The following is a 576716-nucleotide window of genomic DNA, read 5'->3' as shown; positions in this document are numbered from 1 at the left end:
AAGGGTAAAAATTACTATTCCCACTCCAGAGAGTGCAACAGTAGGGAAAGCGTTGGATAGCGGGAGGGTAAAAAATACTATTCCTACTCCAGTGAGTGCAACAGTAGGGAAAGTGTTGGATAGCGTAGGGGTAAAAAATACTATTCCCACTCCAGTGAGTGCAACAGTAGGGAAAGCGTTGTATAGCGGTAGGGTAAAAATTACTATTCCAACTCCAGAGCGTGCAACAGTAGGGAAAGCGTTGGATAGCGTAGGGGTAAAAATTACTATTCCCATTCCAGAGAGTGCAACAGTAGGGAAAGCGTAGGATATTGGAAGGGTAAAAATTACTATTTCCACTCCAGAGAGTACAACAGTAGGGAAAGCATTGGATAGCGTAGGGGTAAAAATTACTATTCCCACTCCAGAGAGTGCAACGGTAGGGAAAGCGTTGGATAGCGTAGGGGTAAAAAATACTATTCCCACTCCAGAGAGTGCAACAGTAGGCAAAGCGTTGGATAGCGGGAGGGTGAAAATGACTATTCCCACTCCAGTGAGTTTAACAGTAGGGAAAGTAATGATTTAATATATTATTAAAAATAAATTAAATATCAATACCAATAAAACATTAATTGAAATTAATAACCAATTTAATATTATGTAATAATTAATTAGAAATACAACTACATATTAGTTATTAAAAATTAATACCCTATTCATAATTATTTAACAACTAATTACTTTTCAATAACAAAAACTAATTAATAATAAAAATTAATACCAATTAAAAATTAAGAGTAAAATAATTATCAATACACAAAAAGTATTTTTAATATGTAATTAATTACAATTACATTACTTCCCACCCTATTCCCCTATAAACCCACATCCCACTACAGAAAAAACATTAATAGAATTATCTTAATTATCAAATATTTAATTCATACAAAATAATTACCAAGTAATAAAAATATTTGCCAATTAATAGAAATTAATTACCAATTAAAAATTAATTCACAATACATTTAAAATCAATACCAATAAATGAAAAAAAGTATTTACTTAATTACAATTAAATTACTTCCCACCCTATTCCCCTATAAACTCACAACCCGCTACAGAAAATAAATTTAGAAAATTAACATAATTAACAATTAATCAATTAATACAAATTAATTGGCAATTAATAAAAATAATTACCAATTAAAAAATAACAATAAATTCAAAATGAATACCAATAAATAAATAAAAATATTTAATTAATTACAATTAAATTACTTCCCACCCTATTCCCCTATAAACCCACAACCCGCTACAGAACTAGAAAGCAAAATTTAATTAAAAATTAATAATAATTGCAAAAAATTTATTTTTAATTTAATATAATTAAATTACTTCCCACCCTATTCCCCTATAAACCCACAACCCGCTACAGAATTAAATTACGCAAAAATTAAATAACATAAAATTCATTACTTAAAATACATTGAACATACATTACAAAAATTAATATACACCTTTCACACATATACTAACATACAAAACACTTTAAAAAATTGATATTATTAAAAAATCGATATATTTAATGCCTATATTGTATACTTCGATATTTTGACTTCTATATTTTGAAAATCGATATTACTTACCTTAAATTCGATATTTTTACCCACTATATTGTGTCCATTCGATATGTTGTCCATTCTATATTTTTACTTCGATATTATGTCCATTCTATATTTTGGAATCGATATTATGACTGTTTACCCTCAAAACAATATTCTACCGACTACTGAATGGTAGCGGTAAACCATTCACAAACTGAAAGGTCTTTGTGAGTGGTCAAAAAACTATTTTTAGGAGTAGGGAGAACACTGGGTATTCTTTAAACATGTTTTCAAAATGTATCATTGTAAATGATTCCCTTTTGCATTTAAGGAAAATTAGCTTAATTATAAAAAAAATGCTTTATTTAAAAACCCCAGCAGGCCACCATCCCAGTTATGGCAACAAATCGTAGTGGGTTGCAATTTGCAACCCATCTCAATATTATGTATGAAGTAGGTCGGATTCCGACCCACTATGATTTGGATGTTTAAGACTCAACCTTTTAGTACATAGGTCGGTTCCTTAAAATCTTTACTGGCCGCAAAAAGATCATGGCAAATTGCCATTTGGCCAAAGTGTTCAAAATGCAATTCAATGGGGTCATCTATCCTGAGGACCATGACTCATTACTCGAGCATGAGTGCTTATAATAACATAGGGGCCAATTCACAAACTGCATTTTGTAGTATGTAAAAGTAGTTTTGAAATAGTACTACTCACAAACCTATAGCTGAAAACCTCTGCCTCCTCCTCTCCGATCTTGTCTGTGTGGAGGTCTCTGTCATGATAGTGGAGATCTCCACACATGAAGATGTATGTTAGACCTGGCATCCTTGGCGTGGTCTCCCCATAACATTTTGGCTTCAGGCCTCCTGTTTTTGCTAACTTCGTTTTGATGGCCTTATAACTCTGCACATATTACCACTGCTAAACCATGCTAAAATGCTGGTGCTCTCCCCTGAAAACATGCTAGATTGGCTTATACCCAGTAGTCATATTTTATATACTTGTAAGCCCCATGTAAAGTGGCACTACCTGTGCCCAGGGCCTGGAAGTTAAATGCTACTAGTGGCCCTGCAGCACTGATTGTGCCACCCACTTGAGTAGCACTTCAAACATGTTTCAGGACTGCATGTGTGTGTGCAGTTTAAACTGCAATTTCAACCTGGCAAAGTAAACCTTTTAGCAGGCCCAAACCTTCCTTTTTAATACATATAAGTCACCCCTATGGTAGGCCCTGGATAACCCAGTGGGCAGAGTGCAATGTATTTAGGAAATAAAACATGTACTTTTAAGTTTTACATGTCCCGGTAGTGAAAACCTTGTACATACATTTTTCACTGCTGCAAGGCCTACCTCTCCCATAGTATAACATTGAAGTTACCTAATTACATTTTAGAAGTGTAAGTTCCAAATGGGAAGAGATGCCCAGTTCATTGTTGGTTGTCTCTTCAATTGGAATGAAAAATCCTAACTCATTGTGAAGTTGCATTTTGAATTACAATTTTGAAAATGCGACTTTTAAAATGTTGTTATTTCCTTGCCTTAGTCATTTGGTGCCCGCAGCCTATCTCTGGGTCACATGACTGGGTGTAGTTGGGTTGAGCTTTGTGTATTCGTCCTAGACAGCCACACACAATGGGGAGCTTAGGTGTGACTGGATAGCACTTCACTGGCAGGATGGGAGGGAGGTGCAAGATCCAGCCCACTTAAACTTTAATAGGCTGTGTTCTGTCTCCACACAGAGGGCTGCATACCCACAGTAGTTAGTCTGGAGCCAGGGTCAGAAAAGCAGGACACATGTGCATTTCAGAGGCATGCCTTTAGAAGCTTCTCCCCACTTCAAAGGCGCAACTGGTTATAAATACTAGACCTCAGACACCAACTATTCAGTCCACTTCTGGAGCTGTAGATACTCTAACAGGAAGAAGGACTGATGTGCTGCTGAAAGGACTGCCAATCTGCTGGATTGCTGCTTTGAAGGACTGCTGCCCTGATGTGCTAACCTGCTGCACTCTTGCCTGGGTGAGAAGGAATGGACCTGCAACTCTGAACCCAGGACCCCAGGGTGGCTCTAGGGCTAGTTGGCTTGCCGCCTAATCAGATGCCTCATGGACATAATAGGCTTCCAACAACCTTGAACCCAGCACCTGGAGTCTGCCATGAGTGAGTACTTCTCTCCCAAGGCGAGCCACCCCAGTGCTGGGCCCTGAATGTGCTCCTGCAAGCCAACAATGTTCCCCATCAGAATAATTCTATTTTTCTAACTTGGTGTTGCATCCGTTTTGCATGAAATTTTCACTTTATTACTGTTAGAAGTGTTGTACAAATACTTTACACATTAGCCTCTACGTTAAGTCTGACTGCTCGATGCCATGCTGTTAGAGGTCTGAGCACAGTTAATTTGGGGTTGACTTGTGCCTCCCCCTGACAAGGATTGTGGTTGCTGCTTGACCAGGCCTCACTCCCCAGTCAACAAGTAACCCAATTTCTTACATTGGTGATCAGCGGTGAGGATCAGGCTTTGTGTTTGTGCAGTGCCATACAGTTATTTGGTGTACACTACCATCCCATATCTGAGACCAATTTGAGTACTAAATTCTCTTTGATTTGCCTTTTTTGTTTTTCTAAATTCTCTCTCCGACTGTTGTGCCTGAATCCACTTCTACAGGTATGGAGTTTGAACTGGCTGACATAGAGTCCAATTAAAAAAACCGGGGGAGGTAGAAGTTAAGATTAGGTTCACACTCCTTACTGACTGCAGTTCCACAACATCCGGAATACCGGAATTAGAAACCTAACCATAGGAAGAACAGGGATTCGACTGAACATGTGTGAAAAACCTTCTTTCCAGAAAGAAAAATTATTTTCTAGAGTCCCCTCACCCACCAGGGTTACCCCTAGGTGGCATGCTTCATCATTGGGGTCCTCTCAATCCACTGCGGATTGAGGCGTGCTGCGACATGCGAACTACGTAGGAGCACTTCATTTTGGGAAAATATGGGTGGTGCAGTGATGTGGAGTGGGAAAAATAGGTTAAAAATACCTAGCTTGTGAGCTAATATTTTATTCCTGCTCCTAGTCGCTATGTTTTAAAATCAGGGGTTAATACTAGGGAAAAGACCTAACTATAATGAGCATGGTGTCCCTAGTAGTGAGTCGACATGTTTTGAGCTTTCCCCTAAAGCTCTTCTTCGGGACCACACGAGGGCCAGCCCTGTGAGTACCACCACCTAAAGAATCCTGTGAATAGGAAACCATGGGGTGCACACCTAATGTGTGTTCACCTGATATTTAATACATACATTTGTGCACTGACACACTGTATCTGTACGAAATAAAGCAAAAGGAAAATTTAAAAAAGGCCTGCCTATCAGCCAAGCTGGCAGGCACTTTATATATGCGGCGTCGTATCTCAATCAATGTACTCCTCTATAGTGGGTGTACTTAACAGCTATTTTGTGCGATCATCTGTGGTGGAAGAAATTAATCACACACGATGTCTTTGTGAAGAAAAGTGGTTATGTACAAATTGCAGTTTAAAAACACTTGTAAAAAAAGACACTACGTAGCATACAACATATTACAAAATAATAGTATTACATATCAATGACACATACTTTTGTTTAGGCAGAAATATGCATTATGATCTGCAGGGGTAGAGGGGCTTGTAGTCACACCCTAAAATAGTAGACTGATGCAATTTGTACATAACCACTTTTCTTCACAAAGACATCGTGTGTGATTGATTTCTTCCACCACAGATGATTGCACAAAATAGCTGTTAAGTACACCCACTATAAAGGAGTACATTGATCGAGATACGACGCCGCATATATAAAGGGCCTACCAGCTTGGCCGGTAGGCAGGCTTTTTTAATTTTCCTTTGGCTTTATTTCCTACAGATACAGCGTGTCAGTGTACAACCATATGTATTAAATATCAGGTGAACACACATTAGGTGTGCACCCCATTGTTTCCTATTCACAGGATTCTGTAGGAGTGGTATGCATGGGGTGGCCCTTGTGTGGTCCTGAAGAAGTGCTTTAGGGGAAGCTCGAAACTTATCGACCCAGTACTAGGGACACCAATATCATTACAGTTAGGTATTTCCCTAGTATTAACCCCAGATTTTTAAACATACCGACTAGGAGCAGAAATAAAATATTAGCTCACTTACTAGGTATTTTTAACCTATGTTTCCCACTCCACATCACTGCACCACACATATGTTCCCAAAACGAAGTGCTCCTACGTAGTTTGCAAGTCGCAGCACACCTCAATCCTCAGTGGATTGAGAGGAACCCAATGATGAAGCATGCCACCTAAGGGTAACATAGAGTCCTACACTGTGGCCCACCTCAAGGAGCTCTGTAAGGAGAAGGGACTTCCAGCTAAGTGAACCATCAGGATGGTGGATATCCAAAAGACGCTAACGCCCTGGGCAGAAGCTCACCAGCCAGTGGTTGAAGTTACAGGAGAGGAAGATGAGATGGAAGGACATGGAGTACACTTTCCTATGGCACCATCTACAGTTGAGTGGGTTGACTTGACCCCTGAAGTGTAGCCATCTGCTACGGCTGCGAGCAGTGTTTATTCCAGCAGCCTGTCTCCAGAGGAGCTGGCGGAAAAGAGGGTGGAGAGGGAGTTCAACTGCAGATGGCACAGTTAAGAATAGAGGAAAGGAAACAGGCCATGGAGGAGAAGAAAGTTGAGAGGTTTTTTGGGGAGAAAAAGTTGTTACTGGCTCATGATCTGGGTCTGATTTAGCAGGACCTGTAGGCCAGGCAAGCAGAGCCCAACAGTGATGGTGGCAACATTTCTACAGTTCGCTCTTGAGACAAGATTGACAATATTCCCAAAGGTCTGGTGTCTGCCTTTGTTGTGGTGGACTACATTGACAAGTGGTTCAAAGCGTATGGGATTGCTATACAGATGCAGATTGTCACTGAAAGGGATTGGGGGATAGTCTGTGGTACACATGCCTAGCAAGGGGAGGAACACCCTTGTGACCCTGGAGAAGGGGGGAAGGTCATTTGCATTCCTGCTCGATTGCACCCCTCTAAATGGCATGTCCTGCCCTCCACTTTCCCAGTCAATCCCTCCTCCCCCATACACACCATCAACTCAGCACCGCTGAAACACGGGCAAGCCTCGCACACGAGGGAGGATCTGTCAGTAAATCCTGCTCTCTGGATTCCAAATCGAGACATGTGTGACTTTGGGCACCTGTCTGCTTGTAGATTGGTTACTTCATTACAACACAGAAGCCGCATAGGCAAGTCATACCTGCAGCCTCAGACCATATCAATTGATGAACACATCAATTTTATGGCATCAACCCAATGAGAATTGTCCATAATGTTCATAATGTGCATTTACCTGTTTCTTTTATCTGCCTGATTATATTTTTATATATTTGTCTACATTCATTGTAGTTTAGATTAACTTTTTAAGGATGTGCATACACACATATGTTTATGTGTTTGAGTCACTACGTCTTGTCCAATATTGACTAGGGTAATGGGAGATTGTGCGCCTTGTCATGGCAGGTTTCATTCCACAAGTCATCTCCCCCCAGTTCCCCGTGGCACATCACTTAACCTTACTGCCAGAGGCCCACGCGGTCTAGTAGTTACTTCATCCCAGCAATCATTTGGACTCCCACTCATCAGCCGTTTCTCATTCTTTCAGGACGAGCGGCGAGTAAACTGCCCCTCGCCGTGAACTCCGGTGAGTTCTCTATCAAATTTTGCACCTACAGCCGGCTTAATCACTTATCTAGCCCCAGCCATTAAACTGCCTGCCTATCAGCAACTAATCAATACCAGCATAGAACTGCCATGTGCCACTAAACTTGGCTCCGGCACCATCAGAAGACACTATTCTCGGTTGGTTCTGGTCCCTCACCTAACTGTTTTTAAAAAGATTGAAATGCTGTTTAAACCTTTTTGCAGCTTGCATTTTGTTCGTACATACATGCCTCGACCTTTGGTCGCGAACAGGCTTAATTCACCCCCTCAGAGACAGGGTCAGTTTAGACCAGTGGGCACTGCTACCTGTTCGTTAGCGCCTGTGCCACAATGTATAGGGTACGCATATATACCCACATGCTTGTGGTCCATACTTGGGTTGCGAGAAGCTAGTAAACCCCTTCACCTCTACACCCTCCACTTACAGAGTGAGTTAGAACCCTTGGGCTATGGGACACCATTTACAGCGCACGTGCCTGTAATCTCCGTTCTCCTATTATCTCTTCCAGATTCATTCCAGATCAGCTGGTTGTATTCCCAGTATTGACCTAACACAAACGAGCCCTTTATTTAAATAGCTTGCACCAATGAGGTAAGCTACCATTCGTGCTATCTGGTATAATTGAGTTTTCCCCGACCGTTGTTTTTCGATCTGGCTATTCACGTTTGCTTTCTACAGTCCCCTGAACAAGGCTTTTCCCTTTTTCTATGCCAGACTTGAAGGACTACTTGTGGAACCCTCACCTCCTCCCTGGTGACCAACGGTGCTGGATTAGCTCTTGAAAAATACTCTCAATTCGTTTTTACAAAGTGAGTATATTGGCCTTTATTTATCCGGCCCCATAGGAGGTTACTGTTGTTCTTTCTGAACCCTGTTAGTGACCACTTTCGTAGACTTGCCCTTTTCCTCTTTTCCAGATGCATTGAATTCTCTTCATGTACCTCAAGACACGTATCCCAGATTTGTTTACATTGTTTTATTTTAAATGTATTTGTTATTGGGTGTAACTTTCCTTTTGTTCCTCATTAGGCAGCAATCTTTTTACTTGTGTTCTCTTGTCCTGCTGATGACCTCAAGCCATGAAGGTTGAAACGCCCTTCACTTGTATCAGCCCAATTGGGAGTGCTACTTATGCAATGATTCTTTTACTGCTCGTATGATAAACTAAATGTTCATGCATAATATTCGTACCAAATTTTCCCCGAAAAAAATGCTGATTTCCATTTTTTACGTGTTTCACTTGCACCATTTAAAACACTTATTCAAGAGCACAATGTGTTCACTGTGCATTTAGTACAATACTTAAAACGTAGTTGATGCTGCTTCCTATTCCCTGTAAAGTATACAGTCTTTGCTTCTCTTATTTTGTTAATACAAATATTTGAACCTAAAAAAAAAGTGGGATTGTGTGTTTTTCGTGTAATTAATTTACTGTTCAAATTGTACTTTCTCATTAACTCCCGTTTAAACATTGTTGTATGATATTGTAATCACCCAGCTCTCAACTGAGGTCACAGGTTTCTCCTGTTGTTTGTTGATACCAGTGGGCCTGCAGCACTAATTGTGCCACCCACTTCTGTAGCCCTTTAAAACATGTCTCAGGCCTGCCATTTAATAAATACACCTATTACCAGGGCTAAACCCCCTTTTTTAATGCATATAATGTCTCCGCTATGCTAGGCCCTAGACAACCCATACGGTAGGGTGCAGTGTATTTAAAAAAGATGACATGTACTTTTACATTTTACATGTCCTGGTAGTGAAAAACTCTTAATTCATTTTTCAGTACTGTGAGGCCTATCCATCCCATAGGACAACAATGGGGATTCTGCATTACATTTAATATGCTGTAATGTCCAATTGGGTTGCAAGCAGCTATGGGCCAAATAGCGATATTTACCGAATCACTATTTACGAATCGCAAACCGGAATGAAGAAAAAAATCACTAATAATTATGGATTCCCTAAAATTCGCTGTACCCGAATACAGAATCACAAATACAGATTCTGTATTTGCGAAATCGCAATTTTTTATAATCCCAAATAAGCGAATCTGCAATCCAGGTTCATTCTGATGACCTCACATATAGGAAGTGACCCCAACCATGCTGCTTCTGAGTGCCTGAGGCTGTGGGAGAGGCAGACAGCAGGAGCACACATCCAGGAGCTACACAGGAGTGCTCAGGCAGACACCAACTGACAGGTTGGACACACAGGAGAAGGGAAAAGAGCCTGCAGAAAGGAAAATGAAGCAAAAATTTAGTGAAAAGGAGTTGGAGGTCCTCATAGAGGAAGTAGTGAAGACCCATGAGCTACTATTTGGGAAGAAATCACTGCATGTTCCTGAATCCCAGAAGAGGAAGATCTGTCTGGAAATACAAGCCAAGGGCAATGCTATTGGGGTCACACAGCGCTCCATCGACAACCTAAAGAAGCGCTGGTATGACCTGCGCTCCAGGGCGAAAGACAGGGTTGCAGACAGACTGAAGCAAGCTAAAAAAACAGGTGGAGGACAATCCACGGAGCCTGCAACAACCCCCCTGGAGGACATGGTGGAGTCTACCCTTCAGCCTGAGAGCATGAGTGGCACAGGAGAAGTGAACAGCTCAGCCCGAGACAACACCAGACAAGGTAAGATGCACGCACAGTTTGCCCTGACCCCTCAACCTCCCTAATCCCCAATTACACATGAGCAAGTTAGATTTCCACCCAAGTCACATTTTGCTGACAACCAGCAATGGGAGATGTAGTCACAAACATCATATAGCAAAGCAAGGACATAGGTGAACACAATTGCAGGGGACAAACACCAGTCAATAACCAAGCGGAGAACTGTTAGTGTGAATAGCAAATCATGTAAATTTAATGTAATGCAAATGATTCAAGGAAAGACAGTAAATGGTCATCTGTATCTACAGGCAAACCTGCACCAAAGGTCGAAGACAGGGAGACACATGAGGCACCTGGGCAACAACATGCAGGGGAGGAAGAATCGCAGACAGGCACAGACATCACACCTACACCAAGTCCTAGGAGGTACACTGTGGAAACACTACAGGAGATGGAGGGAGTATTGGAGGAGACACCGGAGGAACCACAGACCATGCCTGAAGAGCCAGCAAGGCTCTAAACCTACAGTCACCCATGCAGCGTAGTCACACCAGTGGGCTCCGACGCAGACCAAGGCAACAACGTCTTGCTGAGCAGGGTGAGGAATCGAGTGTCTTTGCAGGTCTTGAGGGCACCATGGTCAAGGTGCAACGCATGCAAATGAAAACAATGAAGTTAATGCAACGGCAGCTGGTGTCCCTGAATAAGAACATGAGGGACATCAAGGAGGGCACTAATGAACTGAACGCCACTGTTGCAGAGGGTTAGAGGTCCAATGCGGAGTGCATGAAGAACATGAATGTGGCAGTACAGCAGTTGTGAACCACCATGCAGAAGGAACACGGCTCACGGCGCCGTGAAAAATAATGCATGGATGGGTACACGAAGGTGGTCAACTGCCTATGCAATGCTACAGCTGTCTTGAGCAGAAGCACAGTTGCCATGCAGGTGGAAATGGCACACTGCAGCCAGGATGTTTCACAGGGTTGGTGCAGGTCACCAGTGCTGTTGAACTGCTCCAGACAGCCAACATAGTTGCCACAGGGGCTGGGGATGGTGGGGACAGTGAGGATGTCCAGATCTGCTCCACGGAATCCGTTTGATGCTTATAAGGGTCCACCTCCAAATGTCACAAACCCTCTCGTACAAATACACAGAGGCCTTGAGCCATTAGGCGAGGGATAAAAAGAACCGGGAAGGGAAAGGGAAGGGTCAGCAGGGGAAGGGATATACCTGAAATGACAAAACATATACTTAGTACAATTCAAGTGAGGACAGTCTACTCTCATATGATCTCACTAAATGATACCTATGGTATGGATGAAACCAGCCTGGACGAAATACACTTCAATCACCTCTTGACATTCAATGAATCCTATTGGAATATAAACACAGGTCAGGAACAAAGCACAACCTCTAGAACCCATAGACCACCTGGTTCATACCCCTACACCCCACATACCATGACAATAGGCAAAAGGTTGTTAAACTGGATTCTGTTAATCATACAGCTCCTGGCTGGGGTAGAACAAGAAATAAGAGCCTGTGGTGTTCATGGGTTAAAACAGATTCCCTATTTGCAGAAACGGTAGTGCGTGGGTTGCAAGAACCACAACACTCCGCTCTACTTGCCATAAGGTAATCCACGATAAATAACAGTGTTCCCTTGAAGGAGTTAGAACGAACTCAAAGTATTCTCTGGTATGTCCAATAGCAAGTAATCCTCCTCGCTCCTGATAGGGAATCAAAAGAAGAAAAGGGCGAAAAACAAAGCAATGCACGGTAGCGTGTAGATGCGACCACCACCACGCTCCGCTAGCGGTTAACCCCCACAACCGGATTAAGCAGTAATTATTAAAGGGCAGAACCCTTCGAAGCACTCCTTGGAGTTACAGCACTCCAGTGAAGACAGAACGGCAATGCGTGGCTGTGAACCACCGCGCTCCGCTCTCTGAGGAAAAACACACTCGGTGAAACAGAAACCCGCCCGCGAACAGCTTGGCGCTCACGGCAGTTCCGATCCTACCTGAATCATACGGGCAATTCAGGATCCAAACAGGCGCCGACCCAGTTAGCCGACGAGCGGCCATACGGCGTCTCCAAATGCTCCCGGAACCCGGAAACAAACAACGAATTACACGCAACAGGAAGCGTGTTGGAATTGCACAAATACTCCCCTTCACCGGGGAGTCTGGGAGTTGTAGTCTTCACTCCCGTTTCCGATTTCAGAGTCCTTTGTCCAAGCGCTTGCACCCACGAGTGTCCAGCAATGCAGGCGCAACCCAGATATTCCTGACAGAGGAGGTCACCAGCCGCAGCAGCATTACTCCTCCTGTCGCTGAGCTAAGATGGCAGAGTGCAAGGCAAGGGCCAGCAGCAGAACAGTTGTCAAGGGAGGGAAGTGTGAACACTGACCGTAGCAGTGCTGTGAGTGGGTGCAGGAAATAATAGTGTGGCAGACATATGCTGATGGGTGAGGTAACCCATGTGAGACAGTGAAAGGGTTGTTAATGTGCATGCAGTGTTGACATGCCATGATGTGCAACTCACGGCACACAGAGGCCAGGGTTGTGAGGCTGTGTGCAAACATATTGCCTGATGTAAGGACAATAAAACACAGTTATTCAAAAATTATTATCAGGTTTGTGTCATTATTCACTTAGAAATAGTTGCGTGTGATCTCATCAAGTCTGTGTCTCTCATCTGCAGCACCTACCCCACCTGCTGCTCTGTGATGTGGCCGTGGGCATTCCTCATACTCAGAGTCTGAATCTGTGAGTTCCACTGGGGTTCCCTTCTTTGTGGCCAGGTTGTGTAGCATGGCACAGATTGCAATGATTTTGCAGCATATGTCGGGGCGGCACTTTTGTGGAGGCAGCGGAACCTGCTCTTCAGCAGTACAAATGTCCACTCCACCACATTTTGCGTAGACTTATGGGCAGGATTGTATCTCCTCTCACTTGGGGTAGATGGGTTGAGAAATGGGGTGAGTTTGAATGAACGCACTGCATATGCGCTGTCACCTAAATGAGAAAGGATGAAAAATCAATCACAGGCCACTACAGATACATCCAAGTTGTACAACAGAGTGTGTCACATGCATTTACCTAGCAGGTATCCTTCTCCAAATTCTCCCCCAGTCAGACGTGCATAGATTCCACTATGCCTGAAGATGTAAAGTCATGTGTACTTCCTGGAAATTTTGCAACTATATCAGTGATGATGTGTGACGCATCACAAATGACCTGGACGTTTATGGAATGATAGGATTTTCTGTTCCGAAATACATACTCAGTAGCAGAGGGGGGACAGATTGCAATATGTGTCCCATCAATGCATCCAATGACGTGGGATTTGAGCCATCTGATAGAAATCCATTTTGGTCTTATGCAGTTCCTGTTGCGTGGTGGGAAACCGGACGTAATGGTGCATTCTTTGAAGCATGGCATCCAGGAAGGAGTTGAGGATGCGTGACAGGCAACTTTGTGAGACCCCTCCGGCTACAGCTATCACCCCCTGGTAACTACCTGATGCAGTAGGTGCAGTGAACACAGGACCTGCACATGTGTTCGAATTGCGTAGGTCCTGCATGTCTGATGCTCCAGGATTGGATGCAGGTCACGTATCAGGTCTAGCCTGTACGTCTCATGTATTTCTTCTTCTGTCAGTTGGAACAGGGTAATGCGCACACTGTATATGCGTTACTGTCGCCTCCTCATCCTCTGTGCTGCTGCTTGCATCCGCATCCTCCTTGCTATGACATACAGGGATGCAATTGTGGAAAAAATTATGCATTCTGGGGCTGTTTATATGCAGTGCACCTGGTTACCACCTGCTTTGAGCTGGTGGTAATTTGAGAGTCGCAAATAGCGTTTTTCAATGAAATCGCTATTTGCGATTTTTCATACGATTTCTTATTTGCAGTTTGCGACTCACAGTTTGGGACTCGATAGGTCAGATTCACAAAATGTTTTTTGCAAATCCTTATTTTGCAAAATGATTTTTCCTTCTCTACATTACACAACGCAATTTTGCGATCGCAAACACTGAAATTCTGCTAATTTCAGTGTTAGCGAGCGCTATTGCGCTTGCTATATCTGGCCCTAAATCCTGTTTTGGTGTCTTTGGAATTGCAATGGAAAACCTTATTTAATGGTAAAGTTGGGTTTTTGATTACAATTATGTAAAAGCTAATTTTAGAAAGTAGGCATTTTTCTATCCTTGGCCCTTTTGTGCCTATAGCCTGTCTTGGATCACTTCACTAGGTGTAACTAAAAGGCTTTGTGAATTCCTCCCAGACAGTCACAAATTAGCTTGATTAGGTATGGCCTAATGGGCCATCTGTTGGCAGGATGAGGGACTGAGCTGAGCATAGCTCCACTTGCAACTGAATAGGGAGTGCTTTGCTCTCACAGGAGTGGGAGTGGCAGGTAATATTTTTGTATCTGTTCTATACAGTAAGACAAACTGGGACTATATGTTGGCAGAATGTGGATGGTAGGGGTGGAGCTGTTCCCTACCCCACTTCCATTTCATGGGGGCTGCCCCAGTACACCTATAAAGAACTTGACACAAGTCCTTTTTCCCTATAGACCTCTTGGAGCTAGGGCAGGAGAGGAAGGAAATTCCAGGACCAGGTGTGTGTGTAAGTCTAAAGGTTTCTCCCGCTTCAAAGGTTGACAACCAATATAAACATTGGATCCTCAGGCCAACTCTTCAGTTCACTCCTGTGCCTGTGAAGGATCCCCAGAAGAATTGCCTTGTACTTTAGAGGACTGCTCTGCTGCTCAAGGCCTGCGTTGTACCTCACACAACTGCCCTGCTGCTACCAGAGAATTACCATACGGTTTGAATACTGCCTTGTACCTTCAGAGGACTGTCTTGTTGCTTGAGGCCTGGCTTGCCGCTTACTCCCAATACTACCAGAGTGATTCCAATGGCTAGTTGGCTGGCCTCCTGTTCTCAGCTTCAGGGACCTCAAAAGCTCCAACAAAGTGAACCCTGCACCGGGACCCTGCCGGAAGTGTGTCCAACCCTGCAATTGGTGCCTACCCAGTCTTGGACCCTTGGAAGTGGTGCTAAAGGTGCCCAAGCAGCCAAAAATAGAAACTTGGGACATGGAAACTTTTCCACCACAAATTGGCCTCAAAACCAACAGGCGACGAGAAACTACCTGCTCACTGATCCCCCCCAAGGAGAATCGCCAGCCGGCTTCACTTCACCGTAGCTTCTACTATGTTTTTTGCTCCAGAGAAAAAATCCTGTTCAGCAACTCGTTTTCTGAACAATATCTGGCCTCACAGAGCCCTTTTGGGCTACAGCCTGCAGCTTCAACCTGCTGGAGTTTTTTGCCTTCCAAAAAAGGGACTAATTCCAAATGTACAAATCTTTACAGTGACTACGTCTAGCAGCTCCCCAGTGACACCTCCTCTTCGGACACTGCCGGCTGCATTTTCCGCATGGAACTTTACTTTCTCAGACATTTTTCTTCAAACATTCTTCTAAGTCCACAGGTAAGGCGAAACCTGGTCCAATTCACTGAGTGCATCTGGATCACATCCATCTTGATAAGCCATAGTTTTTTACTTTGCCCCGGTCTTGAGCAACTAGATGTTCTTTGTTGGCTCTTTGATCTTTTAGATGCAATTTTACACCAAAAACTTTTAAACTTCATAACTCCGGTTCTACTGATTGGATTTAATTTGTTTGGTTTAATAACATTTTGTCTATTTTGTTTAGAAATGCTGTGGAATTTTTCTTGCGTTGTGTTTTCACTTTGTTACTGTTTGAGTGCTTCCTAAATACTAAACATATTGCCTCTGATTTACGCCTGGCTGTTTGTTCGCAAAGCAACCGAAGAGTTAAGCACAGGTTAATATACTGACTTTTTGTGGTTCATCCCGACAGGGATTATAGTTGTTGCTTGAGGAGGGTGACCACCCCTCATCTAAAAACGGAATTTCCTACACATAAATTACGAAACACAGGACCATACCATATCATTGCATACTATGCTATAAGATAGGCCATAACATACCATACGACAGGTCATACTATACCACACCATACAATGAGAGGCCGAGTAATATCATGCCATACCATACCATACCATACCATAAAATGACAGGCCAGTCCATACCATATCAGGAAGGGCCATATCACACCATAAGATAGGCCAAGCCATAGAGTTCATACGATACAATTAAAAACCATACCATACCATATGACAGGCAATAACTATACAGCAGGCCATAGCATATTATACTATATAATGACAGGCCATACCATAATATCCAATACCATACTATACAACAGCGCATCCCATACAAAATCATACCATACCATACCATACCATACCATACAGTGACAGACCACACCATAACATAATATACAGTGACAGACTATACCATACAATACCATACCATACTATACAATGACAGGCCATACAATACTATACAATGACATACCATGCCATACATTACAATGACAGGCTATACCACAGAATACAATCTCAAGCCATACCATATCGTACAATGACAGACCATACCATAACATGCTGTACTATACAAAGACAGGCTACACCATACCATGCCATGACTGGCCATCCCTTCCTATACCATACCACAACACACAATGACAACACATACCATACCATTCCATTCCATACGACATGCCCTATAGTGGATGTGTAAGTGGTCCACTGCACCTATATAGTACTGATATCGGTGGTCGACATATTTCAGTCCTTTAGTGTCCCTAAGGATCGACGGACTTTCATCAGGACTGATGAAGGAGCGGTGTAGAATTAAACCGCTCTGTGATAGATGAGTTTGAGTCACTTACCTATCTTCATCACTAGGTTCATTGACTCATTATATGATGTTGTTAGAGGATACTACAGTTGACTTCGGGTAGACAAAAAGTTAAAATGGACAAGATTAATTGTAACTGTACAGACATTAAAATTGGTTTCATCCTTATTGGTACTTTGATCATTGGTTGTTAAATTTGTTTCACAAAAGCGTTCATCATTCATATATACAATATACATAGAGGGTATCTATAGCGTATCTAAATATCATTAAATCTCGAGATGGCGTCACGTTGTTGTAGTGCACGAAGAGCTATCAAAGGTTTTGAGCAAGGGTGACTTCATAAATGGTTAATAGTTAGTCTAAATGGCATGTTGTGGTGTGCATTCAGAATTGGTATGCTCATCGTGTCATTTAGAGAGAATAACAGAAGAGTTACCGTTATAGAGAACAGTATGTTCTAGCGCCAAATGAATATCGTAAAATTAATTGTAGAAAAGGAACATCGTATGTGAAAATTACGTTTAGTAGCATGCGATTAGTAGCGTTGAGTGTGGCAAGAATGCGATGATACCTCAATAGGAGTTTTGTTAAAACTCCTGCATGTAGGGTCGTGCAGGTTACCAGGCACAAGCATTGATTGACACCGCTACATCCATAAACATCATGGCACAATCAGTGATTGAGACACTTCCTGTACAACCGACCCTACGCCCCACCACTACAGAAGTGTTCGCATATGAATCCACCATTCCACTTCCACTGGCCGTAGTATTCAACCCCAAAACCACTCACGAATACTGTTTCACTCGTACCAAAGTCTATGTCACAAAAGAGGGATCAGGGATGCTACTGAGCTACCGGACTGCAGAGCACCAGATTGTTGCGTTTCCCTTCAGCATGCATCAGGAAAGCGTTGAGCGCCAGTTGACAGAATTTGGACCTCTGAAGGAACAGGATGCCTCCAGAATTGCATGAAATATCTTTATGTCGAAAATTCAATCCAACCCGTTGCGCTGAAGCACCAAAGGGTGCCCTTCCATCTGAGGCCAAAAGTGGAGGAAGAGTTGACAAAATTAGAACAGGATGACATCATTAAGTAGGTGGATGGCCTAACTACATGGGTATTCCCTACTGCAGTAGCGCAGAAACCCAAACAGCCAGGAGAAGTGAGGATATGCGTGGACACGAGGTTACCTAACCAAGCTATTATTTGATGTCCACTGTAGATGACATTGTGGCAGAGGTGAACAGCTCCCAGTGGTTCTCCAAAATGAACTTGTGAGCTGGATATCACCAGCTACTTTTCAACCCGGAATCAAGGGCCATTACGATGTTTTCCACTCATCTAGGTCTCAGGAGGTATAAGCGCATTAGCTTTGGAGTGTCGAGTGCAGCTGAGGTCTTTCAAGACACTGGCCTTGAAGGGGTCCTCAATGTTAGTGACATTCTGGTACATGTGCCCACGCTGTAAGAACATCTTGATCGCCTGAGAGTCACATTTCAGTGCCAAAGAGACAATAGCCTCATGCTCCATTGAGAAAAGTGTGCTTTCCTTCTGAAGGAAATTGCGTTTTTGGATACTGTTTTTCCCAGCATGAAGTATTGCCTGATCCAGCCAAAGTACAGGACATCCAGTCAGCCCCAGCTCCCACTACTATCATGGGTGTGAGGAGTTTCTTAGGTACAGTCACACAGTGGACGTTTAATTCGGAATCTGACCGACCTCACAGCCCCCTTAGGAGAGCTGACAAAACCCAACACTGTTTGGTACTGGGTGCCTGATCAGGAGGAGGCTTTCCAAGCTACCAAACAAGCATTATTCGCGGACACTACTCTGGTGTACATTGATCCTGCTTGGGAATCTGAATTGTCTGTGGATGCTAGTCCAATCGGCCTTGGAGCCATCCTATCGCAGAGTGATTATTTAAACTACGTTGGACACTTGTTAGATGTTTGACCCACCCGTCACCCGAGCCTAATACCGTAGCTGTTATAGATTGCTTTATGTCCCATTTTTTTCTTTCCACTACAGAATTTTCCCTCAGAATGGAATGGACTCAAATCCTTTTTTTTGACCGTCTGCTACCGTTAGACTACGAGTCACCCGTAGCAGCCCCCGGGCATCATTCCCTAAACCCGTGCTTTTTCTGATGGCCAACTACATTCGGGTATTTATGACGTACATGCTGCATTCCTTATTATATCATATATAAGGTTTTTATCATTAAATATCCCCTTGTGCTGGTACCCGTTTATCAAAAGTATACCTGGGCATCATTCTTGGTTTTTACTCATCGACACACTTGCTATTAAGTGCTACCCTGAAGAGTGCTCATCTATAGAATATAAGGTATCGCCTCCCATAGGAGCTTTTTACCTCAGTGCGTGAATTCAGGTTTCCTGTTCTATTTAAACTGGACCCGTGGCTCTCTTCCTGACGAAGGCGTTACACACGCCGAAACGCGCGTCAAACCATATACAGCCTTGCCACAGCTTTATCTATTGTAGTGTTTTCTATGGAAATATATTTGCTGATCTGTGTCTTTTTGTGTTTTTAACATTTAGTAGTCAATACTATGTATTAGATATCTGTACTGTTTTTATGAAAATATACACAGAATTGAATAAAATATTTATGTTTTTATACATTTTTAATTTAGTGGCTGTTTGACATTACATGTATGCATTGTGAGACACATACTTTAGATTTACTTACTGTTCTATTAATTGTCTAGGAAGATATTTACATTATGGACTTGAATACCGCAATGCAACGCCCAGATTGGCCATGGCCTCCTTGTAAGCTTTGGAGCTAAATACAGGACCCTGGTCAGAATGTATTTTATTTTATTTTACAGAATGTAGTGTGCCGATGGCGTATGTGCCGATAAAGACTCGGTAATCTTTTATAACAGTTCGGGCGTCAGCCGAGCGCTGAGACCACATCCAAATTAATCTTGAGCATTAATCCACTGCTACCATGATATATTTATAGTTACCATCCCACTGTAAGGGACCACAGTGGTCCAGGTAAACGCATGCTAATGGTTTATCTGAAATTAAAAGGGGCGTCTGCGCTGGGCGTTTCACTGTTGAAACCTTCATTTTCTGGCAGATTTCAAGTTCCAAAACATAGTTTCTGGTCTGTTTCCTCATGCGCGGCCACCAGTATCTTTGTTTTAATAATAACACTGTGGCGGAAACACCTGCAGTGAGCAGAGGCGAGCCCTTCATGTGCTGCTAAAATTAGTCCTAATCTATGTTCCATGTTTGGAATTACTCTATCCCCCACTCCAGGGATTTGAGCAAACGGAACATTATTTACATCAGTTATATATGAGTACTTGAGTGGAAAGCCTTTTGGTAACATTTTACCACTGTCTTTATTGGAAGCGGCGACAGCCTGATTTATTTCTCTGTCTATTTTTGTTTTCGAATGAGTGATTGCAGCTACGGAAGCCGTTTGCACAACTGCCTTCGCGGCTTCATCAGCCAATGAATTCCCTGCAACGTGAACGCCATCAAGCTGAATCCAATTCTGCAAGTATTCATTGTGAGATTGAACGCAATAATACGAATCGCTCACTATGAATGTGGGGAATTCGCGATCGGTATTTTCAAGCGTCATCTTGAAAGCCTGTAGTTGAGTTTGCTGAGCTGTACAGTCTCCAAGAGATTTCGTTTTTGTGACCATAGGTCGGAATTTACCACCGCGCCAGCGACCTTTAACAATCGCGTACGCAGCACTATAAGCTTGTTTGCCCTCAATTGCGGGCTGTGCTGATCCGTCTGTATAAATTATACATTCGTACTGTTCTAGAGGCAGGATCTCAGCTGGCAGAGGACATTCTATTCTTGTTCGTATTGTAGAAATTCTTGTGTTTTCAAATAGGGGTCAAAAACGTATTTAACGTCTGTTGCAGCAAGAAAGTTAACCCATTGTATCCTTTTCGGGTGTAAAGCCTTTGCATTCGGAATGCTTGCTTTTGTCTCTGCCTCTAAGGCAGGTACAGGAGTAACGACCATTATGCGTTTACCCTGTGAAAGAGCTCTCTCTTTTGCTACTGCAGTTTGAAACTCTGTCAGAATTTTTTCTGTTGAAGTGAATTTCATTTCAGCTTGTGTGTACAAGTGTGATTTGTAAGCAATTGGTACTTTTTCACCTTCATTAAAGGTTAAGTACGTGAATCCGCATCTTCCTGGGATTATTGTGATTACAAGGTTGCGTACGTTTACGCGTGTCTGTAGATGTGTTGTTGCTAACATGTCTGTTTGCACTGAACGCAAAATTTCTGTGTGTTTTTGAGTCCAATTAGTTTTTTTTAAATCTGGTTTGCTTAATTCGTAGAGAGGTTTAACCCTTTCTGCGTAATTTAGATTGTACGTTCTTCCAAAATTCAGGAAACCTAGAATTGACTGTAAGTTTTTCAGCGTTTTTGGAGGTTGGAGCAGCGCACATTTTTCTAAAAAGTTGGCTGCCAGGCTTTTGCCTTCACTTGATAACTCGTATCCTAGAAAAAGGACGTTGAGAATGGCAATTCTTGATTTTTTAAAGTTGAATTTGTACCCTTCAGAGGTGAATCCAAGTATAATGGTATTCACTATGTTCAAGTGCCTGTCCGAGTCATCGTCTGTTAGATAGATGTCATTGACATACGATAATGCCTCATCATCATACGTTTGTAGTAACTCTGTTACTCTGGTTGAAAATAACCCCAGACTATTCTTGAATCCCTGGGAGGGGGGGGAACAGAAGTGACGCTGTATCCCCATAATTGAGAAAGCGGTCAAGTACCTGTTTTTAGGTGCAATGTTTTGACAAAAGAAACCGTTTGAAATATCTAATGTGGTTTTATATTTTTTACACACAATGTTATTCATTGGTGCTGCACTGTGTGCAATTTGTACTGCAAAGGTTTTGCAACAAGAGTTTAAATGTCTGTAGTCCAAAACTAGACAATATGTATTGTCTGGTTTGGAGACAGGAAACAAAGGATTGTTCATTGACGAGGTGCATGTTTCAATCACCCCTTGATATTCAAGTTGATCTAATTCATGGTGAGGGGAATCCTCATAGCATCCTACATTATTTTTATATAATGCTGGAGCCTGGGCTACAGCCCATTTTCTGGCATAGGTATATTTTGAGTGAATTGGAATATGATTGAAGAAGGCTGGCATAATGATGTCTTCGCCATGTGAGCACTCACTGACATATCCCTCCTGGATAGTATCGATCAAACAATCTCCCAAAAGAGTGCTCTTATTTTCCTAGTTATGTCCCCCTCCATCCGGAGCGTTACTTTTTTTTTTTCATTCAAAAACCTTAATTGAGAAAAATCAAAGCAGACACAGTACATCGTGCAACAGCGCAGTGCAATATACAAAACAGAAAGCAGGTCAAGCGGTCCATTAGACATAGGTGTCAACTGTCAGCACAGTAAATAAACATGAAGAGAATGTCACAGCTCCAACATATCAAGGTCCCTCCCTCATGGGGAAACACAGATTGAGCTTTGTACGTAATGAAGGGCTAAGGAGAAAGGGGCAGAAGCGCCAACCGCAGGGGGGAGAGACAGTCACTGACCAGCACCGGCGGCCGCCGCGGACCCAGGGCTGGCGGGGAGCATGGGAGAGGCAGGGCCACTAGGCTGAGAACGGGAAATGAGGAGTGCTGAGGTGTACCGCGGGAGCCGAGGAGCAACTGCCTTAGCCGCGAGCGGTGAGCCTGCGGGACCCTGCTTACAGCGAGGAGCTGCGGGAGATGGGAGCTGCGAGCCGCGAGCAGTGGTGAGCAGCGGCGAGCGGCAGAGAGGCAGCGAGGAGCCGCGGGAGACACAAACCGGAGCCGTGAGCCGTGAGCAGTGAGGAGCCTGCGGGAGGAGCCAGTGGTGAGCCCAGTGGTGAGCGGCAGCGAGGAGCTCCCGCGATAGCAATTGGTGTGCGGCGGGAGCAGCGAGTAGAGTGGAGCAGCGAGTAGAGTTGAGCATTTTGACCACTGTTGTTGCACCAGAACTGGGCAGGACAGGACAGGAAAGGCGAAGGTGTGCCCTACCCGCTTTGCCTCGCTAGCCTGACGTGCCCGCTTTTGCCCGTCAACAGTGAGGGTCGGCAGCTACTGTACCTCCTGTCAACCTCCACATCTCCTCTCAGCCTGCTCGCAGTCTGAGTGAGGCGTGAACTGCTTTGGGATGCTTCCCTGCTGGGATTGGACATCGGACCTCCGTAGTTCCATGGATTGCTGGGGGACATAGGCACAAGCGGGACTGCGAGTCCCAGGGCTGATTGCGGCGCTCAACCGGCCGCACCTGAGACTCTTCCCGCCCTGCCTCCTCCTATTTAGCTACTCCCACCACCGCGTTCGTGGGACGCGTGCGGGACGGTGCCGGGCGAAGCCCGGGCCAAGGGCGGGCCCGTTATAGCCCGTTCGAGCCCAGGGGAAGCCGGACCGGGCCAGGCCACCCCTCTAAGCCCGTGGTTAGCTGCTCTTAGTCTGCTTGTGCCCCATTCCTACGCCCTGGTCTAGACTAAAGTAATCCAGGACCACAGCAACATGGCAACGAGGGAGACGAGGAGTAAAGCGGCCACCATGTTAACAGGTACTTTGGATAGCTTTCTCATTAAAGCTAATACTGTGGTAAACAATGAACTTACAGCTCTAGAAAAACAGTTAGTAGAGGGGATTGAAAGTGCACAGCGATCTTCCCTGGGCTCAACCACGAATGCCAGATCCCCAGATTTACTGGATGTCACCCACCTATTCCTTCTGGATAGTATCGATCAAACAATCGAATCAGTGCTACAACAGCTGAGGACCCCCTCTAACTCACACCGAGACCGAGACTCCCTCCTTACTATACCTGAGGTGATTTCTTCTCCAACATCTCATCCAGTTCTGACTGTGGACGAGGGGAGTGACTCCAACTCATTACATCTACGGGGTCTTCTGGAAGGTGCAGTCCCAAAAAGAAAAAGAGCTAGACAGTTAAAGGGTGCAAAAAGGGCGAAATTGGATCACATCCCCAACCGTGACTGTTAATGAAATGACGAGTCCAATGCACCCCACCCACGCACAAATGCCATTGCAGTCTGGCCTGTTTATTTTTGGCGAGGGGTCTTGTAGTGGTAGGGATCAGTCCATTCATCTTATCACTAACATTTTGAAAAAAACTTCTAGATCCCCTGTTGGATAGGCTTGATTGTATTGACACCAGACTTCTAGCAATAGAACAAGCAACCGGGGGTGGGGAGGATCAGCCAAGAACCGGCACTAGCACTCAAGGAGTAACTGTGATAAATACGGGGACCTCCTCTTCCCTTAGTGCTCCCAGTACCCTAACTCTAAAGAAGACCAATCCCTCTTCTACTGTGAGTGTACCCATAGTTACTCTACCCAAACCTAACCCATTACCCCTTCCAAGGCAACTTCCTCCCGTGCCTCTAGTGCGGAAGTAAAGTTGCCTATTCCAACTACTATAACGAGGCAGGAAAAGATGCCCATCAGGATGGTTGATTGTCCTCATCGGATTGGCAACAGCCTATACCGGCCAAATATAGTCAATCTGCCTCCAGAGGCGGCAGCCCACACTGTAATTTTGACCGGGGTCCCTGAGCTCTCCAACTCTGCATTGGAATCCTTTGATTCCCTAAGAAATAAAGTTATTGGCTGGTTGAACATTCACAGGCCACTGCCACCAAATATGAGAGGGGAAATATTGATGGTTAGGAGGGTTCCTTGGGTTGGACACACAGCAAAGAAAATAGGGGGTGATTGTATTCTCGTAAGCTTTAGGGACTCCCAGATTGTTTCCCACATTTGTAATTGGTTGGGGAGCTCAGGGAATACATCCATCGAACTGGTACCGCTGTCGTTTTTTTACCCAAGGAATAATAGTTTGCACTCTGGGGCAAATGACGGCTGGACTAGGGTGGGATTTGCCATCGACGGGACAAGGTATAGGCCCTTATGCCATGATATAATCACACAGGGCAATAATGCCCATGCCAACAGGTATAGCTGCCTTGACCAGGTTGACTGACTTCTACGGGCTGATTTCACTGGGGGTAGTGAAGGGGTGGTCCCCTGTACAGTCCAGCTTGGGACAGGGACAGATACCTCTGATATTGGCAACTCTAGCCCTGTCCCCCTATCCCCCGACCGGCTAGGTACCATTAGTACTCAGGAGTCCACCACTCAATTATCCACCACATCAACTGGTCCTCATCCACCAAGAATACCTCCCCAGAACATAATATCCCAACAAGCAACAGATTTGGGGGTTCTGAAAGGGCAGGTACCTTTGGATGGGGTTTTAACACCAAATAAAGATTTAGATGGCGAGAGTGTGCGGGGAATGGTACTCAATCTAGGCCCAAAAAGGATGAAGGTTCTCTCATGGAACGTTGCAAGTATCGCTAACAAAATAGATTGCAGCGACTGGGGTTCCCTAGTGGATAGCAATGACATCTGCCTCTTTCAGGAGACTTGGGCTAGGGAAGTCTACCCCAGGGTGGGTTATGCAACTTTCTATGTCCCTGCTAGGTGGGGTGGCAAAGGGAGGCCTTCTGGCAGACTTGCAATCTGGGTGGCTACTCACACGGGTTGTACAGCGGAGATTATACCAACACAGTCGGAAGACGTACAATGCGTTCTTCTTAAATGGCCACACGCTTACAACCTGGCGATTGTTAATGTTTACTTTCGTCCAGTGAGTGTGTCTATGGAATCATCCACCCTAGATGAACTATTTTTATTTCTAGGACTACTACCCGTTGTTTGTAAGATATTGATGGGAGGGGATCTCAATTGCCATTTTGAACCACTAAAAGGATTAAAGGAGGGTGCCCTAATGGCTGAGGACGATTACTGGGGGATTCCCCAGTGTCAATCGCCAAGCCCGAAATCATGGTCTCCCTTGGCGCTGCAGATTACGTCCCTTACTTTGAACTACGCCCTGAGGGCTTGTAATGGGCGCACACCATCTGACAGCCCCACGATGTGCACCTTCAACAGGAAGGACCATGAATCACGTCTAGACTACATTTTTGTAGATACACGCATGTGTTCCAGGGTCTTGGACTTCAGGGTGATTGTGAGAGCAGATAGTGACCACAATGCTCTCTGTTTGGATATGCTTCACCCAGGGGCTAAAGAAAATTTGAATTTGAATTTAATTAAAAAAAAAAAAAATTGAATTTAAAAAGCTTATATAGCGCATCGTACACCATTGCGGTTTCTTGGCGCTTTAACGGCTTGCAATAACCTAGTAATGGACCATTTAGAGTGGGAAGGCCTGAGCAAACAAAAAGGTTTTCAGGCCCTTGCGAAAAGCAGAATATTGTTTAGAACTTCGAAGGTGGTCCGGCAGGGAGTTCCAGAATACCGGAGCTAGGAAGGAGAAATTAGAGCCTCCCCATTTTTTCCTAGTGAAACGAGGGACTTGAAGTAGGGACCGATCCGACGAACGAAGTTGTCTGACGGGAACGTAGTTGGTTAGAAGTGATGAAATGAAGGCCGGAGCCGTTCCCTGTCTTGCCTGAAAGACCATACACCCCATCTTAAAAAGTGAGCGTTGCCGGACAGGCAGCCAGTGTAGTTCCTTCAAAAGAGGTGTAGAATGATGGAACCGGGGAAGGCCATACACCAGCCGGGCTGCTTGGTTCTGCACCAGCTGGAGTTTGCGGAGGCTGTATGCCGGAATGCCGTTGTAAAGGGCATTGGCATAGTCTAGCCGGGAGATGACCAGGGCAGACATAATGAGTTTAAGTGCCAACGGGGAAAAGAAATGGGAAACAATACGGATAGTTCGGAGCATAAGAAAACAAGAAGAGACAACGGCAGCAACCTGTGAGTGAAGGGTGAGCTGGTGATTAATTTTTATACCCAAAGTTTTTACCGTAGAAGAAGGAAGGGGAGGGGTACCAAGAGTGAGGGGCCAAAAGGAAGAGTTCCAGGGACTGGAGGAGCCACCAGTAAGCACCAACTCGGTTTTGTCCGGATTGAGCTTCAGATGGTTGTGGCTCATCCAGTCCCTGATAAAAATCATAATAGACTGAAAATTGGAAATAGCGTGAGGAGAGGAAGACAGGTCGAAGACCAGCTGGAGGTCATCCGCATAGTTATACACCGCGACCTCCAGCTGTTGAAGTGCAAAGATCAGAGGGTAGATGTAAAGATTGAACAATAGGGGAGAAAGAGAGGAACCTTGGGGAACACCACAAGTGATCTTCAAAGGGTCTGCCATGAACTCTCCCAGCCGGACCGCCTGTGTGCGATCCCGCAGGAAGGACGAGAGCCACACTAGTGCTGACCCCCCGATTCCCGCCGCTCCGATACGTGAAAGCAAGATGGAATGATCCACCGTATCGAAAGCGGCGGAGAGGTCGAGGAGCACCAGGGCTTGATGTTTATTTTGGTCCCGACCCTCCCTGAGGGTGTTTAGGACCGACACCACCACAGACTCAGTCGAGTGTTTGGGGCGGAAGCCAGCCTGGCAGGACGCCAAGCCTCCCGTGGCCTCAACATGGGTGCTAAGCACCGAGGCAACATGCCGCTCAAGCACCTTGCCCAAGAATGGCAGCAAGGAGATGGGCCGGTAGTTGCACAACTAAATGATCCAGAACAAGACACAGGGACCTTAGTACTATCTAATAATAGACGTAGGGTAAGATGGGGGAAACTAGTTAATTCAACAGAGTGCGTCACGAAAATCTATGATCTGGCGCTCCCAAAGTTAGTCGAAATGGATGACTTGATTAACAAACCCAAAGCTCCTGATTTTAATGAGAAACTAGGGCAAATCCATGTAGACCTAGTTGGCAGGCTAGGAGAGGTTTTTTACCCTGTGACCGTGAGAAGGAAGAAGAGGACACCAACCTCAGCTTGGTACAATTCCACGTGCAAAAAGATCAAGACTAAGCTGATCTCTATGGTCAAGTCTGGCACTGATAAAAACAAAGTACCTGAGCTGAGACAGAAATACAGGGAAGCCATCGCCCACGCTAAGTCTGAATGGGATTGGGATAGATGGCACGACCTAACAATGGCACTGGAAACTAGGGACTCAAGAAAGTTTTGGTCATTAGTTCATACAGGTTATGGGGAACCGAAAGCTGCAGTAGAGCCAAATATTGCTGCTTCGATATGGGAATCCCATTTCAGTAAACTGTATCAAGAGAGTTCTGTAATCCCCACAGAGGCAGTTTTTGATACCCCCTCTGAGCCCAACGAGAAATTAGAGTTCACTTTGGGTGAAGTTTCAAATGCCATAGGGAGACTTGCGCCGGGGAAGGCTCCAGGTCTCGATAAACTCCCTGGAGATTTATTCAGACATCAACCAGAGATTTGGGGTCCCTATTTGCTCATCATTTTCAATTCTGTTCTGAGAGGAATGGAGATTCCCTGTACTTGGCTGGGGGCAGAGATAGTACCGATTTTTAACAAGGGCTCTCCTCTGCTCCCAGCCAACTACAGGCCGATCAGTCTTATAGATGTACCTCAAAAACTCTTCTCCCGTCTTCTGCTGGACCACCTCCTGGATTGGATGGAGGAAATGCGATCCTTAGTCCGCTCCAGGTGGGCTTCAGGAAGAACACGTCCACCATGGATCAGATTTTTCGCCTCGTCTTTCTTTACTGGAAAATGGTAGGGATCGAGGGGGAAAGTTTGTACATGGTGTTTGTGGACCTGAGGTCCGCATTCGACTTGGTACCACGCAAGAAACTATGGGCGGTTCTCAGGGAGCTAGGTGTTCCCCCACAGCTATTACAGGCAATAATTAGGCTTCGTAATGGGAATTTTGCCCAGGTTAGGTGTGGAGGGATGGGGCACTGTCATCTAGGTTTCCAGTCGTCAGGTGGGTAAGACAGGGTTGCGTCCTAGCACCGACCCTATTCTGCCTCTTCGTCAACGGTGTAATATCTTACCTTGACAATGTCAGCAACAACGACGCCCCTAGGTTGGCAGGCAGGAGGGTTCCGGCAATTATGTTTGCCGATGATACTCTCCAGTTTCCAAATCCCCAATGGGGATCCAACGGATACTGGATGGGTTTGGGGACTTCTGCAGGGCGCATGGTCTTGAGATCAATGCAGAAAAAAACAAATTCATGGTATTCAATCCCTCGGCAACAACTAGGCCCAACCCAACTCTGGGAGCAGATAGGCTGGAAAGGGTTAGAACGTTCCAGTACTTGGGGGTAACCTTACATGAAAATCTATCCTAGGGTCCACAGATAGCAAGATCCCGCCTAAAGCTATCGCAAATGACGGGGGAAATTTTGAAGGTTTCGAATTCTTCAACCTTCAAGCCAGTTAGTCTAGCACTGGAGTTGTACAAAACTCAAGCTAGAGCAGCCTCATCATAATTGTGGTGAGCTGTGGGGTCATAACGTCGGGACAGAACTTGTCAAGGTGGAGACCAACTTCCTTAGACGTTTGCTGGCTCTACCACAAGGTACGCCCCTGCTACCACTGAGACTAGATCTGGGGCTTCCTTCAATAGGGGATGAATTAGCCTTAAAACCATTGAGGTTCTGGCATAGGCTCTGGTCTACTACTGAACTCTCCCACTACAGGCAAGATCTGAAGCACGTCCTGAGCTTTAACTGTTCCGACAGAATCTCATGGCTGGCCTACGTAAAACGAGAATTCTACCGATTGGGCCTGGCTGATCTGTGGGATTATCCCGAAAGAGAATGTCTCGGGGTGTCCGGCAAAACGCTCACCAAGATTTTCAAGGACAAGAGCATAACTATGCTCGTGTGCTCCGAAAAACGGCACCCGCACTGAACAATTTCTGGCCACTAAAAGTTCATTTAAGTTCGAAGGATTCATGGACATTATTTTTCCTATTACTGCAAGGAAACTTTTTATCCAATGGAGGTTTGGTACACTGCCCCTTAAAGACTTCACAAGTAAATGGTCAGCACTGGACGATAAAACCTGTCCTGGGTGCAGCACGAATGTGGAGGACGAACTACATGTGTTGTTTTTTTGCCCTGCCTATAGCAGACCAAGAAAGTACTGGCTAGTGCCTTTGTGTAAGAATTTAGGCTTTAGAAATTGTTTACAATCATACAGAATTCTAAAGACAAGTACCTTGCACTATATTGTTTTTGCTCTAGCCAAGTATTTAATGGCTATGTGGCAGATAAGAAAAAAAAACACTGAAAGGGTAACTTTTAACACTTAATCATGAAATGAACTGTAGTGAATGGTACCTTGAATCTCCCGGACCCTTACATGCACTGAATTAAGTAGTCTTTGCTTCCTTGCACTGTTTTTATATTGTATGTTCGCATGTGGTTTTATATGTCTTTTATTGTATCTTTTATGGTCTCGAATGGAAGAAATAAATAGTTTTTGGATTGGATTGGTAGGTAATCAAAGGGCCCCAGATGTCAATAGGTCGGGACCTAGCAGGCATTAAATCCCAGAACTCCGACGTGAGAGTCTGGCACCGAGAGGCGTCCTCCAGCCAACTCTCGACCTTGGAAGCCGGCCTGCGACCACAACACATGGCCACCCTACGCCTAGCAAGGACCAGCAGCATCGCGATCAGGCAGCTGGAGGCATCAGGGCAGAACTTAACAAACCCGAGAAGGCACAGAGGTGGATGGGCGCGCACTATCGCGCCAGTAATGTCAGAAATGGCAGAACACACCGCCCTCCAGAACTCCGAAACCCTAGGGCAAAGCCAAGAAAGATGCGCAAAATCTGCCGCAGGAGCAGCACAACGCACACAATTGTCTCCGGGAGTGAGCCCGAGCCTATGGAGCTGCACCTGGGTATGGTAAAGCCTATGCAAGAACTTGAAATGGATCAAACACAGCCGGTAGTTTGGTGACGACTTCTTCATCTGATTACAACAATAGAGCTAGTCAGCTGGCGAGATGTCGCTGCCAAGATTAGCACCCCGAGCACGATCAGAGGAGATAGGGGCGGACACGAGAGTGAGGGCATATAGTTTGGTGACTAATTTGTGTGGGGACGAGAAGGTATAGATGAGATCCAGAGCTGGCATGTTGGCTGGGGGTTGAGGGAAAGTGGGATGCAGCTTCCGGCATGTGGCACGCAGCGGGTAAAATAGGAGCGTGTCCTGAGGTCCGGATCGTCAGGGAGCGTAAAGAAGGTGTTCTCCGGATAGAGGTCCGCCACCGTGGTCAGGCCCAAGCTCGCCGCACACCTCGACATGCTGGAAGCCTGAAGTGAAGGAAAATCCGGGTGGTTAACTATGGGCACGGAGTTAGCAGAGAGCAAGGGGATGCCAGACAGCCGCCGCAGGCCTGACCAGGCCCATCTAAGCATCTCGACCGTGTCAACCTCGGCCCGAGGGCGCACCGCGGGTGCAAACAAAGCTGTGGACAGAGGCCAGGGAGAAGCTACATCCATCTCAACGGCCACATGAGGCTGATAAGGGGAGGGCTGGATCCAAAAATGCAGGAAATTGGCCTGGGCGCACAAGGCATAAAGCTTGAAGTCAGGCGCGCCCATTCCACCGGCAGACATGGGTAGAGTAAGGATATTGTGAGCTACTCTTGGTTGTTTACCCGCCCAGACCAGTGAGAGAATTAGGGAGCGTAATTTGCGGAAAAAATGAGAGGTGAGGGGGATGGGATATTTAAAAACAAGTAGAGGAATTTTGGAAGGACAACCATTTTGGCAATTGCGATGCGGCCCGCCAAAGACAGCGGGAGCCGGCTCCATGATGGAATCATGGTTTCCAGCCAGTCTACCGCACAACCAAAGTTCGATCTCCACAGTTCATCCAGATCCCTACTGAGCCAGATGCCCAAATAACGCGTGGGGCCGAAAGCCCACACAAATGGAAAGTCAGTTGAGAATGGCACAGTGGCGTCAGTCAATGGGAAAAGAACCGACTTGCTCCTGTTCACTTGGATGCCCGACAGCCCACCAAACCGAATGATCTCGCGGACAAGAGGGCTAAGGTTCTCTCGGGGATGATGGACATAGAGCGTAATGTCGTCCGCATACATTGAGATGAGCAAGGAGCGGGACGAGAAACCAATACCCCTGTGGGTATGGTGCTGCTGCAACCTGGCGGCCAGGGGCTCCATCGCTATAGCAAAAAGCAGGGGCGATAGCGGACACCTTTGCGCGTGCCAAGAGCAATGGTAATAGGGTCTGAGACTTGGCCGTTGATGCGGAGGCGTGCCGAGGCATTGGTATAAAGGAGTCTGATGTTGCGCAGGAAGTGGTCACTGAAGCCCATACGCGGCAAGATGTAGAATAAGAAGGGCCACTCCAGCGTTTCAAACACCTTTGTGGCGTCCAGCAGGTTAGCCACGGCCGGTAGGTCAGGATTAATTTGATGCAATACCGAGAAAATCGCGCAGAGGTTGTGGGAAGTCGCCCTTCCGGGGATAAAGCCCGATTGATCGGGAAGGGCAATGGTGGGCATAAGTAAGAGAAGGCAATTTGGCAAAGACTTTGTTGTCTATATTTATTAGTGACAGGGGGTGGTAGGAGTCGTGACAGTCGGAAGGCTTATCGGGTTTAAGAAGCAGGGTTATCAGCGCCTCTCGCAGGGAAGGCGGGAAGAAGCCAGTGTCAAACGAGTCATTATACATTGCAGCTAGATGTGGTTCCAGGAGATCAGCGAATGTTTTGTAGAAAGAGGCAGGCAGGCCATCTAATCCAGGGGCCTTTTCTCCGGATAAACTATTGATGGCTTCCAATATTTCTTCTCTGGAGAACGGTTCATCCAGGAATTTATGGTGGTAGTCTTCCAACCAGACCAATGCGATGGAATCGAAATATTGATCAAAGTCCTCCCGTGGCAGGGGAGTGCCAGCGGAGTAGAGCTGTGAGTAAAAGTCGAGAAAGCCGGACTTAATGTCATCCGGGGAGGTAGTCCTGTCCGGACCACCACCACTCAAGGCCGTGACATAGGAAGCGTGTGCTGTGGGTGAAGATGGCTTGCGAGAGTACGCCCCGGGTGGTCCTCCTCACCAAAAACGGCGCGCCCGGCCCTCCCTGCCCAGAAGGGACAGTTCGCGCCCAGCCTCGTCGGAGAATTCAGTGTGTTTCTGACACAGTTATGCCAGTGTCACAGGACTGGGAATCGTGGCCTGGGCGGCGTCCAGGTCCTTGATTTCCTCCTCCAGCCTTGCCAGAGTAGCAGGTATAGAGTGAAGGACGCCTGCCTGCTTAGAAATACACTCGCCAGGAATGACGGCCTTAAACTCCTCTCATAGGGTGGACGCAGACTCCACCGAGCCCGCGTTGAGATCAAAGTAATTGGTTATCGCGGTCTGGATGTCAGCACATAAGACAGAGTCCCGGAGGGCGTTAGGGGGAAGGCGCCAAGTAAAGGCCCGCCGCCGGGAATGAGGAAGGCGAAAACGCATCTGGACAGGCGCGTGGTCAGAAAAGGTACGAGCAATGTGCCGCACATCGGAGAGCTAGGATAGAACGTCCGGGGAGGTCATCCAAAAATCAATACGCGACCAACAGCCCCACGTGCCAGTGAAGCAGGTGCTTTCCTGCACATCAGGGAAGGAATGGCGCCAAACGTCATAGAGAGCATTATCGGTTAGAAGAGATGAAAGAGCTACAGCTGCGCGTGGATGAGATGAATGGGAACCCGACTGACAGGGTAACATTAAAACCCCCGCCCCAAAGGATCACCGCAGGGCCGCAAGAGGAGATGAAGTGCCAACCGTGGTTGAAGAAGTCCACATCGTCACAATTGGGGCCATAGACTGCGGCAATCGTAACAGGTTGTGCCAGTAGCAAGCTGGGAAGAATCGCATATCTGCCTTCCGGGTCAAGGATCACCCTGTCAGTCTGCCAAGGAAGGCCCGCCTTATCAAAATAGCATACGAGGAGTAAGTGGCAGAATGGGACTCCACATGTACCTGGAGTGGAGTTTGGAGATAGTCCCCAGCAGCAGGTGCGTCTCCTGCAGGAGACATATATCCACTTTGTGGCGTTGCAAATGGGAATGAATCAAGCGGGCTTTGCGGTGATCATTCAAGCCCCGGATATTCAAGGACCAGCAAACTAAATCAGCCACAGGGAGACAGTAGTGAAAACAGCATCACGCAGCGCAAGCGGCAAGCTCCACAGAGTAGCGCAGCTAACATTGGGATAAGGAGGGAAGGAGGGCAGTGGCCAGCGGCCCAGACGGGGGGGGGGACAGACACCTTGGATCATCCCACAAGGGAGATAAGCAATTGGGACAGTACAGGAGAGGCGCGCAAGCAACTAACGGACAGGTAAGGCCGAGAGCGCAAATCACTGCAAGGGACAATGAGAGCTCAACACCAGACACACTGCAAGGGAAATGGCATATTGGGGGAGGAAGGGTCTAGGAGAGCAACAGGTTGACCTACAGACCAAGCCCAGTGAGCAAGAGCAGGGAAAGTCAAAAAGCACAATAGAACGCAGCCTACGGGGGTAAAAGCGAGTGACCAAAGCAGCAAGCACTGTACAGGGACAATGGTAAAACAAGCAAAAACAATAGTGAGCAACAGCATGGAGGCAGACTGAAGCCACCTCCTCAATAGAGGAGCAAAACATCCCGCAACGCCCCCGCCTCCCCTGCCCGATCCCTGTATAAAAGCCACAGACCAAAGTACGGGACAACCCGCCGGAAATGCGGTATGTAAGAAGAAGGAGGGACCAGTTGAGCGACAGATTGACCTTCAAACCATGACCAGTAAACAGGAGCAGAGCAAGTCAAAAAGCACAATGGAACGTAGCCTGTAACACTAAATGCGAGTAGCCAGAGCAATGAGCACAGCACAATGTCAATAATAAAACATGTAAAAACAATACTGAGCAACATTGTGGCAGCAGACTGAAGCCGCCTCCTCAATAGAAGAGCAGAACACCCCACAACCCCCCCACCGCCCCCACCGCCCCCCACCTCATCCCTGCATAACAGTCCTGTACCAAAAGAAAACAACCACCCCACACCCACTCCAACCCCCCAAACAGGCTGAGTTGCCCACCCCCCCCCCCACCCCGGGAACCCACAACTAGGAAAGGAAGGAACAATGGAAGAAAAGGGAATCATCCCATGGGGGCATGGCAGGACTAGGTGTACGCCCCTGCAGAGAAGCAGGGTGGCCAAGCTATTGTTTGTCAGACATCATTCAACAAGAAGGAAAGAATATAATGAACCAGTAATGTCTGCACTTCTCAGTCATTATCGCTGAGGTGGCCAGTCCCGTCAGGCTGAGATGTAGAGGGAGAGGAGCGGGTGTCTCTGTCCAATTTTTAGCAAAAGCCAAGGCCTCTCTAGTGTCAGGGAAAACAAGTGTTTTTGTGCCCTTGCAAACCCTCATCTTCGCCTGGTAAGCAAGTGAGTACGAAACCTCGTGCTTTAGGAGGATGCGTTTAGCTGGAAGGAATTCTCTCCGTGCAGCTTGGACGGCAAGGGTGTAATCTGGGTAAAAGGAGAGTGTGTTACCCTGGTGGGAGATGGTGGCCCTGTCACGTGCAGCCCAAAGAATGGCGTCCCAGTCCCGGAAGTTCAATATCTTGGTGATAATGTGACGGGGAGGCAGTCCAGGGCCGGGACAGGGGCCCAGAGAGTGATGGGCATGCTCCACGATGAAGACTGAGGACAAGACATCACCAAACAGATCCCTAATTAGCTGTTCCAAGAAGTCCTCCATCCTGGAAATGTTTGTGGACTCCGGAAGGCCCGTGACGTGGAAGTTGCTTCGTTGGGAACGAGCCTCCAAGTCCTCATTCTTATCCCGGATAATGGGTAGGATCTTGTCCATCTGTAGTAGTTTCTGCCGGCCCGCAACGTCCTGACGAGCAGACCTCTGGAGTTCAAAGGCTACCTTGGGCTGTTTTGGATCGTTTTTCCCCATGATGAGAGGCCCCAAGAGCTGGGGAGTGACCCGCAGGGGGAAGGACACAGTCGAGATGTGCCAAAGGCCAACGGACCCCCAGAAGCCAGCAGCAAAGGAGGAGCAAGAGGTAAGTGGAATCCCCTCAATGAGGCATCCAGGGAGTGGCGGGGGGCTCACCGAGGAGCAGAGAGGACAAGGCTCGGAGCCACCTGAAGATGCAAACAGTCAGTGAGGCTGACAAGCGGAATGTCCAGCTGGCTGCAGGTAAGTTCAATACAGGCAACCAGCCTGTGCCGGCCAATCCAGAGAGAGTAAGACAGGTGAGGACACCGCCTGGGCAGCAAGACAGTGGGCCCCTGGGAGGGGCCAGGGCAGCAACACACCTAGCACCCAGCCACCAAGCAGGGCAGCCACACCCTGAAGAAGAAGATCCACTCAGGAAGCACCCCGCAAGGTAAGGCCAGGGTGGTGGGGCGCGGCCGGGCTCCAGACGCAGTGACAGGCAGCAGGGCAGGTCACATGCGGCCCCAATGGGCCCACAGGAGCAGGAGCAACAGGCAGCTGGGAGAAGAGAGCAGACAGGAAACCGGAGGGGCCGCAGCAGGTTTAAGGCCCAGTCTTGGCAGAATAACACCTGGGCGAAGTTCAAGGCCCGAGGCAAAGGCAGGCAGGGCACAGAAAATGACGGGTGGCTCCCACACAGCTCGCGAAGCAGATTTACGCCAGGAAGGGGGGAGCATTCCTAACTGCGACGCAGGCGAGCGGGGATTCGAGGGGGGCCCGCCTCTCACATCCCCGAGCCCGGGCATTTGCAGCGGCTGTGGAAAGCGGCCTAGGGGCAGCCAAATCCACTGACACCCCCCCCCCGCAGGACCCCAGGACAGGCTGAGCGGCCCGCAAGCCCCCAACCCCGTCCGCAGAACCGCAGATGTCGCCCCACTCGCCCGCAGGCCTCAGACGTTGCTAGCGGTGCTCAGAGCGCCACAACCCCCACAAGCAGAAAAGGCCCCACCTCGTAGGCCGGACGGCACGGCCCGATGCAACAGTTCAATATAGGGGCCTCACTGCAGGGTGCTGCTGGATTGCAGCGACGAGATGGCTCAGGACGGTCACAGGCTGGAGACAGGCCGGGGGCTGAAGGGGCCGGAGCAAGATCAAGGCCCAGTCCCAGATGTGCGGCAATCAGGCAGGTAGCGGGCCGATGCTGGAGGCAGGCGGAGCTCAGGCTACCGTGGGCAGCGCCCATGCACCCCGGGAGGCAGATAGGTGTCAGGAGAGGGCGAACGGCAGGCTGTGGCAGAAACAAGCGGGGAGACGCGGGGGCCCGCCGCCCGCAGCACCTGGCCCGGGCACTCACAGCAGCCGCGCAAAGCAGCCCAGAGCGCACCGAGGCACAGCATCCACCTCGCGGCAAACTGGGCGGGCGGGACGGCCAGACCCCCAACCCCACCCGCAAGACCACAGCAGCAGCCCCACTAACCTGGGGGTAGCAGACAGTGCCTCCACAGCGCCCAGCGTCCGCCAGCAATCCCACACAGAGAAGGCCTGACCTCGCGTTCAGAAGGTCGTGGGCCCGACATCTCAGAGAAGATGTCGCAGCACCGCCGCCAGACACGATCAGGAGGATGCGGCGCGATGAGTCGATGCCTCGCCTAAGTAGGGGTCAGGATTCAGCAGCAGAGTGTAGCAAAGGTGAGGATGTCGACCGGATTATGATGGATTTTGATGCTTAGCCGGCAGAGTCCACTCAGTGTGCGGCCATCTTGCAGCCGGCCAAGCCACGCCCCCATCCGGAGCGTTACTTCATATAACTTATGGAGTACACTAACCCTGGTGTCAGCTGTTGCAACTTGAATGTACTCATTCAAGTCCACTGCCTCCAGATGATCCTTCTAGATCTTGCAAGCTATGGCGACTTCTGCTGCGCTGTCAAGCATTGTCTGGGCCCACTCCCCGTTCTTGAGTTGTGTCCTCAAGATCCTCGGCATGTCTGATTTTTAGACCTGCTACCTTCTTTTTGGTGAATTGAGCGTTCTTATTTTTTGGAACGTGTTGATCGTCTTTGGACTTTACGCGTTCTTCTTGTTTTCTGACCATCCTCTTCTTTCCGATTTCTGTGAGGAAGTCTGAAAGGTATGAGAGGAACGTGTTTCAGTATCTTGATATCTATCAGGTTTTCTCAAATTATCCCTATTACTGAGGTTATACCTCTTTTCAGAGGGCTCCTTTTTAGGAAACCTTCCTCGGGACTGAGAACGCTTCTCATTAGAAGTTTGTTTAGTATTTTCCCACTTCTTTTTAGGAGTAGTGAGAGTGTTTTTAATAAAGACCTTTTCAGGATTTTCTGTTAGTTGGGGCTTTACTGGTTTCCCACCCAAACTATACCTAGTTCTCCATAGGATTTTTCAATTATTCTGGCCAGTTCATATGGTTGCTGTTATGTCTATTTCACTTATTTTTTGGCGTATCGCCACTGATGCTGCTTCACCTTTAATATTAGCTAATATTATAGCTGAGGCCTGTTTGAAATCTTTCAGTAATTTCATACCCTGATTTAAAGCAGGCTCTGCCCTGTATTCATTTTTAATCTGTTTCAGGACATCTGGTATTACCGCCATAGACGGAACACCATATGTTTTTGTGTAGATTTCAGCAAAGACTGTATCCTAAGTGTCGCATTCCTCCAGCTGTGGTGCGATCCCCATTGGTAAACAGATTGTTAAAATTCTGTGTTTCTCATGAGGTGTACTGTCAGGAAATACTGCCGCTATTTGAGTAATTGTTTGAGCTATCCAGAATGGAATTTGTTCACTTTTTGCGGGTAATTTACCAATGACTGATTGTACAGTCTGTGGTGTGATTTTATTTGTGTTCCCCTCGTGAGGGGTTTGTTGTGGAATCCTTATAGGAAGTTGGACTTTTAGAGTCCGCATGACATATTGAACCAATTGTCTATTTATTTTAATTAGTTGTTTTAGTTGAGCTAATAATTCTTCACTTGACATTTCTTCAGTGTCAGGATGTGGTGTATAGCTGGCTAGTACCGGCCATGTTGCTCCTGGTCTACCTAGTGGACCGAGCCTGGTAATGTGATTTTGATGTCATAGGGTGCCTTTAAACCAGAGCTGATGCTCTTGGTAAGTTAGTGGAATTTCAATGTCCTCGAAAGGAACGTATCCGTTGGATTATCCTCTACTTTTTAGAAGTGAAACACATGCGATACTGCATTTGCTTCAGGGAAGACTATCCATGAATAGAATACCTCTGTCTGCTGATATTCGTGTGCCTCTATGACAAAAATTACCCTACCACCTCTTGGTGATAGGCCATTTGTTATAAGTTTTATAGTGATGGCTTTCCTTAAATTTTCCGGGATGATTATAGCATCCGGGTCATTTTGTTGGAAACCTGTAACGTCTAAACCCGGTTGGTTTGCATTTGCTGCAGCTCCACCCGTCTCGTTTTCAGTCATTTTGTTGGCTTAAAGTTTGCAGAGCAAGTTTCAAGAAAACAAAGATAAGGTGCACAATATTTTGGAACACTGTATCCTTCAACGTTGAACAAACCAAAAACTAATACATAGGATTTTCGTCCTACTCAGTTATGGCGGATATTTTAGCCCTTTAGCCACTCCAGACATCTATTGGAGTATTTTACGGGAAAAAGGGGTCTCTGTGAAAAGCACAACTGAGTTACTCTAGTATCTAGCGTTAAATTAGTGCCTTATCAAACATTGGGCGCCGTGTAGCATAGTTCCTATATTCCCAATAGGCTCTGCGCATTGGAATAATATATCCTATAGATTTTTTTTAAAATTCTTTTTATTAACAACATAGAATAGGTGGTGGTCGTCACAGTCAAGATACATAATAGTCACCTGTGCATCTCGGGAAATCACAAAGCATACAAAGCATTTATATTGTAGGAATAGTCATAGCAGTGCATCACAATACAATTCACAGTGCGAGCGGTTCGTCAACCGGGGCAGTTTGGGGGGGTTCACATATGTTGCCTCTATACTCGTTCCAGTTGGACCACACTTCTGTCCATTTCCGTGGGCATCCACGTGCCACATACACCGTTTTCTCCTAAAGCATGCACCAGTCAATATCAGTCTTCCAGGAGCCCAATCTTGGAGGCCTCGCTTCCCCCTACAATCTAGCTATGTTCTGTTTGGCAATTGCAAATCCCAACGTCACCCATAGCCTCCCTCGAGGTGGCAGATCTGTGGGTTCCCAAATGTTCAGCAGGCACCTCTTTGCTTCCAATCGCAGCTCCACCCCCCACACCTCCTGCATGCAGCGAGTCACCCGGTTCCAGTAATTCCGCAGCACAGAAGTGTGGCTCAGGGGTTAGAGGCGGCAGACCCGGAAGCTGAGATCGGTCCTGGACCAGGGTTCAATTCCCCGCCTCGGCGGGTCTTGAGCTCAAAAATTCCACGGACTCGATAATTCTCGTTCCGGTGCCTACTCGACTCACGGGTTCACACTCTGCGACTCTGGGCAATAGCTTGCTTAATCTCCACTACGGCCCCTCGCGGCGGGATGCCTGGCTTTCACCTTGTGGATACCCTGCTGGGGTTATCTCACAGGGGAATACCAGGACGGGTTCCCAAGGCAAGCGCCTTGATGCCTTCGGGTGATACGTGCGCTATATAAATCGCAATACATTTACATTTACATTTACATGGCATTCCCACAGTATGTGGAAGTAGATCCCTACCTCCCCACACACCCTCCTACAGAACCCATCCTCACTGCGGCCCATTCGCTGCAGCCTAATCACGGAGAAATATGCTCGGTGGAGAATTTTTAGCTGAATCACCGGAGTCTAGCCGATATGGTTACTTCCTTAGGGGAAGCAAGCGCATTCCTCCACTCTTCCTCATCTATTTCTAAACCATCAGCTTCCCATTTCCCTTTGAGGGGCAGCAACAGGTCTGGAGAGTTGTTGATAATTTTTTTGTACGTGAGTGATATTGCATGTTCAGGGAGGTGGCCGTCTAGCAGTCTATCCTCCAGGGGGGAGGAGTCTGGGGGCTGGGTCCCTAAGGGGATGTTCGTCTGGAGGGAGTGTCTGACCTGCAGGTATCGGAAATGTTCTGTGTGTGCCAGTTCGTAGGTGCGGTGGAGTGAGGCTACAACTTCCGGGCCCCACAGGTCTTTAATGTGGAAATGCCAATGAGGTCCCAGTTACGGAACCCTTTAGTTTGACTCAGAGTGCCCGGCTTCTCTGAGACCCACAGCGGGGTAGCCATCGTAAGGGTGTCGGCCCATCCCAGTTTGCGCTGCACAATGTGCCATAGCTGGACCGAGTGCTGCGTAGGCCCAGTGAGTGGATACCTACCAGGCCTAGAATAGAGTGCCGCCTCGAAGTTCCCGCCCGGCAAGAGTCACCGATCCATTCCATATCCAGGGTCGTTCCCGTCGTAATAGGTACCCTGATTAATGGGCGAGAGATGTGCAGCCCAATAGTACTTTCGGATATCCGGGAGCGCTATGCCGCCATCAAACTACCCCAGGGTAAATTTTTGAAGGGATATGCGAGGTGTCCCAGACCATAGCAGCTCTCTCTGTGTGGCTTCAATGGACGCGAAGTATGAGTGCGGGACCAGGTCCGGACAGTTTTGTAGGGCGTATAAGAATCTCGGCAACGCCATCATTTTGAAGAGCGCCGCCCTTTGCAGGAGGGAAAGCGGGAGCTTCCGCCAGGAGGCAGAGTCCCTTTTAAACCGCTGCAGGGGTGGCAGGAGATTCCTCTCATACCTGGTGGCCTTCTCTTTAGAAATGAAGATCCCAAGATACCGGAACCGCTCCGTGGCCACTGTAATTGGGCAGTTTCAGGGGGCTGTCGGGGGGTCTCCTTGTAGGACATAGAGTATGGACTTGCACCAGTTGAGACTATATCCTGAGTTTCTCCCAAAACTGACAAAGATGTCCAAAGCCACTTTAAGGGACTTACGGGGTCTCGTTAGGTCTAGGAGGATATTGTCCGCGTAAAGCGAAATCCTGTCCTCCCACTCTTCAGCCCAGCATATCCCCTTCAGGGAGAGATCTTGTCTAATCCAGGCAGCAAGGGGCTCTAATGACAGCGCAAAAAGTAGGGGTGAGAGGGGACACCCCTGTCGTGTCCCTCTCCCAAGCACAAACACCTCAGAGGTTTTATTAGTGACCGAGACCAGGGCAAGGGTCTCAGAATAAAGGAGACGCACCCACCCAATGAAGCTGGGTCCAAAGCCCAGTTTCTGAAGGACCGCCATCATGTAGGGCCATTCAAGCGTGTCGAATGCCATTGCGGCGTCTAACGACACCACAACCACGTCTTCCTGGATGGTGTGACAGCGTCCCAGCACTCCATGAAGCCGCCAGAGATTGAGCGCTGTGTTGCGGTGGGCCATAAAGCCGACTGGTCTGGGTGGACCAGAGTGGGCAGGACAGGCTTGAGCCTATTTGCGAGGACCTTGGCCAAGATTTTGGGCTCTGCATTTAATAAAGATATAGGCCTTTAAGAGGCACAGGAATCTCTTGGTTTCCCTTCTTTTGGGATGGTCACGATTGTGGCAATTCGCTGATCTCGTGGTAGAATACCCTTCTCCCTGCTCTCCTCAAACATACGTTTCAAATATGGACTAAGGCCGTCCAGTGTAAGCTTGTACAGCTCGATTGGCAGACCATTAGGCCCAAGGGCTTCCCCCGGTCGAAGGTCCCTGATCGCCCGGCCCAGCTCTTCTGCAGTGAGCGGCGCTTCTAGGGCGTCTCGCTCAGCATCCGAGAGGGTGGCCAGACAGATGTCAGTCAGCAAGGAAACCGAGTCTTCTTCTGGCCTGTCAGAACCCCTACTGTAGACCCTTTGGTAATGCGACGCAAATTCCCTGACTATTTCGCGGGGTTCCGTGATGATGGCTCCTGAGTCAGTCTTGAGCTCTGCCACTACTCTCTGAGCCTGTTGCTTTTTATCTAACCAGGCTATAAGCATGCCCGCCTTGCCCCCTTGATCGTATATTCTGCCCTCCTTATCTCTAGCTATAGTCGTAGCAGCGTCGGTGGCCAAGGCCTTATATTCCGCCGCCTTGAGTTGCATCAGGTGGACTGTCCCCGGGTCACCCTAGTTCTGTGCCGCTGTTTCAAGCGCAAGAAGGTCGCTCTCCATACTCACCATTTGCTCCTCCCGTTCCCTGCGGCGGCCAGCGATCGCAGACAGTGCCTCCCCTCTCAGCACGGTTTTGAAGGCCTCCCACAGTACCACTGATGAAGCTACCGTACCATCGTTGGTCTCAAAATAACGGTCAATCGAGAGAGTGAGCTTCTTCCTCATGTCTTCGCTACGGAGGTACCAGGCGTTGATCGGCGCTATGCAGCCCTCTTGTCTGTCCCCTACTGTGAGGTGGGCAAGCAGCGGTGAGTGGTCCGATATACCCCTTGCTAGGTGTGTAACTTCATGAAGTGTAGTGTCATGCTGCAAAGGTGCTAATATGTAGTCAATGCGGGAGAACGAACGATGTGTGCCAGAAAAGAAAGTGTATTGTGTGTCCGTCGGGTGGCGGTGACGCCATAGATCAGTAAGACCAAATGCCTCAAGGAAATCAGATAGCCACATGTGACCCGTTGGTATAGCCCTAGGGCGGTGCCTATCAAGGGCCCTAGAAACCACAGCTTTAAAATCGCCCCCCACCAGAAGGCGCCCCTCTGGAAGAGAAAGGAGCAGCTTGCCCAGATCCTGATATGATTGGGTTTGGAGACCAGGTGGGATGTAAGCCATGACTAGATTTATCCTGCGACCCTCCCATCTCCCTGAGATGGCCGCATAGCGCCCTAGAGGGTCAGAGTCTGTATGATCAATAACTAGGGGAAAGTTACAACGAAGAAGGATTCCCACCCCTCGGGATCCAGAGGTGAAGCATGCATGCACCGCCAAAGAGTATCCCCACCGATTAAGCGCGTGGCATGCGTTACCCAGCAGATGCGTCTCCTGCAGGAGTACCACATCCGGGGGGTGTCTTTTAACAAACTGTAACACAATGGTCCTTTTAAGCTTGTCCCCCAGTCCGTTGACGTTCCAGCTCATAATCTTAAGGCTCTTATCCCACTTCATAGTAATGCACACTTCTCACCGAAACACCCGCCCCGTAGTTCCCGACATCTTGCATACGTATATACATAAATTTCTGACGTGACGCCCTGTGTGAGCTAGTACAAATTTCAACTGTATCATTACGTTCCTGGTGTGACCGTACCAAACTTCCCCCCTGCCCCAAACCATCCCCCACTCCCTCTCAACCGCACCCCCAACACTCCCCATCTCCACCCCCCTCCCTGCTTCCCTGCTTTATAGGCTTCAAACTACCCACATCCCCAATTAGCAGAGTGCCTTTCGCCTGATACTCAACCTGGAAGAGGAAGAAACAATAACTCTAGATACCCTGTCTTCCATTCCCAGTGGACCTTCTGCCAGGAGCGTGCACTGGCCCCGGCCCCGCCCGCCGCCCTCCCCCTCCCCACAAATAAAACAATATACCATTAAATCCTACACTGCGTCACAATTGGAAATGGCCATTGTTGGCTGCAACCCACCCCTTTGGGCATTGTCACAGCTCTTCTTGGGACTGTCCAGGCCACTGAGTTAAGAAATAAACGGAAAGGGGAGGACCTTCAACAATGTCTACTAAACAGAGCTAACTCCCCATCACTGCTGGGGTCCATATCCTCCCCCCCCACAGGACCCGCTGGGTGTATCTCGACCCCCTTCAACGGCCGCGCCTCTCGCAATACATTACATTATACCACGGTCCAGTTTGGCAGGTCCCTCAATCTTTGTGGTCAGCCACTTCACGTAGGGTGTCCCATCTGGGGCTTGCAGATCGGGACCTCTAGGAGCGCTGACTCTGGCTGTCCATTTCTGACCTCCCAGCCGTTGATTCCGGAGACGCGACCTGGGTGTCTCTCCAGTTCTCACCACCAGCCCTGTTGTTAGCTCTCGACGACTCTTGGTCAATCCATTCCTGCACATCCGATGGCGAAGTAAAAAATAAGGACTTGCCCCCAGGTAGGACCTTGAACTTGGCAGGAAAAAACATCATGTATTTGAGGCCTCTCTCCCTCAGCGCCGCCTTTACACCCACAAAGGATCATCTCTCTCACTGGACCTGAAGAGTGAAGTCCGGGAAAAATCGAATTGTGGCATTCTCGTAATGTTAATCCAGGGGCTGTCTCCAATATGGCGACTCTATCCCTATAATTCAGGATTTTTGCGATTATTGTCCTTGGCGGTGCCCCTGGTTTAGGCTTTGGGATAGGCGCCCGATGTGCCCGCTCTATAGTGAAGATGTTGGACAAGCGTTTGGGCTTAAGATGATTGAGGATCAGGTCCTCAACAAAGAGTTCCATGCTGGGCCCCTCCAGACCTTCCGGCACGCCTACCACGCGGATATTGCTCCTCCGGGCCCTTCCTTCCTGATCCTCCAGCCGTAGGGCCATTTGGCGGTGCTGGTGCACTAGATCGTTTACTCGCTGTTCTAGTGCCTTGGTCGACGTCTGCAGCTCCGCGATACCTGCTTCATTGGCTTTGGTCTTCTCCGACGTTTTGTTGAGGTCCGCGCGAAGGAGGTTGACCTCTATGGGCACTTTGTCTATTTTCGTTTCCAGGTTGGCGCCAAGTGACTGGATGGCCGCCATGATGGTAGCCAACGACGGTTCTTTCGGGCCCGACTGATCCCCCCGCCTACGGCGTGCCTTTCTGCACTGTGTACTTGTCAAGTTTGTTAGTTTGGGAGGTCATACCTTGCTTGGGCCTCATGACGGCGATATCGCGTTCCGAATGACACTGCCAGCGATGCACGCTGTCCCGTCCGGGGGCTCTACTCAGTTCCTTCGGGGGTATTTGGAACCCACCAGTAGCTCCGTTCTACCACCTCTTCGTAACACCGGTCCCTCAAAGGGGCATGCGGGGCCCTCTGTATCAAGGTTCCCGGCTTGTAAAAGACCCCTCTACGCGCCAACAGCAGCGGGGCGGTGCTCACCGCCCTCAGTTGCAGCCACCTGGCACCGCCGTGGCGGATGCACGTACGCCGCTCACCCCAGCGATCTCCGGCTAGTCAGTAGCCCAGTGTGGTTCCCCACCGGCAGTGCTCACTTTACAGCTGTTGTCAGCACTTCCCAAAAAACAGCAACTCACTCGGTCTTCGGGACAGACAGGTCGTCCCCGGTCGGATTCCACTGCCGCCAGTCAGGCCCCATATGCCCCCACGTTTGACAGCGGTGGGGCCCCAGCGTCAATCGGGCCTTCAGGGGGGTATTTTGTAGTGCCCCTTAATGCGCCCTGCGTCGCCGTCCTCCGCTGTGTCCCAGAGCCCGACAGCCGCCGGGCCTCGAGGTCTCCTTCTGGTCTATGCAGGCCGCAGTGCGCCCCTCCCATGGGCCTCTGCTCGTTTCCACGCCGGACCCCAGCGCCCGCTTTTGGCAATGTCGGGATAGTTTTTGCTGCGCCACAGGTACCGCACCTTGGTGATTGTGCCGCCTGATGTACGTCGCGGCCCCCCGCAGAAGCCGAGCCGTGCTCCGCTCCGCTCCGACTCGGCCGCAAAGCCGGGGGCTCGCCTGATGGCCGGCGCTCGGTCTCCAGAGGTCAGAGGCGCTGAGCAGGCACGGAGAGAGGCAGCGGGCCGGAGTAGGACCGCTAGATGCACCTTCCGCAGGCCAACTCAGCGCTGCCACTGGAGTGTAGGATTTATCGGATTTGTGCCGGATTTAGTAGGGTTGAAGGCTCAGTAGCACGGAGCACTTGGATCAGGCGGCCATCTTAGCCGGCGCCTAGCCACGCCCCCCATATATCCTATAGATTTGACATAGGACTGACGTCGACTAGGTCTCTATCGAATATATTAGACTTAATTGTGGGTGCCAGCTAGCTTAGAGGTCACTAGAAACGTTAGTGAATAAACACGAAGGGATTCGTTTCTGCCAACCGCATAAACATGACAACTTTGTTTCCCCAAGAATAAACGTATCTTCAGAGTCATGGAAACAATAGATATATATTTTACTCAGTCAATCGTGCATGCTTCGTTTCATCACTGGTGCAGAGAAAAAAAGAGAGACGTGAGTTTTCAATAAAAAGGATTTATTGAACAGTCTTCTTTCTCTTGCAAGTAAAGTGAACTGCTACAATCATAATACTGGTTGCAAAGCATAATGCGTACAGTAAGAAGAGTATTATAAAATAATACAGTAAAAGCATTGTATGGTTTCTAAACCATAGATAAATACATACATAAATAACAAAGGCTAAAAATACTCAACTGGTGCTTCTAACATACGCCTACCCCAATGTACCTAACCTGAGTCTAGTACTTAGGAAGAAGTAAGTGAGGTGTAGCATAGGTTTAGTTTCTCTTTGCCAAGAATCTAACCAAGATTTCTCTTAGGGTCTAATCAGCTCCGTACCTTGGTTTTAGAATGAAGGAGGTCTGGTATCTCTATCTCGGGACTCGATTTCCCAACACCCCGCAAGGGGAGCTTGGAAACACTGGAGCTGGATTCTCAGCGAGAGAAAGTACAGCTTCTCGATCAGTGCGTCAGCTAGAGGGTCGGCTTCCTTCGGCACTTGCTGCAGTGAGCAGCATCGGGCAAGTAGATAGTCGAGCTGCTCCGAACCACTGTGTGTTTGCTAGGGCAAGTGTAGGCGTATTTATACCTGGAAGGTGTCTAGTTTGACGTAAAGTCGGACATAGTAACGTCATCAAAGAACCCCAAGGGAATGGTAGTTCTTTGAAAACTCCATGAATTCTTGGACAAATCAATATTCAAGCAAGGGGATGTCCCTGACTGCTGAGGCCGAGTTTTCCAAGAAGTCATTGTGGCTTTTTGGAACGAGTGGAAGTAGCCATGCCTGTATTTGGACTGCATGAGTTATGTCTAAATATGGTTATGATTTCCATGCCTATATAAGGGCAATGTAAATTGTACCTATATAAGGGTATAAATCTGTACATTTCGCTCGGATCCTAAAATGCTATACAACACCCACTTCACTTTATTATGTTCGATATTACTAAATTCTAAGCATTTTAAACATATGTAAAGCATGATGTGTAAAAATCCCTCCCAAAATACATAAAATGCATTCGAAATGGCTGTACATGAAAGATGAGCATTTGTGCTGTACGCATTTTAAAAAGCAATAGTTTCATTCAACGCATGTAGTGTGACATTGGAAAAAAATGCTTTTCAGAATGAGGCTTGAAATAACATGTATGAGATGGCTCTTAAATACAGAAGAAAGGTCGAGACCATTCCATGACAGAATATATAGACTGTTTAGGTTTTGGACAAGGTCAAATATTGTCTCTTGGAAGTGTTTCAAAGAATTCTTATTCTCTAAGAATAGTTCTACTTTAAGCAGATTACTTTGTGCCAAAACAAAATTCAATTTTGGAAAAAGTCAAATCGCAGAAAAATAGAGTTTTAGAGTTGGAAGTTTTGTTTTGAAAAGTGAAGGTCGAATACAGAGTCCCATAGAACGATGTGTGCTACCTTCAAAAGTCATTCTCGTTGTTTGAGAAAACATCAAATCTTCTAAGCTGGTAAAGAATTCGTCTACCACAGTAGGTGAAAGTTGGACCACTTCATTAGGTAAACCGATTGCACAAAAATGTGAAGCATCGCCGTCAGCGTTAGCCGCATTAGCAATGTTTGTCGGAGATGGAGACGGTGCCTGTGTGCCTGTCGGTCCACGTATCTCACCGTCAGCAGATTGCGTCTGTGAGACCTCAATGAATGCCGTCATCAGGATTGGTAGCCGCTGGGGACAACACGATGCATGGGCCATTACCGAACCAAGCAAAGTATCAACATCCGTTGGCAGTGCTGATGGAAGTGTTAGACAGATGCCCAACACGCATTCTTCTCCACATAGCAGGCATCGTAGAACAGGTAAGATGCAATCTTGCCAGATTGGTCGGAATGATAGAAAACATGTGGTATTCAGATCTCTCAAACGAGCCAGGCCCAGAATCTGTATCATGCGCTCACGACACATCATTGCCAGGAGAGTGTTCTCTATGGTAATCTGGGTGTCGCTGCTGACCGGACTTGCCATATCGGAGCAGAAGGACAAAGAATAGCATTCCTGCTACGATTCCCAAAAAGAAAGGCAGGCCGCCGAACACAGAGTGCACGAAGTTTGGAAAAATGCAGAAGACTGCTTCAAATGGTGTTAACAGTCCCGAAAAAACTGTCTTAAATACATGTACAATACCACTGGTATCAGACATGTTTAAGATACGACCTAACATTTCTACAAAATGTACAGGGCAGTTTGTCGATAAAAGGGCATGTATCTCTGCAGAGGAACTTGCAACTTGTAGTTCATACGTCTCGTTGGACGAGGTCAGTGGCACAGTTTTTGTTAAAGAATGGCTTTCATTCTGCTTAAAGTATCAATTTGAATAGAAGAGATGTTCAGTGAAGGCCATAACGGCGACTCCCCATCTGTCTTAGCTTTAGGAAACCATACTTGCATACAACAAGTGACCCTGGCTGACACAGTTACGAGATAGGCCATTCCTGGCAACTTGCCACAGAAGCTGTGATCATTTAACATAATATAGCTTCTGTTAGTAAGCTGCCTAAAAATTGGATCTATCACTGCAGCCTGAGAACCTTGCAAGTGGCAGGATAAGTTTGTCGAAGAACCATCACAGGCTCCATGTAAATTAATACCCTGACATACAAGTGTACTGCTTAGTGCGCTTTTACATTGTGTACCACTAAGAAATACTTCTTTTCCCCCACTCCAACATCTGTGTGTATATGATAATTCCCAGGTTGACTAAATGTATTCTTTACCCAACCTTTCATACACGCCAGCTGGTATATGTTTCAAACAGTATTAAAAATTGGAAATTGTGACAGGCAGAGTGATTATCCCGTGTATTAGCCATTCTGTTGCAGGTTTTTCTGAAACAGTTAATGGTAATCTTTCCAGTTTTTCAATGCTCAGCACTGTATAGTCTGCTCCTCTTTGTGCCAGAGTGATTTGTTTATCTGTAAGGTTAAATACAGAAAACAATGAGGTGGTGTTGATTAGACGCCATGGCACATATCCAGAATGAAGATTTTGCAACGTCCAGCCTAAAAGCATTATAGAACGTAATTGTGACTGTCCATGCTGTAGCATGAGCAAGTCCTGTTCCATTATGTCTATAGCAGAGGATACTATGCTGTTCAAAGAATAAATTCTGGATGACAGAGTCGTTAACCCATTGTCAACTACAGAGAGAGCTTTCTCTAAATTAATATGATCAATTTCTCGTAATCGTTCTGCAGTCTCTGCTTGAGTCGCTTTCCAAGCTTCATTATAAATGGCGTATATAACTGCGTATATAAAAAGTTTATGACGTTGTTTCGCAGGACCTTGTAAGAAGTCCCTTAAATCAATGCCATCTTTAGGTAAAGATAAGTGTTGATTAACCTCTGTTAGTGTGGATTTTTGTAACCACTCAAGGCACAGTTTTCCTACAATGTATTTTGTTACTATCCCCAGATGTTATCTCTGGACATATCTTGGGTCTGGCCTAGTTAATGTAAACCCTTGTGTTTAATTCAGGAATCTATCTTGACAGTTGTTTGTGTCTGTGGGCCAGAGTAACCATTTCTTCCAATCAGGATCAGTTTGGTTTCTAAGTAAAATTGTTTTTACGTCGACCCCTCCTTCTGAAGTGTTTTTACTATCAGGTGTAGATGTAGGTATGGACGGTTTGTTTGAATCTTTTAACTTGGCTAGGCCAAGGCAGGATGTCTGTTGCACAGTGTCATTCAAAAACATTCTTTGTTCAGGGATAATGCAGGCTCGAAATACAGCTTCTATTCTATGCACCTGCCAGTCTTTTCTGCCACATACATTTTTTGTTTCAATGTGGTCACTCCAAAAGTCAAAACCTAATGAGGACAGCTGGGCATAAAAGGCTGCAGAATAAATGTGCTTAGTATTAGTCAAGATACTTTTCATTCCTGTCTTATTAATATTTTTAAAGTAAAATGTTTCTGGAGTTGAGATAATAAAACCTGAGAAGTATGGACATTTTTCATAGGATGTTTTTGAGCTGCCTTTTGGTGGTGTTGGACAATGTTCCCATTGATTGAAAGTATAAACATTTCTAGGGTTTGCAGATTTGTGCAAATAATGATGACCATAGTGATTTTAACAATACATTTGTTCATAATCTGATGAACCTTCTAAGTATTCATGTTTTGTAAATTTTGCAGACATCTCTAAGTCTGACATCATATTATTAACAGTCTCAAAGTCCCAATCATCAGAAAATGTGCTGGGTGAAACAAAGTCACTCAAGGAAACCTTGAATTGATGTGGAATCTTCAACAGCTCTGCAGGGCCAAAGATGTCATAATCAGTTCTGTCACATGCTATACCACCAGGTATAGGAACGGCTAGGAACTACACTACACCACACCATGCTTTGAAGCGTCTGTTTGGACAAGAAATTCTTTTGAGAAGTTGGGCCCCTGAAGCACGAGTGCTGTGCACATGGCAGTCTTTAGGGGGTCAAAAGCCTTCTGACAAGTGTCAGTCCAGTTCACTTTCTTGGGCTGCTTCCTGGAAGTCAGCTCAGTCAAGGGTGCAACAATGTTGTCATACCCCTTGACAAATCTCCTGTTGTACCCCGTGAGTCATAAAAAGGCTCTCACCTGTGTCTGGGTCTTGGGGGGTCCCATACCAGGATGGTATCAATATTGGGTTGTAGGAGCGCCACCTGGCCGCTCACTACCTGGTGCCCCAAGTACACCACGGGTACCCTACCCGATCTGGCACTTACTTGCCTTGATTGTGAGGCCTGCCTATCGCAGTGCCATCAACACTTCCCAGAGGTTATGCAGATGTTCTTCCCAACTGGTGCTGAATACTGTGATGTCATCCAGGTAGGCGGCACCGAAATCCTCCAGTCCAGCCAACACCTGGTTGACCTACCTCTAAAAGGTGGCAGGGGCATTCTTCATCCCAAAGGGCATAACCTGGAATTGGAAGTGCCCATCTGGTGTGGAGAATGCGGACCTCTCTTTGACCCTATCAGTTAAGGCGATCTGCCAGTACCCAGATGTCAAATCAAACGTGCCGAAGTACCGTGCAGCCCCTAACCGATCAATGAGCTCATCAGTCCTGGTGACTGAATTGAGTCCTCGGTAGTCCACACAGAACCGGAGTTCGGGTGTGGCACCAGGCGCGGCAACTTTCTGTCCAGGCTGAAGCTCAATCAGAGTGGCATTCTGATCGTACCACTGCTTCATCTCTTCCTGGCTGGCTTTCAGATTCACCTGAGCGAGCTGTTCGAATCGCAGAGTCTGGTTCCTGAAGGCCAGCATGTAACTGTATTCATCCTGGGGAGGTTTCCTGGGAGATCGCTCCCAGCCTTCCTTGACCAGACTCAAAGGTCCTCTCACCGGGTGACCGTACAGCAGTTCAAAGGGGCTGAACCCTAAGGACTTCTGTGGCACCTCACAGTAAGCAAAGTGAAGGCATGGCAAGAGGACGTCCCACTTACGCCTCATAGGTTCCTCATGCCCCATACTCATGACTTTAAGGGTGCGCTTGAATCTCTCAAACAGCCCATTACCATGGGGGTGTAAAGGAGTGGTAAACTTGTATGTAACACTGCATTCCTGCCACAGGGACCTCATATAATTAGATATGAAGTTTGTACCACGGTCTGACACCACCTCTCTGGGGAACCCCACACGGGAGAAAATCTCCATCAGTGCACATCCCACCACGGGGGCCATCACTGTCCTGAGAGGGATGGCTACCGGGTACCGGGTATAATGGTCCACCAAGACCAGTATAAACATGTTGCCCATGGCTGTCTTGGGGTCCAGTGGCCCCACAATGTCAATGCTTACCCGTTCAAAGGGGATACTGACTACATGGAAAGGTTGGAGGGGAGCCTTGTGCTTCCTTCCATTTTTCCCACTTGCTTGGCAAGTTTGACAAGTCCTACAAAGAGTGTCTGAACTCTTCCACATCTGGGGCCAATAAAAGTGGGTGACAAGCCTTTCAAAGGTCTTGTTCTGGTCCAGATATCCAGCTAACTGCACATCAGGAGCCAAACCCAATAGGAAGGCTCTGAAGTGCTGGGGTACACAGGCTGACCCAGGTTCAGCAACCTTAGGCTCGCTATACATGTCAGGATTGCACTCTGCAGGATCCGCATGCAGCAACAATGCTCCACCTCCGGACCCTCCGAACACCCTGAAGTATAAACACAGGGTGTTCAGACGATACGGTGAGGGAAAAAACCCCAAAAGGGGGAAAAAACCCGAAAGAATAAAGAGGAGAAGGAAGGGGCAGCAGGGAAAAAGAAACTGTAAGACAAAATACAAAGGTTAATACAATTCTTAATCCCTAAACTCATTAATGTCTCACTAAGGCACAACCGGTAGAATCACCTGTAAAGAATGCGTACATGCACCAAACTGCTGATCCTTCAGCCTTCCTTCTATCCTGTATAACACAAATAAAAGGTATAAACATGAAGCATAGCCCACAATCTGCCTAAAAACCGTTAGCTATCTCTAGTAACATACCCCATAGCCAGTTATCAGCAAGCTCGAAGAAAATAGATCCTTTTCAATCAAGCAATAGCACCCAATGAAAACAAGCAGCCAGTGCTGTAAGTAAGTAAGGGATCCTCTTGAGAGTTCAATAAATCCTCCTTTGCAAACGTGAGCGAGAAAGTTTCCTTAATAATACTTTCGCATGTAGGTTAAACCAAATACGGCATGACGTAGTTCCATCACTACAGTCATCCGCTTTGGTGTTTGGTAATCCACATAAAGTATTTTTACAACAAACGTCACTGTTCGTGACGGTAGTGCGGAGGTCCGCAAGTCCCCCCCTGCACTCCGCCACTGATCGTAGCCAAGAAATTGAAGTGGCTTGTACAACCGCTGTTAAAAGCACAGCGCAAACACAAGCCTCAGGACCCGATAAGTGAAGATGTTCCTCGCAGCCGCGAGGCAAGACAGACACGGAGATATCAGAGATCAACAAAACAACCGCGCTGGCTAGCGCGTGTGACACAAATACCGGCAAGGACGTCTTTTCCCTTCGAATGGGTAACAGCGAGGACTACAGGAACCAAACAGGAACCACCAGAGGAGCGGCCGCCACCTCCGATAACCAGAATCACGAGCCCTGATTGTCGGGCTCCGCCCCGTCATATCCTGTTCTCGCCGGGGATTCTGGGTACCGTAGTTTCATGCCCAGGGTTGCTGGGTAATGTAGTTTATGCAGGCGCGGTGACCTGCTATCTGACAATACAGGAGGTCGCTCTCCCAGTAGATCCAATGTGATCCAGACTGATCACCTGCTGCCTGGTTTGTGGCCTGTTGCCGCAAACCCACAAGAGAAGGGCACTTCTTCTGCTCTGCACAAAATTCCTCCCTGGAGGGTCCTCCTTCTTGCTGCCAATGGGTCAGCTCAGGCAGGTCCCCCAGTCAGCAACTTGCTGTCAGGTGCCCCACAAGTCTTACCTTTGCTTGTGACGCGATTCCGCAGAGACGACAAGAGCACCCGTCCCTGTACCCACCTAACCCTCGTGGAAGACAATACCCAGCAGGGATGAGATGGACGCAGGGATGGTAGCCAGGGTGTAGAGTTAAAGGAAGGCGTGGAGCTGGCGGGGCGTCCCGGTGTCAGCTGGAAACCAAAGAAGATAGATCAGAGACTGAGCAGACCCAAACAGGAACCACCCCCCACACACACACACAGGACTAGGCACCCCTTGAGGACTCACCGATGCTCCCGGGAAGAAAGGCCTCCAGATGAGAACAGCTCCGGAAGGAAATAGCGAAGAAAAGGCGCTCCTGCGCTTTACTGGTAAGGACAAACTAAAGAAAGCGCTCCTGCGCGTTTCACCCCAGCTAAAACAAAAGGAAGCGCTCCTGCGCATGTAGCCGAATGCTGGAAGCAGTCTACCTGCGGTATTCCAGAAGTACAGGCTAAGTTGTTTCCCTAGCGCTCCTGCGCAGTGGGAAACCGAAAACAAAACACCCCAAAAACACAATCCAGGTCTGTAAACACCCTCAAGGCGCTCCTGCGCATCAAGGGTTAAACCCAACAAAAAACGGGCACAGTCCTGGGACCCCCCAGGTGAGAAACAAACAAGCGCTCCTGAATGGCGCAGTCTTGAGGCAATGAAAGCGCTCCTGCGCGTCTTGCCTCTTTGAAAGCAGCCGAGGAGCAAAAGGTTGCCGTGACAGCCAGTTCTCGGCAGGCAGGAATCAGCCGAGGATCAAAAGGCTGCCGTGAAGCTTTGCAGCGCTCCAGCGCGGCTCGTCAGGTAGGTCTGTAAACAGGACTCCGGTAGGAATCCGAAGCACAGTGCCGGCGGGAAACGCGAGGTTTAAGCGTTTCCCCCGGAAGTGCTTCCGTGCTCCCAGGTCGCCGCCCGGGACTAGACCGGGAACTCTACTTCCGGCCGGAAGTGAGTATCCCGGCTCCCGTGTGTGTGTGCGGAAGTGGCCGGCCACGGCAACGCCGCGAACCGTGACACTTGCTCCCCTGTAGGTTCCAGGGCATCCCCCTCAAGGTCTGCCTCCTCCTGGACCATGGGAACAATGGGGTCTGGTTCCCCACGCCCCCTACCGCTTCTCCTTAAGGCAAGTTCCTAGGCCATACTTTCAGGCTCCAGGACCTCTTGAACACCCTTACTGGCTGCCATAGACCGAGTGGTCATACACGCCCACTCAGGCAGACCCAACATCTCCAAAAGAGCCATCTTCTCCACTTTAGCCAAGGGGAGCTCTCTAAATCATTGCCCAATAGACAATCCACAGGCATGGCTGGCCTCACAGCTACTTGGGGAGTACCTGAGACCCCCCCTACTCAAAGGAAACCTGAGCCACCTCACATTGGCTCTCTGAGTTATCCGTGGCAACTACAGGGAAGAATGCATGGGAGATAGCCTGCTGTTTGGATACCAGCCGGCAACTGACAGCTGTCACACTAGCTCCAGTGTCTCTTAGAGCTTCCACCTTATTGCCATTGATGGTCACCCACTGTCTGTATTTCTTAGTGTTATCAGGCAGCTGGGTCTTAGGGACCATCTTAAAGTCTCCTAAAGAGACAAGGGATATCTCTGCGGGACCCCACCCACCTTGGACACCCATCTCCCTCCCCCCCGGGCTACACTCGACATCTGACGGGGTGGAGAATGAGGTGGAGCTTTGGACTCCCTCATGGGACACTGTGCATCATACCAACGGTAGCCCACTTGACCACACGTAAAGCAATTAGAGGGGACCTGTGAACAGGTTTACCTGTCAGGCCTCTTGCTTTTTCTCAGGGGGAGGCTGGGAACCCTTCCCTTGGTTCCATTGGGAATTACTTTGGGGCCCTTTCTGGTACTCCCTCTGTTTACCCTTGTCCCCCCCACTCTTCTGCTGGGGACCCTGACCACCTTTGGTGAAGTCTCCCACGTGATCCTTGTGGACCTGGGTGCTGACCCAGCGGTCTGCCTCCTCAGCAAGCTTCCTAGGGTTAGTTAACTTGCTATCAATAAGGTGCTGGCATAGCTCTGGAAAAAAATTAGCAGACAAGTGCACCCATGCAAACAAATCATAGAGTGCTCCAAAAATATCCACTTTGCTACCCTTCACCTAACCATCCATAGCTCTGCAAAAGAAAGACACATACCCCACCCAGGTAGTTGCCTCCAGTTTCCTGCAATTCCTGAACCTCTGTCTTTAGAGTTCTGGGGTCAACCCATACCTTGTCATCATTGCTTACTTCATGTGGGCATAAGACATCCTATTCTCACTGGGTAGGTCTTACAATGTATCCCTCCCATTACTCACAAAGTGGCCCCACAACCCCGCTCCCCAATCCTTCTCAGGGACCCGGTGGGCCAACATTGCTATCTCATCGGCTGCAAACCACTGCCCAATATCTTCCTGTCTATGTAATTCTCTGGTGACATCTTTAGGAATATAAAGGCCCCGAAAAAGTACTGGCTTCAAGATGATCAAAGGTGATGGTAATTTTCCTGGCTGGGTACTCTTTACCCTTTATTTGGCTGTGATGGTCTGGGCCTTTTGCCCCTTTTAAAAGACTCCCAGTATAAGGTGTTGGTTGTAATAGACTGGGGTATCAAGGAAGTATTATCTTTTTTAACTCGATTCCCCATTTGGGGAACGAGTCCTTCTGCTGCCAAATCTGTTCAATAAGCATGTTATTGGTGAATGTGACTGTTGTAAATTCTTGGCCGATGACACTCGGGTTTTGATTAAACTCAATACTTTCAATATCATTGGTGTTTATGAAGCTTAGAAGTGGAAGAGCTTTAAATAATTTGAGCAATGCACTTCTATTAAGAATGTTATGCATTCCCCTTGAGACATATTATGAATTAAAGACCAATTTGTTGTTGGGGTCATACTGCAACTCATTGTCTGGGGTCCTTTCTGTTTCTTTATTCACCACCATAGACTCTCGGGAGATCTGGGTTGAATCTCGAGATTCTGGAGTATTTTTTTGTGGATGGATTACGCCTCCGCTGTTTGTTTCCGGATCTCGGCTTACGTCTGTGCCAATTTCCTCAGCCAAGATGATCACACCCTGACTTGTTTTCCTTATTGCCATCTTCGAGCTCCTTGCTGTTAATTGTGTAGCCTGAGTTTTTGAAGTATGTTTTTCCTTCCCAGCTACGGGTTTGAATAAACTGTATATTTTTTCTGGCTGGGCTAGCTCCCTTGTATTATGGTTTGAGGTACTGGGCGTGGCGGGCGGATTAAAGGATGAAACCGGTTGCTCCTTAGGAGTTACTACTTCCATGCTGTTTTGTGTTACATTTTCTTCTTAATGAATTCCATTTTAAACTGATGTTGCCAAGGAGGAATCTTGTACCTGGCTTGTTTGTTTGTGCTTCCTGGAATTTCTCAGTCGTTTTCACTCCCGTTTTGATAGAGGCTTAAGTGCATTTAGTTGTCTTGCAGGAGACTGGTTACATTGATCTTGAAAAGAGGAATCCAAGGCGCCTAAGTTATCGAGAACACTTGATGGATTGAGTGTTGATGTTGTTGGCTTAATGAGTTTAATTGAGGCGGAGATTGACTCTGTTTCACTACTTTTTTGTCCCACAGAGGGATTGAAACATTCCGAATCCATTTCCTTTGAGGCTGCTTTTTCTTTCTCTATTGATGTTGCTTTTCCTTTCTCTATTAAGGTTACAGGCTTGGTTAATACTTCCCTTGTTCTACCCAATAGATCAGTCAATATGAATGGAATGGAGGCTAATTGATCAATTATTTGGGTGCAGTGACAGTGGCACATTTGAAAAGCAGTTTCCTGATCTCGCTGCACCTTCAAAATCATCTCACTAAAGCTATGGAGCTTTTGTTCGACCCCCTGAACAAGAATTGCAAGGATATTTAAAAGATCTACTTGGGTGCCCAGTTTGTCTGCATGGAGAATCATTGCTTTGCCGATTGTATCCATTGTGCTTAGCAAGTGGGACCAGACTGGAGACGTTGATGGACAGCTTTGTTATGCTAAGAGTAAGCTGGCACTGTGGTCCCGGTGGGGCGGTTGCCCTAAAAATGGTCGCTCAACCAGCCTAAAAACTTGCTGAGTGATGCCTTATTTTGATTGGGTGGTGTCATGGGGACAGGTCCTGAGTGATTTGGTTGGCATGTCGGTGCATCGTTTGGTTTTACCTGGCAGAGGTCCTGACAAAAGTGCTGTGCTGTTTCCGGCATGTGGAAAAGTGAATCAGGCTGGACTTGGATGTCAAAGTGTTAGCTATCCCCTGACTGACGAGGGAGTGGGTACCTGGCGATGGATCTAACATGCCCAAGGGACTCAAAGTGGTTGTAATATACTGATGTACTGGGTTACTTTCAATATGATCATCTTGAATGCTGTTACCGTTATACCCATTGTGTCCGGGTAGAAGTTGTTGTTGTTGTTGGAACTGGCAAGGCAAATCCAGTTGAGACGAATGAAGGTGGATTAGTGCCTTAGTTACCTGGAAATGTTTTATTTGATGACACTCCGGAGAACAGAAGGGTTTAGGGGTTGATAGTTGGAGGCATTGAATTTCTTGGTGTTTATCGCCTGTGATATCCAATCCTGTGTGCCAAGGGTCTTACTTTTCTTTCCTTTCATCCACACTAATAATTGTACTTCTGTCCCCTGAAGGGGACTTATCGGCATCCTTTTGGAAGGCTTTATCATTGTTGGATAAAACAGTAGGGTAATAGCTTTCGTGACATGACGACTCTGGTTTTCCTCCGTTGTTTTAATAGCAACCTTCAAAAAGTCTGTTATCAGTGCCCGTTTGCAGCTGTTCGGGCAAGAATTGTGCCTATTGAGGTCCGTACGGGTTGCTATCTTACTTCCAACACGCTTGGCTTGTGGGGTGGCCTCTGCAGAAGTTTTTTCTGTAGTTTCCAGAGTACTTGCCACAGTAGATGATACATCTGTAGTAGGTCCGCACTTGTGCCGTACTTCTATTGCTTCTGTACAATCTATATTTATCGTGCCAGAAACTACCAAGGACGAACCAGGAGGGTTGTGCGTTTGGGCCGTGATATTGATCAGGGCTCCTTCCTTGCCCTCATCTTTGGCCTCATCTTTTTCGTTTTTGGCTGGGGCTTGTGGATGTTTGTCTTTTTTATCCCCTCCGCTTGTTTTTCCTGACAGCATCTCTGGATTTTACCAAGAATATTGAGGCCCAAACTCTGTCCAGACTGTGGCGCTTTCCAGGCACAATATGGCTCAAAATAATCGCTAAGTCTGAGCCGGGACACTGAGCACTAAACGTTTGTGTGTCTTCGCGACCGGCTGAGTTTGCTTGAAAAAGATTTTACTGTAAGATCCTTAAATGGATATTTTTACTAGAGTGAAGCCTGGGGGAAAGGCGCATTTGTATAATTTCTCCCAAAAGCACGGAGTTGATTTTTTAGGTTTCGCCTCGTCGAAAGCTGCGCCGCGCAGCTTTTCGGCGCAGGCGAAATCTAATGTTTACAGTATGTGGCTTGGGAATCCGCCCTCTGTTCCTTTGGCTAGCTCCATAAATGGAGGCTAGCCATTGGAACAGAGATCTGTCCGTCAATTGCGGAGCAGATTCGGGGGCGTTCCGGCCATTTTTACTCATCCTGCCCCTTTGAGGACGTCAGTGCGGCGGTGAGCGGGGTTGCGGGGTTTATTTTTTTTGCTCGTCTTCTCTCTTTCTCCTTTTGTCGTTCGGGGTGGTGGACGTGTTCCTTACTGCTCAGGTGAGTCACCTTTGTGACCCTAACATTTTTGTCCGTGGGGTTGCAGCGTGTCCGAGGGGGTTTCTTGTGATGGAGGCAACGGGTTACAATGGTAGACGAGGGTATGATATTTTGCTGTTTGATGTCGTTGGCAATAGTTTCCTCACATAGTCACGCGCCCCATATTAAGTCTATGTGTAATTCTGGTTGTATGTTGGCTAAATATTTATTGAAAGGTTTTGTTTGAGTTTAGAATTCCTTCCAAAAAACATGATCCTGCCCAACTTATGCGCGTATTGCTTCTATCTTCGCAAACCACCACAAATGACGCACCTAATATTATTGAGATGATTCATTGGACAAGTCCTTGTTACGACTGTACGGGTGGTGTATGGGCGAAGATGCGTTGTTGGCTGGACGTAGTTATAGCAATGGTGTTTGTACCGTTCACTCGAACTACTTCTAGGCGGGGATTGTTGCGTTCTAACTGTCGTAGTGTTTTTTTCGGGATGGTTGCCATGGAGCACCTCCCGCGTGCCCTTTTGCAGTATACGGGAAGACCGCGTTTGTTACTTTGTGCTTCAGAGTGGGGGTTGGTATACAGATCCGGTCACGTGTTCTAACCCATTTCTCGCAGTCTAAAATGGCGCACGCTGTTGCTTCACTTGAATTGCTCTGGGTTGGGGCGGCTCCTGATCAACCTCTATGGCGGGAAGTCATGTGAATGAGGGTTCCCGTTCCTGCCCCCCCTCCCGCTGTTCGTGTTCCCTCCCCCCTCCCGCTGTCCTTTCCCGCCTCCCTCCCACTGTCCGTGCCTTTCCTGCCCCCCCCTCCCGCTGTCCATGTGTGCCCGTTCCCGCCAGCTTAAATGAGAGCAGGCACAACAAATGTCAGACTAAAATCTCCATCTTTCCCAAGTTTAATACCTAAAACGTTATAAGTTTTTGCAGCAAATAGAAAAGCTAAAGGATAATTCTCTGTGCGGTATATCATCATCGAAACCATGAACCTACTTCAAAAAGAAAACAGTGGTTTGGTGCAACTTGAAAACCTTTTGTGGTCTAGTGTCGATCTGTAGAGCACAATTCTATGGTGACAGTTTGGTGGGATAATCCAATTCTGAAAGGACATTTTAATTTGATTGGCTGAGATGCTCTTCTGGACAGCTTTAGCTATCATTGATATCTCATGTGCTTAGAGCTGCTAAGTTTTTGGACTGCTTAGAAGCTGTTGGGGGTGCTGGGGCTCCTGCAGGGTGCGATGGCTGGTGCACTAGTGCACAGATGGGGTGTCGTGCAGTGGAAGAACACTGGTGCATAGCTGGGGGGGGCTGACTGGGGCTCCTTCAGGGTGCGATGGATGGTGCAGTTGTCTATGGTGCTTTGTAACACTTTAATGGTGACACAGCTGCACGTGTGTTGTAGTGCTGGATAGATGTGTAGTGGGGTCTGATGCAGCTGCAATAGGTCTCGCATTTGTGATATTAAGCTATTGGCATTGTAAATGACAATGCCATTTATTTATCTGCTTTCAAAACCAACACATAAATACAAAATTTGTCATTTACAATGCCAATAGCTCAAACTTTTACAAAGGCGAAACCATTGCATTGTAAATGCTTGTTCTTTTCAGCAGCGTAGTTAGAGTTAGAGAGCAGCTGAAGGGGAGGTATGGGGGCAGGCAGGGAAAGCAGGACACATAGCAGTCACGATGGTCACCTGGTCTGAATCAGGCTGCTCACATTCGCTGCGGTTTGCCATTTACCGCTTGCCACGGGATTGCTGCCCCGGTGGTGCCTGCCTGTTGCAAGGACTCGCTCTCTCCTGTCGGTGGTCTCCTGGATGGCCCTGGAGCGATTCTGAGCCCACTATAGCTGTTGCTGTTGCTGTTGTTTTGGGCGTGTTGCGGCGTCCTCCATATGGTGAAGTCGAATCCGTGCACCGAGCACTGTTTGGAGTTTCTCGCTCGTAGGGCCGCGAGCTGGGAGCTGGGAGCAGCTGGCATTTTCCCTCGTGCCTTCCTCTCACCCTCACGATCAGCGTGAAAACATGGAACTGAAACTGCGGTTCGATGGGTAGTTCACTTCCTCCCGGAGGAGAAGTACCGGACCGGTGAGAGCAGGTCAGTGCTGTCTCTCGAGGCTCCGAGTAGCCAGCACTAGTGGGATCAGCTAGCCTGTGTGCATGTGACAGCGGCCTAGGCACAAATGCATACATTGAAGAAAATTCCAGTCCGCATTTGAGTCAACCTTCAATTTTGTTTTTGTTATACATGTGGCAGCGGTACCATTTACATGTTCTGTGCCTCAGCTCACTACCTCCTTACTCAGCAAGGTCAACGAACACTCAGCTCCCAACATGTACATTAGGAGAAATGGCAAGCATTAGCTTCTATGTCATATGTGTAGGGCCTAATTTTTGGCAGTTTGATACTGCGTGAATTTGGCCCATGGGCATCAGAGCGCTTTAAATGACAATCAGAACACTTACAAGAAAGCTTACTTTTTTTTAAGCACCTTTGGTTAAGTGAGTTGCCCAGAATCACAGGATGAGGAGTAGACGTCGGGATTCGAACGTGGTTCCCCAGTTCTAATGCAAAATTACCCTTCCTGAGCACTCAATAATTGTATTCAGTTTCCTTTAATATAAGTTTTCTTCTCATGGCACAGCAACACGTGTTGGCTGCTTTGCGCTTGTATTTGACTGAAGAAGTATTGCAGTGAATCATTGGATATTTGGATATGGACATCTTGCTGTGCCAAGAGAAGAAAACTTATATTAAAGGAAACTGAATGAAATTATGGTCATTGAAATGTGAACCAAATGGACCTTTACAATACCTTTTGGATTTATTATTGAGTGCTTGGGGAGGGTAATTTTGTATCTGAGTAGTTACCCTATTTTGAGGGTAATGGTAAGGTTGTGAAGGTAACCAACCTTCTTCCCTGGAGCACCACTGATTACTGAAATTGTATAGTTACATCAACCCAGTAAGTAGTGTTGAGCAACCGTTCATATACCTGGTTACCTAGTTTTTCATAGTATTTGTTCCCCAGGTCTACTCTCAGCAGCTCTGGCCACATCATCATTCTTGTTGCAATGCCAAGTAGAACCTAACACTGCAGGAGCAATGCAGCGCAGGAATACACCACCTGTTGAATGCCAAAGCAGCACATAAACACGCTCCATCTGAAAGGGTCTTTTAAGTCGTTTTTTGCGTTGCACGTAACCATACTTCAGGCCTGAGCCCTGCTGCTTCTGGGAGTACCGGTATTCTCCTTGCTCAAATGGAAGTTCTGGTACTCAGGGGGAGAAAACTGAGAAGTGCCAGTACTCAGTACCGGTGAGTACCATACCATTTAAAGCACTGGTCACGAGTCAGTGGAGCCAAGCGCAGGTGCATCATGGTCAGAGACTTGGTGATGGTTAAGCACAGGCATACACTAAGCACATTCATGCTCCCTTTTGAGGTTGGTCCCTGGTAAGTACAGTCAGTGAAGGGAAAAGTGGCCACAGCCCAGAGGGCGGGAGAGAGTGTTATAAGAAATGTGTCCTGTTTCAAACGCATGAAGCTCCTGTGGACCAACATATTGAGGATCCCTCAGTAACAGCGGGAATTGAAGCTGCCATGACGACGGCTGTGTCCCAGTGGACTTTTTTCCGGCAAAGGATTCCAAAACAGCAGCTTCCAGTCCAAGCAATGCTGAATCTCCAGAGACTGGCATCGGTCTGTCAGTCTAATCGAGCCCCACAGGATCGCCTGTTTCCTGTCTGCATCCTCTCATGACTCGACGTGGCGATGATGGCCGTCGTCATGCAAGGGAGAGGTACCATCTGAGACCATGTCCTGTGAGATCTTCTTGTCTAAAGGACTTTGGGTTGATTTGATGTGTGGTAAGACAAGATAATCTATGTCTCTCTCTTTCACATATCTCACTTTTGTTTTTCTTTTTCTGAGATCTTTATTGATGAAGGTGTTACAATGATCATTAGCTTTTGATTTGGTGCTGTGTTTTTGTTTAAAATAAAGGAGGAATGTTATGTTGGTGGGCCAATCCAATGGAGGCCGAGAAAGGAGTGGTGTTCTTGTGATGAACCGTCTTACCACAGATGAAATGGTTGGTACCGGTAGAGGAAGGGTAAAGTGCCCGGGGACTTGCCTCGTGGTACATTACCACAGAGACAGTGTATGATTCATGCTTTCTATACATACACCCAAACCCTGTAGGCCTGCTCTCTCCAGGAACGCAACAGACTACATACTAACTAAAGATAGTGCAGCATTCTGGATGGCAATTAGAGCCCCTTTCCTGACTAGTGAGGCAGGCCCAACTATCCAGATAGCCATACCTGAGGATCAGTGGATTAATCACTTCTCCCAGTTATACAAATGAGAGGGTAGTCCCCTCACGGACGATAATCTCCCTTGGGATACTTCCAGTATGAACTGTTCCTTGCACAACAAGGAACTAGAGTTTACCCTAGAGGAGGTGGAGCGGGCCCTTCAAGCTAGTCAAGGTGGCAAAGCTCCTGGCCCAGAAGGGGTTTCCGTTGATATTTTTAAAATAAACACCCAGATGTGGGGGCCCCTCCTGGTAAAGGTGTTCAATGCTAGTTGTAGCACTAGTTTCTTGCCTACCTGGGGAGTCTCCACGATCGTGCCTATTTTTGAAAAGGGTGATAGGCACGATCCGGGATGCCACATACCCATCTCCTTATTGGATGCAATAACGAAGGTGGTAGGGAGAGTTCTTCTTGAGTGTCTTCAGGACTGGGCTGAGGAGAACTCTGTTCTGTCAGACCTGCAATATGGCTTTCAGGCTCGGGTGGGGACTACTGAGCAGGGTATAAACCTTTCTCTATTGGTAGGGAAATACACAAGGACTAAGAAAGGTAACTTGTTTTTAGCATTCGGCCGCCTTTGACTGTGTGGTCCATCATAAATTGTGGTCAATTTTAGAAGTCATGGGGGTTGAACCAAACATTATTAATTTTATTAAAGGCTTTTATTGTGAGGCCAAGGCCCGCGTCCGCTATGGTGTGAGGGGAGATTGCTCAGAAGCCTTTCCAATTAAGAGCGGGGTCAGACAGGGTTGTGTCTTGGCCCGTTCCTTTTTAACTTGTATATAAATGGACTAGGGGAGGCTCTTCTTAAGGATAACCAGGATTTTCCGATGGTAGCTGGGCGTCCTATTCCAGCCCTCCTGTACGCAGATGACGCAGTACTGATGTCTCGTACCCAAATAGGTCTTCAGCGTGTTCTAGATAGTTTCTCCCTCTTCATGAAAGATCTAGGTTTAAGAGTAAACTTGTCCAAAACTTTCATTATGTGCTGTGGTACTGGCATTAAGAAGCATAAGGACATGTTTGTGGCATGGCAGAAAATTGGTGCTGCTCAGAAGTTTTCCTACTTTGGCATTCTCTTTGCCCATAAGGACACCTGGGCTCAAGCAGTTTTAGCTAAAAGGTTGGTTTTATTACACACTACATCTGCTTTATTCACTTTTGCTAGGAAATTAGGGAAAAGACCCACCGTAGAACTTTTAAAATGGTATAAATCGCAGTGCGTTGCAGCGGCACTCTATGGTAGCGGGGTGTGGGGTTTTGCTGATTTACTCCCGATCCAGAGAGTGGAAAACTCATTTTTAGATACATTTTATGCTTATCGAAAGCTTCCTCTGCAAGTGTTTGCCATGCAGAGTTAGGGCTTCCATTTATCTCCGATCTGATGAAGTGAAGTGAAGTGAAGTGAAGTGAAATGAAGGGGTTTTGTAGAGCGCGGCTGTTGCCCGAGGGCGTCCAAGCGCTGGTAAGGATAAGGAGTGAACCTGTGCTTTTATGGCACAGGCTGTGGTCAAAAGATGAGGCCAATTTAAATAGAGAAATCCTTGCGGATACATTGAACCTGGAAGGAGCAATGAGGATTCCATGGCTAAGATATGTGTATAACTTTTTTTATGATCTTGGCCATCCCTACTTTTTCACCGATCCCCGCTCCCATAAGCTTGTAACAAGGAAGAAGCTACGAAAAGAGGGTATGCTGCTGCTAGACTTTAACAGAATGTCGTCTGAAATCTTAAAACCCACTGTTCTGCACAATCAGATGGCTTTAATCACTTTTAACATTCAACCTTACCTGTCTTACGTACAAGGTGCCTATGATAGGTTCTTATTGACCCGTTTTCGGTTGGGAATTTTTTATCGACTAGTTACCTTTCCCACACCAAATGACTGGTCCCAAAATCTCCAATTATGCCCCTGTGATAATTTGTCCCCCACAGTCTATGATCCATGTTACCCTATTTTGTAAATTTGATACTGCTGCAAGGGCCCTGTACTTGTCCATTTTTATTAAACAGCTTGGGTTGCGCCAATGCCGACCAGCCTTTTTGGCTCTACAATTTTTAGATAATGAGCATACAGTGTTTAGAATATTGATCTTTCTGAAAAAAGTCTTGTCCTGTAGGAAGCAATTGTCCATGATTTAATACAGTCTGTCAAGAGCTTGCTTTAGTTTAATACTGTTTTAACTTTTTTTAAAGTAGTATTAATTAATATGTGGTTTCTTTTTTCTGTATGTCTAATTCTATTGTATTTTCTATGAGCTTTTATGATTTTATGGGGTGCCGCAGCGCAAGGACACTGACCTTTACTTAATCTCTGACCTGTGGGAGGAAGTCACCGAGACCGTCCAGAAGGACTCGAAGTCCCAGGAGCCTCACACTCTGCCAACACCTGTGCCGGGGCCGAGCACCACCCATTGCCGCTACATAAGATCATGTCACATCCGCTGTGCGGAGGCGCGCGGGAGTGCGCTGGGAGAAGCCCGGGACAAGGGCGGGGCCATCTACGGCCGTCCGAGGCCGAAAGAGGCCGGGCTGGGCCACCCCCCGTGGTTCGAATGAGAAGCACCTGTGATATCTAGGACTGGGTATGACATACTGTTGATTCTGTTGTACTCGCGATTGACGGTTTATCCCTCAGTGACATTTGGTTGTGCTGGTCTTAAAAGGACGGGTTGGGTCTACCGTACTGAGTTGCTTATATTATTCGAACTACCTAAGATTACTTGCAGCTAAAATCGGGGGGCGTAGTCAAGGAGTTTTGTTTTGTCTTTCTCTCTTTAATGATATTGAGTTTCCAAGGTGCTGTCGATTCATTACATTTTACTTTTAAATGTCATGTTGTTGATTTTTTTAGTGTAGTGATTTAGTAAAGTGTGCAGAAAGTTAAAGCTTGAAGAAATTTTAGCGTAGGAATTATTAAGGTATTACCCAACAAGCACATAACAAAATGAGCAAGCAGAAATGTCTAGCGGGAACCTTGGACGTTTTTATCCTACGAGCGGAATCACTTATAAGTCATGAAATAGCTCTTGTGGAAAAAAGGTTGTCCTTGGATCCATCAACCCTGCAAACATACAAAGCCCTTATGTTATGTTATGTTATGTTATTGGGTGTCTTATAAAGCGCTCGGCTACTCGGGCAGAGTGTCCCGGCGCTATACAGATCTGTAGAGGAGTGGCCAGAAAAACGCAGACAGACTATAGTCCGAAAAGCCAGGTCTTTAGTCCTTTCCTAAAGGACAGCAGATTATCTGATTTCCTGAGGGAAAGGGGAAGTTTGTTCCAGAGTTGAGGGGCCAACAATCTGTATGAGCGACCACCAATGCGCGCACGTTTAGTGGCTGCGACAATGGCCAGTGCTTGCGAGGAGGAGCGAAGAGATCTGGAGGGAAAATAGAACGGGACCCTTTTCCTTAAATAGACAGCACCAATACCATGCAAGGATTTAAAAGGCATGGTGGGAGTCTTAAAATAGATACGTTTACGCACCGGCAGCCAATGTAGCGAATTCAGGAGAGCCGAGGTATGAGCCCTACAGCTGAGGCCAAAAATGGCCCTTGCAGCCGAGTTCTGTACCGATTGGAGGCGTGCAAGAAGGTATTCCGGAAGGCCCAAATAAAGTACATTGGCGTAATCTAGCCTGGAGCCGATCAGCACCTGAACCGTGATTCTCCTGTGGTCATGGGAGAGAAAGGGAAGAAATTTCCTGAGGGTTCGTAACAGGGCAAAGCACTGGCCGACTAGATTGAGAATCTGGGGTTTGAGGGTTAAGACATTATCAATTTTTACACCCAGATTCTTTGCCAGAGAGGTGGCAGATGTTGGAGGATGCATATCAGTAGGCCACCAAGCTTTCCAATGGGCGTCAGGAGGACAGCCAAAGAAAAAAATCTCAGACTTATCCGAATTGCACCTTAGCTGGTTCTGTTGAAACCAAGAAAAGACAGCCTCAAGGCAACTCCTGATGGTATCGCCGACGAAATCTGTGTTCTTGTCGCAGGTAAAGAGAAGCTGCGTATCGTCGGCGTAGAACACAATCCTGGCTCCATGAGATTCCACCAAATCCGCCAGGGGAGACAGATAAATATTAAAAAGAGTGGGGCTCAATACCAAGCCCTGTGGAACTCCCACATCCACCGGGGGAACAGTAGCCGAGAAGGGAGGGGCCCAGATCGATTGTTGGTGGCCAAACATGAAAGGACTCGAACCAATTGAATACCGTCCCTCTCAGTCCGATCTCCTGGAGTCTTGAAAGAAGACGTCCGTGAGGGATGGTATCAAAGGCCGCTGATAAATCCAGTAGCACCAACATCGCCTTCCCTCTACTGTCCAAAACCTCCTTAATAGACTCGGTGACTTCCAATAATGCAGTCTCAGTGCTCAGATTTGAGTGAAAACCGGACTGAGTATGATGCAGGATATCTCGGGTTTCAAGGAAGTTGGAAAGAGTGGAGTAAACATGCTTTTCCACAATTTTAGCAAAAACAGGGAGCAGCGAGATCGGTCTATAGTTAGAGTGCTCTAAGGGGTCCAAATTAGGTTTTTTTAACAGCGGAACAATGTGCGCCATTTTCCATGCACTAGGGACGGTGCCGGTTTCGAAAGAGGCATTGAGGAGCGGGTTGACAATAGGGTTGATAACATGTGCCATTTTAGCCAGGATTTTAGCGGGCAGGGATCAGACGGAGAGCCGGACTTTAATTTCAGTTATAGATCCAGTGACATTTGTGGAGATAGTGGGGGAAAAATTGAGAGCATATGACTCTCAGGAAGGGAGCAAAGTACAGAGAGATTTGAACCTGGATCACTTATAGAGACAGCAGGTACAAAAGGGGCCTGGATGCTTAAGTTCTTGTTAGTAAAGAAACTAGCCAATTGCTTGACCCAGGATTCTGAAGGAGAGAATTTTGAAATTAAGGAGGAAGGGGAGGTGAATTCCTTGACAATTAAAAAAATTTCTTTGCTAACATTAACCGCCGAGTCAATTCTTTTAGAGAAGTACAATTTCTTCTCAGCAACAATAGCCCTGTAATAACCTTTAATGAGATCCATACATACAAAGCCCTTAGTCCATTAGCTCTTACAAATCCATTGCAATCAACTCTTACAAATCCATTGCAATCAACATCAAACGAGTGTATAATATCCCCTGTGCATACCCTGTGCATACTCCCTCAAACTAACGATAGAAACCAGTTGGATTCAGAAGTGTCCCTAACTCCACCGATGGTGACTAGGCAGAGGGGGGCAAAGCAAGGGACACAGGAAAAGAGTAAACTAAAATCTACGTTGCAAGGGAAGAGGACTTATAACAAAAAGGAAGGAGTGGGTGAGCCAAAGAAGCCACTTAATAAACAGGCAGAATCAAACGATTATACGAGCCCCAAAAGTAGATCATTTGGGACTCAAACTGAGATGGTCTATTCTCCATCCCCCATTGGTGCAGACAGTATGGTGGAGTCGCTAGAAGCCGTTGTTGCTGATATTTTTAAGTCTACCCTAGAATCTGTACACGTGCAAATAAATAATATTATGGCCTCTAGATTGAAGGATTTAGATGACAAAATTAAAGGTATAAACCAGGCCGTAATTGAATTATATGCCACGATCAAAAAGGGGAGAGATAACCTTGAGGAAGGTGCCAAATTACCTGTGGATCAAATACTAAGTGATGTCAGAATTAATGAAGCGATCCCAAGTAGGAATATTTTGGCTCAGATAGGATTAGCCACCTCATCTGAAATTATTGCCGCAGGAGAAAGAGCTTGACTACCAAAAGAAAAAGAATCTCGAAGTAATGTCTCTGGTTTAGGTGGAAGAAGGTCTGATCAGGTAACAGGGAGATCGGATTATCCTAGTAATAGCAACTTACATGTACCTACACCAAATTTTAGTGAATCCAATGTAACCCCTAGCAGTGATAATCTAAGAATACTTCCAGCCGCATGTCCATAAGTTTTAATTTTAACTGGCGTACCTGCCTTAAGGAGAGAGCAATCGGAAACTTGGCATAATCTCAGGAATAAGGTTGTGGACTGGCTCCAAAAGTATAAAGGATTCAGCCCACAAAAAAATGAATGAGATTATCATGGTCCGTAGGGTGGGTTGGGTAGGAGAGCAAATGAAAGATATTGATGGGGCTGTATAGTTGTAAATTTTAATTGTCCTAATACAGTCCGCCATCTATTGAGAGTATGTGATGAGACCCAGAAAGCTCAAACTAACATTCATGCCCTCCCACTGGGATATTTCTACAGACCGATTATTGAGGGAGCAAGTAAGATGTCTGAAATTTCACCACCTCTTCATACCTCAATAGAATTTTTAGATCTATCAACTTTGGAGATGGTTGACTGACTATTTCCATTAACGATCACAGGCGCTGGGTTAGAGGCTAGGAGGGAAAAAGCTGGGGATAAGGGGTTCAATATTTCTCAATTGGAAGATGATGTACAGGAGCTGGATAAGGGGGAAACAGGAATAGAGGTTCTGGTGAGACAGATACCGCCATTAATATCAGGTGCTGTAGGTGCATTAACTGATGTGAACAATGGCACAATAGATGATACAAAAGATGTGATTTTAGATGGCCAACAGATTGATAGGAGTGGCAGTTTACCACTAAATTTAAAATTAATATCATGGAATATAGCGGGACTTACGAAAAATCTCTGTGATCCAGAATGGAGTAATTATATAGATACTAGTGATATTTGTTTCCTACTGGAAACTTGGGCGCTAAGCACTCCGCACAGAGTTGGATACAGGACTTACAATATTGATGCAGTGCCCTCATTTAGAGGTAGGCCCTCTGGGGGACTCACAATATGGGTAAAGGTAACCCTGGAGATCTGCATAACACTATTAGTCAGTGGATATACTTGGCTTGAAGGTCATCACGAAAGAAGGCAGGGTTCTTCTCCTAATTAATGTTTATAATAGACCTTGTAGTCTATCCAAGGAGTCTCCGACACTGGAAAAGTTGGATAGTTTTTTAAACAGTATGGAAGAGAAACCAAGTATGATACTAGGTGGAGACCTGAATTGTAACTATGAGCCAATTGTGGGTCTCGGTGATGTCTTTGACGAGGAGGACAGGGCTAATAATATTCCACTCCTACACAATATTGAGCTGGTGCGTTGTACTGTCCTGGCAATCCAAATTATGAGGTTGAGGGCTTGTAATGGTCGTCTCCCTTCAGACTCTTTAAAGGCCTCGACCTTTGTGAAAAATAATTCCCAAAGTAAAATTGATTATATTCTAGTATCCTCTGATGTTTGGCCATATCTAAATGACCTAGAGATTATGCCTAGGTTTGAAAGCGACCATCGTCCACTTCAATTGTTAATTGCTTCTAGTTTATTTTGCAGTGTTACTGTAGCGAACGTGAGTTTTGATTTGCCAAATATAAATAACGATGCTCCATTAGTTAGTAACAACCGATGATCGCTCAAATGGGCACAGATATTGGAACATGGAAAATCGCTAGCAGGCATTTATTCCCTCTTAGCAGATACGTTCTCCAGTTATACAAGCTTACCAGTAGGGGACAATACTTTTATTGACTTACATAATGGGTTTTTCAAATCGTTAAAACTATATGTTACGAAAATGCCCCAAATAAAATATCAAAAGGTAAATAACCTAGCAGATAGAAGACCATGGTATGGTAAGGATTGTAGTATTGGTAAGGCCAGGCTTCTAGAGGCGATAAAAAGTAAATTACCGGAAGTGATTAAGGTGGCGAGAAAAGAATATAAAATGATTCAGGCGAACGCCAGATTAAACTGGGATGAGGAAAGTTGGTAGGACCTGTTAATGGCAGCGAAGAATATGGACCAAGTAGGGTTTTGGAGGCTGGTGGCCAATGGGAATCACATAGGAAGAGTGGCTAAGGTTGTGTTCCTAGACGAACAGACTTGGGTTGACCATTTCTCACATTTATATAAAGCTCCGGAGTATACGGGGGCAAGGGAAAAGGATCCACCCTGGCACACCTTTGGTGATTGCACGTTAGAGTTTGTTATAGAGGAAACTGAGCTAGCTATTAATACAGTAAAAAATGGCAAGGCACCAGGCCTAGATAAAGTCCCAGGTGACCTATACAAACATGAGATTAATGTTTGGCCGCCCTATATTAATCTACTGTTTAATATTTTAGCAGCTGGTGCAGATTTTCCAGATAGCTGGAAGGGCGCGGAAATCGTTTTAATTTTTAAAAAGGGCGACAGGAATGAGCCATCCAACTATCGCCTGATTAGTTTAATGGACATTTTACAAAAAATATACGCTAGGCATATTTTAACACGTATAAACTCATGGATGGAAGTAAATTCTATACTCACCAAGTTCCAATCTGGTTTTAGGAGTAGAATAAGCACTACTGATCAAGTTTTTAGATTTTGTTGCCTTTGTTGGAAGTATGTTCATTTAAGGAAAGGGCACATTTATATTGCTGCATTTGATTTAGTTTTGCGTGATCTTTTATGGGATTCCCTGTATTCACAAGGGTTGCCGGTCTGTTTACTTCAACAGATCATAAGGTTACATGATAACAATTACGCAAGAGTGTGCTGGGGCTGAAGAACCGGGTTTTAAAACCCAGTGGCGCCAGGGGCACGCCCAAAGTCTTCGGGTTCACCTGTCTTAGAATACAGAGACACGGGATACTTCTGAGTGGCGCCAAAGATCAAATTTATTGGCTGCAGCCAGTAACAGAAGTCCTAGAAATCATCACGGTATGAGTTCTCAGGAGACTGCTCAATTTTACAAAGCAAGTCATCCCTTTTTATGCCAAAAATCACATTCCAGACAAATACCTAACATTTACAAACTGTCCAATCACATGTATCCACACCAGAGGTATCGCATGACGGTAAAACCCACTTTTCAGTTGCCCAGCCCATGATCAATCATCGGTCAAACCCAACATTCTTCTTTAGACAGGTCGAACGAACCCATAATAAAAAAAGGCCACAACCCAATCATAAATAGACCATAAAGAAAGGAGCAGAAACAGGTGAGAGTAGGATAAGGCATATTTGTGTGCAGTAAAACTTTATGATGTCCTGTGCTCTGATCCTTAATCTTGATCAGCTAAAGGGCAGGAACTGGTTTAACAAGGTTAGCTTCAGGCAACAGGGTCAGTTCACTCAGGTCAAACAGAAGTCAGCATGAACTCGAGCTAAGGTGTACATGTCCTTAAAAGACTAGTTCAGCCACAGTCATCGGCCTATGTGAGGGCAACCACATAATGGCTGCCATACACAAAATGGAACCCAAGGGTTCAGAACGAACTCCCTAAATACGTAGTGAATCCATCGGTCTAACATGACGAAAACACTCATACTTGCCGCACTAACTAGTTACGGTTCGCTAATATCAGAACGAAACCATGACCTTTATGAAACGGGTTCAGAATTCACGGAACCTCAGACCCTCCTTTTGCCCTTACATAGGCAATAACCTAAACTCACGTCAATCTGAGTCCAGGTCTATATTCATCAGATCATCAAGATGTTGCTGGAGCATAATCCTATTGCTTAGTACCTCTCTTGGGACAGGTCTCCTTGCACACGTAGTAGCACAGAGGCCACATATAGCAGGAGCGCACTGCACACAAAGACAGAACAGGAAAAGAATCGCTAAAGCCATCCCAATGATCATCAGAATCTTCCATCCCCAAGTGGTTAACAATCCCCAAAACCATCCCATCAATGACCACTCTCCTTCGTCCATGTGTACAGACTCGGAGATCTTATGTAGCTTGGAAATGGCCTGGTACACTGTAGGAGCATTGTTTGGAATAAAAACGCAGCAGCTCGATTGAATCAATTTACATACCCCTCCTCTGTCTGCAAGTATGACGTCTAACGCAACTCGAATCTGCAACGTCATAAGACGATCCGATTGGAGCTCAGCAGTCAAATTACTAAGGGCACCGGCAGTCTCAATTATGGTGGACTCAACCACTGTCGTCAATTGCCGTATGTTCCTACTATTAACCATAGGTCCCCAAAATGGCAGGAAACCCTTAAGAAAATCTCCCAATTCTTGTCCTGAAGTATCTTCCTTACTGAAGACACCTCTAACTAATCTAGTTCTGTGGTAATCTGCCGCTGCAGTATACGTAGGGGGCAACAGATACGAAACATAACATGTTCCCGAAAAATCAGGGGGCAACCATGTATATGCTCTATCATAGCACACAAAATACATACCCTTAGCTGCTAAAAACGGTGGGGAAGTCTGGGACGCAAAAACATACGTCTCAGTACAAACACTCTTCCCTAACTGAGCTCTCGGATTCTTGCCATTACCTTGCAGACAAAAATGACCACGATGGGGCACGATCCAAATCGGGGATGATTTTTCCCTTCGCTGCTTTTCACTCAGACTAACACCATATCCAGTCACGTTCCAACCAATATAAGCTAGTGTCTCATCTTTAGGGATAGTCTCATAGGAATCGATTCCTCTAATCATATCTACTATTCCTTTCACTAGAGCACTATTACTTGGATTATCTTTCATAGAACGCAGGGGGTAAACTTCATAGGCATAAATAAACATCGTCCTATATGCCCATACAGATCCATTATAGCTGAATGGCAGAACCAGGTAAGGAATACCCTTATCCGTGGTATGAGGCATAAGACCACACACCCAGCAATTAGTGGTGTTCACTACTAACTGATGCTGATGCAGAAGCTGCACAAAGGAATTATTAACGAATTCCAATCTTTTGATAGATTCATGTTCAGGCAAAGGATGAAAAGAATGTGAAGAAGTAGTAGTAGGAAAAGACATAGGTTGTATGGTGGGTGCAAAAGTCACTTGGAAAGAAAAAACAAGATATCCCACTAAGAACATCGTTATGCTAACATTTATTCTGACACTCTTCTGTTGTTTAACATAAAGTAACAATAAAAGACATGTTATCAAAAAACATTTGCTACTCATTAGTCTACACAGTCTCGTCTTAAAGCTCATTTCTACAATAGCTCTCTCGATCTCAAAAACTCCATCCTCTAACCGTGCTGTTCGCGGCAGGTGGTTCTCTTTGGCTCAGAGGTAGGTCTGTAAGTCCAGGAAACGCCCTAGAACAAACCAGAACCGTCGACCTTATGTCTACATGGCTGTACACTCCAAGGCTTCATACCGCGACCCTACAGCTGAACCCGGATGGTGGTTCGAAGAAAGAAAAATAGATCAAAACAGCTTTTCGGATGAGAGAGCGTTTTTTTCAAAAGCAAAAAGGAATTAATTGTTTATTAGTCCATCGGCTCTCAGTCGTATATTATAGCGGCCTTTACCAGGCACTGTCTGATCTCGGAACAACAACTCAGGCTCAGTAGTGTCCAATTGTGCAGCTGGAGACACAGCTTCTTGCAAAATATCGTTATCCTCGCACTCAGAACTTGTCCCAACCAAAGGTGCGTCACTGAATGGAACGTAACGTGGCACTGTTTCAGTGTTATGTTATGTTAAATTAATTTGTAAAGCGCGGCTAACACCATTAGGTTTCTTGGCGCTGTGCTGAGGAGTGGTGAGAGGGATGTGAGGCAGAATCTAAAGATATGAGGTGGTGAAGAGAAAGGTTTTGAGGAGTGATCTGAAACCAGAATATGAGGGTGCAAGTCTGAGAGGAAGTGGGAGGGAGTTCCAGAGGGATGGAGCCAGAAGAGAAAACCTCAGGCCCCCATGTTTTTTCCTCTTGAACCTGGGAACGGATAACAGGGCCATTTGGGATGAACGTAAGTTGCGGGACGGAGTATAAAGATGGAGAAGGGAAGAGATAAAGGAGGGACCCTGACCGGAGAGGGACTTGAAAATAGTACAGCCTAGCTTAAATTTACAGCGGGCGGATACCAGCAGCCAATGAAGACTCTTTAGAAGTGGACGAGTGTGCTGATCTTTCGGCTGGTGGTAAATCAAGCGAGCAGCTTGATTTTGGATCAGCTGGAGTCTTTTCAGTTGGTACTCAGGAATGCCAACATACAATGCGTTAGCATAATCGAGTCGGCTGATCACCAGCGCCAGGAGCGCTAACGTGAGCGCTTCGGTAGTAAGGAGGCGGGAGATTTTCCGGAGTTTCCTGAGTTGGAAATGGCTGGCGGACACCACTGCGCTGATCTGGGGGGTCATAGAGAGGTCATTACTGATAATGACGCCCAGACTTTTAGCAGAGTTGACTGGAGAGGGAGGGCTTCCAAGGCTGGCAGGCCAGATGGAAGGCTGCCAAGGGTTGGAAGCTCCCCCGACAAGAATCAATTCAGTCTTGTCGGGGTTAAGCTTCAGGTGGTTTAGGCTCATCCAGTTGCTGATGAAGCAAAGTGTGTTTTGAAAGGTGGAGATAGAATCCTCGGAGGAGTCGATGTTAAAAATCAACTGAATATCGTCCGCGTAGTTGAACGCGGTAACGCTCAACCCGCGAAGGGCACGGAGTAACGGGGCTAAATACAAATTAAAGAGGAGAGGGGATAATGAGGAACCCTGGGGGACACCACAGGACAGCTCAACCTGGGTGGCAGAAAACTGGGACAGCCTGACAGCTTGTTGTCGTTCCGTCAGGAAGGACTGAACCCAGTCCAGGGCGGTCCCATGGATGCCTCAGTCTCTGAATCACCAACACCCTCCTGGACCCACTGGTCGTACGGCAGAAGCAATGATACCCTCTTACAATGTACGCCGTGGATCCAGTTCTTCTTGCCCTGAACTCTCACTGCGGTACGTGGCTGATCATTCTTTGTCCGCTGAAAGTTGCGCACCAACACCCAGGAACCAGGGTCAATGGCGTGTCCTGAATCTTCAGATGCTTGAGGAAGTGTATCGTAAACCTGTTGGTGTAAGACACGCAATTTAGCCGTCAAATCATACAAGTAGTCAACCATCACGGGATGTTCAATCTCGCTAAACTTTGTTGGCCTCGGCACTCCCCATACATTTGCCGGGCGGCCAAACACGATCTCATAGGGACTAAGACCAATTCAGGAATGCACTGTACTCCTTGTTGACAAAAGTGCCAACTGCAAAGCATCGGGCCATTGGAGACCAGAGCTCGCCTGAATTTTGGCCAATTTTAGCTTCAAAGTGCCATTGTAACATTCCACTAACCCAGCTGATTGGGGATGATTCGCAGCGTGGAACTTCTGACGGATGCCCAAACCCTCACACACTTTCTTCATGATCTGGCCCACAAACTCACTTCCATTATCACTCCACACCATCCTTGGCAATCCGAATCTGGGGAAAAATTCCTTGAGTAGGGCTTTAGCTGTGGACAAGGCAGTATTATCTTTCAGGGGGTATGCCTCTACCCATCTCGAAAAGGCACAAACAACTACAAGGACGTATTTTAGATTATTACACCTTTCCATGTGAAATCCAATTGTAGCACCTCGAACAGATACGTCGAAGGCGCAAAGTGACCAGCTGGAGTTGGAGTTCCCTTGCCAGGACAGACAAACCATGCAGTTCTTGACCAGATTCTCCGCACACTTAGGAATTCCAGCATTCTGCCATACTGGAGCCAACAACTTACAAATCCCTTTCGCACTAATGTGAGCCATTCCATGCGCCATCGTAACCACTGCAAGCACATACGCATCAGGTAACAACCATCGCTGATGTTCTGACAACTCAGTCCAACAACCAGTCGAATCCAATTTTCCCTTACTCTCTCTCCACACACTCAATTCTTTCTCCGTAGCTTCAGCCTGAATTGACTTCACACTCTCTATCGTATCTTCACACATTCCTCTATCCAGAACCCATCTTGCTGGGCCCGCAACATACATTCGACTCGTCACATCTTTCGCCGCTTCTTTCGCAACTTCATCCGCAAACGCATTACCACGAGAAACATCATCGGTAACCTTCTTATGTGCACTGCATTTCACGATCGCAACTTGCATCGGCAACGTAAGTGACTCGAGAAGCTCATTCACCAACTGACCATGCTGAATCTTCGTACCATGCGAAGTAAGAAATCCACGTTCTTTCCACAAACGCCCAAAAATATGAGCAACACCAAACGCATACTGGCTATCGGTATACACAGTCACTCTCTTTCCTTTCGACAACACACACGCTCTCGTCAGTGAAATCAACTCTGCTGCTTGGGCTGAATTTTGTGGGATACATGCAGCTTCAACAATCGTACACAATGTCGTCACAGCATATGCTGCAGTCGTACCACCATTCGGGAGCTTGTAGCATGACCCATCAACCCGTAGCGTACCATCAGGATCCGAAAGAGGAGTGTCTTTCAGATCGACTCTACCCTTCGTTTCCTCTTCCGTCCTCAAAAAACAATCATGCTGTTCCTGACTATCTGTGTCCACAGAAATCGGCAACAATGTCGCTGGATTCAACACATTACACCGCTTGATGTGCACATGACTAGCCAAAAGTGTCAGCTCATAACCCGATAATCTCGCACTAGTAAGGTGCTGAGTTTTGGTTCTATTTAACAGAGTATCCACTGCATGTGGAACCATCACGACCAATGTATTATCCATCACCAATCCAGCAGACTGTCGGATGGAAACAGCCGCTACCGCTGTAGCTCTTAAGCAACTTGGCAACGCTCTAGCTACCGGATCTAAAGTCGACGAAAAATAAGCACATGGACGCTGCTTGTCACCAAACTGTTGCGTCAAAACTGACAATGCACAACCCTCTCTTTCGTGGACATAGAGTGTAAAAGGCTTACTGTAGTCAGGAGTACCCAACACTGGAGCAGAACACAATGCATCACGCAACTCAGAAAAACTTTTCTGACAATCGTCGGACCAAGGAAGAGGATTCGGTGTATCCTTACAAGTCAATGCCAACAGAGGTTTCGCCAGCAAAGAAAAATTCGGAATCCACTGTCTACAATACGACGTGATACCCAAGAAAGCACGCACTTCTCTCTGTGTGCTTGGCACAGTCATTCGAGCAATCGCTTGAATTCGTTCTGGGGTCAACCTTCTTCCCTCCTTCGACAAGAGATTACCTAAGTAGGTCACTTCTTGGCGACAATACTGCAACTTTGAAGGTGACACTTTATGATGCAAGTCAGACAAATGTCGTAACAAAGAAATAGTAGCTTCTTTACAAGTTTCCTCATCATCAACAGCCACTAATCGTCAACATACTGAATAAGAGCAGTACCAGCAGGCAGCACAAGAGTATCAAGCTGAGTTTTCAAAGCCTGGCTATAAATGGAAGGACTTTCGCAATAGCCTTGAGAAGCTCTCTTAAACCGTAAGCTTCGGCCTCCTAAAGAGAAGCCAAAAATATCTCTACTCTCCTCAGCAATTGGAATACTGAAGAAAGCATTTTTCAAGTCTATGACTGAAAACCAGGCAGCTGAAGCAGGAATCAAAGTCAACAAAGCAGTAATATCCGGAACAACTGGAAACTGTGGCACAACAATCTTGTTAACCTCTCTAAGATCGATCACAAACCTATAAACAGGTGGCTGAGTAGAGTCAGTGCGCTTCAGGACAGGCAAAACGGGACTGTTACAGACATTACCTCTTGTTTCTTCAATCACACCTTTCTCAATTAAATCATAAATGATTGCTAAAAGCGCTCTTTCACCATCGCTAGAAATCCTATATTGGGGGATGCGCGGCAATTTAACATTCGCTTTAAGCATTACAACGTAAGGGGGAATCTCCAAAAGACCCACATCATTAGGACCAATAGCCCAAAGAGTATCAGGGAGAGAACGCAATTCCGGTGGAAGCCGATCTTTAGACAAATACATCGGAGAGATCACTTTCTTACCCAATGTAAGCTGTACTCCCGCAGGAGAACAACGTAATGTTGCATGCAACCTTTTCAACAAATCCAAACCCAACAAATTCTCACCACAACCTGTCGTTAAAATGAGAGGTGCTTCCAACTCACAAGGCCCTATAGAAACAGACAAGGGACTAGAAACTGGGTTACGAACTGGGGCGCCAGAGAATCCTACTGAAACATTAGTTAAGCCAGACAAAGGTGCGCCAGGGAGTTTAGTGTGCATGATAGAACTCTTCGCTGCACCAGTATCCAAAAGAGAGGGCTCTACCACACCCGATGTGGCTACTGCAACATAAGGCCCACTCTGATCTACTGGAACCGACACTACTCCCTCTCTTTGTCCATGGCTATCCTAGCAATCATTATAATCAGCATTCTCACTCTCAACGTAATAGTCATCAGCATAGTACTGAGTCTACTGACCAGATGCAATTTTCTGTTGATCAAAACAATTCATAGAATTCTGTGGGGGAAAGGAACGTTCGTTCTGAGGAAACGCACCACGTCCTCTACCCCTAGACACTTGCTGAAAACCACCACGGCCTCTCTGGGCTGTCATACCACTCGCACGCTGTCGCAACACAGGACATTCATTTTTATAATGGCCTTCCTCCCTACAATACGCACACTGATTTAAACCCAAAGGTGGTCTTGGAGAAAAATACCCAGCGTTCTGTGGCGGTCTCTGAAATGGGGGAGGTTGCTGAAACACTGGGCGTTGCTGTGACTCTTGCTGATTCAAGCGAGGCGGATACGCCTGCTGCAAAAGAACCTTTGTCTTTAAGTCTTTGGTCTTTTTCTCTACTCTTTCTTTCTCGTCCTTGTCCCTATTCTCATAGTACTGTGCAGTCGCCAATATCTGGGCCGACGAGGAAACAGCCCAAGAACTCTCAGAATCTTTCAATTTATTACACAGTTCAGGAAGTAAGTTAAAGACAAACTTATCTACGAACAATCTTTGTCCACCTTCCGTACTCATATCTTGGCAACTATGATCTATAAATGTCTCTTCAAACCTAGTGAAGAAATCAGATACACTTTCGTCCTTCTTCTGCTTACATGCTGCTAACTTGTCCCAATTTACTCGTAACGCTGGCATCATTGTTTTCATAAGATTTATAATTCTGCCAGGTAGATCTGCCACTAGAGCCTCAGGCTTAGCACCACCAACTTGTCTAGTGTCCGCAGCAGCAATATTGACCCATGAGTCACCTAATTCAATTGCATGATCCTCATGACGAATCTTTGCCCATAGAGGTTGAGGTACTACATTACCCAACAGCATATCTATATCTGCCAAATTCATGATGCATGCGTCAACTGTCTTGGACAATTCTTTGTAATAGCCAGCTGGATTCTTACGGGGATCAGGTAAAGACTGTTTAAGGGCCAAAACTTCTACTCTCTTCCATGGCACATGTACCCATACTCTCTGAAAATGTGCTGGTATAGCTGGGGAACATTATTCGCACCTGCAGCTACCGCATCGCGCCATACTGGGGGACTTCTCTCATCGGATACTGTCTCACTTTTCTCCTAACAGAAGGATCAGACTCAAACAGTCGCTGAGAAGGGAAATCGCTCCTAAACGCAAGCACCATCGCAACCGCATCCTCAATTCCGGGACCCACTATTGTTCCTTTCGCAAACTCTGACTGTACATTTAGCAACTCCACTGGGACTGAACCCAAATCATTATGTTCCCATTCCTCACGGAGGAAAGTACACATTACATCAAACACATATCTTTGCTTGGGTGCTTCCCACTGCATGAAAACATCCATAACTGACTCTAAATTATACCTTGAAACATTCTAAACCCATCTGCGAGCCAAGAGATCTAACACTGCCCGTTCTTCGGGACCAGGTAGCTGACTACGCATTTGTTTACGTGCAAAAACAGGGGTCATACTCAATGACCCATAGAAAGGAGACAAAAGACCAGTAACAGTATCAGTCATTCGTTGTCGAGCAGAAGGAGAAGCTGTCATAAGGACAGGAGACAAAGTATTTTGAGGTGATAGAAGCGTAGGGTTAGTAGCAAGAGAAGTTGAAGGTACAGGAGAATAAGGCAAAGTAGTTCCAGACAAAACTGATAGCAAAGTCGGCGGCCCCAGAGGAGGCTGCGCCGTAGGAGAAAGAACCAACTGAGGAGGAGCCGGTGGCTGAACAGCAACAAGAGGTTGTGCAACTGGAGGTTGCGGAGGTGCCGTAGCACTCTGTGCATAAGGGGGTGGTAATCTCAACAAATGTGACATCAAAGGATCCTTCTCAGGGTCCTTCGTTGCATTCTCAAGAAGAGATGGCAAAGCTGGATAACATTTATCAATAGCCATATTATGTTGCCTATCTGACACTTCAATTGCTTTATCTTCTTCGTTTTCTTTAAACTGCCTAGCAGCTTGCATTATTGATACATCCTTTTCTCTTTTATCTCTTTTAGCTTGTTTAATTTCTCGTTGTCTGGCTTCTTTACGCCAAAGGCGAAAGGAGTCAAACATTGCCGGCCGGGCTTTCTTCCTAAATAATTTCGTTTCTAAATTATCTAAAATCTCGGTATCAAAACTACCATATTGGGGCCATCGTAAAACACCATCTTTCCTAGTGTAACGAACCCACACTTCATTAAATGTAATGGGGCCCACACCGTGTTTAGAGTAAAGTTCATAATTCGGAGTTCCAACTGGAGGAATCGGACATGAATCCTCCAATCGGGAATCCCTGTTACAACCACAACAAAATATCCTCCTAATTTTGCTAAGACTAGGCATCTTCGCTCACTAATCTAGCTTCAAACTTCAAGGGATTATCTACAATGATAGTCTCGCAAATATACGAGTCCCTCGGCTTTGGAAATTGCAATTTTCAAATCAAAACTAAGGACCAAACAAACTAAGAACCAAAGAACCAAAAACTAAGGACTGGGAGCGACCCACTTATACTTAACTGAGGTATCAGTCACGCCACCAGAAGACCCGTCAATCGTCTCGCCGTACAAAGCATCACAAATGGGTCCAAGACAAGGCGACAGTCAGGGCAGCAGTCCTTCGTAGCCGTCAGGAAAGCGGGAAGCCTCGCAGAAAAGACCTTCAGACCACGTTCCACATGCCGGGGTCGATGAAGTGGTGGCCGTCCTCCAGAATTTCCTCACGAAGCTCCTCACGATTTTCAGGCTTGGACCGGTACCGCTGAAGTCGCCCCACGCGGGGGGCCAACTGAAGAACCGGGTTTTAAAACCCAGCGGCGCCAGGGGCATGCCCAAAGTCTTCGGGTTCACCTGTCTTAGAATACAGAGACACGGGATACTTCTGAGTGGCGTCAAAGATCAAATTTATTGGCTGCAGCCAGTAACAGAAGTCCTAGAAATCATCACGGTATGAGTTCTCAGGAGACTGCTCAATTTTACAAAGCAAGTCATCCCTTTTTATGCCAAAAATCACATTCCAGACAAATACCTAACATTTACAAACTGTCCAATCACATGTATCCACACCAGAGGTATCGCATGACGGTAAAACCCACTTTTCAGTTGCCCAGCCCAGGATCAATCATCGGTCAAACCCAACATTCTTCTTTAGATAGGTCGAACGAACCCATAATAAAAAAAGGCCACAACCCAATCATAAATAGACCATAAAGAAAGGAGCAGAAACAGGTGAGAGTAGGATAAGGCATATTTGTGTCCAGTAAAACTTTATGATGTCCTGTGCTCTGATCCTTAATCTTGATCAGCTAAAGGGCAGGAACTGGTTTAACAAGGTCAGCTTCAGGCAACAGGGTCAGTTCACTCAGGTCAAACAGGAGTCAGCACGAACTCGAGCTAAGGTGTACATGTCCTTAAAAGACTAGTTCAGCCACAGTCATCGGCCTATGTGAGGGCAACCACAAAATGGCTGCCATACACAAAATGGAACCCAAGGGTTCAGAACGAAATCCCTAAATACGTAGTGAATTCATTGGTCTAACATGACGAAAACACTCATACTTGCCGCACTAAATAGTTACGGTTCGCTAATATCAGATTCGTAACGAAACCATGACCTTTATGAAACGGGTTCAGAATTCACGGAACCTCAGGGCCAAACGGAGAACTAACAAAAGCTATACCGATAAAGCGAGGAGTCCGCCAAGGTTGCGTGCTGGCTCCGACACTTTTCTCATTGTTTGTCAATGATATCCCAGTCCACTTAGAGGATTGTAATATCGACTCCCCTAAGTTGAATGGAGAAAGGGTCTCAGCCCTCTTATTCGCTGATGATACAATATTAATTTCTCAAACCCCCAGAGGTCTGCAATCTCTTTTAGACTCATTTCAACTATATTGCAACAAAAAAGGCCTAGAGATCAATACGAAAAAGACCAAATGTATGGCCATGAACCCTCACAAAACCTTTAGGAGCAACTTATTTTTAAACGATCAAAAACTAGAATTGGTACAGAATTTTTCCTACTTGGGAATTTCACTAGACTCAAAGATTTCATGGAAAAACCAAGTAGAGAAGAGCAAAATGATATTAACCCAGAATACCTTACCGATTGTAAAAAAACACGGGGCGAGTCTTAGCAAGGCCGTTTCCCCGGCACTTGAAGTTTTTAAGTTCAAGGCCCAGTCTGCAGCGCTATATGGCGCAGAAATATGGGGGCCTATAGCTGGGAATATTTTTATGAACAGTGAAAATAACTTTTATAGAAGCCTTTTGAAGTTACCCAAACGTACCCCATTAATACTTTTAATGTTAGATCTAAATATGAAGCGCACAGACCATTACGCAATCCTTCGACCATTATCTTTTTGGGTGAGACTCTGGTGTACACCTGAGCTTGTAGATTACAGAGATGGACTCCAAGAAATAATGAGACTGGATCTGCATAACTCTAATGTATGGTTAAAACGTGTGCATATGGCTAAACAGAATTCAAAATTTGCAAACATTCGTGACAAGAATTTTCAATTCTATTAAGGACTAGGAGGCGAGGATTATGCTAGTCTCATTTCTTTATTTAGAAATGCCCAGCAGCCATGTAAAAAACTACATTACCCAGAAACACTTGGGTCATAACCATAGAGTCTGTACTATAAATAGCCATGCAGACAATCCCACTTCCTCTTTCTTTGGTGAGAAGTTATTCCAGAAGATCAGAAAAAAGTACATGAAAGTCAATGCAAAACAGCAAACCCCAGTCCAGGGTAACGAAGGAAAGTTCAGCACAGCAACGGCCGAAGGAAGAACAGGAAACAATCTTCAAAGAAGAAGGCAGGAACATCCACGCCGCACCGAAGGGACGTCACTTGGGATCAGATCCTGAAAAGAGACACAAAGCCGTAATACACATCCAGTATACACAGGAACATGTCAAAGAAGGGTGGGTAGAAAAAGAAGTCAATGGTAACATTTGAACATGAAGTTATTCAGGAACATTCATCAGTAAGAATAATGTACAAACAATGGGTGGGATAATCCTCGCCTCCTAGTCCTTAATAGAATTGAAAATTCTTGTCACGAATGTTTGCAAATGTTGAATTCTATTTCAGGACAGGAGGCTCCGATTATGCTTGTTTAAAGCTCCTCCACCACAACAGAAGCAACATTAGCAAATCCGAGGACCAGTCAGCAGCCTTCATAATGTCAAACAAGGTGACTCCCAAAGAGAAGGCTTTAGAAGCCATGGCCCCTCGTGCAGAATGAGCCCCGAACACAGACACATCAATGCCAGCTTCCGCCATAAGCCACCGTACCCAACGAGCCAACGTAGCCGGGGTAACGGGGCGAAAGGGCTTCTGCAACGCAATCAATAATTGACCTTGCATATCAGAGCGAAGAAGAGAAGTGCTCACCTCATAATCCTTAAGGCATTGGACCACAAAAAGGTTAGGACGAGCAGGAAAAGACGGGTAAAAAATGACCTCAGTATTGGTCTTGGTGCGTCTGGAGAGACGAAATGTAACACCGTCATGAGTGAAACTACGTCCAGCTAAATCTAAAGCTCGGACATCCGATATCCGTTTACAGGAAAGCAAACACAACAACATAGTCAGTTTGGCCGAAAGTTGTTTCCGAGATAACAGAGAATTGACAGGCCAGGCGTCCAAAAAACGTAAGACAACCGAGACGTCCCACAAAGAAACATATTTGGGACGTGGAGGAGTAGCCAGACGAATACCTTTAGGAACCTTAGCCACTAGGGGATGTTCTCCGACAGGCTTCCCATCCACTGGGAGATGACCCGCAGAAATAGCGGAACGGAAATTGTTTACCGTGCGGTACGCCAAACCAGAAGAGGACAGAGAAGCCAAAAAATTGACCATCAAAGAGACATCAGCTGATGTTGGATCAACTTGCCGTTGAGCACACCAATCACTCCAACGTTTCCATGAGCTTCTGTAATGTTTGTGAGTACCCGGGGCCCAGGAGTTGCTGAGGAATCTGGTAGCGTCTGCAGAAAGGCCTGGGACCGCCCAGCGTTCCCCGAAATCCGCCACGCCAAAAGAAGGAGAGAGCCTGACTGAACCAGGGGGTGCGGATTCTGAAGCGGATCTAACAGGAGATTCCACTTCTGAGGAAGAAGGAACGGCACTGCACAGGCCATTTCCAGGAGAACTGGGAACCACGGCTGAGCCCTCCACAGAGGAGCAATCAGAATCAACTCTGCCCGAAATCGTGTCGCATAAGCCAGAACCCTGGGGATCATCATAAATGGGGGAAACGCATAACACAGGGACTTTGGCCATGGCTGAAGGAAAGCATCCGTGGCAAGAGCCTCCGGATCCGGCCTCCAACTGAAGAACTGGGGAAGTTGGGTGTTGAGACGGGAGGCAAAGAGATCGATATTTGATATTTGATATTTATGGGTATTTGTAAAGCGCAGACATTCGCTCCGAAAGGAGCATCTTGGCGCTGAGATAACGTGCAACAGGTACGTGAAAAATGAAAGAAGATGAAAAGGCTGACGCTATATAGCTGCCAATACAAAGGTGTCTGATTGTTGGTATACCCATGTCTTTAAAAGTTTTCTGAAGTTACTCTCCTTGTCCGTCAATCTAAGATTGACCGGAAGGGTGTTCCATGCCCTGGCTGCCAGGACGGTGAAAGTTTTCCCGCCCCTGGTTTTGTACTTGAATCTTGGGATGATGATAAGATTTTTTCCAGAGGATCTCAGACATCGCGGGGGATGGTAGCATGCAAAGCGCTTTGCAAGATAAAGGGGCCCTGAGTTTTTCATAGCTCTGAAGACGGTAAGAAGGAGTTTAAAAAGGATCCTTTTATGTAAGGGTAGCCAGTGGAGAGTGTTCAGCGCCATGGAGGCTGATGACCTTCTAGGAAGTCCCAGCACCAGTCGTGCAGCTGCGTGTTGTATGCTTTGCAGCTTTTTGAGGGTGGACTTTTTCACTCCCGCCATTAAACCATTACAGTAATCAAGTCGGGGGAGTATAAGAGCTACCGCGACTGATTTTCTGGCTGCAATGGGGAGGAGATCAAAGAATTTCTTTAGGGACTTAATAAGTCCAAAACAGCGTCCGGCCGTGATCCTGACGTGTTCGTCGAAGGAGAGGGATGAATCGAATTGCACACCCAGGTTACGTGCTGAAGGCACGGCACTGGGGGGGGCCTCAGATCCTATGGGCCACCAGTCCTTCGGACAAAAGGATAGATCTTTACTCAGAGGAATGATTTCGGTTTTGGCGCTATTACATTTTAAATGATTTTTGTTTAGCCACTGGAAAACATCCGAAAGACAATTTTGGAAACGCAACTCTGCGTTCGCACACTTTTTGTCGATCGTGACGACAAGTTGTGTGTCGTCAGCGTATGACGTGACGAGGATCCCATGCGATTCTATCACAGCGAGGAGGGGTGCCATATAGATGTTAAAGAAGAGAGGGCTTAATATGGACCCCTGGGGAACTCCTGATGTTGTAGGTTTCTCGCTGGATAGATAGGGACCCAAGGACACAGTTTGGGACCTATTAGATAGGAAAGATGTGACCCATGCCAAAACTGTGTCTGTCACGCCAATCTCTCGCAGTCTGTTGATAAGAATGACATGCGAGATGGTGTCGAACGCTGCTGTTTGGTCAAGCAGGATGAGGACGGCCTGCCTTTTCTCATCCTGCAGGAACTTGATGGAATCAGCTAATTCTATGAGGGCTGTTTCGGTGGAATGACCGGAGCGAAAGCCCGACTGCTGCGGATGCAGGATGTTACCAGTCTCTACAAAAGTTTTTAGCTCTTCGTATACTAGTTTTTCCGTGATCTTACCAAGGGCAGGACAGATCAGACAAGGGCCCCAAACCCGAATGAGCTGGCGGAACACACGAGGATGGAGTCTCCAGTCGCTGAAGTCCTTCAGATACCTGGAGTTCCAATCCGCCACAAGATTGCGACAACCCGGAAGGTACTCCGCAATAACTGTGATCTTGTGTTGAAGACAATAATGCCAAAACTCCTTGGCAATCTCCGCCAATAACCTCGACCGAGTCCCTCCCAGTTTGTTAATGTACCGCACTGCCGAGACATTGTCCATCCAGAGAAGTATGCAGCAGTGGGACTGAAGAGGCGACAGGCACTTGATCGCGAACGACCCCGTAAGCAATTCCAAACAGTTTATGTGGAGTGAAAGTTCCCTGGGGAGACCACCGTCCCCCCGTCGAGATCGGACTGCAGCGGGCCCCCCAGCCCCAACGACTGGCATCTGATTCGATCACAATCTCCGGAGAGGATCCGAAAAGAGCCCGGCCGTTCCAGGCTTCCATATGATCCAGCCACCATTGCATTTCCGACCTCGCCTCCTCCGAAAGAGGAATCTGATCGGAATACCGGAGGGCCCGTCGAAGATGCTGAATCTTCAGACGCTGCAACGCACGGTAGTGCAGTGGAGCTGGGAAGATCGCCTGCAGGGAAGACGCTAAGAGACCGACAACTCGTGCTAACGATCTCAATGACACAGTCTGACTCGAGATAACGGAAGTCAATTCCCGTTTGATGTAGCGAATCTTCTGCTGGGGCAAAAGAAGCTGACAAGTGAGGGAGTTGACCCTGAACCCCAAGAAATCTATCACTTGAGTAGGATGTAGCACAGACTTGGGTGCATTCACCAGGAAACCGAGGGACTGAAGAAGGTCGACCGTCCACTCCAGATGGGACATCAGCTTGACAGGACAATCCGCCAGAAGGAGGATGTCGTCCAAATAAATGATCAAGCGAACCCCGGGACTGCGGAGTGACTCCACAACCGGACGCAACAGCTTCGTGAAGCACCAAGGTGCTGACGACAGGCCGAAGGGTAGAACCTGATACTGATACCAAGTCCCCAGCCACTGAAACTGCAGAAAGCGGCGATGGGGACGGAAGATCGGAACCGAGAGGTAAGCGTCTATGAGGTCCAGACGAACCATCCAATCCCGTTCCCGCAGGAGATCCCTCAACAGATGGATGCCCTCCATCTTGAAGTGACGGTAAACCACACTCGCATTGAATTCCTTCAGATTGAGAACTAGTCTCGATCCCCCTCCTTTCTTCTCTACTAGGAAGACTGAGCTGGCAAAACCCTGAGGGTGACGCACGGTCGGCACAATCGCCCCCTTCAACACCAGAGACTTGAGTTCCTCTGTGATGAACTCTTGACTTTGCTTTGAGAAACGAAGGGGAAAAGGAGGATGGGACTGACGCAAGGGTTGATAGAACTCGATTTTGTACCCCTGAACTGTCTTCAGCACCCATGCATCGCTGGAGATCAAGCGCCAATTGTCTAGGAAAAGGCGAATCCTGCCCCCCAGAACAACACTGCATGCAGGAAGAAGCCTCACCTGAAGCGGCCGAATCCTGATATCCGCCTGAAGCGCCGCCGCAGCGTCCCTTCTTATATTGGCCACGTCCTTTTCTGGAAGGGTAGAAATTGGAAGGCTGGGCGTAGCCCGAATCCTGCTGGCCTCCTCTATGGGACTGATACCCTCGCTGATTGGGTGGTTGCTGACCATGGCCGGACGAGCGTCCCCTGTATCGTCCGGCCCTGCTGAAAACCGGACGCATGGCCCGTTTCAAAGATGCTTGCGCTTTATCAATGCTGCTAAAAGTACTGACAAATTGAGTGAGCTCCTTCAAAAAAGGTTGCCCGAAAAGGAGGCCCTGAGCCGCAGCCCCTGCCTCTGAAGCCGAAAGCTCTGCCAATTTCGGATCCAACTTGAGTAGAATGGACCGTCGACGCTCACTAGAGAGCGCGCAGTTGGCGTTTCCCAGTTGACAAATCGCCCGCTGCGCCCATTCAATCAACTCATCAGGGTCAACTGTGGATGAGGATTCCTTGGCCATGAAACCTAGATCCAAGATTTTAGTAAGAGGGCCCAGGAGATCCAAGACCTTGTCCTGACAAGCCCGCCAGGACCGATCCAAACCCTTCTTAGGGTCCTTTGCAAATTTTTTCAAATAGGTCACCATGGTTGGGTCGACCTCAGGCGTGTCCTCTAGGTTATCCGCCAAATCAGGCCTAGGACACTCCGAGCTGAGACGCGCACAAACCTCCCTATAAAATTGTTGACGGATATGTTGTTGAACATACTCCGCCACAGCCGGGGAAGGAAGCCACGCAGTGGAATGAGGATGCACAATGTCCGCAGGCTCGAAAGTCAAAACTGGAGGATGACTAGGAGCATCTACAAAATGTTCCTTACATTTTTTCTTCTTAGGCGGAGGAGGAAGAACCTCAGAAGATGACGAGGAGGGCTGGTCATCACTGTCTAGGTCAACTGGAAGAGCCTTAGACTTGGAAGAGGATAAGGACTGCGCCAGCCTGCGAAAGTCAGAGGTATGGGGATTACTAGGAGATGAAGTGGATTTCTTCGACGAAGGCACCCAACCCTGTTGCTGCGCATATTCTGTCAAATGGCGCTTAAGGGGCGTGATGGCGCGTACAAGCGCTTTATTCATGGAATGCTGAACCCCTTTGTCCAGGGCCGCAACCTGGTCCTGCTCCAGGAACTCTGTCCCCTCTTCCTCATAGTCACCTTCCTCCCCATATTAATAGGAATCACTCATGGCACACTGATAGTGTGTAGTCAAAATGCCCACTTGGTAACTAAAATATCCTGAATGCCAGTGGCACAGTCTGAGGAAGTGTAAAAACCTCGTAGCAGGCAAGTCAAGGCAGAAAAAACTGCTCAAAAAACTGTTAGAGGGTGGAGGGAGGGCCTGCTACCAACACAAAAATGCACACTCTCGGCAAAGCCTATGCAAATTAGGCAACCGGGACTCTATCCGAAGCTCCGGTGTCAAAAGGGGATAGCTGTGAGGCCGTGGGCGTGTTCGCTAGACAGACGAACTCTCAAAGCCGGCGTCACACAGGAAACAAATTCCTGAAGCGAGAGGAATGCGAGCCGCGCATGCGCGGTGACCGGCGTGCCCCACAGCCCGGAAACAGCTTGCGCAAGACGCGCGCGAGGCGATTCATCCTCTAACACTCCACTCCACAAGACAAACCTGACCCTGGGAGGTGACACACGCTCCCTGCCGCGAACGCCGACCGAACTGCGACGAAGGGCAAGAACAGCGCGAGAGAAGCGCACAACAACGCGGCAGACAGCGCGAGCAAAGCGCAAACAAAAGCAATGCAACACAACAAGTAAACAAGTAATAAAGAATGAAAGCACTTAACTGGCTGCGGAGCAGCAAAGAAAGAGGAAGTGGGATTGTCTGCATGGCTATTTATAGTACAGACTCTATGGTTATGACCCAAGTGTTTCTGGGTAATGTAGTTTTTTACATGGCTGCTGGGCATTTCTAAATAAAGAAATGAGACTAGCATAATCGGAGCCTCCTGTCCTGAAATAGAATTGGGTTGTCGCTATTTTGGGAAGACCCTCTAAGTCTGACACAGACTTCAAAAAATTTGGTGAAAATGACCTTTTGGGCCTACATAGCACACAATCTGTCCAATGGCCATACTGGCTGTTCAATGATAAGTAATTTTTGGGTTTTCAAAGACGTTCCCTACTTTGAGGACTTCTTAGATGAGGTCTGTCAACCATTGGCCAAAAGCCTATATATGAAATTCAGGTACGGAATGCTGAAACTCAATACAACTTTAGCAAGGTGGTCTAGGTCAAGTGAAACAAAAACTAGTGAGCTATGTTCACTGTGTCAGAATTACATTAAAGAAGATGAACAACATATCCTCTTTTTCTGTGCAGTATATGCGACGGCCAGGAAAAGATGGATTAAGCCATTGTGTAATAAAATAGGTGTGCGTTCATACAAGGAAGCGTATAGGATCATAAAAACGGACACTAGACAAGTGATCGTCTTTGGTGTCAGTAGATTCCTACTCGCAATAAGCTTCGTACGAAATAAAAAGGACTTGGACTCAGGGCCGGTCCTAGCCATGAGCGGTATGGGCAGCTGCCCAGGGCCTCGCTCTCAGGGGGGCCCCGCCGCCGGCCCCGCAGTTGCGGGAATAATAAATGATGATGGCCTGGGGAAAAGCGCTGCGCAGTGGTGAGCACAGCACAGTGCATTCTTCCGTCCGTCTAATAATATCGAGAGTGTGAGTGTTTCTCAGGGGGGCCCCGCCGCCGGCCCCGGATGTGATGTCACATGAAAATTAGAGGGGCCTCGCATCTTCCATTTCGCCCAGGGCCCCACAATTCCTAAGACCGGCCCTGCTTGGACTTATAAATGATCATAATGAGTTTTCGTATTCTGTATTTGAACCTAAGGTGCTGTTATTCTGACGTAATGAATCTGTTGTTATGTTTATGAATTCTACAGACAATTTTTACCTGGAACTGGTGAAATTATTTTATATAATGTTTATGATTTTACATTTTGCCTTCTTAATTAAATTATGGATTTTATTGTACTGATTTCCTATTGCACCCAACTATCTGCAAAATCATTCATTCCTCTATTTACAAATGTGCTATGTATTGTTGTTTTTATGTATGTATCTTTTATGGCTCAATTGCGCCGAAATAAAGGTTCTAAATGAAATGAAAATGATTGTCTGTGCAAACAATCGAATAAGCTTTCTTGACCGGACCTGACTACATACTATGCATACTATATACTGACAGACCATACTGTACCATACAATATAACTTTAAAAAACATTGACAAAGCAAATATAGATCTGGAACATACGAGACGGGCATGTTTTCTGTTGCCTTGGCACATTCAACAGCTTCGGTGCCGAAAAAGGGGGGAGGGGAGGGAGGGACGGACAAATCGAGCTGGGGCTGTCACGATCTCCTACCCCCTCGACCCTCGCCCCCGCCCCCGCCTCCTCCTCTCGCGACGTCACTACTGGGCTCTGAAAGCAAAGCCTGACCCTTGGCTCCCCGGACCCCGCCTCTCCTTATGGAAGCGTGAACAAGTTAAAACGAAACAACGTATCAGGACTGATCGCGAGAAGCACCTTTGTAGATAAAAAAGATTTTTGTATTTTGCTTTTTTCTTTTTATTATGACAACATACATTAAAAGAATCGCGGGTCCTTCCCCAAAACCCATCAGATAAGACTTTTACATCAGTTAAGGTAAATGGCATTTTCCCTAACAAGTTTAAAGGCAGCGCCGTAGACACTTCCGTGTTCCTTGTTCACAGCAGCTGTGCTTGCAGACTACCGCCACGTGACCTAGTCGAGTGCTGCTTTTTTCTTTTTCTAGCATGCTCTATGAGAAAGAACGGCCTCGCTCGTGAGCCAGACTTGTGCCTGGCGTTTCGGTTTGAATTTTCGCCAAAACATGCCTCTGGAAACGGCGTCTACTCCTACCAAGTGGATCGGGGATGAGGCAAGAAAGGAAGTGGGAGGGATATCACGTGTTTGTGCTTTGATCTGGTGTCAGCTGACTCTGTAGCGGTAATTTATTTAGTGCATTTTTATAAAGCGCGGACATTACCCGAAGGTGTCAGAGTGCAAGTCTTGTAAGTAGAACTCTTTATGTTGGTAGAAATCCTAGTTTTGGTAATTTGATTTCAGGGAATATGCCTTATTTTGTCCGCAGTGTGTCTTTTTTGATTGCCTGCTCACATATACCGCTGTGCGTGCAGGAAAAAAATATTGCGTTATTTTGGTACGTTTCCGTTGACCTGTTCATTGTATTCTTTCTACGGTTAGAGGGACAACTAGCGGCAGGAGCAAGTGTGAGGACTGTAAAGTAAGTAGGCGGTCTGGCAGACGCCGGTTCCATTTACCACCATAAAAAGTTCTGCCGGGTTGTTTTTGAGAATAATGTTTAGGGGATATTGTTAAATATTTTGCTTAGTGGAAGCGGCATACGTAATATTAATGGTATGTTTAATTCAGCGATTGAAGTACAATAAAACAAGCATTAGCATAGCCAATTGGTCTCGCTATTGGGACCTTATAAGTATAAGTAGGGCTCCCGGTTTAACGGTATTTTTATTTTTGACTTTTCCGTCTGTATTTATCTATATTTATTTTAGGTTTTGTGGAAAAATGAAGCTGAAATTAGTATATTTCCACATTTATTTAACCAATAAATATGCACTCATGCTTGAGTGCCTGCCACGTTTCAATGCTGTGAACACCTGCAGAAGATAAATCGATGTACTTCTATTAAAATATGCAAGTTACTGTATCAACCTTGTGCATGGCTACTGATGTTTAAGCCTCAACTAAAATTACTTTCTTTTTAGGTCTCGGCTTGGCAGCGCGAATGCGCTGTCTCTCCGAGACGTTTAGTAATCTATATTGGTGGTGAAACTCCGCCTATTGCAGAGTAATTTCTGGCCTCTTGCTAATTGTGGACTTTGGCATTTTTTTTATTAGGGGGCTTCTTATAGGATTTCGATCCGACACGTAACTTCCGTTTCTACCGGAAGCAGCACTGCCTCACTACAGTCTCATTACGCTTACATAGCGTAATTGTTATTTTATAAAATAGTGAGCATTAACATGCGCGCGCTACTTCTACATGTTTGGTTTCCTTGAGCAGCGCAGTGCCTGCTTTGCGGCCGTCACGCTTTCCTCTTTTAGCATGGCAGCCTTGCTATTTTGGGATTTTTGTCATTCTTTTGACAGAAAGCGTACCAGTCTTTGCCACAGGCTTCGTTGCGGATATATGTTGCTTTTAAGTATCATTATTTCCAGTTTATATGGGCGAACTTGGCCCTAGGAGCGTATTACCCGAGAAACGGAAGTTTTACTTTTTTTTTGTTTATGGAAGGGCCTGGAGGGAGAGTGAGGGGCAAAGTGAGGTGCCCGCAAACAAAGGATTCGAGGCAAGGATTCAAACTAAACTCTCCAGTTCCTAAGTCGGCAGCTGTGCCACGTGTACTCGCCTTAAAAAATAAAAGCAAAACTAAAGAATATGGCCAAAACTGCCTCCGGCGCCTTCGTGGTTTCTTTCTGTCTTTGATGAATAAACAATGATTTACTGTTACAGGAAGTCTTTGAAAGTAAACACTGCCTCCGAAACGGCATCTGACCTTTGGAGGAAAAGCGCTCTTCTTTAGAAGTGCCTTCTCAGCGTTTAAGGAGAACACATGTAGCATATAGAAGAAATTGGGCGCAGAGCCTGACTTTTTAGTCAACATCTAGTTGCATACAGGGGCATAAGGCTTCGCTTTATATATAATGTACGCAAGGGCTCAACATTCCGAGCATGAGATGTAGTGGGCTGGATGATTAGGTCTGCCTTATTTTGTGAGGTGTGACAACTATGGAGTAAGTCCTGGCATCCAGCTTTAAGGTCCTGTGACAGGTCCCGGGACATCGCACCCTGAAGGAAAGACACTTGGAAACCATCTGATTCCAGAAAATGTGAATTTATAAAAACAAAGGACGAGGTCTTTAATAAAATATGCTACATGTATTGAAACATTGTATTGTAATTGCATTTGTATAGCGCTTACTAGGCATCAAAGCGCTTTTTCGGCGAGTGCCACGCTACTCCGGAACCCATAAAGGATTAGTGGTAAATAGTATGGTGAAAAAAATTCATGTTTGAAAAGTCTATTTTTGAGCACAAAATGGAGCAATTGAAGAATCGCACATATCGGCAGTAAAACACACAGTGCTTCAGTCAGGCTACCCCCTCACATGCAGCTTCCTGTGAGGATTACGCTCCACATCTATTGTGGTACAGTAAAGAAAGAGCAGTATTTCAAAAGATTTAACAAATACTTCGCCCTGTCAGGTGTTGTTGTCAAGGAAGGCAACATCCTTCACTAGCCCCCACTCGCCACGTCTATAAATGTGACAGCAAGGCCATGCAAGAAAGTTACCATCCCAGCTCTGCAAAGATGAGCCCTTCTCGAGTCCATATTGAAGATTTTAAAGTAATTGACCATTTGCCTTTGAGGTATGTCTGTGATATTGGAGTCAGATGTTTTGAACCAAGTGAGGGCTGATTGGGTCTGCCATCCTACTAAGGTCATTAAATTGAGTACCACAAAGTTAACCAACAATATCACATACTATTTACCTGTTTTGTGGCATGTACGCAATCAATAAACTGATACAGCGTGGAACTTTATTCTAAAATATAATAATTCTCTGAACACACTACAGAGGTGTTGTGCAGCGGCCAGGGCAGCTGACTTCGGAGCACAGGGATCATGGTTCGATCCCCGGCTCCAGCGGTAGATCAGCTCAGCACCATGTGACTCTGGGCAATAGCTCACTTCATTTCCACAACGGCCCCCAGCGCCTTGAGACCCGTAAGGGTGAGTAGTTGGCGCTTTGCAAATACTGGATTTACGTTTTTAACATAAGAAGCAGGGTGGTGGAAATGCAACTCACACGCACCAGCTGCTGCTCAGTGACCCTCATCTCCTGCCCTGGGGGAGTAGATTCCGCCTGATCTCTGGGAGTCATGTCTGGCTCACACCAGAAAGAAAGCACTGTGACAGAGCAGGGTGGGAGGGAGGAAGAAAGACGTCAGCCCCCAATGCCTCCCGTGCTCTGTTTACATCTCTAGCTGGCCCTGGGCAACTTACTTGAAATGGCTGCAACGTTGCATGCAATAATGAGATTCCAATATCCAAAATATAAATCGGTATTGTTTTCTAAAGGACTGGTAGGGGTGGGGTTAAACCACGTATTTGTTTGCCCTTGTTAAAGAAAACTTGGTCCCAAGTCTCTTTTTAGTTAATCCGCAGGGAGGAAGAAAATATATAATTTTAGGGATTACGAAGCCCAAAAAAAAGAAAGAAAAGAAAAAAAAAGATACAATCAGCATGGGGTCAATCCAATACGTACTGCATAAAGTCCAGAATACCTGTCTGCGACAACTCTTTCAGGTGTTGTGGGCAGCTGCAGGGAGGTTGGGCAGGTCTGAGGCAGGCTCAGCGGCTGATCACCGTGGCTCTTGCAGCTGTATAGGTGATCCCAGGAGAGGCTGAACCCAGCTGATGATGAAGATGCAGTGTCCTTAACCCGGCAGCGGGGGGTTTGGGGAGGGGGAGGGAGGTGCGTTAACTAGGCAGCCTGTTTTTAATGGTTGGAGGGAGGGCACCCTACAGACAAATGCAGTCGTAGCAACAACAAAACATAAAGGGTGAACCCGGGAGAGTCTGGACCCTGCCAATGATGAACTCGTTAACCAAGCAATGGGGGTGGGAGGAGAGTTAATTAGGCAGCCTGTTTTTGGTGGTGGAAGGGGGGGCACCCTACGGGAAGGTGCAGATTTGAAGCCGAATGCACGGCGCTCGGGAAATGGGCATGGTCAGCTGAATAGTTGAAAGTTATTAAAACAAGAGGCAGAGGCAGACTTTTGGTGCACATGCGCACGATGTAAAGCATTGCGCACATGCGAGAGTTTGGACAGGTCAGGCAAAAGAAAGTGCGAATGCAGGCTGCCAATCAAATGGAAAAAAAGCATTTACAAATGCAATAGGGGTATTGTAAACAAAAATGCGGGCGCCGAAGACGGCAGGAACGGGAGTGGGGGGGGAGGGGAGGGGTGGTGGTGGCCAGAGAAGTCACGGACTGCGGGAGGGAACAGGGGGAGGCAGGGGAACAAAAGAGTTGAGGTAAAGGGGCTGATAGCCATGGAAGGATAAAAATGACGTAATGGCAGTAAGGAGGCGGGACTAATACGCCGGCAACCAATCAGAATGCAGCATTTCAGATTTGAGCCAATCAAAAGCATTGGCAGAAAGTGGGCGGAGCTTCCCCACAATACTGTATACAGCATCTCTTGACGAGACAGCGCATTCGCTGCCTAGCCGAGACCTAAAAAGTACATAGATATGTAAGTCAAATTCAGAGAGGGCCATACTAATTCTATATCTTGCATTACAATATTCTAGTTTTCTCCCACTGCAAACTTACTAAGCCCAATAAAAGTGAATGTGAACATATTCCCCCAGGTTTCATTAAAACTCTCCCTTATTGTTGTACCACAATACATTTAAGCCTTCCTTATTTATGTACATGAGGGAATCTCGGTTCCATACCATTAAAGAGAGCCATAATAAACTTGCAATGTTCCTCTCTGTGAAATTTCTGCAAACTGCCTATGCTAATTTGCAAACCCTGCCACTGTTTAGGGCTCGTGCCCCCTGTACTCTGCATTTTAGTACTTTCGGTTTTGCTGTTTTCAGTATCTGTGTGGACTTAAATATACCAAAGTGCTGTTATTACAAGCATTAAATTAAAAAAAATAACACAAATTGCAGCTTAAGTGAGGACGGAGGGGCAGAAGACTGACTAGTGATGTGGTGAATTAATACCCCAGCCTCATCTCAATCATGCTTACTTGAAGGCTTGTTTAGGGTCCACCACAGTCTGTCTCACACTCTCCACTTTCAAAAGGAAGCCATCTGTGGCTAGCCTGGGAGGAAGCCTCTTGATCCAGTAAACTTTGCAGAGCTTGGGAAACTGTTGACTCGTGATGCAGGCGGCATGTCTACAGTGAGGGTGAGGAAGCCGCCCGCAAGTGAGGTGTGATGATATTGCTACTTTCAGTCCTCTCACTCTTGAATAGTATTATAAGTGTTATGTTAGCTGCTGATTATGGCTTTCCCTGACGGTGTTCTGTGGATGACTCATGCTTCCTGCAGTTAGCAGATGATTTCCAAGTTCGGGGGCTCTGCGAGAGGCACAGTGATCAAAGTAGATTCACAACTTTTCATGCATTATTAACTTAATGTGCAGGTCAGTAGTGCAACAAAACGTGAGCCCCCTCCCCCTGCAAAAAACAAGGATGCCCCCTTCACCCAGACTCAGTCAGGACCTCTCAGGACAGAATAAATTAAAGGGTGTCTAGTATTCATATTGGAACCTCGAATTGCATTAACGCTTGCCTCGTAAAAAAACTTGCAATAGTCCAAAATTATGTAGGTTTTAGTGTTGGGAATAATTTGGCATTGTTTCAGGGTTGTTTTTCACCATGATGAAGTAATTGCTGTTTATGTGAAGTATGCCAGTAAACATACTTACTTAATTGTAACTCTAATCTTTTTGTATATTAACTTAGATTATCATACTTCACATTCTAATCATGGCAAAGTTTAATATTGCTTTAAACCTTCTTTGCCTAAAAAATATAGCAATGTAACTTGTTTTTCATGCACATACTTGTACTCACTGCTCTGGGTAAAAGCAACTTACTATGTTAAACATTCCTTAACTTTCCAGAAGTGTCAGAGTCGGACCAGCTCGCTGAGTCATTCATGGTTACTCAGCAAGTCTGTTACATTTTTGCAACATTTCTTCAGTGTGCTTGATTATTCTTAAATGCATGGTGACAAGAGGCTCAGATAAGATTCTTGCTGTTTCTCTTGTTTAGCCATGGCAGCATTTTGCGAGTTTCTTGAGCTATGCAGGGTGTGAGCATTTTGAAGGGCAGCCCCGGCTCTACCACTCCCCCTCCCCTTCTCCCAATGGACGCGCTATGGCTTAGCATGAGAAACCGAATCTTACCTGAGCCTCTTGTCACCATGCATTTAAGAATAATCAGGGTGACCGAATTAATGTTGCAAAAATGTATCCGACTCGCTGAGTTACCAAAAATGACTCCGCGAGCCGGTCTGCCTCTGACCGCTTCGGAAACGTAGGGAAGGAATTAGCAGAAAGGAGCTGCTTTTACCCGCATGGAATCTCCGAGAGCAAAGAAGATAGTGCGGCTCAGCTCTACCCTGCCCCCTCCTCCAATGGCCACGCTGGCAGAGCCTGAGAGGCAACAACGGAGGAGCAGAGCGGCCTCCAGGATCTGTCCCGGACGGGAAAGCAATGCATAGTTGAAATGTAAACTCAACATCTGCCACAGAAAATAAATGCATTCAACCTGTGAGGTGTGCTGGGGTGAATTTGCCACAATTAAGCAATACAGGGTTGAAAATGTAAAAGTAGCGTCCAAGACAGGAAAGCAATGCCTCCTAAAAATGTAAACGGGAGGTATGTAAGCCTAAATGCAAAATATAAACAAGGCATCTGCCACAGAAGAGTGATGCATCTTTTGACAAGCCCTCACCCAAAGAAAAAAAAAAAAGGAGTGCGCACAAATCAACGTTAATTGAAGAACATGGAAATACACGTGTAGCTGGGGCAGTCGGCAGGGATTATCTAAATCAACAAAAGGTGGGAGTAATTAGACACGACGATGAAACAGAAGCATGCATTTCTAAATGGCACAACAAGGAACCAATGAAAAAAAGAGGAGGGCTTTCAAGCCGCAATGTACTTTACAGCATGCATCGCAAAGCTGTGCACGCACTGCTCAGGCTCGACCTAAAAAGTATGGGAACTGTGATGTGGCGCAAGGTGAGTGAATGTGAGGGCGGGGTCAATCAATCAATCAATCAATCATTTGTAGAGTGCACTACTCGCCCGTGAGGGTCTCAAGGCACTCGGGGTGGGGGCTGCTACTGCTCGAACAGCCAGGTCTTGAGAAGTCTTCTGAAGGTCAGCTGGGTCTGGCGCAGGTGGATGAGGAGAGTGTTCCATGTCTTGGCGGCGAAGTGGGAGAAGGATCTGCCGCCGGTGGTAGTTCGGTGGTTGCGTGGAACCGTGACGAGGGCAAGATCAGTGGAGCGAAGCTGGCGGTTGGGGGACTAGAAAGGGAGTCGTTTGTTGAGGTTTGCTGGTCCGGCGTCGTGGAGTGCTTTGTGGGCGTCGGTGAGGAGCTTGAAGGTGATCCTCTTGTTGACGGGGAGCCAGTGCAGATCCCTCAGGTGGGTGGTGATGTGGCTGTGGCGGGGGATGTCGAGGATGAGGCCTGCGGAGGCGATCTGTATGCATTGGAGTATTTTCTGGAGTTTGGCCGTGATTCCCGCGTAGAGGGCGTTGCCGTAGTCCAGCCTGCTCGTGACGAGGGCCTGGGTGACCGTCCTTCTGGCTCCGGTGGGTATTCATTTGTAGATCTTGCGAAGCATGCGGAGAGTGTTAAAGCAGGAGGAGGAGACTGCGTTGATTTGCTAGGTCATAGACAGTGCTGAGTCCAGGATGAACCCCAGGTTGCGTGCATGGTCGGTGGGTTTCGTCGCAGCTCACAGTGAGGCTGGCCACCAGGAGTCGTCCCAGGCGGAGAAGGTGGGGGCGAGGATGAGGACCTCCGTCTTGTCCGAGTACGCTGTAATTTTTTTGGGTCATTACTCTTCTGGTATCTACATATAACAAAACACACAATTTTAATGAAAAATACATGCAGGTTAAGTTAATCAGTGGGAAACGCATCCTGGTAGGTGCAGTAGAAAATAGTGGCATGTGTATGTTTAGCACTACGAGGTCCCAGTCTGTGATACAAAGCACTGTGAATATGTAAGTCATTATTTGAAACCTGCATTGTACACAGTATAGAATAAGCTGCGCCAAAATGTTCAAAAAGACTTCTAGATTATAGATTGTAGTAATACCTTGACTGTTAGTAATGCGATTTCTTTTTTTTTTTTATACCATCTCAGCTGGTAACATAATAAATATGTGTCACCAGGCCGCTTCAATTCATTCCATCAAATAAAGCCAATACCGGCTTCCAAGCACCCTTTACACTTGCAGATTGACCTATTGCTTGCATTTACATTTCTTTCAGGCACTCACAGCACAGGAGAATCCCTGCCTTACACTTCAGCTGAAGCATTTAAACACTCGGAATTAACCATCCCAGGACGGTTTTCTTTTCTCAACAAGTAAGGGAACTGTTTTGCTTAAATTATAAAAAGTATTGGCACTTCGTACCCCTCAGATCTTGCCCACTTTGACTACTGGCTCCGTCTGTTTAGATTGCAATGCTTTCTGTGTGTACAGCAGAGAAAAGTGTTAGGGTATGGCTGCCAGTTTTCTGTTTGCACATTTGACACGCATGCAGTGCTTTAAAGGGCAATATTGAAGTGCAGGGACACGCTCTTTAGAGTACCTGTTTGCTCCTGAGAACAGTTGTGTCACACCACTGCTTTTTAGCAGTAAAATAGAGAGAGAATAAGATGAAAATAACTTATCATTTTATTTTCTCTTACTTCCCCCGCTGTGTGTGAAGGGGCTCGATAGGAGTGGTTGCACCCTCTTTAGTGCAAAATGACTGCTTGGCCTGCCCTCTCGGGCCGCCTAAAACAGTCTTGCACACTGCGCATGTTCTCCATGCTAGCAGCTTAAAGCCTGCGTGAAGAACATGCTCCGGCTCCCAGTCCGCGACTGATTGGCTGACTGGAAGCCTGGGTGTGCTTCCTGTTCAGGTCATCGAGGGAGGAGAGACGCGGCGAAAAGGTACGTTTTTAAAATTTTATTTTTTTGCTGCCCGATCTCCCTGTCCTCCCCCACCCTATCCTTCCCCGCTGCCCTATCTCCGATCCGTGCTGGCCGCCGCTGCCTGAGAAGTGCTGGTAATCTCTTAATAAATGTACTGCAGCTGTGGTGAGAAGGGCATGTCCTCTCCTTTTTACTTTCAAGAAGTGCAGGTGCTCAGTACCTGCCCACTTAAAGTGCTGCATACATGGCATAATATGTGCAATTAGTCTAGTCTGGTTTGTTTTCTTGTAAGGCATTTTAATGCAAGCTGGCATGTTTGCGGTATAGATAAAATAAAAAAATTGTTCATCATTTTTTAGTGACACATTTTTAAACTTAGACCCAGATTTACAAAGGTGTCATGCAACACAGTACAGCACTCCAAGGTACGACCCTCCATTTGGTGACTGGGAAACAGCAGTAGAGCGCCAACTCTACAGAGACATGACCCTCTTCTCATTCTCTAGAGTTGGTGCAAAATGTTGCTGCTGAGCTCCACGCACACACCTTTGTGCCATAGTGCAAGGGTGTGTACGTGAGTCTAGCATAGGTTTTGTACTGGATGGCAACCCTTCCAGTATAAAATACTATGACTAGACAAGTTTTATAACTTTTCCTACTTTGTGTGTTTGCTGTACAGTGCAGCACACATGCAAAGTCAGAAAAGAAATGAGAAATGAAAACATTTCTCCTTTTAACTCCTGCTTTCTAGCAGCATTATGTTTGGGTGCAAAACCCTATTTACTAATGTTCGAAGATAGGTTTGGGTTTGCGCCCAAAAAAGCGCAGGTGCTTGCATTGGAATGGCTATGTACCCCACATGTAATACTTCCTTGACGCTAAGAAGTGGTTTACTTTACTTTTTCTTACATCATCCTAAATCTTTATTGGGCTGTAGAGCCATAAAAGCACATAAAACATCACTTTGTAAAATGCATAAAATCAACGAGATACAGGTAAAATAAAAATAGTTAAAACTATAAAATTAATGCAATGTACAGATCCCTTGCAATAATCCATAAGGGTACCTAGTACCCTGCTACATCAATAGCGACCCACAACCAATACTTGTTGTAAGTCCGGTCTAAAGATCAGTACTGTCTTACAAATCTAATGAGAAGAGGTAGACCGCAGGCACAACACTTCACAGGTGATGCTTATTTGCCTAAAGCTCCACATATACAACAGGAAGAGTGAAACAGCTAATACAATTGTATGTCTTACAACGCTTCTCAGGATCCTCATCTCTGCGAGAATCCACTTCCTTTTCATATCGGAAGAAAGTGGCAAGGTCCCTACTTAAAATTTTATATGAAGCGACAGCTTGTGGAGGCTCAATCTCATCCAAGAAGCAATTCAAGCTTTATTCGACTTTGAACTCAAGAAAGGAGGCTGAAATGATATCTACTCTAGTGTGCCCTAAAAACCATCAATGTAGCGTCAGGCTAGACCCTTTAATGTTACTTTTGGAACCCCAGTGATTTCAGCAGCGATAGACCGTAGGTCCCGGCACTCAATCTGTAGCAGGCTGTGCTTTATAAACCTATAAACCTGAGCTAAGGGATTTTGGATGCCCCAGGCAATCCCAATATATACTCCAAACCCCCTCAGTATGGCAAGAGTCCACGGGTCGCCCATAGTCTACACCAATATACTATAGGTCTCAGTCCTGCTTTATCAACAAGAGATTGGAGGCCAAAACGAAGCCGTAATGGACTAAGAAAGGTACCAACAGGAAGATGGATAAAGAGTTGCATAAAACAATATTCTACTTTCTCCAGGGATCTAACGTCATTATGTCGCCATAGACCCCTGCCATATAGGGTTGCCCCAGGAGCTTGTAGATTGTACATTTGGAGGTTTGGAGGTATTGGACAAAATAAGGAACCTAAGTGCGACTCCACCATTCCCCATGAATGTTGTTCTAATTTGAGCCTACACCTCTGAATAGGAGGTAACCAATAAAACTGCTCCGTGAGCGTTACCGCTGAATAGTCAATTAAATGAACTCTCTCCAGCAGTACCACATTAAGGGTCAGGTCGATGACTGTACTTGGTTTTTACAATGTTAATTTACAGGCCCCTCTGTTAGCAGAAGAACCCAAACAGATCCAGGAGCTTCTGTAACCCCATGGGTGTTTTCTAGATCAGAAGTGTATTGTCTGCTAACAGAAGGGGCAGAACCTTTCCATCTGCTAGAGTCAGGCATCATTCTCACACTTCTGCAGCTAGATCACAAGATTATTATTGTATAAAAGAAAAAGAATTGGAGCTAGTCCACAACATTATCTTACACCCCGTTTGCCTGGGGTCGGGGCTGTCAACTCACTCTGGGACCCACATCTGAGCTGATCATAATAGTTATTGTGAAATCTAGTGATAACATCTAGGAGTTAGTTTGGGACCCTAATTTCTCCCAACGCTTTCCACAAAGACTTCCTGGGTACAAGGTTAAAGGCGGATCACATGGGGACTAACCACCCTCTAGACTAGAGTAACGTATTTGCAATAAAGCAACTAGAGACAAAACGCCAGATCAATGATACTAATACCATCCCTAAAACCAGCTTGCAATGAAAACAGCATTCCAGCGTCAGCTATGCAGTCAAGCAGCCTATCCAAAATAATCAGGCCAAAACATTTTGGGAACTATCAATAAGGCAAATTGGCCTATAGTTGGAATGAAGCAGCCTAGATCCCCTTTAAAAAATCCTTACATATCCAATGCAAATACCAATTAACGTTAGTTTGGAAATCCCCAAAAAGGTTTTCTCTAGGCTTGTTTTTAAAAAAGTAACGGAAACCTGACGCAAAATCTTTGTAAATCTTGGCTTTTGTTATTACTATATGAATACTTGACTTAGAAGCCAGAAGTGTAACAATTTGCACGCAACAGGAATTCAATCTTAATGCGGCATACACCCCTGGTTACTGACTTCATTTCAGAGATGAAGGTCCAAGTTCTCAGGTAACTAAGCACCAACACATTTGTAGTTAATTGATGTTAAGAATTGCCCTGTGCAAGCAAACAAGGAATGGAGTGAATAGACACCAGAAGAGAGAGAAACAGCATGAGGCAGAAAAATTGGGAGAGCTAGTCATAGAAAGGCATGGATAGAGGTAGAGAGACGCAGCAACACATAGAAAGGGATAGGGTGAGGCAGGAGAGAAGAGTGGAAAGAAAAAGAAACGTATAGAGATAGAAAGACCGAGAGGGAGAGGGAGACCAGTGAAGAAATAGAGAGAGATGAAGGGGAGAGACAGAAGTGGGAGACAGGGAGACAAGGTGAGTCATGGAAAGACTGGGAGAAGAAGCAAAAAAAACAAGAGGCAGAGAAAAACTGGGAAAGATAGTGTGTGTGAGCTAAAGACACGCTGAGAAAGTGAGGAAAACTGCGAACGACCATGAAATCTGAGGACATAGAAACCGAGAGACAGAGGTCGGCTTTAGGAAGAAATAAAGATGGGGGGAGGTAGAGAAAAACCGAGGAAGACAAGGAGAGGCTGTAAAGATAGACGATTGAGAGTACACAGAAAGACAGAGAGAAAGGAATGGAGTAATAAGGGACACTGAACGGAATCTATCTACTTTGTTATTAGGGGAGTGCAAAAAACAAATGAAATGCAATAGCGCAATATGCGTCCTTGTGTCAATTTTTGACAGAAATGCATTTTGCATAAAAAAGTGCAAAAAAACAAAATGCTCTGTGGAGAACAGCCCCTCATGTTCTGTTCCATGTGTCCGGTGTACATTTTTACAGCAAAGGGCATATATTGTATGTGGAGTTGTAAAGCACATTATCACCCACAAGGCTATACTGGTGCTGAGCAGGTGCATGTGCCTAGCCCTTCCTTTGGTAGGTTTGTTAATTGAAAAGCCAGGTCTTCAGCTTCTCTCAAAATTCAGGAAGAGAGGAGAACGTTCTGGTGTAAATTGGGAGGTTGTTCTATGCTTTGGAAGGGATGTAAAAGAAAGCCTGTCCTAATCTGGTTCTTTGTGTGCATGGTATCTGTGCAAGTAGGAGTTCTGCTGAATAAAGATGTCTGGCTGATTGATGAAAGGAGATATGATTGTTCAGGTAGGTAGGGCCCAAGTTAAATAGTCCCTTGAATGTGTGTGAGGGGCTTGAAATGAGCCCATTATGGATCTAGAGTCAGTGGAGCTCTCTGAGGTGTGGTGTGATGCAATGTTTAAGGATGAGTGTGGCTGTTGAGTTCTGGAGGGTTTGTAGTCTGGTGAGATGCTTGGTGATCCTGGCATAGAGGGTGTTCCCATAGTCCAACTTGCTGGTGACTAGGGTTTGAGTGATTGTCTTGCTGCTGTTGCTTAGGAGCCATTTAACTTGAGGAGGATGCAGTGACGCCATTGAGTTGTGCGATCTTGTCCAGTTTTCTGTCTGATGATGATTCTGAGGTTCCTGGTTTGGGTGCTAGGTGTGGGTCTGAATTTGGCAAACTACCAGTTGGAGTCCAATGGCGAGGTGTTCTTGCCAAATCACTATTTATTTATGTCTCGTTGGTGTTGAGCTTGAGGCAGTTGGCGACTTTGGTCAGATAGGTGGTAAACTTGTTTCTTGTGTTGGGGTCTTGTCCGAAAGGGAGTGTATGAGTTGCCTGTCGGCATAGGAGAGGGTGTTGATGTCGTGTGTGTGGATGACATTGTCATTAGAGATAATGTATCCATTGAATAGGGTGGTGCTGAGTGGTTAACATTGAGGTACTTAGCAGATGAGTTTGCAGGGTTCTGAGTAGTAAGGAACCAGGATGACAGCCTGCGCTCTATCTGTTAAAAAGGAGCATATCTAGCAGGGAGTTGCTCCTTTGATGCCAGTACTGTGCAGGCGGCTGATGACGATTGGAAGGGTGGGTGGGACAGAGTCAAATGCTACAGAGCAGTCTAGGAGAAAGAGTGCTGCCATGTCTTATTTGTCAAGTATCATGTGGATGTAGTCTGTGACTGCAACAAGTGCTAGTTCGGTACTGTGGTTGGGCCTGAATCTTGACTTCGTTTTCTTCAGGAGTGGGTGGTTGATGAGGTGGTCGGTGATGCCAGTTGATGTGACCGTGCCCAAGTATGGTAGGAGGGAGATGGGTCTTTAGTTGGAGAGCGTGGCAGGGTCAGTGGTAGTGGTGTGTTTCCAAGTGTCCGGGAATGTGGCTATGTCGATGGAGGAATCGAGGATAGGTGTTAGTGTTTCGCTGAATAGTAGGAGTGCTTTCATGAATACATGGTGGGGGTAAGGTCAGGTGGGGACCCGAGTGGATGGTCTTCATGGTGGTGGCTGTTTGTTAGGAAAATAAATCTTCCAACCCTTCTCAGTGACGCAAAGAAAACAGACACAAGGCAGGGTTCCGAAGCAGATGAAATGTATTTGCAGGTACCAATGCTTATCAGCAGGCGAAAGCAAAAGGCAGACGCACGCTCCAGTGTTGCATCTTAGAACTGCTTCTCCTACCCACGTCCTTCTTGTGTGTCTATAAATTGTTACAGAAATGCAGCACCTAGTTGAAACCAAAAAAAGATGCAATCCTAATAAGGGCGAACATATAGGAATTGGAATTGCCATATATGCATAAACTAAAAGGAACACCATGTCAAAAATATATGTGTTGTGTAGGCATAAATGAACAGAAAACGGGTGGACTTTTTGTTAGCTAAAGGTAGCTATAACCTTGGGGCTTTGTTTGGCTGGCTGCAAGATGGCTGCATTCTAAGTGGGCTCTGCCGGGCAAGCTTTAAAATCCGCCACAATCCTGCTGTAAATCGCACCTAACCTGCACTTTGCCGCCGTGTCCTGCATCCCCGCGGCGAGAGGCACCGTCCGGAGCTGTCTCCTGCTCGAGTGGGAAAATACAGCTGAAAGCAGTGCAGGGCCTTGCCTCGGCTCCTGTGTCGGCCGCAACAACTCTCCCCGGGGCCGCGCGGGCTTCTGGCACCGCCCGCTGCAGGCCGAGACCGCGGAGATCCTCCCAGCAAGATACCGGTGAGTGGCGCCGCCTTGGGGGGGTGTCTGCCGGCGGGGTTGGGGGTCCGCGGGCCGCACCTCCGGGACACTGCGTCCTTGTTGCTGACACTCTGCCCAGCCCTCCCCTGGCCGTCTTCACCATCTCCCCAGGCCCCCATGCAAGAAGGAAGTGGCCGGCTGTGGACTTCGAGTGCTGGAGGTGCCCACACCGGCCGCTTCCTTCTTACCTGGGGAGGCTGCCTATTGACGGTGGGCCGCCGTCTCTGGTTCTTCAGTGTGGGTCCACCCCTATACCTGGGATCCCTGCTTGTTCCTGGTGCTGCCTGATACCGGCCACTACCCTAGCTGGTGCCCCTCATACTACTCGACTACCCTCTGGGTGTGGGCGCTGTCTGCCCAGCATTGATTCCATTGTGGGGCCACTGTTTTCTCCCCCTTTACCCTCTGGTCGACCTTGGCGGCACGACTACACTCCCTCACGTTGCTGTGCTGGTGGCCCTCAATTCCGGTTGCGCATTCTTGACCTTGCCCGCCCACGTGTACCGGTCCTCATCATTGGTGAGCTGGTCAGCTGACAGCCTTCCTTGCCATGGAAAAATCTGACCCGAAGCAGCCTAAGAGCGCCTTTGTTCTCCGAAGGTCCTCCCGCCAGTGGGGCTCCAGTGCTGAGGGGGGGGTAAGCCGCTGTCACCATGGAAGTGCCCCCCCCCCGAGACGACAACCTGAAGGCGATCATGCTGGATGTAAAGTCGACGGTCACTGCCATCGCCACCCAGTTGGACCAGTTGTCGGCCTGCCTGGACTCCGTGAAGGCCCGTGTGGATACTCGCGACAACAGCCTGTTACACCTGGAGTCCCGGGTCTCCGATGTGGAAGATGCCGCCACGCAGGACCGTCAAACTGTTGCAAATGGGTAAGATCTTGGCGGTCATCCTTGAAAAATATGGAGGATTTGGATGCCCGTTTCCGCCGGAGCAATTTCCAGGTAACTGGCCTTCCGGAATCGACCAACATCTCCCGTATGGAAGACTTTGTAGAGACCCTGTTCAAAGAACTCTTCGTCGACGACCTCTCCTCTGTTTTCATTGTGGAGCGCGCGCACCGCTCCCTTGGTCCTGGTCCTGGTCTGCCCCCACACCCCATCATCGCTAAATTGCTCAATTTCCAGGACGGCGACGCCATACTTAGAGCTGCACGGGACAGGGGCACCATTATTCACCAGGGCAATACCCTCTCTTTTTTCCTGGAGTACACCACGACTGTACAGGCTGCCCGGCGGGTGTTCCTTCCTGCTAAACGAATCCTACAGAAACAAGAGGTCCCATACTCCCTGGCTTATCCAGACAAAGCTCCGAGTCCACCAGGGTACAAAAACTCTAGTCTTCCCTGATCCTCGGTAGGCATTGGCGTTCGCCAAGAAGCTCGACAAATCATCCCGGCCACCACCATCTCAATCCCCATCCGCAGCTGCGGACCACCTCCCTGACAATGATTAAAGTGCCATTTATTGTTTGCTGCCGCTTTCCCTTGTTTACATGATGCCTGATTCTACCCAAGCTTGGCCACCCTGCTTTACTGCGGGTTGTATGCCTAGCCCTGCAATGCCCTCACGGGATGATTCCCATTTGCAGTATTGTTTTCCTTCCTAGTTGTGGGTCCCTGAGGTGGGGTGGGTGGGTGCCTCCGCCTGATTGGGGGGGTTGGGGGTCTTTCTGTTTTTCGTTCTCAGTCATTCCAGTTGGGGGGGGTTTGATTGGGGTGATGGGGGGAGCATTGTCATCCCTGCTGTGGTTCGGGGTGGGTGTGTTGGTTGGGATTGCAGGGAGGGGGGTTGTTGTCCTGCTTGGGATGTTGTTTTTATATGGTATAGTCTGGTTATTCTGCATTGCTTACACATGTCCATTCCTAGACACCGCACTGTGCTCCCGGCTGCTTATTTTGCCGGGCTGATGGCCATTGCATCTCCACTTCCATACTGCCTGTCCTGGGGGTTCTCTGCTCCTCTACGGGGAAAATGGTTTCAGTCCATCATTGTATGCTTTTCTAGTATTGCTTCCACAAGTCTTGACTGCAACATTGCATTGTGTTTCATGCCTCATTCTGTTTACGGTCATTGGTAATTTACTGTTGGTATTCATGTTGCTCCACTGGTCCCTCCTTCCCCTTCTCTGCGGTGCCTCCTGTGGTTGGGTTTGTGGGGCACTATCGCTGCTCACTGGCGCGCTCTGTTCTCAGAGCCACATCCGTTAGTTAGAGGCCTGCACGCTTCCCCCGCGCTGCCCTGCTTGTGGAAATCCCCAGTGGGCGGTTTCTATTTGTTTGTAAAGCCTCCTGCCCGCGCTGTATTTTGCTACCCTTTGTATTCCTTGCTTCTCATGTTTGCTGTGCCTACCTGTGGTGCTTGCCGCCTGCGCTGCGTAGCATTGCACTTTGGACCCCCCCTTATGGCTGATATCGTCTGCTGGACTTAGAATGTACGAGGTTTGAATGACCACTGTAAGGCCCGACTGATTCACTCACACTTACAGTAACACAAGGTAGATATATGTCTCTTACAGGAGACGCATCTGCTGCCCGGATTCATCTCCAGCCTCCAAGTCCGATATTGGGGTGAATCCCACTCCTCCACCTACTTGTCGAATGCCAGGGGGGGTCTCAACCCTAATCCGTAGGGGCCTCCCTTGGCAGACCGCCCGGGTACTCACCGATCCTGAGGGCAGGTATGTGATCCTCCGGGGTCTACTACTGGCCCAGCCCGTTATGATCGCCGCGGTCTACGGTCCTAACTCGGGCAACCCGGAATGTTAAAATCACATCTGGCACCTCCTCTCCGCTTGTGGTCCCGCAGCGGTAGTCTGGGGAGGTGATTTTAATGTTACTCTATCGGAGGCCTTGGATCGGTCGGGCTCCTATACGTCCCATCGCGTGCAGCCGCGGCTCTCATTATGATGCTTGGCGCCACTTCCGCCCCGATGTTCGGAAAGACACCTGCGTTACCAGCGCGAGGAGCTGTTGGTCGCGCATTGATTTTTGGCTGACCTCGCCGGACGCCCTGTCTTGGCTCACCGACGCCGTGCACATGGCCCACACTTTTTCCGACCATGCGCCGGTTCAGATCCGTCTTTGCCGTCCTTATTCCCTGCAACTGGCCTTTACTTGGCGTTTCCCCCCCTAACGCCCTCCGGGACCCTGCCTTTTGTGCGGACATCCACACCGCGATAACCAACTATTTTGATTTACATACGATGTCTGTGGACTCCGCCTCGACATTATGGGAAGGGTTTAAGGTCATCATTCGGGGTGAATGCATTTCTAAACAGGCTGGTGTCCTCCGCTCTGTTCGTACTACTCGGGCCAAGCTCGAGGCGGAAATTAAAGATCTGGATGCCGCCCAGGCTGCTCCCCCCAGTCCTGAAACGCTGGCGTTAACACGCCAAAAACACTCTTAATTCTCGGAAGAGGCTGGCCGTGAACTGTCCTTTTTGGGCAGGGAGGGTCGGGCGTGTTGTTTTGGTGAGGGGGACCGCCCCAGGCGCACTCTTGCCAATCTTCTTTGCCCACCACTAGCTGCCTCCTATATAACGGCCCTTAGTGATGGTGGCCCGAGTAGGACTACCTCCCCGGAGGAAATTAAGTCCCGCTTTCTTGACTTTTTTTCTTCTCAGCTATACTCTGCTGGTACTCCTCTGCCATGGGAGGATTTTGATCAATATTTTGAATCTATTGCGCTGGTATGGTTATAAGACTGGGTATACTCAGACGTGAGTCCCTTGTTCACTTGGCCACTGGATTCAAGATAGCCTGGCTGATGAGGATTATGAATCCGAAACCGGTCCCAGGATGCTTGTTTCCGGTCCAGGGAAGACATGGCTTGGCAGTTCGGGCTGCACTGTTCCCATGAGGCACAGGGTCAGACTGATTTGCATATAGCCATGTCTGAACTGGGGTGGCTGAGTGAACTAAAGAATGGTGATGGATTAAACCCAGATCAGTTGACTGGGGGTGAGTGTTTGATTTGTTCAAGCGCTCCGTCCATCATCCCCTTTTGTATTGCTTTGTTCGCCCTAAGTGTGGCAGGGTATACTCAGACGTGAGTCCCTTGTTCACTTGGCCACTGGATTCAAGATAGCCTGGCTGATGAGGATTATGAATCCGAAACCGGTCCCAGGATGCTTGTTTCCGGTCCAGGGAAGACATGGCTTTGCAGTTCGGATGCACTGTTCCCATGAGTCACAGGGTCAGACTGATTTGCATATAGCCATGTCTGAACTGGGGTGGCTGAGTGAACTAAAGAATGGTGATGGATTAAACCCAGATCAGTTGACTGGGGGTGAGTGTTTGATTTGTTCAAGCGCTCCGTCCATCATCCCCTTTTGTATCGCATGGTTATAAGACTACCACCATAAATTTCTCCATTAACCTTTTTTCAGGGAGGAAATACTGGCTGCCATCAGTAGCTTACCCGGGGACAAGGCCCCTGGCCCAGATGGCTTACCAGCCTCATTTTACAAAATGTTCGCCGATCTCTTAGAACCACATTTGGCGGCTATGTACAATGAATCCTTCGATACGGGCCTCTTCCCGCTGTCATTACGTGAGGCGATGATAACTCTGCTTCTCAAACCCGACAAACCTGCCGATCGTAGCGACTTCTACTGCCCCCTTTCCCTGATCAACATTGATAACAACATTTTTGCCAAATTGATCGCTTACCACCTTATTTTACTCATGCCGCTCATTGCTCTTCCCGACCAATCCAGTTTTATTCCCGGTAGGGCAACTTCGCATAACCTTCTCACGATCTTCTCAGTCTTGCATCAAATCAATCCTAACATCCTGGCTGTGGCTGCCCTGTTGGATGCTACAAAGGTGTTCAGTGACATCACTGATGACATTGTGGTAAATAAATAAATAATACCTCTATTTTTGGATGAATAAATGAATAACAGATAGCTCAATAAATAAGAGTCAAGATTCGAGGTAGTAGGAGTTTTGCAGGTTTAATACAGCATAAGGACAGGAACAGGACGACCTGCACAGGAATAGGATGGCAGGGCCCGACAGCGCTGCCGGGGTCAGGATCGGGCAAAAAGCAGGAAAAGGATGATTTTTTAATAACAGTACACGAGCATATATACATAACGCAAACACATAGCATTACATTGCAATAGGCGTAGCAGTGGGTGGAGCAGAAGGCGTGACGCGTAGCAGTCGCGAAAGATAAGGGTGAAAAGAGGTGTAACAGGGCGTATACATGGACATGTGATGCAAACGTAACAGAATATGTCATGAATGGGGTGTAACCCATGGAGGGGGCTACCTAAGGAGCCGGGACCTCTAACCTGGTGGTGCGCGCAAACTGGCAATGACGTGTTACTAGGAGAAGCTGGGGCTATGAACTCTGTGCTAGGAGCAGAGACTGAAGTCTGGAGAGTCAGGGCGACATGTACCTAAACAGTATCTAGTATCTGATGTTTAGAGAACATGTTGATAGAATCCAAAAGTTATCGGGGTAAAGGCGAACAGACTCTAAGACTGGAGCATGCATTATTCTACATGTAGTGCGTGATGAAGAATATTAAATGACCATTAAATGCAGTATTTCTCTAACGTGGAGACGTAAAGGCTAGACAATGACGGAAACTATTGATGCGATTCAGTAGCTTAGGAATGCAGAGAAGGAGGACTGAACTGATAACTGGAATCATAACATACTCTTGGCAGACTCAGAGGCAGAGCCAGGCTGAACCGGGCACTGCGAGGCAGGAAATAAGTGAAGGGTCGAGGATACAGGTGGGGGCTGTATCGCTCCTCAGCGAGGCTTCAGGAGACAGGAGCTGAATCTGGTGTCCAGGCCCTTCTGAGGCCTAGAAACGGGGACTTTACAATGGAATAACGTGCACACTGAGAAACGTGGCAACGTAACTTTACATGGGCCTGATATTCGTAGTATTCACGAGAACTGGAAACTGGCATACTAGAGGTGGACACAACTGTAATTGCGTCTTTAATCGAACATAGGGAATACATATGCATATTAATCATGCACAGATAACATATGATGGATGACGCGTAGGGACACAGAACATGACAAAATTTACTTTTCCACATTCCCTCCTTGTCACTACGTTTCCATCAGGAAACATCAATATTCATGATACCATCTATCATTTCATACAGTATCATTTGCTCGTCTCGAATTATCCTGGAACGGGATTTAGAACGGGGCTTGGGACTAGGAATACAAGAGGTAGCACAAATGCCACAAATCGCAGGGCCACATTGTATACAAAGGCAGCAGCTGAATATGATCGCTACTGCAATACCTAGAAAGGACAATACTTTCCATCCCCAGGCGGAAATTATATTCCAGAACCAACCGGACCATGTCCAGGTGCCTGGATCTTGGTGTAACAGATGGGCAATTTTATGGAGTCTGGTTATAGCTGAATAAACAGACGGCGCGTTATTTGGAATGAAAATGCAGCAACTAGATCCGATGACTCTACAGGCCCCGCCCCTATCGGCCAGTATGACGTCAAGGACGAGACGATTTTGCAAAACGACAAATCTCATAGCAGATTGCTCTTCGGTTAAGTTACCTAAAGCAGAGGCAGTCTCATTTACTACAGCTTCGAGGGTTCTTGTTAACCTACGGATCAGCTTACTATTCTGGATAGGTCCTATAAAGAAGAAGAAACCTCTATTGAAATCTGTGTACTGTTCTAGAGCAGTTTCAGTATAATCGACAATGGGGGACTCGATCTCCCTTCTATGTCTAATGTGTACTAGATGTGTGTTTCTATGATAATCAGGTGGGGCTAGGAAAACAGGTGGCAGTAGGAAGGCAATGTAACAGGTTCCCTCCCAATCGAGGGGCAGACGAACATATGCAGTTTGACCACAAATAAAATAAGAATGACGTGAGGCTTTGAAAATAGATTTCCTACTGTCACTATACTTGACAATAGTAGTACAATCACTATGTCCTACATGTACGGAACCATAATTTCGGACACATAATTCGCCTTTGACTGGTAGTACTGAAATAGCAGGTAAGTCTGGAGTGGAATCAGACTGAACATTCAGGACCATGAAATTCGAAGAATAGTTACCTAAATTATACACTTCATTTTCTAGATCTAACCCGGTTCTGTGGGGGAGACCTTGCTTGTCTGGAAAACATGTACTGTTAAGAAAAGACATATCTGTTGAGGATGACGTTAACGTGGACCATGCTCCACACGAACCATTATGTGAAAAAGGATAAGGGAAGAGTGGCAGAACTCCCTTCGGCGTCTGGAAAGGGGGGAGTCGACCACACACCCAACAATTAGTGGCATTGCTGGTCTGGTGTGAATAATGTAACATGCGGATGAAAGAATTATTACGCATAGCGAGGCGGTAAGAGAGTTCATGAGGAGGCAGATCACTAAACGTGTGCTCTACTGTAGCATTAGAAGACTTATTTACATGAGAAACTGGGAAATACAGGTAAAATGCATAACTGGTGCAGGAAATCATAATACTGAGAAATAATATGAAACATAGAAAAACGATACATCGGATTGAGTTTTGACTAACTCTCTCACTATGGGGGTCTATTTTATACATGTCAGAAACAGTCTAACCGTTTCACCTAGGGGAGGACTTAGACAATCAAACTGGCTGACTTATTTTACTAGACCGGAGTTTCAACTTATACTCCTGTTGCGGAGTTTTCTCTAACGGGGAGGGTGCAGTATCATTGTTCTTTGCGGGACAGTCCTTGAGAATAGTACTTTGGCAATCCTTCAAATCCTGGGAAATGTTCTTTGAGACCGGTTTCAGTCCATAAAACTTCTTTACGTGCGAAAGGTGCACCCAGCCTTTGCGTCCCTCCAACTTCACGGCTGTACGTGTGGCGAGGAGGACTTGTCGGGGCTCTTTCCAGCGTGGCTCCAGCGGACTTGAGCGGTCGAAATTTCGCACTAGGACCATGGATCCTGGAACGATTTCATGCGGTGCCACCTCGGTATTGTCTGGAAATGCGGCGGCAACCTGTGAACGACAAGAGTTGAGGGCAGACATCAAGGAAGCTAGGTAATCTGTCAGCATATTACTTGAAACATCGGTAATACTTCGGGGTCTAGGTGTACCCCACATGTTAGGGGGGCGGCCGAAAACGACCTCATACGGGGACAGACCTGATCTGGAATGTGCGACCATGCGCATATAGAACAGAGCGACTGGCAGAGCTACTAGCCAGTCTACACCTTTCTCTTGACAAACTTTTGCAATACGGATTTTCAAGGTCTGGTTATGTCTCTCTACGAGACCGGCTGCTTCAGGATGGCGTACACAATGAAACTTCCACTGGTACCCTAACAACAGGGAAACGTGCTTCATTAACTCTGATGAGAATGGCTGGCCGTTATCAGAATATACGACCCTAGGGAGTCCATAACGGGGGAAAAACTCACGAACCAACTGCTTGGCAGTGGTCGCGGCTGTGTAATCTGGGACTGGATATGCTTCTGTCCACCTGGACAAAGCGCATACAACTACAAGGACATACTTGAAACCTCGACATCGCTCCATCTGAATGTAATCCATCTGGAGGACTTCAAAAGGGTGGTCAGGGGGCTGGAATCCACCTTGTTCCACCGGGACACTTTTACCTGGATTGAACTGGCAACATATCATACAGGTACGGACTTTCTGCTTGGCTGCAGCTCGTAAATGCTTGTTGAACCAAATGTTCTGAATACTGTCTAACATAGCTTTTTCTCCTAAATGTGCTGGACTATGTGCGGTATTAATAATGACTTGAACCATAGAGTCGGGGAGAAACCATGTGGCTTTTCCTTTCGTTAACCATCCTTGATCTGTCTGGACCCCTCCTTGGTCGGACCATTTCTTGATTTCATCGGGAGTAGCATGTAACTGGATATCTATGACATCTTGAGTAGGGTCCTTAACTGTCATACATGTAGTCGGATCTGGAGTGTGTGTCATGTTAACTGGAATGTCTGGAGTCTGTGCTGTAAGCTTGGCTGTGCGATCTGCTAGATCGTTACCCTGGGAAATAATGTCAGTAACTTTCGTGTGTGCTTTGCATTTCATGATAGCAATGGATGTTGGTAAATGTATTGCATCTAACAGAGCTTGAATAAGGAGACCATGCTGAATCTTGGTTCCATGTGAAGTCATGAAACCTCTCTCCTGCCAGAGCACTCCGAAGTCGTGTACGACTCCAAATGCGTAACGTGAATCGGTGTAAATATTAACTTTCAAGTTCTTGGCGTGTATACAGGCTTGTGTCAGAGCAACTAGCTCTGCTGCTTGAGCGGACAGGGTGTCAATACGGTGTGTCTCAATAACTTCAGTGTCAGTAGTCACTGCATACGCGGCGACTAGTTCTCCTGTACTTGTTCTCATACATGAACCATCCACATAAAGTGTCAGGTCGGGATCTGGTAACGGAATATCTGTCAGATCTTGTCTTGGCTTTGTCGTAATGTTAACTACTTCCACACAGTCGTGTGTGGCAGAATTCGAAGTAACTGATGGTAACAGTGTAGCAGGATTTAAAACGTTGCAGCGTCTGATTTCTATGTGTGGCTGGAACAGTGTCAATTCATAACCTGTTAAACGTGCAATTGTCAAGTGCTGAGTCTGTGTTCGGTTTAAAAGAACTTCCACGGAGTGTGGAACTTGTACTGTCAGGGAATGTCCTAAGACTATGGAATCACTTTGTCTGATAGCTAGTGCTGTGGCTGCAACTGACTTGAGGCACGCAGGGAGAGCCTGGGCTACAGGATCTAATGTGCTCGAAAAATAAGCACAGGGCTTGTATTGTCCTGCTTGATCTTGTGTGAGAACAGATAATGCTGTACCTTCGCGTTCAGTGACGAAAAGTGTAAAAGGCTTACTGTAGTTTGGTGTAGCTAGAACTGGAGCTTGACATAGGGCTTTCTGTAACTCATTGAAACTGAGTGTATGTTCAGATGTCCAAGGGAGTACAGTCGATACGGCTGCCTCCTGTGTCGTTAACTGTATCAGTGGCTTAGCTAGAAATGCATACTGAGGAATCCATTGTCTGCAATAAGAAGTAAGGCCGATAAAGGCACGTACCTCCTTCTGGGTCTTGGGCTGAGGAAGACTCGCTATTAACTGGATACGATCTGGTGTCAACTGCCTACCCCTCTTGGACAGTAAGTGTCCTAAGTAGACCACTTGCTGGACATAGAATTGAAGCTTAGAAGGGGATACCTTGTGCCCCATCTCGGCTAGGAAATACAAGACTGTAAGGGATGCTCGCTCGCAAGCACGTTCAGAACGGGCTGTGATCAGTAGGTCATCGACATACTGGAGCAGGGCAGTGTCAGTTGGCATGTGAATGTTGTCTAGTTGTCTCTTAAGTGCTTGACTGTAAATGCTAGGACTTTCTGTGAAACCTTGAGGAGCTCGTGTGAACATATAGCTCCTTCCATTTAAACAAAATCCGAAAAGAAACTGGCTGTCTGGATGAATAGGGACACTGAAAAATGCGTTCTTGAGGTCGATTACAGTAAAGAATGAAGCTTCGGAATCAATAGCTGTTAATAGGGAAGAGATATCTGGGACCACTGGGTACTGAGGAATAATACATTTATTAAGTTCTCGTAGGTCAATCACTAATCGATATACTGGGGGTGCATTTGGATCAGTACGTTTCATGACAGGAATAATCGGAGAATTGCATACATTGGAGTCAGTTTCTACAACCACTCCTTGAGCGATGAGCTCGTCAATAATTTTGGATAAGGCTGCTACAGCCTCAGGTGGCAATCTGTACTGTCTGATTCGTGGCAGGACTACACCTGGCTTAAGAGTCACACGATAGGGTGTGATTTGCATGTACCCTACATCGGTTGGACCTTGCGCCCATAGATGCTGCGGAACATTAGACAATCTAGGATCAAAATCTCGTAATACATAGTGACCCTTGAAGTCACGTAGGAACAATCGTATTCCCTCTGGGGAACAGCATATAACTGCACCTAACTCTTTCAGTGTTTTAATACCTAATAGATTCTCTGGACACGACTTAGTAAGTAACAGGTCAGTAGTACGGGACAATGGACCTACTTCTAGAGTAATTGGCTTTGATATTTCATTTACGATAGGCTTTCCTGAAAATCAAAGGGAAACATTTCTTGAGCCTGAGAGCGGAGCCCCTGGAACTTCGGCGTGGCTAATTGTGGTCCTACTTGCCCCTGTATCAATCAAAAACTTTCTGTCTTTCCCTAATACTTGACTGTGAACATAGGGACCTTCTTGATCTACAGGTATCTCGATGAGAGGCAAGCCTACCTCCCTCTCTAGGCTGTTTCATGAATATGGCTGATACTCTGGATACTCAGACTGTGCATACTGGTACATCTGCTGTGTAACGTGCTGTGTTGCAGCGATGGGCTGCGGTGCTGTAACTGTCTGTGGTGCATTCTGTGGCTGAGGAATCTGTGAAACTTGTTCTTGTCTTGGCGGACGTGGTCTTTCTTTAGTCTTACCAGTAGCTATGTTGTGTTTCAGAACTGCACACTCGTTTATAAAATGACCTGGCTGTTTACAATAATTGCAGTTCCCTTTAACGGGAGCTGCAGGATGACTGGCTTGATTCGGACCCCTCTTCTGACTGTCTTGAGGAACAGATTGTGCAACTAGTACTTTCATTTTCGTGTCTTTCATACGTTTTCTCTCGTGTTCTTGCTCTTCTCTGATTCTGTTCTGGTGGTATTGGAGCATCTGTAACATCTGGGACGGGGTATTAGCTTGCCAGGTACTTTCGACTTTCAAAACTCGATTTTTAATTGGTGGACTTGAATTCTCGACTAATTTAGTAACAAAAAGATGAGGGTATGACTCACTACTTGTCTTGAGGCCACTGTTGATGCTAAAACATTTCTCAAATCTGGAATAATAATCACTAATGTCTTCGTCTTGTTTCTGTTTACAGGCTGAGATTGCATCCCAGTCTTCCTTTTTCGTGGTTAACAATCTGGGTAAAACTTGTATTAACAATTCTGGTAATTCTTTACATTTATCTCCAAGACCGGTACCTGGTACTCGTGCCTTATCTTCAGCTTCTAGAACTGCCCAATCTATCTTTTTCTCTCCCACCTCCCATTCTTTTTCCTTGAGCTTTTCATACACCCCTGCGGGCAACAGAACTTTCAACATTTTAATTATGTCTGGATACGTGTATTCTCCCATACGGAGCATGTCTTTTAATTCTCGGTGGAACCCTGCTGGATCTTTATCATGACAGGGAATTAATTTCTTCATCTCTAGGAGTTCCATCTTTGTAATCGGAGTGTAAACAAACACTCGTTCTAGTTCGCCACCCGTTCCTCTAACTGGGTGGACTTCTCGTAACGGATTCTGTCTCTCCATGTAAAATGGTTTACTTTCTGGGGGTGAGACATGAACAAAATGCGGATTCAAAAACGTTCTATATTTGTGACGCTGTTCTAGAATGACACTAATTAAATCGGTACCTAAACCTTTCCATCTATACTGGAGTAACTCGTTCAGGACATCATGTAACGGACCTGGATCAGAATGCTGACCCTCATACAATGTAATGAGGTGCTGGATCATATACATACCCGCCAGTCGTTGCTCGGCTGGGGGCAATTTCAGAAACATTTGTGCCACTATTTCATCTGGAAAAGTGGTAGAATCAGTAATCCATCGGACTGCTGATCGGACTAGTTCTTGTTCATGCATAGTACTTAACTCGCTATAACCGATTCGTGATTTCAGAATGTGATCGGTAGCTTGGAATACTTGTTCTAGAGAACCTTGTTCTGGTGCTGGATGATGGAAAGTTGACTTGTGTTCTAGACGTAAATGGCGATCTGGAAATCTAGATTTTCCTACATACGCTATTCTGTCGGGATTCTCGTCCTCTACCTCTTCAGTATCAGAGTTACTTTCCTTCTCGCTTACTTGTGCTGCTTTGCGTTGTTCGTGTATCCTTATTATTTCTTTACGAATCTTCTTGTACATACTCTCTATACTACCGATGGTCTTATGCTTACCCTCGGCTATATTATCACTCCACCTTGTCAGGGTTCTCATTTCGGCTTGATCTTTGGACGGGTAATCTTGTTCTCGTATTAGACAATTAATCAGAAACTTTAATAGCATGAGCTGGACTTCAGCTTTTCTTTGAGACATGACTTCGCCAATGCTTTCTGGATCATCCCCTGTACGGATGAAACGATATATTCTGTCTAGATCTTCTTTCATATCTGGTAGGGTGACTAGATACTCGGTCACCTTTCTTACGCGTAATGAATATAAAACCATACTATCCTCGCCTGGGACTGGATCATAGCCACATTCGTTAAGGGCTTTTCTTATTTCTGCAACAGACTGATACCTGGGCGTACGCTGTGACGCTTGCATATGTAATTCGGCTGTCGTTAAACGCTTGTGTGGCGGCGGGGTTTGAGGAGGACCTCCTCCTGCGGCCCCTATACTAGAGTCGTCTACTGATCCTCTTCGTACTAGTGTGGCAGGAAATTGAAATACGGGCTGAACTGGTATGGCGGGCTGGACCGGGGGGACCGTAACAGGTACTGCAAGGGGTGCCCCGGTGTCTGGAGGAACGGGAAGTGCCTGATTTACAGGGACTGGCGGAGCGCGAACAGGATTTGCATATTCTGGGACTGTGTCGTCCAAATAGGACGAAATAAAAATATCAGCTGCGGTCTGTTTGTGACGTAGCTTGGTCGGAACTAATGGTGGCGGAAAGTTACTGGATGCCTCTGGGGTCGCTTTTGGCAAGCCCTCGGCAAGGAGAGGATACATACCCTTAATAAGGGCATGCCTCTGTCTGTCTGACTGTTCGGCTTTAACTTGTTCACCTATCTCGATTAGTTCTTTTTCTTGTGCTCGTTCTAAGGATTCTCTACTTAATTCTGACTTTCTGATTTCTTTTTCGGTTCTTTTATGAGCTTCTTTGCGCCATAACTCGATGGCATCTTTCTGTGACTGTCTGGCTTTCTTTTTCCATAATGCCTCTTCTACTCTCATGATGCACTCGGCATCCCATGTACCTGATACGGGCCATCTATACTTTTCTTCTAACTGTTAGGTATACTCTACCCATAAATCTAGATACAATATGGCGCTTATGCCATGCTTCTGATACATAAAATGACCTGGACTGTCCCTAGGCGGGACAGGAACTGCTGCTTCTAGCAGACCTTTTCTAGTTCTCAACTGACGTAACTTAGAAAACAAGGGCATGACTGGACTGTAATCTAGACACAATACAATACACAATGAACACGATACTTATTCCCCATTCATACCACGACATTAAAATACATGAAGAACATTTAAAATAACAGTTCGAACAGAATACTACCTGGAATACGGAAAGCAGAATACATGAATTTTCTCGAGAACAGAACTGACTGGAACAGAAACTAGATGCACTGCTGAAACAGTACGAAACTTACCGGTCTCATAAAGAGATACGTCAGGACCCGCATCCACCGAAGTGGACACTTCGTTTGTGGGTCTGTGTACCACCAACCCACGGACCAGAGTCAATTAAATTGACCCTGTCTAGATACTCCCCCAGTAACGGTACTCACCGGGCAGCAAGAACGGAAGGCCTCGGACTGGACTGGACTGCTTCGACGTCGGACGGACGAACTTCGGACTTCTGTTACGGGTGGGCCTCCGGATACCTCGGACCTTGGACTCTCGGCTTGGGCTCTGGTCGGGACTCGCCGCGTTCCTCCACCGTCTCGTCTGGATGCTGGACCGCCTCCTCCGTCTCCTCCGTGGGCCTGAGGGATACTTGAAGCAGAAATATCTGCCGGTGCGCAGAAGAGTTCCGTCACGACTGCAGAGGGTCAGGGGGTCGGCGTGGCTTCACCGACGCGTGGGGAAAGGGCAAGTCCCTATTCGGGCGCCATTATGTGGTAAATAAATAAATAATACCTCTATTTTTGGATGAATAAATGAATAACAGATAGCTCAATAAATAAGAGTCAAGATTCGAGGTAGTAGGAGTTTTGCAGGTTTAATACAGCATAAGGACAGGAACAGGACGACCTGCACAGGAATAGGATGGCAGGGCCCGACAGCGCTGCCGGGGTCAGGATCGGGCAAAAAGCAGGAAAAGGAGGATTTTTTAATAACAGTACACGAGCATATATACATAACGCAAACACATAGCATTACATTGCAATAGGCGTAGCAGTGGGTGGAGCAGAAGGCGTGACGCGTAGCAGTCGCGAAAGATAAGGGTGAAAAGAGGTGTAACAGGGCGTATACATGGACATGTGATGCAAACGTAACAGAATATGTCATGAATGGGGTGTAACCCATGGAGGGGGCTACCTAAGGAGCCGGGACCTCTAACCTGGTGGTGCGCGCAAACTGGCAATGACGTGTTACTAGGAGAAGCTGGGGCTATGAACTCTGTGCTAGGAGCAGAGACTGAAGTCTGGAGAGTCAGGGCGACATGTACCTAAACAGTATCTAGTATCTGATGTTTAGAGAACATGTTGATAGAATCCAAAAGTTATCGGGGTAAAGGCGAACAGACTCTAAGACTGGAGCATGCATTATTCTACATGTAGTGCGTGATGAAGAATATTAAATGACCATTAAATGCAGTATTTCTCTAACGTGGAGACGTAAAGGCTAGACAATGACGGAAACTATTGATGCGATTCAGTAGCTTAGGAATGCAGAGAAGGAGGACTGAACTGATAACTGGAATCATAACATACTCTTGGCAGACTCAGAGGCAGAGCCAGGCTGAACCGGGCACTGCGAGGCAGGAAATAAGTGAAGGGTCGAGGATACAGGTGGGGGCTGTATCGCTCCTCAGCGAGGCTTCAGGAGACAGGAGACAGGAGCTGAATCTGGTGTCCAGGCCCTTCTGAGGCCTAGAAACGGGGACTTTACAATGGAATAACGTGCACACTGAGAAACGTGGCAACGTAACTTTACATGGGCCTGATATTCGTAGTATTCACGAGAACTGGAAACTGGCATACTAGAGGTGGACACAACTGTAATTGCGTCTTTAATCGAACATAGGGAATACATATGCATATTAATCATGCACAGATAACATATGATGGATGACGCGTAGGGACACAGAACATGACAAAATTTACTTTTCCACAACATCACTGACGACATCTCAAATGACATCACTGATGACATCACTGGATGATCAATGGATGCTCTTACTACAGAATTGCTGTCCCATTGAGCAACAGCACTGAGGACAACACAGTAGTATCGCTACTGCTATAAAGATGCCTAATAGTGCTAGAATTAAGCTCTTCAACCATCCTGTTGGTAGCCACAACCATAACCAGGACCAATCATCAGAATCTGTAATTTTCTCTGCTCCACGGAATATTTGAAATGTATACTTAATTTGTGCCACATCCCTTGCTATGTTTCCACTTTTATTTATAAAATAACAGCAAGAGGAATTCAGTAAAACACACAGTCCCTCATTATTGTAGTGTCGGGAGGTCAAGTGTAGCCACTGAAATAATTTCCACCTGCAACTCTTGAAGTGCATCTCTTGTTGCATTGAATGCTATAACTAGCTCAGCAGACATGTTAACAAGGGCCAATTCTAAATCATATGCATCAGATAGTCCCTGTCCAGGAATTATTTTACGCATTAGTTAAAAAAAAATACCTTGTCTAGCGTGTTTATCTGTTTTATACCTATGACAGAAACTCCCCAAATGTAATGGCTTGTGGGCTGTATTATGCGCCACAACTGAAATATGTGGTGTATGATAAGAAATAGCACACTTCCCAGTGCCGGGGAAGCAACTTGTATGCTTTAGTGTCACAAATGAAACACATACCGCCCTGTAACTATGTGTCCAATGTGTGGTATTTACTGAGAGGAAGGCCTACCCCCTCAGGAAAATAGTTTTGAAATTGATCACACTATTTGTAATCAATCCATGCAGAATTTAGAAGTGTAACCATAGGGATATTCTAATGTTTTAGAAGTCACATTTGGTGCACTAGCATAATCGTTCTTTCGCACAATTAATGGATTGTATAGTATACCATCGGGTGTTATTAACAATGTCTCTCCACTTGTAGTGATGTTCCATTAATGTAAATTGTAGTTTACTTGTTTCCCTTGTACCTTAGCTGTCCAGTTCCTACTTACTACTTACTGTCTGTCCCTTATCTTCCAATTACCCGTGGTATCCTCAAATTCAAAAATATTAGGACACTTGCTACTTTTTAAATATCCTAAGTATCAAAGGTGGGTTACATTCTGAAACATGATGCTTTATACATACAGGAAATGCATTTTCCTCTGCATTGTTTTCCACCGTAGGTGGCACTTGGTATTGGGCTGGAATATTTGGCAGTATTATACAATGTGGGTACCATCCAATCCTTCCTTCTCCACACTCCACAGTTACATTGGATATGAGGTATCCTTTTCCTTGCTTGTAATTTTGTATAGGCACAGGTGTCTCACATAGACTGGATAAATGTCTACAAATCCAGCACTTTTCAATACCTAAAGCTTGGGCTACTTTCTTGTGTACTGCAATGAGGTGATGGTCAGCAGGTTGCTGCAATATAGATATCGCACACAAAAGTAAGGTACTAGAAACTATTATTTGCACTATGCAATGTATTTCTTGAAAGTGATAAGTTTAGATATGGAGTGTCTCTCTTTTACTCAGTTCCAGGGCACTTTCTTCATGTCAGTAATGAAATGGCTCGCAGTGCGTTGTCATCTGCTTCTCCTATTGGTCCTTTATCATCTTGTTCTGGGGCGGTTTCATGGACCAGTCCTGCGGTGTTCTCTTAAATCTGTTTTTCAGCAAGTGGGTGCAGGCATTCAACTTTTTCCAAGACTTTGTTGTGGTTCACTTAACAGCAACTGTTGGTGTCACCGTCCCTGTGACACTTGATGATGGGACCTCAGCTTGGCTCTAGGAATGATCTGGTCTATCACTCCTTTGTCTGGTATGTCATGCTCTCCACGGGTGGCCAGTGCTAATCAGTTACAGGTACCTCTTCCTTTGGCGTTGTTGATGCAGCTCTGTATTTTATTCCGTGCAGTCAATGATGTCTCCACACCTTCAACGTCTGTGTCACCAGGAGAGCAATGTGGGGTCCAGTCCACCTAGAACTAATAGAAACAACTTTTTCTCACCATGACAGTCTCCAGCTTTAAAATGGTGTGTGGGCTGTGAGGACGAATTGTGCAAAGCTTCCTTCACCTGGAGAAGGTGATGCCTCAAGACCACGAACAGCTGTACAGCGTAGTCAGAAATATTTTCATACATCCACTTTAGTGCTGCTTGGAATGCTGTGAGAGGCAACTTCAACACCACCGACATAGGCCACCCCATCAATACAATACAAAAGAGTTGTTCTGGATGGCGTTGCCCTCATAGCACTAAAGGCAGTGCATCAACCCATTTCAGGCCTGTTGTATCAGTTGCCTTTGCTAATTTACATTTTATTGTAGAGTTCATACTCTCCAACGGGCCTGAACTTTGGGGGTGGTGAGGGGCAGTTTCCATTCTGTTCCCAAACAGCCACATATCTACTGTCACAAATTCATCCCCTCTGTCGCTATTTAGGCCCTGGGGAACCCCAAACCGGAATGTGATATCTTTCATCAAGCATCGCACAACAGTTGCTGCATCATTCTTCCTTGCGGAAAACGCCTCTACCCAGTTTGAAAATTGTTCCACACACACCAACAAATATTTGAATCCATTTACTGAGGGCATATAGGTGAAATCTATTTGTACGTAGGTAAAGGGACCCTGTGGTATTGGCAAGTGATCATGGGTAGCAGGGAACCGACCTCTTGCATGTTGGGCACAGACATGACATTGGGAGCAGTGAAAGCTGTTATCCCCGGCCAAACCATTCTTGTCTAATCAAAGCATTCATCTTCCTCCTGCCATGTGAGTGGGTCCATGAGTAGCCTTGTAAGGGGTAGGAACATACTGTGTGGGGCCACATGCCTCCAATTGACCGATAATCCCTAGTCATTCTGCTCACATCCCACATCAATCCATGCTTTTTCTTCAACTTGTGTTGCAGACCATTGTGCTTCCTTCACATCAACTAGCAACAATTATCTCTGAATTAACTGAATTTTTGGAACGCTTTTTACCATTAAAGGCACCATCTGTACGGGCTGGAACATTCCCTCTCTTGCTGCTGTGTCAGCCATGGCATTACCTCTGGCTATCTTAGTGTTCGCTCCTGTGTGGGCCGCTATATTGTTGGGTAGTAATATTGCTTTTAACAAGTTCTTTACTAAGGGGCCATTTTGAGTGGTGCGCCCTGCTGATGTTATGAGGCCATGATACTGCTACAGCTGGCCAAAATCATGGACAACGCCAAAGGCATAGTGTGAGTCAGTGTAAATGTTAAGTTTTTCCCTCCGCTAGGATGCATGCTCTTATTACAGCATCCAGATCGGCTTGCTGGGCAGATGTGCCAGGGGGGAGAGCTGCCCTTTCAACTATGGGGTCTACTGTCATTATAGCATACCTTGCTCTGTATTCTGTGTCTGTCATCTTGCTGAAGGAACCATTAATGTACAACTCAGTCTGTCTTTTCTAATGGTTTTTACTGCAAATCCGATCTGGGTGTGGTGCATGTCTCTACCACCTCAACAATCATCGATCTCATCAGACTCACCTGTTGCAGGTAATAATGTAGCCAAACCAACATGTTGAGCATCATTTAATGGTTATATTAGTGTTAGACAACAAAATGACCTCATAACCTTTGTGCCTGGGCGCCGAAAAATGTTGTGTTGCCGCAGATGACGCCAACAACTGTACAGAATGCGGCACATAAGCAATACAAGGGTAGTCTAACACAATGGGAGTCGTCCTCTCTACCATCACACCTGCTTTCTAGTCACTGCTGCGGGGAAAGTCGGAGAGTAATACGCCACAGGTCTTTTTCCTGAGCCATGCTTCTGAGTCAGCACCCCATTTGCAATGCCGTTTTGCGCTGACACATAGAGATGTTAGCGCAGTACACAATGTCTTTCAGTTTTTGGAACTGTCTGCAAGTTCATTAGTTATATAATCCTGTTGGATGCATCTTGTAGTGTACATTGTCGCAGGATGGCATCTTAGGATCTGTACTCCGGGATCCACTGGCAGCAGTAGTTCATCATCCGCAGGTAGGACATAACTACTTTTTTGGTGGACGGGGCTGTATGCTCCGAATCATTTTTATTCTGTCTGGTGATATGCAGTGTGTACCTTTTGGATATCACAAAGAAAAATGACACGACGCACAGCAAATGTAGTACAGCTGTGTATTTGTGGTTCTGGGTGCAAACACAGTATCGTCGCGTATCCCACGGCGTACACTGTAAACAAATGGGTAGTGGGATCAGTGGATCACTGTCCCATCCTGTGTTGCACACCTTAATTCCTCTTCCAGAAAAAGAGGTTCCAAACTTGTTTTCAACGTTTCAATTATGCTTTTATTCAGCAAAAGTTTCTTGATTTGCGTTTTTACACAAAATTGTTCATCATTTTTTAGACATTTGTGCGGTTTCTCTTTATATGTTTAAACATATCAACACTGTCCTTTTAAACCCCGGTTCGCAAGATGGCGGAAGCGCGATACCAGCTTAGAGACCGAAGCACGAACTAACAGAATACGCGAGTCCTAACGACAGAGCCACACTACCCTTTTCCCTGACGAAGAGGCGGTAAGCCTCGAAATGCATTGGATGGCTTTAAAAGGACAGTGTTGATATGTTTAAACATATAAAGAGAAACCGCACAAATGTCTAAAAAATGATGAACAATTTTGTGTAAAAACGCAAATCAAGAAACTTTTGCTGAATAAAAGCATAATTGAAACGTTGAAAACAAGTTTGGAACCTCTTTTTCTGGAAGAGGAATTAAGGTGTGCAACACAGGATGGGACAGTGATCCACTGATCCCACTACCCATTTGTGTACCTTTTGGATATAACATAATCCTGGTAATTTTTTTTTTTAACAAAGTTTTATTGATTTTACACATCAACAAATAAACAAATGACAGTGGTTCCACTAGTTGCCCGTTACATATCAATAGTTCTATTAACATACCCTACACGTCAAGGCCCTCATCTTCACGCTCCCCCCACCCCCTCTACCCCCACCCCACTATGTCAGTGTGCCTCATATGTTACTTCTGCGGTGCAACATAAATCCACATGTCACAGCAGGTGTCTCCTCCTAGGTCTTAAACAGTAACTCCCACGCCTATACGGGGTCTGAACGCTGCGCAGACCCGTGCATGCCACTCCTCCCAACCTCCACTACCCCCGGTGATACCATTCAGTCCCTCAGTCGCTAACGGGTATGCAGGCCTAGTGTGCTATTCCCCCCGTAGGTGTCCCCGCCCTCCCCGCTCCCATCGCCTCCTCAGGGCCTGCTTGAGCCTCCGCCTCACTGTCCTCTGCAACTTCTGACATTGAATGTAATTCTACTACTAGCGCGCTCCACACCCTGGCTGTTTCTAGTGCTTTATCATTGGCTGCGCGGGCGGCTAATTGTAAGCGGAGAGTCCCATCACTAGATGCCCATTGCTGAAAACACCCCCGCCATCTCAGGAAGCTGGGACCCCCTTTAGACTTCCAGTGTAGGGTGAGCTCCCTCTTGGCCAGGATCAACCCCAGATCGATAAATTTACTGGTAACTTTCGTGGATGGGGTGTGCGGGAACCAAAGTAGGAGGCAAGCTCCCATGTCAGTTTCAACTTGGCGTCCTGTAATCTCATTCAGACAAGTCACGACATCAGCCCAATACGATCCAAGCCCCGTGCAGGCCCAGAACATGTGTCCAAAGTCAGCACCCTCTGAGTTACAACGAGGGCACGCCGATTGCGCCCCACCGAAAATCCGCTGGATCTTGGCCGGCGTCCAATACGCCCTATGTAGAGTGAAATATTGGACCAATTGCAACCGAACATTGCGCGTGCCTTTCCAGGCCCGGCGCACAAGTTGGGGCCAAGTCGTCTCCGGGATCTGTCGGCCCAGGTCCGTTTCCCAGCGTTCCCGCAGCCTATCTAGTGGGGGGGACCATCTAGCGCCAATCTCCTATATAAACAAGTAACGGCCTTGAAGGTGCCAGCCGCCATCACGACATATTGACAGCCTAACGACGTGGGAGGTTCCGCCAGGCCCTTCCTCCAGCGTCTCTGGATCGCAGTGACTAAAGCCGCGTGGAGTAGGAAGTCGCCTCTCGGCAAGTCAAAAGCCTCCTGCAGGTCGGAAAACGACAGCAAGACACCATCCCTGTACAAGTCTCCTACCATGTGGACCCCACTGTCCTCCCAAGTAGCCAGCCCTGACCAGTCCCCGCCATGCGGGAGGGCCGTACACATACCTAAGGGGATCTCCGGCGCATAAGGAATGTGGATACCCGCCAGTTTTTGACTACGAAGCCAGCAGTGGCGGAGGGTGCGTTCCTCCAGAGACAGCTGGTCCAGACGAAGTCCCTGTTGAAGCAATATGAAAGATAGAACATGCCGCCGTATAATTCTGCCCTGCGGGCCATCCGGACCCCTAAACTCCCGCGCCACAGCCTGTGTAAGCCACTGCAGCTGCGCTGCCAGGTAGTACCATTCAAAATCCGGCACAGCTAGGCCTCCCTCTTCCCGCGATCTAAGGAGGGTGGATAAAGCTACGCGCCTCCTGCCAGAGCCCCAAATGAATCCTATCACCATCGACCGCAATGTCCGAAAAAAGGAAAGCGGAATCCACACCGGTAGTGTGCAGAAAAAATAAAGCAAGCGTGGGAGGACCACCATCTTCAGTAATGCTATTCGTCCGGCCACAGACAAGGGAAGGGTACGCCAAAATCCAACATTGCCTCTGACGCCACTCAACGCTCTGCCCACATTCCCCTCATACAAGGACGTATGGGTATGATAAACGTGAACCCCGAGATACGGTAGACACTCCGGCTCCCAACGTAGTTCCCCAAGCTCTGTGGGCCGTGCACACCGAGGAGTCAGGGGGAACAGGCAGGTCTTGGACCAGTTAACACGGAGCCCCGACAGTTCACCAAACTCTCGGAGCAAGGCCCGCGCTCCCCACACCGAAGTCTCCACATCAGCCAGATACAACAGGAGGTCGTCGGCATACAGAGAAATGTGGTGCTGAACACCACGCAACAGCACCCCCTCGTAGTGCCATCCCAGTTGCGCCCGCGCCGCCAGAGGCTCAAACGCCAAAGCGAATAGGAGCGGGGACAGGGAGCAACCCTGCCTAGTACCCCTCGTCACTGCACATGCCGCGGATATCGTACGGCCTGTGCGGACCCTAGCAGTAGCAGAAGCATATAGCAGCTGCGTCCAACGGACGAATCCGTCCCCCAACCCGAACCGGCGCAGCACACAGAACAGATACGGCCATTCCACGCTATCAAACTCCTTTTCGATATCCACCGAAAGGACAGCCGCGTCCGGAGGGCCCTCTCCCTCAACGTCCATAACCCGTATCAAGCGTCGTATACATGCCGAGGTGCTCCACGTGGGGATAAAGCCTGCCTGACCCGGGTGTACGAGGGCACACATGTGGGCCGACAGTCGCGTGGCCAGAATCCTGCTCAGCACTTTATAGTCCACAGTGAGCATCGAGAGCGGACGGTATGCTGTTCTCGCCGTGGGTTGGCCGCCCTTCTTCAGCAACGGCACAATAATCGCCTCCCTCGTTGACTCCGGTAGCCTGCCCAGTTCCCACGCCTCTCCATAGACCTGTAACAACCGAGGTGTCAGAAGGTCAAGGAACGCAGCATAGAACTCCACCGGGAGACCATCACCCCCTGGCGTCTTCTTCCGGGCCATGTGTTTAATCGCTGCTCTAATCTCCCCCTGCGTAACAGCAGCACCCAGGGCATTCCCCTGCTCCGGCTCCAGCTGCGGCAGCTGGGCCTCATCTAAGAAGGCATCCAATCCCCCCGGGGGCAGTGACAGCCTACTCCGATACAACTCCGAATAATAAGCTAGGAACTGGTCATTAATTTCCCGTTGGGAGTAAACCAGCGCCCCGGTAGGCGTGCTCAGGGATAGAATCGGCGTGTTCCCAGAGTGAGGATTTGCTAGCCACGCCAGCAACGATCCGGCTCGATCCCTCTCTGCGTGGTCCCGAACCATGTATTCCCGGTAGTCATGGCAGCGAAGCCTTTCCACTTGCACGGCTACTTGTTCCCTGGCCGCCAACACTTCCTCCCTATCGCCCCCCGCCGTGTGGTTATAATCCTGGTAAGTTACCTCTTTTTGGCTGCACTGGAATTTTGACAATGAGGCTTTGAGTTCTCTTCCCCTGGAGGTGGTTTAGCAGAGCTACAGTATCTTTTTCACAGGCCTCAAGTGATGGAGATGCCAGAAGGAGATCATCAGCCTACTTTATGATGACGCAAAGTGTAGGCTGTCCAGGTCTCTCTTCACTGCCTGTGCATAGATCGTGGGCTCTTTGTGAAACCCAGAAAAACAGAGCGAGTCTTGCAAACTTGTACTGGGTATATTTTATTGTGAAGGTAAAGAGGTACTCACTCTATGGATACACTCTAATACTGAAAAATGCAGAGGAGAGATTTATGACTGAAAAATACTCTGCCTTTTCAGGTATAGAAGAAAATATAGTATTGGTGTCGGGCACAACAGTTGCAAAGGGAACCACAATGTTGTTTATCTGTTGTAAATCTATACTGTCCATTATTACCCTTGGGCAATGGATTGATAGGGCTATTACATTATTAATGATACCCTAAGTATATGATATAGGGTAGAAGATGTGGCCTAACAGCTAGAGAGGTCGGCCTCAAAGCTGTAGAACTAGGTTCGAGTCTCGGCAGGGACACTCAACATCCACTCAACAGCAGATAGTTGTGACGGAGAGGCTACACCCCCAATACTTTCTAGCGCTAAGGACACAAAGCTAGGTGCGTTCAACCTTATTACCTTGGACAGGGCATTAAACAAACTCATGCTTTGTAAATCGGGTTCCCCCTTAGACCCTATGCCGCCTCATGTCTTCTCTGCAGTCGCCTCTGCAATTATACAACCCCTTTTATCTATTTGGAATCTTTCTCTCTCATCAGGCCAGTTCCCTGAGACCTGGAAGCAGGCCATTCTTATCCCCCTCCTGAAAAAATCTGAGGCAGACCCGGCTGTTCTCAGCAATTATCGCCCGATATCATTGCTTCCTATGCCAGCTAAAATCCTGGAAAAAATAGTCCAAGAACAACTTTCTGACTATTTTGAAAGCAATGATCTCCTACATGATTCACAATCCGGTTTCAGGACCGGGTACAGTACGGAGTCGGCTCTTCTAGAGGTGGCGGAGACCGTGCGGGAAGCCGTGGACAAGGGAAAGGCAGCCATGCTCGTGCTCCTCGACTTGTCCGCGGCTTTCGACACGGTCTCCCATGCCATCCTCTTGAATAGACTTCGAGAGTTGGGGATCTGTGACACTCCTTTAGCCTGGATCACCTCTTATTTAACAGATCGTACACAACAAGTGTGGTGTCGACCCTTCTGGTCCAAAGACAAGAAACCGCTTGGTTGTGGGGTGCCCCAAGGATCCGCCCTCAGTCCTCTTTTTTTTAACGTTTATGTTGCTCCCCTTGCGAAGGCGATTGAGTCATCTGGGGTAAGAGTGATCTCTTACGCTGATGACATACAGCTGATCTTCTCTTTTAGAGACCACTCGTCCTCTTTTAAAATTTTTAGAACCTGTCTGTCTGATATTGTAGCCTGGATGACCCTTAACACGTTAAAACTAAATAGTGACAAAACAGAGGTGTTATTTTTTAGTCAAATAACTCCCATGTCACCTGCCACTTGGTGGCCGACTGAACTTAATCCACCACCCTCCCCGGTCACGGTGGCGCGTAATCTTGGAGTCCAGTTCGATAATGAATTATCTTTTAAACCCCAAATTCAGAAAGTCACCTCGGCATGTTTTGGCAAACTTCACATGCTAAAAAAAATCACCCCCTTTCTCCCCACGGAATCACTGAAGACAGTGACACACGCGTTAATCACCTCGCACCTGGACTATGCGAACAGCCTATAAGTGGGACTCCCTGCCTACCTCCTCCATAGGCTGCAGATTGTGCAGAATGCCGCGGCCAGGCTGATTTGCAGAGTCCCCTTTCGACATTCCATCTCACCGTTCTTGAGGAAACTGCATTGGCTCCCGATCACTGCTCGTGTCAAATTCAAGGCCCTGGTATTAGCTTTTAGGGCTTTGAACGGAAAAGGCCCCAAATACCTCAGACATAGGTTAAAACCAGTCCACTCTTCTCTTAATCTCAGATCCAACCACCTTCGACTCCTACTCCCCCCCCCCAGATTTCGACTTGCGAGAAAAGGTGGTAGAGCTTTTGCTGTGACTGTATCAAAACTGTGGAACTCTCTCCCCCTCAGTCTCCGTCTGACTAATACTGAATCTCAATTCAGGGGTAAACTCAAGACCTTTCTATTTTCTGGCTACTAATTCTCCCCCTCTAACTTGCAATCATTAGCGCCGGGACACCCCCGTTGGGGGTAGCCGTGCGCTCAACAAATGTCAAATAATAATAATAATAATCCTGTGATTCTGGGCAAATCACTTAATCGCCCCGTGCCTACCAAAAATGAATGTGCACATCTGTAACATAACTAGTGATCATGTAAAGTTCTCTGCTACCTTCAGGTCGAGTTCGTGCTATATAAAACTCTGGGGGAAAAACAAATACCCCATTGTAAGAGAGACTCAATCTCAGGTTTTATACCCTCCTCTGCCTGAGGTGACAGTCTGTACTGATGCAGATAAGGTAATTCTGAATTTTCCTTAAGTGTTTTTAGTCCAATGTAAAGTCATATTCCCTTTAAGGTTGTCAAAAAAACTGCAGTCCTTTAATTTCTGAGCATACACAACGTCCAAACCCACCCTTCTCCATCTCCCAACGCAGACACAATTCCCAAAGGAAATGTAAAGTCCTGAGTTCTTGGTAAGTCCTGGAAGGCGTTTGACCATGGGGCCCAAATCTTAGGATAGTAACCTTGTGCTACTGCTATAGTCATGTGTGGTTCTGAAGCTGGCACTTTAAATACCCTCTCTGTCTGTGGTACTAGCTCAATGCTCACTGCACACCCTTCTTTTCCTACATACAATGTGTCTTCGAGCAACTGCATTGTCTAGTACAAATGTTTGTCTGCCATGAAGGTGTACCATTCAGGCATTGGCCATGTGAAAAATGCTGCAGTAGTGGGCCCTAGTACTAATGTCAACTGCACTAAATAAATGACCAAGTCACCCTCAAGGTCAGGGTTGTATTTAAACAGTTCTTGAAACAGGGTATCATAGGAAATATCTGTGTATTGGAGTCCATTGGTAATGTTTTGGAGAAAGAGAGAAGACTGGGTGCAAGTAGCCCAGAATTCTTACTTAATTTGCAAGCAGTATGTGCTCTATTAGCCAAATCTAACCTATCCTCAGGTACTTGCAAGTAAATCCCTGTTAGACCTGGCATCATTGGCACGAGTCTCTCCTCCATTTGTTCTGTTTACGATGTTTTTGCTGGAATATTGCTTTGGGCACTGTGCCACTGCTGAGCAGTGCCACAGTGCAAGTGCTCCCTATGTGAAATTGATATTGATTGGATTCCATCTTTGGCTTATTTGGTTAACTGTCAGTCCCTAATAGAGTGCACCAGGAGTGCCAGGGCTTGTAAATACAAATGCTGCTAGTGGGCTTGCAGCACGTGTTGTGCCACCCACAGAAGCAGCCTGGTAAAATATGTCTAATGGTCTGCCATTGCTAGACCTACGTGCAGTCTGGTACTGTCACGCGGGCTGCGCAAGTACACCTACTTGCCAGTCCCTAAACCTTCCCTTAACTTCATGTTAGTCACCCCTATGGTAGGCCCAAGGGCAGGGTGCATTGTAAGCACAAGGTAGGACAAGCCTGATGAGGTTGGCATGTCCTAATAGTGAATTACAGCCATATTCGTTTTTCACTATTGTAAGGTTACCTACTCTCCATAAGTTAGTCGGCTGCCAGGATTATTAAACGCTATAATCCTAGCGGGCTTGGGGAGCATGGTGCAATGTCGAGTTTGGTATCCCTGAACTCAGAGTTTAATAACGCATCCGTTTGGGTGGATGGTTTTTGGACTCTGTGTTTGAAAATAGCACTTTTAGAAAGTGGCTATTTTCTTGTCTGACTGTCTACTGGTCTCTGCTGGTTTGGTGTGCGTGTGACAGGAGCTGGGTGGCTCCAGAGGTCTGAATGAGTCTGTGTGGGGTGAGTGAGGCATTTGCATTGAGAGTAGGGGAAGAGTAGCTCCTGATAGCCTTCCCTGCCTGACACAATGCTGGCTCCACCTCCTGCCAGGCGACTGATGGCTCTGCGCCTGCCAGGGACGATCCTGGCCCCACCTTCTACCGGGCGACTGATGGCCCTGCCCCTGCCAGTGACCATGCTGGCTCCACTTCCTGCTGGGAGGCTGAAGACCCTGCCCTGCACAGTGAATAGGCCAGGTGCCTCGGCCTGGCAACACCCACAACAAACGGTCCCAGGATGCTTGTTTCCGGTCCAGGGAAGACATGGCTTGGCAGTTCGGGCTGGACTGTTCCCATGAGGCACAGGGTCAGACTGATTTGCATATGGCCATGTCTGAACTGGGGTGGCTGAGTGAACTAAAGAATGGTGATGGATTAAACCCAGATCAGTTGACTGGGGGTGAGTGTTTGATTTGCTCAAACGCTCCGTCCATCATCCCCTTTTGTATCGCTTTGTTCGCCCTAAGTTGGCAGGGTATGCTCAGACGTGAGTCCCTTGTTCACTTGGCCACTGGATTCAAGATAGCCTGGCTGATGAGGATTATGAATCCGAAACCGGTCCCAGGATGCTTGTTTCCGGTCCAGGGAAGACATGGCTTGGCAGTTCGGGCTGGACTGTTCCCATGAGGCACAGGGTCAGACTGATTTGCATATGGCCATGTCTGAACTGGGGTGGCTGAGTGAACTAAAGAATGGTGATGGATTAAACCCAGATCAGTTGACTGGGGGTGAGTGTTTGATTTGCTCAAACGCTCCGTCCATCATCCCCTTTTGTATCGCTTTGTTCGCCCTAAGTTGGCAGGGTATGCTCAGACGTGAGTCCCTTGTTCACTTGGCCACTGGATTCAAGATAGCCTGGCTGATGAGGATTATGAATCCGAAACCGGTCCCAGGATGCTTGTTTCCGGTCCAGGGAAGACATGGCTTGGCAGTTCGTCTGGACTGTTCCCATGAGGCACAGGGTCAGACTGATTTGCATATGGCCATGTCTGAACTGGGGTGGCTGAGTGAACTAAAGAATGGTGATGGATTAAACCCAGATCAGTTGACTGGGGTGAGTGTTTGATTTGCTCAAACGCTCCGTCCATCATCCCCTTTTGTAACACCCACAACAAACCCAGGATGGGGGGAAATTCCCCTGCATGGACAAAGGGATCAAAGTAGAAAAGGGGTATAAGAGAAGGACCCCTGAACCAAAGAATTTAGATCACTTCTAACAAGGAAACCTGAACCAAGGACAAGAAGCCTGCTGATCCAAGGACTTGCCTACCCCTTCTGCCAGTGTGCTGTTTGTTGGGGGAATCCTGCAGTTGCTTCTTTATTTTTGCCAAGGAACCAGGAGAGAGGAACTGAGTGTGTACTCAAGCTTTGCCAAGGAAATCTCCAAGGGCTGTGTCAGCAGGTTGAGGACTCTAGTCCTATAACGGACTTTTCCTCTCCCCTACAGGACTGGACTGATCCCTTTAATTCCTGCTTCGCTTACGAGGCGGCCTGTCCCGCCTCTGTGACGCGGAGCCATGTGGACCAATCGGGAGCGGCTCCAGGAAACAGAAAGGCGGACACGGAAGACGCCACCTCCCTGGTGATCAGGAAGATTGGAGCCACGAACGGAGGAAGAAGAGGAGCAGAAGAGAACCCGGAGAACGAGGCGTCCGTGAACGGTGTCTCCAGAGAGTGTCCGGAAAGTGCAGCGGTTCTGCCGAAAGAAGGTCGGGAGGCGAGGAGCCAAGAAGACACGGCAGAGCAGGAGGTCACCCCAGAGCGAGGTCGGCGGAGGCGAGAGGACGACCCGGGAAAGCCAGGAGGCCAACGATACCGCCCATCGCCCAGCCACGCGCAGGAGGACGCGTGGCTAAGTCAGGTGCGTGGCCGTTTACGTACCTTGCTCGGGTTTAAGCGGGGAGGGCCGGTTAGTAGGGAGGAGGAAGGCAGAGTGCAGCCTCTGTTTCCTCCCTGCAGCCCTACGATTTCGAGGTATGCCATAGAAAGGGCACCGAACACTCTAATGCAGATTACTTATCGCGTTACCCTCTTTTCCCCGAACGGGAAAAGCTAGGGGGGGAGGTTTGTCAGCAGGTCGAGGACTCTAGTCCTGTAACGGACTTTTCCTCTCCCCTACAGGACTGGACTGATCCCTTTAATTCCGGCTTCGCTTACGAGGCGGCCTGTCCCGCCTCTGTGACGCGGAGCCACGTGGACCAATCGGGAGCGGCTCTAGGAAACAGAAAGGCGGACACGGAAGACGCCGCCTCGCTGGTGATCGGGAAGATTGGAGCCACGAACGGAGGAAGAAGAGAAGCAGAAGCGAACCCGGAGAACGAGGCGTCCGTGAACGGTGTCTCCAGAGAGTGTCCGGAAAGTGCAGCGGTTCTGCTGAAAGAAGGTCGGGAGGCGAGGAGCCAAGAAGACACGGCGGAGCAGGAGGTCCCCCCAGAGCGGGGTTGGCGGAGGCGAGAGGACGACCCGGGAAAGCCAGGAGGCCAACGATACCGCCCATCGCCCAGCCACGCGCAGGAGGACGCGTGGCTAAGTCAGGTGCGTGGCCGTTTACGTACCTTGCTCGGGTTTAAGCTGGGAGGGACCGGTTAGTAGGGAGGAGGAAGGCAGAGTGCAGCCTCTGTTTCCACAGCACTCTCGTGGTGAAGGCGAATGGTGGTGGTATCTCTGTGACTCACAACAGTACTCCCTCACACGCTCTCCCCCATATCAGTTGTTCTTGAGTGCTGTGTAGTAAGAGCCACGTTGGTTTCTTTTTGTTTCATGCTGGGCGAAACGGAAGAGATAAATCCAGGAAGAGGACCGGACAGGGAGATTGAAGCCCCCGGACAATCACCGCGTGCCCCTTTATGTTATGAACTGACTGTTGTATCACAAATAAAATGACTTAACCCTTATATTTGTCTTGGCTCTGTCCCTCCTTGTACCCAAAGGTTACAGGCTGGAAGAGTGCCAGCCTCCTGTTGAAGTCACAGGGTTAAAGGACTTCATCATTTGCTAAAAGTGCTTGTTGCTGGAACCTGAAAGTCCAGCACCTCTGAAGAATCCAGCAATCTCGACGCCGATGGACGCCGCCGAATCCAGCTTGACATCGTGAGTGCAGCTCCCGTGTCCCGCACCTTCGCCGGCCGCCGGGCCCGATCCACGCTAGTAGCGAAGCCGCTACCGACTCCTCGACACCAAGCCCTCTCGACGCCGTGAGCGCTGCTCACTCTTGCAACATCACCATCGACATCGACGACGCCGTATCCTGCTTTGCCTTGTGAGCGCTGCTCCTGCCTGACATCTGTCGACGCCGCTGCAGAGTGCCCCGACTCCGAGGCCCGATCGACGCCGAAGACGCGACGCCGGACATCTCGACGCCGCTGATCATCGTGTGCTTCACTTTTCCAAGGTACTGTGTTGTGGGCTCTGTTGCGACTCCGGGCTCGACGTAGCGCTCCTCGCGGTCGACGCCGAACCTTTGGATTAACTTTGCCTCGACGTCGTGTGACTCCCGCGAGGGTTACATTGTTGCCAAGAACTGTGATTTAAAGAAGAAGAGTTGCTTTTCTTACTAAAGACTTTGTGCTAAGAAGAAACTACACTTGAACTATTATTTTTCCTTCCAAGAGTATTTATTAAGATTGTGGTATATTTTTGTCGTTATTTGGTCTTGTGCTAAGCCTTATATAAACAACCTTATTTTTATAATACTACTGTGTCGTGTCCATTTGTAGTGTATTCACTTTATTACTGTATGTGGTCATAAATGCTTAACGCACTGCCTCTGAGATAAGCCTGTCTGCTTTGCCAAGCTACCAAGGGGGTGAGCAGGGGTTATCTAAGTGTGTGATCCCCTTGCCCTGACTAGAAAAGGTGTGTCCCTATTTGTCAGAAGTGTATACCTCTGCCAACTAGAGACAGCCGCTTCTAACAATCCCATTTTGTGAAAAATATAATGTTGCATGCAATTTACAGAGGCGGTCTCTCCCCAGCAAATTGATGGGTGCATCTGGTGACAGGAGAAAATGATGGGTCAGTGTAAAGTCATCAACAGACACTGGTAGGGGTTCTGACAACTCTTCATGCTTCATCATTGCATTTACTGCTATAGTAGTGACTGTTTTATCACTAATAGGACCCAACTTATTTCTTACTGTTGATAGGGTTGCTGTCTATTAGGAAATTAATCTCTTTAATCTTACCTTAATTGAAAATATGGAATTGTCCTCATGTTTGTCTGATATCTTTATCATAAAGTACTGGGCTCGGGTTTCTGCAGTTTGTCCCATCTCTCTCTCTCCGCATGGTCCTTTGCTGATCCATGTTGTTCCTGGAAAGGGTTCCTCGGGGAGTGCTGGGTCCGCTTGAGGTCTCTGGGCATGGGCAGTGCTGATGGCTGGACCTTATACCTGTCAAACCTATCATTCCTGTTGTGCTTATATTTTCTATCCTCTCTGTCATTTCTCAAATTCCTGTAATTTCAATATCAGCTACCTCTATAACTTTTGAAATGTCAGCCCCAGCGCCTGTACCTCTGGCAAATATAAGACTGACCTCTACTCTTGTCCCTTCTCTGGTATCCTTGTCCTTCATCCTGTCTATGCTGCACTTCCTGATGGTACATTCCCTCTGGCTCCTCCTCTCTTTGTACTTGCTGCAACATCATTCCTTTGTCATTTTTAGCTGTGTCCTTCGTTACCTTGAGAATACTATATCTTTCCACGGTTGTCAGAAGCTTGCACAACACTGGATATCTGGAAAGTGCCATCTTTCTTGCATGGTATGCCCCCACTTTTTGCTGAATTGCTGATGTGATTTGACGAGTGTGTCCTGGGCTCCTGCCAATCAGGTGCCCAGGGCCTGTGTTCCTTCCCTTATACTGTGTTGAAACTAAAACCCAATTGGCATCTCTGGCCACATGTCAGTCCCTGGTAAATGGTACCCAGGGCATTGTGACCAGAGAAGACCCCTAAGGGCTGCAGCACTTATTGTGCCACCCTTAGCGGCCCTGTACCCTGACACACACCCACTGCCTTTGCAGGCCGAGTGTCCTGGTGCAGAACTAAACAAAGAGTCGACATGGCACACATCCCTGTGTGCCATGCCCACAATTACACTGCCCTGGCATACATCAGTCACCCCTCTAACTGGGTGCACTATGCCAGTGGTGTGGGCACAGGTGCATGAGCCCTGTGCCCCTACGGTACCCAGGGCCATTCCTGGGCACTGTAATTATCGACCCATCTGTCTCCTTCCCCTCCACACTAAAATCTTAGAAAACCATATCAATATACATCTCCCCAACTTTATTGAATCCACTAACTGCCTAGACTCCTCGCAATCCGGATTCCGTCCTAGATACAGCACAGAATCCACTCTGGTAGCAGTCACGGATAACATCAGGATGCTGTTGGATGAAGGTCAGGCGGTGCTTTTGGTGCTGCTTGACCTTTCCGCAGCATTCAGCACCTTCTCCCACCAAATTCTACTCAGAAGATTGGGCGACATAGGCATCTCAGGAATGGCACTGAAATGGCTGTCCAACTTTTTGTCCGACCGAACACAGACCGTTACCTAGGTCCATATCATTCGAAGACCACCAAGGGAGTACCACAGGGCTCATGCCTTAGCCTAACCCTGTTCAATATTTACGTCACTTCCCTGGCGAGACTGTTGAGAAAATTGGGATTTATCCCCATATCATACGCAGATGACAACCAATTACTCCTCTCATTTGTCAAATCCAACCCCATATTCAAAGCACCTTCGGTGAAGGAATGAAGACCATAGCGGAATGGATGAAAATTAATTTTCTCCAACTCAACGCTGCTAAGTCAGAGATAATGTAATTTGGCGTTGCCACTCTGAAATGGTCCCCTAGCTGGTGGCCAGAGGAATTGGGTCCCACCCCATGTCCAAAACAGATGGTAAAAAACCTTAGAGCCCGTTTGGACCATAAACGTACGCTGGGAGACCATGTCTCTTCTACAGTCGGAGCGTGCTTCCATAGCCTCAGCATGCTCAGAAGAGTCTTCCCTTTCATTCCAATATCTTCCAGAAAAACCTTGATCCAGGCACTAATCTTAAACCGCTTGGATTACTGTAACGCGATGTTGATCTCAGCCAACGAAAGTGCCATAAACAGACCAGGTTGTCCAGATCACTGAGGCCCGTTTGGGAACCAACGGCCCCCCCAAGAACAGCCTCAAACCCTTTGCTTCATAAATTACACTGGTTACCTATAAGGAAAAGGATTCCATTTAAAATATGCTCTATGGCACACAAATCTGTAATCAGATCTGGCCCCAGCTACCTAAATGATACATTTGTTAACTATGTGCCCTCAAGACCCCTCCGCTCCGGAGCTAAAGCCCTGATAGTTTCCCCTCGCTTTAAAAAATCCCGCCAAGGTGGTAAGGCTTTTTACCATCTTGCGCCACTCTACTGGAACAAACTCCCTTTACATCTGCGTCAATGCACGGATTACCTGGTTTTCAGGAAAATGCTGAAAACATCTGTTCTAATCATTTCTCCTCAGCACTCCTAGGCGGTCTTAGCGCTGAGATACCCTTATGGGGTGATTCAAGCGCTCTATAAGCACATAAACCTAACCCACTCCAAGTGTCCTGACTGCGTGGCTTCCGAGGCTGCTGCAACCAGACATGTTTCTGGACCCCTGGGTCGGGAGCTTGCCGCTCTCGTGGGCCTGAAACCATGCACATACTGGGACGAGGTGCCAAGCCTCCTTCCCCAGGATGGGCAGGGGAAGCTTCAAAGGCATGCCGCCTTTTGTGAGCTTCCCCAGGCCAATTGCTGTACTCAGCAACTGGCCCCCACCGGTTTTGACCCCACTCTGGCGGGAAGACAGGCGGGAAACCCCAAGTTAGGAAAGGGGGTGTGCCAGCCTGTGCCAACTCCACCCCTCAGGTGGGAGGGGAGAGGCGAAACACAACTCTGGGCTCCGGCCATCTTGAGGATGGGGAGCCCTTCCCAATCAGAGATAGGCTCCTGTCCCCCTCCCACAGGAGAGGAGCAGGATAGGGGGTGTACTCACCCCAGGACAGGGACCCTTTGGCCCCTGCCTTTGCCCTACCTGTAACGCCTCTAAATTTAGTATTTAGGGGCACCCTGAACCTTCCAGCCTCAGATCCTGATTTGAAACAAGCAAGAAGATCAAGAAACCGCAAGACCTACCGTGCAGCTGCTAACAAGAGGACGACACCAACTGACTTGGCCCCAGTCCTACCGGCCTGTTGATCCTGGAACCTGCTCCTGTGAATCTCCGGCGCCTTGAGTGGTCCGCAACCTCAAAAACCCCAGAGGACCTGACTGCGTTGAGACTGTACCAAGACTGGGACTCCCACGAGCAGTGGTTCTGCTCAAAAAGCAACACCCCTGGAGCCAGCCAGGAACCGCAAATCCAGCAGGCTCTGCACCTGCCGAGCCCGGCCTGTGCCTGAGTGGACAAAGACCCTGAGGACGTTCCCCTGGCGATTGTGACCTGAAATCCAGTGCCCAAGGACGCTCCTCGACAACCCAGACTACGCCTGCAGCCTCACAACAAGGGACCCCTCCAACCGTGACCAACAGAGGGTAAGATTTCCCGACGTCAAAAGACACCCCTGCACCCGGCGCCCACGGCTCCCTGTGCCCAACTCCTGGGTTCCTACCTATCCTCCAAGATCCCAACTTACCCCTCAAAGTGTTGGTCGCTCCTGAAGAATCTCCGTCCCCAAGCCTGCAACCTTTGTTCAACTTTCAAGTCTCCCATTGAATAACCTTGAGCGCCCTAAGGCTCAAAAGCACCCTGCACCCAGCCGCCTGAGTGCCCCTGGGAGTGCAACCTTTGTCCTATCTACTTCCCGATTTGCCCTGAGCAAAAGACCAGGAGCCCAGCTCCCACAGCCGCGTGGCCTGCTTGCCAGCCGCCTCCAACCAAAGGCCCCTTGCCACCCTTAGGCTAACATTGGGCCTAACTACCTCTGCTCCCGGCTGCCCCTGTGCCGCTGAGGGTGTAACAACTGTACCTACCTGACCCTAGGAGACCCCTGAGTCTATGCCCAGAACCTTAACTCTGCTAGTCGAGTACTTACCCAAAAGCCGATAACTCACTTTTCTTCCGTAGTTTAACATTGACTGGTTTCACTTGGAAATTCTTCTAAGTGTGGAGTATTAATTCCCCAAAATGCAGGGGAATATTTGTTTTCAACAATGATTGTATTTCACTGGACATTCTCGCCACCTGCAATTCGAAGGTCTCACGAGCTGACGCAAGAGCCACTTCTTGTTGAAATAATAGCGCTTTGAGTCTGCTTAGCTTATTGACATCTGTTTTCAAAGTTGGAATGGAAGGCCACAACAATCTATGTACACTCCCACATTGGGCACCATATTGCCGGGATTCTGGGAAATCACAGAACTATGTTTGGGATTATGGGACCTTAGTAGGCAAGAACTGAGTTATCCTACCACCTTAGTACCCATGAGCCCAGGACCAACTAGCTTTAGTGTCTCACTTGCCCGCCTACTCATTCACAGAGGAACAAGTGATTTGATACCCCGGAACATAACACTCCTGACTCTCTCAGGAATCGCGGTTGCAGGACGCACCCTTTCGCTCACGCTCTTGTACTCGTCTACAATGAGATCTAGCAGAGACACGAAAAAGTTTTAAATGTTTATTTTAACTAACGTGCTCTGGTATGCTTTATACGTGCCTCAACCAGTAGAAAAACGCCTGACACAAATACAGTCAACATAGCAAATAGTCCGTAAATCATAAAAGGAGCTGTCATGATATGCGACAGAGTAGCCTAACTTCCCTCCCCTAGTATGGAAGTAAAATTATTATATATTAGAAGATCTCTGGGTGTTACCAGTAGGCCCCGTACCTCAGTCTAGAGATGGCAGATGTACATCACAGGTGCTGTCACACTCTTCTCCCTGGAAAGGTCCCTCTCCAAGTGTGTGTTACCCATCAGTGTTCCCTCATATGACCAAAGTACGTGTTCCCAAACAGCTGCATCTGCATGTTTTGTATAGGTGCTAGGGTCTGACCAGAGCAAGATAACAAGGGGCATTGCTCGACCTTGTTAACTATGTTCAGACTAAATCCCAGGTACGAGCAAAGTGCAAAAACAACAGCATGTTCCATGTGAAAGTTTCAGTGTGGCACAAGCAAAATAAATGTGTTTAATAACGTGCGCATGCTAACTTAGGGAAGACTACTATGCCCATATGGGCCAAGTGTCAACAGGAGCTAAACTTGACGTGACTCAGAGAGGTTTGTTTGCACAGTTGGTGTAGGTTTCAGAGAGATCAGTTGTAGAGGCTTGGTGTAGGGCTGGAATAGCTCTAGGAAGGAGGGGGGAGCACTGTGGAGGACCTTAGTAAGTAGCTTGGTCAGAGACCGATCTGGTTGGCTCAGTGGGCTTGACATAGTGCGGGGGAGAACTAGAATTGATTGCCATATCTGTGTGATACATACATTGGTATATATTTTTTCTCCCACAATGATGGCCGCAAGGTCAGGGTTGCTGAGGGTAAAGTTGCCGTATAAGGAGGTGAGTTTGTTACATAAGAATTCTGAGAGCTTATTGTGAAGGTCTTGCAAGGGGTGATGTTGCAAAATCTTTGAAGATTTCCTTGCTGCTGTTTGTGCTGATTACAATGCTGTCTGCAAGAGCTTTGTGCTTGGTGTTCCGTGTTTGCTATCAGTAGAGTCTGAGGCCGAATTTGAAGATATATTTATCCGTAATGTCTTGACTTGTTCTTCAGAGTTGAATATGCTATGCAAAATCAAAATAATTGAGCCGTTGAAGCTACTAAGTAGATGCCCCTGTTGTGGTGGCAAAAAGCAGAGTGGAGAAAGTAGAGTAGGTATTGATTTGAAGGAAATGAATAAGAGTCCTAGAGGAAAGAGTGTCATAGACCTAGCTTTTTGACCGATGCCCGGTGGAGCTACTTGATAGCTAAAGAGGAGATGGGCTGTGGACTTCCCCTTCAGCTGTCACCTACCCAGCCGGTCTTTGGAAAGAACGTACTTCGTCTCTCCGTTGTATTCTCACTCCTACCCCTTTACTGCCCCCCCTTTCTCCTTTCCGCTCCATTTATCCCTCCTGTTTGCTCTTTGTTTTCCAGTTGAGACCTAGCTGTTTGGTTGATTACGGTGGAGCTATCCGATAGCTAAAGAGGAGATGGGCTGTGGACTTCCCCCTCGGCCGTCACCTAACCACTTTGGGCAGACTCTCCTTCGTCTCTCCATTCCATCTAACGCCTACTGCATTACCCCACCCCCTTACCCTTCTAAGCTCCATTTATTTAGTCTTCTACTCTTTTTTTTAAATGTTTTTCGGGTAACTGATGTAATTTTATAATTTCTGTGGCACCTTATGTAAAGCACTCTGATACCTCCGGGTCTAGCCAGCGCTATATAAAACACTCAAAATAAAATAAATAAAATAACAATAAGGATACGTTTCTATTGCCTGCTATTAACGGATGGTGGCCATGTTAGCTAGCTCCTGATATTTCACTAACCTAAATCTGACGTTGGCATCCCCCTCAGGTTAGGCTGATTGAGAGTAAAAAAAAATAGAATTTTATTTAATGGTCATTTTGCACATACCTTTTCAACAGTATGCCATTTTGGCTTAGTTTGGTGGTATCCTTGTTCTAAAGACTGATGGCAAACCTGTTAGGCAAGTAACCTTGGGTGAAGTTCTTTCAGGCTGACATCTTAGTTTATGGCGATACTTTGATGGAGCATAATCTGGGACTGAAGGCTGCTCAAGGTGTGTTGAAAAAAGCATGGCTAGACATTGAAAACTAATAAGGTCATATTTAGATGTTCGGAGCTAAATTATCCAAGGAATGCAATTTCCAAGAAGGGAGTTTGTCTGAGAGAGGATCTGGTAAACATTTTGCGAAACTTACCTGAACCACTGAGGAAGGAAGAAGTGCAGAGTTTTCTTAGGATAGCAGGATTTTATTCTAAGTTTTCTTCTAAGATTCCTTATTTTATCTACAAAACTATCAGCATTCATTCTGTTCTTAAAAAGGGAGTTAGTTTTGTGTGGGTTGAGCATTCCCAGAAAGAGTTTGACAATACAAGACTCAGAGTCTCCACATTTTGGTACCAGATCTGCCTTGAAATTTGGTAACTGATGCCAGCGATGTTGGTTTGGGAGCTGTTTTGAAGCAAGTCCAAGGAAGTCACTATAGTATTTGCCTGAAGATGTTTGAGCAGTGTAGTGCTCAAGTATTCTTCGATATAAAAGGAAGCTTTGGCTGTGATTTAGACAGTATAAAAGTTCAATCAGGATTTATGGAGGGTGGGGGTGTGTGGTTTGAGGTTTTTTCAGACCACAGGCCACTGCAAGGGTAGGAAAAATTGGGTGTAGTTTCGAGGTGGGTGCTACCTAGCAAGATTGCCACTGAATTGAGTTCCTAATTGCCTTTCAAGGTTGGTAACTTATCTATCCGATTTTGAAGACTTGCGTAGTGGGCAGTGGATGAAGTATTTAATCACGTTTTGTTCTTTAACTAATGGATTCATTGGTAAGAAGGAATTTATAGAACAAAATGAACATATTTTTTTTTTTAAGAATTGTGTGCTTTGGTTTCTGGAAAAAGAGCTTGAAGACTGTGGGAATGAAAGTGAAGATTTTCAAGAGTTTGAAGAAAAAGTTGTCAGTACAAGATGGCCTATTAAGGGGATCTAAGTTGATTTGTCCTTCAAGTGTGTGAATGCATGGGGCGTGGCCAGCCTACCGACTAAGATGGTTGCACAGCGCTGGGGCTCTGCCGATTAGCCTGACATCCTGCAATATCCTGCGTAGATCCAGGCCAATATAGCCTGAGATCTGCTTGCTGCAGAAAGCAGTAATCCCGGTCCAACATATGGGGTGAAAGTGAGGTGGCCAAGTATGAGCAGGCAGACATTGAGGTCCGGGGCCTGTTAGGCCTGTGTATGACAGGCTGGAGAGAGAGAGTGTGTGTGTGTGTGTGAGAGAGTGTGTGTGAGCGAGAATATAAATATATATATCGACTCGTTCCCGTGAACCTAGCAGAGGTCGTTGCTTTGAACGAGGCGAGGGACTACCTTTATAGTGCGAGACCAGGCACAGAGGTGGTAAGGTGCTGAAGACACAGCGCACTGAATACGCAGTGTGCTAGTGCCCTGTGCGGCAGATGATCGTAGGCTGGAATTGTGTGTGCAGCTGGAAGGAAGAGTTGAGGCAGTAGGTGCGTGTTGAGCCCTTGCGGGATGGGTCTGTCTCTGCAGGCGCCTGGATCACGCGGGACCCTGTGTGTGGGCCTACCGCAGCTGTACCCGGAGAGAGGCCCTCCGTCCCAGGGGGAGGTGACGCCTGTTGAAGATTGTTCCCTAGCCTTTTCCTTGGAGGATTGTGGACATGCGGGTAAGCCCTCCTGACTGAGATAGATGTTTGCCTCACTTTCTTCAAGGGGTGCTACCGGGCGCATTACCTCACGCGCGGGGTACTGGTGCCCCATGCGGCGGCTGATTGTGAGCTGGAACTGTGTGCGCAGCTGGAGTAAAGAGTTGAGGCAGAAGGAGGATGTTGAGACTTTGCAGGCTGGATCTGTCTTGGCCGGCAACTGAATCATGCAGGACCTTGTGGGTAGGCCTGCAGCAGTGGTGCCCGTAGTGAGGCCCCCCTGTCCCAGGCGGTGGTGAAGATCATTCCCCAGCATACTGTTCCTTGGAGGATTGTGAGCATGTGGGTAAGTCCTTCCGACTGTGACAGTTGACTGCCTCTCTTTCTTCAAGGAATGCTACCAGGCTGCAATACTACCTCACACGTGTTAACTCTTGCTACCCCCCTATTTAGTGTCTATGGGAGGTCTGATAAAGGGCAAGAATTGATATGTGGCGAAAAGATCCAAAGCAGCGCCTACTGCAATTTGGCCGGTCTGACACTGCTCCAGTGGAATCTGCTGTGACCATCACGGAGGAGGGTGTTGAGGGTCCACTTCGATTGCGGCCCACCCCCCTGGCTCAGAGGCTCAGATGCAGGAACTCCGGACAGGCTTCAGAGCACTAGATGGGCGCTTTGACTCCCTAGAAAAGAGGCTCGATACAATGAGGGCCAAGTTGGATATGCACAAACGGCGTCTGGACAATGTTGAGGGCAGGGTGTCTCATTTAGAAGATGGTGCGGCTCAGTCCACGAAAAGAATGGACAGAATGGAGGAAAATACTAAAGTCAGTGGCCTTGAAGAACGAGGACTTGGAAGCGTGCAGTAGGCGCAATAACATTCGTATTTTAGAGGTTCCAGAGTCCACCAATGTGGGGCGAATGGACTTATTTGTTGAAAATCTGCTTAGTGATCTATTCGGAAAGACGCTTTCGACCCTACCTTCCTAGTGGAAAAGGGAAATTGTTCCCTTGGCCCCAGACCTAATCAGGGATGCCCACCCAGACCTATAATCGCACGCTTGTTGAACTTCTGTGATAGGGACACGGCACTCAGACTGGCCAGGGAAGCTGGTGTAACGACTTGGCTGTGCTCCACTCTGGCACGGTTTCCTGACTTCACGGCTATGGTCCACGAGGCACAAAGAAAGTATACTGGGGTGAAGGCCGCACTACGAAATCCCTTGGATATGGCATGATCTACCCGGCACGCCTTCGGGTGCATGTAGACAGAAGACTTAGAATTTTTGATAACCCAGCGGAAGTTCAAGCCTTTTGCCAGGACTACAAAGGGACAACTAGTGGAAAGGCCAAATACCAAACCAGAGACTCGCCAGCACATAGTGGATCAGTAGCCAGTGGTGAACTTTTTTCATCAGAATGAGCAAAAGACTGTATCCTGCAGGCTAAGTTGTGTTTTCTTTTTTTGGATTTTCGCATAGGCAGGTATAATGCATACATTGATACGGTTTATGATTCTAAATAACCAGGCTTGAGGCATGGCGTTGCCTCGCCCCTAGTCTTACACCTTAAATGTTTTCTTGTTGGTTGGCATGTTCATGGAATTGTACACTAGGACACTAGATGGGCTGTTATATGTTTGAATGATACATTCTGCATGGGGGTTAAAGGGGATTTTCTGTGCTTGAGTTTAGGCAGGGATTTGAGGGGGAGCAGGTTGGGGAGATCAGTTGCATGTGGGTTCTGATTTGAATGGTATTTATGACTTCCGGGGTAGGCTCTACACATTCTCGGATCTCACACTAATCACTTGGAATGTGCGGGGATTGAATAACGTTAGAAAAGGGAAACAAGTTTTGCAACATCTGCAGCGACACCAAGTTTATGTTGCCTTTCTGCAAGAGACTCATCGGCCAAAATGCACCTCCACTAGCTTTGCTTCCGCCTGGGGCCCCCATTGTTATTTTGAAATTATAGTACATATGCCAGGGGGACTGCAGTATTAATTCATAAGTGCTTGCCCTTTCAGATGGATAGTGTTCATAGTGATGAGGAGGGACATTACGCAATGGTGACGGGTTGCTTGATGGGATACCGTATAGCTTTTATGTGTGTATATGCTCCGAACACTTACAACCCAGGGTTTTTTCAGGATATACATACGCAGCTATGGAAGCTTGAGGCAGGCTATATCTATTTGTGTGGAGATTTTAACTTGCTGCTTGACCTGGCAAAGTATAGCACGTCGGGCTCCCCCGATCATAAGCCACAAGCTTGCAGTACATTATTAGAGCTTTGTGTCTCGTTTGGGTTGCTGTATGTTTGGCGGCTTTGTCAACCAGAGGAAACAGCCTTCACACATTAGGCGGTACCAAAGGGGATGATGGACGGAGCGTTTGAGCAAATCAAACGCCAACCCCCAGTCAACTGATCTGGGTTTAATCCATCATCATTCTTTAGCTCACTCCACCACCCCAGTTCAGACATGGCCATATGCAAATCAGTCTGACCCTGTGCCTCATGGGAACAGTCCAGCCCGAACTGCTAAGCCATGTCTTCCCTGGACTGGAAACGAGCATCCTGGGACCGGTTTTGGGTTCATAACCCTCATCAGCCAGGCTATCTTGAATCCAGTGGCAGAGTGAGCAAGGGACCCACGTCTGGGCATACCCTGCCAACTTAGGACGAACACAGCGATACCAAAGGGGATGATGGACAGAGCGTTTGAGCAAATCAAACACTCGCCCCCAGTCAACTCATCTGGGTTTTGCTGTGTTTGCCCTAAGTTGGCAGGGTATTCCAGATGTGGCTCCCTTGCTCACTTTGCCACTGGATTCAAGATAGCCTGGCTTATGAGGGTTATGAACCCAAAACCGGTCCCAGGATGCTTGTTTCCAGTCCAGGGAAGACATGGCTTGGCAGTTCGGGCTGAACTGTTCCCAGGCGGCACAGGGTCAGACTGATTAGCATATGGCCATGCCTGAACTGGGGTGGTGCAGTGAGCTAAAGAATGGTGATGATTAAACCCAGATCAGTTGACTGGGGGTGAGTGTTTGATTTGGTCAAACGCTCCGTCCATCATCCCCTTTGGAATTGCTTTGTTCACACATTAGGCGGCACAATATAACACCTGGACTAGGATATATTTCTGGTGGGTGTCCCAAAATGTAACCGCTTTTACAGGGAGACGAAACACCTTCCTAGAACGCTCTCAAACCACTTCCCAGTGGTGCTTAAGGTTGAGATCCCTAGGCCAGAGGGCTGCGAATACAGTGGAGGTTCCCGGTGCAGGCACTGCATGACGCAGTGTTCAACGCTGAGCTACATGCAGCTATCATAGACTACTTCAAACTGAATAAAGGCTCTGTGCAAGAGTGGGCAGTAATATGGGAAGCATTTAAAGCCTATATGAGAGGCATTTGTATTGCGAAACATTCCGGGGTGTTGAGGGAGCTAAGGGGCACATTATCCCGCATTCAGAAACAAATTGAGGCAATGGATAAACAGCACATAGCATGCCCTGCCCAGGCCGACCTGAACGGCTTATTAGCACTGCTCTTGGAGTTCAGGGAAGCAGTGGAACAAGACACTTTTCTTGAGCAAATATGCCACTGCAAGACGTTATTGCAAGGGGGACTGGACGGGCCGCACTTTGGCTCGTCTACTGCGTCCGGTGGCAGGTCAATCGTGTATCCCCGGTATCCAAGCTTCTGATGGCAGGATATTGTCTGACACCCAGGAGATATGAAATGTATTTTTAGAATATTACAAAGAGCTATATACTTTGCGTGATTGGCATCGCAAGGAGGACCGCAGAGACTGTGTCGGAGATAGCGCTCGTGTGGCTTGAAAAGGAGATGCAGAAGTTCTTGGCGGAACCTTTTTCCGTCGAGGAAATAGTAAGTGCCATGGATGCCATGAATGGTTCAACCGCCCCCGGAATAGATGGGTTCGCCGGAAACTTTTTATAAAACATATAAGGAACTATTAGCCCCATATCCGCTAGAGGTATATAGTGAAGCGCTGGAGTGCAAAGAATTGCCGCCCACACTGCGCGAAGCAATTATAATATTACTGCCCAAACCTGGGAAAGACTCTCTCTTGTGCGAGTCATTTAGACCATTATCCCCACTTAATCTCGATTAGAAGATCCTTGCCAAAATGATAGCATTGCGATTAGCCCTCCTGCTAGAACATATTATCTCTCTGGGCCAATCAGGGTTTGTGCCCCACAGGTCAACAATATTGAATCGTCTAACCCTGTTTAAAGTCCTACATAAGATATTGCCTGAGGTCCCTGCAGAGGCGGTGTTATTAGATGCCGAAAAGGCTTTGACTCCTTGGAGTGGCTTTTTTTTTTTGTTAACGGTCATGAAGAGGATGGGCATGCCTAAAGGGTTTGTGGATCTTATTTCGTTACTGTATACATCTCCTACTGCACGGATCCGACTTAATGGCACGTTGTCCTCACAATTTCACCATTTCCAGGGCCCGCAGCAAGGTTGTTTGCTCTCTCCTTTGCTATTTATAATTGCGCTTGACCCACTAGTACGGCATTTTCAGGAAAGACATATGCACAGAGGCCTCCAGTTCAAGACTGGTCCTTTTATTGACTTTGCTGTACCTAGATGATGCCATGCTCTACGTCAGACGTCCAGAGGAAAATCTGGAGCTTTTAATTGGGGAGATCAATCGGTTTGGGGGGTTCTCTGGACTTAACATCAACTGGGGTAAATCTGGCATTTTCCCCCTTACGAAAGGGACGGGCAGATGGGATTGTGGGTTCCTGTTGTAGTAGTGCGAGGAGACAACGAGATACCTAGGCATACAGATACACCGGGACTCTCGTCAGTTGGTGCTGCTAAATTATGGCCCGGCTATTTAAAAGTTAGAGCAGCAGATAGAGCGCTGGCTAACCCTTCCCTTATCGATGGCAGGCCTTGTAGCAATCATAACATTTTTTTAGGGAGTACTGCCATCTTTATTCCACAATATCTCCATCCCACTCCTCAACAGTTTTTAAAAGAATCCAGCTTCCGAGGCTTGTCTGGGGCAGGAAGAAAGCAAGAGTTAGTTGGAACACACGGACCCTTCCATATGAGAGGGGGGGCTTGGTGTGCCAAACTTCCAGGTCTACTACCTGGTGGCTCAGTAAAGTTTTACACACTCCTGGTATCACCCTGATGCACGGATTCCATATGTGAGACCTGAATCCGATTTGTTATGGCCAGCCCCGCTTAGAACAGTCCTGCGTCGGGGTTTCCCTCAAGACCCGTGTGACATACAAACGATCTCAACGATGAGTTGGGCCTGGCATAAATTGGCAAGGGTGACGGGAGATTGTGTACTGTACTTATCTGAGATACCATTGAGTAATAACCCATGACTCCCCATTTCGAAAGAGCGATTAGTGCAGCAAACATTTGATTCCTTCTCCCATCAAAAGTTTGGGGATTTGTTTTCTGAGGGGCATGTATTTACGGATATGGAAGAGGAGTGATAAAAAGAAAATGAGAGAATCTGCAACAGTGAATAGAGTTTTTAAAACTTATAGCACTAAAGGGAGTCTTCTGCAGAGTAAGGATAAAAGTAAATAGAAAAGTAAAGCAGAAAAGGGTAGGTGTTACCAGTGTTCTAGCAAGGCTCCCTTTGCTTATAGAAAAAGTTGCCCTGCTTTGAATAAAACATTTAGCAATTATGGAATCAAAGGCCAGTAGGCAAAAGTATGTTATACAAGGAAATGCATTAAGTGTGTGCATGAGGGTCACAGGAATTTGGAGGAAGGTAAATTGGACCAGTACTTGGAGGAATGTTAATCACATAGCATGCAAAGTTATCAGAGCATTTGATAACAGTTGGTGGTGTGGGGATAACCATGTATGCCGATTCTGGTTCTCCATACACCATTGTCACTGAGGGTGTCTGGAAAGAGAGTTTTGTTGGGAAGACTGGGGAAATCTTACTGGAGTCTGTTGTAAGCCCAGAAGGATTTGGTGACGAAAAGATTGAGATGCCCGGTTTCCGGTGGTCAACATTTAAGTTCAAGCACAGACCATAATGTGGGAAGCTTTATGTGGCAAGAGAGGCCCATCAGTACTGGGTTGGTGTGATCAGAGGGACTTTCGTATCATATTGGAACCAAATGGCAAGGAACAAGTCCTAATTGTGGATGATGGCACAGCAGTGGAAGATGAAATAGAGAAAAAAATTTGATAGGGGTTGAGCATAGAAATCATGTGAAAGAGGATGCTTGCCCCTGAGTGCATATGGTTAGGAGTTTACCCATTGCAATATAGGAGAAGCTGTCGAAAGAGTTGGAAAAAGTGGTGGATTCTGGAGTAATTGAACCAGTGGAGATGTCTAAATGGATTTCTCTGGTAGTGGTTGCTCGGTGCAGTAACGGAAAATGTGATTATGCATTGATCTGTGCCATTTGAACAATAACCTCTTTAATGACAGGTTTTCACTACCAACAATTAATGAAATCATTGCTTTACTCCAAGATGCCCGATGGTTTTCGATCGTTGATCTCTCCTCCTTGTAACACCAATATCGCTTTAACTCCTGAGTCAAGAAAGTATACAGCTGTTTTCAATTTAAACCGATGCTGTTCGGGCTTGTCAGCTGCAGCTATTTTCCAGCGGTTAATGTTTAATTTATTTGGTGAAGAAAGGGGCATAATGTTCTTTCAAGATAACATACTAGTGTTTGAAAAAAATGAGGAACAACTTGATTCTAAATTGACCAGAGCGCTGATACATAGACAGAGAAAAGTGTAGAGTGCAAAGAAAAGTGTAGCATATTTAGGCCACTTGATTGGTGAGTCAGGAGTTAAACCTGAACCAACTTTGGTTCAAGCCATTAAGAATGCTGCCACGCCTAAGTCGAAAGAGCTGGCGGAGTATTGCACTAAATCTATTACCAAGTTTACGGAGAAGTGTTACCACATTAGACCGCTTTTGAAACAAGGTAGCAAATGTGTGTGGTCACAACAAGGTGAGTAAGATTTTCTAATATAAAAAAATGGTATTACCAGGGCTACTAAATCGTACAGTTTTGACCCAACTGTGGATTGTATTATAACTACTGATGTGAGCATCAAGAGTTTCTGTGCTATGCTGACGCAAGTGGATAACAAATGTGTTGAAAGTGAGATGGCTTTTGCTGCAGTCATTAACACCTACTGAGGAGAGCTATTAAACTAAAGAAAGAAGTATTAGCATGTGTTTAGGCTCTAGAACATTTTAGGGCATTTGTTTGGGGGGAGACCTATTATAATTAATTGTGACCATAAGCTCCCTGTGAAGTTGGTGACTACAGAAGGTACCGTAAGCGCATCAGCCAGAATTGCTCGAATGCGAATGCAGGATTTTATTTATAAAATCATTCACATGCCAGGCAAGGGTAACGTACTGGCAGACTGCTTATCCTGTATGCCAACACAGCTGAAGGAATGAGCGGATGAGAAGTGGAATGATTGTCATGTTGCTTTGATACATGATAGTGGATGTCCTGCAGTGAAGAAAAATTATTAGAAGAAAGAGTATAAAGATGACATGTTATTGCAAGAGATTGCTACATTTATTGGGGGTCAATGGTCAAACAAAAGGAACTTGTCGGGCAAGGTTAAACCCTTTTAGGAGGTACGATCTGAATTATCGTTTGACAGTGGCATGATTTTAAGAGGGTAGCGAATAGTTCTTCTGCATCTACAGAATAGCATCCAGCAGTTACGTCATGGGGACCGTTTTGGCCTTAGATGTACCAAGGCTGTTGTAAAAAAGTTAGTCTGGTGGCCGGGGGATGTATTCTGCAAAAAATCGCTTGGTCAGCGAGTGCATGGAGGGTCATTTTCCAAACAAACTCATAAGAATCTATAGCCAACGATATTATGGGACCAGTAGGACCATTACAAGAGTATGTCATAGGGATTATGGATTTTTCTGTAGATGTCCAGAATTCAAATTGGTGTAGAAGGCAGACAGTGTCTGTTTTTTTTTTTTTTTGACCATGTTTTTAGTTTGGAAGGGATTTCCGCCACTACTGTGAGACAGCGGAGTGCAGTTCCAGTCCTGTGCATTTAAGCAATATTTGACCGGCTTTACAGCTCAAGTGGGAATAGCGTGGTTTCAACGTGTCATTAAGGAAATAATTCAAGCTGCTTGTGCTAGTAATCAAGATTGGGTGGTTTACTTGCTGAAAGCTGTATGGGTTTATAGAGTTACCAGGAACAAGGCCACTGGGTTATCACATTTTTGATAATTAGAGGGAGAAATCCTAGGACGGAAAACAATCCTGGTTGATTGTTTAGCACATGTGTTGAACCTTGGTTCGTGGTAACAGTCAGAGACACCATGGCTAAGGGACACCAAAAAAGCAATGCTCACTATGGTTTCAAAAAAAGTACTAAACATGTGAATATTGAAGTTGAAGACTAGGTTTGCAGCTAAAAGTGATAGTAAATTTTACAAACCTGAAGAAATAGTGTGGAATCTCAAGCGTGTGACTTAGTGCAACAAGAATGGATAAGGAGATGGAATGGTGAATAGAAAACATTTGGATTTGTTGGATATAGATGACATCATGATTGATTTGGGTACACAGGATAATGCAGTGGAGAAGGTTGAGAATCCAGTAGCAGATGCGTCTTGGCCTCACTCGTCCGGTGATTCTATGAAGGATCAGATTCCTCTTCTGGTAAAGCTACAGATGTATTGGAGTGCATCTCTGGCAATGTTCAGAATATTAAGGATTCACATTCTAGTGATGAAGAGAGTACAGCGGATAAAAAAGTTAGGAAACCACCTAAATGGTTAAAGTACTTTGGGCCATATGTATGAAAGTACCGATTTGCGATTCTGAAATTGCGATTTTTACTGAATCGCACATTCGGAATCGCAAATCCGTATGTAAGAAAGAAATCGCAAATAAATAGCGATTCCTTAAAAATCGCTATTTATTTGCGATTTCCCCAAATGCGATTTCCTAACCTGTAGGAATCGCACAATATGCGAATTCGCAATGATAAATCGCAATTTCAGCGATTTGCGCAATTGAGCCAATCAGGAACTCTGGTGCAGCATGATGACAGCACAACCAGGAAGTGATTGACTACCCATGCTGCACCTGAGTTCCTGAATCAGAGGCAGAGTGAAGGTGTGTTTGGAACAGTGCAGTGTGCACCTGGAGAAACATGGCTGAGAGTGGAGCCACGCCCAGGCAGGAATCCCAGCAGCAGAGAGTGAAAGCTCAAGGAAAAGAAAACAAAAGTTTTCTGAGGCAGAATTGGAGGCACTGATCCATGAAATGGTGTCAAACCATGAATTACTTTTTGGAAGGAAATCCAGGGAGGTGCCAGAGAGTCGCAAAAGGAGGATCTGGGAAGAAATCAAGCACAAGGTGAATGCTGTGGGTGTGACACCCCGGAGTGTGGAGGACCTCAAAGCGCTGGTACGACCTGCGCCTGCGCTCCAAGGAAAAACTAGCTGCCAGGCTGGAGCAGTCCAGGTTAACAGGTGGTGGGACCTCATCTGTTTCTGATTCCACACCCCTGGAGGAACTGGTGGAGGGGACCCTGCAACCAGAGAGTGTGGGAGGAGTGGCGGATTTGGACAGCTCTGACCAGCCAGCATCTGGAAAAGGTAAGAACCATGCCTTCACACCCTTAACACCCCCCAACACCCCCCAGCAGTGAGCCAGGGTCAAGAAACAAGATAGGTAGTCCAGAGCAGGCATTCAGGCAGACATAGCAATGCATTATGGGAGATGTAGTCACATGTAAATCAAAGTGCCAAAATTGCAGGTAAAATAGTCAAACATATATTCTGCCAGTCATGACAGTGAAACAAGAGACCAATGTAAATGAAATAGGTGTGAACATTTTATTTATACAGTGCAAGTTAGTAAAGAAAATTAATGTGTGCTGTTCTGTCCACAGCACCATCTTCGACACAGCCCTCAGGCAGTGGGACAGTCGTAGAGAGCATTGAGTCAGGAGATGCCGGCCAAGAGGTGAACACGGATGGGGAGGACAGCCCTGTGACCACTCGCAGACACAGAAGGAGACACATTGTCAAACCACTTGCGCCAATTCAGGATGACTCAGATGCAAGTGGTGAAAATGTCACCAATGAGGACACACAGCCACAGCAACAGGGACCTGCAACAGAGCAGCATGTCCCACAAAGTGCAGCCAGGCACAGACGCCGCACGGCCAACGATATTGAAGGGCGAGCCGAGGAATCCGTTTTTACAGGACTGGAACTCAACATGTTGCAGGCGCAGCGCCTGCAGGCAAAAAACATCAAACTTTTACAAACGGAGGTGAGGGAGGGCTTTCGTGCACTCAGGAATGACATGAAGGATAACCTACAGGCGGTATGCGAGGAATTGCGTACAGAGGGTAGTGCTAGGCGCAGAGGTTGGCAACGCCAAGATAGGTACACCCGGGCCATCAACCGCTTGGCGGCTACATCTAGCATCCAGGCCAGGCGCAGCATTGAGATGCAGCGGCAATTCACTCATGCTGCACAAGACATAGCCAATGCGCTTTTACAAGTGACCACTGCTGTGGATAAGTTGCGCCAAGTACGCACAACAGGGCCGGGAGTACTGACTCCAAGTGAGGAAGATAGTCAGTTAGAAGCAGCACCACACCACCGCCAACCTTAGAGAGACGCCGTAGTGGCAGGACCAATAGGGCTACCCCTTCAAATGAACATTAGGCTTTGCATCATTTAACTTGTGAGTCACTCCTTTTCTTTTCTGAGCACTGTGAATGAAACATGTGCAAAATTTATCTTGTATTACTACTGTACGTTTTCTGTTGATACATATCCTGCTAATAAGGATTAAAAACAACATTTACACTTACATTACTTGGCATTGTGTAGTTTTTCCTTACCTAGAAATAGTTGCGCGTAATCTCATCACGCCTGTGGCGGCCAGCTGCTGCAAAAGCTCTAACAGCTACCATACGTCCAGGTCCAGGCCCCTCTACGTCAGAGGATCCTGAGTCACTCAGCTCCACTGGTGTCCCTTTTCTTGTGGCAATATTATGGAGCATGGCACAAGCCACCACTATCTTACAACACGTATTGAGGCTGTATTGGAGTGCACCTCCACTTTTATGGAGGCACCAGAATCTGCTTTTCAGGATCCCAAATGTCAGTTCGATGGTGCCTCTGGTAGCAATGTGTGCCCTGTTGTACCTGCGTTCACTTACATTGTTGGGATTGAGGTAGGGAGTCAAGATGAAATCCCGTACTGCATAAGCACTGTCACCTGTGGGTCAGATAAAAATATGTTAGCCTGTGACATGCACATGGTAGTTGTTACTAATGACCCCTATGTCTGAAAGTATTTACCTAGTAGGTATCCCTCGCCAAACTCCGCTCTTGAGAGTCTACGATATATCCCACTGTGTCGGAAGATGAATGCATCATGTGTGCTTCCAGGGTACTTTGCTACAATGTCAGTGATGATGTGTTTGGCATCACACACCACCTGAATGTTCAGTGAGTGGTAGCATTTCCGGTTTCTAAAGATGTATTCATTGCTTGAGGGTGGGGATATAGCAAAATGTTTGCCATCAATACATCCTATCACATGTGGGAAATGCGATATTTGATAAAAGTCCTGCTTTGTCTGTGCTATAGCCTGAGGTGTGCTGGGGAAGTAAATGTGATGTTGCATCCTCTGAACCATGGCATCTAGGAAGGCATGGAAGAATCGCGAAAGGGCACTTTGTGACACCCCTCCTGCTGACGCAATCACCCCCTGAAAACTTCCAGAGGCCAACAGGTGTAATGAACACAGGACCTGTATTTCAGTGGAGATGGCATTTGTCCTGCGTGTGGGGTGTTCAAGGTAGGGTCTGAGTTCTGCAATTAAATCATTTATGCTGTGTTCCTCAAGCCTGTAATGGGTGTAGAGCTCCTCTTCAAGGCGCTGGGAGATGCTGACGCGCAAACGGAATATCCTCTCCTGCCGTAGCCTCCTCTGTGCAGCAGCTCTCAAACGCATCCTCCTAGCTATGATGTAAAGGCCCGCCATTGTAGTAAACAGTTTTTTTAATTCTGTTGCTGCTTAAATAGTTTGCACCTGGTTACCACCTGCTCCTACTTGGTGGTAATTGCGATTCTCTATTTTGCGAATTTTCACAATTAGCTAATTGCGAATTTTTCATACATACCATTACGATTCTTTATTATGCGAAATTTGCTACTCTGCGATTTTTTTTTTCTGCGATTTCATACATTTGGGATTTTCCATTATCGAATTTCGCAAACTGGAAACTCGCAAATGTACATTATCGCTATTTTTTCGCAGAATGGCACATTTCGCAGAATGAAGAATCGCATTTTTTGCGATTCCTTAATTTCAATGGCTTTTGCATTCATACATGCCGTTATGCACATTCGCAAAGCCCGAAATTCTGCGAATTTCGGCCTTTGAGAATGCGAATTTGCTTCATACATAGGGCCCTTAATCTTTGAAGCTTGTAAGTAGGACATTATTTTTTTTCTTTATTCTTTTTTCTCTTCTTTTGTGTTTTCCTCTTGGTAATTTAGGGTTGCAAGTTTCTGAGTAATTTGAACTTTTTGTAAAAGTGGTGGTGTTGTCTATAAATTTATGTTTTGGACTTAGAGGAGGGCGATGTGGCGTGGACTCAAAACCAACGGGAGTAATCCCTACAAAATGCTTCTCTGCCTAGGCCCTTACTGAATTCCATATTGACTAAAAGCAGGGTGTATGCTGAAAGTAAGTTCATGCCCTTACTTTCAAACTCTTCCTGTGCCCAGACCTGTAATGCTGCGAAATGGCATCATATTGATCTGCAAGTATATGGTCGAGGTAGCACCAATGTAATTTTGTTTTTGTTTCGGACCACTTCAAGAGGTGCCTTAGGTGTGTTGCTTGGTAACCTAATGTGAAACTTATGATGTAGCTGGAATCCTCAACATCTAACCTACTTCTATGAAGGCAGTGCTTATCCCCTCAATGCCTTTTTTACAAGCTAATTTGAAATTACCACGTGGGCCAATATTTTGATAAATCAAAATCTAAGTAGGAAACATCAGTGGTTTGTGGTTCAATAGTGATCTTTCTTAAGTATTCTGTACCATTAAAAGTATGTCTATGGAGTATGTGTTTCCCCCCTGCTGCAAAGTCAAGATTTCCCCCAAATGATAGTCGGCAATCAGTTTGGCATAGTCATGGATCTAATGTGGCATGTCCATCTGCCAACACATCCATCTTAAAGGTTGGTCATCAATATTTGGAACATAAAAACCTCAACATCACCCCATTCATTTCCTCACTGCTCCCATGCAGATTCATCCCTTAACGGCCTATGAGGTGTAAATAGAGCAGCCACCTTCATTCAAATGACCTCACTTCTTCTAGATGACTTGAACAGAGAAGTGTACTTCTGGCCATCGATTTAGGCCCTGGTTACGCTTGGATCGTTAATCCTATTATGGGCAAACACTACTGTTTGCACCCAAAACAAGATTACAAGTTGGACTCAAATTGTACCTAATGTGGGTATTTGCTTAGCAATTTGTGGGGAGTAAAACCTGCTACAAAGTATGGGAGCAAGTGGCACAAAATACCAGTTTGCGCACCTGATGATGGTTGAATTCATGCTCACTTTGCCTGTAATTTCCTATTCTTATGTGTCAAACTTTCATTCCATTGGAAATTGCACACTGTGCACACATTTTACCCATATTTTGTCTCTTTATTGTAATCTGTCAGTTTGTATCCTATTTGATAGATTCATATTTGGTTAAACAGATGTCCAGCAACACAGACTTGGAGCATACTGTGAGAAAGAGGCTTGATATTTTGTCTACTAGTTAAAGTGGGCACCCTGTACCAATCCACACAACCCTTATGATGTATGAGGTCAAAGATAACCTTATTGAAAGCTATCCTAGTGGTAGCTATGGAGAGCAGCCTTCAGGCTTAATCTTGAAGGAATGTAAAGCAGCTTGTTTTACCAGAATGTCACCTCCTGAATGAATAAATGAAGAACCACAAAGTAGTTATATGAAAATATGTATTTATTAATATAACACTCTCTACTATCCTCGACAGGAGGTTAGAACACAAAGCACACAATACTGGATCAATAGAACAGTCAATTGTAAGTAGCACAATACACAGCAGGCTCCAAGGGGAGACTGAACCATATACTAAAATAGTGGTAAAACAATCAATGCATGACTAGACAGTGACTAGTGCACGTAGAGTCGCTGGGATGCCAAGGAACCACCCAAGGTGATGACACCGGAGACCCACGAAGGACGGGTGCAGTGAGGAAACATGACTCTGTGCTCCGTACAACACTATGGGAAAATCACGGTTGCAGAGTTTCAGTTTAAGGACCCTTCTAGGAGTACTTCGAGCAAACCCTTTGGAACTTAAGAGTTTAAAGAGCCACCCCACCCATGGATACCGTAGTGCCAGAGTTACCTATCCCAGGGAAGCCGGGTGCATAGGTCTGAAGTGGCGTCGGAAACTCTTGCCTTTCTCTGTGGAACAAAGTGAAGAAGCACTGCTGCCGTGAAGGTGAAAAGGGTCCGGGGCAATCCAAGCCTGGATTTGGTATGAGAGGAACCTGAAAGCAGAGGGGACAGAGTCTGGGTCATGTCAGTGACCAGGAGCTCGGTAGACGAAGGCCCACCGATGTCGGGTGCTTCTAGTGCGAAGAAAATATGCTTGACTCTGCAGCCACAAGGTCCCAGAGGCGTCGAGGACAACCTGGAGCTGCAGGTGAGCTATCCCGCGAAGGATGTCGATTGCTGAGGGGTCGGCGTCTGGCGGTAGCACCAACAAGCCTTGGCAACAGCAACCCACGCAGGAAGGACAAATGGGTTACGGTGTTGACCAGCAGGGTCCATGGGACACTCCCAGCAATGGAGAGTCAGAGCACATCTGGAGCAACCAGGAAAGCCCAAAAACAATCAAGATGATCCTCAGGGGAACCCACAGACGAAGGACCAGGAGTCGCGAGGGGACCTCGAGCAAGATTGCAAAGCACCAGCCCTCGGGGCACTCGGTGCGAGGATGCCAGAGTTGTTTGGTGCAAATACTGCTCCGGGTCAGGATTACACAGAGTCCAATGCACCAGTTCCGGAATCGCCAACAAGCATATGCACTTGCAAATGGACGTGGTGTACAGGGGTTCGGGTTACGGGTTAAGTAGCCCCCACGAGGGATAATGGCCTCAAACTTGATGAGAGGGCAGATCCACCTCTAGGACCTTCAGGAACCCACCTCCTGTGTAGCTGAAATCTTCGGAGTCCTCAGGAGCAGCTACCAGTCTGTTGCGCTTTAGGTGCCTGTGAGGCAGGGGAGTGACTCCTTCACTCCAAGGGAGATCTTCTGTTGTTTTAAGTGCTCCACAGGTCCTGCACGTCTGTATGGAATCACAGCACCAACTCTGCTTTGGACGGAAAGGGGGACGAAATCCAGCCCAGTCGAGGTCCAGCGAAGTTCAAGGTGTCCAGATGGTCGAAGGTCGGTCATTTCTTCTTGTAGAAGCTTCTCTACGTAAAATCTAATGTCCTGTAGCTAGGTAACTCATTTCATACCCATGGGAGAGGGATGGACAGATTCACGGGACCCTCCGAGGGGAGGAGCAGGACAGAGGGGTGGCTACACCCATGTCCTTTGTCCAGTTTCACGCCAGAGCAGGAACCATGGCTTCCAGAACTGGTTTGAGCTGGACTATGCACAGGGACACCAAATGTGCCCCCACTGCAGACTTTCAGGCACTCTCCAATTGCACCCACCCAGCCCCAATACACTAAACCCTGTCTGGGAGGTTGTCACCCCTCCCCATGACAGGGTGCCTATTATAATACCTTCCTCTGCTCGAGCATGGCTCCGCAGCAGGAGGGCAGAAATGTGTCTCTGGCTGGCAGCATCCATTTTGTGATGTCTGGGTTGAGCAGGCTGGCACCGGGTAGACCGATGACCCCACTAGGCTCGCTTCAGAAGGGTGGAATCGTACTTCCCACACCATTTACTGGTGTGGAGGTAGGAGGCCAAGGTGTTTGATACCAAACATGATATGTTTCTATGCAGCCGTTTTCGAGATAGCATTTACTGCGAGGTTATAATGCACCTCTACCTGTATGTCTGGCTGAGTCAGACTACCCGGAAGGCTGCAGAGAGGCTCTGCTCATGCAGGGGCACCCTCTCCTCTAAAACTCAGCACCCTGCCTTCAGGATTGATAAGGCCTGCTATTTTTTTTTTTTTATAACATCATTTTTATTGCATCACCAGTATAAATGTACAGACAGGGTATGCATCAAAAGTAGCATGACAAGAGCCGACATCATTAAAGACAATTGTTCTCCATCCGGGGAAGTCATCCCGCTCTTGAAATGTGTGGCTCCATAACCATTCTGGTTCCGTTCCTTTTACAGTGTCTGACCGCTTCATTGTGCATACATCCCTGGAATGCTTTCGCAATTTACTCCCCCCCACCACTCTTAATTTCGGTACCCCAACAACCCTCCAATCTAGCTTCCTACCCGCCCTCCCCCGTGGTCGCGTTGCGCTTGGGTAACCACGCATTAGTGCCCGGTGTGTCAAGGAGGAAGCAAACATTCACTAAGATGTGTTCTCCTGTGTAGTGTCAGGGTCCGCTCCATCTAGGTCGCTTTCGCCTTCCTGCCCCCCATCGTCTACATCCCTGAGCGCCTGCACCATCACCTCCCATGCAGTCGCCCTTTCCAGCGCTTTCTCGTCATTCGACCTCCAAGCCATCTGGTATCGTAAGGTACTATCACATGCGGCCCATCTCAGACACTCCCCATACCATCTTTTATACGTGGGCCCCACTTTGGACTTCCAATTACGTGTGATCTCCCGCTTGGCTAAGATAAGCCCTAAGTCTATGAATTTACTCGACAGCGTATTCCTAGGTGTGTGTGGGAACCAGTGAAGGATGCCAACAGCTTTGGTATAGTGGATATTCCTGTCCGTCGCGCCGTTAAGGGCCCGCCCAACTTCCTGCCAATAGTCGCCCAACGTAGGGCAGTCCCACAGCATATGACATAGGTCCGCCCCCGCTGTAGTACACCTGGGGCAAGCAGCGTCGGTCGTCCCAAAGTACTGGCGGAGTTTCCCGGGCGTAAGATACGCCCTGTGGACAACATAAAAGTGGATCAATTGAAACCTTGCATTCCTCGAGCTCTTCCGCGCCCTCCTCAGCAGTTGGCCCCAGGTCGTGTCTGGTATCTCCATCTGGAGGTCCAGCTCCCACTTGGCTTTTAGAGCTACTAAAGGCTGTAGGGCCTCCCGCTGCATTCTCGAGTACAGGCACGTGACGGCCTTAAAGGTTCCGGCTGCCATCATGGCGTACTGGCAGGCCATCGCGGTGCCCGGTTCTTTCAGCCCATCCCCCCAATGGGCTCGCATGGCGCCCGTGACAGCCGCGTGCAGCAGGTAGTCGCCCCTCGGTAGGTCAAATCTCTCCTGCAGGTCCTGAAATGGGAGTAACACCCCATCTTCGTAGAGGTCTCCGAGCACGTGCACTCCCGCCTCCTCCCATTCTAACAAGCGTGACCAATCACCTCCATGTGGGAGGGCAGTGACCATTCCCAGCGGTATTTCGGGGGCATACATAAGGCGGACACCCGCCCGTTTACGGGCTCGATCCCAACATAGACGGAAAGTCCGTTCCTCTGTCGTCAGGTCTCCCACTCGGAGTTTCTGGTGTAGCGTAATATAAGCTAGAACGTGTCGTGGGGTGCCTACGGCTCTCATGTCTTCGGGGCCTCTATACGCTCTAGCCACTTCCTGAGTAAAAGTCTGCAGCTGCGCGGCGAGGTAATAGCCCTCGAAGTCGGGCACTGCCATACCTCCCTCATCTTTGGGGCGCAACAGCGTATCGAGCGCTATGCGTCTCCTACCCGTGCCCCACAGGAACGCTATAACCAGTGACCTCAGACGTTTGAAAATCGAACTCGGGATCCATGTCGGCAGTGTCCTAAAATAATATAGTAGCCTGGGTAAAGCTACCATTTTAAGCAGGGAAATTCTACCAGCCAGGGAGAGCGGCAGAGACGCCCAGAAGTCCATAGACCCACGCAAGGCGTTAATACAGCGAATTATGTTGCCTTCTAGCAGGTCGGATGGGGTGTGGTAAACATAAACCCCTAGATAATGTAGGCAGCGCGGCTCCCAACGGAGTTCCTGAGCAGTGAGTGGACACAGCTCTCCCGACCTCAGGGGAAACAGACAGGATTTGGGCCAGTTGACCCTCAGTCCCGACAGCCCACCGAACTGCTCCAGTAGCTTCCGCGCCCCCTGAAGGTCGGCGCCGGCATCGGCCAAAAACATCAACAAGTCATCCGCATATAGGGATATGAGGTGTGGCCTCCCCCTAAAAGACAGGCCTGCATAGTGGCGGCCCAGTCTGGCTACTGCAGCGAAGGGTTCCATTGCCAACGCAAACAGCAGCGGGGACAGGGAGCAACCCTGTCTAGTACCACGCCTAATCGGGTATTGGCTCGAGATCAGTGCACCCACCCGGACCCTAGCTACCGCCTCAGTGTAGAGTACCTTGGTCCACCGTATATAACCGTCACCCAACCCAAAGCGACGCATCACCTCATACAGATATCCCCATTCGAGGCTGTCAAATGCCTTCTCAATGTCGATGGATAGGACAAATGGGGAGACGGTGTCCGGCCACTCCGCACCCATCAGTCTCGTGAGTCTACGGATGTTATGAGTGGTATTGCGCGTTGGTATGAAACCGCACTGGTCACCATGAACCAGGCTCGTCATGTGCACTAGTAGTCTGTTGGCCAGAATTTTACTGAGGATCTTATAGTCCGTCGTCAACATAGATAACGGACGATACGAGGACAGTGCCGCACACTCCCTGCCCGGCTTTAATAGTGGAATCATGAGGGCCTCGCGCATAGAGCCCGGGAGTCGGCCTATCTCCTGCGCCTCATTATATACCTCGCGCAGCCGTGGAGCAAGACGTTCTAGGAATTTGCCATAAAATTCGATCGGTAGACCGTCGAGGCCCGGGGTCTTGTTTCTAGCCATCTGTTTTACAGCACAGCCTATTTCTCCGAGGGAGATGGGCCGTCCTAATTCTTCTGCCTCCGAGTCTTCCACTCGTGGCAACTCCAACCCGTCTAAAAACTCCTCAAGCTCATCCGTCCCACCCGTTTCACCACTCAGATAAAGCCCTTCATAATAAGCTCGGAACTTATTCAGGATCCCGGGTTGGGAGTGGCAAGGCTCCTCCCCTGGTTCCTGGATCCTCATGATCGGCCCTCCCCCCCGGATAGGGTTAGCAAGCCAAGCCAACATCGCCCCCGCCTTATCACCTTCCGCATGCGCCCTCGTCACGTACGCCTTATGATCGAAGCTACGCAGCCGCTCCAGCTCCACCGCCATCTCTTCCCGCGCCCCGCTAAGCTCCTCCTGCAGTTCAGGGTGATTCGGGCGCCTTCTCTCAAATTCTCTCAGCCGCGTCTCAGCCTTGTCTAAATCATCCAACAGAGTCTTTCGCGCTCCCACCGTGTGCCCAATACAGTGTCCCCGCACCACCACCTTGAAAGTGTCCCATTCAACCGCCCTCGTGGAAGCCGAGCCACCGTTCTCCACAAAGTACCCCTCAATACGTTCACTCAGGGCCTCCCTGAACAACAGGTCGTCCAGGGTATCAGGTTGCAGGCGCCAGGTTGGCACGCAGTTAACAGTCACCATCCATTCCAGAGACATCAACAAGGGGTTGTGGTCTGATATCGTCCTGGCCAAGTATTCCGCCCCTCCCACCGCTGGGAGCACACATTCCGCACAAAGAAACGCATCCAGCCTCACATGCAAATCATGTAGGTGCGAGTGAAAGGAGTAGTCCCTAATGGTGGGGTGCAACGCCCTCCATGCATCCGTAAGGGCCCAGCTCTCCCGCCATTCCATTCTACGCTTGGCGATCCTATGTGCCGGGGACGCGCGCAGCGGGGGATGGGATCTATCTAGTAGCACATCCTCAACTGAGTTGAAGTCTCCCCCCAAAAGGACCGGCCCCGCCAAATAACCCGCCAATTTGCCCGATATGGTAGACAAGAAAGCAGGCAGATCTACATTAGGAGCATACACATTACAGAGAGAAATCATCCTGCCTCTCAGCCTTCCCTCCACCGCCACAAACCTGCCCTCTGGGTCTATCGACGACTTCGATACCTGGAAGGGGACCCCCGCCCGTATCCAAATCAAAGTCCCCCTCGCAAATGCCGAGAATGTCGTATAGAATAACTGCCCCCTCCAGCGCCTTTGGAGAGCCGCCCCCTCTTGCTTATTTAGGTGCGTCTCCTGCAGGAACGCTATGTGAACCCCCCTACGTTTGAGGTACGCCTGAATCTTATGTCTGCGCGTCATGGACTGCATACCCCGCACATTCCAGGTCACACATTTCAACGCTCCGGTACTAGCCATTCCCCCCTACACAACCGGACCAAACAGTAAAGAACAGTGGTCGTACAAATCCCGCGACCACGGGCCCTCCCCCCCATCCCCCCCAAACAGGAAGCCATACCCCTCCAAGAACTACAACCCCCCGAGCAACCCCAACCGCTCGCAACTCCCACCCCCCCAGGACAGGCCCCCCCACAGCTGGAAGTACCCCCATCCAAACCAACACTCCCGACCACCCCTCAAGGAAAGGTGGTAATGTTCGCAGTCTCCACTGCGATGACCTTAGGGGCCAGTAAGGCGCGGCTCAATGCTAGAAAACCTCCAACAAATCAGCCCCGCGATCTCCATCCCACAATCCCCACATTACAGCCCCCCAAAACCTCAGTCAACATCCGATGCGGGTCCATCGCCCCGGTGTCCAACCAGCTAGTCCATTCCGCCAAACCAGTTCAGCACGCCTCCAGGATTTCTCCCGAGGTCTGCGGCGTCACACTAGGGCCCCGGGCTCCGCCAAATTCCGATTGTCCTGTCTCTGAGCCCGTGCCCGGGGCCTCCGAATCCGTACCCTTCTCAGACTGAGTTCTGGCGGCTCTGGATAAGTCCACCACCGCCTGCAGGGCCGCCTGCCTCTCCGCCTCCGTCTGCGACATCGATGGTTTCCCGGTCCTCTTGCGGTTCCTCCTGATCCGTTGTGATTGCCTGATCGGCCTGTCCATCTTAGCCTCTTCCTCCCTGGCCTTAGCACCGTCCGTACCAGCCTTATAAGTGTCCCACCATTCCCATGCGTCCGCGGAAGACGTGAAGAATAAAGATTTTTCATCCACCACCACTCTGAGCTTGGCAGGGAAAAACAGGGAGTACTTGATGCCTTCCTGGCGGAGCTCCCGCTTGAGGGACAGGAAGTTTGCCCGGAGTCGCTGAGTCTCAAATGTGTAGTCCGGGAACATGGTGACTCTGCTATTTTCCACTTGGAAGGGCCCTGCCTCTCTCGCCCTCTGCAGAAGCCAGTCCCTGTCCCGGTAATGGAGCAACTTGAACACCACCGGGCGAGGCGGAAGGCCCAATGCTGGCGGACGCGCCGGAACTCTATGCGCCCGCTCCAGGGAGAAGAAGGGGGACAGACCTTCAGGCGCCACCTCCGTCCGCAGCCAGTTATCTAAATAGCCCACCATGTCGTCGCCCTCAATTTTCTCCGGCAGGCCCACCAGGCGTACGTTGTTGCGCCTGTTCCTGTTCCTGTTTTCCGCATCCTCGGCCCTCCTTTCTAACACCTTCAGACGGTCCATCACGTCGGCCATCTGGGCCTTTACCGTTGCCTGGGCCGGGGCCAAGTCTTTGATCGTAGATTCCACAGATTTCACCCTGTCCTTCAGTTTGTCGTGGTCGGCCTTCAAGAGACCCAAGCCCGTTGCCACCTGAGCTATATCTCGCTGCAGGGCATCCTTCGTGGTAGCGATGGCTTCCAAGATACGGTCCTGCATCCGCTGTAACGCCGCTTGGTCTCTCTCCGCTCCGTCCGCCGTCTCAGCGTCAGTCACACCATCACTCTTCCCCTTCGGCTTCCCCATTGGGGCCTGGACGGGTGACGGTCTGCAAGTGCGCACCAGGTCTTCCTCCGAACGTCGCCGGGCACCGATCTCCGGCCTAGTGCTCAGGCCCAGAAATGTCACCAAGAAGCAGGCAGCACCAAGCGTCCGCGGCCCAGCCCGCGCCAGTCGCGCTAGAGGGCCGGGGTCCTCTCCTCCGGGTCACTGTCGCACCGCTATTGCCCCAAGCCTGAGACGGTCCTCAACCACCGTCCAAGGGCGCGCCTATTGTCCAACTGGCACCCGGGGAGGGGCGCGATGCAGCCACCAACTCCTCTAGCGTGGTTAGGAATGATCTGCGGTGGGTCTCCGAGCAGACGTCTCCGTCTCTAGCTATCTCCTGCCCTCGCCGCCATTTTGGGGTCCGCGACTTCCCGGCCAAGTTTAGCTTTCAGAGTCGAGTTACTGCTGTGGGAAGGCTCGGTGTCGCCCTCCGTGGGTTCCGGACCCTCCGCAGTATCGTCCAGTATCGGATTATGTTCTTTATCTCGGGGTTCAAATGAATTATCAGGATATTATCCGGGATCGGGCACGGAGCTCCGAGCTCACGCAGCCTACCTCCTCGGCATCCAAGCCACGCCCCTTGATAAGGCCTGCTATGGGGTGACTTTTAAGTTTTATGTGTAGTGACCATTAGATATAGTGAACCCATATCTAAAGTAACTGGTGCAAGCACCACCCTACACAGGCTACAGTAGCAGACCTGGAGTTCCATTTTGCCTTGTCTCTCATGGGTAACATAAAACATGGTTCAGCTCCTGGGAGGCCTCTGGGGTACCTATTCCCTAGGTACATGGTGTACCATATACAAGGGACTTATAAGGGTACCCCCAAAGTACATGTATGTCAATTTAAGGGAGAATGCAGATAGGCTGGGGTCCTGATTAGCAGGATCCCAGCCAGACTTGTCAAAAAACAGTGAGACATCAAGCAAAAAGTGGGGATAACCATAATAAGTAAATCCTACTTTCCTACACAGACTTGGAGCACACAACAAAAGCTTCAAGTTTCAAATATTACATTTAAACTAGTAGATTATTGCAAAGCTGATGAATGTTAAAGAGCAGGATATTAATCTGGAACAGCTGGTTGAGCACATCAGAGTTTTCTAAATTGTTGCAGAAAATACTTGAGACAACTCAGGGAGTGTATGAATCGCTGACAAAAATAAATATATTTTGGCAAAAAGTAATCCAAGAGCATCTAGGATTTGCTATTCAATATTCATAAACATCGTACATATCTCCTGTTTAGTTCAGTAGTTTCAGGCATGAAATCTATAAGTCAACCGCTTTCAAAAATGTATAATTACTTTCTTCAAGAATTAGCCAACAATGATCCAACATAAATCCATGATTTTCAAAAAAAAAAAAAAATCTCAACCCATTTCAGATTCCTAACAAAGACAGCATGTTTCTTTGCACTCTTTCTATTAACTCGTATTTCAGTTTTCCTATTTATTTAAATTCATCGTATTTATAAAGTGCATGGCTGATTCAAATAAGGAATCCCAACACTTTGCTAGAGGGGACTTATAATAAATAAAAGTATGGGTCCTTCCGTGGTATGCAGGAGACGTTTATTAAAGTTGCAAAGAAGAACAAAACCCGATCAGCTCAGCTGGGGAAACCGCCTCTCAGTAACTGCTACATCATAGAACCCTATGCTCCAGACACAGAACCACAGTATGTCCACGAGCCCAGGCAGCACCGCGAGTCAAGGTAGAAACAGAGTCCCAATATAAACCGAACACATCCCCTTTCCTTCCAAAAACAAAAGGAAGGAAAGAAAGAAATTAAGAACCAAAAGCATGAGTAAAATGTGAAACAAAATAAAAACCATTATAAAGCTAAGAAAATGACACGACCCACTCGCTTCTTGCACCACTAAAAATTATACAACATCTTTTAAATATGCAGGCAACTTCTGTTTCCGAACAGGCCTCCCATCACCACAACAAGAAAGGGTATCGGAAGAGGAGTGCACCACCTGCAAAGGAGGAGGATTGGGTAAAAGTTTACCTTGTGTTTGATACAAAGCTACCTTTCTGAGGTTTCAAGTTTGACCGTTGTGCAATTTAACATAACTTTCACCCACAGATTTCACAAGAAAAGGTCCTCTGATTTTGTTAAAACCTGTGTGTACACCACTAGGTTTGACCTTTACCAAGTCACACATACACACCTTTTGCCCTTAATGATGTCTTGATGAGACAGAGTAGGAGAAACATCTAACTGATGCTTAAGTAGCCAAGTAGGAACCATCTTTGTACCAGCTTGTCTGCCCCTCATTAATTCAAAAGGAGATTTTGCCATTCCCTGATGCACCCTTGGTGCGGTAAGCCCACAACATTTATTTAATTTCATATTGTACAGAAGAATTAGCTGCTAAAGCTAATTGCATAGTGTCTTTTACAACTCTGTTAACTCTTTCACACAAACCGTTCCCTTTTGGATTGTACAAAGAGGTACATAAGTGTCTCATACCAATATTCTCAAAATAATGCTCCATTTCCTTTGAGGGGAGTTGCATGCCCTTATCCCAAAGAAGCAAAGCTGGTATACCTTCCCTAAGAAACACCTCACTGAGGACTTTGATGGTGGATTCCGTATTAATATTTCTCATAAACGTAACTTCCGGGGCGTGGCCAACGCGTCAAGATCGCGGTTGCACTTTGATAGTGCTCCGGACCCCTCCGTCATCCGCGTTGTAATCCACTGCCATCGGTGCTCCCAACGATCTCTGCTGCTTCCCACACGTCTCTGCAGGGGAGAGGAGCCCCCTACGTGCCACTTTCTCAACGGAACAGCCTGCTGTGGGGTGAATCCGCTGAGGTGCCGCATCCGAGACCCTAAGAAGGCGGCGCACGGCTCCTGGGCCTGGCGGCCCTAGCACCTGTCTCCCCATAGGCCTCCCTGTCGTCGGACTGGCGGTCTCTGGTGCATTAGGCCGTTGGCGTATATCCTACCTGCCTGGACTATGCCCGTAACTGTGTTATATGCCGTGCTTTGTGGGCGCCGCCCCTCCCCCCGGCCGTGTCCGCCTTTCATGGTCTGGCCTCCAGGGTGAGGTGCGCAACGCTGGATTCCGCCTCCTGCAGCTGCTGTGTCGGCTGCTAAATTGAGCGGCGGGGGCAGCGAGACCCGCTGTTTGCTGCTCCACTCTGGCTTGGGTCCCCTGACTGCTGCGAGGGGGCGGCCCGGCGTTCCCCGTGGATGGAGCTGCGGACGCCTGCACCTGGGCCTTGAAAAGCGGGTCCTCTCCGCGTTGTCGCCTGACGTTTCTGAGGCCTGGGGGAGTGAGAGACCATCTGTACCCGCCTGTCCTGTGTCCCATGCTCTGGACCCTGGCGTTCCTTGATCCGTGGTGAAGCTGCAGAGACATTTGCTGTCTTCTGTGAGTGCTGGACACCGCCGGTGGGGATTGGTGGGGGTTTCCCGGCCCCGGCACCCCCTCCCTCGAGCTACACCCGAATGGTCGCACCCTGTCTCACCCCTGGGTTTCATCAAGGCCCTCCTTTTGGTGTTTGCCCTATCCTACTTCACTCCAGCTGGCGCACCAACTCTCTACTCCTGCCTGGCCTCTGCGAACCTGCGCCACCATTGCACCAGTGAATGAGACGCCGGCTCCTCTGCGGTTTGGGGCCTTGTGAAACGTTGTCTCCTACCTGGTGGGATCGGCTGTGGGCATCAACGGCTCCCTGCTCTGCGCCTGACCTGGGATAGCACCTGGGGCTGAAGCCCGCCGCTTGGACTTGGCCGCACGCATCGGGTGGCGTGGGGTGCCTCAGGGGCTCGCAGTCATTGTCCTACATCTGCCGTATACATCAGGCGGCGGGACACTTCCTCTATTGATCCTTTCCACTTCTTCGCCGCCTGGCGCCTCGGCCACAGAGCCACTCTGGTCTGCTCTTCGACCGCATAGCCTCTGTCCTTGCTTCTGGACTGTTGTCCCCACGGCTGCCTTTATCCTCCATAAACACCGCGGTGTTGGGACAGGTTCAACCGCATTCATCGAGTGGTGGGTGGCCCGGGGACAGGACCCCCCATTCTCTTCCCTCCCCCGTCTCCCTTTGACCCGGCGGTGCTTGTCCTCAACAGTTCCTAAACGCGCCCCGTGGGTTTGGCCGTAATTGTGGGCGCCAGAGAACGGGGCCCAGGTCCCTGGTGTGTCTGCTCCCTTTGGGACACGAGAGCTCCTGCCAGGGTGGGTTCAGCGCCCAGGCCTGAGTATTGACGGCTTGGGCGCTCGGCCCACCGTGGTTGAGACCGGTTGCCTGTGAGCCTGCCTCCTACATCTAGAGTCCAGGTCCTGCGCTTCCAGTCAGGATGGACAGGGATCGTGCCCCGAAAACAGCTGCACCGCAAACCCAAACAAAAATAGACCAGCACACTACTGTAGACCGATGAGGGGCGCGTCGGCGGCCCCTCCCTTGCAGGGGAGACCTCTTGACTATCCTGCAGGCGATTGGCACCTCTCAGGCTTCCGTGGAGAGCGATATCGGCAAGTTGCGGGTCGACGCGGCCCTTATCCTTCAGGATCTCCGCAATGCCGCAGCAAGACTGTCGGAGGCAGAGTCATGCCTCTCTACCGCTGAAGACGAATTAGGCCAGTTGAAAACTCAGGTGGCCCGCCTGCAGACTCAGACCTCAGAGTTGCACCGCCGGGCCGAGGACGCTGAGAAGCGCTCGCGGCGGAACAAGCTGCGCCTCATAGGGTTTCCCGAGAATGCCGAACAGGGGCACACGAACACCTTCGTGGAGACCTGACTCAAGTCGTGGATACCCAAGGATGCTCTCTCACAATGGTTTTCGATCGAGCACGCGCACCGCTCTCTGGCAGCCAAGCCTTCCCCGGGGCTCCACCCTGTTCTGTTATTATCTGGATCTTCAACTTCTGAGACCGACGCTATCCTGAGGGAAGCCCGAGCCCATGGTCCCCTAAAATATGAGAACAATAATATAATGCTTTTCCCAGACTGCACGAGGGACGTTCAGGCCCAATGTCGTACGCACTCCGATGTTAAACTGAAACTCCGTAATTTGGGTTTGCGCTACGGACTCCTCTTCCCGGCCCGCCTCAGAGTGGTCTTCCAGGGTAAGGCAATCTTCTTTGACACACCGCAGGCGGCATGGACATGGCTCATGGAGGAGCGGCCTCTGCGGCCCCAACCTGCTTCCACTCCTCCCTTGTCTGGCCCTCCCCGGTCGCACCCGTCTTCTCCCAAGCAGCAACGGAGGCACACTCTGTCCCGTAAGAGGGGGGAGCGGTGGGGAGACCGGTCACAATCGCTCGGGCTGAGTCCCAATTGCTGACCTCTTCTGAGGCCCCTCCGATTCTGGATGATCACAGCCGAGCCAGCTTACTGATAGACTTGAACTATGGACATAGCTGCGCCCGGCACTCTCTGACTCAGACCTGTCTCGAAGTCCCGCGCTCCGGGATTCCGGTGAAGATGCAGGACTCTGACTGTGGGGTCCCATGGAAGTGGAGCTAAATCAGAACTCTTGGGGCTTGTGGCAGTAATATTCAACTATTGACACTGTGCTATCCGTCTATATGAAGGGGTCCATTGCCATGATTGCCCTGCTAACCGTCTTAGTGTAGCTTCTTGTTCTTGGTTTGGGCGACAGATGCTTCGGGTTTAGAAGTATAGGGTCGCGTGTGTTGGAAGGGGTTTGGGGTGGCTGGGGTTTTTGCCCTCCATATTCTATTTGTTTTGAATGCCTTCGAGTCACTATTCTCAGTGTTGTTTGCATTGATGTTTTTGCTCACCGCATACACACGCCATCTTCACTGACAGGGGGCATACCACCATGCGCAAGCCACATTTCTCTATCACAGCGGCGATTTGTCACTTCACCCAAGACCTAGGCCTTCCCCAGCTCTTTTCTCCCCGCGCCTGCGGCCTTCCAGATGCCCATACACGGTAGGTCCCTCCACATCTTGTCACGAAACATCAATGGGTTGCTAGACTGTATCAAATGCACTGCCATCCTCAGGAGCTCCCAACGCCGGACTCCCGACGTGCTCCTCCTTCGAGACGCACCTCTTGGGAACCCAATGGTAGGTTTAAGGGACAGTTCTTTAATCTCCTTTCAGTGTATATTCCTCCAGCCACACTTCCCTCTACTCTCCATCACCTTACGGAGGTAATCTCTGCCCTGCCCAAAGGCCAAACTATAATCCGGGGGGGGTGTGTGTTAGGGAGGACTTCAATGCGGTAATACAGACGACTCGACGCCACGGGGGCTCCCTCCCCATCACGCTTCACCTGTTCGAAATGGCTATCTGACTGGTTATCTGCCCTTGGTCTATGTGACGCTTGGAGGATTTGGCATCTCCGCCATGGACTGCCAACTGGTCTCTGGTGTTTCTATTCTCCCATGGGGAATCTCAGACCACTTCGCCGTTTGTCTCTGCTTGGAAAATACTACCGGGGAGGTGAGTTTAGTCTGGTGGTTCAACGTGTGGTTTTTGCAAGACACAGAGATCAAAGACGCGCTCGCAATAGAAATGACACATTATTTTCTTGCCAACAAGGGCTCGGTTCCCTCTGCAGGCACACTGGGGGAAGCCGGTAAGGCCACTCTGCGTGGGGTAGCCAGAGGCCTGGTCCACACGAAACGAGCAGAACAAACTGCTCGCTTGACTCCCCTTGAGGCGCAGGCCGCGCGGCTGGAGTCTACCTCTGGTGATGCAGAGGACGCCCACTCAGCTAGAGAACTTGCGATGCTTCGCAAAGAGATCCGTCAGATCTCCCTGGACTCGGTCAAGATGCTATGGTGCTCTTCTGTGGCCTGCGTCTTTGGGTAGGGGCGACAAAAATGGTAAGTTGCTTCGCAACCTGGTTTCCTATCCCAGGGCTAACCGAATTATCCCTGAAATCCGAAATGCTGCTGTATCCATCACTATACTCCGTCAGCTAGTGCCCAAGCTTTCGCGGGTTACTATGCTCCGCTCTATTCAGCTTGGCCCTCGGAGGCCTCTCTGGCTAACCTATTCGACCGAGCGGAGGTCCAACTCCCTTGCTTAGCCCAGTCCGATTCAGCGGACCTCGGCCTTCCCTTTACTCCGGAAGAAATCCAGGACGCTATCTCCCTACGGCATTCTGGGTAAACGCCAGGGCCTGGCGGCTTTCCGCAAGAATATTATGCGACTTACCGAGACTTGTTGGTTCCTCACCTGGTCGATCTTTCACCACGTGGTAGTTGCTACGTCAGTCTCCGGAGGGAAAGAACCTGTCTCTATTGTGGTCATTCCAAAAACCCAGCCGCCTTCTCTTTCTTGCGTGGACTTCCGCCCGATCTCTTATTAACACCGAAATGAAAATCTTCACTACTACCCTGGCTCAACGTCTTCGCCCCTTGCTGCATGAATTGACCCACCCGGATCAATGTGGCTTTATGCCCGCTCGCCACACTCGCACTGTATACAACGCCTTCATCTTGCCCTGGCCTATCCCCACCTGCTTACTCCATATTTGACCCTGCTGCTAATTGATTTTGAGAAGGCCTTTGATACGGTTGATTGGTGTTACTTGAAGGACGTTCTTGCCACGTTGGGCTTCGGCCCCCACTTTCGACGTCTCATCCGAGTCTTGTACTCGAGTCCTAAGGCAAAGGTCCTGACCAATAGCGCCTTCTCAGAGGCGTTCCCCATCCGAAGAGGCACCCGTCAGGGGTGCCCTCTTTCACCGATTTTATTTGCGCTGGCGATGGAGCTGCTGGCATACCTCATACACAGTGATCGCCAAATCCGTGGGTGGTCCTGGGATCCCCATCAGATTGACAAAAGTGCCCTATATGCGGGCAATGTTCTACTTTTCCTGGCTGACCCGGAGAGCTCTGGCCCTCGCTGTCTGGAGGTGCTTTGGTCCTTCGAGACTGTCTCGGGCCTGCCTCATCCCAGCAAAGTCCTCTTTGGCCCCCCTCCACCCCTCGAGAGACTGCTTTGATTGGCAGTCTACTATCCCCCTACGGAGGCAATCATTTAAATATCTGGGGATCTGGATAACCTTGCTTCCTGAATTGGAGTGGGCTCTCAACCTCACACCCCTGGTTACGAAATCCAAATCCGACCTTAAGCGTTGGCAGTCCCTCCCACTTAATCTCCTTGGAAGAGGGGCACTTTTTAAAATGATGATTCTCCCCCAGTTTTTATACATTCTTCAAAACATCACCCGGGTAGCTGGTTCCGTGAGTTTGACGGGATGATTATCAAGTTTCTGTGGTGGAGTGGGAGACCACGTATGGCCTTGGCCCACTGTCGGATACCTCCCTTTGATGGATGTATGGGGGTGACCAACCTTCACCTCTACTGCTTGGCCACTCAGCTCATTGTCGTCCACGATTGGTTCGCTGGGGGCTGGTCCGATCTGGCGTACTGGATCGAGCTCAGAACTATGGATTTCCCACAGATTCAAGCTTACCTATACGGGACCCCCATTCTGCAGACCACCCCGCCTATCACCAGAGCGGTCCTAACGGCCTGGCGCTCTTCCCTGCTCTACACACAATGCGACAAGAAGCTCATCCAACATATGCCTCTGTGGCATGGCACATGGCTACGCAAGGTATCTGCTCTGAGGGTTTCATCAATGGGATCGGATCAGGATTACACTCCTTGGGGACGTTTGGGTGGGATATCACATTAGGGCTTTCTCAAATCTGCAGCAATGCCACTCTCTTCTCACCACCCAATTTTATAAATAACTGCAACTCCATCACACCCTCACTACACATATTCCACCAGGGACCTCACTCCCCGAATTTAGTCCGCTCGAAGCACAGGTGATGATGGGCACCTTGGGTAGAGGGGGAGTGTTGCGGATATACTGCTCCCTTGTGAACAATGGCCCTGCCACCTTAGCTCGTTGCGAACCCGCTGGGAGGGATGGCTGGGTCGCCTGGAGGAGGCAGACTGGCGAGACGCCCTTATGACTACCAAACTCTGACGACCTCCTCTAAATTATGCCTTATCCAACTTTACTGCCTCCACGCGGCATACCTCACCCCTGCACGCCTACACAGGGCAGGTCTACGCCCCTCAGCGGATTGTACACGTTGTGGCCAAGCCCCAGATGATTTTTATCACATGGTCTACCAATGCCCCGGTGTTGCCTCCTTCTGGGCGGGTGTAGAGTTGAAGCTCACACACACTCTGGGATGGCAGGTTCCTCACGATCCCATACCCCTCCTCCTAAGAGTATTTGATGTCTTAGACGGCTCTAGATCCAACAAGCGATTCCTGGGCCGGCGGTGGCGGTGGCCAAGCAAGATATCGTGATGGCCTGGTCACAGGCCAAGCCTCCCACTGTAAATGGCGCCGGGGGTGGTTTTGTGCACGGTCCAAGAGTAACCCCTCTTTGAGGCCCGAGGATGTCCTGAAAATTTTGAAAAGGTGTGGGGCAAATTGCTAAATCTGCTGTTTTGAATTCTATGCTTGTTTTCCTCTTGTATCGCTGCTCTCTTTCTATATACGACAAGGCTTGTTCAAGGGTCGTATATTTACGCCAGACCTCCTGCTGTTTGCTGATGATGGATTTTGGTGTATCATGTATTCTTTTGCTGTCTTTATTTGTTTTGTTTCTGCAAATGCCAATAAAAATTGATTATAAAAAAAAAAGTAATTTCCATCCACCTAGAGACCGAATCCACCTAGTCCAACGTAAATGTATCATTGTCATGCAGCTCATTAAAAGGACCAATAAAGTCCATGCAAAACGTTTGCCAAACACCTTCCGCACCAATAACGTGTTAAGATGAAGTAGGTATGTCTACTACCACACGCAGCCTCTTCCCAGACTCCTTGCAGCTCTCACATTTCTCAACCCACTCCTTCACCTTCAAACAATCTGCAACACTGTTACGCCACTCAGGTGAGGTATTCAACTTTGCGGACAAGAGCTTGCACATTGACAGCTAAGCGAGCAAGTCTGCCACACCAGTTAACTCCGTTTGGGCCTAAAATTATTAACAAAGGCTAGTGATCCATCCTTAGGGTGAACACAACACCCCACAAAAAGACCCTGAATTGTCTATTAGCCCAAGCAGCCGCCAATGTCTCACGCGCGATAACCGAATAATTTCAGTATCAGTTAGTGAGCGAGACGCAAAGGTGACAGTCTTTTCTTGCCCTGCATGTCTTTGAGTTAGCACAGCACCAATGCCCACCACACTGGCATCCACAGTCAAAATGGTAGGTAAGCATGGGAGAAAGCCAGCTAAAATATCCGCATTGACCATGTTCTCCTTAACCAAAATAAAGGCTTTATGTTGATCAACTCCCCATAAAAATGTCTTACCCTTTCACACAGCTCCCTTATAGGTTCCACCTTATGCGCAATTTTTTAAACAAATTTAGCATACATTTAACCATGCCTGTGGAAGATCTTAGTTTGTCTCTATTGTCTGGTACCTTTTGCATTGACTATGGCACTGACCAGATCATGTTTAGGTCGAATGCTATCTTTGATGACATGATATCCAAGACACTCCACTTCCTCAACTGCAAAAACACACTTGTCTTTTCGTAGGGTTAAACCAGCAGAAAACAACCAGGACAAACTTAATCCAGGATTGAATTATGATCGTTGACGTCCATACCAAAAATCAAAATGTCATCTTGAAAGAATACAACTCGATCAATACCCTTCAAAATCACCGTAATTAATGCGTTGGAAGGCACTGGCAGCAGAACACAGACCAAATGGAAGCCTGTTAAATTGATAGGTGCCTTCAGTTGTTATAAAAGAAGTGTACTTTTTAGAATCGGGATGAAGCTTAATTTGATGGTACGCACTGCGTAAGTCCAATTTAGAGAACAGTTTACCTCCAGCCAACCTTAAAATAATCTCATTGATGTTTGGGAGTGGAAAGCTATCCATGATGACACCTTTATTTAAGCTCCTCTAGTCCACACAAAAAAGAAGGGAGACATCTTGTTTTTGCGTGATAACCACTGGAGATAACCACTCTGCAGCCTCCACCATTTCAATAATGCCTTCATCAAGCATTTGTTTAATGATGTCCTTGACTTGAGCCCTTGCAGCTAAATGTATCCTTCTTACAACATGCTTGACAGGCACTGCATCCTTTCTCAGTTTTATTTCATGTTGATAACCCACATATTTTGAACTACATCATCATTAATGCACATTACAGGTTGTTCAGCCCTGGGATCCACTCTGATATTAAGATCGTATTGATGAAGCCACCCTTAAATGGCCGGACCCTCAGGAGCAACAAACTTTGCCTTCAGTTAACCTGTTCTCAAAAGCAATGTGTGCCTCAAAATAGCCCAAAACACCGATATTAGCACTGGTAACCCTTCAAGATGACATCTGAAGGTATCAAATTGACATTTTAACAAATAGAATCATATAGAGTTTTAGGACTAATGGTGTATAATGAACCGGTATCCACCATTAACGACAACAGTTGTCCATTGACAGTGAAATCGGCCTTTGGACGAGTCAAACCCCTTCCCTTGTCAGTAGGACCCTCATCATCAGCCTTAACCACCATAACTGAGACATCATTTTCATCATCTATCACAGCAACTTTCTTGCTAGTGGTCTTGCACATGTGCACATATTGTCCTTTTTTACTGCACTTAAGGCACTCTTTACCAATAATGAAACAAATTTTGCAGTCAGCTAAATGAAAAGTGCTACCACACCTATGACATGTTTGACTGTTAGTTTTGTGCCAGGACGGAGTAGGAGTGGGAGGCTTTGAGACATTTGTTTTACCAGCAGAAACCATGCCCTTAACTTGTTTAACTTGTTTTCCACGTATGGAATTCACATCTTCATAGCTAGATTGTAACACAGCAACCTCAGACCTCTTATCTTATTGAACTGTTTTTAACTCTCTCATACACTTCTCAGACCCTTCTGCCACTTTAGCAATAGTTATGGCTTCCTTTAAAGTAGGGTTGCTAGCCACCCATAACCTTACTTGAGCTTTCTTGCTGTAACACTGTACTATCAACTGATCCCTAATATTGTCATCCTGCATAGGAACAAACTAGCGTTTAGTCGATAATCCTCTTAATCTTGAGACAAATTTGTCAATGGTTTCATTAGACTTTTGGGGTTGAGTATAAAGTTTGTGTCTACGCATGAGCACATTCTCTTGTTTGGCAAATCTAATGCATAATCTAACCATGGCATCCTTATACACATCAACCTCTTCTCCTGAAGATGGAAGATACTTAAAAATATATTGTGCCTCCTTCCCCAAAGCACCGAACAGTGAAGCCTTTTTACGAACTGCAGAACATTTATATCCATCAAGTGCCACCAGATAATTTTCAAAACGATCACACCAATCCCCCTTGTGTGTAGCGCGTGCTGGGTTTTGATTGCGGGAATTTGTTTTTTAAAGATTGCTGAATTTTAAAAACTACTTATTTGCACATTCGAAAGTCTTTACTTACCTGTTATCGCCTCCCCGGTCCGTCACGGCTTTTGTGTGCCGTTTGTACGGATGGACGCGACTCCTCCCACAACTACCCCACTTCCTGTCAGAGGCCATTAAACACAGCTGGGGATTCGGCCGCGCGGCTGTGTGTAGCGCGTGCTGGGTTTTGATTGCGGGAATTTGTTTTTTAAAGATTGCTGAATTTTAAAAACTGCTTGTTTGCACATTCGAAAGTCTTTACTTACCTGTCATCGCCTCCCCGGTCCGTCACGGCTTTTGTGTGCCGTTTGTACGGAGGGACGCGACTCCTCCCACAACTACCCCACTTCCTGTCAGAGGCCATTAAACTGAGCTGGGGATTCGGCCGTGCGGCTGTGTGTAGCGCGTGCTGGGTTTTGATTGCGGGAATTTGTTTTTTAAAGATTGCTGAATTTTAAAAACTGCTTGTTTGAACATTCGATAGTCTTTCCTTACCTGTCATCGCCTCCCCGGTCCGTCACTGCTTTTGTGTGCCGTTTGTACGGAGGGACGCGACTCCTCCCACAACTACCTCACTTCCTGTCAGAGGCCATTAAATATAGATGGATGTCCGGACGCGCAAAACCCCTGCCCCTTGCGCTGTCCAGTTGAGACAGTATTGCTTTGAAGAACTATGCTCTCTAGCCGGTCCGATTGCAAGACTATGTAAACATTCTATCTTGCCCTCGAGTTATGATCACACATGCTCATTTTGTAGCTTTCATCCAACGATAGATCATCAGCCTGCTTCCATCAATATACCGAGATATAAAATACTTGTCTTAAACTGCAGATCATTGCCCAAACATACAGCGGAAATCTCCATCCTTCTCCAAGAGGAACTGCCTGAGGTACTGATTCTTACCGAAACATGGCTTACTGCCAGCTCCGAACCCGATATCATTCAGGCCCTGCCAAGTTGCTATTCCATTTCAAGGCTTGACCGACCGTCGGGGGAGGGGGGTGGGATAGCCTTTATTTACAAGCAGGGCCTTACATGCCGTCTGACTGGTAGTCCAGTTCCAGACTGTGAGAATACAGCTTTCTCCATTGAGTTCTCTCCAGTTCTCACCTTTTCTGGGATTTTGATATACCGAACCCCTGGTCCCTCAGCAAATTTTTGCAATGTACTACCCGACCTGGCGGCAGATCTGGCCAGTTCACCTGCTAACTTCACCCTACTGGGTGATTTTAATCTCCATTTTGACGATCCTTTGCAGACTTTGGCTAATGAACTTACCAAGGACTTATCAGCCTTTCATCTCACTCATAAAATCAGTGAACCCACCCATATAAAAGGCCACCTATTAGATCCTGTCTTTCCGAATTTAAAGGATCTATCTGGAGGAAAACCTATCCCTGTTCCGTGGTCGGACCATTTTCTCATTCCTCTTATTTGGTCACCATCCCATTGATCCTCGTGTATTCATTCAACCTTCTCTAAGAATCGTCCTTGGTGTAAACTTTCAGTTGAACAATGGACATCAGTATTGGAGGAAACTATACCAGAGCCTTCGTCAGATGTGGTTATAGCCAATGATAATTTTAATAGTTGGGTGCAAAAATCCCTAGACTCTCTTGTCCCAGTAAAAAGGATGAGAAATAAAAAGGGTGCCACCCACAAACCCTGGTATTCCACCTCACTACGGGGTCTGAAACAAAACTGTAAAAAACTTGAGAGAGCTTGAAGAAATTTCTCACGAGATAAGAAAAAACTATACAGAGAAAGCATCCACCATTATAAAGTTGAAATTAGAGCTGCACAGGCAGAATATTATGGAAACAAAATTTTAGTTGCTCCCTACTCTTCCCGTGAGATTTTCAGTATAGGTTAAACTCTCTCCAAAGTTCCTTTCTCTCCGGTCGCATCGGATACTTCAGGAGCTCAATGTGATAAGCTAGCGGAGTTCTTTTCCAACAAAATTGAAATTATTTATTCATCATTTCCATCCGCTAAAATGGATCTTTTAATCCCTCCAGCCCCTGGTAATTTGGTTTCGCTGGATAAAATCCTGGCAATGGAGAGGCCCATTTTAGAAAACCTCTTATCTAAAGTGAAGAGTGGTTCACCCAATGATCCTGCCCCTTTAGGGAAATTAAAGTTGGTAGCAAGTGTGGTCCTCCCGGTGATTTTAGACCTCATTAATACCTCCCTCTCTTCAGGAGTAGTGCCCCCTATGTGGAAGGAAGCTATGGTAAAGGCTTTGTTAAAGAAACCATGCCTTGATCCACTAGACTTGGGGAAACTATCGACCTATTTCGCTGCTCCCTGGAATCAACAAAATTACTGAAAAATACTTCAACCAAGTTTTATCATCTTATTTGGAGTCTAATAATCTTCTCCACTTGACTCAGACTGGTTTCCGTCCACTACAGGGAACAGAGACGGCCCTACTTTCAGTAGTGGAAGAGTCAAGAACGATAGTAGACGCTGGCGGCACCGCGGTGGTCCTCCTTCTTGACCTTAGTGCGGCCTTTGATACCGTAAACCATAAGATCTTGATTCAAAGGCTTAGCAACTTAGGTATCACTGGAACTGCTCTAGCCTGGTTAAGCTCCTTTTTGAATAATCGATCTTTTCAAGTATTTGATAATCCAGTCACCTCCAAACGGACATCTCTCCGTTGTGGAGTGCCGCAGGGATCTTCCTTAAGTCCCACCTTGTTTATTGCTTACACTTGTACCCTTGCAGAGGCAGTTCTACCCTTTGGAGTCCATATAGTCACCTATGCGGATGATACGCAATTGGTGATTGAGCTCAATCAAGCGAAAAGTTCGCCTTTCTGTCTTTACCTCTGCTTGGAGGAAATCGTAAGATGGATGAACCATTCTTTCCTAAAATTGAACGGGGAAAAGACTGAAATTATGATCCTGGGTAACCAGTCTCCTTACGATCTGACGGAAAGATGGCCTATTTCCATGGGTCCTCTACCCACGCCCAAGACCCAGTTATAGAGTCTGGGCATTTGGATGGACCATGAACTTACATTTAAAACTCAGGCTCAGAAGACAGCAGCGTCCTGTTATGGGATCCTTAAAATGGTCCGGAAGGTTCTTCCCCTTCTTCCTTTTCAGGCTAGAAAAATAACGGTCCAGGCCCTAGTGTTATCCAGGTTGGATTATTCAAATGCCCTTTACTTGGGTGCGCCTGCTGCTACGCTATCCAAACTTCAGACCACACAAAACTGGGCGGCAAGACTTTTATTGGATACTCCCAAGTATCAATCAGCCAGACCTGCCCTGAAAACAATTCACTGGCTGCCAGTCCATGAGAGAGTGAAGTTCAAAAGCTTATGTATCGTTCATAAGTCGTTGTTCAAATCAGGACCCTCTATTCTCCAAGGCATTATCCAGCCTTATGAGCCCAAAAGATCCCTTCGCTCCAAAACCAAGAATCTGGCCATCATCCCCAGGATTCGTAAGGCCAGAAGCGGGGGCCGATCTTTCTCAGTTAATGCCTCCAGACTTTGGAATTCTCTCCCTTCCCATCTTCGTTCAGAACCCAACCATCTTTCCTTTCGGAGATCTCTGAAAACATTTCTCTTTCCAAACTGAGTGACACTACGCCTCTGCGACTGTAAGCGCTGGGATGCCTTCGGGTAGCCATGTGCTATATAAATGTTTTTTACAATTACAATTCCATGGATGGTTCCCTGGGAGACATAAAATGAGTTGGTGCAGATCTAGAATTAGAAAAATTAATTTTGACAGCAACACAGATTGGTAATATGAACTGTAAATGTAGATATTTACAATATAAGAACAACAAAACGCGGTTGCATATAATAAGTTGCCAGGTGTGTGTATCGTTGGTAATGCAAAAATAAGATCAGCACAGTGAGAAACGAATGAATGTGTGTGTAACACAGAATTTCATATATGAGAAGATGGTGTCAACAAAGTAGAATGCAGACTTACGCGAGGATTCAATAAGGTGAGTCCCCGGAGGGTTAATAAAGCTTCCCAACTGTACTTCCCAGATGCTTGAAAATAGGATGTAAAATTGAATTTAGACTTGACACACGACGAATCAATAAGGTGTGTGTCACCGAAGCGTTAACAAAGCTTCCCAGTTTATACTTCCCAAATGCTTGAAAGTAGGATCCAGATTTGCTATTGCCACTAAGTGCATCTGTTGAGTAATTGCTGGTACAATGAGTCGCTTTAACCAGGATGATACACTTAAAGCATGAGCAGTCAATACTTTTACAGCAGAAACGCCCTATCCGCTTTAAATTATGAGCCTCTGTTAGCTTGAAGATCGCCTTCACAACTTATAGTAAAAGCGCCTTTGCCGCTTTAATTTATGAGCCTCTACGAGTCACCACCCATAACGTAGGAGACACTGCGCCTAGAAAGCTTTGTGTTGAAGAGGGATTAGAGTCAAGTGTGCAGTGAAGGAAGCTCGCGACATACCTTGCAGCAGACCACCTCTCTGTAAATACATACAAGTGTCCAGGTGAGCTGATCCTTCTTGATGTTGGTTTGGTTGCTGGCATGTTGTTCACTCCGTATCTCGTTGGTCTCTCTCAGCCAAATTGTCACCAAAAATATAATAAATAAAAGTACGGGTCCTTCTTGTAGAAGCAGTGGAATTAGCATTATGAGCAATTTGACTAGGGGCATTCGAGTCCCTGTTGGAGAGTTCGGCCACCGGGCTAGTGTGCCACAGTCATGGGGGCTGGGGCTGTTTTCCTGTGTTGGCCTGAAATTCAGCCAAACTAGGCCAAGTACAACCACTTAAGCACTTGGCTCGTTGTTATAGTGATGTCCAGCATTAACAGGCTTCTCAGAGAGGTTGAGTGGGGGGTGCAACAGGCTCAACACTCAACAAATGCCCAACAGCACAATAACTACATTCTCCAGTCATGTGCTTAGCTTTATAAAAATAAAGAACTTTATTACACAGTGACTCCGTAGTAGACCGTAAAGAAAACTGTCAGATAAGTGACATGTGTGTCAGAGGCTAAGACTTCCAGGTAGGGCTGCCCCAGTCTAGCTTTGCCTTTTTACTTTAGAGTTGTTCTGGTGTGGGTAGTACTGCATGTGCAGCACATTTCCCTCTTGGCTATCAGTCTTTGGCAGTAACAGCACTCACTCTTTCACCCTTGTTCTGGGGCTGTGGTAGGGCTCGCGTTGGCCTCTTGATCTTCAGTATGTGTAGCCTCAGTCAAGTGTCATGTAGGAAGCGCCAGCCTGTGGCTTTCTTAAGATGCTGTCCGTCTTCTGGGCAGATAGTGTCAGCAGCAGTTGGGCCCTTTGGTTGCAATCAGACCTTTTACTTCTGGATGGGTGAGTATTGGGGACAGTTGCTGAGGCCTCCCCGCAAGGTGCAGGTCCCGGGTTGGTGACTGGGTTGCTTTAAGGTGCTTCTGGGCAGCCCGATCTGAACTGGCACACTTGGGGATAGTGTCATGGGCAGCCACTCAGTAACTTAGTCACACTTACCAGTGCTTCAGTCATAGTTTTTGCTTCCTGCTTAGTCTGCACCCACTTGACAAGTGCCAGGGGCTATCCACAAATTGGCTTTGTTTGGCACTCTTGAACTTCTTCCGTGGTGCAGACAGCTCGGGCACAAGAGGGCAAGTGTCCTAGCTCCGTCCACGAGTCACTTCAGGCTTTCAAGCAGGTGCTACAAGTCAGGATTGATCCCTTCCTTAACAGAACACTTGGACTCAATAACATGATTGTCCAACAATAGCTGCAGCTGCAAGACTGTGATCTGAACCACACAGGCTGCGAATCCTCTGCTTTGGCATCAGTGACCGGCTCCTAATTAGGGCCATGCTAGTCACACTCCTCACAAGTCTCTGGCAGACAGGCAAACCAGGTCAACTACTAGTCCACACCATTTGTGAGCTCTCCTGCAGAGATGGCTCACTCACCTTTGTCCAGGCAGGGCTATCTATGCATTCAAGGACAGAGAAAATAGTTGTTCTTCCAGATCAGATTCTAGATGGCCATTCACCTTTGGGAAGCTTGTTGTCGGGAAGACACCAGTTTTGGTTGCGCAGGATTCCACTGAATACTCTGTGGCGCATGCCCTCCTTGGTCAAATAGGATTTACATATGGAACAAAAAAGTGGGTAACTGGCGTTGTGCAGAGATGGCACACAGCGGTGGTGTATTATCGGTCTACCCTTGGAGAACTGGTTTGGATCATTTCTCCTTTCATAGATCCATCTCAGGCTGTCTTCCTGACTCAGCCTTTGTCTGTAGTGGTAATCTCCACAACATGGCCATCTCTAACTGGAGCTCCTGTAAGAGAGACCCAAAGAGGTGTGAGCAGCCTGCACCAGACAATCAACAGCCGCACCTTAAGGCGATCAGGAAGAGAGACAAACGGGTGACTCTCCTAAATTGACACATTGACAACAGAAACTGCAGTCCTACCCTACCATCCACCAAATGGCATGCTTAATTAAGACTAATCCGCAGCTATCTGGGTGGGAAATAATCATATTTCGAAGGGAAGTCTGTTTCTTATTTCCGTACTTCAGTGTCTAGGTGTCCTCCCTCTAGTTTCAGGAATGTCAACAATACACTTGTTAATGCCTGGGAAAGTAACCTTACCTGAATCTTGTGCATCTTCACCTAACGTCTCTTTGTCCCTCTTACCTGACCCCTCATTCTACCCGCTCTCCTCTTCTTCCACCCTGCAGTATAGTTCTTGTTCACCATATGTTTCACCCCCTTCAGGGCATTCACGTCATCAAACTCTCTACTTCAAACTAGAAACATCCAGAATTAACAGTTCAAGAATGCAGTATAGTGCTGTTTTTTTTAAACGTTTACATCCAAGATGCAGAGCCTCCTCCCATACAAACCAGGATCATAAGCACAACACGTGCCCAATTAGCTCTCACTCACTACAGTCCATGCATAAGCGCAGCTGGATTATTACTGTGACAAGATAAGAGCCTCTCGTCATTTGTTTGACACCAGAGCCCTTCCCACAGAGGCCACACATGCAACCCCCGTGTTTCCTTCTTCCAGCTAGACCCAATGATGCTGCGTAAGTATTCTATTTCTTTGGGGGCCACCAGCTGCAGTACAGTGAAAAAGATAGGTGTCCCTGAGATGCTATTGCCGACTCATCCTATTCCTCACTGAGCCTCTCATGCTTTTTGCTGACAGCGGCCCCTCCCCATGTGTGCATGCTGCCTCCTTACCCTCATACCTCCTTGTGCCTTTCGCTCCCTCTTGCCTAGGCATGCCTTTTACTTGCCTGATTCTTCTGTCTTTGTCTCTCCTGTCAAATTTCAGTTACACCTTTCTCATATCTACTAATTCCTTCTGTGTGCTTATGCTTTTCAGTCTGCATACTCTTTCATGTGTTGCTTCCTTTCCTTCGTTCTTTCACCTATTTCATTCTTATGCTGTGCTTGTTTCTTCAGTTTTTTATGCTTTGCCGTTGTTTGCTCTACTTCCCTTATGTCCTTTTCTTCTTCCGCCCCCTCGTTGTTTTCTTCTGTTTGAACACAGTCTGTCTCATCTTTTCCTTCCCCTCTTGCCTGCCTTTTACTGTGTGGGGTCGTTCACGTTGGTTACTTTGTGGAAGTTCTCATTACCATGTGGGTCTACTACTGTTCCTTACTATAGGGTTCAACAACTGATGCTCCTTACTATGTGGGGGCATGAATGCTACTTACTATGCAGGGCTATTAAATGGTCCTTACTGTGTGGGGCCATTAATCCACATTTAAATCTGGGGCTTTCAGTGTTCTGTCTGGGACTTCCGAGATATGTAGGTCCTGCGGCTATTGGTGCATATGTTTCCCAGGATCACTGAAGCATATATAGTCTAGGAGCAATGATGCATGCTTCTATCAAGGAGCCACTAAATCATTAGTGTTTGGGGACATGGATGCCCATTGCTATTGTGGGCTATGGACACCTGCTGCATATTCATGTTTCCCTTTTCTCCTGCAAGAGAAGAGGGGGATTGATGCAGGAGAACACATAACATTTGGATGCGAGTTTTTCTTATCCTTAGCCTAACCTCTATAAGATACATCTTTTCCAAAGCCCTGTTTTTGGAAGAAGTGTACAAGATTACACCTACTGCATCTATGGTTGTTTGTTTTCTTAAGATGCTAACGTACCTGCCCTCGTCCACCAATCTTCAGAAGCTGATGGGAAATGGTACGTTCATTTAGTTCTTGGTTACTTGTACCACAGTTGGGGACAGTTTGCAAGTGCACTTTGCTGGTGGTAATAGTTCATGAGAAATGTCCCCCAAGAGCAGATGTCTCAAGGCGTTGGGTAATGATATACGGCGTATTTGTCATAATTAACTATGCCTGAGATGGGATTGTTTTTACGTCAATTTTAATTGTTCATGATTAACATATTTATTTATGTTTTTATCCAGTAGATGCTCACAAAGGCATAAACATGAAGCCTGTTATTGTGATACATGGTGGTGCAGGTAACATTTCCACTGAAAGAGAGGCGGGATGCAAAGCAGGTGTCAAACGAGCTGCTCTGAAAGGTTACAGCATTCTGAAGGAAGGAGGCAGTGCAATGGATGCAGTAGAAGAAGCTGTTGTTGTAATGGAAGATGATCCACATTTTAATGCAGGTAATCATCCTTCCAGATTGCTAACCTCATACCACCTGTGTTGTGTCTTTGAGAAATTTTGATGCAGATAATCTTGCATCAATTTCTAGCAAGCAATACAAAATTGTAATTGTCCATACAGGAAACGTACTGTTTGTTTTAATGTTGCCGAAGGGCTGTTAAAATCTGGATTGTGGCGTAAACATTATCGGCGCCATCTTGTCCTTTTCAGATCCATACGTGCGCGTAAGCAGCAACCATTTTGATTGCCATGGCCTCTCTGCCCACTCCCGATAGCCAGCGTCTCTCTCTCCCCCTCACTTCCCAGCCTCGCAAGCATCCCCGACAACCCCCGGTCTCTCCTGCTTGGGTCATAAACGCACCTCCAGCGCGACCCTGCCTCCGAGCCACATCCCGTGCTGAACCCCCTCGCTCTTTCATCTCATTCATAGAACAGGCCCTTTTGATAACCTCTTCCTCCCTGCCCGATTGTCCGGCCTGACCCCAGGCCATCACTTAGCTCAGCAGATGCAGTTTATTGCCCCCTACAGTAGGACCTCGCCCCACATCAAAGGAGCGGGGATTAATCAATGCCTTCACCCTCCCCCTAGATCCGACCGATGGCCCACATTCCTGTTCCCAGCGGAATGTCCAGCTGCGCGATAGCCATCATGCTGTGATTTGGGTGGGGACCTCTACTGTAGATATGTGTGAGAACGGGCCTGAACCGGGGATTCCAAAGATGCCTTTGTGAACTTCAAAGCAATACCACGGATGTCATAAATGTAATAAAGCCATAAACATGTGTATAAGAGGCCAGGCCTCAGAGATGCGGTTAGAGCACCTCGAGAAGATACCCTGTTGTCTGAGCTGACGTGTTCTGTTTCCGTCGGAAATAAACTCCTGTTTCCCGCTTTCCAGTCTCCAGCGCCTGCCTCTTTATTTGGTAATCGTGAGTTGGGTGAGAAGCGGCTAACGCCGGGCAAACATAGAAAAGGGGTAAAACGACCTGATCTGCCTGAACCCTTTTTCATCAATTGGCGTCCCAAACGTGGGGCCCATCAGCGACACGTGGATCCAGTGGGAGAGGTCCAGACGACGGAGTGAACGACTGCAACGATCGGGAAGTGCACCTGCCCGATAGACCCTCGTCTGGCAGCCGATCATCCGAACTTCACTGGTTCCGAGCAGACCTCTCTCGAGTGATCTACGGTCCTGACTGGGAACCATCAGGAGTGCCACAGCAATTACGGAGAATAGAGGACGATCGGGCGCTGGAAGCGGAAGACGAGAAACTGTCCATACGGTCCGTGTAACACGACAAACTGGGAAATATTTGATTGTTTGATTGGAAAATACTAGTATTACTCTCCGAATTGTTGGTTCTCTTGGAGATTCTCTGTCTGCAAACTGAGAGGGATAAAAGTATTCTCTCTTCCTTTGCAGGTAGTGAAGGGTAGGTAACGCAGGCCTTTGCCCCCGTTGTAATCCGTCGTGCCTATCTTTCTCCCCCACTGATTGATTGTTTGCCCGAACATTGTTTGTTCGAGGATTGTTTTCTCGAGAATTTTCTGTCTACAAACAGGGAAGGATAAAAGTATTCTGTCCTCCTTTGCAGATAGTGAAGAATAGGTAACGCAGGCTTTTGCCCCCATTGTAACCCGTCGTGCCTATTTCTTTCTCGCCACTGATTGTTTGATTGAACAGACATTAATTGTTCGATATTGGTTCTCTCTTTGGGTATTCCCTATTTGCGAATACTGCAGAATAGAAATATTCTGTCCAGTCTTCACAAAGTAGTGAAGGATAGGTAGTGCAGACTTTTGTCCCCGTTGTAACCCGTCATGCCTATCTTCTCCCCATTGGTCAGTAATTGGTTCAGCCCGGACCGCTTATTAGAGGTGGATCATCCGGCTCCTCTGGAGGGCACCCCTAATAAGGATATGTTTTTAAAATATGGACTAGTCGCCGTAGCTTATAGTAAGTTATGGAATAAATATACTAAAAAGGATCAGGAAAGTCAGTGGCCACTGATAGGATCCTTCGATGACACAAAAATAAGCGTGCTGGAAACAGCCCTTTGTAACAATAAAACCACGCCCACTATGCTTGATAGTTTCGGCATGTGGCGCAAAGAAGCAGAGCAACGAAAGAAAAGAGAAGAAGCGAGAATAGGAAAAGAGTTACGAAAGGCAGCCCACCTGGCCGCTAAGAGACTAGAAGAAGAGATAAAAGAAAGGGAGGAAGCCAGACAAAAACAGGAATCTGAGTCGACAGGCCAGTGTCCTGTTAGGACCCCCTCTACGCTCTACCCTGAGCTGACTTCCAAACAACGGGCGAACGATGAGCTGCTGCTAGGTCCTCCGATCATCTATATGCCCCCCCCATATGCCCCCTCCCAACCCCTAGTACAGCACTTGCCAGCTCCGAGTGCAAATGAGAATAACCTTGAAGCTAGTGCCCCAGCCCTCACGGCCTCTGCTCCGGCCGCATTAGTAACAACATCAGATGAACCCGAGACTAACAAGCAGCCACCGGCCAGACCGAATAGATTGAGCAAAGAGGAACGGGAGGGAATTGACAAGATAGTAAAGGCACTGGTAGACCGGAAGGAGAGCGAAGAATACACGATGGATATGCACAATTCACATGCCGGTAGCCACAGACGGCATTTCATTTTACGGTTTAGTTACCACACTCTGAACGCATATGAGGATAGGTATCAGAATCGGGGTCCTGCTAAACTGACAGCGTTATATAGAAAAGTCGATATTGGAAACGAGGCCGAGCGTGACGCGGCGGACCTCTTCATGCAAACGCTTGAGGTTTTCCGCCACCTCACGGAACAGAAACCAGAAGTTAAGAGTACAGTTCCCGAGACGACGGGGTCCCCATCAGAAGTAGGCAACACTATGATGCCTATCAGAGAAGCCGCCCCCTACTGGGTTCCCCCACGAGGTCAGGGAACGAACGACGATATCAACCATGCAGATGCAAAGGGGAGGGTTGTGTACAACTGGCTTTATCAACCATGGGATCGGCAAGATATTTTAACTTTTAGGCAAACCCTACCCGATTTAAGAAAGAACCCGACAGCATTTTATACCGAACTAGGTACAGCCTTGGGCTCAACCATAATGACTCTAGCGGACATTGACTTGTTTTTCGGGTTATGTCTGCCGGCTGACGTGTGGAAGCAAATCCGGAAAACCGACCACACAGATCTGTTCGGACATACCTGGAATCAACTCAGTGAACTAGATAGGCAACGGGAGCCTGGAAAGAAACCTGTAAAAGACATACTGGAACTCCCGGACAAAATAGTTCAGAAGCTAAAGACATTGATCCCAGAGAAGAAGGTAGACTGGTCGGTAGTCACGGCTTGCCGTCAGAAACCCCAGGAAGACGTATCAGAATACTTCTCCCGATTTGAAACGGTGTTCTCCGACTACAGTGGCCAAGACATGACCACTGCAACCGGACAACACCTATTCGTGCAAAACTACGTAAAGGGTCTATCGCAAGAGGTCTCCCAAAAGTTACAGACGAGCGAGAGTAGTTGGAGGGCCTCCAAACCTGCAGCTATCCTTCAGATGGCTCAGTATTACAAACACCAAAAGAACGAGAACGAGAGGGCGACTGAGAAAAAGAAAAAGGACTTGAAAGAACGAGTGATGATTGCTCAATTGCAGGGAGTGACGACAGGAAGGGAACGGTATAGAGGAAACTACCAGCCAAATGCACCCCCTAGAGACCGCACACCCACACCCGGCGCTCCACGAACAGACCTCGATGAGAACCAGTGTGCGTTTTGCAAAGGATTTGGCCATTGGAAGTCTCAATGCCCGGTCCTCCTGGAAATGATTAAAAATAAAGAGACAAGGGACATGGCAAATGGCCCCAAGACTAGAGGGCAGGGACGAGGGCACACCCACGACACCAACAATGACAGACCTGGCAAACCGAACACATTTGACCGCCCCCGACAGAATCAGTGCCAACAGTCTGACTGCGACAACACTCACGACTTTGCATAGGACTGCCATGGGCAAGGAAGGGATCCAGTCGAGCTCTATGTTGACCAGCAAGGTCCTTACGTCACCGCTAAGGTCCTAGGTACGAAGTCTCCATTTCTGGTAGACACTGGCGCGACATGTAGTGCGTTATCTAAACGACTGATTCCAAGGGCACCCTTGTCTGGCTCACACATAACATCAATAGGCTTTGATGGAACGCCCTCCACTAACCCTTTATCCGCACCGGTTTCCTTCGACTTGGACAGTAACCCCACTGACACAACGTTTCTGCTTTCCTCCAACACCCCCGATGCCATTATGGGACTTGATTTACTAAAGCATTTCCGAGCTACTATCAGGTGTTCACAGGACGGGGTTCGAGTCATTCTGTACGATAACCCGATTCTGCTCAGACATCATCATGCACGACACATGCTCTCTATCTCTGACACTGACGCATCCTTACTTGACTCTCTACCTCTGTATCTATGGGCTAAAACTGACGCTGATGTAGGACGAATGATGATTGACCCCGTGCGCATAACTGTCCGCCAAGATGCGATGCTCCCAAAACTCCCACAATATCGGATATCGCCCGAAGGTGAGAAGGCATTAATGATGATAGTCCAGTCCCTGGTAGAGGCAGGAGTGGTAGAGGAAGTAGTCAGCAATATTTGCAACAGCCCTATCCTACCCATTGTGAAGAAGCAGGGCGAAGGAGATGAGAAAGCGTACCGCTTCATCATCGACCTTCGAGAGGTCAATAATGTAGTTGTACCTCAGTACCCCGTAGTCTCAGATATCGCCACCATTCTGACCCTGATTCCTTCCACAGCCACCACCTTCACTGTAATAGACCTCAAAAACGCTTTCTTCTCCATCCCCATCCACCCGGACAGCCGCTACCTTTTCGGCTTCACGTTAAAATCCCGCTCATATAGATTTTGTAGAGCTCCCCAAGGTTACACAGAAAGCCCCAGCATCTATAGTCAGGCCCTCAAGAGGCAGCTGGACGCCGTTCAGCTACCGGAAGGAGTGGTGTTGGTACAGTACGTCGATGACATCATTTTGGCGGCCGACACCACTCCACTTGCGGTCACAGCCACCATCCAACTCTTGCACTTCCTTGCGGAAAATGGCCACAAGGTCTCCAAGAAGAAGTTGCAATTCTGCCAACCCCAGGTCACCTACCTAGGCCACCTCTTGTCCAAAGACGGGAGAAAGCTTACACCCAATCGAATTCAGGCCATTCTAGAAACCCCTGTCCCAAAGACCCAGAAACAAGTCCGCTCCCTGGTAGGCCTCACCTCCTTCTGCCGGCAGTGGTTGCCAAATTTCAGCCTCATTGTAAAGCCACTACTTTCCCTACTAGCCAAAGATGTCCCCTTCCCACTCCCTTGGACCCCCGAATGCCAATCCTCCTTCAAAGAGCTTCGAGACGCCCTTTGTTCTGCGCCAGTCCTAGGAACCCCCGATTACACCAAACCCTTCTCTCTCTACACTCACGAAAGGGAGGGGTGCGCTTTGTCTGTCCTGACGCAAACTATTGGCCCCAAGCAACGACCATGTGCTTATTTCTCTGCCACCCTTGACCCCGTAGCGAGAGCCTTGCCTGCCTGCCTTCGAGCCGTAGCTGCCGCTGCTGTCTCTATCCGACAAAGTGAGGGGATCGTACTCTCGAATTCCCTCACGTTATTAGTGCCCCATGCTGTTGACACCCTCCTAAACCAGACTAAGACGCAACACCTGACCAGCGCACGACTGACCGGGTACGGACTAACCCTGCTTGCACCCCACATTACGCTGAAAAGATGCACCACACTGAACCCAGCCACCTTGTTGCCCATGCCCGAAAACGACCCGAACGTCCCCCCTATACATGACTGTGTGACCCTCACAGACGAACAGACTAGGAGTAGAGTTGACCTTCGGGACACCGCCTTCACAGACCCTGACGGAGAGCTATGGGTAGACGGTTCTTGCATAAAACTCCCCGACGGCACCACTTCAGCTGCCTATGCAGTTACCACAACCCAAACCGTAGTTGAAACTGCCCGTATCGCGCAGCGATCCGCACAGGCGGCAGAGCTAATTGCCCTCACACGAGCATGCATTATAGCGACAGGGACTACTGCAAACATTTACACGGACAGCCAGTACGCCTTCGGAGTGGTTCACCATTTTGGACTCTTATGGAGGGAAAGGGGATTCTTGATGTCCCACGGCACGCCCATCCTCCACGGAGATTTAGTCTCCGCCCTGATTGAAGCAGTTATCCTTCCCAAACGACTAGCGGTATTCAAATGTCAGGCACACAAGAAGGTGACAGACTTAGTCGGACAGGGAAACGCGCTGGCCGACATCACTGCCCGTACCACAGCTGAGAATAGGACGACGACCCGCATGTATGTGACCAGGTCACAAGCAGAAAAATGGACTGACGCTAGGGAAACGATTAGGGACATCCAGATGGCCAGCTCACCACACGAATTGACTGAATGGGCACGGGTGGGATTGAAAGGCGAGGAAGTGTAAAAAGTTCAATCGGGTCGGGGACAATCGATATTTGCCCGGCGGTATTGCCTCTGTGACCCTCTAGTTATTTAAATCAATGAAGAGGCAGGCGCTGGAGACTGGAAAGCAGGAAACAAGGTTTTTTTATTCTCTCCGGAGGAGAACACAACGAAACGGACAGAAGGTATCGTTCTGAGGTGCTCTAACTGTATTACTGAGGCCTGGCCTCTTATACCCACATTTATGACTTTATTGTAGATTACACATACATGTTAAAGCTTTGATGTATGGAAAAGACATTCTCGGAACTCCCCTTTTGGGCCCGTTCCCACACACATTTACAGTTGAAGTCCCCACCCTAGTCACAACAGGTGATGAGCATCGCGCAGCTGGATAATCCGCTGATTCACGGAATGTGGGGAGTTTGGTCGGATCTCATGGGGTGGGGGCTTTGATCAACCCGGGGATTCTTTGATGGGGGAAGCTTTCTATTGTACGGGGAGGGGCAAGGGTGGTATCGGCAGAGCTGGGTGTCGGCTTGGGAACGGGGAGGACAAAACGGGCACACGGGGAAAAAGGGGGGTTTGCATCTAAGGGCCGGAGATCATGAAAGGAAAGCAGGGTTTGCATCTAAGGGCCGGAGATCATGAAAGGAAAGCAGGGAGGTGTCGCGCTGGGAACAGGATGAGGGCCTGGGGCAGAGCAGCGCCGAAGAGGGGTTTATGACTCAAGGCAGGTGCAAGCAGGGGGTGGTCAGCGTGCAGGCTTAGTGAAGGCAAAGGGCTATGTCAGGGGCCAGCGGCATGCAAAAGGGTTTGTTCTGATCGGGGCATCTTAAAATGGCGGGCGCGCACGACAAAAGTGTGGCATCAGGGGAAGAGGCAAGATGGCGCAGATAATGTTCACCAAAACGCACTAATTTTCCACAGTCCTCCCTTTAACATATTCAAGACATCTTGCTGGTTCATTTTCTATTCGGTTCTACTGTGGTGAGCATGAGAAAGAAAACGGTAGGAACCCTAGATGAAAAAGAGTTGTAAACAATACATTTTGAGGCTTCTAGTTTTTAGGAGGTGCACCTATTTGATAAACTTTGATAAATTTGTTCAGCAGGAAAGTCATAGGAATGAAATACAAAAACGGCGAGCAGCAAGTACATATCATAACGTGAACTGGCAGGTTAATACATATTTCAGATTCGGATTGGAGCAGGATCAATACAATGGCGGCTGGGAGAGAAATGAGGCGTAGCAAAACGGTGGTTGAGGATGTCAAATGTTCGAAGTTTTATGAGTTCTCATTGTTCTTTGTGGTCTTTCGTTGGCGCTGTTGAGCACCGGCGGTGGAGCTACAAGTCCAGCTCTGTTCTAAGTTCTGCGTTGCAGGGCACGACCCTTTCCTCGCGTTTCTGGTCGGAAAGGTCCTTTTCGCCCTGTGTCCTTTGAGGTGATTGTCAGAAAGTTCCGATGGAAGAAGAGCGTTCAAAACAGTCCATAGGGTAGGTCAGAGGAAAAAGGGGGATGGAGCAAGGCCAAATTGGGAACAAACTAGGGGAACGAGAGACTTCAAATAGGCGGGCGTGTGACGGAATTCAGAGAGCGGGGACTTGTCGTCAGGCACTGGACGTCGAGCAGGGGCATCAGGTCGACCCTTTCTTTTCATGCTGTCGAAAACAGTGCCTCGTCCTGCAGCTCTTTTCAGTCGTGGTCTCGCCTTGGCTAATGTCGCAGGTGTTCCTTAGTCTGCAGTCAGGCCTCGTGCTCCCACATCCGGTCCTTCTCTCCTCCAACAGCAGTACCCTTAAACAAGTTTGAAAAGACAGTCTTTAGAAAATTTGCAGATGGAGATAATCAAAAAGTCTATTTCTCTCCCAGCTCCAGGCAAAGAATGAAAATGTCCGTTATATTTAATGTTCACAACGGGCATATGAATGACCGGTGACGGACCTGTTGGATTTATTATGACTTTCCTTCATAATTATTTATTACAGGCATGACAGTTCATCTGATGGTAACCCACCTTCGGGAGACAAATCTGGCAAAGATATGCCGTTCTCTAGAGTTTTACATTTACAAAAGGGTACAGTGAGTCGTCAACATGGTACTACACAGGTATTTTGCTGAGAGACGAACATGGCTAAACATTTCCTTTCTATCGGTGCATCCTGTTTTTCAACTACTGCGGGGTTCATTTTGATGATTTCTTTACCTTGGTCTAGTCTGTTAACCTTGTAAAACATCATTCTGGGTCCTACGTAACCTTTTACAGCCCGGTTACTTAACTAGGAAGGACAGGGGTTTTATGGGAAACAACCAGGGACATAGACAGGGGAGGTAACGGGGGTGATCGTTTTTCTGGTCTGGGTATTGCGACAATTCGGGGAGGGGAGGGTCGCGTATTCTGAGGTCCTTGTTTTATACTATAGGAGCCGTTGACATGTAGTTCCCTTATTTCGGGTCAGACTAGGGAACCTCTGTCGTCTTACCTGTCCTTTCCCTTACGGCCCAACCCGGGTTCATTGACTTCTAGCGGAAAAGGAGAGGTAACGACGCGGCCTCAGGGTGATTGTAGTAGAGACAAGTTTTTGTGCAAATACTGACGGTATTTGAAGCCAATTAGGTGGGGTGCTAGGGGTGGCAATCTGCCAATTTCGGGGCTAACCACTCGGAAGAGTGGTAGTGAAAAAAATAGAGAGAGAGAGAGAGAGAGAGAGAGAGAGTGAGAGAGAGAGAGAGAGAGAGAGAGAGAGAGAGAGAGAGAGAGAGAGAGAGAGAGAGAGAGAGTGCAACGGCAGGCTAAATAGTACACGTGCAACAGAGAGGGTGGCAGTGTATTCAAGAAAGGCTAAAATGGCAAACCCTATGCACACACTTGACAAGTAGAAAGCGGATACAATGTCCTAATGTAAGAATTTCAAAATGCAGAGAAACAACAGTGATATGCAACTTGAAAATATAAGGAATTCAATGTCAATACAGAAGTCTTGGTCTCCTTGTTTATTCCAACACAGCATGTGAACAACCAGCCGACACGTGTTTCATCGCATCTTGCGAATCTTCAGGGCTGGAAATAATACAGAAAACAAGGAGCTATACTTGGGGATATATACATTTGTATGTGTGATCCTGAATAACACTTCAGGTCAGCCCGTGAGACAAGTATCATTTTGGATTTTCTCATGCATAAGTTTCTGCCCCTGAGATGGTTGTTGGAAAGCATCCATAAGTGTGCTATTGTGCTCATAATATGCTCGTGCATACCATGCAATTGGGGTGAAACGTTGTGCACTTCGGCACCCTAATCGATAGAGTGAATTCACACATATATATCATCTACTGTAGTAACCAAAGTTGTGCATGGTGCCGTGCTGCACTACAGTCTATATCGAGTGTAAGGTATCATGCGTGTATTGTGTGCTCGGTGACATAGAAAAATAAAATTTCCACACATACCTCCATTGGTTGTGTATTAGACCATAAGGCCTATCGTGATCGATAAATATGAGTGGATTTTAAGAAACAAGAGAGGGAAGACAACGGGAAAGAAGGGGGGATCTGACAACCTAAAAACCATCCTTTCCTTATATTCAAGAAAGGCTATTTAGTGCATTACACAGTAAAGGGTATTCACGAGTCCGCGTTAGAATCTTGTAATCATGCAGTTTGAGCATTAGACAGGGTAGAGGGGACGTGCTTTGAGAAAAGGAAAGAAGGAAAAAAGGAGGTACCATTTTGTCGCACTTTCTCGCATTCTCGGTCCTTTGACCAGTTGGGTCAACGCCTCAGTCACACACACACACATTCCCTCACAGTTTCGCATCATACGTGACATGGGTTCATTCGTCCGGTCTGGTTTAAGGGTGATCACTTTCTATCAAGTTGTGCTAATTTTCCGGGTCTGTTCGATACGTGAGTAGTTTGCAGGCGTGCTTAGACACCACCCTGCGGCGCTAGTCCGTTTCGTGTATTTAGACATGGCAAGGTCTCAGATCTTCCCCACACCTTGGCTGTAATCTCTGATGTAACCTGCAGAGGGAGAAAAAAAGGGGGGGGTGGGGGGGAGACAGCATTCGCGCGCATTCAAATACATGGATTCATAAGTCCTTTACTTACCTCTTACTCGTCTTTTCCTCCTTGGGGCAGGGTCCCCGGGGATATGGTTTCCGGAGTCGAGGGGGGGTAGTGTGTTCATGTAGGGCGTGTGCGGGGAAACATAAAAAGGAAACCAGAGGTGCCTAGTGCGAGGTATCTAGTCAAAGGATATATCTCACTATCGGGATCCTTAAACCTCTTTCAACGCCGTGGCGTTCTAAAGTTCTTCGGTTCTTGGGTCCCTGCTACTTTGGAACGTTGTACTTTATAATATTTACATTATTTCATTTCACCCTCCTTTTACATTCCCTCATTTACACCATTCGTTTTACCCATCCTTGGAAGTCAAGGTCTTCCTCTACGCGAGAGTTCATGGGTCAGTCGCGTACTTTTAAGGCGGAGTGTCGTGTTGTCGATCCGATCCGTCCTCCAGGGCTGGGCAACCATCTTCTTTTAACCTTAAAGAGAGAGCAGAGTAGGGTGCACAGAAAAAGAACTTTCCCACCGATCCCACATTTTTAAAATAAAGCATGCAATACCCGTCCATAGTTTCAAAGACTTTATTTTGCAAAATCATTTCAGCATATGGATTAGGAGGGTGTGGTCGTATTTGGCCGGTCGTGGCAATGGCTAAAGTGCGTACAGTGGGGGGTGTCGTTTGCAGCAATAAAAACATCGGAAAGTTTTACTCATTCATTTGTAAGAGACTAAAACGTCTATTAATTGGCTGGGGGTTCGGGGGCATATATTTTCATAATTTAGAAGCATAATCATAACAGTTGTAATCAGATTTCCTATATGCATACCGTACGTGTGCGTCGTAAATGGGGTTTACATCAGTTATAAAAATATAATACATTGTACATTCGTAATCAACATTTGTAACGGGGATCTTTTCACACTATTCGTCGAGTGAGTTCTCTTCGTCTTTTCTAGCCAAGTGTACTGTGGTATATAAATAAATAATACCGGATCTATTTTTAATGTATGAATGAATAACAGATAGCTCAATAAAATAAGAGTCAAGATTCGAGGTAGTAGGAGTTTCTGCAGGTTTATTACAGCATAAGGACAGGATCAGGACAACCTGCATAGAACAGAGGTGACAGGGCCCAGCAGGACAACTGGGGCCCAGCAGGGGAAAAGAGGCCCAGCAGCTGCTGGGGCTAGGTCTGGGATGAGCGCGCTAACTTTTAATAACAATACATCAACTTATATACATAACGCAAACACATAGCATTACATTGCAGTAGGCGTAGCAGTGGGTGGAGCAGGAGGCGTGACGCGTAGCAGTCGCGAGAGATAACAGTGAAAGTAGGTGTAACTGGGAGTATACATAGACATGTGGTGCAAACGTAACAGAATATGTCATGAATGGGCGGAAACATAGGAGGGGGCTACCTAAGGAGCCGGGACCTCTAACCTAATGGTGCGCGAAAACTGGCAATGACGTGTTACTAGGAGAAGCTGGGGGCTACGAACTCTGTGCTAGGAGCAGAGACTAGAGTCTGGAGGGTCGGAGCGACATGTACCTAAACCCTATCTGGTATCTGATGTTTAGGGAACATGTTGATATAAACTAGGAGTCATGAGGGGAAAGGCTAACTTGACTCTAAGACTGGACCATACATTATTCTACATGAAATGCGTGATGAAGAATATTAAATGACCATTAATACAGTATTTCTCTAACGTGGAGACGAAAAGGCTAGACAATGACGGAAACTATTGATGCAGTTCAGTGGCTTAGGAATGCAAAGAAGGAGGACTGAACTGATAACTGGAACTATAACATACTTTTGGCAGACTCGAAGGCAGAGCCAAGCTGCACCGGGCACTGCGAAGCAGGAAGTAAGTGAAGGGTCGAGGATACAGGTGGGGGCTGTATCGCTCCTCAGCGAGGCTTTCAGGAGACAGGAGCTGAATCTGATGTCCGGGCCCTTTTGAGGCCTGGAAACGGGGACTTTATACTGGAATAACGTGCATACTGAGAAACGTGGCAACATTACTTTACATAGGCCTGATATTCGTAGTATTCACGAGGACTGGAAACTGACATACCAGAGGTGGACACAACTGTAATTGCGTCATTAATCGGACATGGGGAATAACATATGCATATTGGTCATGCACACATAACATATGATGGATGAGGCGTAGGGACACAGAACATGGCAAAATTTACTTTTCCACATTCCCTCCTTGTCACTACGTTTCCATCAGGAAACATCAATTTTCATGATACCATCTATCATTTCATACAGTACCATTTGCTCGTCTCGAATTGTCTTGGAACGGGATTTAGAACGGGGCTTGGGACTAGGAATACAAGAGGTAGCACACATGCTGCAAATCGCAGGGCCACATTGTATACAGAGGCAGCAGCTAAATATGATCGCTACTGCAATACCTAGAAAGGACAGGACTTTCCATCCCCAGGCGGAAATTATATTCCAGAACCAACCTGACCATGTCCAGGTGCCTGGGTCTTGGTGTAACAGATGGGCGATTTTATGAAGTCTGGTTATAGCTGAATAAACAGACGGCGCGTTATTTGGAATGAAAATGCAGCAACTAGATCCGATGACTCTACAGGCCCCGCCCCTATCGGCCAGTATGACGTCAAGGACGAGACGATTTTGCAAAACGACAAATCTCATAGCAGATTGTTCTTCGGTTAGGTTACCTAGAGCAGAGGCAGTCTCATTTACTACAGCTTCAAGGGTTCTTGTTAACCTACGGATCAGTTTACTATTCTGGACAGGTCCTACAAAAAAGAAGAAACCTTTATTGAAATCTGTATACTGTTCTAGAGCAGTTTCAGTATAATCGACAATTGGGGACTCCCTTCTATGTCTAATGTGTACTAGATGTGTGTTTCTGTGATAATCAGGTGGGGCTAGGAAAACAGGTGGCAGTAGGAAAGCAATGTAACAGGTTCCCTCCCAATCGAGGGGCAGACGGACATATGCAGTTTGACCACAAATAAAATAAGAATGACGTGAAGCTTTGAAAACAGATTTCCCACTGTCACTATACTGGATAACAGCAGTACATTCACTATGACCTACATGTATGGAACCATAACTACGGACACATAATTCGCCTTTGACAGGTAGTACTGAAATAGCGGGTAAGTCTGGAGTAGTATCAGACTGAACATTCAGGACCATGAAATTCGACGAATAATTACCTAAATTATAAACTTCATTTTCTAGATCTAAACCTGTTCTGTGGGGAAGACCTTGCTTGTCTGAGAAACATGTACTGTTAAGAAAAGACATATCTGTTGAGGATGACGTTAACGTGGACCATGCTCCACACGAACCATTATGTGAGAATGGATAAGGAAACAGTGGCAGAACTCCCTTCGGTGTCTGGAAAGGGGGGAGTCGACCACACACCCAACAATTAGTGGCATTGCTGGTCTGGTGTGAGTAATGTAACATACGGATAAATGTGTTGTTGCGCATAGCAAGGCGGTAAGAATATTCGTGAGGAGGCAGATCACTAAACGTGTGCTCTACTGTAGCATTAGCAGACATATTTACATGAGGAACTGGAAAATACAGATAGAACGCATAGCTGGTGCAGGAAATCATTATGCTGATGAATAATACGAAACTCAGAAAAACGATACATTGAATTGAGTTATTACTGACTCTCTCACTATGGGGGTCTATTTTATACATGTCAGAAACAATCTAACCGTTTCACCTAGGGGAGGACTTATACAATCAAACTGACTGACTTATTTTACTAGACCTGAGCTTTAACTTATACTCCTGCTGCGGAGTTTTCTCTAACAAGGGAGGGGTTGTAATAATGTCTTTTGCGGGACAGTCCTTAAGAGCAATATTCTGGCAGTCCTTCAAATCCTGGGAAATGTTTTTAGAAACGGATTTCAGTCCTTTAAAAAGTTTAACATGAGACAGGTGGATCCATCCTTTTCTGCCTTCCAACTTGACGGCAGTACGGGTGGTCAAGAGGACCTGACGTGGCTCCTTCCAACGTGGTTCCAGCGGACTTGATCTGTCGAAATTCCGGACCATCACTAGGGAGCCTGGAACGATTTCATGTGGTGCCACCTCGGTATTGTCTGGAAATGCGGCAGCAACCTGTGAACGACATGAGTTGAGGGCAGACATCAAGGAAGCTAGGTAATCTGTCAGCATATTACATGAAACATCGGTAATACTTCGGGGTCTAGGAGTACCCCACATGTTAGGGGGGCGGCCGAATACGACCTCATACGGGGACAGACCTGATCTGGAATGTGCGACCATGCGCATATAAAACAAAGCGACTGGCAGAGCTACTAGCCAGTCCACACCTTTTTCTTTACAGACTTTGGCAATACGGATTTTCAGAGTCTGATTATGTCTCTCTACGAGTCCGGCTGCTTCAGGATGGCGTACACAATGGAACTTCCACTGGTACCCTAACAAAAGGGAAACGTGCTTCATCAGTTCAGATGAGAATGGCTGGCCGTTATCGGAATATACGACTCTAGGGAGTCCATATCTAGGGAAGAATTCACGAACCAACTGTTTGGCAGTGGTCGCGGCTGTGTAATCTGGGACTGGATATGCTTCCGTCCACCTGGACAAAGCGCATACGACTACAAGGACATACTTGAAACCTCGACATCGCTCCATCTGAATATAATCCATCTGGAGGACCTCAAAAGGGTGGTCAGGGGGCTGGAAACCACCTTGTTCCACCGGGACACTTTTACCTGGGTTAAACTGACAACATATCATACAGGTACGGACTTTCTGCTTGGCTGCAGCTCGTAAATGCTTGTTGAACCAAATGTTCTGGATACTGTCTAACATAGCTTTTTCTCCTAAATGTGCTGGACTATGTGCGGTATTGATAATGACTTGAACCATAGAGTCGGGGAGAAACCATGTGGCTCTACCCTTCGTTAACCATCCTTGATCTGTCTGGACCCCTCCTTGTTCAGACCATTTCTTGATTTCATCGGGGGTAGCATGTAACTGTATATCTATGACGTCTTGTGTAGGGTCCTTAACTGTCATGCATGTAGTCGGATCTGGAGTATGTGTCTGATTAACTGGAATGTCTGGAGTCTGTGCTGTAAGCTTAGCTGTGTGGTCTGCTAGATCGTTACCTTGGGAAATAATGTCAGTAACTTTCGTATGTGCTTTGCACTTCATGATAGCAATAGATGTCGGTAAATGTATGGCATCTAACAGGGCTTGAATAAGGAGACCATGCTGAATCTTGGTTCCATGAGAAGTCATGAAACCTCTCTCCTGCCAGAGCACTCCGAAGTCGTGTACAACTCCGAATGCGTAACGTGAATCTGTGTAAACATTAACTTTCAGGTTCTTGGCGTGTATACAGGCTTGTGTCAGAGCGACTAGCTCTGCTGCTTGAGCGGACAGGGTATCAATACGGTGGGTTTCAATAACTTCGGTGTCAGTAGTCACTGCATACGCGGCGACTAGTTCTCCTGTACTAGTTCTCATACATGAACCATCCACATAAAGTGTCAGGTCAGGATCTGATAACGGAATGTCTGTCAGGTCTTGTCTTGGCTTTGTCGTAATGTTAACTACTTCCACACAGTCATGTGGGTCTGGATTTGAATTAACTGATGGTAACAGTGTAGCAGGATTCAGGACGTTGCAGCGTCTGATTTCTATGTGTGGCTGGAACAGTGTCAATTCATAACCTGTTAAACGTGCAATTGTCAAGTGCTGAGTTTGTGTTCTGTTTAAAAGAACTTCTACGGAGTGTGGAACTTGTACTGTCAGGGAATGCCCTAAAACTATGGAATCACTTTGTCTGATAGCTAGTGCTGTGGCTGCAACTGACTTGAGGCACGCAGGCAACGCCTGGGCGACCGGATCTAATGTGCTCGAAAAATAAGCACAGGGCTTGGATTGTCCTGCTTGATCTTGTGTAAGAACAGATAATGCTGTACCTTCGCGTTCAGTAACGAAAAGTGTAAAAGGCTTACTATAGTTCGGTGTAGCTAGAACTGGAGCTTGACATAGGGCTTTCTTTAACTCATTGAAACTAAGTGTATGTTCAGATGTCCAAGGGAGGACAGTCGATACGGCTGCCTCCTGTGTCGTTAACTGTATCAGTGGCTTGGCTAGAAATGCATACTGGGGAATCCATTGTCTACAATAAGAAGTAAGGCCGATAAAGGCACGTACCTCCTTCTGGGTTCTGGGCTGGGGAAGACTCGCTATTAACTGCATACGGTCTGGTGTCAACTGCCTACCCCTCTTGGACAGTAAGAGTCCTAAGTATACCACTTGCTGGACACAGAATTGAAGCTTCGAAGGTGACACCTTCTGCCCCATCTCGGCAAGCAAATACAGGACTGTAAGTGATGCTCGCTCGCAAGCACGTTCAGAACGGGCTGTGATCAGGAGATCATCGACATACCGGAGCAGGGCACTGTCAGTTGGCATGTGAATGTTGTCTAGTTGTCTCTTAAGTGCTTGACTGTAAATACTAGGGCTTTCTGTGAAACCTTGAGGAGCGCGTGTAAACATATAGCTCCTTCCATTTAAACAGAATCCGAAAAGAAACTGGCTGTCTGGATGAATTGGAACACTAAAAAATGCATTCTTGAGGTCTATGACAGTGAAAAACGTGGCTTCGGAATCAATAGCTGTTAACAGGGAAGAAATATCTGGGACAACTGGGTACTGAGGAATAATACATTTATTAAGCTCTCGTAAATCAATCACTAATCGATATACTGGGGGTGCATTCGGATCAGTACGTTTCATGACTGGAATGATCGGAGAATTGCATACATTGGAGTCAGTTTCTACAACTACTCCTTGAGCCATGAGCTCGTCAATAATTTTGGATAAGGCTGCTACAGCCTCGGGTGGCAATCTGTACTGTCTGATTCGGGGTAACACTACACCTGGTTTGAGAGTCACACGATGGGGTGTGATTTGCATATAACCTACATCAGTTGGACCTTGCGCCCATAAATGCTGCGGAACATTAGACAATCTCGAATCAAAATCTCGTAATACATAGTGACCCTTAAAGTCACGTAGGAACAATCGTATTCCCTCTGGGGAACAGCATATGACTGCACCTAATTCTTTCAGTGTCTTAATGCCTAATAGGTTTTCTGGACATGACTTAGTAAGTAACAGATCAGTAGTACGGGACAATGGACCTACTTCTAGAGTGACTGGCTTTGATATCTCATTAACTATTGGCTTTCCTGAAAATCCAAGGGAAACATTTCTTGAGCCTGAGAGCGGAGCCCCTGGAACTTCGGCATGACTAATTGTGGTCCTACTTGCCCCTGTATCGATCAAAAACTTTCTGTCTTTCCCTAATACTTGACTGTGAACATAGGGACCTTCTTGATCTACAGGTATCTCGATGAGAGGCAAGCCTACCTCCCTCTCTAGGCTGTTTCATGAATATGGCTGGTACTCTGGATACTCTGTCTGAGCATACTGGTACATCTGCGATGTAACGTGCTGTGTTGCAGCAATAGACTGCGGAGCTGTAACTGTCTGTTGTGCATTCTGTGGCTGAGGAATCTGTGAAACTTGTTCTTGTCTAGGCGGACGTGGTCTTTCTTTAGTCTTACCAGTAGCTATATTATGTTTCAGAACTGCACACTCGTTTATAAAATGACCTGGCTGTTTACAATAATTGCAGTTCCCTTTAACGGGAGCTGCAGGATGACTGGCTTGATTCGGACCCCTCTTCTGACTGTCTTGAGGAACAGATTGTGCAACTAGCACTTTCATTTTCGTGTCTTTCATACGTTTTCTCTCGTGTTCTTGCTCTTCCCTGATTCTATTCTGGTGATACTGGAGCATCTGGAGCATCTGGGACGGGGTATTTGCTTGCCAGGTGCTTTCGACTTTCAAAACTCGGTTTTTAATTTGTGGACTTGAATTCTCGACTAATTTAGTAACAAAAAGATGAGGGTATGACTCACTACTTGTCTTGAGACCACTATTAATACTGAAACATTTTTCAAATCTAGAATAAAAATCACTAATATCTTCATCTTGTTTCTGTTTACAGGCTGAGATTGCATCCCAGTCTTCTTTTCTCGTTGTCAATAATCTGGGTAAAACTTGAATCAATAATTCTGGTAATTCTTTACATTTATCTCCAAGACCGGTACCTGGTACTCGTGCCTTGTCTTCAGCTTCTAGAGCTGCCCAATCTATCTTTTTCTCTCCCACCTCCCATTCCTTTTCCTTTAACTTTTCATACACCCCTGCGGGTAACAGGACCTTTAACATTTTGATGATGTCTGGGTAAGTGTATTCTCCCATACGGAGCATGTCTTTTAATTCTCTATGGAACCCTGCTGGATCTTTGTCATGACAGGGAATTAATTTCTTCATTTCAAGAAGTTCCATCTTTGAAATCGGAGTGTATACAAACACTCGTTGCATTACGCCACCCGCCCCTTGGACTGGGTGGACTTCTCGTAACGGATTCTGTCTATCTATGTAGAATGATTTACTTTCTGGGGGTGAGACATGAACAAAATGCGGGTTCAGAAACGTTCTATACTTGTGACGCTGTTCTAGAATGACACTAATTAAATCGGTACCTAGACCTCTCCATTTGTACTGGAGTAACTCGTTCAGGACATCATGCAACGGACCTGGATCAGAATGTTGACCCTCATACAGAGTAATGAGGTGCTGGATCATATACATACCCACCAGTCGTTGCTCGGCTGGGGGCAGTTTCAGAAACATTTGTGCCACTATTTCGTCTGGAAAAGTGGTAGAATCAGTAATCCATCGGACTGCTGATCGGGCTAGTTCTTGTTCATGCATGGTACTTAATTCACTGTAACCGACTCGTGATTTCAGAATGTGATCGGTAGCTTGAAATACTTGTTCTAGAGAACCTAGTTCTGGTGCCGGATGATGAAAAATAGACTTGTGTTCTAGACGTAAATGGCGATCTGGAAATCTAGATTTTCCTACATACGCTATTCTGGCGGAATTCTCGTCTTCCTCTTCAGGATCAGAGATACTTTCTTTCTCGCTTACTTGTGCTGCTTTACGCTGTTCGTGTAACCTTATTATTTCTTTACGAATTTTCTTGTACATACTCTCCATGGCACCGACGGTCTTGTGCTTACCCTCGGCTATATTATCACTCCACCTTGTCAGGATTCTCATTTCGGCGGGATCTTTAGACGGGTAATCTTGTTCTCTTATCAGACAATTGATCAGGAACTTTAATATCATGAGCTGAATCTCGGCTTTCCTTTGAGACATAATCTCGCCAATACTTTCTGGATCATCCCCTGTACGGATGAAACGATATATTCTGTCTAGATCTTCTTTCATATTCGGCAAGGTGACTAGATACTCGGTCACTCTCCTTACACGTAAGGAATATAAAACCATATTATATTCGCCTGGAACTGGATCATAGACACATTCGTTAAGGGTTTGCCTGATTTCTGTAACAGACTGATGTTTAGGCGTGCGCTGTAACGCTTGAGCATGTAATTCGAGTAATGTTAAACGCTTGTGTGGCGGCGGGGTTTGAGGAAGACCTCCTCCTGCGGCCCCTAGACTAGAATCGTCGATTGACATTCTTCGTCCTGGCAGGGTCGGTAATTGTAACGTGGGCTGGACTTGTATGGCGGGCTGACCCGGGGGGGCTGTTAAGGGCACCCCGGTGTCTGGAGGAGCATGAAGTGCCTGATTTACAGGGACTGGCGGAGCGCGAACAGGATTTGCATATTCGGGGACTGTGTCGTCCAGATAGGACGAAATAAAAATATCAGCTGCGGTCGGTTTGTGACGTAGCTTGGTCGGAACTAATGGTGGCGGGAAATTACTAGATGCCTCTGGGGTCGCTTTTGGCACACCCTCGGCAAGAAGAGGATACATACCCTTAATAAGGGCATGCCTCTGTCTGTCTGACTGTTCGGCTTTGACTTGTTCACCTATCTCGATTAATTCTCTTTCTTGGGCTCGTTCTTGGGATTCTCTACTTAACTCTGACTTTCTGACTTCCTTTTCGGTTCTTCTATGAGCTTCTTTACGCCATAACTCGATGGCATCCTTTTGTGACTGTCTGGCTTTCTTTTTCCATAATGCTTCTTCTACTCGCATGATACATTCGGCATCCCATGTACCCGATACGGGCCATCTATACTTTTCGTCTAACTGTTTGGTATACTCTACCCATAAATCTAGATACATTATGGCGCTTATACCATGTTTCTGATACATAAAGTGACCTGGACTGTCCCTGGGCGGGACAGGAACCGCTTCCTCTAACAGACCCTTTCTAGTTTTTAACTGTCGTAACTTGGAAAGGAGCGGCATTGTAAACTTGAATCGAAACACAATACAATACACAAAGAACAATAACAATTGGGAAAACAATTCAGGCATACCACGATATTGGAAATACATTGAACAACATCATAACATAACAGTTCGGACAGAATATCACCTGAAATACTGAGAACAGAAACAGAACAGATTTTCTCGAGAACGGAACAGACTAGAGTTACTGGATGCACTGCTGTAACAGTACGGAACATACCGGTCCCATAAAGGGACGCATCAAGACCCGTATCCACCTAGGTGAACACTTCGTTTGTGAGTCTGGGCACCACCAACCCACGGACCAGGAGTCAATTTAGATTGGTCCTGTCTAGATACTACCCCAGCAATGGTACTCACCGGGCAGCACGGAACGGAAGGCCTCGGACTGGACTGGACGACGGACGACGAACTTCGGACTTCAGTTACAGGTGGGCCTCCGGATACCTCGGACCTTGGACTCTCGGCTTGGGCTCTGGTCGGGACTCGCCGCGTTCCTCCACCGTCTCGTTCGGATGCTGGACCGCCTCCTCCGTCTCCTCCGTGGGCCTGAGGGATACTTGGAGCAGAAATATCTGCCAGTGCACGGTATGGTTCCGTCACGACTGCAGAGGGTCAGGGGGTCGGCGTGGCTTCACCGACGCGTGGGGAAAGGGCAAGTCCCTGTTCGGGCGCCATTATGTGGTATATAAATAAATAATACCGGATCTATTTTTAATGTATGAATGAATAACAGATAGCTCAATAAAATAAGAGTCAAGATTCGAGGTAGTAGGAGTTTCTGCAGGTTTATTACAGCATAAGGACAGGATCAGGACAACCTGCATAGAACAGAGGTGACAGGGCCCAGCAGGACAACTGGGGCCCAGCAGGGGAAAAGAGGCCCAGCAGCTGCTGGGGCTAGGTCTGGGATGAGCGCGCTAACTTTTAATAACAATACATCAACTTATATACATAACGCAAACACATAGCATTACATTGCAGTAGGCGTAGCAGTGGGTGGAGCAGGAGGCGTGACGCGTAGCAGTCGCGAGAGATAACAGTGAAAGTAGGTGTAACTGGGAGTATACATAGACATGTGGTGCAAACGTAACAGAATATGTCATGAATGGGCGGAAACATAGGAGGGGGCTACCTAAGGAGCCGGGACCTCTAACCTAATGGTGCGCGAAAACTGGCAATGACGTGTTACTAGGAGAAGCTGGGGGCTACGAACTCTGTGCTAGGAGCAGAGACTAGAGTCTGGAGGGTCGGAGCGACATGTACCTAAACCCTATCTGGTATCTGATGTTTAGGGAACATGTTGATATAAACTAGGAGTCATGAGGGGAAAGGCTAACTTGACTCTAAGACTGGACCATACATTATTCTACATGAAATGCGTGATGAAGAATATTAAATGACCATTAATACAGTATTTCTCTAACGTGGAGACGAAAAGGCTAGACAATGACGGAAACTATTGATGCAGTTCAGTGGCTTAGGAATGCAAAGAAGGAGGACTGAACTGATAACTGGAACTATAACATACTTTTGGCAGACTCGAAGGCAGAGCCAAGCTGCACCGGGCACTGCGAAGCAGGAAGTAAGTGAAGGGTCGAGGATACAGGTGGGGGCTGTATCGCTCCTCAGCGAGGCTTTCAGGAGACAGGAGCTGAATCTGATGTCCGGGCCCTTTTGAGGCCTGGAAACGGGGACTTTATACTGGAATAACGTGCATACTGAGAAACGTGGCAACATTACTTTACATAGGCCTGATATTCGTAGTATTCACGAGGACTGGAAACTGACATACCAGAGGTGGACACAACTGTAATTGCGTCATTAATCGGACATGGGGAATAACATATGCATATTGGTCATGCACACATAACATATGATGGATGAGGCGTAGGGACACAGAACATGGCAAAATTTACTTTTCCACAGTACAAAGGATCATATAAAATCTCAGAACATCAAGTTTATATTAGTGCGAAGGAACACCACGAGGTGTTCGTAAGTTCCGATTGATACCAGCGCCATTTTGGGCGGGGCCGGCACAGTCCGGAAGCAGCATCAGGGGGAAATGTTTCCATTACTGGCAGTTTGGACCAGAGTCCTTTTCGGCAGTTCTAGAATTCACGCTAACAGAAGGTGTGGCAATGTCATGTTTGTTTCGTTGGCGATCGAGGCAGCCGTCCCTTACCGGAAACCTGCAAAGGCCGAAGGTTCCGCCGGGGACCTTTGTATAATCTTCAAGGCTGCGGAGATGCTGTCGGAGATGGGGGCTCGTGCTCCATGGGACAAATGTTCGAGTTATACGGCTGGCCAAAGTTACTCTAGTGGCCGGGGCCCGCCTTCCAGCGGATCCAGACGCCATTTTGAGGCCCTACAGGGGCCACTTTCGTCGAGTTTGCAAGAATGGAAGAGACCCTTCGGAGTGAAAGGAAGAGGTCCCTGTTTTGTGAGAGCGGGACGTTCAGCAGGGGTGCAGCTGTGATGCCCCCACCTGGGGGGGCGAGGGAGACTCGTTCACATCGTCTCCTTCTCCCGGTGCACTCCATGCCGCTCCTTTTCATCGCCCCGCATGAAGGCCTCTCCACATCCGGTGTTCCCCAAGTGCCACCATTGTACGTTCGGTGCTGCGCAAATACTGGGGTGCCACCATGGTGTGTTCGGTGCTGTGGAAGTATGGGCACCATCGCCTGACTGGGGATGTTCGGCGTCGGGCTGGGGGCTGGGAAACCTCCTACCGGTGGAGGTGGGAGAGGCTCGTCCGCGTCGTCTCTCCCTCCCAGCCCAACTTGGACAAATTGTTGTGGAGGTACGTGCAGGACATCCCGCCGTCCAGGACTGCTACGGCTGTGACGGAAGAGAAAAGGAAGAGGTGCCTCGTTCTCCTCTGGACATGTGGCGGGACTACCTTAGTCTTTCCAGGCCCGTTGCGGCCGGCCAAGGAGACATGTGGCGGGACTACCTGCAAATGCCCAGGCTGCGGGCTCCTGCCTCTCCTCCGGCTCCCCCATACGTTAAGATTTCCTGACCAAGAGTTGGCGGCGGGGCTCGCCTTATATGGGTTGCCGTTGGTTGGGCGTAGCCGTAACCCTGCCCTACTTTGGAAGGTTCCAGAATGGGGGGGGGGCGAATGTTCTGTTTGACTTTCATTTTCTACAGTTTATCGTTATTATTCCTTGTTTGTTGTGTTAAATTAAAAGTTCAAGTTTATTAATGGTCTACGGATTTTGTTTTACCATTTCTTTCTTTCCAGGTTGCTTTTATGCTAAGTTTCTGCTAACAGAGGTCGAGTAACACGGAAACACGTGTAGAGGGATGACGCAGATTTGTACATTACATACACACAAACTCAGACGGGGGACAGTACAAGTACGACATACAAAGACCCAAGACAAATATAAAAACAGTTATTGGTCATAATTATCTCTTTCCGTCTGTGAATTTTAAACGAGGCTGGGTTCCCGTCTTGACATTGCCCGACCTAGGAGAACTTGAGCATGCCGCTGAGATTTTCCTGGCGAAATCTGTGCCATCGGGCATAATCAAACGTGGTGGTTCTGTCTGGTCTGTCTATGTAAGTCGGGTTCTTCTCTGTCTCGCGCCTTTTCTCGTACTGTCGGTCTGTCGTTCTTGTCGGCCCTTTGCCTTTACTCACGCTCAGTAGAGTCGGGCATTGGGCTTTCCAGTGTCCGACATACCTACAAAAAGCGCATTGGTCTGACCCTAAGTCTGGTCGTCCTTTGCATAGTGTCGGGGGATAAGTTGTGGGTAGCGGTGTCCTGGGGTTGTCCTGTCGGTATATTTCCCTACTTGGTTTATCCTCGTCTTTTCTCTGTCGTTTCGTAGCCTCTCTGCGCCACATACCGAGACTGTCGAGCATAATTGGCGTCGTCTTATTATTTCGAAGGGCTATTTCTAACGTTTCTATTTTATCAAGGTCAAAGGATCCTGCCAGTGGCCACTGTTTGTCTTGGCTATCTTCGGTATACCTGTGCCATAATTTATTATAAGCTATGGTGACTAACCCATAGTTTATGAACATGTCCTTATTAGGGGTGCCTTCTAGTGGAGCTATATGGTCCACCTCTAACACCCGGTCCGGGCTAAACAGGCTATTTATCAGTGGGGAGAAGACAGACATGACGGCTCGTAACGAGGGACTAAAAAGTCAGCACTGCCTATCTTATCACTAGGTGCAAAGACTAGACAGAATATTTCTATTCTACGTTGTTTGCAGGTAGTGAATACCTCATGGATCAAAAAAAAATATAAAACCAAACGACCAATAAATAACAATGGGGAGAATGAGTAGGTCCGCAAAGATCTGCGTTACCTACCCTTTTCACTATCTGCAAAAAGGGTGGTCTCTTCCCTGCTTGCAGACAGGGAATCTCCAGGAAACAATAGTTTTGTGAACAACAGTTCAGTTTCAAGCAATTATTGAGTGGGGGAGAAAAAAGAACAAGCACGGCTGCTACCCTACCTATCCTCCACTGCTTGCAAAGGGAGAGAGAGCCTGTTGTTTCTCCGTTTGCAGACAGTGAATCTCCAAATAAAAATAAACAGAGCAATACTAGTATTTTGAACAATCAAGCAATCAAAACAAATTTTTTTTTTCGCAACTTGTCGTGGCAACACGACCTTACCCGGACCATGTGGACAGTTTCTTGTCTTCCGAATCCAGCGCCCGATCGTCCTCTTTTTCTCGTATTTCTCACGGCACTCCTGATGGTTCCCAGTCAGGACCGTAGATCACTCGAGAGAGGTCTGTTCGGAACTAGTGAAGTTCGGATGATCGGCTGCCAGACGAGGGTCTATTGGGCAAGAGCTCTCCCGATCGTTGCAGTCGTTCACTCTGTCGTCGGGACCTCTCCCACTGGATCCACGAGTCGCTGATGGGCCCCACGCTTGGGACGCCAATTGTAAAAAGTTCAATCGGGTCGGGGACAATCGATATTTGCCCGGCGGTATTGCCTCTGTGACCCTCTAGTTATTTAAATCAATGAAGAGGCAGGCGCTGGAGACTGGAAAGCAGGAAACAAGGTTTTTTTATTCTCTCCGGAGGAGAACACAACGAAACGGACAGAAGGTATCGTTCTGAGGTGCTCTAACTGTATTACTGAGGCCTGGCCTCTTATACCCACATTTATGACTTTATTGTAGATTACACATACATGTTAAAGCTTTGATGTATGGAAAAGACATTCTCGGAACTCCCCTTTTGGGCCCGTTCCCACACACATTTACAGTTGAAGTCCCCACCCTAGTCACAACAGGTGATGAGCATCGCGCAGCTGGATAATCCGCCGATTCACGGAATGTGGGGAGTTTGGTCGGATCTCATGGGGTGGGGGCTTTGATCAACCCGGGGATTCTTTGATGGGGGAAGCTTTCTATTGTACGGGGAGGGGCAAGGATGGTATCGGCAGAGCTGGGTGTCGGCTTGGGAACGGGGAGGACAAAACGGGCACACGGGGAAAAAGGGGGGTTTGCATCTAAGGGCCGGAGATCATGAAAGGAAAGCAGGGTTTGCATCTAAGGGCTGGAGATCATGAAAGGAAAGCAGGGAGGTGTCGCGCTGGGAACAGGATGAGGGCCTGGGGCAGAGCAGCGCCGAAGAGGGGTTTATGACTCAAGGCAGGTGCAAGCAGGGGGTGGTCAGCGTGCAGGCTTAGTGAAGGCAAAGGGCTATGTCAGGGGCCAGCGGCATGCAAAAGGGTTTGTTCTGATCGGGGCATCTTAAAATGGCGGGCGCGCACAACAAAAGTGTGGCATCAGGGGAAGAGGCAAGATGGCGCAGATAATGTTCACCAAAACGCACTAATTTTCCACAGAAGGCTGCTGGCGGACAAAGGACACAAACAAATGGTTGCTACCCAATTCATACCTGATCCCCATACTGACTATGGCTCACTCCCCTGCACACATAGGATCAGCCCCCATGATCGAACTCCTCTCCAAGGTCTGGCACAACGACAAAATCCCCGACTCAGCCAGACGCCTGGTCCAGCAATGCCTTATCTGTTTGCAACACAACCCTGGGAAAGGAACTGTGGTACCCCGGGGAGGGTTTGGGGTCCCCGACCATCCTTTTGAGGTCCTCCAGATGGACTACATCCAACTAGAAAGATGCCAAAGCCTGAAGTATGTGTTAGTCATTGTGTGTGCTTTCAGCAAATGGGTAGAAGCCTATCCAACCCGTGATAACACTGCTATGACCACTGCCAAGGTACTGCTGAAAGAGTTTTTCCCTCGCTACGGTCTTTGTCGAATTCTATGGAGTGACAACGGCCCCCACTTCATAGCTGAAGTTATCCAACTAATCTTGAAAGGGTTGGGTGTAAAACAGAGGTTTCATGCAGTTTTTCGCCCCCAATCTGCTGGCTTAGTCGAGCGTCACAACGCCACACTGAAACTAAAACTGTCAAAGATAGTGGCCACCACAGGACTTAAATGGCCAGATGCCCTCCCACTGGCATTGCTATCGATGCGCTCCACTCCCACTAAGCACCATTTGACCCCCTACGAGGTTGTGTTTGGGCGACCGATGAACCTCTGGACTGCCCCTAAACCGACCTCCATTCACGACGTCCCGGACGTCCTACTGTCTGATTACTTGTGCAAATTGACTAAAACGTTGTCTGTCATTCATCAGCAGGTGCAGCAGGCCATCCCCGATGCTTCCAGGGGTCCGGGTCACCATATCCAACCGGGAGATTATGTGCTGATCCGGAATTTCCAACGGACAAAGAGTCTGGAACCCCGGTGGACGGGCCCCTGGCAAGTACTGATTACCACCCGAACGGCTCTTCGAGTGGAGGGGAAGCGACACTGGCTGCACGCACACCACTGTAAGAAGGTCTCCTCGACCCTGACCACGACAGAAAACGTCAGCACCCAAGAAGAACTGCTGAACAAAGACCGGCCATCATTGAACTGTTATCCTGATACCGAGGCACTCGAACTTGCAAAATTCTCTGATCCCACTGTGCCATCCAGGGAAGGGTATTTCCTGCGTCGAAAGGAGGGAGCTTCGGCTAAGTAGACCACAGACTAAGTTGAATCTCAGAACGGTAGCCTAAACACAACCAAGGGTTACCCGAAGAGAGGCTAAACGAAGTCAGCGGTTCTGCCCACTACCGAGCACCTTGAAGATGATGGAAGCGCCAGATAAGAAGATGATGGAAGCGCCAGATAAGAAGCCCACGGAAGCAACAGGAAATACCCGTTATCGAAACCCAAAGACTGACAGTATACACAAATCAAAGACAATTGCTCTTTTCATTGTCCTCCTCTTTTGCCTCCTCCTCATGACTTCCTTCTGGATCATGGAAGAGAGCGCACCCGCTCATCAGATATTGCTGACCACTGCACAGCCAACCACTATGAAAGAACATCACCTGATCTCCTTTTCGCCTCAGCTCCGAGAAAGGCGTAAGGAGTTCTGGAACAATTCCTTCGTACAACTGTTGCACCCGCACAACCTTGCCGCCAATGCCACAAACTGCTGGATCTGCGGGTTGCTCCCACATGCCACTGGACACTCCATCCCTTTCATCCCTTCCCCTTTCTCGGTTCACGGTTCTTGCCTTGCCTGGTTGACCCTCTTGCAAGAGAGCTACAAGGACAACGCCACTTCTGGTCAAACAGTGTCGCACTTCTACCACGGGTTCTGGCTGAACAAAACCGGAAGGACTTCTGCTCCCTTTTGTCCTTTGACCTCTGGCTCCTCTTTCCAGATGGATATCCCTGCCAAGGAGCGAGTCGAAATGCAGGTGTTCCATAATCCAGCCAGACCCACCTTCTCCTACTTACGGAAACGAACTGCTGCCACTCTGACAGTGGCTCTGTCTGTTATCAATATCACGGGCCTCGTGTGCCTCGAAGGCTTGGGAACACAGCCGGTGGGTCACAGTTCCTGCCACATCACCAGAACATTGGACTCCATCGACCCCCCCCCTCCTTTGTTGCTTCTCCGAATATGTACTTTGTTTGTGGCACCAAAGCTTACACTTGGCTTCCAAAAAGTTGGGGGGGTACCTGCTACGTCGCCTTCGTTCTCCCTCCAACGTACGTGGCTCCAGCAAACCATCACCGGCAGAAGCGCGCAAGAGACATTGAGCAAGCCGACTCCACCGGAGCACAGTTCCTGGATGCAGTGAAGGGACTTGTTCCTCTGTGGGGCCCAATGGCAAACAGCCGCGCCATCCGACACCTGACTCAGGCAGTAGAAACGACCATGAACATCACGGCTGGCATCCTCACTAACAATACAGCCGAGCTTCAGGCAGTCCGCCTGGTGGCTCTTCAGAACCGCCTTGTTCTAGATGTGGTTCTAGCTGACCGTGGAGGAGCATGCCGCATCATCGGATCCAGCTGTTGCACCTACGTGCCAGATAAGTCGCCCTCAGTCAGTCTACAAAGCAATCGAGCACCTCCACAGACTTTCCTCAGAGGTTCACCAGGAGCAAGAAGGATGGTCGCTTGGGAGCTGGTTTTGGGGTACTTTGAAGGACCGGGGATGGAGGTTGTTTACATTTATATTGATACCGGTCGTGGTACTGTGTGGATGTTGCCTAGGTATTCAATGCTTGCCACCTTTGTGCTCACTCATCGCTAACTGCATGTGCCCTAAGACTCCGAATCTCGACACTGAACGTATGAACGCTTTGTATGATATCGAAATACGTAATATAATGGGGATAGACATAAATTGACAAGCTGGCTAGATATGTTGAAAAGGGAGGACTGTTAAAATCTGGATTGTGGCGTAAACATTATCGGCGCCATCTTGTCCTTTTCAGATCCATATGTGCGCGTAAGCATCAACCATTTTGATTGCCATGGCCTCTCTGCCCACTCCCGATAGCCAGTGTCTCTCTCCCCCGCCTCGCAAGCATCCCCGACAACCCCCGGTCTCTCCTGCTTGGGTCATAAACGCACCTCCAGCGCGACCCTGCCTCCGAGCCACATGCCGTGCTGAACCCCCTCACTCTTTCATCTCATTCATAGAACAGGCCCTTTTGATAACCTCTTCCTCCCTGCCCGATTGTCCGGCCTGACCCCAGGCCATCACTTAGCTCAGCAGATGCAGTTTATTGCCCCCTACAGTAGGACCTCGCCCCACATCAAAGGAGCGGGGATTAATCAATGCCTTCACCCTCCCCCTAGATCCGACCGATCGCCCACATTCCTGTTCCCAGCGGAATGTCCAGCTGCGCGATAGCCATCATGCTGTGATTTGGGTGGGGACCTCTACTGTAGATGTGTGAGAACGGGCCTGAACCGGGGATTCCAAAGATGCCTTTGTGAACTTCAAAGCAATACCACGGATGTCATAAATGTAATAAAGCCATAAACATGTGTATAAGAGGCCAGGCCTCAGAGATGCGGTTAGAGCACCTCGAGAAGATACCCTGTTGTCTGATCTGACGTGTTCTGTTTCCGTCGGAAATAAACTCCTGTTTCCCGCTTTCCAGTCTTCAGCGCCTGCCTCTTTATTTGGTAATCGTGAGTTGGGTGAGAAGCGGCAAAGGCCGGGCAAACATAGAAAAGGGGTAAAACGACCTGATCTGCCTGAACCCTTTTTCATCAGGGCCGCCCTCCTCTCTCTGCAGCCCCCCTTAACATTAAAATACATTTTTGGTGGTGAACCTTCCTTTTCTAAGGGCACCTTCAGGATCCAAAAACAGATAAGTAAAAAGCCCTCTTATGGCATTGGAGGCGCACCTTCTCTAGAGCAGTGGCTCCTCGGCACTCATTTATATTCACTTTATTCGTTTTCTATGTGTTTTTGGGTGTCCACCTGTGGCACTCCAAACCTATATATTTGCTTTAAGTTGGTGGCCAGAGGGGGAGCTCCAAGGCTCCTGCCGGCACCCATTGTGAGTGTCGGCAGTATCCTGCATGATCGTTTCTTAGCAGGGGACTCCCCGGTGCCCACTTAGTGCACCAGAATATGAAAATCTTTGGGGGGTGGAGGGGGAGCAGCCCTGGTGTGATCTAGCCACTTGATTTTTTTGTTGGGTGTTGAGGGTCAACCCGGGGCTACTTATAATGTTTCCTTTGTTTGGGACCACGGCGAGGAGCCCCCAGGATGAGGAGGGTTGCTTGCTTCCTAACCTTTATTTTTAAATACGGTCCAGGGGATAGAGATCCCGGGGGCTCTAGGAGGCCCAGGAGGGGCCACAATGCCCTGTTCCCAAAGAATATTAATGCCCTGGCCCATCCTGGAGGTGGTGGTGGTGGGGGGTGCTAATAAAAGACAAGGTGAATGCCTTTTTATTTTAATTAAAGCGTATAAAATGAAAGTGCTATTTGTGGCCCCAGAGGTGGGTCCCTCTAGGACCACCCCCCACAAGGCCTGGGAGGGCAGGGAAGCTCTACCTGCCCCCCTTCCTCCCATGTGCTTTTTAATTTTTAATTTTATCTAGGACAGGGGACTGAGTCCTAAGGTGGCTGCCACATCTTTCATGATGTGGTGGCAGCCAGTCGGATCTTATGTAGAGGTCTGTTGGCTTCGTGGTGTGAAATATGGAATATTTATATTTTTTTACCTTAATTTCTCAAAACTACTGAACGGATTTACACCAAATCACAAGTTATGGACAAAACTTTTGTGTAATTCCGTTTAGCAGTTTTGGCAATAGCTGTGTCTAATTTTCTTATGGAAAAATAAATGTGGAAAAGGCGATCTGGGACCTCCCTCCTTTTCACCTTTGCTTGACCCCCGGTTGATGGATCACCCCAAAATGTTCATGGTAGGAGCTGACGTGGATGAGACTTTGTTTTGGAAAGTTTCCTGAAGATTCGTTCGGCTCCAAGGTTATAAGCAAATGAAAAAAAAGAATGCTTTTCCAATGGAAACATGATCCTAACTCGAATTTCCCATGGGCGTCTGCCACTGGGTTATATTTATATATGCATGCATGTTAGTTTGTGTGCGTGTGTGTGTGTGTGTGTGTGTATGTGTATATATAAATATATCCAAATCCAACAGTTACCCCTTATGGAAGAGCCACATCAGGTAGGTTTGATCCCTTCTGTATTCATTTCACGAAGGCTGCACGCAGATGTAAAAATGTCATCAAAGTATTACTGCCATTCACAGCCAAACGTATTTCAAGTCTTTTAACCCTTCTTCAATGACAACGGCAAAACATGAACACAGGATCGGTGAAGTGCAGCTGCGTGATATTCATTTTGATCGCCCCAGTGGGTGTGGCTATTTCTCTGGCCTTATGGTCTTCGTAATTACAATTCATTGTATAGCTGCACACAATATTCTCAAGTGAGTCCGTCCTGTTTTACACAAATCGCTCGCAGCCAGACTCCACGAAGCAGGGATACAAGTAGCCACCCTCGACTGGATCCAATCCTTTCTCTCTGGCAGAACCCAGAGGATCAGACTCCCTCCCTTCCTCTCTGAACCCACCGATGTCAACTGTGGAGTACCACAGGGATCATCGCTCAGCCCCACGCTCTTCAACTTCTACATTGCCCATTTCGCCGCCATCGTCAGACAGCATGGGCTCAGCATTGTATCCTACGCCGACGACACCCAGCTCATCCTCTCACTCGCGAACAATCCCAAGGACACCAGACTCTGCTTCCAGGAAGGAATGAAGAACTTGGCAATGCTTCCAGGAAGGAATGAAGAACGTGGCAACCTGGATGAAGGACAGCTGATTGAAGCTCAACTCACAGAAGGCCGAAATCCTCGTCCTCGGACCCTGCACCGCTGCCTGGGACAACACCTGGTGGCCCTCCGCCCTTGGGAATCCACCCACCCCTACAGACCACGCACGAAACCTCGGCATCATCCTCGACTCCTCCCTCTCCATGAACCGCCAGATCAACATCGTCACTTCCACTAGTTTCATCTGCCTACGCATCCTCCGTAAGACTTTCAAATGGACCCCCCTAACTGCAGAAAGACCGTCACCCACGAGCTCGTAACCAGCAGACTGGATTACGGCAATGTCCTATACGCCGGAATCAACAGGGCTCTTCTACACAAACTCCAGACCATCCAGAATGCTGCAGCCAGACTCGACACCGCCTCAGGAACACATGACCCAACACCTACGTAACTTCCACTGGCTCACCATAGAGAAGAGGGTCACTTTCAAACTCCTCACCCACGCCTACAAATCCCTTCACAACATCGGACTCAAATACCTCAACGAGAGAGTATCCTTCCATGTAACAACATATTATCATGACGTGTTAAAGTTTGAGGTGGGAATGTGAATGTGTTCAGGGTGGGCATGGAAGCGGTCATTGGAAATGTGGTGAACATACATAGTTATGACATTTTGGGTGTTCACAAACACTTCCAATGGCTTTTCACACTCAGTTTGCTTCTCTAAAGAGTGCAGATTGGTGCGAAGATTCGGTGTGAATTTCTGAAACAGTCTTATATTCAAGGGCCGCAGAGGAAGGGTAATAATCAGTATTGCTAATGTTTAAATTATTCTTGTGTAGAGGAAAAAACTGCAGGGAGATAATCCACCAATTAAGAAAAATATACAATTTTTATTTGTATTTGCATCCGTAATCAAATGTTTTTTTTGTAAATTCCCCAAATCTAAGTTTCAGCATATGCCGTGTTCTGTTACTTCTGTATCTGAGAATGTGGCCTTAGTACCCAATTGCTATAAAGTTATGTTGCTCAGGATAGTTGTAGTGTGTTGTGCAAATTGCAGGTTCTGTTAATTCATAAACAGTTTAAGAAATCTTTTTGTGGCATGGCATAAAACGTTTTATTGGCATTTATACATAAAATACAGTATAACAAATAATGCATTGTAGTCCACACATTATTGCATGTAAGTACACCATAGCAAACAACACTACTGGCCATTTCACATTGTCCTAAATCAATCAATCCGGATTTATAAAGCGCAACAAATCACCCATGAGTGTCTCAAGGCACTGGACTTTCTATCACGCAGCGCTCTGCTCAGTCGAACAGCTAGGTCTTGAGTCCTTTCTTGAAATCCCGCAGCGATCAGGCGTTCTTAAGGTGCAAGGCAAGGTCATTACAGGCTTTGGCTGCCTGGTGACAGAAGGAGTGACCTCCGCTTTTGGCTCTGAGGATCCGAGGGTGTCTGCAACAAAGAGGGAGACGGATCACAGGTTGGTTGGTGGAAGGTCATCCATTTGTTGATGTATGCTGGTCCTTTGTGCAAGGCTTTGTATCCGTGGGTCAAATCTTGAATTGGCATCTCTTCTGGATTGGAAGCCAGTGTAGCTTCTTGAGGTGTGGAGTGATGTGGGGCTGCCTGGTGAGGTCGAGAATGAGTCTTGCTGTTGAGTTTTCTATTGTTAGTAGTCTCTTCAGGAGGCATGCGGTGATTCCTACATAGTCCAGCCTGCTGGCGATGAGGGCCTGAGTGACAGTCCTTCTTGTGTTGATTGGAAGCCACCTGAAAATCTTTTGAAGCATGAGTAGGGTGTGGAAGCAGGCGGATGAGACTGTATTTACCTGTTTATGCATCAATGGCTCGCTGACCAAGATTATGTTGAGGTTGCAGGCGTATTCTGTTGGGGAGGAGGGAGGGGTGAGTTCAGCAGGCCACCAAGCATCTTTCCATGGTGAGTTATTGTTCCCGAAGATGAGGACTCGTGTCTTATCCATGTTGAGCTTGAGACAGTTGTCCTTCATCCAGTCTGTGATGTTCACTATGCATCTTTGGAAGTTGGCTCTGGTGCTGGAGGGGTATTCTGACAGCAAGAGGATTATCTAGATGTGGTTGCCGTAAGCGATGATGTTGAGTCCATGCGATCTTCGAGCCAGGGCGGGGATCATGTATGTGTTGAGGGTGGGGCTGAGACACAATCTTTGTGGGATGCCGCAGATGATCTTCTTGGTCTTCACCAGTCATGCTTTACCCTTCAGGGAATGTCAAAGTTATAATTTTCAGTCTGCCTGCCACATAGACAATCGTGCTTGTGCAAGCATCCTTGTAATTCATTAATTTGTGTTCGAGGCGTATTACCTGTAGATCATATGGTTTACCATAGATCGCCATCTGGTGTTGGGTCCATATATTTGCACTTTGTTTTTGTTCGAAGAAGTCTCGTAGTCACGAGGTAGGGGACTTATCCTTTCGGTGATAGTGCACATTGGCATCGACTCTATCCTTTGATTGTTTTTTTCCACCATCAGGTTCGGATGTGTATTGCTGCGCTCCAGTTCGGTACAGTTTTCGGACCCCTTCGACACACAATCCACTACCCTCGACGGTATTATCGATTGCGACCCATTATTCGACGCTCATCATCTTACTTCGGAAAGCTTTTCATTGGAAATCTCGAGGCAGGCCGTCGGGCCTACCGGTGCCGACCGCATTAGCAGTCGATGGAACAAACTCTATTTAAACTATGTCCCGGGTGTCGTGCTCAATTTCCACACACAGACTTGCACAAAGTTTGTAACCTCTGCTTGTCCCTGGAACACAACAAAAAAGCTGCGACTCATGTCTATCCTTCCGATTGAAACAGCCACTTCGTCATCGTCAGGCCCGGCGCCACGAAATGCAGCACCACACTGACTCCATTCCAGACGTCTTCGGAGAAGATTCTGGCATCCAACCTCCAGTTTCGGAGACAGAGGAATAAGAGCATCTCTGTGTCCGAAGCCGACTCCGACATGGAGGAAGACATCATTGCGGGACAGCGTACCGCGAGTACAAATCACCCAGTACCCATTCCACAAAAGATAAAGGCTACGGTCCCTCCTTCGCCCTCTGGTTCAGGTCCGCAGCGACAACCTGTTTCTAATGCCCCGCCCTCCGGCTTGACTCCAGGAAAAAAAGGAAAGCCTTTGGGTTCGAGCCAGCCCCACTCCGATGCCGAACCGACACCTACGGCTTCGAAACATAAGAGCAAGACACCTTCAGGACCGAAGGTTCCACACGCTACGCCGAAAGGCTCGAAGCCGAAACCCTCCAAGCCCAAAGACCGGGAGCCGAGACATCCCAAGCCCAAAGACTTGGAGCCGAGACCATCCAAAGACCCGGAGCCCAAATCCTCCAAGACCAAAGATTCAGAGCCAAAATTTTCAAAAAACAAAGGCTCAGAGCCAAAATCCTCAAACAAAGGACTGAAAAAAGCCTAAACACACTGAGCCCAAATTATCAACGCCCAAGGGCTCGGAACCAAAATCTTTGTCGCCCAAGTCTCCACGGAGAGATAAAGACCCTTTCCCCAAAGAGCTTCCGTCTAATGAGCCAATTTTCGATCCAAAACAGAAAAAATTGGTCATAAATCCTAAAACAGGTCATATTCAAGCAAGCATTCCAAATATATCGAAAGCTGACTTTCCAGAGGAAAGAATATAGGCACTAACCATTCTTCGCCTTACAATCCACCTCCTTCTCCGCCTCCTAATCCTAACTTGCTCATTACACCTATCGATTCACCACTTTGGCCTATTACACCTGACCCACAGGATGAAGGGGATGGGATCAGGATGAGGACACTGACACTTGGGATGATTACCACACGGACCCAAATACAGACAATAACCCTTATTTGTATCCCTCTAGACCTTCCCCACCTGATGGCAACATTGGTTATCTTGAGCTCCTTACCTGGGCCGCTCATTATCATGGGGTAGAACATCACAAGGAACCTTTAGAAGAGTATTTTCTTTCTAGACACTTTCTTCCTCGCAAAGAACAACTCTTACATTACCAATGCTAAAAGGTATGCTAAAACATACAGACGAGGTCTTTAAGGATCCCGTAGGGGCTAGAATTATCACTCCTAGAGTAGATGATAAATACAAATCCGCTCCTACCGATCCTATTTATATTAAAGGACAGCTACCCTTAGATTCTTGTAGTATCCAACGCACACGAGAGCGAACTCCCAAGTCGCAGTAGACACCCCTCCTTCTGACAAGGCGTCCAAGCTTATCGATGCATCTGGCAAAAGAATAGCTTCGCAGGCAGCAAACAACTGGCGCATTGCTAATGCCCAGGCACTGCTAGCCCGTTACGACAGGGCTCACTATGATGAGCTAGTCAAACTAATACAACACTTGCCTGACCAATACAAATCTAAAGCTAATGACCTTATACAGGAAGGTAAACGCATTACTAACACCTCAATTAAATGTGCGCTGGACAAGTAGACACAGCATCTCATGCAATCAACACAAGTATATCATTACATAGGCACGCTTGGCTCAGGATCTCTGGATTTAAGCCAGAGGTGCAAACCTCTACTTTTTTTTGTATTACTTTATTTAGCATTTTAGTAAAGACAAAGCAAGGCACTGTTTCAAATTGAAAGACATCTCTGGTACAGTCACGCGGTACGCTCAACATTAGTTATCATCGAAACACATTAGTTAATGTAATATGGGATGTGTCATATATACAGTATATTTAAGGTCCATCTCGAACGACACTACAATTCGTGCATCCGGAAACATGTCCACACCCTCCTCCCAACAGCAGGCTGTTAAAGTTGGAATTGATCAGCGCCATAGTGAGTGGGTGCCTTATACTTTGGAGTGTTGGTGTGGAGTGAGTACCAGCCTAGTCCACTCCAGTCGGAACTATACCCTTCTCCTGTTGTGTGGGGAAATCCTGCTGTTGTGCAGATAAAAAGGCTTTGAAGGGCCCCCAGATGTCTTTAGGCCTGGAGGAGGGGGGGCTGGGGGGATTGTAGCGGCATACTGGTCACTTCTCATATAGCAGGAGGCTAAACTTTGAATCCTGCCCCGTTTTGTTGGAGCCCTCTTGCCACCCCAGTGTATTGCTACCTCTCGTTTAGCCAAGAGTACAGCGATGGCAGCAAATCTACGAACTTTGAGAGGGAGTTGGACAGCGTATCCCAGTAGTGCAATCTCCGGCAGGGGGTTGAACGGTACTTGTATTATCTTACTCGAGGTGTGGTGAACTTCCACCCAGAAAGTGTGTATGCGTGGGCATGTCCAGGCTAGGTGTGCGAAGTTTGCTTGGGGGGAGCTGCATCACCGGCAATCGGCAGTGATGAGATCTAGTGGGGTCTATTTTGTGTGCTCTAGCAGGGGTAACATATATTCTGCGTAGAAATTTGAAATGGATCAGCTTGTGCCTACTATTTAAAGCGACTGTTTTCGTTACTTTACAGCAAGCCGCCCATTGTTCGTCCGAGATTGGATTGCTCAAGTCTGCTTCCCAAGTGCTGCGTACCCTACAATCGTCTAGTGGGATCAAATCTGCACATGCTCTATAAAGTTGGGAAATCAAGTGTATGCCCCTGCTACTGCCTATCACCATTGTAAGTGGCAGGAAGGACGGAGGTTCTAGCGGGTAGTCCGAGAACTCCGCTCTAATCGCTGATCAAAGTCTAGCCAGCACAAATTTGTCCATAAATGTCACGTCCGGAAACAAGGACGCGTCTTCTGGGTCAAATATGTGGCCTACCGGGAACAAGTCGCACAGTTTAACGATATTGAATTTGGTACAAGTCTTCTGGACTAACTTTTCACCTGTTAGGGGCAGCCATTTTGCATTAGGGAGCGATAGGTCAGAGGAGTAAACTGTCTTGGTGTTTGTGATACGGCCCAGTTTAGCCCAAGCCCAGCTGGTTGTGGAGACCGGCTGAATGTCCTTGGGATCTCGAGGAATACCGAGGGGCAGAACTGCAGCCAGGGTGTCCGGCAGCACAAAATCTGACTCCGGTCTTAGGAAGGTGATCCTGGCATCCGGGTGGTACCATGTCTGCGCAAAGCTGCACTGTGCCACCAGATAGTACAGTTGTAGATCCGGAACTGCATACCCGCTTCTTTCACATGGAAGTGTCATGACCTGCCATCTCACTCGGGGTTTCTTATTGCCCCAGACCAGTCGGATCAACTGAGTGCGAAGAGTACCAAAAATGTATTTGTAAGCTGTATCGATATGTTATGAAATAAATATAAAAACTTTGGTAGCACAGTCATTTAAATAAGGGCTACCCGCCCCGCCATGGAGAGAGGAAGTTTTGGCCAGTGGTTAATTTGTATCTCGATTTTGGAGATCGCCACACCATAGTTACGGTGGATTATTTGGTGAGTCTCAGGATGTATGTGTACCCCCAGGAATTTCACTGAGTCTGAGCACCATTCCAGTGGAAACTCCAGGTCCCATCGAGACTGGCTACTAGTGAGAGGGAAGATAACTGATTTATGCCAATTGTTCCCCAGTCCGGAGAAAGTACCAAAGCAGAGGATTTCTCTTATGAGAGGGTCTAGGTTGGTCTGGGGGTCAGGCAATGTAAGATCGTGTCGTCAGCATATAAAGAGACCAGCAATGGGCCAGTGCGAAATTGTAAGCCTCTCTGTAGATGCTTCTCCTGGAGGTGTCTTACCAGTGGGTCCAAGGCTAATATAAACAACAAGGGTGATAGCGGGCATCCCTGCCTGCCTCGTGCCCAGAGACAGTGGAAAGGGTGTTGACAGAGTACCATTCAACCGAAGTCTAGCAGTGGGTTGGTTGTATATCAGGGCCGTGGTGGCAATAAAGCCCTGTGGCATACCCATTCTTTGCATTAAAGACAGAAAAAAGGGCCATTCCAGGGAGTCAAATGCTTTTTCGGTATCCAGTAGGATAGCTGCGGTGGGAGTGTCTGGGTTTATTCTGTGCAGGGTATTGAATAAAGTGCGGAGGTTGAACGCTGTGGACCGGTGCGGTATAAACCCTGACTGGGCCGGGGAGACCACGGATTCCTTCCGGAGCGAGAGGCTGCATGCTAGCGCCTTGGCTAGTATTTTATAATCCAGATTGAGGCGAGACAAGGGTCGATATAAGCCGCATAGCAGTTTTTTTTTCTCCAGGTTTGGGAGTAGAATCATAACCGCTTCACAAAGAGTGGGCGGGAGAACCTGTTTCTCTAACGCTTCTCCATACATATCTAGTAGGTCCTTGTAGGCTTTGTAAAATTCCCCGTGAACCCATCAAGCCAAGGGGCGGTAGATGAGTACAGGGATGTAATGGCTTCATCTCTGCTTTCTACAATAACAGGTACTCCTAGAAAATCCTGCATAAACCTTGAGAGGTATACTAATGTGATCTCAGAGAGGTAGGTCTCCTGGTCAGTACGGTCATTTCCCAATTTGGTGGTGTACAGTGTTTTAAAATAAGAAAGGAACTCCTTCTGGATTTCCAGTTGGTCTGTGGTATGTTGTCCTGTCGGTGATTGCAGTTCTGTAATGTATGCTTTCGTGTAGGGGGGCCTTATCATTTGTGCTAATACCCTACCATGGCGGTCACCCTCCCCATAGACCTTAGCATTATGATATTTCCCCATATACAGGATCTCCCTCTCTGCAGTCTCCCTGTATTCCAGGAGTAGAGCCGCTCTCTTACCACTATTACTTGGCTCAGCTGCCACCCTTTGTGCAGTGTCTAGGGATTCAAGTTCCCTCTCCATCTGGGTGAGTGTGCCACGTATATCTCGCAGCACTCCTGAGCTCTTGGACATGCATACCCCTCTCATGTAGGCCTTAAAACCTTCCTACAGCATTGCCTCTGTGTCTACCAACCTGTGTTGAGCTCAAAGTATTCCTCAATCGCTTCCTGAATTTCTTGCCTAAACACCTCATCATCTAGGGCTCGGCTTGGAAACCTCCATTGTCTCTCAAAGCCTTGGGCGTGGGATTTTCAGGGACATCAATACCGGGGAGTGATCTGAATATGTTCTGGGCAACGTTTCAAGCTTATGGAACCAGCAGGAGATCTCGGAAATCTTGGGGGATGTCAACCAATAATCAAGTCTGGTCCATGTATCATGAAGACTGGTGTAATGTGTATAGGTAGTGTGACCCGGAGCTTGGGCGCGGCCTAGGTCCAGAAGAGAAAAGTGCTCACATAAGGACTGTAAAGCTTTACGTGCTTTGGGTTTGGAGTCTGGGGCAGATGAAGTGCTATCGGTGGGTGGGTGCAGTACAATGTTGACATCGCCCCCGAGGATAAGGGGCATGGAGCCTAACTGCAGCAATCTAGAAAGTAATGTGTAATAAAAATCATGGGCGTCATTGTTAGGACCATATATACATACCAACGCCAGTTTGTGGGTCAATGGTGTACCCACTACAATTACGAATCTGCCGTCGTCATCATAAATTGCAGAGTGACACTTAAATGGAAGCTGCTTATGGATAAGAATGGCTGTTTCGCTGGCATAGCTGCTATAGTTTGCAAAAATCTGTTGGGGCCCCAGGAGGAAGCAAACCTGGCCTGATCACTAGTAGGAAGGTGCGTCTCTTGAAGGAAGGCTACATCGACCCCTTGTCTAAGCAAGTAGTTGACAACCTAACGTCTTTTACAAGTGGTGTTTAAGCCCCTGACATTCCATGTAGCAAGTGTGATGCTCGTAGGGCCATCATTGTAACCTAGCTGTGCCATCTTAGGAACAAGATCTGGAGAGTAAAGGACAACCACATTTCGTACCCGTCTGATGTGCTCGCAAGCAAATGTAACATGTATTCATTGCAATGCAATAAGAACCAAAGCCCTCCCTCCTCCCCCCCACCCAACCTTCCCGCCCATCCTGAGAGGCATTACCAACATATCCAATACAACCCACAGTACCAATAGCATCTCAAAGATCATGAAAAAACAAACCAATGTGGTACAGTCTATCGTCACCAACACTATCTCTAGGTGTACACCAAATGAGGGGGGCGAACGCTATCCAGCAACCGAAACAAAATTGATATGCAACATGGTGAATCCCAGCATTCACAACAGATTATCATAGTAGCGACACATTAGGATTAATCAGGTGGCCATCAGTCAGCCATGCCCAGAGTTCGAGAATAAATCCACACTGACAGCTGAACCACTGTGTGGGGGTGAGGTTGCATCCGTCTCCGTGGGGCGTTTATTGTTGAGTTTGTAATTGTGGCAAAATTCCTGTACTTCTGTAGGATTCTCAAATATTCGGACCCCGCCGTCGACCTCTACCCTTAGCCTGGCAGGGTATAGCATACCGTATTTCAACCCCAAGTTCCTGAGCGCCGCTTTAACGCTGAGATACTTCCGCCTCGCGTCCTGAACCAGAGCAGTGAAATCTGGGCATAGAGACAGTTTGGAGTCCTGCCAGGAGAGTTCACCTTGCTCACGTGCTAGTCGTAGTGCCGTATCCCTGTCTCTGAAGTTCATTATTCGCGCAATTTTGGGCCTAGGCGGGCAGCCTGGGTTAGAGCGGGGGCCAAGTGATCTGTGAACGCGTTCCACCACAAATCCAGGAGTAAAGGCCTCTTTCCCAAATAAGTCCGTTAGTATAGTTTTTACCAGGTTATCCATGCGCCCAGAAGCTGTGGATTCAGGCACGCCCATAAGGCGAATGTTGTTACGATGGCTTCACGCTTCCAAACCCTAGTTTTTCGTCGCAACCTCTTTTAGGATCCGTTCCATGCGGTCTACCCTTTTCACAAATTGCGCCATTTCATCTTCCACTTACGACGTGCGGGATTCAACCACATCAAGGCGTCGATCATGCTCCTGGACGTTTGCGCCTAGGTCCTGCTATGTGTTTGTCCAATAAGTCAAAACGGACATCTAGTGCCTTGAAACCTTTTCCCATTTTCAACCGTAATGGATACAAGTGTTTAGTGTTGTCTGCCGAGGTGGAAGGAGGTTCCCCACCCTCCGCCATGTCGCTAGGTTCGTCATGGGTGGGTTCAGCTAGTTTCTCGAAAGGAAATACGCGTTGTTTAGGGTCTTTGCGGCCCATACCGCGACTGCGCTGGTGGATGTGAAAGAGGCGGCAAGATTACAGCCAGTGAGCGAGGCTGCTGATGAGGCGCTGTAGTGGGAACCTTGTGTTGCAAGCAATGTACAATCGCCTTGTCGCAGTGTCCAGTATGCGGTAGCCACTGCGAGGTCCAGAACCGCGACGGATTGGGTGCAACAGGAGTGTGCAAAGGGTCACACAATCTGAGCAGTGGAGGGGGAGAGCGTCCACAGGGTAACAGAGTCAATGGTCAGGTGTGCAATGCAGAGCAGTTAATGGTGCGGATATGCCTGAGCTTTCCCTGTGGTGTGAAGGTGCCAGCTCTTAATTCAGCCCGTCAATTGTCGTGGAGGAGGCAACAGTCAAAGCGTTACTGGTTATCAGGGAGCCGATGTGGAGTGGGGGAGGCGGCGTTACACAATTTCGGGCGTCAGGGCTCAAAGTTTTACCCGCCCCCGGGAGTACCGCAGAGCCGCCGAGACTGGGACTGGAGCCCGCGCCCACAGTGGAAGAATCAGCCGGGCCGCTTCTGTATCACAAACCGCGATCACGGCTCCCAGAGCCTAGTGCGTACACTGCGCGGGAGGCCTAATGGACACTCTGCGTTGCGTGATGCCTGCTGTTGCACCTGGAGAGCTCCAGAGGCACCCTATGTGAACGCCTCATTTACCGCGCCACCCTTGCTGCGAACCCAGGCCTCCTCCTCACTCTGCCGCAGGCTCCATTCTCGGGGGGCTCCGCACCGCTGCCATTTTGGAAGACGCTCCGGCCAGGAGCAGGACGGGCAACGCTCGATTCTCCGTTTTCTGGCCGACCTGTATGGCACCGTCTATTCCATTATTGTCACAGCATATTCATACTGCCATCAAGAAGTTTTGTGCCGCATTTGTGCCCGCGATACGGTCTTTCGGTTGCTGCAGCCGGGAGAGCTTCAGCTCCGTGCGGCCATCTGTTCACGGCGAAGCCACGCCCCCGCAAACCTCTATCCTTAACCAGCCTTTTGATAAAGAGCATATTTTCGTCCCAGCTGTTGATACCATGCTGGAAAAGATGAAGGACACTGAGGTCGCAAAGTCGTTGGGGTCTTTACAGCTAACAGCCAGCAGAGGTTCCTTTCGCTGCTCGTTTTACAGGGGTGCTCAAAACTATGTCCACTCACCATGCCCCCTCCTCTTACAATGACAACAATCAATCCCCCTCACCCAGAGGATATTCTAGAGGAGGTTATAGAGTGGACAATAATAGAGGAAGAGGTAATTCCACTCACGCTTCCCCCGCAAACAAACAATGACTTCCCTCCACTAACCCCCGATCATCCCACTCCTGTCAGGGGACGTCTTTCCCAATTCTTACCTGTCTGGAATTCAATCACCTCACACAAGTGGGTACTACAAATGATCCATCATGGTTACTGCCTGGCGCTTACAAACACTTCATCAAATATTCCTCCAAGAGCACATTCAATGTCACTGGAACATCTCACACTCTTTAAGCAAAGGTTCTATCTCTGTTACAAACACACTCTATATAACCTGTTCTGTTAATACAACAAGGGACCGGGGTATACTCCCTGTATTTCTTAATTCTCAAAAGGGACGGCTCTCTCAGGCCTATACTAGACCTCAGACAGTTAAACCTCTACATACAGTCGGACCACTTTTACATGGTCCCACTCCAACAGGTGCTCCCACTACTTCAGCAGGGCGACTTTCTATCCACTCTAGATCTAAAGGACGCCTACTTCCATAGTCCCATTCACCCTGCTCACAGAAAATATCTCAGGTTTGTGGTGATTGGACAACATTACCAATTCAAAGCCCTCCCATTCAGAGTAACTACGGCACCCAGGGTTTTCACCAAGTGTCTAGCAGTAGACGTAGCTCATCTAAGAAGACAGCATATCTTGGCTACCCTTACAGAGAAGACTGGCTTAAAAAAGCCAGATCACAACAAAGCTGCATACAGCACACTCTAAAAACAGTCCAACTGCTTCATGACTTGGGTTTCACCGTAAACCTCACCAAGTCTCACCTCCAACCATCCAACACGCAGGTGTATCTAGGAGCCACCAGAGACACTCTCAAAGCTTTAGGGTACCCCAACCCAGTAGGGATTCACAACATGCAAGCTCTAATTTCACAGTTTCAGCCTCAAAACTCACTACCAGCCATGTTCATGCAGCTAATTGGAATGATGGCTTCTTGCATTTTAATCGTTCCATATGCAAGACTTCAAATGCGTCTCCTACAGGAATGCTTAGCACATCAGTGGAACCAGGCTCAAGGTCAGTTATCAGATCTGGTGTTGATAGATGGCCGTACTCATCGCTCTCTGCAGTGATGGAACATACAAAACCTTTCCAAGGGGTGCCCATTTCTCGATCCGGTTCCGCAGATAGTTCTAACAGCAGACGCATCCCTCACTGGTTGGGGAGCACATATGGGAAATCATACCATCCAGGGCATGTGGACTCTGCAATGTAAACCACTCCACATAAACCATCTAGAACAGCATACATTTTTCTAGCATTAAAAGACTTTCAACTTCATCTAGTAGGCAAAGCTGTCCTGGTTCGCAGAGACAACATGACAGCCATGTACTACATACAAAAACGGGGAGGGGACGCAATCTCTACAGCTGTCACAGTTAGCACAGAGCATCTGGAGATGGGCCATACTTCAAAAGATATATCTCCTTCCAGAACATCTTCCGGGAGTACACAACCAAGTTGTGGATCTGCTCAGTCAACGACAGCAGATACACGAATGGGAACTTCACCCTCAAGTTCACCTCCTGTTCTTCCAAATGTGGGGCTTCCCAGAGATAGATCTGTTCGCCACCCACTTAAACGCAAAATGCCCCAACTTCACGTTCAGACATCCACACCCATTGTCCAAAGGCAATGCACTATTGGTGAATTGGCCAGGGATATTTGCTTACGCTTTTCCACCTCCCACGCTCATTCCATTAGTGATTCGGAAACTCAAACAACACTCCCTTATGCGTATCCCAGTTGCTCCTACATGGGACCGACCGCACTGGTTCACAGCTCTGTTGGAACTATCAGTAGTTCCCCACCAAAAACTACACCTCGCCCCCAAGTTCCTTACTCAGAACCATGGAGAGATAAGACATCCAGATCCCAGTTAGCTCAACCTTGCGATTTGGCACCTGAATCCTAGAGTTTGCCTTCCTTAATCTTCCGCCAGACTGTATGAATGTTATCAAAGAGGCTAGACGCCCTACCACAAGAGCAAGCTACGCAGCAAAGTGAAAGAGATTTCTTGTTTATTGTAACAACAATCACATCAATCCACTAGATGCCTCAATACAAAATCTCATTTGTTATCTATTACACCTGGAGCTTTCTAACTTAGCGTACATATCCATATGCTTACATCTCGCTGCATATCTGCAAAACAGACAGCACCTGTCTCTTTTTAGAGTGCCCGCTATTAAAGCTTTTATGAAAGGACTCAAAAGACTCATTCCTCCCAGACTTCCACCTTCTCCAGTGTGGAACCTTAACATAGTCCTTACAAGACTCATGGGTCCCCCAGTCAAGCCATTGCACAAATGCGAAATACAATTTCTCACCTGGAAAGTAGTCTTCCTTATAGCCATCACTTCTCACAGGAGAGTGGGTGAGCTTCAGGCACTAACCATGGAGGAACCATTTTTGTAAACATACCAAAGCAAAGTGGTCCTTAAAACTAACCCTAAATTCTTACCTAAAGTCATCTCTGTCTTTCATATCAACCAATCTGTTGAGTTGCCTGTGCTCTTCCCTCAACCAGATTCAGTGGCAGAACGTGCCCTTCACACATTAGATGTCAAGAGAGCACTGCTTTACTACATAGAAAGAACAAAGCCCTTAATGAAAACGAAACCACTCTTTGTTGCTTTTACTCCACCACATAAAGGCTATCCCATTTCAAAATCAGGTATTGCAAGATGTATAGTTACGTGCATTCAAATATATTACATCAAAGCTAAACGCACACTAACCATTCCTCCTAGAGCACACTCTACACGCAAACTAGGGGCTTCTTAGGAAACCTACCCATAGGTGACATCTGCAAAGCTGCAACATGGTCTACACCACACACATTCAAAAAACACTATTGTGTGAATGTGTTAGCAAAACAGGCTAGTGTGAGCCAGGCAGTTTTACGAACACTATTTCAAACCACTGCAACAGCCACAGGTTAGCCACCGCTTCAAAATAACTGCTTTATAGTCTATGCTAAAGCATATGATCTACAGCTCATAGGCCTCGAACGGAAAATGCTATTTACTCAGTCTGCATCTGTGCTTGGCATATAGAGCTGTAGAGTCATATGCACCCACCCGCCTCCGTGGGTACCCTGACCTGTTGCAGTGATAGCTTAAATAGATACAATTTACACTGAAATCTCTTTTATTACTTTACTAACTCCATCACCCTTTATGGCAAAACAATCTAAGGATGGAGTCGATGCCCATGCGCACTATCACCGAAAGTAGGCGTCACCTACCTTGTGACCAAAAGACTTCTTCGAACAAAAAGAAAGTGCAAACATCCAGAATCAACACCAGATGGCGATCTATGCTAAAGCATATGACTCTTCAGCTCTATATACAAAGAACATATGCATACTGGGTAAGTAGCATTTTCCTTTTCTAAAATTCTACAGCCGTCCGGTCCCGCTTTCCATTTGGATAAATGCTGTACGATTGCTGCCATCCAATCCGTAAACCCAATCCCACAAAAATATTAATGTATCTAGTTCCATCTAAATTGTTTATAATATTTAACAAGGGCATTGTGAAGCAATATTGAGTGGGGTTATTGCAGATGGAGATCTCGCCCCTCCCTCCCAAAAATATCCCATTAATTCATGACATCCCCGTACAGAATGTAAGAAATCCGCTCTCTCTGGCACTCAGGTGGATGAGGACTCCCTGTCCTTCCACCTACTGTGGTATATGAAGTACAGATAATTAGACTGGATAATCCTGTAGCATGCCAAAACCTCTATTTTCCTTGTAGGCATTAAGACCAAACTTTGCAAAATTGCATATTGAGCTTGTTTTGGTTTTCTCTTGTTCAAACCTGCCTGCTCCTGTGGTAGCTGGCTGGGATGGTACGGCGTGGGAGGTTGGAACAGCCCAACCCCCCTGCTGCCGTAAAGGCGCATCTCCTGTCCCGCAGCGCAGGCTCTGCAAACTGGGTGATCCGAGGCCCTTAATCAAACTTACCTGCTTCTGTGGTGGCTGGCTGGAGGGACTCGATCTCCCAGCATTTTTGTGCAGCGCGGGAGGTGGGGCTGGCTAGGAAGGAGGCTCACCAACTCTACAACTTAGGAAGTGCCAAGATGGTTCAAAGGAAATTGGATGAGGGGGCTAAACACTGCTCAAACACCATCCACACCCACCTCATTGGCTAGGCGGCTACAGCGTGCTATGATGATGGCAATTAACACTGAGATTAATCCTACGGAGAGAAGAATGTCCCTTACTGCTGCTGTGGTTGGCGTTCCAAATAGTTCTACGGTTTCACCCAGCTGTATAGTTTCCTTACCAAATACTCCAGAGCAATTCTCTTTGGACACAGTGGCACAAGGGCCAAGTGCTATATCGATGCCACTAAGAGAAAGTTATCCTGATAGTCTACCCCGTTGCAAGTAGTCTAAGCGACCGAAGTGAAGACCCGTTGCAAGTAGTCTAAGCGACCGAAGTGAACACCTACATCTAAGGCCAATAAAAAAGTTACTCTAGTTCCTCATCTTTAAAGTCTCCTGATGTTGCCTCAGTTTCACCAGAGGACGACCCTCCACTGCTACTCCCAGAACAAGCCGGGTAAAAAGGAAGGACAGAATTTGAAGGGTGACTGGTCGTTGGAGGGGTAGGTCTTGGCTAAAATTACATCGCTTCTTCTTGCTGAACTACTACCAATATTTACCAAACTTGATGTTTTAAATAATGCTATATTTGATATTAAGATATCTGTGGGCAACCGGGAGCAAGCATTTTCTCTTTGTGATAAGACGGTTAATGGAAGGGCAGGGACCAAAGCTCTGTTAGGTAGGCCAGAGAATTATTCTCAGGCGATTTCCCCCCCCCCCCCCCCCCCCCCCCCCACCTCATCCCACAGCCGATATCACGCATTTCTTCCCTGGAGCCTCTGAACTAGGAGGGGCACCGTAGCTCTTAAAAACAAAACCCGATCTGAAGAATCACCCCCCATGGTATTATGGAAGCGAAGAAAATGGAAATAGGGAAGAAGTGCAAGTGGAAGTACTACCAGTTATAGGATTGCTCAACCTCTTGTCCATATGTGATTATCCTTGCTGGTGTTCCTGGCCTAAGGAGTAGTCAAAAGGAGTCATATGAGCAGTTATTCCGCAAGACTGTGAATTGGTTGGGGCGCATCAAAAATTTTCCATCAATATTGACCAATAATATCTTGATGTTAAAGCGGATGGGGTGGAGTGGTACCTTGATGGAGGATATGCAAGGAGATTGCCTATTGTAAATTTTAATACTCAACATTTGGCTAAAAGCTTATTAGTTGGGAATTTGAGTACCCAGGTGGAATCCAGTAGCATTGTTTTATTGCCTTTTGGTTATTTTTATAAACCAAATGATCAAGAGATCTGGGCTTCCATTAGGGCACCTAATATACCTAAGGGGCAGTCTACATGCAGCCTCAACAGCAACAGCTGGGGGCTTGGTGAGCCTGTCCAGTTTTTCTAGTATACCTACATTCAACTGATTTGATGCCCTTGCGGATGTAGATTGACTTCTCATAGAAGCGAATGGTCCCCCTCAGTCTGATCCCAGAGAGGAGGTGAATTTGTGCGTTACTGATGTAACAGGGAGAACGACTACAAAAAGTAACTTGACCATACTTATTTAGAACATTGCAGGGCTAAGCTCACTAGTAGCTGATGATGGGGGCTTTTTCTATGCGAAACATATGGGACAGTGTGTTTTCAAGAAACTTGGGATGTAGAGGGGATTTTGTTTTTGGATGGGTTTATTGCATTCCATGCTAATGCCTCCCCACATGGCAGAGCAAAGGGGGGGGGGAGGGGGCAAGCCAACGTTCATAAGTTTAAGATTAGATTGCACCACAGAACAAATAGTGTTTGACTCCGGAATTATCTTAGGTGTGTTACTATCTTTTGCCCACAATATTGGGGTGCTGATAATCAATATCTATAATTCACCGCCTACAGAGATAGCACTGGACGTATAGCTAAGAAGATTCTGCTTAAAAACATTGCTAGAAGGGGTGCGTGGCTGACAGCTGGCTAAGATGGCCGCCTAGCCTAGAAGCTCCGGGGAAGACACGGACCTTCCATCAATCCGCACAATAATCCGCAGCAGAACAGACCCCCAAGGGCGGGAGCCAGGTCCCAGGATCGAGCGGCAACGGCTGGCGAAACTCCGGTGTCAATCTGTGGCCAATGAGTACGTTCTCTACCGTCGGAGTCGGAGAGGCCTAACATCCGGAAGAGATCGGGAGCTCCAGTGGACAGCGAAGCCGGTGCCCAGTGCGAGACGTCCGGAGAGACCACGCGCCGAATAGGGGACTACCGCAGACAACAGAAGAACCGCACGCCTCGGTGCACTGGGGAGCGGACACTCCTGACGCACACGCTGCACCCCTGGCAGCGAAGCACGAACTGCGAACTCACGGACGGCTGGTCGCGTACCCGGCAGCCCCGCGTGTACAGAGCCGAGGACTCCGGCGGTGAGCGGCGCGGGGAGCGCGAGGCGCGGAGGGAGTGGAGGCCGGCTGTAATCACGAGAAACCGGGGGAAGGTAGTTGAGGGGATTCCACCCCCCGCCCCTTCCTCCCTTCCTCCCCCGCCTCTAACCGACCCTGTGACAGCGGAGCCGCACCGAAAACAATCTGGACGGCCCCGCTGAGGCCGAGGCTCACGTTGCTTCCCTCGTGGGCTGCGGGGGGGGGGGCCAGCTCCAGGGAGAGAACGGGACACTATTGTGGCACAATATTTGTTGGAAGTGGCGACAGAAGCTGATCGACACCCCAAACTCAGGAGTGACAATACACGCTGAGAGTGAACCCACGACTAGCTTAACATCGGGACTAATCCAACTGTAGCAGCTATTCCCCCACACGGAAGAGACTACTTAAGGGGACAATAAGGGACGCAGGCGCGACACAGAGCTACGAAAGTCTACAGCGCCCGTGCTTGACCTTAAAAACGTAACCGCGTGATATTGACAACTAACAGAGAATTGAGTGAGCGGGACACGACACCTCAGCTGTCCAGAACTCCTTTGTGCGGAAACAAAGTACAATCTTGCGCACACGGACGGCGGCACCCATGCCATAAGTGAGACAGAGAATCATGGCGGGCAGGGGCCCAAGAACCAATAACGCCCAAGCTAAATTGGACAAATTTGCCTTTGAGAAAAACACTGTGGCACACGCGGAAGGGCGACTGTCAGCGAGCAAAACCCAGGAAGGAGACGGGGCAAAAAAGATCACGCTAGAAGATGTAATGGCGGCATTGATGAATGTACAAGTGACAGTTGGCACGATCTCCACAGATATATCCCTCCTGCGCGCAGATCTGCACAAAATGGCGGACAGGGTAAAAGAAGTAGAAATAGTGACAAAATCCCTGGTAACGGACACGTCGGAACTACAAACTGAAGTTGCTCAACTTAAGAAGGAGAATAAATCTTTGGCTGACAAACTTGATGACCAGGAAGGACGCGCACGACGCAACAACGTGCGCATAATTGGCATTCCGGAGACCGAAGGCAAGCAGGCAATGGACCTCTATGTGGAGGACCTGATAAAGACGAAGTTGAATCCTAAGGGGCTCTCAAATTTCTTTACAGTGGAAAGAGCGCATAGAGTTCCGGGTGGCAGGCCAAAGCAGGGAGCCCCACCAAGACCAGTGCTCGCCCGCCTCTTTAACTTTCGCGACAGGGATGCTGTCCTGCAGGCGGCGAGGTCCGCTCCACCGGTGCGTGTACAAAACGCAACAATAACCTACTTTCCAGACTACACGCGGCAGTGTCCCGACGTAGGAGGAACTTTCAAGAGGTTAAAAAGTAACTGAGAATGAGAGAGTTACCCTACTCTATGCTCTTCCCGGCCAGACTCAGGGTGGTAGCGGATGGCCGGGCATGGTTTTTTGAAACTCCAGAAGCGGCGCAGGAGTGGCTTGACGGCTGGCGTCCAGTGGGTGGCAACTGCCGTGGAGCCAGACAATTCCGACGACGAGAAGACCAGGATTGGTCAGACTCACAACACACAGTACATCAGGAACCTGGGAAGTCGCCAAGCCGTGGGGACGATGAGTAGGCGGCAAACCAAGACAATTCACTGAATGGCTATTGACACACAGATTGCATTGTTACAATAATGAGGCTGTGGTGGCTCTGAGAGAGGGTCTGGACCGGCCTTGGGGGGCCTTAAGGTCTGGAAATTCCACTGGACCTAATACCCCGAACACGCAAGTACTATGAAGTTGGAAGGGAAAGAGCACTCTGCTAAATTGGGGAGGCGGGTAGTTGTAAATCCGCGTAGATGGGAGGGAGGGAGGGGGGACGGGGCTGGGGGGGGATTTTTTCTTTGTATTTGTATGTGGTTTGTTCTTGTTCACGGCAGTGGCAACGGGAAAAGACTTCACTCATTAGGTAGGCCTATACACCCAACTCACGTGGCACGGTACAGACTGACCACGACAATTCACACGGCAAACAATCACAACCGACTTTCATGCACAGACCTATCCTTTGACTTTAATACGCCCACATTAGAATACCTATGGCCCACGCCCCGCTACCGAGTGGCACTGACATGATGACACGAGACACCGCGGTATCCCCCCCCCCCCCCCCCCCCCCCCCCCAGGATCATGACTTGGAATGTGAGAGGACTAGGCGACAAAATAAAGAGAGGTCTGGTATTGCAGGCACTGAAGAGACAGAATCCGATGCTGACACTCCTACAAGAAACACATCTCACGGGGTCGGCCTATAAAGCATTGGATAGATGGGGATACAAAATGGTTGCCCACTCAGATTCTCCACGGGTTCCAGAGGCACTGGAATATTAATTAAAAAGTCGTCGCCATTCTTGGTTTTGCAGACTAAAGTTGATGACCAGGGGCGATTCGTGGCGGTCCAGGGGCAATGGGAAGGGAAACTTTTAAATATTGTATCGGTCTACATACCACCGGCACTACATGCAGTGACACTACCAGCACTAAGCAAATTCCTGCTGGGCCTGCCGGAGGGGGATCTTATCATAGGAGGAGACTTTAACACTGTACTAGATTCCACAGTGGACAGATCCCCAGCCCATACTCAGGCGCCTGGCCCTTCACGTTACCAGGGTTTCCTAGAGGCTATGGGCCTAATTGATGTATGGAGACATACGCACCCAGAGACACGTCAATACACGTATCACTCTGCAGTCCACAATAGCTTATCCCGCATAGATTACTTCCTTATGCTAAATATGAGACTACAAAACATTAAAGACTTTGTCATTAAACCTAGGGGTATTTCGGACCACTCGCCACTACTGCTTACACTCTCCTGTCCGAGAAAACCCCGTAGATGTCTCTATCCCATATACCCAGGTTATCTGGCAATACCCACCATTAAAAACACACTTCGCTGCTCGACCAAACTTTATTTTGCAGAAAATACGACTTCAGTAGACTCTATGGGAGGCTTATAAGACTGTCTTTCGGGGACAAGCGATAGCATCTATCACAGGGTATAAGCGGGAGCGCCACAAAGAACTAATGGAGCTTGAAGGGGCGCTTCAGGAAGCAGAAATCACGCACTCGACCACCCCAACAGCTGACACAACACACGCACTGAATATATGCCAGCAACGATATAGGGATCACCCAAAAGCTCGGACAGTTGAGAACATTACGGCAACAAGAGACAGGATCTATGATGTAGGAGATAAGGCGGGGGAAATGCTGGCCTGGTTAGATAGGAGCACAGAAGGTGTAAGAGGCATATAACAACTTTGGTCAAAGGAAGGGACGCTCACGACAGCCCAGACGATATAGTAAATATCTTAGCGGACCACTTTCGAGAAGTATATACCCCTACCACATGTCCAGCAGAGGCGGACATAAGAGAGTCACTCCGCCGAATTGAGATGGCCACTCTTGCCCCTGAGGTAGCCCTGGAATTAGAGGCAGACTTAACAACGGAGGAATCCAAACCGCTATACACTCAGTAAAATCGGGGAAAGCACTGGGTCCGAACGGTATACCAATAGAATGGTATAAAGCGATGGCAGAAACCTTAGGACCCCATCTCCTGGCCATGTTTAAAGAAAGCCTAGAGACAGCAGAATTACCATTAGACCAACGAAATGCCACGATAGTTGCCATCCCAAAACCAAATAAACCGCCTACCGAAAGTTCATCATACCGTCCGATCTCATTGCTAAATGCAGAGGGCAAAATCCTAGCAAAACTTTTGGCAAACAGATTGATAGCACACTTGCCAAACCTGACACACCCGGATCAGTCCGGATTTATGCCGCACAGAAATACGGCCCTTAATCTCAGAAGAGTACAAGGAGTACTGGCAAGGGCCTCAGGCCTGACAGACCCGGCGGTTATTTTGGCGTTAGACGCAAAAATGGCATTTGACATAGTTGAGTGGCAGTATCTATTTGCAGTCTTGACACATATGGGATTCGGCCCGAAATTCTGTGCGTGGATAAAGCTCCTATACACTAATCCGGTCGCTAGGATAACAGCCAATGGTCACGTATCCGAAGAGATTAATTTGGCGCGGGGCACACGCCAAGGATGCACCCTATCGCCATTATTGTTCGCACTGGTGTTAGAACCGCTTGGGACAACTATTAGGCGAACTCCATTATTAAAGGGAATCCAATGGAAAGAAGGATGGGAAGACCGGATTTCACTGTACGCAGATGACATGCTGGTGTACCTATCAGAACCCAACAGCACCATACCGTAACTTCTTAATATTTGCAACACCCATGGTAGGCTCTCTGGATATACTATCAATTGGTCTAAATCTGTAATGTATATTCTCAAGGGCCCACGACCGACTCTCTCGGCGGATTGTCCACTGCTGATTGCAGACGACTCATTCAAATACTTAGGGATACATATCACTGCATCGACAACAGATTTCTTTTCCAAAAATGTAGCCCCCCCACTAGATAGACTTAAACGAGACGTGAAACACTGGGCGTCACTACCACTCACACTTCCCGGAAGGGCAGCACTGTATAAAATGAAAGCTCTCCCCCGTTTTCTATACGTCTTAGAAAACGCGCCTGAAATGGTCCCACCCCGATATTTCAAACAGGTGGCGGCGCTGGTCTCGGTCCTTCTCTGGGGCAACCGCCCGGCGCGCATAGCCCAAATAAAATTGTATGGCAGCTGGTATGATGGCGGGATAGCACTCCCAAACCTTCAACTGTATTACTGGGCCGTGCAACTCAAAGTTATAAATCACTGGATTCACGCACCCCATGCCGATCCGGCATACAGCGCAGACAGGGCCCAACTGGGTACTAATAATATATTAGCAGCGCTCTACAACAAAGGCATGGTGACAAACTTAGTGGGTCCTACCAAACACACGGCGCTGATATGGCATGTAGCGCATGCTAGGCTGGCATGGAAGGGAGTGATAACAAAAATGACCCCACTCTGGGACACGAAAAAACTGGGACAACTGCAAAGGTGTAATGGCTTTACTAACTGGGACAATATAGGAATATCCACAGTGGGGGATATGTGGGACAAGGGAGAGGTGATCCCCTTTCTACAGCTGCAACAACAATATGAGCTGGGTCAGACTGAAAACTTTAGATCTATGCAAATAAGACACGCGTTACTAGCGGTGATTCCAGCGAACACTGACATACCGGAGGCCTCCCCACTGGAGGACAGACTCCTGACGGACCACATGACACAGAAAGCCACCTCTCTCACGTACCGGAAGCTCCTCAATAACTTATCAGATCCCATGAGTAACGTGAAGGAGAAATGGATAGAGGAGGTGGGGGACATAGATGAGCCAGAATGGAGAGAAGCCCTAGCATCCCCTAGGGAAGTGGCAATCTCAGCAAGGCTGCGATTGATACAGCTCAAAATTCTACATAGAATATACTATACTAGGGTAACACTACACAAAATACAGAGGGCACCACACTCGTACTGCCTGAGGAGCTGCGGGGAAGAGGGAACTTTTTTCCATACCATATGGGACTGCCCTATTATAAGGACCTACTGGACACGGGTATTACGAACCATTTCGCAGACAACAGACATTTCGCTAGTGCCGGAACCACGACGATGTCTGCTAAACATATGGGAACCCAATGACCTCACAAGGCATGGACTGATATGGGTCACACTAGGGCTATTAATTGCTAAAAGAGACATTGCACAGAAATGGGGGGTCGTAGAAGTGCCAACACTAGCAGCCTGGTGCAGAAACATGGACCTAACAATGATTACGGAACGTACTGTGTATACCATAAGGAAATGCCCTCGCAAGTGGAACAAAATATGGGCTCCCTGGAATGCCTTCAGGGGGGACATCTGCGAACCACTGGAGGAAGCGGACGGTGATAACTCAGATGAGGAGATATAGATTGGGAACTGTGAGAGGGGGAAATACACATAAGATGAAGTTACGTAACATATAAGAATCCGATCATTTACAGATGGAATGTACTCGAATCAATACTGCAATATGAGTGATTTCTGTAATTACTGCCAAGTTTATTGAAATTGTAATAAAAATTGTTTAAAAAAAAAACATTGCTAGAGGGCTGCTCCTCGCCAATAATCCTGCTGGTTGGGGATTTTAACTTTCATCCTTGCGAGACGTGTTGAGAAAAGGAGGGGTCAGGAACATAGGTAGGTCTCAGAGCGGATTCATTTTAGGCACTCCGGTCAGGGAGATAATCTTAACTTTATGGTCTCAGAATTAAACTTTATTAATCTTGTATCTAAAGAACAGTATGACTCCCCTACAGCGGTCCCGACTTTTAAGGGTAAAGGTAATAATACAACTATTGATTATATTTTTGCATCTGCACGATTAGTTCAGTTTCTGGTGGGATTTAGAATAGTGTGGAGTATTTTCAGTGATCATAATCCAATCACAGCAGAATTTGGCTGGTGTGAGCTTGCTGCTAAGACTTCCATCATCTATAAAGATCCACTTATACTTAAAACACGAGGGAGGCGTATTAGCTGTGTTAAAGCTCTCCCAGAGGACTTTCTGAGGAATTTGTAGCTGGAAATTTGAGGTGTTTGAATATTACCGCACATGATCGAGCCATTGTGGATTCATTCTCTACTATTTGTGCTGCGGTCTAGTGAGCGCTGACTAGACATAACACCAAGACAATTAGCTCAAAATCTGCATAGGTTGATAAGAACTACAGAACTGCACAAGGGCTTATAAAGACCTAAAGATAGCCCTAAAATGAAAACCAAGTTCGACATGTGCTGTAAAAGTGGCTAGGAGGGCATATGCGTTGGCTTGCAGGAATAGAATAAGCGCCCTGAAGAGAGAAGCTTGGGATAAGCTTAAGGAGCCTTGTCGTACTAGAAACCGTGCTGTCTTCTTTAAAGTCATTAACCAGCCATTATTTAATGAGGGAACAGTACCGGATCCGAGTATCGGTATATCTGCCCAAAAGTGGGTTGATTACTTTGGTCACATAAATGCCAGTGACAGTGATTCTAACCTTTTTGCACCTCCGGCCAAAGAAACAAATGTCTATTTTGAGTTGGAATAGGTGAGGGGAGGCAAAATGTAATTGATACCTGGGAAGGCTCTGGGACCAGATGGGGTTCCAGGTGGCCTTTATATTTCATGTGCTGATCTGTGGGTCCCATTAATCACCCAGAATCTGAATGCAGTAGCACAAGGCCATATTTCCTCATCATGGAAGCAATCCGTTATGGTACCTATTTTGAAAAAAAAAGGAACCGAGCCGATCCAACATGCTACCATCTAATCTCTGATAAACGCGTAAGCAAAGGTTTTGTGTAGTGTTTTGCTTAAGCGATTAACAGATTGGGCTTATAATAAGAATATATTGTCAGAATTTCAATACGGGTTTAGGCAGGGTCGAGGAACTTTAGAACAAAACTTGAATTGATATATTTTAGTTAATAAATAAACAGTGGTCAAAAGGGAAACTATACACTTAGCCTTCATGGACCTCAGCAGAGTTTTGACGCAGAGGTGTGATCTAAATTGTGGTCTGTACTGAGGGACATGTGGGTGGATGAGGCCCTAGTGGCGTTTTTGCATGATTTGCACAGAGGGCTTTAAGCCTCTGAAAGATACGGCCATTGGGGGAATGCATTGTGCACTTTTAGTTAGGGAAGGGGGTTCTGCAGGGCTGTCCTTTAGTGCCTATGCTTTTTATTTTATATATATTAATCAATTTGATCAGTTTTACCGAAGGTAGGACATAGAATGGTCCCTGCCTTGCTGTACTCAGTTTATTCTGTTCTTATCTCCCGTACAGCAAGAGGCTTACAACTTTTATTATGCTGATTTTATGGAAAATCTGGGCCTAAAAATCACATACTGCAAATGTTATACTATGATAATGGGACCCACATATACCGAAACTAAAACATACTTAATAAAGAATCATGATATAGGTAAGGTGGACAGGTTCTGCTACTTGGGCATCTTGCTGGATGATAATTTATCCTGGGAGCCCCTATTGAAATCATGCATTCAATCTTTTGATAGGGTTGCCTTCAGTATTGATGCCGTTTCCAGGCGACTAGGCTACAGCCATATAAAGTCTGTATTACACCTCTACAACTCAAAGTGCGTTCCAACTGTATCCTTTGGACCAGAGATCTGGGGTAATACGTCTTCCATTACTATACAAGCGGCATAAAATATATTTTAGATAACTGTTACAAATTCCGCAGAATGTACCTGCAGAAGTAGGGGAGGCTTTATTGCTGACTACATACATTTGCGCCCTATACTTTTGTTTTTTGATATGGGTCAAAAAAGAGATGGAATTAAACCGATTTGAGAGATTGCCTGAATATGGATTATAGCCTGTGCATAACTTGGTTAAGTTATATAAAAAATGACTTTGACAAATTTGGGTAAACCACATCTTTATAATTCACCAGAGCTAATTTCTAAATCAGATATTGCATAGATCAAGAGAGCATTTAAGGTATGTATCCAAGAAGCTAGAACCTTAGACTCTAAGCACAAACATTGCTATACACAATATGTTAGGGTGAAATCTATGGGAAAAAATCAAACTTTACCCAACATTGTATATACCGGTTATAACCAGAATGTTTTAACATACTTTTGTTTGAATATGTTCCCTCAATTACTAGCGAGATGGCATAAGCCATCAGCCCCCCTCCCATTTACACATGTGATGCATCCCCTGCACTAGACACTTTAGCCCATTTATGGAAAATTAAAACAATGTGTAATCTGCGACATAAATATATCTGTCCATTTCTCGTGCCTTTGAATTTTCAGCAAGCAAGACCAGCTCTTTCATATCTGCAACTCTTAGACTATTGTCTATCTAGATTTTTAGCAGGGGTGTATTTTGCTTATGTATGACATTGTATTTTTATTGAATTTTGTGTTATGATCATGAATGTATTGATGTTTTTATTACACTTTTATGATTGCTGATTCTAATCAAAATAAAGTAAACACTGACTGATACTGGACTGGCCTGCTAAGATTCATAGGACAACCCTAGTTTTGGAATACATCTCCTCCTGCTCTCGGTCCTAAAGCATCTTGGAGGATTCTGATATTTCAAAAGAACTTCAGATAAGGTCATCAAGAGATTTGGATTTAAACATTATTCAATGCTTGTGAAACTGTTAGGAAGATATATACTTTAAAGGATTGCCTTATGGTGTATGTCTTTAGTACTTGATTGTTTATCCTTTTTTGAAGTCAATTCAATTTTGCCTTTCTGTGCACTCAATAAGTAAACTTATTTTCCGAGTACGTCACGTGCAATTCAACCAAGTCATTCTTCTAAGTCTGTTTTTGCTGGGCTCCATAGGCTGTGGTTCTGTGCTAAACGAGAAGGGTGAGGTAGAAATGGACGCTATTGTTATGGATGGGAAAGATCTGACCTCAGGGGCTGTGTCTGCGGTCCGGTGCATCGCTAACCCAATCAAGCTTGCCAGACTCGTCATGGAAAAGGTATGTGTCTAGGAATATGGTGTTTCTGTTAGACTATCACAGGAATCAGCAAACACTTTTTTGGTAAAAGTTCTTTTGAAATATAAAGAATTATGAGGAGTCCAGAGCAACAAGTGATAAAACAATAAAACCTTCCATACTTTTCAAGAGGATGTCTGTATGTAACTGCAAGCAGAAAGTGTGCCTATTATATAGATTAAGCTGATGGTAAAAAGAAATCTAAATAAAATTAATCCTTGAAGGCATAAGTAAAGAGGATACATCATGTAACCTAACATGGAAGTTAGAAAATATATACTAAAGAACTGCTGGAATATTGAAAGAGGGTGGGGCAAGAGAAGACTCTAGCATTCCCCTAATATTGGTAAGAGATTAAGTAAATGTGTTTAAATGAATCGATTGTAAATGGAAACAGGTTTTGAATCATCTGGATGTCCAGCCATATCTTGGACACTATAATGTCAAGCCTCTTTTATGGACCGAGTATTCTGGATCCTTCTAATAAATGTGACCTGCCGACACCCTTCTCACAAGTTGCGCTTTCAAACTGTGTTTATAAATCTTGAATAATTATGTAGCAAAGGCCTTTATTATGCCATTCAAGTATCTAGGCAGTTAGGAACATGTAAAATGAGTAAATCTCATGAAGTGTATGCCTGTCCTTTGCTGATACGCTCATGTGTTTAGAAAACTGGCAACTATATGTTATTTACACGCATTACCATTACTTGATGAAGACCTTACAGACAGCTGCCCTGCTACTTAAAGGGGCGCACCAGAATATTTCACTTTTTTGTGTTTTTGTAACTTCTTCTGATGGAATGTCACAGAAAAAGAATGAAACTAGGGTGGGATATGTGGCTTTTGGTCCGTGAGGAGCCCACCCTTGCTCCAGTGCCAGATCGCAGAAACATTGGGTAAGAACAATAACTCAGTGGTTTGAGCACCAGCCTCCACGAGACCTCTCTCTAAACAAGTAGATCTGTCTTCCATTTCTTTTAGGTCGAAAACTTAGTTTACAGCTTGCACTAATTATAATGATTGGTGTTGTTGAAATTTATTTAGCATCTTGAGTCTAATGCCCTAACTAATAGAGACAGAAAATATCCATACTACACTCTAGTCGGAGTCTTACTAAGTTTCCCCAAGATTGTAGGGGGATTCAGAGGCATAGTCATAGCAAGAAAGTAAACTGTCACCACCACCCCTACCTTCACCTGTATCAATATTTGTAAGCCAGGTATTTTGTATCTTGTGTGGGCCCTTTGATCTGACGCACCAAGACAGACCTCCCCCTAGTAAGGACCAACCCCCAACAGCTGCATCTTGATAAGATGCAGTAAGGACGCTTTAGTATCAGGTAATGTGAGCAGAGCCATTGAAATGTCAGAAACACAAGCAAGGCACGTAGGAAATAGGCTGCACCAACACTTGAAGGGGCATATGCCTCTTTTCCATTGTTTTTACAGTACAATCTAACCTAAAGAGGAAATAAGTTATATACTGCATTATCTACTTACTGACCATCCTTTATGTATCTGTTTTGTATCCAAGTTTTTGCTCCACATTTTCATGAGTAAGCCTTGACTTTTTCGTCTGGCTACCCCACAGAAAGTCGAAGCCAAATAAAAGATCCTGGGAGTGCTGGTCTGGTTTTTAACACTGGATTTGACATTTGATGCAAAACTCTTAAGTTTCTGTGCAAAGTATTCTGTTTCCCTTTGCAACATATTGCAAATTGTTTGGTGCTACTTTGTAAAACAAAAGACAACTGTGGGTGAATATCTCCAGGATCTGGACTGGTCACTGCGTTTGGTCTCCCAAGGGGCCTACCTTCTCCTGCCTCCATTGTGGAGCCATCTGACTGTCTAGATGCAAGAGCCAAACCCAGAAGTTGATCATTAGGCTCTATGTTGTTTCCACCCCCCAGCTTGGTAGAATTGTTGACTCTAATAAATTCCCATCAAGCTTCACAGACCGCCAAATAAGGGAACATAGTACTGAGTAGAGAGGGCCTCCTCACCAGTCTTCAACTCATCAAAACCAACTTGTGAGATTACATCAAAGGTGATCTTTCTAAGAACTCCTACAACTAGGGGGCCCATTCCGATCTGGGTCGAAAAGCTCTCCTACCAAACCAGATCTAGAGTGTTTTCTGACCGAGCCAGACTCCTGCAGTTCAAACAAGCGAGTACGATGCGGCTGCATACTGCCGGACTCGGTTTGGTCAGACTCCCATTGAAGTCAATGGGAGCCGGTCGTACGACACGTACATGGGCTCCCATTGACTGAATGGGTACATCTTGCACAAGGGCGCCCCCTACAGTGGATACGTTTTGGTGCCATCCGTACCGTACATGCCTTTGTTGGGGAGACCCTTGGGTCTCCCCCTGTGTCCGAGTCGTAAGGCTGCGAATGATGGGGGTCTGACACGGAACCCCAAAAAGCAGCTTCCCGGACGTTTTGCGAGCCGGAAACTTCGGCTCGAACCAGCTGTCCAACACGTGCATCGTACTCGCTCGGTTGGAAATCGCCTTCATTGCACGGCACGGTTTGCTTACGGACGAGATGTACGGAGCGGTTCGACCCGGAAACGTTTTGTCGGTGAATTTTGCATTGCTCGCACGCTCGTACAGCTTTACAAGTCGGGCGGAAAAAAAGCGTTCCGCGCCTACTTTTTCTGGCTGGATCGCGTTCGGTGCCCTTCCAATTGAGATTGGAACCGGGCCCTAAGTGTTTACCTGCACTCCAAAATGGATGACTTTGGCTCTGACATCGACTCTGAAGGCGCAAGAGTGTTTGACTTGGAAGCCAAGTTGGGATGACGAGCTATTTGAGTCTTCCCTGAAAGCAATGGTGGCTCCCCTAAATGCTGAGGCTTTTCCACCCCCAATGCTGAGCCCTTTTTAAACATTTGGGGTACTTAAATGTTTCCCCTTCATAACTTTTTATCTATTTAGGGTATCCACACCAAAGTTGCGTCCTTTTTCCCCAACAACCCATGGATTATAAAAATACCCAGAGTTTCTGGATATCTATGGCGAGCACTGAAAAATAGTCCAAAATAATGATACATTTTGTTTTTTGTGGGGGAAAAAGTGCTGTCGAAGAAAGTGTATATATTTATTTTTCTAAAAAGTGACATCAACAAAATGTGTGCTGTGCTTTCTGGAACAAGCAGAGTTGTTTTAAAAATAAATTACTACAGTTTTGCATTTTTGTAAGAGTTTTCTTAATTTTTGTGCTTTCAACCTACTTGCAGTTTGTGGTAGAAATAGGTACAAAACCCGTGAGCCGTCGCAAAAAGCTATACATTTCCGAAAGTAGACAGATTTCTGAATGGTAACTCTTGAAATTAAAAAATACAAATTAAAATGAGTAGGCAAGAACAGACATTTGAGACACTTCTGATATTTGGGACCTGCAGGGTTTGTAGGTCAATATGCAACCGAAATCTCTTATCCTTACATTCTTTTCCTGTCTCCTGTTTTTCTCTATCACACGCCTCAGCATTCTGTGTAAGTCTGCATTCTCCCTTTCCGTGCTTCTTTCTCTATTTTTAACCGCTTTTGCTTAGCCTCCTTCTGCCAAGTTTGAAGAAAGTCAAACATCCACTGTCTACTTCGTCTCTTAAACAACTGTTCCTGTAAAAAGCCAATCTTCTCTTCATCAAAAGAGCCTGTCAAAGGCCACTGCAACTCGGCATGGCCCCTCGTATATTTGTGCCATAATATACTACACATAATCGGGCAAAGACCATGTTTCACATGCATATCAAAATTGGGGCTGCGTTCAGGAGGCGCAGGCTGAGCTTCTTCCAACCAAGCATCTGCAGAACAACAACAACACTAAATCCAAATTTTACTAAGGCCAGGCGTTGCAAAGAAAAAATAAAATCGTGATTGTCACCAGGCAAAGTATTTGTAAACACTTTACATCAAGACAGTCCTTTGACCGTAACAAACTCAAACCACAGTGGTACCATATCCACATAGAACCAAAACAAACATACCTGATATCAGTTTTACAAGTGAACCAGTTCTCCACTGCCAACTCCTCAGACCAAACAATCAGATCAAGGGTTTTGCCGTTGAGGACTCGTCGGTGATGACCACTGGACAAGGCACCGTTCGGCGGCACAGAAGGAGCAGCTGCGAGTAACAGAAACTCTTCGTGCAGGGATCCTTGAGCCGTCAATCTGACCCAATGATGTCCTCGTCCCCTACCCCCCCGCCCTTCTGCGGGAGGGGGATTGATTAATCTCCTGAAGGAGTCCCTGTTTGACCGCCAACTGACCGAAGCGACCCGCTTGGGTCCACCCGGGTCACCTCGGACCACCTCTCAGCCTTCATACCAAATAAAGAGTCGGAAGAACAGTGGAGAATATACCAACAATTGTTTTATTCAGATACACTCAGAGTGAAGCCCCATCTGCACAGTCTCGAAGAGTAGTACAAAGGGAACTGAAGTCAACAAGCATCGAGATACATTATGTACATTTCATAGCCGTGCAAAAACACGCCCACAGTGGAATTTTCCAGGCAGATGCAGATGGACCGTGAAATACAAAAAAAAATTGATTTTGGTTCTTTTATCTCAAACAACCTAACACAATCCAAGGTCGCTTCACCCTGCGCCCGCCACCAGACAAGTGGGAGAGGACCTCTATCTAGTGAGAAAAGTATACGTTATTATGAACAGTCTATTCATTACTGAAGCACAACTTCAACATTTCAAAAACAAAACTTAACAGAGGCTTTTCTCGGAAACGGTACCAGATTCGTTTCAATTGTCATTCAAAATGGCTTCTGAACAGAAAATGGTGCAGTGAATGCTAACTTATATAGGTACCTGCGTAGGCAGTGTTGGGTCTGTTCTAACACCTCTGAACATGACAACCCTGACGCCTCCGAGATTGTGGAAACAAATCCGAACCTTTCACTCAGTCACTTGTGCTTACTTGTACCTACAGTGTGTGTTGATGTGAAGCCAAGAATCCCCCATAGGTCGGTCCAACCCCATTACCTGGAGGGAGAGAATGTAGGAGTCCTTCTTGGTTACGAACTGGACCCCCCCCCCCCCCCAAATGGAGATGTCAGACCGCTGCGTAGTGAAGTCTCAGTGTGCAGAGACCCTTGGCGTCAGCTGAATTTCCTCGTCTGCTAATCTTTTGGGATGCTCCTTATTTATAATAGAAAGCATCCTTGTGATGTGCATATAGATTAGCGATGGTAAGCGTGTGTAAAAGCCGGTTTGCCCCGTGGATGAAGATAGCACAACATTTTACAAAGTGCGTCAAGAGGCCTTGTACATGGTGCTCGAGGCATTGTGATAATGTTACGTTAAACTTGCTGTGTAAACAAAGTAGTTTCAGAGAAACTAATCCAACATTATCGCGTACGCAAATATATGCAAAAGGTCACAGCAGAAATGTTATTGTGCAAAATTAAGATAACGTAAGGAAAAATGTGTAGCTCCGTTACTTGGGCCTAACACAGGCACATAAGTCATAAGTGGCTGAGAACCTTCTTTTTTAGATTTTCTGTTCGTAGGACTGCTGAGGCTATACAGTTATTGTTCAACCCGTCAAATGAAATGTTTTGTATTCATGTTTTAAACTTTTTGAAGAGTTTTTTTGACCTTGTACTGAATGTAGTTTATGATGTTCTAGGCTCCATCCCTGTTTTAAGAACTAATTTTAATTATGTGTTTGTGTATTTTGTATATCTGTGTTTTATGTGGACCTCCTAGAAGTTCCAAATCCTGAAATAAATCAATTTGAATTTGGTTATTGCATCGCTGGACGTCCAAGCAAAAGCATATGCTAAGATCTTGTTAAGAGAACTGGAAGATTGGACCGTGAAAAATAATTGTATTCCCTTTTATTAGACCGAGTAAAGACAAAAATCATCAATGATAGATCATATTGTAGTACTGACTTATATGTCACATCTCACTTTACTGGCTTTTCAGCCACCTTTGTTTGCATATTTTGTAGATAACACTTCTATTTTTGACAGGGTGGTCCGACAACTGTTATGGATCAGCTAACAAAATTGGGTATATCACAAGCTTTACTTAAAGAAATTGTAACTTTATTTCGAGTACTTGTTATGCATTAAGTTAAGAAAGGCCGACAAAGTAACAAAACCACATTCTACAAACCGGGGCCTTATACCGGGATGGGTCCTGGGCCCCTTATTGTACAACCGTCACAAAGCCTGACCTTGGCGGGACACTACCGAGAGCAAACTCATTTCTACCGACGCTTGGACCATATAAGACTCCGTTTGTTCAGTATGCAGATGATTTGGTCATTCTAGACCAGACATAAATAGGCATGCAACAAGCCCTGGATACACTGAATAAATACAGTCTAGCGAACAAGCTGCCAGTTACCAGGAGCAAAATCTAAGGTGATGGTGTTTGGGAAAAACAAGTTGACAGTCTTGGACTTTGGGCCATTCAAAGATAATTTATACCCCAGTATATAACGGTCTGGGGGTCTGGCTATCGGAAAATCGCAACCGTAATACTCAAATTATATCCGGGGAAAAAAGAAAGTGATTTTATATTTACTTTATGTAGACTAAACTCATGTTTCTGTAGTCCATCGGCGGAAGTAATCGAAACAGTTAGGAAAGCTAAGCGGACAACAACTATCCATCTCCTATGGACACCATGCCTTCCCATCAGATCACACATTCTGGACAAACTGCAATGTATGACGTACACACGGATGTTCTATTTACCACAGTACACTCAATGCGCTCTGACCCGCCTGCAGTTCGGACTGCTCAGGCAGGATTTATAATGCAAGTCATTTGTTAAATGTCATCACTTAGTTATAAATGTAAACCGTGGCACGCTTAAGGTTGTTATGCAAGAGGTCAACAAAATAGTGGTCAATACTTGGCCCATATATTTGCGCACCACCATTAAAGACTTAATGCTCATCAAGGGTAACCTTTTTAACTTCTCTCTCTTATTCAGCCCTAAAAGCATTTTTAAAAAATTAATTACTGATGTTATCAAGTGAAGCCGACTTGGAAAAGCTAGAAACACTCGCACATTTAAAAAGAAATCTGCAAATCATATGAATTAAAATAAATTCAACCTTATTTAAAAAAGACATGAAGCAGGTCTCCTAGAAACTACTTTATGCATGCAAGATTAATGGTCCTGCCTAGTAATAATCACTGAGAATCTTGGAGGAGCATACTCCTTGTTAATACCACTACCGGTCTACAACTACAGAAAATAAACTATTACCTCAAAGCCTAATAGCAGTGGCCCCCGCCTCATCACCTGTCATCGCCGCAGCAAACAAGACTGCCAGTATTATCCGTAGTGAAGCAAAACATTAATACATTGCACTGAGCAAATTGCTCGTATAAATATAGTTTTTGCACGGTTATATTATGTCATCTTGTTTAAAAACGTGTTTACTGATTCCTTCTAAACCTTAAATCTATTATATTGTAAGATTGTTTTAAAAGTTTTCTGCTGCCCATCCACTCTGTGGGCACATGAACATATAGTTTTAATTTTGGTGTATTCAGATTAATAGACGTGTAATCTTTGGGGGCGCATCTCCCTCAAAGTGCCACTGATCTCGCCCGTGTTCCTTAACACTGAGACAAGGAAGAAGGGTGTTCCACATTTACCCTGTGTAATCTATGCTAAACTTAGACCCATTGTTAGATTAATGGTCTGTCTGGCATAGTTGGAGACGTGTTATCCGTTGCAATGTTCAAACTCCCCACTGGAGGACTCCATATACCACGGCAAACAATTTGATGGATAAAAGCTCAAAGCCGACCTTGTAAACATATTTTTTTTCTGATGCAGCTTTTCCACACATTTTCCTCACTTCTTTATTATTTGTATTATTTTCGAGTTTGGGGAATTATGTGCTGTCCTCCTTTGGGGAGGGTAGTGGGCAAATCTGGCGTCATTTTAACAGGGTAACCTTCTGTTACGATATAGTAAAGGTTTCGAATTAGATGACTACATGTATATTGTCATTTTGGTGTCTCTGTTGCTATGGCGCTTTAGTTATGCTCGTGTGCCTTTAGGTTTTTTAAAGACTGTCCGAATAGGGTGCAAACTGGCGCGTCCATAAACGGTCGCCTGTATTTTTTTAATCGATAAAAGCCAGTGCTTATATGCTTGGTTGATGCTGTGTGGTTGTAGTGTGGCATTGTTGGTGTGCCAGAGCTTGTTCGAATGGTTGCCTTGCCCAATTTGGTGTTTTAGTCGGCATGGTGACTTAACATTTTTTTACTAAGAGCAAGGCCAATCTTCTTTGCATGGCTGCCTTTTCTGATTTAGATAGTTAGGTCTAGTGACTCTGCCGCTGTTTTTCTGTCCAGTTCATCTGAGATTGAAAATAGAATACTACATTCAACATCTACATTTATGCACCTTCCCCAGTGTTCGTGGTAATCAATCAGTGACACTTATAAAGCGCGCTACATACCCGTAGGGTCTCAAGGCGCTGGGGGGGGGGGGGGTGCCGCTACTGCTCGAACAGCCAGGTCTTCAGCTTCTTCCTGAAGGAGAGGTGGTCTTGGATCAGGCGCAGGTCGGTCGGGAGGGAGTTCCAGGTCTTGGCGGCCAGGTAGGAGAAGGACCTTCCTCCTGTAGTCGCTCTTCGGATGCGGGGGACGGCGGCGAGGGCGTGGTTGGCTGATCGGAGGTGGCGTTTGGGAGCGTAGAAGGTGACTCGGCTGTTGAGGTAGCTCGGGCCTTGGTCGTGTAGGGCTTTGTGTGCGTGGGTGAGGAGGCGGAAGGTGATTCTTTTGTTGACGGGGAGCCAGTGAAGGTCTCTCAGATGTCCGGAGATGTGGCTGGTTCGTGGGATGTCGAGGATGAGTCTGGCCGAGGCGTTCTGGATCCGCTGGAGTCTCTTCTGGAGCTTGGCGGTGGTACCGGCGTATAGGGCGTTGCCGTAGTCCAGACGGCTGGTGACGAGGGCTTGGGTGACGGTCTTCCTGGTCTCGGTGGGGATCCACCAGAAGATCTTTCGTAGCATGCGCAGGATGTTGAAGCACGACGAGGAGACGGCGTTGACTTGTCTGGTCATGGAGAGGGAGGAGTCCAGGATGAAGCCCAGGTTGCGTGCGTGGTCTGTCGGTTTGGGTGCGGTGCCCAGGGCGGGTGGCCACCAGGAGTCGTCCCAGGCGGAGGGTGAAGAGCCCAGGATGAGGACCTCCGTCTTGTCTGAGTTCAGTTTCAGGCGGCTGGTCGTCATCCACTCGGCTACCTCTTTCATCCCTTCGTGCAGGTTGGCTCTGGCGGCTGCGGGGTCGTTGGTCAGGGAGAGGATCAGCTGGGTGTCGTCGGCGTAGGAGATTATTCTGAGGTTGTGTTTGCGTACGATGGCCGCGAGGGGGCTCATGTAGACGTTGAAGAGGGTGGGGCTCAGAGATGATCCTTGGGGGACGCCGCAGATGACTTCGGAGGCCTCTGACTTGTACGGTGGCAGGCGGACTCTCTGTGTTCTTCCGTCGAGGAAGGAGATGATCCATTCCAGTGCCTTCTCCTGAATTCCGACGTCGCTGAGGCGCTGCACTAGGGTGCGGTGGCAGACAGTGTCGAATGCCGCGGAGAGGTCTAGGAGGATGAGGGCCACTGTTTCTCCATTGTCCATCAGGGCTCGGATGTCATCGGTGGCGGCGATGAGGGCGGTCTCGGTGCTGTGGTTGGCTCGGAAGCCGGACTGTGAGGGGTCGAGGGATCCGTTCGTCTCGAGGAAGGCGGCCATCTGCTTGTTGACGGTCTTCTCGATGACTTTGGCTGGAAACGGGAGAAGCGAGATGGGGCGGTAGTTCTTGAGGTCGGTGGGGTCCGCTGTTGGTTTCTTGAGTAGGGCGCTGAGTTCGGCGTGTTTCCAGCTCTCAGGGAAGATGGTGGTGTCGAAGGATGTGTTGATGATGTCTCGTAGGTGGGGTGCGATGACAGCGTAGGCCTTGTTGAAGACGTGGTGAGGGCAGGGGTCGGTCGGTGATCCGGAGTGGATGGAGTTCATCGTGCGGATGGTGTCTTCGGTGCTGATCGGGGTCCAGGCGTGGAGGGTGGTGGTGGGGGGTGGTTGTTCGGTCATGGTGTGCGTTGGTTGGTTGTTGAAGCTGCTGTGTATGTCCGTGATCTTGTTGTGGAAGTATGAAGCGAGGGAGTTGCAGAGGTCTTGCGATGGGGTGATGTCGTTGTTTCCTGCGCTGGGGTTGGAAAGCTCTTTCACGATGTTGAAGAGTTCCTTGCAGTTGTGTGCGTTGTTGTCCAGCCGGTCCTTGAATGCTGTTTTCTTGGCGGCGCGGATCAGCTGGTGGTGTTTCCGGGTGGCAAGTTTGTAGGAGGTCCTGTTGTCCGGTGTCGGTTCCCTTTTCCAGACTTTCTCGAGGGCTTGGCAGTTCTTCTTGGAGCTCTTGAGTTCGTCGGTGAACCATGGGGTCTTCTTGCTGCCGTGTCTGCTAGGCGGGGTCCTCAGTGGGGCGAGTTCGTCCGCGCAGTTGCTGATCCACTTTGTGAGGTTGTCGGCGGCCTGGCTGGGGTTCGCTGAGCTGGCAGGAGGGTGCTGGCTCAGGGAGGTGGCGAGCTGGTCTGCTGTGATCTTGTTCCAGCTTCTGCGGGCGGCCTGTTGCTGGTGTTGGTGGGTCGTCGTTCTCTTGAAGGTGAAGTGGACGCAGCTGTGGTCCGTCCATTGAAGCTCTGTGGCGTGGCTGAAGTCGATGTCTGTGCTGGATGAGAAGACGGCGTCGAGTGTGTGTCCGGCGCGGTGGGTGGAGGTGGACACCAGTTGCTTGAGTCCCAGGTTGGCGAGGTTGTCGAGCAGGGTGCTGGTGTTGCGGTCGTTGTTGTTCTCCAGATGGAAGTTGAGGTCTCCCAGGAGGATGTAGTCAGCGGAGGGGAGGGCATGCGGGCTGACGAAGTCGGCGATGTCCTCGCTGAATTGCGTGCGTGGTCCAGGGGGTCGGTAGATCAGGGTGCCTCTGAGGGTGGTGTTCGGGTTGGTGTGGATCTGGAAATGCAGGTGTTCGGCGCTGGTCAGGGTGTTGTCGGTGCTGGTCGTGAGACGGATGGTGCTTCTGTGGATGATGGCGATGCCTCCTCCCATCTGGTTGGCGTTTCGGTCCCTCCGGACGATCTTGTAGCCCTCTGGGATGGCGATGGCGATGTCTGGAGCTGAGGAGGCGTTCATCCAGGTCTCCGTGAGGAAGGCAACGTCGGGGGCTGTGGCGTCTAGGAGGTTCCAGAGTTCGATGGCGTGTCTGTGGACGGAGCGGGTGTTGAGCAGGATGCACTTGAGGTGGGTGCTGCTGGTGTTCGACTTGGCGAGTGCTGGTGCGGGGCAGGTCCGGATGCAGGAGAACTTGCAGGCGTGGCAGCTGAAGGGTCCGTGGGTACGTCTTGGAGTGGCTTGATGGCATTCTGGGAGTCGGCCGGTGTTGAGAGCGGTGAGGGTGGCGGCGGAGTACGTCAGGCGGGTTGGTCGGGATCTTCGTGGGCCAGGGGTCCTGGCACTGGGCGCGGTCCAGGCGCGGACGGGCGCAGACGGGCTTACCTTTGGCGCGCCTTCGGCGCACAATCGGCGCGCCCGCTGCGCGTGACCGCTGAGCGTTCGCACGGTCGCCATTTAAGGCGAAGTGCGCGGGTGGGCGGAGCAGCTGGGAGCGGGGAGGGTACAGAATAGAAAAGGGGCGGGGAAAAGCGGCGGTGGCGGGAAGGGAGGGCGGAGGGCGGCGAGGTAGGCGGACAGAAAGGAAGGAGAACCTAAACACGGGCAAAGAGAAATTGACCTCAGCAGGCACAAATTCTAGACAAAACAAGGGAAAAAATGAAAATAAACACAACAGGCACAAATGTTAGGCAAAACAAGGCAAAAACAAAGTCAGCAGCGGAGACAGCCGGCAACCGGCAAACGAGGCAGCAGCGAGGAGGGGGCAGGCAAGGGCACACGCAGCAGCTGGTGGCCGTGCGGCGCGGGGGTGTTCCACAAGTGGGGATTATAGTACGTTTGCTTCCTGTTCTCCAAATATTTACTTGCCCAAATTGTATTAAACTATTGGAGGTAGATAGCTAAATGTATTCCCTAATATATATACACACTTTTCTCAATTTTATTCGTTTCTATTTAAAATAGTATACATGAGCTCTCCAAAATATATACACTTTCCCTGATTTATGATGGACTGAAGTTAGACTAGTATACCAGACATCCCCACCCCAAATATATGCACAGTCCATATGTGTGGTTGTCTATATAGGAATTGTACATGTTGCCCCCACCAAGTATGTTATTTCTACAGTGTTAGTGGGACTTGAGTAATGGTTGTAAACCTGACTCCCCACCCACCTATTCCCGAAAACATTTGCATTTTCCCCAATGGTAGTACGATTGGGGTAAGAAAAACAAAACTGACCCCATCAAATTAGACACCAAACCAATTCTAATGTAATTTCTAACCTTTATTTTTGTTTTAGTGGGATTAATATAGTAATTTAATTTCCAATTTTTTAAGATTTGTTAGTTGTATTGATTTTATTTTTACAAATGTTTTTAAATGTATTTAAATATTAAAGATTTGTTTTTTAAAACTCATAAAAAGATTAAAAATGTAAACTATTTTATAATATATATATATATATATATATATATATATATATATATATATATATATATATATATATTTTTTTTTTTAAATAAAATCTTTACTTGGAGGTGGGCGAGCTAACAAACTAACAAGGAGAGCCGTGCCAAAGTTCTGGCTTGGCTCTAAGGGCCCATGCACGTGCAGAGCTAAGAAAACATTTGGCTTGCAAATCATACAATAAATATGTTAAATTTGTGATGTATCTTAAAGAAGAAGAAAAAAGTGTATTTCTTTAACATGCAGAAGAGTTTCACCTTAGCACATCATACTATATCACTGGATTGATAGTTGTTTATAAAAGGATAGTGGGGGGTTGTGCGTGTGTGTGTGTGGGGTTGTGCGTGTGTGTGTGGGGTTGTGCATGTGTGTGTGGGGTTGTGCGTGTGTGCGTGGGGTTGTGCGTGTGTGTGGGGTTGTGTGTGTGGGGTTGTGTAGTTGTGGGGTTGTGTAGTTGTGGCTTTGTGTGTGTGTGGGGTTGTGTGTGTGTGGGGGGTGGGGTTGTGTGTAGGGGGTTGTGCGTGGGGGGTGGGGTGTGTGTGTGGGGTTGTGGTTGTGTGTGTGTGGGGGGGCTTGTGTGGTGTGGGGTTGTGTGTGTGTGGGTGGGGTTGTGGTTGTGTGTGGGGGGGTTGTGTGGGGTTGTGTGTGTGGTTGTGTGTGTGGGGGGGTTGTGTGTGGGCTTGTGGGGTTGTGTGTGTGTGTGTTTGGGGGGTTGTGTGGTGTCAGGTTGTGTGTGGGGGTGTTGGGGTTGTGTGGGGGTGGGGTTGTGTGTGTGGGGTTGTCTGTGGGGTTGTGTGTGTGTGGGGTTGTGTGTGTGTGGGGGTTGTGTGTGTGTGTGTGGGGTTGTGTGTGTGTGTGGGGTTGTGTGTGTGGGGGGTTGTGTGTGTGTGGGGGGTTGTGTGGGGTGTTGTGTGTGTGGGGGGTTGTGTGTGTGTTGGGGGTGTGTGTGTGGGGGTTGTGTGTGTGGGGCTGGTTGTGTGTGTGGGGCTGGTTGTGTGTGTGGGGCTGGTTGTGTGTGTGGGGGTGTTGTGTGGGTGTTGTGTGTGTGGGGGGGTTGTGTGTGTGTGTGAGGTTGTGTGTTCGGGGTGTGTGTTGGGGGTTGTGTGTGTTTGTGGGGGGGTTGTGTGTGTGTGTGGGGGGTTGTGTGGGTGTGTGTGTGTGGGGTTGTGTGTGTGTTGGGGGGGTTGTGTGGGTGTGTGGGGAGGGTTGTGTGTGGGAGGTTGTGTGTGGGGGGGTTGTGTGTGTGTGTGGGGGGAGTGTGTGGGGTGGTGGGGGGGTTGTGTGTGTGGGGAGTTGTGCATGTGTGTGGGGAGTGTGTGTGTGAGGGGTTGTGTGTGGGGGGGTTGTGTGTGTGTGGGGGGGATGTGGGGGGCTGTGTGTGTGGGGGGGGTTTGTGTGTGTGGGGTTTGTGTGGGGTTGTGTATGTGGGATTGTGTGTGTATGTGGGGTTGTGTGTGGGGGGGGTTGTGTGTGTGGGGGTGTGTGTGTATGTGTGTGTGGGGTGTGTGTAGGTGCGTGGGGTTGTGTGTGAGGGGGTTGTGGTTGTGTGTGGGGGGGTTGTGTGGTGTGGGGTTGTGGTTGTATGTGTGGGGTTGTGGTTGTGTGTGTGTGGGGGGGTTGTGTGGTGTGTGTGTGGTTGTGTGGTGTGTGTGGGGGTTGTGTGGTGTGGGGTTGTGGTTGTGTGTGGGGGGTTGTGTGGTGTAGGGTTGTGGTTGTGTGTGGGGGTTGTGGTTGTGTGTGGGGGTTGTGGTTGTGTGTGGGGGGGTTTTGTGTGTGTGGGGGGTTTGTGTGTGTGGGAGGGTTGTGTGTGTGTGGGGGTTGTGTGTGGTGGGGTGTGTATTTGTGGGTTTGTGTGTGGGAGGTTGTGTGTGGGGGGGCATGTGTGGGGTGTGTGTGTGTGGGGTGTGTGTGTGTGGGGTTGTGTGTGTGTGGGGTTGTGTGTGTAGTGGGGTGTGTGTGTGGGGGGAGTTGTGCGTGGGGGTGGGGGTGGGGTTGTGTGTGTGGGGTTGTGTAGTTGTGGGTTTGTGTGTGTGTGGGGGGTTGTGGTTGTGTGTGTGTGGGGGGGGTTGTGTGGTGTGGGGTTGTGTGTGTGTGGGTGGGGTTGTGGTTGTGTGTGGGGGGGTTGTGTGGGGTTGTGTGTGTGTGTGTGGGGGGGTGGGGTTGTGTGTATGTGGGGGGTAGGGTTGTGTGTGTGGGGGTTGTGTGTGTTTGTGTGGGGGGTTGTGGTTGTGTGTGTGGGGGGTGTGTGTGTGGGGGCTTGTGTGGTTGTGTGTGTGGGGTTGTGTGTGGGGTTGTGGTTGTGTGTGGGGGGTTGTGTGTGTGTGTAGGTTGTGTGTGGGGTTGTGTGTGTGGGGGGTTGCAGGTGTGTGGGGGGTTCTGTGTGTGGGGGTGTTGTGTGTGGGTTGTGTTTTTGGGGGGTTGTGTGTGTTTGTAGGGTTGTGGTCGTGTGTGTGGGGGGTTGTGTGGTGTGGGGTGTTGTGTGGGGTGTTGTGTGTGTGTGTGGGGGGTTGTTTGTGTGTGGGGGGTTGTTTGTGTGTGGGGGGTTGTGTGTGTGTGGGGGGTTGTGTGTGTGGGGGGGATTGTATGTGTGTGGGGGATTGTGTGTGGGGGGTTGTGTGTAGTGGGGTGTGTATTTGTGGGTTTGTGTGTGGGAGGTTGTGTGTGGGGGCGTGTTGTGTGTGTGTGTAGGGGGTGTTGTGTGTGGGGGGGTATGTGTGTGGGGTTGTGTGTGGTTGTGTGTGTGTGGGTTTGTGCGTGTGTGGGGGGGTTGTGTGTGTGTGGGGTTGTGTAGTTGTGGGATTGTGTAGTTGTGGGTTTGTGTGTGTGGGGTTGTATGTGTGTGGGGGGTGGGGTTGTGTGTATGTGGGGGGTGAGGTTTTGTGTGTAGGGGTTGTGTGTATGTGGGGGGTGGGGTTGTGTGTGTGTGTGTGTGTGTGTGTGTGTGTGTGTGTGTGTGGGGTGTGTGTGTATGGGGTGTGTGTGTGGGGTGTGTGTTTGTGGGGGGGTTGTGTGTGGGTGTTTGTGTGTGGGGGTGTTTGTGTGTGGGGGGGTTTGTGTGTGGGGGGGTTGTGTGTGTGGGGGTTGTGTGTGTGGGGGTTGTGTGTGTGTGTGGGGGTTGTGTGTGTGGGGGGTTGTGTTTGTGTGGGGGGTTGTGGTTGTGTGTGTGGGGGGGTTGTGTGTGTGGGAGTTGTGTGGGGGTGTGTGTGGTTGTGTGTAGGGCTGTGGTTGTGTGTGGGGTTGTGGTTGTGTGTGTGGGGTGTTGTGTGTGTGTGGGGTGTTGTGTGGGGGTTTTATGTGTGGGGGGTTGTGTGTGTGCGGGGGGTTGTGGGTGGGGGTGGGGTTGTGTGTGTGGGTTGTGTTTTTGGGGCGTTGTGTGTGTTTGTGGGGTTGTGGTTGTGTGTGGGGGGTTGTGTGTGTGGGGGGGTTGTGGTTGTGTGTGGGGTTGTGGTTGTGTGCACACGCACACAACCACACACACGCAACCACACACATAAACACACACAACCCCAAACACAACCACACACACACAAAACCAAACCCAACCACACACACGCGCAACTACTTGCGCAACCACACCCGCAACCACACCCGCAACCACACCCGCAACCACACCTGCAACCACACCCGCAACCACACCCGCAACCACACTCGCAACCACACTCGCAACCACACTCGCAACCACACTCGCAACCACACTCGCAACTACACACGCAACTACACACGCAACTACACATGCAACTACACACGCAACTACACACGCAACTACACACGCAACCACACACGCAACTACACACGCAACTACACACGCAACTACACACGCAACTACACACGCAACCACACAAACCACACACACACACAAAACCTCACAGCCACACACAACCACAACCACACACACAACCACAACCAACCACACATACAACCACACATACACACAACCACACACACACACACAACCACACACACACAACCACACACATAAAACCACACACATAAAGACATGCAACCACACATGCAACCACACACACACAAAACCACACACACCCAAAACCACACACACACAACCAAACCCAACTACACACGCAACCACACACACGCAACCACACACACACGCAACCACACACACAACCACACACACAACCACACACACAACCACACAGGCAAGCCCACAGGCAACCCCACACACACACAAAAACACACAACCACACACACAACTACACACACGACCACACACACAACCAACCACACAACCAACCACACACACACGCAACCACACACACACGCAACCACACACACGCAACCACACACACGCAACCACACACACGCAACCACACACACGCAACCACACACGCAACCACACACACGCAACCACACACACGCAACCACACACATGCAACCACACACATGCAACCACACACATGCAACCACACAGGCAATCCCACAGGCAACCCCACACACACACAAAACCACACACACAACCATACACACAACCAACCACACAACCACACACAACCACTCACACACAACCACACACGCAACCACACACGCAACCACACACACAACCACATACAACTACATACAACCACACACACAAAACCACACACAACCCCACCCACAACCACACACAACCACACACAACCACACAACCAAACCCAACCACACACACATGCAACCACACATGCAACCACACATGCAACCACACATGCAACCACACATGCAACCACACATGCAACCACACATGCAACCACACACACGCAACCACACACACGCAACCACACACACGCAACCACACACCCAATCACACACCCAATCACACACCCAATCACACACAACCACACACACAGCCACACACCTCATCAATTGTTAACACATCCACAATTAACTATTGTAGCAATCACAGTATGGCAACCACACACGCAACCACACAAAACCACACAACCACACACACACAAAACCTCACAGCCACACACAACCACAACCACACACACAACCACAACCAACCACACACACAACCACACACACACACAACCACACACACACACAACCACACACAACCACAACCACACACATAAAACCACACACATAAAGACATGCAACCACACATGCAACCACACACACACAAAACTACACACCCAAAACCACACACACACAACCAAACCCAACTACACACGCAACCACACACACGCAACCACACACACGCAACCACACACACACCCAACCACACACACAACCACACACACAACCACACACACAACCACACAGGCAAGCCCACAGGCAACCCCACACACACACAAAAACACACAACCACACACACAACTACTCACATGACCACACACAACTAACCACACAACCAACCACACACACACGCAACCACACACACGCAACCACACACATGCAACCACACACACGCAACCACACACACGCAACCACACACACGCAACCACACACACGCAACCACACACACGCAACCACACACACGCAACCACACACACGCAACCACACACATGCAACCACACACATGCAACCACACAGGCAATCCCACAGGCAACCCCACACACACACAAAACCACACACAAAACCACACAACCACACACACAACCATACCCACAACCACACACACAACCAACCACACAACCACACACAACCACTCACACACAACCACACACGCAACCCCACACGCAACCACACACACAACCACATACAACTACATACAACCACACACACAAAACCACACACAACCCCACCCACAACCACACAACCACACAACCAAACCCAACCACACACACATGCAACCACACATGCAACCACACATGCAACCACACATGCAACCACACATGCAACCACACATGCAACCACACATGCAACCACACACACACAACCACACACACGCAACCACACACACGCAACCACACACACGCAACCACACACACGCAACCACACACACGCAACCACACACACGCAACCACATGCAACCACACACACGCAACCACACACACGCAACCACACACACGCAACCACACACACGCAACCACACACACGCAACCACACACCCAACCACACACCCAACCACACACCCAACCACACACCCAACCACACACCCAACCACACACCCAACCACACACCCAACCACACACAACCACACACACAGCCACACACCTCATCAATTGTTAACACATCCACAATTAACTATTGTAGCAATCACAGTATGGCAACCACACACGCAACCACACAAAACCACACAACCACACACACACAAAACCTCACAGCCACACACAACCACAACCAACCACACACACAACCACAACCAACCACACATACAACCACACACACACACAACCACACACACAACCACACACACACAACCACAACCACACACATAAAACCACACACATAAAGACATGCAACCACACATGCAACCACACACACACAAAACCACACACACCCAAAACCACACATACAACCAAACCCAACTACACACGCAACCACACACATGCAACCACACACACACGCAACCACACACACAACCACACACACAACTACACACACGACCACACACACAACTACACACACGACCACACACACAACTACACACACGACCACACACACACACACGCAACCACACGCACACGCAACCACACGCACACGCAACCACACACACGCAACCACACACACGCAACCACACACACGCAACCACACACATGCAACCACACACATGCAACCACACACATGCAACCACACACATGCAACCACACACATGCAACCACACAGGCAATCCCACAGGCAACCCCACACACACACAAAACCAGACACAAACCACACAACCACACACACAACCATACACACAACCACAACCACACACACAACCAACCACACAACCACACACAACCACTCACACACAACCACACACGCAACCACACACGCAACCACACACACAACCACATACAACTTCATACAACCACACACACAAAACCACACACAACCCCACCCACAACCACACACAACCACACACAACCACACAACCAAACCCAACCACACACACATGCAACCACACATGCAACCACACATGCAACCACACATGCAACCACACATGCAACCACACATGCAACCACACATGCAACCACACACACGCAACCACACACACACGCAACCACACACACACGCAACCACACACACACGCAACCACACACACACGCAACCACACACACGCAACCACACACACGCAACCACACACAGGCAACCACACAGGCAACCACACAGGCAACCACACACCCAATCACACACCCAATCACACACAACCACACACACAGCCACACACCTCATCAATTGTTAACACATCCACAATTAACTATTGTAGCAATCACAGTATGGCGTACTTTACTTTTAAACATATTCATCTAAAGAGCTGCATGCCATCACTGCTACAAAAATAAATAGGCATTTTTTTGGCCTACAATTTATAGACTTTTGTTTGAATTGGTGTTTCAATATTTAGCAATGTCAATAGCTCAAACGTAATTAATGCGAGACCTATTGCATTGCAAATGCTTGTTATTTTTGAGGTAGGTTGATTGGTGACCCACTAGGAATCGCTAAATAAACTCAGTTTCATACATTAGGAACAGTGATTACCCAATTCGCAGAAAATTGCAATTAGGTAATCGCTGTTTCTAATACATATGGCCTTAATGTTTTATTGTTTTGTTCTTTAAAACATCTGGCAGTGTAACAGTCATGACTGTCATATGTAGGTTGAGAGCAGACAACTATAGTGATTTTTAAATGACTGCAAGTCACCCATATCTTATGATGTTTTGCCAGGCATCCTCTAGCAAGGTAGATCACTTCTGCAACCTAATATCAGCGGTCCATACCCCTTTCCTTGTTTCTTGTGGTGGGGCCTTGTTGGGTCGCTAATGGTGAACTACATTCTGTTTGGTGAGGAGGAAAACCAGTCCCACTAAGGAAAGTACACTACAAGAGCCCTCCCAGTCAAGGCCTTGCTGAGGATGGACTCAGCCTTATGCCAGTATTCTTGGATTATCAAACCGCTGTAGACCATATGAAGGAAATCTCCTGCATCGTGGCAGCATCTCTTGCAAGGCCCTTTCCATCTTCAGCAGCCGTTTTGGGCAATAACACATTGTGTGCAGGTACTTAAATTGGCTAAATTGGAGGTTAGTGGGTAAACAGGACTCATGAGGAACCATCTTTGTTTCCTCCTGTAATGAGCCAAGTTGAACCCCCTATCAGTATTGTAAGTCTGTAAAAGGTCTGAGGTGCTAATCACCAGAAAACGGTGCCCATGAAATGCCCCACTTACCTAGCAGTGCATGTCATTTTTAGGTCCAGGGACCTATAAGCTGCGCAAGCGCAGCTTCCGGTCCGGAGATCTTATGTTTTGGAGTAGGGCAGTTTAAACCCGCCTCTCTGCTCCTTTCGCTTCCATTGGCTGGCTTCCTAAACAGAGACCAGCCATTGGAAGAGAAGGGAGTCACTCCAAACAAGCCCCGTCTCTTTCGGATTCGGGGGCGTAAGTTTTGCTGTTCTTTAGCTCGTGACGTCGTCCGTCACTCAGGACAGCAAAACACGCCCCCGAATCCGAAAAATTTCGGAAGCTTGAGGCCGCCATTTTGCTGCTGGTAAGGTTGAGGTAGGCTGCTCTCGCTTTCCTCGTTTGGATATGACACCCGTATCATGGTGTCATGGATCGGGCAGGAGTTCGCTAATTGCTGTCTTTTAGAACACTATTGAACGCGTAACAAGTCCGTTTTCGGTTACCATGGGAACAGTTCTCACGTGGCTTCAGATTTTCGTACTACGCCTCGTGTTGTTGGTCCTCTGCTTATTGTGACTAGGCAATTTGCGGTTACATGGCACCCCTTATTTTGGACCCTTCTCGCTGTGGAGCTGACACTTCCCTTTTTAGGTAATATGTTGATTCGATCTTGGACGGTTTTGTTCTCTGTTGAAACATTGCCCATTTGAAGGCTTTTTTATTCAGTATATTGGTGTTAATTCATTTTCGTTTCTTACTAATCGGACCTTATCTTTATAAGTGTATTCCTGATAACTAACACTGTAATTCGGAAGCGTTCTGTTAACCTTTGGAACAACTCTAAGATGGTGGCTGTCGGTACTACAACGTTTCTATATGACCTGATGCTCTTTTCCTGGGAATGGCTCCTGATTGGAGGAAAACGGAGTGACGCACTAGGGACTTCAAAACTTAACCCGGGTGTTTTCTAATGGTTTGTTGACTTCATGGGACGCGGAGCACGGTGTGAGTCGGGGCTTTCAGGTATTGGAACTAGGGGAAGCCGGAGGGTGTAGGTGGGCTCCCCTTTCAGCTAGACGCTGTCAGCTCTAGTCGCAGTGGGAACTGTGGGGTAGCTCTGAGAAACTTGAAGGGCCAGCATGGTCAATTGCACTGTTGATTTTTTGCCGCACTCGGTGGTTGTGTGTTTTTTCCGCATTTGACTGTTTTTTCCCCTTTGCCACTTTGTCTAAATTTATGTAAACTGGACGGGGATGACCGGGATGTGCGTTATTTGGTATGGAGTATGCTTTCAATACATGTCATCTTGGTAGGGGAATGCTGGGACATGTAGTTTTTTGAGGAGTATGCCCCTTTTTTTTAACAAAAATTGCATGTTCAATACATGTCCTTTTGGACCGGGATTGGCAGTGTTATCTATATAAATAAATAAATGTAAATGTTGGAATTTGTAAAGCGCACAGCTACCTCCACCGGAGGTGTCCCGGCGCTGTCCGTATACCGCTTAGGAACCCTTCCTGGCTTTCCTGGGAAATGTCCACTCCTGGGCACCCCCCAGGTGCAGCCAGGCATCCCAGCGCTTTTGGGGCCGTTGTATTCGTTTGGCATTCTTGAACTGACCTTTAACTCCGTGACTATTCTGTTTGGCTTTAAATCTTGATGTGTGATTCTCTTGCAATGCTATTTTAGATATCACACTAATCCTTATGTATTGTTCGGTCTAGATTGCAGCTTGGGGGCCAACGTGATGCAATACACACGTTCCTCTTGACCTTTCACTACAGAGGCTGTGGTTCTGTGTCAAGATATTAAAGGTAATTACCAGCAACCTGACAACGTCCCTAGACCCTGTCCCCAGCGCCTCCATCTCACCCTTAGAAACGTTTGGGAAGGGGCACTTTTATGACAATTTCCTAAATGACCTAGACTAATCTTTACACTGATTACTATCTGTTATTCTTTCTGTCTATTCCCATGTAGCTTCCAATATCCGTGTTTTATCTGAGCTATTGTACTAATTGAATGAAAACTCTACAACCTTGAACTTTATCAAGTACATTGACTTGAACGAATAACTCTACAACCTTGAACCCTATCAAGTACATCGACTCGGGTAGGAGGTTTTGGGGTTACTACTCTGACAACTGCCTGCAAGTTGTAATCGAACTATCATATGGATTACTGTTTGTGACCCCTTTTCTCTGTTTCCCTGCAGCCTGTCATTATTCGTATTACAACTGAGTTATTTTACTGCCTGAACGAGAACTTTTCAACGTGTGACCCTATTGAACATTTTTACTCGGGTAGGAAATTCTTTCTGGTCTCGGGAACTTAGGATTTGGGTCCGGCTTTCTGTAACTGCTCTCTTATTGCTTTTCGCATACAAGGGTGTGTGAAGACGACTGGTTTTCTCAATTGCGGGGTTCTGTATTTTTTATGCTATTTAGCTAAACGGCCTCCTAACTTTGCTATTACAATATTCTATTGTGTTTTATGACTACAGACTCAACTGGGGAACTGGGTGAAGCCTGCTCTTCCCAGAATTTTTGTTGTTGCGCATATCCGATGATTAATTTGAGCCGGGGATGCAGGTGGGTGATGTGAGAGACAAATCGGTGTTTGGGGCCTCTTTGCCAGTTACGCCCTCTGTTGTTGATATGATAATATAATGAAATATTTCTAATTATGATATGTTTTTCTCTCTGTTTATTTGGTGTTTTTGGAGCATAGAACTAGAAACTCTATCAGGTGGTCGTTGATATCATCTGTGTGTGGCTCTGTCTGTGAGTGTGTGTGTCTGTGTCCGCAAATACTCTCTACTACTCTCTAATGCTCACCTATTGCCATTGTAAATGACAATACCATTTATTTATGTTTTTTAAAATAAAAAAAATGTCATGAGCAATGCCAATAGCTCTACCTTTAATAATGCCGAGACCATTGCATTGTAAATGCTTGTTTTTGTTTGTTTCAAGAAGGCAGTACTCTGTCAAGGCTATGAGATCTGGTTGCTATGGTCCAGGGCATGTCTCAACTGAAGGTGTTTGTAGAATTGTGCGGTTTTTTTTTTAAACCCGGGGTGTGCCAGGGCATGGGGGGAAAACCCATGTTTATTTTTTATTGGGGAGGAGTGCACGAGGGTTCCCTCCCTATGCCATTATTGGCACCCAAGACTTTAATACTCAGGGTCTGAAGTATTTTGTAAGGGGAGGAAGGTGCACAGCCTCCACTCCCCAGGCCATTTTCAGCCCGGGGATCCCATCCGCAGGAGCCCATAGTATTTTTGGCAGGAGGGGGTGCACTCTATTCCTCCCCAGGCCGCTTTCAAGCCCAGGAACACCATCCACTGGGGCCCACTGTATTTTGTTTGGGGCAGGAGCTTCACATCTCCGCTCCCCAAGCCTTTAAAGTGCCCTGGGGACCCATCCCCCGGTTCACTGCTATTAAAAAAAAAAATGCGCAGTGTGGGTTTGGCTGCCTTTGGGTGGGTTGGCAAGGCCAGGCCCTGTGGCCAACCCCTCCCATGCATGGCAAAAGGGTATGCACAGCATGGGGTTGACACCCTGTGGGGGATTGTGGCCACTGAGCAGGCCTGCTGGCCAACTTCCCGCCGCACACGACCAAAGGAACTGTGCAGCTTGGGGTTGGCTGTCTTGCGGGATTGACCACAGGCCGGGCCGCCCTTGTGGCCAAACCCCCCATTGTGCACGGCCAATGACCTTGCGCAGCGTGGGGTTGGTTGCTTGCAGGGGTTTGCCACATGGGGGGTAGGCTGTGCGCCGGAGGACGTTAGATTTATGTAGAGTAAAATATTATTGTCCTGTTTTAAAAAAGAACCTTAGAAATTCACTGAAAAATACTAAGGTGAAAGTAACGTTATAGTTAGGTGAAATGCTCCATGACAACATAAAATTTGAAACTCTAAAAACCACAGAAACTCACCAGTTTTAGTTATTATCTCAAGTAACTATAGCTCACGTCCAGAGGTAACTAAAACTTGCGCCTTCACCATGCACTTTTAATTACTCCACATATTACATCACTCATTACATCTTCTATGACATCATTGATAATCTCACTGTAACATTTGCAATATAATTATTGATGCGAAAACTGCATGGCAGGGGTGAGTCTGCTCTGCAAGTCTGCTCCCAGCTCATGGGCGATTTATTCATGCTTCTGCTGTGTGGCAGCAGACTTCTGTTTCCCTACCCATATTCCTGCAGGCATGGAAACAGATATTGCTCCCTCCCAGAGGGAGCTAGTATAAATAGTTTCTCCCTCGGAGCGGAAACAGTGCTGGGTCCCGCACCATGCGTGGAGCCAGCTAGAGCCGCCGGGTCCCTGGTATTTTGCCTGTGTCACTCAACGGACACCGGAGCACCCACCTTTAATTGAGAGGCCCCAGGGGATAGGTTCCCCACAGGGCCTATTAAGGCTCAGGGGTGGTGCAGCTCCACTCCTCATTTGCATGTCATGTGACCTCAGGGGATGGGGTCCCTGGGGCTTAATAAGGCTCGGGATCAGGACTGTGTGTCCCCTTTTCTTTTTTTTTTTGTAATGCCTTGCGGCCCCAAGGTATTGTATCCTTGGGTCCGAATAAGGCTTAGGAAGGGGTGACAAGCGACCCCTTTCCATTTTAATGCCATGTGTCCCCGGCCCTGGGAACATAATTTGCTCTGGGAGTGAAGACAAGTGCCACCTCCCCTTTACAAATTTCTTTTTACCCAGGAGGTGGAGACGCAGAGACTCAAAGTAGTTTGGGGAGGGTGGGGGGGATCACATGCCCCCTCCTCTTTAAAACATTGTTTTTTGTAAAAGGCCCCAGGGAAGGGCCCCAGAGTCGCTTGGGGAGCGGGAAGAACTAATGAGTTGTACGCACGTCCTGGCTGCAGGCCAGGTCCTGCAGTCAACCTGGCTGTGCACGGTGTGGGCTTGACTACCTGCAAAGGGTTGGACAGAGGGCCTGGCTGCAGGCCCGACTCTACGGCCATTCCCCTGACACTCACGGGGAAGGCAATGAGCAGCATGGAATTGCCCTCCTACGATTAAACCCATACAGTGCACGACCAGTGTGCAGCATGAGTTTAGCTGGCTCAGGGGTTGGCCACAGAACCTGTCCACTGTTGTGAGGTTGGCTTTGTTTATGGTAAAAATAACATAGAAATTCACTGAATTAAAACAAATATTCAGGTAACCTAGTTAGATGACAATTTTAGTGACGACATAACGTTTTAAACGTCAAAACCCTTGAGAAATTATCTCTGATAACTATAACTTGTGCTTTAAGTTAACCATAACAGCGGCCAGGCTGCTCCTCAACCTCCCAAAATACCCACATCACATGCTGCAGTCGCTCCATGATGAAAAATAAAACCAGTAATATCAGCACTAGTGAAAGTCCGCCCTGAAATAGAAATTCGAGAACCAGAAGGGCTAGAATACACTTATTGATGTCTTTTAATTTCCGTGTGTGATTTGTTTTTTTTTACTTTTCTTTTTAGATTGTTCAACATGTTCTTCTACATAACTATAGTTTGATGTTAATTTTCTTTTGAAAGATAGTCTTGTAAAAATAAGGTATACACCAGGATGAGGATTGTATGTCTTTCACAAATGATTGTATTAGCTGACACAGGTACTGTTTTCATGAATTCATGTGTCATCCAAATCGATAATATATAGTCCTGTAATTTATTTAACTTGAGATAGGTCAGCGTATGCCATTCCCTCTGAGAATACTGTAGAGCTAATGTTAATTAATGCATAATCTAATCTTACTCCTTGTGAATTGTAACAGCATAAGCCAAATAACGAGGAAACTGTTCTCTTCTAATATACAAATCTTTGATAAGTAAGAATCTTGTAGTAAGCAAGAGAACTTTTTTGCTCTTGAATGTGGTCACGTCCCCATAATAAGTTGTCTCTTGATTTTTTTCGCAGACAGCAGAAAGTCCACTACAAATACCATGGCTCCATTTACAAGTTTTTCTTCTAGATGTAAATTGTGTCAACACATTACACAACAGTTTTTACACTATTGTAAATCTTTCCCCAACCCTGCTGTACGTGACACAGATTTTTCCATAGTTTGTGGTTTTGTAGCTACTTTTTTGCTGATAGGTATGTTCAGTCCATGATGCTCTGCTTTATCTTTACAAGCGAAATGTACAATTTCCTGTTTTTCCAGATGTAGCTCTTCTTTATTATTAATAAGAGCACATTCCTCAGGAGTTGGCATATAACAAAACTTGTTGTCATTGTGAAAGAAGATAATGTCTTACTTCAGCAGGTGAATGAAGGTTAGGAAAAAGTGTACTTGTACTTAATTTCCTATACATAATCTTTGCTTATTTTGTGAGATTGCCAAGGCGAATGTCTTGTAATATATTGGCACAAAGTTCTTCTTTACCTTGCCTCCTATTTTGTGTTGGTTCTCTGTATGTAAAATTCATCCAAATATTGACATTCCCTACACTTCCCGAATAATTGCGAGTTCGCTCTTTCAAAAGGTTTTTGAAAATTGGTTCACCTTTTACTGGTGTCAGTTGCAATAAGTCTCCAAAAACAATGGCATGTTTTCTTGCGAAGAGGAATTCTTAAGATGTTCTGAGAAATGCTCGCATCAGCAAGTGTACAAATACCAAAATTAAGTTCGAAACCATTCCGACTTCATTTATATCAAAATATTTAATTTAGATGTATTTAAAGTTGTAGCTTTATCTACATGAGCAGTAATTACTTTAACAAGTAAGCTTGTCCCAGCTTGGCCGCGGACACATTGTAATGTAGGTCGAAAATTACTACATCCACATAATCTATTTTCACGTTGAATGTCATGATCTACTGACTGCTTTATGTCTTTGTATATTTGTAGTTGTTCTGAATTTAATTGTGATACAAAGTAATCAAATTCTCCACGTAATGTTTTGCTTTGTCCGTTGCATGTTCAGTCTTCTCCATGGCAAACATTGCTTCATTATCAATCATTGGCTGCCCAAGTGGGTCACCAGAAATGGCAGAAGTAGTATTAGGTGACAGATTATTGCATTGAATATCCGCATTCATTTTCTCTTCTGCTAATTCTTGTTCCAACATTTCTAAGTATGGCTGAAATTGAGGTACTGCAATATGATGTTTATTTACATTAAATGGATCTGTGTCAAAGGGGCCTATAATATCATCTTTCTTGCACCATGTTTAAATAGTTAAAGTTCTAAATTGTAGAATTCTTTCTTTTGTCCGGTGTCACCACGCAGTTTCTGATGACTAATAAGAGTAGGTTTCGCAACGTGAATCCTTTTCTGCATTCACATGCTGTGCATTATTCCGCAATCTAGTGTTTGGGTCCGGAATTGTCTTTGTTTTTTCTTCTTTTGGTCACTGTTGACCACCATTTGGTGCCAGGTGTACGTCCCCTGTGTGACGTCTGACTGTATCCTGGAGGTCGACGTGTGTGGTAGCTATCTTCAGATTCTTTTTCCCGTTGTTGGGTCTGGAATCAAGATGGGACGCTCCGAAGATTTCTCAGATTTTTCCCCAAAAACTTCAAGAAAAGGCTACAGCGAATCACACTTTTCATCAATACCATAACCGGGGACAAGAGTAGAGCTCCAGTGACGACACCACAGAAAACCTTGTCGGTCCACAAATGGCGAGGTAGGGGACATGGAAAACACCCCTTTCAAGTTTGGTCCCAAATGCCACCACAAGTATGCTCAACCCGATCCACACAACATCTGCAACATGTGCCTGCCCAAGGATCACCAGAATAAGGTCTGTCAAACACTAAGTAGCCGCTTAAACCAAAGAGACCCACTATGCCATGATGTCGCAGACTGCTAAGAAAACATCCTGAGTTTCTCCCGCGATAAGGAAGAATACCAAGTACAAGCTTAATCGACGCATGAGGGATCAGACATAGAAATTCTAGAAGGAGACTCCGAAAAAACCCACTCCCACAAGAAGGCGAGCGAAAAAACTGTAACTGATAAGGTAAGACACCATACACATCCGTCGTGACCGAAGGGCCACGAACATAAGGCACAGCCCAAGGCAGCCCCAACGCTGAGCAAAAAGGTGATTGATGGTCAGCCGCAATTAAAGGAACCCCACTGAACCCAACCAAAGGTTACCGAGGAGGGAAAATCGCAGAAGACGCCAAAACAAGGGGTCACACAAGCAAAGAAAAGCACTACGCCATTGAAACTAGACGTGGCTGCTAGCAAGAAAAGAAAATCCCCGGCCTCCGACACTGAGAGAGCTCTCAAGGTCGAAAGGAAAAGGAAAACCACAGTGGCCGAACCGGAAAATGTAAACGCCAAAGAAGCGGAAGACGTCGAGGCAGAGGAAGAAGGTATCTTCGATTTCCCCCCCCCCAACACCAGAACCTCGTGACGAAGATCCTGAAGAATACGGGGAAGTACCTGAGGAGGAGAAAATCTCAGAAAATTTCAAGGATTCATGGAACAATCTCGACGCAGAGACTCCCAAGGAGGAGGTATGCAGTTATCCTTCGAAAGCATCACCAACAGACAACATAGCTTTCTACATTGGCTTAGTCAAGAGTGCAGCAGACCATTTCGGAGTCGCCCTCGACGAAGAAAAAGGAGACATGTTTTCTCCTGGAAACCCTAGCCTCTGCCATCAAGGGAATCCATACCATCCAATGCTTCCTAGCATACTGGCTCAGGGCAAAGAAGCCTTCAAGGAACCAGATTCAAGCAAGGGGTTAACACCAAGGGTAGAAAAGAAATATAAGGCTTCATCAAAAGACCCCAAGTATATACAAGGAAACACAGTGCCAAATTAAATTATTGTCACCACAGTCAGAAGAAGGGCTAACGCAGTCTCCAATGCCGGTCATCCACCAGAAAAGGAGAGTAAAAGAATGGACATGGTGGGGAGAAGAATGGAAAAGGAAGCGGCAACACAGTGGCTCTTCACAAATTCCAATGCACTACTAAATAGTGGGGCGAAATAGAGGAGATTCTCAATAAACTGCCCAAAGAGGAAAAGAATAGAGCAAAATCAATTGCCCAGTCAGGTAAAAACTTAGCCATTACATGCCTGAAATCAGTCCTTGATGCTGCAGACACAGCCAGTATGCAAATGTGCACTGACACCTTCCTCAGAAGACATGCCTGGCTAGGAATATCAGGTTTCAAACAGGAGGTACAAACCTCCATCATCAATAGACCGTTCACTGGTAGTGCACTCTTTGGGAACGAAGTGGATGAATGCCTTCAGCAGATCAAAAAAGACAACGAGACTGCTTGGGCGATAGGAGCCCTACAGCATAGAGGTTCCTTTAAAAGAGGTGGTTTCAACAACAGAAAGACCACAGGAAGAGGGGCAGTTGGTCAGTGACAGCAGATGTCACAGCAACCACCAGATCAAACCCCTGGGCAACAGTCAGGTCAGCAGGGAAGTTATCAAGGCTGGCAACAACAGAAACCGCCCTTTTGGGCAGAGGCAGAGGCAAAGGCCAAACCCCCAGAGGAAGAGGAAATGGCTCTAACTGACTCAATCGCAGAAAATAACCCACACAAAACCCCAGTGGGGGAAGGATATCCCTGTGCCTCAAACAGTGGGAAAACATCACAAAAGACAATTGGATATTAAATTTGGTAATTTACTGGTATTGCATAGAGCTAACAAAAACACCACCTGCAAACCCACCAAATTCAAGATTTTTTTAAAATCGGAACTAACGCAGCTAAACTTGGAGATCAAAGAAATATTCCAAAAACAAGCTTTAGAAGTAGTAACAAAACGGGAATGTTTCAAAGGAAACTACTCCTGGTACTTCCTAGTACCAAAACAGGACCTGACTTCCTAAACAGGTTCATACCCACACAACGCTTCAATATGTGTACTCTTCAAGAAATAATCCCACAATTTCAAAAGGAGACTACATGGCAACAATAGATCTCAAAGATGCCTACTTGCATATCCCTATGAACAAAACACACACAATACCTGTGGTTCCTATACAACTGAACACATTATCAGTTCAAAGTGTTCCCATTTGGGATAAAATAAGCGCCAAGCCGCAGTGGTGGCACATCTAAGAAGGGAAGGCATCCACGTCTGTCCCTATCTGGACGACTGGCTCATAAGAGCACACTCGGAGCAAACATGCTACAATCATGTACAATCAGTCATCCAAACGCTACTGGAACTGGGTTTATCAATAAACCACAAAAAATCTTCAACAAAACCAGAAAGGGAAAAAACCTTCCTAAGAGCAAGATTAAACTCAAGAAGTGCGAAAGCATACCCCACACAATAGATGATACAGGCTATCATTAGTCTTGTGAGGGTCTGGGCCTTTGTCAACAAGTATCCAAGGCCACTCATATTGGAGGGCACATGTTAGATCTTATTTTTTCGGCGGATGATCAAGTGTATATTGGGGAAGTTTTGCCCATGGACTGGACTGATCCTTTTCTGATAAAATTTTACATGAACATTGCCAGTTTGGATAAGTGGGGAGGTAACCGGGTGAGCAAATTTGTAGGCAGGGATTGGAAGGCTCTTATGCGTAAGAGGGGTCAGGATGTGGTGTTTCAGGTGGAGGACTGTTTCTCCCCGGAGGCTCAAGTGGAGGAGAATTATTCCGCTCTCTGCAGGAAAATTACCTTGGCTCTCGACTCTCTTGCTCCTCGAAAGAACCTTCGGAGCAGGGGTAGACCCTCTTCCCCCTGGTTTAACGAGGAGCTGAAAATCCTGAAACTTGAATGTAAACGGGCTGAGAGGAGATGGAGGCATGGCTGCCTGGATGAGGCTAAGATGTCCTGGAGAATAAAGATGGTAGAATACAGGAAGGTGATTAATAGGTCTAAAGCAGATTACTTTGCCACCCTGATACTTAATGCCCCTAATAGCACTAGAAGTATTTTTAATATTCTGAATAGCCTGACCAACCCAGATTGCTCCAAAAATGAGATCTCCCCCTCTCAAACTCTTTGTGATGACCTTGCCAGGTTTTTTCATAACAAAGTTAATGACTTTATTATGGATCTGGGTGGGGTTTCTTATCCTCCTGTTGGGGTGAATGTTCTACAGCCTGACATGGAGGAAATTAGTACTTTGGCAGCAGGTGTCAACTTGGAGGGGGTTATTACTGGCTCTCTCTCAGAGTTCGTGCCTTTGGAATCTGAGGATTTCTGTAGATTAGCTGATGGTATTGCATCTGGATCTCTCCTGGATCCGATGCCTTGTAGGATCTGGAAGGAATTTGTGGCAGAGCTGTTCCCCTCGCTTCGTCTGATTTGTAATCAGTCCCTCACTGATGGAGTGGTGCCGTCTCAGTGGAAGCAGGCATCTGTGACACCCCTGCTTAAGAAGCCCTCTCTCGATCCGGAGTGTCCCAAAAACTTTAGACCCATTTCCCTCCTACCTTTCCCTGCTAAAATAGTAGAACGGGTGGTGAGTGGCACGTTGTCTATATATGTAGAACAAGCTAAGCTCCTGGAGGAGGAGCAGTTTGGGTTTCGGCCGGCACATGGCACTGAGACGGCCTTGGTGACCATGATGGACGAACTTCGGGAGCGGGCAGACACGGGTCAGGCAGCTGTACTTATTCTGCTTGACCTGTCTGCCGCCTTCGATACGGTTAACCATGAAATCCTGTTGAGACGACTGAAAGAGGTGGGAGTGACGGGCTGCGCCCTTAGGTGGGTCCAGTCTTTTTTGTCAGGTAGGCAGCAGGCAGTGTCCCTCTCTCCTTATCAATCTGTTTTTGCTAGTGTCTCGCATGGCGTGCCACAGGGCTCGGCCATTAGACCTATTCTTTTTAATATCTACATGAGACCCCTGATGGTGGTCATCAAGCGTCCTAACATTAAGATCGTTAATTACGCGGATGATACGCAATTAATTCTCTCCCTGCAGGGAGCACAGTCAACTTCTCTAGAGGGGTTTCACAGTTGCCTGCGGGACACAACATTGTGGCTGAGGGATAACTTGCTGCAATTTAATGCGTCTAAAACGGAGGTGCTTTACTGTGCCATGGGAAGGACTCCTTCCGTGTTGCCTAGTAATTTTTGTCCCTCTGATTCCCCTAATTTTGTTCAGCCTGTCAAGACAGTTCGCAACCTGGGTGTGACATTCGATTGTAATCTCACTTTGGAGGCGCATGTCACGAAAGTTGTAGGTTGCTGCCTGGCCATAATTTCATTCTTTACAGAAGATGTTTCCGTTGCTCCCCCCTTTGGCGCGTTCACTGATAACACGGAGTACCGTACTTAGCCGAGTTGATTTCTGTAATGCCCTGCTCCTTGAATCCCCAAAGTCTTTACTGGACAGGATGCAGAGGTTACAGTCAACCGCAGCTAAATTAGTATTAGGCTGGTCTAGAAGGTCCTCCGCTTCATTTCCCCTGGCGGAGCTGCACTGGCTCCCTGTGAAACAGAGAATCAAGTTTAAATCACTTTGCCCTGTGGAGAAGTGTGGCTCACTGGTTAGAAGCGGCAGACCCTGAAGCAGAGATCGGCCCGGGACCAGGGTTCAATTCCCGACTCGGCAGGGTCTTGGGTCAATGTCCGCGGACTCGATAATTCTCGCCGAGGTGCCTAAGCTAACCATGGGTCCCACTCTGCAACTCTGGGCAATAGCTTGCTTAATCTCCACAACGGCCCCATCAACGCCGGGGATGCCTGGCTTCACCTTGGAGGTGCCCTCGAGGGACCATCTCACAGGGAAAGCCAGGACGGGTTCCCCAGCAGTAAACAGCGCCAGGACACTCGAGATGGAGTAACAGTGCGCTTTACAAGTATACTTACCTAAGGCCCTGCATGGAATGGGTCCTACCTCTCCAACGCAAAACAAAAAAGTTCTTTGTCGCCTACGCTCATACCAACACATGATCACCGGTCGCAAAGTCTATATTTGCAAGATGGATAGTACAAGAAATCCAATCATGTATGCCTATGCCAAAAAAGAGCTAATAATACGACCAACTTTCCACTCCACTAGAAAGAAGGGAGCAACCCTTGTATTGCTTGTACTATCCATCTTGCAAATGAGCGTAGGCGACAAACAACTTTTTTGTTTTGCGTATTTATTCTGTCCTTTGCAGATAATACAGCAATGCTCTCCTTTTGTCTTTGGGTTTTCGAAGAAAACTGGTAGGATGATATTTTGATACCACCGTTGGTAAGAGGTGTTAGAACTGGCTATTTCTGGTAGGCTAGGGCTGACGCCAAAGCCAGGCATAAACCACCATTCTAGTCAGGGCAAGGGAGTCACACGCCAAGATAACCCCTGCTCACCCCCTTCATAGCTTGGCACGAGCAGACAGGCTTATCCCGGAGGCAATGCGTAAAGCATTTGCGCCAGCACACAACAGCAACAACATCCTAGGCACACCACAAAAGGAACTCCACACAAGGTATATAAAAAATACTTCTGTATTGTCAAAACACATTAGATAGAAATCACACATGTACATTGTGCCAACTGGCACGGGTAATATTCACAAGGGATTATTTACAAGACAGGGCCACATGGGCCACTGTCAGAATCAGCACTTAGTAGAAATAGCACTTTTAGAACATAGAATATAGGATATAAAATCACTGTAGCACAAATTAGCAAATATAGCACACAACCAGTAACTACTGGTAACAGGTAAGTACCACCTACGCAACCCTAACCACCTCAGGAGAATGTCACGCAGGGAACCAGGTCCTCACTAGGACCACCTGTACTGGAAAGAACAACCACCTAAGAAAAATACATTTAGGGGTATAAGCAAAAACACATTGAATGTTGTGGTGCATCATGTGTAGAGGTGTAGGGAAGGAAAACACATGATGCATATAACATACATTCAGCGGTGTAATAACAAGGAAGACACATGATGCATAAAACATTCAGAGGTGCCAGAACATAACTCAATAGCGCAAAAACACATGATGCATAAAAACATTCAGAGGTGTAAGATCAAGGTGCGTAATCATATTAAATGCATTACATTTCTTAGCACCGCATCACATTGCGCAAAACTCACATTAGGCAATTACCATCACATAGATAATCACATTGCGCCTAAATAAAATCACATACCAGCCCCCATCTAATAAAGGGACTAAAGAGCCCTGTGTCCAGAATGTCAGGGCGCGCTGCCAATGCAGCACCAGTCAGGGGTGCGCCACCGGCGCAAAACCTAAACGTTGCAGGTGCCCACTACTTGCTGGGCACCTGAGAACGATCACAAGACCTAAACGGTGCAGCTGCCCACTAATCGCTGGGCAGCTGGGAATCAAAAACTGCGACAGGGTCCTCACTGACCCTAGAACAGAACTGCACCAACTGTTGGAGCCACACAGGCTCTGACATAACACATGCCTCAAACGTTGGAGCCACACAGGCTCTGAAACTATGTGTCCCCAGGGCCCTCTAGAAGAGGACAATGGCCCCTTAAATCACGCTGGAGCCTCAGGGGCTCTGAAACAAAATATGCCCTCAGGGAGCCTCTCGGGGCTCTAGACTACGTTGGGGCGATCCGCTGCCAACCGGGGCCCGCCCTACAGCACCACACTAAAATATGATCCTACGTTGGAGTCCCGCTCGGGGGACTCGGGGATCAATTGCCCCAACTCCGGAGAAACCTCGTGGGAGCCTCTCCGGCTCTCGCCAACCAAATGCCCCCAGGTCTGCCATACGGAGCTCCACTCACCGGAGTTCTTCAGCAGCACTCCTCCGGTCTCGGGCGTTTGTAGCGCGGGGCTCTCCCTTCCAGTCAGCAGGCAGTCCGGGGCTCTCCCTTGCACTCGGGAGCCCCGGGGCAGGACACGGCAGGCTGCTTCTCACCACAGCCTCGGGGCTCTCCCCGGCTCTCGGGAGCCCCGCAAATGGCCGCCTCGCTGGTCTTCTTTCTCTCCTCGGGCCGGCAGCCAATCACGGCGCGGCCCGGGGAACGTCATCAGGGAATCCCGGGCCGGTCAGCCAATCCTAGCGCGGCCCGGGGAGAACGTCACAAGGTGTCCCGGGCCAGCGGCGGTGAAATCTTCGAAGCACTCCCAGCGCTACAGGAAGTCCTCGATTTCGCTGGCAATGCCGGGTGGGCACCGGCTTCTGCACATAAAGCGCCAAAGGACAATACACAGCGCTCCTAGCGCTAGAAAACAGAGCGCTCCCAGGCGCTCAGGGGGAAATACAGCACTTCCAGGTGCTATAAATACAAATCAAGCGCTCCCAAGCGCTAACAGGCAAAAAAGAAGGTTCAAGTAAAAATAAAGCGCTCCCAGGCGCTAAGGGGGCAGAGTTCATCAAGCCCCCAAGGCAAAGACTCCCCTAGCAAAGGGGTCCCAGCAAAAAGTCCTTCAGGGGTCCATCAGGTATCCAGGGGCTGGGCAGGGCTCAGGAAGGAGAGCCTTCCCCTGAGCCCAAGCAGCAGCACGCCCCTGGCAGGATTCAAGTTGGAAACAAGAACATTTTGGAAGGGGACACAGCCCCTTTTTATACAGAGAAATCCTTTGTCTAGCAGGGTGCAGGCAGTGTGAGAACCAGCTAGAACTGGTTATAGGGAATTCCTCTCACTGGCCAGGCTAGGGACATCAGATGCACCCCAGGGGGTGGAGCCAGCATTGTGTGGGGGAAAACCCAGCCTCACTTAGGACCCTCAAACCAGACGGTCAATCCACAAGCAGGCCCAGGCTCATTTCTCCCCTCACATCAGCATGCTAAACACTCCATTCACCACCGGGGCAGACCCTCCCAGACTCTTGGAGCCAGGCTCACCAGCCAGCCTCAGCCAATCACACGCCAGACACAAATTACACAAATATGCCAACTTCTAAAAGTGGCACTTCTACTCTAGACACAATCATGCCGCATACATCATTACGCAGCATTCAATCTCACGAGTCCGCACATACCAAACTCAACCCTGCACTCACCACACATCAGGAACTACCATGGGCATACATATTCCCCATTCATTCCTATGGGAGGGCAGGTCACTCACCACACATACACAGAGAGCTCACGCACTTTACACTGTACCACAGTGAAAAAGTGCGGAGAGGCCTAAAATCACCAGCACCAGGTCCCAGAAACAGGCTAGGAAAAAGCAAAAAGTTTCGGGGTGAACCTGCCAAAAGGGCCAGGTCCAACAAGAGGGATTTGTTTGTTTTTAAGATTACTTTATCCTTGTGGATTTGCAAGTATGGTTTTTGTATTGTTAGAACCTGTAGCTCACGTGAGGAAGTAATGGCAATGAGTAAGGTTGTCTCTAGAGTAATGTGTTTGAGGTTAGCTGCATGCATGGGTTCAACTGGTTTTGCCATCAGTTGAGCAAGTACTGTATTTAGGCTCCATTCAGGAACTGGAGTTGCTCTGGGTGGGGCAACCCTTCTAAGAACCTTACAATTACAGGTCTTGTGAAGAAACGTTTGCATGATTTTCCTCTTGGGTATGCTACTATGGCAGCAAGATGCACCTAGTTGATGTTGTTGCCCAAGCTATCAGTTAGGTATATGATGACTGTTTCTTGTGTGTTGATGGATTTGCTTTTATTCTTAGCGGTGCACCAGGTGGTATATCGCTTCCATTTTGATGCGTAGCATTGTCTTGTTGACTGTTTCTTTGCCTCTTTTAGAATTTCCATTGTTCATAGAGGCAGCTTGAGGTGGCCAAATTCTATAGACTCAGGTGACAAGCTGCCAGATGCAGAGTTGCTGGTTCCGGGTGAAATATTGGCCATGTTGAATTGTTAGCAGGTCCTTGTCTGCTTTGATTTTGATAATTTTCCCCTTGGAAAGTTGTAGCAGGGTTGAGTACCATGTTTGCCTTGGCCATTGAGGATCAGTGAGAATCATTTAATTTTTTCTCATTTCATGAAGCTTTATTCGGTTCAAATGGATGACCATAAAAGCACAAGCAAAATACAACATGTACACATAAAACATCCCATAACATCATATCATATCAGATATGGTTATTTACATTAAAATAGACATATCTAACCAATTGATCAAGTTTCAGTTAAAAATCATACTTTTCCTAGCGTTGATGCACTGATTTAAGAACGTTGCAGTATAAAAACAAATATCTGCCGATTCCAAGTTAAAAATTAGTCATAGCATGTGTAACTGTACGTACTCCATATTTAACAAACATGGGTTTCAGAAAAGCAATTCGAAAGTGTGTGTACAGTTTACATAACAACAGAAAGTGTACAGTGCTCTGAGTGGATACATCATCACACCTACATGGCCCAGTCAGGTGTTTCTTGATGTTCGGATGGGCTACCAAATAATGGGCCATTCCGAATCGGAGCCTGATTAACACAAATTTGTGTGAGTTCCTAGTTACCATGGTTAAATAGGAAGGAAAACCTTCCACTATATTATACCTATTATAAAAAATAACAGTAGACAAAGATCCGGCTGCAATTGCCCGCTTTCTCCCCATATGTCAAAAAAGTATTTTTCATTTCAGTTTTGGAGATCATAGATGCTGCACCGGGGTTATCTAAAAGATTAAGATTAAAAATGACTGAAAAACAGACAACAACATATTTTAACCAGGGAATATCTTGGTATTTATCCAAGCATAAACAATCCTCAACAATGGATCCATTAAATTGCTTATCATCCTCTAGCCAAATAGACCGCCAAGTCATCAATGGCCTAAGACATAATAGATCAGCTAAGTGATTGACTGCTAGCTCTCGATGATTTAGTTCAATTGAAGCTGACATGGGCAGATAAAGGAGCCTTTTTAAAAATACATTTTCCTCCAACTGAAGTTCCGAGACACAGCTGTGGCCCCACACTCCTGCCCCATACAGTGCTATAGTAGCACATCTAGCCTGGTAAATCTTGAGCATGTCCCTGGTACGACGATCCCCTACCTTAGCAGCAAATCTGTAAATGGCATGGGCATTTTTTGCCATTTTATTCCGGATATTAATAACTTAATTTTTCCATTTCCTATCATTAGAAAAAGTGATACCTAGATAACAAAATGTATCCACCTGTTGCACCTTCTCTCTATCTACAAAAAAGTATTTAAAACTCTAGCTTTAGCTCCACAGGTCATGGTGTGAGTTTTCCCTTTATTAATTACCAATTTTCTATCTTTAATAAAGGAGGAAAAACTATCCATTAGTCGCTGTAATCCCACCGGGGTCCTAGAAAGTAAAACAGCGTCATCGGCATATAATAACACCGGCACTGGTACACCTTTGATCTGAGGGGCATCAGCGTTAACTTTTTTTAAAATGGCATCAATTTCATTAATAAATAAAATAAATAGGAGGGGAGCCAAAACACAGCCCTGTCTAATTCCTCTTCTGACACTGAATTTTGGGGTACATTCTCCTCTAGTTCCAAAGCGCACGCTAGTTTTCAACTTCTCATATAACCTGGCGAGGAAGAAAATTATACCTTCGGGTGCGCCTAGCTTTAACAGCGTTGGCCACAAAATGGCATGATCTACCATATCGAAAGCACTACTCAGGTCTGCAAAGCAGAGGTACATTGAACCAGGTTTAGCTTCAGTGTACTTCCTGATCAATAGATCAAGATTAATACACTGATCAAGCGTACCCCGGCCTTTTCTAAAGCCAAACTGACTATCAGCCAGTATACCATTCTGCTCAGCCCAGTCCTCTAATCTCACAAGCATAACTCTACTCATCACCTTGACTGATGAGTCCAGGAGAGAGATTGGGCGGTAATTTTTTGCGTCAGACCTACTAACCTTTTTATAAATTGGTACTATAATCGATTCACCCCAGGTTGCAGGGGGCTCAGTACACACAGCTGCATTGAAAACAGTTGTTAGAAGAGGTCCCCACACCTCTGGTGCTGCCTTATAAACATCTATAGGTACCCCATCAGGGCCCTGAGCTTTCCCTCCTTTACTATTACGTATTCCACATTCAACCTCCTGAACAGAAATATCAAGCGGCAAAACAGCCCACTGGTTTGGACAGGTCTCTAAAATTCTATTTTTGTCAAAAATATAAGAGAAATGGGCAATCCACCCTTCACTCGATACATTAGATGTTAACTCTGGAGTTTTTTCTTCTCTTAGGAAGGGGGAATTAACAGTGGCCCAGAATAGTGTGCAGTTTGAAAGTTCTGCTGCTTGGTTAAGAGAATCCCAGGCCAGTTACTGCAGTTCACACTTCCTCTTTTTGAGCACACGTTTATACTCCATTCTCAGATTAATTATTAAGTTTTTGTCCCTGTGCTTATCTACTAATTCCAGCTTGAGTTTAGTTAATGCGGCTGTGCAATGGTGGTTGAACCAGCCTGGTCCACTCCTGCATTGCCTACTGTTACGTCCCATAAATTTGGCATCAATCACTTTATTAATTACGTTAAAAAATAATAAAACTTTTTCGGAATCAGATCTATTTTCTAAAATAAAAACAATGTCCAACAGGCTCTCCTTAATTATGGAACTGGATAATTCATTAGCCTTTTCTCCTACCCATCTTAACCTTACCCCATTAGTCCTCTGTGGTTCCACATTTGTAATTATATTACCTACATCAATCGAGCTACCTGCCCAAAGGCTAGTATTCATAATAATTCGATTATGATCACTTAATGTAGTAACTTCAATTCGTGGGGGGGCACAGTAAGGAATAATGTTTGATGACACAATCACATGGTCGATGACAGAAGTGGCATGCCAATTTTTAAAGGTAGGGATGGATGATCCATCAACATCTTTACAGCACTCCACTATTTCCAAATCATAACAACCCATGAGCTTATGCAATGCTTCGCCATACCCACTGTGACCAAAATGTAAAATATCCCACCCCGCATTATTGGTGACCCCACAGACCTTCTGTGATGACATTTCACACAATGCAATATTGAAATCCCCCACCCAAATGAGATCAAATACAACATTCGCTTCCTGGCACAAATTATCAATAACGGCGGCCAAATCTATTACTAATTTAGCCCTAGTACCATCGAAAATATTGTTGTAATAATTAATCAATAAAATATTGCGTTCTTTGTCCTCTATTAGCCAAAGGATCTGTAAAAGATCACATACAGGTATATACCTATTAACCACGATAGGACGTGAAATGGTTACAAGTGTGAGGAGACCCCCTTTAGGTCTACCTGGTCCCCCACCCAACGCCAATAAATTATAGGAAACAAAACCATTATAATTAACTTCACTCATACACCATGTTTCCTGAAAACATAATATATCGTGGGCATTGATAAACTTTGTGCAACCCGGGTCCTTCTCCTTTGATTTCAACCCTGCCACATTCCAGCAGACGATTGTAGTGCCTTTACCCCTGGCACTATCACTGTCATACACCAAGCTGTTATTTCTCCCCCCACTCTCATTCTGGGTTATTTTACTTAGGTCCCCACATTCAGATAGGGCACTTTCACCCATCCCCTGGTCAGTATCCATACTAATTGTAGTCTCAGGAACCACAATATTGCCCTCACAAACAGCCACAAAAGAGCTAATAGACTCCTGGGGATGGGGTGTCCCTATCTGCTCGGGTCAATCGTTAGCATCCATCAAATTTACAATTTCGTATCGGTTTTGCATCACAAGATCAGAATATGGCCTCTGGATAACCGGCCAGGGTTTACCTCCTCTACCATCACGAGGGGAAATACCAGGAGGACTATAGAAAAACCCAAGTGAGCGGGCACACACATTACTATCAGTAAACGGTAGGGATGCAGCTCTCAAAAGTACAGTGGCAACATGTTGTGGGTGCTTAAAATGTATTATAACACAATCGCCCTGAAAACATTTCCTAGAACTCCCAATCAAGTTCACCCTTCTGGTAGTCAAAACTTGGTCTGAGAATGCAGTTGGAAAACCACAATATCTGTGCAACCAGGACACCGTTTTATTTTTTAGGGTCTCATGTGTTTCCTGGTGTTTGCCATTCTCAGCTGGGGGGACATTGGTTAAAACTACCACGTACGGGGCACAATCAGGAGGGAGATTAGTAGTGCGCCTATGTCTTACCTCAGTCCAGTCTTTATTGCTGTCGGCTTTTATTACGGCCTGACTATCATTACAGACTGGAGGCGTGGCGGTTGATGGATTACATGTACCGTTGTCACTAGGACCTAAATCTCTCTGAGGGGCAACATCCTGACAATCACGATTACTTATTGGCAATGCCATTTGACTACCCGCTAATTCTACAGACTTTTTAAGTAGTCCACCTAATCTATTAACTTCAGCAGTTAGCTGGTCAATTTTAGTTTAACAATGCCCTTAATCTTGGAGTCAATAATACCCACTAAATTCTTAATAAATTCAGCATCCAGTGTAACAGCATCTTCTTTGACCGCGCTGTTATCATCCTTGTCCAGAGTATTAGGGGGGGTAACTGCTCTTTTCCTTGCAGGGCGCGTCCCTCCACGTTTAGTCTGAGCTTTTCTGCATGCCCTTACCGCTGTAGGGGCTGGAGTATGCGGTTGCTGTGCTATGGTATCAGTAGAGTCGTCCAAGTCGACTAAGTTAGAAGTGTCCTGCCCTGGTATTTCTTTAACAGGGGCATCAAGATTATTAGTGCATCTACATTCATCCAATACCAATGAAACCGGCGTAGCTTTTGCGATGGATGGCGGGGGGAACTGCCTAAGCCCAGCGACTGGCACCTCTCATTATTGATCTTACTCACAACCTTCACTAAGTAATTGTCTAGGGTATGAGGCACCTGGGGAGCTTTTAATTTAGACATAATTCATAATTAAAAGAACCGAAAAAAAAAAGCTTCTTCAGAATAACTCAGTAATGAAACCAGTTATAACAAACCATCAACTGGTATAGTCACTCATTAAAATGAAAAATAATAAAATCTCACTGCATTTAGTGCCAGCTAAAATATATCAGGGTTTCTGGCCCAGCCCAGTCTCTTTCTGTCTCGGACTGTCGCAGACTGGCCGCCCTTTGTCCGGGCTTCGTCCCGCGCTGCGACGCGCGCTGCGTGTCCCAGATTCAATTTAAATAGCCGGTGTTAATTGGGGCGGAGCTCTGCGCAGGTGAGCTCACGCACGGGCTCCTGGTCCACGGAGTCCTTGCGATACCGCCAGCAGGCCCCCACAGGTGTTCCGATGTCCGGCTAGACCCAGCAACTCTCTCAGCAGTCAGGCAGGTCTGTAAACGCTGTCTCCACACAGCGAAGCGGGACCCGCGCCAGCGGGTTCGGCGAGGGGTAAAGAAGGCCGGTGTAATTGGGGCGGAGCTCTGTGCAGGTGAGCTCACGCACGGGCTCCTGGTCCACGGAGTCCACGAGATACCGCCAGCAAGCCCCCACAGGTGTTCCGATGTCCGGCTAGACCCAGCAACTCTCCCCGCAGTCAGGCAGGTCTGTAAACGCTGTCTCCCCTTGGAAAGTTGTAGCAGTTGTGAGTAGTACCATGTTTGCCTTGGCCATTGAGGATCAGTGAGAATCATGTTTGTATCTGGTTGATTTGCTTTTTCTAGTACTCTGCATCAGTGGTACTGGTGGAAAGGCGTAAGCAAATGCCCGTGACCAGTTGAGTGAAAGTGCATTACCCCTTGACAAGCTGTTTGGAAACCTCAAGGCAAAGAGTTGGCATTTCTTGTTATACAGTGTTGCAAACAGGTCTTTCACTGGCGTTCCCCAGAGGTTGAAGATGTATTGTACTGTTTTCTGTTTCAATTCCCATTCGTGGGAGCAGTTGTTCTGTCTGCTCAGCTGGTCTGCTGTAATGTTGTCTACTCCTGGTAGATGTACTGTTTGTAGGTTAATTCTTTGAGCTATTGCCCACTTGCATATTTCCTGTGCAAGTGTGCTCAAGAGAAAGGACTTCGTACCTCCCTGCTTGTTCAGATAGAACATTGTTGTTGTATTGTCTGATTGAATTAGGATAGTTCTCCCCTGGATGTGTTTCTGGAATGCTTTCAATGCCAGGAAAACAGTTTTTCATTTCCAGGAATTTTATGTGTTTTATGGAACCCTGTTTGTTCCATTGACCACATACTTTCAGCTGTTTATAATGTGCTCCCCAACCGTTGAGATATGTCCGTGGTGATTGTCACAGATGGAGTTGGGTTCCTTAAAGGCCTTCCCTGTGCTATGTTGTTGGATGCCCACCATTGTTTTTCTGCTAGCACCATTAGATCCTCCCAACTTCCTGTGGCTTGAGACCATCTGTTAGTAAGCCATTCCTGGAATGGGCGCATGTGCAGGCGTGCGTGAGGGATGAGGGATGCATGATGCCATCCTGCCCATCCGTTTTAATGACTTTCCTCACGGTCAGAGATTGTTCCCTCAGGTAGAGGGTAGTTTCTTGATGGATATTTTATTTACTCCATTTCTAGAGCACACTATCACCTGACAGGCATCCTGGCGCTAGTAACTCGGCCTTCCAACCTCCGTTAGACCTTACTGTAGTCAACCCCAGACAACCACACTGCAACTGTGACTATGCTTATTTACAGCTTTACTGTCTGCCTGAAAATACTAAGAGTGAATGAACTGTCAAATTACTGGAGTCTTCTTATTCTAAATAAGTAACGTAAACAAATTGATAAACAACGATCGGTATGAATTTTACTTGAACCATGAATGTGATGCAGTTTATTCAGCCCTGAAGAAGTCAGGTAACGGACAAAACGTGTTGGCTATTTGGCTTTCGGCTTTTTTTAAAAAAGAAAACTGAATAAAGAACTGATTTGAAGCAAAGATCCATCGTTTGCTGTTTCTTTGGGAAAACAACTTAATACTTCATACTAACTAAAAATCATTATTTTGTGAAAAATGTAAACAATAAATTGAACTTTTGAAGGGTGCAGACCATATCTTGTGTGTATGTTGTTAAGGGAATAGGGTTTCCATATTCCCTGTTGGGATTGTATAGGGATTACGCTCCTGGTACTTGCACCTTCTGTACAGACCTAAGTGTGGTATTCTAATAGTGGTTCAGGCGGTTTTTGCCTTAATCCCTAAATTGTTGCTGTGACACTACATTGTTCACTCTTACTGTCTGTTAAGTTGGACTTTGAAATCCAAAGCAATATTTAGAGTAATGTTTGGATTTGTTTGGATATTTTCTTAAGCAGTATTTACCACACTTAAATGATCAGAAGCGTAAAACTTGCTCAAAGAGTTTCTTGTTTGTTCCTTTTTGGGATGTCACACATGGAATAACAGTCAATAAAATGTAGAACTGATTCATCAGAGTTGAATCCTAACTTGGGTGTATCTTTGATCCACAAAAGCAAGTAAAGGTATGGTGTACCTCTTGCTTGATACCCTTTTCTCCAAAAGAAATCCAGCACCTCTCCAACTGGCTTTTTTTCTGTTGGCTAAGTAGTGAAGCATAGTTTGAAATTTGTGTTTGAAACGTTTGCAAACATTGGCAGCATCTAAAGAACATAATTCAGCAGTTGCTTTCCAGTTTATTTTTGCAATATTAGCATTTGTTTCAAGTAGAAATCGATACAAGTCGTCCCATGCATGCTCAGCACAGCTTTAAGTAATAAACCAAGTAGGTGGTCCTGAATTTCTGAGCATACATTTAAATTCATGTTTTTGAAACCAGTTTTCATTTGTCCCTCGCTGACATGCCATAATGTTGATCAAGTTATATTCTAAATTCTTATCTTTGTCGTGCACCTTTTCAACAAATTCCGGTGCTGTTATCTTAGTAAAGCCAGTTCCAGTTTGCATGACAGCAGAAGAAGTGACTGAAAGTTCACTTCCATATAGTAGTGTGAAAATGTAAGGAATGTCTTGACGAAAGCGTGGGTCATGTAATTGTTTTGCTCAGTAATTCAATGCAGAAATTTGGACTGGACGATCATCATATCCTCCACCTGTCCCATTGGGAGAAAATATTGGTAGCATCTTGCTTCTAGAGTTTTTCCCAGACACTAATTTGCTCTCCTGTGGCTTCCCTCATACAATACAGTTCTAAAGCATCACCCCTCATGTCTCGAGTGTGGTGGGTGTATACTATAATGTTCATATATTTGTTCAGTTGTTCCTGAATAATGTGCTCAAATTGCCCAGCTTGATTTTTCCTTGAAATGATAATTTTTTAGACCTCATAGTTTTCAATGCCCAAATCTTGATAGTATATGTTGGTTTTCTAAAGTAATGTATAGCTTTTTGAACTTTGATAATGCTTATTAATTCTTGCCAGTTTCTTTTTGTTTTTGTAGGTACTCCATTGACTAAAACCACTAAAGGTTTCTCTATTTTGAGTTGCATTCAAGGAGTGGTTATATTTTTTGCTTTTTAAAAAAAAATCTACTGGAACTAAGACAGTGTGCATACTAATTCATGGGGCTGATGTTTTCCTTATTTTGGTAGCATTCTAACTGGGTTGAAAAAGATGGACTTGTTGAATTAAAATGCTTTCATATAAATTAAGTTTGAGTACTTCTGATGGTATTATATACATTTCCACATTTCTATGAATTTCATGTAAAGGCATCTAGTTTCAAGGCATTAACTACAGATGAGCTGCTATTCAGACATTTATTTCCACAAATTGATAGTGACATTTCTCCGTGCTATTTCTTTCTTCATTTTCATTTTCCTCAAAGTAGATCAATAATTTTACCTTATTCTTGTTATGTGTTCTTTAGAAACAAATGCAGATCTGATTTGGTATTTATAAAATTGTTTCTTGAAATTGAAGAATATCCATTTTGTTATTGGCCAAGTTCATTAATTAATTTTCTGCTTAACTCTTAGTGAAGTGAAGGCAACCTCTAGACAGTTATTGCTCCCAGAAACTGCATCGAAAAATGTACATTGTGTGTGGTCTGTTGACTTGTGCCGGATTAGAGTAAAGTTGTGCATAACTCGGTCGTTTGAATTGCCATGATGGTATTGTGACAAAGTACAATGTGCGCACAAGATTTCTTATTGTAGAATGATGTGTGGAGAGCATCTAAATGTGTTTGGAATGTGGTGCAGCACATGAGATTTGTAAGGCAACCTAAAGAATGTCCTTGTAGTTCAGTAATGTTCCGAAATGGTTAAGTGTCTAAGGATTGTAGAAGTGTATTTTTTCAAGTACTGATGAGTTTTTAAATGAATACAGAAATGTCCTCAGCTTCAGAATGGATGTATCTTGAATACAGCAAATAGAAGTGCAATTCCATTCATATACAGGTTTTGATTATTTTTCCTTCTGCAAATCATCAGCAGACTTTATTTTGTTTTTGTTTTTTTGCCGTACCTTCTATATTTTCATGTAATGCTTAATAACACTAACCTGTGACTAAAATGACACAATTATGCAGTTTATGCTAACTTTCTTCATGAAAGTACGCTTCAGTGTATGAGCCATGTCTCCAAGTTCCTTGGTAAATGTTGCTGAAAGTTATCCTAGTCAGTTGTTACTTCTGTAACTTATGTGTTATATAGGGTGAAATAAAACGGTGCAGGGTTTTGATGCAATTTATTTTGAAAGAAAGAGTTTCCTTTTCACTACAAACACTTTTTCCACAATGTATTAAACAGATATTTTCTGTGTCAGTTTGTCTGTATTTTTCTTATGAAAGGAAGGGTTTGAAATAGGCTTTTGAGGCCACAAGTTTTATAATGTTTACAGTTATATTCCTTAACTTGCCCTTTCTTGTGAAATTGTGTTTTGTTGAAGGGGTAGCAGATCTGTGTTTGGAATGGCTACGTAAAAAGACAGCACGCAATTGGCCAAAGGCGTCTGTTTGTCCCACCTTTTTGTCCCAATGTTGACGCCCACGGCCTAATGCTTGCGGTTACCCGCACAGGCGGCATTTGTTTCGAATTATCGTGCCCAGAGACGGGCGCAATAATTGAAAACAGATGGGCTGCTCGCGTGGGACTTGTGAGCACAGGTTTGGATGCAGGGCTCTTCTGTGGTGTGTCCATGTTTCAGGGGCGCCGAAAGCTTTAGAGGTGAGTATGGCTATTGGATCTTCTGTGCGCACTGCACTGCTGCCTGTTACTGTAGCCCATCTCTCCCGATCCTTTTCTGTCAAGCCCCTTCCCCCATTCTCTTTTAGCTCTCCCTGCAATGCATGTCATTGCTGCAAAATCCCCCCACCCCCCCCCCCCCCACCCCAGCCTGGCAGTCTTTTCTGTGCAGATCTCCCTCTCTGACCTATTCCAGTCAGCTTCTTGTTTGAGGATCTCACCCTCTCTTGGCCTCTCATCGCTGCATACTCCGCCCTGTGCGCAAGCCCCTTACCTTGTATTTCTCGCCTATCGCGGTCCATCGTCCACTACTGGACAACCCCCGCCTGATATAACTCGCAGACCTCTTCCTCGTGAGACAGTCATGCATAGATGACATCTTGTCACCTGCCTTTTTCTTTGCACCCCCCACCCCTATTATTCCTAGAGTCTGTCTGCTACCAGGGACCATCTGAGCCCCCTCCCCCATCTGTCTACTTCCAGAGACCCTGTCAGACCCCCCCTCCCCCCACCCCGGTATTTCTGCTTACAAGGCTCCTTCAGTCCCCCGGTTTGTCTTCTCCCGGAGACCCTGTCAGACCTCACCGTGTCTTGTGTTTTCGAGCACCCTCTTTACTAGTTGGTAAAGCCATCGAACACCTGCATCGATAACTTGATGGCATGTCACAGTGTGTAGTGCCAACAACACCCAGAGGGGCTCGCGGAGCGTGTGCCCTGGGGGATTTAAGTAATTACATCTGTTATCTTGGCGCTACTCAGCGTGGGTCACTCCATCCGTGTGCAAGGAATGAACCGCCGAGATTGGAATCTGTGCCGTGCCTGGTACACGCCGATCTCTGCTGCGGGGCTCAGCCCACTGAGCTGTCTTAAGCTGCTGCTTCTCTCAGCGCCATGTTTTCGGGCGGCGTCTGCACCCCACAGATGAGATCCCCTCCGGTTTCATCCATACATCATTAACGTCCCCTTGGCATTTTACTGCTCTTAGGACCACGCAGGGGCATGCCCAGGTCTCACCGACACGAGGGCAGAAAATCCAGCGGTCTGAAGATCGCTGTCACCCGGGCCTCCTACTGCACGTGTCGATGTTGCTCTTTCTTTAAGGGATCCCTTTTTTAGGTCGAGCGTAGCGAATGGCCTCATGTATACTTTAGTATACCTATGTGCTTATTAGGTCAAGCGTAGCGAATGGCCTCATGTATACTTTAGTATACCTATGTGCTTACTGAATATGTGGACACGAGTAAGACGCGTGCATTTCCGTCTCGGATTTGACCTCGTGAGCGCGCTTTTGCTACTGGCTGTTTGCTGTGAATGTCGGATTCTGACGCGCGCCTTGGGATTGGGTCGCGCGCGTCAGAATCCGACTCTGCCATGCTCCGTAGGTTTCAGTTTAGTTTTGACCATCTGCACGACGCGACGCGAGTCGTGACCGGGCACATAGTTAGTGCCCAGCACTTTCCTTCAGTTGCTGGCGAGGATGCAGTGTCGTGAGACCACCGCTAGCCGATAGTCTCTGAGAATACCGTGATTCTCTCCGCCGAAAACAGCAGGCTACACTCTGTTCCTGGAAGTTTCTTTGGGAAAACGGAGGTGCGCAGTGCCGGGAGGCTCCCTTCTAGACCTCATTCGGGACAATGCACAATGAACGGTAAGCGTTCCATGAGCACACACAGGCCACAGCCGCTTTTTCAGGACGGCGGGCTGTGCCTAATAATGCTGGCGGTGCAAACAGGTGGTCGGGGCATGGCCATTGTCCTGGGGGCTGCTCCAGGAGGCGTTGCGGGCTCGCTTTTCCCCGCTGAAGGGAGAGAGGGACACGCTGTGGCTCCTTCAGGACACTGCTGGCAGGACGCTCCTCGCAGGGCACCGAGAGAAGGTGCACAAGTGGCAGGGTTTGCAGTTAGCAATTTTTCTGCAGCGCCAGCGCGTGGGGTGTCATGGGTAGGTTGCTGCGGGGGCATGTGCAGAGGGACATTTCAATTCAGAGGGGGACCCCACATCAATCTAAGGCAGGTAGACGGGGAAAAGAACATCAAATACGGAACGGGTACCTGCCCTATAGATTTGGACAGAAAGGCCTAGGAGAGGTCCAATGTATTAATATAGAAACACCTAAACCCAGGCAAATTACACCACAAATACAGGTTTATTCATTTTATATCAAATTTTATTTTTCATGAGTAAATATTTTAGACTGCCTTTCATTGCAGATACATAAATATGTTTTGTGGGAAAACCTACACCATAATAAATAGACACAAAAATATAAATAAATATAAACAGTGGTTCAAATTCCGCTCTGACATATCATCTACATTCATACAACAATCATTCACAAATCATACAACACCAAGCGATGATGGTTATAAAATAACAAAGGGACCGATGGTTCGGAGTCCAGGTTGGTTCTGAGAGTTCCTGGGTGGGAACAAGCGCCTACGCGCGTTTCGGTGTATGGCCCCGTCCGGGGCTACACCTTCATCAGGGCACAGTGAGAGGACGGAAGGGGAACCACAATCAGGTAGGATTTCTGTGAAACAAGCATTAAAAACAATGGTTGGGTATATATATTTTTTTGCGAGGGTTTAGGTGTAAACTAGCAAAGGCTGACATCTATAATCAGACTAGTGACATCCAGTTTATTAGCGGTCGAGACTAGGCTTGCAAAACACACTCATAGCATAATAGAGGTATTTATTTACAGAGAAGGGGAAAAGGGAGGGAATTTAAAAGCGAATAATGGCTACAATCTGCTGGGACTATTAATAAAAAAACAATGGGGAGGACTAACCGGGGGCTACAGAACAATTTAGAAGAGATACAAAAATGTGGAGTTTAGTGGTTCAGGATTTTTACCTGGTTCATCACAGGTGGTGCAGTCTATGTTGAGAGGGCACAGTTACTATCCGCTTGCGTCGGGAAAAGGCAGAAAATTCACTGTGGCGTTTCTAAGGGGATTTAATTAGTTAACAACTCAGAAAGGGCCTGATCATTTCTGAACGTTTTTAAAGTCTCTCTATAGTTAATGGTCTGGAGGGAACACCAGATTGATTTTACGGTCTAGCATACCTGTTTGACAAGGCAAAGGGAATGCCCCCGGGGGCATGCACGGGCAAGAAGGGGCTGATAAGATCCTACGACAAGATGAAAGCGCGGGAGACCCTGTTGGCGAACAATGCATAATAAATGATAAGGGTGCATAGGGCTGGTTAATAAGAACAGGAACAAATTAATTTAGGCCGACAGTCACACAAGACAAAAAGTGGGAACAATTACCGGTAATAACAGGTGATGCTCTCCTCAATGGATTCTCGGGGAGGGGGGGCGCCGCCGGCTGGTACAAGATTACATAGGCACCTATACAACAAATATACAAGGCGGCTGGCTTAAAGAATGAGACCTACTACGTATGACCGCTAGCGCCTGCGATAGAACTGCGGGAGCTGGGGGGCGCGCGTGTTTGGATTCTTACCCGGAGGGTGTCCAAAAGTATAAAACGGCCCATCTACTGTTTGGCTTTTAAGTGCGTCCTGGCATTTTCGGGCTGCGGTGATCAGCAACGAGACTGGCGAGTAGTAGGTCTCATTCTTTAAGCCAGCCGCCTTGTATATTTGTTGTATAGGTGCCTATGTAATCTTGTACCAGCCGGCGGCGCCCCCCCTCCCCCGAGAATCCATTGAGGAGAGCATCACCTGTTATTACCGGTAATTGTTCCCACTTTTTGTCTTGTGTGACTGTCGGCCTAAATTAATTTGTTCCTGTTCTTATTAACCAGCCCTATGCACCCTTATCATTTATTATGCATTGTTCGCCAACAGGGTCTCCCGCGCTTTCATCTTGTCGTAGGATCTTTTCAGCCCCTTCTTGCCCGTGCATGCCCCCGGGGGCATTCCCTTTGCCTTGTCAAACAGGTATGCTAGACCGTAAAATCAATCTGGTGTTCCCTCCAGACCATTAACTATAGAGAGACTTTAAAAACGTTCAGAAATGATCAGGCCCTTTCTGAGTTGTTAACTAATTAAATCCCCTTAGAAACGCCACGGTGAATTTTCTGCCTTTTCCCGACGCAAGCTGATAGTAACTGTGCCCTCTCAAGATAGACTGCACCACCTGTGATAAACCAGGTAAAAATCCTGAACCACTAAACTCCAAATTTTTGTATCTCTTCTAAATTGTTCTGTAGCCCCCTGTTAGTCCTCCCTATTGTTTTTTTATTAATAGTCCCAGCAGATTGTAGCCATTATTCGCTTTTAAATTCCCTCCCTTTTCCCCTTCTCTGTAAATAAATACCTCTATTATGCTATGAGTGTGTTTTGCAAGCCTAGTCTCGACCGCTAATAAACTGGATGTCACTAGTCTGATTATAGATGTCAGCCTTTGCTAGTTTACACCTAAACCCTCGCAAAAAAATATATATACCTAACCATTGTTTTTAATGCTTGTTTCACAGAAATCCTACCTGATTGTGGTTCCCCTTCCGTCCTCTCACTGTGCCCTGATGAAGGTGTAGCCCCGGACGGGGCCATACACCGAAACGCGCGTAGGCGCTTGTTCCCACCCAGGAACTCTCAGAACCAACCTGGACTCCGAACCATCGGTCCCTTTGTTATTTTATAACCATCATCGCTTGGTGTTGTATGATTTGTGAATGATTGTTGTATGAATGTAGATGATATGTCAGAGCGGAATTTGAACCACTGTTTATATTTATTTATATTTTTGTGTCTATTTATTATGGTGTAGGTTTTCCCACAAAACATATTTATGTATCTGCAATGAAAGGCAGTCTAAAATATTTACTCATGAAAAATAAAATTTGATATAAAATGAATAAACCTGTATTTGTGGTGTAATTTGCCTGGGTTTAGGTGTTTCTATATTAATACATTGGACCTCTCCTAGGCCTTTCTGTCCAAATCTATAGGGCAGGTACCCGTTCCGTATTTGATGTGCAGAGGGACAGCCGTAGGGACAGCCGTAGGGTCTTACCGCTGGATGTTAAAATCTTTGTCCGGTTGTATTCCGCCCGACTCCCCCTAATCGCGCTGGCAGCAGGTGTGATACAGGGTGACTCTGGCTCCCAGATAGCAGCAGGGTGGCTTATCGACCTTGAAGTTCCCGGGGCAGCTGCTTTGCATGCGTACCGCACAGGCCTTCCTAGCGCTGCGGGCTGTACTCTACTTTTCCGGCGCTAGATGCATAGGTGCAGAAGTGTGTTCCACATATGCCACTGCAGTCAAGATAACAATGTTTGCTACGAGCCTAATTTGCACTTTATTATGCCGTCGCTGTCTCCTTTCCCAACACTTCCAGAAACTATTCAAACTTATCATACTCGCCCAGACTGCTTGGCTCCCTTCGTTTTCTGATAAAAAAGCGTGAATATAGTACAATTAGCTTACCCTTTGTGATAATCTAAAACATCTTTCGACAAAATGGAGCGGCTTTAGTTTTTTTTGCTTGCTTTGGTGCATTTAATAAATGCATTTACTTATTTTAAAAATATGTTTACAATTTGCTGTTATGGAAATTGAAGTAGAGGATGTGGCATAATAGCCAAAGCCGCTGACTTTAGTGCTGGGGAACAAAGTCCGCATTTCGGGGTCAGCTCAACATCTTGTTTTTTAAATGGCTACTGCATCATGACGTACACGTCATCACACTGGTGTCACTGGAGCGTCTTGACAGATACATGCACATGTGAGATGGAGACGCCAGATACATGCACATGTGAGATGGTGACGCCAGATACATGCACATGCACATGTGAGATGGTGACGCCAGATACATGCACATGTGAGATGGTGACGCCAGATACATGCGAGATGGTGACGCCAGATACATGCACATGCGAGATGGTGACGCCAGATACATGCACATGCGAGATGGTGACGCCACATACATGCACATGCGAGATGGTGACGCCAGATACATGCACATGCGAGATGGGCATGTGCTTATTTTCTTTTTTTTTTTGCACGGTTTTTGGAAATGCCTCTCGTCATTGGAAAACAAGCACTTTTTTTATTTTTCCTCAGTCACAACAACATAGGCGAAACAATTGACAGAGCTAGAGATCGAGTTGTGCCTTTGGCTTAACCTATTGCACTTGCCAATTATTCATATTACTGCTGCCAGTTCAGCCCTTTTTTTATACAACAGCTCTTTGCATGCTGTGATTTATTAACCTATACTTACGCTGTTAACAGTGAAACTGCAAGTCCCAGCATGCAGTGTGCTTTTGACTGTAAAGCTAGACCTGGCTGAGACCTCATATGTGATATTGGGCAACATTATAGCTGTGTTGACCTCAGAATGAAGGTGACGCATACAGTGTTAGTATGCAGATTACCACATATGAACACGAATTTTGCTTTATTGCCAAATTTAAGCACCCTCAACTTCATCTTTGACTCTTCAATCTGGGTCACCCTCACACACCCTCGCACACCCTCACCCTCACACCCCACATCCTCACCCTCACACCCCCTCAACCTCACACCCCCTCAACCTCACACCCCCTCAACCTCACACCCCCTCAACCTCACACCCCTCAACCTCACACCCCTCAACCTCACACCCCCTCACCCTCACATACCCTCATCCTCAAACACCCACAAACCCCCTCACACCCCCTCACACACACCCTCACCCTTACCCTCACACCCCCTCACCCTTACCCTCACCCTCACAAACTCACCCTCTCTCACCCTCACACACACTCACCCCCCTCACCCTCACACCCCCTCTTCCCCTCTCACCCTCGCACCCCCCTCACCCTCACACACCCCCTCACACACCCTCTCACCCCCCTCACCCTCACTTACCCTCTCACCCTCACTTACCCTCTCACCCTCACTTACCCTCTAACCCTCACACACCCTCTCACCCTCACACACCCTCTCACACTCACACACCCTCTCACCCTCACACACCCCCTCACCCTCACACACACCCTCACCTTCACACACACCCTCACACACACCCTCACACACCCTTTCACCCTCACACACCCCTTCACCCTCACACACCCCTTCACCCTCACACACCCCTTCACCCTCACACACCCCTTCACCCGCACACACACCCTCAGCCGCACACACCCCCTCACCCTCACACACCCCCTCACCCTCACACACCCCCTCACCCCCTCACTCTCTCACACCCCCCTCACCCCTCACACCCCCTCATCCTCACCCTCACACCCCCTCAGCCTCGCATCCCCTCACCCACCCTCACACCCCTCAACCCCTCACCCCCTCACCCTCACACCCCCTCACCCTCACACCCCTCACCCTCACCCCCACACCCTCACACACCCCCACACCCTCACACACCCCCACACCCTCACACACCCCCTTGCAACCCTCACGCCCCCTCACTCACCCTCACACACCCTCGCACACCCTCACACACCCTCACACACCCTCATACACCCTCACACACCCTCATACACCCTCACACACCCTCACTCATCCCCACAACCCACACCCCCTCACACCCACACCCCCTCACCTCACACCCCCTCACCTCACACCCCCTCACCTCACACCCCCTCCCCTCACCCTCACACCCCCTCACCCTCACACCCCCTCACCCTCACACCCCCTCATCCTCACCCCCCTCATCCTCACCCCCCTCATCCTCACCCCCCTCATCCTCCCTCACACCCTCAGACCCCCTCACCCCCTCACCCTCACACCCCCCCTCACCCTCACACCCCCCCTCACCCTCACACACCCCCTCACCCTCACACACCCCCCTCACCCACCCCCTCACCCTCACTCACACTCACCCATGCTCACCCACCCTTTCACCCTCACTCGCCCTCACCCTCACTCACCCTCACACAACCTCACCCATCCCTTCACCCTCACACACACCATCACTCTCACACACACCCTCACTCTCACACACACCCTTACCCTCACATACCCTCTCACACACCCTCACCCTCACACACCCTCACCCTCTCACACCCCTTCACCCTCTCACACCCCCTCACCCTCTCACACCCCCTCACCCACTCACACCCCCTCACCCTCACCCTTGCACGCCCTCACTCACACACTCGCACTCTCACACACCCTCACTCTCACACACCCTCACTCTCACACACCCTCGCTCTCACACACCCTTGCTCTCACACACCCTCACTCACACACCCTCACACTCACACACCCTCACTCACACACCCTCACTCTCACACACCCTCACTCTCACACACACCCTCACCCTCACACACACCCTCACCCTCTCACATACCTCTACCACTCTACCGCCCTCACTCTACCACTCTACCACCCTCACTCTACCACTCTATCGCCCTCACCCTTACCCTCACCCTCACCCTCACACCCCCTCACCCTCACAAACTCACCCTCGCTCACCCTCACACACACTCTCACCCCCTCTCACCCTCACACCCCCTCTTCCCCTCTCACCCTCGCACCCCCTTCACCCTCACACACCCCCTCACACACCCTCTCACCCCCCCTCACCCACCCGCTCACCCTCACTTACCCTCTCACCCTCACTTACCCTCTCACTCACACACCCTCTCACCCTCACACACCCTCTCACCCTCACACACCCCTCACCCTCACACACCCCCTCACCCTCACACAACCCCTCACCCTCACACACCCCCTCACACACCCCTTCACCCTCACACCCCCTTCACCCTCACACCCCCTTCACCCTCACACCCCCTTCACCCTCACACACCCCTTCACCCGCACACACCCCTTCACCCTCACACACACCCTCACCCTCACACACACCCTCACCCTCACACACCCCCTCACCCTCTCACACCCCCCTCACCCCCTCAGACCCCCTCATCCTCACCCTCACACCCCCTCAGCCTCGCATCCCCTCACCCACCCTCACACCCCCTCACCCCCACACACCACCACACCCTCACACACCCCCTTGCAACCCTCACGCCCCCTCACCCACCCTCACACACCCTCACACATCCTCACTCATCCCCACAACCCCTCACACTCACCCCACACCCCCTCACCTCACACCCCCTCACCTCACACCCCCTCACCTCACACCCCCTCACCCCACTCACCACCTCCTCACCCTCAGACCCCCTCACCTTCACACCCCCTCATCCTCCATCACACCCTCAGACCCCCTCACCCTCACACACCCCCTCACCCTCACACACCCCCTCACCCTCACACACACCCTCACCCTCACACACCCCCTCACCCTCACTCACCCCCTCACCCTCACTCACCCTCTCACCCATGCTCACCCACCCTTTCACCCTCACTCGCCCTCACCCTCACTCCCCTTAAAAAACCTCACCCACCCCTTCACCCTCACACACACCATCACTCTCACACACACCATCACTCTCACACACACCATCACTCTCACACACACCCTCACTCTCACACACACCCTTACCCTCACACACCGTCACCCGCACACACCCTCACCCTCACACCCCCTCACCCTCACCCTCACCCTCTCACACCCCTTCACCCTCACCCTCTCACACCCCCTCACCCACTCACACCCCCTCACCCTCACCCTTGCACGCCCTCACTCACACAGTCGCACTCTCACACACCCTCGCTCTCACACACCCTCGCTCTCACACACCCTCGCTCTCACACACCCTCGCTCTCACACACCCTCGCTCTCACACACCCTCGCTCTCACACACCCTCGATCTCACACACCCTCGCTCTCACACACCCTCGCTCTCACACACCCTCGCTCTCACACACCCTCGCTCTCACACACCCTCGCTCTCACACACCCTCGCTCTCACACCCTCGCTCTCACACCCTCACTCTCACACACCCTCACTCTCACACACACCCTCACCCTCTCACATACCTCTACCACTCTACCGCCCTCACTCTACCACTCTACCGCCCTCACTCTACCGCCCTCACTCTACCACTCTACCGCCCTCACTCTACCGCCCTCACTCTACCACTCTACCGCCCTCACTCTACCACTCTACCGCCCTCACTCTACCACTCTACCGCCCTCACTCTACCGCCCTCACTCTACCACTCTACCGCCCTCACTCTACCGCCCTCACTCTACCACTCTACCGCCCTCACTCTACCGCCCTCACTCTACCGCCCTCACTCTACCGCCCTCACTCTACCGCCCTCACTCTACCGCCCTCACTCTACCGCCCTCACTCTACCGCCCTCACTCTACCGCCCTCACTCTACCGCCCTCACTCTACCGCCCTCACTCACTCTACCGCCCTCACTCACTCTACCGCCCTCACTCACTCTACCGCCCTCACTCACTCTACCGCCCTCACTCACTCTACCGCCCTCACTCACTCTACCGCCCTCACTCACTTTACCGCCCTCACTCACTCTACCGCCCTCACTCACTCCACCGCCCTCACTCACTCCACCGCCCTCACTCACTCCACCGCCCTCACTCACTCTACCGTACTCAGGGGCACCACAGCATCACTCAGGGGCACCACAGCATCAATATGCGCTACCACAGCATCACTAAACGCCACAGCATCACTCGTTGCCACCACAGTATCAATCTGTGCAACCATTCAACATCAACTGGTTCAAATATGTTCTCTCAATGTTTCAAGCTTTATTACAAATGTTACAAAGATGTTAAGATTTCACTTCTGTTCTTGGATTTTCGTCACAATAAAATACACTGAACATAATCCTCACAAAAGTTATTTACAAAAGTTTAAGCTATTGCCATTATAAATTACAATAACTTTTTATTTAAGTATTATGTATTTAAAAAAATTAAAAGCCATTGTTATTTGTAATATCAATACATCTAAGTCACGTAAATAGAAAACATGTTGCATTGCAAATGCTATAGGTGTCACATTTGCAAAAGATAAAAGTATTGGCATTGTAAATGACAAAGCTATTAATTTCGCTATTTTCAAAACCAACACATAAATAAAAAAATTGTCATTTACAAGACCAATAGCTCAAACTTTCATAATGCGAGACCTATTGCATTGCAAATGCTTGTGATAGTTTGGTTTCCCCTTCTCTCACCTCCTGTTGCTTCAGTATCCCTATAGATTGATTTATCGTTATATAACAATATTTAGGTATCCCGTGCCCGACATGGCAGGGGCGCCTACGGCTGTGGCCCCAAAAATGTGTTGCATTGTTTTGTTTGCAACTCCCTGAAGCTCTGATCCCATCTTCTCCCGTTAACCAAATTGTGTGACCCTGGACACGTCCGTTTGTTGTCAGTTGCTCTGGAAGCCTTCCCTTTTAACAACGAGAATAACCAAGAAATGGGCTAACCTTCTGCACAGTGTCTATAAACAGGTATTTAACTATTGAGTCATGTGTTGGTTCCACGCATAAAATAAGTGCCTGGGCTCTTGTCAGGAAGCAGCTTGCACCAGCCCATTTCTCTGATTAGCACAGTATAAAAAAGAACCACCTTCTTACAATGAAAATGGGGGGGCGGGGGATGTAATGGCCAGAGCTGCCGACTTTGGTACTGGGGAGCCAGGGTCGCATCTCACCATCAACTTCACATCCTGTGATTCTGGGAAAGTCTCTTAATCTCACTGTGCCTACCATAAATGAATGTGTCCCTAACTGGTGTTCATGAAAATCGCGGCTGTCGATGATTATGAGCTGGTGCTGAACACCGTAAACTACAGGCTCAAATTAAGCACTGAATATCACCCACCTTACTTCTAGAAAGATTTCAGTTTTTCCCATTTGAGAGAATCCCACAGAAACCATGTTCCCAGCTTATAGGTGGATAGGTGGTAACTCCCCATGCAAAGGGTATGCAGATCTCACTATCTTAATCCTATGAGTGAATTAATTTCCTTTTCGACTGTTTACTGAACAACATACAATCAATCACAAGCGATTGAAAATAGAATATAGCTAAAATAAGAAAAGAACCAAATTACACAAGAAGGCAAGGTGCCAGAAATATGCGGAAGAAGCGCACAGATTAAAATATAGGTGCGTAAGCTCATTAGGAAGGCGCAGAGAAACAAGAGATGCCTGCAAAGCCTACAGTAAGCAACGATTTGTCTGAACTTATTCCAACACAAGTGGCTTTCCAAACCAGTGATGACGCCATATCAAGCTATTTGATGTCTGAGGACTTCCAAGAGCAGCAGAGCATATTACTTGCAACAAACTACGGACCGATCCAGGAGTGAGACTAGGTACATCTCTTGCACCACCCATGCCTTCAAATGTTAGTCTATCAGGCAGTCAGTCAATGACATAAGGCAAAATGATGGGGCCCATCCTCAAAATGTGACGAGGGCCTGTTAGTCCCCTATAGCTCAGAGATATTCATTGGCCTTGGGGTGAATGGGGGTCACCAGAAGGGTTGGGAAGCCGTTGTGACCCGCCGGGGCTTGTGTTACCCTTAGAGCCAGTGACGTAACCTCTGTGCCAAGGAGAAAGGACTCCGTCTTTAAAAGCATGAGCAGTCAAAATAGGAAGGTTGTGTGACAACCTGAAACAGACTTGTAGACTACCCTGTGCAGCAACAAATACCCACACAGAACATATTTCATCCCATCACTTATTTTTTTACAGGTTTTATATAGCGCTGGCTAGACCCGGAGCTGTCAGAGCGCTTTACATGAGTATCAGATCATAGTTACAGGTTACATCGTTACAAAGGTTTTGGAAAACGAGGCAGCATCTGTGAGGCCTGCACAAATAACATGACACATTTGTCCTTCACTGGGAACCAAACACCCTAGGGCAGCGCCTGACTCTCAGGGTAGCGTTGCAGAGCAGTCTGAGGCTTACTCAAGGGAGGTGGTGTGGGCTAGTAATGGCCATTTGCAGGTGCGCAAACTCAATAATTGATTGTCCAGTCTGTACTTTGCTTTATAAATGTAAGAGTACATTTATTAAACACACACACCACTCAATACTATACATCAATTTACAAATATACATAAGCTGATAGAATTACTTTGTGACATTGCATAACATTTCCACCCCTCCCGCGGGGGGGTGGGGTCTAGTACCACCACTCCCATGTATGCACATCAACTTGCCCCCAATGCAGTGAATTGGTCTGAGCCTGGAGCGAGGGCCCTGCGCACTGGCACCATCCCAGTGACGCTGTGTTGCCCTTGCAGGCCGGTCCTGGCCTGCAAGGCATTATGGGTGTTGCCGCATATTAGATGAGCGGCTCTCCGCTGCTCCAGGGAGAGCTGCACTGGTGCTTCGCTGCTTTCTGGGGCCTCGGTGGGGGGCCCGGTCCCACCCAGACCCCCAGGTGAGCACAGACGGCTCGGGGAGCCCACCCCCGGCCGCTCCTCCTCTTTTCTGGGGCCTGGTCCCACTCGGGCCCCGCGCACCGCGGCAGGTCTTCCCTGGGGGGCTCCGGTCCCACCCGGGAACCCCGCTGTCCTCCTTGGTTGGAGGGCAGGCTGGGGAGCCCACCCCCAGCTGACCCCGCCGGCTCCCCGCGCGGCCAGCATTCTTCTGTGCTGCCACGGGAGCCGGCAGATCCCTTCTGGTCTGCCCGGTGGGCAGACGCGAGGACTCTGCAGTCCTCGCGGGACCTCGGAGCAGTGCGGCGGCACTCCCCCGGTCTCCTCCTCTTCGCATTGAGCCCGGGGATGGGGTCCCGGGCCCCCGGACATCTTCGGGGGGGGCGGGGGCGACGGCTGATTTGCATATGGCCATGTCTGAACTGGGGTGGCTTGGTGAGCAAAATAACGATGGATTAAACCCAGATCTGTGACTGGGGGTGAATGTTTTGCCATTGTGCAACATTCCGTCCATCATCTTGTGTGTTTTGCTGTTCACCCTATGTGGGAAAGGTATGCCCAGACGAGTGTCCCATGCTCACTAAGCCACTGGAGTCAAGCTCTCCTGGCTGATAAAGGCTGATAGCCAGAAACCGGTCCTAGGCTGCTTGATTCCGGTCCAGGGAAGGCATGGCTTAGCAGTTTGGTCTGGACTGTTCCCATGAGGCACAGGGTCAAGACTGATTTGCATATGGCCATGTCTGAACTGGGGTGGCTTGAGAGGCAAAATAACGATGGATTAAACCCAGATCTGTGACTGGGGTGAATGTTTTGCCATTGTGCAACATTCCGTCCATCATCTTGTGTGTTATGCTGTTCCCCCCCCATCCTGGCACTTCGGGTCTCGGAGATGGGGTGCCAGGCCCCTCCTCCCGTATTCTTCGCGGGGGGGGGGGCTGGGGCGGCGGTGCCTCCCTCCCCCGCCACCTCACACGGGGTCTGGAGTTGGGCTCCCGGGCCCCTCCTCCCGCACCTCTTCACGGGGAGCGCGACGGCGCTCCCTGGCGCAGGTTTCAGTGGGGGCCAGGGTGGGCTCCTGGCACCCCGCGGGGGCAGCTTCACGGGGTGCCCGACGGCGCACCCCGGCTTTACCTCTTTCGGGGCAGCCCCCGGGACCTGACCCACCACGGGGGCATCTGTGAGACCGGCGGCGGAGCCCCACGCCCTTCGTCGTCTGTCTTCTTAGGGGTCAAAGGTCGCCAACCTTCAGGGGGCCATATCTCAGCCCCTGGGGGTCCGATCTGCCTAATTGTTGCATCTTCTCGCTCCTGGTGGCGTCCCCCAGCCACTGGAAGCACTCTCCTTCGCTTTCCAGGTCTCCAAGAGGGTGCATTCTGCAGGAAGCGGTCTTCTCTGGCTCCCTGCGCCAGCCTTTCGCCTGGCTCTCCTCCTGCACCTCTCTTCTCCTTGCGCAGAGGCCACTGCTTCTGCGCAACGGTCCTGGGATCTTCTTCTGGCGCTGTTAAGGCCCTGGGGGGCAGTCAGGGGGTACCTCCTTCAAACTACCCATTGCCAGGCTCCAGCACCTTTCGCCTCCGCAGACCACACCCCAGAGAGAGCTTCTCTTCCTGTGCAAGTACTTTTTAAAAGTTGAGTAGGGGGCTGGCAGGAAGTGTGTGTCCTATCAAACAGCGACACATCACTTCCCTGCCTCTGCTCCCTGCCTCTGGGTTGTTCAAACATGGCGTTGTCCAGTATCTCTGGCCACATGGCCTCTGAAACCCAACTCCTTCCCCCCTCACTGCCTTCACTTGGTGCAGCCTGGTGCCTGGCAGTAGTTGATGAATTGGCTTGTAGCTCCACCTATCTTTTCTCCTTGGAGGGAAGATCTTCGCTCTGGGAAGAAAGGTCATGAATCTAACCTGCTATGGCCAGACCCCAGCCAGGGACTCAGAGAAATATGACATTTCTGGACGACCCAAAGCAGTACAAATATGACTTTGGACTCTGCAGAATACTCTTTTTCACACTGGACATTAGTGCATGTCTGGAATCTGTAGGCTTTGTGGAAGTCATTTTAGCCATGGGCCCCACATCCCACATCCCCTATGGGGAATAATAAAGTGAAAATACAGTAAAACACACTGACTTTCCCTGGCATGTTCCTTCCCAGGGTATAAAGCCTATTCCATGTCACCACCCAATTCTGCATAAGTCCTGCCACACCATTCACTCTGTAGCTGCTCCTGGACTGCTCGGCGGCCTCACGGGTGCAGATGCCCTGGCACTGGGCAAGATCACTCCATTCTACAGGTGCCATCTTAGCCTCTTCACTGGCGAAAACATCAAGGTTCAATTCTCCGCGATGGCAGATTGGATACAGGTGGCAGCGATCTTCCGATGATCTGCCTGCATTCCGGCAGCAAGATTGCCGTTCTAGTTGTGAAAAAGGCGCGGTGGGATGCCTGCTCGGGAAGCCGAGGGGAAGGGTCGACACGGAGCCTCAGCTCCGAGCGTCCATGATGAAAGAAAGTAGGTTGTGGTGAGTCAAACGAACAACCGCAAAATCAGACCAAGAAACAGACTTTAGGATCCTCACATTGCTTGCATCTAGGACGCTCAGCAGGATTCTCGTGACCCCCTTTCCTTGCGTTGCATAGTTCCATCGGAATAAAGATCAGCCCTTGATAACAAGCGCTGCCATCAGTGTCAGGCATCAACCAAGTCTGGGTCAACCCATACATAAAGGGCGCAGGAACGACACCCCAATTAAAGCTGAAACCCAGATGGGGTTCCGAGAAGCTTACATCAAAAAAGAAGAAAAGATACGCTATGCAGTTGCAGGCGTACATGAGGTTTGATATTCCCAGAGCGCCTGAACCGCCATTTTAAAGTTAGGTAGCGTTCATGAGAAAAAGCTCAGCTTCCGCAAAGGAGTTTATTTCAAGATGTAAATACCTTGCTGCAGACAGAACAAGGACCGTGGGTGTCCATACAGTCGCAATCCCAGAACTTTAGCAGCATACCAGCGCGCTCAGAGGTCTGGTGCGGGGGCACTCGTGATCCTCCATTTTGTGTATTCCTTTATATTCCGAAGCAGGAGTGCTTCAAAGATCACAGCCAAACACGCATTCCAAATTTACCATAATTTGCGTTCATGGAAGCAGCTGGCCCTCTTCTTACGATTACTTGCGCTCTGCGTTGGTTTAAAGTGCCGTAGCCCTGGAACCATCTCATTTAGGCTCCGTTCGAGGTTCTAATCAGCAGCTGCCCTCAAGTTGAGCTTCTTGTTGCCAAAAGGGGCACACATGGCTCATAAATATATAAGAAAAGAAAGGCACAGTAAGATCAGCCACAGATGGAGGGCAGATGTAGAGAAAAGAGAAAGAGTAAACAAGCATTTGTAAATGCGAGGCCTGTTGCATTGCAAGAGTTTGAGCTATTCGCATTGAAACAAAACATCAGCAAAACAAAGGAGTATAATCCCTATATTTCTTAATCCCAATGAAGGACGGATCTCTAAGACCTATCCTAGACCTCAGACCTCTAAACATTTACGTACAGTCGGATCATTTTCATATGGTCACACTTCAACAAGTCCTTCCGCTCCTGTTACAAAACGACTTCCTTGTCACTCTAGATCTCAAGGACGCCTACTTCCACATTCCCATCCACACAGCGCACTGAAAATATCTCAGATTTGTGCTAGACCGGCAGCACTACCAGTTCAAAGTGCTCCCATTCGGAGTCACAACAGCACCAAGGGTGCTTACCAAATGCCTAGCAGTGGTAGCAGCACACTTAAGAAGACCGCATATTCACGTCTTCCCACACCTAGACGACTGGCTCATAGAAGCCAGTTCATACAAACAGTGTGTACAACACACTCACGCTACAATTCAACTGCTCCACAACTTGGGATTCACAGTAAATCACACCAAGTCAGTCAGTCAGTCAAATTTGCTTTATTCGAGGTAAAAACTCATAAAAGCATGATACATTTAAAACCATTAAATCCACAATAACAAGTTTAAAACATATTTACAACCTCAAAAATGTAAAAGGATTATGCATTGTGACTTCAATAATATTAAAATTCATCAATAAAACCTCAAAATTCATGTGGTTATAGAGCCAGTACCAGCCCAAAAAAGACAGGGTCAAAGTATTCTCTTAAGCTGGTTCGAAGGACAAAGAAGGCCTGGATTAATCTCGTCAAGCCTGCTATCATGCAAGAGATTTCCGTCTAATAGCCCATGCCCAACCCAGAAATTTAGCAACTGCCACAGAGATAGTTGGCAAGGGACTAGTGCAAATAATTCTTAGAGCCACGCCACTCTCTCTCGTGCCGAGCTGTTTGCACATAGCCCTCAACCAGACACGTCGAGGGATTGAGTAGGCCCCACACACAAAAAGTAAGTGGGCGATGGTCTCAGTGCAGCTTTTACAGGCTGGGCAGACATGAGAATTACCTTCTGCCCATCTTCCAGTTAGCGATCTAATTGGAAGAGACCCCACTCTAAGTTGGAAGTAAAGCTTCCTATCCTGAGGCTTAGTTATGATGTCCCAATAGGGCTCCAGGAATGGGGAAGCTTTTACCTCCAAAAAGTGTCCCTCCAAAGAGGAGGGATCTGCATCATTCCAGTTCCGGCATTCTACCATTTCCCAATACCTTGTTTTTATTGTATCTTTGGCAGGAAACTGGGCCTGTTCTGGTTCCTCCCACAACTCCTTCATGCCCATAGTCCCCAATGTTCTGCACAAATCCCCTAACCAACCTATTCTGTGAAATTTATCGCAGCTGATTACATCCAGGAAGCCCCTTGCGTAATGGGCGACTTCAGGAGTGACCCAAACACGCCGCCAATATAAAATGGTGTGTTAACAACAACAAGGGGCCCCAATTCAGTCAGCAGGGGACCTCGGGGAACATACTTTGTTTATGCAACAGTGGTCCCATGCAAACAAAAAATGCGTACACAAATAAATATAGACAGAGTCAATCTATATTATGACCGACATGTCCAGCCGGACAGAGGTCTTCCAAGTTTACTCAATAAACACTTAGTTCAAACACAGAGAATACCTTCCACAAATCACCTAGTGTGGTGCACAAGCTTGTGCCCAGCACTGACAGATCTGATACAAAAGGTAGATCTAGAAAGCGAAGAAGGGCTTTTTAAGGCGAAAAAACGTTTTCTGTTTTCAATTCAATTGTACAGAATTTGTAAAAGAAGCACCATTACATTACATAGTAATCAGGTTTTGTATTAGGTGCTAGATAGGTCGACGGCGTTTCGGACCCCCTATTAGATCATGGGGACCATCATCAGGACATTCAGTGAAAGCCTTAACATTAATTAGCCTCTAATTGCCTATAAAGAAAAGGAAATATAAACATTTAGGTACAGAAACTACAGAATTATATAAAAGTGACTTGTAGTGAAATGTGCAACACTTCTCTCCCCTGGCGGGTGGAGTTCATAACATATGCCGAGTTCAAGTGTGCATTTACGTGGTCAGGCGACAATCCCGGAGTACGGTCATGCTGATTGGGTAAACTTGCCCGTGTTCAGGTTGGCGGTGACGCATGCACATTCAGTCAGCTATGGAGGTGACGAGGTTCGATCATGCCGACTTGGTGTATTGGCCGGTGTTCAGGGGATGGCGAGGTCGCATGCACAGTCGTCGGCTGCGGAAGTGCCGGTGGTCCGGAGTGGAAGCGACTGGACAATAAGGAAGTACCGTGACTATCAAACAGTGAGAGCCTATATAGTGGAGGCGCAGGTGGGGAACATACATGTTGCGTTGGGGGAACCATACATGTTTACCAGTGAATCCCACTGGAGCTTGGCCGATGGTTCGGAGTGGAAGCAGTTGGACAGTTAAGGAATTAGCGTGACTATCGACCAAAGAAAGTTGGGAACGCTCGGAGCCTATAAGGTAGAGGCGCTGGCGAAATTTATACATGCTTACCAGTGACTCCCACTGGAGCTTGGCCGATGGAAATTTAGAAAGAGGTGAGCGCCCTAAAAAAGGGAAGGATAATTATGATAGGGCATGCGGAGGTTGTTTACGGAGCTATGGACGGGTGAGCGCGTGTCCTTACCAGAATCGAGCGCACAAATCCGCGGTAAAATGTTGTATCCGTCTGGGCCTAGGGAAACCTGTTGGGAAACCCAAGGCGTCAGGATATTGCAAAGGCAACTCGTATTGAGGCTAGTAGAAGCAAGAATACAGAAAGGGATCTTACCGGATTAGTCGGCGTGAGAGTGTGCTCCCTGGCGTGCTCGTGGAAGGAAGTGAAGACTGAAGATATTTACGTGGGGGCTGATTGGACGAGGAACACGTGATGTTCCTGGGCATGAACATGGAAGATGGACAACGGCAATGCGGCCATCTTAGGAGAGAAGGTTTAGCCAATCACCCGGGGTTAGTGCGTGGAGTGAAGTGCATGTGACAATTATTTACTTTTGGTGAACCACATGAATTACATTCAATTAAAAAGGAATACAGAAGAAAACATGGCTGACTCAGGGCCAACATAGCTGAATGGATATTAAATTAAGGCAGTCCATTCCTGTTTTCTTCTGTATTCCTTTTTAATTGAATGTAATTCATGTGGTTCACCAAAAGTAAATAGTTGTCACATGCACTTCACTCCACGCACTAACCCCGGGTGATTGGCTAAACCTTCTCTCCTAAGATGGCCGCATTGCCGTTGTCCATCTTCCATGTTCATGCCCAGGAACATCACGTGTTCCTCGTCCAATCAGCCCCCATGTAAATATCTTCAGTCTTCACTTCCTTCCACGAGCACGCCAGGGAGCACACTCTCACGCCGACTAATCTGGTAAGATCCCTTTCTGTATTCTTGCTTCTACTAGCCTCGATACGAGTTGCCTTTGCAATATCCTGACGCCTTGGGTTTCCCAACAGGTTTCCCTAGGCCCCGACGGATACAACATTTTACCGCGGACTTGTGCGCTCGATTCTGGTAAGGACACGCCCTCACCCGTCCATAGCTCCGTAAACAACCTCCGCATGCCCTATCATAATTATCCTTCCCCTTTTTTAGGGCGCTCACCTCTTTCTAAATTTCCATCGGCCAAGCTCCAGTGGGAGTCACTGGTAAGCATGTATAAATTTCGCCAGCGCCTCTACCTTATAGACTCCGAGCGTTCCCAACTTTCTTTGGTTGATAGTCACGCTAATTCCTTAACTGTCCAACTGCTTCCACTCCGAACCATCGGCCAAGCTCCAGTGGGATTCACTGGTAAACATGTATGGTTCCCCCAACGCAACATGTATGTTCCCCACCTGCGCCTCCACTATATAGGCTCTCACTGTTTGATAGTCACGGTACTTCCTTATTGTCCAGTCGCTTCCACTCTGAACCACCGGCACTTCCGCCGCCGACTACTGTGCATGTGACCTCGCCATCCCCATAACACCGGCCAATACACCAAGTCGGCATGATCGAACCTCGTCACCTCCATAGCTGACTGAATGTGCATGCGTCACCGCCAACCTGAACACGGGCAAGTTTACCCAATCAGCATGACCGTACTCCGGGACTGTCGCCTGACCACGTAAATGCACACTTGAACTCGGCATATGTTATGAACTCCACCCGCCAGGGGAGAGAAGTGTTGCACGTTTCACTACAAGTCACTTTTATATAATTCTGTAGTTTCTGTACCTAAATGTTTATATTTCCTTTCCTTTCTAGGCAATTAGAGGCTAATTAATGTTAAGGCTTTCACTGAATGTCCTGATGATGGTCCCCATGATCTAATAGGGGGTCCGAAACGCCGTCGACCTATCTAGCACCTAATACAAAACCTGATTACTATGTAATGTAATGGTGCTTCTTTTACAAATTCTGTACAATTGAATTGAAAACAGAAAACGTTTTTTCGCCTTAAAAAGCCCTTCTTCGCTTTCTATATCTACCTTTTGTATCAGATCTGTCAGTGCTGGGCACAGGCTTGTGCACCACACTAGGTGATTTGTGGAAGGTATTCTCTGTGTTTGAACGAAGTGTTTATTGAGTAAACTTGGAAGACCTCTGTCCGGCTGGACATGTCGCTCATAATATAGATTGACTCTGTCTATATTTATTTGTGTACGCATTTCCGCCAATATAAAATGGGTCGTAGTCTAGCCATATCTGTAATGGCTTTCCTGCCTAGCTCGCAACGCAGTGGTTTCATGGGTGTACTGTTTGGGAGGCCGATGAGGTTTCGAAGGATTTTTTTTCAGCGAGCATTAGTGGTGCCAGATTGTCATAGCCCCAGAGCTCTGCGCCATAAAGCGCCGAGCTATTGGCTTTGGCCTCATATACTTGAAGTGCTGGCACAATAGGTTTGGTCAAAGACTTTGTATGCTCAGCACTTATAACACCAGCGTTTTGGCGGAGTTTGAGATCCGCCATTTCTGTGTGTTTCCCCCACTTTACGCCCTTAGCTATGTGGATTCCCAAATAAACAAAGTCCGAAACCATTTCTACCTTTTGGCCATCCATGAAAAAGTTCCCTTTGAAGCTGGGATGGGGATTAAATGTCATGAGCTTCATTTTTGCAACGTTTACTTCAAGCCCGCGATCAGAACAAAAGCCCTCAAAGATATTCAAGGCACGCTGCAGGCCGCTGGGGGTTTTAGATAATATAAGTGTATCGTCTGCAAATAGTAGGACTGGCGTTTTCACACCACCCAGAATCGGAGCATCTACAGAACCAGACAACATACGCTCCACTACTCCATTAATGTAAAGGGAAAAGAGCGTCGGGCCATGGCACAGCCTTGGCGTACACCCCGCTCTACCGGTAACTCTGCAGATACTTGCCCATGTCTCCCCCACTGAATTTTGGCGTAATTTGACTCGTGCAGTCTCATCACTAGCGATAGAGTTTCTAGTGGCATACCCAGCTCAGCTAGGACTTTCCAAAGCAGGGGGCAAGGGACTAGGTCAAAAGCTGCACGTAGATTGATAAAGGCAGCATAGAGACTGCCCCTCGCCAACTGCACTGTCTTCCAATAAAGCAGCGTGAACCGAAAAATCTGGTCTGTAGTACTGGTCAATTTGCGAAAACCGGCTTGGCAAGGAGATACAACATTGTTTTCTTGCACCCAGGTCATAATTTTAGCTAGGGTCATTTTGCCTACCACCTTTTGTACCGTGTCTATTAGGCTAATGGGCCTGTAATTCACTGGTAGAGTTTTGTCACCTTTTTTTATATACAGGGATTATTACATCCCCCAGCCAAGACTTTGGCACCGGTGCCCCTAGCGCTACAGCATTGGCCAGCTTCAGGATATACTTGCTCCAGCGGTGTTTCTCGTGGAGGAAGACATCCGCAGGGACCCCATTGGGTCCCGCCGCCTTCCCCCGTGCGACTGAGTCCAAAGCCACTGCTACATCTGCATTGATGAAAGGTGGAGCTAGGAATACAGCAGTGGCCACAGACTTTATGATAACAAATATGTTACCATAAAGCCAAACGTACGTTAACAATTCCTCCAAAAGCACATTCTACAAGAAAAATGGGGGCTTCAATGGCATTCTTAGGGAACATTCCCCTAGATGATATATGCAAAGCAGCTACATGGTCTACACCGCACACATTCACAAAACACAATTGTGTAGATGTGCAAACTAAGCAACAAGCCACTATGGGCTACGCTGTACTAAAAACTCTGTTTTAAACATCTGCAACAGATATGGGTGGTCGCTACTAAGGCGGGTACTGCTATACAATCTATGCACAGTGTGTAATCTGCAGCTCATATGCCTCGAAACGGAAAATGCTACTTCCCAGTATGCATCTGTTCTTGGCATGTAGAGCTGCAGAGTTACACACGCCCACCCGCCTCCCCGGCTACCTTTATCTGTTCCAGTAGTATATTAATTGGATACAAACCACATGGACATCACTACTTCTTCTACAGCTCAATCACTTCCCTAATGGTGAAAAACAATCTGGGGATGGAGCCAATGCCCATGCGCAGTATCATCCAAAGGAGGAGTCACCTATCCCGTGACTTCCAAAGACCTTTCTACAACAAAAACAAACTGCAAACATCCGGGCCCAACACTAGGTGGGCATCTATGCACAGTGTGTAACTCTGCAGCTCTACATGCCAAGAACAGATGCATACTGGTAAGTAGCATTTTCCTTAGTTTCAAGAACAACCAAAGGCTCTTTTGAGTGCCACCCTAAATTGTTGTGTGTAATTTAATGTTTTTATATATATTTAAAAAAATGTTTAAGGTATCGCAGTACATCCTAGATACTTTTGCGGTGGTACTGTGGTACTCCGTAAAATATCTTTTAAAAGGTATAAATGTATAAAGCAAACTTTTCCTACCACTACACAGTTTGCTACACTGGCTACTTTAGTTATCTGGTACAGTACAGGAATAATCACTTGGATTGCATATGGAAACACACAACACTGTAAAACTGTGCTGTAATCAACATTGCTGCCGTTTCATTTTTGAAGGGCTTTCATCAAGCAATCATGTTGTGTTTTGTTATTGCCATGCACTGTGCTATACTGCGAAAATAGATTTCACAACTTTTTTGTGCCTTATAACTTAACAACTACTGAACCAATTCATAGAAACCACCGCAATGGAGCGCACACCGCTAGCCCCTCCTCCGGATCGCCCCTCGGGACTCTGGCACTTGTAGTTCAATAGTGGATCACCCAGGTGGGTGCAAGTCGGTACTTGTTGGACTGATGAATCTCTAGACCCGATACATGTCCCGGGTTTTTGGGTATCGCCCGAGACATGGCTTGGGTTTCGGGATAACTTCCCTCATCAGTAGAGAAATGGTTAGGGGTGGAGGAGAAGGCCGCCAAACAACCGTCAATGGCCTTGATGCCCGAACCGGCACGCAGGGCAGCATCCAGGAGCCCGTCGGCTCAAAGCTCAAGGGAGCCAATTAGTAGAAACCACCGCAATGGAGCGCACACCGCTAGCCCCTCCTCCGGATCGCCCCTCGGGACTCTGGCACTTGTAGTTCAATAGTGGATCACCCAGGTGGGTGCAAGTCGGTACTTGTTGGACTGATGAATCTCTAGACCCGATACATGTCCCGGGTTTTTGGGTATCGCCCGAGACATGGCTTGGGTTTCGGGATAACTTCCCTCATCAGTAGAGAAATGGTTAGGGGTGGAGGAGAAGGCCGCCAAACAACCGTCAATGGCCTTGATGCCCGAACCGGCACGCAGGGCAGCATCCAGGAGCCCGTCGGCTCAAAGCTCAAGGGAGCCAATTAGTAGAAACCACCGCAATGGAGCGCACACCGCTAGCCCCTCCTCCGGATCGCCCCTCGGGACTCTGGCACTTGTAGTTCAATAGTGGATCACCCAGGTGGGTGCAAGTCGGTACTTGTTGGACTGATGAATCTCTAGACCCGATACATGTCCCGGGTTTTTGGGTATCGCCCGAGACATGGCTTGGGTTTCGGGATAACTTCCCTCATCAGTAGAGAAATGGTTAGGGGTGGAGGAGAAGGCCGCCAAACAACCGTCAATGGCCTTGATGCCCGAACCGGCACGCAGGGCAGCATCCAGGAGCCCGTCGGCTCAAAGCTCAAGGGAGCCAATTAGTAGAAACCACCGCAATGGAGCGCACACCGCTAGCCCCTCCTCCAGATCGCCCCTCGGGACTCTGGCACTTGTAGTTCAATAGTGGATCACCCAGGTGGGTGCAAGTCGGTACTTGTTGGACTGATGAATCTCTAGACCCGATACATGTCCCGGGTTTTTGGGTATCGCCCGAGACATGGCTTGGGTTTCGGGATAACTTCCCTCATCAGTAGAGAAATGGTTAGGGGTGGAGGAGAAGGCCGCCAAACAACCGTCAATGGCCTTGATGCCCGAACCGGCACGCAGGGCAGCATCCAGGAGCCCGTCACTGAACCAATTCACTCCAAATGCCAAAAGGGATTATCTACACATTGTAATCTATGTTCCTGCCAATTGTAATTAAAATCAGTACAGCCATTTTTGTGCTACACATGGGTGCTAAGTCCATGGGAAATGCATTGGTGCCAAAACCTGTTTTGGGACCTGTTAGAAAGGCGACCCCGGGGGAGGCAGAAGATGTCTGACTGACCACCCCTAGGTCCACCTCTCCGTTGAGAAGTAACCGAGCGTTTACTGAGAGGCCTCCTGAATGAGGGTCCTCTCCTAGGATCGTACAGCAGAGTAATCACAATACTACAGATGGACACCACACAAGAGGTCAAGTTCTTAAGCTTTTATAGCTAGTAAAAGGTTGCGGGTTTTTGGTAGTATGTACAAGCAGATCGAGGGATCTGTAAAGTCTCGTAAAGAGGGGTAAGGTAGCGGGACAGTCTTACTCTGGGCGGAGGACGGGATACCCTACGCACAGCTCTCAATCCTCGAGCCAGGGGGTTCCGAGAGGTCGAGCCGCGGCAGCGCCAGCAGGCTAACAGATGGTTCAGCAAGGTAGGCCGCGGCAGCGCCAGCAGGCTCTCAGATGGTTCAGCAAGGTAGGCCGCGGCAGCGCCAGCAGGCTCTCGGATGTTTCAGCAAGGTAGGCCGCGGCAGCGCCAGCAGGCTCTCGGAAGGTTCCACAAGGTAGGCCGCGGCAGCGCCAGCAGGCTCTCAGAGGTTTCAGCAAGGTAGGCCGCGGCAGCGCCAGCAGGCTCTCAGATGTTTCAGCAAGGTAGGCCGCGGCAGCGCCAGCAGGCTCTCAGAAGGTCGTCGGGTTACGGATGAGTTCGTCTGGTGTCGGCCGTGACAGCGTCAGCAGGGCTTCCAGTCCAGGATACAACTGGCGTCCTACTCCGGGGCGGGCCCAGATATAGGACGGAGGTCCTTTGATGTCCGGACCCTCGCGCCTGGGGGCCAGAGGGGCCGAGATGATGGTGTCCAGACACCCAGCAGGGGGGTGGAGCCAGCGCCCAGGGAGGCCGGAGGGCGATCGATACCAGGCGTCCGGGGACGGCTGGGGGGCCATCGAAACTCCTCTCCCTCCGGGATCTGTCGAGGGGCCACTCGACCACCTGGGTGGATCTTGGTGCCTCGATGTCTGGGCTTTGCTGGGGCCGAGGCCACGCGGTCGTGACGTGGTGGGCCCAAGATGGAGCAGGGCACGGCCTCGTGCTTAGGTCGTGATGGGCCTACGCTGGGGCCAGGCCGATGATGGGGGTCCGGGATGGTAGCCGGATCGGTGGTGTTGGGGCGTGCAGGGTCAGGCAGACTGAGCCGCCCGAGGTCCGGAGGAGGGCTGATGTCGTCCTGGGCCCGCCATGCGGGAGGGGTAGGACCACGCCATGAGGCCGGGTCCAACACGCGTCCCCCCCCCAGCTGAAGGCAGGGGAGAGTCACCCATCTTCTTGGGGATTCTCCTCGCCGAGGCGGAAGAATCTGGACAGGCCGTCGGCATTGGCGTGGTCGTTGCCGGGGCGATGCTCCACAGTGAAATCCATCCCCTGTAGAGAGATGGACCAGCGCAGCAGTTTCGGGTTTTCTCCCCGCATCTGCATCAACCAACGCAGGGGCTGGTGGTCGGTCTGGACTCGGAAGTGGGTGCCGAAGAGGTAGGGCCGGAGCTTCTTGAGTGCCCACACCACGGCAAAGGCTTCCCTCTCGATGGTGCTCCACTGCTGTTCTCTTGCCAGGAGGCGTCGGCTGATGAAGGCCACAGGCCGGTCGATTCCTTCGGGGTTAACTTGGGACAGGACCGCCCCGATGCCGTGCTCCGAGGCGTCGGTTTGGACTACAAACTCTGCTGTAGTCGGGGGCCTGGAGCACAGGGGCGGTGCACATGGCAGTCTTTAAAGTCTCAAAGGCTGTCTGGCACGCGGGGGTCCAGTGCTCCTTCTGGGGTAGTTTCTTTGAGGTCAGTTCTGTGAGGGGCCCCACAATGCTCCCGTAGTCTTTTATAAATCGCCGATAGTATCCGGTGAGCCCCAGGAAGGCTCGGACGGCGGTCTGGGTGACCGGGGGCTCCCAGGCCCGGATGGCGTCTACCTTTGGTTGGAGGGGAGCTACTTGACCGCTCCCTACTTGGTGTCCTAGATAGGTCACGGACCCTTGGCCTATCTGGCATTTGCTGGCCTTGATGGTTAGTCCAGCCCGCCAGAGGGCCGTCAGGACTTCCCAGAGGTGGGACAGGTGCTCATCCCAGTGAAGGCTGTACACCGCAATGTCATCGAGATAGGCGGCGCTGTATTCTTCTAGTCCGGACAGCACCTGATTTACTAGCCTCTGGAAGGTGGCCGGCGCATTTTTCATGCCGAAGGGCATCACTTTGAAGTGATAGTGGCCATCTGGCGTCGAGAAGGCCGATCGTTCCTGTGCACCAGGGGTAAGGCCGATCTGCCAATACCCCGCCGTGAGATCGAAGGTGCTGAGGTATCTGGCGGCCCCGAGGCGATCGATCAGTTCATCCGCCCTGGGGATGGGATGTGCGTCGGTCCTGGTGACGGCATTCAGTCCCCGGTAGTCAACACAGAACCGGAGCTCGGGCGCTGCTCCGGGGGAAGCAGCCTTCGGGACCAGGACAACGGGACTGGCCCAGGGACTGTTGGAGGGTTCGACTACCCCCAGGGCCAACATCTTGGCCACCTCGGATTGGATGCAGGCCCGAACCCGGTCGAGCACTCGAAAAGCTCGTTGTTTCACAGGGGGGCTGTCTCCGGTGTCCACATCGTGGACACACCACCGGGTGACCCCCGGCGTGAGGGAAAACAGATCCGCAAACTGCCCCAGCAGCTTCCGACAGTCTTGTTGCTGCTCTGGGGTCAGGGTAGAGAAGAGCCGGACCCCTTCGAAGGAGCCGTCTTTCTCGGTGGTGCTGAGGAGATCTGGTAGTGGCTCGGAGTCGTCTTCAGCTCCGTCATCGGTCGCCAGCAGCAGGCTCAGTTCGGTGCGTGCAAAGTGCGGCTTGAGCCGGTTAGCCTGTAGAACCCGGAGGGGGTTCCGGGGGGACTCCATGTCTACCAGGTAGGTGACGGGGCTCTTGCGCTCCACCACCTTGAAGGGCCCCGTCCATTTGTCCTGGAGGGCACACGGTTCAACCGGGGACATGACCCAGACTTGCTGGCCCGGCTCGAACTCGATGGACGAGGCGTTCTGGTCATACCAGCGTTTCATCTCCTCCTGACTGGCCTCCAGGTTGGCCTCGGCAAGTTCCCTGAACTTCCGAGTCTGATTGCGGAGTGTCAGGAGGTACCGGTAGACATCCGGTGGGGCATCTCGAACTGCTGTCTCCCAGCCTTCCTTGACCCGGCTAAGGGGGCCTCGAACCGGGTGTCCGTACAAGAGTTCGAACGGGCTGAACCCCAGGGATTTCTGGGGTACCTCTCGGTAGGCGAACAGGAGGCAGGGCAGCAGGACATCCCATTTGCGCCGGAGGGGCTCTTCTAGGCCCTTGATCATTCCCTTCAGTGTCCTGTTAAAGCGTTCCACTAGTCCATTTCCCTGGGGATGATACGGGGTGGTGAACTTATATGCGACCCCGCACTGTTGCCATAGGGACCGCATATGCTTTGAGATAAAGTTGGACCCCCGATCACTCACGACTTCTCGGGGGAAGCCGACTCGGGAGAAGATGCTCATGAGGGCTCGGCCCACCACGGGGGCCGTGATTGTTCGGAGAGGGATGGCCTCAGGATAGCGGGTGGCATGGTCCACCAGGACGAGGATGAAACGGTGCCCCTGCGAGGTGCGAGGATCCAGGGGTCCTATGATGTCTATTCCCACTCGCTCGAAGGGGGTGGTTACCACAGGGAACGGCTGGAGCGGGGCTTTGACTTTCCCCCCGCTCTTCCCGCTGGCTTGACAGGTCGGGCAGGTCCTGCAGTGGTTCTGTACATCAGTGCGCATTTTTGGCTAGTAGAAATGGGTCACCAGGCGGCTGTAGGTTTTGTCCTGGCCCAGGTGCCCGGCGAGGGGCACATCATGTGCTAAGTTCAGGAGGAAGTCTCTGAACCGGAGGGGTACAACCAGCACCCGGCCGGCCCCTAGCTCGGCAATCTTCTGCTCACTGTAAAGGAGGTCGTTGTCCCAGTAGACCCAGTGGGACCCCGCGGGGCCTCCAGCGGCTTGCGTAGCGGCTTGCTGTCGCATCCCCTCGAGGGAGGGGCAGGTTTTCTGTTCCTGCCGGAACTGTTTGCGGGTGGGGCCACCTTCTTGGCGCCATTGAGCGAGTTCCGGGAGGCGGTCGATCTCGGTGAGATCTTCTTGGTCGGGCCCTTGGGGGCCGGGCCCGGTGTCGGCGTCCTCGGGGACGACGGGCGGCGGAGGTGCGGGCCCTTCTGGCTCCTCTGTTGGAGCTTCCCCCGTTGGGGCGGAGGCTCGGGCGGACATGGAGCAGGTGGTCGCACAGACCCTCTCGGGAAGGCCTAGCATCCCCAGGTGCTCTCTTCGTTCGACGCCAGCCCATGGGGAACTTTCCAGGTCGTTCCCAAGGAGGCAGTCCACGGGGGCATCGTCGCGGACAGTCACTTTCAGCACGCCCGACACTCCCCCCCACTCGAAGGGGATGCGGGCCATCTGACACATAGTTTCGGAGTTATCTGCGGATCGGACTGGGCACAGGACGTTAGGAAGGATCTGTTCCGGGGTCACCAGATGGCAGCGGACCGCTGTCACGCTGGCCCCAGTGTCACGGAGGGCTTCGGTCCGGCGACCGTTGATGGTGACCCACTGGCGGTACTTCTGGGTGTTGCCGGGGATCGGCCCTCGGGGGATCATGTCGTGAGTACCCAGGCAGGCTAAGGTCGTGGCGGCGGGCTCCCACTCGGCCTGCTCGGGGTTGTCGTCCTCTTCCTCCCTTCTTTCTTCACCTAGGGCAGCTGCCGTGATCTGGCGGGCTGGGGGCCCGGTGGTGCCGGGTCGCTGGTTCATCGGGCAGAGGGGGTCATTCGCATAATGCCCCTGTCGCTGGCATCTGTGGCACGTAACGTTCGGGCGGGGCCCCGGCCTGGCTGGGGGGCCCCCTCTCTGGGCCAGGGATGGCGACGTGGAGGTAGGGGATGACCCCTGGGGGGTGTCTCGAGCCCGGCTCTGGCCTACTCCGCCACCTCGTGGTCGGTGGTTCCCCGGGGACCCCCGGCCGTAATCTCCCATCATGTTCCGGGGAACTCGGGTGCTGGCCCATCGGTCTGCCTCGACAGCGAGTTTTCGTGGCTCAGTCAATTTGCTGTCGAGGAGGTGCTGCCGGAGTTCGACGAAACAGTTATTGGACAGGTGTTCCCATAGAATGAGGTCGACCAACTGCTGGTAGGTGGTGACCTGGCAGCCCCGAGTCCACCCCTCGAAGGCTCTACTGTAATAGTTCACGTATTCTACCCACGTGGTACCGGGGATTTTTTTGCAGTCTCGGAATCGCTGCCGGTACATCTCGGGGGTGAGTCCGTAGCGAGTGAGGAGGGCGGTCTTCATGTGCTCGTACGAGGTCCTCTCGGCATCAGGGAGCTCCAGCAGGGCGTCTCTCCCTTCGTTGATAAACTTCCCCCACAGGCCGGCACCCCAGTCCCTGAGGGGTACTCGATGGGCGGCCATGGCGACCTCGTAAGCTTTGAACCACTGCTGGATGTCGTCGTTCTTATAGTACTCTTTGACGACATCCTTGGGTATGTGCACCTTCGTGTCTACCGGGGGAGGTGAGGTCTTACTCCCGGAGGTGGTAGTCTCGCCTGCCTTGGCTTTAAATTCTAGTTCTTTGAGGACGCGCTCGTGCTCGAGCATGAGTTTCTTCTCCTCGAGGTCTCTTTGTCTTCGCTTTTCTTCCAGGTCTCCTTCTAGCCGTAGCTGCTCGAGGGCTAGCTTCCTTTCTGCCAGTTGGATCTCTCCTTCTTGTCTGAGTCGAACGAGCTCCAATTCGTGGAGCCGGTTCTTCTCTCGTTCTCTGGCATCTTCGTGGGAGAGGCCCGTGTCTGGGTTCGTGGGTCTCCCTCCCGCTGGGTTCGTCGCAGCCTCCGGGCCTCCGTTCGGGCCCGGGTTATCTTCACTCGGGGGTGGCGCCTCGCCGGCGTCCACCCAGGCCTGCAGGGCCGATTTAAAGTCTTCTTTAGTACTTAAGCCAGTGGTAGCGATGCCTAGATCTTTGCAGAATTGCTTCAGCTCCTTGTGACTGTAGTCTTCCATTTTCTCCTTCTGGAATTCTGTGCTCATGGTCGCAGTGGGTTTTTCTGGGTAGCGAGTGAATCACTCTGTACGATCTGCGTGGGCTCGGATCCCAGCGCTTGCCACCAATGTTAGAAAGGCGACCCCGGGGGAGGCAGAAGATGTCTGACTGACCACCCCTAGGTCCACCTCTCCGTCGAGAAGTAACCGAGCGTTTACTGAGTGGCCTCCTGAATGAGGGTCCTCTCCTAGGATCGTACAGCAGAGTAATCACAACACTACAGATGGACACCACACAAGAGGTCAAGTTCTTAAGCTTTTATAGCTAGTAAAAGGTTGCGGGTTTTTGGTAGTATGTACAAGCAGATCGAGGGATCTGTAAAGTCTCGTAAAGAGGGGTAAGGTAGCGGGACAGTCTTACTCTGGGCGGAGGACGGGATACCCTACGCACAGCTCTCAATCCTCGAGCCGGGGGGTTCCGAGAGGTCGAGCCGCGGCAGCGCCAGCAGGCTAACAGATGGTTCAGCAAGGTAGGCCGCGGCAGCGCCAGCAGGCTCTCAGATGTTTCAGCAAGGTAGGCCGCGGCAGCGCCAGCAGGCTCTCAGAAGGTCGTCGGGTTACGGATGAGTTCGTCTGGTGTCGGCCGTGACAGCGTCAGCAGGGCTTCCAGTCCAGGATACAACTGGCGTCCTACTCCGGGGCGGGCCCAGATATAGGACGGAGGTCCTTTGATGTCCGGACCCTCGCGCCTGGGGGCCAGAGGGGCCGAGATGATGGTGTCCAGACACCCAGCAGGGGGGTGGAGCCAGCGCCCAGGGAGGCCGGAGGGCGATCGATACCAGGCGTCCGGGGACGGCTGGGGGGCCATCGAAACTCCTCTCCCTCCGGGATCTGTCGAGGGGCCACTCGACCACCTGGGTGGATCTTGGTGCCTCGATGTCTGGGCTTTGCTGGGGCCGAGGCCACGCGATCGTGACGTGGTGGGCCCAAGGTGGAGTCGGGCACGGCCTCGTGTTTAGGTCGTGATGGGCCTACGCTGGGGCCAGGCCGATGATGGGGGTCCGGGATGGTAGCCGGATCGGTGGTGTTGAGGCGTGCAGGGTCGGGCAGACTGGGCCGCCCGAGGTCCGGAGGAGGGCTGATGTCGTCCTGGGCCCGCCATGCGGGAGGGGTAGGACCACGCCATGAGGCCGGGTCCAACAGGACCCCCTTTATTGTTTGCACCCCTTTCACTAATCACGATGAAACTTTACATCAACCTATCTAGGAAAACTAATAGGTCTGCAAAGTTTAGTGCAGATTTGTCTTAAACGGATGCAAAGTTATTAATGGTCAAAAAAATTAAAGGAATTTCAGTATGAGATGATTGAATCGAGCCATGTGGCTTCCTACAGCCCAGGTGACCTTTTCAGTACAGCAAATATTCACTTTTGACCATGCCATAAGGAGTATGGCCACAAGCAAATTCAGAGTGGTCTTTGCAAAAGAGTGAAGACCGTACAAAAGACTAGAGTACAGCTTACTAAGTGCATAATGTGTTAGCTTTTCCCCTAAAGCTCCCAATTACGGTCACTGCTATTTGTGGGGTGAGTTGTATGTCTAGTTGATTGGTCCCTTGGAAGAAATGTTGCAACCTTAGATTCAGCTTGCTATACTTTACTAATGCAACTTCCTTTCCCTGAATTTTATTTTTGCCATCCTCTCTTTATTTCCCTGGCATCTGTTCACTTCCTCATCCTCCGCGATAGTGTTACTAGTGAATTGAATGTCATGCCAAATACCACGCATCAGGGGTGAGACTAACGCATTTTTATGTGATGGACCGCATCGCTGCACTAAAATGCAAAGTCACGCTTTGATTGCGCATGTTTGACACCACCGGCGCACTGAGGTAGACCGACAGAAGCGGGATGGGAAGCACTTCTCAACACTCATGGGCAAGCAGCGGCACGCTTGTACTGTGTGCTGCTGTAGTGTAGTTCCTATATTCCCAATAGGCTCTGCGCATTGGAATAGTGTATCCTATAGTTTAGACGTAGGACTGAAGTCAACTAGGTCTCTACCGAATATACTAAACTTAATTGTGTGTGTGCCAGCTATCTCAGAGGTCACTAGAAACTTTCTCGAATAAACAAGAAGGGATTCGTTTCTGACAACCGCTTAAAACATGACAACTTTGTTCCCCAAGAATAAGAAATATATCTCTAGAGTCGCGGAAACAATAGATAGTTATTTCACTCAGTCAATCGTGCAAGCTTCGTTTCACCAGAAGTGCAGGGAAATAGAGAGGCAGGCGTTTTCAATAAAAGGGTATTTATTGAACAGTCTTCTTTCTCAAGCATAAGAAATGAACTGCTGCAATCTTGCTGTAAAGTACAGAGCATATAATACGAAGAGTATTATAAAATAATACTGTAAAAGCATGATATGGTTTCTAAGCCATAAGATACCTAAAATGCATAAAATACATACAGTGATAAATAATGAAAAAAAGTACTCAACTCGTGCTTCTAAAATACGCCTACCCCGATGTACCTAACCTAGGTCTAGTACAAGGGAAGAAGTAAGTGAGGTGTAGCCCAGTTTCAGTATTAGTTGCCAAGAATCTATTCCAAGAATTCTCTTAGGGTCTAATCAACTCCGTACCTTGGTTTAGAATATAGGAGGTCTTGTATCTCTCTCTCAGGACTCGATTTCCCAGCAACCCGCAAGGGTAGCCTGGAAACACTGGAGATGGCTTTCTCGGCAGGAGAAAGTACAGCGTCTCTCAGTGCATCAGCTAGAAGGTCGGCTTCCTTCGGCACTTGCTGCAGCAGGGCGCGTCGGGCAAGTAGATAATCGAACTGCTCCAAACAACTGTGTGTTTGTTTGGACAAGTGTGGGCATATTTATACCTTGAAGGTGCCGAGCTTGACGTAAGATTGGACATAATAACGTCATCAGAGACTTAATTCTCTGAAAACTCCATGATTTCATGGATAACTTAATATTCATGCAGGGGGAAGTCTGACTGCTGATGGCGGGTTTTTCCAAGAAATCGTTGTAGATTTTCGGAACTGGTGGAAGTAGCCAAGCCGTATTAAAACGACTTGAGTTATGTCTTAATATGGTTATGATTTCTATGCCTACATAAGGATACGGTATTTTATATCTACATAAGGGCATGAATCGGGAAAATTACACTAGGGTCCTAAAACGCTATACAACACCCACTCCACGTATTATGTCTAATATTACTAAATCTATAAGCATAAAAAACATAACTAGAGCATGTGTTCATAATCCCACTGAAAAAATGCCAAATATTTGTTCTACTTTAAGCAGATTACTTTGTGCCAAGTGAAAAGGGTCTATTCTGGGATGAAGACAAAAGTTTTCTATTGTAGATTGTAGAAACATAGAGTTCCCAAGTTAGAGGGTTTGTTTTGAAAAACGGAAGGCCGAATTTCAGAGTTCATGGAACGCTGTGTGCACTTTCAAAAGTTATTCTCGGTGTCGGCAGAAAACATCAAATCATCTAAGTTGACAAAGAAACCGTCTACCATAGTTGGTGAAAGTGGAACTACTTTATCAAGTAGATCAAATGTGCATAGGTGTGAAGCATCGCCGTCAGCGTCAGTTGCATTAGCAATGTTCGATGTAGATGGTACCTGTGTGCCTGTTGTTCCACGTACCTCACCTAGAGCTGGGTTTGCTGGTGAGATCTCAATAAATGCCGTCATCAGGATTGGCAGCCGTTGGGGGCAACACGATGCATGAGTCGTTACCGGACCTAGCAAGACGTCAACATCCGTTGGCAGTGCTGATGGAAGTGTAAGACAGATGTCTAACACACAATCTTCTCCGCAAAGCAGGCATCGTAGTACAGGTAAGATGCAATCTTGCCAGATTGGTCTGAATGAAAGGAACCAAGTGGTATTCAGATCTCTTAAACGAGCCAAGCCAAGAATCTGTGTAATTCTGTCACGATACCGCATGGCTAGGAGAGCTTTTTCCATGGTAGTCTGGGTATCGTTGGTGACTGGGCTTGCCATATCAGAGCAGGAGAAATAAAAATAGAATTCCTGCTACGAGTCCCAAAATGAGAGGCAGACCACCAAACACAGAGTGCACGAAATTTGGAAAAATGTTGAGGACTGCTTCGAATGGTATTAACAGTCCCGAAAAGATCGTCTTAAATACATGTGCGATGCCACTGGTATCAGACATGTTTAAGATTTGACCTAACATTTCTGCTAAATGTACTTGGCAGTTTGTTGATATTAAGGCATGTATCTCTGCAGAAGTCCTTGCAACTTGCACATCATACGTTTCTCTAGACGAGGTCAGTGGCACAGTTTTTTGTAAAAGAATGGCTTTCATTCTGCCTAAAGTATCAATTCGTATAGAAGAGATATTCAGTGAATGCCATAACGCCGTTTCCCTGTCTGTAGTACTCTTTGGATACAATACTTGCATACAACAAGTGACCCTGGCTGACACACTAACCAGATAGGCTCTTCCTGGCAACATGCCACAACAGCTGTGATCGTTGAGCATAACGTAGCTCCCAAACAATTGGTTCTATCAGGGCCGCTGTAGTACCGTGCATGTGGCAAGAAAGGTTATTTAAAGAACCTTCGCAGGCTCCATGTAAATCAATACCTTTACATAAAAGTGTACCGCTTAGTGAGTTTTTACAGTTCTTTGTACTAAGAAATGCCTCCTTTCCCCCACTCCAACATTTGTGTGTATATGGTAAATTCCAGGTTGACTTAATGTATCCTTTACCCAACCTTTCATACAGGCCTGCTGGTATGTGCTGTAGACAATACTGAAATTGGAAAATCGTCACTGGTATTGAGATGGTGCCATGTATTACCCATTCAACGACAGGTTTCTCAGAAACTGTCAATGGTAATCTTTCCAGTTTTCCAATGCTCAGCACCGTATAGTCTGCTCCTCTTTGTGCCAAAGAGATTTGTTTATCTGTAAGGTTAAGGACAGTAAACAATGAAGTGGTATTGATTAGAAGCCATGGCACATAGCCTGAACTGAGATTTTGTAACGTCCAGCCTAGTAGCATTATAGAACGCAATTGAGACTGACCATGTTGTAACATTAGCAAATACTGTTCTATTATGTTAATGGCAGATGATCCAATGCTGTCCAAAGAATACATTCTGGAGGACCGAGTCGTTAACGCATTGTCCACTACAGAGAGTACTTTCTCTAAATTAATACTATCAATTTCTTGTATTTTTTCTGCTGTTTCCATTTGCGTTATTTTCCCAGCTTCGTTGTACGCAGCGTATATACGGCGTATATGAAACGTTTTTGTCGTTGTGTGCGAGGCCCGAGTAAGAAGTCTCACAAGTCAACGCCTTCTTTAAGTAAAGTCAGGTGTTGTTTAATTTCTGGAAGTGTGGATTTCTGTAGCCAATCAAGGCATAGTTTTCCCACACTGTATGTGGTGATTATCCCTGGATGTTGTCTCTGGGAGTATCTTGGATCTGGCCTATTAATTTTGAACTCTTCTGTTTTGTTCATGAATCTATCTTGACAGTTATTGGTGTCTATGGGCCAGATTAACCATTGTTTCCAATCAGGATTGGTTCTGTTGTGTTTTAAAATTTGTTTTACGTCTACCTCCTAATCTGCAGTGCCATTACTGTCAGGTGTGGCCTTCGGTATGGACAGTTTGTCTAAATCTCTTATCTTAGCTAAGCCAAGACATGATGTTTGTTGAACGGTGTCATTCAAAAATATGATTTGTTCTGGTATAATGCAGGCTCTGAACAAGGCTTCTGAACCCTGCACCTGCCATTCTTTTGTGCCCCAGACAGTTTTTGTCTCTGTTGTCTTTCCAAAAGTTAAAACCTAATGTAAACAGCTGAGCATAAAAGTTTGCAGAATACATTTTTTTAGTATTGGTCAACATGGTTTTCATTCCTGTCTTGTTTATATTTGTAAAATAAAACGTTCTTGAACTTGTCGCATTAAAACTTGTAAAAAATGGAAATTTCATAAAAAATGTTTTAGAGCTGCCTTTTGGTGTTTTGGTGACGTTGGACAATGTTCCCATTGATTATATATAAAAACATTTCTAGGATTTACAGATTTATGCAAATAATGGTGACCAAAATGATTATAACAATACAGTTCTTCATAACTTGTTGAACTTTCTAAGTGTTCATGTTTTTGAAATGTTGCTGACCTTTCTAGGTCTGACATCATATTGTTAACAGTTTCAAAGTTCCAGTCATCTGAAAAGGTGCTTGATGAAACAAAATCACTTAAACAAACCTTGAACTGGTGTGGAATTTTCAACCGTTCCACCGACCCCAAAATGTCATAGTCAGTTGAGTTCCATGCTATACCACCAGGAATAGGAACGGCTGTGATGTTCACTGATGACAGGTCTCTTCGCTCACGATGAGATGATTTGTAAGGTTGCAGGAGTAAGTTGATGTTCTTACTTGCTGTGTCCATTGTACTGTATTTTCCATCTATCATTCGTCCCAAACTTAAAACCAGAATGAGCCAGAGCAGGAGAAAAAGTACACCTAACACAATCCAAAATTCAACCCATGGTGAAACCAGATATGTTTTTCCAAGTTGATGAAAGAGTTCTGTTATTTTTTCTTTGAAAGTTTTATTAACTGGCGTTGTTTCAGGTTCACTTGGATTCTCAGAAGAGTTATCGAAGTTGATAAAATAGCCAGAGGCAGTTCTGTCAATAGTTGGTATTGCATCCGGATTCTTTGACTTTACTGGAGTTGCTTCCTCCTTTGACATGTTTGTATAGTCAGATGCTACATCATTGTAGACAGGAGTTTCTTGACGAACTGATATTTGGGTATCAAGAGGGACGAGTTCCATAGCTTTGTTGCTCAGTCCTTCTTTTCTCTCTGTAGGTTTATCAAAGGTGATAAGTCTTTCAGTTTGAACCTCTTGAATAGTAGCTATATTTGGTCGTCTGCTACTTCTTGGGAGTCCTCTGGGCCTACTACTTATTATTGGCCACATGATGTGGTTTTACCAGGTCAATTGATACTGTTCTGTTCTCCCTTTTACCAGCAAGTGGCGGTAGTGACACTGATCTTGTTCCAAGAATTGCTAAGACAGGTACTGCTTTTCTATAAGAAGTCCCAAATTCCTTCTTCACCGCCATCTTTTCCCTGACTAGATCCCCAATCTTTGGAATCCAGACAGGTCTTGCTGGGACAGGTGTTTTTTCTTCAGTGGTCGTTGGGCTTTGTGTTGTGTTACTCAGATTTCTTCTTTTTCATTTAAGTCCTGTAAAACAGCCAAACAGTCTTTGATATCAAAGGGTTTCTGTTCCACCACTGAAGTGTGACAATCAAGGTCCTGGATAAGCATTCTAGTACCAAATAATAATTTATATGGAGTGAGTCACCCCAGAGAATTTCTTGGCAGATTATTAAGACCTCTATGGACACTATTTAGATGTTTGACCCACCCTTCACCCAAACCTAATACCCTAGCTGTTATAGATTGCTTTATGTCATGTTTTTTTTTTCCACTACCGCATTTCCCTCAGGATGGAAGGGACTCGAAAACCGCAATGCAACGCCCAAGCTGGCCACGGCCTCCTTGTAAGCTTTGGAGCTAAACGCAGGACCCTGGTCAGAATGTAGCGTGCCGATTGCATATGTGCCGATAAAGACTCGCAAATCTTTTATAACAGTTCTGGCGTCAGCCGAGCGCTGGGGCCACATCCAAATGAATCTTGTCTTAATATTTGTGGGACCGTGTACGTCTATGGCGACGTCTGCGTGTAGCAAGCCTGATGCTGTCTAACAATGGTGTCTGGACTGGGCTGGCTATACTGTAATCAGGTACCTGGTGGTTTTCGAAACTATGATCTTTGTAACAGGTGTCACAGTTAATTCCGAGTTTATAAACTTCGATGCTCATTCCCGGCCACCAGTACATCTCTTCTAATTCTATTAGAGATTCTAAGATCCCTTGATGTCTCGGACCCTTTCCCATATGTGCTTTGTGAACCAAAGCACCTCTCTGGTTCCTGTTTGGGATTACTCTGTCCCCCACTCCAGGGATTCGAGCAAAAGGAACGGAGTTTGCATCAATTATGTATGTATTACCGAGTGGATAGTTTAGAGGTACCGCTGCATAGCTACCTTCCATTGAGGCTTTGACTGCTAGCATTGTTTCACCGTCTATTTTCGTTTTTGAACAAGTGATTGCAGCTACGGAAGCCGTTTGCACAGCTGCCTTCGCGGCCTCATCAGCCAATGAATTCCCTTCAACGTGAACGCCATCACGCTGATGACTCAGTGTATGAATCACGTGAGTCTTTTGTAGTTCTTTTTGCAAAAGCACTACTTGTTCTCATAGCAGTTTATGCTTTATTGTGCCACCTTTAGCGTCATTGAAGCCATTCTGAACCCAGTTCTGCAAGTATTCATTGTAAGATTAAACATAGTAAAACGAATCTCACACTATCCGTGTGGGTAATTCGCGATCTGTATTTTCAAGCGCCATCTTAAAAGCCTGTAGTTCAGCTCGCTGAGCTGTACAGTCTCCGAGTGATTGAGTTTTAGTGACCATAGGTCTAAATTTACCTTCACGCCAGCGACCTTTAACAATCCCACACGCAGCACTGTAAGTTTGTTTACCCCCAGTTGCGGGTTGTGCTGAGCCGTCTGTATATATTATACAGCCGTAATGTTCAAGTGGCAGAATTTCAGTCTGCAGAGGACATTCTAATTCATATTGTAGAAATTCTTGTGTCTTCAAGTATGGGTCAAAAATGTATTCAACGTCTGTTGCAGCAAGAGAATTAACCCATTGTATCCATCTCGGATGTAAAGCTTTAGCATTTGGGATGCTTGCCTTTGTCACTGCCTCGGAGGCAGGTACAGGTGTAACGATTTTTATGCGTTTACCCTGTGCGAGGGCTCTTTCTTTTGCTACTGCAGTCTGAAACGCTGTCAGTATCTTTTCTGTAGAAGTGAATTTCATTTCAGCTTGTGTGTACAAGTGTGACTTGTATGCTATTGGTAGCGTTTCACCTTCGTTAAAGGTTAGGTATGTGAATCCGCATCTCCCTGGAATGATTCGGATCACTAGGTTACGCACGTTGTCGCGTGTTTGTAACTGTGTTTTTGCTAACATGTCTGTTTGCACTGAACGCAAAATTTCGGTGTGTTTTTGTGTCCAATTAGTAGGTTTGAAATCAGGTTTGATTAGTTCGTAGAGAGGTTTAACCCTTTCTTCGTAGTTTAGAACATAAGTTCTTCCAAAGTTCAGGAAACCTAGAATTGACTACGTTTTTCAGCGTTTTTGGAGGTTGGAGCAGCACACATTTCTCTAAAAAGTTTGCTGCCAGGCTTTTGCCTTCACTTGATAACTCATATCCCAAAAATAGGACATTGAGATGGGCAATTTGTGATTTCTTGAAATTGAATTTATACCCTTCAGAAGCAAACCCAAGTATTATGGTGTTCACTCTTTTCAAGTGTACGTCCAAATTATCATCTGTAAGATAGATGTCATCGACATAGGACAATGCCTCATCATCGTACATTTGCAGTAACTCTGTTACTCTGGCTGAAAATAACCCTGGACAATTCTTGAATCCCTGGGGGAGATGGCAAAATTGTCGCTGTGCCCCCATTATGGAGAAAGCGGTCAAATACCTGCTTTCAGGTGCAATGTTTTGACAAAAGAAACCATTTGAAATATCTAATGTAGTTTTATATTTTTTGCGCACAATGTTATTCATCAGTGCTGCACTATGTGCGTTTTGTACTGCAAAAGTTTTGCAACAGGAATTTAGATGTCTGTAATCCAAAACTAGACTATATGAATTGTCTGATTTGGAGACAGGAAACAAAGGATTGTTCATTGATGAGGTGCATGTATCAATCACCCCTTGGTATTCAAGTTGATTTAAAATCTCCCTGACCTGTTTTTTAGCTTCCTGTTGTACAGGATATTGCCTTTGCATTGTTGGTTGAGTTTTCAACTGGATTTTATGGTGAGGAGAATCCTCATCATATCCTACATGATTTTTGTATAGTGCTGGGGCCTGGGCCACAGCCCCTTTCCTAGCATATGTGTATTTTTTATGAATTGGAATGTGATTTGAGAAGGCTGGCATAATTATATCTTCGCCATGTGGGCACTCCCTGACAAATTCAGGTGGCCAGTCTTATTCATCTAGTAGGATGTCATAACCCTTAGAGATCTTCTCCCAAAAGAGATCTCTTATTTATCATGGTTTGTCACCCTCCATCCGGAGTGTTACTTCATATAACGTATGTGGTACACTAACCCTGGTATCTGCAGTTTAAACTTTGATGCTTTTAATCAAGTCCACTGTCTCCAGATGATCCTTCAGGATCCTGTGAGCTATGGTTACCTCTGATGCGCTGTCTAGCATTGTTTGGGCCCACTCCCCGTTCTTGAGTTGTCCTCAAGATCCTCTGCATGTCTGATCTTTAGACTTGCTACCTTCTTTTTTGGAAATTGGCTTTTCTTATTTTTTGGAACGGTGCCGGTCGTCTTTGGACTTCACTCGTTCTTCTTTTTGTTCTGAACGTCCTCTTCTTTCGGATTTCTGCGAGGAAGTCTGAAAGGTACGAGAGGAACGTGTATTATTATCTTAATATCTATCAAGTTTTCTCAAATTATCCCCATTTCTAAGGTTGTACCTTTTTTAGGAGGGCTCCTGCATAGGAGACCTTCCTCTGGACTGGGAACGCTTCTCTTTAGGAAGTGTCTGTTTAGTGTTTTCCCACTTCTTCTTAGGATTAGTGAGATTATTTTTAATAAAAACGTTTTCAGGATTTTCAGTTAGTTGGGGTTTTAAGGGTTTCCCACCCAAACTATCTCTACCTAGTAATTCATAGGATTTTTCAATAATTCTGGCAAGCTCACACGGTTGCTCAGTAATATCGTTTTTTTTAGATTTTGGCGGATCGCCACTGATGCTGCTTCACCTTTAATGTTGGCTAATAGTATAGCCGAGACCTGTTTGAAATCCTTCAGTAATTTCATACCCAGTTTTAAGGCCGGTTCTGGACCGTATTCATTTTGAATCTGTCTTAGAACGTCTGGTATTCCCGCCATAGACGGAACACCATGTGTTTTTGTGTAGATTGAAGCAAAGACTGTACCCCAAGTGTCGCAGTCCTCTACGTGTGGTGCAATCCCCATTGGTAAACAGCTTGTCAGAATCCTGTGTTTCTCATGAGGTGTACTATCAGGGAATACTGCCTCTATTTGAGTAATTTTTTGTGCTAACCAGAAAGGAATTTGTTTTTGTTTTGCGGGTAATTTACCAATGATTGACTGTATAGTCTGTGGTGTAATTTTGTTTGTGTTCCCTTGATAAGGGATGTGCTGTGGAACTCTTACAGCTGGTTGGACTGTTAAAGTCCTCATGACATATTGAACCAACTGCCTGTGTATTTTAATCAGCTGTTTTAGCTGAGCTCATAGTTCAGGACCTGTCATTGTTTCAATGTCCGAATGTGGTGTATTGCTGGCTAGTACCGGTCATGTTGCTCCTGGTCTACCTAGCGGACCGAGCCTGGTAATGTGATTTTTATGTTGTAGGGCGCCTTTAAACCAGAACTGATGCTCTTGGTAAGTTAGTGGAATTTCAACGTCCTCAAAAGGAATGTATTCCGCTGGAGGTTCCTCTTCTTTGTAGTAGTGGAACATATGTGTTGTTGGATTTGCTTGTGGAAAGATAATCCATGATTAGAATACCTCTGTCTGCCGATATTCATGTGCCTCTCTGACAAATATAACTCTACCACCTCTGGATGATAGACCATTTTCTATAAGTTTTATAGCTATGGATTTCCTTAAGTTTTCCGGGATGATTATAGCATCATCGTCTTTTTCATTAAACCCTGTAACGTCTACACCCGGCTGGGTTGCATTTACTGTTTAATGAAAGTTTGCACAGCAACTTGTCAAGGAAACAAAGATTAGGTGCACAATATTTTGGAACACTGTATCCTTCAACGTTGAACAAACTAAAATCTAATACATAGGATTTTTTAGTCCTACTCAGTTTAAAGCGGATATTTTATCCTTTAACCCACTCCAGACGTCTATTGGAGTATTTTACGGGAAAAAGGGGTCTGTGTGAAAAGCACGACTGAGTTACTCTAGTATCTAACGTTAAATTATCGCCTTACCAAACGTTGGGCGCCATGTAGTGTAGTTCCTATATTCCCAATAGGTTCTGCGCATTGGAATAGTGTATCCTGTAGTTTAGACGTAGGACTGAAGTCAACTAGATCTCTACCGAATATACTAAACTTAATTGTGTATGTGCCAGCTAGCTCAGAGGTCACTAGAAACTTTCTCGAATTAACAAGAAGGGATTAGTTACTGACAACCGCTTAAAACATGACAACTTTGTTCCCCAAGAATAAGATATATATCACTAGAGTTGCGGAACCAATAGATAGTTATTTCACTCAGTCAATCGTGCATGCTTAGTTTCACCAGAAGTGCAGAGAAATAGAGAGACGGGCGTTTTCAATAAAAGGGTATTTATTGAACAGTCTTCTTTCTCAAGCATAAGAAATGAACTGCTGCAATCGTAATACTTGCTGTAAAGTACAGAGCATATAATACGAACAGTATTATAAAATAATACTGTAAAAGCATGATATGGTTTCTAAGCCATAAGATACCTAAAATGCATAAAATAAATACAGTGATAAATAATTTAAAAAAGTACTCAACTGGTGCTTCTAAAATACGCCTAACCCGGTGTACCTAACCTAGGTCTAGTACAAGGGAAGAAGTGAGTGAGGTGTAGCCCAGTTTTAGTATTAGTTGACAAGAATCTATTCCAAGAATTCTCTTAGGGTCTAATCAACTCCGTACCTTGGTTTAGAATGTAGGAGGTCTCTCAGGACTCGATTTCCCAGCAACCTGCAAGTGTAGCCTGGAAACACTGGAGCTGCATTTCTCGGCAGGAGAAAGTACAGCGTCTTTCAGTGCGTCAGCTGGAGGGTTGGCTTCATTCGGCACTTGCTGCAGCAGGGCGCGTCTGGCCAGTAGATAGTCTAACTGCTCCAAACCACTGTGTGTTTGTTTGGACAAGTGTGGGCATATTTATACCTTGAAGGTGCCAAGCTTGACGTAAGATTGGACGTCATCAGAGACTTAATTCTCTGAAAACTCCATGATTTCTTGGATAACTTAATATTCATGCAGGGGGAAGTCTCTGACTGCTGAAGGCGGGTTTTTCTAAGAAATCGTTGCAGATTTTCGGAAGTGGTGGAAGTAGCCAAGCCATATTAGGACTGCTTGAGTTATGTCTTAATATGGTTATGATTTCTATGCCTATATAAGGATACGGTATTTTATATCTATATAAGGGCATGAATCGGGAAAATTACACTAGGGTCCTAAAACGCTATAAAACACTGCTCTGCCTGGCAGAGTTTGTGAATGGTGTATTGCACACACACTGTGCAAAGTAAAGTAAGTTTTGAATCAGTGCCCGGTCAGGAGTGGGTCGCTCCAGCCTGCTCTTGCTGCTTCACTTAAACTTATGGCAGACTCTGGGTCACCCTGGACTATAATTACTAGGAAGTATTTTAGTGAAGTATTTAAGGGGGTAGTCCGTTTCAATGATCTTAAAAAATCAGACCTTATTGCAAAAGCATTTGATGGATCTATTATTGATATGGAAGGGTATATAGGAGTTGACATGCATTTCAAGGGACATGTTGCTTTCGTGAAATTATATATAGCCACTAAGTGTGTGAATGTGCTTGGATGGAGAGTCCAGTGGAGTCTGAAAATAATGCTCAATGCCAGAAGTAGTGATCCAGTTATGGTTATAGATACTGATCATGATGAATGCTAGACGGTCAAGGGTGTAGTCAATGTTGGTGATAGCATTAAAAACATTGTTGAAATTTTTCCTAAGGTTTTTTCTAAAGATCTAGGAAGGTTACATAATTTCCAACACAAAATTAAACTTGGAGAAGGAACTGTCCCAGTGAAACAAAAAATGAGAAATGTACCAATTAACATCAGAGAAGATCTTAAACTTTTGTTAAAGAATCTCATAGATGATGGCATTATTGAGGAGATAGTCTTCGGAGTGGGTTTCACAGCCGCGGCCCGTGGAGGGAGTTCCGTGGGGCAGACAGGCGGGGCGGGGTGGTAAACACTGGAATATGGATGATTGCAGGTAAGTAAACAATTACATTGAAAGAATTTAGTTGCACATTTCTGCATCGCAAAAATGCGATGTAGGGCGCGCTACGAAATCCGTTTTATTAATTTAATTGTTTACTTACCTGCAATCATCCATATTCCGGTGTTTACCACCCCGCCCCGCCTGTCTGCCCCACTGAACTCCCTCCACGGGCCTCAGCTGGGGTTTCACCCATCGTTTTGGCCCGCAAGTCGGATCAAAGTCTAAGGTTGTGTGTGGATTTGAGAGCTCTTAACGCTAATCTCATTGTGGATTGTCATCCCTTACCAAATATTACAGAGGTTGTATGTTTGTTGGAAGGGGTGAAAGTTTTTTCCACTTTCGACTTACATTCAGCCTATCATCAAATTGCATTATCAGAAGACTCGAGACATTTGACTGCCTGCTTTTCTTACTCCTGAGGGTCTTTTTCAATATAAGAGAATGCCGTTAGGCCTAGCCTCTGCGGCATCGGTCTTTCAACGTGCTATGTATCATATTTTTAAAGACCTCTAAGGGTTCGTTAAGTGTTTTCAAGATGATATTCTTGTATTTTCTCCTGATGATAATGCTCACAGAGATCACATCATTGAAGTTTGTAAATGGTTGGAATTGCGTGGTCTCACACTGAAAGATAACAAGTGCAAAATGTTTCCTGTCTGGAGATGGTGTTGTTACAAAGAATTCTCTTGGTGAGGCAATTGTGAAAGCTCCACATCCTGATAACAAACAAAAACTTCTATCCTTCAATGGGTTATGTGAATACTATAGTAAGTTCATCAAGGGATTTGCAACGAAAATGGAACCCTTGAGAGAACTTACCAGGCAAAAAGTTGTGTTTCACTGGGGAGAGAAACAAGAATCTGCTTTTCAGCTTATCAAGGATGAAATTGCTCCCCATGTGGAAAAGCAATGCTGGCTCCCGAAGGTCGCGGGGAGCCGGCGGGACCTTGGGGGCATTGGGGCTCCCCCCACGGTCCCCAACGTTTTTTATAAGCCCCGGGGGATGGGGTCCCCGGGGATATTAGAAATTAGTGTTAGGGGCTACTTTTTTTTTTACAGTACAATTAGAAGTCGCACACCCAGCGCGGCACTCAGTGCGGCCCCCTGGTGTGCACGCGTTGGTTGCACGACTCATAATCTGTAGGTTACGCGACTCCAACGCGTTTGGTGCACGACTTCTAAGCGTTGGGTGCGCAACTCCAAGCAAAAAATCACAACCTTTTTTTTAGATATACATCAAGCTTTTGTGTTTAGTTACTAGGTGACTTTAAAAAGAGCCCTTGTGTTTATAGAGAGATGTTGGTACAAACAAGTAAGAGTCTACAGTTCAAAAGGAAGACTCTGTTACCCTCATCTGTAAAATGTACGCCATCTCTCCTATAGATGCCATGCTTTTTGAAACGTAGATTGTTGTGGTAAATGGACACCATTTTATAATCTCGTAGAAAAGCAGAAACAGATTTATTGACATGTTTCCTAGCTTTCTCAATCTGTGGACAGAATTGATTGGACCAGTTCCATTTCTGCCTTTGGCATATGTTAGAATAGACGAAGGCAGTTTGGGGGAAAAGTGACATAAGTTTTGTAAAGGTGTCCTTTATAAGCATTTCCAGACCTACCCCAGTGAAAGTGCCTAGGTCATTGCCACCACAGTGCACAAGTATGAGGTCAGGGTGTTAGAGATGCAAAAAGGATTTAACAAATTGCCTCAATTGGAGCCCCTTTAAACCCCTCTGTCCAATCCATTTAATGTCTACATTTGGTAAAGCTAGGTCTTTGTCCATGTTTCTGTTTTCTGCATACCTTTGGCTCTAGAAAATATAGCTGTGTTCCACAATCCACACTCTAAGCATCTTGAACGGAGGTCTGGATGCACTCAGATGGTCTCTGTATGTGAATGTGTACAATAGAGAGATATGGTGGACTTGTAGGGCCTGGTAATTTCAGAATTAAAAGAAATACAACTCTTTAACTTAAAGCACATCACCGAGTATTTTTGCACATGTCACATTAGGCCCCATCTCTTCCTTTCAGTAATATATAAACATGTCCTTTAAGTTTCCTAAAACGAAAGTACTCATGAATTTATCTTGTTCTCTGAGAGCAGTACAGATATTTATTCCTATAATAAGAATTGGCCTAGCCATTAACTCTCTTTTATATTTACAAGGAGAGGAAAAAGCACTCTGTTTAACTTTTGTTTTCCATGTAAATACAATCTCATCATACACACCACTTTGCGTTGAAAAGGTGTTCTATAGGTGTTGCTGTGCGTGTTTGCACAGAACACTCATAGAACAAGACACATCTCCAGTTTTATCAAACATCATTAATCTGGACTTGTGTGTGAATGCTGCACCATCCTTCAATTGGTGTAGCAATGCACAAGAAGGAGAATTGTTTTCACTTCTCCTCATTTTTTCTCTTGCAATATATGCTACAATGCACAGCATATATTGAAGGAGAAAAATGCCTTTACTGATTGTTTAGTTTATGTGCAGGAAGGTGCCCCTTCCTGCTCAAAAACAATCTCCGCACGACACAGACATCCTTGCACCATGGTGCAAGGGTGCCTGTGTCTCCACATGGCTGCAATTTAAGCAGCTGTGCAGAGGGAAGCACAGACTTGCAACATATTTATGTACATATGTTACATCCCTGTGCTTCAGAAGTACCACAGCACGCTGTAGCTAAACACGTCACAGTGTGATGCTGCAGCACGTCCTTATAGTTCTGCACTTCTCCATTCACCATACACCACATATGCTTTCTTTCAGTCTATTATGCACTACACATACATTCATGTAAACTTTCACACACTAGCATACAAGTTTAGCTCTTTTTTTAACCAGAGTAGTTAGTTCTGAAAATAACTTTTTTTTTCTCTTTCTGTTTTATATTTTTTGGGGATTTTTTGAACAATTTCTTTTTTGTAAAATGACAAAAAAATCAACGGGATGAGCAAAACAATGAACTTTAGGGCAAAAAAAATAAACTAACCGTGATGGTTATCCAGTGCCCTGCAAACTAAATCAACAGATTGCTCCCCGTAGCACAGAAATCTATTGCTTTTCACGCAATGTATTTTTGCATTAGCCAATTGAGGCTGTATGTCCAAATTGGATGTTGAACTGGACGCCCCCGAAGTGCTTGGAGCTTGCGGTGCTGGTGGTACACTCTGCTGTAGTCTTCTGCATTCCTCTCTTGCAAGATTTACTGGATGCATGCGTTGCAGATGTTTTAGCATGCTTGCAGTTTCACAAGCATATTTCTTGTTGGTCTCCACGAGATAGAACTGACTTGCAAATTTTGCATATTACCTTCGTGGCATTGGCTTTTTTAAGTTCCTCTTGAGAAGTAAAAAATTTCCAGACAATAGACTCATACTTTTTGGGACGTGGGGGTTCTGGGACAAATTCATCTTGATGAGTTTTCAGAATCTGAAGATTGTTGTTGTGAAGTCATTCTTTATAGTTAGAGCTTAACAATGTCTGCAATCTCCAAAAAATAGAAGGACTTCTTAGAAGAGGTCTTCTCCCAAGGAAGGTCTAAGAAGAGTGATTGAAATGGGTGGGGTCCTTCAATACTTAGAATAGGAAATATTATGAACCAATCAAATCTCTTTTTTTCTGGTCACATGGGGTCTGCGTAGTATGCGCGCACGCAGCTCACACCCAGCGCGCACCCAGCGCGACTTCGCGAAATTGCATTTAAAAGTAATGTAACTTTATTAAAAGTTAAAGAATATTATTTTTATGATTAGCTCAGATAATGTCTTGTCCTAATATTGATATTAAATATATATTTATATGTTTTTGGACATAAAAAAATTTCACGGGAGTCGCGCACCCACTGCGTCCGATTCGCATAAGACGTCACGCAAAAGCGCGCAAATGCCGCATCGCGTAATACGTACATGTCGCGTATGCGCTACAAGTCGCGTACCAGTCGCATAGCGTCTGCTTTGGGAAAGTCGGACTCGTCGCATACCGAATGCGAATCCTACACATTAATCCTAAAATGGCAGACACGTTCCGCGCAGTGAACGAGAATAGTGCGCTTTGGGTGCGCGACTCCAAAAAACAAGCATTTGCAATGCAATAGGTCTTGCATTAGGAACGTTTGAGCTATTGGTATTGTAAATGACAAATTTTTTATTTATGTTTTGTTTTTGAAAATAGTAAAATTAATAGCTTTGTCATTAACAATGCCAATAGTTATAACGTTCACAAATGTGACACCTATTGCATTTGTAATGCAATATGTGTTGTATTTACATGACTTACATTTATTGATATTACAAATAACAATGGCTTTTAATTTTTTTAATTAATTAATACTTAACTAAAAGTTATTGTAATTTATAATGGCAATAGCTTAAACTTTTGTAAATAACTTTTGTGAAGATTATGTTCAGTGTATTTTATTGTGACGAAAATCCAAGAACAGAAGTGAAATATTAACATCTTTTTGTTACATATGTAATAAAGCTTAAAACCTTGAGAGGACATATTTGAACCAGTTGTTGTTGAATGGTTGCACAGATTGATGCTGTGGTGGCGCTGAGTGATGATGTGATGGCGAACGATTGATACTGTGAACTATGCTATGTTTTGTTGTGTTTTGTTATGCTGTGCTATGTTTTGTTATGCTGTGCTATGTTTTGTTGTGTTGTGCTATGTTTTGTTATGCTATGTTTTATTATGCTATGTTTTGTTTTGTTAGGTATTGTTATGGTATGCTATGTTTTGTTATGTTATGCTATGTTTTGTCATGTTATGCTATGTTTTGTTCTGCTATGTTTTGTTATGCTATGTTTTGTTATACTATGCTATTTTGTTTTGCTATGCTTTGTTATGTTATGCTATGCTTTGTTATGTTATGCTATGCTTTGTTATGTTATGCTATGTTTTGTTAAGGTATGCTATGTTTTGTTGTGTTTTGTAATGCTATGCTTTCTTGTGTTTTGTTATGCTATGTTTTGCTTTGCTATCCTATGGTTTGTTTTGTTATGCTATGCTATTTTGCTTTCCAATGCTTATTTTGCTATGCTATGCTACATTTTGTTATGCTATGTTTTGTTATGCTATGCTGGTGAGGGTGTGTGAGGGGATGTGAGGGTGAGGGGGTGTGAGGGTAAGGGGGTGTGTGAGGGGTGGTGAGGGGGTGTGAGGATGCGTGAGGGTGAGGCGGTGTGAGGATGCGTGAGGGTGAGGCGGTGTGAGTGTGAGGGTGGGTGAGGGTGAGAGGGTGTGTGGTGGTGGACGTGGTGGTGGACATGGTGGTGGTGGATGTGGTGGTGGTGGTGGAGGTAGACGTGGTGGTGGTGGATGTGGTAGTGGCCTCGTGGTGGACATGGTGGTGGTGGACATGGTGGTGGTGGTGGACGTGGTGGTGGACGTGGTGGTGGTAGTGGTAGTGGACGTGGTGGTGGATGTAGTGGTGGTGGATGTAGTGGTGGTGGACGTGCTGGTGGTGGACGTAGTGGTGGTGGTGGATTTGGTGGTGGTGGTCGCGGACGTGGTGGATGTGGTGGTGGTGGATGTGCAAAGTTCATGAAGGTAACATTTTGTCATTATTTGAAAAAGACTTCGGAATTATTTTCCGGTTACCAGCAAATACAGATTCAGCATTTCAGCTGTGTGTTTTCCACTGCCCTTTGACAATTTGGCCCAAAAAATATATTTCTTGCAGGGCGATTACATTTTGAGTTTTTTCAGATGTTCGCAGTGCTTTTTTTTTTTTTCTTATTGCTACTTAATCTCCGACAAAAACAGGAGCGCATCATTTTATTGGAAATGCTCGAGTGGTACAGAAACATCTTCTACATGCTGGTCGATGAACTCTATTGAAGGTTCACTGGTTGCCATGCAAATGATTGACAGGCACTGATGAATACAGCAATCCTGGCTCCAACCAAGAAGTGGCTATTAATTTATTTATAATTACGCTCGTCGGCACCAATATATTTTCGATTGTTGATGATGGTTAATCACAATCTTCATAATCCTATTCAGTCTTTCTGAGTGGCTGTGTTTTGAAAGAAAATCTGAATGTTATCCTCAGAGATGTCTTCTTTTTGGTGTTGGAGAGTATCCTCGATTCCTGTGCTGCCAGGATCAATATCAGTAGAGATGCCTTTAGTACAAACATTTTAAGCTCCATAAAATCAGAAAATAAGGTATTGTCGAAAAACCGAAATTACAAAAAAATGGTGTCGACCTCCTCCTCTGCTATAAGAAATAACCAGTTAAGGGCAGTCGAAAGTGGTCTTGCAGCAGCACTACCCTCTAGATTTTAGGCCATATTTAGGTCTGGTTAAAGTCTCCTGTAGGTGCCTGGAGCGCTCGTGCCATCAATTTTTGCAAAAAGTGCAGAGGCCGTAGAGTTTTGGTAGGCTTTCTTTCTTTTTATTTTGTCGTAATGTTTTATTGGAGTAAAACCATACAACAGGATTTCATTGCAAGAAATGCTATTAAGAACAACATTAAATGGCACAATAAGAAAGGAAGGGGGGGGGAGAGGAGCGGTTCTCATCATTTATATTAGCACTGCCATTCTCGCCATTACTTGAATATTATACCTCTGAACTGCCTTTCGATTTCCCTAGCACTACAAGAGGGTCACTGGGGCCTGCGTGTTCAACTATAGCAAATAAATATCACTTGTTTCGCCGTTTGTGAAAAACCAGCAGCGCATAAACTGAGTAACATCTGAAAACGGCACTCGGCGCTAAGACCCGTTCTTCTGATGTCTGGGTGCCGATGTGTTTGCTGGATAACAAGACTACTTAAAATACCAATGACACTGAAATACCCTCTGCGTTCAGGCGGTGTAGCATAGTAACATTAGGAGCACCCTATGGTATCACACAATTCTGTGGCACGATGTATGCTACTCTTTGTGAAGCTGATGCCAATGTTACATGCACTTAAGAGTAAGGTTCTGACGGTGGCAGCTTGATTTTTTTTTCTCAAATTGAGCGCCCGGTTGTAGCAATGGTGGGTTAATTTTATGTGGAAAAATAATGCATTTTTTTGTGATGGAGGAGGGGGCGGGACATTTTTTGTTGATAGTGGCACTTCCACTCCTATTTGCCGATATTACAACATACTGTGGACTATTTTGTAAATAAGGAAACAGCCTGGACTGTTAATAAGCTATATTTATTTACAGTTTTGCGCTGAATTATCAGCAGCTGCGCCAGTAACATGTATGTTTATTTTCACTTGTTTTTTACTCGAACGTTATTAAAATACATTATCTGTTTATTGCAGTCCCAGGCACAGCTATGATGCCGCACACTTTCTGTTGATCTCATACTGAAACCTCTGTATATTACAGACTTTACAAGGCCCCCTGGCGCTTGTGAATCAGGGTACCATCTGCCTTAAGAACCACTGACCCCTTGCTCAGCGTAGACCAGCAATACTTGCATGATGATAAAGTTTCGAGCAGTATTTCTGACCAGAGGAATTAAATGACTGCCTATTTGTACCCGTCTCTTGTTTGATGGTAAATGAGAGTGTGAGCATGTCATACATGTACCAGGACTTACAGCTGTGAAACAAGTAAGCCCTTCATGACTGCAGTAAACAAAGTTCAGTCAGACGCAAAGGGGATACAAACCATACCTTTGATGCAGGCAGTGCTTTGTTTCAGGTGCTCGGAAGCAAAGTAAGGCCCTCTGTTCAACTTTGAACAAAAGGAGGCGAAGTTTACTGAGAGAAAATGTTCAAAACAAAGCGAAAGCTGAAGAGCAACTAAGCTTTAGTCACAATGTAAGTGGGTGAGAGCACAGCCCGCTGCCAGTTATGGTTGTAGCCTCCTCATTCGCATGAAAATCAATGCTCGGTCAGTGAGAGGAAATGCATCAGAGAGCACGGAAAGGAAGCAGCTGTTACTGGAGCTGTCTTTCTTTGATCTGTTTGAGTGTATGAGGGGCCAACAATGCGGCTTTAGAGAAGGAGGCGGCAGTCGGACTCGGGAGCTGGAGACCCGAGTTCGAGCCTCAGAGTGTTGGGGGTCGGAAGAGACAAAGAAAAACAAGCAATAAACCATGAAAAATTACTATTCCAACTCCAAACCAACTATACTCAGGGAAAGTGCTGGATAATAAACCATAAAAATTACTATTCCTAACTCCAAAACCAACTAAAGTTGGGGAAAGTGCTGGATAATGAACCATAAAACATTACTATTCCAACTCCAAAACCAACTAAACTCAGGGAAAGCGGGGGGGTGGGGTTGACGGGGGGCGGGCCGGGGGTGCAGAGGGGGGGGCGGCTTCCTGATGCCGAGGCTCAGACAAATGGTGGTGTGCGAGCGGCTTCCTTTCAAGTCTGATGGAGGGGCGGGGGAGCAACTGCCGAGCGCGCGCCCGGTGCACACGCACTGGCCATAATCTGCATTCCAAAGCCCTCTTGGTAGGATTTTCTGGTGCCCCTCTATATCTCTTGCAAAGCGATTGCTTACGCAATAGCTAGGCGAGACCTAAAAAAGAAAGAAAAACAATAAAAAAATATAAGTATATTTAAAAAATATAAAATAATTTTAAAAAAATGTATTTAATAAGAAAATATTTTTTTTAAATGAGTAGTATAATTAAAAAAATATATCTAAAAATAAGTAGATTAAAAAAATTGAGTTAAATAAAATAAAAAAAGAACAAGAAATAGATTTAAAAATGATCATTTAAAAAACCTTTGAAATTCACTGAGAAAAACATAGATTTCAGACATGTTATAGTTAGGAATTCGCATATAAAATAACCTTAAAATTCACTGAAAAAAACCATAGGTTTCAGGGCTGTTGTAGTTAGCTGGACATATCACTCGTACAAAACCATTGAAATTCCTCTGTTATAGTTAGTTCTACTATCTATAACTCGCGCACCCGCAATCCACTGCTGATGATGTCACATTTTACATCATTCATGACCTGGTCAGTAACATCACTGATGACATCTCAAGTGACATCACTGATGACATTATCTGCGTGACAATCTGATACACTTCATCGTACATTAGTATAACCTTTCATCACTCACTGTAAAATATAGAGCACCATATTTGAAACCATTGACACATCCATACAAGTTTATAAAAACCCACTCAGTGATTCCTAGATCTACACACAAATCTAATCACTTACCTATAAATTCACTCATACATGCTCACAAAGATCAATAGAACACTATCAAATATACTTATACACTTATATCGACCTTGCACTCCAGCACACATCCTATTCAGTTATGCAGTCATCCTACTCACTTATGCAAACAATCGATCATACTTACATTTGGTCAGCTACACACTTATACAAACACCACTTCATTTATTCATATAGATAATAACTCGTACTTAGTGTCTTATAAAATCACTATTACAAATATACAGTTATCCATACAGTCACTAATACAATCACTTAGTCTTATGTATACTTATTTTTATACAACAACTGTCACATACACAGCTTGTTATTGTTCTACTTTGTTGGACATGTACCATTGAGAGACTTATTTGCTCATCACCACACCCATAAAGACATTCACTCATCCAAACAACTGTTTCCACATGCAATCTAAACCTCATATACCTACTGAATCAACTATTCACACATCTTTGGACAGTCACACAACCCCACCCAACCACACACACATTTACTCTCCCATACAAATATTCAGTTAACTAATCAATAACTAATATAGACTTTCACGTAGCTGGTAACCAACTTATGCAGTAGTTTACACAACAAGAGACAAGAGTGATACAGATATTCACGCAGTTTAATCACTATCCCATATATTTAGTGAGACACTTTAAATCACTCACTTAAACAGTCAATCACACTTCTACTAAATACTCAATCCAGACACTTATACGTCAACTCATTCTTCAATGTAGATTGCTATATATATATATATATATATATATATATATATATATATATATATATATATATATATATATATATATATATATATATTCACTGAAAAAACCCATAGGTTTGACATATGTTATAGTTAGGAATTTGCATTTAAAAAACCTTAGAAATTCGCTGAAAAAACCATAGGTTTTACACCAGTTATAGTTAGCTGTACATTTTAGTCATACAAAACCATTAAAATTCCCCAGTTATAGTTAGTTGTACTCACTATAACTCGCGCGCCCGCAATCCACTGCTGATGATGTCACATATTACATCATTCATGAAATGGTCAGTGACATCACTGATGACATCACTGATGACATCATCCAGTGAATGTGGTTTGCTTTGATATTTAAATATGTATTATAAATACACTCCTTTGCATTGAAGAATGAGTGGATATATAAATATAAATGTGTGAATGGTGGATTTAGTAACAGTGTCATTGATTCTTTCCTTGACTAATTTGTAGAGTCTCACTATATATAATGTGTAGTTACCAAACTGTGTGAAAGTCTTTATTGCTTTGTCTTAATTGGTATGTTAAAGACTATATTTGTTATTGGTTTCTTAACTGAGTATTTGTATGGGTAAATGAATGTCTATGTGGTTTGGTGGGGGTGTGTGATTGCCCAAAAATGTGTGAATAGTTCATTCAGTAGGTATATGAGGTTAAGACTACATGTTATAACAGTTTTTTCAGTGAGTGTATATGTTTTATGGGTGTGGTGGTGATGAAATATTTCTCTCAATGGTACATCTCCATTAAACTTGAAAACAAAAGGCAGTGTATGTGACAGTTATATCTAATTAAGTGTGATTGTATGAGTCACTATATGGTAACACACTAAGTGTGAGTTACTATCTATATAAATAGATGAAGTGGTGTTTGTATAAGTGTGTAGGTGAGTAAATGTAAGTATAATCAATTATTTGCATAAGTCCGAAGGATGTCTTTATAAGTGAATACAATGTGTGTTGGTGTGTAATGTTGAAGGCGTATAAGTATATTTGATTTAACACTGAATCTATAGGTAAGTGATTAGATGTGTGTATAGCTCTATGAATAACTGAGTGGGTGTTTAGAAATTTCTATTGGTGTGTCAATTGTTTCAAATATGGCACTTACTATTTTACAGTGAGTGATGAAAGATTAAACTAGTGTGTGATGAGGTGTATTTGATTGTCACATGGATGATGTCATCAGTGATGTCACTGACATGTCATGAATGATGTAATATGTGACATCATCAGCAGTGGATTGCGGGCACGCGAGTTATAGTGAGTACAACTAACTATAACGGGGGAATTTCAATGGTTTTGTATGACTAAAATGTACAGCTAACTATAACTGGTGTAAAACCTATGTTTTTTTCAGTGAATTTCAAAGGTTTTTTGAATGCTAATTCCTAACTATAACGCGTTTTAAACCTATTTTTTATTCATGGATTTGCAAGGTTTTTTAATTCTAATTTCTAACTATGTCGTGCGTGATACCCAAGGTTTTTTTCTGTGAATTTACACAATTTTTAAATGCTAATTCTTAACTATTATGTGTGTGAAAATGATATTTTTGTAGTCTTTTTTTTTTTGTGAGACTTAAGTCGAGATGGCCTATTTGCAGAGCTACAATAGACCGGACCCCAGAACTCCAGTGGTAGACGATCCCAAGTAGTACAATTGTGGCCGAATCTGGACTTTGTTCTTCCGAACAGGGTCTGACATGAACTCTTGCTTGCCCTCCAGGGTCCTACTCATGTCCTCTCTATGTTCACGTGTCTCAGACCTCTTTGGACTGTACTGATGCAATAAAGCCTTGAAGTGTTTGTGAACTCTTCCCTATGACTTACTAGTTGCCCGATGGGTGAGGCATTTCTTTATAGATTTGTTTTGTTCTTACCTACTGTGTGGAGCGGTATTTCAATTCTCAGTCCATTTCTAACTAATTTTGCCTGCTTTAAACTGGTTATTGAAATTGTCAGACAGTGAATAATGTATAAAAAGTGCACGGTTTCATCTCTCTTGATATACGATGGACGTCGGCTCTTTGATGTCCAACAATCCTTTTACGAAAGTATGGTGCACATTATATAAAATATGATTTAAAAAAATTAAATATATTCAGGTGTTTTCTTAGATAATAGTGAAATAATAATAATAATTGTTTTTTTTAGTCGTGCGCGCACCTCGCGTTTTTTTTAAAAGGTTTTTTTTGCCCGTCTGGGTTCTTTAGGGACCCCCTGAGAAGCTCTAGGGGGTCAGGGAGTGTTCTTGCCTCCTTTTCACGTTTTGAAACTTTTATGTAAATCGGGTAAAACGTCATTTTGAAGTGAGGTGCGCGACCGGGTGCGCGCACCTCGCAATTTGTTTTTTTAAAAAAAAGGGTTTTTTTGCCCGTCGAGGTTCTTGAGGGACCCCCTGAGAAGGTCTACGGGGTCAGGGAGTGTCTACCTTGCCTCCTTTTCACATTTTGAAACTTTTATGTAAATCGGGTAAAACGCCATTTTGAAGTGAGGTACGCGACCGGGTGCGCGCACCTCGCAATTTAAAAAAAAAAAGGGAAAAACAGCGTTTTTTTGCCCGTCGGGGTTCTGTAGGGACCCACTGAGAAGCTCTAGGGTGTCAGGGAGTGTCTACCTTGCCTCTTTTTCATGTTTTGAAACTTTGATGTAAATCGGGTAAAACGCCGTGCGCGCACGTTAAGTCATGTGACTCAAAAACAACACTTTTCATTGCTTCATAGTAGTTTCAGTTCTAGAATCTTCAAAAACCCCACCCATTTCCCTCACTATCTGTTTCAGTCTCGTGGAAGAAGGACCCTCTCCAGCTTCTCTGAGAAATAACTGAAATGGCTGCCAGACAGGAATCATCATCATCTCATTCTGATGAACAGTATCGACTTCCTCAACGGCGAGTGAAGGAATCTTTTATTTGGCATTTTTTTCGATATCCTGAAGAACAAAAGAAGGTGAATGCACCTAAGGTCACTTTTACCATTTGTGACACTGTCCTTTCTAGGGGAAACCCTTAGAAAAAATATTCATTTTCCATTCAAACGATGATGAGACATGTGAGGCAAGTGCACCCTGCGCAGTTTGCGAAGGCATCCACAAGAGCCCTGGCCACACAAATGCCACCAGCTGTGGCCAGCACTTCATCGGCACCACCTCCATCTCCATCGACTGCAGAACTGGACCTGAGGCCTTTTTTAAAGAAGGTGCACTTGAGGTGCAACAAGTGCTTTGAAATAATTGTATATTCTGAACAGAGCCTTGTTCTAATTGAGAAGCGCATTAATGAACATGTATGCAGTGAAAGAAGATACATTTTTTTTATTATTTATTTTTGTTGTTCCCGTTGAACACTTTAGAAATTCAAGATTCCTGTTCGTGTTTGAAAAAAATATATATATAAAACTTTAAAAAAAGAAAAAAAAATTATAAAATATCAAAACGAAAAAAAGTTATTTTCAGAACTAACTCATTTTTCCAAAAAGAGCTCTATTTCTTACGCACTGTGTCATCATTTTTTTGAATGAATGTGTAGTGAATAAATGAAGGGACTGAGTGAATGAGTGAGGTAAAGGGAGTATAGTGAGTGAGGAAAGGGGAGTAAAAGACTGACTGAAACAAGGGGACTAAGGGTAGGGTAGTGAGTTAAGGGGAATGAAAAAGTATGGGAAGAGCAGTATGGAAAAGAAACTGGAGGAGGAGTGACAGAAGGGGAGTGGGGATGGACATATGGAAGGAGAATAAGGGACAAAGAGAGATAGAGTAGGGTAAGGGGAGTTAAGGTAAAAGAAATGGAAAGATGGTGGGGGAAGGGGATTTGAGGATGATAAAAGGGAGGCAAGTGAGAAGTGGGGAATGAGTGAGAAAAAAATTGAGTGAGGGAATAGCGGGACTTAGGAAAGCGTAGAGAGGGAATGGGACTGAGGGACAGATTTATGTTACCTGACACATCTCTGCAAATTAGCAGAGATGCGCCAGGAAAGATGAGGCACACAAGGTTATCCTTGCGCCACCCATGATGCACCGCATTTGCAATGCGGTGCACCATGGCGCAGGAATAAACAGATGCGTATCGCATCTATGGCGTAAAGTTGGCACAGTGCTGAAATTGTGTCGCATGCGGCACGCAACTCCAGCACTTTTCCAACTTGCCCTATCTGTAACGTGGTGCGTCAAGCCTTACACCTGCTTCAACCAGGTGCAAGGTTTTGACGCATCTGCGTTGGTAAAGTGACTCCGTGAAATCTTGTAGATTTCACTGAATCACTTTTCAAGGGCGTTCCTGCGACAGAACGCCCACCCCTGCGTGGAAACGCCCACATGAAACCTGACACTGGTTTCATGTGGTGCAGGGTTTTACAATGTGACACATCTCCCTGATGCGTCACGTTCTAAATACCCTGCACTATAGCGCTTCTTTTGCGCTGCCACTGTGTAAGAAGTGACGCAGCGGCGGTGTAAAAGAGGCGCAAGGGGCTTCTAAATCTGCCCCTGAGGTTTTAAATGAGTGAAAAAGTGTGAGGGAGAGTGAGGGAAAGAGAGTGGAAAAGAGAAAAGGGGTGAGATACAGACAGGAAGAGAGGTTAGACTGAGTGAGACACAGCAAGAGAGGGAGAGAAAAATGTTCAAAAGATGAGTGAGAGAGTAAATGAAAGGGAGTTAGCAGAAGGGAATGAGGAAAAAGAAATAAGGGAGCAGGATTGACAGATGAAGTGAGGAAAAGAAACTGAGGGGTACTGATGAAATTGGAGAAGAAGAAAAGGAATGGGAGTGATGCACTGAGAAGAGAACATGAAGTGAGAGAAGAGGAGTAAGATTGAGTAAAGGGCAGTGATAGTGAGGGGAAAGGAGTAATGGAAAAAAAGCATATTAACAGAAAGGAAAAATAAGTAAATGAGAGACGTATTTATGGAAAGAGAAAAGAAAATGAAAAATAGACGACGGAGACAGTGAAATAAACAAACACAAGAAGACTGATGGAGTGTTAAGGAGTAAAACACTTACACTTACTAAAACAGAGGAAGAGACTTAGAGACGGATGGAGGAAAGGAGAGTGATGGAGAAAATAAAGGAAGGGGACTGAGCAAAAGGGAGTGAAGGAGTGAAAAAAGTGTAGTGACTGAAGATCAGTGAGGGATGATGTAACAGAAATATAGTAAGGGGGGAGTGAGAAGAGATTGAGTGATAAAGCAACACAAGGTAGTGATTGAGGAAAAAGAGACTTAGAGATGGATGGAGGAAAAGAGAGTGAGGGAGGTAATAAACGAAGGGAAGTGAGCGAAAGAGAGTGAGGAAGTGAAATAAGTTGAGTGAGTGAAGGTGATTGAGGGATGATGTTATGGAAAGAGAGTAAGGGGGAGTGAGAAGATACTGAGGGATAGAGCAAGACAAAGGTAGTGATAGAGGAAGATAGGAAAGAGAAGTAAGGGACAGAGAGAGAAAGAGGTAGTTGGACAAGGTGAGTGAGGGTGAAGACAGAGTACTGATAGTGACAGAAAGACTGTAAAGAAAAATGAAGGGAAGTAATGAGAATGAGTAAAGGAGAGTAAAATGAGTAAAGGAAGGGGAATAAGAATTAAAGAATGAGAGAGAGAAAGAGAGTAAGAGAGTGATAAAGTATTTTTTGTTTGTCATACTTACCTTATAAATAATTACAAATTAATAGTATATTTCTTTAAAAAATATACTATCTGTGGAAGAAAAGAAAAAATTGAGTTATAAAAAAAGTAGAAAGTAGGAGTGAAGGAAACAGAAAGTGAAAGAAAGGAAGGGTGAGGGAGAGAGAGAGAGGGAGAGAATGTGTAGTGTATAAATGAATGACTAAAATGACTGAATGAAGGAGAGGAAGGGACTGAGGGAATGAGTGTGGAAAGGAGAGTATGGTGAGTGAGTAAAGGAGAGTATGATGAGTGAGGAAAGGTGAGACAAACAGTGACTAAAAGAAAGGGACTAAGGGTAGGGGAGTGAGTTAAGGGAGTGAAAAAGTAAGGGAAGGGCACTAAGGGAAAGAGAGTGAGGGAGGGTGAGTGAGAGAAGGGGAGTGAGGCAGAGACCGGGAAGGAGTGTTGGGACAGAGAGAGGGAACTAGGGTAGGGTAAGGGGAGTGAAGGTTAAGAGAAGTGGAGTGATGGTGAGGGAAGGGGTATGAGGATGATAAAAGGGAGGTACGTGAAAGTGAGAAGTGGGGAGTGAGTGAAAGAAAAGTTGAGTTATAGTGACTAAAATTGTGGAAGAGATTTAGAGACGGATGAAGCAAAAGATAGTGAGAAAGGGAATTAAGGAAGGGTAGTGAAAAAAATTGAGTGAAGGAATGAAAGAAGTGGGGTGACTGAAGGTCACTGAGGGATGATGTAATCGAAAGAAAGTTAGAGGGGAGTGAGAAGAGATTGAGTGATACAGCAACACAAGGAAGTGATTAAGGAAAAAGGAAAGATAAGTAAGAAACAGACAATGGTGAAGGAAGAGTACTTTTGGAGAGTAAAGGTGAATGAAGGGCAATCATTAAAAGAAGAAAAGGTGAGTAATATCAGTAAAAGAAGGTTAGAAAAAGTGATATTAAAGAATGTGAAAGACAGAAAGAAAAGTAAGAGACTGATGAAAAAATATTTTTTGTTTGTGAAACTTACCATATAAATAATGGCAACTTTATAATATATTTTCTTTAAAAAATGTACTATCTATGGAAGAAAAAAAAAAATTGTTATAATATATATTTCATAATACAAAAGAAAGTATGAGTGAAAAAAATAGATAGGGAAAGAGAGGAAGGATGAGAGAGAGAGATAGAGAGTACGTGAAAGACAAAGAGGTAGAGTGTGTGACTGAAAGGAAATGAAGTGGTTAGACTGAGTGAGAAAAAGAAAGAGAGGAAGAGAGAAATGGAGTGAAAAAAGTGAGAGACTCAAAGTATGAAAATTAGCAAAAGACCTTGAAGAAAGGGGAATAAGGGAAAGGGATTGACAGATGGAGTGAACGAAAGAAAATAAGTGAAACTTAGGAAATAGGAGCAGAGAGAAAGGGAATGACAATGATGAACAGAGAAGAAAATATGAAATGGGAGAATATGACTTAGATTGAGTGAAAGGCAGTGATAGTGACAGAAGTGATAGAAGGGTGAGGAAAGAGAGAAAGATAAGTAAGAGATTCTAGTATTTTTTTGTTTTGTCGTACTTACCTTATAAATATATCTGTGGAAGAGAAGAAACAATTCAGTTATAATGTATAGTTCGCAATACAAAATACAAAATAATTTGTACAATATTTTAATTATTTTATTTTGCGTTTCTCAGAATGTATTGAATTTCACTTAAAACAGTGAGTGCAATACTACTCATCATATGACGGCGGGCAAAAAAAACACAATCAAAAAGATTGTGTTTAAAAAAAACATACAACATTTGAATACATAATGTAAATATTCAAAAAAACATATCTTAAATGTTTTTCTCTAATTCGCAATTTCTTGATTAAGTATGCTACATCTCCAACAATCACAAAGTAATAAAACAATATCACTTATTTTTTATAACCTCTAAATAAACTTCCATACAAGCATGTTCTAACAACACTTACCCGAAGTAGTCATTTAGTTCTGAGATACTTCTCCTCATGGCCAAATAGTATGTGTAAAGTCCTTAGTTTGCAAATTACTTAATTGTACTCTTTACTTTTCTTTTCCCGACCTTTAGAATCAAAAGTTCCAACGTGTTCTCTACCATCTAACATTAGTTAAACCTCTACCTGATGCTATTACTATGTCAAATACAAGTTTTTTTAAATAATTTGGTCACTCTCACTCACAACGTAATTCTGAACAACAGAGTATCCTTTCTTAACAGCAGTAATCTTCCTAGGCCAATTAATTTTCCTAAAATTTGGGTTGCAAAAACACTTGGTAAGAATTTGGTAAGTCAAAAGGCAAACGTTGTTTAAAAGTCAATTGAGTATCATTACAGTGTGTCCAGCCTTTTGGAGATTTTAAATAAGCTGTGTAATGTCCTGATGTTGTAGAAGGACCATCATGGAAGATAATTGCTACAGTTACAAAAGTTCTTCCAGAAATTGATAGTTGAGAAGCCACAACATTTTTAATTGAAGTTGTCAATTTTGTTCCATCAGGTCTGCATCGTTGGAGCATTAAAATTACATACTGTCCCTATCTTCGGATAAATTATGTTGATAACATTTCTGAGTTACATTGAGAACAGACCATGTTTTGATTTGCTTCTCTATCTAGATTATTAAAAGACACTGCTTTACAGTCTGGTAATGTTAAATATATAAGTCTTTCAGTGTGTATGTCAGTACTACTTCAAAACGAACAATTGTCGCAGTCATGGTGCCATTTATAAGAAAGGCCAAAAAGACTATCAATATCTACACCTTCATCTTGTAAAACAGCAAGCATATACATAATACATTCCTGACAATCTTGCTGAATATTCCGAGCAAATTGATTTAGTCCAGCACATGTCTAAAACATTTCGAATATCAGAAACATTTTCTATTTTAGTATTATCACTGCTACATTTCTCAAACACAGAATTCAATAAACAACAAAATGTTTGGTCCCAATTTTCAACAATCTGTTGCTGAAAAGTTTCAAGAAAAAAAACATTAACCACTACATTTGCATAGCAGTTGACACCTGAACTGTTTTCAAACTGAAATCCAACAACCTCTTCAGTAGTATCCTTTTTATTTTTGCTTCCAATCACGGGTTCATCTACTTTTTTTCTTTTCTCTACCCATTCACTACTTTTTTTTTTCATATCTTCTTTTTTGACCTACCACACGCTTTTCAATTAAAGGATATTGAGGTAAACTTGGAGCATATTCTCTTCTTAACCTGTTATACTCCTTCACACAATTTAGATCTGCACTAATCTTTGTCTCATCAAAATCAATCAGATACAATCCAGATAAAGTTCTAACACGAGATAAAGCAACATAGGCCATACCCTCTATGAACACAGTACTTCCAATATTTACCAAAGCACTATCTACACTTAAACCTTGAGATTTATGCATAAATCTGCATAAGCAAAACAAACGGGAAACTGTTTTCGTCAGACATATAAATCTTTCACAAGCAAAAATCAATTTGAACAACGACTGAATTGTTGTACCTCTTCAATTCCATCAAATTTGACTTTTAAAAATTCAATCTCATCTCTATTTGGGCAATTCACAAAACCAACAACATTACCCATTGCTCCATTCACCAAACCTCTTTCCACATGTAAATTTCTTCGTAAAATAATCCGACAATTTAAACATACATACAGATTCTTTTCTAAACCAGCAGTTTTAGATATTGATTTCTCTAAAGAATCCAATTTTACCTTCACAACACAACATTTATCCTGAGCTAACACAAAATTCACTTTGTAACCAATTGACAGATCACAAGTCGCTGTTTGTTTTCTTCTTTTCTTTCTTTTTATTTCATGCGTTGATTATTCACAGAAAACCTCCTAGCCGACACGTGTTTCGTCTGATGTGGAGTTAATCCACAGACTTCTTCAAGGCTTGAATGAATAAGTTCGACCTCTAATTTCTTGATCAACACCCCTGCCACACCGTCATGGGGGTTCAGTTATCCTCTTGGTCTATTTGTCACGTTAGTTTGGCCCGTAGATAGCGTCTAAAATCAGTCTCTCTCCATACTATGTAACTCGGGTATTTTCCTCCTGTGACGATATCTCGTCCTCCATACAAAGGTTTCTGGCGTTCAGAAACCTTTGTATGGAGGACGAGATATCGTCACAGGAGGAAAATACCCGAGTTACATAGTATGGAGAGAGACTGATTTTAGACGCTATCTACGGGCCAAACTAACGTGACAAATAGACCAAGAGGATAACAACCCCCATGACGGTGTGGCAGGGGTGTTGATCAAGAAATTAGAGGTCGAACTTATTCATTCAAGCCTTGAAGAAGTCTGTGGATTAACTCCACATCAGACGAAACACGTGTCGGCTAGGAGGTTTTCTGTGAATAATCAACGCATGAAATAAAAAGAAAGAAAAGAAGAAAACAAACAGCGACTTGTGATCTGCCAATTGGTTACAAAGTGAATTTTGTGTTAGCTCAGGATAAATGTTGTGTTGTGTATTAGGGCATTGACTGGTTCATGCCTGTTGTGTTTAGATTGGTGGCCTAAACCTTATCCTTAGAGCTTCTTTATTTGTTCCTTTAGACTATTATCACTGGTACCCGGCGCAACTGTAACCCAGCCATCAACTTCTTTGTTTGCAATTTTACCTTCAACCTTTCTGACAAAATAATAGTACTTCCTTCATGCTCTATTCTATCTTTAGCTTTCAGTTTCTTAATTTCTTGATTTTCTAACTTTACATTTTTTCACTGAAGATTGAATAGTCTTGTAGAGTTGGCATCAAGCATATAACTGACTTATCTTCTGCCACTTTACTATATATATTCTCTGCCACAACATTTTCATTTGGAAACAAATTTGAAAGTAATCGTGCCTGTAAAGTTTCTTTGGCATGTTCACTTAGTTTTCCAATTCTTATATCTTGAAGAATATTTCCATAATCGGCATCCTTTGCCTGTCGCATATTTTGAATGAGTTCTGTATATTTGAAATGCGACCATATATTAACATTTCCAATACTTCCCAGGCACTTTCTGGTGTCTTCATGTGTACAGGTTGTCCTTTCACAGGAGTTAGCTGCAGTAGATCTCCAAAAAACGATGACGTGTTTGCCTCCAAATAACACATCATACGCTGTTTTAAGAATCTGTTGCATTCTTAAATGCACAAAGGCAAGCATTAAATTCGATACCATGCTTACCTCATCAATAATGAGAAGTTTAATTTTTTTAAGGACTAGAAACTTCACAACAAGCTTCTCCAGATAGCTTGTGGTATTCTAATTTATTTTCATGTTCTACTGGCAGCATCAATAAACAATGTAAAGTAATCCCTTTAATGTTGTGTGCTGCCAACCCAGTTGGAGCAGTGACAACACAGGAGAGTGACGACTCAGTTCTTTGCTGTAGATATGTTGCAATTCCTTTAATTAGAAAACTTTTACCAGTTCTGGCTACTCCACTCACGTATAGTCGGACAGGTTGAAATGACATACATGAGCATTCTTTTTTCTCATGACGTAAACCATGCTCAATCTGCTCTGTCACTTCATCATATATTTGTTTTTGCTCAAGATTTAGTTGTTTTTCCAATTCTTCTAAGTTTATTACATCCTCTTGAACTTGTTCCATTGCTCTTTCCACCTCATCCATGGCAGTGGCTGCTTCATTTTGGATAATTGGTTGTCCTAGTGGATCTTGACTCAACGAAGCAGAACTTTGACTGTCTTGAGAACTGTCTCTAACAATCTCCGCTGCAATTGTTGCTTCTTGCTGTATTTCGTCATTCAACATTTGCAGATAATTACTAAAAACAGGACATTCTATACTATTTTTAGATGCGGTGAATGAATCTTCATAACTGTCAAAGTCTCGAAGTAGTTCCTCTTCTGTACGCCATGGCTTAAAGAGTTGCAAAAGAGCTAAATAGTAAAATTCCCTTTTGTCAGGAATTTCGCAACTCAGTTTTCGGTGATTAATCAAATGTCCTTTTCTTTGTTTCACCAGACATCCTTCACATCCAATCACAGCATATTCACCTTTATCGATATCTTCTGTAATATTCCTTTTAAAAGTGTAGCTTTGCAGTACTTCATACAGACAAACGTTTTCAAGCTGATTACTTCTATTTGGATAGTATGTATCCAACATGTTTGTCTTCAGAATGTCTGTACTGTTTGGTTCTTTCTCTGCTAAATATTCAATTTCTTGAACATGTTTCAAAACTCGGTTTCGTGTTCTTGCAAGACCTAAACTCACCCAAATGATTGTTCTAGATTTCGCATATAGACTTGCAGATGATAATCGATTAGAACATTCATATGCTCCAATTTCTCGATGAGACAACATCATCAAACTGTAGCTATACAATTTCTTACTTAGGCTCTTTTCATGAGAAATTTCTTCCCACATTTCCTTTAGTTCTGTCTTTTCAGATTTGGTGATGTAAGACGTTACATATCGAGCCACAGCAATAGAGTTGTCTGCAACATATTGAATATCCATGTTAGCATTCCACATGGACAAATGAGCACATACATAAATAGTGCAAGCAGACACAGACATGGTACACACAGAAGATAAAATGGTACAACACAGAAGAAATGCTGGATACAGTGAGAGAAATTTTTCTTATTATCTTAAACTGCACAAAAATAGATCCCCTTTACAAATTAGCAACTCACCTTTATAAATGGTTTTGAAGATTCAAAACACTCAATCACACTCCAGAATATTTGATTTGAGCACCAAACACTAAAAAAACCAAAAAAGCTCTTATTTCATTACCATGTTACATGCTACATAGAAATAACTAATACTACATGTTCTAAAACCTTACTCAGTTCAAAAAGACATCATTTACAGATTTTTAAACACAAATTATTCAGATAGATTCATCTAAAAGCAAGCTTGACTCATAGTGTGATCTTACACCCATGACAGTATGCCTTGCAATTCATTAAAATAAATACTATCTGCTACTAAAAAGACAAACAAGGAAGATTACAGAAAAGCGTACAAATACAATTCCTTCATTCAGAGAAACACTCACAGTGATCCTGGTCAAAAACTAAAAAACACATTTACCACAGTCATTTCTTTAAGACCGAGAACACAGCCCATGTGTTCAATATTAGACAGATTTGTTGGCATGAGCTGTAAGCCATTTTGTATTTTTAACAGCCATTTTGTTTGCCATGTGCTCTCTCCTACCTTTCTGTTAACTGTCCTTGTAGCCTGCCTAGAGACAAAATATGTTTAATATACTCCACTTCACACATGCCCAGAAGGGCCTAACTAACAGAATGCACCTACTTCTCTAGTATAACTGTCAGACTATTTTTTTTTGTTGTTAAATCTTTTTATTTCATCCCCATAGCAGGGGGTTGCAGTGGAGTGATTTGTACACAGCGTTAAGCCTACAACCCAACAGGGCTGGCCGCGTTACACCATGAGAAATGGAAAACTGTTGCCAGTACTCAAGCTCAAAGTTATACACAGCGGTTTACCTACAACCCACAAGGGCCGGTCACGTCATATTCAGTCAACAGAGCCTGTGAAATCACTGCACAAGATAGTCCAATCTTCGGAACATCTGGAACCATTAAACTCAAGAGGTAGAACTATAGGACCAAGATTATCAAAACTTCAGTAGAACGATAGAAAAAGGGACAGCAAGATAGAGAAGACAGTAGGAGTAGAGGAAAGGTGTAGACGAAGGGAGAGAACAGCCACTGGGTGCCAGGAGTGGGGGCCGAGAGGGGGGATGAAGGGACACTGTCAGTCGTCAGGGCAATCGACGTCGTTGCTAATGCGCAAAGCCTCACACATCCAAACCTCATGCCAGCAATCTACCGGGGTCAGGGGGAACTACAGCATCCTCCACTAATCGCAGCGCCCGTAGCTTAGGGAGCATGTGACGCGCCTGTTCTGTGGTGCATAGATATTTCATCAAGGGTTGCCACACTGCTTTGTAGCGCACATCTCTGGCCTGCAGCGGGCTGTGAGAAGCTCCATTGTCATGACATGCCAGAGACGCACAAACCACGCAGCGATGGGCGGGGCTTCTACCTTCTTCCAGTACAGAGCATTGAGCTGCCGAGCCGTTCCCAGCATTTGAAGCGCCAGCGCCCAGTCGCTCCGAGTGAGGGCCTTCAACCCTGCAGGTTTGATACCCAGTAGTATCGTACAAGTGGCTTCAGGCAGAGGAAACCCCAGCACCCTCCTGATGTGACTCAAGACCTCCTTCCAAAAGAGGGTCAGCAAGGGACAGGTCCACCATATGTGCAGGAAATCCCCAGTCGCAGATCTGCACCTCCAACACACAGGGGAAGAGTTTGGAAACATTCTATGTAACCGCTGCGGTGTGTAGTACCACTGGGTCATCATTTTGTAAGCATTCTCCTGTTGCGATATACTACGATAAATCCGGGGTATGTCACGCCATAATCTGGACCACTGTGCCGGGGTGATGTCGACGCCCGAGAGGGAGTGCCAGCGTTGCTGATATGGCAGGGAAGGCGGAGTGCGCGGGTGCTGCAGGATCCGATAGATTTTGGAGATCAGTCCCTTCGTCTCTGTAAAGGAGCGAGCTAATTGCTCAAACGAGGTAAAGGCGCGTGTGGCCGCGTGGTAGGTATTGTCTGTTAGCACCCAGTGTTTCAGTTGAGCATATTGCAGCCCGGCTGCAAGCGGCACCCTAAATTCCTCCCTGCAGTCCGCAAAAGTCTTGAGGGAGCCCCCATCAAACAGATCTGTGAGCACCCTACAGTTGCCTTGAGGCCACCTACGGAAAGCCCCCGTCCGATGTGCCGGGGGAAAACTTGGATTCCCTTCGATAGGGGTATGAGGTGAGGGGAAGGTTGTAAGGCCCTTACGGACTGCTATCCTGTCCCAAATCTCCAGCACTGTTTTTGTGGGCACCCCTAGGTACGCGCTCGGGGATCGCCCTGCCCTAGGTTTCCATGCTAGGTCCCATATGGTGCGCCCAGTCACGGCCCTATCCATATGGAGCCACCCTTTGTCACTCTCAGTTACACCCCACTCCACTACGTACCTAAGGTGAGCAGCCCAGTAATATTCCACCAGGTTGGGGCAGGCCAATCCTCCCCGGTCCCATGGCGCCAGCAGGAGAGCTTGGGAGAAGCGAGGTTTCTTCCCCCCCTAGATAAAGTTCGTTAGCATCAGAGGCCTTCAGCGAGATCTATGTAGCGGGATAGGAGTAGGCAGACATTGAAATAGATACAGGATTTTGGGCAGTATGGACATCTTGACGGCGTTGATTCTGCCCAGCCAGGATGGTACAAGCGGTCTCCACCGCCTCAGATCCTCCAGGATCACGCGTCAAAGATCTTTCCAGTTGGCTGGCGTCCAGCCGTCCAACGAGGGGGTCAACGTCAGGCCCAGATACCTGATGTGCTGGGTCGACCATCTGTAAGGGGCTAGTTGCTCTAAGGAGGGGGTGTCTGATTTCGGAATAGTGAGGCTGAGCACCCAGGACTTGCTGTGATTAATTTTCAGGCCAGAAGCCCTCTCAAAGAGGCACAGCGCAGCATGCACTGCCGGTAGGGACTCTCGGGGCTGTGTTAGCGCATGGATAAGGTGGTCTGCAAAGAGCGCTACCTTATTGTCTTGGCCGCCTAGAGGAACACCGTGGATATTAGGGTCCCTCCGTATCATATCCGCCAGAGGCTCAACTGCGAGGGCGAATAAAAGGGGCGAGAGCGGACAGCCTTGCCTGGTGCCCCGTCCAATGTGGATCAGCTCCGAGAGCTGCCCGTTGACTCTTATCCTAGCCTGCGGCGCAATATATGGGGCCATGATCCTGGCAATCATCTTCGGACCAAGCCCCACCTGGCGCAGAACCGCCCTGAGGAAGGACCAGTCTACCCGGTCAAACGCCTTCTCTGCGTCTAACGAGAGAAGACAGGCAGGGATCTTCCAGTGGTGAGCCTTCCCTACCAGGTGACCAACCCTGCGGACGTTGTCCGCTCCCTGACGCCTGTGGATGAAGCCCACCTGATCGGGATCGATCAAGCTCGGCATGTGTGAGCCCATGCGCTTCGCTAATAGTTTGGTGTAAATCTTAAAATCAGAGTTCAGAAGAGCAATCGGCCGGCACGACGCACACAGTCAGGGGTCTTTCCCAGGTTTCGGGATCAAGGCAATTTCTGCCAGTCCCATATCAAGGGACGGACCCATCTCATCGGTGAGGGAGTTGAACAGGCGTAAGAGGTAGGGGCCTAGCTGTGCCTGATACATGCGATAGAAGGATATTGTAAGCCCGTCAGGCCCTGGTGTTTTCCCCAAGGGGAGCTCGCGGATCGCCGCAGCTATCTCCTCCTGCACGATCTGCTCCTCTAGTTCCTCCGCTTGCTGCGGATGCAGTGTCGCACCCCCGTAGTGCCCCAGTACTTCCTCCACCTGCTCCGAAGGTGGCTTCTCTTCTGTGTACAATGCCGTATAGTAGTCCTGGAAAGCTCGACACTTATCCCCTGCCGCCACCACCCTGGTCCCATCGGGCAGTTGGACATTTGCTATATGTTCCTTCGCGGCTCGGGCCCTCAGCCTCCGCGCCAGGAGCTTCCCCACTTTGTCCCCTCCCTCAAAATACCTCTGTTTCAGTGCCAGGAGGGATTTCTCAGCCCTATTTGTGCGCATCAGCCTGAGCTGGCTTCTAAGATTAGCTAAGTGCCGTCTCGTGCGCCGAGTGGAGTGGCCCTGGTCCTGTGTTTCCGCCGTCCTCAAGTCTCCCACAAGTTTATCTTCCAGCGCGCGAGCGTCACGCGCCCTCAATCGCGAGGGAGGTGATATGGCCCCGTATGGTAGCCTTGAAGGCGTCCCAAACCACCGAGAAGGGTGTTTCAGGGAGGTCGCTGTCCTGAAAGTAGGAGACAATGGCTCCCCTAATGTCTTCCACAGCCTCCGAGTCCCTCAGAATGCTCGGCGGGAGGTATCACATCCGTTCCCGGGCAGGGCACGCCGCTGGATCCTGTAGCAATAGCTCAACGTGGGCGTGATCAGAGAGGGAGATATCGGACATGTCGACCTCCATCGTGTCACAGAGGAGATCCCTAGTAACAAACAAGTAGTCGATGCGAGAGTAGGATCTATGGACATGCGAATAGTATGAGTACCCTCGCTTATCCGGGGAAAAGTACCGCCAGGCGTCAAACAGCCCAAGGTCAGTCAGCTGCTTGTGCAGAGTCACCAACATTGCTCCTGTGCCACTGGAGGAGTTATTACTCCGGTCTACCTTAGGATTCCATACTAAATTGAGGTCCCCGCCCACAATAAGGGATGAGCCAGTCTGCGGTATCTGCCCCCCTAGGAGGTCTCGAAGGTAACGGTCCTGTGCCTGATTAGGGGCATATACATTGCACAGCGTGATGCGACGGCGCCCAATTGTCACCTCCACACAAAGAAATCGTCTATCCCCACCCCGGTAGGGCCTGCCACCCCCCTGCCTGATACCAGCCCTGCATAAGATTGCCACTCCCGCTGTCTTGGTGTCAGCGGTAGCCCAAAACTGAAGTGGATATTTAGGGTGAGCCATGCGCACAGTATCAGCCTGCATGAGGTGCGTTTCTTGGAGAAAAATGATGTCAGGGTGTTGCCTTAAAAGATAATGCCAAACCTGCTTACGCTTATTAGGTGAGTTAAGGCCCTTCACGTTAAGCGTCAGGACCTTCAAAGGACTAGGAGCATTCACTGCCATATCTGATTCAGAGCGTCACCCGGCCACAATTGCACAGCACACATCCCACGTATCTCACACGCACGGTAGCCATGCATCCGCAGCACCCCACCCCAGCCCAGCACCCTCCAGTAAAGAGAGAGAAGAGAGAGCATAGGCTAGTAGGAAGCAGGAAAAGTAGAGAAAAGGAGAGAAAGCAAAGACCAGCCAGGAAGGCCACTCGGCAAGAAACAACAATTGCGGCCAACAGGGCCTCACTGTACTGTCCCCGGTACAGAGCATCCTACACCCACAGGTTTGGACGCTCTAAGGGATGTAACTCCCTGAAGGACAGTCGAAGAGGGGGGGTTGTGACAGTCTTAGAAATCATGTATTCGAGCAGCTCCCACATGCACCCCGCCCTGCACCTCAGGAGCCAGGGTGTAATGTGAGACGGCACGAGGCCCAGGAGTAGAGCCCCAGTACTAAAAAAAAGTGGAGCGCTAGCATGCCGCCAGTCAAGGTGTCGGGGAGCGCTCACCATGTCCCTCCTTGTCCCCTTCAAGGGATCGGATATGAGCAATGATATCTTGCTTGGCCTGTGAGGGCGACTGCTCACCGTCAGACGGCGGGCGATGCTGTCGGCGCACAGTAGTCCACGAGGGTGCCGCGGCCTTCCTCTCCCGCCTACGAGACGGCGACGGGCTCGCCGGCGGAGTCGTCTGCAGTCGTATGAGTTGCGCCACTTCTGTGTAGGTCCGTATGATTCTCCGCTTGAATTCCCACTGGAATATCAGAGCGAACGGGTGACCCCATTGGTACGCAATGCCCGTACTGCGCAGCTTCTCAGTCACTGGTCGGAACACTCGTCTCCTCTTCAGGGTGTTGGGCGCCAGGTCTTGAAAAATCTGAATTTTGTAGCCTCGGTATTGTAGGTGTGGTTTATCCCGCGCGGCCTTCCTGATTGCCTCTTTCTCGGTGAAGAAATGGACCCGCGTTAGTATGTCTGGTAGGAGTCCCGATCTGCCCGCCGGGGCGGACACTCGGTGCGCCCGATCCAGTGCCGGTGGAGAAGCCTTTTCCTCTCTCCAGATCTCATGGAGGAGCTGCGTCACGTATCCCATGGCGTCTTCCCCCTCTTCCCCAAGAGGAATTCCCCGGATACGGAGGTTGTTGCGGCGGCTCCTGTTCTCAAGGTCCTCCTGTTTCACTTGAAGCTGCTCTTCAAGGGCCGCCAGGCGTTGCCATAGGTGTTCCTGATCCTCCGTGCGTGCATCCATCGTCCGCTCCAACCCGTCCACACGGTCTCCAAGCTCCGTGACCTCCCTCCGCATCTCCTTCACACAAGTGTGCACTTCAGTCCGCAGCAACCCAATCTCCATTTTCAATTCGGACATGAAGGTGGACATAAACGCCTGAGTGACCAGGGGGACTCCTCAAGAGCTTTGTCCTTGGGGGCTGCGGACGATTCAGCCTTGTTGCCTTTGTTGGAGCGCGTCATTGCGAATGACCGCCGCCTGAGGTCTAGGGTCACAGGCACTCCTCGCTGTGTCGTAGAAGCCAAGTCTGGGTAGAAAGGGCCGTGCTGAGGTCAAAGCTGGGGTCTAGCTCAGCCCCCACTCCTCCTACCACACACCAGTCTAGCAATTCCTCCTCTCCATCACAGGCACACTAGCGGTACTATCAGAGCCCGGAGGGCGTGAGGCCAGAGGAGGAGATCCGGCCAGTGACCACCTCATAGGAGAGAGCACCAACCGTACCCCTCGCAAGTGCAGTTGAGTCAAGGTCGGCCCCCTCCCGTGTCTGTTCACAATGGGCTCACAGCTATGCCCAGGGGACCTCTCCTGGGTCCTCCTCAGCCCCCTACTGTCCAGCCGCCCGCCAAGAGGGTCAAGGTGGTGCAAAAGTAAGGTTAGGCACAGCCTATAATCTAGAGTTCACTCAGCCCTGAGGCCTGCGTTCCAACCACCAGGTCGCCCTATTGAGCCCCGCAGATTCAATGGAAGAGGGCGGCTTGCATTGTCCACCACCCCTTAGCTCCCAGGGGCCACTCTTCCCACCCGAAAGGGCTGGTACAGTACCTGGTCACGTCTAAGGCTGGTGGCGCCTTGGAAGTCCAGTCTCTGCGGCAGCAGGTGCCCGCCAACTCCAGCCTCTCTGCCACCGAGTGGGGCCCCCAAGGAGCCGCACTCGTCGCAGGCCGCTTAAGAGCCCGTGGGTCGGTGATCGTCCGCCGCGGGGGGAGTCGTCCAGCACAGGTCGCCACTCGCAGGGACCCAGCTCCTCGAACCCCCGAGCAGCTCCCCCGCCGATTCCCCCGCAGGCCGCACTCCGCTCTGTACAACTGATCCTCTCACCAGTCGAAGGACGAGCCGCACAGGAGGCCTCCGGCGCTCCGATCCGCACCTCAAGATGGCGGGTCACAGCGTCCACTCCGCACCCCGGCGGCCGACTCCTCACTAGCGTGGGTCACTGGCGTTGGGGCAGCGGGGTCATTCACCACCCCTGCAACCAGCGATCCCCCGCGCCGCCCAGCAGAATCTCCAGCCGCCAGCAGGGGAACAGGCGCGCAGGTATCCCGGTGGCCCACAGACAGCCAAGCCGCCGTCACCAGGCCGCACCGCTAGGTCCCGGGCGGTCAAAATGGCGGACCACAGTTCCACTGCTTCCCTCGTCTGTCGGCCTCTCAACGCGTGGGGTCTCTCCACGGGCGCAGCTGCCAAGTCAGCCCCACCAGCACTGTGTCGCCGCCTCCACTGCCCACTGCGAGAGGGGGAAAGGGCCGCTGCTCCGACCCATGCCACCCGGAGGGCACCACCGGCCAGGGCGCCCGAGGTCGCAGCCGTCAATCGCCGCCAGACACCAACACCACGGGGCAGGGAGCAGCAGGTCCTCGCGGGGCTCCGGCAGGGGCCCCCCAGCACCAGTGCCCCACCGGCACTGGAACCCCGGGCTCAATACCCGCCAGGAGATGCGGACTCACCTGACCTCACCGGCAGCCAGAGGGCATTGCAAGCCGCAGGCGGGGGAAAATGGCGGGCTCCGCTCGGGACCGCAGGTAGCCCCAGCCAGGCAGCCACCGCCGTGCAGGAGGGGCCAGGTCCCCTCGCACCCCGCAGTCAGGTCGTCGCTGTGTGCAGTCTTTTGCCGGGGGCACTTCGATGTCCGGGGGATCGCTTATTCGCCGCCTGCACCGCAGTCCAAGCCCCAGGGCACAGGTCACAAAATGGCGGCTACTCCGGCTGGTCGGCTGTGCTGTCGCCGCCAAGCATCCCCCGGAGCCTTCCGGGGTCTCAGACTCCTCGTTCTCTGCAGTGCCGAGGTCAGCAGGTCCTCAACACCTCCCGGGTGGCAGGTAGGTGCCCTGGCTCCGCATAAATCGCCTATAATAGCAGCGTGCAGCGGGAGCTCCTCCGGAGCACGGCTCACTGCATTGCCGCCTTGGCCACGCCCCCCTGTCAGACTATTTTGACCAGGATCACAGAGAGTGTCTGGGTGAAATAAAGAATTATATTTGCACGTTTTTCTTTAATCTGTAAAGATGGTGCAGAGAGACGGTGAGATGGTATGAGCACAGTCACACATAGTGCAAGCAGAGACAGACATGGTAGATTACATGTAACATCCTGGTCATGTGTCTAAGATCACACTGTGAGTCAAGCTTGATTTTAAATGAATTTAAGACACAGAATATACCCCATGTATATCACCACAACATTACAATGCAGAAAACTGACATATTTCCCAAAAACATTTTCAGGAGATAATACAGACAGACACTGAGCTGCATAAAGCAAAGAGTATTATTAAGAAAGCAAAGGAGAGAATCGCCCATATCATAAAAAGGCCTCTGCAGATAAAAAAAAGTGCATTCACAGAGAGAGCCATACTGCACACAGAAAAGATGGAACAAGTTGAAAGTATGTTTAACTGGCAAAAAGCAGACCATATATATATATAAGCAAGACATAACATTCATTTTTCATTTCAACAGCACACCCTGGATCTTTATTGCACAGCATGGAGCCTATTTGGGAATTAAGAGACCTAACACACATGCTGCCTAAGATTCTCTAGCAGTACATATCCTAAAGCCTAAATGCCCCGTGCCTGAGATGCATCATTAGAGCTGTGTGAATAATAACTGCGTCTGCCCCGTACCTGAGGTGCATCATCACAGCTGTGTGAATATTAACTGCGTCAGCCTCGTGTCTGAGGTGCATCATCAGAGCTGTGTGAATAATAACAGCTGTCAGCCCCGTGCTGAGGTGCGTCATCAGAGCTGTGTGAATAATAACTGCTGTGAGCACCGTGCCTGAGGTGCATCATCAGAGCTGTGTGAGTAATAACAGCCATCAGCCCCATGCCTGAGGTGCATCATCAGAGCTGTGTGAATAATAACAGCTGTGAGCCCCGTGCATTCAGTTAGTTAGGCCCTTCTGGGCATGTGTGAAGTGGAGTATGTTAGACATAGTCTCTCTCTAGACAGGCTACAAGGACAGTTAACAGAAAGGTAGGAGAGAGCACATGGGAAACAAAATGGCTGCCAGAAATACAAAATGGCTTCCAGCTCATGCCAACAAATCTGTCTAATATTCAACACATGGGCTGTGTTCTCTGTCTTGAAGAAATGACTGTGATAAATGGTTTTAGTAAAATGAGCACTTTTAAAGTTTTTCACCAGGATTTTACATGTAGTCTACCATGTCTGTGTCTGCTTGCACTATCTGTGTCTGTGCTCATACCATCTCACCGTCTCTACTGGCAAAAAACAGACCATATATTCATAAGCAAGACATAACATTCCTTTTTCATTTCAACCGAACACCCTGGATCTTTATTGCACAGCATAGAGCCTATTTGGGAACTAAGAGGCCTGACAGACATGCTGCCTAAGATTCTCTAGCAGTACATATCCTAAAGCCTAACTGACTTCTAGAATACATGTATTCCCATATTTTTAAACACATCAACTAAGCAAATTATTCACCCATATTCATTTAAAATCAAGCTTGACTCACAGTGTGATCTTAGACACATGACCAGGATGTTACATGTAATCTACTATGTCTGTCTCTGCTTGCACTATGTGTGTCTGTGCTCATACCATCTCACCGTCTCTCTGCACCATCTTTAAAGATTACAGAAAAACGTGCAAATATAATTCTTTCTTTCACCCAGACACTCTCTGTGATCCTGGTCAAAATAGTCTGAGAGTTATACTAGAGAAGTAGATGCATTCTGTTAGTTAGGCCTTTCTGGGCATGTGTGAAGTGGAGTATGTTAGACATAGTCTCTCTCTAGACAGGCTACAAGGACAGTTAACAGAAAGGTACGAGAGAGCACAAGGGAAACAAAATGACTGCCATAAATACAAAATGGCTTCCAGCTCATGCCAACAAATCTGTCTAATATTCAACACATGGGCTGTGTTCTCTGTCTTAAAGAAATGACTGTGATAAGTGGTTTTAGTAAAATGAGCACTTTTAAAGTTTTTCACCAGGATTTTACATGTAATCTACCATGTCTGTGTCTGCTTGCACTATCTGTGTCTGTGCTCATACCATCTCACCGTCTCTACTGGCAAAAAACAGACCATATATGTATATAAGCAAGACATAACATTCCTTTTTCATTTCAACAGCACACCCTGGATCTTTATTGCACAGCATAGAGCCTATTTGAGAACTAAGAGGCCTGACAGACATGCTGCCCAAGATCCTCTAGCAGTACATATCCTAAAGCCTAACTAACTTCAAGAATACATGTATTCCCATATTTTTAAACACATCAACTAAGCAAATTATTCACCCAGATTCATTTAAAATCAAGCTTCACTCAGTGTGATCTTAGACACATGACAGTATAGCTTGCAAATCAGTAAAATCATTACTATCTGCTCTTAAAACATTTTCTATGGCATTTCTACAGTATGCCAAAAATAGTTACAAAACTACAAGGTGACAATCTGACAATTCTAACAGTTGTAAGGAAGAAAAAGAGGGAAAAAGTAAAGAGAACGGATAAATGAAAAGGAATAACTGAGATGAAGTGAGGAAGTCAAGAAAGAGTTGAAGGAAAGAAAGTGAGGAAGGAGAATAAGGAAAAAGTACTGAGAGTGAATGAAAAGCAGTAACAGTGAGGGATTAGATATCAGGATGAGGGAAGAGGAGTGAGGGAAAAAAAACATAATAAGAGAAAGTAAAAAGTAGTAAGTGAGAGGAAATCATTTATAGAAAGAGTGAGGAAAGAAAAGGAAAAGTAGTGGAAAGAAAAGAAAACAGTGAGAGAGAAAAATAAGGACAGTGACAGACGGTGAGGGAGTGAAACAGTTATAGTGACTAAGGCATAATAAAAGGAGAAATGCAGTGAAAAAGAGTTAGAGGCCCACCTTTAAAAATGCTTTTGAAGATTTAGAACAGTGCAGTCACAAACCAGATTTTCTCTGAATAATGCTTCTGTCACTGCAGCCTCAGAATAATGGCACAGATTCCCTCTCATTTCAGACCCATATTCATGTACATAACCCATCAAATTTCTTCCCACACAAATTCAAAATCAAACTAACATTTCAATTCGTTCTACCTTTCAATATTTTCAAAGTCACATAAAGTTCAACCATCCCCCTCTGCCCTCTCTGCCTGTTACCATGGTAACACCTCATACCGCACCTGGCTGAAGACACAGGTCAGAAGTTCATATCTCAATGTTGCAAATAAAACCAGCAAGGCTGTTTGACATACAAATACACCTGCTTATCCACTGCTTTGTTAGTTTTGATGATTTTTTCTCAACCAATAGCAGTTTTCCTTTTTTTAAAAAAAACCATTAGCATGCAATCTAGTTTTCAATCTTGAATTGTAAGAAACAGCCAATCATTTCTAGTTTTTCAAGTGCACTGAACCTCATCCACATTTTTTTCTAAACTCTCAGCTTCTAACTGCCATTTCACTTCCAGAGCCCATCTGAGTACTACTGGATCTGCCTTCAAAATGCTAAACGTTTGGGTTATAGGACACATCTATATATACTGGAGTAAAAGGTATGCAGCAAATAGATGCTTTGTCACCCTTGATTTACCAAATGTGGATATTATGTGGATTGGCCAGAGAGGTTTAAAATGTCACCAATTGATGCCATTGGTAAAATCCTTTTTACATCTGCCACACCCTGACCTCATTATTGTGCACTGTGGTGGAAATGACCTGGGCACTTTGACTGGGGTAGGTCTGGAAATGCCTTTAAAGGACACCTTTGGGCAATTGATATCACTTTTTCCACAAACTGCCTTTGTATATTCAAATATATGCCAAAGACAAAAATGGAATTGGTCCAACCAATATTGTCCACAGATTGAGAAAGCAAGGAAACATGTGAATAAGTCTGTTTCTGCTTTCCTCAGAGACTATGGAATGGGTTCTATATACCACAACAACTTGCGTTACAACATGCAAGGCACTTATAGAGGAAACGGTGTACATTTCACAGATGACGGGAACAGAGTCTTTCTTTTGAATTTACGACTCTGCATCGGTACTTACTTGTAGGTACCAAAAACACTTTATAAACACAACGGCTCTTTTTAGAGCCAACCAACATCTAAACTCTCAAACATATTATTTAACTATATTTTTTTGGTGTTTGTCCTCGCTGTATTTTTTTTCTCGGACAAATATTTTTTTTTTTGCCCGTTGGAGTCCTTCAGGGACCCCCTGAGAAATCCTAGGGGGTCAGGGAGTCTCTACCTTGACCCCTTTCCACAATCTCCACTATAGTTTTTCACACTCTTGTAAATCGAGGTGTGTGACCGGTTGCGCGCACCTTGCAAATTTTTAGAGAAAAAAATCTTTTTTTTGGCCTTGGGGGTCCTTAATGGACCCCTTGAGAACCTATGGGGGCAGGGAGTCCCCACCCTGCCCCCTTTCCATGTTCTGCCCCTTTGTTCTCTACAATATGTTGACTCGCACTGACAAAATGGCGGTCAACACTTCCTGATTTCCTCTGAATCGAATGTTGACCGACGTCAAACAGCAAATCAGAATTCCGCTCGCGCACAGGGGTGCGCGCACCGGTGCGCGCTTATAGATATATAATTGATTTCAACTTTAATTTTCTCAGCAACTACTGGAGGGATTTACACCATTTAAAGAATAGCCTACCTCTACCTTTTTGCCAAATTTCTTATAATTCCATTCAGCCGTTCGGGCTGTAGCCGAGTCTAATCGTCCTATGGAAAATGGGGAAAACACGTTTTGGGACCCCCCTTTTATCTCAGCCCCCACTTGACGAATCCCCCACAAACTTTCAGGGAAGGAGCGGGCCATCTTCTTTGAGAAATTCGCAAAGATTCGTCCACCGGCACCAAAGTTATTCCCCATAGAATGTTGCGGATTTCCTATGGAAACTAGGTCTTAACTAAAACAGTAGGTAATATATAAATATATATATATATATATATATATATATATATATATATCAAAACAAAACCCTTTCAGGCATAGAGTGACGCATAAATTATGCAAAAAAGAAGGAGAGAACTCTGGGTAGGTCTCAGTTTAGGTGGAAAGCAGCTCCTTTTAGAGCACTCTCAACACCAGCGACACTCTAGATCTGCTCACCTCAAATGTCTGTTTTTCTATCAAAGTTTTTAAGCATAGGATTAGACAGTGCTATCCATGCCGAGATAGAAAATGACAGTCTTTCGCCATTTAAACAGCAAAGTCTTTAAGCATAGGACTAGTACAGTGCAGTCCTTGCCGAGCTGTCAAATAACAAAAGCCATTTATCACTCCAGGCACAATATTACAGCTTTGAATTGGTAAAATACCAACTCAAGCCAACCTGGAATGAATAAAAGCAACCCCTGACACAGTGTTTCGCTCTAATTAGAGCTCTTCAGAGAGGTATAGCTTTGTCCAGACACAAGGGAGCACCCAGTATTAAGTCAAAACAAAACCCTTTCAGGCATAGAGTGACGCATAAATTATGCAAAAAAGGAGAGAACTCTGGGTAGGTCTCAGTTTAGGTGGAAAGCAGCTCCTTTTAGAGCACTCTCAACACCAGCGACACTCTTGATCTGCTCACCTCAAATGTCTGTTTTTCTATCAAAGTTTTTAAGCATAGGATTAGACAGTGCTATCCATGCCGAGATAGAAAATGACAAAGTCTTTCGCCATTTAAACAGCAAAGTCTTTAAGCATAGGACTAGTACAGTGCAGTCCTTGCCGAGCTGTCAAATAACAAAAGCCATTTATCACTCCAGGCACAATATTACAGCTTTGAATTGGTAAAATACCAATTCAAGCCAACCTGGAATGAATAAAAGCAACCCCTGACACAGTGTTTCGCTCTAATTAGAGCTCTTCAGAGAGGTATAGCTTTGTCCAGACACAAGGGAGCACCCAGTATTAAGTCAAAACAAAACCCTTTCAGGCATAGAGTGACGCATATATATATATATATATTCACTGAAAAAACCATAGGTTTCACATCAGTTATAATTAGGAATTAGCATTTAAAAAACCTATGAAATTCACTGAAAAAACCATAGGTTTGACACCAGTTATAGTTAGCTGGAAATTTTACTCGCATAAAACCAATGAAATTCCCACGTTATAGTTAGTTGGACTCACTATAACTTGCGCGTGCAATGCACTGCTGATGACGTCACATATTACATCACTCATGACATGGTCAGTGACATCACTCATGACATCACTGATGACACCATCCAGTGAATGTGTGTATTTTAAAAAAATAATTATGTGTTATATATGTATATGTAAAAGTTGATGGAAGAATAAATGTTTAAATAAGTGTTTACATGGATGTTTTAAAAAAATAAATTGATTGGTTAACTCTCTTATTAAGTGCATCTTAGTGAATACATATATTAGTGAGTAATGTTTAAATATTTAAATATATGGATTAGTGTTTCACTTTGTGTATAAGTGGCTGCATGGGTTGGTGAGTAGCTACATGTGTAGGTATATGGGTTATTAGATGTTTTTCTTAGTATCAGTATGAGTGTTTGTATGGTTTGGTGGGGGTATTACTTAGCACATAGATGCATGAGTGACTGACTCTGTATGTGTTTTGAAGACAGCATATATGCAGGACTGTATGGGTGGATGAGTGTATATATGTGTGTGTTAGTGACTGAATGACTGTCTCACTAGTGTCTTTATCAGTAACTACATATGTTTTAATCTAATATATGTGAATATTGATGTATATAAGCGAGTATATGTGAGAGTAAGAGATTGAAAGAGTTCCTGTTTAAATAAGTATGTGTTTCTATAAGTGATTGTTTAAGAGAGTAAGTATGTGTAAGTTTCCTTAGAAGTAAAGTGGTTGTGTGTGTATAGCTGTATATGCAAATAAATGGATGTTCAATAGTTTATTTGCATGTGTGAGTATGTGTGAGAGTATCTTTTGGATGACTGTCGGTGTGTAATAGGATGTATAGGTGTATCACTACATATGATGAGTGAGTATATGTATGAGTGACTATATAGAACTGTTGGTCAATGAGTGGATGTGTATATAGATGGTGGAATTATTGAATTGGTTGTTGTAACTGGTATGGGTATCTCAATTGTTTTGAAAATGTTAGTTTCTATTTTTGAATGTGTTTCAAGGGTTACATTACAGTGAAAAGAGGTCTGTCACTCTGTCACAAGGATGGTGTCATCAGTGATGTCATGAGTGATGTCACTGACCATGTCATGAGTGATGTAATATGTGATGTCATCAGCAGTGCATTGCACGCGCAAGTTATAGTGAGTCCAACTAACTATAACGTGGGAATTTCATTGGTTTTATGCGAGTAAAATTTCCAGCTAACTATAACCGGTGTCAAACCTATGGTTTTTTCAGTGAATTTCATAGGTTTTTTAAATGCCTAATTCCTAACTATAACTGATGTGAAACCTATGGTTTTTTCAGTGAATTTCATAGGTTTTTTAATAGCAAATCTCTATAGGTATGAAATGTAATATTTTTTATAATTAATTTTATATTTTATAATTATGTAATACTATTTTTTGTATGTTTTTTTTTTTTTTTTTTGTGCCCCGGAGCGCTCCCGGGGCGCGTACCGATGCGCTCACCGGTGAGCGCAATATTACGGCGCGTACCGGTGAGCGTCCCGTTAGCGCTATTGGCGCGAACGAAAACAACATCGTGACGTATCGCGTAGCCGCGTGATGCGTCATATGACGCACGGCGTAAGCACCCAAGCGCATACGGCCGCGCAACGTAAGCGCCGCCGGGCGCGCCCCGGGGCGCGACTACGGGCACGCACTGGGGTGCGTAGCGTAAGCGCGTCGGGTCATGTGATCTGAAAATAACACTTTTCATTGGTTCAGATCAGTTTTGGTTTCCAAATGATGAAAGCCCCCACCTTTTTTCCACTTTGTTATTTGAGTGAGGAAGACCTGCTTTTTCCTTACAGAGATGGCTACAGTCATATCAGCAGCTGGAGCATCTGCCCACCACCACCACCACCACCATCAAAGGGACCACCAGAAGATCACATTGGTGGTCAAGAAGAAGAGGAGGAGGAGGATGAAGAGGAGGAAGAGAGAAGGCAGTTCCTGCCTGAAGATAATCCCCCATACAAACCAAAAGAGCACTTCATATAGGAGTTTTACAAAATCCCAAGGGGTTTAAAAAAAGTCAACGCTGCGAAGGTGACTTGTCTCATCTGTGGTGCTGTGCTATCCAGGGGGAACCCTAAAAAAAAATATTCCTTTGGGAATCATACTATGATTCGGCACATGATGCGTTTGCACCCTAACAACTATTCTGCAGAAGAGGTAAGGGACCTCTGCAGAAACATACCCCAATCATCATCCAGACCCTCAACATCCAAAGAACCCACTCCATCGGGTCCAGAGGCAAGTGAGTTGATTCCAAATATACAAACAAAGTTTGGAGGATACAAAATTGTTTGTATATATTGTAACAAAACAATTAGTTATGGTCAGCAAAGCATTACACTAATCAATGTTGCTATGGATAACCACAAATGCCCGAGGAAACCATAATTTTTCCAGATTTTTTGTGCTCCAGTTGAGCCGTTTTCAATTCCCTGTTTTGTTTCTCCCCATAAAAAAATACAAAAAAATATAAAACTGTTCAGAAAAGCCAAAAAAAGTAAAAACTGTTAAAAAAAATATATAAAACAACAAAAAGAATAAAAAAAAGTTCTTTTTAGAACTACCTCTAATTTATAAAAAAAACTGTCATTCTTTTTTCTCCAGGGTACGCGTAACGGTACGCTCCCCGGTGCGCGTACCGGGGAGCGTACCAAAAAAAAAAGAATGAAAGAGTGAGTATGAGGGAAAGGGACAGAGAGTGATGTTAAGAGAAAGAGAGCTAGAGGGAGCAACACATAGGGACCGTGTATTAGATAGTAAAACAGTGAGGGAGGATTAGAAAAGAGCAGTGACTCTAAGTAAAGAGGGGTGAAAGAGGGTGGATAAAAGTGAATAAGCTTAAGACATGGGGAGTGACAGAGAGAAAGGAGAGAGAGAGTAAAGGAAGGAGTGACTGAAAGGGAGTGAGTGAAGCAGCAAACAAAGGTAAGTGAGGGAGTGTGGATGAGTTGTAGGGAGTGAGCATGACGAAAGAGTATTGACAGAATGAGGGGAGAGAGACAGCGACGATAAGAGAGACAGAGTGAGGGAACGGAAGTGAGGAACTGTGAGGACAGACGGACTGAGAGAAGGAGTGACAGGAGTGAAGTAAATGATTAAGGGAAAGGGAATGAGTGAGGGAGCAAAGGAAGGGAACAGAGGGTAAGGGAAGTAAAGCAGGGGGACTGAAAAAAGTTGAATGTGGGAGGGGAGTTAGGGAAAGGGGAGTAAACATGGAGGATCAGAATAAGTGTGGGAAGCAGAGTAAGGAAACAGGAGTGAGGTAGGGTGAGAGAATAATAGTGAGGTTAAAGGAAAGGGTGATGACAAACTACATTTTTTTAGTCACACTTACCATATAATTAATGTAACTTTAATTACATTTTTTTACTACACTTTGTATCTGTGAAAGAGAGAAGAAAAAATAAGTTATAATTAGTAAAATATATATTTTAAAATAAAAGATGCAAATGAAGAGGTAAAAAATCATAACAGTGTATTAAGAAATAAAGTACGAGTGAAAGACACAGAAAGGGAAATAAAGTGATGTAAAAGGACAAAAAGAGGGTAAAAGAAATAGAAGGAGAGCAAATTACTAAGAGTAAAGCATATAGATTCACTAACAGAGAGGAAGATAAGAAGAGAGAAATGAACTGAAGGTAAGAAATATACTAAAAGAATGAGTTGGCAAAACCAAATCAGGAAACAGGAGGAAGTAAAAAGACAATGACTGAGAGGGAAAGGAGTCTAATTAAGGATGCATTTAGAAGAATGAGGAATGGAAGATAACTGAGAGTAAGTGAAGCAGAGTCATAGAGTGAAGGGATGAAGGGAGAGAGGATAATATAGAAGGATTGAGGGAAAAGGAGTGAGGAATTTAGTACACAGAGAGACTATGGGAAGGACTGAGTGAAGTGGAGTACAATGAGTGAAGAAAGCAAAATGAGTAAGGGAGCAAAAGAAAGAAAGAGAGGAGAAGAGGACTAAAGCAGTGGTACTGAGAGAAAGTGATTCGGTGATGAAAGTAAAGAGAAGAAAATTGAAAGATAGGAAATGAGGGGTAGTAATGGAACCGGACTAAAAGAAATGGGGTGAAGAACGATGAGAGAGAAGCAGTGAAGTTGTTCTAAGAGAAATGATAGAAGGTAGATAAACACAAATGAACATAACACAAGGAGAGTGAGGGACTGAGGACATACAGGTAGTGAACGGAAAATAGAGAGAAGAGGTCAAAAAAAAGGAGCAAACAAAGATAAGCGAGGGAGAGTGGGTGAGTTATGGTGACAGAGTGTGACAATACTGTTGAGTGAGTAAAGAGGAATTACTAAAAGAGCAAAAGAGGAAAAGACGGAAAAGGGAAGTAAAACAGAGACTGAAAGCTGAAAAGTGGTGCAAGGGAGAGAGGGGATGCAGACAGTTGAAATGGAAATGAGGGGTTGTGAAAGAAGTTGAGTAAACGAATGGGTGTGAAACAGAATGAGAGAAAGGCAGTGTGAGTGAGTAAAGAGAGCTGAAAGAGAGAGAAAAAAGGAAAATGAGTGCGAGACAATGGGAATACAATATAATATAAATTACACAATACAAACTATAGAATAATTTGTACAACATGTTAGATAGTTTATTTTTGCTGTTCTCAGAATATATTGAATTTCACTAAAAACAGTGAGTTCAAACTATTCATCATATAACAGTGGGAAAAAAAACACAATCAAAAAGATTGTGTTTAAAAAAAACCCATATAAACTTACAAATCACATATGTACACTAATCTTTGATTCACTTACTTTTCCTTTAGGCCAAATAGTACATCATGAAGGTCCATTTTGTTGTAAGGTACTCTGCTGTTCTCTAAAAATTCCATTTCATCGACTCTCTAGAAGAAAAGCTCCAAGAACATCTGAAATATGTTTCAATGTATTCATACACTCCTTGTGTTCAGTCATGACACTTTGCTCATTCCTTCACCTTTCCTTAAGGCCAAATAGTGTCAGATGTAGCAGTATATTTTCAAATTACTTAAAACAAACTCTAAAATTACAGTTTTCCCGACGTTCTGAAAGAAAGGCTCAAACAACATTTTCACAATATTTAAATATTCATAATTCCATATCTGGCTCTCTCATGTTGAACATTTCCTATAATACTGATATCACTTAGTATGCGATCCACTTACCATACCTATATGAGAACTATAATTTTTATATTATCTTCATCACTTTTACTCACAATATCATTTTAAACAGCAGACTAACTTTTATTAACTGCTCCCGTCTTCATAAGCCAATTACCTTTACTTAAATTTTGGTTGTAAAAACACTAGGTATGAATTTTTTAAGTCAAAAGGCAAACGTTGTTTGAAAGTCAAATGAGGATCATTACAGTTAGTCCAACCTTTTCAACATTTTAAATAGCATGTCTAATGCCCTGATGTTGTTGAAGGACCGTCATGATAAATAATAGCTACAGTTGCAAAAGTTCTTCCTGAAATTGATAACTGAGAAGCCAAGAAATTTTTAATAGAAGTTGTCAATTTAGTTCCATCAGATCTACATCGTTGGAACATTAAAATGACATACTGACCATAATTTTGTATAAATAATGTGGACAGCATTGCAGACTTACATTGGGTACACACCATATTGTGATCCGCTGCTTTAACTAGATTATTAAAAGGCACTGATTTGCAGTCTGGTAAAGTTTAAATATATAAATCTTTCGGTGTCTATTGTAGTACTACTTAATAAAGTACAGTTGTCACAGTCATGCTGCCATTGATAAGAAAGGCTAAAAAGATTTTTTATATCTACACCTTCATCTTCCAATACATCAAACATATACATTAAAAATTCCTGACAATCCTGCTGAATATTCTGTGAAAATTGATTTTGACCAGAACATATGTCTAGAAGATTTCGAATTTCTGAAACACTTTCTATTTTTCCTCTATCAATGCTACATTTCTCAAACACAGAATTCAATAAACAGCAGAATGTTTGATCCCGATTTTCAACGATCTGTTCTTGTAAATTTTGAAGAAAAAAAACATTAACCACTACATTAGCATAGCAGTTGACACCAGAACTGTTTTCAAACTGAAATCCAACAACATCTTCAACAGAATCCTTTTTCTTTCTGCTTACAATTACATTTTCATCTACTTTTTGTCTTTTTGCTACTACCTCACTGCAATTATTCTCATTTCTTCTTTTTCGTCCTACCACACGTTTTTCAAACAGAGGATATTGAGGCAAATGTGGAGCATACTCTCTTCTTAACCTATTGTATTCTTTAACACAATCTAGATCAGCACAAATCTTTGTTTCATCACACTCAATCAAGTACAATCCTGATAAAGTTCTGACTCGTGATAATGCCACATATGCCATACCCTCTTTAAACACAGAACTTCCAATGTTCACCAAAGCACTATCTACACTTAAACCTTGAGATTTATGAATTGTCACTGCGTATGCCAAACAAACAGGAAACTGTTTTCGGCGAACATATAAGTCTTTCACAAGCAAAAATCTAGCTGAACAACGACAAATTTGTTCTATTTCGTCAATGCCATCAAATTTAATTTTTAAAATTTCAATTCCATCTCTATTTTTGTAATTCACAAAATCAACAACATGACCCATTGCTCCATTTACCAGACCTCTTTCAACATTTAAATTCCTTCTCAAAATGATACGACAATTTAAACACACATTCAGAGTCTTTTCAAGACCAGCAGTTTTAGATATACTCTTCTCTAATGAATCCAATTTTGATTTCAAATTTTCAGACAAAATAATTGTTGCTCCCATATGCTCTATTTTATCTATAGCTTCCAGTTTCATAATCTCTTCATTTTCTAACTTTAACATTTTGTGGTTGAAGATGGAACATTCTTGCAGAGTTGGCATCAAACATATCCCAGATTTGTTTTCAGTAATTTTCTTAAAAATATTCTCTGGAAGAATGTTTTCGTTTGGATACAAATTTGAAATTAATCGTGCATGTAATGCTTTCTTTCCGCTCACTTACTTTTCCGATTCTTACATCTTGTAGAATATTTTTATAATCTTCATCCTTTGCCTGTCGCATATTTTGAAGCAGTTCTGCATTAAGTGAAATTTAACCATATATTAACGTTTCCAATGCTTCCTAGGCACTTCCTGGTATCTTCATGCGTGAGCATTTTAAACACTGGTTGTCCTTTCACTGGAGTCAACTGCAGTAGATCTCCAAAAACAATAATGTGTTTTCCTCCGAATAAGACATCATAGTCTGTTCTTAGAATTTCTTGCATTCTCAAATGCACAAAAGCAAGCATTAGATTTGAGACCATGCTTACCTCATCAATGATAAGAAGTTTCATTTTCTTCAGGACTCTGGAAACTTCAGAACAAGCATCTCCAGATAGCTTGTGGTATTGTAATTTGTTATCATGCTCAACTGGTAGCATCAGTAAACGATGTAAAGTAATCCCTTTAATGTTATGTGCTGCCAGCCCAGTTGGAGCGGTAACAACACAAAACAGCGGTGATTCAGTCCTTTTCTGCAGATAAGTTGCAATTACTTTAATCAGAAAACTTTTTCCAGTTCCCGCTTCTCCACTCACGTACAGTCGCACAGGCTTAAATGATGTACATGAGCACTCTTTTTTCTTTTCTCATGACTCAATCCATGTTCAACCTGTTCTGTGACTTCGTCATATATCTGTTTCTGCTCAAGGTTTAGTTGTTTCACCAAATCTTCTAAGTTAACTACATCATCTTGAGCTTGTTCCATGGCTCTTTCCACCTCATCCATGGCAGTGGCAGCTTAATTTTGGATAATTGGTCCTCCTAGTGGATCCTGACGCAATGAAGCAGAACTCTGACTGTCTTGGGAACTGTCTCTAGCAATCTCTACAGCAATTGTGGCTTCTTGCTCTATTTCTTCGTTCAACATTTGCAGATAATTTGGAAAATCAGGACATTCTATGGTATCCTTGGTTGCATTAAAAGATTCTTCGTAACAGAGAAAATCTCCAAGTAGTTTCTTTTTCTGTACGCCATGGCTTAAAGAGTTGCAAAAGAGCTAAATAGTAAAATTCCCTTTTCTCTGGATTTTCGCAACTCAATTTTCGATGATTAATCAAATGGCCTTTTCTCTGCTTCACTAGACATCCTTCACACCCAATGATAGCATATATTCCATTATTGATATCTTCTCTGATGGTCCTCTTATAAATATAGTTTTGCAGAACTTCATACAAACAACTGTTCTCAAGATGACTACTTCTATTTGGATAGTATGTATCCAACATGTTTATCTTCAAAATATCTGTACTGTTTGGTTCTTTCTCCGCCAAATACTCAATTTCTTGTACAGATTTCAAAACTCGGTTTCGTGTTGCAGCAAGACCTAGACTCACCCAAATAATTGTTCTAGACTTGGCGTAGAGACTTGCTGATGATAACCGATCAGAACATTCATATGCTCCAATTTCCCGATGCGACAACATCTTCAAACTGAAACTGTATAATTTTTTACTTATACTCTTTTCATGTGAAATGTCCTCCCACATTTCCTTCAGTTCTGTCTTTTCTTTTTTTGTGATGTAAGACGTCACATATCGAGCCACAGCAATAGAGTTGTCAGCAACGAACTGAATATCCATGTTAGCATTCCACATGGACAAAATCACTGGGTTGTAGTCGTTGATGTACTTGGATTCTTATTTTCTTTTTAAATTGTATGTATTTATTGGTGATTTCCTCGTAACAGTATGTCGCAGAGAAGACATCAAATTATTTACTCTTCCTTTAGAAATCACTGGTCGTGGAAAAGCGAAACGACATTTTGTGTAGAACTTGTCCTTGTTTCTGAATTTTCGACGACAGTACTTTCCACAACGATGTGATTGAAAGCGTAAAACTTGTTGCCTTAAACTGTTTTCTTCTGTAGTTTTCGGAACAGCACATGTTGAATACTCTTCAATGAAACTCATCACTGTCATTCGAATCTGTTCCAAATTTGGGTGCATCTTTAATCCATAACAACATATGTATGTGAGGAGCACCTCTCGCTTGATACTCATTTCTCCAAAAGAAATCCAGAACCTCTCCAAGGGGAGGATTTTTTTTGTTGCTAATGAAAGACATCATAGCTTCAAATCTATGATTGAAATATCTGCATACATTCACTGGATCCAAAGAACACAGTTCTCCAGGTGTTTTGAATTCTATATTTTGAATGTTTGCATTTGCCTCTCATAGAAATTGAAGTAAGTCGTCCCATGCATACTCAGCAAAGCTAAGAGTGAGGAACCATGTAGGAGTTCCTAAGTTTCTTAGCATACATTTCAATTCTCCATGACGACGGTACCAATACTTGTTTGTACCACGCTGACATGCCATGAGATTGATTGGATGAGATTCCAAAATATTGTCTTGCAGATTGACTTTCTCCATAAAGTCCCTCGCCGAAACATTTTGCAGATGTGCTCCACTTTTCAGTATATGGTTTACTGCATAAGAAAGCCCAGACAAGTCACTTTCATACAGTAGATGAAACAAATATGGGATGCATTGACGAAACCTTGGATCTTCAGCATATAATCTTAAAGTCCGGTATTCAGATGCTGGAATTTGAAGTGGTCGATCGTCATATCGTCCACCTCCACCTGTTGGAAATAGCTGTAGAAAACAACGAGCTTCCAAACTTTCTTCCCATACACTAATGGGGCTTCCTTTTGCTGCTTTCATTTGAAACAAGTCAATCGCATGCCCCATTACTTCTTTGGAATGCAAAGGATGAACAGTATAATGTTCATATATTTCTTCACTTCTAGACACATCAACTTTTTCAATTTGGCCGGCTGAACAATCACTGTCTTCTTCTGCAGCTGTTTCGTCTGCTCCAACACATACATCTTTGTAGTACTCATTGTTTTTGACCAAATACAACGTTGCCTTTTTGACTTTCCTAACATCCACTAAATCTTGCCAGATTGTCTTACTCTTTGTCGGAACCCCATTAACTAGAACAACCAGAGGTTCCTCTTCCACTTTCTCTACACCAATTGTATCAATATTTTTCTTGAAATCTAGAGGCAAATAAACAACTCTTCCCTTTAATCCTCTCTGTAAATCCGAAGGAGGCAATTTCCCTATCTTAGGCTCCATGCGAAAAATAGCCTGAAAAGGATGGACACATTGAATCGGAATAGATTCATATGTATTTAAATCCATCAATTAGGGGAGGAGCCAAGCTCGCGTCCGAGATGGCCGCGTTTTAGCTCGGCTCCGTTCGCTTTCCTGTCTGGAACGTCTATCCTGTGTTTTATCCTGCCCCGGGAAGTATTCTTTGATAGACTATGGAACTACGACATTTCACAGGCACTTACCGTTTGATCCGTTTGTTCCTGGGTGCCGCGGATCCTGAGCTGCGCCCTTGTCTGCTTCGGGGCCTCCGGAGCGAGCGGGCCTGACACTCCTTGGCGGCGCCCGGGCGGGACGGAGCGCTGTGGCCGGCACTTGGTGGCGGTGTGGGTTCGGTCGGAGAGGCCGATGTGCAATTAGACCGGTAACGGCTATCCGGGCCTGGTCCGGCGGTCCTGCGGCCTGGTGTTGGGGCGCTGCCTTCCATGGACGGGGTTGACCGTGTATGTGGCTCGTCTCCCCTTTGTTCTCCGGTCCGGCCATTTTGAGTCCCTCCGCCCGGACTCGGAGAACGGAGCCGGTGGCGTGTGGGGAGCCGGCGACTCGCCTTCTTCTGGTGGCCCCCCTTCCTGCTCTGGTGGTGCCTCTGCTGGTGGTCGGCTGTATCCTGTTTGCCCCGCTGGTGTCCGGACGGAGGTCGGAGTTTGCCGCGGCCCCGCCGGGCTTCTAAGATGGCGGCCGGCCCCATGTCTCTCGGCCTGGCCGAAACTGGCGATGCTGGTCCGCCGCATGGCACGTTTGCTGAATACCGTAAAGGTGATCCTACGCTTGGCGACATCCTCGCCGCCTTGCGCTCCTGGGGCGCTCCCATGGCCGCACCTATCATTGACCTGGAGGAGGATCATTTTGCCGGGCCTGCTGGGCCCCCCTTGGTTGGTGCGGCTTCATCTCTGTTGTGTGCTGCTGGAACTTTCCTGGAGGTCGTGGGCCCGGCAGCTGCCGTCGGAGTGGGTGTACGGATCTCTGCTGCCCGCCTTCATCCTGAGCTCCCCCCTGTGCCGGGGGTCCGCCGGCCGGGTCCCGTCCGGACCGGCCTCGTTGGATCTCCCTTTCCTTTTTTGCCTCGAATGGCCGAACGAAGATCCTGTGATTGCTCCGCCGGATCGGCTTTCCTCATATTGTCGCCGGAACTGTGCCTGCATTGCCTGATGTGGTTGCCGTCCCTTCCTGTTCATCCGGGTCGCACTCGATATGGCTTGTGTGGCTTGCCGATCGGACTCCCTGTTATTCACCTCCTGTTTCGCATGATTTGGTTCCTTGTGCGTTGGACGACTACAGCTTGTGATAAACAAGGACAGGGTTGAGATGAACTTGCCTCGGTGGACTATTATCTTGCGGTATGGTCGGATGATCCGTTTGTAATTGTATGACTATGTTCGATTCTCCTTCATGTTCCTGGAGTTTATCCTTGTGCTTACTATCTTCCCGTGGGCTCTGAGTATTTTCGGACGGGGGGGAGGGAGCTGATGGGGTTTTGATAATATGGCTCCTCTCCCGTTGTTCCTTCCCTGTTTTCCCTTCTTCTTTTTGTCTTTGTGGTTCTTTCTTACTTATCTCTTCTATATTTCGGGTTCTGATTAGGGCGACAGGCACGCTGCCGGGGGGTAGGCCATAGCCTTCTGCAGGGGTGCAGGGTAGGATGTGCGGGGGTGGGGGGGGGTCTGTCGTGGTGTGTTTTCCCCTCATTCTTTTTGGTTCTATGGCTCTTATGTATCCCCCCTTTTTTCGAGACGCGGTGTCGGCGTGTGGCCCCCTGGGGTGTGTTTGCTAGCATGGGCCTTCTGGTATTCCTGCCGTCACTGTCTACTGCGCATTCATTCCTCCTGTTACCATTAGTTCCATGTACCGGTCTATTCTCGAGTGCTTCGTTAGCCGTGGGGCACGTACTGTGATGCTGCGTTCTTACTTCTCCCCCCTTTTTTCCTATGTCTTTCCCCCCCCCTTTTTTCTCCCTTCCCCCTTTTTTTCTTTCCTTCCCCGGGTTGTTGTAACAGAGGGCTCTTTGTTTTGCAAGTCTAATTTTAGTTTTGTGTGTTATTGTGTGTTTTCGTAGTGGTGGGAGGGCGCTGGGCAGCGGTTGCAATTGCTTATTATTGTGGGACTCACGTTCTGCCTTTACCAAAATGTAACTGTTCTTTTTGAATTTTCCTGTGTTTGATACTTCTGCTTGCTCGCGGCCCACCACGGCCCTCTGGACTTTACGGATTACCATTATTCTGCGACACCCTTTCTTCTATTATAAAATCAACCTTCTCTCATCCTGTTCGTGATGTTTGCTCAGTGGCTTTTTGCCTTTGCTTCCTGTATGGATTGCTGTGATATCCTCTTGGTGCTTCTGTACTGCTTGATATGTTTCTTTCATTGTGGTGGCCGGCCCGATGGGTTGTAGGCCCGTATCTGTGAGCGCTTTCTGTACATTAAAGGTTTTAAAAAAAAAAAAGAAAAAATCCATCAATTCAGGAGGAATGTCTACCAACTCAAGATTATTGTGAACAGCTCTAGCAGGCATTCTGTTTTCATTTAATTTATTATAACAATATTTACAAATACGCTGATCAGAACTCAAATCAAAAGAATTCTCCACCAACAAAAAAGTTGCAAAATTCTTCCATTCAGTATTATTTTCCATTTCACTTTCTACATATAAATCAACTAATCTAGTCTGAATCTTATGAGTTCGTCGACAACACACACAAGTAAAATTAGGCCTTTCACTTGATTTCACCTTAAACTTGGTGATTTCCTGGTCAAACCTTTCTGTACTTGAAATGTGTACATTGTATTCCACATTACCTTCTATTACTGTGTCAATTTCTACACTGTCCTCTTTTTCACCAAAGTAACAAATCTCAATATCTTCACAAATCTTCTTCACATCTAATTCTGTTCCATGCAAAAGAGCACTGTTTAACTGTTTAAGCTTAAGTGCTGGACTTTTTGCATAATACAACATTCTCACTAATTTCCTCATTTTGTTATGATGCACTGCTAACATCCTAAAATGATGAAAAACACTCTGACATACTTTTCTAGAAAAACAAGCCAGTGAATGCCCTTGCAAACCTGTGTTTTCTCTCACTCTGCAAGGATCTAAGTCTTGCAACATCTTCATTTTCTGTTTTAGACTTTTCTTACTATATGTACGTAAGAAATTACGAAGCAAATCGATTGATTCCTGTCGCACACTACAAATACTACTACACTTCCAAGTGTACACTGGACCCTTAGTACGTCTCCCTAAAACTTCATCAGTTAACACCTCTTCTGCATTTCTAGACACAAGTTTCTCTTTTTCAATCGGACAACCGTCTTTCACCTCATATGCGCGACCACTGGTGTCAACTGCATGCACCAAATCATTCTCCTGGAAGTAACTCTCCTCATTAAAAAATGGCTCACAACTTGAACTATGCATCCATTCTCCAGAAAAAACTTTACAAAAATTTGTCCGATTAATTACTCTTTTGCATCTACTCTTTAATTTGAAAACATCAATTGTCTTGTTAAGTGTCCTAATTCTATTAATTACTAAAATAAATAATTTTTTCTTAAGTTCAAAAGCCTGATCAACAATCTTCTCTACACTTTTCTTTTTCTTATAAAAAGCAACTCTTTGTTTACCTTGTTTAATATTTTTTAACAAATTTAAAACCACCCTATTGCGAAACATTCGTTTACGAATGTCCCTAAATTGGTTTCGCCTTCTATTCCTATACATATTATTCTCTCCTGCTCCAGTAGTAACATTTTTGGGGGCCTCTCCTTCCTTTTCAAATTTGCTCTCTCCTTCTGTATATTCTGATCCTCATCAACATTTTTTTTTGATCTACACATGTTCCGAAAGAAAGACTTAGTTGTCTTACCAGGAGCTTTTTTCCTGTTTTTTGAAGTATTTGTTGTAGACGACTGCTTTAATTCCGTTGCTGTTTTTGATTTTTTCTGCTTGCCATCTTTCCTTCTCCTCTGCCTTGACGGCATATTTCCTTACTATTGAAATCTTGTTTTCAATCTGTGGTAAACAAAAAAAAATAAAACACATTATCTGCCACTATTACCAAACAACAAAGCAATGACAATAACCAAATGATATAAACACTAGTTTACAACATATCTAAGTTTATACAACAGCAACTATGTAACTAGGAGTAAGACAGAGAAACAGAGCTAGAGGGAGTAACACAAAGAGACAGAGAGAGTCAGACAAAGAAACAAGTAGAGGGAGTGAAACATAGAGAAGAAGTAAAACAGAGAGTGTATAATATGTTGTAAGACAGAGAAAGGATGTAATAGGGAGAGGGAGTAAGTCAAAGAAAGGGAGTAAGTCAAAAAAAGGATGTAACAGGGTGGAAGATAGGGAAAGGGTGTAAGAGGATGTAAGACAGAGAGGGTATTAGAACGGGAGAGGATGTAAAAGAGACTAAAACACAGAGGCTGTAAAAGGGAGAGAGAGATAGTAACTTTGAGAGAGGGTGTAAGAGGAAGTAAATCAGAGAGAGGATGTATCAAGGAGTAAATCAGACAGAGGGTGTAACACAAAGAGAGGAAGAGAATAAAAAAAGTCATAAAGAGGGAGAGAGGGTGTAAAACAGACAAAAGGTGTAATAGGGAGTAAGTCTGGGAGAGAATGTTACAAAGAGAAAGGTTGTAAGATGGAGTAAATCAGGAAGAGGATGTAAGAGAAAGTATGACTTACAAATTGCTGTAAAAAAGAGAGAGGGAATAAATTAGAGACAAGGTGTAAGAGAAAGTAAGTCAAAGAGAGAGTGTAAGAGTGTAACACAGAGTCAGGATGTAAAAGGAATAAGTCAGAGAGAGGGTGTTACAAGGGGACAGGTGGAAAAATAGAGTAAGTCAGGAAGACAATATAATAGAGACTAATACATTGTTGATAATGCCTGGTAAAGAAATGTTGGTGCATAAAGTAATTGTATTTTGTAAATGAGTGAGATTTCAGTAGTGTAATGCTTATACATATGACCTGTGCTCTAATTTGTAAATGTTATTTAAAAAAAGATTTCGGGCACATGAATTGGTTTTACATTATTGACTAGGATTAGATAGTATCTGCATGATTAAAAAATATATTGGCACGTTTCACAATCATGTCACCTGTGTTTCCTCAGATTAGTAAGCAGATTGTGCAGATGAGGTGAGGCCTGTCCAAGGGTGCAGAGGAGATAAGTCCTGTGTCCAACAGTGTTGTGGACAGGACTTACCTCCTCTGCACCCCTGGACAAGCCTCACCTCATCTGCACAATATGCTTACAAATCGAATGCTTGTACATAGGACGAGTGCTCTGTTTCTTGAATGTTATTGGAAAAACGATTTTGGGGCAAATGAATAGCTTTTACATTTTTGAGAAGGAATTAATCGTGTCCGCAAGATTAAATAGATATATTTGAACCTTTCACAATCATGTCACCTGTGGTTTCTCAGATTAGTAAGTACATTGTGCACATGAGGTGAGGCCTGTCCAGGGGTGCAGAGGAGAAAAGGCCTGTGTCGAAGAGTGTATTGGACAGGACTCACCTCCTCTGACCCTTGAACAATCCTCACCTCCTCCGTACACCCTGGACAGGCCTCAATGTATTTGGTATAATTGATGGTAACAGGATGCAGATGAGGTGAGGCCTAAGCAGGAGTGCAGATGAGGTGAGGCCTGTCCAGGGGAGCAGAGGTGTTGAGGCCTGTGTCTAAGAGGGCAGTGGAATGCACTTCATGAAGCACCCCTGGACAGGCTTCTCTCCCACTACACTCTTGAACACAGGCCTCACCTCCTGTGCACCCCTGGACCATCCGCACCTCATCTGCAACCCTGAACAAACCTCACCTCATCTGCACCCCTAGGCAGGCCTCAGCTCATCTACACCCCTGGACACGCCTCACCTCATCTGCACCCTGTTACCATCAATTATACCCAATACATTGAGGCCTGTCCAAGGGGCACAGATGAGATGAGTCTTGTCCAAGAGTCAGAGGACGCGAGTCCTCTACACTGCACTCATGGACACAGGCCTCATCTCTTTTGCACCCCTGCACATGCCTCACCTCATCTGCACAATCTACTTTCTAATCTGAGAAAACACAGGTGACATGATCATGAAAGGTTCAAATATATCGATTTCATCTTGCAGACACTATTTATTCCTTCTCTAAAATGTGAAAGCCATTCATCTGCCCCAAAATCGTTTTTTGAATAACATTTTAGAAAAAGAGCGCAGGTCCTATGTACAAGCATTCAATTTCACTACTGAAACCTCACTATTTAACAAAATACAAATCCTCTATCTTGCAAATGTTGATACCAAGCATTATCAAAAAACATGACTCAAACCAACAGCAAAGAAGCTCAACTTGCTTCCTAATCTGAGGTAACACAGGTGACATGATTGTGAATGGTTCAAATATATTTATTTAATCATGCAGACACTATTTATTCCTTCTCAAAAATGTAAAAGCCATTCATTTGCCCCAAAATCGTTTTTTAAATAACATTTTAGAAACAAAGCGCAGGTCATATGTACAAGCATTCCAGGTCACTACTGAAACATCACTATTTCACAAAATACATTTCCTCTCTCTTGCAAACATTCCTAGCAAGCATTATCAAAAAACATGACACAAAACAGCAAAGAAGCTCAATGTGCTTCCTAATCTGAGGTAACACAGGTGACATGATTGTGAAAGGTTCAAATATATTTATTTAATCATGCAGACACTATATATTCCTTCTCAAAAATGTAAAAGCCATTCATTACCCCCAAATCGTTTTTTAAATAACATTTTAGAAACAAAGCGCAGGTCATATGTACAAGCATTCCAGGTCACTACTGAAACTTCACATTTTTACAAAATACAATTCCTCTTTCCAGCAACACATTTTAATCGAGCATGTTCAAAAAACATGAAGAAAGTCACATTAAAAAAACACATTTTGCTTCCAAATCTTCTCCATAGAGTATACAAGTCTCTATCTTTATTAAATGTATCATTACTCACCTTTACAAATGCTTTGGTAGATTGAGAACAGTGTCAGACACACACACCAATATTTCTTTAACAGAGCAAAAGGTATGTACTCCAGGCACTGCAACCATGAATGGCACAGAAAACCTCTAATTCTACACACATATCCCTCATGTTAACCAATTAAAACTCTTCCCTCTCTATTTTCAAACCAACACCCTCCCCCCCCCCTCAGCCCTTTCTACCTGTTACCATAGCAACTCCCTCCTCACTGACCTCTCAGGTTTAAAAGTTTATTCTACAATGTTGCAAATGAACTCAGCAAGGATGTTTGACCTCCCAATACACCAGCTTAACCGGTGCTATGTTTCTTTAAATGACTTTTTCTTAACCATTCAAATTACTTTCTTTCACAGAACAGAAGCATGCACCCTAACTTTCAGTTTTCAACTATCTGTCTGAATCCACCTATCATTGCTTGTGATTCAAGAGCACTGAAACTCCACAGTTTTTTTTTTTGCAAACTCCTACTGTTCCAACTGCCATTTCATTCCTACACTTCATCTGACTGCACCAGAACCTCCTCTCACCATGTATTCTGTCTGGATTATTGGACATAGCTACATCCACTGGGCACAAAGGTATGCAGCTATCAGAAATTTTCACAACCTTGATTTACCAAATGTAGACATCAAGTGGATTGGCCAGAGAGGATTGAAATGTCATCAATTGATACCATTGGTGAAACCCTTTTACCATCTGCCACACCTTGACCTCATAATTTTGCACTGTGGTGGAAATGACCTAGGCACTTTGACTGGGGTAGGTCTGGAAATGCTTTTAAAGGACACCTTTGGGCAATTGATGACACTTTTTCCACAAACTGCCTTGGTATATTCCAATATATGCCAAAGACCGAAATGGAAGTGGTCCAACCAATTTTGTCCACAATTTGAGAAAGCACGGAAACATGTGAATAAATCTGTTTCTGCTTACATGAGAGGCTATGGAATGGGTTCAATATACAACAACAACTTGCGTTACAACATGCAAGATATCTACAGAGGAGATGGTGTGCACTTCTCAGATGAGGGGAATAGAATATTCCTCCTAAATTTAAGACTGTGCATTGGAACCTACTTGTAGGTACCTAAATCACCCACAGAACCCAAAAGCTCTTTTCAGGGCTGCCCTACCTCTGATCACTCAAAATGATTACTTTACTCTAACTTTTTCCACTGTTTTTCACCAAAGTACGCTCCCCGGTACGCTCCCCGGTACGCGTACCGGGCGCTCCCCCGCGAAAAAAAAAAAAAATTAAAAAAAATATTGGGGCCTATATGGTCCCCCTAAGCCCCCCTCAGAAAACCTAAGGGGTCAGGGGGTGTCTACCGTGCCCCCTTTTACCCATTCCCAACGTTGTTTGTCCTCCATCTTGTGTCTCAATTCTTCCAAAACACAAGATGGAGGACTTCCGTAGCGCTACCGGTACGCGTACCGGGGCGCTCACCGGTAAGCGCTCCCAAAAATTTTAAAAAGTTAATTTACATAAAAACCCCTGTAGAGATTTTCACCAAATATAGAATAGGTCCTACTACATACCAGTCCCTACCATTTTCCCAAATTTTGTCGAATTCCATTGAGCCATTTAGCCTGTAGCCCTGTCTAAATATCCTGAGGTAAATTACATGACTAAAACACATATGAAAGTGTTAGAATTTGCAACCAATGAAAATGTTACTTTCATTTTGTATTTTTATGTGCTGACATTTCATTGGTTATAGACATGAATATATATTAAAAATGAGAGGGAAACACGGCCATTTTGACTAGTACTACCTGAGGTACATTTATAAAAGATTTCCTCTGAAAACATCAACTCCTTTCTGAAAGGTAAGTTGTTCATTTGTAAGGGCAACTATGTTCTGCACTTTAACTTAAATTGGAAAAAGGTTTTCTGATAGTTTTTTACTGTCCCTCTGTTATAGTTATAGATTGAGATAGGCTTCTCTGTTGTAGTTATGGATTGAGTTAGGCTTCTCTGGTATAATTATGAATTTACTTAGGCTTCATCACATGCACTTTTTTTATATTTCTACTTCCTGCCTGATACCATACACTGCCCAAAGATAACTTCACTGTTAAAAACTCAGAAGCACCTGTCTGAACTTAAACCCAACAGTGCCCTAACTCTACTGATATATTTATTTTTTATGCAATTTACAGCAAAAAAAATGGAAGGTAAAGAGGAGAGCAATACAATTTCTTTTGAAATTATGCATAAGGACATTCTTAACGAATACTTGGATTTCATGGATGAGTCTGACGATCAAGAACTAATTGACTGTCTTGAAGCAATTGAAACATGTAATGAAAATTTGCAGGACATTCCGGATGATGTAATGTTAGAAGTATTATTAAATTATGAACAATCTCAACAATAAATTTATATTTAATAATTAAAAATTGTTTGTGACATTATTCATTTTTATATGTAATTCATGAAATACTACCAAAATGATTATAATATAAACTGAGACTTACAGTATACTGTGCAACTTTTTTGTGTTACATAGTAAGTTTGCTCATAGTTACTTCCTTTCTCCCACTATATTATCTCCAATGTGTTTTTCACATCTCTTTTTCATCTCCTGCCTCCTTTCTCTCACTGTCTATCTCTAATGCACCATATCACCGCCAATTTTGTGTAGATTCAGAAGAGAGTAAAATGTAATACTTGAAAACATCACAAGGGAGCAGGGTAAACTACCCATCATCCCCTAGGCCTTCTCAGGGAGTCCTTAAAGGATCTGTTTCTGCTTTCCTGACAGACTATGGTATGGATTCCATATACCACAATAACTCCTGTAACAACATGCAAGATATCTACAGAGGAGACGGTGTACATTGAATTTAAGACTCTGCATTGGTAACTACATGTTGGTACTTAAATCACCCACACAACACAACAACTCTATTCAGAGCTACCCTACCTCTAAGCACTTTAAATGATTATCGAGAAATTGGAGCATATGAATGTTCTGATCGATTGTCATCAGCAAGTCTATATGCCAAATCTAGAACCATCATTTGGGTGAGTCTAGGTCTTGCTGCAACACAAAATCGAGTTTTGAAATCTGTACAAGAAATAGAGTATTTGGTGGAGAAAGAACCAGAAAGTACAGATATTTTGAAGACCAACATGTTGGATACATACTATCCAAATAGAAGTAGTCATCTTGAGAACGTTTGTTTGTATGAAGTTCTGCAAAACTATATTTATAAGAGAACCATCAGAGAAGATATTAACAATGGAATATATGGAGGAGCCTAGCTCGCGACCGAGATGGCCGCGCTTTAGCTCGGCTCCGTTCGCCCGCCTGTATTTTCACATTTATCCTGCTGTTATCCTGCCCCGGGAAGCCCTCTTTGCTGTGTGGTAGTGCTACGACGCCCTGCAGGCACTTACCTCTTGTTTCGGTTATCCTGGCTGCTGTGGATCCGGTGCAGTGCCCCCGATTGTATTGGGGTGTCGGAGGCGGACTGGCCTGGATCTTCTTGCCGGCTCCCGGGCCGGACGGAGCCTGCGGTGCTGCCCTTCGGGGCGCGGTGGAGGTGGTCGGAAGGCCGTTGTTCGTGTGGGCCGGAGGTCCTTCCTGACTGATTCCCGTGGGGAGGAGGCCTTTGGTGGAGGCGCTGCCTTCCATTGCCGGAGCTCCTCGTGTATCCGGCTTGCTCCCCCTTTGTTCTCCGGCCCGGCCATTTTGATTTTGCCGTCCGGACTCGGAGAACGGGACCGGCGGCGTTGGGTGGCCGGTGAGGTCCCTTTCTTCTGGTGGCCCCCCTTCCTGCCCGGGGTGCTCTGCCGCTGGTCGGCGCGACTACACTTGCCTTGCCGTCGCCCCGGCGGAGGTTGGCGGCCGCGCGGCCTTGTTGGGCTCTCAAATGGCGACCGACCCCAATTGTCTTGGCCGGGCCTGGACGAGCGCTGGAGGCCCGCCGCATGGCCCGGGTGACGAATACTGTAAAGGTTTTCCTACACTTAAAGAGGTCCTGGATGCCCTGCTCTCCTGGCGACTTTTGGTGGCCGCGCCTGTCATTACTTCGGAGATGGGTCCTCGCTACGGGCCTCCCGGGCCCCCACGGCCGGACGTGGCTTTGCCGTTGCGGGGTGCGGCTGGAATTATCCTGGCAGAATTGGCCCCGGCTACGACCGCGTCCGTGGGTGTGCGGAACTTGATGGTGCCTCCTCCTCCGGCTCTGCCTCCTTTGCCTCTGGCCCGGGAGCTGGATTTTGCTCGGCCTGACCTTCATGACTCTCCTGGTTCCTTTTTGCCGCCGCTGCCCGGCGATCTCTCCTGTGCTGGCCCAGATGGGTCGGTTTCTTTGGACATATCCTTGGACCTGTGCCTGCATCGTTTGCTACACTTCGTGACTTTCCTGGATCTTCCGTGTTGTCCTTCACGTGTATTTTCTGGACTGCCGTTGGATTTTCCTGCTGTCTGCCTTCTGTTCTTCGTGGCCTGGACCTCGCTGGATCGGACTGTTCCCACTTTGGACAAACAGGGACAGGGCTGATGTGCACTGGCATCTGTGTGCGGTAGTCTTGTACTGGTTTGGATGGTCCACGTGTCCTGGTATGGTTATGTGTGACTGTTTGGTGCTCTTGGACTGTAACCTGATAATCTTTGGCTTCCCGGGGTCTTGGACCTTCGACTCAGGCGGGTGGCCGGGTGCGTTTCCTCCTGTTTCCCGGCCCTCCCCCGTGTATGTGTATGTATGTGTCTCCCATCCCGTGTTCCCTTCCCTTGCCCTTCCCGTTTTTGTCTTCTGTTTCCGACTTCACTTTGCTCCGCTATATTTCGGGTTCTAATTAGGGCGACAGGCACGCTGCGGGGGGGTAGGCCGTAGCCTTCTGCAGGGGTGCAGGGTGGGCTTAGGGGTGGGTGGGGGGGTCTGTCTCTATTGGGGGGTCTTTTTCCCCCCTTATTTCTTCCTTTTTTTGTTCTATGGCTCTTGTGTAGTCACCTTTTCGGGACTCTGTCTCCTCATGTGTCCCCCTGGGGAGTTTCTGTGGCGTTCGTATCCCGGTGTGTGTCTGATTGTGGCCCGCTGGTTATTTTGGTATCGACTTTTTGGTATATCACTTGCCGGGTCATGTTGTTCTGTCTTGTCTCCTGGGGGTGCGTGATTTGGTGGGAGTCCCTTCTTTTGTCCCCTTTTTCCCTCTTCCCCTTCCTCCTTTATGGGGGTCTCTTTATTTCCGTTGGGGTGCGTATCGTATTGTATTTTGCAATGGGGGCCTTTTTGGTTCTGTCTCCTCATTTTGGGTGGGGGCGGTGAAGGGTGAGCGCGGTTTGACTGATGCCATTGTAGCTTCTTTGTACTCCGATTATGTGTATATTCTTTGGTAGCTATGTTTGTATGGCTTATTGTTTCATCCTGTGTTCATAAAATGGCGGCTTGCCGCGGCCCCTCCCTTGTTGTTTCTTCCACGGCCCGTTATTCTTCTGTTCCCCCGCCCCGTATTAGAAAATTAACCTTTTGTTATCCTGTTTGTGCTGATTGCTCGATGGCCTTTGTGGTTTCTCCTGTGCTCCTGGTGCCATATCCTGTGAAGAACCTATTCTCCTTTGCTACGTTTTTTACCGTGTGGTGGCCAGCCCGTGGGGTTGTAGGCCCGTATTTGTGAGCTTTCTTTGTACAATAAAGGTTTTAAAAAAAAAAAAACAATGGAATATATGCTATCATTGGGTGTGAAGGATGTCTAGTGAGACAGAAAAAAGGCCATTTGATTAATCATCGAAAATTGAGTTGTGAAAATCCAGAGAAAAGGGAATTTTACTATTTAGCTCTTTTGCAACTCTTTAAGCCATGGCGTACAGAAGAGGAACTACTTGGAGATTTTCTCTGTTACGAAGATTCTTTTAATGCAACCAAGGATACCATAAAATGTCCTGTTTTTCTAAATTATCTGCAAATGTTGAACGAAGAAATAGAGCAAGAAGCCACAATTGCTGCAGAGATTGCTAGAGACAGTTCTCAAGACAGTCAGAGTTCTGCTTCATTGAGTCAGGATGCAGGACCAATTATCCAAAATGAAGCTGCCACTGCCATGGATGAGGTGGAAAGAGCTATGGAACAAGCTCAAGATGATGAAGTTAACTTAGAAGATTTGGTGAAACAACTAAACCTTGAGCAGAAACAGATATAAGACGAAGTCACAGAACAGATTGAACATGGATTCAGTCATGAGAAAAAAGAGTGCTCATGTACATCATTTAAGCCTGTCCAACTGTACGTGAGTGGAGAAGCGGGAACTGGAAAAAGTTTTCTGATAAAAGCAATTGCAACTTATCTGCAGAAAAGGACTGAATCATCGCTGTCTTGTGTTGTTACCGCTCCAACTGGGCTGCAGCACATAATATTAAAGGGATTACTTTACATCGTTTACTGATGCTGCCAGTGGAGCATGATAACAAATTGCAATATCACAAGCTATCTGGAGATGCGTGTTCCGAAGTTTCGAGAGTCCTGAAGAAAATGAAACTTCTTATCATTGATGAAGTAAGCATGGTGTCAAATATAATGCTTGCTTTTGTGCATTTAAGAATGCAAGAAATTCTTAGAACAGACTATGATGTCTTATTTGGTGGAAAACACATTATTGTGTTTGGAGATCTACTGCAGTTGACTCCAGTGAAAGGACAACCTGTGTTCAAAATGCTCACACATGAAGATACCAGGAAGTGCTTAGGGAGCATTGGAAATGTTAATATATGGTTAAACTTCAAATATGCAGAACTGCTTCAAAATATGCGGCAGGCAAAGGATGAAGATTATAAAAATATTTTACAAGATGTATGAATCGGAAAACTAAGTGAGCAAGGGAAAGAAGCTTTACATGGACGATTAATTTCAAATTTGTACCCAAATGAAAACATTCTTCTAGAGAATATTTTTAAGAAAATTAACGAGAAGAAATCTGGCATATGTTTGATGCCAACTCTGAAAGAATGTTCCATGTTCAATAACAAAATGTTAGTTAGAAAATGAAGAGATAGTGAAACTGGAAGCTACAGATAAAATAGAGCATATGGGAGCAACAATTATTTTGTCTGAAAATTTGAAATCAAAATTGGATTCATTAGAGAAGACTAAATCTAAAACTGCTGGTTTTGAAAAGACTCTGAATGTGTGTTTAAATTGTCGTATCATTTTGAGAAGGAATTTAAATGTTGAAAGATGTCTGGTAAATGGAGCAATGGGTCATGTTGTTGGTTTTCTGAATTACAAAAATAGAGATGGAATTGAAATTGTAAAAATTAAATTTGATGGCATTGATGAAATAGAACAAATTTGTCGTTGTTCAGCTAGATTTTTGCTCGTGAAAGACTTATATGTTCGCCGAAAACAGTTTCCTATTTGTTTGGCATATGCGGTGACAATTCATAAGTCTCATGGTTAAAGTGTAGATAGCGCTTTGCTGAACATTGGAAGTTCTGTGTTTAAAGAGGGTATGGCATATGTGGCATTATCACGAGTCAGAACGTTATCAGGATTGTACTTGATTGAGTGTGATGAAACAAAGATTTGTGCAGATCTAGATTGTGTTAAAGAATACAATAGGTTAAGAAGACAGTATGCTCCACATTTACCTCAATATCCTCTGATTGAAAAACGTGTGGCCGAAAAAGAAGAAATGAGAGTAATTGCAGTGATGTATCAGAAAAAAGGCATAAAGTAGATAAAAGTGTAATTGTAAAGAGAAAGAAAAAGGATTCTGTTGAAGATGTTGTTGGATTTCAGCTTGAAAACAGTTCTGGTGTCAACTGCTATGCTAATGTAGTAGTTAATGTTGTTTTTTTCTTCAAAATTTACAAAAACAGATTGTCGAAAATCGGGAACAAACATTGTGCTGTTTATTGAGTACTGTGTTAGAGAAATGTAGTAGTGATAGAGCAAAAATAGAAAGTGTTTCAGAAATTAGAAATCTTCTAGACATATGTTCAGGTCAAAATCAATTTTCACAGAATATTCAGCAGGATTGTCAGGAATTTTTAATGTATATGTTTGTTTGATGTATTGCAAGATGAAGGAGTAGATATAAAAAATCTTTTTAACCTTTCTTATCAATGGCAACATGACTGTGATAACTGTGCTTCACCAAGTACTACTAGAATAGACTCTGAAAGATTTATATATTTGACTTTACCAGACTGCAAATCAGTGCCTTTTAATAATCTAGTTAAAGCAGCGGATCACAATATGGTGTGTACCCAATGTAAGTCTGCAATGCTGTCCACATTATTTCTACAAAATTATGGTTACTATGTCATTTTAATGTTCCAACGATGTAGACCTGATGGAACTAAATTGACAACTTCTATTAAAAATGTTGTGGCTTCTCAGTTATCGATATCAGGAAGAACCTTTACAACTGTAGCTATTATTTTTCATGACGGTCCTTCTACAACATCAGGGCATTACACATGCTATTTAAAAACTTCTAAAGGTTGGACCCAATGTAACGACACTCATTTGACTTTCAAACAACGTTTGCCTTTTGGCTTTATAAATTCATACCTAGTGTTTTTACAGCCAAAATCTAGGTAAAGGTAATTGGCTTATGAAGACGGGAGGAGTACTCATATATACTCATACATCTGACACTATTTGGCCAAATGGAAAGGTGCAGGAATGAGTAAAGAGTCATGACTGAAAAAAAGGAGTATATGAAAATAATGAAAATATTTCAGATGTTCTTGGAGCTTTTCTTATAGAAAGTCGATGAAATGGATTTTTAAGTGAACAGCAAAGTACTTTGCAACGAGAAAAGGACCTCCATGATATACTATTTGGCCTCAAGGAAAAGTAAGTCAATCCAAGATTAGTGTACATTTGTCATTTGTCAGTATCTAAGGTTTTTTTTCAAAACACAATCTTTTAGATTGTGTTTTTTTTCCCGCTGTCATATGATGAGTAATTTGAACTCACTGTTTTAAGTGAAATTCAATATATTCTGAGAACAGCAAAAATAAACTATGTAACATGTTGTACAAGTTATTGTATACTTTGGATTGTGTAAATTAAATTGTATTCCCATTCTCTGACACTCACTTTTCTTTTTCCGTCCTCTTTCAGCTCTTTTTACTCACTTATAATGTCTTTCTCTCACTCTCTGTAACCCCCGTTCCTTTACTCCACTTCTTTGACAACCCCTCATTCTCATTTCAACTGTGTGCATCCCCTCTCTCCCTTGCATAACTTTTCAGCTTTCAGTCTCTCTGCTTTACTTCCCTTTTCCGTATTTTACTCCTTTGCTCTTTTAGTAATTCCTCTTTACTCACTCAGCAGTATTGTCGCACTCTATCACTATAAATCACCCACTCTTCCTCGCTTATCTTTGTTTAATCCTTACTTTTACCCTCTTCTCTCTATTTTTCGTTCACTACTTCTATGTCCTCAGTGCCTCACTCTCCTTGTCTTATGTTCACTTGTGTTTATCTACCTTCTATCATTTCTTTTAGAACAACTTCACTGCTCTTCTCTCATCGTTCTTCATCCCATTTCTTTTACTCTGATTCTATTACTATCCCTGATTTTCTTTCTTACAATATCCTTCTCTTTACTTTCATCACCAAATTATTTTCTCTCAGTACCACTGTTTTAGTTGTATTCTCTCTTTCCTTTTTTTGCTCCCTTACTCATTTCCTTTTCTCACTCATTGTACTCCACCTCACTCAGTTTTTCTCTTAGTGTGTCTGCCTACTAACTTCCTCAGTCCATTTCCCTCAATTGTTGTATATTATCCTCTCTCCCTTCATCCTTTCACTCTACGACTGTTCTTCACTTACTCTCAGTTATCTTCTATTCCTCATTCTTCTAAATGCATCCTTAATTAGACTGTTTTCTTTCTCAGTCATTATCTTTTTACTTACTACTGTTTCCTGATTTAGTTTTGCTAACTCACATTGTTTTAGTATCTTTCTTCCCTTCAGTTAATTTCTCTGTTCTTCTCTTCCTCTGTGTCAGTGAATATATATGCCTTACTCTTAGTAATTTGCTCTCATTCTATTTCTTTTTTTCTCTTTTTATCCTTCTACCTTACTTTATTTCCCTTTCTGTGTCCTTCACTCTTACTTTATTTCTAAATACAGTGTTTTGATTTTTAACCTCTTCATTTGTATATTTTAATTTAAAATATACATTTTACTAATTATAACTTATTTTTTCTTCTCTCTTTCACAGATACAAAGTGTAGTAAAAAGAGAATAATTAAAGTTACATTTATTATATGGTAAGTATGACTAAAAAAATGTAGTTTGTCATTACCCTTTGCTTAAAGCTTACTAATATTTTCTCAACCAACCTCACTCCTGTGTCTTTACTCTGCTTCCCTCACTTATTCTTATTCTCCATGTTTACTCCAATTTCCCTATTTCTCCTCTCATATTCGACTTCTTTCAATCCCTATTCTTTACTTCACTTACTGTCTGTTCCCTTGCTTTGCTTTTTCATTCATTTTGTTTTTCTTAATTTTTTACCTTACTCCTACACACACATCTCTTCCCCTTTCAACACATACACACACCTCGAACATACACCCCACACATACACAGCACACACACACACCTTATACACACAAAAAATCTCCCCCCATACACTCTTCACATATACACACACATTCCATACACACACATACATCACACACATATACACCCCATATCCATACACTCCTCACACATACTTCACACACCCTCACCTCCACCCACACCAAAACACCCCACACAGCCACAACCACAGAAACACCTTACACACCCACACCCCGACCTACACCCACTGACTCCCTATAACTCACACAAACTGCATTACTTATCTTTGTTTGCTATTTCACTCAAACCCATTCAGGTACTGTTACCTTTATTTTCTCTGTCCTTTGTTTTGTCACTCCCCATCTCTTATCCTAATTAAATTTTTCACTCTCTTTCACCCCTCTTTACTTATACTAACTGGTCTTTTCTTACCCTCCCTCACCGTTCTTCATTTATCCCAGTTACGCCACTACCGTTCATTCTCAATTTTTTTCTGTCCTATCTTTTTCTTTCAACACCCACTCACATTCTCCCACATTCTCTAGTTTAGTGTTCTTCCTCTCTCTTCCCTTCTTTCGCTCCTTTAGTGATTTTACTTTTCTCACTTTCACCCTATTACACTTTCTCTGTTTTTAACTATGTAGTAAACAATCCCTCTGTGTTTCTCTCTCTAGCTCTCTTTCTCTTAACATTACTCTCTTTGTGTTCTTCCCTCATGCTAACTCCTTCATTAATTATTTTTTTTGTTGGTGCGCTCCCCGGTGCGCGCCCCGGTGCACGTACCGGTACGCGTACCCTGCAGAAAAAAATTTGACACAGATTCTTTAAAAATATAGGTTTATTTTTATAAAGTAAAGGTAGTTCTAAAAAGAACCGTTTTTTTTCTTCTTTTTGTTGTTTTATATTTTTTTTGTTTTTTTGAACATTTTGTACTTTTTTTGGCTTTTCAGAACACTTTTATATTTTTTTGTATTTTTTATGGGGAGAAACAAAAAACAGGGAATTGTAAATGGCTCAACTGGAGCATGAAAAAAATCAGGAAAATTAGTTTTTTTTTGGACACTTATGGTTATCACCAGAAACCATGATAAGTTCAATGCTTTGCTCACCATAAGCAAGTAACTTGTTACAATATTTGCATAAAATGTTGTCATCATTAAACTTTGGTTGGATAGTAGCCAATGTGTCTCTTGCCCCCGAACCCGATGGAGTGGGTTGTTTTGATGTTGAGCGTCGAGACGATGATGGGGGTAGTTTACTGCAGAGGTCCCTTAACTCTGCATTAGAGTAGTTGTTTGGATGCGCACGCATCATGTGGCAAATCATTGTGTGATTCCCGAAGGAATACTTTTTGTTAGGGTTCCCCCTGTATAGCTCAGCACCACAAATTAAGCAAGTCACCTTTGCTGCATTGACTTTTTTAAAACCCCTTGGGAGTTTGTAGAACTGCCATACAAAGTGCTCTTTGGGTTTGTAGGGCTGTTTATCTTCAGGCAGGAACTCCCTTCTCGGTGCCTCCTCTTCCTCATCCTCCTCCTCTTCCTGTTCACCACCAACGTAATCTTCTGGTGGTCTTTAAATGGTGGTGGTGGTGGTGGTGGGCCAGATGCTCCAGCTGCTGATACTACTGTAGCCATTTTCAGAGATAGAACTCGAAACAGGTCTTCCTCAGTCAAAGGACAAAGTCAGAATAAGGAAAAAAGGAGGGGGCTTTCATCATTTGGAAAACAAAAGTGTTCTGGACCAATGAAAAGTGTTATTTTCAAGTCACATGATCCAAGCTTTCATCATTTGGAAACCAAAACTGATCTGCACCAATGAAAAGTGTTATTTTCAGATCACATGACCCGACGCGCTTACGCTACGCGCCCCGGGGCACGCCTCGGGGCGCGTCACGTAAGCAAGTCGAGACGTTGCTCGATCGTATCTGATCGTGTGCTTACGCAGTGCGTCATATGACGCATCACGCGACTACGCGAAACGTCATGATGTTTTCGTTCGCGGGAATAGCGCTCTCGGGACGCTCCCCGGTACGCGCCCCGGGGCGCTTCGTAGCATTGCGCTCACCCGTACGTTCACCGGTACGCGCTCCGGGAGCGCCCCGGGGCGCGTACCAGGGCAAACAATAAAAAAAATATATATATTTACACAATTTAAAATTTGTTATAAAAATTATTACTTTCATACCTATAGATATTTGCTATTAAAAAAACCTATGAAATTCACTGAAAAAACCATAGGTTTCACACCAGTTATAGTTAGCTGGAAATTTTACTCGCATAAAACCATTGAAATTCCCACGTTATAGTTAGTTGGACTCACTATAACTTGCGCGTGCAATGCACTGCTGATGACGTCACATATTACATCACTCATGACATGGTCAGTGACATCACTCATGACATCACGGATGACACCATCCAGTGAATGTGTGTCTTTTTGAAAAATAAATGTTTTATATATGTATATGTAAAAGTTGATGGAAGAATAAATGTTTAAATAAGTGTTTACATGGATTTTTTTTTTTTTTTTATTGTTTGGTTAACTGCCTTATTAAGTGTATCTTAGTGAATACATATATTAGTGAGTAATGTTTAAATATTTAAATATATGTATTAGTGTTTCACTTTATGTATAAGTGGCTGCATGGGTTGGTGAATAGCTACATGTGTATGTATATGGGTTATTAGATGTTTTTCTTAGTATCAGTATGAGTGTTTGTGTGGTTTGGTGGGGGTATTACTTAGCACATAGATGCATGAATGACTGACTCTCTCTTTGTATGTGTTTTGAAGACACCATATATGCAGGACTGTATAGGTGGATGAGTGTGCATATGTGTGTATTAGTGAGTGAATGACTGTCTCACTAGTGTCTTTATCAGTAAGTACATATGTGTTAATCTAGTATATGTGAATATTGATGTATATAAGTGAGTATATGTAAGAGTAAGAGATTGTAAGAGTTCCTGTTTAATTAAGTATGTGTTTCTATAAGTGATTGTTTAAGAGAGTAAGTATGTGTAAGTTTCATTAGAAGTAAGGTGGTAGTGTGTGTATAGCTGTATATGCAAATAAATGGATGCTCAATAGTTTACTTGCATGTGTGAGTATGTGTGAGAGTAACTTTTGGATGACTGTCGGTGTGTAACATGATGTATACGGGTATCACAACATATGATGAGTGAGTATATGTATGAGTGATTATATAGAACTGTTGGTGAATGAGTGCATGTGTATATAAATGGTGGAATTATTGAATTGGTTGTTGTAACTGGTATGGGTATCTCCATTTTTTTGAAAATGTTAGTTTCTATTTTTGAATATGTGTTTCAAGGGTTACATTACACTGAAAGGAGGTCTGTCACTCTGTCACAAGGATGGTGTCATCAGTGATGTCAAGAGTGATGTCACTGACCATGTCATGAGTGATGTAATATGTGACGTCATCAGCAGTGCATTGCACGCGCAAGTTATAGTAAGTCCAACTAACTACAACGTGGGAATTTTAATGGTTTTATGCGAGTAAAATTTCCAGCTAACTATAACTGGTGTGAAACCTATGGTTTTTTCAGTGAATATATATATATATATATATATATATATATATATTTAAATATCGAACAAAACCACATTTACTGGATGATGTCATCAGTGATGTCATCAGTGATGTCACTGACCATGTCATAAATGATGTAATATGTGACATCATCAGCAGTAGATTGCGGGCTTGCGAGTTTTAGTTAGTAGAACTAACTATAACGGAGGAATTTCAATGGTTTTGTACGAGTGATATGTCCAGCTAACTATAACAGGCCTGAAACCTATGGTTTTTTCAGTGAATATCTATCTATCTATATACATATTCATTGAAAAAACCATAGGTTTCACACATGGTATAGTTAGGAATTAGCATTTAAAAAACTATGCAAATTCATTGAAAAAACCATAGGTTTCACACGTTATAGTCAGCTGAACATTTCTCTCAAGCAAAAACCTTTGAAATTCCTCCGTTATAGTTAGCTCAGCTAACTATAACTTGCGCGCCCGCAATGCACTGCTGATGACGTCACATATTACATCACTCATGACGTGGTCAGTGACTAACTATAACGTGTGTGAAACCTATTGTTTTTTCAATGAATTTGCAAGGTTTTTCAAATGCTAATTCCTAACTATAACGTGTGTGAAACCTATGGTTTTTTCAGTGAATTTCAAAGGTTTTGTAAATGATAATGTATAAATGTATTAATTATTATGTCTTTATTTTTATACTAATTTCTTATATTTTTAATATAAATATTTATTATTTATTTTATTTTTTAGATTATAATTCATATTCTTATTATAAAATAACAACAAAACTAAATTGCAAAGTAATTTTTGGATGAATTATTGCTTGACGTCGGTTGCAAGTATAACACAGCTCCAGCAATTATCTTGGGGCCCTATGCTCACAATGCTGTATCAATCCTTACACCTGCTTCAAGCACGTGCAAGGTTTTGACGCAGCATAAGCTCAAAACTCACTGAATAAAATGTTATACATTTCACTCACTTTTACGAGGCCTTGCTGCACCCCCTTCTGCACAAGAAAGCCTCTTCTGGCTCAGCGCTTTACAATGTAATACACCCTCCAGATGCATCACATTGTTAATAGCACACACCATGGCACATCTTTTGCACCACCGCTGTGTCACAAAATGAACGCAACGGCTGTGTAAAAGAGGCACAAGGGGATTGTAAATCCGCCCCCAACACATACAAATTCACCCAGGCACTTTCACCAGCAGCGCAAATTGAAGCATAAACTTGTAACATATTTATGTACATATGATACATTCAAGTGCTTCAGACATACTACAGTATACTATAGATAAACACCTTATAGATTTATGCTGTATCAGTTCTTTATAGTTCTGCACTTTCACATTCTCCATACACTAGTAACATATTCATTCATTCATTCATTTATGAACTACACATTCATTCTAACAAACCTTTACACACTACCATAGAAATATAGTTCTTTCTTTGACCAGTGAAGGTAGTTCTAAAAATAACTTTTTTTTTCTTTTGTATTTTTTCAACAAATTCCAAGCGGAGCAAAAGAATGAAAAAAAAGAACAACTAATGCCGAGGACAGCAATCATCCTGCGTTTCATCAAGTCTATACACTGTTCCCCATAACACAAAAGTTTATCGCAATAAATGCATATATTTTAACTTTAGCAAAGTCCGAATCAATTTGTGGGTGTGGACTGCTTGCTGAAAATGCTGCTGCCGCAGTTGATGTGCTTGGTGCAGTAGCAGGTGGAATCTCGTGCAACCTCCGTCTTGCAGCTCGAGCAAAGTTCTTGGGGTGCAATTTCTTCATGTGTCGCACCATATTTGCTGTGCCAAAGGAGTACTTTTTACTTGGATCACCCCTTGAAAGAGTTGTTTGGCAATTTTTACAGGTTAATTTTGGAGCATTAACCTTTTTTTGACCTTCTGAAAAAGTGAAAAACTTCCAAATTAGAGCTTCTTTCCTCTTCTTTAGACATTCTTCAGGAATGAAATCTCCCTCTGAAGAACTGCTGGAAGATGACTCCATTGCTCTTATTATGGTGATCTTCCTTCTATTTGAGAAGATTCTCAGAACAAATGCTTCTTCTTTGAAAGTCAAAGTCCAATAATTATAATGGGACGGAACTTTCAACAGTCGCAATAGGAAACGTTATGAACCAATCAAATCTCTACTTTTAAAGTCACATGGCTTTGCGTACTCTTATGATGCGCTTGCACAGCTCTTTCAATACGAGTACGCATGATGTTCTACCGCGATTTGTGTAATTCTTTTTAAAAGTAATATATGATTATTACAAGTATTTAAAAAAATTCATAGGTATCCCAAATGTCTGCCCCTAGTATGTACATTAAATACATACATGTTTTAAACCAAGTAGAAACATTGCCCCCTTTCGCGTACGGAACGCCGTACATGACGTCACACCGAAGCTTTAATGCGACGTGTAACGTCAAAGCATATTTATACCGTATGCACGGGTACACGCTGAGTATGATATGCAGTACAAACTATGGTGCGATCACCCTCTCAGTGTCAAATTAGAGCTCAGGGCGCGCTAAAGAGAATGATTAGAAGTACTGACTCATTGCAGATCCGAATCTGGGCCTGCCTCTGCGCACATGATAACGCTGCCCCCATCTCTCTCTGTTGTTAATTGTTAGTGCATACACTCATACTTGCACATGCGCGGTGCACGCCCGCCCACACTACCCACATGCCACCACCTAGCATGCTTGCTATCATTCTTACAGACCGCGAAAACACTACCAATGACGGCCCTGGCCTTGATGTGGTCAGCCCCCGGGGTTCCCATATAATGCGGGCACTGACGTGAGCATGCTCTCTTTTGCCAACAAAACTATCGCCACTTTATCGGCAGCAAACTGCCGCTAAAGTGGTCATAATAGGTTTGATAATATGCTCTATTGAATTCCAATCGAAGCTCATGTTAGATGTGAAGGACATCTAACATGAGCTTCGATTGGAATTCCATAGAGCATATTATCAAACCCATTATCGCCACTTTAGCAACACTTTCCTGCCGATAAAGTGGCGATAATTTTGTCGCCCAGGCTCGATATTATGGCCCAGAGTGCGTAGTGTACAGCAGCTTCTCTGTAAAATCTATAATTACCTCCGAGCAGTGACAACAGATACGTTACAACAGTCTCTCAAACAGATCTACAACCTTATTACGCCACTTTTGAGTCACTTTTAACATGGGTAAAGTGACACAAGGAGCTAGTAAATATACGTCTAACTTTTCTAGTAAAAATCTCAACTCCAGACTCTGCAACACAGTTTTAATGTTGTTTTCTCTCTCTTTCTCTCTCTCTCTCACTCTCGGTGACATCATTCTCTTTCTCTCTAAAACTTAGACACTGCTGTCTCCTTGGAAGTGTAGAAGAACAGCCCCAGTGAAGTTGTGAAGTCTACTTCCTTATGTGTTTGGCCGCAAGGTGTATACAACGGTAAGCACAGAGGCCTACATCTACAAATCCTTCATAGGAATGCATTAGAAATAATTCGGCATAACGGGCGTTAGTAAAGCAGTAGGCACTTCCATATAGACAACACTTGAATGCTGCACTATAACAAGTAAAATGTACTAGGTACACTGCACTCGTAAAACTGTAGTGTAACTTTTATTTATGATAGTCGAGAGGACCATATTATCAAACCTTGGCAACAAAATTATCGCCACTTTATCGGCAGCAAACTGCCGCTAAAGTAGCCATAATAGGTTTGATAGTATGCTCTATTGACTTCCAATCGAAGCTCAAGTTAGATATGAAGGACATCTAACATGAGCTTCGATTGGAATTCCATAGAGCATATTATCAAACCCATTATCGCCACTTTAGCGACACTTTCCTGCTTCTAAAGCGGTGATAATGGGCTTGATAATATGCCCTTGTGAATTCCCATAGTAGCCCAGGTTAACACCAGAACCTGGACTGCTATAGGAATTCACAACAGCATATTATCAAGCCCATTATCGCCGCTTTAGCTGCAGTTTCCTGCCGCTGAAACGGCGATAATTTTATCGCCGTTCTTGATAATATGCCCCGTAATGCTTCAGCTCAGTTACTCACATCTACATAATTCTAAACTCTAATTTTCTTTTTTCTTTTGCAGATTACCAATTGGACACCTTTTGGAATCCATTTCACAATTTGTTTATAACATTGTTTTTTTTTTCCAGTTCTAATATAGTTATAATAAAGTTTTGTTTATATTTATTGTTTAATAAAAGTTAATAAAAAAACTACATACTTCTTTTATTTTGTGGGGGAGGGGTATGACGGCCCACAATAAAAATAATGTTGAAATACTATAGTAAGATATTCAAGACTAGTATTGCAAACTACTGAGTTCTAACTAACAGATATAATAAAAACAACGGTGAGAAACTACAAAAATGGCGGTGGACGGAGTACGTAATCAACATTTGGCGCCTCGGCACTACCTTTCAAATAAATATATAAAAAAAATGACTATTAATACTGTACAAAAGTACAGCAGCGGATGACACACACGAACCGGGAAAAGAAAGCGACAGATTTACTAACTGATATAAAGAAAGGTTTGCTTGTTGAACTTGAAGAAAAAGAAAACGTGGGCTTTGAAACGACGCTGAGCATGCGAAGAGGGTACAACTGCTACACCGAAAAAAAGGAAAGCTTTACATACTATCATAGAAATCAAGGAGCATATTATCAACAAAAGGCGATACATTATCGCCGCTTTTATCGACAGGAAACTGTCGATAAAGCGGCGATAATGTGCTTGATAATAGGCCTTTGTAACTTCCCATAGCAGCCCAGGTTCTGGTGTTAACCTGGGCTCCTATGGTTATTCACAAGGGCATATTATCCAGCCCATTATCGCTGCTTTATCGGCAGTTTCCTGCCAATAAAAGCGACGATAATGTATCGCCTTTTTTTGATAATATGGCTCATTGCTCTTTTTTTTACCAGTAAGCTTAGGTGCATATTATCAAGGACCGGTGTTACAATTATCGCTGTTTTATTGGCAAGAAACTGCCGATAAAACGGTGATAATGACCATGATAATACGGCCTTGTTCTTTCCCATAGAAGCCCATGTTAACACCAGAACATAGGCTTCTATGGCAATTAACAAGGACGTATTATCAAGCCCACCCTCCCAACATTAATAAAAAAACATAGGCCCTTGTAACGTCCCATAGCAGCCCAAGTTCTGATGTTAACTTGGGCTGCTATGGTTATTCACAAGTGCATATTATCAAGCCCATTATCGCCGCTTTATCGGCAGTTTCCTGCCAATAAAAGCGACGATAATGTATCGCCTTTTGTTGATAATATGGCCCATTGCTCCTTTTTTTTGACCAGTAAACTTAGGTGCATATTATCAAGGACCGGTGTTAAAATTATCGCCGTTTTATTGGCAGGAAACTGCCGATAAAACGACGATAATGAGCTTCATAATACGGCCTTGTTATTTCCCATAGAAGCCCATGTTAACACCAGAACATAGTCATCTATGGGAATTTACAAGGACGTATTATCAGGCCCACCCTCCCAACATTAATAAAAAACTCCAGACAATGCAGGTACCCGGAGCTGGAAGGTAATTTTACATATCACTGCCCCAGAAATGTGGCGTTCCCCGCGACGTGTACGGGGAGAGAGAGAGAGAGCTCAAAATATATATATATATATATATTCTTTTAAAAAGACCCGAGGGGTGCCGCTCACCGAGACTGCGGGGAGTAGGGCCGTAACACCCCCCCCCACATACTTCAAAATAAAACCAGAGGAGTCCCGTTCGGGGCATCTTACAAGCCCCCATTATGCAGAAAAATTGCCCCCGTAATTTGCCCCCCTGGGACCTAATGAATAAAACGGACTTCTACTTTTTTTTCACCCTTTCCACCACGTACAAGTACTGCACGAGTACCCCGCCATTTTTTAATTTAAAAAAAATAAAAATTGAGCCAAAAGATCCATATACCACCCCCTGACCAAGACTATAGGCTCAGAATGTTTCTACCCTGCCCCGTTTCCTTATTTCTCAACTTTGTTTTACTGTTTTCTTGTGACTTTGCTCTCCCGACTAACAACATGGCTGCCAACACTTCCTGGTTTGGAGTATTGACAGCCAATCAGCTTGCAGCTCCTGATCGTAATTGTACGTATTTCTATACGCGTACGCCGCGATTTTTCTTTAAAAAAAAAATAGAGCCTAAACATCCATGTACGACCCCCTGAGCAAGCCTAGAGGGTCAGAATGTCTCTCCCCTACCCCCTTCCCTTATTTCTGAACTTTCTTTTACTGTTTTCTTGTGACTCGGTTCTAGCGAGGCACAAGATGGCCGCCAACACTTCCTGGTTTTGAGTGTTGACAGACAGTTCACAACCAATCAGCATGCAGCTCGCGCTCGTAATTGAACAGATTTCAGTACGCGTGCTGAACTCCGTCTCTAGATATCGCTATGATTTTACTTGCAATTTTCTCAAACTACTGAACGGATTTACACCATTTAACAAAAAGCACAATCTGCGAACAGAACTCTACCTCTCTGCCAAATTTCGTGTAATTCCGTTCAGCCGTTCGGGCTGTAGCCCTGGCTAAAGGTCCATATGAAAAATTGCATGGGGAAAACACGTTTTGGGACCCCCCTTTTTTCTTGGCCCCCGCTTGACGAATCACCCCCAAACTTTCAGGGAAGGAGCAGAACCGAGCAGGCCATTTTCCTGGAGAAATTCACGAAGATTCGTCCACCGGCGCCAAAGTTATTCCAAATAGAATGTTGTGGATTCCCTATGGAAACTAGGTCCTAACTATAACTACCTACTGGCGACCGCCAGTAGGTAATATATATATATATATATATATATATATATACAAATATATATATATACAAATATATATATATTTTTAATTTTGGGCATAAATGAACTAAACTCAGATAGCTTCAGTGCAAACTGGCTAAATGTCTCTCTTTGCTCACTATCAAGAGGCTGTTTGCCCAACTCTTGGAATAGCTACCGTAGCTGCTCACTGCCATATATGTGTGGTTCTCATCCACAAAGGAAAGTATGCAAGTCTTGGACTATCTTGAGCTACTAGAATCAATTCCATAATTAGAAATTTCTGAGAAAGAAGACTCCTACTTAGAGCTAATCTTGAATTTTTTTTACAGCCCACGTAAACTTTTCAAAGTGATCTAGAAATGTTCAAACCCATAGTGCACCACAGCTACAATACCTTATGTCCAGGATCGCTAATATCAGCTTACATTTCCTTCAACTACATACTGTGGTGGAATGTTGATAAAGCCTTTTATTGATTTGCTTCATCCTCCTTTTCGCAGACAGATCACTTGCTGCTGACAGATCGTGGTGCTTCTCTTTTTGCCAAAGCCCAAGGAGTCCCTGAAGTGTTAGAAGAATCTCTAATCACACAGAGGTGCAAAGAGAGATGGGAACATAATCTGAAGCCTGGATCAAATCCCGTAGAAAGTCAAATGTATGTACAGTGCAATTAAATTATAACTGTCTGTAATATACTGTATCTGTATAAATTTCATTCCACAGGGCCCTGAAACTAGCATATCTTTGATCAGACATGTCTTGATGTATTTTTCTTATGTTTCACCACATGATCTTTTGTGCACCTTTGGTGAGTGACATCCCTGTGTTGTGGATTGTAAATGATAAGTACTGATTTTGTGGCTTTATTTGAGAGAGTGACCACTTGATTAGAAGCAAAGTCTTGTCTCATATAAATATTTATAAAGTGTGCGTACCCCATGTGAGGCCTGTAAAAGTAGTTTGTATCAAGTCATAGATTGAGATGTGTACAGGACTCATTCTTTTTTAATCGGAGTCGTACTCCCCCAGTCCTCCTGAACCAGATTATGCTGCTATACCCCATCCCTCTTCCTCCTAGCTTGCTTCTATGTACACCCCTAAAACCATGCGAGTAGGTTTTTTGATTCCCTAGTGAGCTATGCTGTCTACCTGCCCATACGTTTACGCTCTGAATATTTTACATTTTTATATTCTAGTACTTCCATTTTGTGTTTTTTCCTGTTCACAACCTATGGGTTTTTATGCCACTTAGTGGTAAGATGATAAACTTCAGGCATAGTTTTTTATTTGCAAAGCATTTGCATGCTGGTATCACAAACATATGTGTTTGACTTACATCGCAAATCGCATTCCTACACTTTACTTGGCCTTCCAAGTTTCCTTTGATTCCACTCTTTGGTGTGGCCTGAACCTGCTTCTTTCACTCAGTGAATTCCTTTAATGGGACCTAGCACCCTTTCTGGCGTTCTTTAAGAGGCTAACTGTTCCAGATTGTCAACTCCATCTCCTTCTGCCTTCAAATGGGTATTGTATGCTGCAGAGGTCCTGCTTTACGCAATGTGTTGTACCGTCTGCATTTTTTCCAGCGGTATTAAAGGCTTCGTGGTCCCATCTTGCCCGCACGGCAAGATGGGACCACGAAGCCTTTAATACCGGAGCACGATTTCATTTCCACGAATACCTGGCGACAGGTCTACAAGCCTTCAAGAAGGGATAATTACGGGCTCTTAATAGTTTTTCAGTATTTCCTCATGAGCTTCTGAGCCATAAATAGCTGTCCATCTTATCCGTTGGAGTTGCTACCAGCATGATTAATATCCTTAATTACAAGACAGAATCCGGAGTTAAGGATAGCTTTCAGCGTCTCATCAAAAACGATTGAGACTTTAATCAGAGTGATATATTCGAAGTTGGATCATTACAAGTTAAAGATTTTATTTTGATTCAGGACTCTTCTCCTGCCACAGTTTAAATTCTACATGACATCACTTTGAATAATTTCAAGCTATTAATCATCAATTGAAAATACAGAACTCCTGATGAAGGCATCTGGCCGAAACGCGTTGGGGGACTCGGTTTTGTATTTGCAAATGAAAATCAATTGTTGATAAATGTACTGACATGTATATCGGAATCTATCATGATTGACTGATTGTGTATATATATGTGCAGAATCCTATTAATTATTGGTTAAGAAAACAGTAGGATTTTTAATACCTTTCGTTATAACAAATAATACAAACTGTATAAAAAAAAGGGAGAAAAAAGAATTATACAATATTTATGGGATAAAAAAGACAATCAATAAAAAAAGTTTTATATATTCATATATCCTGGTGCTAGTCAATTCATTAGCTGACAATGTGTGATGATATTGAGTAAATAGACACATAACCCGGTGTATAGGTTAGATTTCTAAGAAAAATACATTTAAGCATTACAGACTTGCAATGTAGCCAAAAAAAATAGGAATTGAATGCACAATTACATTTTAAGGCAATCATTGGGCATAAGCAGTTAAATAAAGGTCCCCATCTTTGACAGGCTACCTGTGACAGATGCTGGGCTGAATTAGCCATTCGTGAAACTCACTCAGCCTGCACTTATATTTACATGTGATCATGTTGTCTTGCTCCATACTCCCAGATAATACAGAATACCACTCTCCCAAACGGTGGCTCAAACACTACGAAGCAATAAACATTACACAACATCCCCTGGAAAGGGATTTCACTTTATAAAATTAATCACATCAAATATTGTTTTCAGAATAAGGTTTGGGGTTTTATTTATGCAATGCTCTCTAACAGAAAGGCTTTCCCAGATGTCAAATAAACAACATTCAAATGTGTGTGTATATATGTGTGTGTATGTATATGTGTGTATATATATATATATATATATATATATATATATATATATATATATATATATATATATATATATATATAGTTACATGCAATAATTACACACTTGGCAAATGCAACTGCTAAATGCATAGGTAACATTATGAATACAATTCGTGCAGCAAATAATACTGGATGTCCTGATTACTTGGATGTGCACTCAGACTCACTCACAAATCAGGAAGTCAATTCTCAAAGAAAACACCTCAGATGATTATAGCCACTGGAAACTGAAGGTGCACACTGACAGTCATGCATCACAGTGACTGTTATAGCCACAGGAAACTGAATATGCTTGTAAACAACCACACATCACAATGGCAACAATCAAAAATCAAACACTTCACCTGGTGCAATCCTCATCATGGCCCACTCAAGACTGGGGTACTCACAGCCGAAGTCATGTGACTCAGCAACCAGATGCCTGCACAGACAATGTGTCCACTGTTCAGGCTCAAACAATCCCGGTCTCTAAGTCAACAAACCTCAGCTTTATAATCCCAAAACACACTAGAAGGTTCTGAGAGACCTTCCCTCTGGGCCAAGGAAACTTACTGGAATTGGCCACTATCCATCCAAACATTCCAGGGCAAAGGAGTTCTCGCGTTCCCTCTGCATTTTCATGTCTCCCAGCCTTTATCTTAACGAAGCTTACAAAAGTCTCCTGCTGTACATTCAACAATAACAAAGCAACCTTGAACATGAATAACCTAAACAACTTGAGTAATCAGGGGGTGAGCACAAAAAGCTCAAGCAAAACAGAGTCCGAATTCAAGAGGGCATGTCAAAACCAATAGTAAGAATACTTCCCAATGTACGGAAAAGTGCATATTTGTGGACCACTGCCTATAGCGTCACATACTTCATCTCTCAATGTACAACACGATGCACATTTGAGCACCACTGCCCATAACACTGCACTTCGAGACAAAAAAGTACATTCCAAACCGCTCTCTCTCATGCTTTCAAATGCACATTCCACACGTTCTTTTTTTGTTGTAATTTTTTTATTTATTTTTGTCCTCATCTCACCTATAAGCATATTGCAGAGTGTTACAGCCATTGTTGTGACCCTGGGCTCCCACCGGCCAACTGCACTTGCTTAGGTCTGCCGACCGACTCCTTACACTGTAGTTAAGGTGTAATCATAGGACCGGGTACCTTCATAGTTAATTACCAAAACAGTCTTAGATCTTCGCCCATGTTAATAAGGGGTTGCCAGAGGTTAGTCAAAGTACTGCTAGAGCAAGCAAGATCAAGGCGAGCCATCGCAAATTCTGATTTAAGCCAATCTTCCATTCTTGGGGGGCTTGGGTCTTTCCATTTCACACATATTTCTCTACCTGCCAGCAAGATAAGACATAATGATAGTCCTCTATCCCTCACTGCCAGGTCGTTTGTTGAGTAGCAGTCATCGGCAAAGAAAACAAAAGACCCATTGACCACAATATTCATATCAAAAATCCTGCACAAACAGTTCCCAATCCCTTTCCAAAACGATCCCAGCGCCGGGCACTCAAAAAAAAAAAACATGAATGTCATTAGCTTTAGGGGCCATACATCTGTGACATTTCGGCTCGGGGGTTGGGGCAAATTTTCCTATTTTAGCTGGGGTATAATATATTCGATTGGTCACAAAAAATGATTCTTCTTTAAACTAGCTGATTTTGTAAATTTATAAAGAAGTTTTAAGGAAGGTTCTAAAAGATTCCCTATTGCGGATTCAAAGGGAGATTGATTCCATACAGAAGCCTGTGTTGAAATGTTCTTATCATCTGCTTCAACCAGTTTTCTGTACCAAATCGAAACTTCTTTCTTCAGCAGTTGCGGCGATGTAAGAAGAAGCTCTGTATCCCAATCTCCCCTTATACCCCCGCTCTCCGCCCAAACCAGGATTTTAATTGTAAAAACCTAAATTTGCATATGTCGGGACCTATTCTAGCTCTCAATGTTTCCCACGGGTGGATACCATTCTCGTCCCCCAGATCTGACCAAATAGAGACTCCAGATCTCTTCATAGGAACAGCTAATCTGTCTTTAAGACAAGGAGGAGTCCCAGACATGGTCCAAATAGTAACTAATCCCACACCTGTTCCTTACTTTGAACCAAATTGCTAATGCATTTTTCAGGACCTTCAGGCGCACTTTTTTAAAGAACTTTGGTGACCCATATTTATAGAGAAACCCTTCTGCGCTGCCCTCCTTCATTCTTAACCAGCTCACTAAGCAGTACCCCCCACGCTGAAGCTGCAGGGTTTTTCAGAAGCATCCGGGTGGCTTTAAATTGAAATGCTACCAGATACCAGCTGATATCTGGGAGAGCTAACCCGCCTTTGACCAACCACCAACCTCCAACCTCCGCCTCAGCTTCTTCCATAACAACCTCACTCCTTTGTCTCCCCAGACAAAACTCCCGATCTTACTCTGTATTTTCATAATGCCCTGCTGGGGAAACGTCAGGGGGACGGCGTTGAAGATATAAGTCAACTTAGGGAGGATGGTCATCTTAACTAAGTTTACCTTACCATATATAGTTAAGGGGAGATTCTTCCACCTTGCGAACAAACGATCTAATTCCTTAGTAACTTTTTTCAAGTTCAAAGGGGCAATCTTATCCAGCTCTCTGACCATGGTAATGCCGAGATATTTGAATTCTGTACTGATCTGCCCCCTCCACTGCTCTATATTCCAGCACATTACCTCCGTCTTGGAGGAGTTGGCTAGATATCCGGAAATTAAACCTTATTCCCCCAAGAGTGTCTCAACCCTTGGTATTGTTACTACTGGGTCACTAGTATAGAGAATAATAGCGTCGGTATATAATGCTATTTTTGATGAATACTGCTGAGATTTAAACGGCAGAATTCGTTCATCTAACCAACTGCTCTATATATAGGTCAAACAACAGGGGAGAAATGGGGCACCCCTGCCTAGTTCCCCTCTGAATCTCAAAACTAGGAGTAAGCGACCCATTAATCAGAATTTTTGCTGAGGCTCCCTGGTAGCATTGTCTTAAAGTGTGGATAAACACGGGCCGAAGCCCATTACTTCCAGTACCTCCCAAAGGTAAGACCAGCAAACCCTATCGAATGCCTTGGCGGCATGTAAAGCGATCACCGCCAAGGGTTCTGCTCTTCCTGTGTCCAGATCAATATTATCAATGAATAGCTGCGTTTGTTCCTGAATATAACGTCCATTGATGAACCTCTTTTGGTCAGAATTGACCAATCCTGGGGCCAATTTGGCTAATCTCCCTGCTAATATACCCATAAAGATTTTATAGTCGGAATTTGTCAGGGAGATCGGATGTTGAGTCTGCTCTCAGAGGGTCCTTCCCAGGTTTGGGTATTATGACAATAGTCGCTTCTCTCCATGAACTGGGAATTTGCCCTGTTCGATTATAAATTGACTGAAATAAAGTTCCCAATACTGGGGTAACCTCGTCCGCCAGAAGTTTATATACCTCGTTTGGGAGGGCATCTAAACCAGATGCTTTCTTATTTTTGATAGCCTTATTTGAGTTTTTATCTCTTCCAGGGAGATCTGAGAATCCAGAAGGTCTTTACCGGCTTGCGTTAGGGAAGATAGAGATTTGGTGCTCAACCATGTCCGTATTTGATGTTTTGAGGGGCATACGTTCTCTTTATAGAGATCTGAGAAAAGGGAGAGCAGGCAGTTCTTTATGCCCTCTATATCTGTAGATTTTCCCCCATTGTTGTTTATAACTAACTCGCTGATGTTGTTTTTTTAGTGCGGTCAGTTCTGGCTTTCCATGCTAGTAGGGCACTGGCCTTCACACCATACTCCTAATTCTGCATGTTCTTATTAAGCCATTGAGCCTTACATTTTTCATCTAGCTTCCCTCTAAAATCTTCCCTAGCTAGTTCAAGATCCTCCTGTACCTTACTCATCCATTCAGGGGCCCTCTTATTACCAAGGTAAGTTCAGCTTCTAACTTCTTGATTTTATCCTCTCTCCATTTTAACTCCCGGCTTTCAGCTTGATTGTTAAAACATTTAAGACCATGGAGTCGGCCCCTAAGGTTGGCCTTAAAGGCATCCCAGACTACTTCCATAGTCGTGGAGCCTATGTTGATCAAAAAAAAAACTGAGGATGCTTTAATGCACTGAATGATATTGGGATCAGCCAACTTTCTCCTGTTAAGTGTCCATCTAGTCTGAGTGGGGTTTGCTGTCCTTTTGTATGAAAACAAGACGGGGCATGATCAGAAAGATGGGTTGGAAGGATAGAAACCGCATACGTTTTAATCAGGAGTTCTCTACTCGCTAATATATAGTCGATCCTGGAAAAATGATGGTATTTTTTGCTATGAAACGTAAACCCAGCTGCCTCTCCCATCTTCCCCCTCCAGACATCTACCAAGTCCAGGTCATAAATCAGGTTCTTCATTGCGCGCCAAATACGAGGTGCCCCTGTGTAATGACCTTGATTTGACCTGTCCCTGAGGGGATCTAGAAGGACATTAAAGCCCCCCCCCCCACGATCATTGGCGGATTCTCCAAAATTAGCTTTGAATAAAGTTTAGAGATATAGGACGAATCCTCAACATTTGGGACACGTTCTGTTCTTGGCAAGCTGTTCCACTTTGTGACAGCTCCAACTTTAAAACTACGAGCGATACAAAAGGAATCTTCAAGTGAAACATGTAGGACGTAAATTCAGGCTAGGGTAAAGTAAAACACTAAAAGCCAATCAAAATGATGGTAGTCAAAGGTCATCACATGGTTTCAAACCATAGGAGTGCCTCTAGCACTAAACATGTTCAACCAGTTCAGAGCCTCTTACCCCCAGCTTCCCATCAGGGATTCTTATTCTAAAAGTTGGGTATTGACAGTTAGCTTTCAAAGCCACTAGAGCCTAGAGTGAGTGAGACTCAGTTAGTGAGGCTCACTCACAGCAGAGAGTCACAAAATTGATGGTCTAAAATGCAAAAAATCTACAAAGGCTAAATGGGGTGGAACCCATTCCTCACATCTCCTTTCTACCTTCTTCAGAGTCAATCCATTAATTCAAGTTCAGAAGGATAATCTGTTATTTAGTTTATCTTACACTTTACAAGCAATTATAGGAAATACTATAGGTTGCCCGAAACAGAAGAATCCTTTCATGTCTGCAGGCCAGAAAATTTCCATATCTGTGGCCTTCTTTTGAAAGACAATGGCAAAACACAAGCAATATTTACAGAGTTTCTGGGCATGTGCCTACTGGAACTTGTTTGAAAAATATATGGTGTAATACATCTTAGAGGATTTTTTTTCTAAATCCATCTTTCCGTAATGTGTCTGTTCAGAAATTCTTACCTCGCACCCACTGCAGGGACAGGAATGGGGATGTTGATGTGTTTTTTGCACCATTTTCAAAATTACTCCAGTCTCATTTTGGCATTGAACATAGTGTGCAAATTGAGTGTACAAATTTGCATTAACGATCTGCCCCCTAGAGTAGAAATGGCAAAGGATGTCCCCCCCCCAACTCAAAAAGGTTCCATGGTTGTATGTTTATATGCCGACAATGTAGTCCTATTGGATTTAACACCAAAAAGACTCAAAATGCATCTCAGTGCCTTAGAAGAACGTGCTGCGGATCATTTTAAAAAAAAAAAAAGTCCTGACTTTAGATGGAGGGGTGCAAAAAATCATGCAGAATGTTAACAGGTTTTGATGAATGATATGATGGAAAAAGTGCAATTTTACCCTTTTTGGGCAATGCTTTCTCTAGTAAATTGTTGTGATAGAGATCATATAAACCATTGTACAAGTAAGGAACTCTCCCAAGCTTCTGATGTTAACAGTTTGTCCAAAAGCTGCAGAAAAAGACACTTTCCAAATGTCTTGTTGGTTTAGAAAGCAAAATTTTGCCAACATAAAGTTTTGCCTGTAAAGTGATAGAGATGAAGCATTGGGCACTTTTCGAATTAGTGGAGGGCGTATTTGGTGTCAAATTTGTAATTTGACTACTCTGGTTTCCCCCTATGCCCTTTGACTGGAGTTTGGGCTATCTTCCACTGTAGCGTTCACTCTGGCTGCAGTTTTGAGGTGGGGGAACTGCCTGCTTAGGGGTCAAATAGAGCTGCATTGAGGCACAACATTTTTGACCTCCAGAGAGAGAAAAGTGAATCTTTTTTCCTCTTTTATATAACTAATGACATGTTTAAGATTGTTCAAATTGGTGATTTTCCACTGCCAAAATCCCTTTTAAATAGTTTATTTTTTTTTAATCGCTGTATAACGTGAGCTAAAAGGGATATTTTGCTTTGTACGCAGCATGCAATGGATATTGTTGTTCAGGAAAATGGAGTGTGCCTACTTATTTTGCTTTTAGGGCAAAATATACTCCCTCTGCTCGTGATCACAGGACTACGGGAAGGCATACTCCAAGAAAAGAGACTTTGTGAACTTTGCTCTACCCATATACAAGATTTAAATCATGTGGTCTTTGTGTGCCTTATGTGCACTCTGCACACCGCCCCTTTCTAAGATCAAACTTTTTAAAATCTAATGTATAATCAGCAGTTGAGGTTTGTAAATGTTTATATGCTGCTCCCCCAATGAGATGGTTTGTTCAAAAATGTTGAACTTTTTTAAATGTTGCTTAAATGTGTATTATTCCCCTGTTTTGTCCATGTTAGCTGCAATTATGTTTGCATACCTGTATGTTTTCATTTTCACTTTTTAAGTGTATTATTGTGAAAATGTCGTTTTATATGCGCTATTTGCACTTTTCACGTCGCTATTTTTTAAGAATGTTCCTTTTATATTGTCATTGTAACTACGACTGTGTAAATGTTTACATTTTTATTTTGCACTTCCTGCGTGGCCCTCCATCAGAGTCCCAAAACATCCATACATAAATAAATAAATGAACGTCAGACCACAGGGCAAGGAGCGATGTGAAAACAATAATGAACCCTGCTGAATACCCACAAATGTTGCAATACAACTGTGTGCACTCTCAGCGGCCATCACACTAACCCTCAACTAGGAAGACACATATTCCTACTCCAGCCTCTAAACCTGTGCCTGTCGAAGAAATGCCATACATGCAGATTTTGGATGGATATAGTTTTAATTTGTAGATGTAAATTTATGACACATTTTTACACACTGGAATTAAACTTTGGTGTCCAACATGTCCTGTCATTTTGACTCGGGCCTATAAATGGCAATGTAGCCTATTGTCCAACGGGTAAGCCTAGTTTGGACCACAAGACGTGCATAGAAGGATGACCCAAAAAGCAGCAATTTCCTGTAATGTGTTCTGCTGTGTATTTTTCCAAAAAACCCTATGTACATTAATGACCTATTAGCATCTAATTTTATGTTTTGTTGTAATTTCTATGAACACTTATGCGATTTATCTTTGTGCACAGTAAACTGACAAAGCAATATAAAACACAAATAACGCATTCACAATAAACTTGAGCTTTGTGGTATCAAAACAATTTTAAAAAATGATAGTCCAATGGCCCTTGTAAGCCTAACAGCGTTGATATTCTGTAAAACTGACTTACTTTTGGAATTGTATGTCCCTGCGGTATGAATTTGGTATAATGGTGGACAAGGCACATCAAATATCGAAATCTAAAAATGTGATATCAGTTGGATGTAAGTAAGCTATTTTGATGTAGTAGCCTTGCAAATATCTAGCAGTGGGGATTCACCCTTTCATGGGTTCATTTGAGAAGTAAACACATGTTTTATACATGGAAAACTACTTTGTCAGTTGATGGAGTAGAGTAGTAATTATTTTGCTTTGTGTAAGAAATTTGTCTTTTCTGCGTGGTCACCCCAAATGTTTTACTTTTTGATGGACTCTGTTAGATGGTTTTTAGACTCTGCACACTGGGACAGTGTTGCTCAGTGCCCAGTTTGTGTTCTGACCCCTATAACATGGAGACATTGGATATTTAACTTTTTTCTAAGGCCATAGTATGTGATGTGGAAATAAACCCATAGCATGAAAAATTAACTGTGATGTGTGGACTGCAGCACTTATTGTTCCATGCACTAGTGTGACAAAAGAAAATATGGCTTCAGGCCTACCATTGTAGCCTGACTGCTGCAGAATAAAGCCTGCAGTGCAAATTGTTTAAATGACCCTTTTTAGCAGGTAAATACCTCCCTTTTAAATATTTGTAAGTCACCTCTATGTAAGGTAGCATGCGTGGTATTTAAAAGTGGGAAAACTAAAAAAGCTTTATTATCATGCCCCTACAGTGGCAAGGTCCAAAAAGCTGTTTTCACTGTGGCAGATCTAGCTGTGCTACGTAGAAAACCACCGTGCAGAATAAAATACTATTATTAGTAACTCGGGAAAGAGATCCGCTGGAAGAATAATTAAACCACTATTTTATTAGTTATTAAACTTTCAAATTAATGAAGAGAGCAGATTGTTTATAAAGATTAAGGAAAAGTAGCTTTTTGAAAGTTACCTTTTTCCTGTCTGAAGCTCTTGGAGGCTAATTTGCATTCGCTGTCCTGCAGTAGGGAAACATCCTTAACAATGAAGTTTTAATTACGACTTACCTGAACAACGACTTTTCTTGAACAACGAAGCCCGAACGACGAGGACTGCACAATGCGTGGCACGTCACTCCTCTTCACCCCCCACCCCTCATCGACCCTTGGGATCATTCATTTGGCAGTGCAGAGGACTGACAAGGCCTGACATTGCATACTCTTCGCCCCTTGGAACAATGCGTGGAACGTCAATCCTCTCCCCCCACCACCTCTCCTCAACCCTTGGAATTTGCTTTCACCAACTAGCACCACTTAATTATGTGCCATGTATAATACATTTAAACCGGGGGCAAAACACCCCTGCACAATTTAATGCAGACTAAAACAAGCCATACTACACGGCAAAGTATGGAATCCGTTAGACGCAGAAGAAACTGTAGTAGTCATCGCACAGAAAAAAGTTATTGTTATGAAAAAGCACTTTTGTTCTGCATTATTCCGCAACTCACATAATGTTTTGTGTGCAGAAAAGCAATTACATGTCATGCTGATTAAAGCGCTTAATAACCCAAAGTCACTTTGTTCAATTTGGTAGTTTTGCTTCATAAGAAAGTCCTAGATATTTTACTCCTTCACTGTCTTTTTGAGCCCATTACTCTTAGGTGCTTGGTCCTCAATATTGATTTGGAGACGCACACTGTTTCTATATAAAAAAATAACAACGTTCTCGGTTCTTCAACTACGATATAAACTTTCAGTAAAATGTTGATAAATCTTTATTTTTCTGTTAGATACAATGTAGCTCAAGAACAGTCAACATGCCACTAGATGACGCATGTGACTTACACAATTCCAAACTTCAATAATTTATTCTCATAGCGTGGAATATAACCGTTTCACAACATTGACGTTGGAGTATTGAAATGCAGGACAATATTCAAGCATGCATGTCAATAGATATCAACAACTGGATTCCTACAAAAGTGCACAGAACTAAACCACGTAGAACTGTAAGTCACTTGAATCTAGTTTGTATAAACGAATAATTTTTGTGGTTTAGGAACTGGTGGTAACAACGTAGTTGTTTGGCTTTGCTCGTTGTTTAGCCTTCATGGTTAAGAAATTCGTGGTTTAGGCAGTAGTTGGTCAATCAAACAACCCCTGCAGTAGCCCAGCCATTGATTCGCCTTGAATGGGTGTGAAATACCTCTCCGGAGCAAATAGTAGGCTGACCTGAATTAGTAGAGATGATACCTCCCAAAATCGCTGAATATCTACAGTGGGGGCTGTGGGCATCCTGTGACACCACACTGTCAGATCTGACTTGACAGGTCTATTGAGCCACAAGTAACACTTGGGGCACACTTGAAAGAAAGGGAACATAATGCAAAGACAATTCTTTTGGATTGCTGTGTTTGCAGTGCCTGCTTCAAACTAGATTTTAGTGTTAGATGTGAAAGGGTACTTGTGATTTCCCTATGACACTCCCACACACTTAATCAACCTTAGAGTCCAAGTTTAATGTGGCCGAAGTGTGTCGCCATCTTGAAAGTGCTCCGACACGTGGCATTTTGGACCTGTTTTCAGTAATTCAAACAGGAACTACTGACAATATGGGTATGATTGTCCCTGTGAATATTTACCCAGTGCTTAGGGAGTCACCCACACTCTGTAGCTTGTGCCAGGTGTAAATGTGGCACCCCCAGGGACCCTTTTCAAAACACTTCTGGACCCGTGTAAAAACTGGATTGGACTGGACCTGCTGTCTGTGGATTGGGAGGAGCACTGGAGGACTGGCCCAGCTTCCCCTTCTACACAGGACAAAGAAGTGGACTCCAGGGGTTAATTGACAGGCCTTCCTGGACATTATAGACTGCAAGCAGCCTTTTTCCTAAAGGTCCCGAATTACTAGTGGCAACTAGTCTTAGACGTGACTTTCCTGTTGGCCTGATGCTGTGAGAGTATCGCAGTTCCCTCTCTCTAGTTCCTGGGGTCTTAGAAGTGACATGTTTTGACTGCGACTTGAAAGACCAAGTCAGAAGGTAAAATCTTTACCCAGAACGAACCTTGCTGCTATATCCGACCCATGCTCCATCACGGTCCGCCTCAAATCGCACCTAAGTACTGGTCCTACATGACTATTGATGATCATTGGTGCTTTTTGTTTAAAGTTTTTACTTAAAACGTAAAAAATTTGTATCTCTGGTTCCCCTCATTAGATTGTTGTCATTTTGTTTGTTACTTTTTTCTCTAATTTGAATCTATGTTTATTCCTAAATACTTTACACTTTACCCAATGTTAAGCCTGTCTGCTTGGTGTGAAACTACCAGAGGGTCAAGTTCAGGTTAATTTAGTGACTCTGGGGGTTCACCCTGACCACGGTTTAGAATATTCTTTGAAATGGGCATTCTCCCTCCCCAAATATTTGTAGGCCTCTCAAATACAGCACGTCTGAACTCTTAAAAATGTATCATGCTCATGGTAATCAAGCTTTGCAACAGGAAGAATCTGGACAATAATTTTCTCTTTCTTTTTCAATGGAACATTAAATAAGACAAAGATATGTTGGTAAAGCTGCATGTTGATCATTGTTGACTTTTCTTGATTACTCTGTACTTTAAAATCATGCTCGTCTTTCAGTTGCATTATCTGGAGATCCATAAAGATTATTTATGGAACCATGTTGATATTATACATGTCTTAACCAATACATTTTTATTTTTGTTTTGGCAGTGGGCATGGGACAGTCGGTGCTGTTGCCATTGACAGCGCAGGAAATGTTGCTTGTGCAACATCAACAGGAGGACTGACTAATAAAATGGTCGGAAGGGTTGGTGACACTCCATGCATAGGTAGGAGCCATCATATAAGAAACATACTGATCAAAGATACTAAGAGCTGCCAAGTTCACATTAAGCCTACTGTCCATCTTAAAATAAAGAACAGGGATAGATTAACCCCAATGACTAGCCTCTAGACAGTTGCTTTCAGCAGAAGAAGGAAGTGAAAGATTTCAATGTATATATGAGTGAATTGCATTTGTAGAGCGCACTTTAACCGAATAGTGTCCTGTCACTATGATTTGACACTTTGAATGTAATTTGACCCCTTCATCTCTCTAGTAACTTAACCCTTGGTCATATCATCTGTGCAGTTTCAAAAAGTGGCCGGCCTAGAGGTCAGATATTTTCTACCAGTAAAAATATGCAAGCATGGTTTATCTTCACCAACCAGTGTACTTGACTATCTCACTGTTCCCTTTCGTCACCTAGCGCTCCAACAGTCACCTCGTCCCCTTTCTAGTCCATCCCATGATGCCCAGTAGCCCTCACAGATAATCACAGGGCAGGTGCACATCAGAGTCGTAAACATACAGTTAAAGTAAGAACCCCTTGGCTCTTGAGACTGACATCATGTGCCAGCAGCCACTTTTCTGCTCTGACCCCAAGCTGACCCACCAGTGAGATGGAGAGCAGAAGCCTCTTTGTGTCAAAAAGAAAGTGAAACCAAAAAACATCCACTTGTTATTGGTGACACCTATGTTGTATCCTCCCCCACTAGAGCTAGCAGCCAATATAGGTATTCTAGAAGAGATTGACCAATCGGGCATGCACTTTCACGGCGAGTGGTAGAAGTACTTTGCTTAGTTGGTTCTGCATGGGTCAGAAAGGTCAAAAGGCCAGTGCTGTTCAGGTAAACCACCACACTTGCATCACATTCCGTGCACCCTGCCCTGTACCCATACACACACCCAACCTTTACACACAAGCACATAGACATGAACAGCAGACACAAAACAGCTTATCCACATCCTACTCACTAGTCAATTCAGACATCCAGCAATACAAACCTTCCAATTCTTTCTCATCACTGGTTACTCTGTAATTAAATATTAGTCTGATATAGCCAACATCATCATGCAATACAATCTAGATGTCTTCATCAAAGAGATTCTAGCTCAGGCCCTTTTCACTCCACCCCAAAATCCTCATTTCTGCCGGCTGCAATATCCAAAACTTAGAAAACACACTCAAGGCATGAGGAGAACTCACCAACATCCTTAACTATTGTACAGTGCTCTGACACCTTCGGGTAAAGTCCGCACTATATAAAAATGCATTAAATAAAAAAATTAAACTCTTTTAGATTATGGAATATAAGCTTCTCACCTCTAGGCAGGCAGCCTCCTTTAGTCTGATGTACCGGCCCCTGCTGAGCCCAGCAAGAGCTTCTTTGACAAAATCCGGGACCCCTTCCAATCTGCCTCCGCTCTACACACTCACATTCCTCAAAGATTTCAACCTACCTCGTCATGCAAGTACTAATACAATGAAAGAATCCTTCTTTGCACTCCTTAACATCAAGCAGCCTCACTAACACAAAGAGCCCTCCATATTCCTTGATTGAAATGGTCACTTCTCCTTCCCTATCGTTCACGTCAATGCACTATTGTCAGTCAAGATAAGAAAAACAAAGATGTTACCCCTTCAAGGACTTATATGAAGGCTGCCTTTCAAACTCTCAGTAGGCCTAATTTAATGAAAAATGCTGTTTGATGTATAAAACACTGCCTTGAAAACCATGTTGAACTAATTGCGCCTTTGAAACATGATTCTCTAAACACACCCCGATGCACCACAGTACACTCAAGTGATCCATGCACAGGCAAGCAAAGGAACAGTTAGACCAATGACATTGATGGCCTCATCCAACTTGAAAACAACAAGAATGCTGGCCCTGCAAGTGATTTTACCTCATAAATTGTGAGAATACAAACAAAGGAAAAAACCTTTTTGTTTGTATGGGTATTTTATTTAAACCCTTTTCTTATCAATTTTTAATCATTTTCAAAAACATTTCATGGGTAAGAAAAACACTAATTACAAACATTTACAATATTTACAAACTATCATACATGCTCAATATCATACAATAACAAAATAACATATAAGCGAATCCACAATTATACAAGCTTCTCAGACAAGAGAAAAGACTATAATTCGAACATCACAAATAGTTAATCTTTGCGAAGATTCAAATAATTAGAATGCCCAACCAGGGTCAAAAAACAGAAACAGGCAACAAAAATTTGAATTAGAACTCTTCAATCAATTGGATTTTGAGAAACAAATCAAACAAATTTCTTCTATATCAAAAATTGCCTATTTGCCGTTTTGCCGACGCGTTTCGAATCTGGATACAATCTCAGATTCTCCTCAGGGCTCTGTCAGTGTGGTATTCTACAAAAAGAAAGGAAGCTTGCTTTAACCACCATTTCAATAAGTTGGAACACCAGCAAAAATTTGTGAAACCTAATATCACTAAGGGACAACGGATAGCCTTAAAAAATCTCAAGGAAGATCCCTCATTGGTAATTAAACAGGCCGATAAGGGCGGCGCTGTCGTTATTTGGCCAAGAGACAAATATCTTGCCGAAGGAGGTTCTCATGTGAATAATCAGGAATGGTACCGCAAATTGCAGGAAGACCCTATACAACAAATGCAATCCCTGATTGCTGAAGTTGTTCTGAATGGCAGGGAAAGTGGTTTCTTGGGCCCCAAAGAAACGGATTTTCTAATTAAAAAATTCCCCAGAACTCCAGTGGCATATTTTTTGCCCAAAATACATAAAAATGTGTCCGATCCCCCAGGACGACCGATCGTTTCGGGGTGCGATTCGTGCCTTGAACCTTTGTCCAAATTTGTGGACTTCTTTTTGAAGCCGTTTGTGACTAAAGTGAAGGCTTATCTACGAGATACGACGGATTTTCTCTTAAAAGTAGAAGGTACGTTGTTTGATGACACATCACAACTAATGGTGACAATGGATGTGACGTCCCTCTATACCCAAATTCCGCAGGAAGAAGCGTTAGAGGTGATCGAACTCTACCTTGACTCTAGGGAAAGACCTCAGAGTCCCCACATCCTTCATACTAAGACTGGCTGAAATAACTCTGAAAAAGAATTACTTCCGCTTCAATGACGATTTTTTCATGCAGGTTAAGGGCACCGCGATGGGGTGCCCTTATGCTCCTGAGATGGCCGTACTTTTTATGGCGGAATATGAAAAAAAGTTCATAGAAACGAATAACCCCCATTCACGAAACATTCTGCATTGGTATCGTTACATCGACGACGTGTGGCTCCTGTGGCAGGGGAGCCATGCCGACTTGAGTAACTTTCACCAATGGCTTAATTCAAGACATCATGACATACAGTTTTCATTTGATTCAAGTAATGTCAAAATGACTTTTTTGGATGTTGAGATAAGCAATGTGGGAGGCACTTTGAAATCATCATTATTCAAGAAGAAAACGGATAAAAACACAATCCTTCATTATGGCAGTTCGCATCCGAGAAACCTGAGGGCCAACTTGCCATACGGGCAACTCCTCCGAATTCGGAGAAATTGCTCTGAAGTTGAACAGTTTGAGCTACATGGCCAAAAGTTCTGTGATGAATTGGGGCAACGGGGTTACCCCAAGAAATTATTGAAACATTCTTTCAAGAGGGCACGGTACACGCCTAGAGAATGTCTCTTAGAGACAAAAAACAAACGCGAGCTTGAGAGTTTGGTTTGTGTCACCACATTTTGTGCGGAAGCACATAAAATAAGACAGATGGTTTTAAAACACTGGCATTTACTTGATGACATAGGGATATCATTCCCTCGCCCCATTATTCGCTTTTAAAAAGAATCAGAATATTGGTCAACAACTTGTGCGTGCAGATATTCGAACGCCAAAACCGAGAAGTGACCTTTTATCTCAATGGGGTCTCAAACCGATTGAGGGACACCACAGATGTGGAACTTGTGTCGCATGTGACACAACCATTGAGGGAAAAATTCTCCGCCATTCTGCCACAGTGTGGACGCATTCAAATTTCACTAATTGCCGAACCAAAAATGTGGTTTATGCCATTATCTGCCCTTGTCCTAAAATTTATATAGGCAAGACAAATCAACAGGTCAACATACGTATGACGCAACATCGGTCACGTATTAAGAACAAAGTGATCACAGCGCCTCTTGTTCAACATTTTATTGATCACAGTCATGGGGAAAACGAGTTCAAGTGGACTGTGCTGTTCAGTTTGATTTCATCTACTGTGGGTGCAAACAACGAGCAAATGCTACTAAAGAAAGAAGCATATTTGATACTTAAATTCAATAGCACGCAAACGGGACTTAACTCTTTGTCAGAGATTTCTCGTTTATAATAATTTTTGTATGCCTGTGAAACTACAGATACCACAATGCCGAGCGGCGGGCTCGCCATGATGAAGGCACTTCACATGGCGGTTCCCAACCAATGACTTGGCACTTCCTGATTCATCAGTTGGAAAGCGAGGTAGGTGGATGCGTGTCCTTTGATGATGGCAAAGCAAATACGGCGTTTTTTGCGCTAAGTAATGGTAGACAAACCCCCCCCCCCCTCCTTTTTTCAGAAATCTGCGCGATTGAAGCACGCCTTGTGATACGCCGCGGAGGCAACTCCAATCTGTCCTCCAGCCTGTCCTCTGTTTGACGACCCAGGTTTGCTGGGACCGGTTCAACATCCTGCCATTGATTTGTAGTACCAGGTATGTTCGTCTGAAAGTCACTCCGATTCCGCACAAGTTTGTTGCAGTAACGCGATCAGTGTAAAGCACAGCTTTTGTCTGTCCTTTCCAGGCGGCAGCGCCCCTGATTTGCGAGAGGAGGATTCAGAGTACGAAATGAAATAGTAGCGTCCCCGTGCCCCACAGCTTTAAGGTATGACTTGTGAGCTCTACAGTAGTGTAACGACGCTATTGGTCTGTCTCTGAATGGCTTGGTGATTTATTTCCATTCGCATATTCTTTTAACAGAATCTTTGTCCAAACCGAAAGCCCTCATCTGAATAATTGGATCGCGGGACCGCGTTTCCAAATGAAAAGGTAAAAACTCTGTGACCTTATGCCCTGACGGGGATTCAATTTTTTTTTTTTTTTAAATGGTGGTTAAAGCAAGCTTCCTTTCTTTTTGTAGAATACCACACTGACAGAGCCCTGAGGAGAATCTGAGATTGGATACAGATTCGAAACGCGTCGGCAAAACGGCAAATAGGCAATTTTTGATATAGAAGAAATTTGTTTGATTTGTTTCTCAAAATCCAATTGATTGAAGAGTTCTAATTCAAATTTTTGTTGCCTGTTTCTGTTTTTTGACCCTGGTTGGGCATTCTAATTATTTGAATCTTCGCAAAGATTAACTATTTGTGATGTTCGAATTATAGTCTTTTCTCTTGTCTGAGAAGCTTGTATAATTGTGGATTCGCTTATATGTTATTTTGTTATTGTATGATATTGAGCATGTATGATAGTTTGTAAATATTGTAAATGTTTGTAATTAGTGTTTTTCTTACCCATGAAATGTTTTTGAAAATGATTAAAAATTGATAAGAAAAGGGTTTAAATAAAATACCCATACAAACAAAAAGGTTTTTTCCTTTGTTTGTATTCTCACAATTTATGAGGTAAAATCACTTGGAGGGCCAGCATTCTTGTTGTTTTCCAGTAATATTAGGTCCAGCTGACCCTTTGTCCCAGGACCAAACTCCGTTTCTTTACTCATCCAACTTGAAGCACTCTGCTAAGCACTCATATTTCTCATTACCTAAGCCAAAGCCAAGTTCTACAAAATCACCATCAACAAAATGGCTGTTGAAAGCAAAGACGTCTTCAAGCCTCTCAAGCACTAAATCAGGCCACTCTGACTCACCGGTCCAGAATTCAGACAGGTGAAATGCCAACAACTTCCACTTCTCCAAGAAAAAAACAAACCAGAAGTACTCCAACAACACAAAACATCAACTCTGCCTCCATCCCCACTGCTCTTCCCCCTAGCAGACAACCTTTAACTTCCTCTCACAGGCTGAACTCACCAACCTTTTCAGCTTCCTCAAGGACACCTTCTACAGAGATTTCATTCTACTATCATTGTGAAATGCTCTTAATCCCCCCAGTGACATTTCCAGTTTCTCAATTGGCTAGGACATGTTTTCTCTCTGCTGAAAAAACCTACCCTGCATCCAGAATATCTCGCTAGTGACTGTCCTGTCACGTATCCACCTTTCATCAGAAAAACTATCAGGGAAGCACTATCAAAATAATTGCAGGACCGTTTCATGAAGAACAACCTCTTGTAGGGTTACCAGTGAGGTGACAGACTGTTCTACATCAAGGAGACTGCCACCCTTCAATTAACTGACTCCTTGTCAATGTCACAATTGGCTTCTGACTGTGGATCCTCCTTGAAATCCTTCCAGCTTTCAACCCACCTGAGCAACTTTCTTTGATCCACTCAGTGGAAACATGTATTGGCATCTCTGGCAAAGCCCTACAGAGGTGGTCCTCTGGAGAGAAAGTTTGACCTATTGTTCCTCACGGAAACATGGCTGGACCAGTTCTCCGACTCTGATATTATTGAGGCTATGCCTGAGAACTACTCCATGGTCAGGCAGGACAGGCCAGTGGGGAAGGGAGAGGGAATAGCGATTATTTTTAAGATGACTCTTGGATGTTTACTGGAGCCCACCCCGATCGTTGAGAGTGAGGCAGGAGCATTCACCATACAAGTTAATGGGGGAATGATGATTAAAGGCTTTCTTATTTATTGAGCCCCTGGGTCCTGTACTAAGTTCAGGGAGAGTCTGTTAGAGAGTGTAACAGAGGCAGCGCTACATAGGGATAAATTCCTCCTACTGGGAGACTTGAATCTGCATCTGAAAAGCCCAGAGGATAAAGGAGCGGAGGAGTTCTGTAGGGACATTCAAGCCCTTCAGCTTGAACTCAAGCTCTCAAGTCCCACGCACCGGCAAGGTCATCTTTTGGACCCGGTTTTTGCTAACTGGGGAGGGGTTGAGGTCTCCACAGTTGAGCCAATCCCCTGGACAGACCACTTTTTGGTGGTATTCTCCATAGATAGCATCAAAGCCATAAAACATAGTCAGGCACCCTTGAATTATTTGAGGAGGAAGTGGGCAAAATTTTCTGTGGAGGATTTTAATGAAGCATTGACAAGGGAAGGCCAGCCGGGAGGTGAGGATATAGAATCGGCGGTTCTTAATTTGAATAGGCGCATTACAGAGGCGTTAGATCAGACCGCTCCACTCTGCCGAACATCCGCGAGCGGCCGCAAGGAAAGATCAGCCCCATGGTTTAGTGGAGAGCTACGGCGAACAAAGGCGGAATGTAAGCAAGCTGAAAGAGTATGGAGGGTAACATATGACACTCAGGCCAGGGAACTGTTTTTAGAAAAAAGGCGGCTCCATCATAGGCTGATTAAAAAGACGAAGGCGGCCTTTTATGCAGGGCAAATCTTGGGGGCAAAAAATTCGGCTAAAGAGCTCTTCTGTATTTACAAGTCTTTGACTACTATAGACTCGTCTGCAGATCCAGAGAGTTGTTCGACGGAAACATGCGATCGCATCGCCGACTACTTCTCTACTAAAGTCGAGAAAAATGTACTCGACTTTCTCTAACCCTCCCCCCGCAGGGGCTGGGTCTGAGGTAATATCGGAGGGCATGGAGATTTCGGGGCTCCTCACAAGCTTTAGCACTCCCCCTCCTGAAGAGCTAGTCAGGGTTTGTCTCTCAATAAAATCTGGCTCCCCGTGGGACCCGGTGTCCCCTAAACGATTGGGGGACAGCCTGGAAGTCCTGGAGCCTCATATAAGGCATGTCCTGGAGACCTCCTTTAAGTCTGGCATGGTACCCAAGGGGTGGAAACAGGCAGTGGTGCTTCCTCTCCGGAAATCTCACATTGGCTTTGAGGTGCTAGAAAATCTGAGGCCCATCTCACTCCTGCCTTTTCTGTCCAAAGTAGCAGAGAAGGTGGTTAACACCCAAATTATGGAACATGTGGAGGAGACGGGACTGCTTCATGCCACGCAGTTCGGCTTTAGACCGCGCCACTCTACGGAGTCCACCCTTCTCATGGCCACAGAACATCTGAGACAGGGTGTAGATGAGGGGCAAACTATGGCCTTGATCCTACTAGACCTCAGCGCGGCGTTCGACACTGTAGCACATTCCATCTTGCTACAGTGTCTGAACAGATGTGGCATCGCTAGCACTGCGCTGAGGTGGATCCAGGCATTCCTAACGGGAAGAAGCTTCCGAGTGAGGCTGCTACTCCAAAGGGGTATTTTTGGGCCAGGGAGTGCCCCAGGGCTCGTCCCTGAGCCCGACCCTTTTTAATCTATATGTAGCGCCTGTTGCCTCTATTGTAGAGAACCATGGCCTCCAAATGGTATCTTATGCCGATGATACGCAGCTGGTCATCTCCCTGTCGCATGCGCCCCGTCTTGCTGCGGATGGCTTCCGATTGTGCATGAAAGATCTTGCCGATTGGATGGCCAAGAATTGTTTAAAACTTAACGGCAGCAAGACAGAGGTGCTGGTGGTGGGGAGAGCCCAGTCTGCTTGGTCGTCGGCTTGGTGGCCATCCTGTCTAGGACCAACTCCTACTCCTTGTCAGGAGGCAAAAAATTCTAGGAGTATGGTTTGACGCGAGTCTCACTTTCGGGCCCCAGATTAACCGTGTGGTAGGCGTGTGTTTTGGGGTCCTGAAAAGGCTGAGGAAAGTCCTCGACTTACTGCCGATGGAAGCCCGTCAAACCCTAGTACATGCACTGGTGACCGCAAGGCTGGACTATGCGAACCTGCTGTACTTGGGGGCACCGGGGAAAACTGTTGGTCACCTTCAAGTGCTGCAAAATGCGGCAGCACGCTTGATCCTCAGGCTGCCCAAAAGGGCGCCCTCGAAGGTGGCCCTGCAGAAGCTACATTGGCTTCCTGTGAAGAGCAGAGTCGAATACAAGGCCCTCTGCACCTGTCATCGGATTTTGAATGGCAGGGCACCTAGACCATTGCAGAAATTGATCGAAGCTTACGAACCTGCCCGAGCGCTCAGATCTGCGGGTGGGGGACTGCTGAGGATCCCCAAGGTGAAGAAAGCTCGTATGGGAGGCAGATCCTTTAGGTATTTAGCGGCAAACCACTGGAATAAACTCCCAGTAGACCTACGCTTGGAACCATTAGAAATGAGGTTTCGAGCTAAATTAAAAACCTACCTCTTTGTCAGATAATGGTCTGCCTGGTAGCTATATTTCCCTGTTATCCGCCTCTCCCATTGTCAGCGCGGGGACACGCCGGTGTGCGTAACTCAGCGCTTTTATAAATGCCCCTATTATTATTATTATTATCTCTCTAACCATGATCAGCTCCTCTAGCTAGTACATGATCCAAGAAACATCGTGCCTCCTTTGGATCCCACTAGGGATCCACCGTCTGTATCCTCTTGGATCTATACTCTCCAGCAGCAGCATTAAGATACTGAAGAAACAGTACTTCAGAAATGTCTTGATTTGTAGCATTAAGGGTACTCCGAGTCTGGCTCGAGCTAATCCAGTATTGGCTGTCCAGTGCGTCCCAAAAGCTTAAGCCAACAAAGACTTCTTCCTGATCATCGACAACCCAGGATTACCAAAAATTAAAGCCTAGTTATCCACAAATTCAACCTGGGGGTGAACCTAGAAGGCGTTATCTTTCCTTCAGCTGACAGTCAGTGAAAATCTCTTGATTTATCCTCAATACTCAATACTGACCTCTCGTTCAAAGAGTACACCAACAAGAAAAAAGAAACAGCATAGTATCCACTTGCCTATCTGAAAAAAGTGAAACCATACCCATCCAAAATAGATATCAAAATGATAATGCAGGCATTAGTTCTTTCTCACCTTGACAAAGGCAATGAAGGACCTTAAGTTCCTCATGAGTTGGTAGTGGGAGATAAGATTTTGCTGATATAGGGGGCCTTAATCCCAGAAGGCCTTGTGCATAGTAGCTTAAAGTTAATGCTTTGCTGGACTTGGAGTGCCTGGACAAATGAGATTGCGTAGTCAGCGGCCAGTGAAAAGGAAAACCGGTGTTTGTAGCAAATGTGGCTGTAGATACATGGCTCTGAGATTGATGCTTATTCGTCGCTTCTCTGGACCTGACTGTTCTTCTCCTTGCAACTGGATAACAATCACTGGGAGTGGTAATTCCAATGGCTGCACCGCACTTCGTTGACTGACCGCAACTGATTGGCCAACATCCAGGTTGATGAGGACCTGGTCCTGACTCAGCCAAGTCCTCTTCAATCATCAGTAGCTCACTGTGAAGAATTCTGACAGGAAGGGGGGTGATGGAAAATACACCCTCACAATTTTTCTCACAGTGCAAAACTACAGCGAGTCATGTGGCTTATGCCTCGTGTTTTGCTTAAAATAAACGCTGAGGTACCGAAGAGAAACGCATTGGCCGCTTCTCGAGATGTAGCAAAAGTCATCTTCTGAGAACCCCAACATCTTTGGTGAACAGGACCTGCCTGGCATCAACAAAAAGCAGACCGGCCCCTCTGGCATATCATTGGGCCAACTGACGCACATTCCCTAGCCTTTATCCTCGACCACCACTAAGGTAAAAGGTCAAGAGTATGTGCCTTCGATGACCACACTGATGAGGTCATACATGAAAGATACTGAGGATTCCGACACCAAGCCATGCAACAAAGCCCCACCCACCCAAAAACAGAGGCAGAGCAAAACTCCCATGGGACTCTGGCATCGAGCCCCAAGCAGGCCTAAAAGGCCTTATCCCCCAGTCCACCACTGCCATTGGGCTTTAGTCGTCTTCAAGAAAAGGATTCAGGGCTGAGCCTGCTCCTGATGAAGGGCATCGAGCCACAGTTCTTCTTGAGTTCATCATGACCAGAGGGAAGAGAGCATCCCTCTTCAGAGCTGAACTTGATGGAGAGAGCACTTCACAAACAGAGAGCCAAGTAGACACCAAGTCAGACAAGCCCAAGACAGCCATGCTTCAGAGACTAGCAAAGGAACTCAATCGCAACCAAAAGTGTCAGTTCATACACCCAGAGACAGTGAAAATGTCATCGAAGCTGCCCCATGGGAAACCATTGACCACCCTCCCTCCAATTTCCAAGAATGGGAGACTAACTATTAAGGAGAAACTTACTTTTAAAGTACCGAGGTACCCAGTGCTAGAAAGGCATGAAGTCAAGGCTATAAGCCCCCCACCACAACTTCCAACACCCTGGCATTCACCACCACCACCACCTCCTCCTCCTCCAAATTCTCCATAGATATATTCACCACTTCCTTGGAAGGCAGGGGCCCCTGTATACAAGATGAACATGCCAATAACAAGGCAAATATAAACTGGAAAAAGGAATCTCAGCAAATCGCATTAAATCTAAATAGGCAGGCAAATAAATCTAGAGCGTGAATAATGCAATTACATGTATGCTAAGACACATATACAACGTAACATATTAATTTTATTGAGTTCTTTCCGGGCCCCATCACTTTAAACATAACCGAACAGCGAATTACGCACTAGATTTTTTTGCCTGCATATATAGATTTAATGTGATTTGCCAAGATTCCTTTTTCCAGTTTATATTCACCACTTCCTCCACAAGAATCTCCTCATAGGTAGTTTATTCCTTCTCTGACCCCGGCAGCTCTTATGATCAACCTGCTGGGGCATGGGACGTAGATGAATACAACAGCAGCCTGGCAGACAATCCAGATCTCAAGTCTTTTCCAACCAAAACATCTCCCCCTCCAATGATACCACTGCACATCATGTAGTCATTCAGAGGGGGATGCCCACCATCTTTAAGTCAAGGTACAGGCCCCACAGAATAAGGATGATTTTTTTGGTGGAGACGCTTTCAAAGGCAGAATTCAATATCCAGTCCATTTCTGTGCTCAAGGATAACATTATGTGAACCCTGGCAAATTTAAGGACCTAGTCAGAGCCAAGTTGATCATGCCATGGATAGAATCCAGTCCAAACTGCCAGACCAGGTCCTTCCTGAACCAAAACACAAACAACGCAAGACAGGTTTTGCCCTGATCGGTGCTCTTTAGTTGGTTATAGCTTGGTTCCTGTGGCACAGTGAGCACTGGTCCATCGGGGCATACCCGTCACTCTCAGGGTGTCCGCTGCAAAAGCAATAAGGTGTTGGATGGAATGCTATCATTAATCTGAGCCAATGGCAATCAGCCAGGGCCTGTATAACCTCACAGGTGACAACCAGCACTCTACAAATCCATCTATACATTACATTACTCCAGTCCATTGTTCTTTGCCCACCATGGCACCTCAGTTTGGCCCAGCCGTATACAAATCAGACTTGACCCTGCTCTGATGGGAACAGTCCTGCCCGAAACTTCCAGGCCGGGGCCTCCCTGAGCCGGAACACAAACAACCCAAGACCAGTTTCGCCATGATTAGGGCTCTTCAGTTGGGTGTAGCTAGTATTCATTCAAGCATTCCTTCCATCACTTTTTTTGTACTTCAGTATAACACAGTAAATGGGACAGGTGTGTCCAGACATTGGTCCTATGCCCACTGTGTCACTGGAACCGAGTTATACCGGCTGAGGAGCCCATTGGTTGGACCATTCACCTTGGTGACATGACTTTCCAAGGCACCTTTACTTCTCCTCACCCCCTGCTTCCCCCCACTTAATCCCTCCAACTTTTACCAGCGTAGGCACATCACTTTCCTAGAGCTCATTGCCATTCACCCACCCCCAGAAAAGCCGCCTAATTGCTTGGCCATGGCAAGGTGGTTATTTTAAGGACAGACAACATGACAGTTATGTACTACATGGCTGCACTAGCACAAGAGATCTGCCACGGAGAAGTCTGCAACAATATTCATCTCCTGCATGGCACCTTTGTGGGGTTGACAATGACTTTGCAGACTGGTTAAGCAAGATGCATCAACAAGTTCATGCACACATGGGAAATCCATCATCAAGCCCTCCACAAGTGCTTCCAGTAGTGAGCCCAAGCTTCGCCTCCACACCAGCAGCGGCTGCTTCCAAAAAAAAATGGTGAATTGGTGGGGCAGCGAAGGGGCAAATAATAATTTGTTTAAAAGCGCACTTACTTGGTTCTCCCGCTGCCGCTCCATCTGCACAGCTCCCAGACTTGCCACCCAATCCAGACGCTCCTCTCATGCTGTGAGAGTAGCGCCTGGATTGGTCTGAGCGACCTGGTTAGTCGCTCACGAAGGGACTGGGAACCTGAGCCATTTCTCCACCGAGCTGTATTGTACAGCTCAGTGGAGAAACTAAGTGCACATGTCTTTTTTTGCCGGCCTAACTAAACTGACATGCACACTTACAAATGTCCTCCCCTCCTCCTCCCAGTCCCTGGCTAGTGTTGAGAGGATTGCATGGCCCGCCCTATACACTGCAGCATTAGCTGCCAGTGAAATGTAAAACGATAATAGAATTGTTTAATTATCATTTCATTTTTCATTCTTAGTGGGGCAACGCTCCTTTGCCATTGCAGTGGAGCCGCCGCTGCTCCACTTCCACAGTTCATTAGCAAGGCCCTCTGGGTGAAGTGGTCAGGGATATTTGTCTAAGCTTTTTTCCCCTCTTGGGGCAGTTCTATATGACCCTCATTCTGGTGCCTCAACTTGGGCAAGACATCCCTGGTACTCGGCGTCTGGAGATGTCCAGCAGTCCCCACTAGAAACTTCTGTTGAGGTTAGACCTTCTCGCATGGCAGTGATAGAGCGCGCAGGTCACCCGTCTACAAGTTTGCCAAATACTCACCGAGGCCCAAATTCAAATTAACCACAATTTCTTAGATCAGATAACTTGGGCACTAACTATCAGATATTCGTACTTCCTAGGTCCAATACCCTTGACTTATACTCCTGGTCATCGGTATCTGTGAACCTATGGGATCAGGGAGTCTAGCATAATATGTATGGTAGCAAAACAACGATATGCACTCATGTAATAAACAGACTCGAGAAGTTTTGGAAACCTTTATCTAATCTTCATCAAAAGTCATAAGCCAAAGATTACCAGCAAGCAAGCTATCGATAATTAGAATCACAAACAGCGTATAACTATGCAAAAGATATATTATGCCAATCATTTAGAATTCTAAAGGGAAGGTAAGAACAAGGATCATACTGAAATGAACTTCTAATAAGCAGATTTGAAATGATATTTTCTAAAGGACGGGAGAATAAGGGACATGCTATAAGTCACAGTTTAATCGCTTTCAAGAGGGTGGGTTAAAAGAGGGAACACCATTTGTAATGACGAATCTAAATGGACCATGTAGCTATAGGGAGGTAGAAAAATGGAACACGCTAATAATTCAGAATAAACACTTTAGCTTCTTTAAAGGGTGGGTAAAGGAAAGAAACCCTCTATACATTCATAGATAGCATTTAACATCCAACTCTAAGGAGGGGGATAAATGGAACATGCTAATAATGGCAAGATTTATGAGGTTATTAATTGTCACAAGGGAAGGGTGAGAAAAAGGAACAAATGCAACTAAGACTTTAGCAAAATTCAGGGAAGGTAAGAAAAGGACGCAATGGATACTATTCGTTACCCACACAGATTTATATTTACCTATATGGAGTGAAGACCAACCCTGGCCACGGGTCAGTCAAGGACAGAAACCCCGAAAGTTGCAAACGCCAGTAGGACAGCAAGTGCAGGTCAGAAACAGGGCAGGAAAGCAGATTTGGATCAGAACCGGACCACCGAAAGTTGAGACCAGCACCCGCAGTTCAGTTGCAACGCCTGCGCTACTCCCTCTCTGCAGCTATCAGTCAAACCCCAATTGGGTTATCGAATTTCCCAGCAAAGTGCTTCGCCAGCACTTCGGGTCCCAGAACCCCGATTGGGTCAGCGAGTATTCTGACAGAGTACTTCGCAGCACCTCTGTTCTCGATCAGCTATTGAGTACGTTGGGTCAGTGACAGGTCAGCTATTTGGACAAGTCGGACAAATTCTCTATCTAAACCTAGGCTGGATATACTAATTTCCAGGTCAGTGTACCACCCCCCAATGTTGCAAGTGTAAGGATCCCCAATTTCGATTGGATAAGAGAAGAGGACAGGTCATCACCCCATCTAATATTTCAAATTTTGCCGTCTCATATTCAAATTTATGTTTACGCCCATTAAATTCAGGCTCCCATGAAGTCTTCCACTCGGAAAACAATGGATTTTCTATTCACAACTACAATGTATTTTTGCAAAGTTCACTCGGTGAGGTTCCCAGGGGCATCTTCTCAGTCAGACAGCTCCTTGGCCGGAATTCAAAGGTCACTGCTCTGGAGACTCGCGGATCTCGCGCAGACGCAGTTTCAATCAAGATGTAGTACAGCATAATACAACAGGCCAAGTTTTGAAGTGCACCATGAAATGGAGAAGAAACAGTTTTAGAACACAGAATAAAGGAATACACTGTATACCGTGAATCTCTACACTATACCCATTACTTTATAATAAACTATAGCATTAGGATTAAGCAGGACGAACAGCTTAGCAAAAGCATCAGTGTAAGCTTCTCGCATGTGAGAACAAGAGCAGCCATATTAACTCGAGTGCGCAGAAGCAACAGATTCCCTCCAAAGCTGCCAGTACGTCATGCCACGTGGGTATGACAGACACATGCGCAGTAGAAATTCCCGCGTAGCAGCAGCCATTTTATTTGCAAGCGTATTAGGATTAGAAAACACATAAGCAAGCTTCTCTCGGATACCCAGTATTGAAAGAAAAAGGGACAATTAGTAAGACAAACATATTGATTAATTCGTTAAAGTTATTTCGAGGTTCTTGAGTACAAGCAAGTCGCCTTTTGTGCGAATCCTTGCTCCATCAGCAGCATGTCAAATCCTTGCACTAACAGCCCAAACAACACAACCTAGCGATCTGGCATTGGTCTTAGAGTTTAGCTTAAGAGAGTTTAGAGAATAAGCATTACACACCTTAGATTTTCAACAGGCACATGTATTGTATTGACGGGACAGTGCTTAGTTTGTAAAAAAAAAAAAAAAGGGCTCTCATCGTGAGGCCACTGCAGCTTGTACCACACATTGCCCCTGCTATGCTGCCAATGACCGTAACAACACAGCTACTAACCATCACACTCCTACAAGTGTGATAATTTGAACTGTTTCCGGACGCCAAAGCTATCAGAATGGCCAGTCATTTTTAATGTTTATTGAATAAATAATTAACTGTTGTTGTGGTCATCTATCACTTAGCCATACATTACCACCTGATGGCAGGCTGTCAGAAGTACCAGTGTTGACAATTAAGTGCTAGTGCCAAGCACCGGAATACAGCGACTCAAACTAAGCTCTGGTCCCCCTATTTCTAAGTTAGGCATTGCAAGGTGCATTTTCAAATGCATACTAATTTGCTATGCCAAGGCTTAAAGTAAACTTCCTGCATCACAAGGGCACACTCTACTTGTAAAAACTGAGTAACTATTGGAAACATCCTGTAAGCTGATTTTTGATGGATACTTCTCACCCTAGATACCTCACCGGAGAATATTCCCCAGGCACAAGACTGAATCAGAAAACATTTCTCCAGGAATACTCCCACACACTGTTAGGTGGTGTCATGTGTCTCCGTGCTGATCCATACTTCTCCAAAAGTGATGGATCAGAACTGCATATAATTGACCTGTCTGCACACTGATGCAGCTCTGAGGTCTGCTCCCAATTTGGTTGTCCTTCTGATGACTTCCAAACTAATTCCAATGTGTTAGGAAATTATGGCCCCTCCAAAAGCAACAGGTTTCAAACCATGCCATTATTGTCAAAAGCAGATATCACTCATGGACCCACACGAGGTGTCTCTCTGGTGTTTGGACTCTGGACACTACTTGAAGTCATGCAATAAATCTGCCCTTGTGTGCAGAAAAGGCAATCCAGGATATAGAAACGAATCTGGGTATCGTTGAACATATATATAAAATAAGGGAGGCAACAATTATATCAAATCCTTTTCCAAACATCTTTAGTACAAAGTCCAACAATCCATCCATAATGCTATACTTTGATTGTTGGACTTTGTACTAAAGATGTTTGGAAGTGGATTTGATGTAATTGTTGCCTCTCTGATTAGATATAAATCTTCCTATATTGGGTTGTTTGACAGCCAGCCTATGGAGGTCGGGAATGATCTGATTTAGATAAAGGCATTTGCTGGTATTGTGGGCATTTATTCTTAGCTGTCTAGGCATTTTGCTATACTGCCAAATATAAGAAGAAATCACAGCCCTCTCTTAATTCCTGCTCCCGCTCTAAATCACAAGCTCAGACGTAATCTGTCTTGCAAGGCCATTTCTGCAAGAGGTCAACTTCAGTTAACTCTGGAAAGTACAAATGCAAATGCAAAACAATGCAAACAAAATTGAAGGGATACTCCACTCCTTCCTGACACAAATAGAGGGTGTTACAATGTCAATCAGATTCCCTGCATCTCCTCGGACGAGTAGCAGATTTCATTACAAGACCAGAGGCTAACATTATGCATACATTCTTTTATTCTTGCCACTCCTGAGCAGCTCCTTTAAAGAACTTAGAAAACAAATAAATCCAAAATAGAGCATCTCAAAACCAATAAATGTCTCCTGCATAAAATGTTCATCCTCCTTTTAAATTGTGCTCCAGAACAGATAAGTAGTATTATTTATAAGAATACATTTTAAAGAATGCATGATTTGTTGAGAGATAAAGACAAAGTTGATAAGCTTCTAATTTTCAGAAGCGTTTGGGAAAGAATATGGTTGGTGTGAATACTTTGTTTTGATTTATTAAAGTGGTTTAGCTAGTCAAATGATTAAATAATGAAGATAAGGGGGGAAAAAATCGTTTTCATTAGGAAAAGTTTGGTGGTTTTAAGAGTTCTAATCTTCTTTTTATGTGCCAAGATTTAAGACTGTTTTACATTAATGGGCGCGTGAGGCTCTTTGTTATCGCGCACATTGTATGTTGATTTTGTCTCTGCGAGGGAGGTTTATATTTTGACATCGGCATTTTGAGTATTTTTTTTTTTAAGTAGCGTAATAGATGTATATGGCAATAGGTATTTAGCTCCCGCTATCGAGCGCGCGTTACCTTCTTATTGCTGGTGACGGTTGGACACGAGCGATCCTGATTGTCTGGATGACGATATTACACAAACGTAATAGATTTAATCACACGAGAGCAGGAAGAGAGTTGAAGACCATTGGCCGCCAAAATCTCGTGAGAGTTCGGCGGCCATTTTGGTTTGGGTACTTTTTCATTGTATATATTTGGAAATATGTTATTTTGATCGCGACAAGTTCAATAAAAAAAAGGAAAAGGTTTATCGGAGGAGCGTTGAGGAGAAGAGCAGTTGGAATCTTTTGGTCTATTTTATTAGGTGTGTGTGCAGAGGTTATTTGAGGTATTTAGGATGGATTCAGAGGAGTCAGGGGTTTCTCAGAAAGTGAATGTAGTAGAGGGAAGAGTTAGTGAAGTTAAGCTCAGGAATTTAATTCAGACTGAGGTGAAAAGTTCCATGAGGGAAGTAATTCAGATTGTTATGGATAGAAAAAGGAAGGATACTAGGTCAGATGAAGATTTTTGGTCTTGCTCTGATGAGGATGATGATGTTAGAGATAAGAAAGGTTATAAAAAAGCGAAAGAGTAAACATTTGAAGGATGAGAAAGATGGATTAAACTCCATAAGAAAGAAAGGTGCCCTAGGTGTCCATAGCGGCACAAAAGAAGACTCTGATGAAGAGTATACAATGGATGTGGATGAAAGAGAGGATAAAGAGACATTAAGTTGATAGATGAATATGTTTTAGATGTGGATCAAGATGATGATCTTAATGATGACATTAAAAATGACCAACCATCGACTTCAAAGGTTATTTTAAAGGATCCACTAGGTGGAGAGGTGTTTAATCCATATGAGATAAGGCATCCAAGAAGTGCGAACTGGTGGCCGCATGATCATGTTGCCAAGTTCATGAAACATTGGATAAGAAAGCCTCTGGATAGAGAGGTCAGGAGTGTTTTGAGGGCAGAATGCTCTAGACCGCAGATTGACTATAAGGTATGTCAAACACCAAATCCAGATCCTGACTTGATATCGTGCCTTTTTAAATTGGGGAAAGATCCTAGGAAGGGATTGGAACTTTCTTTGAAGATATGTCAGGACAGATTGCTGGACGTTTTAGGTCCATTAAGGAAAATTTTGGATATGACGGAAGAAGCTTATTTAAACGGAGAAAATGTGGATGTGCAGTTATTACGTGGTTGGAGTCAGAGAGCAATGGTTTTATTAGGTAATGCAAATGCAGGGTTGTTGGCAGAGCGAAGGAAGTCGGTTCTATATAAGATAAGTCCAAAGTTACGTGATTTGGCAAATAAGGAGCATTGTGAGGAAGCCAAGGGATTACTTTTCCGAGATGGTTTTGTTAAAAGTTTAGGCAAGCATGTAGCTACTTTTACTGCGTTGGATAGAGCACAAACTAACTGTGTTTGGTGTTTTTAGAAGGGCCAGTAGACTGGGACAGTATGCCGGCCGAGGAACACAAAGGTCCCAGTATTTATTCACAATATAATTATTCAAACAGAGGATCAGGAAGAGGTTTCCAAGGATCCTCAAGTTTTTTCCCTCAAAGAGGAAGATACCAAAGATATAGAGGGGGAAGAGGAAGAAGTCAGTCGAATCAAGGAGCAAAGGGTGAGTATGCTGACAATTTCTGGTTCATTCCTCAGAAAAGTAGGAGGTCGTTTGAGGTATTTTGCAGATGCTTGGAAAAGGATTACACAGGATCCTTGGATGTTAAATGTGGTTCAAGGGTTCGAAATAGATTTTGTAGAACAACCCTTTCAAAGATTAGAACCAAAAGAGTAAATGTTTTGCAAAGAAAATATGGATATTGTAGATCTAGAAGTAAAGGAAATGTTGGAGAAGGAAGCAATATGTATGATAGAAGACGATTTAAGAGTTTACGTGATCACTCTTTTCTTGGTGGAGAAGAAATAAAAAGGTTGGAGACCTGTGATAAATTTAAGGACTCTAAACCATTCTTTAGTTTACAGACATTTCAAAATGTAAGGGATTCATCTTCTGAGAGACATGTTGCAATCAGGGGATTGGTTGATAAAATTGGATTTAAAGGACGCATATTTCACAGTCCCAATGAATGAGTGCAGTCAAAAATATTTACAGTTCAGATGGAGAGGTCAATTGTACCAGTTCCTTTGTCTTCCTTTTGGTTTGTCGTCGGCACCATGGTGTTTTACCAAGTTAAGGAGAGTAGTTGTGGCTTTTTTCAGGGAGAGAGGTTTCAGAATGATTGTTTATCTAGACGACATATTGTTGATGTCGCAGGATGCAGAGGAATTAAAAGGTCAGTTACAATTTGTAGTGAAGAAGCTGGAGGATTTAGGTTTTTTGATAAACCAGAAGAAATCAGTTTTTGTGCCAACACAGTTTGGATTTTCTTGGTTTCACAATAGATACACAGGAGGAGGTTTTAAGGTTGCCAAAAAAGAAAGTGCAGATGATAAAAAAAAAAAGTGCTGAAGGCACAGAAGAAAGAGAGCATGACTTTGAGGGATTTGGCAAGGATCCTGGGTTTGCTTTCTTCAACAATACAGGCGATTTTTCCAGGTCCCCTACATTATCGAGCATTATAGAGGGTGAAGGCGAATGCCTTGAGAAAGGGATTGTGATATGGGGACAGAATAGTGTTAGATGTGAAAGAAAAGGAAGAGCTGGAGTGGTGGACGCACAATTTGGAAGTTTGGCATGGAAGAGCAATATTTGGTTGTCTCCTGGATGTGACTCTGGAGACGGATGCAAGCCTGGTAAGATGGGGGGCTCGTTTGGATCATCTAGAAACAGGTGGTACATGGTCGGCGTAGGAGATAACCATGCATACAAATTGTTTAGAATTGACTGCAGCTTTGTTCGGGTTGAAGAGTTTCTAGGTGAATTTGCAGGGTCGGAATGTACTTTTGAAGATGGACAACATTTCGCCTGTAGCTTATATTAACCGGATGGGAGGCTGCAGGTAAAAAAAATCTTTCGAATGTGGCAAAGGTTTTGTGGACGTTTTGTCTAGAAAACAAGATAGCGTTGAGAGCAGAATATCTTCCAGGTGTGAAAAATGTGGTGGCGGATTGGAACTCAAGACATGTAAGAGATTACAGCGATTGGATGCTGGGGAAGAAATATTTCATGAAAATTCAGAATGTTTGGGGTCCATTGGAGGTGGATCTGTTTGTGACGAGATTGGCTCGCCAATTGAAGAAGTTTTACAGTTGGATGCCGGATCCGAAGGGCTGGCTACGGATGCTTTTCAGCAGAAATGGTTGAATCTGAACGGTTATGCGTTTCCACCTTTTGCAATGATTCAGAGGGTTTTATTGAAAGTGAGGACTGAAGGTTGTCAAATAGTTCTGGTTGCCCCCTTATGGAATACTCAGGCATGGTTTCCGGCGGTGCTGGAATTGGTGTGTGATGTTCCTTTTTTTAATGAGAACAGAAGAGGATTTGTTGACAAACGAGCTGGGAGAGGGTTATCCTCTAATTTTGAATGGGGGGTTGGACCTTCTTGTCTGGAATGTGTTGGGGATCCGAATGCGTCGAGGGACTTTCGTATGAGGCTGCAGAGTTGCTCGAGGAATTTGGGGCTCCAGGAACTAGGAGAAGGTATAAAGGAGTATGGAGAATTTGGATGTGTTGGTGCATGGAGAAATGTTTGGATCCCGTGGAGGCCCCTGTTGTAGAATTTGTTAATTTCCTTGTGGAGCATTTTAATAAAGGTTTGAGTTATCGGACCATTAATTGTTATAGGTCAGCAATTTCGGCGGGTCATGCAATGGTAGGAGGAAAGTCTATTGGGAGTAATGTTTTAGTTTGTAGGGTCTTGAAGAGTATGAGATTGAAGAGACCTCCAAGGGCACGTTATGATATGTGGGACGTGAATTTGGTTTTAAAATTGTTCTGTGATTGGCCTTCAAATAGATATTTGAATAATAAAAATATTTCTATTAAATTAGCAACTCTATTATGTTTGATTTCTTGTGAAAGAGTTTCTGATGTGAAAAGTTTAGAGTTGAATAATAGACATTTTATTCTAGATGGCGTATATTTTGAAATTTTTAAAAGAACAAAGACTGTCGACGTCTGTGTTCTATCCTAGGTATGAGGGATGTAGGAAACTATGTGTGGTGGATTGTTTGAGCGAATATGAGTGTAGAGTTGCTGAGAACAGAAGGGATGGTGTAAATCAATTGGTGATCTCTTTTGTGAAACCGTTTAGGGCAGTTAGTACTGCTATAATTTCTAGATGGGTGAGATGTGTTGTGAGTGAAGCTGGTGTAGATATAGAAAAATTCAAGGCACATTCTATTAGAGGTGCAATGGCAAGTAAATCTTGTTTGATAGGTGAAAGTTTGGAGAGTATTATGAAAGCAGCTGATTGGTCGAATGCAGATACCTTTGCAAGGCATTATTTTAGGCCGGTGGAGCATATGTCTAATGTGTTAAATGGCTTTCAACATGCATAATGTTAGCCTCCGGTCTTGTAATGAAATGACGATTCTCAGATTATCATGAAAAGAGAATCAGGATTTCATTAAAGACACGGAGGCTAACATTATCCCACCCTCCTCACCCAAATATGAGGAGAGTTATGTTAGTTTATTGTTTTTAAAAACAGAAAACCTAGATTATTTTGTATAATATCTTTGAGATTAAAATAAGGATTTTTGGGACATTATTTATTGAAATATATTTTTTAATGCAGGAGTGTTTGTTTTATTTCAGAATAACATCTGTTTGGGCATCTTCTCTTCGAGGATTGTATATAAGGAATTTAGAAGAAGATGAAGAAGATTTCTTTTCAAAGGATTGCATTTAAAAGAGGATGAACATTCTATGCAGGAGATATTTATTGGTTTTGAGATGTTCTATTTTGGATGTATTTGTTTTCTAAGTTCTTTAAAGGAGCTGCTCAGGCGTGGCAATAATAAAAGAATGTATGCATAATGGTAGCCTCCGTGTCTTTAATGAAATCCTGATTCTCTTTTCATGATAATCTGAGAATCGTCATTCCCCAACAGATCCTGATGCACACTAAGTTTCCTGAACCATTGACCGTTACGCAGTAGATTGAGGCCTTCAAGGAGGCCATACTGCATATTTTTGGCATACTCGTTGTAATGTGTATTTTCCCCCTACCTTTCCCCACATCTTGTCGTCCTCCTCCCCCCCCCCTTAATGTGTTATGGTTCCTTCCCCTCTCGTGCCGCTGTCACCAACATTCTATGTCAGTTTGTGCCAGTTTCATGAGCTCCTGAGCTGCGGTGGTTTTGAGGCAGTTCAACAAATAAACAGGAGTTTACTAACCATATACACGACTCATGTTTTCAACATTTTTGGCGATTATTGATGCTGGTCGGGGACAGTGAAGCCTGCCTCCTCCCCGAATACTTCCATCACTGCAGCCGGACGTAACACCAGCTCTGGGTCGTCAAGTAAGCCACTCTTACTGGTCAAGCTTACGCAGTTCGAAGGTGAGAAGCCGAGTGGTGGGCATGTTCTAGTCGAGGTTGTCGTCTGCCCAGCTGTTTCCGGGACTGCGCACTGATCTTGTTCATCACGTTCGCCTCGTCATTATCGTCGAAGCCCCCATAGGGAGCTCTAGCCTTAATATTGTAGTTTTCCAATTCTGCACGTCACGCTGACAGGCACATCTTGTCAAAGTTCTTCCGAGCAAGAGTAAAAAGTCCACACTTCACATTAGAGTATTCCTCAAGCCTGTCACGCTGATAGGCACACCTTAATGGAATTGATTAGAATTTCTTTCGAGTAGGTGTGAAGTGTTTCACTCTCCACTTCTCATCAATCTTCGTGCTTATCACGCTGATAGGCACAGTCTTATAGTATTGAACGGGCACATTATATTGATCTTCAAGCCTGTCACACTGATTGGCACAGCTTAATGGAAATGCGTACAGGCACATTATATTAATTTTCAAGCCTGTCACGCTGGGGCACAGCAGTTATATATTAGACGGCACACATATTCACCTCTGAAGGAAGTAATTTGTTATTGTAATTCCTTATTTCTACGGCCTATCAGCAACATAAACCTCGGAGCAGTGATGTTGTTTTTCAAAGTTTAGCCTCTTCACTCGAGTCCTCTATAAGGCATTTAATGCAACTGCGTCGCATCTAATTGTTTGCGTGGATTGTTAGTGTCCACACACACTGCTTAGCATACCTGTGGTTCTAGATACCGTCAACTCAATTCCCTTAATCTTTCCACTATGTCTACAACTAACATGAACCAGCCCCCTCCCTTCTTAGATGAGGTGGGGGAGCCCACTATTGTTTGGAAAGACTGGGAAAAAGTATTCAGTTCCTATCTCATAGTATCGGGGGGTGAGAAATTTTCCCCACTAAAGAAACCGCATATTCTGTTACACAATATTGGTATACAAGGCAGAAAAGTCTACAAGAATCTGTCAGATTCTGATAGCGGTTCAGAGGGGGAAGACTCTCATGATGTCTTTGGGCGACTCTACGGAGGCGAGAAAGGCACTTTGGGCAAAAAGCAAATGTGGTATTAGAGAGGCATACATTTTTGAAGGGCACAAGGAAAAACAGAAAAACTCACATCATACATAGCTGTGTTGAGAGGTCGGATGAACTTATGTGACTTTGGCGTTTTAGGTGATTTCGCTTTTTAGCGATCAGCTGTTTCGCTGCTCTAATAATCCTAAAATCGAACAAAAGTTGCTGATTGGGAATCCGGATTTGAAAGTTGCAGTGGAAATAGCTAAAGGCATTGGACATACAGATGAGTGTATTAGCGAAATTAAGCATTCTAATGGGATTCAAATTATGCAGGTGGTGAAAAGCAAAGTTGATCCTGAAACTAATGACAAGAAGACATTTTCGTGAGCAAAATATTTGGAGAATCTTCTGGTAGCAAGTTTTTAGAAGATAGGAGGGGTGAAAGACCACCGTGTTACCGTTCTTGTGATGGCAATCATTTAGCAAACAGCCCCAGTTTTCCTGCTCAATCCATAGTTTGTAGACAGTGTAATAAAAGAGGACACTTTCCGAGACTTTGCAAAACTGCATGTTCAGAAAAGAAAAGCGTTCATGCAGTAGATGAGGTTGCTGAGCGTACCAATAGTGTGTATATTTTCCAAATTGAGGAAGACACCTTATGCATGGGTGTGTATTACCCTAAATGCAACATTTCACATGATAATGTGGAATTTAATGTGTTTGTGGACTCTTGCTCTCCATATACTTTAATTGATTAAGACATTTTTAAGGAAAAGTTCTTTGATAGGAATTACACAATGTATGCACCTGATATAGATCCACTAAGTTATAACAAGGATCCCATTCCTCTCGTGGGCATGTTGAGTATGCAAATTCAATATAAAGATCGTTTGACACATGGGAAAGTATACCTCACCAGGAGTGGGTCGTGTTTGTTGGGCTGGGCTCACCAGAAAGAGTTGGTAATTAGACTGGATCCTATTAGAGCTGAACTTGTGTTTGCTGTAGATGGGGGAAAACTGGAGCCTGATGCTATTTGGGAGGAGTTCCCGTAGGTGTTTTGCAATGACTTAGGTAAATTGAAAGGCTTCCAGCACAGAATTAGAGTAAAAGACAACGCAGTCCCCATAATTCATAAAGGGCGTCCCATTCCCAACCTCATGCAAGCACCACTGAAGGAAGAGTTGGACAGGTTAGTTTGTCTGATCATTATCAAACCCATTGAAAGTTCTATGTGGCTTTCTCCGATTGTGGTTGCTCATAAATCTGGGGGAAGGTGTTTGTGCCTCTGTGTGGACCTGAGGGATCTGAATACAAACATTTGGGTTGACAGGTTTCCCCTCCCTGCATCAATGAATTCGTCGGTATGATGGCTAAGGCAGAGAATTTCAGTGTGATCAATCTATCGTCTGCCTACCATCAAATTGAATTGCACCCTGATTCTAGGTCGCTTTTCTTGTTTATTACCCCATTCGGTGCGTACAGATTTCTCCGCATGCCATTCGGCTTAGCTTCTGTGGCTTCTGTATTTCAGCGTGTCATGCAGAGTATTTTGGGGATAATTGGTAACATCCTTTGTTTTCAGGACGACATTATAATTCATGGTATGTCAGTACAACAACACGCAGCTACTATGAGAATTGTTCTTGAGGCTCTCAAAAAGGCTGGCTTCACTGTAAGAAAGGATAAGTGCAAATTCAATGTATAGTCTGTAGATTACTTGGTACATACCATCTCAAAAAATGGAGTTAAGCTGAAGTTAGATTTGGTCAAAGTGGTGAGAGATGCCCCTTCCCCTAAGAGTAAAGACGAGTTAAGCTCTTTCTTGGGGTTAACAGATTATATGAATACGTTTGTCAGGAATTTTGCAGATGTTACATCACCTTTAAGAAATTTATGGGGAAAAAAATACCCCTTTTCTTTGAGAGAAGTTTTGTCAGACCTCTTTTGAGGCCATCAAGGAGGCCATTGTTCATGCACCCTCTCTGGGCTATTTGACACACGGCATAAAGCCGTTTTGACCACAGATACTAGTCGTGTGGGTGCGGTGTTGTTGCAAGTAGTAGATGGTAAGGAAGTGGTTGTAGCCTTCGCTTCGAGAGCATTGAGAGAGGCTGAGCACAATTATTTCACAGTTGAAAGAGAGGCTCTGGCTTGTTCTTTGGCCATTGAGCATTTTACATTTTTACTAATGGGTTTTCTTTTTGTGGTGCGCACTGACCACAAGCCATTGATGTACATGTTCTCAGTCAAAGGGAGGGTTACCACGACCCCCAGAATTTCCAAATGGCTCTTAGGCCTGAAAGGACTCAATTTCATTATAGAAAATGTACCTGGTACTGGAACTGGGTTGCAGATTGTCTTTTACGGTTACCCTGTGAGGAGGCAAAGCCTGTGAGTGATGCCAGGTGTGAGAATGAAAAGATTGTGGCTACAGTGGAAATTCCAGGAATTTCTGAGGATGAGTGGGAATTGGAGATGCGTGGTGATGAGACCTTGGAACAAGTTAAAAGCAAGATCATTCAGGATTGTCCCATTAAACCTGGTACACTTAGTGATGACCTCAAGGATTATTGGGTTGTGCATCATGAATTAACCTTTTCCAATAATAGTCATGAGGGGAGACAGGTTGGTTCCGCCGATGAAGTTGTGGACCAGGATTGCTGCGGTTCTCATGAGGGACACTTGGGCAGAAGCCTTATCAAAGCTAAAGTCAGGGCCACTTATTGGTTCCCCAGAATGGATTCCGTAGTAGACGGAAATGTCAGAGATTGTTTACCATGTACCCTTAGTGACAAATCGAGCTCTACACATAAAGCACCCTTGTCCCCTGTGTCTGTGCCTTCAAAACTTTGGGATAAGCTTGGGTTGGATAATATAGTGCCCCTCAAGGTACCTTTGTTGGAGGGAAAGTTTATGCTGGTTTTAGTAGACTACTATTCACATTGGATCATGACGAAAGTGGTGAATCGCGTCAAAACTGGGTCTCTCATTTGTTTCCTCAAGATGTTTGTGATGGCAGGGATTCCTAGTGTCATTGTCATGGATAATGGGGTGCATTTTACATCCGAAGAGATGTAGGCATTCTTGAAGAGTTTGTCTATTCGCCATTACAAAACTGCTTTATACTGCCCTAGGGCCAATGAACTGGTGGAAAGGGTCAATAGGATGTAAAGGAATGCTTGCAATTATCTAAAATGTCAAGAAAACCTGATGGCCAGGCTATCCAAAGCAAGGTCTGTGTAGTGGGCTTGTCCCACATGTCCAGGTGTAAATAGGTAGACACAGTAGACCGGTACAGATGCATATAGATGGTAGTTTATTAGTAGATAAGATGATACAGGTCAATAGGTTAACAGGTTAGCAAGTTAACAGCCCCACCAGGAGCAGACCTATTCGCCGCTCAGTCCATCCTCAACTGTGTCTCTCATGCGTCCAACATTCTACATACCAAGATTCCAGAGAGAACTCTCACACAGGGCTGATCAGCTAGATGCAGGTACATAGAAACAACATGAGGATACTACAGTATCCTCTCCCTTTAATAATGGAAAATAAAAAGAGCAAATATCTAAGGGGAAAACTATGCACATAAAATATACAAACTTTTAAGAAAACTGTAACCCAGGGATGAATAATAAAATGCACCACATGAGGGAAACAGAGATCTAAATCATTAAAGATGGAAGAAAGCAAAAAGATAAACACTTACACATCCTCCTTCTTTAATAACGAACAATTTAAAATAAACAAGACGTAAATTATTGAGCTCACATATAATCAATCAAAAACTAAGCCAAAAATTTGCAATGGGTGAACCAAAAACACAAGAAAGTGCTTCTCACATGAGAAGACTGTAACGTATCCAAAAACGCCACTCCTCTTTTAAGAGACACTATGGGACTCAAACCCTAGTATAATATTGTTCAGGTGGGACTGACACCCCTAAAAACCAAGGTGGGACTAAAACCCCCTCACCAAAAATGATCATTTAATTTTTTTTTTTTTTTAAACTAGCGTAAGCCAAGGGTAAATGGGACTAACGACCCACATCCAAAAAAACTAGCGGGACTGGAAACCCACAGCACAGGGTAATGGGACTGATAACCTACTCCCTAAGTCATGGGACTGATAACCCACCCCTTAACGTAGAAGAATACTAAGGAGAAAACATAATGCTAACAGGTATACAGGGATGATGGGACTTAATACCCTCTCCCAACACTAGGAAAGATTAATGATGTTTACTAATAGGAAATAGGACTAATATAACCTATTCCTAAAGCCCATAATAACAACTTGTGAACACCGTTAATTAAGTAGGCATGTAGACAAACCAGATAAAAATAAAACTGTAGTATATACTTTTACATAAGAAAGCATTTCATGAATAACTGTAAAATGAAGTGTAAATACCATTTAAAGACATATGATGGCAGTGTAACATAGGTATTAGCATTAGTGCAGAAAAATGTGTAGATGAAAGCACACTAGAACGAACTTATGCAGAGCCTCTTTTTTTTTTTTTTTTTTGGAAGAAAAAAAATGTCACTGAAGTGCCCTCCACATAAATGAAACAATACTCTTCAAAAAATATAACCTAAGTATACATCTTTTAAGTAAACAAACCTGCATGAAAACGTAACCACAACTTTTAGTTGACATTTCAGCAGACAACAAAAGCAGAATACGAAATACGTTTGAAGGTTAAATAAAACATTGCACTGAAAGTAACCTATTACATTGTAAACCTAAATATGAAAAACTGAAAGCATTAAGTGACAATGGTGTTTTAATAAATAATAACACGGCTTTCTTAAAGTCAAAGGTGTGCCTGTCACCGGAAAAGTGAAGGCAGGAAAATTGGAATAAAATGGTATTCTTTTATTTGCAAAAGTGTGACGGTCACCATGAGGAAAATGAGCCTTTGAATGATGTTGAGGAACATGGTATTCTTTTAATTGTAAAAGTGTGACTGTCACTATGAAGAAAACGAGCCTTTGAATGATGTTGAGGAACATAGTAGAGTAGAAAGACCCACACAACCGAGATCAAGATGAGTGGGGAAGCTGGAGCAGCAGGTACTGTAACAGAATAACCATACCTTGCAGACGGACAATACGTAGGATTTCTTTTTTCAACCATGCTGGCTCGACAATAACGAGAATAACTGTTGGTCCGCTCTTCCCTACTGACTGATCTCAATTGAATTGAATTCCAACACGGGTCACACAAACGGCTGAAAACAATTAGCGTCGCGTTTCTGAAGAACTGACAGTGTTGGTATGTCAAAGATGGTGACACGCTCCTTACGTTGCTGGTGACACGCTCCTTACGTTGCTCCGGGTGGCTCACGGAGCGCGTTTGCTCACCAGCGTAATGCTGCATCAGAACTTCCTGTAAGCTGGGAAAGACGTCACCTGCCAGAATTCTTGCCTCCACGCGATGCATACTGATCACCATACCCTCCTGCAGGGTTCGAATGCGTCATCATAACAAAGAGGCAAATGAAGAGATAAGAGCTCCTCACCAACTGAAAACGGACTCCAAGAAGCAGTTGGTCTTAATAACATCAGCAGGTAACTTACATTACTCGACGTTTTAACTGTCTGTAAAATTGTTCAGAAACGCAAAAGGCACAGCAAAACAACAAAACTCTTTTTAACTGTTTCTGTCAGATAAATGAGAAGCTTTCTGTAGAAAATCAGTTCTTTTTTTTTTTTTATAAATTCTTTTTATCTTTCACACGCTTCCATTTATACAACGATGTGAGGTTGAGAGTATATTATATGTAAAGTCATAACTAAGAACAGGATACTTTCTTCAACCAACACGTTCTATTTCCAATATCAGATAAATATCCACTTTGTTACCTTCAGTAGTTGTGGACTGGATGTTTGTCAAATTTTTTTTTCATTGGCATACTTGATACTCTGAAGGCTTCTGCTTGATGACCTGTTGCCAGATGTAGATGGAGGTTCATAACACGCCTGTTGATGAGCTGTCCGTTGTGCTGGACTCTGGTGGGGCAAACAGGCGTGACTTCTCTGTTGTTTGACAGGTTCCTTTTTATTTCTTACGTTTTTTCTTTTTAGTAGCTTACTTGCTTGACAGTTGTCCTTAGGTAGAAGTGGTAGGTTCTTACATCCGTAGTAGGTTCTTAAATCCGTCGTCGCCAAAATGTAGTGGGCTTGTCCCACATGTCCAGGTGTAAATAGGTAGACACAGTAGACCGGTACAGATGCATATAGATGGTAGTTTATTAGTAGATAAGATGATACAGGTCAATAGGTTAACAGGTTAGCAAGTTAACAGCCCCACCAGGAGCAGACCTATTCGCCGCTCAGTCCATCCTCAACTGTGTCTCTCATGCGTCCAACATTCTACATACCAAGATTCCAGAGAGAACTCTCACACAGGGCTGATCAGCTAGATGCAGGTACATAGAAACACAACACCCACATGGTTACCCACATCTCACCGTTTCTGGCGTTAAAAGGAAGGCTACTCGGAACTAAGGAAGGCTACCCGGAACTAAGCTATCTCCTACCTGGTTGGGTGGAGGAGACCCCAGATGGGTGGATAGAAATGAGATGAACAGGCTTAGTGAACTGCACCAGCGTAGTTGCAAAAAGAAGTATGACTCAAAGGAGGGTGTTGTTGAGGGCAGGTGGGAGACACTGTCCTGGTCAAATTACCAGTTTGTCATCAAGGAGGGGGAAGCAAGTATTCAGAGCCTATGAAAGTGGTCAAGGTAGGCAAGAATGTAGTTACACTGAATGACGGACGCACTTGGAGTGTGGACAGGTTATCGGATTGTCACCCTTTCTTTGTCAAAAATACTCCTGAGGTGTGTTCAAGGGGTGATACTGGCACAAAATCTAGTGGTAGAAGCATGAGCCATATAGAGTTCCGGAGTGGCACAGAGAATATATTCCACACTGATCTACATTTCTGATGTTGCTGAGGGAACATTGTATCGTGCTGGGGGTGGGATATGGTATGTTGTTTCACTTCCAGAACTACTGTATTATTTAAATGTAATCATCTAATTTGGTTCTATATTTTGTTTTTCCAAGGATGTCTCTTATACCTGATTTATTCCTGGTTCTCTTTTGTTCATAAGGGGGAAGATGTGTTATAATGTTTATTTTCCCCCTGCCTTTCCCCGCCCCCCCCTGTTAACGTGTTATGGTTCCCTTCCCTCTCGTGCCGCAAGCTGCTCCCGCTGTAACTAACATTCTATGTCAATTGGTGACCGTTTCATGAGCTCCTGAGCTGCGGTGGTTGTGAAGCAGGCAACAGATAAACAGGAGTTTACTTACCATATACTCGACTCGTAATCAACAATAGCTTTGGCTCCCTCCAATGCATCTTCAAGCCCCAAGGCACCACAGTTTACTCCCAGGAACTTTCAATAGATCACCTGCCTATTCTGTTACTAGAAGTGCAAGTGTTACTTTCCAAAGGTGCGATTTAGAGGTTTCTGGACACAAAAGAGTAGAGGATTGTTACTCTCACTGTTTCCTTGTGCAGAAGAAGGACCAGGTCTCTGCCCTATTTTGGACCTTTGACCTCTGAATACTTTTCTGCGTTAGGACAAATTCAGAATGCTCACATTTTCCCATACCTCAACGACTGTTTGTTGAAGGCATGCCCTATACGGTCAGTTGTAAACCACCTCAAGATGATGGCAAACCTGCTTACATTGTTGGGGCTCACAATCAACTAGCAGAAGCATCCATTTTTTTGAGCTATTCTGGATACCGTGCAGTCCATGGCTTTCTGTCCCAAGACATTCTGGCTATGATCTCAGTGTTTCAGCCGCTTTCCTGGATCTTGGTGAGAGCAGCCTTGAGGCTGCATACTCCTTGTTGATTACTCCAGGTAGCTCTACAGAGGAATCAAGTTTCAGTGGGCCCAGCATCATGGGAATCTGTTGGGTGTTATCCAGATTTTAGAGGAGATAGCTCACGGTCTACAGTGGTGGCATTGACCATTCATCCGCCCTACACCTCCTTATTCCCAGACAAATTGGTGGTGAGGATTCGGGCGGCATGCCATGATGCACTTCAACATTGGGAAATTCACCACCCGCCACCATTCTTTCTCTCCACCACCCCTTGGTAGAGGAGGAGAGGCTTAATCGGTTAGATGCCAAAAGAGCATTAAGCTTTTATATGGATTTTAACAAAGAACACCGGGTGAACAATCAGCTTTATGTTTATTTATTTAATGCGATTTTATATAGCGCGAACATTACACAAAGGTGTCAGAGCGCTTTACAGAAGAACCAGTTGCGATACCTAAGGACTTAGGATTACATGAGTTACATAAAAGATACAAACAGAAAAATTGCAAATGTACAAGTTGTAAAGCCACACAAGGAAGAGATAGAAGCAGAAAAAAATGGCAAATGTAGAAGTTGTAGAGTCAGGAGTTCGCTGGTGCGCAGAAGACAAGGCTGTGAAGAAGAGGAACCCATTGAGGTGGCTAGTCCTCTGCATTAAGGTGTGCTACACACTACTCAACAAGCAGCCACCAGAAGATTAGGGAGCCTATTTCACAAGAGTTAAAGTTTCTACCAATACGTTGGCACATAGAGTGCCTGTCTAGAAATCTGCCAGGCTGCGGCATGGGCATTGGTGAATATGTTCAGGAAGCATTGCTGCCTTGACAGCTAGGTCTAGTGAGAAGGACATTTTGCCTGCTTGGTCCTGCTAGACTTTTCATTCTCAGTCTAGCTAAATACTGCTTTGGTATCTACTCTGGGGAAAAGAATCTGTGGTTAGAAGCATCCGTCAGATGAACAAGTTGCTTACCTTTTTTAACGCTCTTTTCTGGTGGATCCGTAGATTCCTCTCAACTCTCCCACCTGCCTTTTTTATGGAGCGGCCTATTTTAGCATCTATAAAACTCCCAAATTAGGAATCGGCACACTGGTACCAACAATTGTTCAACTAAGCATCGGAGGATGCGGAAAGGAAAAAATAAGAAACTGGTGTCCGCACGCAGGGGCGGCGTTTATATGCAGCTCCGATCTGTCACTTCCAGGGTGGTACGGAGCCGCACATAGCCACCGTGTAGTGTGCTGGAGCATTGCTGGAGAAAAGTTTGCAGATCCAGTCTAGCTCCTGAGGAGTGTTCTAAGGTGAAGAATCTGCATGTATAGTATCCACCAGAAAGAGTGTTCATCTGCAAATTAATTGCCTGGTCAACACCATACACATAGTTGAAACATTATGTGTGAACGTACTAGTTCATCAACAAGCTATGGTTGGCTAGACTGTGTTAAGGACTGGCTCAATGCCCGCGAGCCAGTGCTGGGAGGAGACTGCTTGAAAGACGATGCAAAGCATGTGTACCTACACCCACAAATGTTACAAACGGAAAATATTACTTGCCCTGTAAGAATCTTTTCATAGTGTTTAGTAATATTGATTCACTTCCAGCCATCCTACTCACTAGAAGACGGCAGTGAAACCATGTTTTCTAAATGATGGCTCACTATTTACCAACTTTTAGTGCACATCATACTACTCTTACTCTACACTCCACTTTCACCTGTTGAACCGTGAACGAAAAACCCTTGAGACGCCATTTTGTGTTGCCATGCTCTCGGCAACTTGACGAAGGCCCGTCTTCCACGTACCCGTTGAATCTTGCACAAACCCTTGTTCTCCTATGTGTTCAAACCAATTCCCAGAAACTGCCCGTATACTTCACCACCCCCAATGGTGTCAAAAGACTTAGCCACGTCCTGTGCATCGTTGGTGACTCAGCAGTCACGAACCAACTGCCCCGTGACCACAACGAGAAAGGAGAAACAAGGCCGATGCCTCATGATCACGCCGGATGAAGCAAGGTAGCACAAGGCCGTGCCACATGATCGCGCCGAATGGAGCAATGTAGCACGAGGCCATGTCACTTGATCACGCTGGTTGGGCAAGATAGCACGAGGCTGAGAACATTGTGTGTACAGGGACGGATGTCCCCCGGCACGATCACACCATGCGAGGCTGACGAAGCACATGACAAAAGAAGAAATTGAAAGCAGAACTTGCATTGTGTAAATGGGCGTGGCTAGTGCTATGAAATGAATGAAATGAAAATGATTTTTGTAAAGCGCACGTAGCTGCCCTGAGGCGTCCAAGCGCTGAGATTGAAAGCGAACGTGCAGTTGCCAAGGGTGATATGACCAGTGAGAATTCTATTTATTAAACAAAAACGTTTTTAGTTGCTTACGAAAGGAAGTGAGTTCTGGATTGGACCTTAGATATTGGGGGAGGGCATTCCACATCTTGGCCACATTAAAGGAGAAAGAGTGGCCTCCCGCTCTTGTTCTCTTTATTTTGGGTACTGTGGCCAGAGTGGCATGGTTTGAGCGCAGCTGTCTGACAGGGTGGTACGGGGTGATAAGGGAGAGGTTGATTGCTGGACCCGTGGCCCAGAAGGCCTGGTGAACGATACATAGGGATTTAAAACTGATTCTCTCCCTAACGGGGAGCCAGTGTAGGCTTTTTAGCCCGGACTTGACAGATGACCTGCGAGGGATTTGCAGTAGCGTCCGGGCAGCACAGTTTTGTATTATTTGTAATTTACGCAGGGTAAAGTCAGGTGCTCCTAGATACAGGGCATTCCCGAAATCCAAACGGGATTGAATCAGGCCCTGTATCACAGTCTGTTTTGCTTCAAAAGGTAGCAGAGGAAGAATCTTTCTGATAACTCTAAGGATACCGAAGCAAATGGCAGATAGTCTGGTTGCCTGATGGTCAAATGACAGAGACCTATCTAACCAGATGCCAAGGCTCTTGATGGTGTCCTTAGGTGCCGGTGGGGGGCCCAGACAGGGTGGCCAGACCGCATCGATGGAAGCTGGCACGAGCCGACCCAGTAACATGAGCTCAATCTTGTCTCCATTGAGTTTGAGACAAGACTTGGTCATCCATCTTTTGACCTTCTCCAAACAGCTCGCAAGATCCACCCCGGCTGAGGAGCCGCCCTCTTGAAACAGAGAGACCACCAGCTGAGTATCGTCCGCGTAGGTAACGATCTTAATCCCATATGGGCGGACGATCTCAGCCAGCGGTCTCATGTAGACGTTAAATAACGTCGGGCTCAACGATAAACCCTGCGGGACTCCACAGCCCAGAGGTTTACTGGAGGAAATGGTATTGCCTTCATAGACCTGGAAGGCTCTGTTGCTCAGATAAGATTTGAACCAATCCAGAGCTCTGCCAGATATTCCAGTATCCAGGAGACGCTGCAGGAGGATACCGTGGTTAACGGTATCAAATGCAGCGCTCAGATCGAGGAGGATGACTGCCACCGATCCTCCTCGATCTAAGATTTTCCTGGATTCCTCCGTGACCGCCAGCAGAGCGGTCTCCGTCCCATGTTTGGGTCGGAAACCCGTTTGTGAAGGGTCAAGCAGCTGATTATTTTCAAGAAAAGCTGTTAATTGGCCATTTATGTACTTCTCTAGGATTTTGGCAGCCCAGGGAAGCAGGGAGATAGGACGAAAATTATTAAGATTCTTAGTGTCCAAATTAGGTTTTTTGACAAGAGCCCGCACCATGGCCTGTTTCCAAGCCACTGGGACAATACTTGTAGAAATTGAGGTGTTAAGTACTTTTAGTAAAATAGGTAGAATGGTATATATAAATATGTGTAATGTTGTGGAGTAAAGCAGCAGTCTCCGTAGAATTGTCTTTGTACCATTCTGGGATCTCTGTCCTTAGCTCGAGCTAATAAATTACTTGCTTCCCACAGCTCGTTGTCCTGGTCTCTTTGGTAATGTATGATTGATGCAAGAAGGACCCGTAGATTTAAGGCGTCTCCCTGCGCCACTGGCTTCGACTCTCCTAGTGGGGGAGGGTCTTTGAAAAGCCGGTTCTACACACCTAGTGAGTGAAAAACAATCTACGGTGGAGTTTGTGTCCATTGTGGACGAAGGGAGAAGTCACACAACATCCTGTGTGTTGAAGCTTCTTCGCAGAAAATCAAGTTGTAATGACAGAGCCCACACTAGATGGCCAGAGTATGCAAAGCATGTGACTCTGTAGTACTGTGAACAGATACTTACAGGGTACAAAACAATACCTGCAGGGTAGGTAACATTTTCCTTCTGTGAAGAATCCCTGACTTGGACTTGACAGCTTGGCTAAGTAGTAATGTGCAAAAGAAACAATTGATAGACGGTATGCTGGACAATGCAAACATTCACCCCCAGTCACAAGGATCTGGGTTAAATCCATCATTCTTTTGCTCACCACACCACCCCAGTTCGGACCCAGCCATATGCAAATCAATCTTGACCCTGTTCCTTGTGGGGAAAAGTCCAGCCCCAACTGCAAAGCCAGGCCCTCCCTGGACCGGAAACAAGCATCCTGGGACCGGTTTGTATTGTATTGTATAAAGTATTTGTAGAGCGCAACAATCACCCAGCGGGTTTCTTGGCGCTATAGTACACAAATCCTCATCGAGCAGTGGGGAAAGAACATTGTAGACGGATATGGCAGTTCCAGCCTGCCAGGCTCGGAAAAAGCCATGTAAGATCTTAAACCAACATGGCAGTTCCAGCCTATCAGGCTCTGGGAAACAGACATGTTTTGATCTTCTTCCTAAACTGTAGAAGATCCTGCAGCTGTCTTAAGTTCTAAAGGAAGGTTGTTCCAGAGCTTGGCAGCGGCCGAGCTGAATGCCCTGCCTCCTGACCTGTCTCTTCGGATTTTCAGAACTTTCACCAAACAGGCGCTGGGAGAGCGAAGGCACCTTGTTGGAGTGTACCGTGCAAATGTCTCTTGAAGAGGGTAGGCCCAAGGCCATGAAGGGCTTTAAAGACCAAACACAGAGACTTAAACTGGACTCTCTGCATTATAGGCAACCAGTGAAGCTCTGCAAGGGCGAGTGAACCGGACGAGCGTCGTGGTTTCATCAGTGCCATTTGGGCCGCCACATTTTGGACTCTTTGGAGGCGCTCAATCAAAAATTTAGGAGCCTCCAACAGTAGAGCATTACAATAATCAAGTCTACTGAGGATGATGCTACCAACGACCAATGCTCTTGCCGTCTGTGGCAGCAGCAGAAGAATCTTCCTTGGAGCTCTAATCAGAGAGAAACAATTCCCCACCACCTTGTTTACATGCGTTTCCATGGTTAAATTCATGTCAAACATCACTCCCAGATTCCGTACAGCTTTAACCGGAACCAAATTGGACGTCTTAGGAGAGGGCCAAAAATTGTCCGGAAAAGGGGAAGGAATCCTCCCCACAGTGCAGTTTCCTTCAGTCTTGTCGGAGTTAAATTGAAGTGAGTTTGTTCTTAACCAATGGGCAGTGTCCTGCATGCAGTCGTGAAAAGTTTCCAGAGAAATCGACTGATTGCCCTCTAGAGAGAAGAGAAGTTGGGTGTCGTTGGCATAATTCACCACTTTCACACCATGCGCCTTTATGATTCCAATCAAGGGTCTCATATAGATATTGAAAAGAATAGGGCTTATCGCCGAACCCTGAGGAACACCATGTGAGAGATGTTGGAGAATTTAGACTGATACGGCGGGAGGGAGACCGCCTGACATCTGTCGGATAAGTAAGAGCGAAACCACTCTAGGGCCGTCCCTGACACCCCGTCCCTGACACCCCAACTTCTTTCAACCTGGTCAGCAGAATGCAATGGTTGACCGTATCGAAAGCGGCAGACAGGTCAAGCAATATAAGAATGCCTGATTGTCCCCTGTCTGCCCGCATTCGGAGATCGTCTAACACGGTCACCAGAGCAGTCTCAGTTCCATGGCCAGGTCGGAAGCCGAACTGAACGTCAGCCAGCCTGGAATTAGATTCCAGGAAGTGCGCCAAGGTATTACTGACCAGCCGTTCAATGGTTTCAGGGTATGTCACCCTTCTTCAGCCAGGCTAGCTTGAAACCAGTGGTGTAGTGAGCACAGGACCTACGTCTGGGCTTACCCTTCCCACTTAGGGCAACATATGCAAAAGAAACAATTGATGGAAGGAATGCTGGACAATGCAAACATTCACCCAGAGTCACAAGGATCTGGGTTAAATCCATCATTTTTTGCTCAACACACCAACCCAGTTTGGACCCAACCGTATGAAAATCAGTCTTTACCCTGTTCCTTGTGGGAACTATCCAGGCTGAACTGCCAAGCCAGGCCCTCCCTGGACAGGAAACCGGCATACTGGGACCGGTTTCAGGGCTTCACCCTTCATCAGCCAGGCTAGCTTGAATAAAGTGGTGTGGTGAACATGGGGCCCACATCTGGGCATACCCTTGCCATTTAGGGCACGACATATGCAAAAGAAACAAATTGATGGACGGAATGCTGGACAATGCAAACGTTCACCCCCAGTCACAAGGATCTGGGTTAAAACCATCATTCTTTTGCTCACCACACCACCCCAGTTTGGACCCAGCCATAAGCAAATCATTCTTGACCCTGTTCCTTGTGGGAACAGTCCAGCCCGAACTGCCAAGCCAGGCCCTCCCTGAACCGGAAACAAGCATCCTGGGAATGGTATGGTGAGCAAAAAACGATGGATTTAGTCCCAGATCTCTGTACTGGGTGAATGTATGACATTGTTCTGCATTCTGTCCATCAATTGTTCTTTTTGCATTTGTCACCCCGAGTGGGACGGGTATGTCCAGTCTTGGGTCCCGTTTTCTCCATGCCACTGGAGTCAAGCTATCCTGGCTGATGAGGGCTGAAAGCCCGAAATCGGTCCTAGGATGCTTGTTTCCAGTCCAGGGAGGACCTGGCCTGGCAGTTCGGGCTGGACTGTTCCCATTGGGCGCAGGGTCAAGACTGATATGCATATGGTTGGGTCCAAACTGGAATGGCATGGTGAGCAAGAAAAATTATGGATTTAGGCCCAGATCTCTGTACTGGGGTGAATGTATGACATTGTTCTGCATTCTGTCCATCAATTGTTCTTTTTGCATTTGTCACCCCGAGTGGGACGGGTATGTCCAGACTTGGGTTCCGTGCTCTCCATGCCACTGGAGTCAAGATATCCTGGCTGATGAGGGCTGAAAGCCCGAAATCGGTCCTAGGATGCTTGTTTCCAGTCCAGGGAGGACCTGGCCTGGCAGTTCGGGCTGGACTGTTCCCATTTGGGCGCAGGGTCAAGACTGATATGCATATGGTTGGGTCCAAACTGGAATAGCATGGTGAGCAAGAAAAATTATGGATTTAGGCCCAAATCTCTGCATCCGCCTCCCAGCTGCTCCTCCCTCCCACTGATAGTCAGGAAAGGTCCCGTCCAGTGAAGCGCTGTGACCGTCCTGACCCATTCAGAAGCGGTCACTCCTCCCTGGTCTCCTGGGTATCGTAACGCTTTTCCGCTACTGCTTGCAAAAAACGATCTTGTGCATTGCCTTGTAATTAATTGCCTTGTTATTATTTTGTGTCCGCTCAGTATTGTAGCGCTTTTTTCACTCACTGCGGCCAAGAAGTAATTGTGCACTGCTCGCATTGCTTTGAAATTAGTTGTGCCTGTGTATTATCGTAGCGCTGCACTGCTTGCTAATTTTAATTAGTGCCTGATTGTGCCGGTGACACTGCCCTTAGGTATATTTCACATCGTGCCCCAATCTCTTCCTGTTTGGCTTTTGTTGTTGCTGCCATTTTGTTGTTGTGCCTCCAGCCCGTCTCTCCACCCCGCTCCTGCCTCCCAGCTGCTCCTCCCTCGCCCCTCCCCCCTCCACTAACCACTTATGACAGATGCCTTTGCGCGCAGCGGACGCGCCCCATGCGCGCCGAAGGTGCGCCAAAGGTAAGCCCGTCTACGCCTGGACCGCGCCCAGCGCCAGACCCCCTGGTCCCCGCAAAATCCACTCCACCCGCATAACGTACGACGCCGCAACCCTCTCAGCACTTAACCCCGGCCGACTCCCAAACTGCTACCAAGCCGCCCCAGGTCACACCCATGGACCCTTCACCTGCCGCTCCTGCAAGTTCGACTGCATCTGGACCCACACCAAATCCACAAACTCCAAACAGAGCTCCGACACTAACCACCTGAAATGCATCCTGCTCAACACCCGTTCGGTCCACAAACACGCCATTGACCTTTGGAACCTACTCGACACTACATCGCCGGACGTCGCCTTCCTTACAGAAACCTGGATGAACACCTCATCAGCTCCCGACATCGCCATAGCCATCCCGGACGGCTACAATATCATCCGAAAGGACCGCACCAACCAAACAGGAGGAGGCATCGCCATCGTCCATAAGAACACCATCCGCATCACGACCAGTTCAGACGATAACCTTGCTACCGCCGAACACCTTCACTTCCAGATCCACACCGACCCCAAGACCACACTCAGAGGCACCCTCATCTACAGGCCACCAGGGCCCCGCACACAATTCAGCGAAGACATCACTGACTTTATCAGCCCACACGCCCTCCCCTCCGAGGACTACATTCTACTGGGAGACCTCAACTTCCACCTGGAAAAGAAAAACGACAGCAATACCACCACCCTTCTGGACAACCTGGCCAACCTCGGACTCGAACAACTTGTTGATACCCCCACCCACTATGCCGGTCACACGCTCGACCCAATCTTCACCTCCAGCAAACACATCTCCTTCAACCACACCACAGCTCTCCATTGGACGGACCACAGCTGCGTTCACTTCAACTACAAAAAGACCACGACCCACAACCTCCCACAGCCAATACCCCGAAGAAACAGGAACAAAATTACCACCAACCAGCTCTTCACATCGCTTCACCAAAACCCTCCTGCCAAACCATCGGACCCAAATCAAGCAGCCACCAACCTCACACAATGGATCACCCACAGCGCCGACGAACTAGCACCCTTGAAAAACCATCAAATTAAGCAAGGTAGCAAAAAAGCCCCCTGGTTCAACGATGACCTTAAGAAATCCAAGAAGTTCTGTCGCACCCTCGCGAAAGCCTGGAGAAAAAACCCTACCACTGACAACCTGACTACCTTCAAGAACGCCACCCGCAAACACCACCAACTGATCCGATCCACCAAGAAATCAGCATTCAAGGATCGACTTGACAACAACGCCCACAACAGCAAGGAACTATTCAACATCGTCAAAGAATTTACCAACCCCACCGCCGGCACCAACGACATCACTCCCTCCCAAGACCTCTGCGACTCCCTAGCATCATTCTTCCACAACAAAATCGCCGACATACGTAACAGCTTTGAAAACCAGTCCGGAGACCAGTCCACTCCACCCACCTCCGAACCTAAACCCCCCTCTAACAACCTTTGCGCCTGGAACCCAATCACCACTGAAGACACCATCCGCCTGATGAACTCCATCCACTCAAGATCGCCAACCGACCCATGTCCCTACCACATTTTCAACAAAGCAGACTCCATTATCGCACCCGATCTACGAGACGTCATCAACTGCTCCCTCAACTCCGCTACCTTCCCGGAAAACTGGAAACATGCCGAACTCAGCGCCCTTCTGAAGAAACCCACAGCAGACCCCACTGAATTTAAGAACTACCGTCCCATCTCGCTCCTCCCATTCCCTGCCAAAATCATTGAGAAAGCCGTCAACAGTCAGCTCGCCGCCTTCCTCGAATCCAACAAATCCCTCGACCCATCCCAGTCCGGATTCCGAGCCAAACACAGCACCGAAACCGCCCTCATCGCAGCAACAGACGACATTCGAACATTACTGGACAACGGAGAAACAGTTGCCCTCATCCTACTTGACCTCTCCGCAGCCTTCGACACAGTCGGTCATAGCACCCTCATACAACGCCTCAGCAACGTCGGAATACAAGGAAAAGCATTGGACTGGATCATCTCATTCCTCTCCGGAAGAACCGAGAGAGTCCGCCCCCCCCCTTTTAGATCAGAGGCCACCGAAGTCCTCTGCGGCGTACCACAAGGATCATCACTCAGTCCCACCCTCTTCAACGACTACATGAGTCCCCTCGCACCCATCGCGCGCAAACACAACCTCAACATCATCTCCTACGCAGACGACACCCAGCTGATCCTCTCCCTCACCAAAGACCCAAACACCGCCAAAACCAACTTACACGAAGGAATGAAAGATGTAGCCGAGTGGATGAAAAACAGCCGTTTAAAACTGAACTCGGACAAAACGGAAGTCCTCATCTTATGCTCATCCCCCTCTGCTTGGGACGACTCATGGTGGCCACCGGCCCTGGGAACCGCACCCACACCAACGGACCACGCACGTAACCTAGGCTTCATCCTGGACTCCTCCCTCTCGATGACCAGACAAGTCAACGCCGTCTCATCATCATGCTTCAACATCCTACGCATGCTCAAAAAAATCTTCCGTTGGATCTCCACCGAAACAAGAAAAACGGTCACCCACGCACTGGTCACAAGCAGACTGGATTACGGAAACACCCTTGACGCCGGAACCACAGCCAAACTACAGAAAAAACTCCAACGCATCCAAAACGCCTCAGCCAGACTCATACTAGACATCCCCCGCCAAGCTCACATTTCCGGTCATCTGAAAGACCTCCACTGGCTCCCCATCAACAAGAGAATAACGTTCAGTCTCCTCACCCACGCACACAAAGCCCTCTACGACCTAGGACCCGAATGCCTCAACACGCGCCTGTCCTTTTACACCCCCACCCGCCAACTACGTTCGTCCAATCAAGCCCTCGCCGCGCATCCATAGATCCACCATGGGGGGGAAGATCCTTCTCCTACTTAGCGGCCAAAACTTGGAACTCTCTCCCCACCCACCTCCACCTTACACAGAACCACCTCTCCTTCAGAAAGCAACTAAAAACTTGGATATTCGATAAGTAAAGTACCCCCCCTCAAGCGCCTTGAGACCCTCTGGGTGAGTAGCGCACTATACAAATTTTTTAACTTTAACTTGAACTTACTGGGGTGAATGTATGACATTGTTCTGCATTCTGTCCATCAATTGTTCTTTTTGCATGGCTCAAGTAGTAAAGTATTCCTCTGAAAAATGTTTTTGTTACATGTGAAAAGTAAAACCAACAGTACAACTAATAGAGTAAAGGATTCTTGAATGAAGTGATGTGCTTCTTGAAGTGGCTTTGGAAAAAAAACAGGGCCCATTTCATGTCTCAGTTTGTGACCCTCTCCTAGGAAAATTGTTCATTTGTCAATAGGAGAACAGTGTAGTTTGTGCGGTGGGTGGACGTATGGTGTTTTAGAGACTGGCCAAGAAAAGTTTGACTACTGTTTTCTGACCCGGATGCAGTTGGTTAACAATATATTGATTAGATATTCGAGGAGCCCTGGATAAACTAATCAATGTAGGGTAGAATGAATCACTGTTATGGTTTACCTAAATCCAGTGATAAGAGGTGCAGGATATTGTGTAAGGTCTGATGCCAATTTAACAAAGCAAATTTTAAGTAAGCCCTTTTTATATCAACTATAATATCTACATTCCGAACTCATTCTGCTGAAGGGGAGGATGAGCTCAACACGTGATCCACAAACTGTGCCACCATAGAGAATTGGATCTCTAAAAAAAAGAAAAGCACTGGGATAATTGATCAAATCTAATCGTCATTTGTGTGTGATTGGCTTAGCAATGGATGCAGGTCACTTTTGCTGAAGGGAGCTTCCTACTCCATTCATGGCTTTACAGGGTTGGTGGGTCCATCACATGCAGCCCACTGTTCTCCTTAAACTTCGAAAGAGAAATAGCTGTGCAGCACATAGTCTGTGATGGCTGGTGCAATAACGAAGTGGTCAAACTAATTCGCTCTTGCATTATCTGAGGTAAGGCCCAATTGGAAATGTAAGTGGGCATCTTGTGCATGCTTTTCCAGACACCCTCATCTTCTATCCCTTTCTCATATATTTGCAGCATCCAAGCACAACAATTTTACTTACGAGCCCTTCTTATTCACAAAATACTTTTGGTATACAGATTGTGCTTAAGGTACTACACGCCATTTTGGAAACAGGAAAGAATGTGATTTTTGTGCTTTTGAAGATAGAATATAGTCAATGCTTGATAATTGATAGACATGCTTAATAGAAGGTAAAGCATTAAAGAAATCAGACAACATTTGTGCACTTCATCAAGGCAACAATTGTGGCTGATCTTAGGAAAGGAAGAAGAGGTAAAAAAAATAAGAGTGAAGATGAATTAAAGGCGATTGACAAGAACAGCAGGTCTTGCATAAAATGGTTTATGGGTACATTGCGCTGAACTTAGTTTTCATTGAGGTGGAATGCTCCTAATACTGGTAATATTCATCTCCTCCAGCAGTCAGTTGTCAAACCTCAGGCCCAATGTTGGCTAACTATCTTTGTATATTTCTGATGAACACAGATTTGGTTGCCTGCTCAGTGAAGTGAGCTGGTTGCCATTACCTCATAGGTTGTTTTCAGTTGCCTTATACTTATATTATTGATTTTATTTTTATTTTTTTGAGGGGGGGGGGGGCAATTATTTATCGTTCCATGTGCTTAGTGTTTGTTACACTTACAGAGAAATGTAAATAATTGTTGATAATAAATATTTCTGTATGATTTTCTTTTGTACAGGAAGTGGAGGCTATGCTGACAATTTGGTTGGTGCCTGTTCAACTACAGGGCACGGCGAGGCCATTATGAAGGTGACTCTTGCCAGACTCGTATTGTACCATATGGAACAAGGTATAGTGTAATACTTTTCTTCTGTATATGAAGGCTCTATTTATATACCCTCCTGTTTTATTTCTGATGACAGAGTATTTGTTCGCCGTTGTAGAACGCATTTCTTTCTAGTTTGAGGAGCGACTTTTCAAGTTATGCCGATGGCATTTGGTAGGCATAACAGTGCGACTGCTTTCTTCCCAGAAGAAGATAAGAACTTCACCATTTTTGCTTAATTTATCAATGGTTGTCTGATTAGTCCAAGGCTCTATTTGATGGAATGGTGTCCTGTCTTTTCTGACTTATTTGGTGACTCTGACTCCTCACAGAATCTACAAAACATTCAACCTTCCCAAACTAAGGTTATCCCAGAGCATCCAAAACTGTTCTGTAACTGTGCGTTCTTGATTTGGTTGCGGCACTGTTTGCTGCAGTTTGTGGCACTAACGTGTGCATGCCAAGCAGGGACTGAATTCAAATGTCTATAATTATAAATAATTAAGTATATGATTTTGTCACATATCAAGCTCTCAGTATTTGGCATCTGCATGTACGTGAGATTTTCAGTGATGGAAAGACAAGGCGCCCTCATTCCATTTTACTGGAGAAAGAGGGCAGCAGAGGCAATCTCCAATGCCATCACTGCTGGCTAGAAGTCGAAATACAATTCAGATTGAGTAATTCAATGTTCGAGGCATGTGGGCTGCTGAATTCATATCTTAGCATAGATCGCTGCTTAGTGTCGGGTCCGGATGTTTGCACCTTGTGTCTTGGAAGAGTGTTCGAAGTTTCACGAGATAGGTGACTCCTCCCCTGGACTACAGTGCGCATGGGCATCTTCTGTAGTAGGGGATCTCTGTGTATAGTCCTAATCTAGTGAATAGTCCCGCCCATGTGCTGCTCGACGTCGAAGTGAAGTCGACGTCGCAGTGAAAGAGTGTTTGACGCCGTCGGGATGTTTTGACATCGTGGTGGTCAATGTCGTAGAGACGGTCAATATCTTAGTGATGGTGACGTTGTAGTGATGTCGACGTCATGGGTTACCGCCGCGGGGGCATTACCGGCGCTTGACGCCGGGGTCCTGTTCCAGGCCTCGCTCCGCGGTGAGCCTCTCATCGTCGGCGGGGACTTGGTGTTCCCGGCAACGTCGACTCGACACCGAGCAGTGAATCAGCGTCAAGGAACCCTTCTGATGGGGTGTCTGAGGCTACTTACCACTCGTAAGCGAGGGACGTTGGTCCCTTTGCTTAGTTTTGAGTATTCGCATACCTACTCACCGTCTAGGTCGCCTCCTGCTCTGCCCCCGCTGGTGATACCACCTGGGATGCCTAGAAATTCTCTCCGGCCCCTCTACCACCCACCACCAACCACAGCAGAATGTAGGTAAAGGCCAAAGACGTCGAGTGAAGCTGTAAAAATCCAGAAATAATCACTAAAAGTGAATAAAAACAACTCAAAAAATGAAGAGCTAAAGCTCCAGGGTCCTGCTAGCAGGAACCGGAAAAAAGAACTGAAAGTAAAAGGGCTTGGCTGTGCATGCTGGGAGAGAGTCTCTGGAAAGTTCCTTAAAGGCACAGTATCCCTTTTCCAGACACATAATGGCAGCCTATGGGGGCTTGGCTGTCCAACTTTTCCTCTCTATCATTTCAAGGATTTTGGTGAAGGGGAGTTTTTCTCTATGAGGAAAACTTGGTAAAATGTGTAAAAAATTTGACATTGTTGGCTATCCTTTTCACTGTTTAGATGAAGTGGTGGCCATTGCAGCCTTGTAAGTGTTAGGCTGCATTATTTGTCTTGATTTTCTCTTAAGTGTCTATGCAGGACTGCAAAGAAGACCGCTTAAGAGATTATTTTTCATTGCTCCGGGGTCCCCACACATGGGCGGGGCTATTCACTAGATTATGACTATAACAGAGATACCCCTACTACAGAACTGGAGTTACAGGTAAGAAACTACTCCTTCTCCATCTTCAGATTGTTTTTTTCCGCCATTGGGTTCGGATGCAATTCGACAGCTCCAACTTCGGGACCAAAGTTTTCCAACTTTCCAAGGCCAAAACTTTCTACATTCGACGGTATTGTTTCCGCTTGGTATCCCTCGACTCAACAACACTTTCCACTTCGCTCTGGTAGTCGACGCGGGCCGTTGGGCCTTTTCGACGCCAAGTGGGCCTCTTGCTGATGGAAAGGACCCCGTGCATCTAAGTTTCCACATATTGATACGCATATGAGGAAAAGTCAGCCCATAACGCACCTGATGCCCAGGCTGCTGGTGCAGGACGCCTCTTAGTTTCCATCTTGAACAATTACCAAATAAAGAGACGGGCGCTGGAAGCAGGAAGACAAGAATAGAGTTTTATTTCTCATGAGGAGAGCCTGTCATTTCGGACACTCGCATAGTGTCTTCAGGAAGTGCTCTACCAAGTTCTCTGAGGCTTCGTCTTTTATACACATGTTTATGATGCACAAACATTCCTTATTACAATAAAGACGCTTTGAAGTAGAAAAAGGCATGCTTGGAATCCCAGCTTCAGGCCTATTCCCATACCAGTCGCTCAGATGTCATCCTCCCCTCCTGAATGTAACAAGAGAGATTGTGATCTCTCAGCCGGACATTCCTACAGGACACGAGGGCAGGAGGGGATGATCAGGTCAAATGTTGGTCAGGTGATAGGGTCGGACACTTCGGTTGGTGTATCACGGTTTTGTTATGCTGGGCAGGGAAAAGGGGGATGTACATCCACGAGGCTTGGTCTTAGGACTTGGGACCGGGTCGAGAGGCCAAGCGCAGCCGGGGGGGGGGGGGGGTTGTCAGCTGAGGGGAAGGGTGTTCTTGGGAGGAAATGGGGGGTGTGGGTCAAGCAGGAGTGCTACTTCTAGAGCAGGGTCACGCAGAGGGAGAGGGTCTTGTGGCTGATGCATGAGCAGTGCGCGCGGGGAGGGGTGCCGGGGACAGATGGGCAGAGAGGCATGGTGTCTAAAATGGCTGTCGTGTACGTGTGTGCATGGGTCTATGCTGGCGGGATAACACAGTCAGTGTTTAGCGATATCCATTCTGCTTACAACAAGGGGTACAGTGAACACAAACGAACGCCGCTTATGTACATATACATTGCCATTTTCAACAGTCGCCGCTTTTTTTACATAAACTAGTTCAGTTCTAAACAGTCGATACGATTGGCGGAATGCGGTACATATGATTTTTCATTTGTTGGGTTATTCATACAAGTCTAGAGATCGGCATAATACTTAGTTGGAGTCAATCAGAAAAAATGTTCCGAAACATTATAGAATCAAGTCCAGACTTTCTCTCCGGTGACATCAACATACAGTAAAAGTACTCTGATACCTTCGGGTCTTATCAGTGCAATAAGAGACTTTTGGAAAGCTAAATACATGAGTGACCGATGAAACATTTTTGAAAGCAATACAAAATTGTTGAAGGACGGATTCAATTCGATACAAGCACTTAGTCAAGGGGTGGGTAGAAAGTTCAGGAAGGGGGTTTTCGTCACAATGTCTTTTTAACAGAGTCCGTCTTCTTTTGTTGGCGCTGTTGAGCACCGGCGGTGGAGCTATAGGTCCAGCTCGTATTCATCCTTACGCGTTGCAGGGTGCGATCAGTCCTCTGCTGTTAGATCACAGTCCTGTTTCCTAACTGATCTTCTTAGGGGTGCCTCATGCTGGGCACCTGCGTGTCTTTCTTCTTTCGTGGCAAAAACCTTATTCTATAGTCAAAAGTTATGCGAAAAGGGTGATGTTGTTGAATAATCAAGGGAAGAGAGGGCGGAGTGGGATCAGATCTTTGAGCACACCAAGGGACCACAAGGAGCAAAGGATGGCGAGCAGGCAGGCCCATCAGTCGGGCGAAGAGGGACGGGGACTTCAGGCACGAGTGGGTCAGCAAATCGAGGGCTTCAAGGCGGCCCTTCATTCCTTCATCTGCCGAGTTTGAGAATGGTGCCTCGTCCCGCGTCTCGTTGCTCTGTGGCTCCACCTTTGGCTGAGGTCACACGTGCTCCATGATCTGTGGCCAGGCTGTGCGTCACGTCCAGCTCCTCTCCTCCGGTGATTGTATCTTTGAATGGGTACAAAACAAGTTTTAGAAAAACTGGCAGGAGAAGACATTTATACATCTCAATTCCGTCCCCAATCCTATGTGGGTGGGTGATAAGTCATCGGTCACAGTCAGAAGTCATCACTTATGGAGTATGTAAGAGGGCATTACCATTGAATTTATAAACCTGTTTGGCGTTCATTCGTGACGTATGTGGAGAGAAATTGGACCTTTATACACAGTGTATTATATCAAACTCAAAATCGAGTCCTTATGTAGAGACTCGCCCTTTTTCTTTTTAACCCAAGTATCGACAATCTTACATTTCCCTTCGGGGTCGGCTAACTCTTGCAAGCAGGAGCGTTATCGTCAGGAAGAAGGAGGAGGGGGGGGGGCAGATGTTAGACATGCCTTTCTTGGGGAAAGACCGTTAATCAAGGTCATCAATTACGCTTCGAGGGTAGCTGACATGAAGCTGGGGTTAATCGGGGGAAGCGGGGACGCTTTGGACAGGGAGCTGGGGTCAATCGGGAGAATCGGGGGGGCACTTTGGACATCCGCACTTAAGTGCAGAGGGGTGAGGTAATCTGGGCAGTGGGAATTGTATTTCTAACGAGCTGGAAAACAGAAGACCATTGACGTTATAGTCCCCCTATGAAAAGGCCAGATTAGGGGACATCAGTCGTCTTACCTGTCCTTTCCTTCATTACCAACTCGGGTTCTATCGTTTTGCAGAAAGGAGAGGTAGTAATATGGCAAGTCACAATCGTTTTAGTTCCTGTCAATTTTTTCCGAACACCTTTGTTGTTCGAGGAGACCCAATTAGGTTTTGTGCCGGGGGGGGGGGGGGGGGGCACAGCGCTACCATACATGGGAGGAGGGACCAAGGGGGGGGGGAAGGAGGGGGGGAGGGAGGGGAGGGGAGGGAGGGGAGGGGAGGGGAGAGAGAGAGAGAGAGAGAGAGAGACGTGTACAATAATGGGTCATTCAGTGCGCGCACAACACAGAACAACAGGGGTTAAGTAATACGGAAACACAGGCAGAGAGATGACGTAGATCCATACATTACGTACACACATACTCAGGTGAGGAAGACAGTACATGTATTATATACAAAAATCCAAGACAAGACATATAACCGTTATTGGCCATAATGATCTCTTCCTGTATGCTGCGCATCCTTAGCATCCTAAGCTCTTTTTACCCTTTTCTTTCCTTTTATTGTCGGCTGCCTTTACTGGTCTTTGTGGTTGTACACACTTACGCCTTTGGCAACCAGTCAAGAACTAACCTGGTCGGGCTGATGTGCTTCCAGGCTGAGGCAACAGTGGGTGTCAGTTTGGGAGAACAATAGGGCAGCTCTGAGTTTCCGGTCCATGAGGGTGTGGAAAGGATGTAGTAATTTCTAAACACTGACAACATTCCTAGTCCTCCAAACGGAGGGTACTAGAGTAAACCTCACCTCAGAATATTCTTTTAAACTTTCCCTATTTAGTTAAGTGTAGAATGCTTAATCATAAGTGCACGTCATTTTTTATTTTTTATTTATTTTATTTTTTTTGGGGTTAAAATTTTTTTATTGAGCAATCAGATAAAAAGTACAAAGATGGGCCTACAACCACACGGGCTGGCCGCTAATTCGCAAAGCAGGTACCATGCAGTAAACATTAATCTCCGTGGCCAGGCCCAAATCACAGATTAAATATTGCACAAAGCATATGACAGGACACAACAGTTTTGTCTTAAACATTAAAATAACAAACCAAAACAAGGCGAATGTAGCAATCACGGCAGCCCAGATGACAGAGGGGAAGTACACTAATCAGGAAGATAAAGGTAAATCAATGAGACTCGGCAAGGGCGGGGGGGGGGGGCAGCAGGGAGGACAGGAAAATCTTAAAAAGAGAATGAAAGATTTCGGGAACGTCAGCCTAGGGAGACAGGACAACATCGGATGTGTCAACCAAGGGAGGGGTACAAATGTCTCCACGATATGCATTCCACTGACCCCAAATTTTAGTCCACGCCCTGGGTCTGCCCCTAGCCACATAGACGGTCTTCTCTCGAAACATGGACCAGTCCATGTTATCCTCCCACACCGAAACGTCCGGAGGTCTGGATGCGCCCCAAAGTTGCGCAATGTCCCGCTTCGCGACCATGTACCCCAAGGTTGCCCATCTGGTCTGGGCCACAGAATAATCGGTGGGTTCCCACACGTTCAAAAGGCATCGTCGGGCCTCAGGCCGCAGGGCAACACCAGTCACGACAGTCATCACATCAAGTACATCAATCCAGTAGGCCGCTACCAACGGGCATTCCCAAAGTATATGCATAAATGTACCACTCATCCCACAGCCACGCTTACATAAGCCATCCGGGGAAAAACCCATTACAACCAGGCGCGGGCCAGTTACATACACGCGGTGGAGGATTTTAAGTTGCACCAAACGAAGACGGGCGGGAATGGCAACCTCCTTAGGAGAAGAGAGTGCTGACTGCCAATCCTCGTCATCTAATTCCAATCCGTCACCGACCCACAGCTCCCTAAGGCGGACCAACAGGTCGGCGCGACTATGAATCAATTTTTTATAAATAAGGGAGATAGTACTATCAGGCAGGTGCCCATCTAGTATACGATCTTCAAGGGGGGAAGACTCGGGCAGGGTCACACCAGGAGTTAGAACCGAGGCCAGGGCATGCCGGACCTGCAGATACCGAAAAAACTCTCTATCACTCAAGTCGTATTCTGCCTTAAGGGTCTGGAATGACTTCACGCAACCTTTCGCACAGAGATCACCCACCTTACATATCCCAATCATATCCCAGCGGTCGAATCCCTTAGTAGACCAGAGACACCCCAAACGTTCAGAGGCATAAAGCGGCGTCGCTAGTGTCAGTCGATTCTCCCAGCCCAAACTCACATGCGCGGCGCGCCACACAGTGACTGCGATCCTGGACGGGCCCACAAGATGGCGCCCGGCCGATCTAGAATAAAGCGCTCTATTAAAGTCCCCTCCCGGCAGCTGGAGTCTATCCATCTCAAAGGCCGGATCCCGACCCGGCGAATACATCGCGTGGTTGATGGCAGACAGCTGGGCAGCCCAATAATATCTCTTGATGTCGGGGAGCGCCATGCCCCCGTCATACCAAGGGATGGTGAGTTTCGCAAGGGCAATACGTGGACGCCCGTCCCAGATCAGTTGTCTTTGAAGACTCTCTATCTCTCGGAAATAGGTAGCGGGAACGTCGTCATAAGAATTCTGAAGTGCGTAGAGGAACCGCGGCAAGGACATCATTTTAAAAAGGGCTGCCCTGCCCAGAGGAGACAGGGGCAGCGTACGCCAACGGGCCACATCTAGTCGCAGTCTAAGAAGCGGGGGGAGGAGATTGCGCTCGAATCGGAGTGAGGAGTCCAGCGTACTGGAAGCCAGACTGGACCACCTGGATAGGAAATCTGTCCGGCAATGGGGGCAAAACACCCGAAAGAACATACACGCAGGACTTAGCCCAATTAATAACTAGGCCCGAGTTAGCTCCAAACGAGGTAAGAACATCAAATAAAACATTTAGAGATTTACGCGGGGAAGTAAGATACAAAAGAATGTCATCCGCGTAAAGTGAGACGCGGTCCTCAAAGTCCGGTGACCAACGGATCCCCTTGAGTGAAGGCTCCCATCGAAGCCACGCAGCTAACGGTTCCAGGGCGAGCGCAAAAAGCAACGGAGACAAGGGGCAACCCTGACGGGTCCCCCTACCAAGGCAAAAGGGGACAGAAACTCTACCGTTCACCACTACCTGCGCTAAGGGTTCAGCGTATAACAACTTCACCCAACCGATAAACTCAGGACCAAAACCAAATTTTTCAAGAGCAGCCCAAAGATAGGGCCACTCCACTGTGTCAAAAGCCATCGAGGCATCCAACGAGGCCAAAATGGCCGGTTCCGTCAGAAGCCCCGCCCTCGCAACAGCACCGTGGAGACGACGTAGGTTAAGAGCCGTGTTGCGATGTGGGATAAATCCGGATTGATCCGGATGAACCAAGTCACTAATGACCGACAAGAGGCGGGTCGCCAGGAGCTTAGCCAGGACCTTGGGCTCAACGTTTAACAAGGAAATGGGCCTATAAGACGAACAAAGGTCCCGCGGTTTACCGTCCTTGGGAATTACGACTATCGTTGCCAGACGCTGATCATACGGGAAAACACCCCGTTCCCGGGACTCCAAAAACATGTCGCGAAGATAGGGCGCCACCTTATCAGGACGTAGCTTGTACAGTTCAATTGGCAACCCGTTCGGGCCCAAGGCTTTGCCCGAACGGAGTGAGCGAATGGCAGTAGCTATCTCGTCAGTAGTAAAAGGGGACTCCAACGATTTACAGTCTAAATCGGAGACACTGGGCAAAGCTATATCGCGCAACAGAAGGCGAGAGTCAGCAACATCCCGTCCAGACACAGGGGTATAAACCACACGAAAATACTCAGCAAAACATGCAACTATTCCAATCGGGTCCGTCACTCTCACACCATTCGACGATTGAATCACAGGCACCACACGATTCGCCCTCTCCTTCTTATCCAACCACGCCAATAATTTGCCCGCCTTGTCCCCCACATCATACAGACGGCCCTGTTGCTCCCGGAACATCTGTTTGGCCGCATCCGTGACCAAAGACTTATAAGCAAATTGTTTCAGACCCAGGGCATGGAGTTTATCAGATGTGACTTCCGACTCTAAGGCAGCCTCCCTTTCAGCAATCTCCCTCTCGAGGTCCACCACCTCCCGATCCCTCGCCCTCTTGGATTCAACAATAAGGGAAAGGGCCTGTCCACGAATCACTGTCTTAAAGGCCTCCCACAGGGATATCGCAGAGGAAACGGATCCCTCGTTGTCCAAAAAATAGGCGTCCAAAGACTTAGTTAAAAGGTTGCGGGTCTCGGGGGGAGGTAAGGTACCATGGGTTGATAGGAGCAACCCGGCCCGCCGCCTCCACCCCCATCTCAAAACAAAGCCAGAGCGGAGAATGATCGGAAATGCCCCGGGGGAGGTGTCTAATCTCACGCACCGCCGGCGACTGGGCCGCAGGCATCAGGAAATAATCCAGTCTAGACAAACTCCCATGGGCCCCAGAGTGGAAAGTGTATTGAAGCTGAGTAGGATGCATAAGCCTCCAGCAATCCACCAAACCAAACGTGTCTAGAAACCCACCAAGCCACTGTTGGGCCGAAGGAGTGTCCCTAGGGGGGTGGCGATCGTGTAGACCGGAGAACACAGAATTAAAGTCACCTGCTATGAAGAGAGTACTATTAGGGAGGTCCAACAAAACACGGCCCAAATCGGAAAAGGTAGAAGTCTGCAGGCCGGGGGGGACATAAACAGCAAATAAAGAGAGGGTACGACCCTCATAACGACCCACGAGGACAGCATATCGCCCCCGATCATCAAGGATCACATCATCAATAGCTAGGGGGAGGGAAGCCCGAACAAGGATACCCACCCCCCTGGAACCCGTGGTAAACCCTGAATGTGCGGCAAGGCGATAGCCCCACCTATTCATCGCACGACAAGCATTGCCCACCAAATGAGTCTCCTGCAGAAAAACAATATCTGGAGATAAACGTCGTAAACATTTCAACACCACACTCCGCTTAATACGATCCCCTAGACCATTAACATTCCACGAAACAAACCTCAACCCGCTACCCCCCATCCCACACAGCAACGCCGAAACCCCTCCTCCATGAGCATGACATAAAAACCATCAGTAGCAAGATAAAGTCGCCTTGAGAACATAACACACAAACATCGAACTTCCCAACCACCCACCCCCCAACAATCAAGAAAACACCCCCCACCCTGCACCCCTGCAAAATGCTAAAAAGCCACCCCAACATGCAGTGTGCCTGTCGCCCAAGAACCCCCATTCTACAAAAAGACCCCGGAGGAGGAAAGGCTCTGGCCCACCCGCCACCCCGATCAAGACAGATGACGAGGAAAACACACAAACAGTAGAGGCACTTAGGCATAGAATCCCGGAAGAGTTTACTCTATACGAGGGCCCAGGCGTAGACGAATTGTTCAGCTCTCCACACCACCCTCAGCACCACCCAGGTGGGCGTCGGACTCAGTCGCAGGAGGTCGGCCAGGCAGAGAGTCCAGCCAGTCGTTCACAGAATCTGGCCGATCAAAGAAAAAGGTTCGGTCATTGTACTCCACTCGCAGCCTGGTCGGAAACAGCATAGCGTAGCGTAACTCCATGTCCCGAAGACGCTTCTTGACACCACGGAAGCCCATACGCTGTTTCTGGACCTGTTGGGAAAACTCCGGATAAAAGTTCACTGTGGCGTTCTCAAAGGCCACCGGGTCCTTCACACGTGATGCTTGCAGGATAGCGTCCCGATCCCTATAATGGAAGAGTTTCGCAACAATAGGCCTCGGCGGGGCACCTGGCTTACCCTGGCCCGCCGGAACTCGATGAGCACGCTCTACTGCGAAAAATTCACTCAGTCCAGACGGAGAGAGATAGTTTTGGATCAGGTCCTCAACCAGGAGATCAACAGAGTGAGGTTCTGGATTCTCCGGAACGCCAACCACGCGCACATTACAGCGACGTGCCCTGTTCTCAAAGTCCTCCAGGCGCCGGGTCATGAACTCGTTCACCCTACGGAGATTACCAATCTCCGTCTGTATCTCCGAGACGTCCGTCGTGAGGCTGGATGACTTGAGATCCAATGATTTCACCTTCTCATTGGTTTTCGATAGGTCGGCTCGAATCAAGTTCACATCAATGGCCACGGTGTCGATTTTGTGGGCCAAGGCCTCGTATTGGTGGCCTATCGTCTCCCTCATGCCAGAAATGGCGCCCATGATGTCCTGCAAGGACGGCTCCGTTGACGCATCCACGATGTGTTCAGCAGCACTTGGACCGGGCAGGGCGGCTCCGGGGGACCCCTTCGAGTGGGTGTAACGGTCCATAACGTTAGACTGGACCGGGCCCCCGCGCAGGGGTGTCTTGGTCTTCCGTGTCTCTCGGTCCCCTCTGCCCGCCATGTTGGAAACTGCGTCACAAGAGATTCACCAGGCTCGATGGAATGGGCACAGGAAAATAAGGCCTCGGAATCAAAGAGCCGCCAAAAGGGTACCACCAGGATAGAGCCAAGCAGATAGGAGAATAAGCCAGCCAAAGGCCCGACAGCCGTCTCGTGCCCCGGACCCAGCCCAGGCCAGACTCCCCTGCCAGATGTCTCAGTCTGAGGCAGAATCGAAACCGAAACTTAAGAGGGGGACCCACAAGTCCAATCCCCCTGCCGCTGTTGTTCAACTCCAAGACGGCCACAGAGCCTCACCCAGTCCCGGGCGTACCTCAAGGGCGGATCCCAAAAGTTCGAATCATCGTAACTCCAGCACCCCGGGTCAGAATCAAATTCCGAAAGTTCCAGGACGATCAGCCCAGCGTCCTCTACACAAATCCTCGTGAAAAGTCAGGATATGTTCAGGATATCATGCCGGGAGTGGCGGGGGTCCGGAGAGCGCTGTGCTCACGCGGCCATCTCGGATGCCCGCCAAGCTCCTCCTCTGCACGTCATTTTTGGTTGTATTATTCGGGGTGCCAAGCGAAGTCACTTTTTGTATTTTTTTCGTTTCAGGCTGTCCTTTCAAGCGCTAAGTTCAGGGTATTGTTCGCTCATCGTGCGTAGGTACCATAATCGAACCCCTTTTTCCCCATCTCTTCGTCCGCTAGATCACCATTTTCTTTTTCGTATTTTAATCGACGTTCCAATGTGACCTGCAGAAAGAGGGAAAAAGAAGGGGGGGCGGGGGCAGCATTTAAAAATACATCTGCGCGCATAAACCCGAAATGGCTTTTACTTACTACATACTCGGCCTATCTCCACGGAACGCAGTCCTTGCCAACTCTGCATTTAAGCCCAGATGGAGCTTTTAGTGTGGGAGAGATGATTGTCGGAAGCCGGTGGATAGCATAGGTCACCCAGGTGTGATATTGCGGATCGTATGTAGGGAGGCCAGGTGGCACTCCTTCGGGGCGACTTAGGGGTATTTTTAGCACAATTTTCCTGATACAGGTAGCATATAAAGTATAGGCTGAATTCCAGGGTCTTTTAGCGGTTGCTTTAGGCTGTACGAAAATGTGCAAAGTACATACAACAAAAACCTGGACCATTCATATTTGCAATATTTCTGCGTACTATACTTTTTTAACCCTTAACTAATCGAGCTGAGCCATTTCACCTGTAATTCAGTTATATCGGAAACAGTGGTTATTTATTCGAAACTCACCAATTTACACGTGACAACTACGTACGTTTCTCCTCAAAAATCTTTAATAAAAAATGTCGGTGCATAGATACGGGCCTACAACCCCGTGGGCCGGCCAGAACTGTACAGGTGGGGATACTTATTAGTTGAAAACCTAATGGAGTCGGTGGTCGTTGATTTCATAATAAAAGTGCGACAAGTGCAATAAAATCATATCGAAACTTCAGTGTGAGCAAGTATCATAAGTGTTGAATTTTGAACTTTCAATAATCATGATGCGCCAAACTTAACAACAATTCATTGTCCGAAGGTTCAATCAACACCCATCTCACTTCAATTCATTGTCCAAACACATAATCAGTACCCATCCCATATCAATTCATTGTTTTTTTTAAAACTGCATACATATTTCATGACATCAAGGCTGAGCTATCGGGGTACAACAAAGAGTTGAAAGTTTCATTTGTACCAGCGCCATTTTGGGTGCAGCCAGTCAGATCCAGGCATAGTCAAAACCTCTACCAACTCGTGGTTGGCCCAGAGCCTCTTTCGGCAGTCCAAAAAGTTCCATTAAAGGGCAACAGAAAGGATCGGCAGTATGAACCATCCGTCAAAAGGGGGAGGGAGGCAACAATTGTTTCCTACCGGGTCATACTGGGTTTTCACCGGAACTGATCCGAACTGTAGTCTGCAGGATTTTAGTCATTCAAATTGAGGCTGGCGTCAGCATGGGAGCGCCGACGTCCTGCGGCTATATTTTCATCGTTCCGCGGGCAATCATGGCAGTCATTCCCCATCGGGGGTATCTGCGGGAGTCGGGGACCCCCGAGGCTCCTATAGAATCTTCAAGGTCGAGGAGAACTTTTATGATGGTGGGACTCGTTTCTTAATCAACAAGCAACCAGGCCATTCCTTCATGCTGGGCCCGCTCTTGCAGGGTCGACCGCCATTTTGAGAGTTCGGCAGCTACCGGCAATCGCGGGGTCAAATGAGCAGACGGGCTTCAACCTGTCGGGCGAGGCGTCGCAGCACCGCCACAGTGGACGAGACCCTGCTGGGTGAGTGGAGCGTCGCTGCACTGCAAGAGTGGACGAACCCTTTGCCGGGTGCGAGGAGCGTTGGGGGTGCAGCTGGGGAGCCTTCACCTGGGGAGGTGGGAGAGGCTCGTTCGCGCCGCCTCTCCCTCCCGGTGCACCCCACAGCGTCTCGCTTGACATTTGTTATGGCCGGACCAGGCGATGAGGACGAGGGGGGGGGGGTTGGAGGCATGTGCAAGACATCCCCCCCCCAGTGTTGTCGCAGCCATTATTGAAGAAGTGGGGACGCCTGGCACGTTTCGGGCCAGGCCTACAGCCGATGGCGGCCGGATGCTTCTTCACCCCGGCCCCAGGAACGGGTCCCTTGGTTCATCCGGGGGACAGGTCTTGGCGCGTGGTGCCGCCTTCGGGCTATTCGCGTAGTGGTCCCTCCACCCCAGGCCGCCCCTGACGGTTTTTGTAGACTTTAAAACGCCCAAAAACTACTAGAAAGTAGCCCAAAGTAGCCCAACATTGCTACTTTGGCGAAGGAAGGACTGGAACGGCGTCAGGCAGACGGCGAAATGCATTGTGGGTTTCGTTTGTTGTTGCAGCCGTTTGTCATGTAAATAGTTGCTTTGAATGTTTTTTTTGTTTCTTAAAAAAAAAAAAACGTGTTCACCTGTTACTTCGCTATAGTGTTGTATATTTTCTATTATTCGCCTACGGTTTGTCGTTAATTGGGCGGGGTGGGTGGTGGAGCCAAGCTGTCTCGAAGTCATAGCGTTGAGTTCGGCTTTCCTCACCAGTTTTATATCTCCTGAGGGGTTGTTCCCTATGTTTCTATTTCAGCGAGGTTGAAAAGAGATCTCCTCAGCGGCCTACTGATTTCACTCGATTCCTTTTCTTTTCCCTAACGATTTTTATATATATATTTTTTTCTCTTATTTGCTAGCACGATACAGCGGCTAATCCGCATTTTTTTTTTTTATATATGTCCTTTTGTATTAGGGGTGCCCTCCTGGCCGAGCCAGATGACCTACCTCTAATAAATGGTCCGGGTGGAACTGGTTTACCAATCAGTGGGGAGTAGATAGGCATGACAGATTACAACGGGGGACAAAGGTCCGCATTACCTACCCTTCATTACTTGCAAAGACTAGACAGAACATTTCTATTCCACGTTATTTGCAAACAGAGAATGCCTCAAAAGAACTATTCCTTGAACAATAAATGTCCAGACAATCAATCAATCAGTGGGGAGAAAAACAGGCATGACGGATTACAACGGGGACAAATGTCTGCATTACCTATCCTTCACTATCTGCAAAGGGGGTGGCAGAATATTTCTATTCCTCCCTGTTTGTAGACAGGGAATATCTCAAAGAGCAATAATCGATAAAAATCGATAACAAACAATCAATGGGGAGAAAGATAGGCATGACGGATTACAACGGGAACAAAAGTCTGCATTACCTACCCTTCACTATCTGCAAAGGGAGACAGAATATTCCTGTTCTTCCCCGTTTGTAGACAGCGAATGTCTCAAAGAGCAACAGAGCAACCAATCAATCAGTGGGGAGAAAAATAGGCATGACGGATTACAACGGGGGACAAAAGTCCGCATTACCTATCCTTCACTATTTGCAAAGAGAGAGGAACGTTCCTATTCGTCGCTGTTTGCAAACAGAGAATGTCTCAAAGAGAACCAATACTTCAAGTAGCAACCGAGGCTAAATGAACCAATCAATGAACAATACCAGTATTTTAAATACTGATTCCAGAACAATCAATCAATCAATCAGATGGATAAAGCCATCCTACCAATTGGACGTAAAGACGTCCTACTTAACCTTACCCGGACCGGACCATGTGAGCAATTCTTCGCCTTCCTTTTTCCAGCGCCCCATCGTTCTCTTTCTCCATGTTTTTACCGCAGCATTCCTGTGGGATTCCAGTCAGGACAGTAGGTCACTTGAGAGAGGTCCGTTCAGAATTGGTGAAGTTCATTCAATCGGCAGCCGGACGAGGGCCCTCTCAAGGCAGGTATACTCCAATCGTTTAGATGTTCACCCCATCGTCTGGACCTCTCTTACCGGACCTTATGTCACTGATGGACCCCGCGTTGGGGCGCCAATTGAGGAAAAATCAGCCCATAACGCACCTGATGCCCAGCCTGCTGGTGCAGGACGCCTCTTAGTTTCCATCTTGAACAATTACCAAATAAAGAGACGGGCGCTGGAAGCAGGAAGACAAGAATAGAGTTTTATTTCTCATGAGGAGAGCCTGTCCTTTCGGACACTCGCATAGTGTCTTCAGGAGGTGCTCTACCAAGTTCTCCGAGGCTTCGTCTTTTATACACATGTTTATGATGCACAAACATTCCTTATTACAATAAAGACGCTTTGAAGTAGAAAAAGGCATGCTTGGAATCCCAGCTTCAGGCCTATTCCCATACCAGTCGCTCAGATGTCATCCTCCCCTCCTGAATGTAACAAGAGAGATTGTGATCTCTCAGCCGGACATTCCTACAGGACATGAGGGCAGGAGGGGATGATCAGGTCAAAGGTTGGTCAGGTGATAGGCTCGGACACTTCGGTTGGTGTATCACGGTTTTGTTATGCTGGGCAGGGAAAAGGGGGATGTACATCCACGAGGCTTGGTCTTAGGACTTGGGACCGGGTCGAGAGGCCAAGCGCAGCCGGGGGGGGGGGGGGTTGTCAGCTGAGGGGAAGGGTGTTCTTGGGAGGAAATGGGGGGTGTGGGTCAAGCAGGAGTGCTACTTCTAGAGCAGGGTCACGCAGAGGGAGAGGGTCTTGTGGCTGATGCATGAGCAGTGCGCGCGGGGAGGGGTGCCGGGGACAGATGGGCAGAGAGGCCATGGTGTCTAAAATGGCTGTCGTGTTCGTGTGTGCATGGGTCTATGCTGGCGGGATAACACAGTCAGTGTTTAGCGATATCCGTTCTGCTTACAACAAGGGGTACAGTGAACACAAATGAACGCCGCTTATGTACATATACATTGCCATTTTCAGCACATACAGTAAGCAACAGGTGCCTATCTCCGGAGCACAACGAAGAAAACTGTACAGCTTGTGCTCTGTTCCGGTCAAAGAAAACTATCCGGAACCGAAGAGCTGCTCGACAAGAGATCCAGCTCCAGGCGCCAGGCACCATACCCGGAGAACATTTTCGGCGACGAACATGACCTCCCGGAGGCAGCGGACTCCGACTTGGAAATAGTCACCGTAGAGGACCAGTCGGACTCTGATGACCAGATCACACCGGGGCAAACCATGAGTACCAAAGCCCCTACCCCGCCTCCACCTCCACAAAAGGCTCTGGTCAAAGCATTGCCAAAAAGCCTTAGCCGTGACCGAAACACCGCTTCAGAAGCCTCGCCTTCCGGCTCGGCTCCGAAGACCACACCCAAGCCTTCCGGTACCCCGGGACCGAGCAAAACACTTTCCAAAGTGCCCTTGGCACAACTCAAAAACCTTGTCAAGCACAAGAAGGCTGTTGACTCATAAACGGCCGGAGAGCCGAGAGCGGGCGCCGACACCAGCAAAGTCGACGATCCGAAAAAGGCCGTCGAGCCGAAGAAGGCCGTCGATCCCACAAAGGCCGTCAAGCCAAAGAAGGCTGTTCATCATACAAAGGACGTCCAGCCCAAAAAGACACTCGATCCAAACAAACCCCTCGACCCGAAAAAGGTTCCAAGGGTCCTCTAGTCTGAAACTCACCATAAAAAGGCAACAGATCCAAACTCTTCGGCGCCAAATCCACGGACAGTGGAAGAAGAACTTTTTCATTCAGATCCAGTGTACCCAGAACAACAAAGACTGTATATAGACCCTGATACAGGACATATATCAGTTTATAATAAAAACAAGAGAACCCTGGACACGGAAACAAATTCTCCTGTTCCTCCTAAAAGAAAGGACTTTGGTACATCCCCTTCAAGACCTTTCACACCTCCTCCTTTCAAAGGCATGCCTTATGTTCCATATTCTCCCACACATATAGATTATAATGAGGAAGAGGACATGGGTGAAGATCCTCAGGATGACTTTATACAAACGGATGATCAAGGAAACCAGGATGACACATGGACTGACCATAATGATCCTGATGACCCATATTCTACACAACCCATAACATATCCCTCTCCATACCCCACAAAGCCATCCCCTACTGACGACACTGTTGCTTTTAACCAGCTAGTGGACAGAGCAGCTCAGTATCATGGTGTAGACATGCACACTGACCCTATAGAGGAGGATTTTCTATTCAACACCTTCCCAACATCAGAGAACAGGGTACATGTACTCCCTATGCTAAAAGGAGTACTAAAGCATGCACCAGACATCTTAAAAAACCCAGCCATAGCGCGTGTCCTCAATCCAAGAATTGAAAAAAAATATAAACCGGCCCCTACAGACCCCTCTTATATTTAGTCTCAGCTACCACTAGACTCCCTAGTTGTATCTAATGCCAGGAAAAGAGCACATTTTCAAACAGAAGATGCTCCCCCTCCTGACAAGGAGTCAAAAATCTTAGAAGCCTCAGGGAAAAGGGTGGCCTCTCAGGCTCAAATACCTGGAGAATTGCCAATACCCAAGCTCTCCTAGCACGCTATGACAGAGCACACTACGATCAACTGGAAGGATTATTACAACACCTACCAGAACCCTATAAGGCAAAAGCAAACAACCTAATACAGGAAGGGAAATTCATCACTAACTCATCCATAAAACGCGCTCTTGATGTAGCTGATACAGCCGCTAGGTCTGTCAACACTAGTGTGTTACTACGCCAGCATGCCTGGCTCCGCATTTCTGGATTTAAAAATGAAGTGCAACCTACCATACTCAATCAACCCATAAACCCGGAATTCTTATTTGGCCCTGCGGTTGATACCATCTTAGAAAAGATTAAAAAAGTTACTGACACCGCTAAGTCCATGGGTGCGCTTCAATTTCAACAGTCTAGGAGCTCCTTTCGTCACTCCTCCTTTCGAGGCTCAGGCAGAGGCAGCACATCCCAAACCTCTTCGTCATTCAAAAGCACTACACAAGGCACCTTTAATAAAGGCTCCAATAGAGGAGGTTATAGAGGAAACGATAACAAAGGCAGAGGACGTGGTAATAACACCCGAGCCTCCACCGCCACCAAACAGTGACTTTTTCACACTCCCTCCAGACCACTTAACACCAGTCTGAGGCAGAATAACACAATTCCTACCAGTCTGGAACGCTATCACTACAGACAAGTGGGTGAGACAAATTATCCAGTATGGCTACTGCCTGGAACTCACTTCTACTCCAACCAACATTACGCCCAAACACAGTCCAATGTCCAAAGAACACATCACGCTGTTACAACAGGAGGTGCTATCCATGCTAGAAAAGGGCGCCATAGAGCCAGTCCCATTGCAACATCAAGGGACAGGGTTATACTCTTTATACTTCCTCATTCCTAAAAAAGATGGATCCCTCAGACCAATATTAGACCTCAGACCTCTGAACCAATACATACTCTCGGATCATTTCCATATGATCACTCTACAGCAGGTACTCCCACTACTCCAGCAAGGCGACTTCCTCGCCACACTAGACCTCAAGGATGCGTACTTTCACATACCTATACATCCAGCTCACAGGAGACACCTCAGGTTCACAATAGAGGGTCAGCACTACCAATTCAAAGTTCTCCCCTTCGGGGTAACTACAGCACCAAGGGTTTTTACAAAATGCCTAGCAGTAGTAGCGGCACACCTCAGGAGGCAACACATCCATGTGTTCCCTTACCTCGACGATTGGCTTATAAAAGTCAACTCACAGGTGCAGTGTGCCAGCCATACCTCACAAACAATCGATCTACTGCACAGTCTAGGATTTTCCATAAATTACCCAAAGTCACATCTGCAACCCTCCCACATACCGCAATAGCTGGGAGCGGCAATAGACACTTCAGTATCAAAGGCATATCCAAATCCAACCAGGATAGCCAACATACTATCTCTCATTCAAAGATTTCAGCCACAACACTCCCTTCCAGCTCGAGTGTTCATGCAGCTTATAGGCATGATGGCCTCCTGCATATTCATCGTCCCTTATACTCGGCTTCAGATGCGCCCCTTACAAGAATGCCTAGCACGCTAGTGGAACCAAGCTCAAGGACAACTGAAAGAACTAGTGTTGGTAGACAGTCGCACTTACCGCTCTCTGCAGTGGTGGAACCCACAAAACCTTTTAAAGGGGCGACTGTTCCATGAGCCGGTTCCACAGGTAGTATTAACAGCGGACGCATTAATGACAGGCTGGGGAGCCCATCTCCTTCAATATACAGTCCAGGGTCTCTGGACAATCAAACAAATGACACTACATATAAACCACTTAGAGTTGCTAGCAATTATTCTAGCAATGAAATCCTGTCAGAAATACTTGTGCAACAAGGCTGTGTTAATCCGGACGGACAACATGACAGCCATGTAATACATCCAAAAACAGGGAGGGACACACTCTCTGCAGCTATCTCACCTAGCATAGAGCATATGGAAGTGGGCAATTCCCCAAAACATTTATCTCCTGGCAGAACACCTCCCAGGAATAGACAACCAGATAGCAGATCTACTAAGCCGACACAGTGAACAAGTACACAAATGGGAGATTCACCCTCAAGTTCTCCAACCATTCTTCCAAAAGTGGGGACATCCAGAGATAGATCTGTTTGCCACTAACACAAACTCAAAATGCCCATCCTTCGCCGCCAGGTTCCCACACCCGTTGTCACAAGGCAATGCGATATGGATGAATTGGTCAGGCAGATTTGCGTACGCTTTTCCACCAACCCCACTAATTCCATTAGTAGCACGCAAACTAAGGCAACAGTCACTCACAATGATCCTGGTTGCTCCCACATGGGCAAGACAGCCATGGTACACAACGCTCCTAGAACTTTCAGTGGTTCCTCACCGAAGACTGCGCGCTCGCCACAATTGCTAACACAGAACCATGGAGAAATCAGGCACCCAGATGAACCTAGCAATCTGGCTCCAGAGGTCTTAAAGTTCGGATATCTTAACTTGCCTCCAGACTGCATGAACATTATCAAGGCAGCAAGGCGTCCCACTTCCAGAGCATGATACGCAGCTAAATGGAAAAGATTTGTAATTTATTGTAATAATAACCAAATCAATCCATTGGATGCCTCCATCCAAAATGTAATCTGTTACCTGCTACATCTCCAAAGATGTAACCTAGCATACTCATCCATAAGGCTACACCTTGCTGCTATAGCAGCATATCTTCAAAACAGACATGTCCCTGTTCAGAATCCCACCTATCAAGGCTTTTATGGAGGGACTTAAAAGATTATCCCTCCAAAGCATCCACCTTCTCCAGTCTGGAACTTAAACATAGTACTTACCAGACTCATGGGACCCCCCTTCGAACCACTTCATTCATGTGAACTACAATTCTTGACATGGAAGGTGGCATTTTTAATTGCTATTACCTCCCTTAGGCGAGTGAGTGAGCTACAGGCACTAACTAAGGTAGTGCTTCGTACAAACCCTAAATTTATGCCAAAAGTTATATCCACTTTCCACATCAATCAGTCCATAGAATTGCCAGTTTTCTTTGAAAACCCGCAATCCGTGGCTGAAAGAGCTCTACACACACTAGACGTTAAAAGAGCTCTGCTATATTACATTGACAAAACAAAATCATTCAGAAAGACAAAGCAACTATGTGTTGCCTTTTCACCACAACACAAGAGAGTAATCCCGTTTCCAAGACAGGAATAGCCAGATGGATAGTTAAATGCATTCAAATATGCTATCAAAAGGCAAAACGCACTTTAACAGTTCCCCCAAAAGCCCACTCAACGCGTAAAATGGGGGCATCCATGGCTTTCCTAGGAAATATTCCCTTAAAAGACATATGTATGGCAGCTACATGGTCTACCATACACACTTTCACTAAACACTACTGTGTTGACGTGCAAGCTAAACAACAAGCTGCTGTAGGTCAGGCTGTCCTTAAAACTCTTTCTCAAACCACTGCAGCTGATACACGCGACCACCGCTAGAGGAGAAACTGCTATACAGTCTATGCTAAGATATGAATTCAGCAGCCCACATGCCTCGAACGGCAAATGCTACTTACCAGTATGCATCTGTTCTTGGCATGAGGGCTGCTGACATTCATATCGCCCACCCTTCTCCTCGGTGCCTGTCACAGCTGCATGGTTATCTTCTTTACATACATTTACAAGGTCATCTCTTACTTTTCTATACTCCATCTTTGCCACAATGGCGAAAAACAATCTGAAGATGGAGAAGATGCCCATGCGCACTGTAGTCCAGGGGAGGAGTCACCTATCTCGTGATACTTCGAAGACTCTTCCAAGACAACAAGGTGCAAACATCTGGACCCAACACTAGGCGGCGATCTATGCTAAGATATGAATGTCAGCAGCCCTACATGCCAAGAACAGATACATACTGGTAAGTGGCATTTGCCATACTCTGTTTTTTTAGGAAATAGCTTTCATCTATAAAGTTGGATGAGGCTTGGCACACAATACCTGCCTACTCCGAGTTCAAACAAAACACCAACCAACAAAGCCATTTGGCTGCAATCAAAGCTAATAGATAAAGCAACTATGACGCACAAAACCCATGCTTGGGTGGTGACATATAAAATCTTAAAACCTCAACCGTGCCTTCTGGAGCACTTTTCAAGATCAAAAAAGCTCAACCTGATGTTACTGAGGCTCGGAGTTTACCCTTCGAAAGACCTTACTCCAAAATGGAAACTGTCTTGGCCTACTTTGGAATGCCGCCTTTGCAGTTATTGTAACAAATCACTACTCCATCTAATATGCACTTGTCCAGTGTTACTACCTCTCCATAAAATTCTATTTACACGTGTAAAGTGGTGTCTTTAAGTCAACAAGTCAGTCTAAGCTAAAAAAAAGATGATATTTAAAGCCAATGCAAAACCAGAGAACCTACACAGGGACACACACCACCATCTCATAAGAACATTGCTTATTTTGGTCAAATACTGGCAGTTTACATGATTATTTGAGTAGCACTTTACACTTTATTTATGTCCGGGTATCATCCGTTGACTTTTACCCGCGAAACGAGGTTGGACAGTCAGCGGTTGAACTAACTCAAATACATCAGATGTCTTATCCTTTTACTGTAGGGCTGGAAGCCCTATGCTTATAAGAAGTCAAATCAAATCAAATTGTTCTTTATTTGACATTTGGTTAAATGCATAAAAGTACATGAATAAAACAGTGTATATAATCGATATTGCGTACCACAAAATACAAATGCAATTACGAACAAGTCAGACTAAAAATACGAGTTACAATTTTTCGAAATGAAGAAAACCATAAGCCAGAACTCCATGTATTGGGTCAATAAAGTTAAGACCTATGTAAATAACAAACATAAAAATAAAACCAATGATAAAAACAAATGTCATTTCCACAAATAGACCGTGAACTGATTCACACATGCAAGGGCTGAATGTGCAAATCTAGCTAACATTACAAACTGAACGCGGAAAGCACTTAAAATCATGGTCCACCCTAGATGTAACTTCATTTGGGTAAGAGAGGATGTTCATTGATGGCCGCTTGACTTCTTAACACAGCTTGTAAGAAGGAGAACATATTAAAACAAACAAACTGAGTTTCTAAGTTTTGTAACGTAGCAAGAGCCAAAATTGCGGCGCGATAGCTACATTTCTTCATCAGAGGGATAATATATGTTTCCTATCTTTTGAATAAAAAGTGCAAAAGAACAATATGTGCAAGATTGATTGAGGTGATTTATTATTGCACGGGCAAGGGGGGAGTTGTGAGATTGAGAATACATTAGATGGATACCCCAACATTATCGGTATATACAAAACAAAGGTACGATGGAACCCCTTGCTGTAAGTGTGATAGACCATAATAGGTTGAAACAGACGTTTTCCCCCTACATCTATCCCACCTATCAGAAGCAGTTCTCTTGGTAAAAAGTTCCTTTAGCCTTGATTTGGGGAAACCTTCATGAAGGCTAGGAGTGACACAAAATTCTGTTAGCCCCAGTGATGTCAAAGTATGTTTGACATAGGCGAGCCAAGGGATTTTATAGTTATGATTTAAGGACAGAATGTCTTTCAGAATCCGTTGATTTTAGTGCGACCAGGGCCGGACTGGCCATAGCGGGCACCAGGCAATCCCCCAGTGCGCCGCACGGGTGGGGGCGGTTTTGGGCCCCTGGGGCCGTTTTTTTTTCAGCATAGCTGCAAAATCGGCCCTGTACCAAAATCAGCCGAAAACCGGCCCCGGCAAAGAGCTCTGCTGCACCCCCAACCCACGAGTTGGGGGGGGGGGGCGGCCAAGCACTTTGCCAGGGCCGGTTGTGGTACCCAGTCCGGCCCTTGGTGCGACGCTGTTCCTTTTTCAAATTGACAACCACAAAGAGAGCGGGCCAGTTTAATAACATCGCTGATATAGGGCAGATCAACTTCCCTGTGAGCGACACTGTTGCTGCAAGCTGTTGGAACACTAGCAGCCGCTTAATAAAGTTGTCTTCTATTACTTGGAGGGCTGCGATGTCCATTATCCCTCCAAACCGCTGCCCGTAAGTGGCAATGGATCTTGATTTAGCTAGATACATTTTAATAATTTCTGGCACAGGCTTACTGCCCACGTTTTTCGAAAAGCGGACAATTGCAGCTATGCTTTGCGCAGGCGAACGACCCTATTCTGCACCATTGCCTTCCAAGATTGTTTTGAGTCAAAGACCACCCCTTGATAGTTAAAGTTTGGAACGTGTTCTATTTTTTCCTCATCAAGATAAAAACTTGGGGGTTTCTTATTGACACCTCCCATAGCTAAAATAAAGGTCTTAGATTTATGTACCTTGAGGTCCAGATCAGACATAAAAACCGTATAATCGCTAATAAGATTTTTGAGTGCTATGTGGGTTCTTGCTAAAAGAACCGCGTCATCCACCTATAGCAGAATCGGAAGAGGGTGTTCTGTGCTTGAGGGGTGTCTTTTGATGTTTTAACTAAAGCTTCATACCAGTTATTTGTGTAGCGAGCAAATAGAAAGGGGCCAGAACACAACCCTGTCTGACCCCCCCCTTTCAACTTTAAAATGTTTGGTGCATTCCCAACGTCAACCAAATCGGACCATAGCTATAATTGCGACCTCCATTCCCATGGCCTACATGATATCCCACAGTTTGCTCTGTACCACAAAGTCTAACGCCTTTGACAGCTCCATGAAGGCCATGAATACCTGTCCATTTTTTGCCAAGGAGTACTGCGCAGCTAATAATGACAAATCTAGACATTGATCGATGGTGCCCCTAGCCTGCCTGAACCCATTTTGCTGAATTTTCTTCTCCGCCACACACATTTCCAGCTTCCATGATTGTAGCGGTGCTATCTAGCAAGGAAATGGGACAGTAGTTTAGTGGAGTAGAGGCATCGCCTTTTTTGTAACTAGGTATAATTACTGAGGTTTTCCAGGAGGGCAGGGGACAATTTAATGCTATTGAATTAAAAACTACGGTCAATAAAGGTGACCACAATTGTCTATTGGTCAAAAAGATATCAGTTGCTTTAAGAGATGGTGACTGTGACAAAGCGGTCTCTACTTCCTCAGGTTCAAATGAAAGACAGGTTGATGCCTTAATAGGCAAATTGTCAGACATGGGGCTAAAGCCCGCCGGGTTATGAAAAATATTCTGAAAGTAGCTTATCCACGTCTCCTCCTCTATATGAACATCCAGAGAGGGACCGCCATCATCTTGAAGGGAGAATAAGTTAACCACATTCCAGAAAGTTTTACTATCTTTCAAGGCAGATGCTTTCTTTAATGATTCCCAAGCTTAGCGTTTTATCTCTTTCTGTCTTTCTGCCCTGGCTGGCTTATACAGATTCCTTAGTTCTCAAATGTGTTCCTTATCTCTTGGTGAAACTTTTAGAGCTTTCCGAAGATTATGTGAGGCTACTGAATAATTCTTATCAAACCATCGGGCCAGGCTATATCTTTAGTGGGAATGGGGCAGGTCAGTAGGCTTTTAATGTTTGCTTGAATGTTAGCAAAACCCTCTATCACCAAGTTGCAAGTTACTGTTTAGTTTTGGATCTAAAAAAGGGGGTGGTCGATTACATTGATTTGCAAAGAAAAGGAATTGTGTCCTTTAAACAATTCAGTCTTATTCTACAATACATTTCTAGTCATGTTACAGATCACAGTGTGTTCCCACATTGTACACTATACACATTAATAGAATTTGGCTGATTTCCGGTAGGATGTGTATGTGTAGGTCATGATGTCCGACACAATTCCTTTTCTTTGTCCCTTCATTCTTTTCCAAACACACCCTACCCTTCTCCTAATCCCTTTCTTTATCTGACAATCACCGAGCACTCAATTAATGAATTAAGTGGAATCTACCATATATTGTATGAAGTTGAAATATGATATATGTATAACTGCAGCAAATCAATGCAAGGAACTGGATTAAATGCAATCTAAATGAGATTTACTCAGTTGATGTACCTTTCTTTTTAAATAATGAGATGTTTAACTGTTTTGTAATCGACCACCCCCTTTTTTATAACATTGCACTGACCCAGGTCGATGAGGTAAGGGTTTACCCCATTATTACCTACCACTAGTTTTGGATCTAAGCAGCAATGAAAATCCTCATAGTTGGATTTTACTGGTTCGTACTCCTGAGGCAAAACAGCCGGGAGCTTGATTTTAAAAGTGTATTTTGTGTATTTCCTGTGTTTTATGAAGCCTACCTGATTGCTGCTTGCACTTTGCACTTTACCCCCCGAGGGCGCCGTGTAGCGGATCCAGCGCTCACGTGTCACCCTCCACGCCGCTTCCTTGGCGCCTGGCCACGCCCACCCGGAGGCCACGCCCCCTACCCGCCCTACTTAAAGCGCTGACACACAAGCGCTCAGTTGGTTCGTACTCCTGAGGCAAATCAGCCGGGAGCTTGATTTTAAAAGTGTATTTTGTGTATTTCCTGTGTTTTATGAAGCCTACCTGATTGCTGCTTGCACTTTGCACTTTACCCCCCGAGGGCGCCGTGTAGCGGATCCAGCGCTCACGTGTCACCCTCCACGCCGCTTCCTTGGCGCCTGGCCACGCCCACCCGGAGGCCACGCCCCCTACCCGCCCTACTTAAAGCGCTGACACACAAGCGCTCAGTTGGTTCGTACTCCTGAGGCAAAACAGCCGGGAGCTTGATTTTAAAAGTGTATTTTGTGTATTTCCTGTGTTTTATGAAGCCTACCTGATTGCTGCTTGCACTTTGCACTTTACCCCCCGAGGGCGCCGTGTAGCGGATCCAGCGCTCACGTGTCACCCTCCACGCCGCTTCCTTGGCGCCTGGCCACGCCCACCCGGAGGCCACGCCCCCTACCCGCCCTACTTAAAGCGCTGACACACAAGCGCTCAGTTGGTTCGTACTCCTGAGGCAAAACAGCCGGGAGCTTGATTTTAAAAGTGTATTTTGTGTATTTCCTGTGTTTTATGAAGCCTACCTGATTGCTGCTTGCACTTTGCACTTTACCCCCCGAGGGCGCCGTGTAGCGGATCCAGCGCTCACGTGTCACCCTCCACGCCGCTTCCTTGGCGCCTGGCCACGCCCACCCGGAGGCCACGCCCCCTACCCGCCCTAGAGATCCCCTATTTTAATGTGCAACCCCAGAACGCGCAGCGGACGTGCGCAGCGGGCGCGCCGTTTGCGCGCCGAAGGCGCGCCTAAGGCAAGCCCGTCTGCGCCCGTCCGCGGCCGGACGGGGCTAGGGGCACGTCCCCATGCCAATTTTATGTGCTACTCCTCTGAGGAGCTGACCTCTCTCCAGGGCCACTGGCCACTCTCTGAATCCATCGGAAAGCACATTGCATCGTTAAAACTCACTCCCTCTTCTACCTCTATACCGCTGCCGCCATTGCCGGCCCCACCGCTGCTTTGCCCCTCCGTACCTGACCCCCCTCCCTCTACTCCTCCGCTATCTGTCATCTTACTCAATACCAGATCTGCGGTCAAACACCACCATGAGCTATCCGTCCTCCTCGACTCTGAGAAACCGGATCTATTGCTCTTGACCGAGACCTGGTTTTGTGACTCGTCCCTCCCCGTTCTCCTGGCCACCCTTCCCCCTACCTATGTTGCCCTACGCACTGACCGCCCGGCGGGCAGGACAGGCGGTGGTGTGGCATTGATTGCCCGGGCGGACTTTAATTTTCAGATCCTTCCATCTTCCCCTATTTCCTCCTCTGAATTCCTTGTTGCCCGATCCCTTTATTTCTCTCCCCCCATCACTTGCCTCTTGATGTATCGCCCACCCCAGCCCTCGCCCCTATTCCTACCTGCGTTCCAGGACCTACTGGCCACCCTGGTGGTCAACTACGCTTCGATCCTGGTCCTCGGTGATTTTAATTACTGGCCTTCCGACCCTTCCGAGTGCGCCACTTCGAAGGAATTCACAGATTCTCTGCTCTCCCTGAACTTGGTGCCGCATATTTCGGTTCCCACCCATTCTCACGGTCACATTCTCGACCAGGTATGGTCCCTCAACCTCCCAATTTCCCCGGTGACTGTCTCTCCCTGCCCCTGGTCGGATCATGACCTCATTTCCTTTTTCATCTTAATTGAACCAGCGCCGAAAATCCCACGCCCCAAAAACACATGGGCCAGAAATTGGAATAGAGTTGACCTCCCTGCTTTGACCTCCCTGCTCCGGAATTCCCCTCCAACCCTTGCTGGCCTCTCGTCAAACTCTCAAGCCGAGGCAATTAATGCCTGGCTAGCCAGAGGCTGTGACTCTGAAGCCCCCTTGCGCCGTATTTCCATCCGTCGACCCAAGGATTCTAATAGATGGTTTGATGGCAACTTAAAAGAACTTAAATTGACCGTTCGTCAAGCAGAGAGACACTGGAGGAAGGACTATTGTCCTTCATTAAAAACCCTCTACCTCTCTGCACTTGCCAAATATAAAACGGCAATCCTTGATGCCAAAACCGCCTATTTTTCCACCAAAATCACGTCAGCCGAAAACAAGCCCAGGGAGATCTTCAACATTGTGAATGATCTAGCCTTCTCTGACAGAGCCTCACCCCAAATTCCTCCATCCCAGTCTTTATGTACCCAACTTAACTCATATTTCCTAGACAAGATTATTACCATCAAGGCTAACATCCCTCCCCCTTCATCTGCCTTCGTCGATCTTCCCCCTCAGACCGTCCCAAGTTGTCTTACCTCTATTCCCCCCCTTACCCAGGAAGTGTTCTTGGAGATTCTACCTAAGGTTAAATCGGGCTCCCCTGCAGATGTCTGCCCTGCACGCATTCTGCAGCAAATTTACTCCTGCTGCCCTGAACCCCCTGTCACTGTCCTGAACAACTCTCTGGCCCAGGGAGTCGTGACACCCGCACTCAAAGCTGCCACCATAGTGCCCATACTGAAAAAGCCTGGCGCGGACCCAACCATCTCAGCCAATTATCGCCCCATCTCCCTACTGCCCTATTTAGCCAAGGTACTAGAGCGCCACGTCACCGCGGTACTCAGTGCCCACGTAGAGGCAAATGGGGGGCTGGCTTCCCGCCAGGCTGGCTTTCGTCCCAGGCACTCGACCGAATCAGTCGTGGTATCGGTCCTAGATGAACTCAGGAAGGGAATGGATCACAACCAACACCAGGCGCTGGTGCTCCTGGACCTCTCCGCCGCTTTTGACACGGTTGACCATAACATCCTCTTGTCCCGTGTCAAGGCGGCCGGAATCCAGGGAACAGCCCTGGTTTGGCTTTCCTCCTTTCTGAGGGACCGTACCCAGGCGGTTCGGCTGGGAGCCTTCACGACCACCCCACTCCCCGTCACTTGTGGTGTCCCCCAAGGTTCTTCCCTTTCCCCCTTACTTTTCAACCTCTACATCTCCCCTCTTATTTTCGCTCTTCAGCAGCTGGAGGTCACTGTATTTAATTATGCAGATGACCTCCAGCTCATCTTCGACCTGTCTTCTTCCTCTCTCTCTGTTTCTAATTTTCAGTCCATTATGATTTTCATCAGGGATTGGATGAACCACAACCACCTCAAATTGAACCCGGAGAAGACCGAGCTGGTTCTCACTGGTGGTTCATCCAGTCCCTGGAACCCCCACTTTTGGCCCCCCTCTCTTGGTCCCGCCCCTACCCCTTCAGCCACAGTAAAAACACTGGGAGTGAAAATGAACAGTCACCTCACTCTTCACTCCCAAATCAGTTCCGTAGTTTCCTCTTGCTTCCTCACCCTTCGGACAATCCGTATTGTTTCCCGTTTTTTCTCCCCCCAGGCTCTCAAACTGATCATGGCCGCATTGGTAATCTCACGGCTGGATTACGCCAATGCCCTTTATAATGGCATTCCGGCATACAGCTTACGGAGGCTCCAGGTGGTGCAGAACCACGCGGCCCGGCTTATCTACGGTCTCCCACGTTACCATCACTCCTCCCCCCTTCTTAGGGAGCTCCACTGGCTGCCTATCAGGGAGCGCTCCCTCTTTAAGACCGCCTGTATGACCTTCCAGGCCCGGCAAGGTACTGCCCCGGCCTTCATCGCTTCGCTGATTAGCGACTATGTTCCCTCCAGAGAGCTCCGGTCCTCCTCCAAAGCTTTCCTCCAAACCCCCCGTTTTAAGCGGAAAAAGTGGGGTGGTGCCAATTTTTCCACCCTGGCCCCTGCTTTGTGGAACTCTCTGCCTGATCACCTACGTTTTGCCACCCACTATGTCTCTTTTCGAAAGGATCTCAAAACGTTCCTGTTTAGACAGGCCTTCCTTTTATAAACTTGCTTACCCCTGCAATCCTCAGTGAACCGGACCTTGTTAGCGCCAAGAAACCGCTCGGTGGACGTTGCGCTCTACAAATGTTTTAAATTAGAAATTAGAAATTGGATGCTAGAGGGTTTGCAAGTAGCTTAGGCTCGTCCACTTTGTCCCACTTTAGGGTGAAGCCATTTTTGCTAGCTAAAATGGGTTTAGGGGCGACTTTACTAAAGCTTTTCTGTTATGTTATGTTAAATGTTTTTCTAAAGCGCACAGCTGCCCCAGCCAAGGGGCATCCCGGCGCTGGGGCAGCTTCCTTAATTTCTTGGGCTAGGAATGGTTGCTTCATGGATGACCTTTGCTCAGGGGACCCCTGCTTCAGGGTAGCCCTGTTCAAGAAGTCTGTTCGTCATAATAAGTGCATTTGGGATTCCTTTGACAAACATTTGAGGAAAAGTTATAAAAGGCACTATTAACTCCCTACCGAGAGAGGACGTCGCTGCTCTCAACTTTAAAAACTGCTACTATGGATGTGCTGTTAGTGTCTGATTTCTTCAGCCACATGAAAAGCCTGCTGGGTCTATCCCCCTCAGTATGTGACCTCACAACGAATTAAATGTATTCTAGGCAGCACATTTGTCTGCACCTCTCTTAAAGAGAATCCCTCTTCATAGAGTCCTGTAATACTTCTCGCTCCAGTCCAGTCACAGACGTATCAACTACATTCAGTTTACTCTCTGTAGTCTTGCGGGCAGGCACCTTTGCTCTGATACAGTGGTCTCTTATCACAACCCTAAGGACTTCACATTCAACCAGGCGGGAGGAAGCCATTTCACATGGAGGTCACATGCTAATGAGTAAAAGGAATAATCGGTAACTGCAGGTTTCCTGCAGCTTGAGGAATCCAGTAAGGCCCAACTTATTAGCCACTCATTCAAAGCTTGATGTGCCATGCTGGTTGATGTAGTTGGAACTTGGGTGTTTGAGTGATCCATGCTTGCATCCAAGATTCTAATAAAGTCGCCACCCAATATAAACTGGATACGTATCCACTTTGTCAATTTTCTAGTTATTAAGTCATAGAACTCCAGTTGCTAAATATTAGGGACATATACTGAGCCCAGCACCATCAGAATGTCATGTATTTCCTTTCTACCAAAACCTGTCTTACTTATCTGTTATGACCGTGCTGATTACAACGGGAATCTAAGGCCTAACCCACATCCGCGCACACCAATTATAAGAAGAGGTGCCAGAGAAATAAAACTTCCCTCCCCTATACCATTGTAAGTTCTCCCCTTTGGTAGCTGTCATGACGGGATTCTTGCAGTAAACCTTTGTGAACCTCTTTATGCATGACAAAGGAATATATGTTTAATCTTTTGCAAATTGAGCTCATTCCTTGGATGTTCCATGCAATAATCTTATATTTATTAAGAGATCTCATGTTGATACTTTGTGGCTGATGAGCCTGTGTTGACAGGGACACCCATTGATACTGTTATAAATGAAGACAGGCGGCACACCAGCGTCGTGTAGGTTAGGGTCTTTTATTAAGCAGAGACGTAGAAAACCCAACCATCAAGAACGGGACCAAACGGGCAACTAACCGCCGTTGGACAGAACACTGGACATGTCACAGAGTCAGGAAGCACGAGCTCAGCGCGCGACATAGGCTGAGACACAGAGCGAGCAGGGTGAATATAACACATCTCTTTCCCTTAAACAGAGAATGGAAAAAGGTGCAACAGAACAAATTGGACAAAAGCTTATAGCAACCTTTTGCAAGAGAACAGGTGAGATATCAAGAAAACAACACAGCATTGAATACACTTCATACTCTTGAGAATGCAGGGCCAGGTAATACAGGCCATGTAACCCCACACCCCCCCCTTAAACAATCAAAATTAAACGTAGTCTTTTAAATAGGCAGGAGCAACCCTACGGCGAAGAGGTCTGCAAACCCCTTCAGCAACAATATTCTTAGTGATTGGCACTGAACAATCAGGCTTAACCTTTTTCTGGTAAAGTGCCACCCTGCGGAGGTTCCACGTTTGTCCATTCTGCAACTTAACGTAGTTGCCAACTACCGACCTTACTTGGTAAGGCCCTCTAAATTTGTTGAACATCCTCTGATTGCCGCCAGGTTTCACTTTTACCAGGTCCCCTTCAGCTATTTTAGTAGAGACGCATTTTCCCGGGATGTTGCCTCCCACCTTTTTTTCTCTCTCATGTAGCCAGGTAGGAATTAGTTTCGTACCTGCCGCCCTCCCCCTCATGAGCTCAAAGGGTGTCACGGACATGTTGCTATGGACTGTAGTGCGGTATGCCCACAGCATTTTTTTAATTTCCTTCTGTACCGAACGGCCTGAGGCTAAAGCAAGCTGCATAGTGCCCTTAACAAGTCTATTTACCCTCTCACAAAGTCCATTCCCTTGGGGGTTGTAGAGCAAAGTACGCAAATGCTTTAAGCCCAGAAATACAAAATAATCCTCCATAATGGCAGAGGTAAGCTGTGTGCCATTATCTGTCAAAACCATGGAGGGAATCCCTTCACGCCTAAAAACCTCATCAAGTACCTTGACAGTGGACTCTGCAGTGATACTTTTCATAAAGGCAACCTCCACCCACCTGGAAGTTGAATCCACCAATACCAAAGCGAATTTCTCAGAATCTAATAGGTCATGAAAAGGACCTATGAAATCAACGCAGACCTTCTGCCACACACCATCGTCAGAAACAATCTTTCCCATGCCATCCTTACTTGCACGAACCTGTAACCTCTTTTCAGACTCCTTGCATAACTGGCATTGTTCAACCCAACTCTTTACCTGTGTATCTACCCCCGGCCACCAGAAGTCAGCTTTGATGCGTTTGCCAGTAAGGGTTTGGCCTAGATGGCCCTCATGCGCCAAAGCAATGATACGGGGTCTAAGGGATACCGGAGGTATATATTTTTCGCCCCGCACAAGAATATACTCGCCCTGTAAAGAAATCTCATCCTGTAACTGAACATAAGGCCTAAGAGCAGGTGAGACCGTACTCTGCCTTGACACCCCTTCCTTGCACATCTTAATTAAACCAACCATGACAAGATCTTTTCTCATTTCCTCCATCCATTCCCGCCTAGATATAGAACTGGGTAAATCACTTTCTAAGTCATCTAAAAACGCGAGCACATTCTCAGTCACCAACTCTTTAGGCAGCTCTTTAGTGTCGGGCAATCTAGATAAACAGTCCGCAACACTGTTACACCAACCAGGTAAGTATTCCACATTGCATGTGAACTCTTGGACACTGACAGCAAGTCTCGCTAACCTCCCTGAGCAATTTCTAATTCCCCCAGGGGCTAGAACCTTCAACAGAGGCTTGTGGTCCGTTCTGAGCGTGAATGTGATTCCCCATAAATACACTCAAAAATACCGGGTTGCCCATGCAGCCGCCAATGCTTCACGCTCTATGACCGAGTAATTCCTTTCGGTCTCAGTCAGAGAACGCGAAGCGAATGCAACAGTGTTTTCTTTACCACCCCCTTTTTGTGTCAGGACCGCTCCAATACCAACAGAGCTGGCATCGACAGTGAGGATGGTGAAATACGACTGTACAAAACTTGAGAGAATATTAGCATCTAAAATGTTTTGTTTGATCAATAAAAAGGCATTTCTTTGATCTGCACCCCAAGTGAAACCTTTCCCTTTCCGCATGATGATTCGCAAGGGTTCTACCTTTTCTGCAAAGTTTTTAACGAACTTCGCATAGTACTCAACCATGCCCATAAAAGACCTTAGTTTGTCTTTGTCATCAGGTTCAGACACATTACATATTGCGCTTACAAGGTCTTTTTTGGGTTGTATCCCAATGCCAGACACGTGGTACCCCAGGTAATCTACTTCCTCAACAGCAAATACACATTTTTCTCTTCGCAATGTCAAACCAGCCCTTGAAAGAGCAGTGAGAACCTTGTCAAGAATAACATTATGGTCATCAATGTTCAAACCATGAATCAGGATGTCGTCCTGAAAGAATACTACCCTTTCAATGTCTTTGAGGACATCTGTGATGATTCTTTGGAACGCACTTGCAGCCGAACAGAGGCCAAAGGGAAGTCTTTTAAATTGGTATGTACCCTCCGGAGTGATGAAAGATGTGAATTGCTTCGAGTCCGGATGAAGCTTTACCTGGTGATATGCGCTGCGGAGGTCCAATTTTGAAAAGATCTTTCCTCCACCCAAACTCAGGACAATTTCGTTTATGTTTGGAAGTGGAAAGTTATCCATTATCACAGCTTTATTAAGGCTTCGCATGTCCACACAGAAGCGCAAGGACTTGTCCGGTTTCTGTGTGATCACTACTGGACTCAACCACTGTGTGGCCTCCTCAGGTTCAATTATGTCATCCCCCAATAACTGCTTGATAATCTTTCTGACCTCATCTCTTGCAGATAGGGGTATCTTCCTTGCGGTGTGTTTCACAGGTGCTGCACTCTTCTTGGTTTTAATAACATGTTGGTAACCAACAGCCTCCCCCAATTTCTCATTGAAGATGTTTTCATGTTTTTTAAGAATGGCTTCTAAGTTATCGTGAACTATATTGCAAACATTTTCTCCTTCCACACACATTACAGGTGGATCAGCTCTCGGGTTCACTCTTATATTTAGCTCATATTGGTGTAACCATCCCAAAATTGCAGGGCCATGAGGGGATACATAAACCTTTCCCTGAGTAGTTCTCCCTTTAAACTTAATATTGGCCTCAAAGAACCCAAGGACACCAATGCTCACCCCTTGATAACCTCTTAAAGTGATGTCAGATTTTACCAGAACAGACTCGGTGCAAGATGAGTTATACAATTTCTTTGGGATGATTGTATAAAGTGACCCAGTATCCACCATTAAGTTCACAACATTCCCATTCAGCTCAAAATCTGCTTTAGGCCGAGATAGGACAACACCCTCTGTTAACTCCTGGCTGCCAGCGGACGTAATCATCATTACTTCCGCTTCATCATCAGTAGCTTCACTCTCAACCATAGCAACCTTTTTTGCACTATTTGTTCTACACATGCGTGCATAATGCCCTTTCTTCCCACATTTTAAGCAATCCCTAGACAAAGCCGTACAATTCTTGGAATCAGCTAAGTGAAAAGGGCTTCCACATCTGTTACAAGACCGAGTGGTCTGTTTAAACTTGCTTGTTGTCCCACTTCTATTAAAAGAGGTTGTGGGTTTCCCCCCTTTATTTGTTTGTCTCCCTTGTATTAAACCTATGCTTTCTAAAGCATCTGCCTGTAAAATTGCAACTTCTTGACTACTTGTGTGTCCCAGTTGTATCCTTTTAAGTTCCTTCATGCACCTATCGCTTTCCTCAGCAACTTTAGCGATGGTAATGGCCTCAGTGAGAGTGGGGTTTTTGGCTGCCCACAACTTTTCTTGTGTTTTTTTGCTAAAACATTGCACAATTAATTGATCCCGAATCATCTCATCCTGTATGTTCCCAAACTGGCATTTCACAGAAAGTTCTCTTAGCCTAGAGATAAATTCATCTATTGTTTCATTTTCCCTTTGAGGAGCAGTGTAAAATTTATGTCTGCGCATTACTACATTCTCCTGTTTAGCAAACCTAGTATACAGTCTAAATAGCGCATCTTTATACACATCATCAATGTCTAAAGGCGGATTCGGCAAGTATTTAAATACTCTTTGTCCCTCCTTCCCTAAAGCACCCAGTAACAAAGCCTTCTTTCTGATAGCAGAAAATTTTGTACCATCTAAGGCTATGATGTAATTCTCAAACGCCTCACACCAATCATCCCATTCCATGGATGGTTCACCAGGAGCACTTAGGAAGGGGACAGGGGCTTGGATGGCATTATTCACATTCATAGTGAAAACCCTAGAGTAACACTTACAATAATGTGAAAAAGTTTACTCAACACAGATCACTGAAAGACGTAAGGTTCGTTATACCCCAATTTAAAGTGTGTGTGTCACTGTTGTTTATGTTGTAGATGCGTGACACACTGTGACGAAGTTAGCTTTAAAGTGCTTGTGTTACCGTAGATTGGGCTTATCTCCAAAAGCGGCCGTTTTTAATGACGATCGTGTTTACTTATTTAAAGTACAGTTCCCTTGTGATTGCGTGACACACGGTGCCGAAATTGCTTTAAAGTGAGTGTGTCACTGTAGCTTGAATTACGCTCGTGTCTGTTTTAAATGCACCTCCTTTGCTTGAGTGCGTTTCCCTTTTTAAGTTGTTTCCCCCCCAGTGGTGGGGCTCACTGGTACTGCCTTTCCGTTTTATAATCGTTTCCCCTTTAAGAGCAATGGCACCATGGGGGCGCTGTTGCCTGCGTTGACGGGCTGAAGATCAACAGTTAAGACTCCGTCACGCCTCATACGAAGACGGTTCCCTTCACGGTGAGAGATTTCTCAACATACCTTCTCTTGAGGCTTACGTTACTTATTTTAATTTCGATCCGCCTTCACTGGACTGCGGGTACTTCCCTTAGTCGGGTTTTCTTTCTTGGGTCGTCTCTTCGTTAAACTCTGTCTTTGCCTTCTCACGTTGGCCTCCGCCTTCGACTGTCGCCAAAATGTTATAAATGAAGACAGGCGGCACACCAGCGTCGTGTAGGTTAGGGTCTTTTATTAAGCAGAGACGTAGAAAACCCAACCATCAAGAACGGGACCAAACGGGCAACTAACCGCCGTTGGACAGAACACTGGACATGTCACAGAGTCAGGAAGCACAAGCTCAGCGCGCGACATAGGCTGAGACACAGAGCGAGCAGGGTGAATATAACAGATACATTACGAATTGTGCCTATCTTCCCTTTTCTACTCATCTACCCCAGAAATAACAAGTAATAGTAAACAATGTCAAACCATCCCAACCTGCTGTTATCTTCCCTTAACTTGTTTTTCTAGGACACAGTAGCTAGTACTTTCCACTCATGAAACCTAAATTAGCAACTGTACAACCCGTCATGTTCAGTGATAGTGTCATTAGAAAACTGGGTGTATGTAATTGCAATGTTACCCCCCCAATATCCTTGCTTGCCACCCGTTATCCAGCTCATAATGAAATTCTTGCAAAAACTCACAACTTACCTCAAATCAATATGACATGAGCAGGAGAGACCAATATATTCTATCTTATCCACTCTCATAAGCCTCACTGTTTCAGACCTGAACCAATAGTTTATATATCTGTCACTACATAAAAATCTGTTAAAGAGTTTAAGGTGTCACTTTCCGGCATCCGATCAGGTCCTCTGTTGATATGGAGTGGCCTTGTGACTCCCCTTACTCACTACTCCTGGGCTCCTTCAATGCAAACCCATCTCCACATTTGGCCACCTAAGAGTTGTTAGTCAGTACTTGTTGGTCTCGCTGCTTCGTAATACTGCCACTGGTGCCTATTTATCTGCATGTATTCATTTTGGTAAAGGAGCAGTAGTCCTTGGCAGCCGGGGCACGTCCCTGGGGTCTTCTTTTCTTGTGTTCACATGAAGTGCCATTTAATTTGAGGTAAAGAGAGACAACCTCTTGGGGATCACCGGTGAAAATTGACAATTTTTTTAATTTATTGAACCATGTATGGACCTTCTGATAGATAATTCTAGCTGCAGATTCCTCACCTTTTGAATGTTCCCAAGGCATTAAACTCGATCTGTGAAATCTTTAGTAGTACCCCTGTGTGTCATTATGTGGCTTCATGCGACTCCGCACTGACCTATCTCACTGGAAGTGTTGTGTGGAGTAGAATATGAGCTACAACCATGTTGATTCCAGTTCCTTTATTTCCCTGCCACCAGAGGCAGATCTGGAGCTACCCTTTGTCTCTCTAAGGCTGTTTTTGCCAAATTTTGTTCTAAATATTCTAGTGTGCTAGTGAAAATGTCACCCCTAAAACTACAGGGTTTAAACCTTGTGAGACTTAAACAAGCAAATTCTCCCCAGGTTGTACCCATGGCTGATCTTCATCATACTTGAAATCTTCTGGTAAGTCGCAGAAGAAACAGAAAAAGTCCAAACAGGACTCAGCCTCTTCCCGCCATTCTCTCCAGAGAAGGCTCACTCGTATTAATGTGCCTCTTGGTCCCACTCCTTAAGCCGATTCCCTTCCCACTGAATCCGACCCTCGTTCCAAACAAACTGAATATTGGTCCATCCGCAACTCTGCAGCAAATGCAGGAGTTTTGTGAAGCCATGCTGCGCCTGTTTGGCTTGTTACCTGCTCCCTCTTGCGCACCTACAAGCCCAGAGGAACTGAGCGCCTCCATTTGGTATTCATTTGGCTGGTCCACCCTCACTGCCCTTTGAACCCTCTGGACCCTCCATGGGCTCCATCCCAGCTTGGTCACAGGCTCCGACCCTGGTGCCCCAAACAACACCGGATCATGGAGCATCGACAACACTGAATAACAAAGCTTGGCCTTTGTTCTGTCTGACTCAAAGTACTTGCCTCTTCGACCTCAAACTGAGGCGGTTCCCTGATCCAAGTGGGCCACAGCATTTTGGTGTAGCATCAAACACCAATACTTTGTCCTTCCCTCATGGAAGGGCCCATCCGTTACCTTCCTTGTTTGTAACAGATTCTGTTAATCTTCTCTATAATCCTGGGGAGTCATTTGTCCAACCATACTCGTACAGTGATCTGGACACCTCACTAGACACTGGAGTAGTTTCTCCACTAGGCATGCCTAGGTGAGATCCACAGGTTTTGAAGGCAATGTCCAGTCCACTTTGACGAAGGCAGACTTGGCCTTTGAGCTTAAACATAGTAGGCCCTGGGCAGCTTGTTGTGTCTGTCTGCTCTAGACATGGGTGCCTTGCTCACTTTGCCACTGAATTCAAGCTAGCCTGGCTGATGGAGGGTGTTACACCGAAACGGGTCCTAGGATACTTGTTTCCGGTTCAGGGAAGACCTGGCTTGGCAGTACATGCTGGACTGTTCCCATGAGGCACAGGGTCAAAACTGATTTGCATATAGCTGGGTCTGAACTGAGGTGGTGAAGTGAGCTAAAGAACGATGATGGATTCAACCCATATCTGTGACTGGGGGTGATTGTCTGAAAAGTTTCAGCGCTCCGTCCATCATCTCCTTGTGTTTGCTTTACTCCACCAAGTCTGCCATACCACACACGTCATCCCCTCTGTGGCTACAGAATAGACGTTCAATACCGCTAGCAGAGGCAGCTTGTCCAGCAAACCCCTCAGACCATTTGTGACTGAAGCCATGGTACCCAAAGACCAATCGGACACCAGAGCCAACGTGCAGGCCAGCACTCCCTCCCCACCCTCCAGCTGCTGATGAGACAAAACCCTTTTAGTGTGTCATTCACGGCACACAGTCAAGTCACCCTGTCTGAGGCAGGAACCTGCCTTTCAACCAGGGTGGCAAGGTGACTTCAGAAAGGTGGGGCCCACACATTGTTTAGTGGGGCTACAGGGTACTATTTATTGCTGCCCCTCCGCATCTTTCACCATCTCCATAATGGCTGACGGAGAACCATTCTGTCCCTTTTACAGCAGTAAGTGCAGGCCCTTCTGGCCAAAGGAGCCATAGAGAAGGTGCCTGCATCGGAAGTGGGCTTTGGTTGATTTTCCCGCGACCTTTTGATGTTGAAGAAGGGCGGAGGTCTTCGTTCTGTTTTAGACCTTCACACTCTCAATGCCTTCCTACAGAAGGGCAAGCTCAAGATGCTCATGCTCTCCCAGGTTTGGTCTACACGCGACACTGACGACTGAATTGTAGAGTTGAACCTGTGGGAAGCTTACTTCCACTTCCCTGTCCAGCATAGGCGCTATTTGCAGATTGGGGTGGGGCAGGAGCATTTACAGTTCCCTGTGTTCCCCTTTGACTTCACCAGTGCCCCTCTGGTGATCACTAAATGGATGTGGTGGTTGGTAGCACATCTTAGAATGTCAGGGGATCCAGTCTTTCCCTACCTTAATGACTTGCTGCTGAAGGTGGGCTGGATCCCGACAGTTGTCACCCACCTCAAGACGATGGTGCATCTCCTGACATCATTGGGGCTCACTATCAGTGTGCCAAAGTCACACTTGACTCCATCACTCCTGCTCCCTTTCATTGGCGTCATTCTAGACAAAGTGCAATTTTGGGCCTTAACCCCGGAGCGTAGAGTCCAGGACATTCAGGCTGTGATCCCAATGTGTCAGCCTTTGTCCTGGATCTTAGTGAGGATGACTCTGAGGCTACTGTGATTGTTGACAACCTGCTTCATCCTGGCCAAATATGCCAAGAGGCATATGCTGGCTCTTCAGTGGGATCTCAAATCTCATTAAGCAAAGTACTAGGGGGACCTCTCCTATCATGTCCAGATTTAGAGGAGATTGCAAAAGACCTGCAGTGGTGGTTATGTGACCATAATTGGATCCGCTGCATCCCTGCCCCACCCAAAGCTAACAGCAGTGACTGATGCATCGATTCTGGTTTGGGGTGGCCATTTGGGAGAGGTGGCTATCAGAGGCATCTGGTCTCTAGTTGAGGCCTGGCTCCACATCATTCTTCTGGAGCTTTCAGCCATCAGTTTGATGTTGAAAGCCTTAGTACCATCCATCAGAGGGAGGCTGTACTAGTGGTCACATAACAACACGGCCATCAAGTGGTAATCTGCAATAAGCAGGGCTGGCTGGGATGGTGGCCCCTGTGCCAGGAGGTATTTTGCCTCTGAAAGTGGCTGGAACGCCTACAGAGTTTTCTGACGGGAGGCCACCTGGCGCGATCTCTAAATGCCAAAGCCGATAAACTCAGCCACCGGTGCATAGAGGATCACAAATGGCAGTTACACCCAGAAGAGGTGCAAGGTCTCTTCCAAGAATAGGGAGAACCTTAGCTCAATCTTTTCATCATCACAGAGAATGCTCAGTGTCAGCCCTTTTGCACGTTGGAGTATCCAAGGCATATCTCTCTCTCGTTCTTTTGCTCTCTCTTGCTCACTCACTCGCTCTTTATCTCTTTTTTGCTTCTAGAGTAGAATTCAAGATTCTTTACCGTCTTTTGCCCCAACTCCTGAAGAAGATCAGGAACGACTTGGACCAAGTCAACTTAGTGGCACAGAATTGGGCAAGGAGAGTGTGGTATCCCGAAATCCTGGATATGAGCATCTGTCCTCTGATCAGGCTGCCACTTCGGGAGGATCGTGTTGCAGCAGCAGGGCAGGATCATGCTTCCAAGCCAGCACAGTCTCCACCTCCATCCTTTGAGATTAGGCAGCTGCAGTTGACTACTTTTGCCCTCCCTCCCAAGGTTGTTGGTCATCTTAGCAGCCAGGTGTACCTTAACAAACTCAGTATACGCCTGCTGTTGAGATAAATTTGCGAGTTGGTGTAGTGACTAACAGATTGGCCCACTTTTCTCCACTGTCCAAAGTGTTGTTGCTTGTGTTCAAATTCACTTTATTCGGTTTTTGCATAAAATAGGTAATCTAAAACAGTACATTCTACAAAAAAATAACATGATTGCCAGCTCTTACTTTAAGGGAGAAAAAACATGTTATTCAATACATATTCAAGAATGATTGACTAAAAGGGAATGGATGCCGAGTCTTTTTAAAAAACAAAAAGAGAAAAACACAGGAGACCTAGCAATGCATAATGGTCCCCAGTCAAACATACTAAAGTATGTAGCAGTTACTTAGAGCCATAATAAAATTATCGGACCAGGCTCTAAGACTCACAGCTGATTTTAAAAAGTTAAGAACCTGGAAAACAGTAATGCCAGATAAATATAAAAGCAGGTCGCACCTGCCTAAAATCCAATGATTTCAAATTTGGGTTAATAAGATTTCTTTGGGGAATCTTATAAAAGTTACAAAACATGGAGACTTACTGCGCAGCCAAAGGACTCTAAGCTCTGACCTCTACTACACCCACGTGGCCAACAGAAGGTGGAAGAGATCAAATCGGAGCCTAGTTTGTAAAAAACGTTTATGAGCACTAAAGAGCCCTAAGAGATATGGCTTGGTAGATTGTACAGATTTCCTCAACTCACACCCTCCCTTTCAGCAGTCCTCAGATTAAGGAAGGACTCCTTTACTCAACCCAGGTCTTTCATGTGCACAAGTTCCGGGTTGCAGAACATTTCTGCTCTTCCCAGCTTTCCAAAGCATTTCTTAATGTAGCTAAGCCACGGGATATAATGAGCATAATCAAGGCCGATACACCAAAACACACCACTGGTAAATGAGCGGTACTAATTTGGAAAAGAGGGCTGACACACGTGCGTTGCGGTATGACACACCAACATCCCAGTTCAAATACCCCCTTGCTTGTTACCTTTATTTAGATCTTCATGTTCAGATTCGTACTATAGGATGAGCAGACAATGCAGACACATACAATCACATTAATGGAGATACACAATGATGTAAGTCTACTTATATATATATATATATATATATATATATATATATATATATATATACATGGCTGTAATCTGTATAAGCATTGTCAAACAGTATCTAAAATGTTAAAATCCAATCAAGAAATTTAAACAAAAAAAAAATCAAGGCCCATACACTCCTTTAAAATTGATTTTCTTAGTTTGGGACCCTAGTTTGGGACACTGGTGCAACCATTGCTTCAATCACAATGTATGGGGTCGAAGGGCCAAAAGGTCAGAGAGATAGGGAACCCCCATCTCTTCATGAAACTTGAAGTACCCTCCTAGGGCACACATAAAAGGCGTTTCAAAAAGTTGTTTTCTACCACTTGTAATTCTACCGTTGTGATTTGACCCCACAATTTCATAGGCATAGGAGACTTTGGCAATGTATTTTGCGTGATGAATCTGTAGGATTGCCACCATCGGTCTTCTACCAAGATTGAGGCAAAGTTATTAATAGCAGTATTAGCGCGCATTACATCTCCTTTTTTTAAATTCCGTTTTAAAGGCCCCTATTTCATTTTGTCACCTATCAAGACCTCCAGGTAACAAAAAACCTCTGTGTGGGGAACCAAAGTGGCACCAACCCCAAACTGGTCATTCTTTTTTGTGCGCCGTCCCACCTGCATCACGAAGGATGTGGAATAGTTTATTGACAAGTCCAAATCTTCCATGAAAGATGTAAAAGAATTAAGCAGAGATTGTAATCCTCTAACAGTCTGGGCCATAAGAACAGCGTCATCCGCTTACAGCAAAACCGGGAGGCCGCACCGTCCCACCTGGGGGTAATCCACCTTCGTCTCCAATAAAATCTGCTCTAGTTTGTTAATATATGAATGGAACAAAAAAAGGAGCTAAAATGTACCCTTGGCGTACTCCTCTTTTTATGTGGAACTGGCGAGATATCTTAAGGTCTTGTGAATAACGAACCTCAGCCTTGGTATCATTATGAAGATGGTCAAGGAAATTAAGGATATTGCCGTCCACCCCCATAGACCGCATGGTCTGCCAAAGCTTAAACATCTTCACGCAATCAAATGCGGAAGACAGATCCATAAAGATAGTTCCGGGGCGGGCGATCGTATCCTTGTTGATGATCAAATGTAGGTTGAGACATTGGGCCACGGTTGACCGTCCAGCAGAAAAACGGTACTGGATGTCTAACATGTTATTTTCGTCTGACCAACTGGTCAGCCTGTCTAAAAGAACACGGCCAACCACCTTAATCACAGAGTCCAATAAAGATATGAGTCTATAACTGTGGGTACTGTCCCTGTTACCCTTTTAAAAAACTGGGACAATGGTGGAGGTGGCCCAGTAGCCAGGAGGACGTGTTCGGACCGTAGCATTAATAACAGATGTGAGAACAGATGCCCTGAGGTTCACATGGGATTTATATAAATCCAGCGGGATACCATCAGGACCTGGTGCTTTGTTGTTGGACAGCCCACTGATACCTTTCCTGATCTCTTTAACCGAGATGACATGGGATGATTTAACCTCCGCTTCTCCTGGTAATCTATTCCTATCTGGGGGGCATTGAAACATATCTGCAAAATGGTGCACCCATTCCTCCTCCGTTATATGGGCCTCCACCACATTGCCTGCATTCTTGTTTTAAAAAGGGCTGTTAATAATGCCAGAGAACTTGACACTACTCTTCAAGGTACTTGCCTCAATTAAGTTCCTCCATATTTCCTCCTTCAACGCTGCCTTACGTCTGGCTAGTACGGCTTTTTACTCCCTACTGCGAGTTTTAACTAGGATCATATCCTTTAGCCTCTCGCCTAGCGCTTTTTTCAAGTTCCTGGCAGCACGGGAGCAAACATAATTAAACCGTCACGGTACCAAGGTGGCTGATTGCTGCGCAGGGGCGCTAAGAAGATTTGCTATTGTAGAGGAAATGTCTTTAAAGGCTCTATAATTTCACCTGGGTCTGTTAATGGGGCAGTACACAGGGCTAGCTCAATATCACAGCGAGCAGATAGAGAGACATAAAATAACTCCAGAGTTATCTGAGCCCATTTTAACTTTCTTCCTCCGTTTGTTTCTTTCAAGACCCCAGCTCTCCCTAACCCTTGGGTGGACACCAAAAAAGGACAGCTAATATGCACACATAGGGGATTGTGGTCACTATGGATGCTTGCCCCACTGAAAAACCTGAGATCAAATCAAGGAGGGGCGCTAATACAAGGATGAAATCGATAATTTAACCTCTGCCACTTCTTGCAAAGGATGGGTTCGAAACCTTACTGCGCAGTTCCATTTACACAAAGACGAGGATAAATCAAATTAATGTAATAAATCATTAAGGGAATCACCTTGTGCGGTATATTCAAAGTGAGTACCCTTCACACGTAAACAACCTGAGTCAATAAGGCTGGTTTTCCTTAGATCCCCACAAGGATGAATGTTAAAATCTGCGACTATCATAAAATTGCCACGGACTACCTTAAGCCGGTCTTTTGAAAAGGAGGCCAACAATGATATATAACAAACTTCTGAGGGACAAGAGATTGAGTTTTAAAAGTTCAAGAATGCCAATTCAGGGGGGCGTGGCCAACAGCCGACCGTAATGGCCGCACGGTAGCCGAGCTCCATTGCGCAATTCCCGAAATATCACGTTTATTCCATCCGAGTTTACTCTTTGAGGGGACGACTGAAGCTGGCTGTTGCTCCTCGTGCAGGACGCAGTTTGAGAGGTCCGCGGAGACCGGGTGAGGCGACAGCCGTCAAGCGACTGCGGCCTGGGCCCGGTCAGAGCCGAAGTGGATGGACGAGCGGCGCCAGCGACCGGTGTGCTGACAGTCTATAGACTCCTAGAGGTGTGGCTCAGCAGGTTGGTGGACACTGGGCACACAGCGTGGGTTTGGCGTCTGCTGAGGCCAACTCCCTGATCTGGCATTTTGACTCCTTGGGATGGGGGATCCAGCATCGCAGCAACCTGATCTGTGACCCTTGACCCTGGGGTACTCTGCGCCTTGTTTGCGCCCCCCCCCACCCCGATTTTGTGTGCAGTCCCGAGGAGCGACTTCTGCCCGACTAGTGTGGGTGCCCCAGCGGAGTGAGCAGCGCGGACGCTGGAGGAGCCGCGAGGTCCGTGCTGTGCTGCTGGCCGCTATGTGAATAACCGGCTGGGCCCGGAGGTACCTTGGGCCCGCTCCAACTGGTGGGCGAACATTGCTGGCCCCCCTCGAGTGGGGCCCACAGAGTGCGCCGGACTTTGATAGACAGGAGTGGCCTGCACAAAGGAAAACCAGGACAGTCCAGGAGGGGCCACTCCACACTGTGCCCTGCCGAATGTTAGAAAGTCTGGCCCTCCTGCCAAGACGCCATTTAGTGAGGCTCGGTCTGGGAACAGATAACGGGGGAATGCTGGCAGACCTGCAAATTGGGGGTATTATCCGGCCCAAGTTACACTGCTATTGATTAGGTCGCTTAAACATTGTGCAGTGGTGGACATCGTGGGGCCCTTTGCACCACTGTGGGCACTTCGCGGTGGCGATATTGACTGGTGGACAGGGGTGCCACTTGCCAAAGCCGACAGGCCGAGTGGAAGGGTTCACTGCAGGCGGCGGTGAGTAACGATTGCACCCCTACTCTGCATTGCGGTTACTGGGACGGAGAGAGCATGGCGACAGGACGAAGAGGACGCACAGCAACACAGGACAAATTGGAAAGATTTGCATGGCAAAAGCATCAGGGAGAATACCGGGGGAAGCCGCGGCTCAGGGCGAGGCCCCTGAACCCACAGACTAAGACATCCTGGAGGCTATCACTACGGTACAGACCTCTCTCGAGACCCGGATTGACGCAGTTCAGCGGAGGTGGCACAGATTCGGGAGGATAGGAGGAAAATGGCGGAGCGTGTGAGCACAGTGGAGAACACCACCACGGAACTTGTCACTAATACCACCCTCCTTAAAAGACAGGTGACCGAACTGCGCACCTCTCACGAAGCAATGGCTCGACAACTGGATGAGTACAAAGGCAGAATGCGGCGCAACAACTTCTGCATTCTTGGCGAACCGGAGCGCACAGAGGGGCAAACCGCTGATCTATTTGTGGAAGAACTAGTCCTCAAGCACCTTCAGTCACGAGGCCTGTCTAAATGCTTTTCCATTGAAAGAGAGTGTTCAGTTTTTGTGACCGCGATGTGATCCTGCAGACCGCGCGAGCATCCCACCCTCTGCTGAACTATGAGAATAGCAAAGTCACGTTCTTCCCAGATGTTACTCTGAAGGTTCAGAAACAGCGTTGCAGTTTCCTGGAAGTAAAACGGGCCTCAGAGACCAGGAGATCAAATACGCTATGTTGTTCTCTGCAAAACTTAAAGTGGATTCGAATGGCAAACTGTGGTTCTTCACTAGGCTGGAGGATGCTTGGGACTGGCTCGATGGCTGGCGCACAGTTGGCAAAAAATCGCTTAAGGTCCATCCGCTGCTGATGGAACAGGCGCCTGGCGTCAGCAAAGACGCTCCCCTCCACACTCAGACTCTCAAGGTCCCACAGGGGGACTCTGAACACTGCTCTATGGAAGGGGACTGTTGGGTAATCCTCAGGCCTCAAACACTCAACGGGGTAATTCTGTGCCATGTCAACTGTATTGCTCGTCATTTGAACTTGCTTAAGGATTCAGATGTCCTTTCAGTCTAGTCAGCTGTTTCAGGCGATTGTTTGAAGATCTCGCTCTATATTTGCTTTAAATGTCCTGTATATTCAACGACTTATGTTTCGCATTGGGGTGGGGGGCCTGGGGGCGGTGCTTTGGCCAGGGCGTAGTATGAGTATTTTAAAAGGTTATCTTAGGGAGTGGGGTTGCTCACGTTCCTGAAGTTACTTAAGTGTGGGCGACAGGCATTCTGCATGTTGGGGGTGGGGGGGGTTTAGTCCCATTGTGCAGGGAGGTAGGATGGGGTTGGGGAATCCATTTTGGGCGGGGGAGTTGGGTTTGTTGGTTTCTTGCATCGGTGTGTTGCAATACTTGGAATACTAGTAACATGCTTAGTTCCAATGTTATCAGTACTAGCGAAGTCTCTCGATGCGGTCTCTGGCAACTTGGTGGTTTATGTTTTTCTGTGAGGTGAGACTCAGGAGAAACTCCAAGGGACGGCCCATCCGATGATGTATTTTTCCAGTTGAAAGGCTCTTATGGCGCCTGGTCAGGGACTGAGTGTCCACTTGGAATGTAAATGGCCTGCGGGACAAAATCAAAAGGGGTATTGTCTTACAATATGTCAATCGACATGCATTTGACATTGTAATGCTTCAAGAGACACAGCTAATAGGGAACTCATGCATGGCCCTGAATAGAAAGGGATACCGTTTGGTAGTACATTCTGGATTTACCACAAGTTCTATGGGGGTGGAGGCCCCCCTTCGCAAAAACTGCCCTAATATGGTTCACACCCACTGGACAGATGCTCAGGGCAGATACTGAGCAGTCACAGGCACATGGGAAGGACGTGTCATTAACGTGGTCTCCGTTTATGCCCCACCCGGTTTACAACAACGGACATTACACAATGTGGGGGCATTGTTATTAGACCTGCCCATGGGAATATTAATATTGGGGGGCGACTTTAACTTGACTATGGATGGCTCACGTGACCAACTTCCACCCCGAGCAGACCCGACACAAGGCTTGCAACTTCAAGAATTCACCAATGCCCTGGGGGTGGTTGACATATGGAGGTGGCTGCACCCTCAACGCACGCATTACACGTTTCAGTCTGGGGCGCATGGTAGCCAGTCTTGAATTGATTACTTGTTCACTCACGCCCAAGATATACACGCTTTCACTGACTCCCAATGTCTGGCACGAGCGATATCCAATCATTCCCCTATTTTGACGGGCTTTGGCGTACAACGCACCAGACGTCCCGGCCCAATCATGATACAACCTTGGGGGCTAAAAGTACCCCACATTAAGGAAAGTCTCCTGCAAGATACGGACTATTATTTTTCTGAAAATGTGGGGTAGGCCACCTCGGCTGTGGCACTCTGGGGAGCATTTGGCGCGGTCATTAAGGGCAGGGCGCTGTCACTAATGGTGGGACATAGAATCGAGCAATCCAGGAGGGTGGTCGAACTAGGGAGTGGCATTGAACATGGAGGAGGCCATTTCCCTGGACCCGACCCCGATATCCAACACAGTCTTAAAATGAAACAACAGGATTACAGACAACTCCTTTTGGAGGAGGCCACGATGCACTCCCTATCTACCAGTCATCGGATTTATGAACAAGGCGAGCGCACCGGCAAACGTCTGGTATGGCGGAACGCAAGGAGCAGGCAGCACGATGGGTACGAGCAATAACGGGCCTTAACGACACACTTTTAACTGACCCCAGGGGATTGCTGATGCCTTTACGTCTCATTTTGAGGAGGTTTATAGGGTCCCAAAGACCTCCCAAGCCTCAATGTTGGCAGATCTCCTTGCCACCATAAATGTGGTGTGTATCTCCCCACACGATTGGGATGCCCTGGAAGAGGACATCTCTGAGGCAGAGGTCCAAAAAGCTATACAAGATGTTCATTCCGGCAAAGCGATGGGTCCCAACGGACTACCCATTGAGCTTTTCAAACCTATGGCGACTAAACTAGCACCCCATCTGTTGAGCCTGTATAAGGAATGCTACCAGTCGGGATTCCACCAGGCTGATATTTGCACTGCCCTATTTCCCTACTTACAGTGGAAGCTAAAATTCTCGCCAAGCTCCTGTCCAATCGACTCCTTCCCTAGATCACTGGCTTGATTCATCCAGACCGGTCTGGGTTTATGCCAGGCAGAAATATGGCCAGGAATCTGCTACTGGTGCATAGGGCAAGGGGAAAACTTAGTACCATCGAGGAGGAAGCAATCCTACTGTCACTAGATGCCACCATGGCATTTGATACCATCGAATGGGATTATCTCTACGCCGTATTGGCTCGCATGGGGTTCGGACCAAAGCTGATTAGATGGATCAGACTATTGTACACGCAACCCACTGCACACGTCACTGTAAACAACCATTGTTCGGCCTCTTTCCCCCTTCGGCGAGGCACGAGGCAGGTTTGCCCGTTGTCCCCGCTCCTTTTCACCATGGTGTTGGAGCCGCTTGCCGCTTGGATCAGGGGAGATCCGGGTATGCAGGGAATTAAATGGACAAATAACCATGATGACCGAATATCGTTCTAGGCGGATATATATTCCTTTATCTGGCCTCTCCGGCACGCTCGCTGCGAAGGGTATTACACATCTTTCACATATTTGGTGTGCTTTTGGGGTATCAGATAAACTGCTCCAAGTCCCAGATGTATGCACTTTGGGGCGAGCCCCCATCCAGTCCGCGGGGCTATGAAATTCTGGTTGCAATCCAAGGTTTTCGATTGCAACTTAATGTTTTGTCGTCTCCGACGTTAACCTTTTCTTCGAGCGGAATCTGCTGGCACCCCTCCAATGCCTAAAGTCAGAGGTTAGACTCTGGCAATCGCTTCCCCTCACTCTCTTCAGACGAGTGTCCTTGTTTAAGATGCTTCCTCTGCTGCTCTTCCTCTACAAAATGCTCCGACCCCTGTCCCGGACTCATACATTTCTCAAATTGAAGGCGTGGTGCGGGGATTGCTGTGGGAGGACCGACCACCATGCATTGCAATAAACAAACTTACCATGGGGTGGTTTGATGGGGCCATAGGGTTGCCAGACATACAACTTTATTATCAGGCTTCACAACTGACGGCTATCAACAGATGGGTGTTTGGTCCACATGACAATCCAAATTTCTGCACTGATCATTCACTCATGGGGCAGGGTGGTTACAATAGGGCGCTGTACACTAATCATCGCGAACTTCACTTGACTGGCCCCACGGCTCGTACGATTGAGGTGTGGCATGGAGTCATGACAAAGCTGGGGTTGCACAACCGTCTCACCAAAGCAACTCATCTTTGGGAGCCTGACATACTGGGTAGACTCAGCACTTGCCCGGGCTTTGACAAATGGGACACAATCGGTATCTCCACGGTGGGAGACATGTGGGTGAAGGGGAAAATGGCCACATTTGCTGACCTCCAAGCTAAATACCAACTTACACCTTCGGAGACTTTTCGGTATCTCCAAAGTAGCCATGCCATTTCCACTGCCCTACCAAAGGAAACCCCCCTCCCCGACTCATCCCCTCTAGAGGACCGACTGCTATTAGATCTAATGGACCGCAAAACCATCTCCCTCACCTATAAGAAACTGGTGAATAGTTGGGCTGACCTGATGCAGAAACTGCAGCCGCTTTGGGAGACTGATCTGGGGGAAATAGACGAGGAGGAATGGAGAGAAGCACTGGCCTCTCCCAGAGAGGTAGCGATCCCTATGCGATTCCGACTCGTCCAACTCAAATCCTTCACCGGGTCTATTTTGATGCCAAACTACTGCTTGGGTTGGAGACCTGATCCACTCTGCCTCCGACATTGTAGCCAACCGGCACCTTCACACGTATACTCTGGGACTGCCCATACATACAACATTATTGGGGAAAAGTTACCCGCCAACCTGCAAGGGCATGTGACAAACCCCTGAATCCTTCTCCCAAACTGTGCTCCCTCAATATATGGGAGGCTCCTGACCTCTAACAGGCGGCACAGGCTTGGGCCTTGATGGGTTGGACTATCGCCAAGCGCAACATCGCCCAGAATTGGGGGCGGCCATGACTCCACTGGTAAGTGATTGGGCAAAGGACATGGATAGCGCAGTGATCGCGGAAAAAACAGTATTCAAGGGACTGGGATGCCCCCAAAAATGGGACCATAAATGGGGAAAGTGAAACTAATACAGGGGTGACATTTGCATTTCCCCTACAGTGGAATTGAGGAGGGAGAGGCAAACACTGATGGCCCAGTTAGCAGATGCTATTGGAGCCTCCACACTGGCAAGCTAGAACTATTGTGTCAGTCCGAATATGTCAGTTGATCGTTTGATTCTGGTTTAGAGATGTAACCCATAGAGGGGGGGCATCTTCCAGGGACAGCTGGACGGTGTACTCCCGGTTCAATATATGGGATGGGACATTGGTAAACTTTGTTTTGGTTATGCCAATATGACTGTACTATGCTATGCACCGATGCATTTATGTTGCAAATAAAAACAGTTTTTAAAAAAAAGAATCCCAATTTACTTGACCCTTTGCGTAATATCAATGATTGTAAGCAGGAATTGTCTATAGGTAACACTGATACATTACAGTCTAGTGCTAAGGAAACCTAAATTAAAAGGCCACCCTTTGATCTTGCTGAGTTTGAGGTGACTGCGTGGACAAAAAGGACTTGAAACCCTCCAAATGAAAATCATTTTTGTTTGCCCAAGTTTCCTGTAAGCAGATACATTTTTGTTGTTATTGGTTTATTGGCATTTTTAATACAACAAACATAAACAAGGCAACAACACTGTCAGTTGAGTATAGCGGCATTACAGGTGGTAGACGTACAATATACAGTATTACATAGCGAAACGGATAAGCTTCAAGTATCATCTTGTGCATGACAGTGCATTATATACCAAAATGACGATTGATATAACAGGATCTGAAAACGAGAACTCCTTTATGGGGGTATCCGCAGCCAATATGAAATATGATAGGGTAAATAACATGAACTTGCGAGCGTGGCCAAGATGGCGGTGTGAGCGGACGTCTTCTGCAGAGCTCCCGCCGCCGACCGCCGATTTATAGCTGCTAAAGCATCCTCCCGGGACCCCAGACCAGTTCCCAGCTTGGGGTGGACATCGATGAGGCGGCGCTGCGGTCCAGCTGTGCTACGTTCGGACAGCCTCTAGACCAGGGAGCTGCGGCCTTCGGGGACCTGCAGCGGACGGAGCAGTGACAGCGAGGCCGAGAGGGGCGGAGCCATCACGCCGGCGCTGAGGCATCACTGACGGGAAGCGGCAGGCCTGACCCGCGCGATCGAGTGCGAGGCCTCCCGCGGCTCCCCCGCGGAGGCTTCTGCGGACCTGCCGAGCAACTGCACCTACCTGCCCAAGGTCCCCGGGTTTCACACGAGACGGCTGGAGGGCGGTAGCGGAGTTTACGGCGGCAACAGGAGAGCCCGAGAAGCGGCCTGAGGTGAGGAGAGGGGGGTGACGGAGACAATCCCCCGCCGCTCCGGACTACGGTTCTGGGTCAGCAGGGAGCAGCTGGGCATAGCGCCGACCCCCCAGGCTACGGACTGCCGCGCTTGGAGCCTCCCCTGGCACTGGGGGCGATCCATGCTCTAGGCGACGCCATTTTAGGGCCGGGTGATTGCGACCAGAGCTCCGCTTGAATGGGAAGCACATTTGGACACTTCTGACCGGTGCACACGTACCACCGCTGCAATCACACGTCTGCCCCCCCCACACGCAAGGGGGTGTGGGTTGGAACTTGGGTGTGCAGCAGCCTTAGTCATCGGTGAGGGGCAGGGGTCCCCCCACCCTGCGCAGCAGGAAACGAGTGGCGGAGGGGAGAGGAGTGGAGACTCCGGAGTGGTGCTGCTGCTGAAGAGACCCCCAGTGTGTGACGCCGCACTTGTGACCTGGAGCGGCTGCTGAGGTGTGGTGCCCAGGGGACTGCCATTTCGAGACACCACCCGGCCTGGTTACTTGCTCTCCCACGGGGACAACATCGTATGGGTTAACGCCCCGAGCACTATCTGGGGGGCAAGCAGGCGATCAGGACCTAGGAGCGGAGTCGCTGGGAACCGAGGGGACCGACAGCGGTGCGAGGGAGGTGGACTATTAGCACCGGACCGTCTGGTACACAGCTACTGGTGCTGGGACGGGTTTCTGGACAGAGCACACGACCGACTGTTCTGCAGACAGGCTGTGGAGGCATGGCGAATGGCAGGGTGCGAAAAGACAGGACAATAAAGGACTTGCTTACGCCCATCTCCGTGGGGGGGAAAAACCGGACCCTCACAGCGCTGGAAACCAGGCGGCGTCCGCTAAGTCAACGACCGGCACACCGGGCAACAGCCCCCAAAGCAATGACGAGCCGGTCACGAGATCTTTCTTGGAATCGCTATTCGGTGGCTTGCGGGAAGATCTCCAGCTACTTAAGACTGAATTGAAGGGAGAGATTCGAGAGCTGAGGCGAGACACGGACGCCATCGGCGAGCGAGTAGCGGATCTAGAGTCGAAGAGTGACGGGCGAGACGTCGAGATGGAAGCGCTCCAGCAAGAAATTATCCGCATCCATGACCAGCAGGTCGACTTACAATCCCATGTGGAGGACTTGGAAAACAGGTCTCGGAGGCATAACATACGAATTAGAGGTGTAAAACCCACTCCGGACACGGCGGATCTCTTTAAGTTCACGCAGGGTCTTTTCAACCACATTTTGGGCCGATCGGATGACTCCATTATCACAATAGACAGAGCCCATCGGACTGGTCCGCCTAGAGCCTCGGGTGCCTCGCCGGCGGATATCCTAGTCTGCCTACAGGACTATCGCACCAAAGAGGAGATTCTCGCCAAAGCGCGACAGCTGGGCTCCGTCTCCTATGGCGAACACTCGCCGTCACTCTATCAGGACCTGGCGGCCATCACCCTGGAAAAGCGTAGATCATTCAGACCGGTTACTGCTGAACTGCGACGCCTTGGTGTCACTTATAGCTGGGGACACCCGTTCAGGATTGTATTTAAATTAAACAACAAAGTGCACCAGATTCGGTCTCTCACTGAAGCCTGCAGGCTGTTAGGCATCGAGGAACCTGAACCAGCGGGAGACTCGCAACCGGGGAACTTCTCGGAGACCAGCACTGCAGGGCAATGGCGACAGCAGAAACGACGGCGCAGACCGCGTCGCCCTCCACAGGAGGAGATACAGGAGGGACAAAGGGCGGCAGTCGAGACGGCAGCACTAGAACTGGCAGCAACGGCTGATGGCTGACGGCAGCACGCTGAGCTGATTCTAATTAGATTCGGCGGTCGGCGGCGGGAGAAGACTTGAAAGGACTGGACACGTACCCCTGTCTTCTCAATGACCTTAATCATTCTGAGCGTTGTGCAAATGGGAGCATTCTACTTGTTACTGGGGGTGGGTGGGTGGGATGGGATTCTGCAAGGCCAAATTGGGGTGGGTCTGCTGTGGGAGGTGGGGGGACTGTTGGGGTTTGTTATTGAATGTCAGTTGTTATTGGGGTTGAATACCGAGTTGCTGCCACCTGAGAATTGGGGGAGTCCCACTAGGCCTGGGATAGGCAAATTTCTGTTGTGTCACCTGCCAACTCTTGCTCCTAGGGCCCGACGGATACCACTGCTGAGCAGCCTTATCACACACCTTATTTGTAATGGCAGGGGTTGAGGAAATAGCACCACGGTCCGAAACGACGCGGGCCCCCTTGAGGGCACTGACATGGAATGTCAGGGGCCTCAATGACTATAGGAAACTGAGAAAGGTCCTTAGTTACCTACGAAGGCAGAACGTAGACCTCGCTCTCCTCCAGGAGACACATTTGCCTCTCACTAGCAGGATGCTACAACACAAGGGGTTGGCGGGAAATAGTATTGCAGCGGGCTTCACCACACACTCGAGAGGGACACTAATATGGGTGAACCCGCGTTCCAAACTCACACTACAGTCACTGGAGTCGGACCCAGAGGGGAGGTATGTCGTTTGCAGATGTAGGGGGCGGGGGCACGATATGCTGCTTGTGAATGTCTATGGGCCAAACTACGATTCACCTGAGTTCTACACTGACTTGGCTCAGAAATGCAAAATGTATGATTGTGCGTATATGCTTTGGGGTGGGGACTTCAACCTGGTCCTAAATCCGGATCTGGACAGATCCGCTGGACCGAGCAGGAGCCCGTCGGCGGCTGCCACGGCGCTCTGCACTGAGATGGTGCACCTAGATCTTTTGGATGTGTGGCGCAGTAGACATCACTCCAGAGGGGGGTACACACACTATTCAGCGTATCATGCACTACACACTAGAATAGATTACTGGTTTGTTTCACAACAGCTATCCAATAACATTAAGGACTGTCTCATACTGCCACGCACATTGTCTGATCACTCTCCTCTCCTCCTGCTCCTGGAGTCACCGGTGTGCGGTATCCCCCCATTTACGTGGCGCTTCCCCCCGTATTCTTTACTGGACGAGGTGTTCCGAGGGGAGCTTGCGGAAGAAATAGAAAACTTTTTTGTGGCGAATACGGGCTCTGTGGACAGTTTTCAGACGTTATGGGAAACCTTCAAGGTCTACATACGCGGGATAGCCATGGCCAAACACTCCAGTGTCCTGAAATCCATTAGACAGCGACTCACATATTTAGAGGGTCAACTGAAGGACCTTGAAGGGAAACACCAGGCGGAACCAGAGGGAGACGCACTAGAACAGATTAAACAACTGTTAAAAGAATATCACACAGAGGCAGATAGAGAGGTACAGCACATGGGCAAATATGCCACGGCCCGTGTGTATGGCGAGGGTGAGAGGCCTGGTTCTCTCCTGGCCAAGATGGTTAAACATGAGCGGCGGCCGCTGTTGATTGGCGAGTTGGTCTCGAGCTTGGGAGAGACCCTCACAGATGAGGAGCAGATTGTAGGGGAATTCAGGCGGTACTACTCCGCTCTATACACATCAAAATCGACGGGGCTGGAAGGGGCGATAGACGATTACCTGAGTTATATCCAGATGCCACAACTGTCTGATTCGCAAAGAGAATTCCTCATGATGCCCATCCAGAGGGAGGAAATAGTGGAGGCATTAGATAGTATGAGGGTGGGCAGCGCACCGGGCACTGACGGACTCACTGTCGGCTTCTACAAATCGTTTAAAGAACTCTTGGTCCCCTACCTCTCAGCATTATTTGATGACATATGCGTAGAAGGTTCCATGCCCCCGACGATGCGAGAGGCACTCATCGTAACGATACTCAAACCCGGGAAACCTCCCACGGAATGCGGTTCGTACCGACCCCTCTCCTTGATCAACGTGGATGCTAAGTTGTACGCGAAGGTGCTGGCTACGCGTCTCGCACTCCTCGCCCCGGAGCTGGTGGCCCCGGAACAGGCAGGTTTTATCCCATCTAGGAACCTCACATACAACATCCGCACAGTCCTGGGGACGATGCAGCACGTGAAACCGGAGAATAAAGCATTAGCGATATTCCTGGATATGGAGAAAGCCTTCGACTCTGTCGAGTGGCCTTTCATGTCCAGAGTACTTAGGAAACTGGGATTGGGTGAGCCCTTTTTACAAATGATAGGCGCCTTGTACTACAAACCAAAGGCCAGGCTGCGAATTGGCGATACGGTCACGGAGGCGTTTGGGATTGGCAGGGGCACTCGACAGGGCTGCCCGCTCTCCCCGTTGTTATACGCTCTAGTAGCGGAACCCCTAGCGTGTGCGCTCCGAGAGTACCACAGCCATGAAGGTATTAATTTCCCCACGTACAGGATATGCATATCCACGTACGCTGACGACACGCTCTTGTATGTCCGGGACCCGGAGCTTAACCTCGCGCCAGTTCTGAGGGAGGTAGTGCAATTTGGGGCACTATCTGGTCTAAAGGTAAATTGGTCTAAATCGGTGGCATTCCCGCTGACGCCTGTGACAAAGGAATTTGTCATGGACTACCCACTGCAGTGGTCGGAGGATCCGGTCAGGTAATTAGGCATTAAACTACACCCAGACCCGGAGGTGTTGATCAGGGAAAATTACGGAGTGGCTTACATGAAACTGGTAGACGATGTAGACAGATGGTGTAGGCTGCCGCTGTCCCTTGCGGGCCGTATTGCGCTCATGAAAATGCTAGTGCTCCCGAGATTCTTGTTTCTCTTTTGCACCCTTCCGGTGGTACTGTCTAAGGCATTTTTTAAAACGCTGACTCAGACCCTCACGAGACTGGCATGGGGAGGTAAGCAACCGAGGGTTAAGTGGCAAGTCCTGACTCTCCCATATGACCAAGGCGGCCTGGGGGCCCCGGACATGGAACAGTACTACAGGGCCGCGCAAGCAATGCACTTGCACACTTGGATACATGGGGAAGGTAATGTTCCTCATGTGATTCTAGAGACGCTCTTCACAAAACCCCTCCTTCCAGCGGCTACGGTGTTCGAACCGGCCACGCGACGGGTCGGCGCTCTGGACTCTATTAAGAGTACGAATCACGCATGGCACTCTTTGGCCAGGAGCCATGACTGCACACTGCTGTACTCCCCCCTGGTCCCGATTGAATGGGCCTTGTGGCTTCCACCGCTGAGAGAAAAAGGAGTCACGCGCGCCCTCAATCAGCTAGGCATACTCAAGCTGGGGGACCTGTTCAGGGACGGGAAGGTGGTCACCTGGGAACAGGTGGATCTACCCCAGATTACTACGACGCTGCTGCACCGTTTCAATCTGCATAGAGTCCGCGCAGCGCTGCAGGTGCTGCTGGGGCCGGATATGGAGGAACCCGCAGAATTACCAGAACTGTCTTACGTCATTAAAACACAAACGAGCGGCAAGATGATAACGCGACTGTACAGGATGGGGCAGTGTCACCGAAAGCGAGAACCCTCGAAAGCCCGACAGGCGTGGCAGCGAGACTTACAGGTGGAGATAAGCGACGAAATGTGGCAATATTGCTGTCAGAACACGAAACGGGTGTCGCTGAATGCTAGACATAGGCTAGTGCAGTTTAAATTTTTACAGAGAGTATATTACACTCCGGAACGCTTGCACAGGTATGGGCTACGGCAGACGCCGGAATGCGAGCGCTGCAGTGCGTCAGTGGCGGACTTCGTGCACTTGGCCTGGAACTGCCCCGGGATAAACGCCTTCTGGGAAGAAGTCTTCCTTGAGTTGGAGCGGATTCTGGGAAGGGACCTCCCGGTGGACCCGGCATTGGCTCTGCTGGGGAATACCAGAGCCTTACCCCCAGCTACACGTCGCCTGGCTGGCATAGGGTTACTTCTGGCCCGGAGAGCGATAGCAATGAAGTGGATGCGCGGCCCGCTTCCAACAAAAAAAGAATGGGAAAGGGCTCTGTTGTACAGTTGTACACAATCCCAACTGTATAGTGAATTACTGCCGCCGGTGAGCAGACCACGGAACTTCTGGGACCAGTACCTGACATACGTCTCGAACAGGAACGCCGCGGTGGAGGATCGGGAGGAGGAGGAGGAGCGGCGGGAGGGGGAGGGGGACACCGGGAACTGAGCTATCTCGGGTTACATGGAGGCACCGGGAGGGAGGGACGCCAGGGTAATGCAGACAACAGAGACTTAGGACACATAGGTGCACGCATGTGGGGTCCTCCAGGTCAGGAACACAGAGTGGATGAATGACTGGTGGGGTGGAATGGGGGCGAGAGGACGTGACTGAGGCTAGTGACACATACATTTGAGTAGGCATTAGCACTCTGGGAGAGGCACACTGGCAGTTGAGGGGGGAGGGGAGGGTGGTTGTGGACAAGTTGGGTTAGGGGAGTTAGACTTTGAACACGTAGCTGACAGCGCGCACTGAAAGAGACTATCAATACAGCGCTAGAGAAAGCTGTAGCTACCCTCCTGTGGTGCTGGGGGGTATCGATTTGGGACCTTGGCGTCAATACATTAAACTGTTGTAATGGTATTTGAAACCCAGGTAACTGGAACGGGTGACGCCGGTAATACTTTTAGCATAATTTCTGGAACAATGGAGCAACAACTTGTATTGATGTGATTCTAGATTGCTGCCGGCCCCAGGGTTGTAGGCGAAAGCTGTGTGCACGCATTGATAGCGAATAAAAGTTTATAATAACCACAAAAAAAAAAAAAAAAAAATAACATGAACTTGCTATTGTTCCCCTAGACCGGATTTTCCCGGGGCAGTCTCTGACTCAGAGGCTACATTCTTGACCCCGGAGAACTCGTATGATCCCTAGGGTCCCCCCCCCCCCCCATTGCGTAGCGGATGAGCCCATGTCCGAAACGGTCCCCATATGTCTTTTGGCCTAGATAAAGGTGGCATCAGTTCCCAGAATGTTGATAATTCTGTGTGACTGAAAGTGACCTCTCTCATCTAGGCTTCCATCCTTGGAATCCCCCTCCTGCCCCACTGTATGGCTACCCTACGTTTAGCAAAAAGCAAGAGCATGTCATGCAATTTTCTCATCTCAGCCAGCGTGTCTCTCTTGTACCCCAGTAAACCAATGTGCGGCTCGGGGTCAACTGGTGTACCAATAATATTGTGAATTGTATTAAAAACCATGGCCCAGAATTATGCCAGTGGAGGACAGTACCACGACGTGTATGAACGTGGCCCGCCGTAACCGCACCTCCAGCATCTGTCATCTGCCTTGATCCCTATTTTATGCGTCTGAACAGGAGTTCTGTAGAACCGATGAATGAATTTTAAAATTAAGTAAACGCAGTTTATAATTGTGCGAAAACACAGTTTGTTGGCCACAACAGAAAGGCCATTGGTCTTCTGTTAAAGGGGTTTGCAGTTCAGAGTTCCAACCCTGGAATGCCTTCGGTTTGATTATGGGGGCAGTGTACTGCATATTGCTGTAAAGGCGTGTTATGAGCTTTTGGGAGTGGCTGTCTGAATATTGCTTTCAAGTGCCATCAACGTGGGCGTGGGAGCGGGGAAGGTTTTGTATATTTGCTTGCAGGTTACCCTGAGTCTATAATAAAGAAAAAGGTCTAAGAATTTCCTAGCCCTCCCCTCTAGTTTTTGGTGGTGCTCTGAACTTTTCCTCTGGATCCAGATCAGCAAAGGTATGTAGTCCTAGATCTCCAGCCATGGCTCTGCTGGCACCTCCCTCATTCCAGGGATCATGGGATTATGTGCCAGAGGAATAACATAACATACCATAACATGTGTATCCGTAAAGCGCACGTTCACCCCTGACAGAGTATTTTTGCGCTAAATAACAGATTTGTATTGTTACCCAACTCAATGGTACTCATTTCAATTTCAAAAAGCTTTTATTCGGGTTGTCATAACAATCCATGTAAGCACAAACAAAAAACAAAACAGCAAATTACGATAACAATTAATCACAACAACACATTATGGCTGACAAAAATTATGAAAATTATTCGCGGGATAGCCAATGCATTTCTCTTTCGTATTATACATATGTACAAGCCAAGTTCCCCCAAAAGATTGCTTAAATTCCTTGTGCAACGAATGCGTCAGTGCAAAAGTGCTACATATAATTCAAGAATATACGGCCTTAATACATTATGGTAGAAATATTCCATCAATATTTAAAAACATGTTACCAAAACGGCAGTAAAAACAATCGACTATGTACAAATATAAATATTAAAACTCTTCTAAAAGGAAGAATATGCCAGCAGGGTGGATGTATAGTTCATGTATTTTAACTGTATACTGATTACCTAGTTAAACAGTAATAGATTTCCTAGCATCTATACATTTCATTATATACATAGCAACAGCAAAGCAAATATCTGGATTTTCTAGGCGCATAATTAATTTCATTGCAAAATTTGTGGATTGAGCGTTAAATTTTAGAAGAATTGGTTTAAGATATAAAAAAGCCTTAAAAAATAATAAAATTTACAAAACAGTAAAAAAATGACGGCAGCTTTGTCGTGAGATTCCATCACAGGGGCAAACAGAGTTTGAACCAGTTCTCATAACCGGAAATGCCACCAAATGATGTACGGTACCCAATCTGAGACGCGTTAAAACAAATCGATTTGAATTATATGTGACCATAGACAAGTAAGACTGGAAGCCTTTATTTAAATCAAGCTCTTGGTAAAAGACAACCGTTGGTAGCGTTCTGAATTGCCTTACTCTATTCTCTTATACGATAAAAAATTCTCCTTTAATTCCTTCTTAGAGATAGAGGCGGCAAAATCTGGATTTAACAGAATGTCATTGTTAAATAAAATACGGTACCAATAATGAATATATTTCAACCATGGTATATGGGAAAAGTAATCAAGTTTTAGACAGTCTCTTATTATTTGTTGTGTAAACAACGTTTCTGATTTTGCCCAAATAGATCGCCATAATGTTAAAGGACGCAAAGCTGCAAGATCTGTAATATAGTTAATAGCTACTTCTTCATGCACAAATAAAGTTGATGTAGAATGGGGGACACACAATACTCTCGTTAGGAATTTGTTTTCGTCACATTGCATGGTTTTCCCCTCGCAGTAACCCCAGATTCCTGCCCCATACAATGCTGATGAAACACATCTAGCATTGTAGATGGTTACCAGGTCCTTAATTCTTCTGGGGCCCCCCAATTTAGTGGAAAAGCTGAAGATGCTGTTTGTATTCCTATTCATCTTCAGGCCTATGTTGTTGAATTCTTGTGTCCATTTCCCATCATCTGAAAATGTTATTCCAAGATAACAAAATTACCTTACAGTTAGCAGCTTCTCATTATCAATAAAAAAAAGTGCTTGTTGAATTGGTTTTTTTTCCACATGACATGGCAACAGTCTTGCTTTTATAAATTTTTAATTTCCTGCCCTTGATAAATTCAGCAAAGTTATCTATGAGGCGCTGTAGTCCGATTTTTGTACGAGATATTAAAACAGCATCATCCGCATATAATAGAATTGGTACCACCTTGCCGTCAATGCGCGGGGCATCTGCTGAAATTTGGCCTAGGGTTGAATCTATTTGATTAATAACACAATGAAAATAGAAGAGGAGCTAATGCACAACCCTGGCGTATGCCTCTAGTAACTTTAAAAAAAGGGGTACATTCTCCGGATGGGCCGTATCGGACTTTACAAGACAGCATTTCATAGAGCCTCCCTAAAAAGTGTACTATTTCCTTGGGAGCGCCTAAGTCCAATAGGATCCTCCATAATATGGCATGGTCCACGAGGTCGAAGGCGCTACTTAAGTCTGCGAAGCAGAGAAATAAATTCCCCTCCTTTGCGACAGTATATTTATTTATCAAGAGGTCAAGGTTGGCACATTGCTCTAGGGTGCCTAGGCCCTTCCTAAAACCATATTGTACCTTAGTTAAAATATCCTGCTCTTCAGCCCAGGTTTCCAATCTCCTTAGCAAAACTCTGCTCATCACCTTGATGGAAGCATCCAACAAGGAGATAGGGCGATAGTTGCTCGCCTCGGATCTGGATCCTTTTTTAAAGAGTGGTACTATTATCGATTGGCCCCAGGATAGTGGGATTTGTCCCTTTGCTGCCATATTAAAAACCCTGGTTAGGATGGGTGCCCATAGATCCATTTCGGTTTTATAGAGGTCTATGGGAACTCCATCCGGTCCAGAAGCTTTACCACCTTTACTATCGATTAAACCGTCATATACCTCATCTAGGTTAATCAACAGAGGTAATGGGTACCAGGTGGGAGTTTCAGGTATTAAAAAGTCTGGGGTATTCCTAGCTGGGTTAAAAATCTTCGTAAAATGCTCAATCCAAGCATTACATTCAACATAAGAAGTTAATTCAGGCATGCTATCAGACTTTAAAAAGGGACTGTTTATAATTTCCCAGTAAAGGTTGCCATTGTTTGTTTCTGCTGCAAAATTAAGATTAGTCCATGCCTCATCCTGAAGGCTTTTCTTCCTGTTTGGAAATGGCTACCTTATAATCTAAACGTATTGATTTTATGGTTACATTGTTGCGAGGTTTAACACTCAATGCTTGTTTTAATGCTTGCAGAGCCCGTGTACAATCCCCATCAAACCAACCTATTTTCTCGGCCCTCTTCATACAGGTTTTCCTGGTAAAAATCTCATCAATGGTCACATTCATTTTGACAAATTCATCAATTATATTACAAACAATAACTCCATCGCTCAGGCACTTCTCAATGGCAACTCTGCATTTAGTCACCACCTCTAGATGTTTTGTTTGAGGATCGATACCGGCCCATTTGATTCTCATCCCATTTATTCTGGTGGCCGTGGCATTGATGACACGATTATTGTCAACTGGTTCTTTATTACCCCAGCACAACAGTGAAATTTGGATACTGTTATGATCGCTGAATGGTTGTTCCATAACCCAAAGATTTGAATACTCGATGTTATTGGAAAGCAGAATATGGTCGATGCTAGTATTAGTATTTCTGCCTGTATAAGTTGGGCAAGGGAGATTTTCCTTATTCTTTGAGCAATTCAATAGATCCAAGTCAAATTTTGCCAATAGTTTGTTCAAAGCCATACCATAAATGCAATGGGGGAAATGAAGATCATCCCTTGCATCTCCGACACCAGACTCCTTTCTGAGTTCACAGGAGTTACTTTTAGCTAATGGGCATAGCTTGATGTTAAAATCGCCCGCCCATAGAATAGTTGCCTGTTTTCGGGATACCGCTAGGGCTTGCTCAAGTTCACTCTCTAGAGGAAGTAGGGTTTTCCATCTATTATTATCGAATTTGTTATTATAATAGTTGATCACTATAAGATCATTGCCTTTGCTAAATTTGAGACGAAGCACCTGATTATTGATCCCATCTGAACTGTAACTTTTAGTTTGACATGCAGTTAATTTATTTGATATCAATAGGAGAAGACCTCCCTTCGCGCGTCCTGCAGCAGAGTTAGCCGCAGGTAACCAGTGGGAGGAGTAACCCTCTATAAAGATAGGTTCTTTATACCATGTCTCTTGGAGACAAATAATGTCATGACCATCAGTGATAAAACCCTTCCAAAATGAGGTATCCAACTTTTTCCTAAGACCCGCTATATTCCAGGTAACTAGACTATAGCCTAAATCTTGACCTATGATAATATTTGGTTGTACGTCTATAAAAGGGAATGGTGAATCTACAGCTGAAATTGTGGATATTTCTAGGCGTTTGAATTGGAATTTGTACCTGCTTGGGTTCATCAGGTTGGTCATCCATGCTAGTAGTCAGCGCAATGGGGCTACCTAATTCTGATTCCTCAATGTCCAACTGTAGAGAGTTAAGCAAAGCCCCACCACTGGATTCGTCTTTACCAGTTGACTGTAACCCATGTGGGAGCCTTTCTAACACCGTCCCCGCAGGTGGCCATTGTCAATCATTGGACTCCAGAGAGTCGAATGCCTGAAATCTATTTTGTGTTGGGATTGTATAGCGCGCCAAGGGAGCAGTTATTTTACTGCAAGTAGGGTTTTCATCAATACATAGTGCAGAATCAAATAAATGCCTGTAAAAATATCCCAAGGGGAGGAGGGTCATGTTAAACTCCCAGGGCGATGGGGGTGGGGCCAAAGCAAGACTACTCTTTGCCCAGTGTGGGGATCTGTAATTATACAGTCTCCCTCAAACTTTTTTCTTAGTGGGCCCACCCAGCCTACCCTTTGTGTCCTAATAATCTGATTGGCTCCTAATTCAGGGTAACTACAATTGTTGTCGAGCCAGTGTAAAGTTTTATTTTTAAGTGCATCGTGTGATTCTGTTTGGCCCTTACTCAATTTTGGGACTAATACTGCTACATAGGCGCTACATTCTGGTGGGAGATTAATACAAGTTGGGATTTGTTTATCGATGCTTGTGACCAGATCGATGCTAGGTCTAGTGACACGGTCTGGCGTAGGTTGTTTCCTAGTTACTTGATTAGCTTGGCAAACTGGAGGTAAAGATTTTGGTCCGACGTTCTCACTAACGCATGCATCACTTCCAAGTGGGGGATCTTGATTATCACTACTAGTCTTAGTTGAAGCAGTTAGACGTGCATCACTCCCAGGTGGGGGATCTTGGTTATTGCTACTAGTCTTGGTTGAGGCAGTTAGACTGCCTACTGCATCCCTATACTTAGACAGAAGTCCACCCAATCTATTAACCTCCGCAGACATCCGATCGAGTTTTGCCAGTAGAGGTTTAATTATACCCTTTATCTTGGAATCAATAATGCTAGCTAGGAGATTAAGTTGTTCTTCATCCATTTTTACAATGCCTGCTTCCACTGGGGTAATATCTTCCTTATCTAAATTTTTAAGGGGTGTAGCTACTTTTTTCCTAGAGGTGCGTGTACCCCCGCGTTTAGTCTGAGCTTTTCTACATGCTCTGACCACTCTGGCTACAGGGGTAGGAGGATGATGTACTATAATGTCTATAGAATCGTTCAACTCAACTTGGGTAGAGGTAGACTGCTCGGGCAGTACCCTATCAGATACATCAAGATTGATAGAATTGCTGCTATCATCCTGTACTAGTGCAGCAGGGGAGGTGCATATGATAGGGGGTAAGGGATCACAACACAACCATAGCGACTGTCTCCTTTCACTATTAATTTTGTGAACAACCTTAACTAAATAGTTATCCAAAGTGCCAGGAGCAGGTGGGGCATTATGTTTCGACATATTTAAAAGCTAATGAAACCAAAATATAGATAACCGAAAGAAGCTCTTGAATTAGTTGTACACTATATGCTAAACCGCCACCTAGTGGCACAAATACTTTAAAAATAGCACAACAGTTAGTCAAAAACCATATATAATGTAAAGTCTCACTGTATAAGTAGTAAGGGGCTGCGTCAGTCTCTGAGAAACAAAGTCTGTGGCCCAGCCCTGCCTCGTTCTGCCCCGGACTGCCACAGACTGTCCCGCCCTTGTACCGGGCTTCTCCCGGCGCTGCCCGCTCGCGTCCTGCGACGCGGGAGCTGCCCTGTAATTTCATGCGCCGGCGGGCGCAAGAACAGCGTCGGCGGCATGCAAGCCGCAAGTAGTCTTGGGGGGTGTAGTCCCGGCAGCTGTGCACCACGAGTGTCCCGGTGCTCCGTGCAGGGTGTCAGGAGGTGCTGCGGCGGCTCACAGGCGGAAGCGGCGTCCACAGGTTGGTGCCCCCGGCTCACTGGCAATGTCCCCCACTCCCCCGGAGCTGCCCTGTAACTTTATGCGCCGACGGGTACAGGAACAGCGTCGGCGGCTATGCACCACGAGTGTCCCGGTGCTCCGTGCAAGGTGTCAGGAGGTGCTACGGCGGCTCACAGGCAGAAGCGGCGTCCACAGGTTGGTGCCCCCGGCTCACTGGCAATGTTCATGCTTGAATGTATACCATGATTCAATGCTGTAAACACCTGAATACAGCATGTCGCGAAGAGACAGGGCTGCCTAGGCGAGACCTACAAAAACTGAACGAAAATGTGGGGGTGGGTGGAACCACATGGAGTAGACGAACCATCCAGGGAGGGCCCACCGGGCCAGGGAGACATCACGCCAGAAAATAAACATAACTGTTACATCTTGCCACCGTGACGGACACGTCGTCCAGGAATGCACACAGCCGAGCCAGCCGGTGGGACGCTTCCTTTCTTGTAACTTAATGAAACTCTTACAAACTGCAATTATCCCAGTGCCCAACTACGCGGACGACACGCAGCTGGTGGTCTCACTGGCGCAGGAGGCAAACCGACCTCCGCCAGGCGGGCTTAGAGAATGCCTCTGAGGAAGTGAAGACCTGGATGTCTTCATCATCCCTTAAGTTGAACGGGGACAAAACAGAGCTGATGCTCCTTGGCCTTTCAGATTGTGGCCTTCCTCCCACCCTGTGAACCCCCTGTCTAGGTCCCCCACTACCCCCCAAAAATAACATCAAGAGCCTCGGAGTGTGGCTGGACAGATCTCTGTCCTTCAATGTTCAAGCCACAAAACTTTCAGCCACCTGTTTCGGCATCTTGAGGATGCTAAATAAAATATTCCCCCTCCTTCCCATGGAAGCAAAACAGGTGGCTATACAAGGTCTCATACACTCACGCCTTGATTTTAATAACATACTCTATCTCGGCGCCCCAGAGTACACCCTACGTAGGCTGCAGATGGTGCAGAACTGCGCAGCGCGCCTACTGCTCAAAATCCCCCGTAGACACTCAGTGAGGGCCGGACTGACTAGGCTACCGGTTCGGCAGAGAGTTCTGTTTAAAGCATTATGCATAGCCCACCAAGCCTTCTGGGACACAGGCCCCAGCATCACCCACGATCTGGTCACTCATTACACCCCTAACCGCAGTCTCCGTTCCGGTCAGACCTTCTTAGCAGCGGTACCAAGAATAAAAAGATCCAGATCTGGCGGAAGGACTTTGCATACAACGCCTCCAAGATCTGGAACACTCTGCCACTCCATCTCAGAGCCAACCCGAACCTCAATGTGTTTCGTAAGCAATTAAAGACCTTTCTGTTTACATCCTCCCACTAACTGCCGCTCTTCCTCCCTCTGCTCAACAGTAGGTCCTGGTTATCCTAGTGCATGGACGCCTCCGGGCAACAATTTGCGCTATATAAATCTGCAAGTTTACAACTCAATGGTACTCATTTTATCGACATCAGATGCAAGAAAGGCTGAGTGGACCCACCGGGATTTGAACCTGTGACCATGAGGTTGAACATAGGCCCCTGCAGTAGATGCATTAGTCCACTGCGCCACTGGATGGATGGGTGGGTGGTTGGGTGGGTTTGGGTGGGTGGGTGGTTCTACGGGACGAGACGGATTTTCAGTTGAGCTCAATCTCAAAGTTTTTCCCACACTCAGCTCAGGGTCTTGACCGGGTCTATTCCATCCCGCGGTTGTCTTTATGCCTGGTACACCACCACTTGGAGGGGAACCGGCACCGCCACCGCCACATCCATCTCCACCGCTGCGTGTAGTTGAAACCAGAAATTCAGGAATTGTGCCTGTGCACAGAAGGCGTACTGCTGTAAGTCGGGCCCCCCCTATGTCAATGGCAGTGTTAGAGTTCCCATGACTCCCGTGCCTGTCCGCCTGCCCATACCATTGTTTTTAATAATGAGCGGATTTTGCTAAAAAAAAAAAACCTGGGTGAGCGGGATGTTAACAAATAAATATAGGAATTTTGGTAGGGCCACCGCAATCCACCCAGCCAAGGAGAGAGGTAACTTTGTCCATGCCTTTACCTTTTCTTCCAACCATGTGACGGCTCGCCCGAAGTTCATAGACCAGATCTCTTGCTCGTCCCAACTGAGCCATATACCCAAATATTTTACTGGACCGTTAGCTCACTGGAGGGGGTACTCAATAAGGAATGCGGTTGTGGTGTCTGTAAGCGGAAAGAGAGTGGATTTTGCCCGGTTTATGGGAATGCAAGATATTTTGCTAAATGTTATCAGTTCTCGGAGAATGGGGGCGGTGTTTACCAAGGGTTCATTTATATATAAGGTAATATCATCTGCATAATGCGAGATCAGTAGTCCCCTCATACTGAATCCCAGGCCTCTTGCAGCATGGTGTTGTGTGATCCGCACTGCTAATGGCGAAGACGAGGGGAGAAAGAGGACAACTCAGTCTCGTTCCGCGAGTTCTGTGAAATGGGCTCGTGAGCATGCCAATGAGGCGGATCCTAGCGGATGGCTTTGTGTATAATATACGTATAAAGCCCATGAAAAGGCGGCTGAAGCCCATTCTCGCAAGGATGAGGAATAGATAGTTCCACTCCAGCGAATCAACCGCTTTTGTGGCTTCTAAAAAAGCGGCAATTACTTGCGTGTTTGGCTCGAAGTAGTGTAGTACAGTGAAAAAGGTGCGAAGATAATGTGCCGAAGATCTTTTGGGGATAAATCCAGACTGGTCAGGACGTGCAATTAGTGGGAGCAGGGGTTGCAATCTATTTACAAGTAATTTTGCAAAAGTCTTGACGTCCACATTAATAAGAGAAAGTGGTCTATACGAGTCTACTTCGTCACTGGGCTTCCCAGGCTTAAGCAGTGTAATATTAATAGCTTCACGCATTGAAGACGGAAGAATCCGAGTGGACTGCGCCTCTGTAAAGACTGCGGTGAGGTGTGGAGCGAACTCCGCAGCGTTGGTTTTATAAAATGCAATCGTTAGGCCTGTGACCAGGCTTTATCGGAGGGAAGACCCCGGATTACCTGGGCGACATCCTCCGCTGTAAATGGAGTATCCACATATTCTCTCTGTACCCTATACAACCACAGTAGCTCAGGGGACTTCAAGAAGGGCTGCAGGCCCTCCGGCACTGATGGGGTATGGTTGTGTATAAATTGGTATAGAATTGTGTAAATCTGTCTAGGATTATTTGCGGGTCTCTAATCAGGGTCTGCTTATCTCCCTTAATCTCGGTCACATATGCAGCATTGCGCGATACCCTAAGTCTGTTCACAAGGGTTTTGCCTGGCCCGTCCCCCTCTCGGTCTCGTCTAGCCTGCGTGTATTTGCCCATAAACTTCACCTCACGCTGTGTCTCTTCCTCAAACTCCATTAACCATTCTTTTAATTGAGCCTGCAAGCCGGGATCTTCTGTATTGTAAAATTGTGTCTCGAGTTCCCTAATGCGTGTCTCAACTGAGGTGAGTGTATTCCTGATTGCCCTTAACACCCCAGCTTGGAGCACAATACATTTGTCCCTAAAGACCACTTTAAACGCTTCCCATAAGGAGGCCTGTGTCGTGACCGAGCTCGTGGTTAAAATAAAATATTCATCAATGTTCCAGCAAATTTCCTCCTTGAACGCCTCGTCGAGCAAGGCGTTTGGGGGAACCTCCAGCTGTACATTCTGTTGGGTGTACTGGGCATGGACGATCATAAGAGGCAAGGAGCATGGTCCGAGAGTGGCCTGGGAAGGTGGCTGACCTCCTGTGTCCACGTCACCGCATCACTGGACAGCAAACAAGTCTAACCTGGACCAGGCTCTGTGGTGTTCTGATATGCATGTACCTTCATTATGTTGCGGTTAAAATATCTCCAGATATCGGTTAAATTGCCATCAGATATAAAAGCATTCAATGTGGTGCTAGAATTAAGATGAAGGGAACGGGACAGGCCCCTCCTGTCAATTGCATCGTCAAGCACCGCATTGAAGTCTCCACCCCAAATAACAGTATCGCAACCTGTGGATTTGATTTTTGCCTGTACGGTTTGAAAAAACTACTCAGGTTTGTCAATATTGGGACCATAGATTGCTGCTAATGTGACCAATACACCTCCGAGTGACCCCAGCAGTATAACATATCTCCCTTCAGGATGAATTTGTGATCACAAAATTTCCACTCGAGAACCTGCCTCACCAGCACAGCCAAGCCCTGTGTGTAGTTTGAGATTGGAGCTGAATATATATGTCCCCAACATTTATCCTTTAGCCTAGTGGATGGAGTGCAGTTCAGGTGGGTCTCCAGCAAAAAGCAAGTATCTATGTGGTGTCTGAGAAGATGTGTGGACTTGTCTGGCCTTGCTGTGGTCATTTATCCCATGAATGTTCCAAGTTAATAAATTCAATGTTGGCATGCATTGTCTATTGATGATTGAGAGGAAATCAAATAGCGATGGTCTATTGCCTTACTTCCCCAAATTCCTGCCCGTTGTTCATTAGCTTTAGTATTTGTCTCCGTTGCTCTCCGTAATCCATGTGTATCTTTTGTTAGTACTGGATCCTCACCACCTAAGAGTGTGTTGTGTGACTGTGTCCTGACTTAAAATGAAATATTAACCTTAACCACCCTCCCATACCAACCCCCCAACCAGGTTGTGTGTTACCTTCCCACCCTAGAAAACAAAACAACATTTTACTCCTAATTCAAATTAGAAGCGGCTGTCGGGAGCTCTCACTGGCGGCGTGGTGTCTCCGGCATACTACCCTGCCATAGACTGGGTGGCCAAGCTTATGGCGGAGAGCCACTAAATTTGAGCACATAATAGGACATGCTTACGCATCGCAGCTTCATCCTAAGTGCAGTATACATTCCTAACATCTGGCAAGGTCAGTCCCAGCCACGCCACAACATGCTCCAAATTGTGATATACCACAGTTCAAACCTGATTTTGCAACCAAGAGAAAAGAGAAAAGAGAGTTAATCATTGTCACTTAATCCGGCTTCTGATGTGTGACCAGTAGACAATCTGTTTGCGTTCTTCTTCCCTCCCACATGCTTTGCAAACTTCATTGCAGATTAAGCATCTGTGAACATGTGGACAGAGCCTTTGTGTGTTAGCTTAAGTTTTGCAGGATAAAGTAGGGCATTGGGGATCTAAGCCTGCAGTAAAATGCGCTTTGCGGGCAGGAACTCCCTGCGGGCTGCCTGCACCGCCGGTGTAAAATCTGGATAAAATTAAATGGTGTTTCCTTTGTGGTAATGGACCCCCGCTCTCTTGCTAGCCTCATTATCGTGACGTGGTCTTGATAATTTAAAATCCAAGTTAAAATTGGCCTGGATGTTGCCTGGGGCCTAACGTGCGGTGTGCTCTCTCGACCGTGAAAACCGCAGACAGGCCAGGACCAAAGAGATCCCGGAGCAGATCATCTACATAGGCCTCCATTTTGGAAATAGCAGCCTTCTCCGGAATGCCAGTTATCCTAAGGTTATTTCGCCGAGATCTGGCCTCTAAATCATCATTCTTTGCCCTAATCAGACTAAGAACCTTGTCCATTTGCAGTAACTGCTCTTTTGTTTCAACTTGAAACTCATGGTTGTCGGAGATACGAGTCAAACTTAGACTCATGAGTGTCCACTTGTTTTTTAACTGCATCTGTTTACCCCTACTGCCGATTAATGTGTGCAAGCTTATCCTACGGTGAACCTATGTGCTGCAGTCCCAGATGTTTTAGTGCCGTGGTTACCAGCCCCCAGCCCCCAGTCCCTGTGGTGACCAGGCCAAAACATCTCTGCACAAGATTGGAGCCACAATGCAGTGATCGGCCACTTATCTGCACAATAACTAACAGGTACAATGTTTGTAGTTGGTGCACTCAATCCCCGTTGGGCGTCTGTTGCTCACGGGGCCTCTCCTGCACATGTGGGGCACTGGTGTTCTTGTTATGGGCCCCAGCCGCTCCACCACAGCATGTGCCCCAACGAGGCCACCGCAGCCTCTGATGTCTTGCCTCACCAATGAAGCACGATGGCAAGCATAGAGCCCCAGGCACGATGTGTGCTCCGCTGGGGGCAGCTCCACAAGGACACACCGACCACACACACGGAGGTCGTTCTGCCACCAACCCAGCAGCGCAACAGGGTAAGTGAATGTCAGAGGTGTCAGCCCCTCACCTTGTCAGACCACCCGGGCCTTGAACTGCCGCTGCACTACCGCACGCACACTTTAGGCCGCACCTGCGAGGGTGCCTGGTTTAAAAATGGCGGCGCAGCTCACTCGTCGCACGGAGGCCTGGCAGATGTTCGGGGGCAGCAAATCTGCGGGGAATTGGACCGACCGTCCGACGACGCTTCCCCACGATTCCGGTATCTGGACACCACGGCCAGTCGCCTGCACAGACACCGTCAGAGAGCGCCTCCCGCTCTGCCTTTCAAGTACGGGGCTTGGAGCATGGCAGGCAGGCAGGCCACCTCCTCCAAATGCTCCTAGGTCGGTCAATGTGTAGGTTACAACCGCAGACTCCAACATGTCCGTATCACCGCCTTATAGGAAGAAATCACTTTTGAGGCGGAAAGCCGGGAGTTGCAGTTGTGTATTTTAAAACTTGACTGTCACCTAATTTCATGATTTTTAAAAAAAACTTGCACATCTCGAGCACTTTGGGGCAGAAGCCCGATCATACTCACTCGTTCAGCTGACCAAACGCTGATTGAACACCAGAGCTGCCGCCATCGCAGGCGTGCACCCTGACCACGCCCCCTTGAGGCCACGCCCCCTTCCGCCCAGATAAAGGCTGCTGATCACTAGCGCCGGACGGGTAAGAAATCACTCCTGAGGCGGAAAGCCGGGAGTTGCAGTTGTGTATTTTAAAACTTGACTGTCACCTAATTTCATGATTTTTAAAAAAAACTTGCACATCTCGAGCACTTTGGGGCAGAAGCCCGATCATACTCACTCGTTCAGCTGACCAAACGCTGATCGAACACCAGAGCTGCCGCCATCGCAGGCGTGCACCCTGACCACGCCCCCTTGAGGCCACGCCCCCTTCCGCCCAGATAAAGGCTGCTGATCACTAGCGCCGGACGGGTAAGAAATCACTCCTGAGGCGGAAAGCCGGGAGTTGCAGTTGTGTATTTTAAAACTTGACTGTCACCTAATTTCATGATTTTTAAAAAAAACTTGCACATCTCGAGCACTTTGGGGCAGAAGCCCGATCATACTCACTCGTTCAGCTGACCAAACACTGATCGAACACCAGAGCTGCCGCCATCGCAGGCGTGCACCCTGACCACGCCCCCTTCCGCCCAGATAAAGGCTGCTGATCACTAGCGCCGGACGGGTAAGAAATCACTCCTGAGGCGGAAAGCCGGGAGTTGCAGTTGTGTATTTTAAAACTTGACTGTCACCTAATTTCATGATTTTTTTAAAAAAACTTGCACATCTCGAGCACTTTGGGGCAGAAGCCCGATCATACTCACTCGTTCAGCTGACCAAACGCTGATCGAACACCAGAGCTGCCGCCATCGCAGGCGTGCACCCTGACCACGCCCCCTTGAGGCCACGCCCCCTTCCGCCCAGATAAAGGCTGCTGATCACTAGCGCCGGACGGGTAAGAAATCACTCCTGAGGCGGAAAGCCGGGAGTTGCAGTTGTGTATTTTAAAACTTGACTGTCACCTAATTTCATGATTTTTTTAAAAAACTTGCACATCTCGAGCACTTTGGGGCAGAAGCCCGATCATACTCACTCGTTCAGCTGACCAAACGCTGATCGAACACCAGAGCTGCCGCCATCGCAGGCGTGCACCCTGACCACGCCCCCTTGAGGCCACGCCCCCTTCCGCCCAGATAAAGGCTGCTGATCACTAGCGCTGGACGGGTAAGAAATCACTCCTGAGGCGGAAAGCCGGGAGTTGCAGTTGTGTATTTTAAAACTTGACTGTCACCTAATTTCATGATTTTAAAAAAAAACTTGCACATCTCGAGCACTTTGGGGCAGAAGCCCGATCATACTCACTCGTTCAGCTGACCAAACGCTGATCGAACACCAGAGCTGCCGCCATCGCAGGCGTGCACCCTGACCACGCCCCCTTGAGGCCACGCCCCCTTCCGCCCAGATAAAGGCTGCTGATCACTAGCGCCGGACGGGTAAGAAATCACTCCTGAGGTGCAAAGCCGGGAGTTGCAGTTGTGTATTTTAAAACTTGACTGTCACCTAATTTCATGATTTTTAAAAAAAACGTGCACATCTCGAGCACTTTGGGGCAGAAGCCCCATCATACTCACTCGTTCAGCTGACCAAATGCTGATCGAACACCAGAGCTGCCGCCATCGCAGGCGTGCACCCTGACCACGCCCCCTTGAGGCCACGCCCCCTTCCGCCCAGATAAAGGCTGCTGATCACTAGCGCCGGACGGGTAAGAAATCACTCCTGAGGCGGAAAGCCGGGAGTGGCAGTTGTGTATTTTAAAACTTGACTGTCACCTAATTTCATGATTTTTTTAAAAAAACTTGCACATCTCGAGCACTTTGGGGCAGAAGCCCGATCATACTCACTCGTTCAGCTGACCAAACGCTGATCGAACACCAGAGCAGCCGCCATCGCAGGCGTGCACCCTGACCACGCCCCCTTGAGGCCACGCCCCCTTCCGCCCAGATAAAGGCTGCTGATCACTAGCGCCGGACGGGTAAGAAATCACTCCTGAGGCGGAAAGCCGGGAGTTGCAGTTGTGTTTTTTAAAACTTGACTGTCACCTAATTTCATGATTTTTAAAAAAAACTTGCACATCTCGAGCACTTTGGGGCAGAAGCCCGATCATACTCACTCGTTCAGCTGACCAAACGCTGATCGAACACCAGAGCTGCCGCCATCGCAGGCGTGCACCCTGACCACGCCCCCTTGAGGCCACGCCCCCTTCCGCCCAGATAAAGGCTGCTGATCACTAGCGCCGGACGGGTAAGAAATCACTCCTGAGGTGCAAAGCCGGGAGTTGCAGTTGTGTATTTTAAAACTTGACTGTCACCTAATTTCATGATTTTTTTTAAAAAACTTGCACATCTCGAGCACTTTGGGGCAGAAGCCCGATCATACTCACTCGTTCAGCTGACCAAACGCTGATCGAACACCAGAGCTGCCGCCATCGCAGGCGTGCACCCTGACCACGCCCCCTTCTGCACAGATAAAGGCTGCTGATCACTAGCGCCGGACGGGTAAGAAATCACTCCTGAGGTGCAAAGCCGGGAGTTGCAGTTGTGTATTTTAAAACTTGACTGTCACCTAATTTCATGATTTAAAAAAAAAACTTGCACATCTCGAGCACTTTGGGGCAGAAGCCCGATCATACTCACTCGTTCAGCTGACCAAACGCTGATCGAACACCAGAGCTGCCGCCATCGCAGGCGTGCACCCTGACCACGCCCCCTTGAGGCCACGCCCCCTTCCGCCCAGATAAAGGCTGCTGATCACTAGCGCCGGACGGGTAAGAAATCACTCCTGAGGCGGAAAGCCGGGAGTTGCAGTTGTGTATTTTAAAACTTGACTGTCACCTAATTTCATGATTTTTAAAAAAAAACTTGCACATCTCGAGCACTTTGGGGCAGAAGCCCGATCATACTCACTCGTTCAGCTGACCAAACGCTGATCGAACACCAGAGCTGCCGCCATCGCAGGCGTGCACCCTGACCATGCCCCCTTGAGGCCACGACCCCTTCCGCCCAGATAAAGGCTGCTGATCACTAGCGCCGGACGGGTAAGAAATCACTCCTGAGGCGGAAAGCCGGGAGTTGCAGTTGTGTATTTTAAAACTTGACCGTCACCTAATTTCATGATTTTTTTTAAAAACTTGCACATCTCGAGCACTTTGGGGCAGAAGCCCGATCATACTCACTCGTTCAGCTGACCAAACGCTGATCGAACACCAGAGCTGCCGCCATCGCAGGCGTGCACCCTGACCACGCCCCCTTGAGGCCACGCCCCCTTCCGCCCAGATAAAGGCTGCTGATCACTAGCGCCGGACGGGTAAGAAATCACTCCTGAGGCGGAAAGCCGGGAGTTGCAGTTGTGTATTTTAAAACTTGACTGTCACCTAATTTCATGATTTTTAAAAAAAACTTGCACATCTCGAGCACTGTGGGGCAGAAGCCCGATCATACTCACTCGTTCAGCTGACCAAACGCTGATCGAACACCAAAGCTGCCGCCATCGCAGGCGTGCACCCTGACCACGCCCCCTTGAGGCCACGCCCCCTCCCTATCCACATAATGTGCATCTACCGGAAGCGCAGCGGAAGAGCGCAGCGGGAGCGCCGTTTGCGCGCCGAAGGCGCGCCTAAGGCAAGCCCGTCTGCGCCCGTCCGCGCCAAGACCGCGCCGGGCGCAGGGCACTCTGCACAACCATCACTGCTGGTTAGGTATGTTAGAAGGGAATTACTGGCTTTAAGGCCCAGCACAGATGAAACGTGTAAGGGTTATCTCCCCATGAACCACCTCTGGGGACCCGTCTCATGTTTCAACTGCCGACGGACGACGCCATGGATAGATTCAGAAACGCCCAAAAATGTCCTCCAGCAAAATTCCAGTAGGCCCAGCCTTAAGGGAGGCTTAATAAATGCCCGCTCACTGTGTTGCCACAGTCAGGATATTCACAATCTAATTATGGATCATGACCTTGACTTTCTCTTCATAACAGAGACGTGGCTTAACGACTCTTCCAACCCAGATTTGGTCACCGCACTCCCACCCGATTTTACCATCTTCAGACAAGACAGACCAATCGGTCGTGGGGGGGGGAGTTGCACTCATCGTAAAAAAGTCCCTCCCATGCCACACGTTTGACCTGAACATACACAAGGGAGGAGAGAGTATCGGATTCTCGATCAAGCTCAATGCCTCTACCTCCTTCTCGGGGGGCCTAATATACCGCCCACCAGGCAACGCCACCCCATTTACAGACTCCCTGGGTGACATCTTAGGGCCTCTCATGTTACGTTACCCCCACTTTACTCTGATGGGAGATATGAACCTGCAATTGGAGTCGCTCGATGACCCACATGCCATTTGTTTTAAACACACCCTGAATATTTTTGGCCTAAAACAACTGGTGACTGCCCCTACCCACCAAGCTGGGCACACACTTGATGGCATATGCTCCAACCATAGCACTTTGTCCACTTCCGCACCCATCCCCCAAATTTGGACTGACCACAGTTTTATTCCCTTTGAAATCCACCTAAGAGAAAAAACTCCCCCGATAGAAAAGCGATCTTCACCAACTTTCACAGTAAACTGGAAAAAGGTCACTGATGGCATTAAGTTGGACTCCCAGCTACTGGCGCAGGCTCCAAAGCTGATGGGAAATGCGTCCGTAGACTCACGCAACTTCCATGACTGGATGGATCAAATCATCCTAGAAAACTCAAACCCTAAAAGTGGCCATGCCCAGTCTTCTAGAAGGAAACTGAGTGCACCATGGTATACACAGGCCCTAACAGAAAGCCACCTGCTTTGCAGAATAAAAGAAAGGAAATGGAGGAAAACATACGATGAGGCATCTAAAATCATCTATATCCACCAGAGAAAATTATATCTCTCAAGCATAAAATCCGCCAAGAAAGACTACTATACCAAAGTAATTAATAACGCCCATCAGAAGCAAAGTAAGATATTCTCGATTGTAAAATCATTCACTCACCCCAAGGCCCTCCAACCCGAAATTCCCCCATCGGAAACCTTATGCAACCAAATTGCAGACTTTTTTGAGGAAAAGATCACAATCATCCAGAAAGATTTCCTTCCCCCCCCAACCACTTTGATCTCCGAACCACTTAATCAGGACTGTAACACCTAACACACTCTGGGACGCTTCCAACCTGTCTCTCTCCAACAGACGCGAAAAGCCATCCTGGCCTGTAAATCCGGGGCCCCTACTGACTCATGTCCTCCCCGTATACTACATCATCTAATTGACGCAGTCAACCCCAACATCAATGCGATTATAAACGCGTCCCTAAACACAGGGGAAGTTCCAAATGAGTGGAAAAAAGCCATCGTGAAGCCCCTGATGAAGAAACCCAACAAAGCAACAACGGATTTGTCAAATATGCGCCCAATATCTCTCCTGCCAGTGTTGGGAAAAATCACAGAACAGATGGTGTATTATGAGCTAAAAGCCTTTGTGGAAGAACACAACATCCTCCACCCACAACAGTCAGGTTTTCGTCCCAGACACTCCACCGAAACCGCCCTGATTGAACTCACTGACTCCATCAAGTTCCTACAGGATGAGGGCAGGAAAGCTGTCCTTATCCTGCTTGATCTAACAGCAGCGTTCGACACCATCTCTCATGTCATCCTGATTGATAGGATGAGAGAGATTGGCGTGACAGATACAGCATTGGCATGGATCAAATCCTTCTTGACTAATAGGTCTCAATCTGTATCTTTAGGCCCCCACCTATCCAGCGAGAAAACCATCTCATCCGGTGTGCCGCAGGGGTCCATTCTAAGCCCATTACTTTTTAACATCTATATGGCTCCCCTCCTTGCCGTGATAGAGTCGCATGGGATCCTAGTCACGTCATACGCAGACGACACTCAGAACAGAGGTTCCAGAATTGCCTTAAGGAGGTGTTCCAATGGTTAAAGAATAACCATCTGAAATGTAACAGCGGAAAAACGGAAATCCTCCCTTTAGGCAAAGACTATCTCTTCTGCCCTAAGGACTGGTGGCCAAAGGATTCAACGGCCCCACCCAGCACAGTGATTTCCGCGCGCAACCTGGGAGTTCAATTTGATGCGGCCCTCTCTTTCGATGAGCATGTCAGAATTACAGCTGGTCGTTGCTTTGGCATCATCAAATCCCTTAAGAAATTCTTTGACTTTCTCCCCATTGCAGCTAGGAAATCTGTTGTGGTCGCTTTAATACTTTCACGACTTGACTACTGCAATGGGCTAATGGCGGGAATAAAAAGGACCACTCTGAAGAAATTACAGAGTGTTCAACACGCGGCGGCAAGACTAGTCCTAAAACTACCCAGAAAATCCTCAGCCTCCGCAGCACTGAATATTCTTCATTGGCTGCCACTGCATAAGCGGATTCTCTATAAACTCTTACTTACAGTTTTTAATGCCTTGAAAAACACAGGACCAAAGTATCTTGCCAAGCGTCTTGTGCACTACGACCCAGTGCGCAGCCTTAGATCTGCTAGTGGTAACCTCACTAAAATCCCGAGGTATAAATATAAAACTAGGGGAGGAAAAACCTTCACAGTCTTGGCAACAAGGGCTTGGAACAACTTGCCACTTAACGTAAGACTTATCGAATCCGAAAGTGTATTCAGGAAACACCTGAAAACTTGGATTTATCAAAAATCTGACAATTTCGTGATGGCAGCTATCTAGAGGTTCCACCATTCCTCTAACAAACACCCAACACTCAGCGCCAAGATGCTCCTTCCGGAGCGATAGGTTGCGCTCTACAAATACCCACAAATACAAATACAAATAGGCATTGCCCAGAAGCTATTTAGGCACAGCGATGACTCTCCAACTGGTAGGAGTAAAGAAGGATTATGCCTCAGCCGGCGGAGCAGGCTTAACAAGCGGCCATCTCGCAGCGCGGTTAGACCACGCCATAAGCAGATCAAATTAAACATTTTGGGAGTTTCTCTCGGTAGAAGATTAGAAAAGCGGGACAACGCTCCCCGTGTAGATTCCGAAAAAGCTGCGTCAGTCAGCTTGATCGGGTACAATGTCATTGTACTCGATCAAGCTGACTGACGCGGCTTTTTCTGAATCTACACGCGGGGAGGGTGAATCCCGGTGGTCTTTTAGTGTGTATCTAGGTAACCCCGACTAGAGTGGTGTTTCCTGCCTGGATTAGGTGCGTACCTCAGCCAACCAGTAATCCCATTTCTAACAGCTAGTTTGCTACATGGGTGTTGTTCCATGTGTTTACAAAGCACTACTGCCTGGACAGCCAGTTCCGTCAAGATGAGCTTTTTGCTCACTTGGTCCCCCAGGGCTCTTTGGTTTGAGCCAGTTTACAGACCTGCGTTGGTATCTATTCAAAAGGTGAGAAATCTTTGGTTAGAAGAGCAAGTTACTTACCTTCAGTAATGATCTGTTTGGTAGATACTCTGACTGTAGGTTCCTCACCAATCCTCCTTCCCTGTTCTTTTAACTGAGCCCTCGTTCCCTAAAAAGATCCCAGGTCTAGAGATCGGCACACTGGTTCAGACCAAAATGTGTTGGGCTCTGCATCTAGGGATATAGACGGCCTAGAAAGCAACTGAATTCAGCGCACATAGGTGGCACTTATACACGATTCCTCATGTCACGCCTGGAATGATGTAAATGTAATTTCCACTTGTATAGCACCTATCACCCAGGGGTCTCTAAGCGCTGTACGAATACCACTGTGGAACCCTTCCTGGCCTTTTCCCGTCAGGTGTCCACTCCTGGGCACCCCCAAGGTGAAGCAAGGCATCCTAGCGGCGTTAGGGCCGGTGTGGAGATTAAGTAAGCTATTGCCCAGAGTTGCAGAGTGGAACCCATGCTAAGAGTAGGCACCGAGGCGAGAATTATCGGGTCCGAGGACATTGAGCCCAAGACCCTGCCGCGACGGGGATTGAACCCTGGTCCCGGGCCAGACCTCTGCCTCAGGGTCTGCCGCTCTAATCGGTGAGCCACACTTCTCCACATGTAGGCCTGTAGCAGTACAACTCCACCTACTGGCATGCAGGGTTACTGCTGAATATTTTCAAGAACCAGTCTAACATCGGGAGGATAGGCAAAAGATGAGGAATCTGTGGCTAGGTATAGTATATACAGAAATATCATTACCGAACGTACATAACTTGTTTTTATGTTCTCTCTGGCATATGCACCAAACAGGTGTTATGGAGTCTCAAACAACTTTTGGCATCTTCTGTTCTTCCCTCCAGCAAACAAAACTTCCAAAACACCTAGCACTCATACAAGCACTTTCTTTGTACTCTGAATTCATACAGACACGCCACTTACACTACATTCACGCTACATACAGAAACTATGCGTTCAGACACTAGTCATCCTACACTCGCACAGGTATGCATCTTATGCTCACTCACACCGGCACACTACTCATTCAGAAAACTCATAAAGGCACAATGCTCACACTGCACCCATACAGACACATCCTGCACTCTTACAGACAACTCCTGGGACATGCATTAAAACATGCACCTTCCCCTGTAATCACACGGGTACTCCTCTCACTCTGCTTTTATACAGGGCCTCCCTCCCCCTGTAGCTACACAGGCACACTGCTTGATCCTCATTCACACAACCACTCTGATCAACCTCCACCCACAAAGGCACACCATTCACCAGCCCTCACACAGAAATTCCCTTCACAATGTACTCACAGATAATGCTCTCACAATAAGCACCATTCTCCCAACACTCGGTCAGATTGTCCATTATGCACCCTCACAGGAACACTGCTTACTCTAATCTCCCAAAATCCTTCCCACATACTTCACTTGTATAGGCTCCCCCTTCACTCATACAAGCAGACCGCGCACCCTGCTTTTTCACAAGTACACACACAGGCACAACTTAAACAACCATAATACAAACACAGACCTTCCCTTGCACAGTTATTCTCTTCATCGCTCTACACTGAAAACACACAGGCGGGACTGTACATAATGAAACTCCCAGCAAATGGCAGCTTTTCTTACCTTGTACTTTATTAGGGAGTGCTGGGGTCGGGGTGGCTGCATAAGGAACTACCCCGCTGTACATGGAGTAGAGGCAGTGATTAGTTACCGTGAAGCTACCATATTCTACATGTTTTGTTTCTATGAGGCTTGTCAGATGAACCCTGTTTTCTTTGCTGAGAATGTGTAGGGAGAGGGAGGTGCTTGAAGGTGTGTGAGCTGTAAATAAGTGCTCTCTGCCCCCACATCACCAGAACTCAGCTATTCTCAATTGAACCCAGGTGAATGCACAATGTACTTGACCCTAGAGTCTGCGGCCGTCTGTCGTCATATGAGCGCTTTCGATTCTCTGATGCAAGGCAGAACTGAGAGCTGATTCCTGATTATGGGTTCCACCCCTCCGCACTCGACGTGCACGTAAAAGCAGTAACCAGGCACGAGGTGGGAGCTGAGCTGCAGTGGTGCCTTGGTACTGCAACCGCTGTCCACCGGGCGTCTCAGCAGCCGAACTTCTGCTTCCTGCCTCTTTGGAGTTCACCACACGCCACATCCCCCTTTATTGTTTTAAATATATATGGTAGCGGATGTGGCTTAATGGCTAGAACGGCTGACTTTGAAGCTGGGGAAACCAGGCTCGAGCCTGCCGGAAGTCTCAAACATCCTGTGATTCTGGGCAAATCGCGTAATCTCCCTGTGCCTAAAAATAAATATGTCCATCTGTAATGCAACTGGTGCTCATGTAAAGCGCTCTGATATCTTCTTGTCGAATTCGCTCTATGTAAAACTGCAAAAATCGAACAAGAATTTTGAGAAGGATCCTCTTTTGAGAAGGGCGTGCAGCATGAGTTTGACTCCATGGCCTAAGATATTTCCTACATAATTCCATAGAATTAGGCTTTTGAATTTAAAATGAGTGCTCTAATAGGTGCACATTCACTCACGTCATGACTCTTTGATTGCCATGTTTTATTTAGTGCTTCTCTAGCAATTCATGCGGAGTCCTTCCAGCCATACTCCGCTGCCGTTAATGGATAATCGAAGATACATAAACTGCAATGAAACATTTTAGTAAGTGGAATAACACAACTAGGATCCAATCAAATGTTTAGAAGAGCATCAATATGTGGGCACAGCTTAACCCTCTTTCTCAGAAGCGCTTCTCAATTTCCCTTTTCTGTCTGACCACAGCTGCACTGTCCAGCCATGTGACAAACCTTGTAACGCAGAAAAAGAGCATTATGCTGACTGTTGTTTCTTTGTTTTGGTTCTGGTTGAATGCAGGTACAGACACCAGGATGTGATAGGGAAGTGGAGTGAAAGCATGTAGTTGAGGCAGTAGTAGACAGTACAGTTATTTTGTATATCAGTTAATCTACGTAGCCAATATAATGAGGAGAAAAGATGATATGTTAAGCTTACTACTTAACAAAGTCATTCTGGTTGTTTGTTTTGGTACTCCAATTTAGCAGCCTTCAACTTGCACCTCAAAACTCGAATTATCGTAAGGGTTTTAATTTTATAGTAAAGGGTTTAGTTTTCACACGTTTGTTTTGATTGTGTTCTATTTCTCCCTCCTCTTTTTTTCTTTTATCTTTCTGTCCGACAATTATTAGTGTTTCTGGTCGTCAGCATTTATGCTTTTCAAATTGCTGGTAGTTGTATTTTTATAGCTTTTACTGTGCAAACATAATTGAAAAACATCTTCTTGTCCAAAGTACCTGTTCATACGATGTATATGTAAGCTTTGATGCTCAGTCAGAAGGGCTCATTCTGTAGGTGTCATGGTGTCATGGACATCACATGCTCTACTATCATTTTATTAGCTTGAAGATATCTACCTAGTCCCACAAATAGTATTATATTCAGTTCCCCTCCTAACATCTCGTTTTATGTAACTTAAGTCAATGTTGTGTAATTAAATAGGACTGCTGATTTCCCAGAAAGAGTATAGCGGTGCATTGCAGAGGTTGATTGATTTATGTGTAATCTGCACATTACATGCTTGAACTCAGGGCTGCCAGCTCAGCATTTGATTATTATGCGTTTGATGCTTAAGCTATATTTTAAAGCTTTTATTACACAAAATGCAGAGATATAAAAACCCATATTTCACAGGGGACCATAAAATATGGTAAATATTTCACTGCTGTCTATGAAATTCGGATTTCATCATCCTAATGACAGCCCCAAACCCCTCAGCAGAGCTTTAACGTTATCAGGACTACTAGGCTTATGCATAAAGGTCTTCTAAATCCTTCATCAAAAATGCTAATTGTATGGCACGTTCTCTGGTAGTATTATTTTCATCTATTCGAGATGCAAGCAACATTTTAGGGATATCTGTAAATTATGCAAATTCTATAGTAAATCCATAATTATACAGTAAATGCTGCAACCATATGATTACCTAGATCCACTGACCCTCACCACTTCCTATTTTTGTATTACCATGTATTAAAGAAAGGTAAACAAATACTGAACATTAAATCCCAATCAACCCCCATTGATAGCTGTATGTTGAAGAAAACAGGGTTTGCAAGCTAACTGCCCACAAAATAAACTATATATATATATATATATATATATTACCTACTGGCGGTCGCCAGTAGGTATATATAGTTAGGATTTTTTCTCTATGGGATTTTTGAAAATTCTATGTCTAATAACTTTGGCGTTTGTGGACGGAATTGGCTGAAATTTTCAGGAAAATGGCACATTTTGTTTCTGAGCAGCCCCTGAAAATTTTGGGGGGGTTCGTCAAGGGGGGGCCGAGAAAAAAGGGGGGTCCCAAAACGCGTTTTTCCCATGTTAATTTCCATAGGGCGGTTGGCCTCACTTTTAGCCCGAACGGCTGAATGGATTTGCACGAAACTTGGCAAAATTGTAGGGACTGGTAGCCCGATGTGCCTTTTGTAGGTCTCAATATATGTGCTCCAGTGGATTTTGAGAAATTAACGTTTAAAAAAAGATATATATCTGTAAGCGCGCTCTGGGCAGCGCTCCAGGACGCGTACTTTTCGCGCAACGGAGCTTTGTGAAGCGAAGCTGATTGGTTCTCTGGCGTCTGTCAACATTCCAAAAAGTCCGTAGCGGCCGCCATCTTGTCTCTCGGTAGGATCGAGAGACAAGAGGAGGCCAAAACAAAGGGGCAAATAACCATAAGGGGGCATAGTAGATCCTCCCTGACCCCCTAGGTTTAATGTGGAGGCTTTAAAACGGCCCCGCGGGGCAAAAAAAAAAAAAAAATTTTTTTTGTTTTTTTGCGTGGGTAGCGCCCGGTCCGGGAACCGGGAAGCTTTCTGGGCAGCGTACTGCAATGAAAAATGAATGATAGACTTTTCAAATACTGTTGTTAATTGATTGTTGGTTTTGTTGATTATTTTTTATTTTTTTTTATTTTTTAAGGATTGTTTATTGTGTTTAATAATTTATTAAACTTTCTAACGCGGCACGTCATATGACGCATTACGCGACAACGCAGGTCCAGAATATAGTCAAAATGTCTCCACCAACCAGCGGACGGCACACAACCCCTTTCAGCAGGCTAAATAGTTCTGTTAAATGACAACAGAAGGGACAGGCAACAAGAACCATCAGTCAAAGAGGGGAGGGCAAGTTCTTCTCTACCGGGTCACGTTGGAGCGCTACCGGAACTGATCGAATTGGTAGTCTACAGTGTTTCTGGATGTTTCAGACTGAAGCTGGCGTTAGCATGAGAGCACCACCATTTCGTAGCTCCGTCGTGGCCATTCCACGAGCAATCATGCTAGGCGCTCCCCACCAGAAGCCTGCGGGAGTCGGGGGCCCCCAAGACTTTTGTAGAATCTTCAAGGATGAGGGGACGCTTTCGAGAATGGAGCCCAAGCTCTAGCAGACAAGCGTCCGAGTTCCAAGGTGTCGCAGGCCCATTTTAGTGGACCACGCCCAAATCTGAAGAGATGGCCGCCATTTTGAGAGTCCTGTGGCAGCCGCCTATCGCTGCACCGCAAGAGCGGGAGCAACTCAAGTACATGGTGAGCGAGACGCTGTAGTCGAAAGAGCGGGCGGTAAACAGCTGAATAGCGGAAGAGGCACAGTGTAGCAAAAGCGGGCTGAATGGCAAATGAAACGGAAAAGGGGTGCCCCACTACAGCGTGTCTTTAGGTGAAACGGATTGTGGGACAAGGTGAAGAATGGAAGAGTCACCAAAAGGAAAAAAGTTCCGCTTGACCCCGGGAGCCGGCCACCTATGTCGGGGGCGATCTCAGGCCACACCAGGGCAACACGACTTGGGGAGGGGGCCGGAGCCAAGCGCCCCCTCCGAGTCCGCGACATGACACCGTCCCTCGGGGGCCTCCGTCAAGCGGTTCAGGGTGGCACCGCATCACAACAGCCCCCACTTACTTTAAGAATAGTGAAGATGAAGCAATTGCAAATAGGCTTCAGACAATGTTACAAGCACTCCTCAAAACTTTGAACTTTCAGAGTGCATGAGTTGGGACAGCGAGGGGTGATTTGGTTTCTCGGACTGTTTTTCTGGTCTCTCACCACTGGCATACTTTAACGTTTTCTTGTTTCTAGGACATTAATAGGTTTTATCATTACGTTATGTTATCGTTTCTTTGTTTGTTGTTTAATAAAAGTTCATGTTCATCAGTGGCCTACTGATTTTCGTTTTCCTATTTTTTTCTTTCCAGGTTGTTTCATGGTAAAGTTTCTGTTAACAGGATACAGTGATCACTTCGTTATTATTGCATATGTCCTTTTCACTAGGGGTGCTCTCTGGTCGGGCCAGATGACGTATCTCTAGTAAATGGTCCGGGTGAAAAAGGTGCATCAATCAGTGGGGAGTAGATAGGCATGACAGATTACAACGGGGGAGAAAGGTCCGCATTACGTACCCTTTCACTACTTGCAAAGATTTTCCTACGTTTATTTGCAAACAGGGAATACCTCCAAAAAGAACTAATTCCCAAACAGTCAATGTTCGGACAATCAATCAATCAATGAGGAATGAAATAGGTACGACGTGTTAAAGGCTTGCGTTACCTACCCTTCACTATCTGCAAAGGGAGAGAGAATATTCCTATTCTTCCTCGTTTGCAGGTAGAGAAGATCCTTAAGAGAATTAACTTCGAACAATTCAATGCTCGATTGAAACAATCAACAAGGGGTACTGTGAACACAAATGAACGCCGCTTATGTACATACGCATTGCTATTTTCAACAGGTTGTTCCTAATGTTTCTATTTTAGCGAGGTCAAAAAGAGATCCCATTAGTGGCCTACTGATTTTGCTCGATTCCTTTTGTTTTTTTACACGATTTTTCGCTATCTGCAAAGACTAAACAGAGTATTGCGACTCTGTGCTTGTTTGTAAATAGAGAATGAACCAAAGAGAACAATCAATCAAATGGAGAGAGAAGCAGGCACGACGTATTACAAAGGGGGCAAAGGGCTGCGTTAACTACCCTTCACTATCTGCAAAGAGAGAGTACTCCTAATAGAAATGAGGGGTGGGGGGCAGTATTCAAAGCAGATCAGTGTGCATAAACACGAAAATGTTTTTACTTACCACGTACTTGACATTCGACAGCTTATGATATTTGCTATTAAAAAACCATTGAAATTCACTGAAAAAACCATAGGTTATAGACCATATATAGTTAGGAATTAGCATTTACAAAACCTTGAAAATTCACTGAAAAAACCATAGGTTATAGACCATATATAGTTAGGAATTAGCATTTAAAAAACCTTATTTTACTCACACAAAACCATTGAAATTCCATATATAGTTAGTTGCACTAACTATATATCGCGCACCCGCAATCCACTGCTGATCATGTCACATATTACATCATTCATGACATGGTCAGTGACATCACTGATGACATCACTGATGACATCTCAAATGACATCAATGACCACATCACTGATGATATCATTCATGTGACAATACAATGCATCTCCTCACGTTTTAATATAACCTCTGTTTCACCCAGTGTTAAATACAGAGTATAATTTTTGAAACCATTGACACACCAATACTAGTTACTACATACGTACTCACTGATTCCTACGTCTACACACACATTCACTCATTCACCCATACAATCATTCATACATACAATCACTCATCTTTACAACACTATCATATGCACTCATACACCTATACAGACACTTACACTCTGCCACTCATCCATGGAGTTACTCACACACCTAGTCAGTCCTGTAAAGAATCAATCACACTTCCATTTTCTTGTCTATACAGTTAAACATAGAGCACCTTACATTTTCAAACATACACTAACACATACTTACTTTCTTATACAATCATTGATACAAGTACACATTGATCGGCACAGAGTCACACACCTCCCAGCCAGCCACACACACACTCAGTCTCCTATACAAATACTTGGACAATCAATCAATAACCCATATAGTTAATCATATAGCTACTGATCAACACATGCAGCAGTTTACAGAACAACAGACATAATGATGCACAAATTAAGACAGTTTAGTCACTAACCCATGCACTCAGTGAGACACATTTAATCACTCACTCATACATTCAGTCATGCACCTACTAAATCCTTCGTCCAGACACTTATACATCTACTCATTCTTCAATATGTAAAACATATTTAAACTTTACAGAAACACACAGTCACTGGATGATGTCATCAGTGATCTCATCAGTGATGTCATTTGAGATGTCATCAGTGATGTCATCAGTGATGTCATTTGAGATGTCATCAGTGATGTCATCAGTGATGTCACTGACCATGTCATGAATGATGTAATATGTGACATGATCAGCAGTGGATTGCGGGTGCGCGATATATAGTTAGTGCAACTAACTATATATGGAATTTCAATGGTTTTGTGTGAGTAAAATAAGGTTTTTTAAATGCTAATTCCTAACTATATATGGTCTATAACCTATGGTTTTTTCAGTGAATTTTCAAGGTTTTGTAAATGCTAATTCCTAACTATATATGGTCTATAACCTATGGTTTTTTCAGTGAATATATATATATATATATATATATATATATATATATATATATATATATATATATATATATATATATGTTCATGTGACAATTACAAACTACTCAGCCTTGGCAGTGTTGGGCCATATTATGCACTTACCCATTATATATTACTTGCTCTCTTTGTCTCTCTTTATATATGTAAAAATCCAGTTTTTCGGCTTTTAGAACATAATTTAGCATTTATATAAATGACGCAATCTCAAATAAACTCAGCAGTTCTTTTTTGTGTTTAGGAATGTCCTCAGAAGATGCTTCGGACACCGCATTAAACTACATGAAGACACGAGTGGATGGCTTTGGGGGCGTCATTGTTGTTAACAACTCAGGAGACTGGGCAGCTAGATTTTCCACCAATCAGATGTCTTGGGCTGCAGTGAAAGATGACGTGTTGCAATGTGGTGTTTATCTCGGAGAAAATGAGATTGTTCCCATCAGTGATGTACTTATGTCTCCTTAGTTCTTGGTTATCAGTTATCTCTATAATTAGATTAGCAAGATAATCATAGAGCCGGCACCTGGTCATAGGCTGTATTTTTCAAGTGAAACAGACGTTTTTACAAATCGTTCCTTAATATCTGGTTCGTTGGGAGCAGACCTGTGAATTATTTTTCTATTGTTGAGGCATTAGCATGCACATGCTGCCATTTAGTTTTAACTGTTTAATTGAATGCAAGCATGACGTGGGTATAATTGTTCAATTTATGAATAATAAACATATTACATTGTGCTAATCATTTCAAATGTTTGTTTTTTAAATTTTACGTGAGATTTAACCCAGTTATAGTAGATTCTTACAGTAAGCAACATAGATGTTTGTAGGTAGTAATTATTTTACTGGTTTCTTATTGTAATGCAAGAACAAATGTCTTTGTATCTAGCTCAATTTTGTCCCTTTTCTTCAATAAAATTAAGCTTGTGCTCTACGCCATACTTATGATACTACTAAGCACTGTAAACAGCAAATTATACTATAAAAGAATGTAATGGCACTAAACTTACTGAACTTGTAATTATGGAAAGCTATGTTAGTCTTGTCTGAATTTGTACTCATGACTTGTAGATCGCTTATTCTACTGAGCAATCTTGCCATAGGCAGCTTTGCTTTCATTTTTCTTAGAAATGCTTCAATTAGGGAAAATATAGTTCACCACCACACTGAATGGAAGATTGGTAAATTGGCTCCACGTCTTTTAACCATGAATGCAATACACTTGAGCAAGTAATCCATAGAACAATGACTTTAGTCTGTTCAAGCCTTCCTGAACCCAAAGTGTCTTAGACATGAGTCCATCATACTCATATGGGGACTTGTTGAAGCACCCATAGCAGTCATTCACATCAGTGTGATAGCTCTACAAATGTTGCTACCAGGAGAATTGTCTCATCCAATACCAAGTTTAATTACTTTCATCTGTCATACTAATTGGTGTTGGGACTTTTCTAAATTTGACGAATGACTGTGATACCCTCTGGTAGGGGATACAAATTGGAAGAGATGTCATCAAGGTGGCAAGGTGGGATTTGTGCAAGACCTGTGTTGCAGGTATTCTGCACAAATACGGAACTATGCGCAGGAAATGGACCTTGGTGTATAGGGACTGAGTCTTCCTACCACCTTAGTACCCACGAACCCAGGACCGACTAGCTATACTGTCTCACTTGCTCTCCTACTCATTCCCACAGAACAAATGATTACACACACCAGAACACAACACTCCCAGCTCTCTCAGGAATCGTGGTAACAAGATATACCTTTCCGCTCACTCTCTTGTACTCGTCCACAATAAGATCTGATGGAGACACGAAACAGTTTAAAATACTTATTTCAACTAACGTGCCCTAACATGCAGTATACGCGCCACAACAAGCAGGAAAATGCATAGTACAAATATTGTCAGCATAGCAGTCAGTCCATATATCATGAAGGGAGATGTCATCGTAAAAGACAATGGAGAAAGGACTATAGTGCCCAACATCCCTCCCCTTGAAGTATTATTATGTAATAGAAGATCTCTGGGCTTTGTCAGCAGACCCCATACCTTAGCCTATAGATGATAGATCTACATCATGGGCGCTCGTCTCCCTGGAAAGGACCCTCTGCAAGCGTGTGTTACCTATTCGTGCACCCCATAAAAAAAACCAAGACCACTGTCCAAACAACAGCTACATCGCTATGTTTTGTCTAAGGGCTAAGGACTGGCCAGAATAAAATAACAAGGGACATTGTTGTTCAACCTTGCACTTAATGTTCAGTCAGATGAGTTCTCATGTGAAAGGAGTCTTTGAGAATTTTGCAAAGAATCAAGATGTGTAGTAACGTGTGCAAAGCAGCCGGCATGCTGCAACGAGCTAATGCAAAGTTAGTGAAAAACGACAATGTCGCTATGAGCCACGTGACACCTGTTTATTGGTTCTCTTACTGCGTCCACTTCAATGCTATTGAACTAAAAGTGACAATTTTAATTTATTTTATAAAATAATTAAAGATGCTGTAGCGTAATTTTAAAGGGGCAAAGAAATCCTCATCTAGACAACGTAATTATAACTATTGGGAGAGAGGCTTCAAACTTGATGTCACCTGGGACTTAGCTCCCTCAGTTGTATACAATCTACTGACTAAAACTAAAATCTGGTCTTTGCGAAGTATTCTTGGTTTATCATTGGTAGCTTTGAACAAGAAGACAGGATTCGATCAGAGAAATTTTAATATAGTGGAAAGTAATAAAATTATCCTACAAAATTTAGTTAAAAGCGTCAAATTATTGACCCGTTGTGATTTCTTTGGGCGCTGAGACGCGGCGCCTAGAACTGGTGTACACGGGGGGAAGCGTGGGGAACCCTTTCTCCCTGGCCCCTGGAGGTAATCCTTTGACCAGTGTCCGGCAGAAACGACCTGAAGGCGGCCAAGCCAGAAACGGAAAAAATCCTGTCCAGAGGGTCCAGGAATATTCAAACTAAGAAGTTGGATCGGTATACCATGCCCAAGGGGTCCCCAGTGGAGATGAAGAGAGCTCAGTCGGCGAGGGGAGATGGAACAGATGCTCACACTGAACCGACCTTGGTGGATCTCATGTCCGCTATCAACGGGGTACAGGCTTCCCTTGGTCAGAAAATGGAAGCCCTAGATAACAAGCTGGACACAGTCACGATTGAAATGGGATTGATACGGGCGGATCTGACGAAGGCAAGTGAGAAAGTTAAATCACTTGAAATTAAGACGGGAAGCCTACTCGATGATGTGGCATTGCTACAGCAAGAGGTGAAAGACCTTAAGGCCTCAAGATCCTTAACAGTCTGTAAGTTGGATGAGTACGAAGGGAAAGCCAGGCGGAACAATATTCGCATTCTTGGGGTGCCTGGGAAATCGGAGGGCCAGACTCCGGATCTATTTGTCGAAGACAGTGTCCTCAAGCCCAAAGGACTGAGTAATCTTTTCACAGTCGAACGGGCGCACAGAGTGCCGGGTGGTAGGCCCAGACCTGCCCCCCACCCCGCCCGATGATTGCCAGAGTCCTGAATTTCTGCGACAGAGATGTGATAATGCAGGCGGCTCGGACGTGGACCGCTTTGCGCTATGAAAATGCGACGCTTTCATTCTTTCCTGACTTTACTTAGCTGGTGCAGAAACAACGGCAGAGCTTCCTTCCAGTAAAGAAGAAACTCAGGGACAAGGGACTAAAATATGCAATGATGTTCCCGGCCCGCCTGCGGGTGGAACTAAATGGGAATGCCTGGTTCTTTGACAACCCTGAAGTGGCATCGGACTAGCTGGAGGGCGTCCAAACAAGCAAACCGGAAGACCGAGATCGAGGTGAAGAGGATGACCAACAGGACTGTGGTATCGTATAGTTAAGGAGCGGGGTGGCTGTACAGCTTAACGTCTTGCCTAGATCTGTTTCACTGACATTTACTGTGGACTGACCTGGATTCGAAGAAATAGTGAAAGAGGCTGGGGGGGAGGGGCGGGGGGTTTCGGCCCTCCTTCATTTTTCTACCTTTAGTTAGTTTGTAGATTAGTGTTTGGGCGACAGGCACACTGCTAGTTGGCGATGGGCGTTAGCCAAGTGCAGGGGTGCAGGGAGGGGGGTTGAAAGTGTTGGGATCTTTGGATTCGTGATTGCATTGTGTTCTGTTATATTTGCAATTTATTTTCATTTCTCTTTTGCATTTGGTGACATGGCGATGATTGAATCGATTCCTTACTATTATAATGTCTTCTGGTAGACAGGGATTGGGTATAACTGTGCTCAGCTGGAATGTGAATGGACTCAGGGATAAAATTAGGAGGGGAATGGTGAACCAATTGATTAGGAGGAATTCCCCGGATGCGGTGTTGCTGCAGGAGACTCATCTAGTTGGTAATCGCTGCAGGGCTTTACATAAAGGTGGATATAAACTAGTGGCCCACGCCGGATTCACAACAGGATCCAGGGGGACGGGCATCCTAGTGAAAAACTCCTTTCCCCAGACAATTCAGGCCACTTGGGCTGATCAACGAGGCAGGTACATCGGCATATCGGGACTGTGGGAGGGGAGAACTGTTACTCTTATGTCTGTGTATGTTCCACCAGGCCTGCAAGCCTACACTTTCCGGGACTTGGGTGCGATTTTTCTGACTCTACCCGTGGGACTATTGGTGATGGGTGGAGACTTCAATGCTGTGATAGATGGTGAGGTAGATAGATACTCTGCCTGAACTCTAAAACCGCCCCAGAAGTAGCTTTCCGACTTCTTAGAAACAATGGGGCTCACAGATGGTTGGAGATTAAAGAACCCAAGCAATTTACACTATACACACACATCAGCTGCACACCATACCCTATCCAGAATAGATTATGTATTGTTGCCGGCGGCTCAGGCTGCAACGGTCCGAGAGGTGAGGCACTTGGGTAGAGGAATCTCTGACCACTCCCCAGTCTGGCTCCAAGTGGAGATTGGTCGGGGTGACGCGGGTAGAATTGCCCGGATAAATGCATGGCATTTAAGGGACCCCACCATTAAGAAAGGCATCGTCAAGAGCACGGAAAGGTATTTTCATGAAAATGCGGGTTCTGTCGACTTTGCGCAGTCTCTGTCTGAGGCGGATAAGACGGTCATTCGAGGGAAAGTTTTCTCGTTAGTTGCAGAGAAAAAGAGGAAAGGTCGGGCTGAGGTGGACAGGTTGGAGGCGGCAGTGACTAAGTTGGAGGCTGAGGTGTCCCAGGATGTGAACCCTGAGGGGGCGCATCGGCTGAAACTCCCAGGATGAATATAAAGGCCTAGCTAGAGATAGGGCCAAAGCACAGCATGCCGACACTCAAAGCAGGATATATGAACACAGTGACAAGGCGGGAAAACTAATAGCATGGCTGGAGAAGGGGGAGTGGGCGTCGAGGCTGGCACCAGAGTTGGAGAAGAGTGATTCGGATAGGATAACTGACCCGCAATCTATTGCGAATGAATTCTCTGAATATTATGGTACAGTTTATACGTCAGCAGGGGTTTATACAGAGGGTGATAGTGCTGCGATGATACACGACATTCGTATGCCCTCATTATCGGAGGACGACCAAAACTACTTGGACTCCCCTCTTACAAATGATGAAGTGGCGCAGGCCATTAGGGGTGTTCACTCCGGGAAGGCCATGGGTCCGAACGGTATTCCCATAGAGCTATATAAACTAAGTGCTAACAGGCTTGCTCCGTTTCTCCGTGTCATGTTCGAGGAGAGTAAAGAGAGGGGTCAGCTCCCATATGACCAGCGAGTAGCGAATATTGTCGTAATTGACAAAGAAGGAAAGCCCAAGACGCAGTGCTCCTCCTACCGGCCCATCTCGCTACTTAATGCTGAGCCTAAAGTGCTGGCTAAACTCCTGGCGACTAGATTGGTAAAAGTCATTACCACCCTCGTGCACCCGGACCAGTCTGGCTTTATGCCGTGACGAAATACAGCCCTTAATTTACGAAGGCTACACGGGATACTGCGTGGTGCCCAAAAGATACACTAACCGGCGGTATTGGTGTCATTGGATGCAACTATGGCCTTTGACAGGGTCGAGTGGCCCTACTTGTTCGCAGTTTTGGCGAAGTTGGGCATCGGCCCTGAGTTTATAAACTGGGTCAGTCTTTTGTATGCGGATCCCCTCGCCAGAGTTGTGGTGAACAAACGAAGATCCGCAGCCTTTTATTTGGGATGGGGTACACGACAGGGGTGTCCCCTGTCTCCACTTCTTTTTGCCCTGGCCCTCGAGCCGCTGGCGGCATGGGTCCGTTAGGACCAATCGATTAGAGGGCTGCGATGGATGCCAGACTGGGAAGATAAGATATCGCTGTACACGGACGACAACCTGCTCTACCTGGCCACTCCCAGGCAATCTCTGATCTGTTTTCTTGATGTGCTGAATATATTTGGGAGGTACTCTGGCTTCGCCATTAACTGGTCGAAATCAGTACTTTTTGTCCTTAGAGGAGATCCTCTGTTGGTTCCGAGCTCCTGCCCTGTATGAATTGAGCAAGTAGGATTCCGATACCTTGGTGCCTATATTACCCCGGACCCGAAGTTGAGATACGCCAGTAACCTGGGCCCTCCGCTGGCCCGGCTTAGGAAGGATCTGGCGAGATGGAAGGCGCTACCACTCTCCCTTTTGGGTAGGGTGGTGCTCTTTAAGATATTGGCCCTTGCCAGTTTTTTATATGCGCTCCAAAATGCAATGGACCCGGTGCCATCGTCCTACTTTAAGGAAATTGAGGCCCTCCAGAGGAAGCTTCTGGGAGGGCAAGCCTCTCATTGCTTTTTCTAAACTTTCTCTCCCCTGGTATGATGGGGGAATTGGCTTACCAGACCTGCGGAAATACTACTGGGCCTCCCAACTATCAGCGGTGAACCACGCTATTTATGGGTCTCCAGGAGACACCGGGTATGCGATGGACCGTGGGCAGGTGCCAAGGGGAGACGTCACGAGAGCTTTGTATGCCAGGGTTGGCCGGTTTCCCCTTATTGGACCGCTGGCGCATGCAGTACACGTGTGGCACGCTGCTACTCGTCACCTTAAGTGGAACGGGAAACTCACCCTCGCAACTCCATTATGGAACTTGGAGAGACTAGGCAGTCTGTGGAAAACGAAGGGCTTTGACAAGTGGGACCTCAATGGTATCTCACAGATCAGGGATGCTTGGGGAAAGGACACGGTTCTTACGTTCAAAGCCCTTCAAGAAAAGTATCATCTGCAGGAGAGCGAGCAATATCGATACCTCCAAGTACGGCATGCCCTACTAAAATTGTAAATTGTAAATTGATACTT

General features: G+C 46.3%; 1 protein-coding gene across 10 annotated transcripts; it reads left to right on the top strand.

Moving 5' to 3' along the window:
• The first annotated feature begins 93505 nt into the window (after positions 1-93505).
• On the top strand, positions 93506-570359 carry ASRGL1 (asparaginase and isoaspartyl peptidase 1). Of its 10 annotated transcripts, none has more exons than XM_078648034.1 (8): positions 93506-93526; positions 101991-102087; positions 192281-192490; positions 252258-252400; positions 421377-421531; positions 434997-435115; positions 480279-480389; positions 569670-570359. In XM_078648034.1, the coding sequence occupies exons 3-8, from the start codon at positions 192304-192306 to the stop codon at positions 569891-569893; spliced, it is 939 nt and encodes a 312-aa protein (XP_078504160.1). In that variant the 5' UTR covers positions 93506-93526; positions 101991-102087; positions 192281-192303; the 3' UTR covers positions 569894-570359. The 10 variants fall into 10 exon arrangements, with proteins under 10 accessions (XP_078504160.1, XP_078504163.1, XP_078504161.1 ...); XM_078648037.1 differs by having other exon boundaries at positions 93510-93526; positions 192284-192490; XM_078648035.1 differs by lacking the exon at positions 93506-93526 and adding an exon at positions 93642-93782 and having other exon boundaries at positions 192284-192490.
• Positions 570360-576716: the final 6357 nt, after the last annotated feature.

This window comes from Lissotriton helveticus, chromosome 6 (assembly GCF_964261635.1).
Source record: "Lissotriton helveticus chromosome 6, aLisHel1.1, whole genome shotgun sequence".
NCBI lineage: Eukaryota > Metazoa > Chordata > Amphibia > Caudata > Salamandridae > Lissotriton > Lissotriton helveticus.
The sequence above is the reverse complement of the archived record's forward strand: the minus strand, read 5'-3'. Positions and strand labels throughout refer to the sequence as shown.

What these genes read in the sequence shown, in the direction of transcription:
- ASRGL1 (XM_078648034.1), top strand. Translation starts at nt 192,304, where the DNA reads ATGAAGCCTGTTATTGTGATACATGGTGGTGCAGGTAACATTTCCACT. An exon ending in AATCCCGTAGAAAGTCAAAT is followed by an intron (nt 421,532 to 434,996) that starts GTATGTACAGTG and finishes TTGTTTTGGCAG; the next exon opens with TGGGCATGGGACAGTCGGTG. An exon ending in TGGTGACACTCCATGCATAG is followed by an intron (nt 435,116 to 480,278) that starts GTAGGAGCCATC and finishes TCTTTTGTACAG; the next exon opens with GAAGTGGAGGCTATGCTGAC.